General features: G+C 43.6%; 2 protein-coding genes across 4 annotated transcripts; one reads left to right on the top strand and one right to left on the bottom strand.

Annotated features, from left to right (window-relative positions):
* The first annotated feature begins 13,593 nt into the window (after positions 1-13,593).
* Positions 13,594-15,267, top strand: ZNF648 (zinc finger protein 648). Its single transcript, XM_060009773.1, has one exon. The coding sequence runs from the start codon at positions 13,594-13,596 to the stop codon at positions 15,265-15,267; it is 1,674 nt and encodes a 557-aa protein (XP_059865756.1).
* Positions 15,268-236,106: 220,839 nt separating this feature from the next.
* On the bottom strand, positions 236,107-532,193 carry CACNA1E (calcium voltage-gated channel subunit alpha1 E). Of its 3 annotated transcripts, XM_060009746.1 has the most exons (48): positions 531,928-532,193; positions 504,666-504,771; positions 503,674-503,813; positions 440,886-440,989; positions 439,426-439,578; positions 438,099-438,280; positions 373,947-374,050; positions 320,182-320,297; positions 315,738-315,791; positions 315,030-315,119; positions 313,874-314,083; positions 312,985-313,097; positions 311,229-311,341; positions 310,735-310,866; positions 310,195-310,267; positions 309,222-309,339; positions 307,105-307,172; positions 305,525-305,622; positions 301,366-301,422; positions 299,542-300,195; positions 298,824-299,137; positions 296,624-296,783; positions 295,322-295,451; positions 294,559-294,618; positions 293,684-293,790; positions 282,829-282,840; positions 281,085-281,181; positions 278,537-278,697; positions 277,871-278,008; positions 276,844-277,045; positions 275,859-276,023; positions 274,924-275,034; positions 271,316-271,399; positions 270,441-270,566; positions 266,883-266,948; positions 262,507-262,598; positions 261,800-261,965; positions 257,851-257,978; positions 252,373-252,469; positions 250,197-250,302; positions 248,991-249,098; positions 247,618-247,718; positions 247,235-247,341; positions 243,117-243,228; positions 240,554-240,682; positions 239,351-239,531; positions 238,207-238,397; positions 236,107-236,649 (listed from the first exon to the last, which is right to left on the bottom strand). In XM_060009746.1, exons 1-48 carry the CDS (start codon positions 532,191-532,193, stop codon positions 236,107-236,109), a joined length of 6,945 nt encoding a protein of 2,314 aa, XP_059865729.1. The 3 variants fall into 3 exon arrangements, with proteins under 3 accessions (XP_059865729.1, XP_059865738.1, XP_059865746.1); XM_060009755.1 differs by lacking the exon at positions 240,554-240,682; XM_060009763.1 differs by lacking the exons at positions 240,554-240,682; positions 301,366-301,422.
* Positions 532,194-576,716: the final 44,523 nt, after the last annotated feature.

The following is a 576,716-nucleotide window of genomic DNA, read 5'->3' as shown; positions in this document are numbered from 1 at the left end:
ATCATCCTTCAGTGGAGCCCAAGCTCCTTAGCATGTCCCACAGGCCCCGCATCCACATCTCTACAGCATCAGCCCCTCTCACCTCCTCTAACTCAGCCATCAGAAGGGCTCCCTACGTTCTCTCAATAGCCTCCCACCCTCTCTCAACTAACTCCTGTTCATCCTTTAGGCCTCTGTTTAGTCATTTTCTGAATCCCCCCACCACTACCGTGGCTGAGTTAAGTCTTTCTCTTGTGTGCTGTCTCTGGGTTTGCCCCATCATGGCTCTTAGCAAACTCCAAATCACCTGCTCACTTCCTCATCTGCTTCACAAGACTGGACTACTTGACAGCAGAAAATTTGGCGTAGATCACGTCTGTGGCACCAGCACAGCACCCTGTTTTAAGGAGGATGTTCAGCAAGGTTTCTGAGAGGAAATAATACTCAACATGAGATCTAAAGGAGTGGGGTGGGGGCAGAGGTGTGATTTCAAGCATATGCAAAGGCCCTGGGGTTGCAAAGAACTTGGCATGTCTAAGAAACATGCTAAAGACACTGTGGCTGGAGCGCAGGAAGGGAGTAAGCAGGTAGCGTGAGACTTGGTCTGAGAGGTTCTAAGCGTGGTGGGATGTCACCAATAGAAACATTATCCTGTATCTTCACTGTCTTCTCTTTCCTTTTTTGCTCTCATTGAGCACAGTCTCTCTTCTGGAGCAATTCCATGCAGCCTCTGCTCAAGGGGTGACTTATCTTTCTCTTCTACATCCCTCCTACCATTTGGTGGGGCAGGTGTCTTCTTCATTCCTTCTTGCTGTGTCAGGCCATTCCTTTAAGAACTTCTGGGCTTTGAAGATCACATCATCAGCCTGCAGCACCCACCACCCCTCCTTGGTACAGTCTCCCACACACCCCAGATCCCTTTCCTTCATTCTTTATGTGGATCTTAGCATGTGGCTCACTGTCACTCTCACCCACACCATCATGTCATCATTCTTGGGACTACACCCCATGTATCTGGCTTCTCAGTTCCCTGATCTCCTCTCCTCCAATGGTCTCATCCTCCACCCTATCCCAGATACTCTAAATGGCCTAAGTCACATGCCTGACACTGATAAAAACCGCACCCCCTCCATGCTCTCAGTTTCGGTGCATGTTCCTCTCCGACCAGTGCCTCCCAACTTCCTAGCTCACTGCTCCTGAAATGCCGTCACCAACAATCCTTCATCACAGTGGGACTGCTGGATCCTCTGCCTTTTAACTTGTTCTGCGCCCCTCATGTTCTCTCTCCCTAATTTACTTGGCTTAAATTCCATGGTTTATCACTTTAATCATATCTTCTTTTTTTCCATACTTCTTCATCTTCAACACCCTTCCTTCACTTTACTGTATTGGTTTGGCAAAACTCTAACCCTGGTTAACTCCACTTCGAAGCCTACTCCATTCTGGTGCCCACACAGCTGACCATGGCTGGAGGAAAGTACACAACCTTCCCGACCGGTTTAACATTAATTTATGACTGCTAACCTCAAGTGGGCCTTAAATGCTGCCTGGCAATCATGGACCCATTCACTCTCCTACTCTCCTAGTTGAATATCTCCTACCTCTCTCTCTTCAGGCCTCCCACACCTCCTCCCCCACCCTTCATCTCAGCCAATGACCTGCTGCCTATCGCAGGGAGAAAAAGCAGCCCTAGAAAGAACACTTCCTCGAGTGTTCCCTCCCCACATCTCCCCACACACCTGCACCTGTGTCCATGTCCTTTAGCTTTTCTCCTGCTCCTGTGGATGAACTGTGTGGAGGCCAACATCTGCTTGTGTCCTGGATCCCATTCTCTCTCAGTTTCTCAAGGACATCTCCCCAGCAATTCCTTCTGCTCCTGCCTCATCAATTTCCCTTTCTCTATAGACATACTCTTCCCATGTCCCAGCTCCCTCTTACAGGAAAACTCCTTGAAGGAGCTATCTATACTCACTGACAATTCCTCTCCTCTCCTAAATCTACCCCAATCAGCTTTTGATGCCCATGTGGCTAAGCCAAATGGTCATTTCTTAGTGGTCATTTTAACATGAGCTCTCAGCACCATTTGATATAATAGATCACTTCCTTCTCCTGGCATCATTTCTTCCCTTGATCTCCAGAATATCACCTCCTTCTGATTTCCCTTCAAATCTTTTTGTTCTCTTCTTTTCATCTCTTTTGCTGAAGATATCTTCGTTTCCCTCTCATCTCCCGCACTTATTAACATTGAATCTGTCTAAGGCTCCTCTTCTCTTCCCCTTTGTACACTCCCTTGGTGACTCATTAAAATGACATGGCTTTAAATGCAATTCATGCATTGATAACTCTTAAATTTTACATTCTACCAGGTCCTCCATCTTGAAATCCAGATGCCTATACCCAATCCACCGCCAATATTCAATTTTCTCTTCAATGTTTCCACTTGGAAACATTGTCCAAGCCTAAACTCCTTGATCTTCTCCCCGAAACTCTATTTCCCACAGTCTTCCTTAACTCAGTTAAGGGCAACTCCATCCTTCCAGTTGCTTGGACCAAAAATCCTAGGGTTGTCCCTGACTCTTCTCTGTCTTTCACTTCCACATCCAGTGTGTAACCAAATCATGTTAGCTCTAACTTCAAAATATACCAAGAAGTTGACCATTTCTCACCATTTGTGGCCATTCTGGTCCAAACCACCATCATCTCTCATCCAGATGACTGAAAAGCCTCCTAACTGATCTTGCTGAGTCTACCATTGCTGCTGCCATCAGCTTCCTGCATCTGGGGACCAAGTGAGGAGGAGGTAGAAAGACCTGGCCTCAGGACCTGGAGTTTTTGTTTGTGTGCTTGTTTTTAATTACAAATTCAATTACTTCAATAGATACAGGGTTATCATCATTACCTATTTGTTCTTGAGTAAGCTTTAGTAGTGTGTTTCTTTCAGGGGATTTTTCTGTTCTAACTTGTCAAATCTATTGGGATAACGTTGTCCATAATATCCCCTTTTTATCCTTGTAATACCTGTAGCATCTGTAGAGATGTCATATCTCCCATGCCTGATATTACTAATTGGTGTTTTGTTTTTTTTTTAACCTGATCAGTCTGACTAGAGGATTATCAATCTTATGGATCTCCTCAAAGAACCAGCTTTAGGTTTCACTGGGTTTTTTCTCCGCATTGTATTCCTTTTCCATTTTATTTATTTCTGTTCTGACCTTTATCATTTTCTGTATTCTACCAACTTTGGGTTTACTTTGATCTTCCTTTTTTAGTTTCTTAAGGGGGAAATTGAGGTCATTTCTTGAGACCTTTTTTCTTTTATAACATGGACCTTCAGCGTTACAAGTTTCTTGTGGCTGGAATTTGTGTCTGCTTTGTTCGCTGATAAAACCCTAAACTCTAAAACAGTAATTGGAAATGGTGGGTACTAAATATTTGTCAAATTAATGAATTGATACCTCCTATCTACCCAAAGCCCTCTGAAGAGTTCCCATTTTACTCCAAATAAAACCAATTCCTACATCATCTATAAGGCCTTACACAGTCGGCCCCTCGCTGCTTCTCTGATCTCCTTTCCTGCTGTCCCTTCCCTTAGCTACACTGGTTCCTTTGTTGCCCCTCAAACAAGCTGGGCAGAATCTGAACTCATGGCCTTGGCATTTACTGTTCTGCCTGGAATACTCACCTACCCCATTTGTCCTGGTAAAGAATGACTTCAAATCTCTGTGCAGAGAGCGTCTGCCATCTCTCATTCTCTTCCCCCTCTCTGCTTCCACCCTGATGAAGAAACCTGGCTGAAAAGCTGAACCCGGACACTGAGAGTTCTCATTTCCAGAGGAGCCCTGCCTGGAGTCATCACCTCAGCAGCCCCACCACCCCGTCAAAATCACGTGTCTGTTTCTGTGAGGCTGAGGACTGGATTCAGCTAAGGCGCTTTCACCCGGTGAGGCCCAGCCACTAGCAGATTGTGGATACTTTTTTTCTGAATGCAAGATTTTAATTTAAGTTTTATTTTTATTCATTTTATGTATGAGGACATAACTTATCTCATTGTTGTTTTCAAATGTATGGCATAAAACTGCAAAGTATTCCTGTATGTGTTCATAACCACTCTCAATTTTGTGTTTTTACATCCGTCCTCCACCCACACCCTCCAACTAGACTTGTCCGAGGATTTCAGTCTTTCCAAAGGACAGACATGCGCACTGCTGGGCTAGGGGGCAGGGCCAGTCCTCAGCTCACCCTGGCCCGGAGAATCCGCACGTACCGAGTAATATCGCATCCCAGGAGCCCTAAACGAAATTTCAAGAATCTTGGCTTCACACCCTCTGCCAGACCTTTCTGAAGACAGGTCCTCTCCAGTTATGTTCAGTGCAGCAGCTGACAAAGGGAAAGGGAGGTGTGTTTTCCTGGAAACCCCAAACGCCTCTCATCTCCTGTGAATTACCTCTGTGTTCAGGCAGCTGAGCTAGACACCTGCGAGGAAACGCGTGTGTGTTCAGTGGGGGCCTTGGAAAGAAAAGGCCCCTTTTACCCCTGGCCAGCACTGTACGTGGTATGGCCCAGGAGGGCCCCGTGGCAGCAGCTCGGCTGCTGCAGGCAGAAGTCAGAATCCCGGTGGCAATGTTCAACTGAGCCAGAGGGGGAGCCAGAGAGCTGAGAGGCCCGTCCCTGTACAGAGAAGGGCGGAGCAAGGCCGAGGAATGTGACGTGAAATTCCTGATGGTAGTGTGGCCCTGTCCCTCCCCGTCTGTGCTTGGTAAACTCAAGTTCATCTTTCAGGGCCCATGTCAAAAATCATCCTTTTGGAAAGACTTCTCCGAAGCCCAGACAGAGCCAATTTCTCCTCCTTCTTGCTCCCTGGAGCATGCCTCAGAGTCATGCAGGGGCTTGTCAAAATGCAGATTCTAGGGTCTGCTGTTACCCCAAGAATCTCTGGGAGTGTGGTCCTACCATCATCATATTTAAACAGATTCCTGGTTTTTTTTTATGCAGAGCAAGAATGATACCAAGTACAGCATCATCTCCCTTAAACCCCATAAGAACTCTGGAAGGTAGACGCTATTATTAACCATAACGTACAGATCAAGAAACTGAGGCACAGAAAGCTTAAGTAACTTGCCCACAGACATGCAGCCAGTGGTAGAAACAGGATTAACTAACCCAAGTAGCCTGACTCCAGAGCCTGCATCCTCGGTCCTTACACTGTGCAGGCTTCCCCCTTGCCAGGTGGTGCTATCAGTCAAGCGAAGGTCTTCTGATCTCGGGTGGCCTCAGCCGGCACTGGCTTGAAGCAGGATTTCGGCTCCCAGCCAGAGATTGAGGTCGGGCAGCAGCCGTGAGACCACTGAATCCTAGATACCAGACCACCAGGGACCAGTGGCCAGTAACAAGGTCCTGGCCTGTCAGCTATGTAGAAATGAATTTCCACATAGAGATGGAACATAGTGAAGTAAGTAAAGTGTTCATTAGGAGGAAAAAGAGTACAGGACGTGTGGATAGACACATGGGCGGGCTCAGAGAGAGTTGCGCACTCGTGGTAGTTTGAATCACTTTTATGGGGCATTTCTTCTGTGTTTCCTTTGACCAATCATCTTGCTTTGCCTGGTTCTGAGTCCGTATTTGGTCTTTCTCAGGATCCTCCCCTGTGTGCGTGCGCATCTCTTAGCCAAGATGGATTCTAGCAAAGAGGACTGTGGGTCGTTGACATCACTTACTATGAGGTGGCGCCCCCTCGCTTTTTGACCTCCAAGGAGCCTTTCTGTGCATGTGTAGTCAGGGAGGTCTCCTTGACTTCGAGAATGAGGAATATGTGGTCTTTCATCTCTTATCTGGGCAGGGCCTAGCCTCCTCCATCATCCTGCTTTTATGGAGTTTCTGCTATTATGGAGTTTCTGTCCACAGGGTAGAAACTGTTCAGCCTGGGGTCAGTCTATCTCCTGCCTCACTTCTACCTGGTACCATCCTGCAGAAAGTTCTAGGAAGTACTGACATTTGGGGTCACTGCCATGTTCTGTCATCCTGTCTAGAGCACGAACCTCCCAGCCATGGCATTGACTGCCATGTGTGTCGAGTGCAACACACAATGAAAAGCCCTGACATCACTGCTCTGAGAACATCATTGGCCTTGAAAAAGTCTGCTTGGCTGGCCTCTGAGTGGGAATACTTTGGGCAGGGAGACCAGAGTAGGAACCAGAAAGAAGGTGCCCTTCAGGTGGCAGAGTAATTAAGGACAAGCATTCTGGAAGGACAGGGATGGGGTAAAGACATCAGCAAGCTCCCACCAGCTCTAGGATAAAAATAATAATTTATTGAAAAACCACTACATGGCTGACACTGGGCTAAAACTTTACAAATATTGTTTCAGGGTATTTTCACAACCACCCTGTAATGAAGGTTGTAATGAATTCTTATTCCCATTCTACAGACAGAGAGCCTAAGGCTCAGAAAAGTTAAGGAAATTGGTCAAGGTCGTCAAACAAATACACCTGGGATTCAAAGCCAGGTCTGTCTAGCCCGAGATCATGTACCAAGTTCCTGTTCCACCCACAATTCTGCTCGCCCGCATGCATTTGATGCATGTGAGAGAAAAACAACAAATATTTTAAGTCTCTCCCACATATGGGCCACTTAAGTGGCTCCATTAATCTTCCTCAAGGATGACACAGGGGCAAGAAAGCAGACTGGATGACTGGTTTCTCAGCAATGGTTCCCACTGTTTGAAAGCAGCTCAGCTAGATCACTGTGATGACAGCTGGCGGCAGAGCATGGGGAAAACCTGCAGGGGAGGGGATCCTGGAGCCTCATCAATGGAAGCGGGAAGTTTCTCAGGTCCTCTCAGAATCATAATCAGACCCAACGTCCAGGCTTAGCCACGGTTCGTGAACTCAGCGAGGTGCCCACGCGTCCTCCAGGACGGAGGGCTAGTCTGGCCTGTTCTCCACCCGTGTCACTCAGCCCTGCCGGTCCAGTCGGTGTGGTTCATAGGCACCACTGGGCTCTGGCACCATGCCTGGCAAGGGCCAGGTTCCCTTCTCTCTCCCCAGTGCCCTGCAAGCCTCTCTCAATCTGTCTTTTCTCCCCTTCCCAGACAGGCAAGGGGACCCCAGTTTTCACCATTGCCAGTCAGAACAGCTCAAGGAAAATGCCAGATTTTGAAGGTAGACTTGCAAATAATAACAAACAAAAACAATGCCTCCCTTGTTTCCATACCGAAGGGATTGGGCCAAATTACATAGATTCCAAGAGCTCTTAAAAGAAGGAAAAATATGTGGCTTTCCCTTCACCTCTCATGCCCGGTGGTCCCCAGACTGATGGCTGGGGAGATTAAATAGTGAATGTGCTTGTGCTGTCGGAAGGAAAAAGATCCCTGTCCCCTTGGGTCTGAGCAGGTTGACCAGGGGCCTGAGCAAGACCCAGGATTCAGTTCTGAGGCCTGCTCAGCCCCCTGCTTGCGGCTCCTTAGGACGAAGTTCCACACACAGAAAAGGTGCGTGACACTTCAAAGTGCGATGGCAGAGAGGGCTCCGGGGATCTCTCAGGGCAGGTGACTCGGGATAAGGGGCTCCTGTTCCGTCTTGCTGTCGGGAGTACTCCCCTGTGTGCGTGCGCATCTCTTAGCCAAGATGGATTCTAGCAAAGAGGACTGTGGGTCGTTGACATCACTTACTATGAGGTGGCGGCCCCTCCATTTTTGACCTCCAAGGAGCCTTTCTGCGCATGCGTAGTCAGGGAGGTCTGACTACACAGGATGTCAGAGAGGGCTCCGGGGATCTCTCAGGGTAGGTGACTCGGGATAAGGGGCTCCTGTTCCGTCTTGCTGTCGGGAGTACCCAGGCTGCTCCTTATCCCATTTCTCACTCGGTGAGGTCGCCTGGCCCACACCAGCGAGGTGGTCAGGGCAGGGTGTCTTGGAAACCAAGGCGGAGACAAAGTGGGCAAGTTAACACGGAAGTTCCATGGCGTGTGGGCTTTTGTTATACAGTTGATGCTTAGGGTTTCTAGAAATAAAGCACGCCGAGAGACAAGATGTGTTGGCTGGACAATAATAAGTTGGCATTTATGGGACCCATCGTCTCCTTGGGCAGCTGTGCTGAGGGAAAAGAAGGTCTTCTGGAGGAGGGACTTCAGGGACCACACACACACACACACACACGCACACACGTCACACAGCCTCGGGTGGAAGGACTGAGGGTTTCCAGGAGGAAGGGAGGGCAGCGCCAGGCCAAACACACAGGCTCTGAGGTGACAGTGTTTGAGCAGTTTGTGCTCAGTGGTTCAAGTGCAGACCCTGATACCTTGGAACCGCAGCTCCACTCGGTAGTGACCATGTGCTGTGAGCCTAGAAAAGGCGCTAAGCTGTCTGTGTCTCTGCATCCTCAGTCTGTGGATGGGAGTAACATTGACAGCAGCCACTCCACCGGAATGCAGTGAGGATTAAGGGAGACACTGCATGTGGTGTCAGCGTAGTGTTGGCACAAGGAAGAGCTCAGCGCATGTGCACCGGTGCCGCGAGGCTGGGAGAAGGGAGGAACCCGTACACTTCCACCCCAGCTGCAGCCTTCACCTCCTCTGGCCCCTTTGAGGAATTCAGTCACTTCCTTGCCAAAGGTATCTGAAGGCCATCCTGTATGACGCGGCCACTTGGGAAATTTTGAACAGCAGTGTTGGGGTGTGGGTTGGTGGCAACACCATCTGATACGTTGCTATGGGAGATATTTTAAGTACCAACTCTCCCTATCCTATTGCTCCCCCTGCACAAAGGGGATCACAGTCCCTTTGAGAAATGCGTAATAGCTAAGGATCCTCTTGCCTAGACAGTGCATATCCACATATCTGTAGCATTCTGCACTTTATTTCAGGGACATCAGGTTTTGAACCCTGTTCCAGACTTGCAGACTCAAAGACCTAGAGTCATCTCTCTGATGCCTGACTCCTTCCTCTGAAGCCACACCTACAAAACGCCAAGGGACAGAGAGACCTACTTCTCTCAATCACATTCTGAAGTTTACTGTTCAGAAAAATGTGTCAGGTGTCACTATGGCTGTCAGAGTTGCAGCCCTGACAAGGCAGTGGGGATATGAAAGGAGCCCCATGAGCCATGTCTTCCCAGGAAACAAGAACATCCATAATAACAAGGTGGGCAGCTAACTTTTCTGGGCACTTACTACGCTCCAGACACTGTGCTAAGCTCTTCACATGCACGATTTTATTTAACCTTCCCGAGACCCCCACGATGGGGATACTGCCATGATTCCCATTTCATAGATAAGAAGCTAAGGCACAGGGAGGTTAAATAACTTGTCCAAGGTCATACAAGTCATGAGTTAAGATTTAAACCCAGTCCCAGAACCCTACTGTCAACCAGTATAGTTTTGGCCACCTAGGGACATCACAGGTACCATACTCCCATCCCCTATTTTAATGTCCTGAGCATTCACCCTAGTAAAAGCACCTTATACTCGAGTGGATGCCAATTCTAGACATACTGAGGCTTGATCCTGGGCCAATTTTCTCTTCAACATGAAACTGCATGGGAAGCAATGCTGAAAGAAGACAGAAGTAGAGTCACAGAGGCAGAAAACAAACTTATGGTGACCAGGGGTTGAGGGGGGTAGGGGTAAACTTGGGAGATTGGGATTGACATATCACACTACTATAAATAAAACAGCTAACAAATAAGGACCAGGGAACAGCACAGGGAACTCTACTCAATACTCTGTAATGGCCTATATGGGAAAAGAATCTAAAAAAAGAGTGGATGTATGTATATGATTCTGTGCAGCAGAAACCAACACAACATTGTAAATCAACTACGCTCCAATAAAAATTCTTTCACAATTTTCTCTTCACAATGAACCTGCATGGGAAGCAAGGCTGAAAGATGGAGAGAGAAGCTTGGTTTGTATATGAGTCAGGAGAGAAAATTATCTCCCTGTACTCCACCCGCAGCTAAATAGTCATGGGCATCCTTGAGCCGATGATGACTGCAGAACATCCTGGGAACAACCCTGCTCAAACCACAGTGCTGCAAAAGGTGGGTACTAGCATGGGGAGGTAGGGTTACAGGCCTAATACCCTGTCCTGCTTCCCAGGAAGGGAAAGCATGCTTCCCCCAGGAAGCTCACGATGTGACCAGAGGCTTACGGACATATTGGGGCAGGACGGAAGGACTGAGTGCCTGGTCTGCTGGAAGAAGGGATGACAGTGAGCAGAAGGGAGAGGGCCACCTGCAGGAGGGCTGAGTAACCTTCCTGAGGGCGGGAGGAAGGGAGGGAGGGAGGCTGGCCTTGGCAGGAGGGGAGGCGGGCGCAGAGGAAGCAGCAAGATCAGTCCAGGCAGTGAGACAGGGCAGCCCCAGTAGACTTCCCAGGCTGCCCTCTGGGAAGCAGGCAGGAAGGTTGAGTGTATTACACGGGCCCCGCCTCCTGAAGCTCTCTCCACAGCTGCTGGACTGGACACAAAAGCGTGAGGGACAGAGACACCATCTCTGCTGATTTGTACCCAACTCTAGTTCCAGTAGCTGAGAAGCTACATATGACAGAGAAGCTGGGGGGGCGGGGCACGTGGCTGTCTGCATTTCCCAGGTAAGTGACTATTTGTGTCGGAGCCAGAAGTGACGAGCAAGGCCTGAAGGTGGTGGGCAGGGGAGAAGGCGGGAGGCGGCTGCCCTGGGGTGGACGGGGTACCGTCTATGGAAGGAAAGAGGGGCAGGGGCTGGGAGCTGGAACAAGGCCTGTGGCCAGGCTTCTGCAAAGCATCCACGTCCACGGGTGAGGTAGGTGAGCCGGGGCCGCCCCTGGCCGGCAAGCACGGAGGAAGGTCCAGGAAAGGGCTGTGCTCTGCCTGCACCAGGGTGTCAGCGTTCCTCTTCCAGACTGGGAATATTTGTGTCGACCTGGCCAGAAAACCCCAGCCTGAGCCCTTGCCTTCCTCTTGGTCTTCTTGGTGGTCAAGACAGCACCTTTGGCAGCTACAGGAGGAAGACAGTGGGACATACTCACTGGAAATGTGGCTGCAGACAGAGGGGTTTCCCATCTGGAAAGGCAATCCCCGTCAGCTGTGAGCTAGCAGAGGGCTGTGTGCCGCCCTGAGGCACACACACACACACACACACACACACACACACACACACACACAGCCACTCTCTAAGAACCACTATGCTGAAAATATGTCAAACTTGGTTTCCTGCCAAGAGGTACGCCAGCTACACTCTGACGTGTTATGGGGATAGAGCAGAAGGGTCAGAGGGAGAGAGTGATCCCTGGGCTTCGGGTACAAAGGGACATGAGATGCTGAACTCCAGTCGTTACTGCACTGTGTCCTCCATTTATCTATGGCTACTGTATCCACAGAGAGAGTGAGGAGTCCTCCCCATCGCTGCCCCTCCCCTCCCTCCAGCCCACACACAGAGCAACTGGGCTTGTGATCAGGCAGGAGCTGGGGGAAGGGCAGTCCGGTGAGACAGGGGCTAATATAAGAGGACATGACCTTACTGTGTGAACCTTGACCACCAAACTGCGAAGATCATCGACCTGGACACCTCCCGGGAGTCCCGCTGCGGTGCAGAGGAGCTGGCAGCACGAGTGACAATGGCCCAGTCACTGAGTGCCAGCCACGTGTGCAGGAGCGTCCCCCACACTATACAGTAGGGGCAGTATGTCCATCCTGCAGACGAAGAGAACCTGGCTCAGAGACGTTTGTCGACACACAGGCATACGGTTTTGACTATTTGGTCAACATCTGTCGAATGAATGACTCCGTCTTGCTGAGGGAGGATGGCAAGCCTCCCGCCCTGAAGCGGCACGTTGGAGCCACACCAAGAGCCTATCCCTCTGAGAGGCGGTGGAAGGTGGGCGGAGGGGAGCAGCGGCTTTTGGAAAGCAAACCCTCAGTGACTCATACGCCGAACCACCTCAGTCAAAGGCCTGGCCTCTCTCTCCTGTGCAGGGCAATTTGGGTCAACAGGGTCAGGGAGGAGCCCAGCCGTGAGGCCCCGTAGCCAAGGTGTCTTGGCCCAGAAAACACAAGGGGCTTTGATGCCTCCCAAAGCAGCGGCTCTCCCCACCCCAGGATGCTGCGGCTGCTCTTGGGCAGGGCCCAGCCCCGGGGCAGGGCCTCAGTGTGGAGGCCACATCGGGGAGCTAGGGCAGCCCCTTGAAGTCAGAAACCCCACGGCTGCTGTCTAGGAGCTGTGTGACCCTGGGCAGGTGAGTAATCTCTTGAAACCTCAGTTTTCTGGTCTGTAAAATGGACAGGATACTATAATAGTAATAGCACCTATCTTAAAGGTTGCTGGGAGGATTAAAGGAAGTCGTGCTTGTGAAATGCTCAGCACATTGCCGGGCTCATAACATTTGTCCAGAAAATGGAACTGCTAGTAATACTGCTCTCTGGGATTCTCAGAAGGTTCCCTCCAGAGCAAAGCAAACTCAGCCCTCGGGTCAGAAATTGCTCCTCCCCCACCTACACCCCATCCTGCCCCACTCCCCACCCCCCCACCCCCGGCCTCCACAGAGACCCTCAGTAGCCTGTCTCTCACTCCAGCAACTCCTGTAAAACTCACACAAACAATCCTTATTAACCAACCCCAGCAGGCTTTCTTTGTATCTTCAAGCTAAAATAAAATCAATCAGAAAATGCAACTCAAAGCCTCCCTTGTCTCATGCCTTGCTGTCAAAACCCTAAGTCCATACTTTTCAAGTGGGGGTATGTACACCCGTGGGAGCCTAGGGGGGTATGCCAGGAATACATGAGGCCATGGGATAAATACAGCACACCGGGGGAAAAGTTAAACGTTTAAACTGAAGGTAACTTAAAACACTATTTTTACGTTAAAACAGACATGACATAGAACCTACATTCTCATGAACAGTTAAGATGAAGCAATACTTCAGAGATAGTTCAAGCTGTTGGTGGGCATCCCTTTCTCCCTGGGTGCATGTGTCTACCCTGCCCAGCAGCAGGGGGGTCCTCACTGCAAAGGCCTGAGAAGCTCCCCTTAAGCAGTGAGAAGCTGGGTTTCTTCTTGGGAACACGCTGGTGTCTTCCTGACTCACCCCCATTCTCCCAGGAGCTGGTCCTTAGCTTTGGAAGGGGTGGCCCACGCAGTCCAGGGCCTGGGAGGCAGTCCCAGCAGAAATGGCAAGAGGCGGCCTGGATTCCAGCTCCCCGACCAGGACGGCAGTTTAAGAGGTCCGAGGAGGACCAGACCTTGCTTCCTGCCCTCTCTCTTCCCCAGGCTCACAGAGCACCCACCTGGCTAGCAGTTGGTGTTTGAGCCCCTGGGAAGGGCAGGGCAGGGCACAGCTGGCACTCAACAAATGCCCCACGCTTGCCATCCTGACAACATTGTCTCCTGGGGCTTCGGGCAAGTGGGACCTCCGAAGGATTAAGGGTGACTGTGGAGTTCTCAGCAGGGCCCAGCTCCTCCTTCGCCTGTGAGGGGCAGCAATGTGGCTGGAACGGCTACCAGCTGGACACAGATCTGTAGTGAGAACTCAGTCCCCGTGGCCGTGAAGGTGATTAAGTCCATTCTTTGTGATTTTCCTTTTTGCAGGTATCTTGAGCCAAGTAAAGGTCTGTGTCGGAGAAGCAGGGATAGAACGGCCTGCACATATGGCACAGGTGGACCCCCAGGATGGACAGGGTGAGGCATCTCCTCTCTGCAGCTGTGACCCCCGGATGCTACGCATGAACTTGGAGAGTGAGGATGAGGACCATGGACAGGCAGGAGACAAAGAGGGCACTGGTGACACTGGTCAGTGGGCCCATTCAAGGCTCAGCTCCCAAGGGACTCAGGACAAAACTGACTTGCCACGGCAGCATCCGTTCCACAAAAAGGAAGAGAAATTCTCTGACTCCTTTAGTGCAGGAGTCGTGGGGAAGAAACCCATGGCAATGCCTAGGAAGAAGGCCAGCTGGGAAAGAGACGAGTCAAAGATCACCCTGACTCAGGACTCCCCCAGAGCAAGCACAACTCCCAGTGGCCTCCCCAGCAGCTTCTCACACAAGGGGTTCGGTCAGGTGCAACCTCCTAGGGACCCATTACCTGCTGGCAATGATGGAGACTGGAGGGCAAACCTGGACACTGCTCTAGGTATCCCATCCAACTTCCCTGGTTCTGGAAGATATTTCTGTGCACAGAAAGGGGTAGACAAGTCCCCAGACAGCTCCTCTCCAGCTTGTGTCCCCAGGGCGGCGGGCAGTTGGGACCCCTCCACGCAGGAGACACATATACCAGCCCAGGGGTCGGCCACCCCAGCCAACCTGGCAGCGGAGGCGCTGGCCAAAGTGCGTAAGGGCTTTAAAGACCAGAACCCGGCGGGCGCCGGGGAGGGCGGGCAGAGGGAGGCGTGTCCCCACAAGCGCCGGTGGGGCGGGCAGGCCTTCCAGAAGCCGCCTGGCGCCAAGCCTTACGCGTGCGAGCTGTGCGGGAAGGTATACTCCCACCGGGGCACTCTCCAGCAGCACCAGCGCGTGCACTCGGGCGAACGACCCTACCGGTGCCCCTTCTGCGACAAAGCCTACACGTGGTCCTCGGACCACCGCAAGCACATCCGCACGCACACGGGCGAGAAACCCTACCCTTGCCCGGACTGCGGCAAGGCCTTCGTGCGCTCCTCTGACCTGCGCAAACACCAGCGCAACATGCACAGCAACGACAAGCCCTTCCCGTGTGCCGAGTGCGGCCTGACCTTCAACAAGCCGCTGTCGCTGCTGCGCCACCAGCGCACGCACCTGGGCGAGAAGCCCTTCCGCTGCCCCACCTGCGACCGGGAGTTCGCCGTGGCCAGTCGGATGATGGAGCACCAACGCGTGCACTCGGGCGAGCGGCCCTTTCCCTGCCCCACCTGCGGCAAGTGCTTCACCAAATCCTCCAACCTGATCGAGCACCAGACGCTGCACACGGGCCAGAGGCCCTTCAAGTGCGCCGACTGCGGCGTGGCCTTCGCGCAGCCCTCGCGCCTCGCGCGCCACCAGCGCATCCACACGGGCGAGAGGCCCTTTCCTTGCGCGCAGTGTGGCCAGGCCTTTGCGCGCTCCTCCACCCTGAAGCGGCACCAACAGATCCACTCCGGGAAGAAGGGCTTCCTCTGCGCCGAGTGCGGCAGGGCTTTCCGTATTGCCTCGGAGCTGGCCCAGCACATTCGGGTGCACAACGGGGAGAGGCCCTACCAGTGTGAGGACTGCGGCCAGGCCTTCACCCGCTCCAACCACCTCCAACGACACCGAGCCAAGCACCGCAGCTGCAAGAAGGAGCCCATCCCCCCCTCCTCCTCGGACGAGTGAGGGCTCCATCAGCTGACTCTCAGGGAAGGTGAAGACATGGCCGACCTCGGATGCAGTGACGAAAAAAACTAGCCCGTTCTGCCCTCAAAGCCATATGCAAATACCGAGAAGGTCCAGGCTGGTCCTGTCTAGAGAAAGGTACTTTTCTGTTTTTATGTAAATAAAGGAATCCCCAGATGTGGTCTCTATGGAGGAATCTTCCAAAGCAGCAAATTATACCTGGGGGTAACTCAAACCCATCCAAATGGCTCAGCATTTCACTTTCCTAACGAAATGACTTTACCCTGGGGAATGTCTTTCTGAGTCCTGGCTTTGAATTAGAGACGGCCTTTATCTTAAAGAGAGGGGCGTTTATGTCCTATATTTGGGACCCAGTTATCCTAGAAATCCAGAACAGCCTTAGCCTCTGAAAAAGAAGAAGCCCGCTTCTCTTCACAGTGGAGCTTAGTAACTGGAACTAATCGGAGTCTCACCTGCAAAATTCACAGGTGCCTCCTCTCTGGCTACCTCTTCTCCTGTTTCCACCCTGGGAGCTTCAATCACATGCTATATTTACAGAGGAATCTGCCCATTTACAGGGACATATACAAAATTTCTCCCTATGGGCTTGACCATGGTTCGGGAAGCCTTTTAGGTTCACTTAAACTTGCCAGGATCAAGAGCTCCAATGAGAAGTAAATAAAATAAAGGACCCCTTGCCCAAGTGCAATCAGCTTGTTTCACCATCATTAAAAACAGGTTTGAAAACCTACGTGACTCGCAGTTATTCTCGAACAAGGTTAACTGAAATTTGCATTACTAACAGCCATCCTTAGAGATGTACTGCTACATACATTGATTTTGTATAGTTTAAAAGTCAGTAGTTCTTAGCTCTGGACCTCAACCGGGAGGAATCCGTGACTTCACAGAGTTCCGTTGACGCACGCAGGTAAACGACACTTCTCATCTTACCAAAGTTAAAGAACGTACTCCACAAAAAGGTATTGCACTCTCCTTTTGAGGATATCTTTGCTATATTCCTAAAATCGCCACCCAAATCTGCCAAATCTGAATTTCACTTGAATTTCAGCTGATTTGGACCCAGGGAGTGACTGCTAAATAGTGTTCTTGTGCTTGACACGTGGAGTCCAGAGAGAACTGCTATACGCGTCATGCCTTGTTTGACAAAGGTAACCTTAGAGCTCTGCCAGCAAGCCTGCAGGTTTTGTGTGTTGACTCAGATAGATCTGCGTGTCCAAACGACAGAGTTAGCCAGTTCTGGGTCTGGCTGGAGAGCCAGTTGTTGGGTTCCTAAGCCATCTTCATATTCACCAGTGACGTGAATTCAGCTTCTGCATCTGAATTGGCAAAATAGGAATGATAATAACGGGGTAATAAGGGTGAGCATCGGTCTCCCAGGAGAAGAGCTTTGAATTCAAAAGCATTAGATTGGTAGAAAAGTCATAAGAATCAGCCATAACCTTGTGACTATGAAGAGAGCAAAGGATAGTATACTTTTTTCTGGGTAGTCAATGAAATATTTGAAAAGTGAAGTTACTCTTCCTTTTCTTTGTGTTCCGTTTTTCTTAAGGTGGTTGTTAGTAGAGCTTTTCCTAATTAAAATTTTGGGTTTGGCCTGTAATTTCTTAAGGTGGTTGTTCCCCAAACCAGTTCATAGAATGGCTGTATAGAAATCACCTGGGATGTTTGTTAACCATACAAACTTGCTGAATTCTAGCCTTGAATATTGATACAGGTCTGTAGTGCATCTTGCAATCTAATTTTATTTTATTTTATTATTATTTATTTTATTTATTTATTTTTGGCTGCGTTGGGTCTTTGTTGCTGCACGCGGCCTTTCTCTAGTTGCTGTGAGCGGGGACTACTCTTCGTTGCGGTGCACGGGCTTCTCATTGCAGTGGCTTCTCTTGTTGTAGAGCACTGGCTCCAGGAGCCCGGGCTTTAGGAGTTGTGGCTCGCAGGCTCTGGAGCACAGGCTCAGTAGTTGTGGTGCATGGGCTTAGTTGCTCCGCGGCATGTGAGATCTTCCCAGACCAGGGCTCGAACCCATGTCCCCTGCATTGGCAGGAGGATTCTTAACCACTGTGCCACCAGGGAAGCCCCCTTGCAATCTAATTTGTAATGCTTCCCGTGTGTTCTGGTGCACAGCTAAGTTGGGACCACTAGTATAATTAATATACTGGTGATGCTTAAATTTTATTATTTAATAAACAAATAATAGAGGAATAAGAAGTGGGCAATATGGATGAGATCACAATAGAACAAGACTTAAAATAGGCACAAACTACTGGAACATCTCCTGAGTTGGATATGGTAGACTCAAACTAGCAAGCAAGTTTTGAAGTGTCCCATAAGTTCATTTCTGCAGATGAGATGCAGCATCTAGGTATGGCTTCCAGGTGGTTATACTTTTGGAATGAGAGTGTGAGTTAATAGGCCAACTAGTTTAGCTTGTGCTGGGTACATCTGGAGCTGTGTACTGTGTTTCTGGAATATAAGGGTGTATAATGTACTGAATATTATATAATATGCCGAAGAGAACTTCATTAATCCTTCAGTGCTTATTACATAAAGAAGTCACATTTTTTTTAAAGGAAAATTGTCCCAAACAGTCTTTTCTCACTACATCAGCTGCAAGCGTCATGCTGAGTAGGTATTGCGGGCTGGGGGGGGGCGGGGGGGGGGGAGCAATCCTGTTGCCATAGTCACAGGGCCATTCCATTGCTGCACGTAGAAGGCAGCAACACCTGGAGTGGCCAGCAGAGAAATCAACCAGCTGCAGGCTGGCTTGACACACATTCTGCCCACTAGTCTGTCCTTCCAAATTAGAGGCAGTTGAATCCTCTATTTGAAGAAGAATCAATGCTAGAATACTGGTTATTCTGGCTCAGATTGTTGCCTGCAAGCGATGCTGAGCTACTTTTCTGGTTTTCTATACACCCACTGTACCTCAAATCTTACTTCCCTAGTATGTAATTTAAAATCAGAGCAGGGCCCTCATTGTGATAGAAGAAATTTAACGTTTCTCTCTGGACTAGTGCTGTTTCCACGGTTTAGTTTGCCAGAGTTAATTTGGATATGCCCAGTAAAACTGTTCATTTGTAAGTTTTCACTTAATAAAAATTCTCCTAATGTATTCACCAGAGTCTACAGTCACCATGATCCACATCCTTTGGATAAGAGTTGGCACTTACAGTGCCAGGAACTGTTTTAAGTGTTTCTCATGTATTAACTGTTTCATTTTTAAAGTAAGCCTTTCTAATCTATTCTGTTTTTAAGATGAAGAAATCAAGAGACATTCTATTTTTTTTTATGTATTTTTTTAACATCTTGGAGTATAATTGCTTTACAATGGTGTGTTAGTTTCTGCTGTATAACAAAGTGAATCAGCTATATATATACATATATCCCCATATCCCCTCCCTCTTGAGCCTCCCTCCCACCCTCCCTATCCCACCCCTCTAGGTGGTCACAAAGCACGGAGCTGATCTCCCTGTGCTATGTGGGTGCTTCCCACTAGCTATCGATTTTACATTTGGTAGTGTGTATATGTCAATGCTACTCTCTCACTTCGTCCCAGCTTACCCTTCCCCTGCGCTGTGACCTCAGGTACATTCTCTATGTCTGCATCTTTATTCCTGTCCTGCCCCTAGGTTCATTAGAACCATTATTTTTTAGATTCCACATATATGTGTTAGCATACGGTATTTGTTTTTCTCTTTCTGATTTACTTCACTCTGTATGACAGACTCTAGGTCCATCCACCTCACTACAAATAACTCAGTTTCCTTTCTTTTTATGGCTGAGTAATATTCCATTGTATATATGTGCCACATCTTCTTTACCCATTCATCTGTCGATGGACACTTAGGTTGCTTCCATGTCCTGGCTATTGTAAATAGTGCTGCAATGAACATTGCGGTACAAGAGACATTCTATTTTTAAGATGCAGAAATCAAGAGACAAAAAAGTTATATTGCCCAAGATATCGTAGCTAGAAAGTAGCATAATAATGATTTGACATCCTGGCTCCAGAGACTGTGTTCTTAACCACAGAGCTAACTGCTTCTGTTTGGTACAGAGGAATACCCTGAAATTCTTGATAACATGCGTTTTCAAAGTGGATGATCATAAATTCAAGGGAAGATAAAGGTTGAAACACAGCACAGCAGAAACCACGGTGTGACTCTAGGAAGGAGACCTGTGAATTCCTTAAGAATGGGTGTGGGAGACCCTGGGTTGGCAGCTGTTAATCATTAATTCCTTTGAAAAGCTGTCAGTAACCTGGTCAGAGGGAAGGAATTGAATCTAAAGGAACGATGGTTCCCTGAAGACCTACCATTACTTCATCTCACTGAGGAAAGAAACATTCTGTGCCTATGCTGGACACAGAAAAATACAGCAGCAATGAATCTTGGCACTCAGCATTTACACATTTTATAAACCAAATGCACGCACACTGAGCAGCTATAGTACCCCCAATATGAACACAATAGATCACCCAGGAGTTCCAAGTAGGCCTTAAAAAATCTTACTTGGAAGGAAATTTTGTGTAAAGCATCAATTTAATTGCTAAAATACTCAAGCAGATGTCATTGCTAGGCTCAGAACTAGACTATGAACTACAGACTCAATTACCCATGAAAATATTGCCAGAGATAGAATGACTCAATGTTTCATCAAAAGAGAAAAAGGCATCTTTTTAAAGTTGAGAGGGAAGCTCATTTTTTATATCAATTGCCCTCTTTCCATTCTGTATAAAACCATGCCAGTATAATTAAAATTTTTCCACTATGGCTGGATAATATTTTAAAATCTTCCTTTTCCTTATTTTCTCCTCAGTCAAATTGGCTCAGAGTTTCACTGACTCATCTCAGGAGTGTCAGGCTGTTAGTAGATTGGCTCAATGAGTGAATGGAGTGTCTATAAAACATAATCTATGATTGAGATTTAAAGAAAAACAGGAGGGAAGCAAAGATTCTGTCTGATAGTTCAGATGAAATCAAGGACAAGTGGGGATAATACATTAAATGAGAAGATGCCTGAGATTTCAAAGGTGTAGTCAATTAGGCTTGATGACGGGATAATAACTTCTATTTAGTGAACAATTTTTAGGGGTCAGACACTACCTTCATTATCCCAATTAATCTGGTCTGTTATGGGAGACCCTTGAGAAATATTCCCATGTGGGGTCTGCAACAATTTTCCTTTCCAGGAAAGCAGGTGAGATTAATAGATCTTAGCTTTGCCTATTATTGTTAAGCAAGGGTCACTAAATCACTAGAGTCTGTGTACCCCTTCCAAGAAATAGGTTGCAAACCTGCAACAAGGAGAACATGCAGCAAATCCCCTGCCTTTTGGTTTAGAAATCATGCTTGCTTACATTTTTATTTTCCATCATTGTGGTGGTTTAAAAAATATATCCACATAAGTGCCCATCAACAGGTAAATGGGTAAAGAAGATGTGGTAGATGTATGCAGTGGAATATTATTTCAGCGATGACAATGAAGGAAATCCTACTGTTTGTAACAACATGGGTGGACATGTTGAGAACATTATGCTAAGTGAGATAAGTCAGACAGAGAGAGCCAAACACTGTATGATATCCTTATATGTGGAAACTAAAAAAGTTGAGCTCGTAGAAACAGAGTAGAATGGTGATGACAAGGGACTCGGGGGTGGGAGAATTGGGGAGATGTCGGTCAAAGGGTACAAACTTTCAGCTATAAGACGAATAAGATCTGAGGGTTTATGTAAAACATGGCGACTATAGTTGATAACACTGTATTGTATAATTGGAATATGCTAAGAGAGTAGAACTTAAATGTTTTCACCAAAAGAAAAAAAATAAGATAAATATGCGAGGTGACGGATATGTTAATTAACTAGATGAGGGGAATCCTTTCACAATGTATGCATATATTAAATCACCACATTGTAGACCTTAAGTATCTTTCAATTTTATATGTCAATTATACCTCCATAAACTGAAATTTAAAAAAAGAATTTTAAAAGTTTTAATAAAAATATGCCCACAATTCTTTAACACTCCTCCCTTCAAGAAGTAGAGCCTAATATTTCCTCTTTCGTGTGGGCTAGACTTAGTGACTTGGTTCTAATGAATAGAATAAAGCGGAAATGTTGGCACACAACTTCTAAGGCTAGATCATAAAAGGCACTCTGGCTTCTACAGCTCTCCTCTGTCTGTCTCCCTCTCTCTCTCCCTCTCATCACTCACTATGGGGGAAACCAGCTACCATGCTGTGAGTAGCCTTACAGAAGAACCCGTGTGGTGAGGAACTGAAATCTGCTGCTAACCGCCACATCAGTGAGCTCGCAGGGGATCCTCTAGCCCCAGTCGAGAGTTCAGGTGACTGCAGACCTGCCCACTGCTTGACTGAAACCTCATGAGAGACCTGCAGCCACAAGCATCCAGCAAAGTGGCTCCCAAATTCCTGGCTCTTGGAAACTGTGTAAAATAATCAATACTTGTTGTTTTAAGATGATAAGTTTTGGTTGGCAATTTGTGACCCAGGAATAGGTCACAAACGCTAGAGAACAACTTGCCCCTAATGAATTAGAGAGCAGTCACTCGATGTCACCCTGAGCCCTGATTTCTGCCCTAAGGAAATTGACAGAGGGGTTGAAAAGCATCTCCACTTCCTGTCATCCCCCCCCCACTCAGGTCACTGTTAAGGTTGGCAGAAGCTCAGCTGGCCTACATCTCTGTCATAGGCCTCATTGCCAAGTGAACTGTCCTAACCCTAGGGCCCAGCAAGATAGACCCTCTGGGAAGGGGGCAGAAGCATTGTGCATAATATCTGGACACTAGCACCACATCTGATAGAGAATGCTGAGAATTAAAACCCTTTTGCTTGCCCTTGTTTTTGGAATACTGCAATTCCTACTCCATGGAGATAAGTGAATCAATGCATGATCTTCCCAGAAAGGGGGGAAATCTCTAGTTCTCTAGAGTGTAGAACACAATCCTGTGAAGGAAGTATTATTATCTCCATTTTGCAGGTAAGGAAACAAAGGAGTGCAAAGATTAAGCAACACGTCCAAGGTCACAGAGCTCCTAAGCACAGAACCAGAATACCAAGTCAGATCTGTGGAGCTGTGCGGGCTCAGCCTTGGAGTGGGGGAGGGCGTGGGAACCAAGGATTGGCCCCAGGTTTCTCCCTGGGCTCACTGGGCAGAGTCAGTGCTCTTTCCACTCTGACCACTGGCTCTTATTCCTAATTTCTTTTTGTTCCCACTTCCCTGCCCTAGGCCTTCTGTAAATACCACAGCTAGCATTTTCCCATTTCTCTTTCCCACTCTCACTTTCCAACCCCTATCTCCAAGGAATGAGGGGGTTAATGGGGACTTTAAGAAGATGGTGATGTGGACACATTTGTGCGGCAACTGAAGCTCCTGTTGGGTCATCCTCAGCTCATGTTTCTGGGAGGAAAGTGACATGAAATATATAGATACCTAAAGCTTTTCCATTTGGAGACTGTGGAGGTATGTCTTAAAAAAGGGATTTTGGGGGGAGGTACAAACTGTTGTGTGTAAGATAGGCTCAAGGATGTATTGTACAACACTGGGAATATAGCCAATATTTTGTAATACCTGTAAATGGAAAGTAACCTTTAAAAGTTGTATAAAAAAACCAAAAAATTTTAAAAAATTAAAAAGGGATTGTAGGCGTCAATGGAAGGAGATATTTGGGAGAGGCACCCTCCAAGTGCTCCTCGAATCATAAGACATCCATCTGGAAATTGATATGTAATTATTTATGTCAGCCTGGAACATCTATAACTCGAAACAGACAATGCAGAAGTGTAGTTAGTGTGCATCTTGTTTCCCCCAGTATAATGATGTTCACAATCATGCTGCCTGGATGTCTGTGTGGGTGTGTGTTTAAACCACTTGTATTAGTTTCCTGTGGCTGCTGTAAAGTACCACACCTCAGTGGCTTAGAACAACAGAGTTTACTTTCTCAGTATTCTGGAAGCCAGAAGTCTGAAATTAGAGCTAAAATCAAAGTGTCTTTAGGGCTGAGTTCCCTCTTAAGGCTTTAGGGGAGAATCCATTCCTTCTCTTTTCCGGCTTCTGGCAGCTGCTGGCTTCCTTGGCTTGTGGCTGCATCCTTCCAATCTCTGTCTCCATAGTCACAATGTCTCCTCCTTTTCTGTCAAATCTTTGTCTGCCTCTCTTTATAAGGACACCATGATGGCATTTAGGGCCCAGTTGGATAATCCAGGAAATCTCCCCATCTCAAAATCCCTAATCACATCTGCAAAGACCCTTTTTCCTGAGAAGGTAACATCTATCCACGCGATAACTTTAGATGGCCATTATTCAGCTTACTACCCTGATGCGCAACAAATAGTATCAGGGGTCTTCTTACAACTATGAATATTAAGTGATAAACAATTTTTCACTTAAGGTAGCTGAAAGGTCAGTGAAAGTATAATTTTCCTGTCACTTAAAGAAACTTTGGCACTACAGCGGGCCTTAGAGATCACTTATTTTGCAAGGGAGAAAGCTGCAAATTACACAGCTTTTAACGGCAGTCCAGAGTTCTTTTCATTCTACCAGATCCTCTTTTTCATTTTTGTGTGAAGTTTGATTTCTAATCTTTAAAGTCACTAACAGTCATAACTTCAATTAGCTCTATTAATTTCAGAAGTTATGGTAGATTTAAATAAAATACTTAGATATCAGAAGTGAAAATTTTTACATTTTCCTTTTATACTAATAACATTGCTTTAGTTTTAGAATTGCTTCAATTCTCGATCTATAGCTGTTTCTGTCTTCTAAGAGCCATTCATAATTCCCATTTCCATCTCAATTAAATGATCTACTTAAGCTTTCAAGTCTTTCCAGCACCATTACTCCTTATTATAACTTGTTTTCTACCATCGCCACTTATTATCTGGGCAAATATAAAAGAAAAAAAGTTTTCAATCTTAACATGCAATTTTCCAAATTCTTCTCCTTCCATCATATTTCAAAAGATCTTAAAACACCCTTACACCATGCAAAAGAGATTACTGCCAATATTTTCACAAATGTAAAAGAAAGCATTTATTAGAGGCATATTAAAGATGATGCTTTTGTAATGATACAGCAGTCCTGAAGAGAAGCGGTAAAGAACTAAAGATGAAACTAGAGTGATGAGTCTGGAAGTCATTCCCAAAATCTTTTAAAGCAGTTCTGAACCTTTCCTTGAATCACAGGCTTTTGGAGAATTCAATGAAAGCTATGGATCCTATCCAAAAAAACCCACATTATTGATGTTTTGTGTTATGATTTCAGAGTCACAGACCTTATAAAGCCCATCAACTGGACAGGAATTAAGAATCTCTGTTAGATTCCTCTTCCAAATATGTGTCCAGCACCAATACCCAGGAACTTAAGTCAGTTACAATAGGAAAGGGCTACAACAGACTTACAAAGTAATCCTCATCAAAGACTATCTTTTAGGGGATTTTACAAAACGAAAATCACACAGAAGATGACTGAGACAATTCATACTCCAAAGGGATAAACATATTTCTTCGAATGCTGAAATGAATTTATTACGAGTATAAATTAGTAAATTAATTTATAATTAGTCATGTTAAATTAACATGTTAACTTAGTCATGTTCTCTCTTATAAAGGTAACAATTATTCTTGTAATTATAAAATGGTATATGGAGTTTGGAAAAAGTACAAGTTCATCTCACTAAAGTATTGTCATAGCTTTTAAGAAAAACAAATACTATTTTGAAAAATTTGCAACAGTGACAAGGCTAACCAAATTACCAGCGTACTCTAGGAAATAGTCTACCTTTGCATCCTGAACTGCATGCAAACCTGCAGAGGGGCTACAACTATGGAAAACTCCAATAAGGACTAGTCCTTAAAGGACCAAGCGGAGCACCAAATTATGAAAAGAGCCAGAGGCTTCTTGATAAGGAGTCTGCCAACCAAAAACTTCATTTAGTTCTGTCATTAAAAACTGTTATCTGTACTTGTAAATACCTACTTCTTTACTCCTGCTAGAAATGACTATGGCATTTCTAAGGGGAAAAAGAAAACCCCACGTTCTTAGATTTATTTTAAGCCATCCATGAGGAAGCAGGGTCTGGGGAAAAAACCTGGACTAAGTTAATGACGATATTAGAAAGCTGGCAACATGAAATCTTAATGGAGACAAAACCAAAAGGTGATAATGAACTTAACAGTCCTAGCCACTAGGATTCCCCTGCTCTATGAGTCCATTGTGCCTCCTCAGAGCGCCTGACTCAGTGAAGGAATGATCGCAGGAAGCACAGGAGTGTGGTTTCTCTCCTAAATGAATCCGCTGATGGCCTTGCAGGGGTTTCAACCAGGGGAGGTCCCTCCACATTCAACACAGTAGAAGGGGCACCCTCTGTAGTGTGTTTGTCGGTGTCTTTTTAACCTGACCAGTGGTACAAAGGCCATGCCACATTCTTGGCACTTGTATGGCTTGTCCTGCCAATAGATCACCTTATGTTTCCATAGAAGATTTGGTTTGCAGAACCCCTTACGACAAACAGGACAGATAGGTGTATGGTTTGGAGCCTTTCTTTTCTTTGTTTCCATCATCTGAACTGTGATGGTTCAGGTACGCAGTGGACCAGGGATTCTCAGGGTACCATTTCTACAACCATTTTTGAGTGTTCCATCCAGTGCATGTTACACAGGTGCCTCCACACATCTGCTGTGTAGATGAAACCTTTATGACATTCAGGGCACTTCTGTGTCCCATCCCTAGAGTGAAACAATTTGTGCACGTGTAGGTTGGCAGCCTGGAAGAATTCCCTACTACAAATGGGGCAGCAGTGGAAACATTCCGCTAAATTGTTCTGCTTATACTCCTGAAGTCCTGTAAGCTCCTGAAAAGCTGTCCCACAGTTCTTAGGTTGATCGGAGCAATCTTCTCCAGAGAGTGGCTCTAGGTCTTCATCATCAAATAAGGCAATAAGGATATGTCCATCATCCCCAATAGGCTCTCCCTGAAGCTCTTCTGAGTGCTCAGAGGAATATGTTTCCAGGTCTTCCTCCTCACACTGTGTGTCAAGATGGGTACTAGAAGGACAGAGTCCTGCGGTGGTTTCTCTCCGCGAGTGGTAGTAAGTTTCATAGGTGTCGTCATCTTCTCACTCAAGTTATACTAGGAGCTCTTGCTTACCTGAGAGCGCCCCACCCAAGATATAGCCAGCTCTGGAGGGTAGCAAGTACTCTTCTTGAACTTCCAGATGGAGGCTGGATTTCTTTCTTTTTTTCATTGAAGTATAGTTGGTTTACAATGTTGTGTTGGTTTCAGGTGTACAGCAAAGTGATTCAGATATACTATCTATCTATGTAATTGTTCAAATTCTTTTCCATTATAGGTTATTATAAGATGTTGAATATAGTTCCCTGTGCTATGTAGTAGGACCTTGTTGTTTATCTATTTTATTACATAGTAGTGTGTTTCTGTTAATCCCAAGCTCCTAATTTATCCCTCCCCCCTTTCCTCTTTGGTAACCATAAGTTTGTTTTCTATGTCTGTGAGTCTGCTTCTGTTTTGCAAATAAGTTCATTTTTTTAGATTCCACATATAAGTGATATCATATGATATTTGTCTTTCTCTGTCTGACTTCACTTCGTATGATAATCTCTAGGTCCATCTATGTTGCTGCAAATGGCATTATTTCATTCTTTTTTTGTGGCTGAGTGGTATTCTATTGTGTATATATACCACATCTTCTTTATCCATTCATCTGTCAGTGGGCATTTAGGTTGCTTCCATGTCTTGGCTATTGTAAATAGTGCTGCAATGAACATCAGGGTGCATGTATTAGAGTTTGAATTAGAGTTTTCTCCAGATATATGCCCAAGAGTGGGATTGCCAAATCATATAGTAACTCTATTTTTCGTTTTTTTAATATATTTTATTTATTTTATTTTGGCCATGTTGTGCAGCATGTGGGATTTTAGTTGCCTGATCAGGGATCAAACCCGTGCCCCCCTGCAGTGGAATCACAAAGTCTTAACCACTGGACTGCCAGGGAAGTCCCTATTTTTAGTTTATTAAGAAACCTCCATAGTGGCTGCACTAATTTACATTCCCATCAACAGTGTAGGAGAGTTCCTGGAGGCTGAATTTCTGATGTATCTTCCCCAGGCTCAGGCTGGTTTCATCTGAAGATGATTTCTCTGTGACCTGGACATCTCTGACTGCCATGCTACCTCTATACCCATCCTTGGGCCAATGGGCTAAGCATTTGTTTTTGGATTTTTGTTGAGGTTCTCGTCCTTCATTCTTACATACTTCCTAAGTAGATATTCTAAACAGATATAGCTTCATTTTAGTTTTTTAAACATTCCAAGGGGAAAAAAAGAGATCAGTTTTGTTCATAGAATTAGTTAAAATTTACTCTAGGAACTACAAAGTTATTTGTTTTTCTAAACAGTTAAACAGTTTTAAATTCTAAAAAGAATTAGAACTGTAGTTGCCTGTTTTTTTAGTCAAGATTGTACCGTGAGTTTATACTTTAACTACCACTCCCAAAATACATGGCAGTGCATGATAGATAAAATATAATAAAAGAAAACAATTAAAATATAGCTATATTCCAAAGCAAGATACAAATCCTCATGGACCATATCTGAATAGAAACAAAATGCAGTGATTAGGGCTAAAGGTGTATAGTTGTTGGATTCTGGGTCAGAGAATTGGCAAAAGTGGCTGGGAGTATAATTCTCAAAGCATAAATGAAATAAAAATGCAGCTGGGCTGGAAGAATATGTGACCACAGCCTGTGAGATGGCTGATGTAAAGCTGTATACCTGGAATAGTAGGTAGAAGCAGATAAAGCCACTAACCCAGAATATGATCAAGATAGGGGAAAATTAATAATCTAGAAAACAGAAAAAAAATCACCATGAGAAGCTGGTTCTTTGAAAACACTAAATGAAAAGATAAAGCATTAGCAAGATGGACAAAGGCAAAAGGAAGGAGAGCATGAAAACATTAGAAATGAAAAAAATCAAAATTACATTTCAGTAGGAAATTTAAAAACTAGAATAAATATTTTGAAAAATTAAACTGATGCCCATATATTTAAAAACTTAAATGGAAAAATTTCTAGAAGAATATAAGTCATCAAAATGGCCTCAAGAAGATAAAAAATAAAATAATAACCACTAAAATTTAATCTGTTATTTGAAGCCTTACTCTCTTTCCTTCAACCTAAAAAAAAAGACTTCAGGCTTATGTGGTTTTACACTAAATCTACAAAGAATACGTAATCCTTTTCTAATGCAAGTCATCCTAGAAAATGAAAGAGAAAAGGCAAATTTATATCAAGACTGGATTAGAATAATATAAAGAAAGAAAAGTATGGCCAAATCTCACTTATAAATTCAAAAATCCTAAATAAATATTAGGAAGTCAAATCCAGCAGGAAAAAAGAAAATCCAAAAGCCAAGAAACCAACAATGAAACAAAACTAACACATTTTGACTAGAAGGGTTTTTATCCCCCCAAATGAAAAGGTGTTTCCACATCAAGAAATTTTATTGAAGTAATTGACCACATTAATTAAACAAAAAGAAACATAGGATCATCTTAACAGGTGTGATAGAAAACATATTCAAGAAAATTCACTAGAAATTCATGATAAAAACCACAAAATAGACACTTTTTTAGAGTTCCTTGAAAACAAAGCTTCAGACGAGTAACGAAGTATTGAGTACTTTATTTGGGAGGTGATTCCGGGTGGCAGCAGTGAGGTCGCAGAGAAAATGAAACAAGCAAAGAAGGTGAGCCAATATAAATGTGTTATCAATATCACTGTTATAAACCACAACATCTCAATACCACTGGGATCCTTAGAAGCATAGAAAAAATCGTCCATCAGAGGAAGGAAAGACTAGAGGCCAGGACATCCATCCTTGAGCTCCCATTCACCATTGATTCAGGGGTAACCTCTAGCCCAGCACTTCTATGTAGCATCTCCACACAAGGACTGAGTGGACTCCTATGGTTTTTGAAAAGCCCTACTATTGCAGAGAAGCCCATCGGGGAAAACTAAAAATGAAAACAAAACCCCAGAGATATATGGCATATGCTTGAGGTGAGATATTGTTAGCCTGAGTCAACAATGTTCACTATAGGTGCAGCTGAACTATAGTGAACTTTGCTGGGTACCAAAAATGTCTGCTACAGTTACCTAATAAGAAGCTACAACCAACATCATAATGGTGAAACTCTTTAAGGTCTGGAACAAGACAAGGATGCCTCTCATTATGATTATTACTACTCAACACTATTTGAGGAACCATGTGATGCTATAAGTTAAGAAAAAAGTATAAAAGTTTGAAAGAAAGACAAAACTGTCTTTGTTTGTAGATGATAGATCTGTCTAAAAAAAGTAAAAAAAAAAAAAAAAAAAGATGGACAGACAAGCCATTGGAACTAAACACAAGATAAGCCTATAAAAATCAATAGATTTCTATACACCAGCAATAATCAACTTTAAAATGTAACAAAAACAGATAACATTCACATTAGCAGTGATCTCTAGGAATAAAAGCCAGTAAAATATGAGCAGGACTCATGGAGACAATTATAAAATGTTATTTAAGGGTATAACATAAGGGGGCTTCCCTGGTGGCGCAGTGGTTGAGAGTCCGCCTGCCGATGCAGGGGACGCGGGTTCGTGCCCCGGTCTGGGAAGATCCCACATGCCGCGGAGCGGCTGGGCCCGTGAGCCGTGGCCGCTGAGCCTGCGCGTCCGGAGCCTGTGCTCCGCAACTGGGGAGGCCACGGCAGTGAGAGGCCCGCATATGGAAAAAAAAAAAAAAAAAGTATAACATAGGACCTGATTTAATACAAGGTAGATCAGATTCATGCTTATGGATGGAAGGACTCAATAGCATAAAGATTAAGTTATCTGTAACACTCTGTAAAGTCATTGCACTTCCAATGAAAACCTCAATATGAATGTTTTAAGGACCTTGAAAAACTGATTTGAAAACGTATATGGAAGAGTTAAAGGACCACAGACAGCCAAAATAATTTGGGGAGGATAAAAAGAAACAAGAGGAGGAGGAGTAGCCTGAGTAGTTAGTAAGACATATGACACAGCAAGTCATTTTAGAGTAATTAAGTCAGTTTTACATTGATGTAAGGATAGACAAATAGATTAATAAAACAGAACAGAGAGCCCAGAAAAAGATCTAAGCATGTGTAGGCTCTTAGTATGTGATAGAGCGGATATTACAAATCAGTGGCAAAAGGTCAACTTATTCAGTAATGGTGTTGGGATAACTGGATACACATATAGAAAAAAATAAATTTCTTCCTTACAATATAAATGATTAAATACCTAAATATGAAAAACAGAGGTTAAAACTGTAAGAAGTAAATGTAAGATATCTTTACAGCACCAGAGAGATTTTTTTTAACAAGACAACAAAAGGGATCATAAAGGAAAATTGGTAGAATTAGACTACATTAAAACTTTAAAGATGTGTAAAACAAAGGGTAGCATAAGTAAATATAAAAGACAAGTGACACTTTGGAAGAACATTTATGACTCGTGTGACAATAAATAACTCAGATGAATCAATAAAAAAAACTTAAAAGAAAAATAGGCAAAGATTATTAAACAACTTTAAAAGAAGTAACTTGAACATCCAAGGAAAAGATGCTCAACCTTATAAGTAATCAAGGAAATTTAAAATAAAATGCAATTTCATTTCTTGTCCATTAGATTGGCAAAACTTAAGAAAATCTGACAACCTCCTGATGTGATTCACTGAGAACACAATATCACTTATATAGTATTCCTGCCAAAAATACATAACCCCATCTAATCATGTGTAAATCATCAAGCAAATCCAAATTTAGGAACAGGAAACAAAATAACTGGCCTGTATTCTTCAAATATGTCAATATCATGAAAAACAATATCTAAGGAACTGTTCAGGATTAAAAGAGACTAAAGAGAAATGACAAAGGCAACGTGTGCTGGGTTAGAAAAAAAATTGCTAAAAAGGACTTAAGTGGGAGAATTGGTGAAATGTTATAGTTCTTTAGCAATGTTAAGTTTCCTGAATTTGATCATTGTACCATGGTTACATAAGAGAATGTCTTTGTTCTTGGGATCTACATGTGGGGGTACTTGGGGCTAACAGGTCATACTTTCTGCAACTTATTTTTAAATGGCTCAGGAAAAAATTATGGAAATAAAACATAAATGCATATGAAGGGAAGGAGGGGAGGGAGGAAAGAAGAGAGAGAGGTAGAGAAAGAAAGTAAAAGTAGCAAAGTATTAATAACTGGTGAATCTAGATGAAGCTTATACAGGAGGTCATTGTAACATTCTAGCAACTTTGCTGGTTTGAAAATTTTTTCAAAATAAAATGTTTAAAGCATCTGTTCATATCAAGTATTATTAAGGTTGTAGGAAAATGGAAATTTTCATACTCTGCTAGAAAGGATGCAAATTAGTACAGTTCTTTGGAGAGTAACATAATAATAATGTATTGTATTGTAGATACATAATAATAATATAATAATAATGATAGTAATATAAGTAAAGGTGAACATGTTCATATCCTGTACCCCAGCAGTTCAAATGGGGTGTGGGAAGAAAATAATAGAACTTTGTATTTATTTATTTTATCTTTTAAGAAAAAAATTTACGTTTTACAGTGGATATTGTATATTAGTATGATAGAGCATTTATATAATTTATAGATAAATATAGAAATGTTGGGGATAGGCAGTTAAATATTTTCTTGATAGGGCAGCCTGATGAACACAGTAGGAGACCGATGGTCTTAAGAAATTCAAATATGCACGAGGATATATATAGATATGTATGTTAACCGCAGATTGATTTGTAGTGGCAAAAATCTGCAAACATTCTGAATGTCCATCAGTAAGAGGAAAGATCAACTGTCTTTTATTCATATGATGGGGTACTAAATAGCAGTTAAAATGAATGAAACAGAGCTGTAAGTATCTACATGGGTAGGTTTAGAAAATGTTGAGTGAAAAAAGGAAGTTGGAAAACAATAAAGACACAATACTATTATTTATGGATATTTAAATCTGCCCTAAAAACAAAAGCGCTGCCTAGACAACAAAATCCTGGTGCTTGCCTCTGGGAGGGATGGAGGAGACAAGTACCAGAAAAGAGATTATACAGAGCTTAACTTAATTTGTAAAGTTTTATTTCTTTGCCCCTTCCCCTCCAAAGAGAGAGTAAGAGATCTAAAGAAAATATTACTAAATGTTAATTTTGGTTAGTTCTGGGTAGCAGATATGTGGGTGTTTGCTCTCTTGTACCTTTTGCTTTGCCCAAAAAGTAAAACTCAAAGTTTTTCATTTTCCTGATGAATTACAGGCCCCATACAGAAAGCACCTGACCAGCCAAACCTGTTCCTACAACTCTGCATATATCTCAGCTTCTGGACACACCAAAGCAACTTTAAATCAGAGCTTCTGCAAAAATACTTATCAACAGAAAACTAATGCCTCTTATTTTCATAAATGTATTCCTAGTTTTATGGAAATGTCAGTCTAGTAAGGAGCATGTAGAGCCACAAGTGATGCCATGTTGAACCCAGATATTCTGTAGTGCTAAGTCATTGGTGTAGGGCGCGGTCAGCTAACTGCTACGCGGCAGGAAGCTGAAATAAGCTGAGTCATCCTTCCTGTGGCCACTGCGCTTGCGTAAAGTAGCGACCTATCCGATGCTGGCTCACAAATCGCACCATCGGCGAAAGCCAATCACAGAGCGACACATGTTCTTAATCCCTATATAAGCAGACTGCTATAGGATTGCGGGGTCTTCCTTCCATCTTTCTTCAACCAAGCTGTGCTCCAATAAAGTGTGATACGAGAAGAATCTTGCGTGTGGCGGCTCGTTATTCTGCTGGTCGGAAACGGCCCGCCGCAATTGGCTGTTATCTTGATTTATGCAAGGATAAAACTGGAAATTCTCTCAAAGGTTAAAAAGTAATTTAAGAATACAAAAGTTGCATATTGCTGAGTTACATATGTTAAAGTTCATTACCACTTCTATATAAAATTACCAGCCTCTTGCTAATGGCCCCCTTAGTTCAAATGCTTGTATAATAAAAGAACTTTAATTATTCAGGGACAAATTAATTTACATTTCTCTAACATTTGGTCTCTTAATGGCATTTTTGTTTGTACCTGTACTGACTCCACCTCCACGAGAAAGAGAGTGAAACTAAAAAATTTGTCTCTTTTACTATGTGTTGAGAGAATTACATTTCAGTGAGAAAAAAGAAGAGACACTATTGATTTAAAGGAGACTTGAGGATTACCCCCCAAATTTAATTGTAGGAACTTCCTGTGGCCCTCATTTGCATTAATTATTAGGAGAGGGCTCACATATTATTGCTGCCAAGAAATCTATAGGATAAACGTCTATCCAATAATCCACCTATTTTAAGCAGTAATTTGGGCAGTTCCTCTGAGCTAGTGAGTGGAGAGAATAAGACATTAAGAATTTCTGTCTGAAGGAGTTTCTTAGGTCCTCCTCTTACCATATGTTTAATGTGTGCAGGATCTGTAGTGTGGTCTCTTTTTTCATTCCTTATATTGGACATTTGTCTTTTTTTTTTTGAAAAGTCACACCAGAGGCTTGTTAATTTTATTAGTCCTTAAATTTTTTGTTTTGTTTTGTTGATTCTCTACTATATATGTGTTTTCTATCTGATTCTCTCTTACCTTTACTATTTCATTGCTTCTACTTTTCTTCCCCCCTGCCCACTGCCCCTTGGCAAGTCGCTTTTTTTTTCTTTTTTTTTTTTTTGGCGTATAGTTGATTTACAATGTTGTGTTAGTTTCAGGTGTACAGCAAAGTGAATCTGTCATACATATACATATATCCACTCTTTTCCAGATTCTTCTCCCATACAGGCCATTACAGAGTATCAAGTAGTGTTCCCTGTGCTATACCATAGGTCCCCATTAGTTATCTATTTTATATATAGTAATGTGTATATGTCAATCCCTATCTTCCAATTTATCCCTCCCTCGCTTACCTCCTGGTAACCACAAGTTTATTTTCTACATCTGTAACTCTATTTCTGTTTTGTAGATAAGTTCATTTGTACCCTTTTTTTTAAAATTCCACATATAAGCAATATCATATGATATTTGTCTTTCTCTGTCTAACTTCACTCATCTTCTACTTTTCTTGTACTTATTTTTTAGTCCTTTTATAACCTCTCTAGAAGGGTAGAATTCTTGCTCATTAATTTTCAGTCTTTCTTCATTTCTACTATATGGCTTTAAGGCTATAAATTTCCTTCTAAGGATTTCTTTAGCTAAATTGTACAAAATTGGATTGTACGTTTTCATATTGTTCAATTCAAAATATTTCCTAATTTGTTATCATTTCTTCTTTGACCATGGGTTATTAGAATATGTGCTAAATTTCCAAATATATGAAAATTTTCTGGTTACCTTTCATTATTCATTTCTAGCTTATTCATTTCTAGCTTACCTGCATTAGGGTCAATAATATATTTTATCTAGTCTATAGATTTCATTCATTTGAACGTTGATGAACCTTTCTTCGTGGGCCAGTTTATGGCAAATTTCTGTAGATGTTTTATGTGTGCTTGAAAAGAAAGTATATTCTGAAGTCTTGGGTAGAATGTTCTATATTTGTCCATTAAGTCAAGTTTCTTGATTATTCTTTCCTGGTATTATATCCTTAAGTTTTTGACTGCTTGTTCTATAAGTTGCTAAAAGAGGTATGTATAAAAAGGTCCCATTGCGATTATGGACTTGTCTGTTTCTCTCTGGTTTTGATCATTTTTACTGTATATATTTTGAGACCATGTTATCTTCTCTGCTTAAAATGTAGGGAAAAAAAAGAAAGAAGAAAAATTGGTTGCAAAGATAATTCCACCTCCTTTTAATAAATCAAAAATGTTGCTGGACAAGTAACTAACATTGTAGGATATTTTCCATGATGACATTTGTTCTGGGTTGTATTGTGTCCCTCCAAAAGAAATAATGTTGGAGTCCTAACCCCTAGTACCTCAGAATATGACTTGACTTAACTTTACTCTGTAAAGACTTACAGTTCAAATGAAGTTCTTAGACTGATGTCCCTATAAAAAGGGGAAAATTGGACACAGTCAGACATATATAGGGAGAAGATGGCCATCTACAAGCTAAGGAGAGAGGTCTGTAACAGAATTCCCTTCACAACCCTCAGAAAGACCAACCCTGCACTCACCTTGATCTCAGGCTTCCAGCCTCCAGAACTGTGAGACAATAAATTTCTGTTGTTTAAGCCACCCAATTTGTGGTATTTTCTTATAGAAGTCCTAGCACACTAATAGGACATTTATAACAACACAATTTTGTCATTTAAAAAGAAAAGTATGTTTTTAGCAGACGGGGAAAAAAAAAAACAATAATCTTTCTGCCCTTAAAAATGTAAAATGAGGAACCAGGAGTTGAGAAAAGCTGATTTGCTATTTAACAGAATATCCTTTTACATGTTAATAGTAAAGATAAAACTTTTTATCTGGTATCATGAGGCATTTTTATTTAATAAACTTGGTGGGTCAGTCTTACTGAGTGAAGGAAAACAGTTCCCATGTTCTCAGAATTGCATTTTATGATTTCCTAATTAAGGATGAGGAAGACAATTCCCCAGTTTCCTTCAGAGAGGACTGGAGCAATAAACATAATGAACTCTAAGAAGTTTAATAATAAATCACCAAATCCAATGAGCATAATAAATACAACCAGGGAATTATTTTAATATAGACTCAGTGGAATAACCACAAATTCAACATCAAAGCAGCATGAGTTACACATATAGTACACATATATTAAACTTTGCTGGAAGTCAAATTTTAAAGAAGCTTAATTTTCTTAGCATAGATCTTGGGCCATGCCAGTTTTGAGGTTATTTCTCATTGGAAAAAAGAGAGGTATGACAATGTATAGCCTTACCTCTTCTAAGATAATGTCAGCAAGATAACAATGTCCTCCTACAAACCTTGCTAAAGAGAAAATATGAAGCTGCAGTAAGCATAGGATATGAATATGGACCAAGTGATAACTTCTTTAAGACTGTCTGTAGAATTTTGCAATCACATACACAGGTTGTCTTATTAGCAATATGCTGTCTGATTCCCAAAAGTATACCCTACTCTGATATTTTGAGCATTTTGAGGCTCTTATCTCACATGTTCAGACCACTGCCTACAATATACGTTTGGCAGACGGTCAACTGATGAATAATATGAGACGAAGTTTGATGTGGCTCCATCTTTACTGGATCTCATAAACCCAGAGCAAGCTTATTTTTTTTTTAATTATGATTGTATTTATTTATTTTGGGCTGCATTGGGTCTTCGCTGCTGCGTGTGGGCTTTCCCTAGTTGCGGCGAGCTGGGGCTACTCTTCATTGTGGTGCACAGGCTTCTCGTTGCAGTGGCTTCTTGTTGTGGAGCACAGGCTCTAGGCATGCAGGCTTTAGTAGCTGCAGCACACGGGCTCAGTAGTTGTGGCTTGTGGGCTCTAGAGCACAGGCTCAGTAGTTGTGGTGCACGGGCTTAGTTGCTCCGCGGCATGTGGAATCTTCCCAGACAAGGGCTCCAAACCCTGTTCCCTCCATTGGCAGGCACATTCTTAACCACTGCACCACCAGGAAAGTCCCCAGAGCAAGCTTACTGTCAGTAAGAAATATATGTATCAGTTGCAAACCCTTGACTATGACATCCAGTCTGATATGATAATATGTAGACAATTTTGGCTGGATCAATGAAAGTCTGATTTAAAGTCTTTGGGTTTAAGTATTTTCAAGTCAAAATTTTTATAAAGGGCCACTGTATGCAGGAAACTCATACCTAAGCTCTTCCTTGAGAGTTTGAGTGGTTCAAATGATAGAAATCTCTCATATTCATTAGGTATTCCATCCTACCATCTGACTGCTCTACTTATTAGAAATGCTTTCCCTGGAGTAGCCCTCAATTGGCCTATAGTTAAGTCTACTTATAAGGCTTAATTGTGCCTTAGGGAGATATAAAAAGAGGTTCATCCTAGAAATGACAGCTCTTCAGATATCTAAAGAGAGCAATCATGTCTCCACTAAGTCTATTTCTAATTATAAATACATTTCTCTATTTCAATAAATGCGGGGGATACATTTAATTTTCAGTAATGGGGTTTGTGATAAGTAGGGGCTGGGGAGAATGATTTAATAATAGAATTACTTCTTTAAAGGGATTTTTGACCCTGCCTTCAAGCTTGTAATAACCTCCCTACTAATTTGTGTCTGAGCTAAGTTTCACATTCAGGGAGTCCAAAGAATATCTCAACAGGAAGCCAGGAAGGTACCTGGAGAGGAGGAAACAGTGAGCTGGGATAAAAGGAACCTTCTGAGGACTTATAGAGATAAGGATCTTAGGTGATTTTATAGGTTGTTCCTGTTGTCTGTTGTCTCTTTCTCATTCTTCTATTTCTGGCCTTTTAAATTACAGGTAAGAAAGATCATTATGAAAAGATTATTAAGACTAAAATGTGGTGAGATACCTCAATTCAGTCATGAATTCCTTCACCTTATGATAAGCAGGATTTATACATTGTCCAGCAATTCTGTTCTTCCCAAACTTGGTTCCATCGAAGACTCCCTGGAAAAAAAAGGGTGCATATTAGTTTCCATTAATTTGTAATTTCTGAAAAATCTGATTTCAGTCCTTTAAATCTTGGTGCCTAAATTCTGAAAGACAAATGTCTTGAGAAAGATAACTGGAATGGTACTTAAGAGTGAATTTAAGAAATAGAAACCATCTTTCACTGTTCTAATTTCCAGTAATAGCTACCTCTCCCTGTATGAATACAATATGAATCAGTCCCTCAAAGCTATAGATTTTAGGTATGAGCATTTTACATCCATATTTTATAATAATATATAAACAGACTGCTATTCTACAATGTTTATTTTGTGTGTGTGTGATATGGGTACATGTTATCTTAGAGGCCAAAAAAGACATGGGAGCAGGGAAGCAGTAGAAGAAAATTAAGGCCACATTCTAATTGGCATAAAAACCAGCCCATGTTTATCCCTATACCTGCCCTTGCCTTTTCCGTGCTGGCCCAGTTTCTCTACTGATGCTGTTAACTATTTATTCCTCCAGTCTGTCACATGTGTATGGCCACAAACATATAGGATAAACCTTTTTTTTCTCTCTTATTTTCAGTTATCCTACTTTTACTAACCAGCCTCAGCCCTAGCCAGTCTAAGCCAATATAATTGTGTTGTGATTAGCATCAGAAAAACACATCCCAGCCCCTTCAACGTCTCTTGTAGAACCTGAGATTGCCAAAGCTTCAATTATGTGGAAATGATTATATTGCTTAATGTGGTAGGGACATTCCTGTTGGATGGTTATCAGAGAAATTATTATTCAAAAAGCAAAGGCAGAGAAAGAAAACTAATGGCCTATATACATATAGATTATCAGATGCTAAAAGTTCTTTTTGAGAAACAAATTCCTGTTAAAGTGTATCATTCGTGAGGTCTAGAGACATGACATATTAGTGTGAATTCGATGAATATATTTAAATCTCTCCTTAAATATATTAAGCTCAGAATAAAAATATATGCAACATTCAGAAGCACATACGCACAGCAAATATATGGGCTAAAATAAACAGGGAAAATTTTGTGGGGTGATTGTCACGTTCAGTATCTTGACAGAGATTTGCATTGCATAGGAGTAGCTGTTTAGCAAAACATATTGAATGATCTATGCAAGATTTGTACATTACATATAAATTTTACCTCAAAAGGAAAAAATCATAAGCAAATATTGAAATCTAGTTAATGATGTACATGCTGAAGTGTTTAGGGGTGAAGTGTACTGATGCCTGAAGCTTACTTAAAATACTTTAGAAAATAAGATGGATCATTGGATGGATACACAGATATATGAATAAAGCAAGTAGTGTAAAATGTTAGATAGTACACATCAGTTTAAGTCAAATAGGATTTATATAACTCGGCACCATGTGCACAGTATGCTAAGTTGGCAACTAGAATTTTGGATACTTCCATTTAATGCACAAGTGACATTTTATTTCTAGGCCTTATTTTGATTATCTCTAAGTTGTAAATTGTCATCCATAATATTAAAGTTAGAAAAATAACTCTTAAATGTTATTTGAGCTAAAAAAATATGTGACGAGAATATGATCAGTGATTTTTCCATCAGTCTGGGCTACGTGGCAATAAAGATCTCAGAATCCTAGTGGCTCACAACACAGCTTTATTTCTCATGTCCATACTGGGGTCAAGTTTGACTCAGTTCCATGTCTTTTCCATTCCAGATAAAAGCAGCCCCTATCTAAAATGTAAGAGTTTCATGTCAGAATGAAAAAGAGCTGGTGGTGAAGGACCACAAAATGGCTCTTAAAGCTCTGTTCAGAGGTAGGACTGTCGGTTCAAGTCACAGTCCAATGACCAAAGCAAGTCACACGACCATGCCTGCCACGAGCAGAGATAGGTCATCCTCCCATAGGCAGGGGCCCTATGGAAGAGGCAATGAATATTTTGAGGAAAGATACCATCTATTACAAACTAATGTAACTTTCAAATTTCATCAGAAATATTTTGAACTACTATGTTCCAGTCCTTTAGTAGTATTATATTAATACTTATATAATTAGTATATAATAGGTATTCAACAAATGTTTGCTGAAGAATGAGTTTTTCTGTATTACATCTTTTCAAATTTAGAAAGGAATCACAAATTATTCAATAGGATCCAGGAAAAGAATGTAATAAGCAAAATACCAGGTTTAAGACAGAGAGGCCTTGAGACTTCCTTGGTGGTCCAGTGGTTAACATTCTGCACTTCCACTGCAGCGGGCACAGGTTTGATCCTTGGTCGGGGAACTAAGATCTCACATGATGAGTCGTGTGGCCAAAAAACAAAAGAGGGGTGTCTTAAAAAAAAAAAAAAAGTGAGGCCTGGAGTGGACTGTGGGGAATGCATGCCCTGTTATTACCTTGTTGCATTGGTGTGGTACATCTGTTACAAGTGGTGAAGCAATATTGATACATTATGATGAATGAATAACCCCAAGGTTTTGAGCCTCAAAACTAGACAAATCAAAGTTGTCAGAGAAGTCAGGGCAGTAGCTGAAGAGAAAGAAATTTAAATTCAAGAAAGAAAAGAAATTTAAATTCCAAGGTAGGCATATAGACTAAGAAGAATATAAATCTCCTACAGTGGAAAAAAAAAAGCAAAGAAGAGTATAAGTCAAGGTCTGGACTATGCAAAAGGTAACATTTCTGTGAAAAACCAGACAGTAAATATTTTAGGCTTTGTGAACCTACCTCTGTCACAATCCCTCAAATCTGCCTTGGTAAACACGAAAGTCGCCATAGACAATACATAACCAAATGGACATGGCTATCTTTCAATAAAACTTTGTTTACAAACACAGTCAGTAACCCGGATTTGGCTCCTGGGTCATAGTTTGCTGACCCCTTTTCCAGACCATGGCTTCTAGATTTGAGTACTACCTGGGATGATGGGTTGATCCTGGAGTACAAACCACCTCAGAACATCACAGAGGTGGCCTCAGGCCCTGTACCTCTGTACCTGGTATAATGCCAGACATACAGAAAGTGCTCAGTACATGTTGAATCAAGGTCACCGGTGAATACAATATTAAAGAGTCACAGAACTTGGTAAGACCTCTCTACCAAGATTTCTTGGCAAATAACTCAGAGGGAATCAGATAGTGACAACCAAAATACAGTTTTGATGACTGGCTTTGATTCCTCTTCACTTTTCTCATTTACCATGTGTGAGATATTATGCCAGTTATTTTTTCATAAGTTCACACAGGATTCTCATAACAACTTTACAAGGAATGTACTTTTTTCACATTTAATTAGACTTTTATTTAGTTATATCTTTATTGAATGAAAGATTCTTTAAATTCTACAGTGCTTTACAATTTTCAAATTTTCACACATGATTTCCTATAATCCCATAATAACCCTTTCTCCCCCTACCCTAATATTGCCCCTCCCCCCTTCCCTTTCCACACTGGTAACCATTAGTTTGTTCTCTATATCTGTGAGTCTGCTTCTTTTTTGTTTTATTCACTAGTTTGTTGCGTTTTTTTAGATTCTACATGTAACTGCTATCATGCAGTATTTGTCTTTCTCTGTGTGACTTATTTCACTTAGCATAATGCCCTCCAAGTCCATTCATGTTGCTACAAATGGCAAATTTCAATCTTTTTTATGGCTGAGTAGTATTCTATTGTATATACATATACCATATCTTCTTTATCTGTTCATCTGTTGATGTACACTTAGGTTGCTTCCGTACTTTGGCAGTTGTAAATAATGCTGCTATGAATATTGGGGTGCATGTATCTTTTTGAATTAGTGTTTATTTCTTTCAGATATATACCCAGGAGTGGGATTGCTGGATCATATGATCATTATAATTTTAGTTTTTAGAGAAACCTCCATACTGTTTTCCACAGTGGCTGCACCAATTTACATTCCCACCAACAATGTAGGAGGGCTCCACAAGGAATATACTTTTATTTTCATATAAGGAATGAAGATCTTGAGTCTTATTGGTTGAATTATGTACCCCCCAAAATGGTACGTTGAAGTCTTAACCCTCAGCACCTCAGAATGTGGTCTTATTCTTGGAAATAGGGTCATCGCAGCTATAATTACTCAATGGTCATTGCAGCTATAATTATTTAAGATGAGGTTATACTGGAGTAGGGTGGGTTCCTAATCCAATATGACTCTGGTCCTTGAAAGAAGACAGCCATGTGAAGACACAGAAACACAGGGAGAATGCCTTACAGAGACAGAGGATTGGAGTGATGTATCTATAAGCCACGAAATACCTGGGGCTACCAAAAGTTAGAAGAAGGCATGGAACAGATCCTCCCCTAGTCTTTGAGAGAGCATCACCCTGCTGACATCTTGATTTTGGAGTTATAGCCTCCAGAATTACGGAACAATAAATTTATGTTGTTTTAAGCCACCTAGTTTTTGTTACTTTGTTATGGCAGGCCTAGGAAACTAAGACACTGAGACTCAAGGAATTTGTCACTTGTCCAAGATCACCCAGCTAGTGTGAGACAAAGTCAGTAGTCAAACCCATGGCTGTCTGACTCCCAAATCCATGCTCTTTTGATTACACTGCACTGAATCAGTCTTTATTCTACTTTACTGTGATAAAATGATGTAAAATCAAATACTGACTCATACTAGAAAAGTGAGTCCCTCTCTTCTATTCTCACTCTACAATATTCCCTACGAGCAATACCACTTCCTTCCTTTCTTCCTCCCTTCCTCCCTTCCTTTCTTTCTTTCTGGCTGCATTGGGTCTTCATTGCTGCGTGAGGGCTTTCTCTAGTTGCAGCGAGCAGGGGCTACTCTTTGTTGCGGTGCCCGGGCTTCTCATTGCGGTGGCTACTCTTGTTGCGGATCACGGGCTCTAGGCGCACAGGCTTCAGTAGTTGTGGCTCTCGGGCTCTAGAGTGCAGGCTCAGTAGTTGTGGCGCACGGGCTTAGTTGCTCTGCGACATGTGGTATCTTCCTGGACCAGGGATCGAACCCGTGGCCCCTCCATTGGCAGGCAGATTCTTAAACTGTGCCACCAGGGAAACCCTCTTTCTTTCTTTCTTTCTCTTTCTTTCTTACTTTCTTTCTTTCTTTCTTTCTTTCATTTTCTTTCTTTCCTTCCTTTTTTCCTTCTTTCTTTCAAGACTTCTCTACCAATATTACCTTTTAAAGTAAGGTTTCTTATACTATCCTTTATAGTCAGAAGCTATAAAGCTATACAAGTTTTGTCTTTCACCCTATTCTGGCCTCATGCTATCCATTTTTTACTGTTTTCTTTTTTAAGTAAACCATCTTAATCTATCTATACATGGCATATTTCTTTTAAAAACTTCTCCAGCACACATATTAATGAAGATCTCTTAAATATAGTCAATAAATATATCCAAGTGATATTTCCTGGAAATGAGGGAGTGGAAAGTGAGAAAAAAATAGTACATGCTTTGCACCTTTCAAAATATACTATCTCTGATTCTCATTCCAATCCTATGAGGCAAGCATTATTCCCCCTATTTTTTGAAGAAGAAACTCAAGTTCAGGGAAAGTTAAGAAACTTATTTAAGATCAAAGCTAGTATATGGTAGAGCCAATATTCCCCCCAGGTCTGTCTGGCTCCAACATGCTTTACCTTCATCACATTCTCCCCTCTTTCCCTCACTTTCTTTGTGGCATTATTTCCAAACTAACACTACCTTTCCCCATTTCTTACCCAAGGAGTTACTTTGAGTTGTCATTTCCCATATTCATATATATACCACTAAATCCTTGCTTCTCACTTTCAAAATTGGCCAGAAGTAATATTGTGAAGTATGTAGAAATCCTATCAAGCATCCTTTAATCTTTTGATCATTTGGCAAACTTTAACAAGGCCTTGTGCAATATTTTGGAGACTGACAATCACATACAGCCTTTTCTCTTTTCCTACATTCTTAGAGATTGCGGTGTCCCTTCTCCTATATGAAACCTAGTTCTCCATCTGGGCCCTTGATCACATCCCTTTCAGTCTCCTCAGGGATCTTCCTCTGTCTCAGATCTGTATCTTTCATCATTCCCTCCTCCCCTGCTGCATCCTCTCTCTCACTAATATTCTCTCTCAAAAACATCCTTCCTTTATCCTCCTATCTACCCCTCAAGTCACTACCCAATGGCCATCTTCCCACCTCTTTATTCCCAGCCTTGGAGAGGAAGGTGTAGTTCATATCTGTCAACTCCATTTCTTGTTCAACCAAACCACTGAAGTCAGACTTTGCCCCCACCTTCCACTGAAACTGGTCTTAGATTACAAAAGCTACTTCAATATCAAAACCAATGCATGCTCTGAGGTCATCATCCAACTCCATTTCTCTGCTGCATTTGACAGTTTTTTTCATACCATTCTGCTTAAAACTCTCCCCTCCTTTGGTTTCTGGAAGATTGCATTCATCATGCTCCTTTTTTTCCCCTTCTTCTGCCTTCTAATGTGACCAACTGCTTGTCTCTCATTTCATGCTGTCCTGAGAATTCTTCCACTCTGATGATCTTCAACCAATGCTTTTATGCAGAACTATGCACCAGGACTATATAGTTGAGCCTGTTCTCATATGACCTCCTCTTCAGTATTTTCAAAGGACTTACTTTTCTCTTAAGATGAGTTTTGAAGTAAAAGTAGAAATTTTCTGTCAGACTCACAAAGTAGAGAGAGAGTATTCCAGGGAGGCAGCTGCAAAATGATTTGCAGAAAGAAAGAGGGGAAGATTAATACAGATTGAGAGGGTTATCATCGGTTCAGTCATGCTGCAGTGTGCAGTGAACTGCTGGGGGTAGGGGTGGGAGGAGAGAGGAGAGGTGAGGCCAGGCAGATAGGCAGAGGTCAAACAATATGAAGGATCTTATATGCCATGCAGATGGTTTCAGATTTTGCCCTGTGTATGGTGAACCATTGTGGAATTCTGAACAGAGGAGTTCCATGATTGGCTCTGAATTCTAGAAAGCTCATTACGTTAGGAGGGTGGAGAAAGGATGAGACTAGAGGCAGGGGAACAAAGAAGTTGTGCTAATAATCCAGGTGAGAGATGATAATGGAGTGAACTAGGGCAAAGAAATGGTTTGGAGAGTAGGGACAATGGGCCTTTCTAAAGTGGAATCAAGAGAATTTGGTGATTAATCAAATAAAAAGGTACATAGGAGGTAGACTGTAGGATAATGGGCTTTAGATGAAAAGCCTATTTAGATGAAAAAATATTCAGCCCAATGGACTATAGGAAGTAAAGTAGATTTATCGGACAACATTCATTTACGAAACAGATTTACTGAGCATTTTCTACATGCTAGGCACTGTGCTAAGCCCTAGAATGATTTCCATTTTGGATGTGTTTGAGATGCCTTGAAACATTCAGGTTCAAAACGTCTAGCAAACAGGTAGAGAAAGGCATTTAAAACTCAGGAGACATGTCTCCATTGTGTTGCTATTATTAACAACATTGTGACATTTTTGTCCAGATGACTAATTAGCTATACAGTGTGGAAGATATTAGCGAGATGAGAATTAGTTGAAATCTATAATAATCCCATGCCATGTTATTGATACTACTTTTAAAAATAATATCCTACTAATTTGCATTCTTGTATGATTAACAATTTTCCAAGAAAGAAAACTTGCAACTGCATAATTGAGTGGTGTAGGACTGATTTCTGCAAAACTGTTATAGAATCAAAGGTTAAAAAAATCCTCTTCGTAAGCATTTTATCACCCTCAAAGAAATTGCTACCTTCACCATACTTTAGTGGTGTCCTTTGACTTTACAAGAACATTTTATATATGATGCCTAATTTTATATTGATGACAGCCTTATGAATAAGTACAATCCTTTCTGGGAAATGGTCAAAATTTAGAAAGAGCTTGAATGTATGCATACCTTTTGACCCGGTAATTCAACATTTAGAAAATTCAACTATTCTAAGGAAATAGTCCAAGCAGTAGAAAAAGCTATATGCGTGATGATGTTTATCACAGCTTTATTTATAATTTTTAAAGAAAAGGAAGCAACCTTGGTGTCCATGGGAGTAAATTAGAGTTCATTTATATGTGACCATTAAAATTACGGTTAGAAAAATGATAGACAAGCAAAATGCATATAATAGAATGGGAAGAGAAAAAATGCAGGAGAAAAATTTTAAGTAAACTGTAGTTACAATTACGTAAAAAATACCCAGGAGGGCTTCCCTGGTGGCGCAGTGGTTGAGAGTCCGCCTGCCGATGTGGGGGACGTGGGTTCGTGCCCGCTCCGGGAGGATCCCACGTGCCGTGGAGCGGCTGGGCCCGTGGGCCATGGCCGCCGCGCCTGCGCGTCCAGAGCCTGTGCTCCGTAACGGGAGAGGCCACAACAGTGAGAGGCCCGCATACCGCAATAAAAAAAAAAAACCCAGGAAAAATAATGGGAGTAAATTTGCCAAAATACCAACAATAGTTATATTTGAATGGGGAAATTAGGGGTTATTATTTTTATTTTCCAATTTATCTGTGTATCAAAGATTGATCATTTTAGCTTTCCTAGTAATCACTTGCCCTTTTTCTGGTAAATGTGCCCTGACTCTTCTTAGGGAATTGCTGGTTCCTTCTCTGAGTTCGCGTGGTTTCAGTGAGCCACCCCTGCCAGGAATATAGCCCAAGTCAAGATCATTGGAGGCAAATAGATTCAATTCTAAAATTTTTTTTTTTTTAACTTTTGGGAAAGATGCAGGTTGTTTTCGCTGTGAATTGCTAAGAGGATAGGATGTAATTCTGAAGTTTTAGGCAGCTATTTTGTCACCAGGAAGTAGAAGAGGTCCAGGGAAGTGGGTTCAAATTACCCAGCCATCTACATGGCACCTAGAAGTGGAAGAAACAATCACTGAGAAATATGTTTCAACCAATGACCTTGAACACAACTAGATTAACAATACCTTTTCTCTTGGGCAAGGTTAAAGAGTTAAAAAAAAAAAGTGGTAAAAGAAAAAATAGGAGGGTAGAGAATGAGATAGAAGTTGCCTTTTCTATAGTCACATATAGTTGTTAAGCGCTTGAAATGTGGCTAGGAAAACTAAGAAACTGAATTTTTAAATTTAATTGTAATTAATTTAAAATTTAAAGCTACAGCAGTGTAAAATATTCCTCCATTAAACACAGCTTTATTGTTTTGGTAAGATCATAGTTCACTTTAAACACTGTATTGTCTCAGATATTATTATTGTATTATAGTGTGGATGTCAGGCATGTGTGTCATTTTAGTAATATACATAAACACATCATGGATCTAGTTGGTGTCAATCCATTGATTCAATTTGAATTTTTTTTCTATGAATAAATGTAACATTTTTTTAATAAATGTATTTATTTTATTTATTTATTTTTGGCTGTGTTGGGTCTTTGTTGCTGCGTGAGGGCTTTCTCTAGTTGCTGTGAACGGGGTCTACTCTTCATTGCGGTGTGCGGGCTTCTCTTGCTTCAGAGCACGGGCTCTAGGTGCATGGGCTTCAGTAGTTGTGGCTCGCGGGCTCTAGAGCGGAGGCTCAGTAGTTGTGGCACACAGGCTTAGTTGCTCCACGGCATGTGGGATCTTCCCCGACCAAGGCTCGAACCCACGTCCCCTGCATTGGCAGGTGGATTCTTAACCACTGTGCCACCAGGGAAGCCCCCAGTGCAACATTATAATGCATTTATTTGAATATATTATGCAGACAGCATGAGTTACAGTAGTATCGATATAAATTATAATTGGTAACTAATTGAAATACATATTATTTTCATTATAATGCAATTAAATTATTTTTCCAGGTTGAAAAATAAGTATGGACAGATTTTTAAATTAAAAATGAAGGCAGAGGAACTTCTCTGGTGGTCCAGTGGTTAAGAATCCACTTTCCAATGCAAGGGATGTGGGTTCGATCCCTGGTCAGGGAACAAAGATCCTACACGCTACGGGGCAACACAAATTTTACAATGAATTGCAATTTGATGAGCAAAATTTTTAAATATATGTATTATATAAAAAATATTTTAAGATAATAAAATGGACATTTACAGCCAGCACATAATAAAATTGATCAATAGTCAAAAGAGAGTCAATGTAATTAATTGCCTGAAATCAAATTTAAATAACCAACAAAAGATGTTTTTAATGATTTTTAACAGGATCTGAGCTTGTAACATTGGTCAGCTATAAAACAACTTGACTTTCTGCACACACACACCCACCCACAAACACACACACACACATACACACACATACATATCACACTTCTAGATGGAGAGACAGTAGGTGTAAGAAGTTATTATTTGTTATAGAAATTTTGTTAGAAATTTATGAAGAAAAGAATAAAAATGTATTTTTATTACCATTAACCACTGTGCCACCAGGGAAGCCCTCAATATTTTAAAATATTAATTACATGTTGAGATGATATTACTTGAAATATATTGGCTAAATAAAATGGTATTAAAATCAATTTACACCTATTTCTTTTACTTTTTTAATGTGACTACTAGAAAATCTAAATTTACGTATGTGGATTGCATTAAATTTCTGTTGGGCAGTGCTGGGCTGGAATGTCAGGTGTATGGCTGCCTGTTTCTCCCATGGACTGCCAGCTCTTTGAGGATGGATACTACAGCTTGCTGTGCATTACCTTCATGAAAAAAGGTATTACAGGGCTTCCCTGGTGGCGCAGTGGTTGAGAGTCTGCCTGCCGGTGCAGGGGATGCGGGTTCGTGCCCCGGCCCGGGAGGATCCCACATGCCGCGGAGCGGCTGGGCCTGTGAGCCATGGCCGCTGAGCCTGCGCGTCCAGAGCCTGTGCTCTTCAATGGGAGAGGCCACAACAGTGAGAGGCCCGCATGCCGCACATGAAATAATACTTTTCATGTAGTAGATAATCAATAAACGTTTGCTAAATTTAATTTCTTTTGGAACAAGACACTACTTTCTGTGATGAGAAACTACTCTCATCTTGTGGATTTTTAGAACATTACTAGCAATGACTGTTAAATTTAGATGTTATTTTTTCAACCAGCGGAATCTAATATATTTCACATTTTTCTGTCTTCCCTTAGGTGCCAGTTCTTTGAAGCATCTTTATTTGTTTCTGAGTTCGCCCCAGTGCCAATTACTTGAGGATACCAGATAACTTTGCTCCTTCTGTACTGATTACTTCTGTCAGCACCAAGATAGAAATACAAAGCTAAAACATCGAGAAAAAACCCTGAGGGAAAAGAGAGGAGAGAAGGTGGGAAGAGAAGAGAGATCTTAAAAAGAGAAATGGGTAAAAAATCTAGTTCATGAAGCAGGAAATGGAATGGAGGGTCTGGTCATGAATCCCAAGTAAGTACCTTGAGGAGAGAGATCCCGACAGAACAAGGGAAACACGAAGACCTAAGGGTCAGTCATTGTTCAGATCAATGAACAAGAAATTGGGGTTTGGAGGCTAAGATGTGGAATGATCAGTTCAAACCCATATTCCAAGGCAGCAGTCACATATACTTCTGACGACCTGGGTCCGAAAGGCACCCGGGAAAATGTTTTTGTTTATCTTGAGTGAGTTTGACATATGACCACCTTTATGATCTGTTTAAGTTCTTTGGATTCTGCTTGATGGAAACAGGTGCACCAGAGCTGCAACGCATCTTTCTTGGTCTCCCATCAGGTACTCAATGAAGCACAGGGAACAGAAGAGAGTTCCCAGTAATAATGCTCCTTCCCCTAACTGGTCCTGCTTTATAGACAGAAAGTGAAGAACCAAGATGGGTTTCTGTGGCTCTTCCAAGATTTGAGGAATGTGTGAAGCACGCTCAGCTGCATCGTGGGGCTGTGAATGCCAACACTTAGAAGGCTGTATTAATCAAACAAAATTATTTTGCTAATATGTAGTCACAATGTATAGTCACAATCACCTAGTTTTAAAAAACTTATTTCTTTTTGGGGGGCAATAAAGATTCTATGTATTGGGTGAAATACCACATTAAGTTTAGAGCTTTATAATACTAGGATTTTCTTTGTTTTATTTAATGTTTTGAGGAATTCTGATGCTAAGAGGGTTAGATCTGGGAAAGGGACTGAGTCAAATGCCATTGGAGAGATCATTGTATGCAAAGTGGCTCCTGAATGCCTGTGGAATATGTCCTTGGCTGGATCAAACCTCAAATCAACATCTTACCCATTGCTCTGTCTTAGCATGCTGGCAGCCTTCCTTCAGAAGGCTAAAGGAAGAGCAGGGAGAAAGACATAGGTCAGGTATCTTATGTGGACCTTATTCATGTTATCTTATTGAATAACAACAGCCTATAAAGTGGGCATTGCCATCTTCATTTTACAGATGGTGAAGCTGAGGCTCAGAAAGCGAGAATTACAGCTAATAAAGTGTAGACCTGAGAGTCTGACCTAGTGTCTTTCCAAGGTGCATTCTCTACACTGTTCTATCTCAATGTGAGGCCTAGGAAAGAAGGTATTGGAGGGGTGACCTTCCTGAGCTGACATTTTAGCTCATTCCATATTAGCCTCCACTGCATTTCGCAAGGATCCCCTCCGAAATTATTTAGGCAGTGAGCCTCCACTGAGAAACAAATGACTGACATATAGGAAATGTACATGTAGGAACATATAGAAAAATATTCTCACTGATAATAAAAAAAACATGCACATTGAAACAGTGATGAGATTTTAAATACTCTTCCCTGGACCTTCAAGTCATCTGCGCCCACACCCTAAGTACGCATGTGCTTGTTTATGAGCCTGAATTCCAGCCTGAATTCAAGGAAATTGCCTGGGAATTCCCAGCCCTCGTTTCTCCTGACCTTCTGGCACTCTAATCCTGCTCCAGCTTCCAGCTTAGTGACCTGACCTTATCTCTGGAGGCCTGTCTGTGCATATCCTACCTGATAATTGGGTCCTAGCTTGATTCTTTGAATTTCCTCTAGTTCATTCCTTTGGCTCCCAAGGAACTGCCCACCCCAGGCTCAGTCCTGAGGAATCTAATCTGGCCGCAGCCATTCAGTTGACTGTGTTGGCGTCAGGAGCTGGGGTGAGAATGCTGACATTTTGTCTAAATGTCCTCCTCTGGCAAAATTTAATTTACCCATTGGCATGCTCCACTTTCAGTTTATGGGAAATGGGATATATGGGAAAACAGTGTTCCAGGATCAACTGCCCACACCATTGGCTCAATTACCAGAAGTAATGAAGGAGTGTTATCACTGCCTACAAGCCTTATGGAATTTTACTCAGCCTGTCACTTTCTCTCGGGTGTTCCAAGTAAGTATGCGGCTTCTCAGGAAGTGTTTTTGGTCTGAGCAATGCGAGACTTGCTACAAAGACCAAAAAAACCCAAAAAACCCACAATTATACATATATATGGCAGAGCTATAGACTTCACGACAAGAGCCTTTGTCCCCACAGAGGACACATTTACTTTGTGAATCTGTGGCTGTTGCCCTTCATAATTTTTTTCACGTATACTTCCAGAAGGTTCACTGGGCTCTCAACTTTACCCAGGGTGGGGAGCATATCTTCATCATAAGAGTTAGTGGGACTATATACAAGTGACCAAGCCTCCCTGTGCCATAGTCTTTTCATTAGTAAACTGGGGATAATAATAGTACCTACTTGAGAATTGTGAGAATGAAATGAACAAATGCATGTAAAGAGCTTAGAAGGTACCTGGCACGTAATAAGCACTCAGTCTAGGTTAGCTGTTGTTGGTGCTCTACTCCCTTCAGGAATGAACAGTAAAGGCCCTTCGGCTGTTAACATTTCTCAAGGGGATGATGCGGGACAGTCAGTTTCTGCTCCTGCATCCCCAAGTAACTTCCTCTAGTGAGGTCTTGGAGCACAGTACAATCAGATTTTCTATTGGTGGCTTTTCTATAAAGAAAGTCACTGGTGTTTGGTGAAGTGATGGGTAAAGTGACCCCAAAGTGGAACTCCTCATCCAGCCCCAGAAGGAAAGTGGATATTCGTCTACTCATCAGTGGGGAAACCTGCATGTTTCTAGGAAGGGAGGTTGGCATGTTACTGCTATAAAATCTTGTGAGTGGCTTGCAATGCCATCTTGTGGAGGAAAGGACCCTTCTAGTCAGGTTTTAGACCACATTCTGCCCCTGAAATATTTTACCTTGGAAAAATCACTGATGTATCTATGCCTTTTTTTATCACTTCAAAATTGGGCATTAAAATAGATGAACTTCGAAGTCCCTACCAGGTCTAACATCCTAGAATTATGTAATTTGTGAATCACCATGGTTTAGGAAAATCTTAAGTAAATAGATCTCTTCTTTATGTGGGGTCCACACTCATAATGCCTGAACACCTTATTAAATATTAGAGGAAAAAAAAACCCAACAGATAGGCCGTTTGGCTATTTTAAGGCCCTATTAACGTAACTTCACAGGACATTTGGTAACTGACTCTTATAATTCTGCAGCTCTAAGTGCAAGAGTGTTCTCAGAACAAACTTAGAGTGAGGGTAGATGAGGGAGAAAATGAGTATATATCCACATCTCAGTACACGGTACCAAACTCTGCAGTCACATTGTACATTGTCTGGGCCAGAAATTGATGAGATGCACCTGATTCAGATGAGGACCTCCCCAGCACATATCCTGCTTAGCCATTAGAAACAACCCAAATGCCTATCGACAGGCAAACAGATCAAAAATAGTGGCATATTCATGATTGAATACTATATAGAAATGACAAAGAATGAAGTACTGCTACATGCAACAATATGAATAAATGTCACAAACACAGTAGTGATCAAGAGAAGTCAAACACACACACACAAAACACAAACTGTGTGATTCCACTTATATAAAACTGTAAAAAAGGAAAAAGCTAAAAAAAAAGCTAAAAAAGAAAAAAGGAAAAAGCTAATATATGATACTAGATATCAGGATAGTAGCTACCTTTGGAGAAGAGGGTGGAAATTAGGCAGGGCATTGTAGGCAGATAGGGTAGGGGATTCCTGAAGGAAGAGAACCAGATGTAACTTTTTAAATATAATTTTTAAAGGTTACAGTCCATTTACAGTTATTACAAAATATTGGCTATATTCCCTGTTTTGTACAAACACTTTGTAGCCTACCTTACACCCAATAGTTTGTACCTCCCACTCCCCCACCCCTATGCTGCCCCTCTCCACCCTCTCCCCAGTGGCACCCACTAGTTTGTTCTCTATATCAGTGAGTCTGCTTCTTGTTATATTAACTAGTTGATTGTATTTTTTAGATTCCACATGTAAGTGACATAGTATTTATCTTTCTCCAGACATAACTTTCTTGACCTAAGAGAAGCCATTTTAGGCCTAAGCTATTTTGTGATCTCAGCCTGGCCACAAGTGCTTGTTCTTGACCAGGCCAAGGAAATAACTTAACCATACTGGGCACAATAAATCATTTGTAAAGAATCCCATTTCTGTTTCGAAGGTAAAGATTAGCCTGAAGCACATTCCTGAGCTATTCTGCAAGCTCTAAACCCCCCTTGAGTACTCCACCACCAGACTAACTGGAACCTAAGGAATGATGAAGCTGACCTTTGCTGACCTTTGAGACTTCAATCAACTAGAGCCAGGACTCTGTCAACCTTTGCCCCAATTCTAAGCTGCATTCTCCTCCGCTCAAGCCCCTCCATGAATATGCACGTACTATCCCGCCCAAGCCCCTTCGCGTAAGGAAGTACCCTTAGCTTGAAACTTCGCTCATTTGGCTGTTCAGGGAAATACTACCTCCGGAAATTTCCTCGGTGTTCTCCCAACTTGTTGTGAGCAATAAATCCTTCCTTCCTTCTGCTCTTTTGCTTGGTTGTGTCTTGGCTTGACACCCACCAAAGAGCGAATCCAGTTTTCAGGTAACAGCTTGAGGGAGGCTACCTGGATATTTATAATACTCTATTCCTTCATCCAGGAGATAGTTACGTGGGTGTGTGTACTTCAGGAAAATCCATCAAGCTGTACACTTAAAATACATGGTTTGATAACATCAAGGAACATTTTTATGTTTTTTTTTTTTGCGGTACGCGGGCCTCTCACTGCTGTGGCCTCTCCCGTTGCGGAGCACAGGCTCCGGACGCGCAGGCTCGGCGGCCACGGCTCACAGGCCCAGCCGCTCCGCGGCATGTGGGATCTTCCCGGACCGGGGCACGAACCCGTGTCCCCTGCATCGGCAGGCGGACTCTCAACCACTGCGCCACCAGGGAAGCCCAAGGAACATTTTTAAAATTCAAGTTTCACCCATGACAAATGATAAGATATATTAAAGGAATGGAATACTCACAATTTCCATAATTTACTGAAATCTGATTTGCATAGAATTTCCACACTTTTTGAGACTAAAGTGATGGATATGATTTTGGCAAAATTGGGAGAGGCTAGTGCAACTAGAGAGAGGGACATGAGAACAGCATAAAGGTGAGCAAATGCAGATCACATTCAGTGACTAGTGAGAGGTGGGGTATCATGGGAAAGGTAGATGGGAAGGACATTAGGGGCCATGCTGTGGAAGGTTTTGAATACAAGGCAGGGTTAGTTTTTAATCTCATAGGTCATAGACAGCCAGTAAGAGTTTTGAACAGGGAAGTAATATTCCTTTCCTCCAACTCTTTCTTTTTTTTTTAATTGGAGTATAATTGCTTTACAATGGTGTGTTAGTTTCTGCTGTATAACAAAGTGAACCAGCTATACATATACATATATCCCCATATCTCCCTCCCTCTTGAGCCTCCCTCCCACACCCCCCATCCCCCCCCTCTAGGTGGTCACAGAGCTCGGAGCTGATCTCCTTGTGCTATACAGCAGCTTCCCACTAGCTATCTATTTTACACATGGTAGTGTATGTATGTCAGGGTGAGGTGTAGGGAAGGTATCTGAATGTATTCAGAAATGTTTTGTCCTAGGCTCGCACACACACACCATGTACTTACATATGAAATGAATGTATCCCCCATGACAATCCGAAGAAGTAGGTTATTCTTTCACAAATGAGGAAATTGATACCTGGAAAGGCTGAGTAACTTGTCCAAGGACAACAGAAGTGGCCTTCTGCCAACAGTGGAACAACCTTGCTTCCTTTTGAAGAGTGACCCCAGGAAACAGAACATAGAGGGATTCAGCAGGGGATTTATTAATTGGGGGTGGGAGGTGGCGAGTAGGGAGAGGAAACAAAGAAAACCTCAGGAGAATTCTGAAGAGAACACCATCCAGGGCTAGTGGCTAGCATGGTTTCCATGATGATAGATAGCCACTCCAGCCACAAAACCTCATCCTCGTCTAGGCCAGAGAACCTGATTTGGTGATTTCACTCAAGCTGTGGAATCAGAGCCACTCAATCCTGTGTCAGCTCAGGGCACCGCCTCTAGAAAAATACTTTTTAGCAGGTCATTATTAACAATTCTTCTTCCTTGTCTCAGAAATGTTCTGCTCAGTGATGGGCTGAGTGAATGAGTGTTTTCTGAAAATTTCCATCTCCTTCAGATTTGGTTCATGTGAAAAAGAGTTGAGAAGGTGGAAAATTTCCTTTACCTATACTGAAATGTGCGTCACTAGTTGTCTCTATACACATGAATCTATGATGTGCCGTTTTCTCCTTGACATCCAATAGTAGTTTCGATGTCAGATGGTGGTTTTGGTTCAATTGCCAGACCCATCCCTTCCTAGTTCTGTGATTTGGAGCAAATTAATAGATGTCCCATAGTTTCAGTTTTCTTATCTATATTGTGGGATTATGGTGCTAATACTTGTTTCACAATGAGAAAATGGACATAAAGTGCTTAACACAGCCAAAGCTAAATAAATTATTAATCTCATGTCTAGACTGTTTTTCTGTCTTTTCCACCATGTAATGGAGAATTCCTTAGTAATTTTTAACACCTGTTATCCTAAGGCGTTGGGAAATGTGGTGTTTCAACTAATTAAATATTATGAGTAACTAAGTTGATACACACACACAAACAAAATCAACATGAGATCAAGAATATTTAGGGAATAAGAATCACAATTATCGGGGTTTCCCTGGTGGCGCAGTGCTTGAGAGTCCGCCTGCCGATGCAGGGGACACGGGTTCGTGCCCCGGTCCGGGAAGATCCCACATACCACGGAGCAGCTGGGCCCGTGATCCATGGCCGCTGAGCCTGCGCGTCCGGAGCCTGTGCTCCGCAACGGGAGAGACCACAACAGTGAGAGGCCTGCGTACCACAAAAAAAAAAAAAAAAAAATCACAATTATATTCAAGAGGCAATATTATTGAAAAGCACTAACACTCAGGATTTGATTCCTATTGGCTAACTCTAGAGTCCCTAGTTTAAGCTTCCAAAGATAGGATCCTAAATGGGTTCTGTGTGTTCCCATTTCACAAATGTGTAAGCTGAGGTATTTCCTTTTCATCTACAAGTTTATTACACCTGAAAACGTGAACCCTCATTTTGTAACCATGAGAAAGTCATTTAAACTCTCAACGTTCATTTATTTTCCTTATCTGTAATATAGAGACAATCTTAATAGCTCCCTTCTGGACTTGTGAAGTTTAAATGAGAGAGTCAATGAAAAAGAACTTAGCATAAGGTATATACCCATTAAATGTTAGTGTGATGGCTTCTCTTAGCGCCCCACCTGGATCCTCTTTACAGGCAGTGTGCCCACCCCCAGGCTCCTGTTTGACTGATAACAATTCACAGCTGCCCCAACCCTTGAAACTAGTCCTCAGCCAAAGAAGTCTTATTGCCCAGGAGGCAACGCCCCTTCCCGCCCAGGGCAGAGCTCAGCAAATGGCAGCAGACTTCGTGGTAGAAAAGGCTGGCTTCCTTGCCTTGTTGTGGTAGAACTTCGGCCTCTCTGTGGGGTCAGACTGAGACTAGTCTTCGGCAGGTACCACAGTCTCGTTTAAGCTTTCTACTTCCATCCTCCTCTGCTTCTTACCGCTCCTCTTATCCGGAGAGCACTTTCTCAAGCATTTAAGAACATCTCAGTCCCAGCTGCTCAGGAGCCCAACGTAAGTCCACTGGCTTCAGAGGTGAATTTAAGAAGCCTACCATGAGGATGGGATTCTGGAGCTGGCTCACTTGCTGTCTGGATGGCAATGAGGACCCCAGAGCTGAAGGTAGGTGGAGAATTGATAATCCTTGCTATGCTACATAGTGTGACTGCTAAGCTTTCCATCTGTAATGAGCTGGGGTGAAATTCACGTGGGAGGGGATGTGCTAATTGGTACAATGAGTCAGCATTTGAGACTAATTTGTGGGAAATTAATGACTATAAGGTCTCTGGAATTGGACAAGTAGCTGAAGAGAGAAAATTACAGATTTATTGGTCAAAAATTTATAGCAAAACATGAGAGTCAGAAGGGCTTAACTCCTGCAGCTGGGATGGGGTGAGAGCAGAAACAGCTGAGATAGGGCATAGGACTTAATTGCAATAATGCAGAACTCTAAGAAGGCTGACTTCTCAGCCTGGGCAAGCCTTCTAAGTCAGAGTTGGGGCCTTAATGGGCAAAGAATGTGACCTTGAGACTTGGGATAAAGATATCACTGTGTAGATGTACTTTGAACTTTGATTCCTGTGACCCCTCTGATCCTGAAAAAGTGGTCTATTTCTCTATTGAAGATAGGGCCTCCTACCCCCACCCTTCTTGAAGATTATAAAGAGATTTCAAATGAGGCCTTATAAAATAGTGCAGAGTCCTCTTCAAGATATCTTTCCACTTCCCCTCCTGGCCACCAGACTCATAACTAGCATCAAATCTCAGGGTAGCTCAATCAGAAAAGTGCTGGATCAGCCACAGGGAGATACTATATATTGAAGGAGCCTCAGGACCTAGAGAGAATTTATTGGCAGAACCTGCGGGAGTGTGTCTAACAGAGGCACCTGAGAGTGCTTGACTGAGGGAGAACAGAATATAAAGTTTGTTAAGGGGAAGTTTGTGGATATCAGAGCACTCCATCATAGCCATAAGATAATACCCTACAAGGGCCTAGCAGATGACTCTAAATTATTTGTGGCATACCTCTCAGAAGATTGGAAAAAGCAATGACCAACACAAAGTGAAGTAAAAATGCAAAACTGCTATTGCAAATGGTGGAGGAAAGAATCAGGAAGCTCAGATAAGTGAATATACTGGATTGGATCTGCCTTATAGGACCAGAAAACCACTAGCTGACCAAATTTTAAGGACGAACCCAAGGTCACTCCATTTAGCAAGGCAAACAAGAGTGCACAAAGGTTCCCTTTTCTCCACATCCTTGCCAACACTTATTTGTCTTTTTGGTAATAGCCATTCTGACTGGTATGAGGTGATGTCTCATTGTGGTTTTTTGATTTACATTTCCCTAATGATTAGTGACATTGAACATCTTTTCATATACCTGTTTGCCATCTGTATATCATCTTTGGAAAAATGTCTATTTAGATCTTCTGACCATTTTTAAATTAGATTTTTTGCATTTTTACTATTGAGTTGTATGAGTCCTTTATATATTTTAGATATTAACCCCTTATCAGATATATGAGTTGCAAATATTTTCTCACATTCTGTAGGTTGCCTTTTCATTTTCTTGATGGTTTCCTTTGCTGTGCAGAAGGTTTTTAGTTTTAGTCTCACTTGTTTATTTTTGCTTTTGTTGTCATATCCAAAAGATCATTACCAAGACCAAAATCAAGGAGCTTATCACCTCTGTTTTATTCTAGGAGTTTTATAGTTTCCGTTCTTACGTTCAAGTCTTTAATCCATCTTGAGTTAATATTTGTGTACCAGTTTCATTCTTTTGCATGTAGCTGTCCAGTTTTCCCAACACCATTTATTGAAGAGACTGTCCTTTCCCCATTGTATGTTCTTGGCTCCTTTGTCATAAATTAATTGACCATATCATAAATTAATTGACCATATGTGAATAGGTATATTTCTGGGCATTCTCTTCTGTTCCATTGATCTGTGTGTCTGTTTTTATGCCAATACTATATTGTTTTGATTACTATTGATTTGTAATATAGTTTGAAATCTGGGAGTGTGATGCTTCCAATTTTGTTTTCTTTCTCAAGATCGTTCTGACTATTCAAGGTCTTTTGTGGTTCAATACAAGTTTTAGAATTGCTTGTTTTATTTCTGTGAAAAATGCCATTGGGATTTTGACAGAATATATTTACATATAAGAATTTGTGACACATGAGACATCAATGGAAAAAGAAAGCATTCTGCATTGTGGTGCTGGGACAGTCTAACAATTTGTAGGAAGCATCAGTTCTATAAACTATTGGAAGGCAGGGACCTCTTCTATTGGTCTTGAACCTCCAGTGCCTAGAACATAGGCACACATTAAATAAACACTAAACTTCTTTTACTAGGGACTTAGAAAGTTAATCATAGTAAAGCGACAAGAAATTAAGTGGTTGTCAACTTTCTGTAGAACTATGTTCTTATAAGTAATAAATCACCAAAGAAAGAATCAACATATTTTTTACATAAAGATTTTGAAAATTTCAGCATATTAAAAAAAAAGCTAAAGGCATAACTGGCAAAGGGTTAATATAGAGAAGTCCTGTAAAGTAATAAAGCACTAAATAGATAAATAAGCAAAGTTTATGGACAGTTAATTTATTAAAATGAAATTGTTATAAACAACTATACAGAAAAACATATACAAAGCCATTTCTTCCTCCTAAGTTAGCAAAAACTTTCAATAAAAATATACAATGCAGGTGAATGTGTGGATAAACACATACGTGCAGGTATGCCTGGATGCTTTATGTACTGGTGTAACTGTGGAAGCTGATTTTTGGAAAATCTACCAAGAGTCATGAAAATATAAATAAGGTTTGCTCTCATCTTTACAGTTTTGGAAATAATCCTAAGGAAATATCCATCCTAGGGAAATAATCCAAATTTAAATTAAAATTTAGACAATAAGATATTCATGGTTGTCTTATTTATAGCAACAAAAGATTGGAAACGTAAGTCTAGTGAAACGTAAGTATAGTGGAAGGGTTAAATATGGTATATCTCTTCTATAGGATCTTTGTAATCAGTAAATGTAACAGCCACGAAGATAATCCAGTGCCATGGAAATACAATTATTACATAATGTTAAGTGATAAACACAAGATAGAACACTGTGTATTGAATGGAGCAGGCCCCTTGAGATGCTTGCCAGTCACACTGTTCCCTTTTGTCAAACTAAGTGGTGGCCATGCTTCTGAGGGGTTTTATTTTACCCACAGATTGCTGGACCTTATATCACAAGACTCCTGACCATAGCTTCTTAGCACAAAAGATGAATGCCTGTATCAGTGGGCCCTTTTAAGCTGGAGAGTTGCAGGTTATAATCCATGGGTAACTTCTGGTGTTACTTCATAGAAAAATTCCTCCCAATCTTTTTTTCTCTGTACTCTTCATGGATTTCCTAACAATTGGATGGATTATAGACTTAATCTCTGTCTTTTACAAAATTTTTTCCTAATTTCCTCAACTTTATCCTCTAAATTCTCTATAGAGATGCAAATTTCAGCTGTCTTATTAATTTTCAAGAGCTCTTTCTTGTTCTGGTAGTTCCTGTTGCAAGGATATTAGACAACTAATATTCCATGTGCTTCTCTATATTTTCCAGCCTCAGTTAGATTTGGACTAGTTCTGGCCAATAGTCTGTGAGCAGAAATGATATGTGTCACTCCCAGGCTGAAGCAGTTAAAAGCTGTGCCTCAGTCCATCCCTCTCTCCTCCTGCTGTGTCCTTGAAAGCCACATGAAAAGATGGTGACATCACAGAATAATGGGAACCTGAATCTCTGAGTCCCAGATTAAGAAGAACAACTTTTGATTGCTTTGGACTTGGTATAAATGAGAAACTTTAGTTGTCCTAAGTCATTGAAAACTGAGAGTTTGTTACTATAGCAGAGCCTATTATATTTTAACTAACACAGTTCCTTTTCCATAGTACTCTGTCTCGTTTCATGAGTGCAGTTTTTTTCTCTCAGAATACTGTAATTATTCTTCTGTTCTTTGTATAGTGTTTGTTTCTCTTCTTATTCATTTTCCCCATTTGTCGTCTCTCTTTCATGTTGGAGGCTTTCCTAAAAATCTTAGAGTTTTTGACTATTTAGTTTTAAAATAAGGTACAAAAATCTGATATGAAATTTTATATGCCTGCACAGGTCTTGTAGGCTATGGGGTTTCACCATGGTACAATCAAGGGTTAGCTCTTCATTGGGAGACCCACATATTTCAGTATGTGCACAGCTTTCTTTGGGGTTATCTGTTTTCCTAATAGAAGAATCCTTTAACATCTTGTCTGGGAAGTGGGATGGCACATGTGCTTGACTGTGTTCCGGGAGCAAAGGAAATAAGTGTTTTGTTGTTTAAAGTGCAAATTTTCACTGAATTCCCTCATTTTCAGTGCCTGGTTCACATCTGGAATGTTCTTTTTCAGTTTCACTAGAGAATCAGCTTCTGATCTTTTTCAGGGACTCATCCTGTGGCTGTGTAATTTTAGAAGGGGGGTCTGGGAGGATTCAATTGCTCATTACATAGATTCCAAACAAGCCCCTTATTTCCAGTCCTACATCTCACCTTCATCTTTGGTAGTGCCTGGGTCTCTAAATGCTAAGCCTTTCCAGGAACCTCTTAGGCAAGTTCCCCTTGTCTCTGCAGGCACAGGAGCTGAAGCTTACTCTGCCATACCTGTCACTCCTCCTCCACCTGATATTTTAACCTCAGTAGAAATGAGATCTTCCCAAGATGCCAAATCTTCTTCTCGATGGCTTCCTTCTGTGGTCTCTTGTTCCTTGTGGACTTACATACTTTTATTCCTTCACTGTGACTTTATGGCGGTCAGGGACAGAGAAGAAATTCTCTTAAAAAGTAAATGGTAAACCACCTTGTTTACCTGGAGATACATTGCTTTTGTAATGGAAAAATCTGAAAAAGAGACAGGAAAATGCCGACACTGCTCACTATGGATAACAGAAATCTGCAGAAGTACAGCAAGAAGGTGGCCAACATACATGATTTATTTGACCTTCTATCCACTCTCCTCCCTCCAATATCAGCAAAGGTTTCACAAAGTTATGCAGGTGCTTGTGCAGTTTTTGGAATATTAAAGTTTAGTAATTCAATTTCACAAATATTTATTGATGAGAAAATCAGATCTCTGAAACCCTTTTCCAGAATTGTTTTCTGCAAGTTGACACAAATGAGGCAAGCAGGAATTAATATTTTAGCTTTTAATTGCTTTGTTCTTTGGTTATTTCTCCAAGCAAAACAGAAAACATAAAAAATGACTTCTTTGGAGAAGCAAATGGATTTAAGTTATCATTTGAATTGACCGTATTGTAACATATAATTTCAGACATATTTCCCAAATGTGACTTGTTTTTATCGTACCTTAGTTCTATTAAAGTTCTTGTTTCGGGCTTCCCTGGTGGCGCAGTGGTTGAGAGTCCACCTGCCGATGCAGGGGACACGGGTTCGTGCCCCGGTCTGGGAAGATCCCACATGCCGCGGAGCGGCTGGGCCCGTGGGCCATGGCCGCTGAGCCTGCGCGTCTGGAGCCTGTGCTCCGCAACGGGAGAGGCCACAACAGTGAGAGGCCCGCGTATGGCAAAAAAAAAAAAGTTCTTGTTTCATAACATTTTCACCCCTCATATCTGACAGTGAGTCAGAAGCTGCTTATTCCCTTCATCCATCCTCCTTCCCCCCCAACTATGTCACTATGAGAATATAAATGCTTATACTTTTTATACTTAAGCATTTATATTCTCATAGTGACATAGTTAGGGGGTGCAGGAGGATTATCACTATACTTTTTGGGAATCCATCCTAAGAAAAAAATGCAAAATTTAAAAAAAATAGGCATTAAGAGACTCATGACGTTCTTATTCACAATAGCAAGAAATTAGGGGAAAAAAACCTACCACCCATCCCTCAAACACACAACTTACCCAGTCAGGTATTAACTGCACAAGGGAGAAGCCGGCTGGCTTTAGAGGTATGTTAAAAAGTCCATCTTTTATAACAGGAAGAAAGCAGAATATATGGGGGCAGATGGTTGGAGGTGGGTAAATGAGGTAGTAGGAGTTTGTGGAAATTCTCTTTTGATTGCTCCAATTTTGTGAGGAAAGTAAGAGGCAAGATCGTCAGCTGAGAATGAGCATGGGGGCAGAGGCGTTGGACTTGTGAGGAGAACGGAGAAGGTGTGAACTAATCATCTCAAAGAGTGGGAAGGCAAATACACCAGGGGAATCCAATGTGGCTGCTATGGTGGCATCAAGGGCCCCCTTGAGGTTCCGGACATGAATTTAAAGCACACAAGTCAGCATGGCTGTGTGTGTGTGTTTCTAGTCACTTCGAGCTGCATTGAGTGTGTAGGCCAGTGCGGCTGGCAGAAATGCTCAAATTTGGAGTTTAGCCAAGCAAATACAATGAATTGAGGGGTATGGGAAATGATATATACACAGAAGTTACTAAGGATTGACTATTGTATGTAAACTGGCTAAGGAGGGAAGGGGGCAGGGACAGTAAAAAGATGATAGAATCCCTGGATTATAGGTCCAGGTAGGGTCAGAATTCATTGAATCTGGGGCTGTAGAGGGAGATAGCTGAAGTTTATGGGAGATGGCTCAGGGAGAGGTCGGCATGGGATCTGTTGCCTGGAATACTTGCAATGATTTGTTATGACAAAGTCTAGGATGTCACCATGCAAAAGGGGACCCTCTTGCACTGTTGGTGGGAATGTAAATTGAAACAGCCACTATGGAGAACAGTATGGAGGTTCCTTAAAAATCTAAAAATAGAATTACCATATGATCCAGCAATCCCACTACTGGACATATACCCACACTGGGCATAAAAACACAATTCAAAAAGACACATGCACCCCAATGTTCATTGCAGCACTATTTACAATAGCCAGGTCATGGAAGCAACCTAAATGCCCACTGACAGACAAATGGATAAAGAAGATGTGGTACATATATACAATGGAATATTACTCAGCCCTAAAAATGAATGAAATTGGGTCATTTGTAGAGACGTGGATGAATCTAGAGACTCATACAGAGTGAAGTAAGTCAGAAAGAGAAAAAAAAGTATCGTATATTAACACGTATATGTGGAACCTAGAAAAATGGTACAGATGAACTGGTTTGCAGGGCAGAAATTGAGACACAGATGAAAAGAACAAACGTATGGACACCAAGGGGGGAAAGTGACAGTGGGGGTGGTGGTGGGATGAATTGGGAGATTGGGATTGACATGTATACACTAATATGTATAAAATGGATAACTTATAAGAACCTGCTGTATAAAAAAATAAATTAAATTGAAAAAAAAAAGACACTGAGGAGGAACAGAGTAGTGGCCTAGCAGCTGGAGGTGGGGGTGGCCCACGTTTCAAAAAGAAGAGGGAGTGATCTTATTGGCAAATATCACTGAGGTCGAGTAAAAAGAGGCTGAACAGTATCCTCTGGATCTACCATTTTGAAGGTCAAATCAAGGGAACTTGCATGGATTGACAGGGCAGAGCCAGTGGGTAGGGAATTGGGCACAGAGGCATTGAAGAAGTAGATGTGATTCAGATGATTATATCAAGACTTTTATCTTGGAGAAGAGAAACAGGACAATAGAAAACATGAGTCTTAGAAGAGTAAGTTTTAAGCAACATTTAAGTGAAGATACAAAGAAAATAAAAAATACAAAAATAATGAATGATTGATGGAACAACCTCAAAGAGAAGATGAGGGAATGGGATCGAGGTTGCAGTTAGGTAGGAGGTAGAACTGATATTTACTGAGTGCCTTCTGTGTGCCAGGGACTGTGGAGTTACTTTCATATACAGTCGTCCCTCAGTGTCTGGGGGTTCCAGAACACCCCCGCCCCACAAATGCCAAAATCCACAAATGCTCAAGCCCCTTACTGTGTATCGTGTCATTTAAATATTACAACCCCAGAAGTGTTGTATTCCTCATTTTACAGATGAGAAAGTTGACCACGGCTCAGAGAGGTTAAGCAACCTGCTCAAAGCCACACAGCTAGTGAGGTTAGAGTCCAGATTCCAAAACCAAGCCTATTTGACACCGAGATTCCTTCTTTTTCTACCACATCACACCTCTACCTCTTCCTTGAGATGTGAGATTGAGGTAAAGTAGGTAGAGTTGGAGATATGTTTGTAGAAAGGGGACCAAGTTGAAGATATTTACCCTTGAAGACTTGGGTTTTTTTTTGTTGTTGTTTAATCCAAATATCCGTTCATGGGATCCTCTCTACCCCTCTAAACTGAGATAAGATTGCCTCAATATCATTCCAAACCTTGTAGAGGTCTTCCAGCCTTCCACAGATCTCTGCAGATTCCCAGGTTCTTCATGGGCTCCTCTGGGTCGTGATCATGGCTTTCCCTGACTTGGCTCAGTGGAGAGATCCTCTTGCATCCTGTGAGCACTCTGATGTCTCTGCCTCAAATTCTACAAAATGACATTCTCACAAAGCACTTGTATTTGTGGTAGACTTTACAGAGGCTTTTGATGGGGAGCAAAGGAGGGGATTTATCCTAGCAGCACAAACAGCTTCCAACTGACCATAACTCACTCTTGTCCTTGAAAGACTTTTAGTATTCCCCACTGGGTTTTTCACTGGCTTCTTCACCCAAGGGTGTCAGCCCGCTTCAGCCATGCCTGTTAGCTTTCCTTTTCCTCTCCTTTTATCTCTCTTCTTTAACTCCTTCTTTCCTGTGGTAGCCTTGGGAATGCTAAAATGTTCTCATTCTATTATGCCGTGCAACTGTCTGAGCCCCTACTCCCCTCTGCTGGTCTAAGCCTTCCTTTGCAAATCCAAGTTCATCAAGGTACTCCCCTGATTAAAAGGGCCTTCCACGGAACAAGATCCAGCTGTCTGCTTTTGATTTTTATGTTGCCCTGTGTGCAGAGAGAAGTAAGGCCATCTGCTGAGATGGGGAGCTGGGCGGGGGAGAGCAGGAGGAAGAAAGGGTTTGAAAAGGGAGTGAAGATGTCAGGTAGCCACTGCAGGGAAAGGAACACCAGGGAAGACAGAGACTCAGCTTAAGCAGGAATCTTTTAGATTTTTTTCTCTGGTAATCAGCTATCCAAGCAGAAAAAAGGTGAAAGATGGCTGGAGTTTCTTGGGGTTAGAAGTTTGCAGAGTGATCACGGGATAAAGACAAAACACAAAGTTGTGTAAAGTGATGGCGAGACAGTCACTGATGAGATGGGGTGTGGGTCTGGGGCGGGGTGGGTGGGAGAGGGCAGCGAGCAAGTAGGTAAGAGGAAAAAGAGTTCAACAAGATAGACAAACAGGGGTTGTGAGAGGAAGGGCAAAATGGGAGAAGGCAGTGGTCAGAAAAGGGGTTCTGGAGTTACACCTTTGCAGCTGGTTGGCCCTCCTGGCGCTCGGGGATCTGAGCACCCAGTGTGCCAGAGCTGCTCTGAGCAGCAGAATGCTGCCTCCCGGCCCTTGCATCTTCTCCCTGAAAGACTGCCTGAAAGACAAGCCTGTAGTGGCCTAAAGCAGCCCACCCCACCGGCCTCACAGACATGGAGATGAGAAAGGCTAATTAGGAAATCGAGACCCCCACACACACCCTGGCTCCCTCCACGTGTCTCCAAGCGGCTGTCCAGTCTAGGAAGAAGCACAGTGGCACAATAGCTGCTGATTCTCTCTCCCACTTCTCCCCCTGACATCCCACTCTCTTTGTAGGGAATACTGTTCTCTTTTGTCTGCTGCTACACATATGGGGGTGGGGGAAATGGGCATTTGGTTTCCCTAGACCTGAAATTTAACACATCTCTACTCCCGAAATGCTCTCAATTTACATCTCCATTTTATCATCTTGTGGTCCTATTGTTCCTAAGTTGCTTTCCTCCCCTTCCTCCCCTCCCACAGTTTCCCACATCTTTGTTTCAGTTTTTGCATGTTCATTTACTGCTCTTCCAATCACATGTCATCTCTGTTAACCCTGTATCTGAAGGTGAGCAGAGAAGGCCTGTCTTTGAGCTTTCGTTAAAGGGGGCCTGTTGTTTAAGAGGTGTTCCACACGCCATAGGTAAGCCATCTGTCCTCCGTGTACCCTGAAGCGGCATCTTTCCTGCCAGTTTCTTCTCTCTATAGCTTCTGCCCCTAAGTCGTATCACTGATAGCTTGCTATCATGTACTATCGTGCCTATGGCACAGTTAGGGGCCACTTTAATGTGATAACAAATGTCCTTAGTCATGGGGCCATATGGAGATTCGGTGGGTGGTACCATTAGCTGTAAAGCTTGAGGCAGACTTGGAGTTGCCCAGAAAAGAATCCCAAATCAGAGAAATGTTTTAATAAAACATACTGCAACAGATTTTAAGCCGCTCTACCATCAAACAGGAGTCTTCCTCTTCTCAATTCAATTGTATTGATGTTTCCCCCAAATAGTTTCAAACACGACAGGAATGGGCATATAGATCCTGACACTTATGCATCATCCTCAATGATCATTTTCTTATCCTATAATGACCACACTTCATCATGCTTCTCCCCGGAACCAGGAGAGAATGCTGTCAGCCCAGTGTTTACGGGATTAGGTGGGAAGCCGGTGAGAGTTTCCCATCAATATTTCACCATGAATCTACATATTTCTGATGAACTCACAGGTAAACAACAGTGGACTTAGGGCAAGCTCTTTATCAGCCACTGAACTATAAATAGCCCTTGAATTTTGAAGCAGCCTGCTCCCCCTTCAAAGTGATGTCATCAAAAGCAACCTGCTTTTCTATCACATGGACCAAAATAGACCATGCCTGTAAGCAGCTTGCAGGTAGGGCCCACGTCTCTCCTCACTGCCCTAGCACATGTTAGGCAAGAAGTAGGTCCTCATGGAAGAAATGAGCTGAATCCAGAGCTGACAGGAGCCTACAAGGTCATCTACAAGATTAACTAGCTCAGGATTTCCAAAGATGGGTTCCTTAGAACATTAGGACTCAGTAGGATAGAGGTTAAGTGGTTGAGGGAGGGGGAGGAGGGGGAGGAGAAGAGAAGGGTACCAGGACGGTTTCATAGCCAAGTTAGTTTGGAATATGTGATCGACAAAGTTTTTTTTGCTGTTGGCGGTATAAGTTTGAAGACTAGGTATGTCCTGTAATAAACAGTGCTTCTGAACCTTGTGAATGACCGAAAGAAGGGATAAAAGTGTGATTGTGTCTCTCCCACTGGAGTGCTGTGTATCAGTTTGGGCGAGGATGAAGCAACCTAACCCTCTCATTTTAAGAATGAGGAAAATTAGGGCTTCCCTGGTGGCGCAGTGGTTGAGAGTCTGCCTGCCGATGCAGGGGACGTGGGTTCGTGCCCTGGTCCGGGGGGATCCCACATCCCGCATGCCGCAGAGCGGCTGGGCCCGTGAGCCATGGCCGCTGAGCCTGCGCGTCCGGAGCCTGTGCTCCGCAATGGGAGAGGCCACAACAGAGAGAGGCCCGTGTACCGCAAAAAAAAAAAAAAAAAAAGAGGAAAATGAGGCTGAAAGAGGAAATGACATGCTCAGAAACACTTGACTTATTAGTCACACACCTGGGATTAGGATCTAGACCTCTCCTTACTGTGTGTTTTCCACAGGGGGCGTCACCACATGGCCTTCTGCACCCAGGTAATAGGGAAAGAACCAAATGAATGAGCCTGTGGCATTAATCTGATGTCAGGTGCTTATTTTCAGCTTGACATCTCAAATATCAATGCCCTATGACTGTCAAGAATTACCCCACACCTCCCCAGGCCCTTAGAGGAGAAATGCATTTTCCCTCACAAACCACGCAGACCTCAGATTTCTGATCCGTGTGAAGAGATGTCATGCCCTGCTTTATGTTTTATTCAGGTTAGTCCAAGTCATCACTTCACCAAAAAAAAAAAAAACAAAAGGCAAATGATCCTTATAAAAAGAAATTTGTGTACAAATGCAAGGTCCTTTGCTGAAACTAGATAAAAAAATAAAATGCCAAGAAGAACAGCTAAACGTGCATGTAACACTAGACAGAGGGGTGTGATGGAGTGGGAGTGTCTTCTGAATCACTTCCCTAAATTTAGCATTGCAGCTTAAAAAAATAAGCCTTTAAGATCTGCTTCCCAGAAATCCTGTTGTTTCTTTGCATATGTCTTACGTAAGTCTGTGCCACAGGCCTGCAGAATAATGAGATGGGAAGGGCACAGCCCTATTTTGAAAGAACTACCAAGAGAAATCCAAGAGAATTTGAGAGGATAAGAAACTCAGGAGAATGCAACCTCTGTCTTCTCTAGCCACGCAGCTGTGAGTGGTGCCGTCTGAAGGAAGTGATGTCTGTTAAGTGCTTCCCACCTAGAAGTTGTGGGGTGATTCGAAGATGTATTCATCTCCCCCACCAGAATAAAGCTGTCATTGTTGTCGTTCATCATTTCCAAAAGCCTTTATCGTTGTTCTTATTTAATTCCTAAAGGAGCATCTCTGTCACATGCCTTCATTCCCTTGGCACGTCACTCTCCTCCCCTGTTTTCCTTTCTCTAGCCTCACCCTGTGAGTGGTTCCAGAAAGCTGGGCCTCGAGAGTTTTCAGGAATTCATGTTTTTAGATTCTTCTTCCAGCTTACATCCAGTGGTTTCTTATGCAGTTTCTCTGAATCTCCTCTTAGCGAGTGGTAGAGAGTGAAAAGAATCCTGATGGTCAAGGCAGGATCGTGTTGTAGGCTACACAGGTGATGTCACTGAAAGAAGGTCACAGTTAAGTGGGAACAAATGTCCTGATGTTTTCCAGCTCCCCTCTGACTGTCTCTATAAGTGCCTGCCTCTGTAAATTGGGGTCAGCTTTGAGCACACCAGTGAGGCGAGTGAAAGGGGTCATGATGGCAAACTCCTCTCCAGAAGCCCCTCTAGGTGTCCTCTACTTGCCTGGACCCTCTTTCAAACCATGCCTCCCCTGCCCCCTCTTTTCCCTACCTCCCCTAACAAAACCTTTTCACCGGTCTGCAATCCGATTTAATCCTCTTTTGCTTCCCCACTGAACTGCCAGAGATATTCATGAATCCCTGCTAGCTGGTGCTCTGGAAAGAAGCCGATAAACAAATTCACAATAATCTATAAGTAACTGATAATAACTTCGTATATTACTTGCCTAGGATACTTTACATTTTAATAGAAGAGAGCTCATGTATTCATAGAGTTACTGGAATGCCTAGAACAAGGCCTAGGGATGAATTCAGGCAAGATCCCTGCTTATACTCTAGTGGGAGAGACAGACAATAAGCCAGAAAACAAACGAATAAGATGACTTTTTGGTAGCAGTAAGTTCTATGAGGAAAATAAAGCAAGGTAACATAGTTATTTGGGGAGCTGGAGTGAGCAGAGAGGTCTTCATTGAGGAAATGACATTTGAGTCTTCACCTGAAGAAAGGAAAGGAGCAAAATCTGGGGCAGGGTGTTCCAGGCAGAGGAAAGAGCCAGGGTAGAGTTCCTGATGTTGGAGCAACTTGGATGGGAACAGAGATGGACAGGGTGAGTGTGTGTAGTGAGTAGGGGACAGAAAGGAGGAGATAGCTCTGGAAGGGTGAGCTGGGGTCAGGTCATGGAGAACTTTGAAACCCATAAGAAGTTTGGAATTTATGTAATTGTAATGGGATGCCTTAGGAGAGTTTTAAGAAGGGAATTGACATGATCTAATGTAAATCTTAACAGACCAGCCCCTAACTTAATAGAATCTCTGTATTTGTAGAGGACCTTTCAAGCCAATGGAGGAAGAACTAAGAGGTGGTGGGTTGAGAAGTAGATTCGGGGAGTCTGGATGGAAGTTCTGACCTTGCCCAAAACAACTGACCAAAAGCTACCGCACGTCCTTGCCTTCAGGTTTTTCACGTAGGAAAGGATGAGGCTGGACCAATGAGTGTTCCCAGCTCTTTTAACATCAAAACAGATATAGAAGTTGATAGCAGGGCAGCACCCCTAGAAATAAATGAAGCTCCTCAAGGCTGTCCCAAGGGCTGAGGCACACTCACAACACACAGGGAGGGAATTTCTAGGCCAGATGATCTTGAAGGTCCTCTCAGTTATGTTATCGTAAGATTTCATGACATTTCCTCATGATGCCCCTCAGTCCATACCACACAGATAATCATCTATTTGAACTGAAGTAAGGGCGTAGTACTAATCTAGGTCATAATGACTAGTGTGGCCTATTATTTCACATTTCCCAAGCATCAAACTTCATCCTAAATAATCAAGCATTGGCATCTGTGCTTTGTGCTTTCTGCTGCCAACCATGCAAATTTCCCAGATACACTGTGTCTCAAGTTCTCCTCTGCCACTTGGGTGGTCCATTCCTCCCCAAAGTGATCTACCCAGCTCAGAACTGCTGGTGCTGCAGAACGTTCTGGCTTTCGAGTTGACACATTTAGATCTCAAGCCAAGTGACAAGACAATCTACCACAATGGCTTATTAAGGTGGAAATTTGTATCGTTTCTTTTCCTCTTTTCCGTACTCGAAAAGAAATTTCTTCTAGAATAAAAAAGGAATAGCTACAGTTTATGTAATAGATAAGACATGGAAACTGAAGGTATCTGCACCAGGCGATCAAAAATCAATCTACAGCAATAAAAGGCAAATGTATAAACATGGTAAAACTTGCCCTCCACCCCAGGGCATGTTATTTGACACGTACATTCAATAGTGCAGATGTGTTGGAATATACCCATCTTCATTTTCCTGTGTCCTTTGAGACCTGGCCTAGTAGATACAAGCTGATTGAACTCTACATCACTCATATTTATTCCACCCTCTCTAACCTTTTTTTTTTGTTTTTACTCTCCTACATTTACCTTTGCTCTGTGCCCCATCACGACCTCAGTTCTCTGACCTCCCTAGTTCTATCAGCCCATCCTCCCTACTCCCAACCTTACTTATTCTGCTTTTCACTATATACCATATGTTCATTCACTATATACCATGTGCTCACCAGGATCCCTTGTGACCTTGACCTTCAACTTTAGCAGTTCTCAACCATAGTCACTCCCTGAATTCTCCAGCATTACCAGAATTACAGAACCCAGACAACTGGGTATTGATTGTGAAAGGGTCAACCTGGTGGCTTTGTCCGGTTAACACTGCGCCCCACTTAGCTGGTCACAAGCTCCTCCGTAAGTATCCACGCCGTTGCAGAAGGTGTTCTTTTGTGTTGTTCCATGGAGGTGGTACCAGTGGAGAAAAAAATAAGACTTGAGGAAATAAAAAAGGGTACATCAAACTCTTATATAACTCTGTTCATTTAATAAGCTAGTCTTTGCCTATATTTCCTTTTCTTTCTTCTACTTGCTGTAGCCATCCTCTCATGTGTCTGACTTCAACTAACAGTTAAACATTTCTTCCTCTGTCCTATCATTGAACACACACTATAATCCTTTGCTTACATGTTTTCTCCCTTTCTAGATTATGGACATCTTTCAACACTGAAAATATTTCACTCCACTCTCTTCTTATTGCACAGATTCTGAAGAGAAGTCCAATATAATTTTTATCCTTCTTCCTCTATAGGTAGGATGTTTTCCCCACCATCCTCACTTCTTACAAGACTTTCCCAGGAATTCTCTGGTGGTCCAGGGGATAGGACTCCGCACTTTCACTGCTGAGTGTCCAGGTTCAATTCCTGGTTGGGGACTAAGATCCCGCAAGCCATGCAGCACTGCCAGAAAAAAAAGACTGTCTTTGATTTTCTGCACTTTGAATATAATATACCTAGGTAGAGTTTTGGCGTTTTTTGTTTGTTTGTTTATCCTGCTTGGTATTCTCTGAGTTGCTTAGACCTGTGGTTTGGTGTCTGTCGTTAATTTTGGAACGACATTATTACTTCAACTATTTCTTCTGTTTCTTCTCTCTCTCTTTCTAGTATTCCTATTATGTATATGTTACAGCTTTTATAATTGTTCCACAGTTCTTAGATATCCTGCTCTATTTTGAATCTTTTTCTCTTTGCTTTTCAGTTTGAAAAGTTTTTATTGACATATCTTCAAACTCACTCATTTTCCCTTGGCCATGTCTAGTCTCCTGATGATCATCAAAGGCATTCTTCGTTTCTTATATAGTGCTTTATATCTCTAGCATTTTAAAATTATTTCTCAGAGTTTCCATCTCTCTGTTTCCATTTCCAATCTGCTCTTGCATGATGTCTACTTTTTCTATTAGGGCCTTTTACATATTAATCATGGTTGTTTTAAATTCCCAGTTTTGATCATTCTAAAATCTCTGCCTTATCTGAGTCTGGTTTTGATGTTTGCTTTATCTCTTCATGCGAGAAGCATGGGGGAATATTTCTTCACTATTCACCCTCAAACCTGGTGGGACTTCTGGAGGTAAAACTCATGCAAGTATAGGGACCCTCTCCCCTTAAAGTTGGGCCCGCAGGAGTTTTATCTTTCTTGTCCTTGTTCAGTCTCCAGCCATTAGTCATTTACTCTTAAATGTTCCTAGCTGGTTCTTGCAGCAGCTTCTGTTCCAAGCAAGCTGTGATTCTTTGTATTTACATGTCTTTTCAGTTTTCAGGGTGGCAGTTTGCCCTGTGACCTCTATTCTCTGATTGTTTGAAGAGTGATTGATTTTCAGTTTTTTCCGTTTTTTTTTTTTTCTAATGAGGACAGGAGTGACAACTTCCAAGCTCTTCCCATGTTAGACTGGCAACTGTGGGCTTACTATTCATCACTGAAGTCCTTTATAATGACATAATACCTAGAAAATAGCAGATATCCAAATATTTCCTAGGTCAAAGTCTACAAGAACAAGAAAATGAGGGGCCATCCCCCTAAAGATATAAAGCTTGTTTCCAGCTGTATTATGAGAGGAGCTTTGCTCCTTGGTCTTGAACTGAAATTACACTGTTTTGTTAAGGATTAAGTGCTCGCGCAGGCCTCTGCCGCTGCAGGCTTGCCCCGCATTCCAATTATAACTACGTATCCCTCCCTCCCTCCGCCTGACTGAGCAAGAGCCCACTAATCAGCCGATGCTTTAACCCCATCCTGTCTGGGTAGGAACACATGCCTCAGGGGGACCTACATGCAGAGGTGGGGCCAAAACCAAAGCTGAACCCCAGGAGCTGTGCTAGCAAAGAAGAGAAAGGGAAATGTCTCCCTGCAGCCTCAGGTGCAGTGGATTAAATCCCCACAATCAACTTGATGTACCCTGCATCTGTGGAATACCTGAATAGACAACAAATCATCCCAGAATTGAGGTGGTGGACTTTGGGAGCATCTGTAGACTTGGGGTTGGCTGTCTGAGACTGATTTCTTTCTGATTTTTATGTTTATCTTAGTATAGTTTTTAGTGCTTGTTATCATTGGTGGATTTGTTTATTGGTTTGGTGGATCTCTTCTTTTTTTATTATTCTTATTTTTTATTTTAATAATTTTATTTATTTATTTTATTTTTCTTTCTTTCTTTTTTTCTCCCTTTTCTTCTGAGCCTTGTGGTTGACAGGGTCTTGGTGATCTGGTCAGGTGTCAGGCCTGAGCCTCTAAGGTGAGAGAGCCAAGTTCAGGACATTAGACCACCAGAGACATCCCAGCCCCATGTAATGTCAATTGGCGAGAGCTCTCCCAGAGATCTCCGTCTCAGTGCTAAAACCCAGTTCCACCCAACAGCCAGCAAGCTCCAGTGCTGGACACCACATACCAAAAAACTAGTAAGACAGGAACACAACCCCACCCAATAGCAAGACTCGCCTAAAATCATACTAAGTTCACAGACACCCCAAAACACACCACCAGACGTGGCCCTGCCCAGTAGAAAGGCAAGATCCAGCCCCACCCACCAGAACAAAGGCACCAGTCCCCTCCACCAGGAAGCCTACACAAGCCACTGAACCAGCATCACCCACTGGGGGCAGACACCAAAAACAATGGGAAATACAAACCTGCAGCCTGCAAAAAGGAGACCCCAAACACAGTAAGTTAAGCAAAATGGGAAAATAAAGAAATATGCAGCAGATGAAGGAGCAAGGTAAAACCCCACCAAACCAAACAAATGAAGAGGAAATAGGCAGTCTACCTAAAAAAAAATTCAGAGTAATGATAATAAAGATGATCTAAAATCTTGGAGATAGAATGGAGAAAATACAAGAAATGTTTAACAGGGACCTAGAAGAACTGAAGAGCAAAAAGCAATGATGAACAACACAATAAATGAAATTTAAAATTCTCTAGAAAGAATCAATAGCAGAATAACTGAGGCAGAAGAATGCATAAGTGACCTGGAAGATAAAATAGTGGAAGTAACTACCACAGAGCAGAATAAAGAAAAAAGAATGAAAAGAATTGAGGACAGTATCAGACACCCCTGGGACAACATTAAACACACCAACATTCTAATTATAGGGGTCCCAGAAGAAGAAGAGAAATAAAAAGGGTCTGGGAAAATATCTGAAGAGATTATAGTTGAAAACTTCCCTAAGATGGGAAAGGAAATAGTCAAGTCCAGGAAGTGCAGAGAGTACCATACAGGATAAATCCAAGGAGAAACATGCCAAGATACATATTAATCAAACTATCAAAAATTAAATACAAAGAAAAAATAGTAAAAGCAGCAAGGAAACAAGGGAATCCCCATAAGGTTAACAGCTGATCTTTCAGCAGAAATTCTGCAGGCCAGAAGGGAGTGGCAGGACATATTTAAAATGATGAAAGGGAAAAACCTACAATCAAGATTACTCTATCCAGCAATGATCTCATTCAGATTTGATGGAGAAATTAAAACCTTTACAGACCAGCAAAAGTTAAGAGAATTCATCAACAAACCAGCTTTACAACAAATGCTAAAGGAACGTCTCTAGGCAGGAAACACAAGAGAAGGAAAAGACCTACAAAAACAAGCCCACAGCCTGGAGGGGTGGGATAGGGAGGGTGGGAGGGAGGGAGACGTGAGAGGGAAGAGATACGGGAACATATGTATATGTATAACTGATTCACTTTGTTATAAAGCAGAAACTAACACACCATTGTAAAGTAATTATACCCCAATAAAGATGTTAAAAAAAAAAAAACAAGCCCAAAACAATTAAGAAAATGGTAATAGGAACATACATATCAATAATTACCTTAAATGTAAGTGGATTAAATGCTCCAACCAAAAGACATAGACTGGCTGAATGGATCCAAAAACAAGACCAGTATATATGCTGTCTACAAGAGACCTACTTCAGACCTAGGGACACATACAGAGTGAAAGTGAGGGGTTGGAAAAAGATATTCCATGCAAATGGCAATCAAAAGAAACCTGGAGTAGCTATTCTCATATCCGACAAAACAGACTTTAAAATAAAGACTATTACAAGAGACAAAGAAGGACATTACATAATGAAATCAAAAGAAAGCTGGAGTAGCAATTCTCATTTCAGACAAAATAGACTTTAAAATAAAGACTCTACAAGAGACAAAGAAGGACACTACATAATGATCAAGAGATCAATCAAAGAAGAAGATATAACAATTGTAAATATTTATGCACCCAACATAGGAACACCTCAATACATAAAGCAAATGCTAACAGCCATGAAAGCAGACATCGACAGTAACACAATAATAGTAGGGGACTTTAACACCCCCACTTTCACCAATGGACAGATCATCCAAAATGAAAATAAATAAGGAAACACAAGCTTTAAATGACACATTAAATAAGATGACTTAATTGATATTTATAGGTCATTCCATCCAAAAACAACAGAACACACTGTCTTCTTAAGTGCTCATGGAACATTCTCCAGGATAGATCCTATCTTTGGTCACAAATCAAGCCTTGGTAAATTTAAGAAAATTGAAATCATATCAAGTATCTTTTCTGACCACAAGGCTATGAGATTAGATGTCAATTACAGAAAAAAATCTGTAAAAAATACAAACACATGGAGGTTAAACAATACACCACTAAATAACCAAGAGATCACTGAAGAAATCAAAGAGAAAATCAAAAAATACATAGAAACAAATGACAATGAAAACACGATGACCCAAAACCTATAGAATGCAGGAAAAGCAGTTCTAAGAGGGACGTTTATAGCAATACAATCCTACCTCAAGAAATAAGAAACATCTCAAATAAACAACCTAACCTTACACCTAAAGCAATTAGAGAAACAAGAACAACAACAACAACAAAAAAAACCCAAAGTTAGCAGAAGGAAAGAAATCATAAAGATCAGATCAGAAATAAATGAAAAAGAAATGAAGGAAACAATACCACAGATCGATGAAACTAAAAGCTGGTTCTTTGAGAAGATAAACAAAATTGATAAAACATTAGCCAGACTCATCAAGAAAAAAAGGGAGAAGACGCAAATCAATAGAATTAGAAATGAAAAAGAAGTAATAAATGACACTGCAGAAATACAAAGGATCATGAGAGATTACTACAAGCAACTATATCCCCAAAAAATGGACAACCCTGAAGACATGGACAAATTCTATGAAAAGCCCAACCTTCCAAGACTGAACCAGGAAGAAATAGAAAATATAAACAGACCAATCACAAGCACTGAAATTGAAACTGTGATTAAAAATCTTCCAGCAAACAAAAGCCCAGGACCTGATGGCTTCACAGGTGAATTCTATCAAACATTTAGAGAAGAACAAACACCTATCCTTCTCAAACTCTTCCAAAATATAGCAGATGGAGGAATACTCCCAAACTCATTCTACAAGGTTACCATCACCCTGATGCCAAAACCAGACAAAGATGTTACACACACGAAAAAGAAACCTACAGGCCAATATCATTGATGAACATAGATGCAAAAATCCTCAACAAAATACAGCAAACAGATTCCAACAGCACATTAGAAGGATCATACACCATGATCAAGTGGGGTTTATCCCAGGAATGGAAGGATTCTTCAATATATGCAACTCAATCAATGTGATACACCATATTAACAAACTGAAGGATAAAAATCATATGATAATCTCAATAGATGCAGAAAAAGCTTTGAACAAAATTCAACATCCATTTATGATAAAAACTCTCCAGAAGGTAGGGCACAGAGGGAATCTACCTCAACATAATAAAGGCCATATATGACAAACCCACAGCAAACATCATACTCAATGGTGAAAAACTGAAAGCATTTCCTCTAAGTTCAGGAACAAGACAAGGTTGCCCACTCTCACCACTATTATTCAACATAGTTTCAAAAGTTTTAGCCACAGCAATCAGAAGAAAAAAAAAAGGAATCCAAATTGGAAAAGAAGTAAAACTGTCACTGTTTGCAGATGACATGATACTATATGTAGAGGATCCTAAACATGCTACCAGAAAACTACTAGAGCTAATCAGTGAATTTGGTAAAGTAGCAAGATACAAAATTAATGCACAGAAATCTCTTGCATTCCTATACACTAATGAAGAAAAATCTAAAAGAGAAATTAAGGAAACACTCCCATGTACCATTGCCACAAAAAGAATAAAATACCTAGGAATAAACCTACCTAAGGAGACAAAAGACCTGTATGCAGAAGACTATAAGACACTGATGAAAGAAATTAAAGATGATACAAACAGATGGAGAGATATACCATGTTCTTGGATTGGAAGAATCAACAATGTGAAAATGACTCTACTACCCAAAGCAATCTACAGATTCAATGCAATCCCTATCAAACTACCAATGGCATTTTTCACAGAACAAGAACAAAAAATCTCACAATTTGTATGGAAACACAAAAGACCCTAATTAGGCAAAGCAATCTTGAGAAAGAAAAACGGAACGGGAGGAACCAGGCTCCCTGACTTCAGACTATACTAAAAAGCTACAGTAATCAAGACAGTATGGTACTGGCACAAAAACAGAAATATAGATCAATGGAACAGGATAGAAAGCCCAGAGATAAACCCACACACATATGGTCAGCTTATCTTTGAGAAAGGAGGCAAGAATATACAATGGAGAAAAGACAACCCCTTCAATAAGTGGTGCTGGGAAAACTGGACAGCTACATGTAAAAGAATGAAGTTAGAACTCTCCCTAACACCATATACAAAAATAACCTCAAATGGATTAAAGACCTAAATGTAATGCCAGACACTATCAAACTCTTAGAGGAAAACATAGGCAGAACACTCTATGAGATAGATCACAGCAGGATCCTTTTTGACCCACCTCCTAGAGAAATGGAAATAAAAACAAAAGTAAATAAATGGGACCTAATGAAACTTAAAAGCTTTTGCACAGCAAAGGAAACCATAAACAAGACGAAAAGACAACCCTCAGAATGGGAGAAAATATTTGCAAATGAAGCAACTGACAAAGGATTAATCTCCAAAATATACAAGCAGCTCATGCCTCTCGATATTAAAAAAAAAAAAACCCCATCCCAAAATGGGAAGAAGACCTAAATAGACATTTCTCCAAAGAAGATATACAGATTGCCAACAAACAGGTGAAAGGATGCTCAACATCATTAATCATTAGAGAAATGCAAATTAGAACTACAATGAGGTATCACCTCACACCAGTCAGAATGTCCATCATCAAAAAATCTACAAACAGTACGGAGGCTTCCCTGGTGGTGCAGTGGTTGAAAGTCCGCCTGCCGATGGAGGGGACATGGGTTCGTGACCCGGTCTGGGAAGATCCCACATGCCAGGGAGCGGCTGGGCCCTTGAGCCATGGCTGCTGAGCCTGTGCATCCGGAGTCTGTGCTCCGCAACAGGAGAGACCACAGTAGTGAGAGGGCCGGGTACTACAAAAAAAAAAAAAAAAAAAAAAAAATCTACAAACAGTAAATGCTGGAGAGGGTGTGGAGAAAAGAGAACACTCTTGCACTGTTGGTGGGAATGTAAATTGATACAGCCACTATGGAGAACATTATGGAAGTTTCTTAAGAAACTAAAAATAGAACTACCATACGACCCAGGAATCACACTACTGGGCATATACCCTGAGAAAACCATAATTCAAAAAGTCACGTACCCAGTGTTCATTGCAGCACTATTTACAATAGCCAGGACATGGAAGCAACCTAAGTGTGCATTGACAGATGAGTGGATAAAGAAGATGTGGCACATATATATAATGGAATATTACTCAGCCATAAAAAGAAACAACACTGAGTTATTTGTAGCGAGGTGGATGGACCTAGAGTCTGTCATACAGAGTGAAGTAAGTCAGAAAGAGAAAAACAAATACCATATGCTAACACATATATATGGAATCTAAAAAAAAAGTTATAAAGAACCTAGGAGCAGGACAGGAATAAAGATGCAGGCATAGAGAATGGACTTGAGGACATGGGGAGGGGGAAAGTTAAGTTGGAATGAAGTGAGAGAATAGCACTGACATATACACTACCAAATGTAAAGTAGATAGCTAGTGGGAAGCAGCTGCATAGCCCAGGGAGGTCAGCTCGGTGCTTCGTGATCACCTAGAGGGGCGGGATAGGGAGGGTGGGAGGGAGATGCAAGAGGGAGGGGATTTGGGGATATATGTATACATATAGTTGATTCATTTTGTTATACAGCAGAAACTAACACAACATTGTGAAGCAAGTATATTCCAATAAAGATGTTAAAAAAAAAAAAAGGAATTAAGTGCTTCCCCAAACCTTCTGACCCAGCATCAGATCCTAGCCTCCCAACTAACTCCTTACTTTCCCTGTCTTCACTAGGTACCAGATTTTGGGTTCTTATTGACCCTACCTCATAGCATTCTCAGATTTTCTAAACCTCAACTTGAATAAAAGACCTTGTGTTTTACTGTCATCTACCATGAGCTCCTTGCATTTTCTCTCTCCCATATTTAACTATTTTTCTTTAACTAGGTAATGCTTATTGGCAGGTTAGTAACACTAAGCACTGTTTAAAGTGCTTTTTGAAGATTATCTCATTGGCTCTTCTTAACAAATGTTGAGGCGGGTGCAATTTCTACTTTTAGAAGATACGAAATTCTGTCTGAAAGATGACAAATTGCCTCATTCACATAGCTGGTAGGTGGCAAAGTTAGGAAAATTTCAATCTCCTTTCTTTGTCCAGTCTCAGTTTATCCGTCCATCCATCCATCCATCCTACAAGCAAATACTGAGCATCTACATGTTACAGGCACAGAACTAGGTGCCTTTTTGATACAAAGATAAATTACATGTTCTTGCCCTCAAGAGTTACAATACCCTACTTGAAGGAGTGGGTAGAAGAGGATGAAGAAGTGGCAAAAGGGGGAATAGAAAGGGTAGAATGAGAGAGGTCATTTTTCCAGACATCTGTACAGCACTTCCAATGCAAATAACTTCTATTTTTCCCCTTCAATAATAGACAAATCTAAGACTTAGCTCTTGGGTTGAAATTCTCAAGAACCAAAGTTAGAATATCAAGAAGGTCTTCAAAAGATGCTAATAAAAATATGCCCTCCCCCAAATATGTCTTTCAACCTAGTCAAAGACAGAAAAGTAAAAGCTGGGAGGGGATATCTTAGAGCTATAATGCCAGTGTACCTCCTCCTACGAGTCATATCACCAGGAAGAGTCACCAGCCTATGGCCAACTCTGGAAAAGTGGCCCATAGAGATACCATTTTTGCAACCCATCGACCTATAGTAAACTTGGAATGGGGCAGACCTTCCTGCTTGTGTGCTCAATCCAGGAATTGTATTATATACTCTATTAGTATTAGTATATATATTAGTAATATATACTGTTCTACCTGATCTTAGATTTTTAAAGCTTCCCATATGTCCAATTCTGAGTTGCAATGATTTAGGTGTGGGCACCACCTCTAGAGACGAAGGTAAATGATAGAATAGGTAGATGGATCTAAGAGAGTAAATGAAACATGAGAGAAGAGGGAATGATTTGACCTTAGGGCAGGAAGGAAGCTTAGCGGTCATTTATTCATTTTATAAGTCCAAATATTTTTCTTTCTTTTACCATGCATATAGAACTTGCTTCCTGTATTGCGTCCTACCTGTCACGTTCTCTCTGCTTCTCCCAATGTCTTTCCCATTTCTTTACCTTCTGTTTCCCTTTTCTCCGAAGACTTGGAGCAGTCAGACCTCTGATGCCCCTGAGCTGTTTGGAATTGGACTTGTTACTTGACCTCTCTAAAATTCAGTTTTCTCTTCTGAAAAATGGAGATAATAATAGTTGTTTCATAGTGACTGCAAGGTTAAATGGGATAATATAGGTAAGGACCGTAGCTCAGTATTCAGACCATGAGAACATCATAATTGCTAGCTGTTCTGTTTAGCTATCGTTGTCATTATTTTAACTTTTTATTCGTACTTACTATTCTCCCTGCTTCTTTTTCCTACCTTGGAGAGCCATAGCTGGCTTTTCCCAGATGTCCTATTTAAGGCAGCTCCCTTTATAAAATCCAGAGGTTTGCATATGCATCAAAGTGTTTGCAACCCATAACTGGAAATACCTATGAAGATATGGATGTCCTGTTTACTCTGGCTGGGAAGACCTGGGATTTCCTTTTCAACTTATTCTAGTATAAGATCTCTACACAGCAGCTGTAAAAAATGGTTACCTGAGGACTGAAAGGCATCTTACTGCCCTCTTCTACCCCAGACTCCATTGAAATTTGACCCCAGCTATTAACAAAAGCAATCTAGAATGGGACTAGGAAGGCAGAGTCTCTCTCCCACCTCCACTCCCCACCCCCCCATATAAATCTTCCATTTTCTGTCTCTCCTGGAGCTCAGTTACTACCTGGCTTCTGGGGCCACACCCAGAACAGGAACAAAGAGAATGTGGAAAACTTCCTGCCAAGCTAGGCTCTCAGATGGCCCTGAGGGTGCCTACTGAAATATGTATAACCCTAGTCACTTAGAAATACATCTCATTAAATATAAAGATATTTTTTAAAGAATGGGAAATAATTTATAAAGATAAAAATAACTCAGCCTTGCCACAAAAGTGCAAAAATAAATTCTGTACCTTCTCTGTCTGATTCAGGGAGGGAGGGAAGAGATGGGGGAAGAGAGAATATGAGAGAGAGAGAAAGAATATGATGAGAAAGAATGTATTCTGGCTGAAGCTATGGGAGAACAGAAACTTGATCAACCAGCAGTGGTGCTATGAGGCCCAGGGATCTTGGGCAGGATGGTGGAGGGGAACTGAAGTTTTCAATAATCTATTCCTTAGTTCAGAGCTCATCAAGTCATTCCCAGCATGGTGCTTTGTTTCTAAACAATGGCACACCACAGGGGTACATATCTATCCAGCCCCAGTTCCTCTCCCTCCCCAACACCTTTTAATTACAGGACTCTGAAAGCAGAAAATAGAGAGTTCTCAGAAGGTCCTTTCTTTTAGTGTTTTTTAAAATACACTGCTTGGGGCCTGCTGTGGCTCATACGTGACCTCATCTCCTCCGAGTCTCCCCCTCATCACCTGCCCCAGCCTCACTGCTCCCCATGACATTCCTTAAAAAACAGCCATGCCCCCACTTCAGGGCCTCTGTCTGTCCTCAGGAGGCTCTTCGCCTGGACACTGAGAGCTGCCCGGGCGAACTCTGGTAACACCTATGACTACACATAAGATTTGTTCAGCTCACATTATACTGAATAATAGTAGCCATACTTGTACTTTTAAAACATGAAAATGGCATCACAGACAAGGAATCAAGAAGCAATCTTATAATGGAGTTACTTTTTCCCCTCTGCTTGTTTCTCTCCTCTTCCTGAGCACAGCAATCTCCAGGACTGGGAGTACCAGAAGTAGGGGCATCTCTTGCACGTCGGGTACAAAACCCCTTTAATTTCTCAATCCTTGTGTTCTGGGCTCATAATATACCCAGTTGGTAATTGTGAGTAATTATAGTAATACATCATTCTAAGCAATCTGTACATAGTTGTAAATACATCTTTGATTTGTCACCAATTACTGGGAGGCAGTCTGTCCAAAGCTCGGGTGTACTTGCTCTGATTGGGGCCTGCTTCCCCTAATCAGCTGAACTGAACTTGGAGTCTCCCAGCACCCATGCAGGGAAGGTAGAAAGCATGTCCTGACAGGTAGGAAGCAGCAGAGAGAAGGAGCTCCAGTCACTGTTGAAAGAGCACTGGCGAGGCAAGGCATTCGTGCCTTAGATCAAGTGTCAGAAGACTCGGCTCAAACTCCAGCTTCTCCCCTTGTCAGTTCTGTAGGCTTAGAAGAGTACTTGAATATATGGCCAAACTTCACCTCTGTCATCTCTGAAATGAGATAATGTTGCTTGCTCTTTACTCCATGGGGTGTCTTAATAATAATGAAAATGGCTAACATTCGTTTAGTACTCACTATGCACCAGACCCTGCTAAGTATGTGTATATATTTATACATGGAAGTTTACATATGTATATGTGTATGTAAATATACATATTCATACCTACAATAAGGTACACAGATTTTAAGTGTAAAGCTTAGAGAATTTTTACGTATCTATACACTCATGAAACCACTATTCAGATCAAAATATAAAACAATATCAGCACTCCTCCTCCCAAGCAGTAACCTCCAGAGGTAACCACTGTTTGACCTCTGTTGCAGTAGATTAGTTATACCAACTCAAGACCTCGTCTAAGTGGATTCATAGAAGATGCATTCTTTTCTTTTTTCTGGCTCTTTTCATTAAACATATGTCTGGGAGATTCATCCATGTTGCATGGAACAGTAATTTGTCCTTTTATTCCTGTATACTCTTTCACTATATCAATAAACTTTATGAATTTTGTTGATAACAGACATTTGGATTGTTTCCAGATTTTTCTATTATAAAGCTGCTATGACCATTCTAGTGAAAGTCTTTTCGTGGACATGCTTTCATTTCTTTTGGGTAGATACTCAGGATGGAAGGTGCTGGATATTGGGTTTATATATGTTTACCTTTAGTAGAGACTGACAAGTGGTTTTCCAACATAATTATACTAATTTTTCTCAGCAATATTTTGTATTTTCAGTGTGAGTATTTAAAGTGCTATACTTAATCTCCTGAACAACCCTAAGAGACAGGTACTATTATAATACATATTCTTACAGAAAAGGAAACTAAGGCTCATAGACGTTAAATGTCTTTCCCAGGGTAATGTAGCTGGGGGAGTCACTGTATGGATAAAATATAATTAGGCAGGGATAGGATATTTATCGGTTGTAAAGTGCTACCCAAATGTCAGCTATGATTATGGCTAAGTTTTCTTGAGCACATGGGCCCCATGCTGCTATGTAATTACTAAGAACCTTGTTCCTCTGTGAACCCAGGGTCCTTAACATCTCGGCTTGGTTGGTTGTCTTCTAGACTTTACTTTGAATTCCCCTTTCTGAATAAAATTTTGTGTCCTGGGAAAAACTGTTGGTGCAAGAACCATGTTTTTCTCATTCCTTTCATGCTGCACTGTCTGGCATGATGTTTGAGATATAGTTTGTGCAGTAGATGTTTGCTGAAATGATAGTCTAGCCACAATGGTGAATTTTGTTAGCACTCATCATGTTTTCTCAAAATAATTCCTTGGTGAGCAAAGATCACCATGGCTTAGTAGAAATTTAAGGACCACTAGCTTAAATCCAAGAAATAGACTAAATTGTCTATTCCACATTTTAGAGGGAAGTAAGAGCCGAGGATGTGGTCAAATGAGTAAGCCTCGTCTTCTGGAAGATCTCTCTTCTCTCACATATTTTTGAGTTACTGCAATATGGTATTTCTGTTTCAGCAGTTTTATTTAATCAGTAGGTATGCAACTTAGTAAACACTAGGGCATAGACTAGGAGTTAAATTATTTCAAGTCTTTGAACTAAAGACTATTTTCTATGTTAAAATATCCCAAACATGCAATTATGGAAGACAATTTGCTTTGGAAAATGAACCATAAAACTCTGCGCTAATAGCTCATGGGGAGAGCTCTTTGTATACCTTTTCAAGAGGGTAGAAGGGTCAGGGTTTGAAATTAAAAAGAACAATTTCCACCTAATATCCATTACTATAAAACAGAAAATGTAAAGTGCAAGACACATGATCTTTCACTATCCTGTCAAACGTATGTCATCTAAGCAAGGAAAAGCTATATAACAGTTCTCACAGTGATTTTCATTATCACGTATTCATGGGTTGACAATATAGAACCTCAGGAAGGAAACTTCTAAGATTCTTTTAAGGGAACAAATCATCTCAACAATGCTGCTGTGTGTGTATACTCACATGTGTGTTTCTGAACTTGCATGTGACCAGTGGATTCCCCCAAAACATGAGTTATAATTACTTCATATGTTCTCAGGGGTAATCTTGGGCATTGATGTTTGCTAAAATGGACAAAATAATATCTAATGATGGGACTAGAAGAGAATCCAAGAAATGCAGGAAAAATACTTGTATACTTAAAAAGACAGTGAGGCAAGAAATGTAAATATAAAGAAATAATAAGGTTCTTTAATTTAGAAATCTCATTCATGAGAAAATTGTTTTAATTATCAAATATCAGCTGGTTTTTTTGTCATTCAAGGAAACACCAAGAAGTATAAGAAAAATGTATCTAGTTGTGTACAGGTTACATTCTGCATCAATCCTTATAGATTCTTCTCTGTGAATTTTTCTCACTGGTCCTCTGAAGTTGATAGACTATTGACCTAGAGAAGCACAGAAGAGAATAATAATTACAGTGAAAATAATAGCATTGATAATCCACCTTGAAGTTAAACAAGGACTTTCTTATATCAAATGCAAGATGTTCCTCATATATCTTCACATTAATGCTCACATAAAATTTAGGCAATTTAGGGGACTTCTCTGGTGGCGCAGTGGTTAAGAATCCGCCTGCCAAAGCAGGGGACACGGGTTCGAGCCCTGCTCCAGGAACATCCCACATGCTGCAGAGCAGCTAAGCCTGCGAGCCACAACTACTGAAGCCCGTGTGCCTAGAGCCCTTGTTCCACAAGAGAAGCCACCAAAATGAGAAGCCTGCGCACCGCAATGAAGAGTAGCCCCCACTCACCACAACTAGAGAAAGCCTGTGTGCAGCAACGAAGACCCAATGCAGCCAAAAATAATAATTAATTAATTTTAAAAATTTAGGCAGTTTAGGAGCTGAAACAATTAGTGTTTCTACAGTTGGCATTAAGTTAAGATAAATCAATTGACTCACTTTACAGTATACATAGTTTCTCTGGATGAAATAGGTGGGATACTTCCCAATTCCCTCTTCAGACCTCTTTCAAATAGATTATATTTTTCTCCATTAATACTTTTTTTCCTCTTTTCTTCACTAATACTATAAGAAATTAGGATACATGTCCTTTCATATTGTGTTACCTTTATTATTACTGCAATAGTGTAAGTCTCTGGTGAACAAGTAACAGAAACTAAAATGTGCTGCTGGCATTAAGGTAGTTTTGAGTATTACAAAAATTTAAAGAAATAGAAATGCAGCTTTGGGGTCCATTCAATTATTGAAACTTTAAGAATATAGTGTAATCACCCAATTTTATTCTTGTTTTATTAGTTCCAAATTTTCTAATGCTGATCCTAAGAGCTATTTATAAATTCTGGGACTCAAAGTATTCCCTATGTATATATATTTAAGATGATTCCTCAAGTAGAAGTTAGTTACAGGTGTGCAAATTGAGTCTCCATAAAGAAAAGCTATCTAATGGCATCTGGAAGACTCAAAGGATGAACATATATTCGAGAATGGTCTATTGCAGGATTCAGATTATTTCAAGATTATTCAACAGCCTCAAAAAGTTAAGAGATGTGAACTCTATGAATTAAGAGGAAAAAAGTCACAAAGGGAGACAAAGCTGAGATGGGAATCATAAAATGAGATTAAAAATAGACCTAAAAAAGCTTGCAGGGAAATTGCAATACAAATATTACAAATTAAAATTTACCATAATAAAGGAAAGAATCAATAAAAGAGAAAATGATGAAATCACAGGAAAAAATTAACAGACATAAAGAGCAGTATTGAGATTGTAGAGAATTAAAACAGTTGGAAAAAATGGGAAGATATTCAGAATTCAGATTAAAAGGATAAATAGAGGAAAATGCTGACCAAGACGGTGATGTATATGGATGGTAGAAAATGGAGAGCCCAGTACCTGAATATAATAGATATTTTGGGATGAAAGATCAGAGTAAATGGAACCAATGCAATTGTCCAAGAAATATCATAAAAGCATTTCCATTATCTGAAAAAAAAGTACCCTGTGTTTGCATTCAGGCTTTAGATATAATTAATAACTTTAAGAGGAAATCCATAGCTAGAGAGCCTGATCAAATTTTTTTAAATTAAATAGTCTTACAGACATCAAAAAAACCCAGAATTAACAGCAAAGAAAAATATTTTTAAAATCAGGCTGCGGGTACATTTTCAGCAATGATAGTCTAGGTTACTTATTCTCTTGATAAGAACAACAAGAAAATCTAGAAAATTCATCTGTTTGAAAACATTGGAGAGTTTCAAAGCGGTGAGAATCTGTGGGGCTAAGATCCTGAGAGAAAAAGAAAGCAAAGGAGAAAAGCCCAACCTTTCATGTACCTGCCATGGCAACTGTCAGGTTCAAAAGCAGGTGCTGAGAGAATAAAATGCTGAGTAGAGCTGTAGACCCAGAGGTCTAGGGGAAAAATCAGGGAGTTAGGAGCTCAACAAGAAAGAATGGTACAGATTTTCAGCTGGGACTCTGAAAGGTTACACCCTAGGAATAAGCATGAATTAGGAATAGATCTGTTCCCTAGGGACAGAAAGCTACCTTCAAATCATCTAAATTTCCGATGGTATTAAGTGATCTGGGATTGCTAGTACTCCTAGCCTACCTGCCAATGAGAAGAAAACATAAACTATCTCTGAAGGAAGAGCATGTCATCTAGAGCCTCAAATGTCTATACAGTCTTTCATTAACAACGTCCAGCCCTCAGTCAAATATACTCAAGCATGTGAAAACACAAGATTTGACTGAAAACTAATTAAAACAGACATTAGAAATAGATCTATGGGAAATTCAGATAAGAGAATTAAAAGGGAAGCTATTATGGACTTTAAAATAGTTATGATTACTATGTTGATGGAATTAAACAAGAAGGAAAATTTGGGCAGAAAAACTAAAAAATCAAATAGAAATTCTAAAATTGAAAGACACAACTGTAATTAAAACTGAATAAGTTTAGATATAGCTGAAATGGAAGATAAGATAGGTAAGAAGGAAAGGTAAGAATCAATAAAAGAGAAGATGATGAAATCACAGAAAAAAATTGAGACACCTAAATTATGGTAAAAAAAAATCTAGCATATTTGTGATTTTAATCTCAAGGAGAAGATAGGGAGAAAGAGGCAGACACAATATTTGAAGAGATAATGGCTGATAATTTTCTTAAACTGAAAAGATCTTGAGCCACACATTGAGGGAGTACTGTGAACTTCAAGCAAGATAAAGAAAGAGAAAAGTACACCGAGGATCTTTAACGTTTGCCAAAAGTTGACAGCAGTGAGAAATCTTAAAAGAAACCAGTGTGGAGAAAAATCAGACTGGATCATAACAAAGAAAAAGAATAAAGGGAAGGATTAATAGATTTTATTACATTAAAATGGAAAACTTTTTTGTGATCAAAGTATGAGTAAATCAGAATGTCAATAGGACATTAGGAATCTATTTTTTAACATAGATGATAAAGTATTAGTACTTTACACATTAGTACTTCACACATACAGTAGTATTTCAACTCAGTAGAAAATAAGAAACTTATGAAAAATGTTCAAACTTACTGGACATCAAAAATACAAATTAAAACAATAAGTTTTCATTTTTGCCCAGCAGATCTACCATATAAAAAAATGATAAAACCAATTTTGGCAAGGACACAGGGAAATACGCACTCTCATTTCTGGTCAGGAAAGTAAATTCAGACCAATTTTCTAGACAGCAATTTGACCATGTGTATTGAAGCTTTAAATATTCCTTTTACTCTTTGCTCAATGATCTTTTAGGACTTTTATCTGAAGGAAATGTTTAGACAAGTATAAAAAGGTATATACAAGATCCTGATAGCAACCTTTTAAAAAATGGCCAAAAGCATAATGTCAACTGGTTGTTTATAATACATTTCCTAAGTATGAAGACATCTTTATCTTTCCAAATTAAATGTATGTGCAGTTGATATTAAAAGACTACCTACAGCTGTCAGGTGGAATAGTAAGTTATGGTGTGGTTGTCAATGCTTTTCCAGGTGTGAGCTGAACTACAGACTGTAACTTAACAACTGAAGTGACAATTGGATGTAGTTATTTGCATCAGTATAACACTAAGCATTCCATTGTATAATGCTGTCAAGTCCCTTGAACTTTTAGCTTATTCGGGATGCCTCTTTATTGTGACAGGTTTCAGGACCCAGTACCCTAAAATATGTCACGATGAATATTTCAAGCTGAAGGGATTTGTGCAGGTGCAGAAAGGATTTTCTGATCTTTCTCTGAAACAGCTCATAAGACCCTCATGTGAGAGGTGGCCTCCCTATACCTGGAGGAAAGGAGCATCCCTATTTCCTAAGACACAGGAATGTGGAGAGGAATCTGAATGAACAGGCAGGCCTTCCTATTTCCCCCAGTTTATTACACTTAGTTCATACCTTTTTTTTTTTTTTTTTTGCCCTAGCACATTTTCCCACAACTTTCTAGTCTTCATCAAACCTAGCATAAAAACACTCAGATTTAACCACTTCTTTGGGACTTCATTTCCTTACAAAGGCTCCTGTGTCACATAAAACTTATATTAAATAAATTTGTATGCTTTTCTCTTGTTAATCTAACTTTTGTTACAGAGATTAGAAGTGTTGAGGAAAAAGAGAATTTTTTCCTTTCCTATAGTTGTATTAAATGCACTAAAAAGATATTTGAATGATGAAAGCATTGAAATAAAAAGTTATGTTATAAATAGAAGACTGCATATCATATACTAGACAATACAATAAAAATTATATTGCCAAATCCCTTGTACTAAATAGAACTTTCAAAACCAGAGGAGTAAGGTATGGCCAATTCATGTGTTTGGAAGAACTAGTATCACTTAGGTCCTGTCAAATAACATAATTTTTAAAATAATAAAAATTTCCAAATAGGAAATGTAGACAAAATCCTGGCATTCCTTGAGGTGCTTTGAAATTATGCTATTAATCCTAATGGTGCCAAAAAGACCAATGTTATGAATATAGTTTTAAACAGCATAAAATTACTATAATTTTATATATGATTGCTAATGGCTAAAATGTTTTATAATAATTTTTAAAACTTAGATGAGAGGACTTAGATGAAAACTCTGATTTTAATATTAAAATATTATATGGACCAATGTGTTTTATTGTCTGCTAGCAAAACTTAATAAATAAAGACAACTTTTATATCCTTCCACGTCGATTTCCCCCAAAAGCTGTTATTAAATTAACGGTACACATCACAGTCAATGTCATGGGAGAAATGAAAAACAATTCATAGGCGTAAGATAATCAGAAAATGGTAATATCAAAGCATTAGGTATGTTTACTGCTGAGTAGCATTTATGTATTATCTTACTTCACTTTGTCTAATAAAACAGATTAATCATTATACTTTTCCTTTATAATCATAAATTCCAGAAAACGATGGAGCACATCTAGAAAATTTGGTAACCTGAGAATTTTGTACACAGCTAAACTTTCTTATATGTCAGCAAAATAAGGATATTCTCAAATATTTAGGCGTTCAGAAAAGGTCCTACTCATGTATATTTCTTTAATAGCTACTTGGAGATTTGCCCCAAATGAATGAGGGAGCAAAACTACAGTTCAAGATTAGGGAAATCAGGACAAGAATGGAACAGCAACGACTTCTTAATCCAGTTAAAGTAGAGCTGTCTAAATGCCTGTTCCAGGTCTGATTGTAAAATTTTATGAAAATGTAAAATGATTATTTAAAAAACAACATCAAAATATAAAATAGCATAACAGCATTATACAAAAATGCCAAGGTTATTGTTAACAACAACCTAGAAGTTGGTGCTGGTTGAAGGGCGGAGTGGAGAAAAATCGTGTCAAGTGAGAGGACTTCAAAAATACTGTTGAATTCTCTCTAATTTTAAAGAAATACAAGTTAACAGAATGCTTTCAAAAAATTTGTTGGAAACCAACGATATGATTAGGAACTGCTTATATGTTTCAGAAACTATAAATTATAAGTGCAGAGAAAATGTAGTTTATCGAACGGCTGAAAACAAATAACAAGAAAAAATTTTTAAAGGATAAGACCACCACAAAAGAATTAAGACCAAATTTACAATTTATAGAAATAAATGTAAATTAGATTAATTCCTCCATTAAAAGACAAAGACGTTTACATTGAGTTAAGCAGCATACAGTTTTTTTTTAAATCAGAGAATTATTTAATGCAAGGTAGCATTAAAATTTATAATCAAACATGACAAAAGTATTTTATGCAAATGCAACTAACAAGAAAAAATATCAGTGATAGTATCAGTATATCAATATCAATCAATAGCAATATCAGTGATAGTTTCAATATACTGATGGTGAACACCATCAATATCAGACAAAATTTAATTTTTACGAACAATTTTACCCAAAAAACAACAATTTTATTAACTAGGATGTAGTTCTCAAAGCTGAAACTGTCATAAACCTTTACGTGACAAATAATACTACCTCAGTGTACTTAAGGGAAAGATGTTAGATATAAGAGAAGCAGAAATACAACAGCAGTAAAAGATTTTTGATACGTTTTGCGTGTTTAACAAACTAAACAGGTAAATAATAAGGAAAAATTAAATACGTATATAAAAATATATACATTATGTATCAGTCAGGGTTCTCCAGAGAAAACTAACCATTGCATCTTACAAAAATACAGTTTTTCCCTTCTGTAATTCATAGTACATTTCATTGATCACATATTAAGTTGCAAAGAAAAATCATGTCCTAAAATCTGGTCATAATCTCTGACTAAAATGCAGTGGACTCAGCATCATTAGTCAACAGGGAAATGCTAACCAAAACCATGATCTGTACTACATGGATAAGTCTTAAACATTATGCTAAGTGACAGAAACCAGACACAAAAGGCCACAACTTGTATGATTCCATTTATATGAAGTGTCCTCAACAAGAGAATCTCTAGGGTTAGAAAGTAGGTTAAATGTGGCTGGACTAGGTGGGGGAGTTGTGGGTTTTGGGGCGTGATGGTGAATGGACACAGTGATTCTTTTCGGGGTGATAAAAATGTTCTATGATCAGATTGTTGTGATTATTATCTAACTCTAAACATACTAAAAACCACTGAACTGTACACTTTCAAAGGGTGAATTTTATGGTATAGTTTTCTCTCAGTAAAGTTGTTATAAAAAGTCAATGGAACTAGAGATTAATAATGAAGTATTTTTTAAAAGAAAATAGGAATTTATAAAACCTCTCTCAATTTTTGGGTGAGAGAATTAAAACTCCAATCATAGATTATTTAGAAGTTTCTGGAAATTAAAACATTTCATATAAAAACAGGACATAGCCAAAGCTGTGCCTAAAGGGAAAATGAAGAGCATTAAATGATTTATTCTGAAAAACTAATAAAATGTTTAAAACATGTCACTGAGGAAAATAATTAATGAACTAGAAAATAGAAATATAAAAAACAATGGAATTGATAAATAAATCCAGTAATCTGATATTTGGAAGACCAACAGCATAGAGAAACGTTTAGAAAAGCATTATAATTTCAGGCTTGTCTCCTATTGTTACCCCAGGATGTAGGTTACGTTTTTCTTATTAGTTGGTTAAGTCCTCTTATGGACAAGGCAAGGGATAAATCACACTTAAAGAAGCAATCTTTCATGACCTGTGAAACTGTAAAGTAATGAAAAGGGAGATTTATCTGATTTCTCCATAGTTCCTACAGGGGTTCTGAATGATCTTGTATCCACCTCTTCCTTCTTGAAAGCACAGACAGATTAGGATGAGAGCTCCAAGTCTAGGCTATGTCCCCTTTCAAGTGGTTCCTAACCTTTGTGCGGGGCGGGGAGGACAGTGCCACAGATAACTTTGAAACCTAATGGAAGCTAAGTACCTCCCCCCAGAAAAATATACCCACATACGTTGTGCTCTACCATCAGTGGCCTCCTGGATCTTTCCTGTGTACCATTCAGTCCAGAAATGGTGACAGTAACACAGCTTGACATTTCAATGAGGGCTCCAAATCAGTGGTTCTTAAACTTTTTAGTTAGTGCCCCTTTACACTCAAAATTATAGAGAACCCCAAAAAGCTTTTGTTCACATGGGTGGGTAAGATCTCTCAATACTTAACCATTTTCAGAATTAAAACAGAAACTTTAAAAATTAATTTAAAATAACAATAATAAACCCATTATATATTAATGTAAATAACATAATTTTAAGAAAAATTACTGCTAAAACAAAACCAAAAATAAGTGGCATTGCTTTGGCAACTTGGCAAGTCTCTTAATATCTGGCTTAATAGATCAATTCTAGCTCAATACGCATATCTGCCTTTGCTTGTTACAGGTCATATAGCCCCTGGAAAACTACAGTGTACACTCATGAAAGAATAAGAGAGACTTATTCTAAGTCTTAGTATCTTAGATACTAATGTATCTAAGATACTAAGACATTAGTATCTTAGATACTAATGTCTTAGTATCATAAAAACAATTTTGACCTTGCAGAACCCCTAAAAGTCTCTTGAGAACCCCCCTGTGGGGGTCCCTGGACCACACTTTGAGAGAATTTTTCTCCAAGAAATTCGTGAAACATTAATCCTTCAAAAGGTTAACAGATGTTGAACCAAGGGGGAAAAATTCAGCATATCCAAATGGTTTAGGGAAGACATGTTTCTATACCTGTGAGCCTTTGTGTTCAAGATCAGTAGGACGGGCACAGGAACAGGGAGGAGCTCCTGCGTTACACAAAATGGCCACTGGATGGCACTGCTGTCCCACTCAGAAGATAAGCATCTGCATTAGGAAACAGCTTTTGGAAGCCTAAATTCCCTGGAAAGCTAAAAGACTTACAAGGTACTTTAAATTTTTTAAAATAAAGTAGTGATTAAAAGTTGCCATAAAGGGTCATATAATCTCATTTATTCTCAGTGCAAAGGCCAGTTTTCATTTAACCCCAAACTGGGGGCTTCCAGTCTATCGAAATCAACAGTGAGGTTTGGGGAGTAGCTCTCAAGTTCATGACTCTGAGTGAAGAATCTGAGGGGTCTGGAATGTGGAGATGACAGAGTCTCTGACCTCAGAGAGCTCACTTAGAATGTAAGAGAAGCCAGGATGTCCTTGGCCAATATCCCCAGGTCTGATCAGTGTTGATTCAGCTTTACAATAGTCCAAAATTAACTGGACTAGTTGGGTGTGTCTGCATTGAGAAGGCATAGGGACATACTGCAAAAGCTGTCCTGGAGGACCAACAGCTCCACGGGGTGAGGGGTCCCTTACTGTGCCAGTAGGCTCTGTGGGAAGCCATTCAGGTGAAGGAAGATCCTGATGGCAGTTTGGGGGTGACATACCTCCTGGTCCACAGTGATGTACCCACACAGAGAGTGAGCCTGGCTCTACCCATCTTTGCTCTCCTTCAAGCTGCCTCACCGTGAATGTGGCTCTGGTTCAGAGCTTCACTATTCAGAGGGAACAGAATGTCACAGAGCAAAGGTCTGGAGAAGGTCAGTGCCTGCGATAGTCTGGTCCCCAGAAGTTCATTTTGCAGGCAGGCTCGTAGGATCTGAGGGGTGTGGAGTGGAGAGTAGAGGCTGGTGAGGCAGGAGGCAGGTTGGGAATTGGGCTTTTTCCCTGGGGGGCAGTGGAGAACTGCTGAGGGGTTTTAAGTAGGTGCCCTGCTCTGTGCCCCTTCCTGCCTTAAGTGCTGCAGTACAGAGATGAAAAGTGCAAGGTGGTCAATGGCTATTACTAGAGTGACAGATGTACAGATGTATATAAAAACAGCTAACACTCACTATGTGCTAGTCATTAATAGTAACTCATTTAATCCTCTTAACTATCCTATAAGGTAGGAGCTCTTATCACCCTCTCTTGCTAGAGAGAAAAATTGAGGGTCACAGAAGTTAAGGGACTTCCGCAATGACACACGGCCCATAAGTGGCAGAGCCAGGCTCCAGCCGCTGTTTAACTACCCCATCATACTTCCTCACTCATAAGAGGGAACAAATGGTCCTAAAGTACTACAGCTACTCTGACGGACATCATCTGGGTCCAGTGGGAGCCCAAAGAGGGGATGTTAAACTCTACTGGGATTGGGGTAGAAAGAGAAATTGTAGTAAGAAAGAAATTTATAGAGCACTTGCACCGAATCTGACAGTTGAGTTTGTGTTGAATAAGCATAGAAGGGGGAAGGGAGAGTGGGAGGACATTTTGAACAGAAGAAACAAGGCCAGTCTGCAAAGATACAGAGGGGGCCCATGCCAAACGGCAAGTATCAATAGTTACCTTTGGATTCTAAGAGACTTTTGGCTGCAAGTCAAACTGGGCAGGTAACTGGTGGCCAGGTGATGCTGGGCTCACGTACTCCATGTGAAGGAATATACCTTGTTCCTATTAAGCTTAGACTGTTAGATTCAGTCCATTTTTCAAACATCTCAAGATCATTTAGGAGACTGCCCCCTCCATCCCAACTATTAATCAACCTTCTCAGGTTCTAACATGCAAGAACTTGTTAAAAAAATGCCCCTGTCCAATTCATGGTTGAAAATATTGACTTGGAACAGGAAACATTTAGGACAAAGATAACTACTTGCAATTTTGACACAGGTCTCCTCTGTATCTTTGCAGACTGGCCTTGATTCTTCTGAGCTCTTAAGGGAATGAATATTTGATTGATAGTTTGGCCATGTATAGAATTCTGGGCTGGAAATTATTTTCCTTTAGAATTCTGAAGGCATTGCTTCATGTTTTCTAGTTCTGTTGCCAACGCTGTTGCCAGTGGATTAGTGGTAAATGCAAAGAAGAAGACGAGGCAAGTCTTATGCCATTCTGATACTTCATCCTTTGTATATGGCTTCTGCCCCTGATGTTCTGACTTTTTACAATAATGTGTTTGGCGTGAGTCCGTGTTCTTCCTTTGTGCTGGCCGCTTGGTGCACTTTTATAATCCAGAAATTAATGTCCTTCAGGTCTGAGAACTTTTCTTGAATTTATTATTTGATAACTTCTGTTTTTGCCATTCTCTCTTTTTGGAGTTCCTTGGTATTCCTGGCTTATCTCTCTAATTTCATTCGTTTTCTTTTTTTTTTATATCTCTTTGTATTTTCTGTTCTCTGGGAGATTTCCTCAACTTACCTTCCCAATGTTTTTGAGCCTTCATGCTTTTTATTTCTAAGACTTCTTTACTTTTTAGTCCTGTAAATGCCCCCTCTTCTTTGTAGAGCATCTTGTTTTTGTTTTACCAAGAAAATTATTTCCCTTCTCTCTCAGGATATTGAAAAACATATATAAATTTAAAGGTTTCTTTTCCATGAATTTTCTTGGTTTTCTTCTAAATTCCTTTTTCCTCTTTTGTTGTAGTTGTTTGTTTTTGTCTTTCACATGAGAGAGTTTTTTCAAACATCTGGAAATTCTGGACTGTCCTTTCTAGTTTAAGAGTGGTGTCCTGAAAAGCTCCATGCTTGTGAGTGGGGTTCATTGACCAGAAACAGCTTCACTGTTGGGTGACCTGGTTGAATTGCTCCAGTGTGGAATCTTTTTAGTCTTGTCTCTCGGGCTAGTCCTTTTTTTTCTTTTCCAGGAAAAACAAACAAACAAAAAACCTTTCACTCTTCTCCTAGAGGTGAGGAGCCCGGTGTTAATGTCCTGGTTGTACTATGTAGAAGGCTTTTCCAGTTCTGTGTGCAAACTTTTCTTGAATCCCCCTGTCTTCAGGACAGCACTTCTGCCTTCAGATGCACCTCGTGGCCCTGATCTAGCATCCCTCCAGTCCACCCTCTTCGGTCTCCTGCTGATGGGAGAGGGTGGTGGTGGAAGGTATCTGGGCGTCTTATTGCTTCTTAAACCAACCTTCTGCTCTTCCTTCTGCTGTCACCTTCACCGTCACCTTCATCGTTAGAGGTATCTTGTAACTTTCAGGGGTTCTGCGGTACAGTTACTTCCACTGCCAGCTAAGATTTCAGCCTTCTCAGCTCTGGTGAGTCTGTTATCAAATGCCCGCCTGCTTTCCACTTCAAAATTATATGTTTGGTGTTCTTATTCTCTTTGTCCTTAAAGATTTATTCCTTAAAAATTCCCTGTATTATCATTTTATTAGGGCTTCAGGAGATAGTAGAGATAATGTATGCTGAATCTACCATACCTGTTGTAACAGGAAGCACACAACTATGCTTCCAATCTTTGTGCCGTATGACCGCCTATTAGGACCTTCCCTGACAGCCTCCACACCTACAGAACCAATGCTTCCTCCTTTATAGCATTTCTGTATCTGAACCTTGCACACACTTCCTTTCTTGTATATTTAACATGATTACGGAAGAAGTTTGGATCTCCCTACTGAATTATAAACTGCTCGAGTGAAGGAATCCTGTTATCTACTTTTACATCCTCAAGATCTAGCACACAATCAGGTACCTAGATGCTCAATGGATGTTTGTTGAATTGAGTAGAAACTGGATGGTGTTTTTCATAAGTGAACTCAACTTTGGAGAGATGAATGGTCTAATTGTCCTGGCAGCAGAAAGCCCCTAAATGGGAGTATTTTTCTAAATCCTATTTCATCATTTCTATGGATAGTGAGCAGTGGAATTGAAGATTAATCTTTATTTTTTTAACATCTTTCTTGGAGTATAATTGCTTTACAATGGCGTGTTAGTTTCTGCTTATAACAAAGTGAATCAGCTATACATATACATATATCCCCATATCCCCTCCCTCTTGTGTCTCCCTTCCACCCTCCCTACCCCACCCCTCTAGGTGATCACAAAGCACCGAGCTGATCTCCCTGTGCTCTGCGGCTGCTTCCCACTAGCTATCTATTTTACATTTGGTAGTATATATAAGTCCATGCCATTCTCTCACTTCGTCCTAGCTTACCCTTCCTCCCTCCCCGTGTCCTCAAGTCCATTTTCTATGTCTGCGTCTTTATTCCTGTCCTGCCCCTAGGTTCTTCAGAACCCTTTTTTTTTTAGATTCTATATATATATGTGTTAGCATACGGTATTTGTTTTTCTCTTTCTGACTTACTTCACTCTGTATGACAGACTCTAGGTCCATCCACCTCACTACAAATAACTCAATTTCGTTTCCTTTTATGGCTGAGTAATATTCCATTGTATATATGTGCCACATCTTCTTTATCCATTCATCTGTCGATGGACATTAGATTAATCTTTTTTAAGGAATTTCCTTCAAACCTGGGACATGCAGTGGGTTTGGTTCCCTCCCTCAAGAACATGGCAGCAGGGTCTGGAACTAAGGGTGGCCTTGGGACAGGAAATAAGTTGGATTGTTTTTGTCAATGAGTCAAGGTAAGCATGGTGTCATGGTTCTGGAAGGAAGGGTGCTTATGACCACCATCTCTTTTTGGGGGGATGAGATGTGATCAAGAATGAGTGTTGTATCCTCTCAAACTGCCTTGAGTGTTCCTTGGCCCTAGAACACACTTACCTAGCTTGTTCTGATGAAAACAGAATCACCCAAAGCTGGGCTGAGCTGTGGACCCTCCAGCAGGGCTTGTAGAGTCTTCAGGGACATAAACAGAGTTCTGATTCAGGTGTCCCTGCTGGGAATCTAACCAACAGTGATCATGTAGGACACACTCCTTGTACTGAGTTGATCAATAAATCTGCCTCTTCCCCACTAGACTGGAAATCAAGAAACACAACTCACGCTGGCGACCAAGAAGCCACCCAGTAGCTGCCTTAATAAGTTGGAACTGTGGTCTTTCAGTTAGAGAACGCTGGATTGTGGAAGGTCAGCCTAGGATAGCAGCCTAAAACACTGGAAGGTCCACTAAGTTGGAAGGGTCTTTGGGAGCAAGGGAAGGTGGGAGGGGCGTGAATCCAGGCAGTGTGAGCAGGCAGTCCCAGGCTCTGTGGTACAGTCAGAAATAAGAGGTACCAAAATCACACCTGGGGACCAATTATGTACATCTAATCTGATAGGTGAGATGAGGATGGAGTGATTTGGAGTTAAGGGAGCTCGTCTGGACCAAACACCTAAGCTTAGCAACATTTCTCTCTGCTTAGCTATTCTGGCTTCAGAAGGGTTGCTTCTTAAGGTCTCAGGCTACTGTTAGCAGCTAAAGCCCCCTGCAGTACGACACTTCACTCTGCATGACAGCTCACAATTCACTGTAATGACAGTGTTTAGGCAGGACCTGTCCAGGGCAGGAGAGAGAACAGAAGAGAGAGCAAGTGAAGGAAAAAAGATATCATTTTCTTAGGAGTGGATGGAGATTATATCCACCTGGGGGATATAAACCTGTCAGGAATCTGTTTGGGGTTGACACGATGTGGAATGCTGACACAGAAGCTGTGCAGCCTTGCAAGCCTGGGTGACTGAACGTTTTGACATTGGATATGCACATGCTGGGAGGGACTAGACTCTCGTAGCCAGAATGGCAACATTGGGGGGAAAAAAACTGCAAATCTAGAATGGAAGGGAGCAAATCCTCTTACCCTTTCTCCTCTTCCTTTGTTTATTTTCCTGTTTTGTAATTTATAAAACAGTAAATGAAATTTGGACATGGATCTGAATGTTACTGAACTGCAAACACATGAGTTGCCCTTAGAAAACCCAGAAGATCTCACAGAAAACGTCAGACAAGGCCAGGAGTTTTCCAAGTGACCTGTGAGACAGTCTGAGCTTTTGTTCTCCTTTGGGTGAAGAAGGCCCTCGAGGGTCTTGGAGGAAAACATGGGTGCATAAGTCAGGCACTCTGGACTCAAGTCCAGCTCTGCCTGTTCTTAACTGTGACCCCTTAGCTGGGCAGGTGAATCAACCTCTCGAGGCTTTAGTTAATACACTTAGTAAACAGGAAAAATAGTCATTCCTACCTCATAGGCTGGTTGTGAATGTTACTCAAGATCACGTGACTAGCAAGGTTCACACAGAGCCTGGCACATAAGTGCCCAACACATGCTCCAAAGAGATTGTTGGTTTTGTTAGCACTCTCATGGCTACATGGCAGCAATGGCCCACCTGGGTGGCATTCTACCTTGTGGTCAGGCAGCGTGGACCATTCTTTGGTCACTCGGAGGAGATTATCGAAATTCAGCCAAAGAAATAAGTCCTCCAAAGAGAGTAGGTAAATAGAAATTGCATCATAAAGCTGTAAGCATCCCAAGAGGAAATAACTAGGAAAGAATTCTATGCATGCTCATATTAGTCATTAGTAATATTTTCTGGGAAGCAAAAGTGTACTCAGAACATAGACTTAAGACCCAGACAGACGTGGGTTCCAGTTCCAGCTCCACTTGACTTTGGACAAATTCTTTAACTCCTTGAAGTACTGGGAAGTCCCCATCTGTTAAAATGGTACTGTCAACGGTTTCCTTGCTGATTGCTACTAGGAATAAAGAGGCAAAATATATCAAAATATGTCGCTTAATACCTTATACATAGAAGGCATTCCTCGATGCACGTTGGCGTCTTTCCTTCCTGTGGTTTCTCTTCTATTGTCTACTGAAGAATAGCGGATGCATAATTCAGAACCCAGATGTCAAAGAAGGAAGAATAACATTGAGAGATGAGAGAATCAAGATTAAATAACATCTCAATAGGTTGGAATACTGAGACTGAAAAACAAATAAGCTAAAATTATTAAGGATATATGTGAAAACTGGCACTTGTCTCAACACCCACTTAGTGTCCAAATGTATGATGGAGTTGGCTGTATGTACATTGTGCACCCATGGGTGTGTCTATGTGAGAGCACAGCTCACGTCTTGGGCTTCTGTGATGAAGCACCACACACCAGTTACTGGAGTTGATGGTTCCATTGTAGCCAGCACTGGTCAGACCATCCCTAGAGCATTGTGTCACATCTGGGAGCAGCAGTTTTTAAAAAGGAATCCTGATACACCAGAATGTCTCCAGCAACATCACCAGTGTGGTGAGTGCCCTGAGGAATGGCTCAAGGGGTCAAGGAATTTTGGTATGAAAAATAGAATAAAAGGAAAACACGACAGCTATTTTTTCCTTTTTTGTTGTTTTTTGCTTTTAATTTTTATTTTATATTGGAGTATAGTTGATTAACAATGTTGTGTTAGTTTCAGGTGTACAGCAAAGTGATCCAGTTATGCATATACATGTATCTATGCTTTTTCAAATTCTTTTCCCATTTAGGTTATTACAGAATATTGAGCAGAGTTCCCTATACAGTAGGTCCTTGCTGGTTACCTATTTTAAATATAGCAGTGTGTACATGTCAATCCCAAACTTGCAATTTATCCCTCCCCCTCCCCCTTCCCCCCTGGTAACCATAAGTTCCTTCTCTAAGTCTGTGAGTCTGTTTCTGTTTTGTAAATAAGTTCATTTGTATCATGTTTTTTAGATCCCACATATAAGTGATATCATATGATATTTATGACATCTATTTATATAAAGATCATCTTTATGAAAGAGAGAATAGGTGAGAAAAGTGTCATACAGAAACGTAAAATTGGAAATTTCGAGAAGAATATTTTGACCCCTAACACTTTTATTCACTCATACATTCATTCTCTCACCCAACAAACATTGATTGAACTGAGTGTGCACTGTGTGTTAGGCGTGTTTCCCTGTAGGCAGTGGCATGCTGGTTAATGTTTAATAACGCTCTCCATTTGTAGCTTGTGCCGATCTCTGTGGTATAAATACTCCCACCATGGCTGATTACAGGCTACCAATGTAAATGTGAAATTGGGAGGAGATGCGCCCAATTGACCCTCCCAAGCTGAAGCAAGCTCTCTCCAGCACACCGCTGCTTGTAGATTCTGAGGATGTCCATGGTTTAGAGGGAGAAAACACTCCAATTCAGCTGTGACCTAGAACACAAACTTGACGAGGATGAGACTACTTGGGGTTTGGCTAGGGAGAAAAGCAGAGGGAAACACATTCTGACAGAAGGAGCAGCAGCTAAAAATATGCAAAACTATGAGCGGAAATGGTTGACGTGGGGTTGTGTGCGTTGCCTGGCTTAATCGGAGTAGAGAGGATAAGATTCACTCAGGAAGGCTGACACTGGAGACATGTGGTAGCTGGAACACGGTAATGAATTTGAGCCTAATTTCGAAGGCAATAAGGAATGGATCAATGGTTGTTAATCGGGGAGTGATGTTGTTATACTTGCATTTTAGAAAGTTCAGTCAGAGGAAAGGATAGAAAAATGGATTGCAGGGCTTCCCTGGTGGCGCAGTGGTTGAGAGTCCGCCTGCCGATGCAGGGGACACGGGTTCGTGCCCCGGTCCGGGAAGATCCCACGTGCCACGGAGCGGCTGGGCCCATGAGCCATGGCCGCTGAGCCTGCGCGTCCGGAGCCTGTTGCTCTGCAACGGGAGAGGCCACAGCGGTGGGAGGCCCGCGTACCGCAAAAAAAAAAAAAAAAAAAAGAAAAATGGATTGCAATAGGTCAAGACTGGAGGTAGAGATATCAATTAGAAAAATCCCTCGGTAATTGACAAAGTGTGAAGGTAGTGATATTGGCAAATACAAAGGGGGGATATACATCTAAGTGATGTCAAAAGCATTAGAATAGATGGGACAAGATGACAAGGAGAGGGGGGAATAAGGCATGCTTATGACAAGTCTGCAAAGTAAGGGGGAAGGCTGAGTTAGGGAGGATGTGCAGTTCCGTGGGCCAGTGGCAGTGACATTCATCTTGTTAGGAAATAGATCTTACAAGAACTAACTGGAAGAGCTTTTTAAAGTGCTAATTTCTGGATATCATGCCTGGAGATTATGAGTTAGTAGGTGAAGCTGGGCCCATGTGTCTTCATTTTCAAAGCACCCCAGGGGATTCGCATTCATTCCCTCAACAAATATTTGCTATGTGCCAGGTACCATTCTAGATATTGGAGATGCGGCAGTGAATGAGACAAACTCCCTGCCTTTGTAGAGCCTTTAAGTGGGATAGAGAGAGGGTAAACCAAGTATGTACAATAAACAATAATGTTTAGGTAGCAGTACAGCCTATGAAGAAAACACAGGATAAGGGGATGGCATTTCACAGAAGGTGGGATAGGATTGCTATTTTACGTAAAGTAGTTGGAGAACCTTCTCTGGAAAGGTCACATTAATGCCAGGATATAAAAATAAGTGTTAAACTTAGAGAAACACTGTGTTACAACATATAGGAAAAGTTATAGAATGTGATGTAAAAATGGCAGGGATGACGAAATGGTAAGTTCAGACCTGTATTAAATGTTTCGGACCTGTATTAAAGCTCTCTGTTAGGCATCTGAGTAGAGACATCCAATAAGCCACATATAACAGAGTTTGTGGAGCAGATCTGGGCTCAGAATACTGATTTGGGAGATGTCAGGGTAGGGATGGTGGTTGAAGCCATGAGAGTGTGTGGAGTGAGAGTGGAACCCAGGGAAAGAGTGTTCTTTTGAGGGGGGTAAAGAAAGGACTCTGGGAAGGAAAATGAGAGGCAGGAGTCAGAGAGACAGGAAGGAAACCAGTAGGCAGTGTGGGTGGAGAAGAAGACAGTTTCAAGGAAGGTGATCCAAACAGGTTCAAGAGCTGCCTGGAGGCCAGGTGAGGTAGGGAGAGAAATGTGTCAATTGTACTGGGCAATGGAAAATAATTTTCTCTCTTGTTGAGAGCAGGTTCAGAAAGATAGTGGGGGGTATGGGGGAGCTGGAGTATAGCAAACAGAGGAGGTAGAAAGTGGAGATAGGTGAGGTAAAACCATCTATTCAAAAAGTTGGTGAAGAGAAGTTCTAGATGGTGAAAGAAGGGCATAGGGTTGAGGGAGACTTTTTTAAGATGAAGAGCCTTGGGCATGAATATGTGTTAATGGGAAAGAGCCAATAAAGAAAAGACGAGAGAAGAGGAGTCCTGATGCTACTGATGAGAGTGACTGAGATCTCTTCCCCTGAGACCAGAAGGAAGGGTGGATGCTTGTGTAGATATGTTTCTAGGTAGGTTTGGGAGAGAATGGATGTCCAATTTCAGGACCTTTATTTGCTGTGAAGTGGAAGTTACAGCTGTTTGTGAAGAGCAGGTTGGCCACGTGGTCTAGGCAGAATTGGGGAAAGTGGCAAAGGGATGTAAAAACTTATCCTTGGAAATAGGTTAGGGAGGTGACATGGTGTGATGGTTGGGTCATAGCTCAGGTGAGTTAGAGGCCCTGCCTTTGAGGACCACTGGCCTGCCCAGGTGTGAATGTGTTTATCCCAAAGCAGTATGGAGTCCAAGATGGAGGGAACTGAATAGATCTGGGTTTGGGGTTCTGCCCCATGAGTTTAGAGAGAAGGGAGAGAAAATGAGCAGCATTATCAGAGGAGGCTGTCCGCACTGCTCTTGTCATGCCGTGGCCATTTGGTCCAACTCTCCCTCTTGGAGTGTCTGAGTGAGGACTGCTTACATCAGAATCACTGTAGAGCTTATAACACCTGCAATGAAGCTCTGAGGGGCGGAGTCTATGGATTTGCATTTCCACAAGTTTCCTGCATGATTTTAATGTATACAAAAGTTTTAAAACCGCTCCTTGCTGAGGCCCCAAATCCCTCGACAGTATCCTGCTACATCTCTAGCCCCATCAAAACACACCCAAATGGAGCAAGAGGTCGGAAACAGGTCATGCTGCAGAAGGGAAGCCTCCTCTTCTGTGTCCCGCCCCCAGCGTAGACGTGTCAGATCCTCAACTCCCCCTAGCAATGCAGAGCTGCCAGGAGCGCATCTGTACTGATGCCGATCAATAGCGAGAAGGCAGGCCCCGGCCTCTGGCATCCCCGTGCAGGCCCCTCTGGACCTCTGCCTTGCCCAGGCCTCCCCAGCAAGCCTGCAGAAAAGCCAGCTGTCCCCGGCACGTTCGTTCCCTGGAGAGCCCAGAGGGCTCCAGCTGCCCACCCCTCTCCCGGAGGAGCCCCTCCCCGGCTGCCTGGCCTTTTGCTGGCCCTGCCGCAACTTCGCCTGGAGCTCCTGGCTTCCACTCCTCAGCCTTCACGGACGAGAGAGCGGGAATTTAAGAGCCAGAATTAATTAGGCAAGTGTAAGGGGGGCATGAGTCACAGCAGACCTGAGTATTTTAGTCCGTTACAAATCGGAGCCCTCCCAGCAAGGAGGAGCCTGCGGCACCGTCAACCGCCCCCACTGATTTAGGTGCTGATTTAGGTGCAGCGCTAGGGGGCGTCTTTCGTTGACCGGGCAGGCTCCAGCCAGGCCTCTGCAAGACCGTCCGTGTGGGTAGCGGGGTATGGGACCCTAACCTTTTGAGGGAATCCTTGTCAGTTTGTTCAGATAATTGGACGCTGAATAGACAAGACAAGCCAAACTAAAGTCTTGCGTAGGCTGTAAATTGAGAGCATCCTCGTTGACTAGAAGGGGCACGTTGGAAGAGAACATTCTCAGAGGTTTTAAGGGAACCAGCAACCTGCCTGTGCTGAGTGTCTTCTTTGATCTTTTTCCAAACTCAATGGTCCAGATGCTCACTGTTATTCTCCAAGCTGGGGGAGCATCAGGGAAATGGTTGCAGTTTCTTGTGGGGTGCTTTGGCGTATAAGACGCTTTGGCTGAGTCCTTTTTCCCCAGAAATATGCCCTCTTCTCCTTCCCGTGCCACCAGGCTCATCCCCCCAGACCAGGCAATGATGGTCAAATAAATGTAAAAACTGGGAGCAGTCTTCAAGCTCCATTTTCTATCACTTAATGAGTTTCATTCATTCAGCAAAATTATTTAAAATGGTGTCATGCTCCACACTGTTGTTAAATGAATTTGCCATGAATCCTGCTCTGGGTAGTTTTAATCTATGAAGGGACGTGCACATCCTGAAATATAATAAAAAGTGGAGAGTGATGAAAGTACCATGAGATATGTGAGGGTGATGTGCACATCCTGAAATATAATAAAAAGTGGAGAGTGATGAAAGTACCATGAGATATGTGAGGGTGATGAGTCGGGGGAGGCTATGAAAATCTGAAGAAGTGGAGATGAATCAAATGGGAGGTCATGGCAGACTTCCAGGAGGAGGTGGTATTTGAAGCATTTGGGCTTGCGAGCATGGTTATCCAGGCAGAGAGGCTAGGCCACTTCTCTGAGTCCAGAGGGTTAGTGTGTGGCAGAGTAGCATCAATGGTAGAACTCAGGTCTGAATCCCACTCCAGTGATGTTTAGCCATTAGATGGTGGGTTTCCCTCCATCAGATAATTCAAGCTAACAAAAGTTATGAGGTATTTATGACATGCAGTACCTCTGAGTCTGATGAGGGATCTTTCCTCGAAGAACTAACAATAGTAACAACAAGCCCAGGCCAGCCAAAACTCTTCAGCCTTTAATAGTAACGGCACCATCTTTTTCCCATTGGAGTCATTCTAGATTCCTCCTTTCTTCCTCACTCCCTGTATCGAATTGATCACCAATTCTTGTTGGTTCTGCCTCATTAAAAATTTGGTCGATACGTATTTATTGGACATCTCTGTTAAGTTCTGGGAAACAAAGATAAATAAGGCACAGTCTCAAGAAACCCATGATTAATGATGGAAGCAGACTTGTAAACCAAATATATGGTGTAATGTGATACGTGAACAATATGTTATGCCAGGAGTGCTGTAGGGGCAAAAAAGAGGACAGGAACTCAGCCTGGGGGAGGGGGCGTCAGCGTGGGCACCAACAAAATTTTCTAGTTCGTGCCTCCTCTCCATCCCCAATGCCATATATTGCATCAGGCTCTAACCATTAACAACTGGACTATTGCAAAGCCTCTTAATGGTCTCCGTGTCTCCAATCTAGGCCTCTATCCATATATTTTCCATTCTGCTGCTGGCTCTTTTAAAAATGCAAATTATGTACATACACACTTCACCCCACTTAAAGCTCATGAGTGGTTTCCTGTGGATTAGAATAAAAATTGAACTCCGGGTTTACCATACAAGGCTAGTAACCATATGACCCCTGCTTAACTTTTCAACCCTTTAATAGGTACTCCCCCTGCTCCCCACAGCCCTACTTACTAACTTGTGATTACTTTTGCACATTATTCTCTTGATCTAGAATCCTTTCCTCATGTGTCTTCCTAAAGAAACACCACTTTTCTTTCCAGACTCCATAAAAGCTCACTTCCTGGGCCCTGCCCTCTCGTCCTTGGGCACAATTATTCATCCCATCCTCGGTCTTTTCTTGGTATTTGGAACATCCCCTGTTACCCTCATCTCTGTTCTGGACTGAAACAGTCTGTTAAACACCTACCTGTGTTCATCACCAGACAGAACACAGGGGCTATGTCTTTCACATCTTCGTATCTGTGCTGCCCAGAACAGTGTCTGACACATAATAGGCACTTGATAAATGTTGGACACACGAATATAAGTAAATAACTTGAAAACAGGTGCATTTTCAGAGACAGTAGCTTCAAAGAAACCACCTACAAACTGAGAAGGAAATTCTGTTGAAAGCAACTAGGCAAAGAAAAGTATGTAAAGATGATTTGGTGTTGACATTACCTGTTAATTTTTAGTCAGAGATGTTTCCTTCATTTACAGTTAACAGTCAGCACCTAACCTGGGATACCCGTTCTAGCTAAAGCAAGTAGTTGAGAATCCCAATGCCTCAGAGGATCCCCAGAGACATGGTGTGCCGTGTCCTTTCTCTTCAGTTCTGGTACTTTCACCACTTTGTGATTTGGGTAATTTATCATCCTGGAGGCTTGATTTCCCTATCTATGTAATGAGAGTGATATCAGCTTGTAATGAGTTCAGTAATGGCCCCTAAAATACATGTCACTCAGAATGTGACTTTATTTGGATAAGGGTCTTTGCAAGCCTAGTAATTAAGGTAAAGATCTCAAGATCATTAGGTGGGCCCAGAATCCAATGGTAGTTGTCCCATAAGAAACAGACAAGGAGACACAGACGCAGAGGAGAAACCCAGAGAGGCCACGTGAAGGTAGAGATTGCAGGGATAGGTGTATCGGCCGAGGAATGGCAGGGGGCTGCCAGCAGCCACCGGGAGCTGGGACAAAAGCATGGGGTGGAGGCTCCCTCAGTCTCCAGAAGGAGCCAACCCTGCCAACACCTTGATTTTGGACTGCTGGCCTCCAGAACTGTGAGAGGCTAAATTTCTGTTGTTTTAAGACACCCAGTTTGTGGTCATTCATTATGGCAAGCTCTAGGAAACTAATACACAGCCTGGCCTGGCCCACTGGGGTTTTGAGAAGGTCAAATGGGACAGTGTCTATGGAGGTGCTTTGTGAAGTTCTGTAAGAGCACCAGGCTACAGAGCTGGGGAACAGAGGGGTGGAGCTCCTAGCCCAGCACTGTCGGACAAGCAGTTCATTCCCCTGACCTGAGGGGAGGCTGACTTCAGTTCCAGGTGGCCCTTCCACTGCAGGCTCCACTATGCTACCTTGAGAAGTAACTCACCCTCTTCAAAGTGCTTTAAGAGCCCCAGGCCACAAGTACCATGAAGACAGAAGCCTACAGACTCTAACCCATCAGGTTACTTCTTTTTTTTTAAAGAAGGGGATTTTTTTTTAAATTTTTATTTATATTATTTTTGGCAGCGTTAGGTCTGTGGCTGCGCATGGACTTTCTCTAGTTGCGGTCAGCGGGGTCTACTCTTTGTTGCAGTATACGGGCTTCTCACTGCGGTGGCTTCTCTTGTTGCAGAGCACGGGCTCTAGGCACGCAGGCTTCAGTAGTTGTGGCTCACGGGCTCTAGAGCGCAGGTTCAGTAGTTGTGGCGCACGGGTTTAGTTGCTCCGCGGCATGTGGGATCTTCCCGGACCAGGGCTCAGACCTGTGTCCCCTGTGTTGGCAGGCGGATTCTTAACCACTGCACCACCAGGGAAGCCCCATCAGGTTACTTCTTGAGGGTGTTTTTTTTTTTTTAATTGAAGTGCAGTTGACGTACACTATTATATAAATTACAGGTATACGGTATAGTGATTCACAATTTTTAAAGGTTCTATTCCATTTATAGTTATTATAAAATATTGGCTATATTCCCCGTGTTGTACAATATATCCTTGTAGCTTCTTTTATACATAAGTTGGTACCTCTTAATCCCCTACCCCTATATTGCCCTTCCCTGATTCCTTCTCCCCACTGGTAACCACTACTTTGTTCTCTACACTCTGCTTCTTTTTTGTTATATTCACTAGGTTGTTGTATTTTTTTAGATTCCACATGTAAGTGATATCATACAGTATTTGTCTTTGACGCAATACACTTAGCCTAATACCCTCCAAGTACATCCATGTTGCTGCAAATGGCAAAATTTCATTCTTCTGTACTGAGGGTGTTTCGTACATAGTCAATTTCTGGCCCTTGGACATAGGTTAAATTCATTCATTATTTATCCTTTATTCTCCTAGCTGCTCAGCTGTGCCCATCTGAACGCTTTGGCCTGAGATGGTTAGGGACCTGGCTGCCTCCATCGCCTGGGGGCTGATTGAGTATTTACTGTGATCCAAAGCATTCCAGACTCAGGGAGCAGACAGGCCCTCTGTAAATCAGCATGGATATCCTGTTACCTCCCAGCACCGTGCTGAAGCCTGCCCCAGCACTTCTGGGCCTGGCCTTGAAGGCCAAACTAGGGAAAACCATTTGCAAAGCTATCACCTCCAGCGTAGTCTTGTCGAGATGATTGCTACCACCCTCCCCCAGGAGGGCTTGAAGAGCCACCTGCCCGTTCACCCTCTGAAACAGAGAAAGGGCCTGTATCAGAAGCAAACCTGAAGATCCGCCTTCAGCTGAGTAAGGAAAACATACCCATTGCAAAGATCTGAGTCCTACCTCTAAGGGGAGGGCATCAGTTCACTCTCAGCAGACTTGGCCATGACAATAGAGCTTAGAGCGATGTTTCTCAAACTCCAGTGTGCATATGAATTCCTTTGGGATTTTGTTGAGGATGCAGATTTTTTGGCCCCCATCCCCAGACTTTGGGGCATCTATAGGTTTGACAAGTGCCTCTGGTGATTCTGATGTAGGAGATTCCCAGGGCTATACTTAAGAAACCCTGCCAGTGGAGCACGTGGCTTAGAGACCTGGCCTACAGCTGAGCTTGATATAGACTGAGGTTTGGATGGCAGCTCAGACGCCTAAGTTCTTAGAGCTTAGTCAAGTTGTTTAGTTACCATAGCCTCTGTTTCCTTATTTTAACATGAGGATAATAGCGCCCAATGTATATAGTTGTTTTGAAGGATTAAGTGATGTAGTAGATATGATGCGCTTAGTATAGTGTCTGGCATACAGTAAGTGCTCCAAAAATGTTAGAAATATCATTGTTGTTATTGGGGCAGGTGGTGGGCAGGGCAGGAGCCTAGAACTAGTATCCTAATGAGTAGGGGGAGGCCTGATGAAATCTGAGCAGGTCAGCTGGGACATCTGTTTCTCAGTAATAGGGCCGGAGTTTCCCTGTGGATTAAGGGGCAGGTCTTGATTCCCCAAGAGGGGCTTGCAAGGGGGAGGCAGGGCCTGTTGCTCCTAGGAGTGTCTGAGGGCATCGGCAGCTTCCAGAAACAGAAATCTGGGTTGGGGGCTGAAGCACTGTGCTATATATTTGTTTTGTATTTTTCGTATATTATGATGCTTTGACATCTTACAAACATTGCTGACTGGGGAGAGACTGCCCCTCCCAGGGCTAGTCAGTTCTTAGAGACAGCAAAGGGCTCAGCCAGGAGCAGGCCTTTGATAGCAAACTAACCACTCCAGAGCCATGCCTCCTTTATCTGGTCTGTCCACCCCAGGGGGCAATATTCCTCTACCTTAATCATCCCAGGGCCATGCACCGGACCACTAAAGACCACCCCAGTAGCCTAAAGCCTGCCCAAATTATTCAAACTACCAATCCTAAACTGTTTACCCTCCCTTGCCTTTCCTGCAGAACCCCCCAATAAAGGCCATGGCCTAAGCTCTCCCCTGACCCTATCTACTGTCACCTGACCAAAACCTGGCTCTTCCCCTGTACCCCTGCAAGGCATGTGGTAACCCACTCTCTAGGACTTGTGAGGGTCATACACTCTGTTTTCCTGAGAGTCGTATTTGGGATAGTCTTGGAGGGTAGGGTGGTTGAGATTTGCTAGAGGATTGATTATAGGGCCTGAGAGTAAGTGGGACTGACTGTAAGGATGTTGGCTTAAGCCCATGTGTGAATGTTGGCCTATTTATTGAGATAAGGAATGCTTGGGTAGAGAAGATAAGCCTCCAGGGAGAGGGCTCAAGAGTTTGGTTTTGTCCATGTTAAATTTAAGTTAGACATCCAGGTACAAAAGGCATTGGATATATGGGTCTCTATGTGTGGAAGAGGCTGGGGACTGACCTAAAAACTAGAGAGTCCTTGGTAGACAGATAGGACTAGATGATATCGTTTATGGAGTAAGGGTGGGTGGAGAAGAGATCCTAGGACAAGAGCTCTTCTACATTTAGAGATCTGGAAGAACAGAGGCTCCAGCTAAAGAGAGTTTTATATTATACCTGGCCTCCCCCCCGCTTTTCTTTTTTTTTTTTTGGTACACGGGCCTCTCACTGTTGTGGCCTCTCGCGTTGCAGAGCACAGGCTCTGGACGCGCAGGCCCAGCAGCCATGGCCCATGGGCCTAGCTGCTCTGCAGCATGTGGAATCTTCCCGGACAAGGGCACAAACCCGTGTCCCCTGCATCGGCAGGTGGACTCCCAACCACTGCGCCACCAGGGAAGCCCTGGCCTCCCCCTTTTTATATCACCTGCCTGGCCCCTGTAAGCATTTGGGTGGTTAACATTACCAGTTCTGGAGTCAGACTCACCCAAGTTAGAGACCCAGCTCCACCATTTATCAGTGAGAAAACTTTGCCAAGTTATTAACCTCTCTTCAATTAACTCTTTCTTTCTTTCTTTCTTTCTTTCTTTCTTTCTTTCTTTCTTTCTTTCTTTCTTTCTTTCTTTCTTCCTTTCTTTCTTTCTTCCTTTCTTTCTTTCTTCCTTTCTTTCCTTTCTTTCCTTTCTTTCTTTTCTTTCCTTTCTTTCCTTTCTTTCTTTCCTTTCTTTCCTACTTTCTTTCTTCCCTTTCTCCCCTTTCTTTTCTTTCTTCCCTTTCTTTTCTTCTTTCCTCCCTCCCTCTCTCTCTCTTTCTTTCCTTTCTTTCGTTCTGTCCTCCCTCTCATCCTCCCTCCTGTTCTCCCTCCCTTTTGTAAAGTAGGGATAATAGCACCTACTTCCATAAATTTTTATGAAAATTAAAGGTGAAAATGCATGTAAATGGCTCAACACCTAGCACATAGTAAGCTCTCATTAAAGTTTAGCTCTTATTAACAATTCTGTGAAAAATGCTTTATAAATCCTGATATGTTAAGGAATTACTATTGCTACTACCATTATTATTTTACAGATTCTCAATTATATATACTTTTGGTTCCATGATCATTGAGATCATTACTCATACATATGACATATTATGTAAGAGAATCTGAAGATGGCCTCTCAGTGACCTTGAGAAAACCCACTTAAGTTGTATCTGGATACTTCTGTTCCCCCAATAAAATGATTATTTCAGATGCTTAAACAAGGCGAGAGAAAACTGCAGTATTCGGAAGGGGTTTGCCATAATCAGTCTCTAAACATCCAGCCAAAATAACGCTTCACACTCTTTAAGTGATGGGATCCCTGAAACAGAAGATTCTGGAAGAAAGGTTTGCTAAGACACCTCAGCATCCAGGTATAGAGTTCCCTGGAGACCGTCCGCCCTTCCCCAAGATTTTATGATAAACATGAGAATTCTTGAGGGACCTTCTCTTCCTGGTACTTAAAGAAGCACAAACTGCTGCAGAACTGGACTGATTTGGGTAATTTGTTCTCTACGACTTCTCTCAATAATTGAAGTACAAAGAGCCTTGCCAGGGATCTGGAAGAACAGGTATCCTGGCCCAGAGTCAGATGCTTCAATCCCTTCTGGGCCTTGAATTCAAACTCCATCAGTTTGGATGGAAGGTAGGTCCTTATTGGCTGCAGGGTAGGTCTTCAGTTTCTCACCAGAATGGCACAAGTGAAAACGTGCCTCTTAGAATCTACCAGAGCCTCCAATAATCTTTTGTTTTCACAGGGTAAAGGGAATAATAGGACACTCTTTCAGTCCAGTCTGGTTAGTCCATCAGGGCAGCGTAAGGGGGAAGGTAGACACGTTTTAGAGTTTCTGGAAGCAGGAAGCAGCAGACACTGAGTGCCTGAGACTGGCAAGAACTCCATGTCACAAAATCAAGATGGTTCCAAATTCATCCAGAGTTTTAATTTTACAACATCCATTGAGTATTAACCAGCTATTCTAATGACGCATTGTCAAGTTGTTAAATAATTCAGTTAACCAATAATTCAGTTAACCCAGGGTTAACCAATTCCAAGAGATAGTAAAAGACTGGCCTGTAAGCATGGCTTTTATAGGCAAATAAACCAATCCAGAGCCCTCACCTCCAACCACCTCCTCTGTGGGCTCTAATCACCCCGGGGCCAGGTACCAGACAACTAGAAACAGTTTATGCCCCAGAACCTGCTGAAATTATTGAAATTAGCCAGTGCTAAGCCTGTTCTCCCTGCCTCACCTGTTTACCCCCATGTGTTCCCTGTTCTCTCTGCCTCCTAACTGACCCTGGTGCTTCTCCAAGTGGCCCCCCCTCATCGGGCCTTTTCTCTTGTGGTCTGTGAGTATAACAAACCATCCTTTCAATGGAAATCATTTTCTGGTCTGTTGGCCTTGACACCTGAATAATGATAAAACTTACCATTTTACAATAACTTTCTGGGTATGGGGAAAGAAGAAAAGCAGGAGTCAAGCTAAGGGCAACTAGGAAGGAATTAACATCCTTGTCTCTATTGGAGGTGGGGGGACGTTGAGAAATCCTTTGCGTGTACATGAGTTTTAAACCCTGAAAAGAATTCCAACAGTCAGAATTTGATCCGTGACTGTTTACCTAACAGACGCTGCCCTCTCTTGCAGAAGCTTTTGTTGCTCCCTCTGGATGGAAGTCAGTAAGTCAATGAGTCATACTACTTTTCCTATAAGTAGTATGCCCAGGACAGGATGTCCAATGAGTACAAAACACCAGTCATAACAAAGCCCTCCTCAGGGGAATTTGTGGCACCTGGAGCAGATTGCCCTTTGCTGATTTCAGTGGCTATTAAGGGAAACCCTGAAGGTGTGAAAAAAGAGGAAACTGTCCCAAAGGACCATCCACCTGGCAGGATGTATGTGGCAGGAGAGTGGGGTTACATTACCAGAAGTCTTCTCAGATTCTCTTGAGGGTCGTTAGCTAAGTGTGGCTTAAGTGCTGATCAGATATAATACCTTGGCATCCCAGTCATATGGAAATGCTACCCTGCCCTTTGCTCACTGTCTCTCTGGGTTGTTACCTCTAGCTACTTGGTACCTGCAATCGTGGTGGTTTCACACACACAAGGTTTGAAAAATGAGAGTCTTTGCCCAAATTTGGTGCATAGCTCTGATTCAAATGATGTGCTGCGAGGTTTCTCATCTCGATTTCTAGAGCTTCTCGTAGCTTAACAAATCTGGTTCTGGGTCTCAGAAGGTGGGCCACCATAGTCTCAGTAAGTACCTGAGTCCATACAAGATCAATTTGACTTCTCTGTGCCTCAATTTCCTCATGTATCAAATGGGGAATATATTTAACTACCTAAACATATAGAATGAGTTTATGTATGTAAAAATGAAGAATAATAGTACTTAGTAAGCACTCAATAAATATTAGCTCTCATTAACCACTAAGAAAACCACCAGGTGCTAAGAAGTAACTCATTTGAATTTTGTGAGGAGTAAACTATTCTTGACTCTCACATGAAAGGTGGAAGGAATCAGGGTTCGTTATCTTAGTTTCAGGGATGCTTACGGTCTGCCCCGCAAGTCTCAGAAGCTCAGAAGCTAAGGAGTAAATAATCATCTTCCAGCTTAGGAGCATAATTAAAACAGGATCATCAGAGCTTAACCTGCCTCCTGGAAGTCTGGTTTTCCATCCAGACTGGAGCCATTCCCACTCCCTCAGAGACAGACGGGTCCTGGGAGTTTAGGAATCTCCAAGGCTGGCACCCTAGCAGCTGATGGAGCAGAAAAACAAAAAAAGACTTCCCCATCAGACATATCCAGGCTCAAAATACATTCTGAGATGTAGTAGCTCAGAACTCTGTTTGGAAAGCACTTTCCCTCCCTTTGCCTGGTTAATTTCTTTGTCCTTCAGAAGCGATTCAATGTTGTTCCCTATGAAAAGCGTTCCACAACTGGTTCAGTCCAAATCCACTGTTCCTTTCTCTAGTCTTATTTCTGTTGTAACATTCCATTGCCACTCAGATTGAATGGGAGTAAAACGATATATTACAGAGCACTGTGTTGTAATTTTGCTGCTGACGTGTCTGACCCCGTGAATCTGGATGCTTTGAACATGAGTTCCTCAAAGTCAGGGACTATGTTTCATTCATCTTTGTATCCCCAGGGACTGTCAAGAATGCTGACACAGAAACTGCTGGGTAAATATTAGGGTAGGTGAATGAAGTAAGGAACCTCCTCTGAGCATCAGTTTTAAAGTGGGGAAAAAAGGATGCCAACTTCCCAACGTTGGTGTGTGGATGAAGTGAGATGGTACCTATAGTTTGTGCAGGATAATCACAGCTCAGATTCCTCCCTGTGCTCACTATCTGGCCCAGGTTGGCCTTCAATCAATGGTTATTTGCTTTCTTCCCACAGGACCCCTTCATGGAGGTGACTTTCCCATAAGGGTCTCTAGTCTTCCTTCCCAGTCACCTTGGGAGGTCTGCAGCCCAATGACCTGAAGCGCAACCGGGCATCTTTCCTTAAGTCCTCTAAGTCTGCAAAGATTAGCCTTATTTCACCCAAGGCACCTTTCTTAGACTCTCCAGCCATACTTTCCCCAGAATTATTATCTGGAACTTCATGTCTTGTGGTTTTGGGGCAGGGATTCTCTCAGAGTCTGCAAATTTTTTTTCCTTCAGAAAGCCAAGTGCCCCTGCTGCCTCCTCAAATTCAATTAAATATTGTGGTGGAAACCTCAGAGATTAGGAGGAAATTTACCAGATATAGCAGGACCCACTGCAACACCTTCTGGGCTCTAAGACTATTTTCTGGACAGAAAAACGTTCTTTGCTTCCACTGGAGAGCACCCTGCTACACTGTCGCTATTTCGGTCAGTCAGAAATATGGGTTTTATTCCTTCTCCCTCTCCACCAACCCTTTTCCGAGCTGATAATCTCCATGATATATTCATCCTGGTCACCTGCAATCCAGTAAAATAGGTGATGTAAACCGTAGCTGTGGGGAAGGAACTGTTGCTCATTCAGACATCAGCTTTCCACCCCCCGAGGGAAAATTGGCTCCTGTGAGGAATGGAGGTCTGAGAAACTCAATACTCTGTGATGACGTATACGGGTAAAGAATCTAAAAAAGAGTGTATATATGTATATGTTTAACTGATTCACTTTGCTGTACACTTGAAACTAACACAACATTGTAAATCAACTATACTCCAATAAAAATTTAGAAAGAAGATCTAGTAACTGCGCCCCTGGGCATTTCCAGACAATCAAGTACGTTGCAAATGACTCTGAAACAGGATGTGTACTCCCTTATGGACTGCCCCACAGCACTGCGTGCTCCTGCCGTGGCGTCTAGGGAAATCCCAGGCCTCAGCAGCCCTGCAGGAAGACCTTAACTGGAGACCATTCTGTCTGTAGTTCTATGCAGGCTGCTGGCAGGTGGAGATGGTGTTGCCTGTTGGCAGTGGCACCCCATCCAGGACGCTGCAGCTCACTGCCAGATGCTGCAAGATGCTGGGCATGCACTGAGCTTTGGAGTTTGCCTCCGGGTTCCAGAGGAGGGCAGGGTGACTGATTGTAACACAGCCAGGCAGCCCCTGCGCCTGCCAAGCAACTGTGTGCTCCCCAGTGGGAGCCACTGCCAGTAGTCCTTGTCATCAGGAACTGATGGAAACACCACCCATGATCCCGTGGTGCAGGTGCAGCTCACGGCTCCTGAGTTTTTGCTGCATTGGCCCAGCCTGTGCTCATGGTAACCCGAGTGCCAACACCGTCTAACTTCCTTGATTCTACCAGGGAACCCCAGCAACGGAGCCTCTGTTCTGCTACTCTAAGAAACTAACCTACCACACTCCCAACACTGCCCATTGTTACTGAGATGGGCTTCTCAGGATCACTTAAAGTCATCAACACAGATTTTAAGTCAATCTTGGCCGAATGCTTTTAGGAATGCCAAAAGGACCATATTTTGGACATGAGTGTTCTGAATACAAACTAACCTTTTGAATGTCTGTGTTAAGAAGAAAGCAGAGGAGAAAATTAAAAAAAAAAAAAACCCAAGCAAACAATACAGCCAATTAGATGTGACAACACTAGCTAAAAATGCTGTTTGGAAACATTTTCATCTCTTCTAGAAAGTGCTTAAATAGCTGTGTGTGTGTGGGGGGGGGGGTCCCACAGAATAAAAGCATTGTAATAATCCGTTTAGAACAAGCTTGCTAGCTACAGCCAAATCACTGGCTAATTTTAGTAAATCCATTTCTATCCCTTATCGCCCCCCTTCTCTTTATTTTCCGCAGTTTCCTGTTTTAAATTACAGATTTCTAAAGGTTCAAATGTCTGGCATCAAAAGCACAACCCATAAAATAACAATGAACTGAACTTCACCAAAATGTAAAAACTGCTCTTTGAAAGACACTATTAAGGCAATAAAAAAGCCAAGCACGCGGTGGTTGAGAGTCCGCCTGCCGATGCAGGGGACATGGGTTCGTGCCCCGGTCCGGGAGGATCCCACATGCCGCGGAGCGGCTGGGCCCGTGAGCCATGGCCGCTGGGCCTGCGCGTCCGGAGCCTGTGCTCCGCGGCGGGAGGGGCCGCAACGGTGAGAGGCCCGCGTACCGCAAGAAAAAAAAAAAAAAAAAAAAGCCAAGCATTGGAGAAATATGCTTGCAGAGCACATATCTGATAGAGGACTTGTCTTAGAATATATAAAGAATTCTCAAAACTCAGTAAAAAAATAAATAACCAAATACTAAAAAGGGAAAAGTATTTGCAGAGCACTACACCAAAAAATATATACAAATGGCACACCAGCACATGAAAAGATGCTAAACATCATTAATTAAGGAAATGCAAATTAAAACCAAATGAAATGCCACTATATGCCTTTCACAATGGCTAAAATGAAAAAGACTGAGCATACAAAGTATTGGCAAAGATATAGAGGAAGGAGAACTCTCAGACACTGCTGGTGGGAATGTAAAATGGTATCACCTTGGAAAACAATACAGCAGTTTCTGAAAAAGCTAAACATATACCTACCATCTGATCCTGCTATTCTACTCCTGTTTGCCCTAGAAATAAAAGCATATGTTCATACTACAGCTTGTTCACTGATCATATCCGATTAATTTACAATAGCCCTGAACTTGAAACAACCCAACTGCCCATCAACAGGTGAATGGATGAACAAACTGTGGCATATTCATACAATGGAATGCTACTCAGCACTTAAAAGAGTGAACCACTAATACACATAGCAACACAGATGAATCTCAAAATAACTATGCTGAGTGACAGAAGCCAATAATAAAGGTGTACATACTGTATGATTCCACTTGTATAAAATTGGGGATAAAGATGTGGAGAAGGGAAAGGGGGAAGGTTTACAAAGAGGCAGGAGGAAACTTTTGGGAAAGAAACGTATATTTGCTATCTTGATTGTGGTGATGGCTTCACTTTTTTTTTTAATTGAAGTATAGTTGGTTTACAAAGTTGTGTTAGTTTCTGGTATACAGCAAAGTGATTCAGTTATATATATGTTTGTCTGTGTGTATATATATGTATATACACATATATATGTATACACATATATATATATTCTTTTTCAGATTCTTTCACCTTATAGATTATTACAAGATATTGAGTATAGTTCCCTGTGCTATATAGCAGGTCTTTGTTGGTTATCTATTTTGTATTTATTAGTGTGTATATGTTAATCCCAAACTCCTAATTTATCCCCTACCCTCCTTTCTTCTTTGGTAACCAAAATTTTGTTTTCTCTGTAAGTCTACATCTGTTTTGCAAGTAAGTCCATTTGTGTCATTATTTTTAGATTTCACATATAAGAGATATAGGATATTTGTCTTTAGCTGGCTGACTTCACTTAGTATGATAATCTCTAGGTCCATCCATGTTGCTGCAAACGGCATTATTTCATTCTTTTTTATGGATGAGTAATATTTCACTGTATATATGTACCACATCTTCTTTATCCATTCCTCTGTCAATGGACGTTTAGGTTGCTTCCATGTCTTGGCTATTGTAAATAGTGCTGCAGTGAACACTGGGGTACATGTATCCTTCTGAATTATGATTTTCTCTGGATATATGCCCAGGAGTTGGATCACTGGATCATATGGTGACTCTATTTTTAGATTTTTAAAGGAACCTCTATACTGTTCTCCATAGTGACTGCACCAATTTACATTCCCACCAACAGTGTAGTAGGGTTCCTTTTTCTCCACACCCTCTCCAGCATTTATTATTTGTAGACTTTTCTGATGATGGTCATTCTGAGCCAGTGTGAGGTGATACCTCATTGTAGTTTCGATTTGCATTTCTCTGATAATTTGCGACGTTGAGCATCTTTTCATGTGCCTATTGGCCATCTGTATGTCTTCTTTGGAGAAATGTCTATTTACATCTCTTGCCCATTTTTTGATTGGATTGTTTGTTTTTTTGATATTGAGCTGTTGGTACATGATAGAAATTAATCTCTTGGTATCATCATTTGCAAATATTTTCTCCCATTCTGTAGGTTGTCTTTTCATTTTGTTTATGGCTTCCTTGGCTGTGCAAAAGCTTTTAAGTTTTATTAGGTCCCATTTGTTTATTTTTGTTTTCATTTCCATTACTCTAGGAGATGGATCCAAAAAAATATTGCTATGATTTATGTCAAAAAGTGTTCCGCCTATGTTTTCCTCTCGGATTTTTAAGAGTATCCGGTCTTACATTTTGAGTTTATTTGTGTAGATGGCTTCACTTCTTGATTGTGCTGATGGCTTGATGTAGCGTTTAAATGTTAAAACGTTAAATTATGCCCTGTAAATATGTATAGTTCATAGTATGTTAATTATAGCTCAATAAAAATGTTATAAATGCCTGGGAGAGGGATCCCATGGGATACTTTTTCTGTGCACAGTTAGAAATGGTGATGTCAGCATATTATTTCCACCCTTGGGTTCACAGGGCTCTGGATTCATGAGGCATCACACGGGGACATCTCCAAAGCATTCCGAACCTGTAATTTGGGATTGTTTTTTTTTTTTAACGTCTTTATTGGAGTATAATTGCTTTACAATGGTGTGTTAATTTCTGCTTTATAGCAAAGTGAATCAGCTATACATATACATATATCCCTATATCTCCTCCTTCTTGCATCTCCCTCCCACCCTCCCTATCCCACCCCTCTAGGTGGTCACAAAACACCGAGCTGATCTCCCTGTGCTATGCGGCTGCTTCCCGCTAGCTAGCTATTTTACGTTTGGTACTGTATACATGTCCATGCCTCTCTCTCACTTCGTCTCAGCTTACCCTACCCCCTCCCCGTGTCCTAAAGTCCATTCTCTATGTCTGCGTCTTTATTCCTGTCCTGCCCTTAGTGGGATTGCTTTTGAGGTGAAGAAGGTATCTGTGGGATAATCTATTGACAGCTCAGGTCGCCTTGACACACATGTATCTAGTCCTTTGCTCAGTGCTCATGGGAATATGGTTTAAAACAGGAGACATTCTAGTCCTTAGAGGAACTTATGAGTTCAGTGGAAAAAGCAAGTCAGCTTCAGCATATAATGATTCAACAAAAAAATTATATAGTAGGCTTAGATCTTAGTTCAATACCATGATCTGGTTTGGAATTATTTGATCATTTATAAAACAGGATGGTAATACATATCCTGTCCCTTTTGGAGGTGCTACAAACATCAAATAATTGAATAATTGTGGGAAAGTATTTGATAACTACTTCAATGTCAGCTATTATTAGATGCACGCAAGGAGAAGTAGGAGGTGAGGACTGTATGGTTAAGGATTGGTGGGATTGCCGGGTAGAAACTCCCAGAGTAAACAGGGAACACAGGAGATGAAAAGGGCTCCAGAATGTCCATTAGCTGGAGAATTATACTAGCTAAGAGCAGAACACCTGGGCCCAACTCATCAGTGTGGGACCCTCATAATTTGAGATCAAATTAGTGGTAGTTGTTTTTCATTTTTTGACTATCCAAAAACCATCCCCTCTTCCTAAAAGCACTTGCATTTTCTTTAGGGGCGCCAGTTCTCCCCTACGGTAGATATACTTGGTGGAAGGGAATTCAGTTGCCTGTGTCTTGAACCCAGTCCTAAGGGCCAGAGATTGTTGACCATTGTGTCTGTCCAACAGCCTTTCCTTCTCAGGAGACCAGAATCTCCCCTTACTCTTGGAATTGTTTCTTCTCCCGGTGCTCATGTGGTTATAGGGAACTTCCATGTGTTCACATCTTCCACATCCACAGTCTCTGGATGATTGCTTTACAAGTGGGTGTTGGCCCAAGCCAAGCCTATCAGGGTCCTTTCCTGGCCCTCTTCAAACTGGCACTAAAATGAAAGAGGTGGACCTTGTCTGGAAGTAAAATCTATGAAACATGAGCCATGGCATCTACACTATCATGCAGAGGAAGTTGACCTGTAGTAGAAGAACAGAAGAGACAGAAGAAGAGAGCCCTGATGGTGTTCCAGGCCCCACAATGGTTTGGTTATTCAACTCCTCTTTTGCTTACATGATTTATTGTGTATTCTTAAAACAAAAACAAAAAACTCACCTTTTTGCCTCGCCATTTCGAATTGGGTTTATGTCACTTGTAACAAAATTTTCTATTTAATAAAAAGAGAGGAAGAGAATGTGAATTTCAAAGGTTTAGTTAACTGTTGAGCACCTACTATTTGCCTACTGCTCTCACATATCTTTAATGAGATCTTCTGAGATCTGTGGAATTATTTCATTTTACAGATAAGAAAAACTGACAAATAATAATAGAGCCAGTAACAGGCAATAGAGCTGATGATGATCAGATTCAGGACGCTAATCAAAGTCATTAATTCCAAAGGCATCCACACTCTTCCCACTATTACGTATTACCCTCCTATGAACACAAGCTCTTCCAGGACCATGTCTTATCAATGCTGGTATTTTCAGCACTTTGAACTTTTCTTGTCACCTAATGGCCGTCTTGTACATATTGGTTGAATGAGTGAAGTGTTAAGTTAAATTAAAATAGTTCTGGGGGACTTCTTTGGCAGTCCAGTGGTTAAGACTTCACCTTCCAGTGCAGGGGGCATGGGTTTGATCCCTGGTCAGGGAGCTAAAATCCCACATGCCTCCTGGCCAAAAAACCAAACCGTAAAACAGAAACAATATCGTAACAAGTTCAATAAACACCTTTAAAATGCCCCATATCAAAAATAATCTTAAAAAAATAGTTCTGAATTCAAAGAACTAGGAGGATAGGGTCAAGCAAGATTTGATAGTCTCTGCAAATAAGGTGTTTTACATAATTGTTATATTACTCCAAATGAGTGTAGAATTAAGCTTTCCTGCACCTAGTAATATTTTAAATACAGAGAACTTGCTCTCTAAAGGAACCTATGATGAGTCTTTTTAAAACAATAATTACGCTTCCTTTTTGACCTCTGCATAAATCTAGATTTTCCCATCATGTTTATTTAAAGCAGGAGCTGTGGACCTCTGGGCTACATATTTAGACTTCAGATATGTTTTGTTTAGTTGGCAGAGTGTTAAAAAAATTGAAATAATTGCCAACATTTACAAGCAGGAATTTTTAAATTAAACTTGGAAGTTTGGGTTTCTTTTAAAAATGGGATATTGTGGTAACACAGAGCTTTTGTCAACATGTGGCCATAATCAGCTGAATGAAGGAATGACTGCCCCCTTTGGTCAGAAGAAGGCCACAGAATCCCCATTTGATTCCCTCATGCTACTTACCTTCCTGTGTGCATTTGCATGAGCAAACCTGGTTTAAGTTGTATTGTCTCTTTTTTTTTAACTTTTTAAATTTTATATTGGAGTATAGTTGATTTACACTGTTGTGTTAGTTTCAGGTGTACAGCGAAGTGATTCAGTTATACATATACATATATCTATTCTTTTTCAAATTCTTTTCCCATTTGGTTTTCACAGAATATTGAGTAGAGTTCCCTGCACTATACAGTAGGTCCTTGTTGGTTATCTATTTTAAATATAGTAGTGTGTATATGTCAATCCCAACCTCCCAATTTATTCCCTCCCCTTTCCCTTTGGGTAACCATAAGTTTGTTTTCTAAGTCTGTGAGTCTGTTTCTCTTTTATAAATAAGTTCATTTGTATCATTTTTTTAGATTCCACAAAGAAGTGATATCATATGATATTTGTCTCTGTCTGACTTACTTCACTTAGTATGATAATCTCTAGGTTCATCCATGTTGCTGCAAATGGCATTATTTCATTCTTTTTTATGGCTGCGTAATATTCCATTGTATAGATGTACCACATCTTCTTTATCCATTCCTCTGTCAACGGGCAGAGGAATTTAGGTTGCTTCCATGTATTGGCTATTGTAAATAGGGCTGCAGTGAACATTGGGGTGCATGTATCTTTTCAAATTATGATTTTCTCTAGATATATGCCCAGGACTGGGATTGCTGGATCATATGGTAATTCTGTTTTTAGCTTTTTAAGGAACCTCCATAGTGGTTGTACCAATTTACATTCCCACCAACAGTGTAGGAAGGTTCCCTTTTCTCCACACCCTCTCCAGCATTTACTGTTTGTAGACTTTTTGATGATGGCATTCTGACCAGTGTGAGGTGATACCTCAAAACTTTCACTCATTAAAAACATCATTAAAAAATGAAAAAGCGAATCATTGTCTGAGGATAAAGTGTTCAAATATACAAAAATCTAACAAAAGACTTGTACGCAGAATAATAAAGAATTCCTATAAATGAAAAAAATGTATTCTCTCTCTCTAAGTCAGATAGAGCATGGGAAGAGCACATATAGAGAATGGAAAGATTCTACTCCATTGTCTTCCAAAAACCCCCAAAATTCACAGGCTGGCAGCTGTACTTTTTAAAGGCATGTGTTTTCCTGACTACCTAGAAATCTCTATTTGGTAAATGCCAGAAAGTTACTTCTCACACTGATTCACTTGGTCAAATAATAAACTTGATTTTGTTACTGGCGTATGTACCAGCAGTGGACTCATCCTCTAAATTATTTTCCAGTAATCTTCCCTAATGGCATTGAAGTGCAAATCGAAACGAATGCAAAACCAAGAGTTTGGAACTCTGGGCAATTAGCAAGCTCATTTGTTGACTTGACGAAGGAGAAAATGCTGATGTAGAAGAGAAAAATACTTTGTCACTTTTATGGTGTCTGGACTGTCCTTTTGCTTTGTTGCATTGTCTTCTTTTGGTTTTGGTTTCTTATGATGTAACCCTGGTGAAGCTAGCAAAGAAGATGAGAAGAATTAAGATTTATTTAAATCCCCCTTCATCCCATTTGTGAATCACCTCCTTTAGACCATGCAACACCTATATATGATATACAGAAGGACACAGATGTTAAGCACATGGGGTCAGAGCCAGAATAACCAGGTTCTTACACTTACTAGAGCAGGGTCTTATTAGTGAAGTTCTTTAACTCTTCTAATGTCTTTGCCTTCTTAGAAAAAAATTCTAAGGGTTTTGCATCCTGACTCTATGACTTGCTGTCTGTGTGTCCTTGGACAAGTAGTTAACTCCTCTGTGTCTCAGTTTCCTTAACTTTATATAGGGATGATGTCCCTAGCAAATCCTTCACAGGATCACTATGAGTACTGTCAGAGCATGGTTTCCTGAAAGTTAAAAACATTCATATATATTTTAAGGATTGTATCAAAGGTTTATTTGACAATGATGGAACCAGGAGGAGGGCAAAACTGGTTTAAAAGAAGATAAGAAACGGATACATAGTCACTGGAAAAGAGAAAGAATGCTGTAATAAGATTGCAACGTTTGATACAAAACTGGTTAATATCCTACAAGGAAAACAACCATGACTTTTGTGGTTATCTTTTCTAACAGACAAAAATCATTTGCAGAAGTCATTTGTAACATGTCAATTTCCTAACAGTTAAAAACTACCTATGTAAGTCCTGGACCCAAACAATAGTAAATGGAAAGTCAAAGTTACCTCCCCTAAAAAGTCATAGGGCCTTTAGGCAGGTTTAGACACTACTGTGTAAAACTTTGAAAACTCATGATGGAGTCTTTTTACCTTATTTCCAAATTTCAGATCATTTTACTTAAAAGGCTTAAATGAAATAACGTTCATAAAGCCCTTGCAATGGCGCCTACTAAGTGTTCATTAAATTTTATGTTTTTTCACCATTACTCGTGAAATACGGGAAAGTAAGTTTTCTACCCCATGTGATTATTACAATAATTAGACTATATAAGCTCTTAACATCATGCCTGGCACAGAGTAAGCCCTCAACAAATACGAGTGTTGTTATTTGTTGCTAGAATGTCAGATACTATATAAACATATTGTATGATCATATTAAGAATCCATGACAGCAACTTTGCACATGATCACAAATTCTGTGAATTTTGACATTATTAACCTTTAAAGAATGCACAGCTTTCAAGTAGCTTCAATTCCAAATCTATATAGTCTTATCAAGCGGCCTTAATTTGTTCTAAGTTATATGGGGAACACCTGAAACCCTTCAGGAGCAAGGCTCTTCTTAGACTAATCAGTCTGTCAATCAACCAGTGAGGTGTCCATGGAATCACACTGACCAATCTGGATTCTGTGGTCTTATTTCATGGAATACATTTTCACAGGGAGCAAGTGAATTATCCCTTTTCTTGTAAATAGTGTTCAGTGAGGTTGTCTGTCTTCAAGTCTGTGCATTAGATGTGACAGATTGCGTATTCTCCCCCATGAATAAGATCTATGAGCTTTACTACACTAGACTATGCCTACTCTTTTTGATCCTGTCCTCTCTAGAGAATACCCAAGACCTGCAAAATGTTTTGGGGAAAAGAGGAGTGCCCAGATTAAGAAATGAGGACAGATACTGTTTTTCACTGTCTATATTGGTTTCATTAGCAATGCCTATGCGTATTGAAAACTAGCCAATATTTAGAGGTATTCCCCAATAACGAAGCCTAAAGGCAAGATAGTTCTTTTCCTTTCACACTTGACTATTATTGAGCACCTACTCAATGTAATCTCCCACTACCTCTGTTATCTCATTTAATTTATGCCAAGGGCAGAGATCATGCTTTGAGCGAACTGTTTCATACCCAGTGCAGTTATAGGATTGAGAATACTGCCAGGGTGGAAAATTTTTCCTCTACCCTCTTAGGTTCAGGAGTGTGAACTAAACCAACAAAAGATAGATTAACAGGAGAAAAGGCACACAGTTTTTTATTCATTTATGTGCACGGGAGTTCATAGAATAGAAGTGAAATTCAAAGAAGTGGTTAGACTCAGGGGCTTACCATTTCGACAAAGGAAAGGGATTTGTTCTTCAAGGGATAATAAATTGTGAGGAAGTGACTAGGAAATATTTGTGGGAACTACTGGGAGATAAGAGTTATTTTAGTAAGGTCTGTTTTTTGCAAACTCATCTCATTGTCAACTTTCCATCACTGGTAATAAGAGTAATCTCCTTTGGGAGGTGGTGGGAGGCAACTTCCTCAATGGGAAATGTAGGCCCTGCTTTTAAGCAGATAAGTGGGGTGGGCAGAGGACTGTGCCTGCAACTGTTGGTTTTTCAATTTCCTTCAACTCAAAATAATCCTTGGGCCAAAGTGGCATATTTTGGGGCAGTATATTCTGGACCACTTCAATACCCATTGGGTATGCAAATGTTGACTCTTAGAGGCATTCAGAAAACTTCAAAATGAAAGGAAAGAAGAAATAGGTCATAGGAGCTACTTTGAGCAGCTTTACATAAGCTGGTTACAGCTATCAAGGAACATAAAGCTTGGAATCTCATACCTATTTAGAGAGACTAGAAGGTAATTAAACACCCTTGCACCTAATCTACTTTCCCAAAGGAGAGTGGAGAAGCCAAATTGCTCACATTGGAGAATCCTCGCTGTTACACCATAAATTTCCAAGGAATTGCGAAAAACAGAAAATCAGTATTTATTATATACAAACTATACAATGTTATCAGGAGTAAGAAAACCGTATCCAAACTCTGTGACATTAACAGGAATAAGAAAACCACTCAGCCTTTTGTTAAGAAATTAGGCTCAGTCAGTGGGTAAAGCCCTTGATCCATCAGTGAATATATTTGAGGCCTGTGGCTTTCCATCACTCTCTTAGGCATTCCAATTTTATTTTATTATTATTTTTTTAACATCTTTATTGGAGTATAATTGCTTTACAATGGTGTGTTAGTTTCTGCTTTATAACAAAGTGAATCAGTTATACATATGTTCCCATATCTCTTCCCTCTTGCATCTCCCTCCCTCCCACCCTCCCTATCCCACCCCTCTAGGTGGTCACAAAGCACCGAGCTGATCTCCCTGTGCTATGCAGCTGCTTCCCACTAGCTATCTATTTTCCGTTTGGTAGTGTATATATGTCCATGCCACTCTCTCACTCTGTCCCAGCTTACCCTTCCCCCTCCCCATATCCTCAAGTCCAGTCTCCAGTAGGTCTGTGTCTTTATTACCATCTTGCCCCTAGGTTCTTCATGACCTTTTTTTTTTCTTAGATTCCATATATATGTGTTAGCATACGGTATTTGTTTTTCTCTTTCTGACTTACTTCACTCTGTATGACAGACTCTAGGTCCATCCACCTCACTACAAATAATTTTGTTTCTTTTTATGGCTGAGTAATATTCCATTGTTTATATGTGCCACATCTTCTTTATCCATTCATCCGATGATGGACACTTAGGTTGCTTCCATCTCCTGGCTATTGTAAATAGAGCTGCAATGAACATTTTGGTACATGACTTTTTGTGAATTATGGTTTTCTCAGGGTATATGCCCAGTAGTGGGATTGCTGGGTTGTATGGTAGTTCTATTTGTAGTTTTTTAGATTAAGAAACCTAAGTGCCACAATTGTAGAAACTCCGTATTGGAAGGAATTATTTGTATTCAAAGGCGGTGTTCATGATTATGTTGAGCCTTTAATAGTTCGTTAATTCACATGTGTAGGGGAAGACTTTACCCTCTTAGGTTCTGTATTTGGGGCCTATATATTGAACTGACAAAAAGACGGACTAACAGGAGAAGAGTATACAACTTTTATTTGATGTTCATATTTTTATGTGGCATGGGGGGCTTCATGGAAAGAAATGAAAACTCCCAAGAAGCATTTATACCCAGGGGCTTAGATACCATTTGAACAAAGAGTGATAAATTGTGAAGCCATGATAAGACTAAGGAAAAAGGTGTTTGGGATAGAGGTGGTATATTGTGGGAACATGACTGGAAATTAATTGTGAAAACTAATGGAAGTTAAAGGTTATGTTAGTAAGGTTTGTACAGACTCATCCTGGCATCAACTTCTTGTTTCTGATGACAAGAATATTTTCCTCTTCATGATACAAGGATGACACCTTTTTCATGGGAAATTTATGACCTGCTTTTAGGTAGAAAGGGGGAGGTCAGAGAACCTCCCCTTCCTGCATCTGCTGTTTCTCAATTGCCTTCACCTGCAGATAATCAATAGGCCAAATCAATATGCCAATAGGTCACCCCAAAGTATATTTTGGGGTGGTATGTTCTGATTCCCTTTGATTTCAGACACACACAGCAGTGAGTGGTAGCTTACAGTGGGCAGCAGCTTGAAGAGAGACAGCTCTCTGACCGGGGGTCAAACCCTGATCCAGTGGTGAGAGCATAAAATCCTAACCACTAGAGCCAAGGGCCAGTGGCTAGAGTTTGGGTTCTGAGTCCTTGTCTGTCTTGAAAAGAAAAAATTCTGACAAAGAGACAGAAGGTAGAGAGGAAAGTAGAGTGTTTATTAGAAAAGCAGAGTACATGCGGACGGAAGCATAGGCGAAGTCAGCAAGACTCGTGCCTAAGGGAAATTTAAATCCTTTACAAGGGGGCAGTCTTCCGGGTCTTCTTTTTCCCTCTGGCCAATTGTCTTTCTTTGTCCCCATGGCTGATTTGCCTCAGGACCTTCCCCTATGTGCGTGGGCAGCTCTCAGCCAAGATGGATTTTAGTGCAAGGGTCTTGGGGTGGGGGGTGGGGGGGTTGACATGACTTATTATGGTCTGGCATCCCCTGCCTTTTAACCCTGAGGAGCCTTTCTGCAGTGTCTCCCTTACCCCAAGGATGGGAAATATGTGACTTCTTGATCTTTTGCTCAAACAGGATTTAGCCCCTCTCTGTCCGTGCCATGACTGTTATCCAAAAGTGTTCACAGGAAACAAAGTCCAGCTATTTACCCTGTCCCTGTTGTTATTTCTATCTCGAAGTGCAGACAGGAGGCTGGTCATAAATATCTAGCCTGGAGCCCACTTGCCTCCTGCCTCAGGAAATGTGAACAGGAGGCCAGTTGTAAATGCCTAGCCTGGAGCCCAGCTATCTCCTGCCTCACCCTTCTCATGGTTTTAAGTTCCATCTTTTTTAAACAAACTATGGGGAATATGATTGAAAGAGAGGTCCTTTCCTACATGGGTCTACTTTTAAAATAATATGTAATTTTTAAAAATTGAGGTATAATTGACATATGACATTATATTAATTTTAGGTGTACAACATAATGATTAAATATTTGTATATATTATGAAATGATCACTACAATAAGTCTAGTTAACATAGTTAACTTTCACCATACATATTTACAAACTTTTTCTCTTGGGATGAGAACTTTTAAAATTTACTTTCAAATAAGCAACACAATAGTATTAACTATAGTCACAATGTTCTAATTACATCCACATGGCTTATTTACTTTATAAGTGGAAGTTTATACCTTTTGACCCCATTTACCCATGTTGCTCATGTCCTATTCCCCACCTCTGGCAACCACCAATCCATTCTCTGTATCTATGAGCTTGGATTTTTTTTTTTTTTTGATTCCACATATACACGAGATGATACAACATGTGTCTTTCTCTGCCCGACTTGTTTCACTTAGCATAATGTCCTCAAGGTCTATGCATGTTGTCACAAATGCAAAAATTTCATGTTTTTAATAGCTGAATAATATTCCATTGTATGTATATGCCACTTTTTCTTTATCTGTTCATCCATACATGGACATTTAGGTTGTTTCTATGGCTTGGTTATTGTAAATAATGCTGCAGTGAACATGGGGGTGCATGTATCTTTTCAAGTTAATGTTTTTGTGTTCTTTGGATAAATACTCAGAAGTAAGATTGCTGCGTCACATGGTAGTTCTATTTTCAATTTTTTGAGGAAATTCTGAACTGTTTTCTGTAGTGGTTGCACCAATATACATTCCCACAAACAGTCCACAAAGTTTCCCTTTTCTCCATATCCTCACCACCATTTGTTATTTCTTGTCTTTTGGATAGTAGTCATTCTAACAGGTGTGACGTAATATCTCACTGTGGTTTTGATTTGCATTTCCCTGATGATTAGTGATATTGAGCATCTTTTCATGTACTTGTTTGCCTTCTGTATTTCTTTGGAAAAATGTGTATTCAGATCTTCTGCCCATTTTCATATTGGATTGTTTGCTTTTTTGCTATTGAGTTGTATGAGTTTTCTTTTACAATACTTTGGATATTAACCTCTTACCATATATGTGACTTGCAAATATTTTCTCCCATTCTGTATGTTGCCTTTTCATCTTTTTGATGGTTTCTTTTGCTACACAGAAAGTTTTTAGTTTGATGTGGTCCCACTTGTTTATTTTTGCTTTTGTTGCTTTGCTTTTGGTGTCAGATCCAAAAGATCATCACCAAGAGCAAAGTCAAGGAGTTTACTGCTTATGTTTTCTTCTAGGAGTCTTATAGTTTCAGGTCTTACATTCAAGTCTTTAATCCATTTTGAGTTAATTTTTGTGTATGGTGTAAATAGCGGTCTGGTTTTGTTCTTTTGCATATGGCTGTCCAGTTTTCCCAACACCATTTACTGAAGAGACTGTCCTTTCCCCATTGTATATTCTTGGCTCCTTTGTCATAAATTAATTGACCATATATGCATAGGTTTGTTTCTGGGTTCTCTATTCTCTTCCATAATCTATGTGTTTGTTTCTATGCCAATATCAAACTGTTTTGATTACTATTGTTTTGTAATATAATTTGAAGTCTGGGAATGTGATGCCTCCAACTTCGTTATTCTTTCTCAAGATTGCTTTTTTTTTTTAAACATCTTTATTGGAGTATAATTGCTTTACAATGGTGTGTTAGTTTCCACTTTATAACAAAGTTATACATATACATATATCCCCATATCTCTTCCCTCTTGCACCTCCCTCCCTCCCACCCTCCCTATCCCACCCCTCTAGGTGGTCACAAAGCACCGAACTGATCTCCCTGTGCTATGTGGCTGCTTCCCACTAGCTATCTATTTTACATTTGGTAGTGTATATATGTCCATGCCACTCTCTCACTTTGTGCCAGCTTACCCTTCCCCCTCCCTGTATCCTCAAGTCCATTCTCTAGTAGGTCTGCATCTTTATTCCCATCTTGCCCCTAGGTTCTTCATGACCATTTTTTTGTTGTTTTTTAGATTCCACATGTGTGTGTTAGAATACGGTATTTGTTTTTCTCTTTCTGACTTACTTCACTCTGTATGACAGACTCTAGGTCCATCCATCTCACTACAAATAACTCAATTTCGTTTCTTTTTATGGCTGAGCAATATTCCATTGTAAATATGTGCCACATCTTCTTTATCCATTCATCTGTTGATGGACACTTAGGTTGCTTCCATCTCCTGGCTACTGTAAATAGAGCTGCAATGAACATTGTGGTACATTACTCTTTTTGAATTATGGTTTTCTCAGGGTATATGCCCAGTAGTGGAATTGCTAGGTCGTATGGTAGTTCTATTTTTAGTTTTTTAAGGAACCACCGTACTGTTCTCCATAGTGGCTGTATCAACTTACATTTCCACCAACAGTGCAGGAGGGTTCGCTTTTCTCCACACCCTCTCCAGCACTTATTGTTTGTAGATTTTTTAGTGATGGCCATTCTGACTGGTGTGAGATGATACCTCATTGTAGTTTTGATGTGCATTTCTCTAATCATTAATGATATTGAGCATTCTTTCATGTGTTTGTTGGCAATCTGTATATCTTCTTTAGAGAAATATCTATTTAGGTCTTCTGCCCATTTTTGGATTGGGTTGTTTGTTTTTTTGATATTGAGCTGCTTGTAAATTTTGGAGATTAATCCTTTGTCAGTTGCTTCATTTGCAAATATTTTCTCCTATTCTGAGGGTTGTCTTTTCATCTTATTTATGGTTTCCTCTGCTGTGCAAAAGCTTTTAAGTTTCATTAGGTCCCATTTATTTATTTTTGTTTTTATTTCCATTTCTCTAGGAGGTGGGTCAAAAAGGATCTTGCTGTGATTTATGTCATAGAGTGTTCTGCCTATGTTCTCCTCTAAGAGTTTGATAGTGTCTGACCTTACATTTAGATCTTTAATCCATTTTAAGTTTATTTTTCTGTCTGGTGTTAGGGAGTGCTCTAATTTCATTCTTTTACATGTACCTGTCCAGTTTTCCCAGCACCACTTATTGAAGAGGCTGTCTTTTCTCCACTGTATATTCTTGCCTCCTTTATCAAAGATAAGGTGACCATATGTGTGTGGGTTTTTCTCTGGGCTTTCCATCCTGTTCCATTGATCCATATTTCTATTTTTGTGCCTCAAGATTGCTTTGACTATTGTAGGGTCTTTTGTGATTCCATACAAATTTTAGTATTGCTTGTTCTATTTCTACGAAAAAATGCCATTGGAATTTTGATAGGGATTGCATTGAATCTATAGATTGCTTTGGGTAGTATAGACATTTTAACAATAGTCTTTTAATCCATGAACATGAAATATCTTTATGTCTTTAGTTTCTTTCATTAATGTCTTATAGTTTTCAGTGAACTTCCATCTTTCTAGTCATTTCCTTACTGTCTCCTACTTGTATTTATCACATCCGACACCCAATGTCCAGGAGTGATTACAAATCTCCCATTATGCTATAATTAATAGAGTGTAGGAAAACCATCGTTTCCATCTTTCAAATACCATAGTTCATGTCAGTGCTGCCAAAGTTGAATCAGTTTTTTGGCTGCCACAGCTCAGAGTATTGACTCATACTCAGCCTTTCATTACACAATTCCTAATCTCCCTCACATGTGCTATTGCTAAGCTCCTTCTCCTCTACCTTGCTTATGCAGATGCTTTTCTGGGGAGGCAGCCCTGGCATTTAGAAGGGTATTTTTAGGTGTGGACTCTTTATTAACTTCTTCATTCATTCAAACAATTTTTATAATTTCTTGCTATTCTGCAGTCATTCTTCTGGGACTATAAACTGAATATGGTGGACACAGTCCTTGAATCTTTCAGTCCAATAAGGAATAGGAACAATTATTCCAGTGAGTACAACTGAGTAAGATAAGAGCTCTAACAGGAAGTACAGGATGCTATGACAGAGTCTCTCACCCAGGTTTGGGGAATTAAGAAATGTTTCATGGAGGAAATGATATGGTAGCTGAAGAGTGAAAGAGATGTAGGTGTTGGTTGAACAAAAAGAAAGGAAGAATGACCTCCCCACCAAAAAAACAAACAGCTTGATCAAAGAAAAGAGAAGCTGCATGGAGATTTTGAGACATTGAATCAGGTTAGGAGTGTAGGATCAGGAAGAAGCAGTAGAGAACAAGGCAGTAAGGGTAAGCCAAGTTTGAGTTTAAACATGATCCTAAAGAAATAAGGAGGTATTAAATGATATAAACAGAGTAATAGCATCCTATCATCACTTTAGAAAGATCACTCCGGCTTCAGAGTGAAGAATGGACTGAAGAGAGACATATTGTTGAAGGCAGGGATACCAGTTAGGCTGTTGCACTACTCCAGGTGAGCCATGGTAGCAGTCTGAAACACAGTAGCAGCAGTGGCTATGGAGAGAAGGTGAGCAAGATATTTAGAGGTAGAAATAACAGAACCTGTTGAAAGATTAGCCAAGAGGGTGTAAAGGAGGGAGGTGGTAAAAATAATACCTGAGATTTTGGCTTGAATACCTGGATGAACACCGGGCACATTCACTGAGAAAGAGAATCTAGGTAGAGGAGCAGGTGTTTCCTTGGCTTTGTTGTTTGTTTGCTTGGGTGCAGGGTGAGTAATAAGTTCTGTTTTGCATGTGATGGGTTTCAGTTGACAATGGAGATGTTAAGTAGGAAACTGAATACAAGAATGTCAATCTGAATGACAGATTCGAGCTGGAGTTAGAGATTTGGGAATCATCAAGTGTATTGATAGGAAGTTAATACAGGGAGGGAATGAGAGGTTCAGTGGTAAGAAGAGACAAGGATTTAAGAAACCCAACCATTTAAATTTTGGAAGAGGAAGAGGACTCCGCAAAGGAGGAAGAAAGGGAATGCCCAGAGTTACAGATGGAAAACCAGCAAGGAACTCTCAAGAAGGAGGAAGCTATCAATTGTATCAAATACTGCTGAGAGGTCATCCAATGTATTTTCATTTTTTTATTACAATTCTGTTATCCAAACTTCAAATATGTCACTACATTCATTCATTCACTCATTAAAACAAATATTTATTGAACCCTTACTATATGCCAGATACTGTTCTAGGTCCTAGACATATATAGTTAATAAAATAGACAAATACCATATGTAAGGCAGATTAAAATGTTAAGCCAAATTAAGAAAAAGAGTCCTGTCTTACTTTCTATAATTTGGAAATTAGCATCCATGGGTTTCAGCTAACTTTGACCATCTAATGACATCAAATTTATATTTTGTTTTCTTCCCTAAAGGAATATCATGAGAGACCTTATGAAGTGGCATGTCAAATACCATATTGAAATCCAAATACAGCATGTATCATGTGTTTTCCTGATCTCCTAGTGTAACAGTGTGTGTGACTGATTTTTTTACTTCCTTGGAGGTGGAATTGTCAGAAAATCAAGTTTTGAAACTTGTCTGACACTTGGATTTCAGCCAGTTCATTAGCCCACAGGTTATTAAATATCTGTTGAGCACCTGCCTTGTGCCAGGCACTTTTACCTAGATACCATGGTGGTCAAAACAGACAAGGTCCCCAACTTCTCACAGAAGATGGGATAGGGTAGTACTTAAGAGCATGGACTTTGTTTAAAGCCCTTCTCTTCCACTTAATAGTAAGTTATTTAATCTTTTCCTGCCCCAACTTCATCACCAACTAGGGCTTAGTTTCATCATCAGCAAAATGGGGATAATTATAGTAAACCTATCACATCGTTGTTAAAAGATAAGTTTTTTAAAAGATTTATTAATAGATGCAAAACTAGTCAAAATTAATAGGGTGGTAATCAACTGCATTTTACTGAACATGAGAGGTGACGTCTGAGACAGGTAGGAATTAACCAGATGATGGTAGGAGAGAGTAGGAAAGGGGAAGAGAAATGCACGTAAGTCTGGAACATTTGGGGAATTGAATTTAGCCTAGTCTAATGGACTATAGACTGCAGTGAAGGGAGAAAATGGTCAGAAAGAATTTGAAGATCTTCAAACCCTTGAACACTATGTCTAGGAATTTGGATTTTAAGAAAAGGATGAAATGTTGAACAGTTTGGTACAGGGAGTTGATAAGAATTGATTTGCATTGTAACAAGGTCTTAGGATTTCAATCAAAGAGCTGTGTAGAAAGAAACAAGACCGAAAAAAGGGAAATGAATTAGGCATTTTTACAGTTATCCAGGCAAGAGATGGTGGTAGCCTCAACCAGGGGCTTAAAGTAGTGATAGAGAGAACTAGAATCTAAATTCTTTACAGAGGACATCTGACAATGAGTGATGTGTTGTAAAGAGTAAGAGGGAGAAATTAAGTTTCCAACTCAAGTTATAACTTGAGCATCTGAAGAGATGATGCAGTCATTAACTGGGACAGGGAACACAGAAGAGGAAACGAGTGTTTGAGGGGGAAGATAGTAAATTTAGTTTTGGGCATGCATGTAGAGTTTGAGTAGCCAATGGGGCATTAAATGGAGATGTTAATGTAGCTAGATATGGATCATAGAGGGTAGAGGCAGATGTGGAGTCACTGAATATAGGAAGGAAATAAAGCTTGGTTTAGGATAGCTCACCCAGAGAGAGTAAGGAGAGAAGACCTAAGACGAACCCTGGGAACACCAATATTTTAAGGATGGGCAGGGAAAGAGCAACTACCAAGGAGACAAAAGGGGGCAATGAAATGTGTAGATGGAAAACCTGAGGAGTGCAGAATGGCAGAAAAGAGTGTTTCAGGAACAAGAGAGGGAGGGTCAAAAATACTAACAGAGAGTGCTCACCATGCAATAGGCACTGTTCTAAGTGTTATACATATATAGCTCATCACATCCTCTCAACAATTCCACATGATAAACACGATTATTATCATCCTCATATTATAGATAGGAAACTGTCAACTGAAAAAAAACGCACGACCTAAAACTTGAGAGTTATGTTTTTTTTAATATGAGGACTTAAGCCTGGGACACAGCATCTCAGATAACTCTGAGAGACTGCTCCGAAGAGGCAAGGTGGGGAGCCAGGATATACAGGAGTTTTTGCAAAAAAGACCAAGTAGTTGAAACATCTGAAGATTACTGTTAATTAAAGAAAACCAGATATCTCAAGTTAAGGAAGTTAGCGCTTTTCTTTATATTGGAAGATGCAAACGTCTAGTCTCATTGAAATCATTCCTTTGATATGCACCTCAGCTACGAGGGCTAGAATTCTGTGCTTTCTCATCCCGAGTCTCCTCAGAGTGCACTGCTGGGGGTGGCTGCAGAAGTTGACCACTACATAGCAGGCATCCTGTTTTTATCCTGAGTTCCCTCAGGGCTCGCTGTAGGGGCAGCTGTAAAGTGATGGCTTGATGGCTGCAACATCCTGTGGTTACTGATACGGCAGGCAATATTTTTTATTCACAAAACCAAAGCCAAGAAGTTAGATAACCTCTCAAAGCTCGCATGAGGAAGAGTCATAATTCAGATTCAGACTCTCCGACTAAAGAGTTTACGCTCTTAATACTCTGCTTACTGTGTTGTCACACACGGCAGAGGTCAGGTCTGCAGAGTCTAAGAAGTGTTCATTAGATTTAACAAGACAGTTATTAGCAACCTTAGTAAGAGGAGTTTTAGTTGTTGGTGTAGAAAGGCATATTTGAGTAAAGGAGTGAATAAGAGACAGTATTTTTTTAAGCAGTTTAATTGTGAAGGGGAGATGAGAAGATAGTGGTTTAATGAGAAGGGATAAAGGAAGATTGTGTTATGTTTGTGTGCTAATATGGAAGAGAATTGACTTCATTTAAATATGAACAGCAAGAAACTCAGTCGAGAGGGGTGGTTTAAGACACAGGGGAAGGAAGAAGTAACCAACAGGTGGAAATTTCTGAGAAGGAGGTGGCGTACAATCCAGAGATCCCTCCCCGTCGATTGTATCGTGAGAAAGGTAGGAAAGATTGAATAAGGTAGGTCCCCTTGAAGATCTGAGGGATCTGAGAATTAGAGGGAGTTCCTATATGATAGAGGACAGAAGTTCATATATTGTTAGGGGGCGTTGTAGGATGGAAGATGGGCAGTTGGGGGGCCAGTCAGGGCCAGAGATTCAGATCAGAAAGTCCAGACCCCAATCAATATAGTATGGGTATAGCTGGCCAGTCTCTTCTCAGACCTCATCTTATCCAAAGCCCTCTTCACAGGATCCTTGGGCCTTCAGCTTCTTGCTCAAGAATTTCACAAAGCCTAAATATGGTCCCTAGGTTTTTTCCAGTGGAGTCATTCATGCAGTCGTGAATCACACCTGGAGGTTATTCGAGGGTTCAGTGCGTCTCACAGGCTCTTTACCACACCTGAACACACTTCACAAAGATAGGACATTCCTCCTACAATCATTTTTGTGGAGGACTTATTGGAGGACAAATATTTATCTTAACAGCTTTGAAGAAAAATAAAAGCTTATATCTCTACCACGAGGTGGTAAATTTGTCTTTTCCTGATTTCCACTGAAGAAGCAAACAAACCATCTTCCTTCTCTGAAAACTGTGAGTGAGGGCTGGGGGGATCCCTCACGTACCTATCTTATGACCTTACTGGATATAAAAAATTTTTTGCAATTTCACAATTCTAAATGTATTGTTGTCTGTTCCAGTGGGTATGTTTAGAGGACAGATGATAAGCAGCTAGGTATCTAAGCAACTGTTCTATGACAGACTAAAATTGGGGAGCTACAAGTGAAATCATAAGAAGCACAGAAACATTATGTTAAAAAGGTCACAAGGCCAAAAAGCATTGCCAGGGGTTCCAGGCAAGGGACTGCAGCTGAGCATCAGAGCTGCATTGTGACAAGACACTGCCAGGCTGCCATTGCACTGTGGTTGTCAAGGGAACTCAGGTAAACTCTCTAGGAGAGTCATCATTTCTCCTTCTCCAGCCTTCCCCATCTTAAATCAGTAGTTATCTCCTGTCATTTATATAACATTTTAAAAATATGTATACACAATATTGTACACCTGAAACTAATATAATATTGTAAATCAATTATACTTTAATAAAAAAGAATAAAACTATGTATAACTGGACTCCCATCCCAGAGATTCTCTTTTTCGACAAAACAGTTACTAATGTTTAGTTGACATACGATGAGCTAAACCTACTTAAAATGCACAATTTGGTAACTTTTGCCATAACAGCATCACCACAATAAAGAAAATGAACACATTCATCACTCCCAAGAATTTCCTCCTGCCTCTGGGCAATTCTTCCCTTCCACTACTCTAACCCCCATTATCAGAAACTACAGATAGGATTTCTGTCACAATATATTAATCGTCTCCTGAAATTTTGTGTAAGTAATATTAGTATTTATTCTTTTTTGTCTTCTATCACTTGCATAATTTTTTTTGAGATTCAGTCATGTTGTTTGATCAATGGTTTATTACTTTTTATTGCTGAATAGTATTTCATTGTATGCATATATGACAGTTTGTTTAACCATTCATCTGTTGATGGACGTTTGGGTTGTTTCAAGTTTGGGACTATTGCAGATTAAACTGCTATGAAAATTCATGTGTAAGTGATTGTATAGATACATGCTTTCCATTTCTCTTGGGTAAATACCTGGGAGTGGAATAGCTAGCTCACATGGTAGTTGTATTTTTAACTTTTTAAGAAGTTGCCAAACTGTTTTCCAAAGTGGTTGCGCCATTTAACATTCCCACCAGCAGTCTATAAGAGTTCCAGCTACTCCACATCCTTTCCAGTACTTGATATAGTAAATCTTCTTTTTTTTTATTTTTTTAGTTTAGCCATTTTAAAAGGTATGTAACAATATCTCATTATGGATTTAACTTGCATTTCCCTAATGACTAATGATGTTGTGCATCTCTTCGTGTGCTTATGTGCCATCTATATGTCTTTGATAAATGGGCATATCCTTTGCCCATTCTTGTTGGGTTGTTTATTTTCTTATTATTGAGTTGTGGGAGTCCTTTATATATCCAGATACAAGTCCTTTATCAGATACATGCTTTACAAGTGTGTTCCCCCAGTCTGTGGCTTGTCTTTTCATTTTCTTATTAGTATCTCTCAAAGAGAACCTTCCTTTTTTCTTCTTTTTTTGATGAAGTCCAATTTATTCATTTCTTACTAAATGGATGATCCTTTTGATGTCATATTTTTAAATCTTTACCTAACTCAAGGACACAAAGATTTTTCTCCTGTTTTATTCTAAAAGTTGTATAGCTTTTACATTTAGGTATATAATCCATTTTAATGTAATTTTGGTATACAGTGCAAAAATGGATTAAATTTTATTTTTCTTTGTATATGGATATCTAATTATGAATGATTCAGCACAATTTGTAGAAAAGACTACCTTTTCTCTACTGAATTGCCTTTGCATATTTGTCAAAAATCAGTTTACAGTAGATATGGGAGTCTATTTCTGGACTCACTGTTCTGAATCACTGATCTATGTGTCTATATTGACACTGATAAAACATTGTCTCAATTACTGTGGCTTTATAATAAATCTTGAAATCTGATAGTATTTATCCTCTAACTTTGTTCTTTTATTTTGAAGTCGAATTGTCTATTCTAGATTTTTTGCTTTTCCATATGAATTTTAGAATCAGTTTGTCAGTGTCTACAAAGAAACTTGCTGAAATTTTGATTTGGATAACATTTCATCTATAAATAAATTTGGGGAGGATTGATATCTAATAAAATTGAGCTTTCCCACCATGACCATGGTAAACCTCCATTTAGAACTCTAATTTTTCTCAGCAATGCTTTATATTTTTCAATGTACAGGCCTTGCACAGCTTTTGTAAAATTTATCCCTAAGTATTTTATATTTTTATTACTATTTACATGTTTTCTTAAATTTCAATTTCCAATTGTTGAATGATTGTATATAGAAATAAAAATTGATATTTACATATTGATTTTCTATCCTGCAACTTTGCTAAACTCACTTATTAATCCTAGTAATATTTTGATAGATTTCATAGGGCTTTTTACAGAGATGTTCATGCTGTCTCTGAATTTAAAAAGTTTTACTCTTCTTTTCCAATATGGATACCTTCCATTTGTTTTTCTTACCTTACTACACTGGTTTGAACATCCAGAACAATGTTGAATAGAAGGGATGATAGCAGACATCTTTGTCTTATTATTAATCTTGGAGGTAAATATTCATTCTTTCACCATTAGGTGTAGGTTTTCTGTAGATGCCCTTTACTGGTTTGAGAAAGAATTCCTTGTTTGCTGACTTTTTTTATAAGGAATAGATGATGGGTTTTATCAATGCTTTGTTTGCATTTATTGAAAAAATTATATAGGTTTTCTTTATTAGTCTGTTAATATGGTGAATGAGGAAATACAGTGACTGATTTTGAAATGTTAAAACAATCTTGCATTCCTGGAAAACTCCAATTGATCATGAGTTATTATCCTCTTATATATCATTGGATTTAATTTGCTAAAATTGTATTTAGAATTTTTGCAGATGCCACCAAAAGAGCTCTATTGTACTAGAGCTCATCAATGAAGTTGGCAAAGTTGCAGGATACAAAATTAATATATAGAACTCTGTTGCATTTCTATATACTAACAATAAATGATCAGGAAGAGAAATTAAGGAAACAGTCCCATTTACCACAACATCAAAAAGAATGAGATACCTAGGAATAAGCCTACCTTAGGAGGTAAAAGACCAGTACTTGAAAAACTATAAGAAACTGATGAAAGAAATTGAAGATGACACAAAAAGATAGAAACTTATACTGTTTCTTGAATAGGAAAATCAGTATTATTAAAATGACCATACTATCCAAGGCAATCTCTATAGATTGAATGCAATCCCTATCAAAATACCAATGATATTTTTCACAGAACTAAAAAAAATAATTCACAGTTTTCTATGGAAACAAAAAAGACATGAATAGCCAAAACAATCTGGAGAAAGAAGACCAGAGCTGGAAGGATCAGGCTCCATGGCTTCAGACCATATTACAAAGCTACAGTAATCAAAACAGTATGGTATAAGGTTAACAGCTGATCTTTCAGGAGAAAATCTGCAAGCCAGAAGTGACTGGCAGGACATATTTAAAGTGATGAAAGGGAAAAATGTACAACCAGGATTACTCTCCCAGCAAGAATATCATTCAGATTCAATGGAGAAAATAAAAACTTTACAGACAAGCAAAAGTTAAGAGAATTCAGCATCAACAAACCAGCTTTACAACAAATGCTAAAGGCAGGAAACATGAGAGAAGGAAAAGACCTATAAAAACTAACCCAAAACAATTAAGAAAATGGTAATAGGAACATACATATCGATAATTGCCTTAAATGTAAATGGAATAGATGCTCCAACCAAAAGACATAGATGGGCTGAAAGGATACAAAAACAAGACCCATATATATGTTGCCTACAAGAAACTCACTTCAGACCTAGGGACACATACAGACTGAAAGTGAGGGGATGGAAAAAAATATTCCATGCAAATGGAAATCAAAAGAAACCTGGAGTAGCAATACTCATATCAGAGAAAATAGACTTTAAAATAAAGAATGTTACAAGAGACAAGGAAGGACACTACAAAATGATCAAGGGATCAATCCAAGAAGAAGATATAACAATTATAAATATGTATGCAACCAACATAGGAGCACCTCAATACATAAGGCAAATGCTAACAGCTATAAAACAGGAAATTGACAGTAACACAATAAAAGTGGGGGACTTTAACACCTCACTGACAAATGGACAGATCATCCAAAGAGAAAATATATGAGGAGACACAAGTTTTAAGTGACACATTAGAGAAATTGACTAATTGATATTTATTTATAGGACATTCCATCCAAAAACAACAGAATACACTTTCTTCTCAAGTGCTCATGGAACATTCTCCAGGATAGATCATATCTTGGGTCACAAATCAGCCTTGGTAAATTTCAGAAAATTAAAATCATATCAAATATCTTTTCTGACCACAACATTATGAGACTAGATATCAATTACTGGAAAAAAACTGGAAAAAATACAAACACATGGAGGTTAAATAATACACTATTAAATAACCAAGAGATCACTAAAGAAATCAAAGAGGAAATCAAACAATACTGAGAACCAAATGACAATGAAAACACAGTGACTCAAAACCAATGGGATGCAACAAAAGCAGTTCTAAGAGGGAAGTTTATACCAATACAATCCTACTGCAAGAAACAAGAAACATCTCAAATAAACAACCTAACATTACACCTAAAGCAATTAGAGAAAGAAGAACAACAACAACAAAAAAAAAAACCCAAAGTTAGCAGAAGGAAGAAATCATAAAGATCAGATCAGAAATAAATGAAAAGAAATGAAGGAAACAATAGCAAAGATTAATAAAACTAAAAGCTGGTTCTTGGAGAAGATAAACAAAATTGATAAACCATTAGCCAGACTCATCAAGAAAAAGAGACAGAAGACTCAAATCCATAGAATTAGAAATGAAAAAGGAGAAGTAACAAATGACACTGCAGAAATACAAAGGATCATGAGAGATTACTACAAGTAACTATATGCCAATAATATGGACAAGCTGGAAGAAATGGATAAATTCTTAGAAAAGCACAACCTTCTGAGACTGAACCAGGAAGAAATAGAAAATATAAACAGACCAATCACAAGCACTGAAATTGAGACTGTGATTAAAAATCTTCCAACAAACAAAAGCCCAGGACCAGATGGCTTCACAGGCGAATTCAATCAAACATTTAGAGAACAGCTAACACCTATCCTTCTCAAACTCTTCCAAAATATAGCAGAGGGAATAACACTCCCAAACTCATTCTACGAGGCCATCACCCTGATACCAAAACCAGACAAAGATGTCACAAAAAAACTACAGGCCAATATCACTGATGAACATAGATGCAAAAATCCTCAACAAAATACTAGCAAACAGAATCTAACAGCACATTAGAAGGATCATACACTATGATCAAGTGGGTTTATCCCAGGAATGCAAGGATTCTTCAATATATGCAAATCAATCAATGTGATACACCATATTAACAAACTGAAGGATAAAAACCACATGATAATCTCAATAGATGCAAAAAAAAAGGCTTTTGACAAAATTCAACACCCATTTATGATAAACACTCTCCAGAAAGTAGGCATAGAGGGAACATACCTCAACATAATAAAGGCCATATATGACAAACCCACAGCCAACATTGTTCTCAATGGTGAAAAACTGAAACCATTTCCTCTAAGATCAGGAACAAGACAAGGTTGCCCACTCTCATCACTATTATTCAACATAGGTTTGGAAGTTTTAGCCACAGCAATCAGAGAAGAGAAAGAAAGAAAAGGAATCCAAATTGGAAAAGAAGAAGTAAAACTGTCACTGTTTGCAGATGACATGATACTATACATAGAGAATAGCAAAGATGCTACCAGAAAACTACTAGAGCTAATCAATGAATTTGGTAAAGTAGCAGGATACAAAATCAATGCACAGAAATCTCTTGTATTCCTATACATTAATGATGAAAAATCTGAAAGAGAAATTAAGGAAACACTCCCATTTACCATTGGAACAAAAAGAATAAAATACCTATGGATAAACCTACCTAAGGAGAAAAAAGACCTGTATGCAGAAAACTCTAAGTCACTGATGAAAGAAATTAAAGATGATACAAACAGATGAAGAGATGTGCCATTTTCTTGGATTGGAAGAATCAACATTGTGAAAATGACTATACTACCGAAAGCAATCTACAGATTCAGTGCAATACCTATCAAATACCATTGACATTTTTCACAGAAGTAGAACAAAAAATTTCACAGTATGTACAGAAACACATAATTGAGAAAGAAAAATGAAGCTGGGGGAATCAAGCTCCCTGACTTCAGACTATACTACAAAGCTACAGTAATCAAGACCATATGGTACTGGCACAGAAACAGAAATATAGATAAATGGAACAGGATAGAAAGCCCAGAGATAAACCCATGCACATATGGTCACCTATCTTTTTTTTTTTTTTTTTTTTGCGGTACGCGGGCTCCTCACTGTTGTGGCCTCTCCCGTTGTGGAGCACAGGCTCCGGACACGCAGACTCAGTGGCCATGGCTCACGGGCCCAGCCACTCCGCGACATGTGGGATCTTCCTGGACCGGGGCATGAACCCATGTCCGCTGCATCGGCAGGCGGACTCTCAACCACTGTGCCACCAGGGAAGCCCGGTCACCTATCTTTGATAAAAGAGGAAAGAATATACAGTGGAGAAAATACAGCCTCTTCAATAAGTGGTGCTGGGAAAACTGGGCAGCTACATGTAAAATAATGAAACTAGAACACTTCCTAACACCATACACAAAAATAAACTCAAAATGGATTAAAGACCTAAATGTAAGGCCAGACACAATCAAACTGTTAGAGGAAACCATAGGCAGAACACTCTATGACATAAGTCACAACAGGATCCTCTTTGACCCACCTCCTAGGGAAATGGAAATAAAAACAAAATAAACAAATGGGACCTAATGAAACTTAAAAGCTTTTGCATAGCAAAGGAAACCATAAACAAGATGAAAAGAAAACCCTCAGAATGGGAGACAATATTTGCAAATGAAGCAACTAACATAGGATTAATCTCCAAAATATACAAGCAGCTCATGCAGCTCAATATCAAAAAAACAAACAACCGAATCCAAAAATGGGCAGAAGACCTAAACAGACATTTCTCCATAGAAGGTATACAGATTGCCAACAAACACATGAAAGGATGCTCAACCTCACTAATCATTAGAGAAATGCAAATCAAAACTAAAATGTAGTACCACCTCACACTGGTCAGAATGGTCATCATCAAAAAATCTACAAACAGTAAATGCTGGATAGGGTGTGGAGAAAAGGGAACCCTCTTGCACTGTTGGTGGGAATGTAAATTGATACAGTCACTATGGAGAACAGTATGGCGGTTCCTTATAAAAACTAAAAATATAATTACAATATGACCCAGCAATCCCACTGCTGGGCATATACCCTGAGAAAACCATAATTCAAAAAGATTCATGTACCACAATATTCACTGCAGCACTATTTACAATAGCTAGGACGTGGAAACAACCAAAGTGTCCATTGACAGATGAATGGGTAAAGAAGATGTGGCACATATATACAATTGAATGTTACTCAGCCATAAAAGGAAACAAAATTGAATTATTTGTAGTGAGGTTGGTGGGCCTAGTGTCTGTCATACAGAGTGAAGTAAGTCAGGAAGAGAAAATCAAATACCGTATGCTAACACATATATATGGAATCTAAAATTTAAAAAAAAAAAAGGTTCTGATGAGCCTAGGGGCAGAACAGGAATAAAGATGTAGACATAGAGGATGGACTTGAGGACATGGAAAGAGGGCAGCGTAAGCTGGGATGAAGTGAGAGAGTAGCATTGACATATATACACTACCAAACGTAAGGTAGATAGCTAGTGGGAAGCAGCTGCATCACACAGGGAGATCAGCTTGGTGCTTTGTGACCACCTAGAGGTGTGGGATAGGGTGGGTGGAAGGGAGGCACAAAAGGGAGGGGATATGGGGATATATGTATATATATATATAGCTGATTCACTTTGTTATACAGCAGAAGCTAACACAACATTGTAAAGCAACTATATTCCAATAAAGATGTTAAAAAATACATATGACCCGGCAATCCCACTACTGGGCATATACCCTGAGAAAACCATAATTCAAAAAGAGTCATGTACCAAAATGTTCATTGCAGCTCTATTTACAACAACCCAGAGATGGAAACAACCTAAGTGTCCATCATCAGATGAACGGATAAAGATGTGGTACATATACACAATGGAATATTACTCAGCCATAAAAAGAAATGAAATTGAGCTATTTGTAATGAGGTGGATGGACCTAGAGTCTGTCATACAGAGTGAAGTAAGTCAGAAAGAAAAAGACAAATACCGTATGCTAACACATGTATATGGAATTTAAGAAAAAAAAGTCATGAGGAACCTAGGGGTAAGACAGGAATAAAGACACAGACCTACTAGAGAATGGACTTGAGGATATGGGGAGGGGGAAGGGTAAGCTGTGACAAAGCGAGAGAGAGGCATGGACATATATACACTACCAAACGTAAGGTAGATAGCTAGTGGGAAGCAGCCACATAGCACAGGGAGATCAGCTCGGTGCTTTGTGACCACCTAGAGGGGTGGGATAGGGATGGTGGGAGGGAAGGAGACGCAAGAGGGAAGAGATATGGGAACATATGTATATGTATAACTGATTCACTTTGTTATAAAGCAGAAACTAACACACCACTGTAAAGCAATTATACTCCAATAAAGATGTAAAAAAAAAAAGATGTTAAAAAATAGAACAAAACAGTATGGTACTAGCACAAAAACAGACACATAGTCAATGTAACAGAATAGAGAGCCCAGAAGTAAACCCATGCACTTATGGTCAATTAATCTATGACAAAGAAGGCAAGAATATACAATGGAGAAAACACAATAAGTGGTTCCAGGAAACCTGCACACTTACATATGAAAGAATTAATTTAGAACATTTTCTCATACCATATACAAAAATAAACTCAAAATGATTAAAGACCTATGTGTAACGTTGAAAACCAAAAAACTCCTAGAAGAAAACATAGGCAGAACACTCTTTCACACAAATTGAGCAATATTTTTTTGGATCTCTCTCCTAAAGCAAAGGAAATAAAAGCAAAAGCAAACAAATGGGACCTAATTAAACTTAAAAGCTTTTGGATAACAAAGGAAACCATCAACAAAATGAAAAGACAACTTACTGAATGGGAGAAAATATTTGCCAATCACATGATTGTTAAGGGGGTAATATCCAAAAAATATATACCACTCATACAACTCAGTATCAAAAAAACAAAAACAAAAACCCAAACAACACAATTAAAATTGGACAGGAAACCTGATGGACAAAATAGGCATATGAAAAAATGCTCAACCTTGCAAATTAACAGAGAAATGCAAATCAAAACCACAGTGAGGTATCACCTCACAGCTGAGAGAATGGCCATCACTAAAATGACCACAAATAACAAATGTTGCCAAGGATATGGAGAAAAGGGAATCCTGTACACTGTTGGTGTGAATGTAAAAAATTGGTGCAGCCACTGGGAAAACAGTATGGAGTTTCCTTTAAAAACTAAAAACAGTACTACCATATGATGCAGCAATTTTGCTCCTGAGTATACATCCCAAGAAAATGAAAACATGAATCTGAAAAGATACACACCCCAGTGTCCATAGCAGCTTTATTTACAATAGCCAAGATATGGAAGGAACCTAAGTATCCATCAACAGATGAATGGATAAAGAAGATGTTGTGCAATGTGTGTGTGTGTGTGTGTGTGTGTATATATATATATGTATATATATATATATATATGTATAGATATATAGATATATAGTAGTATTCCATTGTATGTGTATGTATAATAGAATGGAATACTACTCAACCATAAAAAAGAATGAAATTTTGCCATTGCAACAACATGGATGGACTTGGAGGGTATTATGCTTAGTAAAATAGGTCAGACAAAACAAATACTATATGTACCACTTATATTACAAACTTTGTGTGTCCATAAAAATAAAACAATCTAAAATATAAAACAAAAATTAAAAAAACTAGTGAATATAACAAAAAAGAAACTGACTCACAGATATAGAGAAGAAACTAGTGGTTTGTTTATGGTGAGAGGAAAGGAGGGAAGGGCAAAATAGGGGTAGGGCATTAAATGGTGCAAACTACTTTGTATAAAATAAATAAGCTACAAAAATATTTTGTATAGCACAGGGAATATAACCAATGTTTTATAATAAATATAAGTGGAATTTATAAAAATTTTACATCACTATGTTCTATAACTGAAATTAATAAAATTGTAAATCAACTATACCTAAATAAAACTTTCTAATTTAAAAAATTGAAAAATATCAGTTGACTGTAGATCCATGAATTTATTTCTTGACTCTGTACTCTTTTCCATTTGTTTATATGTCTGTGTTTACGCCAGTACCATATTGTTTTGCTTACTGTAACTTTGTAATATATTATGAAGTCAGGCAGTGTTATGCCTCCAAGTTTGTTCTTCTTGCTCAAGAGTGCTTTGGCTTTTGGGGATATTCTGTGATTCCATGTGAATTTTAGAATTGTTTTTTCTGTATCTCTAAAGAATGCCATTGGGATTTTGATAAGGATTGCATTGAATCTATAGATCATTTGGGGTAGTATGGACATTTAAACAATTCCTCAATCCATGAACACAGTGTGCCTTTCCATTTATCAGTGTCTTTAATTTTATAATTTTCAGAGTACAAATCTTTCACTTCTTTGGTTAAGTTCATTCTAAAATATTTTATTCTTTTTGTTTCTATGGAGAATGTGGTTATTTTCTTAATTTCCTTTTTGGGAAGTTCGTTGTTTGTATAGAAATGTGATTGATTTTTACCTGTTGATTTTGTATCCTACAACTTATAGACTTCATTGTTAATTCTAACAGGTTTTTGTTGTTAATTCTAACAGGTTTTTGTTGTTGTAGTTAAGTCTTCATAGTTTTCTATGTATCTGATCATTTCAACTGCAGAGTTGATTTTTCTTCTTCCTTTCCAATTTGAATGGTTTTAAAATTTTTTCTCATCTAATTGCCCTATCTAGGACTTCCAGTACTATGGAGAAAAGAAATGGTGAGAATGGGTGTCCTAGCATTGCACCCAATTTTAGATGGAAAGTTTTCAGTTTTTCTTCATTGATTATGATGTTAACTGTCAGCTTATTAGATGTGGGCTTTATTGTGTTGAAGTAAATTCCTTCTATACCTATTTTGTTGAGAGTTTTAATCATGCATGGATGTTGGACTCTGTCAAATATTTTTTCTCTATTGAGATGACCATGTGGCTTTTTCACTTCATTTTGTCAGTATGTTGTATCATATTGATTGATTTGCATATGTCAAACTATCCTTGCATTCCAGAGATAAATCCCTCTTGGTCATGATGTATGATCCTTTTAATGTCCTGGTGAATTCGGTTTGCTAGTATTTTACTAAGTGTTTTTACATCAATGTTCATTAGGGATATTGGCCTGTAATTTTCTTTTCTTGTAGTGCCTTGTCTGTTTTTGGTATTAGGGTGAAGTAGGCCTCTTAAGATAAGTTTAGAAGTGTTTCCTCTTCTTCTAGTTTTAGGAAGAGTTTAAGAAAAATTCGTAATAATTCTTTGAATGTTTGGTAGGATTCACCATGAAGCCATCTGGTCCTGGACTTCTCTTTGTTAGGAAGTTTTTGATAACAGATTCAATCTCCTAATTTGTTATGGCTTTGTTAAGGCTTTCTATTTCTTCTTGATTTAGTTTTGGTAGGTTGTATGTTTCTAGGAATTTATCCATTTCTTCTAGATCATCCAATTTGTTGGTGTGATTTTGTACATAATAATCCTTGATAACCCTTTTTGTTTCTGAGGCATCCACTGTAATGTTTCCTCTCTCATTCTAATTGTACTTTTTGAGTCTTCTCAGATATTTTGTCTAGGAATTTAGACTCTCGCTAAGAGTTTTGTTTATCTTTTCAATAAACCAACTCTTAGTTTTGTTTTATTCTATTTTTCTCTGATTTATTTCTGCTCTAATCTTTATTATTTCCTTTCTTCTGCAAATTTTGAGCTTAGTTCTTCTTTTGTAGTTTCTTGAGATGTGAAGTTAGGTTGTTTATATTAGATCTTTCTTCTCTTTATTTTAGACATTTATTACTCTAAACTCTTGGTACTGCTTTCATTGCATCCCATAACTTTTAGTATGTTCTGTGCCTTTTGTTGTTGCTGTTTCAAGATACTTTTAAAATTCCCTTTTGATTTCCTCTTTGATTCAGTGGTCATTCGAGTGTATTGTTTAATTTTCATTTATCTGTGAATTTTGCAGATTTCTTATTTGTATTGATTTCTAGTTTCCACTTTTCGGAAAAGATACTTGGAATGATCTCAATCTTTTTTAAGTTTGTTAAGACTTGTTTTGCTACCTAACGTGATCTGTCCTGGAGAATATTCCATTTATGCTTGAGAAGAATGTGTATTCTTTGATTGTTGGGTAGAAAGTTCTGTACATGTCTGTTAGCTCTATTTGGTCTATAGTGTTGTTCAGGTCAGTTGTTTCTTTATAAATTTTTTGTCTGGGTGTCTGCCTATTATTATAAGTGGAATATTGAAGTTCCCTACTATTATTGCACTGCGGTCAATCTCTCCCTTCAGATCTGTCAATATTTGCTTTATATATTTGGGTGCTCTGATGTTGTGTGCATATATATTTATAATTGCCGTATCTTCCTGTTGAATAGATTCTCTTAACATTATACAATGACCTTCTTTTTTTAAAGACATTTATTTAGTTATTTTTGGCTGTGCTGTGCGGCATGCAGTATCTTAGTTCCCTGACCAGGGATCAAACCTCGGCCCACTGCATTGGGACCGTGGAGTCTTAACCACTGGTCTGCCAGGGAAGTCCCTCCAATGACCTTCTTTGTCTTTAGAGACAGTTTTAGACTGAAAGTATATTTTGTCTGATATAAATATAGCCATCCTGGATTTCTTTGGTTACCACTTGCAGGAAATATCTTTTTTATCCCTTTATTTTCAACCGATGTTTGTTTTTATATATAACTTGAGTTTCATGTAGACAACATATCACCAGATCTTTTTCTATTATTGTTATCCTTTCAGCCATTCTATACCTTTCGACTGGTGAGTTTAATCCATTTACATTTACTCATTGATACATGAGGACTTACTATTGCCATTTATTAGTTGTTTTCTGTTTTGCAGTTGTTTTGTCTCTCTCACTGTCTTGTCTCTTGTTGCTGTTATTTGATGATCTTTTGTAGTGATTTGCTTTGATTCTTTTCACTTTGTTCTGTATCTGCTATAGTTTTTCCTTTGTGGTTAGCTTAAAACTTGCTTAAAATATCTTGTAGTTATAATCCTGTATTTTAAGTTGCTAGCAACTTCAATTGCAAAAAACCCTCTACACTTTTACTCCTCATCTCTACACTTTGTGTTCTTGTAGTCAGAGTTTGGTTCTCTATATATTGTGTATCCGTTAATAAAGTTCTATCTTTTAACTTTCATGTTGGGGTTAAAGGTAATTTATGTATCACCATTACATTGTTTCATTATTCTGTATTTGTTTATATATTTACTATTACCAGTGAGATTTATGCTTTCATGTTGCTTCTAGTTTTTGTTTCTGTCTGAAGATTTCCTTTAAGCATTTCTTGTAAGACAAGTCTACAAGAAACTGCTCAGTTTCTGTTTGTCTGGGAAAGACTTTATCTTTCTTTCATTTTTTAAATGTGATTTTACTGGGTGTCTTATTTTTGTCAGTTTTTTTTTTTTCTTTCAGGACTTTGAATTTATCATTCCATTCTATCCTGGCCTACAAGATTTCTGCTGAGAAATCTATTCACAGTCTTCTGGGGGTTTCCTCATATGTCACTTTTCTCTGCTGCTTTCAAAATTATCTCTTTGTCCTTGAATTTGATTTATAATGCACCTTGGTGTGGTCTTCTTTGGAATGCTTCAGTTTGGAAACTTTTGAGCTTTCTGAATCTTGATGTCCATTTTCCTCCCACGATTTGGGAAGTTTTCAGCTATTATTTATTTAAATAAGCCTTCTGCTTCCTTCCCTATCCTCCTTTTGGGACTCCCATAATGCATATATTCATCTAATGTTATCCCATAAATCCATTATTTTAATTCTTTTTGTTTCCTCCTCTGACTAGATGATTTCAAATTACCTTTCTTTGAGTTCCAAGATTGTTTCTTCTGCTTAATCAAATTCATTATTGAAGATTTCTACTGCATTTTTTCATTTTATTTACTGAACTCTTCAGCACCAGAATTTCTGTTTTGTTTTGTTTGGAGATTTCTATCTCTTTGTTAAACATCTCATTTTGTTCATCTATTGTTTTCCTGATTTTGTTGAGTTATCTGTCAGTGTTTTTTTTTTTTGTTTTTTTTGTTTTTTTTTGTTTTTTGCGGTACGAGGGCCTCTCACTGTTGTGGCCTCTCCCGTTGTGGAGCACAGGCTCCGGACACGCAGGCTCAGCGGCCATGGCTCACGGGCCCAGCCGCTCCGCGGTATGTGGGATCTTCCCGGACCGGGGCACGAACCCGTGTCCCCTGCATCGGCAGGCGGACTCTCAACCACTGTGCCACCAGGGAAGCCCATCAGTGTTTTTATATAGCTCTCACTAAGCTTCTTTGAAACAATTATTTTGAATTCTTGGTCAGGCAAGTCATAGATCTCCATTTCTCTGGGGACGGTTATGGGAAAATTATTTTGTTCTTTTGGTGATATCATGTTTCTTTTGTGTGTGTGTGTGTGTGTGTGTGTGTGTGTGTGTGTGTGTGTAGTCCTTGCAGACTTGTGTTGATGTCTGCACATTTGAAGGAGAAGTCACCTCTTTCAGATTTTTTGTAATGGCTTCAGTGGAAAAACCTTCACCTGTGGGTAGGTGTGAGAATGTCAATTGGGTGTGGTGCAGTGGCTCCAGCTCTGTGAGGGGAAGGGGCACAGTGGCATGGACACCAGGCAGCTCTGTCAGCTGAGGTCAGATTCAGTGAAGACCATAGGAGTCCTCAGCAGCCAAGGCTGTGGGTGTCTACAACAGCAGCAAGGGCTGTCTAGGTCCTCACTGGTGAAGGTTGCTGGAATACTCAGTGGTGAAGGCTTCTAGGGTCCTAATGCTCTCCTTTCCCCCCAGAGTGGGAAATTGCAGCTAAGGAGGTCCTTCTTGGTACCACTTTCTTGGTTGTAGGTACACGCATGGTGGTGGTGGTTCTGGGGTCCAGGATGTACATGCATATGCACATATCTCAATGAAAGGGTTAGAGGTTGTGGTATTTGCATGCACATGGTGGCATAGGGAAGTGGCACTGAGGCTGGAGATGGTGCAAAGGCTCTGGCCTTGGTGGGGAGGTGCACACTGATGTGTACTCTGGGCAGCTTCATCAGCTCAGGTTAACATTGGAGAAGACTGGAGGGTACTTTGTGTGAAAGCTGCACATGTCTACAGCAGTGGCGAGGGCTGCTAGGTTCCTCCTGCTCTCCTTTTCCCCCATGGGGGAAGGTCATAGCTGAGGGGATTCCTCTCGATGCCAAGCTGTGCTGGACTGGGACATGGATAAAATGCTTCCTATGACTTTCTATACAGCTATCCTGAGTTTTTGCACTGCACTCATTTGCTACAGCTTCTTTATCGTACTCTGGAGCTGTCTTAGAGAGCTTTTTCTTGGTGGATAATTGTTTGTGGGTAATTGTTTAACCACTGTTTTTGTGTATGGTTGAGCTTTGGGGCCTGTTAGTCTGCCATCTTGCTGAGGTCACTTCCCTACACAGAGCTTTCTTTGTAAAAATGTTTTAACTATAAATTCAATTTATTTAACAGATATAGAGTCATTCAGATTATTTAATTCTTCTTGAGTGAGTTTTGGTGGTTTGTGTCTTTTAAGGAACTTGTCAATTTCATCTAAGTTTTAGAATTTCTTGGTGTAAAGTTGTTCATGATACCCTTCTGTTTTCTTTTTAATATCTGTAGAACCTGTGGTGATGTATCCTCTCCCATTTCTAATATTGGATATTTGAGTCTTTTCTCTGTTTTGTTTTGTTTTCTTATTAGTCTGGCTAGAAGCTTACAGTGTTATTGATTTTCTCAAAAAATCAGCTATTTTTATTGATTTTTTTCTATTTTCTATTTTGTTAATTTGCATGCTGATATTTACTGTTTTCTATCTCATGCTTACTTGGGGTTTAATTTGCTCTTCTTTTTGTAGCTTCTTAAGGTAAGAAGCTGAGGTCATTGATATAAGTTCATTCTTCTTTTATAATATAGGCATTTAATTTCCCCTATGTACTGCTTTAGTGGCATCTCACACATTTTGATATGTTGTGTTTCATTCAGTTCAAAATACTTTCTAATTTCGCTTTTGATGTCTTCTTTGTCCCATTGGTCCTCTAGAAATGTTATTTAATTTCCAAATATTTGGGAATTTTCCAGATGTATTTCTGTTTTTGATTTCTAACTTACTTCCAAAGTGGTCAAAGACCATGCTTTGTATGACTTAATTCCTTTTCAATATATTGAGGCTTGTTTTATAGCCCAGAGTATGGTCTATCTTAGTAACAATTACCTGTACACTTGACAAGAATGTTTATTTTGATGTTGAGTGGAATGTTCTATAAATATCAATTAGTTCAAGTTAGTTGATAGTGCTCAAGTCTTCTGTAATGTTACTGAGTTTATGTCTAATTGCCCTATCAATTTTTTTTTTTTTTTTGCGGTACGTGGGCCTCTCACTGCTGTGGCCTCTCCCGTTGCGGAGCACAGGCTCCAGACGCGCAGACCCAGCGGCCATGGCTCATGGGCCCAGCCGCTCTGCGGCATGTGGGATCCTCCCGGACTGGGGCATGAACCTGCGTCCCCTGCATCGGCAGGCGGACTCTCAACCACTGCGCCACCAGGGAAGCCCTGCCCTATCAATTTTTAAGAGAGAAGTATGGGAAGCTCTCACTATAATTGTGTATTTGTCTTTCTCCTTCAAGTTCAATCTATTTTTGCTTCACATATTTGTTGTGTTATTAGATTCATAAACATATAGAATTGTTATTTTTGTAATTGTCTTTATCCCTGTTAGTATTATTTGCTATGAAATTTAGACCTTCCAACCTTCTTTTGATTAATTTGAGCATGGTATATTTTTTCCATCCCTTCATTCATAAGCTATTTGTGTCTTTATATTTCAAGTGTATTCCTTGCGATCAAGATATACTTGAGTCTCACTTTTTATACAATCACACAGTGTTTGCCTGTTAGTTGTGTTATTTTGACCATTCTATTTATTGTGATTATTGATATGATTAGGTTTGTCTAACATGTTATTTGTTTTATATTTGTTCCCTGTGTTCTTCCCTGACCCCCTTTTTCTTCTTTATCCTGCCTTCTTTTGGGAATACTTAAATAGATTTCATGATTCCATTTTATTGCCTTTGTTAGCTTATTGGCTATAGATCTTTGCATTGTTATTTGAGTGTTTGCTTTAGAATACATAGTACACTCCTTCAACTTACCAAACTCCATATTTGAATGATACTTTACCACTTCATGTATAATAGAACTTTACAATAGTATATTTCTTCCTTCCTCAGCTTTGCGATATATTTGTCAAATATTTTACCTCTACATGTGTATAAGATTGCAATACACTAAACACCACATTGTTATCATTTGTGTTTAAACAGTTAATTGTCTTTTAAAGTGATTTAAAAAGTGGGAAAAAATCATAAATATTTATCCATGTAGTTAGCATTTCCACTGCTCTTCATATGTTTTTATAGGCCATATTTCCACCTGGTATCACTTTCCTTCTGCCTGAATGATTTCCTTTAACATTTATGATAGTGCAGATCTGCTGGCAAATATATATATATGTGTGTGTATATATATATATACATATATATGTATATATATGTATATATATATATATACACACACATATATATATATTTCTGGTTTCTTAGTCTGAAAAAGCATTTTGCCTTCATTTTTAAAAGGTATTTTCTCTGGGCCTAAAATTCTAGGTTGACAGTTGCTTTATTTTAGTCCTTTAGAGTGTGATTCCACTGTCTTCTCACTTGCATTGTTTCCAATGAGACATCTGTTTTATTCCTTACCTTTATTCTTCTGCAGATAATGTGTCTTTTATTCATTTGGCTGCTCTTAAGATTTTCTCCTTATCACTGGTTTTGAAGTTTTATTATGATGTATCTTGATGTAATTTTATTAATGTTTTTGTGCTTAGGGTTTTGTTGAAATCCTTGCATGTGTATTTTTATCATATTCATCAAATTTGGGAACATGTCAGTCATTACTTCTTCAAATATTTATTCTGAAACACTCCTGCACTTTAGATTCTTCAATTAAAAATATATTAGGCTGCTTGAAGATATTCCAAAGCTCATTAATGCTTTGTTCATTTTTAAAAATTATCTTGTGTGTTTCATTTTGAATAGTTTATATTGCTATGTCTTCATAGTTTTCTGATCTTTTATTTTGTCATGTCTAATCTGCTATTAATCCCAGCCATTGAATTTTTATCTCAGCCATTGTACTTTTTATTTCTTGAAGTTTTCTCTAGCTCTTTTTAAAATATCTTCCATGTCTCTAGTTAACTTTTAAATTATATAGAATACAGCATTTAATTTCAATGTCCTTATCTATTAGTTCTAGTATCTGTCAGTTCTCGGTTATTTTCAATTATTTATCTCCTCATTATGGATTGCATTTTCTTCCTCCTCTTTATGCCCAGTAGTTTTTTTATTGGATACCGAACATTTTGAATTTTACCCTGTTGAGCACTGGATATCTCTGTACTCTTATACTCTTGGGCTTAGTTCTGGAACATAGTTAAGTTACCTGGAAACACTTTAATTCTTTCTTGTGCTTTTAAGATTTGTTAGGCAAGACTGAAGCAGTTATCAGTTAAGGGCTAATTATTCCCCACCACTGAAGCAAGAAAACTTCTGTTTAATCTACCCATTGCCCCTTGAATCTTAAGGTTTTCCATTCTAGGTGTTGAGAATAGACACTATTCTTGGTCCAATATGAGTGTTTCATATTAATCCTTTAATCCTTTCAGATTATTCCCCATAGTTTTAGATAATTTTTGTACACATATGCACTGATCAATATTCAGATGAATACTCAAGGAGTACCCTCTGCAAATATTCAAGGCACACACTCTCTCTCTCTCTCTTTATAGCATTTTTCTCTCTGATACTTTGTCCTGAGAATTCTACCAAGTTAATTTCACCAGAATCTCAGCTTTCCCTCTCCAGTCACAGTGCTCCACCCTGTACCAGAATCTGGCAACAACCTGGCTGCAAGCTGCGGTAATCACAAGACCTACCTCGTTTCTTTCCTGCGACTCAGAGGTCACTGTCCTTCGTTTGCTCATGCCTGGCGTCTTGCAAACCATTGCTTTATATATTTTGCCTATGTTCTGGCTGTTTCCAATGGGAGGGTAAACATGATCCCTGTTACTCTTAGTCAGAAGTAGAAGTCCCAGAAATTCTGTCTCAGGAGGTATTGGATTAGGCTTAACATATGATTCTGAGAAGCAACCAAGCTTGGGGGCTTCTGCTCTAGGCTAAAGAATAACCTCAGGAAAAATGGTAACTTCCACAGTCAAATAAGCAATAAGATGAAGGGAATCTCTGTTTTCCTTCCATCGTAAGCAAAAGTTAGAAGATGTTTCCTTCCTGCTGCTATGGCCCTTTGTCTAACCCAGAGCATAGTCAATCTTATATCTTTCTCCTTCAGTGTTAAGATTCCAGGAAGTACTTCCTGGAATTGCCTACTCTGTCCTCTGACTCTACATTGCCCTCTCCCCCCCTAGTTACTGGTAAAGCTCACAACTAACCTTTGAGGATGATAGGTTGATTATATTATATGTTGTTCTACTTTGCAGACCAAACAATTGAAGGCCAGCAAATGGTGTAGGGCATCACCCAACCAGAGGCAGATCTAATAAGGAAATCTCTGGGTTCCCTTGGGAGTCCATAGATTTTAACAGAGAAAGGAAAGTAGCCCTTGGGGGAGGACCCAGAACTGCCAGTCTGCAGCCTGAGACCTAGAGACTTGTGTCCCTTGTAATTTTGCCCAGACAGGTGCTGCTGCAAATGCTATTCTTGTTGTCAGGACTCTAATTTGGGATTAAAACACAGCAGCTTGGCTCACTATCTCAACACTTTAGTTATCACTTTCCCTCCTAGAATTGCAGTTAGAGATTTTTTTCACCTTCACGAACTTGTGGGAAAAAAGGGTACCCCCAAATGACTCCTCATTGCCTCATGGATCCAGATTCAGAAGAATCCACCAGAGAAAACATCACTCACTCAGGCTCCCAAGGCAAGTAGAAATGGTGTATTATCCCCTTTTTATAAGTGAGGAAGCTGAGACCTTGATGAGTTATATGTCCATGGGCCTGTGCAGAGATAGCTCTAGGTTAAGGAAAAGTAAGTGAGTGCTTAGGACCTTGGAAACACCAAACTTAGTCTCTGGTTTCGCATTAGAATACAACATAAAGTGAAATAAACATACCTCCTACTGGGCATTTCAGGACTACCATCTAATGGCTAGAGTGATTATCAATCTTTGCATGCTTGTGAAAGGTACTGGTTGACTGCTGGTCAGATCAATCGGAGCACAGTAAGTTTAGCCAAACAAACTCAGCAATGCTTAGCATAACGGCCAATCACAGAGCTGTTGGGTGATGGTGGTAGTTCTTTTCAAACCACCAGAACTCTGATAACAAAGTGAATCTAGTTGTTTTCTATTATATTAAGCAACATATATCATTAAGAAAAGTGAAGTATCTGTAAGGTAAAGCTTAGTAAAACAATAAGCCTATGTGTATCCCCCAAATGTCTATCAGTAGAAAAAAATATTCCAACAGCAGAAAATTTGATCGAGTTACGCAAAAACAGAAAGAAGGAAAGAGGCTCTTTAGAAGATGGTTTTGTCTCCTGTATGACTTTTGCCTGGGGCCTAACTACTACCTCAAGTTGCCTCCTAATCATATAACCACAAAATGTAGAGCCGGAATTATTAGGGTTCTTGGTATTAATACTTAGTTGGGTGGCTGGCAAATACACAATGAATGAGTTAATGAGAGAAGAAATGAAACTCCTTTTCTGGCCTACTCGGCCCTTCCTGATGTACCCTCAACCTGTCTCCCGGTCTTCTCACCTACTATGCTCCTTGTTCACTCCTCCAGTTTCCTTGACATTCTTGTTCTTTTTGAAGCATGACCTGCTCATTCTTGCCTTAAGATCTTTGCACAGGCTGTTTCCTTTACCTAATTGCCCTTCTCCAGATCTCAACATGGTGGACTCTTTCTTACTGACCTTTCCTGATTCCTGATCTAAAATGGCTCATTAATCATCACATCACATCCTCCTCCTGACTTTCACCTTAGTATTATCGCCACCTGGTATTGGTGTATTTGTTTTTTCTCTCTCTCTCTCTTCTTCATTAAAATACAAGCTCTATAATAACCAGCATTTATATAGACTATGTGCCTTGCATCATTCTAGGAACTTTACACATGGAATAATGTGTTTAATCCTCATAACAACCCCATGAGTTTAGTTTATTATTATTACCCTTATTTCACAAGTGATGACACTGAGTCAAAGTCTATAATGAAATCGAGCTGTGGGGAGATGAAATAACTTGTTAGTAAGTGGCAAGGCAGGGCTTCGAACCCAGGCAGTCAGACTCCAGAATGCATGTTCTCTCTGCCCCCTTCTGCAGGGAGTTGGGGACTCTTGTTAGTCAGGGTCCTCCAAGAAGCAAACACCAAGATGGGATTAGACATGCAAGAAACTTACTGGGGGAAATCCCAGTAACAGAATATGAAAAAAGAGCTGGAGGAAACTGGTAGAGAAGTTAGACCATGATGGAGTTCTGACCCTGGTGACGGAGAGAGGGGTGGAAGGCAGAAGAAGGAGGGAAAGAAGGAACACCACAGATTGCAGTATCATTTTAAGAAAAGTCTCCCAAAAAAGTCAGTCAGAATCATGCATCAGAGGAGTCATATCTTCCAGGACCTAGCCTGCGTTTGTACCTCTGCCAAGTTCATTCATTAACTGGGAGCAGTCCTTGGGAAGTGCAGCCTTGGCAGGAATATGGTGATGGATTTCAGAGCACAGCAGCTGGGGCTGTCAGTTAATGACATTGCCTGAGATGTGTATTTTTACAGTCACCACAGGGATGCTGCCTTGTTAAACTACCATACCTCGGACACCTAGACACCTAGACTAGCACATGGCAGACACTTAATATTTGTCAACTAAATAAATTACCCCTTGGAAAATAAATATACTTAATGATTGATTGTTGGATATAAACAAATAAGTGAACAAATGAACACACAAAAGAAATAAAAAGAAGTCTCCTAACTCCTTTAACATTTGCCCATCACCATTGTTGCTTTGGTGAAAAGCAAGAGTGGGAGGAACTTCAAATAGGGTCATAGGGGACACAGTATCTGCTTCACCCTTTCTTCTTGGTAATGCTGTGTTTAGGCAATGATTTACAAAGGTAAGTGTCCTCCCCCAGGGAAAAGAATGCCATTTGGCTGTTGTTTGGGCAGATGTACTTCTGAACACTTCAGACTTGCACATTTCAAGAACTTAATCCACATGAAGTAATGATAGTTCACTCTCCTGAATCCATTCCAAGCTGTCTAGATATATCGCATTGTGTTTTGTATCACAGACAGGCCCTCTCAGGCTCACAATTTCCTTTTTCTTTCTTCCTTTTTTCCCCTTTTTATTTTTGTTTTCCTCTTTTCCCCTTTCTTTCCATCTCTCCCTCTCTTTCTCCCTCCCTCCCTTCCTTCCTCCCTTCTTTCCTTTAAACAACAAAGATGTATTCTCTCACAGTTCTGAAAGCTAGGCATCTGAAATTAAGGTGTGTCAGTAAGACAAAGCTCCCTCTGGGGGCTCTCAGGGAGAATCCTTCCTTGCCTCTTCTTCGCTTCTGGTGGCTCCTGATAACTCCTGGCTTAGAGCTGCCTCACTCCAATTTCTGCCTCCACCATCAGATGCTGTTCTCCCTGTGTCTTCTGTCTCTATATAGAAATTTTCCTCATCTTCATTTTTAATTCTGGCCAAATATATAGAACATAAAATTTATTTTAACTATTTTTAAGTGTACAGTTCAGTGACATTAAGTGCATTCACCTTGCTGCACAACCATCACCACGTCGGTCTCTAGAACTCTTCGTCTTGCATCACTGAAATTCTGTACCCACTAAACACCAACTCCCCATCCCCCTCTTTCCCCAGCCCCTGGCAGCCACCATTCTACTTTCTGTTTCTATAAATTTGACTACTCTAGGTACCTCATATAAGTGGACTCAGACAGTATTTGCCCTTTTGTGATTGGTTTATTTCACTTACTATAATGTCTTCAAGGTTCATATTATAGCATGTGTTAGAATTTCCTTCCTTTTTAAGGCTGAATGATATTCCATTGTACATTGTATTCGTTTTCTAGGGCTGCCATAATAAAATACTACAGGCTAGGTGGCTTAAATAACAGAAATTTATTTTCTCACAGTTCTGGAATTTAGAAGTTCAAGATCAAGGTGTCTACAGGCTTGGATTCTTCTTGAGGCCTCTCTCCCTGGCTTGCAGATGGCCACCTTCTCACTATGTCCTCACATAGTCATCTCTCTGCCTGTTGTCAGTGTGCCAATCTCCTCTTCTAGCCAGATGACCTCATTTTCCCTTAATCACCTCTTTAAAGACCCTGCCTCCAAACTGTCACATTCAGAGGTAATAGGGTGAGTACTTCAACACATGAATTTGGGCGGCAGGGCACAATTCAGCCCATGACACCCATGGAACGGTGTTCAAAATCAGAAGGTTAACATTGATACAATTCTATTATGTATTCTATAGTCTTGGTTCAAATTTTCCCAGTTGTTCCAGGAATGTCATTTTCCTGAATGAGGATACAATCCAGGTTCAGACCTTGCATTAGTTATCCTGTCTCTTTCATCTCCTTTAGTCTCAAACATGTTTTCAATCTTTCTTTCATGACCTTAATTTTTTTTTTTTGGCGGTACGCGGGCCTCTCATTGTTGTGGCCTCTCCCGTTGCGGAGCACAGGCTCCGGACGCGCAGGCTTAGCGGCCATGGCTCACGGGCCTAGCCGCTCCACAGCATGTGGGATCTTCCCAGACTGGGGCACGAACCCATGTCCCCTGCATCGGCAGGCGGACTCTCAACCACTGCGCCACAAGGGAAGCCCCATGACCTTAATATTTTGAAATGTATTGTTCAGTTATTTTATACAATGTCCCTCTTTGTATGTTTCCTTGTGATTAAATTAGGTTTTGCATTTTTCAAGAATGCCACAGAAGTGATATTGTGTCCTTCTCAGTGCATGATATCAGGAGGCATATAATGTTAATTTGTCCAATTTCTGGTGATGTTATCTTTGACTATTCGGTAAGGGTGGTGTCTGCCAGTCTCCCCCACTGTATTTTTTTCCTTGTAATGAATAAATATCTTATGGGGAGATACTTTGAGACCATGTAAATATCATGTTTCTCATACTTATGTCTACAAATTTTAGTTTCCACTGATGATTCTTGCTGAAAACTATTACTTTAGCGTTTACTAAGTGGTGATTTTCTAGTAATCCTTCTACATTTATTGGAGTGTAATTCAAGGAAGAGCTTTCCTTCCTCCACCATTTATGTATCTATCCAATTATTTGTATCTGTGTGCACTTATGGATTCAGTTTTACTCTATGAGTTATAACCTACGGTTACTCATTTTGCTGCTCAAATGGTTCTGGATGTGGTCATTGGGAGCTTATTCATTTGGCTTCAGTGTCTTTTTATATGGCTCTAACAGTTTTCAAGCATTTCCTAATCTCTGACCCCACAAGATGTTCCACACTTAACCTTATATTTGTCCTGCCCAATTCTTGAAATGTGCCTTTTCTTCAAGGAGTCCTGGTTCATTTTATTGAGAATTATACTTTATTGAAGCAGTTACTTTTACTAGAGAATAGGCACTAGGTGTGCTCATTGGTGTAGGGGTATAATTGCTTCCAGGTCTTCTCAGCAGACAGAGCTATGAATGCACACAGACACACACACACACACACACACACACACACACACACACACACACACACACAGAGCTACTTTTATATCTATCTGTATATATATATATATTTTTGAAGAATTCTTTAAATTTTCTTTAATAGATGTTTATTGGAGTATAATTGCTTCACAATACTGTGTCAGTTTCTGTTGCACAAGAAAGCGAATCAGCCATATGCATACACATGTCCCCATATCCGCTCCCTCTTGAGCCTCCCTCCCATACTCCCTATCCCACCCCTCTAGGTGGTCACAAAGCACCGAGCCGATCTCCCTGTGCTCTGCTGCTGCTTCCCACCAGCCAACTATTTTACATTCGGTAGTGTATATATGTCGATGCTACTCTCACTTCGCCCCAGCTTCGCCCTCCCACCCCATGTCCTCAAGTCCATTTTCTATGTCTACCCCTTTATTCCTGCCCTACAACTAGGTTCATCAGTACCACTTTTTTTTTTAATTCCATATATATGTGTTAGCATATGGTATTTTTTTTTTCACTTTCTGACTTACTTCACTCTGTATGGCAGACTCTAAGTCCAACCACCTCACTACAAATAACTCAATTTTGTTTATTTTTTTGGCTGTGTAATATTCCATTGCATATACGTGCCACATCTTCTTTATCCATTCATCTGTCAATGGATACTTAGGTTGGTTCCATGTCCTGGCTATTGTAAATAGTGCTGCAATGAACATTGTGGTACATGCCTCTTTTTGAATTATGGTTTTCTCTGGGTATATGCCCAGTAGTGGGATTGCTGGGCCATATGGTAATTCTACTTTTAGTTTTTTTAAAGAACTCCATACTGTTTTCCATAGTGGTTGTATCAATTTACATTCCCACCAACAGTGCAGGAGGGTTCTCTTTTCTCCACACCCTCTCCAGCATTTGTTGTTTGTAGATTTTCTGTTGATGCCCATTCTAACCAGTGTGAGGTGATACCTCATTGTAGTTTTGATTTGCATTTCTCTAATAATTAGTGATGTTGAGCAGCTTTTCATGTGCCTCTTGGCCATCTGTATGTCTTCCTTGGTGAAATGTCTATTTAGGTCTTCTGCCTATTTTTAAACTGGATTATTTGGGTTTTTTTGATATTGAACACCATGAGCTGTTTGTATATTTTGGAGATTAATCCTTTGTTGTTTCATTGGCAAATATTTTCTCCCATTCTGAGGGTGCTCTTTTTGTCTTGTTTATGATTTCCTTTGCTGTGTAAAAGGTTTTAAGTTTAATTAAGTCACATTTGTTTATTTTTGTTTTTCTTTCCATTACTTTTGGAAGTGGGTCAATAAAGATCTTGCTGTGGTTTATGTCAAAGAGTGTTTTTCCTATATTTTCCTCTAAGAGTTTTATAGTGTCTGGTCTTACATTTAAGTCTTTAATCCATTTGGAGTTTATTTTTGTGTATGGTGTTAGGTAGTATTCTAATTTCTTTTACGTGTAGCTGCCCAGTTTTCCCAGAACCATGTATTGAAGGGGCTGTGTTTTCTCCATTGTATGTTCTTGCCTCCTTTTTCATAAATTAGATGCCCATATGCACGTGGGTTTATCTCTGGGCATTCTATCTTGTACCATTGATCTATATTTCTGTTTTTGTGCCAGTACCATACTGTCTTGATTACTGTAGCTTTGTGGTATAGTTTGAAGTTGGGGAGCCTGATTCCTCCGTCTCCCTTTTTCTTTCTTTCTTTCTCAAGATTGCTTTGGCTTTTCAGGGTCATTTGTGTTTCCATACAAACTGTAATATTTTTGGTTTTAATTCTGTGAAGAATACCATTGGTAGTTTGATAGGGATTGCATTGAATCTGTAGATTGCTTTGGGTACTATAGTCATTTTCACAATATTGATTCTTCCAATCAAAGAACATTGTATATTTCTCCATCTGTTTATGTCATCTTTGATTTCTTTGATCAGTGGTTTATAGTTTGCTGAGTACAAGTCTTTTGCCTCCTTAGGCCAGTTTATTCCTAAGTATTTTAATCTTTTTGTTGCAGTGGTAAATGGGAGGGTTTCCTTAATTTCTCTTATTTTTCATTGTTTGTGTATAGGAATGCCAGAGATTTCTGTGCATTAATTTTGCATCCTGAAACCTTACCAAATTCATTGATTAGGTCTAGTAGTTTTCTGGTGGAATTTTTAGGATTTTCTATGTATAGTATCATGTCACTGGCAAACAGTGACAGTTTTACTTCTTTTCCAATTTGGATTCCTTTTATTTCTTTTTCTTGTCTTGTCTCTGTGGCTAGGACTTCCAAAACTATGTTGAATAAGAGTGGTGAGAGTCTTGTTCCTGATCTTAGTGGAAATGCTTGCAGTTTTTCATCATTGAGTATGATGCTTGCTGTGGGTTTGTCATATATGGCCTTTACTGTGCTGAGGTAGGTTCCCTCTATGCTCATTTTCTGGAGAGTTTTTATCATAAATTGGTGCTGAATTTTGTTAAAAGCTTTTTCTGCATCTATTGGGAGGAGCATATGGTTTTTATTCCTTAATTTGTTAATGTGGTGTATCACATTGATTGATTTGCGTATATTGAAGAATCCTTACATCCCTGGGATAAATCCCACTTGATCATGGTGTATGATCCTTTTAATGTGCTGTTCGATTCTGTTTGCTAGTGTTTTGTTCAGGATTTTTTTTCTGTTTTTTTTCTGTTTTTTTTTTCTGTTTGCTAGTGTTTTGTTCAGGATTTTTACATGTATGTTCATCATACATGGTCTGTAATTTTCTTTTTTTGTGATATCTTTTTCTGGTTTTGGTATCAGGGTGATGGTGGCTTCGTAGAATGAATTTGGGAGTGTTTGGGAGTGTTTCTCCCTCTGCAAATTTTTGGAAGAGTTTGAGAAGGATAGATGTTAGCTTTTCTCTAAATGTTTGATAGAATGTGCCTGTGAAGCCGTCTGGTCCTGGGCTTTCGTTTCTTGGAAGATTTTTAATTACGGTTTCAATTTCATTACTTGTGATAGGTCTGTTTATATTTTCTAATTCTCCCTGGTTCAGTGTTGGAAAATTGTACCTTTCCAAGAATTTGTCCATTTCTTCATGGTTGTCTATTTTATTGGCATATAGTTGTTTGTAGTCATCTCATAATCCTTTGTATTTCTACAATGCCAGTTGTGATTCCTCCTTTTTCATTTCTAATTTTATTGATTTGCATCTTCTCCCTTTCTTTCTTGATGAGTCTGGCTAGGGTTTTATCAATTTTGTTTATCTTCTCAAAGAACCGGCTTTTAGTTTTATTGATCTTTACTATTGTTTCCTTCATTTCTATTCATTTCTGCTCTGATCTTTATGATTTCTTTCCTTCTACTGACTTTCAGTTTTCTCTGTTCTTCTTTCTCTAACTGTTTTAAGAGTAGGGTTAGATTGTTTATATTTCTTGTTTCTTGAGGTGAGATTGTATGGCTATGAACTTCCCTCTTAGAACTGCTTTTGTTGCATCCCACAGGTTTTGAGTTGTCATGTTTTCATTGTCATTTGTTTCTAGGTATTTTTTTATTTCTTCTTTGATTTCTTCAGTGATCTCTTGGTGATTTAGTAGCACATTGTTTAGCCTCCATGTATTTGTGGGTTTTACAGTATTCTTCCTGTAATTGACTTCCAGTCTCATAGCATTGTGGTCAGAAAAGATGCTTGATATGATTTCAATTTTCTTAAATTTTCCAAGGCTTGATTTGTGACCCAAGATGTGATCTATCCTGGAGAATGTTCCGTGTGTGCTTGAAAAGAAAGTGTATTCTGCCACTTTTGGGTGGAGTGTTCTATAAATATCAGTTAGATTTATCTGGTCTATTGTGTCATTTAAAGCTTGTGTTTCCTTATTTATTTTCATTTTGGATGATCTGTCCATTGGTGTGAGTGGGGTGTTAAAGTCCCCTACTATTATTGTGTTACTGTCGATTTCTCCTTTCATGCTTGTTAGCATTTGCCTCATGTATTGAGGTGCTCCTATGTTGGGTGCATAAGCATTTATAATTGTTATATATTCTTTTTGGATTGATTCTTTGATCATTATGTACTGTCCCTCCTTATCTCTTGTAACAGTCTTTATTTTAAAGTCTACTTTGTCGGTATGAGTATTGCTACTCCAGCTTCCTTTTGATTCCCATTTGCATGGAATATCTTTTTCCATCCCTTCATTTTCAGTCTGTATATGTCCCTAGATCTGAAGTCAGTCTCTTGTAAATAGCATATATGTGGGTCTTGCTTTTTTATCCATTCAGACAGTCTGTGTCTTTTGTTTGGGGCATTTAATCCACTTATATTCAAGGTTATTATTGATATGTATGTTCCTATTACCATTTTCTTAATTGTTTTGGGTTTGTTTTTGTGAGTCTTTTTCTTCTCTTGTGTTTCCCACTTGGAGAAGTTTCTTTAGCATTTGTTGTAAAGCTGGTTTGGTGGTGCTGATTTCTCTTAGTTTTTGCTTGTCTGAAAAGCTTTTGACTTCTCCATCAAATCTGAATGAGATCCTTGCTGGGTAGAGTAATCTTGGTTGTAGGTTTTTCTCTTTCATCACTTTAAGTATATCCTGCCACTCCCTTCTGGCCTGCAGAGTTTCCACTGAAAAATCAGCTGATAACCTTATGGGGATTCCTTTGTATATTATATGTTGTCTTTCCCTTGCTGCTTTTATTATTTTCTTTTAATGTAATTTTTGTTAGTTTGATTAATATGTGTCTTGATGTGTTTTTCCTAGAGTTTATCCTGTATGGGACTCTCTGTGCTTCCTGGGCTTGGGTGACTATTTCCTTTTCCATGTTAGGGAAGTTTTCAACTATAATCTCTTCAAATATTTTCTCAGACCCTTTCTTTTTCTCTTCTTTTTCTGGGACCCCTATAATGTGAATGTTGGTGTGTTTATTGTTGTCCCAGAGGTCTCTGAGATTGTCTTCAATACTTTTCATTCTTTTTTCTTTATTCTGCTCCTCAGCAGTTATTTCCACCATTTTGTCTTCCAGATCACTGATTCATTCTTCTGCCTCAGTTATTCTGTTATTGATTCCTTCTAGTGTATTTTTAATATCAGATATTATGTTGTTCATCTCTGTTTGTTCTTTAGTTCTCCTCAATCTTTGTTAAACATTTCTTGTATTTTCTCAGTCTGTGCCTCCACTCTATTTCTGAGATTCTGGATTATCTTTACTATCATTACTGTGAATTCTTTTTCAAGTAGATTGCCTATTTCCCCTTCATTTATTTGGTCTTGTAGGTTTCTACCTTGCTCCTTCATTTGTGACATATATTTTTGCCATCTCATTTTTATTTTTTTAATGAGTGGGATTGTGTTCCTGTCTTACTGGTTGTTTGCCCTGAGGCTTCCAACACTGGAGTTTGTAGGCTACTGGGTAGAGCTGGGTCTTGGTCCTAAGATGAGGAACTCCATGAGACCTCATTCTGTTGAATATTCCCTGGGTTCTGAGGTTCTCTGTTAGTCCAGTGGTTTGGACTCGGAGCTCTCACTGCAGGAGCTTCGGCTGGATCCCGGGCTTGTGAACCCAGATCCTGCAAGCTGCCTTGGTGGCAAAAAAACCCCAAAAAACACAATAATAACAAAGTAAAATATAAAATTAGACTAGGAAATTAACAGATATGTTAGGAAGAATATAAAAATAAAAATATAGATGAATCAACAACTGGAAGGTACATCAGTACCACAATATTAAAAAAGAGGAAGGGGGAAAAGAAAAAAAGGTGGGGGATGGAAGGCCTTGTCTGTGGAGGGTGGGGCCTAAGCAAGGGTGAGTTTTGGGTGGTGGGCAGGACCAATGCTCAGGACCCACAGGGCTGGAAAAGGCCCTGGGGGCTGTGGGGGGTGTGGCTTAGGCTCAAGGAACAGAAGGGGCCCAGGCGTGCCCCCCACCCCTGGTCTCAGAGGGCAGGGGACCTCACCTGGGAGCGCAGCAGGCTTCCTGGACTCAAGTGGGTGTGGCAAATGCCCTCCTCTCCTCTCCTGCTCCTCCTGTCTGAGAGGGCCCCTCCCTCCTGTCTCTCCTTATCTCCCTGGCCTGCCTGTTATGCCCTCAAGGACCCATGCAGCCTGGAGGGGGCCTTGGAGGGCAGGGGACCGGCCTAGGAGCTCAGCAGTCTCCCTGTACCTGAGTAGGTGGGCAATCACCCTCTGCTCCTTTCCCGCTCCTCCTGGATGGCTCCTCCCACCTGCCTCTCCTGATCTCCCTTCAGCTTCCCTCCTATGCCCCCAAGTACCCACACAACTTGGAGGAGGCTTTGGGGGGCAGGGGATCAATCTGGAGCTCAGCAGGATCCCCAGCCTGAGTAGGCAGAGCAATCACCCTCCACTCTTCTCCCTCTCCTCCTGGATGGCTCCTCCCACCTGTCTGTCCTGATCTCCCCGGCCTCAGGGGCACCGATCCTGTCTGGCTTCCACTTCTCCTCCCCCCTCAGTCCCCCACATCCTACCGGTTCACTTTGGGGTTCCTCCTGTCTCCTTGGGCATCAGAGTCCCCCAGCAGCAGCTGGCAGGCATCCTAGTTCTGTATATATTTTTAAGTCCTTGAGCTTATACTAATGCCTCCAATTTTAGTTCAACTTTACAAGGCTTATTCTAGCCTTCCCCTTTTCCTGATTTGCAACTCCTTTCCCTGACAAAGAGCAACCTAGCTCTTATTATTCATAATATATTTGCCGACTCATAGAATACTCATAAAGTAGTTTCAGAATTGCTAACCCATAACCCTGTGGAAAACAAACCTACCAACTAAAGTATAATATTTATGTAGTTTTTCCTTTTTTTCTTTTCTATTTAGTCTTAAATTATATAGTCAAACTTCTATTTTCCAAAGTTACATTGGTTAGTTATCCACTGCCACCACCATGCCATCAGTGTGGTTATATTATTGGTAATAGAGTTTGGCTCATACTTTTCTGTTTATATTCCTTTTGGAGTCTCCTTCACCACCATTCATTTTAATTATATATCTATATTTTGAGTATGTGAGATATTAATATAGATCTAAGTCACAACTATACAATTTTTATTTTTTACTCAAGAAGTGGTGTCCCCCAATTCCTACCACATTCCCGTTTTTCATCCTGTTTCTACCCACTGCCTGTGGCTGACCAATATTATTAGTTTCCAGTTCATCCTTTCTATTTTTTTAATAAATAAGTATATTTATGTATATTTTCTTTTGTTTAAACAAAATATTTTTTTTGATGTGGACCATTTTTTTTAAGTCTTTATTGAATTTGTTACAATATTGCTTCTGTATTATGTTTTGGTCTTTTGACCACGAGGCATGTGGGATCTTAGCTCCCCAACCAGGGATTGAACCCACACTCCCTGCATTGGAAGGGGAAGTCTTAACCACTGGACCGCCAGGGAAGTCCCTGTATATTTTCTTACTTTTCCCTTCTTATACTCACAGTAGCATGTGATAGACACTCTTGCATAGATTGCTTCTATTCACCTAATATTATGCCCTAAAAATTGCTCCATAGTAGTTCATAGATAATTTTCTCATTTTTTTTTTTACAGTTACATAGTAGTACTGCATTCTGTGGATGTACCATAGTCTATTCAATCACTTTGCTGTATTTAAATTGTTTCTTATATTGTACTATTACAAACAATTCTGCAATGAATAATCTTGTGCATGCATGTCTTTATATTGCTAAGTGTGTATCTTTAGGGTAAATTTCTACACTACTTATAGCAATTGCTTTGACTCTTTGCTGGGTCAGTAGTATTACTAAACCTGGATTTGGGTCTGCTTGCCTGAGAGCAGTAAAGCCAATCTATTGACACCAGGTTGTCATGAAGCATTTATTGCAGGGTGCTGAGAAAGGAGAACGGGAAGCTCATGCTCAAAAGACTCAAACTTCCTGATGACTTTCAGGGAAGGATTTTTAAAGGCAGTGTAAAGGAGGGGGTTGTAGGGTGTGTGATCAGTTCATGCACAATTCTCAGATCAGTTGGCATCAAGGTGAAGTTTCAAGAATCACCAGTCTTCTGGTTTCAACCAGTCTGGGGTCTAAGTGCTTGCGGTCAATGGTTTCCATCCGCTTCCTGTGGGAACAACTTAGGAATGTGTGTCAGACCTTTATCTATGTCTTTCAGGGAACTGAGAGTTCTGTGATTCAGCTATGTGGCTGGTTTATAGTCTAAATTGTTACCAGTCTCTTGGCCCAATAAGTGTTTTTCATTTCTACCTCTTCACATTTCCTAATCATTAACTCTTGAGCCAGACTTTTGAAACCCAGGGGAGGCCTGGGAGACTAAAGCAAAAGCCTTTTATTTCAAAGGCCAGGGATACAGGGGCTTGTATGTGGTTTCAATATCCCCTTTTCTTTGATACTTCTCAATCTTGAGGGGAATATGTTCAGGACATGAAGGGGAATAAAATTTTGGATAGAGAGGTTAATCATAAACCCAGCAGAGGAACTCGGTTTCAATAGGTAAGTGCGTATGTATTTTTTATTATGTAAGCACAAATTCTTCTCCAAAAGACTTGCACTAGTTTATATTCCCATCAGCAATGTATGAGAGTGCCTGTTTCTACATAGCATCACCAACAAAATGTCTTTTGTTGTTGTTGTTTTCACCTTTATGCTGGATAAGAACGGTATCTCAGTGTAATTTAATTTTCATAAACTTATATTTCATAAAATCTAATTATGATTGAGATTGAACATTTTTTCATATACTTGAAGGTCATTTTATATATATTTTTATTTGTCTATTCATATCTTGTCAATATTTTAATCAGAGTTTTGTGCCTCCCTTCTTAATTTTTATAAGTTGTTTACATATTAGAAATATTCGCTTTTATCTGTTATATATCCTGCAAATATTTTCTACTGGTTGACTAGTTCCCTTTTGACTTCGCTTGTTGGGGCTTTTGCCATGCAATTTCTGTTTTGTGTACTCAAATTTATCAGAAAGATAGATGATTTCAAGACAGTGTCCTATAGGATGGTTGAAAGAGTTTCTAGAGAAGAAAAGCTTAAGAAAATAATCATTAATTTTCACTTATTTGGATTACTGTCATGTGAAAGAAGGACTAGACTTATTATTCTGTTTCTCCAAGGGAAAGAATTATATTAAATGACTTAAAATTGAAGGACACAACTTTTGCCATAATGCAGTGAAGGGCTTCCTAGTGATGTATGGACCTTTGTTTTATAAGCAGCTTATTCTGTATCACCAGAAGAATTAAATTAAAGGTTGCTGTCATAGTGCAGGTTATTCTAAAGGTCAAATATTAGTCTTTGGTACAAAGTAAGATGCCATTTGAGCTGGGGTAGTAAGCTCAAAATGGATTGTCAAAGACAGGAGTGATTAGAGCAAATTTGACATTGAGTGACTGAGCCAATCTAAGGTTGAAAAACCAAGAAAGTCTAGAGCAAATCAGAATGGGTAACAGGGGCTTCCCTGGTGGTGCAGTGGTTAAGAATCCGCCTGCCAATGTGGGGGACACAGGTTTGAGCCCTGGTCCTGGAATATCCCACATGCCGCGGAGCAACTAAGCCTGTGCACCACAACTACTGAGCCTGCGCTTTACAGCCCGCAAGCCACAGCTACTGAGCCTATATGTCACAACTACTGAAGTCCATGTGCGTAGAGTCCATGCTCCACAACAAGAGAAGCCACCGCAATGAGAAATCCACGCACCGCAACGAAGTGTAGCCCCCACTTGCAGCAACTAAAGAAAGCCCATGCACAGCAACAAAGACCCAATGCAGGCAAAAATAAAATAAATTAATTTTTAAGAAATGGGTAACAGAAAAAGGACTGGATCATATTTAGAAATGTGGGTTAATATCCTCAATGATTTTTTGCTGAGTATCCAGCAAGGTAAATTGAGTTAACATAAACTATACCAATAGAAACCTTGATAAATTTGCATTTTGTATAAATATTTATTGAGCTGTGGCTCTGACACTGTCTAGGTGATCTAAATATAGCAGAACAAAAAAAGACCTTTTCCTGGTTTTGCAAGGCATGCAGTATTGAAAGTTGCTATTCGCCCTCTGTGAATCTGCTTACCAGAACTTTGTTCCAGGTCAAATTATTTCACCTAACACATAAGAATATCAAGAAATGTCATCTTGCTGAAATTCAGATGACTTATCTGGCTGGGCTGAACTGAACCAATTGTATTGCCCATATATTTCATTCTACATACTTAGAACAACTTATACAATTTAATCATGACTATTCTAACAGAAGCATTTTCAGTATCACCCCATGAGAATTCAGAGGGATGAAGGGAACTGATAAGGTGGAAGGTAATAATCATCCCAGGCTGGGTGAATCAGCAATGGACCCCAAGCAGGACTGAAGACCTCATACTCTCAGGATCTCCATTCAATGACTAGACTACACAGCATGACAATTTGGCATCCTCGTCCTGTGCCTTTATGTTGCCTAACAACATACAGAGACATCCATAAAATTCATGGAATAGTGAAAAATTGCTTGAGACATCAGGCTAAGATTTACCCTAAATAGCTGCGTTTCTCTCAACACTTGAATTTAAGTTTATGGACCTCTGGGACATAGAATAATTAGATGTCATAGACCTTTCAACCTTCGAGCTAGAAGATTCTGTACAGTCCACCTACTCTAACATCCCATACTGCAATGGCCTGGAGAGGTGAAGAGGTCTTCCCAAGATCACAGCTGGTTAATTGTATTTCAGAGTCTTCCACACTGTGGCTCCTGGGTATCTCATCTTCATCTCAGGCTGTTTCCCCCTGTTCTCTATATTCTGGCTCTCATCCTCCTTTAATTCCTCATATGCATGATGCTCTCTTTTGCCTCTAAGCCTCTGCACATGCTGTCCCCACTGTTTGGATTAATTCCTCTTTATCTCTCTCTGGACAACTTTCTCACTTAATTTGCTGATCTCAGCTTATCCCGTAGGCTTAGTAAAGTCTCCTCTTCCATGTTCTCATAGTACCCTTTATATCCCCTTGAAAATGTTTATCACACCTGCAATTACATGTTTGATGCTTATTTCCCACCCCACCCCCACCCCCCTGCCAAAGTCAGTAAGCTCTTTTTGTCTTATTCCCCACTGTATCCCCAGATGCTAGCCCAACATTTTTGGACATAGTGGTTACTCAATAAGTGATTTTTTATTGAATGGAAACCAGGATGCAGATTTAGTTTTTCTGGTTCCCAGTGTGACACTATTTCCACACAATAGTCCTGACTCCTGACTAAACATTCTTTCCCTCTGGAGGTATTAGAGGACACTGACAAGGATCAAGTATTTTCTCTGAGGTCATATGATTACTGCGGTACTTAAAAAGTATCTTAAAAAAGAAAGATATTTGAGAGATTAGAGTGACCCAAAGTTAGATGGATGAAGCCTCACATGAGATAAAAATGTCAGCAGGACAATTTTTCAATTTGTAAGACAAAAATACACGTGTGGTTTGGTTAAATCCTGTATCACAGCAAATGTCATCCGAGATTATCCAACCAGCAAGATCAGCCCATCAGTTCTGATATTTACTGGTGTGAGAGTTTGCCCTTATTGCCAAGGTTTTTCTGAATTCAAGAATACTTAGGGAGTTACCCACCGCCAGTCCCTCCCATCAGGAAACTTGCACAGGCCTATTAGATAGCCTCATCCACGAGAGAGCAGAGAGCAGAAACAAGAAGAACTACAATACTGCAGCCTGTGAAACAAAAACAACATTCACAGAAAGATAGACAAGATGAAAAGGCAGAGGGCTATGTACCAGATGAAGAAACAAGATAAAACCACAGAAAAACAACTAAATGAAGTGGAGATAGGGAACCTTCCAGAAAAAGAATTCAGAATAATGATAGTGAAGATGATCCATGACCTCAGAAAATGAAGGGAGGTAAAGATCGAGAAGATGCAAGAAATGTTTAACACAGAAATAGAAGAATTAAAGAACAAACAAAGATGAACAATACAATAACTGAAATGAAAAATACACTAGAAGGAATCAATAGCAGAATAACTGAGGCAGAAGAACGGATAAGTGACCTGGAAGACAGAATGGGGGAATTCACTGCTGCAGAACAGAGAATAAAGAAAAAAGAATGAAAAGAAATGAAGACAGCCTAAGACACTTCTGGGACAACATTAAATGTAACAACATTCGCATTATAGGGGTCCCAGAAGGAGAAGAGAGAGAGAAAAGACCAGAGAAAGTATTTGAAGAGATTATAGTCAAAAACTTCTGTTTTCGACTGGGAAAGGAAATAGCCACCCAAGTCCAGAATGTGCAGAGAGTGCTGGGCAGGATAAACCCAAGGAGAAACACGCTGAGACACAGAGTAATCAAACTGACAAAAATTAAAGACAAAGAAAAATTATTCAAAGCAACAAGGAAAAAATGACAAATAACATAGAGGGGAACTGTCATAAGGTTAAGAGCTGATTTCTCAGCTGAGACTCTACAAGCCAGAAGGGAGTGGCATAATATATTTAAAGTGATGAAATGGAAGAACCTACAACCAAGATTGCTTTACCCGGCAAGGATTTCATTCAGATTCGATGGAGAAATCAAAAGCTTTACAAACAAAAGCTAAGAGAATTCAGCAGCACCAAAACAGCTCTACAGCAAATGCTAAAGGAAATTCTCTAAGTGGGAAACACAAGAGAAGAAAAGGACCTACAAAAACAAACCCAAAACAATTAAGAAAATGGTAATAGGAACATACATATAGATAATTACCTTAAACGTGAATGGATTAAATGCTCCAACCAAAAGACACAGGCTTGCTGAATGTAAACAAACAAACAAAAAAACATATATATGCTGTCTCCAAGAGACCCACTTCAGACCTTGGGGCACATAAAGACTGAAAGTGATGGGACACAAAAAGATATTCCATGCAAATGGAAATCAAAAGAAAACTGGAGTAGCAATACTCATATCAGATAAAATAGACTTTAAAATAAAGAATGTTACAACAGACAAGGAGGGACACTACATAATGATCAAGGGATCAATCCAAGAAGAAGATATAACAATTATAAATATATATGCACCCAACATAGGAGCACCTCAATACATAAGGCAACTGCTAACAGCTATAAAAGAGGAAATCGACAGTAACACAATAATAGTGGGGGACTTTAACACCTCATTTACACCAATGGACAGATCATCCAAACACAAAATTAATAAGGAAACAAAAGCTTTAAATGACACAATAGACCAATAGGTTTAATTGATATTTGTAGGACATTCCATCCCAAAACATCAGAATACACTTTCTTCTCAAGTGCATATGAAACATTCTCCAGGATAGATCACATCTTGGGTCACAAATCAAGCCTCAGTAAATTTAAGAAAATTGAAATCATATCAAGCATCTTTTCTGACCACAATGCTATGACATTAGAAATCAATTACAGGGAAAAGAACGTAAAAAGCACAAACACAAGGAGGCTAAACAATATGTTACTAAATAACCAAGAGATCACTGAAGAAGTCAAAGAGGAAATAAAAAAATACCAAGAGACAAATGACAATGCAAACACGATGATCCAAAACCTATGGGATGCAGCAAAAGCAGTTCTAAGAGGGAAGTTTATAGCTATACAAGCCTACCTCAAGAAACAAGAACAATCTCAAATAAACAATCTAACCTTACACCTAAAGGAACTAGAGAAAGAAGAACAAACAAAACCCAATGTTAGCAGAAGGAAAGAAATCATAAAGATCAGAGCAGAAATAAATGAAATAGAAACAAAGAAAACAATAGCAAAGATCAATAAAACTAAAAGCTGATTCTTTGAGAAGATAAACAAAATTGATAAGGCTTTAGCCAGATGCATTAAGAAAAAGAGGGAGAGGACTCAAATCAATAAAGTTACAAATGAAGAAGGAGAAAACGGACACCACAGAAATACAAAGCATCCTAAGAGAGTACTACAAGCAACTCTATGCCAATAAAATGGACAACCTGGAAGAAATGGACAAATTCCTAAAAAGATATAACCTTCCAAGACTGAACCAGGAAGACATAGAAGATATGAACAGACGAATCACAGGTAATGAAATTGAAACTGTTGTTAAAAATCTTCCAACAGGGCTTCCCTGTTAGCACAGTGGTTGAGAGTCTGCCTGCCGATGCACAGGACATGGGTTCATGCCCCGGTCTGGGAGGGTCCTACATGCCACGGAGCAGCTAGGCCCATGAGCCATGGCTGCTGAGCCTGTGTGTCCAGAGCCTGTGCTCTGCAACGGGGGAGGCCACAACGGTGAGAGGTCCGCGTACCGCAATAAAAAAAAAAAAACTCTTCCAGCAAACAAAAGTCCAGGACCAGATGGCTTCACAGGTGAATTCTATCAAATATTTAGAGAAGAGCTAACACCCATCCTTCTCAAACTCTTCCAGAAAATTGCAGAGGAAGGAACACCTCCAACCCATTCTATGAGGCCACAATCACCCTGATACCAAAACCAGACAAAGATACTACAAAAAAAAGAAAATTATACACCAATATCACTGATGAATATAGATGCAAAAATCCTCAACAAAATAGTATCAAACAGGATCCAACAGATTAAAAGGATCATACACCATGGTCAAGTGGGACTTATCCCAGGGATGCAATGATTCTTCAATATACGCAAATCAATCATTGTGATACACAATATTAACAAATTGTAGAATAAAAACCATATAATCATCTCAATAGATGCAGAAAAACTTGTGACAAAATTCAACACCCATTTATGATCAAAACTCTCCAGAAAGTGGGCATAGAGGGAACCCACCTCCACATAATAAAGGCCATATATGACAAACCCACAGCAAACATCATTCTCAATGGTGAAAAACTGAAAGCATTTCCTCTAAGATCAGGAACAAGACAAGAATGTCCACTCTCACCCTTATTATTCAACATAGTTTTGGAAGTCCTAGCCACATCAATCAGAGAAGAAAAAGAAATAAAAGAAATCCAAATTGGAAAGGAAGAAGTAAAACTGTCACTGTTTGCAGATGACATGATGCCATACATAGAGAATCCTAAAGATGCTACCAGAAAACTCCTAGAGCTAATCAATGAATATGTTATAGTTGTAGGATACAAAATTAATGCACAGAAATCTCTTGCATTCCTATACACTAATGATGAAAAATCTGAAAGAGAAATTAAGGAAACATTCTCATTTACCATTGCAACAAAAAGAATAAAATACCTAGGAACAAACCTACCTAGGGATACAAAAGACCTGTATGCAGAAAACTATAAGACACTGATGAAAGAAATTAAAGATGAAACCAACAGATGGAGAGATATACCGTGTTCTTGGATTGGAAGAATCAACATTGTTAAAATGACTATACTACCCAAAGCAATCTACAGATTCAGTGCAATCCCTATCAAATTACCAATGGCACTTTTTACAGAATTAGAGCAAAAAATCTTAAAATTTGTATGGAGACACAAAAGACCCCAAATAGCCAAAGCAGTCTTGAGGGAAAAAAATGGAGCTGGAGGAATCAGACTCCCTGGCTTCAGACTATACTACAAAGCTACAGTAATCAAGACAATATGGTACTGGCACAAAAACAGAAACATAGTTCAATGGAACAGGATGCAAAGCCCAGAGATAAACCCACACACTTATGGTCAATTAATCTATGACAAAGGAGGGAAGGATATACAATGGAGAAAAGGCAGTCTTTTCAGTAAGTGGTGCTGGGAAAACTGGGCAGCTACATTTAAAAGAATGAAATTAGAACACTCCATAACACCATACACAAAAATAAACTCAAAATGGGTTAAAGACCTAAATGTAAGACCAGACATTACAAAACTCTTAGAGGAAAACATAGGAAGAACACCCTTTGACATAAATCACACCAAGGTCTTTTATGAACCACCACCTGGAATAATGGAAATAAAAGCAAAAGTAAACAAATGGGACCTAATGAAACTTGAAAGCTTTTACACAGCAAAGGAAACTATAAACAAGATGAAAAGACAACCCTCAGAATGGGAGAAAATATTTGCAAATGAATCAACGGACAAAGAATTAATCTCCAAAATATATAAACAGCTTATGATGCTCAATATTAAAAAAAAAATCAAAAAATGAGCAGAAGACCTAAATAGACATTTCTCCAAAGAAGACATACAGATGGCCAAGAGGCACACGAAAAGCTGTTCAATATCACTAATTATTAGAGAAATGCAAATCAAAACTACAATGAGGTATCACCTCCCACCAGTTAGAATGGGCATCATCAGAAAATCTACAAGCAACAAATGGTGGAGAGGGTGTGGGGAAAAGGGAACCCTCTTGCACTGTTGGTGGAAATGTAAATTGATACAGCCACTATGGAGAACGGTTCAGAAGTTCCTTAAAGAACTAAAAATAGAATTACCATATGACCTGGCAATCCCACTACTGGGCATATACCCAGAGAACCATAATTCAAAAAGACACATGCACCCCAATGTTCATTGCAGCACTATTTACAATAGCCAGGTCATGGAAGCAACGTAAATGCTCATAGACAGACATATGGATAAAGAAGATGTGGCACATATATACAATGGAATATTACCCAGCCATAAAAAGGAACGAATTTGGGTCATTTGTAGAGACATAGATGGACATAGAGACTGTTATACAGAGTGCAGTAAATCAGAAAGAGAAAAACAGATATGTATATTAATGCATATATGTGGAATCTAGATAAAAGGTACAGATGAACCAGTTTGCAAGGCAGAAATAGAGACACAGATGTAGAGAACAAACATATGGACACCAAGGGGGGAAAGAGACAGTTTGTTGGTAGTGGGATGAATTGGGAGATTGGGATTGACATATATACAGTAATATGTGTAAAATAGATAACTAATAAGAACCTGCTGTATAAAAGAAATAAAAATTAAATAAAAATTTAAAACAAAAACAGAGAAGAGAGTAATGCTGTAAAAAAAACAAACAAAAAAAGGTTACCATAGGTATAAGTCCCAGAAAGAAAGGAGAGAGAGTGATTGGGGCAGACCTGAGAACTGAAGAGATAATGGATGAGAATCTTTTGAATGATTCAAAATGTTCAGCAATCTCCAAAGAGGATGAATACAAAGAAAGCCAACCAAAGCACATAAAGTTAACCTGTTGAAAACCAAAGACAAATATAAGAACTGCTGATTCCAGTTTTCCCCAGTAGCCAGCCGCTGCCTGGGCCATGCCTGATATCCAGTCCTTTTCCTGATTTGTAAAATGCTCCCAGGAAGTAAAATGCTACCAATTTCAGCTCACATAGAAAGGAGTCTTCCTCCCTCCAGAATTTTGTGTTATCTAGTCCTTATTGGTTCCACATTTCTTTGATGTCTTAAAATACTTTTTTCAATTGTCCTATTATTTCTTAGTTGTTACAGATATAGTTTTCTTTTTTAAAAAATATACATATCTTTAATTTAGTTTATTATTATTTATTTATTTACTTTTGGCTGCGTTGGGTCTTCATTGCTGTGCGTGGGTTTTCTCTAGTTGTGTTGAGCAGGGGCTATTCTTTGTTGCAGTGTGCAGGCTTCTCATTGCAGTGTCTTCTTTGTTGCAGAGCATGGGCTCTAGGCATGTGGGCTTCCGTAGTTGTGGCACATGGGCTCAGTAGTTGTGACACACTGGCTTAGTTGCTTCACGGCATGTGGGATCTTCCCAGACCAGGGATCGAACCTGGGTCCCCTGCATTAGCAGCCAGATTCTTAACCACTGCGCCACCAGGGAAGTCCCAGCAGATATAGTTTTCAACTCTCTAATAAAAACTGGAGTGCCAGTCTGCTTACAATCAACTGTTACATACTACTTTGATGTGGAAGTTCCCTTATATCACTTTTTATTTAAAGAAAATAGTTAAATTAACAGCAAAATTTCAGAAATTTGGGGAGGCTAATCATCCACTAATCTTAATGATATTTTATTTTACTGTCTGTGAAAAATAAAGGAGTTCAGTAAATTATTTCAATCAGTGTTCAAAGTTAATAAAATCTCAAACATTAAGAAAATATTTTAATATGTCATAGGAATATGAGAGGATATGAGAGAAGAATGAGATATAAATGTTGCATGTATGCCTTGCTTATATTCACAGTACATTATTATATATTTATAATTCAACAGGCTTGAATTAGTAAGCTCTTTTCAGTTCCCCGTGACATGTAGGTGACTAGATCTCTATCCTTGTTATACTCTGAATTCACTGAGCTGACGTGGTGCCATGACTAAATCTGGACAGTGGTTTGCTGTTAAATGTCTGGTAACTGGCTCTTCAAGGAAAAAAAATTTTTTTAAACCCTAGTTTGTAACATTTGCCAATTCCATGTTGTAAATATTCCAACCATGTCCAACTTCAAGCTACCATTAGGAAGTTACTGAATGTGGGGTTTGGGAAGAGAGATGAACAATTGGCTTGTATGAGCCCATGCCAACCAGCCCCAGTATACCACTGGGTCCCAGGATTGACTGAGCTGAGGGCAGTGAGAGGGAATTCTTTAACAAAGCCCATTCAGTCTCTCTTAAGGTCTCACCACTGGCTACTCCGATGTGGTCTGAGTGCACAGTAGGCGGCCTTCAATTATCCTTTCCTTGTTCCTTTGCCCATTATTCATTTTACACAGGCAACTCAGAAACAGCATCTCCTACAGAAACACTAAGAGAATAATAACAATAAAATGAAAAAATGTTGCTAAGTTCCATGTGTGCTATTCCAGCTGCTCCCCACCCTAACTATGACCATGGCAAGTCAGACCGCTCTGCTTCACTTGTGAAATAAGAGAAGGACCCCCACATGGGTCCCACATTGAGCTGCTCTAAGGCCAGGACCCAAAGGCAGAGGCAGTGCTTGGAGATGGAAGCAGCATACACAAAATAGAAGACTGTGTCATGGGGACAGAATAAATGTTTTACATTGCCTATGTAGCAATAAAATCATCTCTAGTTAAAAATAATTTATACATTTATTAAGATATATACCCAGATTTCAAGTGAGAGCCAGCTCTCAGTGGGAAGGAAATCTTAGTGGAAGGCAGGGAGAAGTCCAGTGGTTAAAAACAAACCAACAAACCAACAAACCAAAAACCCCAGCAGCTGTCATACATCTAGTTACCCCAAGGAAGAGTGGATAAGAAGCTAAAAGAGTCTGGAAGCTTCCAGAATGTCAGAGTTAGAAGAGCTCTTGAGGATCATCTAGCTTTACCTCCAAACCAGGTCAATGGTCTCCCCCACAGAGGAATCTTTTTTTTTTTTTACATCTTTATTGAAGTATAATTGCTTTACAATGGTGTGTTAGTTTCTGCTTTATAACAAAGTGAATCTTAACATCCCCTGGCATTCAGAGATTTCTTTCTCTTTAATTTAGTTTCTCTATCCTCTAATCAAGTAGTATCCAAAATTATTAGAAAATTATGACTCTGACATCCCTAAATATGCTGAGAGTCTATGACCTTACTAAATATGGACAAAACTTAGAGAGGGATAGGAATGTTTCATGTTGATTGCAAACTTCAGATGACTTGCTGAGCCATGATCCATCACTGATACCTGATAATTGATCAACACAGCATTAAGGGAGAGGAAATATGGAGAAACGTCAAAGCAGAGGGAAGTTGTTTACTTCTTTTATGCCAGGCTTTCTCTGTTATAATTCATAAGGGACACACAGAGTAAAAAATAAGGTGTCATCCAGAATTTGGAAAAGGGGTAAATTTCCCTCACTGAATTATGACCAGCATATATGACTCTGGTTACAGCAAAGATATGCAAAGTCATCTGAAAAATACAGCAAAGTTTGACTGTAACCCAAACGGATATATGAGCAGCGCTCACAAAAGCAAACAGTCAGGATGGGGTTGGTCAGTAAGAGAAACTTAGAAAAAGATAATTCATAGTGGGATGACTTAAGCTACATAAAGGAGGCAGAAAGTACATAGCAAGAGACCAATGTGGGCAGAACTTTTGATTCCCACTGGTAGGGCCCTCTCTGTAGTGTACGAAAGGATTCCAAGCCTTCCTATCTGGGGAGCAGAATCTCATCTAAATACCCTTGTTCTGCTTGGCTGTTTTTGGAGAATGTAGCTTTTCAGAGAGATTTGTCTGTTTATAGTGGATGTGGTCAAAGTGGAGAAAGAGAGGAGAATAGGAAGGTTGTCTGAGAATCCCTTAAGGAGCTTTCCAGGAAGTATGGGAGCATCATAATGGATAAGGCAAGAAACCACGTGTATGTTGAAGTGCTCTCCATGTGACCCTGATATCCCCCCAACACTCATTCCTGAATATCACCAGACTTTAGAAAAAGAGCATATCACACACACGTGAAATTCCAGCCCATGTGATGATTATACAGCTGGCCCTTGAACAACATGGGATTTAGGGGCACTGACCCTTTGCACAGTTGAAAATTCATGTCTGACTTACAGTCGTCCCTCTGTATCAGTGGTTCCTCCTTACCTACAGATTCAACCAACCAGGAAACACGTAGCACTGCAGTATTTACTAGTGAAAAGAATCTGCGTATCAGTGGACCCTCGCAGTTCAAACCCACGTTGTTCAAGGGACAACTGTATTTCTTTTCATAAGTTAATAAGTTATTCGTGATGTACACAGCAATTCCTGTGAGTTTAGTTAATGTAAAGCTACCCCTGATTAACCAACTCGCTCTCAGAAACCCCAAATCATTTTCTGGTCCTCGAAACTGATGACCAAAATCTGGACTGAGGTGAAATCATCTGGTTAAATGGCAGCCTTCCTGATGCTACCTGACCTCATGATGGGGACTCTTAAGTTTAGGCAACGAAATGTGGGAAGACTAATATCATAAGCTCTTTCTAGTTCCTACCTATGAAATGGGGATAATACCTTCTACATAGGGTTGTTGTGAGAACTGAATCAATATCAATGATAAAGAGCCTGGAACATCCTTAGTGTGGCAGGCTAGCTTGGAAGGCTGGGTGCTCACCAATCCATTTTCTTATGCACAGAGAAATGTTACATTTCCCAACATCCTCTGAAATTAGACTGAGTCCACCAGATTCTGGCTAATGGGATGTGGGTAGAAAAGTCCCTACACAATTAGCTCCCCCTTTCTCTTTCTATGGTGCTTCTTAGAAGCCACATGTTTAAATAGCAGTTTCACAGGATGCAAAGGTACTGAAACCCTGAGGTCACTGCCAAGCCGAGAGCCCCCAAGGAGAGCCTCTGACCCGCATTAGATAAGGGTATAAGCAAGAAATAAACCCTTGTGGTTCTTAGAGCAGCTAGAATGAATTCCTCTAACAAAGAAATTGGTATCTTGAATTGGGATGTTTCTGAAAGCAAAAGCCCAGAATTTGTGCCAGGACCTAAAAAATCAGCACTGAGTGACAGCAAACCATTATTGGAGGCTAAAAAGATTAAGATACATATTAAACAGGGCTTCCCTTGTGGCGCAGTGTTTGAGAGTCCGCCTGCCGATGCAGGGGATGCAGGTTCGTGCCCAGGTCTGGGAAGATCCCACATGCCGCGGAGCGGCTGGGCCCGTGAGCCATGGCTACTGAGCCTGCGCGTCCGGAGCCTGTGCTCCGCAACGGGAGAGGCCACAACAGTGAGAGGCCCACGTACCGCAAAAAAAAAAAAAAAGATACATATTAAACAGTGCCATACATTTGATGAAACACTAGAACTTGAAATACAATGCTGTAACCTGGATGTCAGATCATGTGTCTAATGACTTCATAAATTTAGGGGAAGAATCTGGAAAACAGGATGCTACCAATGCATGTTGGATACTCTTGGTTGCATTTGATGAGGTATTAGAAGAAAGAGATAAGTTCAGGAAAGAATCAGCTTGTTTGCAAGCAGAAATAAAATGAATAGAAAGTCCAGAAATCCAGGGCTTTGCAGGATTGTAAAAGCTGGCTGCTTCTAACTCTGAAGTGTTAGAGATGGGATTTTTGAAACCTCTGAAGACAAAACCCTGATAAAACTTCTCATTTGATGAAAGTGACTAGGGAAAAGATCAGATTAAAGTGACTAGGGAAAAGATCAGATTGTGGTTTCATGATAGCCGTATTTAAGTTGAGATAGAGAACAATGGGGGTGAGAAAATAAAGATTTGAAAAAGCATATTTGAGAACTATGTCTCAGGAGAAATCTGGGTGTGGTTACTGGCATATGAGATGCACTGGAAATAGATTAGAAGTCCATTATATTTCTGAGGGAATTATGTTACTGAAGAAACCATTAATGTGGATTTTAAGAAGGACTTTATTGTTCAAAACTTAAAACAATCCTCAAAACTTCCACAAACATGGCCTGCTTTAAAAGCTGCACAGTCCCCCCAAAGGGTACTTTATAGGTTTAAGAAACAAGGGGAGCCTCCTTGAAGAACCAGGAGCCACAGAGAACAATGAACAAGAAAACTCTTCAGAATCAATACAATAGAGGAACTACCCCACCCCAAAGACGGGTGCCTTTATGACATCTGCCTAACAAGTCACAGAATTGCTCCAGACAACTTTCTGTACAGTGTCTCCACTCTTCCCCTTTCTGAAGGGGTGTTTACTGTGGTTATCCCAGCCCTGTCCCATCCGTGTATTCTTTGTGCGGGCAGGGGAGGGGAAGGGAGATGCATATAACTTTCTCTTTATTTCATCAATTGCCAAGCTAAGAAAACCTACATGTGGAGCTGATGCAAAGGGCTGCCTAACACCTGGGTTCCTGAGCTTCAAGCAGGATACAGAGACTGGGTGGGGCTTTAATTGGCCTCCTTGATATGTATGTCCTATGTGTGAAAGCAGGAGTGAAAAAGACTTCCAGATTGGCAGCCTATGGCAGAGGCCTGCTAGATGCTCACCAATCCCGTTTCCCTCTTCTTGACACGGAAGACTACATTCCCCAGTGTACTTTGCAATTAGGTTGGAACAGTAAGAATGGGTTCTGGCCAGTGGGATGTGGATAGACGTGATCATACTTAGCCCCTGTACTGTCTAAGAAGGTGGTCACTAAATTTAAGTCTAAATAAAATAAAAAATTGAATTTCTCAGTCATAGTACATGCCAAGTACTCAATAGCCACATGTCCAGTGGGTACCATACCGGCTGGTACAGATACTGAACATTTCCTTCATCACAGATGTTCTATTCAACAGTGCTGCTTTAGCCCTTCTGCAGTGACCTTGGCAGTCATTCCCTAAATGAGATGAAGGCTCAGAAGGTCCAAATAGTGGAGAGAGGGGTGACTCTAATGATTAGGACAAATTTTATAGATTTAAGTTTCAATTAGAAATAAAAGGTGCCACTAGTTAAACAAGTGACCAGTGGAGGAAACAGTCCTATTTATGCCTGTGGCAAAGAACTGGGGACAAGGGGAATAATATCTGCTGCTTTAAGAACAATGTTATCTTCCTTGACACTGAAAAGGTTTGCATCCTTTATCTGCTTATGGTGTTTGTAAAATGATACGAAAATAAGCCAACAGACTATCCTGACTTCTAGACTGATTATCCCCTCAGAAATCTTATTAGCACCCTTGAATTATGCTCTCTATGAAGGCAGAGTTTGTAAATCATAGGTAAACCTCAAGGCTTGTTGAAACATATTCCTAATCAATAAAGTTCTGGGATGCCTGCAAAAGTGCTTCTGGAAAATTGAATATTATCTAAATTATGATTAGGGCCAATGACTGCATGTATGGTTGAAAGATTCCCTGTGGGCATCATAAAAATTCTTGCCACCCCTCCACCCAACAGGATCAAGTTAACAGAGCATTTTGTGAAAATATTCAGAAGGAAATAAAGTAGATCTTTTTTTAACTAAAGAAAACAGAATCCACCATCATTTCCAACCTGACATAGTCTCTTTTCTCATCTGATTCTCCACAAGAATCTAATGGGTAACAATCATCCTTCATGATCTTAGCTTTCTCTCTGATGATTCTGACAAGGTCAAATGTCCTATGTTAGTCTGGAGCCACAGGTGTTGTCTATTTGTCTTTCATGCATAAATATGTGTCTATATTACATATAGACACATACCTCTTCCTTTTTAAGATTTTGCCTTTCTTCATATCTAAATGCAAGAATGTTCCTACATACACAAACATATCACACTGGTAGCATTTTGAGGGGAAAGGCAAACAGCATGATTCTACCACTATCTATGTGACCACAGGCATAGTCACTTAATTTTTCAGGACCTTGTTTCACTCTAAAATGCACACAGGAATGAAATAATCTCTAAGATCCATTCTTGTTAACTCACATTATTTATGACTTTCATGTAAAGGAAAACCAAATAAAAAATATATCAAGAAATACTCTACTTAAAATTTCATTGTCCAGCTTAACCATTTACTAGTTTTAGGCAAGAATGTTTGACTTATTTAATAATTCCCATAAACAAATTAAACTTTGTTTGAATTTCCCTATTTTTTTGAATTTTTGAATTTTATTTTATATATATTTTAATACAGCAGGTTCTTATTAGTTATCCATTTTATACATATTAGTGTATACATATCAATCCCAATTGCCCAATTCATCACTCCACCACCCCCACCCCCACCCCCACCCCCACTCCCACTTTCCACCCTTGGTGTCCATACACTTGTTCTCTGCATCTGTGTCTCTATTTCTGCCCTACAAACCCATTCATCTGTACCATTTTCCTAGGTTCCACATATCTGCATTAATAGACGATATTTGTTGTTCTCTTTCTGACTTACTTCACTCTGTACGACAGTCTCTAGATCCATCCAAGTCTCTACAAATGACCCAATTTCATTCCTTTTTATGGTTGAATAATATTCCATTGTATATATGTGCCACATCTTCTTTATCCATTCGTCTGCCTATGAGCATTTACGTTGCTTCCATGACCTGGCTATTGTAAATAGTGCTGCAATGAACATTGGGGTGCATGTGCCTTTTTGAATTATGGTTTTCTCTGGGTATATGCCCAGTAGTGGGATTGCTGGATCATATGGTAATTCTATTTTTAGTTTTTTAAAGAACCTCCATACTGTTCTCCATAGTGGCTGTATCAATTTACATTCCCACCAACAGTGCAAGAGGGTTCCCTTTTCCCCACACCCTTTCCATCATCCAGTTGTTTGTAGATTTTCTGATGATGCCCATTCTAACTGGTGGGAGGTGATACCTCATTGTAGTTTTGATTTGCAGTTCTCTAATAATTAGTGATGTTGAACAGCTTTTCATGTGTCTCTTGGCCACCTGTATGTCTTCTTTGGAGAAATGTCTGTTTAGGTCTTCTCATTTTTTGATTTTTTTTTTTAATATTGAGCATCATAAGCTGTTTATATATTTTAGAGATTAATCATTTGTCCGTTGATTTGTTTGTGAATATTTCTCCCATTCTGAGGGTTGTCTTTTCATCTTGTTTATAGTTTCCTTTGCTGTGTAAAAGCTTTCAAGTTTCATTAGGTCCCATTTGTTTATTTTTGCTTTTATTTCCGTTACTCTAGGAGGTGGTTCATAAAAGACCTTGGTGTGATTTATGTCAAAGAGTGTTCTTCCTATGTTTTCCTCTAAGAGTTTTGTAATGTCTGGTCTTACATTTAGGTCTTTAACCCATTTTGAGTTTATTTTTGTGTATGGTGTTAGGGAGTGTTCTAATTTCATTCTTTTACATGTAGCTGCCCAGTTTTCCCAGCACCACTTATTGAAGAGACTGGCTTTTCTCCATTGTATATCCTTGCCTCCTTTGTCATAGATTAGTTGACCATAGGTACGTGGGTTTATCTCTGGGCTTTCTATCTTGTTCCATTGATCTATGTTTCTGTTTTTGTGCCAGTACCATATTGTCTTGATTACTAATAGCCTTGTAGTATAGTCTGAAGTCAGGGAGTCTGATTCCTCCAGCTCCGATTTTTTCCCCTCAAGACTGCTTTGGCTATTTGGGGTCTTTTGTGTCTCCATACAGATTTTAAGATTTTTTTTGTTCTAGTTCTGTAAAAAATGCCATTGGTAATTTGATAGGGATTGCATTGAATCTGTAGATCACTTTGGGTAGTATAGTCATTTTCAAACATTGATTCTTTCAATCCAAGAACATGGTATATCTCTCCATCTGTTTGTGTCATCTTTGATTTCTTTCATCACTGTCTTATAGTTTTCTGAGTACAGGTCTTTTACCTCCTTAGGTAGGTTTAAACCTAGGTATTTTATTGTTTTTGTTGCAGTGGTTAATGGGATTGTTTCCTTAATTTCTCTTTCTGATCTTTCATTGTTAGTGTATAGGAATACAGGAGATTTCTGTACATTAATTTTGTATCCTGCAACTTTAGCATATTCATTGATTAGCTCTAGTAGTTTTCTGGTGGTATCTTTAGGATTCTCTATGTATAGTATCTTGTCATCTGCAAACAGTGACAGTTTTACTTCTTCTTTTCCAATTTGGATTCCTTTTATTTCTTTTTCTTCTCTGATTGATGTGGCTAGGACTTCCAAAACTATGTTGAATAATAGGGGTGAGAGTGTACATCCTTGTCTTGTTCCTGAGCTTAGAGGAAATGCTTTCAGTTTTTCACCACTGAGAATGAAGTTTGCTGTGGGTTTTTCACATATGGCCTTTACTATGTTGAGGTAGATTCCCTCTATGCCCACTTTTTGGAAAGTTTTTATCATAAGTGGATGTTGAATTTTGTCAAAAGCTTTTTCTGCATCTATAGAGATGATCATATGGTTTTTATTCTTCTTTATTTATTACTATGCTGTATCACGATTGATTTGCATATATTGAAGAATCCTTGAATCCCTGGGGTAAATCCCACGTGTTGTGTGATCATTTTAAGGTGCTGTTGGATCCTGTTTACTAGTATTTTGTTGAGGATATTTGCATCTATATTCATGAGTGATATTGGTGTATAATTTTCCTTTTTTGTAGTATCTTTGTATGGTTTTGGTATCAGGGTGATGGTGGCCTCATAGAATGAGTTTGGGAGTGTTCCTTCCTCTGCAATTTTTTGGAAGAGTTTGAGAAGGATGGGTGTTATCTCTTCTCTAAATGTTTGATAAAATTCACCTGTGAAGCCATCTGGTCCTGGACTTTTGTTTGGTAGAAGATTTTTAATCCCAGTTTCAATTTCATTACTTCTGATTGGTCTGTTCATATTTTCTATTTCTTCCTGGTTCAGTCTTGGAAGGTTATACCTTTCTAGGAATTTGTCCATTTCTTCCAGGTTTTCCATTTTATTGGCATAGAGTTGCTTGTAGTACTCTCTTAGGATGCTTTGTAGTTCTGTGGTGTCTGTTGTAACTTCTCCTTTTTCATGTCTAATTTTATTGATTTGAGTCCTCTCCCTTTTTTTCTTGATGAATCTGGCTAATGGTTTATCAATTTTGTTTATCCTCTCAAAAAACCAGCTTTTAGTTTTATTGATCTTTGCTATTGTTTTCTTTGTTTCTATTTCATTTATTTCTGCTCTGATCTTTATGATTTCTTTCCTTCTGCTAACTTTGTATTTTGTTTGTTCTTCTTTCTCTAGTTCCTTTAGGTGTAAGGTTAGATTGTTTATTTGAGGTTTTTCTTGTTTCTTGAGGTATGCTTGTATAGCTATAAACTTCCCTCTTAGAACTGCTTTTGCTGTATCCCATAGGTTTTGGATCATCATGTTTTCATTGTCATTTGTCTCTAGATATTTTTGGATTTCCTCTTTGATTTCTTCAGTGATCTCTTGGTTATTTAGTAACGTATTGTTTAGCCTCCATGTGTTTGGTTTTTTTTACATTCTTTTCCCTGTAATTCATTTCTAATCTCATAGCATTGTGGTCAGAAAAGATGATTGATATGATTTCAGTTTTCTTAAATTTACTGAGGCTTGATTTGTGACCCAAGATGTGATCTATCCTGCAGAATGTTCCATGCGCATTTGAGAAGTGTAATCTGCTGTTTTGGGATGGAATGTTCTATAAATATCAATTAAATCTATCTGGTCTGTTATATCATTTAAAGCTCCTGTTTCCTTATTTATTTTCATTTTGGATGATCTGTCAGTTGGTGTAAGTGAGGTGTTAAAGTCCCCCACTTTTACTGGGTTACTGTCGATTTCCTCTTTTATAGCTGTTAGCAGTTGCCTTATGTATTGAGGTGCTCCTATGTTGGGTGCATATATAATTGTTTATCTTCTTCTTGGATTGATTCCTTGATCATTATGTAGTGTCCCTCCTTGCCTCTTGTAACATTCTTTATTTTAATGTCTATTTTATCTGATATTAGTATTGCTATTCCAGCTTTCTTTTGATTTCCATTTGCATGGAATATCTTTTTCCATCCCCTCACTTTCAGTCTGTATGTGTACCTAGGCCTGAAGTGGGTTTCCTGTAGACAGCATATATATGGGTCTTGTTTTTGTATCCATTCAGCAAGCCTGTTTCTTTTGGTTGGACCATTTAATCCATTTACGTTTAAGGTAATTATCTATATGTATGTTCCTATTACCATATTCTTAATTGTTTATGGGTTTGTTTTTGTAGGTCCTTTTCTTCTCTTGTGTCTCCCACTTAGAGAAGTTCCTTTAGCATTTGTTGTAGAGCTGGTTTGGTGATGCTGAATTCTCTTAGTTCTTGCTTGTCTGTAAAGCTTTTGATTTCTCTATTAAATCTGAATGAAATCCTTGCTGGGTAGAGTAATGGTGGTTGTTGTTTCTTCCCTTTCATCACTTTAAGTATATCATGCCACTCCCTTCTGTCTTCTAGAGTTTCTGCTGAGAAATCAGCTGTTAAGCTTATGTGGCTTCCCTTGTATATTGTTTGTCATTTTTCCCTTGCTGCTTTCAATAATTTTTCTTTGTCTTTAGTTTTCTCAATTTGATTACTATATGTCTTGGTGTGTTTCTCCTTGGGTTTATCCTGTATGGGACTCGCTGCACTTCCTGGACTTGGATGGCTATTTCCTTTCCCATTTTAGGGAATTTTTCAACTATAATCTCTTCAAATATTTTCTCTCATCCTTTCTCTCTCTCTTCTCCTTCTGGGACCCCTATAATGCTAATATTGTTGTGTTTAATATTGTCCCAGAGGTGTCTTTGGCTGTCTTCATTTCTTTTCATTCTTTTTTCTTCCAGGTCACTTATCCGTTCTTCTGCCTTAGTTATTCTGCTATTGATTGCTTCTAGTGTAGTTTTTCAGTTATTGTATTGTTCATCTCTGTTTGTTTGTTCTTTAATTCTTCTAGGTCTTTGTTAAACATTTCTTGCATCTTCTCGATCTTTGCCTACATTCTTTTTCTGAGGTCCTGGATCCTCTTCACTATCATTATTCTGAATTCTTTTTCTGGAAAGTTGCCTATCTCCACTGCATTTAGTTGTTTTTCTGTGGTTTTATCTTGTTCCTTCATCTGGTACATAGCCCTCTGCCTTTTCATATTGTCTATCTTTCTGTGGGTGTGATTTTTGTTTCACCTGCTGCAGGATTGTAGTTCTTCTTGCTTCTGCTGTCTGCCCTCTCGTGGATGAGGCTATCTCAGAGGCTTGTGGAAGTTTCCTGATGGTAGGGACTGGTGGTGGGTAGAGCTAACTGTTGCTCTGGTTGGCAGGGCTCAGTTAACTTTGATCTGCTTGACTGCTGATGGGTGGGGCTGGGTTCCCTCCCTGTTGGTTGTTTGGCCTGAGGCAACCGAACACTGGAGCCTACCTGGGCTCTTTGGTGAGGCTAATGGCAGACTTTGGGAGCACTCATGCCAAGGAGTACTTCCCAGAACTTCTGCTGCCAGTGTACTTGTCCTCACGGTGAGCCACAGCCACCCCCCACCTCTGCAGGAGACACTCCAACACTAGCAGGTGGGTCTGGTTCAGTCTCCCCTGGGGTCACTGCTCCTTCCCCTGGCTCCTGATGGACACACTACTTTGTGTGTGCCCTCCAAGAGTGGAGTCTCTCTTTCCCCCAGTCCTGTCGAAGTCTTGCAATCAAATCCCACTAGCCTTCAAAGTCTGATTCTCTAGGAATTCCTCCTGCCGTTGCCGGACCCCCTGGTTGGGAAACCTGATGTGGGGCTCAGAACCTTCACTCCAGTGGGTGTACTTCTGTGGTATAAGTGTGCTCCAGTCTGTGAGTCACCCACCCAGTAGTTATGGGATTTGATTTTACTGTGATTGCACCCCTCTTACTGTCTCATTGTGTCTTCTCCTTTGTCTTTGGATGTGGGGTATCTTTTTTGGTGAGTTCCAGTGTCTTCCTCTCCGTGATTGTCCAGCAGCTAGTTGTGATTCTGTTGTTCTCACAAGAGAGAGTGAGAGCACGTCCTTCTACTCTGCCACCTTGGTTCAGGGCCACAAATTTTGCTTCTTCCTTAATTTTCTCCCACCAAAAGTATCAGCTCTGTGAAGGCACCATCAGTGGCTGCTTGTTTGTTGTATTTCCAACACCTCACTCTGTGCAGTTCTGGAGAGGAGAGAGCCCCACACGGTGCAGGGCTGCACAGGGAAACTGTGAGGGTGGTCTCTGACCACAGAGAAAGAGACCAACTGCAATTTACCATCAAAGACTTTTACTGGAAGTGGCAAGCCTTCAGTCTATACCACAGTGTTCCAAAGTAGTTATATCACACAGATTCTGCCAGTTTTATTGTTGTCTAAGTGAGGAGACAGATTTCTCGTGCTTCCTACTCTGCCATCTTCCCAGAATCCTCCTACATTAATTGAATTTTGCATGTTAAACCAACCTTGCTTGCATCCCTGGAAAACCCCATGATGTATTATCCCCCTTTACATATTGCTGGATTTGATTTGTCCAAATTTTGTCTAGAATTTTTGTATCTATATTTATGAGGGATATTGATTAGTAGTTCATTTCTTGCAATGTTTTTATTTTGTTTTTGTTTAACTTTAATGTCAAACTCATAGAATGACTTGGAGAGTACTCTCTTCTTTTCAATTTTCTGAAAGAATTTGTGTATACTTGGTATTAATTATTTATAAAAATTTAGTAGAATTAACTAATGAAGCCACCTGAGCCTGGAGTTTGCTTCATAAGGTTTTTCACTAAGTTCATCTAAGTTGTCAAATTTATAGGCATAAATTTATTTATAATATTCACTTTTTAGCCTTTAAATACCTATGATCCATAGTAATGCCCTTGACCTAATTCTTGATAAGAATACTTTGTGATTCTTACCCTGTGTAGCTAAATATTTATCCCTTAATTTCAAAGAATCAGCTTTTGATTTTGTTGATTTTTCTCTATTTTTCTGTTTCATTAATTTATGTTCTGACTTTTTCTTTTCCTTTATTCTACTTCCTTTGAATTTAATTGGCTCTCCTTTTTCTAGCTGGCAGCTGAGGTCATTGATTTGAGGACTTTATTCTCTTCTAGTATTGGCATTAATTCTATAAAATTGTGACATTCTACAAGATTTGATAGGTAGTAATTTCATTTTCATTAAGTCTGAAATAATTTTTTTAAATAATTTATTTTATTTATTTATTTTTGGCTGCATCGGGTCTTCGTTGTGGTGCATGGGCTCCTCATTGCAGTGGCTTCTCTTGTTGCGGAGCACAGGCTTTAGGTGCAAGTGCTTCAGTAGTTGCAGCTCGTGGGCTCAGTAGTTGTGGCTCACAGGCTCTAGAGCACAGGCTCATAATCGTGGTGCACAGGCTTAGTTACTCCGTGGCATTTGGGATCTTCCTGGACCAGGGCTTGAACCCATGTCCCCTGCATTGGCAGGCAGATTCTTAACCACTGTGTCACCAGGGAAGCCCTGAAATAATTTTTCATTCCCCTTTGATATATTCTTTGACTCATGTATAATTTAGAGATGTGTTATTTAGTTTCCAAATTTTGGGGGGATTTTCCAGAGATCTTTCTGTTATTAGTTTTTAATTTAATTTCATAGTAATCAGAGAATATACTTTATATGACTTGAATACCTTAAAATCTTTTGACACTTGTTTTATGGTCACAATATGGTCTATATTGGTAAATATTGCTTGTGCCCTTGAAAATAACATGTATTCTACTATTTGCAGAATCTTCTATGCTAGTAAAGTAGATCAAATTAAATGAAAGTGTTATTCAAGTCTGCTCTATCATTGTGAGAAGGTATTGACATCTCTAAAAATAACTGTAGATATGTTTATTTACCCTTGTAGTTCTGTCAATTTTTGCTTCATGTGTCTTAAAATTCTCTTATATGGTACATAAATTTATGCAGTAGAAGTAACAATCATAATAATTTATTTCTTTATTATGAAATACTATCTTTATCCGTAGTAATAATGTTTGCTGCATAATCTACTTCACTTAATACTAGTACAGCTGCTTTAGTTTTTTATTTTTACTATTGTTAGCATTGTTTATTTTCTATTCTTTTACTTTTAGTCTATTTGTGTATTTATATTTGAGGGGTGTTTCTTGTAAGTCGCATGAAGTTTCTTGCTTTTTAAAATAAATCGGACAAATCTTTGATATTTAGACCATTTACTTTTAGTGTAATTATTGATATGTTTATTTTCAATTTATCCTGTTGCTGGATATTTTTGTTTGTCACATCTGTTTTTCATTCTCTTTTTTTCCCTGCCTTCATTTGGATTTATTGAACACTTTTTTTTTTTTTTTTTTTGCGATATGCGGACCTCTCACTGTTGTGGCCTCTCCCTTTGCAGAGCACAGGCTCTGGACACGCAGGGTCAGCGGCCATGGCTCATGGGCCCAGCTGCTCCATGGCATGTGGGATTTTCCCGGACCGGGGCACAAACCCGTGTCCCTTGCATCGGCAGGCGGACTCTCAACCACTGCGCCACCAGGGAAGCCCTATTGGACACTTTTTATAGTTCTGTTTTATCTCTTTTTTGTTGTTTATTTATTATAAGTCCTTGTTTTGTCATTTTGGGGATTGATTTAGGGTTTATAGTATATAACTTTAACTTATGACTTATTGGTTGTCTATTTTCAAGTGATATTATACAACTTCTCATAAAATATAAGACACAACAGCATACTTTCATTTCATTCCTCCTGACCTTTGTCCTATTGTAGTCATAAATTTTAATTTCACAGATGCTGTAAACCACAAAATGCATTGTACTTTTATTTAAACATTTTTAATTTTTATTGGAGTATAGTTGCTTTACAATGTTGTGTTAGTTTCTACTGTACAACAAAGAAAATCAGCTATTCATATTTATATATCCCCTCTTTTTTGGACTTTATTCCTATTTAGGTCACCACAGAGCATTGAGTAGAGTTCCCTGTGCTATACAGTAGGTTATTATTAGTAATCTATTTTATACACAGTATCAATAGTGTATATGTGTCAATCCCAATCTCCCAATTCATCCCACTCCCCCATTTCCCTTTTGGTATCCATATGTTTGTTCTCTATGTCTGTGTCTCTAAAATTGAAATCCTATCAAGCAGCTTTTCTGACCACAATGCTATGAGATTAGAAATCAATTACAGGAAAAAACTGTAAAAATACAAACACACGGAGGCTAAACATTTATTTTTAATAAATGGTTAGTAAAAATATTTCATACTTACCCATGTAATTATCATTTCCTGTTTTCTTTATTTTTTTGTGTCGATTCATATTTCAATCTGATGTCATTTTCCTTCTTCCTGAAAGACCTCCTTTATCATTTCCTCTATTGTAGGTCTCTTCAGATTTTATATATCTAAAAGAAACCTTATTTTACCTTCATTTTAAGAGTGAATTTCCCTGGGTGTAGAATTCTATGTGGATTTTTTTTTTTTTTTGGTACTTTAAAAATGTTGTTCAAGTGTTTTCTCTCTTGCATTGATTATAATAAGAATCAGCTATTATCCTTTTCTTTGTTCTTCTGTGTATTGGTTTTCTATTTGCTGCTATAACAAGATATGACAACCTTAGTGGCTTAAAACAGCACAAGTTTATTATAGTTCTGGAAAAATATTCAGAAGTCTGAGATGGGTCTCACTGTGCTAAAATCAAGGTGTTGACATTGCTGTCTTCCTTTCCAGAAGCTATAGGAAAGAATGCTGTTTTGCTTGCCTTATTCAGCTTCTAGAAACATTTTGCATTCCTTGGTTCATGACCCCCTTCCTTTTGAAGTCAGCAACATCAGGCCAAGTTCTCACACTGTTATTTCTCTGGTTCTCTCTATGGTCTCCCTCATCCTCTTTTGAGGACCCCTGAGATTATATTGGGCCAATTCAGACAATCCAGGATAATTTTCCTGTCTAGGGTTACCAGATTAGCAAATTTTATTTTATCATCTATATTAATTCCTTTAGGCATATAACATAAAATAGTCATAGGCTCTGAGGATTAGGACATGGACATCTTTGGAAGGCCATGGTTCTGACTTCCACATTCTGTATGTACAATATCATGCCTTTTTTTCTCTGGATGCTTTTAAGATTCTCTTATATCACTAGTTTTGAGCAATTAGATTTTGATATGCTTTAGAGTAGTTTTATTCCAGTTTTTTTGGTTTGTATTTCATCTAGCTTTTCGGGTTTTGTTTGTTTGTTTTTATATAATTATTTTTTATTGAAGTATAGTTGATTTACAATGTTGTGACAATCTCTGATGTACAGCAAAGTGACTCAGTTATACACATATATACATTCTTTTTTATATTCTTTTCAATTATGGTTTGTCACAGAGTATTCAATACAGTTTTCTGTGCTATACATTAGGACCTTGTTGTTTATCCATTCTAAATATAATAAGTAATAGTTTGCATCTACCAACCCTAAACTCCCAGTGTATATTTCTCCCTCCCCCTCTCCCCCTTGGCAACCACAAGTCTGTTCTCTATGTCTATGAGTCTGTTTTCATTTTGTAGATAGGTTCATTTGTGCCATATTTTATATTCCACATATAAGTGATATCATATGGTATTTGTCTTTCTCTTTCTGACATACTTCACTTAGTATGATAGTCTCTAGTTGCATCCATGTTGCTGCAAATGACATTATTTCATTCTTTTTTATGGCTGAGTAGTATTCCATTATATATATGTATCACATCTTCTTTATCCATTCATCAGTCTATAGATATTTAGGTTGTTTCCATGTTTTGGCTATTGTGAACAGTGCTGCTATGAACATAGGGATGCATGTATCTTTTTAAATTATAGTTTTGTCCAGGTATATTCCTAGAAGTGGGATTGCTGGATCATATGGTAATTCTATTTTTAGTGTTCTGAGGAACCTCCACACTGTTTTCCATAGTGACTGTACCAACTTACATTCCCACTAACAATGTAGGAGGGTTCCCTTTTCTCCACACCCTCTCTAGCATTTGTTATTTGTAAGTGTTTTAATGATGGCCATTCTGACTGGTTTAAGGTGGTATCTTATTGTAGTTTTGATTTGCATTTCTCTAATAATTAATGATGTTGAGCATCTTTTCATGTGCCTACTGGCCATCTGTATGTCTGGTTTCGAGAAATGTCTATTAAGGTCTTATACCCATTTTTCAATTAGGTTGTTTTTTTGTTGTTGGCTGTATGAACTGTTTGTATATTTTGGAGGTTAAGCCCTTGTCTGTCACATCATCTGCAAATATTGTCTCCCATTTCATAGGTTGTCTTTTCATTTTTTTTTAATGGTTTCCTTTGTTGTGCAAAAGTTTGTAAGTTTGATTAGGTCCCATTTGTTTATTTTTGCTTTTATTTTTATTTTTTTAAATATTTTGGGGCTTCCCTGGTGGTGCAGTGGTTGAGAATCTGCCTGCTAATGCAGGGGACATGGGTTCGAGCCCTGGTCTGGGAAGATCCCACATGCCGCGGAGCAACTAGGCCTGTGAGCCACAACTACAGAGCTTGCACGTCTGGAGCCTGTGCTCTGCAACAAGAGTGGCTGCAATAGTGAGAGGCCCATGCACCGCAATGAAGAGTGGACCCCGCTTGCCACAACTAGAGAAAGCCCTCACACAGAAACGAAGACCCAACACAGCCAAAAATAAATAAATAATTTTTTTAAAAAATATATTTTCTTATTTATTTATTTAGTTGCATCAGGTCTTGGTTGTGGTTCACCAGCTCCTTAGTTACAGCACAGAGGCTCTTAATTGTGGCATGCGAACTCTTAGTTGTGGAATGCATGTGGGATGTAGTTCCCCAACCAGGGATCGAACCCAGGCCCCCTGCATTGGGAGCATGGAGTCTTATCCACTGTGCCACTATCGCTGCTTTTATTTCAGTTTCCTTGGGAGACTGACTTAAGAAAACATTGGTATGATCCATGTCAGAGAATGTTTTGCCTATGTTCTCTTCTAGGAGTTTTATGGTGTCATGTCTTATGTTTAAGTCTTTAAGCCATTTTGAGTTTATTTTTGTGCATGGTGTGAGGACATGTTCTAACTTCATTGATTTACATGTAGCTGTCCAACTTTCCCAGCACCACTTGCTGAAGAGACTGTCTTTTTCCCATTTTATATTCTTGCCTCCTTTGTCAATGATTAATTGACTGTAGGTGTGTGAGTTTATTTCTGGGCTCTCTATTCTGTTCCATTGATCTGAATACCTGTTTTTGTACCAATACCACACTGTTTTGATTACTGTAGCTTTGTAGTATTTTCTGACGTCTGGGAGAGTTATGCCTCCTGCTTTGTTTTGTTTTTTCCCCCTCAGGATTGCTGTAGCAATTCTGGATCTTTTACGGTTCCATATAAATTTTTGGATTATTTGTTCTAGTTCTATGAACAATGTCATGGGTAATTTGTTAGGAATCACATTAAATCTGTAGATTGCTTTTGGTAGTATTGCCATTTTAATAATATTAATTCTTCCAATGCAAGAGTATGGGATATCTTTCCATTTCTTTGAATCCTCTTTTATTTCCTTCATTAATGTTTTATAGTTCTCACCGTATAAGTCTGTCACCTCCTTGGTCAGATTAATTCATTGGTGGTTTTTTTTTTGGTGGATTTTAAAAGGTTTTTTTTTTTACATTCCTTTTCTGATATTTCATTGTTAGTGTAAAGTAATGCAACTCATTTCTGAATGTTAATCTTGTATCCTACTACTTTGCTGAATTCATTTATTATATCTAGTAGTTTTTATGTGGAGTCCTTAGGGGTTTCTATATATAGTACCATGTCATCTGCATATAGTGACAATTTTAACCTCTTACCTTCCAATTTGGATAACTTTTATTTCTTTTTCTTGTCTGATTGCTGTGTCTAAGACTTCCAATATTATGCTGAAGAGAAGTGGTGAGAGTGAGCATCCTTGTCTTTTTCCAGATTTTAGTGGGAAGGCTTTCAGCTTTTCACCATTGAGTATTATATTGGCTGTGTGTTTGTTATAAATGGCTTTTGTTATGTTGAGATATGTTCCCTCTATTCTCACCTTGGTAAGAGTTTTTATCATGAATGGATGTTGAATTTTGTCAAATGATTTTTCTGCATCTATTGAGATGACCATGTTTTTTTGACTTTTCTTCTGTTAATGTGTTGTATTACATTTATTGATTTGCATATGTTGAACCATCCTTGTGAACCTGGGATGGATTCCACTTAGTCGTGGTGTATGGTTTTTTTATGTGTCATTAGATCCTGTTTGCTAGTATTTTGTTGATAATTTTTGCATCTGTATCCATCAAAGCTATTGGCCTGTAATTTGCTTTTTTGGTGGTGTCTTTGTCAGGTTTTGGTATCAGGGTGATGGTGGCTTCATAGAATATCTTTGGGAGTGTTCCCTCCTTATCTTTTGGAAGAGTTTAAGAAGAATGTGTGTAAGTTCTTCTAAGTTTGGTAGAATTTGCCTGTGAAGCCATCTGGTCCTGAACTTTTGTTTGTAGGAAGTTTTTTTTTATTGCAGATTCTATTTCGCTTCTTGTGATCAGTCTATTCAAAGTATCTATTTCTTCTTTATTCAATTTTGGTGGGCTGTATGTTTCTAGAAAGTTGTCCATTTCTTGTAGGTTGTCAAATTTGTTGGCGTAAAATTGTTCATATTATTCTTTTATGGTTTTTGTGTTTCTGTGGTATCAATTGAGATTTCTCCATTTTCATTTCTTATTTTATTTATTTGGGTTCTCTCTCTTTTCTTTTTGTTGAGCCTGGCCAGAGGCTTGTCAATTTTGTTTACCCTTTCAAAGAACCAGCTCTTGGTTTTGTTAAGTTTTTATATTTTTTAAATCTCTATTTTATTTATTTCCCCCTTGATCCTTATTATTTCCTTCCTTCTGCTGACTTAGGTTTTGTTTGTTCCTCTTTTTCTAATTCTTTTAGGTGGCAGGTTAGGTTGTTTACTTGAAATTGTTCTCTTTTTTTGATGAAGGCTTGTATTGCTATGAACTTCCCTCTAAGAACTGCTTTTGCTGCATCCCATAGATTTTGTATAGTTGTGCTTTCATTGTCATTTGTCTCAAGATAGTTTTTAATTTCCTTTTTGATTTCCTCATTGACCCACTGGGTTTTTTTTCTGTTTTTTAAATTTTATCATGAGACTTAGTTGTGTTTTTTTTTAACATTTTATTTATTTATTTTAATTTTTGGCTGTATTGGGTCTTAGTTGTGGCACACAGGATCTTTTGTTGCAGTGCATGGGCTCTTCATTGCAACATGCAGGCTTCTCTCTAGTTGTGGTGTGTGTTTTTTCTCTCTCTAGTTGTGGTGTGCGGGCTCCAGAGTGCATGGGCTCTGTAGTTTGCAGCACATGTACTCTCTAGTTGAGGCACAGGAGCTCAGTAGTTGTGGCACATGGACTTAGTTGCCCCACAGCATGTGGGATCTTAGTTCCCTGACGAGGGATCGAACCCACGTCCCCTACATTGGAAGGCAGATTCTTTACCACTGGACTACCAGGGAAGTCCAACCCATTGGTTTTTTAGTAACATGTTATTTAGTCTCCATGTAATCGTTTTTTTCTCATTTCTTTTCCTGTGGTTGATTTCTAGTTTCATGTCACTGTGGTCAGAGGCTTGAAATAATTTCTATACTCTTAAATTTGTTGAGGTTAGTTTTGTGCCCTAGGATGTGGTCAGTCCTAGAGAATGTTCCATGTTCACTTGAAAAGAATGTATATTCTGTTTCTCTTTTTTGGATACAGTGTCCTGAAAATATCAATTAACTCTAACTCTTCTATTGTATCATTTAGGACCTCTGTTGCCTTATTGATTCTCTGTCTAGAAGATCTGTCCATTGATGTGAGTGGGGTGTTAAAGTCTCCTACTATTACTATATTCCTATCAATTTCTCCCTTTATGTCTGATAATAATTGTTTTACGTATTTGGGTGCTCCTATCTTAGGTACATATATGTTGATGAGTGTAAAATCCTCTTCTTGTATTGATCCTTTTATCATTTTATAGTGTCCTTCTTTATCTTTCTTTATAGCCTTTGCTTCAAAGTTTAATGTCTGATATAAGTATTGCAACTCCCGCGTTCTTGTCATTTCCATTTGAACGAAATAGTTTTTCTATTCCCATACTTTCAATCTATGTGTGTCCTTTGCCCTAAGGTGCGTATCTTGTGGACAGCATATTGTAAGCTCTTGTTTTTTTATCCAGTCTGCCACTCTATGTCTTTTGATTGGAGCATTCAGTCCATCGACAGTTAAGGTAATTACTGATAGATATGTATTTATTTCCATTTCAAACCTTGTTTTCCAGTTGATTCTTTGTTTCTTCTTTGTTCCTTTCTTTTTCTTTTTGTGGTTTGATGATTTCCTTTTATTTTATGCTTGTGTTCTCTTCTTTTAGGCTTTTGTGACTCTATTGTATGTTTTTGGTTTGTGGTTGCCCTGTGTTTCAAATATTTTAACCCCCTCCTATATCTGCTTCTTTTAGATTGATAGTCATATAGGCTCAAACACATTATAAAAAAAAGAAAAAGAATCTGCATTTTCTTTCTTTCCCCACATGTTTTGATTTTGATGTTCCTTTTTCCATCTTCATGTTTATTCTTTGCTGTTCCTTGTGTTTATCATTGCTTTCACAAATACTTTTTTTTCTTTTTCTTTTTATCTTTATATACTGGCTAATTTAAGAGATTTAAATATATAGATATATATAAAGTATATCTTTATATACTGGCTAATTTAAGAGATTTACTTTACAACTGTGAATTCCTCCTTCCTATTTCTTCTTGCCTCTTTTCTGTTTAGAGATGGCTTTTCAATATTTCTTTTAGGATAGGTTTAGTATTGCTGTGTTTTTTAGTTTTTGCTTGTCTGAGAAATTTTTTATTTCTCCTCCTATACTAAATGATAATTTTGCTAGGTAGAGTATTCTAGGTTGCAGATATTTCTCTTTCAAGACTTGGAATATATTTTGCCACTCCCTTCTGGCCTGCAGTGTTTCTGTAGGGAAATCAGCTAATAGCCTTATAGGAGTTGCCTTGTAAAGAACTCTTGGTTTTTCTCTTGCTGCCTTTAGAATCTTCTTTTTATCTTTAACTTTTGCCATTTTTATTATAATATGTCTTGTTGTAGGTCTGTTTGGGTCTATCTTGTTTGAAACCCTCTGTGCTTCCTGTATCTGGATATCTATTTCCTTCTTTAGGTTTGGGAAATTTTCAGCCATAATTTCTTCAAATACATTTTCATTTCCCTCCTGTCTTTCTTCTCCTTTGAGTATCCCTATTATGTGTAGATTGACCCACTTTGTATTATCGCATAGGTCTCTTATATTGCTTGCTTTCTTTTTTTTTTTTTTTTTTATTTGGCTTTCTGTCTGATGTTTTGATTGGGTAATTTCCATTAGTCTATCTTCCAGGTCACTTATTCTTTCTTCTGCATTATTCATTCTGTTATTCATTTCCTTGAGCTCAGCTTTTGTCTCATCAAATGAATTTTCTGATTTTTCTTGGCTCCTCCTTATAGTCTCTAGTTCCTTTTTACAGTAATCTGCATTTCTGTCAATAGCCTTTCTTAATTCCTTCAGTATTTCTATTACCTCCTTTTTGAATTCAGTGTCTATTAGACTGAGGAGGTCTATTTCATTGTTCCTTTAGGAGAATTTTCTTGGTAAATTAAGAAAGTTAATTTTTCTTTTAACTGAAAGTGGTTACTCTGCTTCTTCATTTTGCTTATATGTCTCTTAGTCTGTTAATTTAGGAGAAACAATTATCTACTGTAGTCTTGGAGGGTTATTTATAAGCAGGAGCATCCTGTGTAGCTTGTGAGAGTTTAATATTTTTGTGGCATGAGGGCTGTTTATGGTTTGCATGCTTTCTGTTTCTTTCCTCAGAGAACATTGGGGTGCACATATCCTTTTGGACCATACTTTTCTCTGGATATATGCCCAGGAGTGGGATTGCAGGATCATATGGTAGTTCTATTTTAGTTTTTTAAGGAACCTCCATACTGGCTGTATTCTCCATAGTGGCTGTATCAATTTACATTTTCACCAACAGTGTAGGAGGTTTCCCTTTTCTCCACACTCTCTCCACCATTTATTGTTTGTAGATTTTTTGATGATGGCCATTCTGACTGGTGTGAGGTGATATCTCACTGTAGTTTGGATTTTCATTTCCCTAATAACTAGCAATGTTGAACACCTTTTCACGTGCCTTTTGGCCATTTGCATGTCTTCTTTGGAAAAATGTCTATTTAGGTCTTCTGCCCATTTTTTGATTGGGTTGCTTGTTTTTATGATATTAAGCCACATGAGCTGTTTGTAAATTTTGGAGACTAATCCCTTGTTGGTTGAATCATTTGCAAATATTTTCTCCCATTCTGTGGGTTGTCTTTTCGTTTTGTTTATGTTTTCTTTTGTTGTGCAAAAGCTTTTGAGTTTAATTAGGTACTATTTATTTATTTTTGTTTTTATTTCCATTACTTTGGGAGATGGATTGAAAAAGATATTGCTGTGATTTATGTCAGAGAGTATTCTACCTATGTTTTCTTCTAAGAGTTTTATGTTATCCAGCCTTACATTTAGGCCTTTAATCCATTTTGAGTTTATTTTGTGTATGGTGTTAGGAAGTGTTCTAATTTCATATTTTTACATGGAACTGTCCAGTTTTCCCAGCGCCATTTATTGAAGATACTGTCTTTCCTCTATTGTATAGTCTTGCCTCCTTTGTCATAGATTCATTGACCATAGGGGCGTGGGTTTATATCTGGCCTTACATTTAGGTCTTTAATCCATTTTGAGCTTATTTTTGTGTATGGTGTTAGGGAGTGATCTAATCTCATACTTTTACATGTACCTGTCCAGTTTTCCCAGCACCACTTATTGAAGAGGCTGTCCTTTCTCCACTGTACATTCCTGCCTCCTTTATCAAAGATAAGGTGACCATATGTGCGTGGGTTTATCTCTGGGCTTTCTATCCTGTTTCATTGATCTATATTTCTGTTTTTGTGCCAGTACCATACTGTTTTGATGACTATTGCTTTGTGGTATAATCTGAGGTCAGGAACCCTGATCCCTCCAGCTCTGTTTTTCGTTCTCGAGGTTGATTTGGCTATTCAGGGTCTTTTGTGTCTCCATACAAATTATAAGATTTTTTGTTCTAGTTCTGTGAAAAATGCCATTGGTAATTTGATAGGGATTGCATTTAATCTGTAGATTTCATTGAGTAGTATAGTCATTTTGACAATATTGGTTTTTCCAATCCAAGAACATGGTATATCTTTCCATCTATCTGTTTAGTCTGTTATTACTTTTATCAATGTCTTATAGTTTTGGGAGTACAGGTTTTTGCCTCCTTAGGTAAGTTTATTCCAAGATATTTTATTCTTTTTGATGTGATGGCAAATGGGATTGTTTCTTGAATTTCTCTTCCTGATCTTTTGTAGCTAGTGTATAGAAATACAAGAGATTTCTGTGTGCTAATTTTGTATCCTACAAGTTTACCAAATTCATTGATGAGCTCTAGTAGTTTTCTGGTAATGTCTTTAGGATTTTCTATGTATAGTATCATGTCATCTGCAAACAGTGCCAATTTAACTTCTTCTTTTCCAATCTGGGTTCCTTTTCTTTCCTTTTCTTCTCTGACTGCCATAGCTAGGACTTCCAAAACTGTGTTGAATAAAAGTGGCAAGAGTGGACATCTTGCCTTGTTCCTGATCTTAGAGGAAATACTTTCAGCTTTTCACTGTTGAGTATGATGTTAGCTGTAGGTTTCTTGTATATGACCTTTATTATGTTGAGGTATGCTCCCTCTATACCCAGAGAGTGTTGGTCATAAATTGGTGTTGGTCAAAAATTGGTTTTGAATTTTGTCAGAAGCCTTTTCTGCATCTATTGAGATGATCATTTGGTTTTTATTCTTCAATTTGTTGATGTGCTGTATCACACTGATTGATTTGAGGATATTGAAGAATCCTTGCATCCCTGGGATAAATCCCGCTTGATCATGGTGTATGATCCTTTTAATGTGTTGTTGGATTCTGTTTGCTAGTATTTTGTTGAGGATTTTTGCATCTATGTTCATCAGTGATATTGCCCTATAATTTTATTTTTTTGTGGTATCTTTTTCTGGTTTTGGCACCAGGGTGATGGTGGCCTCATAGAATGAGTTTGGGAGTTTTCCTTCCTCTGCAAATTTTTGGAACATTTTCAGAAGGATAAGTGTTAACTCTTCTCTAAATGTTTGAGAGAATTCACCTGTGAAGGCTTCTGGTCCTGGATTTTTGTTTTTTGGGAGTTTTTAAATCACTGATTCAATTTCAGTACTTGTGATTGATCTGTTCATATTTTCTATTCCTTCCTTGTCCAATTCTGGGAGATTATACCTTTCTAAAAATGTATCCATTTCTTCCAGGTTGTCCATTTTATTGACATATGGTTGCTTGTAGAAGTCTCTTATGATCCTTTGTATTTCTGTGGTGTCGGTTGTAATTTCTTCCCTTCATTTCTAATTTTATTGATTTCCCTCCTCTCCTTTTTTTTTTTCTTGATGAGTATGGCTAAAAGTTTATCAATTTTGCTTATCTTTTCAAAGAACCAACATTTAGTTTCATTGATCTTATTGTTTTCTTCATCTCTATTTCATTATTTTTGCTCTGATCTTTATGATTTCTTTCCTCCTACTAACTTTAGGTTTTGTTTGTTCTTCTTTCTCTAGTTGCTTTAGGTGTAAGGTTAGGTTGTTTATTTGAGATTTTTTTTGTTTGTTTACTGAGGTAAGATTGTATGCTATAAACTTCCCTCTTAGAATTGGTTTTGCTGCATCCCATAGGCTTTGAATCCTTGAGCTTTCGTTTTCATTTGTCTCTAGGTGTTTTTTGATTTCCTCTTTGATTTCTTCTGATCCATTGGTGGTTTGGTTGCATATTGTTTAGCCTCCACCTGCTTGTGTTTTTTACAGTTTTTTTTCCTTGTCGTTTATTTCTAATCTCATAGCTTTGTGGTTGGAAAAGATGCTTGATATGATTTCAATTTTCTTAAATTTACTGAGGCTCGCTTTGTGGCCCAGCATGTGGTCAGTCCTAGAGAATGTTCCATGTGCAAGTGAGAAGAATGTGTATTCTGCTGTTTTTGAATGGAATTCTCTATAAATATCAATTAACTCCATCTGCTCTAATGTGTCATTTAAGGCCTGTGTTTCTTTATTGTTTTTCTGTCTGGATCATCTGTCTATTGATGTAAGTGGGATGTTAAAGTTCCCCAATATTATTGTGTTACTGTTGATTTCTCCCTTTATGGTTGTTAGTATTTACCTTATGTATTGAAGTGCACTCATGTTGGGTGCATATATATTTACAATTGTTATATCTTCTTGGATTGATCCCTTGATCATTATATAGTGTCCTTCTTTGTCTCTTCTAATAGTCTTTATTTTTAAGTCTATTTTGTCTGATATGAGTATTGCAACTCCAGCTTTTTTTGATTTCCATTTGCATTGAATACATTTTCCTGTCCCCTCACTTTCAGTCTGTATGTGTCCCTAGATCTGAAGTGGGTCTCTTATTGACAGCATATATATGGGTCTTGTTTTTGTATCCATTCAGCCAGTCTATGTATTTTGGTTGGAGCATTTAATCCATTTACATTTAAGGTGTAATTATCCATATGTATATTCTTATTGCCATTTTGTTACTTGTTTTGGATTTGTTTTTGTAGGTGTTTTTTCTTCCCTTCCTCTTTTGTTCTCTTGTGATTTGATGACTAACTTTAGTGTTGTGTTTGGATTCCTTTTTCTTTTTTGTGTATGTATCATAGATTTTTGGTTTGTGGTTAACATGAGGTTTTGATATGGCGGTCTATATATAAACAAGATTGTTTTAAGTTGCTGGTCTTTTAATTTCAAATGCATTCCCAATATCCTGCATTTGTGCTCTCCTCTTCTCATAGTTGATGGTTTTGATATATTTGTGTGTGGATGATTTCCTACCTTTAATGTATGTTTGCCTTTACCAGTGAGCTTTTCCATCCATAATTTTCTTTTTTCTAGTTTTGTTCTTTTCTGTTTAGAGACGTTCCTTTAGCATTTGTAGCAAAGTTGCTCTGGTGGTGCTGAATTCTCTTAGCTTTTGCTTGTCTGTAAAGCTTTTGATTTCTCTGTTGAATCTAAATTAGAGCCCTGCTGGTTAGAGCACTCTTGCTTGTACATTCTTCCCTTTCATCATTTTAAATGTATCATGCCATTCCCTTCTGACTTGCAGAGCTTCTGCTGAGAATTCAACTGATATCCTCGTGAGAGTTCCCTTGTATGTTAATTGTTGCTTTTCCCTTGTTGCTTTTAATATTTTTTTGTCTTTAATTTTTGTTAATTTGATTACTATATGTCTTGGTATGTTCCTCTTTGGGTTTATCCTACCTGAGACTCTCTGTGCTTCCTGAACTTGGGTGACTGTTTCCTTTCCCATGTAAGGGCAATTTTCAGCTATTATCGCTTCTAATATTTTTTCAGGTCCTTTCTCTCCCTCTTCTCCTTCTGGGATGCCTATAATGCAAGCTTTGTTGTGTTTAATGTTGTCCCAGAGGTCTGTTAGACTGTCTTCCTTTCTTTTCATTCTTTTTTCTTTATTCTGTTCCACAGCAGTGATTTCCATCATTCTGTCTTCTAGGTCACTTATCCATTCTTCTGCCTCATTTATTCTGCTACTGATTCCTTCTAGTGTATTTTTCATTTCAGTTATTGTATTGTTCATTTCTTTGTTTGTTCTTTAGTTCTTCTAGGTCTTTGTTAAACATTTCTTGCATCTTCTTGATCCTTATTTCCATTCTTTTTCCGAGATATTGGATCATCTTCACTATCATTATTCTGAATTCTTTTTCCAGTAGGTTCGTTATCCCCAGTTCACTTAGTTGTTCTGGGGTTTCATCTTGTTCCTTCATCTGGGACATATTCCTCTGACATCTCATTTTGTCTAACTTTCTGTGATTGTGGTTTCCATTCCACAGCCTGCAGGACTGTAATTCTTGCTTCTGCTCTCTGCCCTCTGGTGGCTGAGGCTGTCTACGAGGGTTGTGCAGGCTTCCTGATGGGAAGGGCTGGCTCCTGCCCAGTTGGGTGGAGCTGGGTCTTGTCCCTCTGGTGGGCAGGGCTGTGCTCAGGGAGACTTTAAACCACTTGTCTGCTGATGGGTGGGGCTGGTTGTTTGTTTGGCCTGAGGCGACTCAGTACTGGAGCCTACAGGCGGTTTGGGGCTAATGGCAGCCTCTGGGAGGACTCATGCCAATGAGGACTTCCCAAAACTGCTGCTGTCAATGTTGCTGTCCCCACAGTGAGCCACAGCAACCCCTGCCTCCACCAGAGACCCTCCAATACTAGCAGGTAAGTCTGGCCCAGTCTATTCTGGAGTCACTGCTTTTTTCCCCGGGTCCTGGTGCACACAGGACTTTGTGCATGCCCTCCAAGAGTGGAGTTTCTGTTTCCCCCAGTCCTGTGGAAGTCCTGTAATCAAACCCTGCTGGCCTTCAAATACAGATTCTCTGAGAACTCCTCCTCCCATCGCCAGAACCCCAAGCTGGGAAGTCTGATGTGGGGCTCAGAACTTTCACTCCTGTTGCATAACTTCTGTGGTATAATTGTTTTCCAGTTTCTGGGTCGCTCACCCAGCAGGTCTGGGGTTTAATTTTATTGCAGTCGTGCCCCTCCTACTGTCTTGTTGCAACTTCTTCTTTGTCTTTGGATGTAGGGTATCTTTTTTGGTAGTTTCCAGTGTTTATTTGTTAATGGTTGTTCAGCAGTTAGTTGTGATTTTGGTGTCTTTGTAAGAAGGGTGTGAGCTCATGTCCTTCTACTCTGCCATCTTAAGCTAATCTCTCTGTTTACATTTTTTAATTCTCATTTCTCTGTGTGTATGGTTTTAAAATTTTTTCTTTTACTATATCTTGAAGTTTACTAATTTTTTCTTCTAAGCCTAATCTGCCATTAATTTCATTAGGTTTATTTTTATCTCACACTTTGTTATTTTCATTTCTAAAAGCTCAATTTTAGTCACTTTTATATTTTCCATGTCTCTTCTTAAGTTTTGAGCATATGGAACTCAGGTATAATAATTGCTTTAATGTCTTTGTCTGCTAATTCTAACATCTGTATCAGTTCTGAGTCAATTTCATTTGATCACTTTATCTCCTAACTATGGGTTGCATTGTCCTGCTTCTTTACATCCTGGCAATTTTTATTGGATGTCAGATGTTTTTAATTTTACTTTCTGAGATGTGCGATATTTTTATATTCCCATAAATATTCCTGAGCTTTGTTATGGGTTGTAGTTATGTTACATGAAAACTGTTTGATCTTTTCAAGTTTTGCTGTTAAGATTTATAAGAGAAGACTGGAGCAGTTATCAATCCATGGCTTATTATTCCCTATTACTTAGGGAAGAGGCTTGTGTGTACTCTACCCAAATCCTCCTCAATTTTTTAGTTTTTCAGTCTGGTTTTTGGGACTAGACATCATTCCAAGCCCTGTCTGATCACCAGGCACTGTTACCTCTAATTATAATCTTTCAAATAGTTTTCCCCCAGCCTTGAGTAGTTTCTTCATATGCATGTGCTAATCAGTATTCACCTAAATACTCAAGGGTAAATCTTTGCATATCTCCAGAGTTCTGTCTCTGTGTGGCGCTTTCCTTTCTGGTACTCTCTTTTTAGCAACTTGAGCTGCCATAGTCTCCTACAAACTCTCCATTCCTTATCCTCAGCTCAGGGAGTTCACTGGGCTCTCTGTGATTGCCCTCCACCCTGCACCATGGCCATCATAATGCTCTATCTCTCATAGGAATATGGTGTTTCCCATCTCTCAAGGACCATTTGCCTTCATTGCCTGTTATGTAGTGTCTTGCAAACCTTTGTTTCATATATTTAGTCCTTTTTAAATTGTTTCAGTTGTAAGGTTAGATATGGTCCCTATTATTACATTTTACAGAGAAGCTGAAGTCCCCATAGCCTCATTTTTTTTTTAAAGAGTAGAAACTATTTTGCGTAGGCAGCAAGGGAGAGGAATGGAATTCTAGAAGTCATACTGCCTTTCTTAGAGGAGTTCACCTTCCTCTAGCATGTCTTAGCATCAGATATTTATTTGGTTTCTCGTTTTCTAGTATATTCTTTAATATCCATGCTGGATCTGCCTTTATGTAATGCTGCAGCTTTCTGTGGACCATTCTTCCTGGGTGTGTACTGTTGGTAGAGAGCAAAGTGTACCTAATATTGATAACTCATGACATACCAAAACAATATTTTACTATACTATAACCTCCAGAGAAAATATTTCGAAAAATTATTCAGAAACATCTCTTTCTGATATTTCTGGACTACACAGGTCTGAATCATAGATGAAAGATCAGACTATTTTATGAGTGTTTTTGAACTCCCCAATCTTTGTCCCCTTCCAAAAAATAGTTTATTCAGTGATGATAGTATTTAAGATATATGGTCAGAGAAATGTATTCATCATTCATTTATCCACTAAATAAATATTTGAGAACCTATTATGTGCCAGGCACCTTCACTCCCTTGGGCTGTATATGTGTGTCTCTCTTCAGCACTTTATACCTTTATTACTCTTTGTTTTGTGTTAGTATATAATGTCAGTCTCTCTTCTGACTTGTGAACTTATTTCATTCAAAATCCATACCTTATTTAACATCTATATATCCGTCATAGCATTTGACATGTTTTCTAGAATCTAGAAAAACCTCAGTAAAGGATTTCCATTTGGAATGAACTTTTAAATACACATGTGCATTTGTGTTTTTGAGAATATAGATATATACCTTGTCTGTGTATTCCTTACTTACTGACTTGCAGCTTTTACACAGAAAACAATTTTCAGGAGACAATATAGTCCTTTCTTTGTAAAAGTCATTCCTTCTCAGCAGTAACTGTTGTGTCTCTGCAAGTTTGATCAAAGCAAGGCAAGAGTCCCTCAGGAGGCCCTGGTTGTTGAATTTAGAAGGAAAAGTGTTTTGTTTCTTATGCATATTTGTAAGAGGACTATGCTTGGGAATGATGGTGCTAGTCATTTACATCTATGGGACATAATCATTCCTGTGGATGCACTACAGCTCCAGGCTGAGAGATAGCAAGGGTAGTCCAGACACATATAGATATTACCTGTTTCTCCCAATAGCTTTTAGCTCAGACTAAATGATAACATATGAGGGCTCTTAAAGGAAAGTTTTCAGCAGAGGTTATTTTCAGCTTTATTTAGGCACTACTGACCTGTCTACTTAGTTATTTTATAAATCTTACCAGGGATAGGAGCTTTTGGTTTCTATCTTTATTTACTCTTCTGCACAAATTTGGGGATGTATCAATGGATCTTTGCTGTCCTAATCTCTCCGGGTCACAGAGAAAAAAGTACTTTGGGAACAGCATAATGGGTTTACTGCTCATAACTAATTTTAAATGTATGCAGTTACAGGCACATATCAAAACCTCCCTCAAGGCATGAAGCCCCTTTTGCTTACTAGTTTAGTCTGATTTTTTTTTTTGCGGTACGCGGGCCTCTCACTGTTGTGGCCTCCCCCGTTGCGGAGCACAGGCTCCGGACGCACAGGCTCAGCGGCCATGGCTCACGGGCCCAGCCGCTCCGCGGCATGTGGCATCTTCCTGGACCGGGGCATGAACCCGTGTCCCCTGCATTGGCAGGCGGACTCTCAACCACTGCGCCACCAGGGAAGCCCCTGATTATTTTTTAAATGGGCAATATTTATCTATAGGCCAATGAGAGCAAACTCCTGCTAAAATATCTATTTCCTTTTTTAAATTTTCAAAAAAATACTAAAGATGAACAAAGATTTGGGTTAAAAGATGAGCCTAAACTCATGTTTCGCAATCTCACTTTCACCTCCTCTCTTTCTTTGCCTCTTCCTTCTCTATTTACATTATGTTTGAACTTTGTATTTACATGAATGAGTTAAGAGGAAAACTTTACGTATAAAAATGGGTTAAATAAAAGGTCTCTGACTGGATTTCTACTTAAAAGCATGATGAAATAACATGGACTAGGGCAAACTTAGCTTATAAACAGCTAGCAAACTAGATAATATACATGTGTCTTAGTTCATTCGGGATGCTTTAACAAATTATCATAGACTGCGTGGCTTATAAGCAACAGAAATTTATTTCTCACAGTTCTGGAGGCTGGAAAGTACAAAATCAAGACACCTGCAGATTTGATGTCTGGTGAGAGCCCATTTCTGGTTCATAGATGGGAGTCTTCTCACTGTGTCCTTACGTGGTGAAAGGAGCTATGGAGCTCTGTGGGGTCACTTTTATAAGAGCATTAATTTCATTTATGAGAGTTCATGGTCATGACCTAATCACCTCCCAAAGGCTCCACCTCCAAATATCATCAAGTTGAACATTAGATTTCACATATGAATTTTGGAGAGACACAAATATTCAGTCTATAGTAACACAAAACAAGTATTTTCCAATGTTTTACAACAAGCAGGACAGGAGCGTGTCCCCTATTAGATAAATGGAGATAAACAAGTAAAGTGAGCCTTGTGATCATCTTGGATTTCCGCCTGGAGGCAACTTCTAGGCTGTGGGCATAGGTGGAGGGGGGTCAACTCAAGCAGGGCCCAGTGACCTTCATGAATTCAAGACATAGATATTCGGAAATTAGGGCTCAAGGCAGCTACAGTGGTGGATGGTACAGTACAGAATTTCAGAAAATATGTGCAGAAAAAGAACTCCAGAAACCTAAAAAAGAATCCTCATGAATCTTTGCTGAATACAAGCTGTACAGACATAGAGGAAAACCATACAAAGCCAGGTAAAGAAAACCCAAGAGAATTGTAATCAGAATAATCCCCAGAGCTCATACAGGTCAATGAGATGTTTAAGCTGTGAGGATGTATTCAAACTATGGCTAGCCAGATTGGAGAGCCATTGGTGATCACACCAGGGCATTCAGTGTAGACTCCACAGCTTGGCACTAGGGCTATGCTATCATAGGGTGAAGACTACTCTAGACCTGCTCTAGAAAAGGTTAAAGACAGGCCTTAGAGATCAAACTGATCTGTAAATTACCTAACTGCCTGCCCAACACTCTTTAAGGAAAGACAACACAATCCAGACACTCAACAACATAGTATTCACAAAGTCCTGCATCCAGCAAAAATTAATAGACATTCCAAGAAAAGGAAAATGTGACTCATAATTAGAGCAAAAATCAATCAATAGGAACAGAAATGATAGAAATGATAGCATTAGAATTGAGTGTCAGAATTGAGATTAATTGTAGGACAATTCAACTGGTGTTGAACAACCAGCTGGTGTTTGAGAATTGCGTGGTGGTATGTGGGGAGAACCCTGCCCCACATGCATTGTAATTGGTGACCAGAGTCAGACATGGCAAAGGAGAATTAAGGGAGAGGACAGAATTAAGTTTGCTAATCAGCTAACCTTAAAATAAGGAGATTATCTTGGATTATCTGAGTGGGCCCAAAATAATCACAAAGGTCCTTAAAATTGGAAGAGGCAGGCAGAGGAGAGAACCAGAGTGATGGTAGTATGTAAAGGACTTGGTTGACATCGCTGGCTTTGAAGATAGAGGTGGGGGAGGCCCGTGAGCTAAGGAGTGCAGGAGGCCTCTAGTAACTGGAAAAGGCAAGGAAATAACTTCTTCTCTAGAATCTTCAGAAAGAAATGTATCCTGTTGACACATTGACCTTAGTCCAGTGAGATCCACGTTGGGTTTATGGTCTATAGCAGTGTAAGATAACAAACTGTTGTTCCTTTAAAACACCAGATTTTTTGTGATTTGTCATAGCAGTAGTAGAAAACTAACACTCTTGCTGAGGGTAAAATCTCAGGGAGATTCTTACACCAACAGGGCCATGTTCTTCACCACAGGACTCCTAACCCCAATTTAGCCACAGCTCATTTGCACATGGAGGACATGCCACATAAAAGCAGCCCATCTATAATCTGGCCAGTGGACAATCAGGTGTTGATTAAATTGGATTAATCAGATGTTTTCCCTTGAGCCTTGGAACTAGAGATATGAAAGAGCCAGAGTTCAATAGAAACAGAAGATAGAAGTGGAAAGGCCCAGAAGGAGTCAGCTCTGGAAAGAGCAGCTGAGTCATGCTAGTAGGGCAGAGTACAAGGGTGACCATGAATGGATGCCTACTTCCAAGGGGCCAGTTATTAACCTATTTGTCAAGTTGTCAGGACTCTGCAGTATCATGAATCTCTTCCAGTTTCGTTGACACCTTGATATGGTCAAGATCACTGTTATTCTTATGTCCAGATGTATAAAATTCCCTCTGGTACTAGGATCAACCTTGCTGAATATAGCCATTCATTTCCTATAAGCAGTGGAACTTATGTATTACTAAGTGCCTAGAATTTCAAAGGTTCTGAATGATTAGTGCCTCCCCAAGGATTGTTTAGAATTCTCATACCCTGTTTCAAATTTTAGTTAAGGAAGGGCCTAAGCAGCTGTAACAAAGAGACTCCAAAACAGAGGGACTCAAACAAGTTGTAGGTTTATATGTTCCTCATTTAACAGTCAAAGTCAAACAGCCTGTGCATGGTAGGTCAAGCAGTTTCACCCTACAAGATCATCCAGGAATCTAAATTCCTTGTACCTTGTTGTTTTACCATCCCTTAGGGTGCTTTCTGTCTCTACATGTTTCAGTCTCACTCACTAGCACCACAACTGCCTTCCAGCTGAAAGAAAGAGGGAAAGAGACAAAGTAGATGGCAAGCATATCCTTTCAAGACACTTGTGCGTATCACTTCTGCTTACTTTCCCTTGGTGACAACTTGGTCACTGGCTGAAAGGTTGGCTGTGATGTCTTCTCTGGTTTGGTGGTCCTGTGACCTTCTAAAATATCAGTGTGGAGGGAGAATACTATTCTTGAAAGAATCAGGGGGAATGAATACGGGGAAACAGTTATCAGTGTCTTCCACAGTTTCTAATGTTCATCTGAAAATACTACTATTATAGGCTAGGTCCTTGTTGTGCCAAGGATAACATTGTTATAACAGTAACACAGTGTCTGCCCTCACGTAGCTTACATTCTAGTGGAGTGAACTGACACATTATAATTTGGTGTGATTATTTTTTTAATTAATTAATTATTATTATTATTTTTGGGGGGCTGCATTGGGTCTTCATTGCTGAGCGTGGGCTTTCTCTAGTTGTGGCGAACGGGGGCTACCCTTAGTTGCGGTGCACGGGTTTCTGATTGTCGTGGCTTCTCTTGTTGCAGAGCACGGGCTCTAGGCACGTGGGCTGCAGTTGTTGTGGCTCCTGGGCTCTAGAGCGCAGGTTCAGTAGTTGTGGCACACAGGCTCAGTAGTTGTGATGCATGGGCTTTGTTGCTCCACGGCATGTGGGATCTTCGCGGACGAGGGCTCGAACCCGTGTTCCCTGCATTGGCAGGCAGGTTCTCAACCACTGTGCCACCAGGGAAGCCCCTAATTTGGCGTGATGATTGCTCTAATAGGGAAGCTATAGGGAGCTATGGGAATATATAGTAAAGGTACTCAACCCAGCTTCAGTTCTCCCTGAAGCCTGAGTAGGAAGCATGGCAAAATGTCGTTGGGAAAGATTTTCTAGGTAAATAAAAGTGTGTGTTTACTTCCTGAGGTGAGAAACTTAGTGCATGCTGAATAAAGAAACCTAAGAAAGGGTGGTGACTCTCTCAGGTCACTCGAGTACATTCTAAGTGAATCACTCATTTTTTTCAATAAGATATTTTCAGTGCTTATTATGTACTAGTCCCCTTCTGGGCACTGGAAAGCTGGAATGAGAGTTAAGACAGTGTTGTTAAGCCAGAAACTGCCATTCCATAGCTATGTAAATTTCTTTGTGTTCATGAAATAAGACTAGACTGTCTAACTTTTCTCCCAAGTAAAATGCCCAATAACCAATAATCTCACAGGGACTTTAATTCTAACCAGACTTTCAATATATACTGAACTGCTAACAGATTAGATGTACAAATATAAAATCTCATGACTCAGAGCATCACAAGGGGTTACCTGGTAGAAGGTCAGTATCCATAACAGTAAATCATACATATAATAATTAGATTAGCAAGCAGTGATATAGAATCAGGTTCTGTTCTAAATGCTTTCTGTGTTAATCTATGTAATCCTTCTAAGAACCACATGAGGTGGGAACAAATACTGTCCTCATTTTACAGATAGAACTGACTCTCCCAAGGTCAGTAAGTGGTGAAGCCAGAATTTGAACCCAACCAATATGGCCCCAGAGTCCTTGTTCTTAGCCTCTATAGAAAACTGTGAAATACTTGGTAGTTAACGTTACACAACAGGGTCATGTAGTCTTTAAGATGTGAATTGCCCTTTTTTTTCCCCTCTTTCTTTCATACTGAGTTCTTATATCCAGCACCTCACTAGAAGGTTCAAGTATCACTCCACAGAGTGAAGGTCTTGTAAATGATTGTCAGTAATTAGGAAATAAATTGATTAGGATAATATTTAAAATTTGATTATATTTTTGGGATGATGAAAATGTTCTCACATTAATTGTGGTGATAGCTGCACAACTCTGAATATAATAAAAAATACTGAATCGTAACTGTAAGTGGATGCACTGTGTGACCTGTGAATTGTATCTGAAGCTTTTAATTAAGACAAATCCATGTGACTTCAGTTTATTGTCACCACAGCTAAAGCAATCCCCAGTCCTTACCTGGCAAGTGGGAAGCATGGGTGCTCTCTCCCTCCATTCCCGGGATGGGTCCCTTTTCACAAACTCTTTTCAATCTTGGAAACCTTCAAACCTCCAAGTGAGATGTGTCATCTCCCTTCACATCTCTCCCCCAGTTCTAATGACGGTGCTGATGTGAGGGAAGGGGGCGGAGCCCAGGAACTGGGTTCAGATCTACATGACACACTTTAACAAGACAGTAGTGTTCTAGATCATACCCCAAGGAGACAGAGGAATTTGGAAAGAGGACACCTGGATAAATTAGGGATGTTTATCCTGGGTGTCTTGATAACAGTCTTCAACTATCTGATGACCTGTCTTCTGGAAGAAGAATTAGGCTTAGGTGGCTCTAGAGGACGGGTCTATGAGTAATAGATGAAAGCTACACAGAGAGGGGAAAAAACGCCAAGAAATGGGGCCCATCTCAAATTGCCACCTATTTAGTCAGGTCCACCTTAAAATACTACATTCAAAAGCTTACCCTTTGATATTTAAAGACTGGCTCTACATGGTATGTGCAAACCAGAGAGGAGTCACACTGACAGGAAATGCCCTGGGTCCAGTTCCACAAAGGACAAATTTTGGAGCCTGAATTAAAGATTCTGTGAGTGTCTGTCTAATCCCAGATACCTTTATAATTAATATCCTTTATCCTGGCTGAGTCAGTGTGAGGTCTCAAACCTTCTATGTAAGAGCAGACTGGCTCAAATCAGCTGATGCTTCTAAGAAACTCCTCAAGAAGGAAAACAAAACATTATAGCTTCTTTTCCTTTGAAGCTGACATCAGCTACTAACAGAAAAGAACTTCCAAGCCTATAAATACGGTTACATCTAGTGAGTCTCAGTTTTCCTTTTTGTTAAATATTTTCTCCAATAGATGATATTTTCTGGAGGGAAGATATAAAGAGACTTTTGCAAGAAGAAAGGACCATGTAGCCCCCAAATGCCATAAATGGAGATAACTTTGGACTCAGAAGGGAATGTGTATTTGAGTTTTTATTTTAGATCAGGCTGTAGTTGGCCTATTGTGTAGCCTTACACAGGATAGATTTCTTTTTCTAATTTTTATTTTATATTGGAGCATAGTTGATTAACAATGCTCTGTTAGTTTTAGGTGAACAGCAAAGTGATTCAGTTCAGGACAGATTTCTTATCAATAAAATGAGGTGCCCTATTTCTCAAACATGGCTTCTCGGACCACTTTAATCTGAATCATCCAGGATGCTTATAAAATGTGAAAATATGGAGCCCCACCAAGACCTAGTCTATCAGTATTTCTGGAGGTAGAACCCAGGAATCTGCATTTTCAATAACAGCCTAGGGGATTCTGATGTATGCTACAGTTGGAGAACTATTGGGTCAGATAGTCACTAATATCCCTTTCATCTTGAACATCTTCTCATCCAGTACTTTTTCATCCACTTCGGAGAACCTGGAATATCTTTCAAGTAAAGATTTTGTACTGCATCTTGCCCTTTATGGAGAGACCTAGGCTGACCAATGGTTGGTTTACCTAGGAGTAAGGGGATTCCCAGGATGCAAGCCTTCCAGGCAAACTGAAGCAAGTCTGTCATCCCATGAGGACCCAGCTGAAGTGATTATTTCTTCCACTAGAGAGACCTGCCAGTCCACCAGGATGCCGAAAACTTCTCTGTGTCAGTCACAAATACACGTCTAGCTGAGATTCTAATTCCCGGCACTCTGATAGCAAAGGGTCAAGACACCGATGTGCCCCTTGGCATGAGGGTCAGCTCAGAAACTGTTGCCCTCTCTGTAGTCCATTGGCACGGCTCGCAGTGGGGATGGGTGGGTGGGTGGGCTTCAGTCTTGGGGGGAGTTGGCAAGGCAACTTCCATCAGCCGCTCCCATCCATCTGTACAGCTTGTAGCGTGAGCTAACGTGAGTCATCTCTGCTGCATCAGTGCAAACCACCCATGGGGAGTCCGACCTCTGCCTATTTCTAGAGAGGCATTTAACGAAGACTGACCTAATTCAAGCAAAAATACATCTCAATTAGTGTGCAACTAACCCACTGATTTTTTCTAGAAAAGAACCTTTCTGCCATGCTTGGTGACTCGATGGTGATGCTTGGTAATGGTGAAGTTGCACTTTGCTTGTGTGAATGCTTCTCCTCCTTCTTCTTTCTTTTCCTCCCTCTCCTATCCTAGCTTTCTCTCTCTCTCTCTCAAGGAGGGTTAGCTGCTGGTGATCAATCATGGTGCCTGAAAACCCTCTCTTAGTCCCTCTATCTGGCAGAGCAGCTCCCATTTTTCATTAAATGAATATGGAAATTAGAAATGAAGAATAAGCAGATTGGGACTTGTCTCTGAGACAAGAGTGGGGGCATGATTTAAAAATAGATCTATAATAACGTATAAAGACTGATGCAACCATAACATTTCTTATGTGAGGGATAAGGGGTTGCCTTCTTAGATGAGAAGGCACTGTGATGCTTGGAGTGATACACTTTGAAGACGGAGCAAGGGTTCACAAGCCAGAGGATACAGGTGGCCACTAGAAGCTGAAAAAGGCAAGGCAAGGAACTCTCCCTCAGAGGCTCCAGAAAGAACCAGCCCTGCTAACACCTTGACTTTAGTCCAGTGAAACCGACCTCTGACCTCCAGAACAGTAAGAGAATAAATCCGTATGGTTTCAAGCCACTAGTTGGTATAATTTGTTGCAATAGCAAAAGGAAACTAATAGACCATTTTAACTAACTAGCTGGCTCACTCATTGGAAACTACAGATTCGTCTGTCAGTATGCCACATCAGCCAATCGTCAAAGCCTGCCTAATCCTCCCCTAAGTGGACTTCTCAATTCCGTCCACTTCTTTCCATCTCTGCTGTCATTATCCTCGCCCAGGATAATGGGTTTCCCCTACAGTGGATTCCTCCTCTTTGAGCCCCATTCACCTCGTTGCAGCCAAAGTGTTTTTGTTTTGTTTTGTTTTGTTTTGTTCTTACAAATCAGACCATGCCATTTCTCTGCTTCTAACCACCTCAGCGGCTGGTCACTCACTTCAGGATAAAGTCTCGCGGATAAACAGAGTCACAGGTCAGAGGGTTTGTGATAGAGGTTCCCAGAGCCTCCTGGGAAACGGCCCCTCTGGGGTTCTACAGCACAGAACTGAGGGATTTATGTGGCCCGGACTGTGTTAGGCTGTGGAGGGGGTGGAGTTGAGGGTGATAGATGGGAGCTGTCCTCCAGCCTGAGAGTTCTGCCCTGTACAAGCCTTGTCATCACGGTGTGATTTCAAGACTGATGAGGTGCACCAGTGGAGGCATCCCCTGGCACCTCTCCAGATTGACCTACACGGAGAACAGCTTCAGTGTCATGCCTGGCAGTGGAACCTGGAGGAGATGGTTAGGCCTCCAAAGGGTCTGACGTAACCTCACTCATTCACATCGTCATCTTTGGCAGTGTACTCCCAGTGCCCGATTTGGTGGTCACAAGATTGTATCTCTGACTGTCTTGGAGAACATTTTTATTTCTCTTCAGTGTATACTGACCGTCGTGACTTTCTTCTGTATCCTTTCGGTAAGCGGACCCGCTCTGGCTCACCCGTGCGATGTCTGTGTCTAGTCTTCTCATAATTTAATACTTGCCATTGACTAACACAGTGGTTGCGTGAAGGCTAAGCTCTGAACACGGTCTCTGTGCTCTCCCTTAATGCCCCAACCTTATCCCTTCACACACCCTCTCAAAGCTCTGCCCTTGAACCACAGCAAGCTACTAATAGGTCCTCCCACACCTCTACCTGGTACCCTCTTCCCCACTCTTGTGGCCCAGCTACACTCTGCTATCCTTCAGCCCTCAACTCAAATACTGGCTCTCTCAGGAAGCTGTTTCTGACTCCCAAGCCCCTCTTAGGGGCTTCCATAGTTCCCTGAAAGGTCCCCCCTGCGTAAGAATCACACAGTGGGGCAGTGGTTTGTTTGTTGTCTGTAACTCCATTAGGCGGTGGACAGCTCGAAGCCACTACTTCATCTGTCTTCTTCACCATCAAAATCCTAGTTCTTGGCACCATAGTGTGTGATTAATAAATACATCTGATGAATGGGTGAATGGATTCATAATAACAGTAATCATGTTTTATGGAATGCCTGCTATGTGATAGGCACCATGCCAGGTACTCTCTGTGTGTGTGTGTGTGTGTGTGTGTGTGTGTGTGTGTGTGTGTGTGTGTATGTATGTGTGTGTACAGCTGACCCTTGAACAACACAGGTTTGAACTGCTTGGGTCCACTTATCTGCAGATCTTTTCAATAAATATAGTACCTGTATTTTAATTTTACAGATCTTTAAATTAAGTAAGTATAGGGAAAAGTTTGTGTTCAATTAGAGAACACAATATGTGGAATCAAAAGAACTAAGGTTTGAATCCTGATTCTGTCCAAACTGTTTCGGCTTCTTGCCCTTGTTTGAGTCACTCATCAGTTCCTCTGTTTTTGAGGCAGAGATAGCGGTATGCAGATTTTCGATGGCTTGGGGGTCGGCGCCCCTAAACCCTGCATTGCTCAAAGGTCGACTGTAATCTCTAATCCTAAATACAACTATGCAAGGTTGGTCTTGTTATCCTAATTCTGTAGTTGGGAAAACCAAGGATTAGAGGCTAAGTTACATGGCTGGGGTCACTATTCGATGCATAATTGGAATTTGGGGCCAGATCTATCTATTGCTTTATGTCAGTATATTTACTGAGCTGTATTTATAATGAAGCACCCTTTTCCCCTCTCAAACCCCTCCCAGCCATTCACACTGTAATCCCATCCAAGTCAAGCCATCAGATCTGGAGGCCCAGGAAAGCAGTGTTCCCAGCATGCCTGGGAACTGGGCCTGGATTCTATCCTTTGTTTCCAGGCCCAAATAGTTTGATGTCACAGCTCTTCCTTTGAATTCCTTTGAGGCAGGTAGCTCTGTGTTGGGCTTGGTCTTTCCCTAATACCTCCTGGGACTGTTGTGGGGGAATTATAAACAGCCTTTGGGGTGGGGCTGGGGGATGTGAAGACTCAGGGTTTTTTGTGCTTTTTTTTCAAGAGAGAGGACCCATAGCTTCCATTAGATTCCCAAAGGAGTCTCCTGGGTGTGTGAGCAAAAGGGCCTCCTGGGTATTTCTCTGCTGTTTTCTTCCCCTCTTCTCTTTTGGAAGTTGTGCTAGGGTGGGTGGAGCCTACTGTGGCTGCCCAGATTCACAGGAGTCCTCCTTGATCTCTGGAAAACCCACATTAGAGTTTTTCTAAATCTCATATCCCTCACGTATGAATGAGCTTGGGCCAGAATTGGCACCTAGGCTCCTTCCTGCTCTAACATTCAGGTTCTATGATTCCTGTGTGTTACAGAATCATTTAAGTATCAGCACATGGAGGCTAAAGGTATTTTATGTACACATGAGGTCTTGCATGCAGAAGCAGGGGCCGGAGATTTGGAAGCAATACCTGACGCATGGGGGTCCCCTTCCTGCATGGACTCACGGCTGCTGAGCCACGTTGCTCTGCCTTTTTGGTACTCTGTTCCCTGCAAAGCACTGCAATTTATTTATGTCCAGAGCGGATGCCTTATGAACTAATAATTTTTATTGACCACCTAGCAATGGTTTTTTTAAAGGATTTTTCTGATTTTTTTCTTTCTTTTAATAGAGTAACAATCAGGCCGTTGACACTGAATCTGATTCTCTTACATGTGCCATTAATTTGTCAGTCGCTTCATATTTCAAATTGCCTTGAATATTGCTAGTTTATATGTGTGCAGTATTTTTAATATTGCCATTAACTTGATTCCTACTTTTACAATTACTACCTCCCACTAATGTTTCTCCCATTTTGTTATTAAATGAATATGGAAATTAGAAGTGAAGAGTGAGCAAATTAGGGCTTGTTTCTGAGACAAGAACGGAGGCGTTATTTAAAAATAGATATACAATAATGTTTTGCTTGCTTTTTAAGGCTTAATTTATTCCGTTCTCGTTAGAAACCTGTCTACAGATCAGATTGTCCTCTGTGTTTCACTGACAGAAAAGGAACACCCACCCGGCATACTCTTCTGGTTAGAACGTGTCTCTGAGGGTTCAGTTTCTCGGATTTAGGGGGGTTGGGGAATGAACTTTTTTTTTTTTTTTTTTTTTTTTTTTGCGGTACGCGGGCTTCTCACTGTTGTGGCCTCTCCCGTTGCAGAGCACAGGCTCCTGACGCGCAGGCTCAGCGGCCATGGCTCACGGGCCCAGCCGCTCCGTGGCATGTGGGATCTTCCCGGACCGGGGCACGAACCCGTGTCCCCTGCATCGGCAGGTGGACTCTCAACCACTGCGCCACCAGGGAAGCCCGGGAATGAACTTTTATGTGATGATAATGACAAGGATGGTGTTCCTATGGGGCGGGCACTGGCTATTCTCTTTATATGCAGTAACTTGTCAGTACCGTATAACCACCCTAGGAGGTAGTTACTACTATTGTTCCATTTTATTTTATTCTATTTTAAATTTTTTTGATAAATTTTTTTTTTTTGGCCGTGCCGCACAGCACGTGGGATCTTAGTTCCCCGACCAGGGATTGAACCCTTGCCCCTTGCATTGGAAGTGCAGAGTTTCAACCACTGCACTGCCAGGGAAGTCCTATTGTTCCATTTTAAAGATGAAGAAAGTGAGTGTTAGGTTAAATGGCTTGCTCAAGGGCACACAGTTCATGAACGGCGGTGCACAGATTTGAACCCAGTTGGGTCTGACTCCAGCACTTGCTTTTATAACGTCTCTTCTCCTCTTTCTCTGTGTTGCCTCTCATGCTTGAGGTGTTCTAGAGTCATATACACCTGTGACTAGTCCCAATATTTTGTGTTTAAGGGACTGACATCTTGGTCTTTGGGAATTTTCCTAGCTTATTAGCAAAGGAACTTGGTATACAAGTAAAAACAAGTTTTTAATATTGTAGAAAATTTAAAGGACATGTGTTAGGGTAACCAACAAGTGCTCAGAAGCATAATACAGAAACACCAGAAAGAAGTGCAGAACAGTGTCTATTTTTCTTTATATATGTTTCCTAGTGCCATTACCCTGTGAAATACTATGGACCTATGGTCTAGATTAGAAGGAAACCAAAAAAAAAAAAAAAAACCCCAAAACCCTTATTAATCCATGTAGAAATTCCTTACAGACCAACATTTGCCTAAACAAACCAACTAGTAATCCCATAAAAGAATGAAGGTAAGGAAGACTCTTGCTGACATTCCATCTTCCCAGCTGCAATGGTGATGAAAGCCATGGGAAAGAAATTGTGACGGGAAAATACGCAAACCCTGAGAGTTGGACAAGATCTCAGAAGTTTCCAATCCAGCCTCCAAGGACCTAGGCCATTTTCTTATAATCAAAACCGTCCAAAAATGTGGTGCAGTAATTCTTACTTAACAAAATCATATGTCTTTGGGCTTGAGAGGTTATCTTGGATGGAACTGCAGAAATGGGGGACTTATCCTAGAATTCTTGGTTTTATTTAATTGATAAAATAATTATTCAGATTAAAATAATAAACCCAACCCTAGGATTAGAAGATGATGATGCTTCCCCAGGGAGAATGAGACAAAAAGTTGTCCTCCAAATGGAGACTCAAAGGGACCACTGGACCCGGGGACTGATTTCTATCTTTTTATTAAAGAAGCCATGATGGTCAAATAAGGAATGATATGGGCGGAAGGAAAGAATGGACAGTATTTCCTGAAAGGCTTGGGGAGTCTGCTCCGTCCTGAACTTGGCAGCTAAGCTGGTGTCCCATAATCTTCTCCCTCTTTTGGGAGGGAGGCTGGTTATAGTTCTTCTAGTCAAGAAGCCCTGTGTCCCATAAAGAGATTCTCTGCCTATTTTTAAACTCCTCCCCTGGACATAGTATTTTTCTGATTAGAAAAATTTGCCCAACTTTTTCCAACTAGTTTATCTGGTTATTTATTTATTTGTTATTTCCTCTAAGATGAAGAACATTTATTAATAAAAGAAAATCTTCTAGGACCAGGATGTCCTTGGAACTTTGGGAAACTCTGGAATTCCTCATAACTAGCTGGGCTGAGCAGACGTTGACATCCAGAAGCTGCTGCCCATCCCCCTTGAGAGTCCTGGCAACGATTCACTTCCATGATCTCCCTTTTGCGTGGGAGCAAAGAAACATATGGAGTGAGAGAGGGAATCAGGCCGATTAATTCTTTACAACAAGGTTTTATTTATTTATTTTCTTTGACCCCCCACCCCCCACCCCCCCAAAAAAGAAACAATGAAAGTTGTTCGTCTTTCTTTTATTTTTAATGGTTTTCCTTTTGGATCCAAACGAGCATTTATATTACAGGATATCCACCTGGTTAACATGCAGTGCTGAACTCTGGCTTTGGGAGAGATGCACCGATACCGGGGGCAGTCCAGCACTGGCTGCCATTCCAACACGGTCACTGAAGGGGCATCAGGCTGGCACACCGCGGTGGATGCTGCCTGTAAGGAAGTGTCTCAAGTGCGTTGACGCACACGTGTTTTGTAATGCAGGTGGCAGCATTTTAACAGCCTAAGGCAGATCACCCAATTTCCCTCTTGGTCCCATCTGATGTGCTCATCCTCTAAGAGCAAACCAAGCAGGGGGAATGGCCTGCCCTTGGGTCCCAAAGGACGGAGGGCATGGCCTGGGCACCCTGTTGTCCACTTCCTTGCAGTGTTATCTTTTGAGGCTAGTGCACCGTGTGGAGTTTGAAATCTATTCCTGATAAAGCTTATCTCCTGTCCCGCTAACTGCCTCTCCTCCCTCTCCCCTCCTATGGTGCTTGTGCCACTAGGAAGATCAATGAAATCTCTCCACTACTGGCACTACTATATTGAAGAGCTGTTAGTTAAGGTCATCGAGATTGTCTTCAGGCTGCTTGAAAGCGAGAACCTCCTTTCTCTCCATCTCCCAAGTCTGGAAATTTTTTTTCAGGGCTCTATTAATCTTCTGAGGCCTTCAAATCCACTACCTAGAGTGGAAAGAACCCCTCGGCCCCCGATATCATGCTAACAAGTTGACCCGTGATCTGGCATAAATGAGGATCCCAGGTCACGCTCCTCTAAGCCTTCCTCTACCTGGGACCAGCTGGTATTTCTCACCTTAGCCTTGTCTTTGTCCTAGAGCTTGTTTTCCCCACCTCTACCCAACTCGTCCCAGCTATGAAATGCCCTGCGCACTTAGTGCTTTAGATGTTTCTCCTCTGTTTGTTTTTCTGGGTGAGTTCCCAATCTTGGACTCAGTTTGAGTGGAGATGGACGGCTCTCTAATGTCACCAAGAAGGAGGTTCCTCTGCAATCACAGCACTTAGGGTGACTTTGTATAAATTTTGGTTGGTCACAAAACCCCAGGGTAGAAAAACACTGACTGAAGTTTGGCCTGCAGGCTAAGTATATATGTCCATGGTAGCCATTAAAATATAATACCTATGTTTTTACTAAAGCTGTTGGGATCTGCTTAATGCTACCTACCTCCATATCAAATGTAACTAAGACCAGAACTACAGTATACTTTAATTGGCAGTTAGATTACCTTGTTTAGCCCTCATTTCCTATTATTTTATTTTTTTTAAATTGGCTAATGGCACTTTGAAGCTTTGCAGTGTGTTTTTCCTGCTCATCTCTTATAAAGATTTCTAATAGATTTTGAGTGGTGGTTCTTCTGTGCTACAGGCCATCACTAGAAGAAATTAGAGAGTACTGGAAGGAAAACTGAGTCACCAAATAAGGTCAAATGTGAACCTGGCAGTTTTGACTGATTTAGTCTCCTTGCAGTTTGGGGGTCCCCCTCTGAGTGAACCAAGAAGGAAGTGGTACTGCCTGGTACACATTCTCGGATCTGGTCCAGAACATAGAGAATAATCCATCCTTATCTCTGACAAGCTGGCAGAAGAGAGAGAGAAAGACCCACGCAGATTTCCAATGCTGAGTAGGAGAAGGGGTCTCAGGGAGGATCGTACGTGTTAGCTTGTGAGCATTGGATCTAAGACTGGTTCAGTGTCCACAAAGGAGACGCTGGACTGGGAAGCTCTGAGCATGGACACTCAACTGCCTTCCTGGATTCAAAAAAGAAAGTCTGGATTTTTGTTGTTGCTGTTAGCAAGCTAAGATGAAGAGGAAGGGAAAAGGGGAAAACCAGAGGGTGAAATTAAAGTAACTCCTGGATTCAGGATCCATTAAACATGAAGTTTCTTCAAAAAAAAAAATGCTTACAGCAATGCCAAGAATGTCATAGGTCCTAAACGGGATATAGGGAGTGAAGAGTTTTCTAAACTGATTTGTGGAGACTTAAGTGCTTTATTTAAATGATGAGTTAGTAACTTACTTGCAAACACTTGACACACCCGGGAACTAGCCAAGCATTAGTATTTTAATTTTCCTAATAAGGGAAAGAAAGTAGAGAGAGGCGATACCCTGCTGAAGGCACAGGTTAGTACAGAAGGCTGGGATAGATTTTATTATTTTTGACTTTCAATAATTTTCATTTACCAAATTACTACGCCCTTTCTAAACTTTTTTATCTTTTCATCAAGACATAAATTTTGTATTTATTGGTTAAAGATGTCCTAGAAAAATTCTGTATCCATTCTATTATTTCCTTGGCTTTCCCTAAGTTTTCAGAGTTTTTCAGTCTTCTAGATAATATGTTAAGTCCCTAAAAGGAGAAGAGACAGAGAAATGAGAGACAGAAGCTGACTTAGAAGGAGAAAGAAGACAAAAAGGAAACCAGAGAGAGAAAATAGAGCTGGTACTGTGTAACCTCAGATTTTGGACTTAAATATCACATCATTAAATTGGACAGCAATTAATTCCTAAAGAGAAGCTAATTCAGAAACAATGCAGAGCACACGTTTACCCTTCTTTGCTGTTCTAGAGCAGGTCTCTTACCAAAAAGTGCAACTAACCAAACAAAAAAAAAAAATCCAAAAAACACCCCCATAAATCCCCTTATCTCTTTTTACCTGATCTACTCAACTCTTTCGGACCCCCAGAAATAAGAATTCAGGGACCTCCCTGGTGGTCCAGTGGTTAAGACTTCGCCTTCCAATGCAGGGGGTGTGGGTTCGATCCCTGGTTGGGGAGCTAAGATCCCACCTGCCTCAGGGCCAAAAAACCAAAACATAAAACAGAATCAATATTGTAACAAATTCAATAAAGACTTTAAAAATGGTCCACATCAAAAATAAAATCAATCTCAATAATATATTTACATCACAGCATGACATTATAAAATCTCTTCTTGCATTTAGAAGGTCAAGATACCAGCCCCCCTATTTTTAGCATGGGGGGGAGGAAGTAAGACTATAAAAATAGAAGCGCAGTCTGGGGACACCCCAGCCTCACCAGCAATGTGATAGGCTCTCCTCTGAGTCCCATTCTTGCTTCTTAACTAACTGGCTTGAATTTTAAGAGCAGCTTTTCAGGCCCTTGGGTAGGTTGGGCCTGAAAAGTTTGGGGCCTGAATCAGTTATCTTTGGCTTGCAGTGATCTCTCTGGGATGCATAAGCCTCAGAGGCTCAAAGCAGAAGGGACTCGAGAAAAAGACGGCCATCAGAAACCAAAGACGGCTCTTTCCGTTCCTAGTCTTTTCTGCCCCCAAGTGGTACATCTCTATCTCTGACAGGGTGAGTTGTAGCATACGGCAGCTGACAATCGCCCCAGCAAGCTGCAGCTGAGCCTGCCACTAGAGCCAGCAGAGAAACCACGGGCTGCTGCTTTGCTGGGTTAGACCTGCCTGTGATGACTGGGTGGTTCAGAGAGGAGAAAACAAAAATCAAGAAGACAACACTCCTGACAGAGGCAGTGTTTATCAATGTGGGATCTCCTCTGATCGCCTCGTGAAAATGTTAGGTCGCAACTCCTGAGTTAATCTCGTTTGGCTTTTGTTAAAATAAGAGTCTCAGTGTGGATATATAGTTATCCAAACCAGGACCTGATTCCTCATGGGGCTCCTGTCTGGAGTTAAACCATCATGCCCTGACTGGCCACTTGCATGGGGCCACTGTCCTCCTTTCCTACAGCATAAAGTCCTCTCCCGAAACTCCAGGGAAGTGCTCAATGCTCTGGAAACCAGGGGGGGAAGGACAGACAGGATGGGTGAGAAGCAAATGAGGAAGAATCTACCCCAAGGCATGGAAACGCCTCTCTTCACCCTGATTCTCTGCATACACACTGGCACTGGGCCTTTAAGATCTCAAACATAAGAGACATGAAACTGATAAAAATAGCAGTGAACGTTCCTTAACCTTCTCATAAAACCTCAGCAAAGTAGGTGACTTTCTGCTCCCCTCCTGTTACACATGCACCCCTTTTTCAATACAACCTCATAAGATGTATTATAGCTGAGCTTAGAAATTAAAGAATCTCTCAACTTATCCCCGGCTTGACCCACTAAAGAAATATTCTGTGCAAAAACGAGACATCTAGAGTAGGCTTTAGAAATAAGGATGTAATGGAAAAACTGAGAACTTTCTTAAAGCATCAAAGTTATTCAATTTTGTTCCATTTTACTCCAGGAGAGACCTGATTTCCCTACGATGGGCTTTCATCGAGTATGTGGACGATTCATACACACCAGCAAGAGTTCTGCACGTTACACTATCTCAGATCATCTTGTATCACCAGGTGAGTCCCCGACTGTATTTCATGAGGCTCAAGCGTGCCCTAACGGCAGAGAGCCCGGCAGAGTCAGGCAGGTCGGCAGATAAGCTTGGACTGGGTGGACTTAACCATCTCAGGAGTTGGGTCATTACTAACGTGTGGCAAAGCAAGGGCTGGGCTGGGAGGACAGAGGGCGCCCAGGCTCATCACATAGCCTATGTGAAGGAGGATGTGTGTGGAGGATGCGTGCTGGCCAAGTGGTGGAACATGGGGTCTTCTCTTTGTGGTGGCAGAGTCAAGGGAAGGCAAAACCAGCAGATCTGGAGCTCAGCTTCAGAGAACTGGTATCAGTGATTTCGGTACCTCATAGAAACACTGAATGGGGAGAAGTGAAACCCAGATCAGAAATAGATTCCTCAGCTAGAAAAACACACAGCCCCACACTGGGCAGCTGTGTTCACGGCTCATGTTGAGCCTGGGGGACCCTCAAGGGTACCGTCCCGTCACGGTGTAGGTAAGTCTATCCTGACCCTGGCTCACAGGGCACCTTGGCCTAGAGCCTAGAGCTCTACCCCCTTGTCTGAAGGCCTGCTGGCGCTCTGCCCCCTTGGTGACTGAGACAGGCAGCGGGACACACATATGCGTACACGGAAAGAGAGATGAATTCCCCACCAGAAGTCTGTCTGGAGCCTTAAGTGAAAAGAGGAGTATCTAAACACAAACCTAGTTAGAACATCTCTCTGCCTTGGTTTCTTTTCTTTTCCTTCTCCTTCCTTCTTTCTCCCTTCCTCTCCCCACTACCTCCCTCTTTCTTATTCTGAGGGGATCCCGAAGGCTCACACTGGCAAGGGAAACTGGACGTACAGCTAAAGATTCTTCCGAGGGGACCTACAGTGCTGAGTTTGAGCACGCTGTGTATCTCAAACACTGGTGGTGGTTCTGTTTTGCTTGGAATTTCTCAAGATGCTGCCTTACTTTTTAATCCAAAGAGAAGCACAGGTTTTGAGATTTAAAGGTGGGGGGGATCTTTTCGAGGGAAAGAGGCAGAATCTGACACCTAGGAATGGATCTCCAGGTTGGCTACTGGGGGAAGGTTAGGGTTCATATTTATTCAGAGGTGGAAGGAAACCATTGCAAGATTATGCTAATGCGTTCCGTGACTTCATAGAAAATTGTCTTTTATTATCTGGTCTTAATAGAAGGGTAAATGCAGGCTAAGGGATTAGAAACCTGATTTCTTGGTCAGGGGGAGATGAATTAAAGAGATGAGTTCGTAAGTTCATGGGTACTACAAAAGCCCAAGGAGTTGGTCAGGGGCCTGCATCTACAGTGCAGTATGCCACTTTATTCAGGACTCAAGTGCTTGTGTGGATGTGAGTTTAAGGAGTTCAGATGTCCAGGAAGGTTTCCTGGCACAGCAAATCGAGTGTCTGTAATGTTGTTTGCAGGCAAATCCCACTTCTGGTAATTGCTCTGCCAGCCTCAGTGCCTCCTGTTGCAATGGTGTAAGACGTCACTTCAACACCCATTCTCAAAACACAATGCAATAGACTCGCTGGTGCAGAATGGCCGTCCTGTGTCAGCCGTTCCCTCAGGAAAGCTGCATTTCCGAGGTGGAAGAAAGCAATTTTGTGCGAAGCAGCCCATAGCAGCACTTTGGCAGGAAAGGACACCGAGCAGGGGAAACCTTTAAGACAGTACAAGGCCCCGAGTCTGAGTCTCAGGTAACAATCCCGCCTGTTAGGATCAGGGGGTTACACAGTCACACTCCCAGTTACCCCTGAGCACACGCGTGTGCTGAGTGGGAGAGGAAAGGGAAAAAAGACGAGGGTTTCAGAGTGGGAGGCCTACGTCTCTGCCTCACTCATCTCCTGCCCCAGGACTGCTTTGGTTTGGGGGCTGGCTCTGGGCCGTGAAGCTCCATCCATGTCTAGGACAGAAGGCAGGGCCATCACAAATGATTTTGCAGCCACAGGGTTGAATCTGGCTTTGCAGAGCTGATACGACGATGCCTTATTTCTATTTCCACAACAACAACAAAACAAAAAAACCCAAGTTCGTAATAACAGCCACTGACTGCTCCTACCCAAGACGTGAAGTCTGCCTGGGCCGGAGGAGAATAAAGAGTGTTTATCCGCTGCGATCTCAGTTGGGGGCCTCTGAGTCGCCCCATGGAGGGTCCCGGGAGGCAGGTTCCATCTGCTCCTGGCTGGGAGAGGAGGGCCCTGCCTGGTACCCCGTGCAGGAAATCCTTCCACCTAACGGTGATGGTGCTGGAGGACTGGAGAGGGACATGAGGGGGTGATGTGTTTCCACCGAATGGACAATCGATACAGTGAAGGAGAACTGATCAGCTAAGAAAGGGCTCTCTTCTTCTCAATGCTTATGAGTCTTGGGGGTTAGGAACAATGTCCTGAGGTTGTCTTCTGCTCAGCTCTGCTTTAGGGATGGGGAAAGCCCAGGGGAATATTCAGGACCACCGGGGTCCCAGGCCTGTCACCTTGTGTACTGAGGCCCCACTGGAGCCTGCTTTGCCAGAAGGAACAGCCCAGGTCTAAGCTGAGGTATATTTACTCATCACCTTAAAGTATCCTTGACAAACTGACCCTCAATCACAAACTAGCTGCAGAAGCTGCCCGTCCAAGCGTCCCTCCCTCACGGGAGCTCCTCAGTAAACTCAGAGCGACTCTCTCATTGAAGCTTCTCTGGTTGCAATCTGTTGGCCTTTCTCATCTCTACGGAAGAAGTCCCTACCAGGTGATGTGTAGCTCACCTTGGATGTGTGTGTGCTGCCCTCTTGGGGAGTGGCTGGGGAGGCCAGGCCACTGGCACTTGGGCTCGCGGGCCTTGGCACGGCACTGGCCTTGCTGCTTGGCAAAGAGCTCTTCTGCTCCTGGCCCAGAGTCTGGGCTGACATGCAGCCGGTATGTGCCGGGCCGGCTGCAGCGCCGTTCCACATACTGAATTACCTCTATACTGGTTGGAAAACTGACTCTGCCTGAGCCCCTTAAGTGCCCCCCTGCCACACTCAGCCCACCCTCGGGGCTCCCCCGTGCCCGGCCTCTCCCGGGCTAAGTGAGGCCTGTCGGGGCATGGGGTGCCAGTGCTGAGGCCGGATTCCACGCTCATCAGCGGGTGCCCTGGTCACACGGGTTGTTAAATACTTTGAAAATGTCACCCTTACCAGAGCCTTCGGCACCTCCCTGGACCTCAGGGGGCCTCCCTGGCCTATCCTCAATGAACACAGCACCTACTGAGTGGGTGACAGGCCTCAGACGGGACTGCAGCGACCAGCAGCAGCAGCTCTCCGCTCCTTTGCCCGCCCCCCCCCCGCCCCGCCCCCGCTATGGTGAGGGCTGCCGGCCTATGGCTTTGCTCACCCAGACCGGCTCTCGCTGCTGCTACCACAGCGCCCCGACCCCTTCCCCTTCCCCCTCCCTCTCTGCCTCCTACCCTTGACATCCAATGCTCCTGAACTCAGCCTGTGCCTCCTCTGGGGACGCAAGCCACAGGATAACGCATGAGATGCCGTCATGGTTGGCCTGGTGGCAGGGGTGCTGGCCGAGGAGGAAGGGCTGGTGAGGGAGGAGAGTCCTCTCCCAGGGTCTCCATGACTCCCCAGTTAAGAGCCAGAATGTCTTCCAGGCTTCTCAGGGCAACAGGCATAGCCACAGGCCGGCCTGACATCCCCGCGGCTACAGAAAAGTGGGAAGGGGCAAGGGGAAGCAAAGCCATCCTCGTGTCCTTTCTCCCCTGGGAATAACCCTCCATGTTCTTGTATATTCTTTCCCCAGCAAAGAGGCAGAACTATGGCAGTGCCCATCTTGCCAAGGGAAATACAGCGATTTGGTGGGTTTGACCGGTTTTCCTTCTGTCCTTTCCTTCCTCTTCTCTGATAATGCACGGTGTCCTTCTATCTTCTTCCTCCCTCTTCCTCCCCCCCGGGCTGCACTGGCTTCCCAACTGGGGTCTTGGTTTTCTCCGTGTTGAGAGAAGAGCATGCATCGGAGGGGGGCGCGGCCTCTAGCATTTGTCGTCTTCTTCCGTATCGCTCAGAAGGTCGCTGACGGCTCCACACATCATGCCCGGTCCAGGCCCCCCGTGCCTCCGCCGCCGATAGTGCCCATTGGGCATCTGCCAGCTGTGCCGCAGGGGCGGGGCTGAGCCGATGGTGTTGGACCGGCCGAGGCTGGTCGCCACAGCTGCTTCAAAGGTGAGCGTCTCCTCCTCGCCACAGTCCGAGGCGTGGGAGTCTTCGTGCAGGGCCAGGTAGGGCTCAGAGATGTAGCGCTGTGGGGAGGAGGGGTGGCCCTGCTGTACGTACCGGGGGTTGCAAGGCTCGGGCAGGCTGGCGTCATTGCCCTCCAGAGCTTGGGAGGTCAGTGGGGAGCCACCCTCGCTCCCATCAGCAGGTGGGGAGATGCTCCCAGTGTGTCTTATCAGGGAGCTGTAGGAAAGGAGGGGCCGAGGCTTCGGAGGGACAGGTGGGAGCTGCCGACGACTTCGTCTTGGGGTGCTGGTGTCGGAGACGGAGGGAATGGAGCTTTCACTGAGGGACCCTGTGCCCTGTGCGGCAGGAAGAATATGGCATGTTAGCCTGGGTTTGGCATCATTCCTACTTGGGACCTGGTTAAGGTCCCTAACCCCTCCTACAGAGAGCCACCAGAGTCCCCTCTGCTACCAGTCACATCCGCTCAGGGACGCAGAGATTACAGGAGACTCGGGAGCCAGTACCATGGAGACCAGGGTATGTCAACTTTCAATATGCTTATGCATCTCTGGGGTCTTGTTAAACTGCAGACGCAGCTCAGAAAGTCTGGGGTGGGGCCTGAGATCCTGCATTTCTAACAAGCTCACAGGTGCTGCCGGTCCTTGGAACAAACGCGTTGAGTAGCAAAGATCCGGAAGCTCACTCTCTCTAGCACGTGGCACGTTGAAAGAAAGACTTGAAGCTTTTGGGAAAGACAACTACGTGAAAGGTAAACGAATGCTCTAGAGTTGCTCTGTCTGGGGAACGTTCTTGGGAATTGGATCTAAGGGCATGGCAAATACCTTCCCTCATCTTCTCTTTTTGCATCTGTGTTTTCAGTGGCGTGCTAAGACTAACTTGGCTTCTACACCCCCACCCCCCACCCCCCACTTATCTGCTGGTTCAGGCCTGACACACCTAGTCCCAAGGGTCTCTGAGCCCAGGGGTTGGTACATGGACCTCCAGCTCGGTGTTGAGGCTTAAGGTGTGCGTGTAACCTAGGAACCACATGCTCAAGATCTCCTGGGAGATTCTGGGGTCCTTCCAAGTGCAGACTTCTGGGTTCTACTATACAGCGGGTCTCACTACTGAAGCAGAAGCCTTGAGGTCCCAGGAACGTGCACTTATAACAAGTCCTAGGTGATTCCGTTCTATACTAAAACTCGACACCACCGTTCTAGAAGTAAACTTCTCAACTGCGTCTGAAAGTTGGCTGTGGAAGCCCTTCCTCTTGCCCACTGCTCACTGCCGATGGGTCTCACATCTGGACTCCGAGAGTATTGGAGCAAGGTAGGGCAGGGAGTGAGGGATGGTAGTCAGGAGGAAAACAGGGCCAGAGAGTGTTTTCACACAGCTCTCGTAGTTGTATCTTAGACCCAGGCTGACGTTTCAGTAACTGGCCGGAAGGAGAGATGCTCTTCCTCTTGGGATGGCTGGAAGCTAGATAGATGAAGTTGAATTGATCTGACTTTTGAATCCTGTGTTGAGAGAGGAATCACCATTCCAACCAATACTAAGGGTCACACGACTGGTCAAAGCTTTTCTGGCTAAAAAACCATCCTTTCCTCTGAAATCTGCCTGAGATATTTATGAACTTATTTGTTGTGACTTTGTAACTCTGGATACTGAGAACCAAGATGGAATGACCCCTAGACACCATTGTCATTCTTGGGGGGCTCTTTGGTTTTCTGTGAATCCGTATCATTTCTGAGTACACAAGTGTTAAGTAAAAAGCTAACCTCTATGCACAATGGATGCAGTTTCCTGTGAAGCTGAGGTCTGTGTGGGTGCTGGATGCCCACATTCTGCACCTCATGTTAACAGCCCGCCCCTCCCTGTCTTCTGCAGAGGCTCAGCTTCCTCTTCATGCTCACCGGTCTGTTGGAGGTCTGCGACCTGCACTCGCTGGGAGACCGGGACTGATGACGTTCTGGGGACTCCCAGTCGGCCTGGGTCCCTCGCTCCTCGGAGTTGCAGCGGGAGACGTCGGGAGAGAGAAGATGCTTTCGCTCTTTCGATCGTCCCCGCTCTCTGCCCCCTGAGCGGTGGGTGTCGGACTTGTGGCCTATGAGAGATGACAGAAGCAACTATCGTAACTCTGCCCATCCCGGCCGCTGAATACAAAGATAAGTCTTACAGCTTGGGACCAGGCCCCTCAAGGACCCTGGCTTCTGCAGACATGTCAACAGGTGATCTGAAAGGGAAGAAGGAGAGAAAGACTGGAAAATTACCCTTTTGTGAAGAGGTAAGTGTGCAAGCTGCCACTGGAAAGACTTGCAAATTCAAGGATGCAATCACTCTCTTCTTCCATTTACGCTAGATACAATTCAGGTAGAATCTCTGCCAGCAATGTGGCCCAAGAATCCTCTATGTCCTAAACATGGGTGTGTAACTTTTTAGAGGGAAAATGGCACTAGCAGAAGGGAATTAAGAAGTTGCTATGAACAAAGTAAACACAGTTACTGTAATGCCCTAGGACTGAGGTCAAAGGATTTCACTTCTAGTCCCCTCTCTGCCCCTTGCTGGCCCTACGCTATGGGACATGTCACTGCTTTTTTATCTTTGTTTCTTCACTTAGTAAAAATAGTTTGAACCAGACTAGTGATTTTCTGTTTCTATCAATATGACCCTTTTCCTTAAAAAACAAAACTCAAATGCATAAAACAATTCCAGGTAGCACTGTCTGGGTCGAAGTGCAGTTAGTGGGTAACGCTCTGCCCTCGCCAGGGGGTCTCTAATGCTTCCCTAAGGCAGTGGAGTGGTTTTGTAGAAGGCCCTTGGGAAAACTCTGTTTTAATGATTTTTATAGCCCTGGTCTGGAAGAAAGAAATCTCATCAGCCTTTGTGATGACTAGAGAGGGTTTTGTTGCTTTGTTTCATGATGTGAGTCAGACGGGAAACCCCCTTTGTTAAGGAGCATTGTCCCTTCACTCTCCGCAACCCCATCTTTATCTAGATTCTGTTCCTGTGACTTTCAGTTCTCGTCAGAAAAGAGGCAAACGGTGAAGACTCCCTCACCTGAGTCAGAGTTCAGGCGGTGGGCTGACAGCCTCAGGGAGGAGTGGTAACTCCGGCGACGCGACTTGTAGGTGTTTTCGCTGCTTCGCTCCATGGAGAATTCCTCCAGCCAAGAGGAATTTGAACGCTTTTCCCGAATAGTGGAAAATGAACGTCTTATGGAGCTAGGGTCTGTCACCACCTGGAAACATGAGCCCCCCAGAAGAACACAAGGTATGGATTAATTACTGAAATGGTCTAGAAGTAAGGAAGATGTAGGACTGAGATTGTTGAAGACTGCAAATTGTCATCTCCCATAAATCCCTTTTGCTCAGACCTTAGCTGGAGGAGGCTGTTCCAGAAAGTGTCTTTACGTTAACATAGTCACTGGGCTGGTGCAGGGCTCCTCTTCACGCTCAGGAAAGCAAGGAGCTGAGGGTCCTGTGCAAGCTGCCCATAGAACCATCTACCCTGGAGACTCAGCCAGGACCTGCCGTGAACCTGGAGCCACTTTGAAACAAGTGAGGGCAACTGTCAAAAAGTCTCCACCACGAAAGCAGCACGGCTTTGCCGCTTGTTTCTTGCCCTCCTCGGGGAAGGCGCCACCCTATAGCGCTAGAGCTTAGGAGAGCTGGTGAATGAGTAGCTCCTGAGAATGCACTGCGCTCTCTCCATCAGTCCCACCCCAGCTCCACCTTAAACTCTGGCATTTTGACTTGCCACAGATGTGAAAACAGATCCACAAAAACTTCTTGTCTCTGTCAAAACTTGATGTAAGACAGACAGACAGAAAAAAGCCAGGAAAACAGACAAAGAAATGAGGCGTGGCCTGCACTGGTTAGGACAGACAGTCCTGACACAGAGCTGTGTGTGTACGTAACTGCCTATGCGCTAGAGGAACCAGGAAAGGAGAAAAGGAGGAAAAATGCACAGGGGAAATCCTGGAAAATATTTCCTGCATGGCTGGTTGGGTCTTGAGGATGTTGAGCCCACCCGGGGGCCTGCCCTTTGGCTGGCTAGGCTGTTGTGGTTAGGGTTTCATTGGAAACACGGTGTGGAGGAGCAGGCTCTGTAGAGAAAGCCCGTGAGCCAGGTTTTGCTTATAGAGAAGGGGTGGGGGCAGGTCAAGGGCTCACCTGAAGATATCAGATGTGTGTTCAGAACCCACCAATTCAATACAGCCCAGGATGCCACTGCATGTGGTAGGTGGTGGTTGCGTTTTACCTGGGGATCCACAGTCAGGCGTGGCATAGAGGATGCCCTCCCAGATCCCGCATGCTCCTGGGTGTCCGGAGGAAGGTAGATGCCATGGTTAGAGGGCTGCACGCTTTTTAATTCACTAACCTCTGGCTCCTAGAAATAAACACACAGCCAAGCTTGTGGGACCTGATTCCATCCCATTGCTTCTCACTTCCAGGGGATGATTCTGCCTCCTCCATGTGAAGAACGGCTTTCAGAAGGGACACTTGCATCTCTAAGGTCTCCGTTGTATGTGTATATATGTTTGTGTCTATGTGTGCACATAGGTGGTATACCAGATGTCCCAAACAGAAAGCTCTAACTAGGATTGAGGGATAAGGATCACCTTTTCTGGTTAAGTATCATCTTAGTTATCACTGAGCAATGCTTCAGATTTTATAGCTTTGTGAAATTTACCTTCTGCAAGTTGACAGTATGGGGTTTATGCTTGTAATCTGAAGAAGCCATTTGTCAATTAAATAGAAATCACTATTTTAAGGAAAGTCAGCAATTTCCGGTGTCAGGTTTATCTTCTGAAACCTTAAGACACGTGATTTTAAGAGCTTTCTTATGATTGAAGCCATCCAATAATGGGGGGTGGGTAGCCATCTTTCAGGAATGCTTTGGACTAGTGCAGGCTAATAGAAATATAATGCAAATCACTTATGTCATTTAAAATTTCCTAGTAATTATATTTTAAAAAGTAAAAAGAAACATGAAATTTAATAGATTTTATGTAACCCAATATAGCTGAATATTCTCATGGCCACATGTAATCAATATAAAAAATTAATGAGCTGTTTTACATTTTTTGGTACCAAGTCTTTGACATTGGCATGTACTTTACACCTATGGCACATCTCAATTTGGACTAGTCACATTTCAAGTGCTCAGTTACCGTATGTATTGGACTATGAGAGCACTTGAGAGCTTTAAGAAGGTTGGATGGGAGATCTCTAGGGTCGTGCCCAAATCATTTCATTTTCCTGGTTAAAGAATGTTAGTTTGGCAAATGTACGTGCTCTGTATAGACAGCTAGTGTCATTGCGCAAAGAGTAGAGCCGCTTTAAAAATGTTTACGTGGGCCACCCAACAAAGAGACCTAGGAATATCTTAGACATCTGGAGATTATACCAGAAAAAAAGCATTTTACATTTAGGAAATGACACCTAAAAACATGGGTGTATGAGTCGGGTACTATTAAAGGAAAGGGGGCCTGAGACACCCCCTTGGCCTCAATGACCATTTGGCTGAGTGGTTCCTGGTGTGAACGGGAGGACTGCCTTCAAAGGACATGATGTGTGCACCTGAAGAAGTTACAGTGTTTGCAGTATGTGCTCTTTATATGGCACCCAGGTCTGACTCAAAACAGACGTGATAACGACACTGCAGTCTACGTGGTAACAACAACTGCGGCCAACGGGTATCAGAGGTGGTGCAAGACACGCCCACACACACAAATCATGGCCATGTCCCAGGACGTTGAGCAGGGAGCCCCAAAGGATGGGCAGGAGTACACAGTGGTGAGTGTATAGCATGGGCTGACACCTGAATTGAATTACAGACACCAGTATTGACAATGAGATGAACATATATCCAAAAAGTCCTGGCACTACAGCTCAGCCCTGGGAAACCTGCGGAAAGGGTGATGTAACGAAGCCTCCCTGTGAAAGAAAGGACACGTGATTGAGATTTTTCTCACCAGACAGACACATCACCAGGCAAGCCATAAAATGACGAGAGGCCCTTTTTAGAATTAAAACTATCTGGACCAATTAGTCCCTTTTCCCCTCTGAAGGCTACCCATTCCATCAGACATGCCCTCCACAAGCAGGCCACACCCACACTCCACCCACACATCCATTCAGGAAGGCGCTGGGGTACACTAACAGTGGGGAGGGGTCAGGGGAAAAAATGAAGGGGAGAGAAGAACACAGGTGAATTAGAATCAAAGTGACATGGGACTCACTTAATACAAGCTGTCTATATAGACTACTGCAAAGGTTGGGTTTTACCCTTTTTCTTTCCAGACCAATAACCACCTGGATTTTAATTCTAAGCTCCAGAGGGAACTTGACCTCATGGCTCCTGAACTAATAGTAAAGTCCATCATCTCTGGGAGTCCCATTTTAGCTTTGTATTATCAAAATCTAAAGTTCCATCTGTCATCCACTGGTGCCATCCATTCTTACGATGATTCATCCTAAGGTTCCCTCTCAAAGGCAAGATTTCATTTGTCACTTCTGCTTCTCCATTTGATGCCCAGGGGCATAAATTAAGAGGGCTTGGCCTGAAGCATTATAAGTTCCTGAAGCAGGTAAGGAGCCTCTGGGGTTGTAAAACCCGAAGAGGGAGCATTTGTCAAAGAACATGAGAAACTCAGCTGTGAAAGGGGAGATGGCAGGAAACTTTCAGGGTAATTGGTTGGACGATCAGAAAGGTTTTTTTTCTGATGGAGCAAGGCTATGGAATAAAATTTGAAAATGAGAGGGGGAGGGATCAGGAAACCAAGGAAGTATTTTTGAGGTCATGTAACTCATTCATTCACCAGAGATTGCTGTTCCTGGAATTGTCCATCGTCAGCTGGGTCCATACAGGCCAACTGGAATATTTCCTGCGGGGAGAGTGGACTCATCGAAGGGTATCCACTCCGGCCACTCCTGCAAAGCAATGCCAAGTTCAGAGGTAATGTGCATGAGAGAAAGAGAAACAGTCATGACGTAGTTGTCATTACCAATTCCCACCCAGACAAGACTTCCTCCCCAGCAAGGGCAATACCCTTTAGCCTTGGCTGGCTTGAAAGCCTGATAACTTACAGGTGGCTGGCCCTAGAATAGAAAATTTTTTTAAAAAAGCATTGGAAAAGAGGAACCACTGTTTTCAACCTGCATTTGGAACCATTCATCATTTTGCTGGCGACTAGCATATCTGTGACAAATGACATCATTTGTCACACTCAGCCATATGGAAGACCAATGCTAGATTGTAAACCTGTTTCTGCTCAGTTTCTCCATTCGGCAGAAAAATGCCATAGTTTAAAGTGAACAGTTTGTTTAAATATTAAGCAGTCATGGTCTTTTAAAAAATCTCCTCCACTCTCAGAAAGAATATGGTTTTATTGTGCCAACATCCCTGGCCAAACCAAACAATTCAATGCCATGAACATTTATCGAAGGACTGCTCTGTATCAGACACTGCTGGTGTATGAACTGCATGGAACGATTTCAGAAGAGGTGAAAGAGGTGACAACGTCTGGGTCGACGGCTATGTAGGAGGATGCTTCAATGGTGATGAGGTAAAAAAGGACAGGGGCAGAGTTGGCCAAGTGTTTAGGGGCCTCTGAACGAAAAGCATGGAGAGCTGTTGCAGTGTGCCTGCTATTAACCACCGTTTGGTACCTGAAAGACACCCTCAGCCTATGGGATCCACTGGGCTGGTTAGGAAAAAAAAGAGGCAGCCAATCATCTTTCCTGAGAACTTGGCGCTGCTGCCGCCACTCATTGCTACTAGTGCAGTAACAGTTCCTCTTTGACCTAAGCCAGCATGCAGACTGAGCTTCCTGATCACGGGAAGAGGAACGTGGTCAGTGACTGGGGCAGCAGCTCCCTCGGTGGGTGTGGAATTAGGAGGGAGAGATGGGACACCGTCTCTGCCAGTGTCCCATCTGCTCCGGAGACAGCCACTGCAGAGTCTCCTGCTAATGACTGTGAATCCAGTGGAAAGTCCGAGACCTAAGCAAGGATTGCCAGTTACTGAAAAATAATCCGTTAGACTGGGATCACAGGGGAAAATCTGAAGCACACACTTTTCACCCAACCTGTCCCCTCGCTGCTAGTGAGGGCTTTAGCTGAATTGTTACAACTGCTAGAGAGCAGTCTGCCGTTTAAACGACTGCTTAAATGGCAATCATCTTCTTCTGTGTGCCTTGGCCTGAGAACCATGGGAAACAAGATAAGCACTGCTCAATAGGAAATGGGCCCCCTTTCGTCCTACAGAAAATGAGTAACTCCAGGATCCCCAATAGGTAGACAGGACACTTAAAAGCACTGAACAACCTTATAGACTTGAAGAATTTGAACCCTGAGTAACCTCTTTGAAAACCTTGTCTGGCTTCTCACTGTTATTAGGAGAGAGTCCAGAGGCCTCTTTCATGACCCACTTCCTACCTGGCCACCCTCCTCTTGCATTACTTTCCCTTATTCCCTGAATTCCAACATGCTGGGCTCTCTCAGTTGGTTGAATGTGCCAGGCTTCTTTCTGCCTCAGGACTTGAATAAAGGCTGTTCCCCAGAGTGCCGGATGCTTCTCAAACACCCGGTCCCTTGCAAACTCATTTTTGAATTCATCCTTCAAAATTCTTCTTAAAAGGCACTTCCTTAAGGAAACCTTACCTGATAAACTCGTCAGAGGTCTCTCTCACACGCAATCAGATCATAATGTATTTTTTCCCCATCCTAGCGCTCACCAGAACTGTGATTAAATCATCAAAAATGACAAGTGTTTTTTTTCCTGATAATCTGTTTCATGTTTGTTTTTCTACCAGCTGTAAGCTCAATGAGAGAGGAGCCCTGTCACGTCCACCACGCTACCTCCAAAGCAATCTCTACTTGAACAATTCAGGGCTCTAGAAACACAAGTGGTTCCAAAGAACCAGCCTGCTGCTCCACCAGCATCTCCGTTTCAGGAAATGGACCAACATCCACCTAGAAGCTCAAACCAGAAACCCGAGGGTCATCTTGGACTCCTCCCTGTCCCTCACACCATGTAGCAAATCAATCAATCACCAAATCCTATCCGTTCTGTGTATTAATTGCCTCTCAAGTCTGATTCTCTCTCCCCATTTCTATCCTGTTAGTCCAAGCCACAGTCTCACGATATTCACAATTGCAGCCACGTACTAAATGGTGTTCTATCTCTCGAACTGCTTTCCTCCAATCCACGGAGCCCACACTGGATTAAAGAATGATCTTTGGAAAGCCCAAACCTGATCATGTCACTCTGATGCTCGTGTCACCCATTATCCTTGGATGACACTAAACTTCTGTATCCTGCCTGTAAACTACCTCTGTATCCCTACATCCTGGCCCCTCCAAATCCATCACCTGCCACGTCCCCTGCTATCTCTGTGCTCCAACCATCATGACAGTTCTTAGGTTCCTTAAACTTACCATACTTTACTTTATTTCACCTCTTGAAGTACCTGCTTTTGAGTCTCAATCAAATGTTACTTCCTCAGGGAAACTTCCTCAAATCCTCAAACTACGTGAGTTGCTTCCTTTACACAGAGTCACAATAGGCTACCCTTCCACATTTTAACCTTTATCACTCTTGTAATTTCTTTTTTAAGAACTGTGTCCATGGGGACTGTGTGATCATCTTGACTGAATCCCCAGTGTCTGAGCCAGTTTTGGGGTCACACCGACTCTAGGTAATTATTGGTCAAATCAATGAGTGAATGAATTAATTAATAAACATATGGGACAGAGGCTGGAATAGTCCAATGATGGGAGTTAATTTGTACAGCAAATTGTTGTGGCTAAAACAGATCTAGATGGTGGAGGGTGTCCTCTATTTCTAAGCCAAAGACCCTTGAAAAACACTGTAAACTCTTCCAAGGAGGTAGTCCTAGTACTCTAATCATACCTCTTGACCACCTTCCCGCACAGACCAAAGATAAACATGTACTTGTTTTTTTGTAGACAGGAGAATCCACACCTGCTACTTTAACACCTCACATGTTTTGTAAAAATGACCGACGGCCTCGGTCATTTTTTTTCTTTTCCAAATGCGTTGGATTGTGACCTTTGAAAACAATGCTTTTCAAAAACAGGTCTCCAACACCACAGGCAGAAAGAAATTTATGGCGTGAGAGATTCCAAATGGTATTCTGACTGAGGGCTCATTCCTAAACCTGGGATTTCACTCCTCTGACAATGACTGAAGTTGTGATATTTAGTGATTTACTGGTTCCACGAGAGCTAGACTGGAAAAGTCACTAATCATAACCAACGACAACAAGCCATTTACGCTGGGTAGAGGGACCATTTGGGTACATCACTTGTGATGAGAGAAAGAAAGCATTAAAATGAAGTATGTATATTACATTAGATCCTTTATGGCTAATGACCACATTGGGGCTAAGGCTTACAACTCGGAAGAATTGGCACATGCCTTAATTAGGGTTTTGTTTCCACTTTCAATATAGAAAATTAACAAAAAATTGTTTTGCCTGATTTAAGGTTCTTTTTGTTCATTACAGATAACACAGTGTAGTGGGCAGACTCTGGGCTTGCAAATAACTGACTTAAATTCCAATTCAGCTTCCTACCAGCCATATGGCTTTGGGCCACTTAGTGAACCTCTCTGAGTTCACTCTAAAGTGATGATACTAATACAGCCCCTTACTTCCTTTGTCCATTCACAGTGCTCCCTGTCTCTGGAGCTGGCCACGGCACCAAACACGCTCAGTCTGCTTTTCCATTACCCCTGCTGAATAACCATCTTAAGATACAACATGTGGTCTTCTCACCCTCAGAGAGGGGACCATCTATGCATCTCAGCGTTAGTATTAGCTCGGGCACTTCTAGGCAATGAGTTTCTGGATCTGCCCGATGGCACACGTGATAATGCAAGCAGGGGAGTCATGGACCCTCTGGTAATACTCACAGGCCTGAAACGGGGTCCTGCTGGAGATAAGGCAGGGCTTTGGCATTAGCAATGATCTCCTGAGGCAGAGAGGACGGCTCCATCCGCTGGAACATGGGTGCGTTTTTCTGTGTTAAAAGTGGAAAGGAGGAAAAAGGAACTCAAATGACTGTGGGGGGAAAATACCATTTGAGTAAAACAGGAATACGACTGATACCCTGTTTGACTATCTGAACCTCTGCCCCACTGGTTTTCTAATCCCTTGATCCTAGGGAGGTTCCTGGACCCTGCAAAGCAAAGCCTGACCTCTGCTTCTAAGCACTTGCAGGGCACTGTGCCCCAGGGATGCACAGGCCTGTCCCTTCAGGGGCCCACCCAGCCACCACGCTGTCCTTGACCTTCACCTGTTCCTCCAGCTGCTGCCTCTGCTTCTTCACCTTGCTCTGTTTATAGTAGTCCATGATCATCATTGCTGCATAGATTTTGCCCACAGTCAGGTCAGAGGCTGAAGACACAAGTGTGGCATGGAGGGGAACAGGGAGAAGACACGGCGGGGGGGAAAGTGAGGACACCTAGGAAGCAGGTTTGCCCCTTCGGCCACCCCTTCGGCCACCCAATCCATCCAGCATTTATTGAGGGTTCCATCTGTGCCAGGCGCTGAGGCTACAGACTGAACAGGTCCCCATGTCTAGCCTCAGGGAGCTTCCACGGCCACCCAGGGAGGGTGATGTTACCAATGATGTGCAGCACATCAGTAAGCACCTCCCCACCCCCAGAATGGTCTAGGTTTCCGTCTCTTAGTAACACCACCTTTTCCCCAACGGCTTGAAGGTTTGCTGAACTGTGTTATGTGGAAGGACAGAGCTATGTAGCCAAGAAGTTTCATCCACAACCGCAGTGACCTATCCTAAGAAACTGTTCTCCAGTGTGGAGGTTCCTCAGAAAACTGAAACTAGAACTACCATGTGATCCGGCAATCCTACTCCTGGGCATATATCCAGACAAAACTGGAATTCAAAAAGATACACACACCTCAGTGCTCATAGCAGCACTATTCACAATAGCCAAGACACGGAAGCAACCTAAATGTCCATCAACAGATGAACAGATAAAGAAGCTGTGGTACATATATACAGTGGAATACTACTCAGCCATAAAAAAGAACAAAATAATGCCATTTGCAGCAACAAGGATGCAACTAGAGATTATCATACTAAGTCAGAAAGAGACAAATAACATATGATGTCACTTATATGTGGACTCTAAAATATGGCACGAAATGGAAACAGACTCACGGACATAAAGAACAGACTCGCAGACATAAAGAACAGACTTGTGGTTGCTAAGGGAGGGAGGGTGGGGGAGGGAAGGATTGGGAGTTTGGGGTTAGTAGATGCAAACTATTACATATAGGATGGATAAACAACAAGGTTAGTATAGCACAGGGAACTATATTCAATATCCTGGGATAAACCATAATGGAAAAGAATATAAAAAAGAATATATTTATGTATATAATTAATTATGTATATAATCACTTTGCTATATAGCAGAAATTAACACAACTGTAAATCAACTATACTTCAGTAAAAAAAAAAAAAAAGAAACTGTTTTCAATTAATGACAAAAGGAACTTGAGAAGTGAGGGATTTTTGTTTCCTAAGAATAAAAGAGCACCCTTCCCTTATCTCCTCGATCATTCTGTGTTCCCCCCAAGGGTGTGGTCTTGGCGTGCTGGGCCCACAGTGACGAGGATACCCTGGAGGAGACCCCACACCTTTGGGCATGGGCACAAGCAGATCTAACATCTTCTGGGACAGGTGAGGCCAGATGGCCAGGGTCTCCTTCTGTAGCTCTGAGTCTAGCTGCTGCCTGTCCGCACCACCTAGGGGAAGATACATTTATTAATAGCGAAAACAGAACAGACACAGAAATAACAAGGACGGAGGGAGGAGGTGGGGCAGGAGCTGAGTCAGCACGGCACGTCATATTCTCAGAGGGGATCTTGGTACTTAGCGACAGTGGACCTGGCAATACTGGGTCTTTCTGCTGAAGAAGCAGAACACATTTTGGCTCCGTTTTCAGTGACTCAGGGATATCCTGTCACAGAGAGCCGAGGCCCTGGGACCAAGATCAGCCTCCTCATTGATTCACAGAGGCTCCCAGCTGCTCAGTATATCAGAAGGGGGAATGCAGAGAGCCACGAGCCAGCCTCCTCTGCCTTTATACGTGTATCAGTTCTTCCAGCGATCTGACTCCAGAGTCTGAGTGACCTGATTTTTTTTTTTTTTTTTTGCGGTACGCGGGCCTCTCACTGCTGTGGCCTCTCCCGTTGCGGAACACAGGCTCCAGACACGCAGGCTCAGCGGCCATGGCTCACGGGCCCAGCGGCTCTGCGGCATGTGGGATCTTCCCAGACCAGGGCACGAACCCGCGTCCCCTGCATCGGCAGGTGGACTCCCAACCACTGCGCCACCAGGGAAGCCCGAGTGACCTGATTTTAAAAAGGATTTGGGTCAGGCAAGAGCAGGAAGCTGGAGGCCCATCTGCAAGTAGTAAACCCTTTCTTTCCTAAACCACTGAATTAGAAATCAAAAGGAACAAAATACTGCCATGATAGCACCTGCCACAGAAGCCTTCCAAGTTGTTAAAGGCACCACATAAGGGGGAAAAAAAAAAAAAAAAAAGAACTGAATCAAAACTCATTTGTTCAATCAACAGATATTTCTAAAATGCCTACTTTGTGCCAGACACCAAAGATCACATACTGTTGAAGCCAAAAGGAGGCTTAGTGATTATCAAACCGTTCATTTCACCAAGAAGAAAGGGCAAATATAATAGTTACTGTAGCTCAGAGGTGAAACAGGGACCCTACTATTTGATCTCCAGGTCACTGCCTCATGGATGAAAGGCCAAACATTTCCATCCTGCGCCACCCCGCGTGAGTTGTTTCAGAATCTTCCCCCCCCCCAAGCTTACTGACCTTTGGCGATTTTAATGTCCAGAGCTGTCCGGATCAGAGCCATAAGCGTGGAAGTGAAGTGGACAGTCATGTCCTCAGCCACTGGCATATTCATCAGGACTAACCTCTGTGTGAAAGAGAGAAAAGAAACAGCAGGAGGAAAAAAATATATCGAGAGAAACCTTGGTGAGAAGGGAGGAAAAGTGCAGAGGTCAAATGCAGAGACAAAAAAGAAGGGCAAGGATACCCCCGTCCCCTGTCCCAGTCCTGCCCTCTCCCGGCTTCTCACTTAAGGCTCATTGGCTGCTGTTTTGTTTTGCTTTGTTTATTTCTAGGGAATGATGCCGAATTCCAAGGGAAGAGGGACTAATCATTCTGTAGGACTCCTCCACAGTCCTAAGAATGTCTTTAATAGGGATTCCTAAAAGCAGTGGCTCAGGGGAAGGAGTCAGCTCTGTGAGGTGACTCCATTCCCTGTTTCAGGGCTGCTCTACAATTCCACTTGTCCCATGAATACCCCCCAAAACTCACATGGGGGAGATTGTGCTTTGCTTATCTGACTTGAAAGATGCATCCTGATGCCCCCTTTTTGAGTCTTTAAAAGATGAAATTTGCCAGCACATGGTTGAACATGCAGAAGTCCAGCTTATCCAAAAGATGAAGTGGAGCAGAATGGAAAAGTGGGAGAGTGCAAACAAGGTCTAGGGGAAGAGGGCTGGGGAGAGCAGAGAAGAGAAGGGTGATCAAGGCAGGAGCAGAGTGGGCAGGCCTTGTTCCCCTCACCCAAAGGAAGGGGATCAAACTGAAATGGCCAAATCCACTTTCCAGAGAGTATCTTGCTTTTGGAATTCTTTAACTTTTCCTCCAATCCCCACATCCCTTCTCCCACTGAGCTTCACCCCAGAAATGCAAAGAACTTAGGGCCACATTCCACCACCCGGTACCGTTAGATGTGGAATCGTGAGCAAAAAGGATGCCAGCCCCTAAGCTTCAAAGGAGGAGCCATGTAGTGGGGTGGATAAGGGTCCCTAATGGGCCCCCCCCCATTCCAATGAGATGCTCTCTGGAGCTTTCAACTTGGAGGTAGCAGCAGGAGAAGGTCCTCCAACAGAACCACCAGCCTAGCAGGAAGGCAAGTGTTTCTTCCCAAGACAGGGTTTCTAAAACTCCATTGGAACATCTTGCTTAACGTGATGCCACAAACACGGTGTCTGAGAGTGTAAGGCCAGTTTCTTGTTTGTATCTGACTTCCATCTCTCTCCCACTTCTTTAGGCTTCTAGAGAAGTGGCGACATTGCTAGGGTGTATTCCTAGGTGAACGAAAGAGCTCCAGAGTTCTGGGTCAGTCTAAACAGCAATGGGGAGTTAGCAGTAACTATTATCCATTGTGGAGAAAAAGTTCAGGCCCCAAGGCTCTGAACACCCCAATGGCAGTTGACTCCCAATGCACAATGCTGTCCTAAGCAAGCTGAGGGGAGTCCACCCATCTCAGTCATGCCGAGAAGGCAAATCTAATGCTGAAGGCAACTTGTGTCCATCATCACCCTTTCCTTTGAACTGCCAGGAAAAATGGGTAGCTGGGCTAATGGGGAAGGGAGCTGCATCCTTCATCACGTATCATGGGATGGAGGTTGCCGTTCCTCTTTCTTTTCTGGTACCTAGAAGGAACCATGCCATCGTTCCTCCCTACGTCATGGAGGAAGAAATTTGTTAAGAGTTTTCCTCTCTCCTAAAAATTTCTTCTTGAACCATGTTTAGAGGAATTTCTGCATTATTTCCTGAGCTTAGCTGATGGAAGATTTTTTTTATAAGCTCTGATAGCTGTCTTGCTGCAGGCTTTCTTCTTGCCCATATATGCTATTCCACAGCCCACCACTCTGCCTTCTCTAGAAGGAAACATGCTACTTAACACTTCCTTTCTAGTAACCCACTCACAAGAAGCCACACACTTGTAGAAACAGAATAACATTAAAAAAAAAAACCCACGGCGAATAGTCTTACACACCACCTTGCGTATCGATTCAGGACTTCACCCCTTCTGTGAAGTTTCATGACCTTTTCATCTCATCATTCCTTTTTGCCTTGGTTCCCTCCTCTCCCTCCCCAGCCCGGCTTCCTCCCCACGTCCTGACCTCCCCACAGCTGGCGCCCATTTCCTGCTGGTCACTAGCCCAGAACAAAGGAAGAGGTGGTCTACCTTATATGCCACCTTGGAGGGACATCTCTTGCCGAGGCCTAGCGGTGGTGACATGAGAGTCAGCATTTCATACATCTCAGTGTAATGGATGCGGCCACTGCTCATGGCGGGGTGGTAAGTGGGGATGGGGGCAGGGTGGCAGGGCAGGGAGGGTGGCAGGGAAAGGATGCAGACAGGGAGGAGAGGAGAACAGGCATTCCCGGGGAGCCAAAACAAACAAACAAAAGAGTACAGAAAACAGGAGAAGAAAAACGAAACAAAATGGACAGACAGGAAAAGAACAGGAAACCCGTTAATCAAGGCAAGTCGTACACGTGTCTCCATCCTGGTGCGGGTTTATAGCACACCCAACACAGACCCGGGAACGTGGCGGCAACCTTTGGTCTCTCTGCGCGGCTGTCACAGGGACCGGTTTTCTCCTCCAGGATGAGCATCACCCTACCTCTCTGTTCAACTCATCCATCCCCCATCCAACACAAGCTTGTCTTCAATTCCCAGGGCTGTGCGAGAGTGGTATAAACCAGATAGACGGTGTTCCAGCCGTGGGTTAGGATTTCTGGCCCCGGCTGGGGACGGGGGTGCTGGCCTGGAAGTCAGGCCTTTCTCCTGCTCTGAACCCGCAGGCGGAGCATCGTGTATCCCCCTCTGTGGTGTGAGTGCAGCAGGAGACGGCGGCTCGCGCTGGAAGTGTTGCGCTACGGCTGCTGGGCAGAGTCGGCCCGTTGCTTCCACCTGGCTCTGGTGGCAAGAGTGCTCTTTGTGCCCCGGCATGCCCCGGGGGCGACGGCATGCTGGGGACAGAAGAAACAAAACCAGGAGGAGGAAGAGCATCTCGCATGCCATGCTGCCCTCCCCGGCTCTCCCACATGCGGCTGCAGGTTTCACCAGGGTGGAGTTTAAAGAGTCTCTGCAGAGGCAGCTGTTCGGCCTCCTGAGTATGGGAATCACTTGTCACCATCCCAGGCCATCTCCTTCCCATCGCCCAGCCTGGCATCTTCCTGGGCCTAAGTCGTCTTCCGGCTGCCAGACTGTGCTACGCACCCGGGAGCCCGCGCATCCCTCCTGTAACACCAGGAGAGACTTCCTTATCTAGTGGGCTTGGCCTTGGACAGGGACTGGGTGGAGCCACTGTGCTAGTCGAAGAGGGAGGTCCTGTGCGCCCCTGAACAACGTCCTTGGTCTCACAAACAAACAGTGACTCGGCAGTTACAACAGAGCTCTCGGTGCCTCCAACAATACACGGCAGGACCCTCAGGCAAGAAACCTGCTCCGAGCCCTCGTCCTCTGCTGGGACCTTCCCAGACCCTCTGAGCTATTAAATTCTCCCACCGACTCTATCCTCTTTGCCTTCTTGACTTATCCTCCCCTCCTGCCCTCATTTTTTTTTTTTTATGATTTCTCACCTCCCTTTTGTCCTATAGCTTTTATAATCGCTTGTGGCCAGACTACCCAGAGCTGGGCAGAGGTAGGCATGGCTAGAATCACACTTTTCTACACCGTATATGGGATGATGCTACTAGTTTGCTAAAAGGAGGCTCTCTGTCTCCAGGGAAAAGAAACCAGAACTCCTTGCTGGATTCAAAAGATTTCTGCATTCTCTGGAGGAGGGAAAGGTCCCTCTGGTTAAATCCACAGATTAAGGTGGAGTGAGAAAGAGAGAGAGGAGAATGTGTGTGTTATACGTGCACGAATGAGTGTGTGCATGTGAAGAAAACAGAGGTCAAAGCAGCCTCCGTTATTAAGTCCTTAACTCTTTTTTTATCCGCCGTCCCCCCAAAACGTTCCCTTCTTCCTTGTGTAACAGCTGCTGGTTCTGGGAGGGTTTGGACCTCTTTAAACTCAAAGGAAAGCAACATGAAGGTTCCCTCATGTGGCGCAGTGGTGGTGGAGCAGAACGGAGAGGAGGGGGGTTGGAGGCTGCACCCCGCCGCCGGTCACGGTCATGGTCATGGTCACAGCTGGGGACCGGAGGCAAACCTTGCAAGCCACCCTGTAGGGGCAGTTCTCTCCCAGGCCCAGAGGTGGCGAGATCACCCGCACTAATTTGTACATATCCTTATACGGGATCCTGCCGCTGTAAAGGAAGCACAGGTGGGTTAATAGGACACTCAGAGAAGGGTAGGAGAGAAATGACAGCCTAGCCATGAAGGGGATGGCTGGAGGAGGAAGGGCAGCTGCTTTCCTTGGGCCCAGCAAAGCCAGATTAGGAGAGACTGAGGACGAAAAGCATCAGAGAACCACCACCTTGCAAACAGCGAGGTAAGTATCAGAGAACCATCACTGCAAACTGCACTGCCTCGGATTTTCTAAGGAATCAGAGCTCATTCAATGCCTAGTGGCCACGAGCACCCAGAGATATCTGTTGGGCCTATACCTGACCAGATGCAGAAAGTGGACCCTGGGTCCACTAGGCCTCTAAGAACAAAGCCCACCAATTCACAAATACCTCTGACTGCCACCAAGAGCAGACACCAGGCTGCCGTGAAGCAGACTGCAGAACCCTTTGCTTTTCACAGACACTGATCACAGTCAGTTACTCAGACCCACTTGTCAGGGCAGTGGGAAAGTCAGCCTCCTTCTACAGAGTGCGAGAAAGAAATTTCCCATTAGGCTAGTTAGCAAGGAGCACAGTTGGCATGAGGGAATTTGCAAAGGGCTTTGCTTCTCTTTGTGGCAGATTTTTCCCCCGAGTTCTGCTTGGGCAAACTCTTCTCAATTTGGCTGGAGCCTGCCGGGATCTGTGCTCAGAAAGCAGCCTGCAAGGGAGCCGAAATGCTCTCCCGCCAGCCCTGCTCCTGCAACCCAGCCCATAGGCAGCTTGGTCAGATCCAGTCAGAATTCCAGGAACACTGTGACCTATCTTATCACTCCCCTTTCACAGAGCCTGCTAGAGAATTCTGATTTCCTGTGTAAAGGACAGACTCAACAGTTGATTCATTTTCAGTGGCTAAAGCATCTGCTCCCTCAGGGGCCAGAACAAGTCAGCAACGGCCAGGGATCTGAGGGTCTGGACACATCCTGGTACAGACCAGGGCTTCCACCGGAAATGATGAGCACGCATTCTCCACCTCCAAGCATCCGATCCTCGCCAGTGATGTCGAGACTACAACTTTGCCCCAGTGTCACTCTTCCTAATCTTTTCTTGATTTTGCTGTTGATTCCTCCTCTTCTTCCAAACAGCAGCTCAGCCGTACTTCCAGGTCTCTTGACTCTTAAGGGAAGGTTCATTTTACCACGTGTTCTTTTGTTTCTCATTGTGGATGGGACGTGGGTGCGTTGGTCCTGCTGTCTACAGGCTGATGTGCTCTGCAACCTGTCTCCTTTTTGAAGACATCGGCTTACTTTACCTTGGTTAGTTTCCCCTCTCATCTCATAGAGAAGGCCAGTAAAACTAAAACCAGGACAAGTTACGCTGTGAATTTCAAAGTAGACACAAGAGGTTCTCTTTGGTCTTTTTGCTCTTTCACAGCTCATGCGTCTGAGTCTCATGATTAGTTCTCGTGGAATTGTTCTTCCCAGCAGATGGAAGAACTGGGGAGCAGCATGTTTAATGCCCAAGGCAACTGGGTCCCAAAATAATGTGAACCCCAAGAAGCTGGGGTTTCTGAGAGCCAAGGGCACCTGAGTGAGGCTAGGTGAGCCATGGACTCCTTTGCTAGCAGCTGCTTTCTCCTCTCTCAGGTGAGTGAAGAGGTCCCTTCTTGGTCTCCCGATCCCATGGCCATCCAGCTTTACAGACACCAGTTTTTCATATTTTCTTTCCCATATGGTAATTAATTATAACAACAGTTAATACATGATTTAATATATTCTTCACAACCAGCCTTCAAGGTAGGCAGGATCATTACCACTATTATACAACAAATGTGGAAGCTCAGAGTGGCTGAATGACTTATCCAAGGCCACAGAGCTGACAAGATACAGGCCTGGCTGCATTCCCCTGTAACACAGTGCCCACTGCATTCTAAAGCAGCCTATCCTACTAGAAAGAAGGCCCAGAAAGTACAAGCCATTGCTCAGCCATTGTAACAGGAATGGATTTAGAGAACTCTGTGCTAAGTCATTAATAATGACTGAGGGGAAGAGGAATTCTGATTCACTCTTTCAACATCTAAAGCAGGGACCCAAGTTCAACAAGCCTCATAGGAGGACAGATTTGGGAAGAGTCTTAGATTATGAAGTAGTTCCAGGTGGAAGCAACGTGGTCCATTCCCATGAAGGATGGAATTTCTTGTAGTATTTTCAGAGGGGGACCAGAATGGATAGATTGGCGAGATAAAAAACTAAGATGACTTGGGACAGAAAACTTCCCATGGAGTGAGTGCTCACAGCACTCTTACCCTGTCTTCAACTGTGAGGACCAAAAGGCTGCCTTTGAACTCTAAATCAGGGATTAGCAAACTTTTTAAGTAAAGGGTCAGATAATACATATTTTTGAGTTTGAGGGCCATGCTGTCTTTGTCACAATATGCAGCTCTGCCTTGTAGTGTGAAAGCAGCCACAGACAGTACATAAATGAGCATGGCTGTGCTCCAATAACTTTATTTGCAGGGCTTCCCTGGTGGTGCAGTGGTTGAGAGTCCGCCTGCCAAGGCAGGGGACACGGGTTCGTGCCCCGGTCCGGGAAGATCCCACATGCCGCGGAGCAGCTGGGCCCGTGAGCCATGGCCCCTGAGCCTGCACGTCTGGAGCCTGTGCTCCGCAACGGGAGAGGCCACAACAGTGAGAGGCCTGAGTACCACAAAAAAAAAAAAAAAAAAAAAAAAAACCAAAAAAACCCCACCAAACTTTATTTGCAAAAATAGACAGTGAGCCACATTTAGCCCATGGGTTATAGTTTGCCAGCCTCTGCTTTAAAGCCCAGAAGGCACAATATCACTTGAGAACTATTGGAAAGTGAAAAAGACCTAGGGAGGTCATCCCCGCAAATTCCTGCCATCTAACTCAGTTCCATGCAATAAAAATCCACAAGTATTTAAGCAATCAGTTAGAAGAATAACTTTCTCGCTTTTTTATATAATTTCAGAGTTATCTGAAACTGTACCTTTTGAGAGAGATGAGATAGAGAAAAGACGAATGTCACTGACCATGGTGGCCAGATGTCCAGCTGGCCCCAAAAACACTTGTCAACCCCCCTGGTGACTCAGAGGGGTCCACTAACCATTTTGGAAGCTCCTCTAGGGACTGACTCAAACACTCTGAGGTGCAGACTGTGTACTGAGATAGGCAAAGAAAGGGAAAAGCCTGTCACAGAAGGAAAGAGAGGGGAAAGGAAGATAAAGAAGCTAAGTGGTCCATAACTGGCTCGATCCCAGAGCCAGTCTGAGGACCTGGCCTCTTCCACGGGCCACAACCAAGAGGAATCTCCTCTCCTTCCCTAACAAGCAAGCATGGGTGTCTCCAATTCCAACCTCTTCCTTGAGAACTCCAGAGGCCCTTGATAGGGGTCTCACGGGGGGCGCCGAGAGGCCTACGCACCATGCCGCTCTGTCATACTCTGCCCAGACACGGACAAACTCGTCCAGGTGGTGAGGCCCCAGGATGGATGAATCCCGAGTCAGGTACTCAAAGTTGTCCATGATGACGGCCACGAACAGGTTGAGCATCTGGAGGGCAAGGGGTGGAAGAGGAGTTAGGAGAAACCCAAAGCAGAAAAACAGGCTTCAAGGCAAATAAAGAATTCAGAAGTGTGTGAGGCTGAGGCTCCTAAGCAAAGCACCGTTGATCCTGCCGAAGGCAACGCAGCATTTTCACGACTGAACTACACGTCTTTCTGCGTGCATTATGATTTCACTTTCCTCTGCCACTTTATATCTGCAAAGTACTCCTCAGTCGCTTTTGTTATCTATTAAATTTCTTTAATTATTAGTGCAGCAGCAGCAACACGTTCTCAAAGGCTAGAGGAAGTCAAGGCCCGACACCAAGCCTCCCTGCCAGCCTCCCTCCCCAACCCCTGCTCCCCAAAGCGGCCAGTGAGAGAACTGGTGGGATGCCTTATAGCGGATGAAGGGCTCACTGTGCGACAACTTGAAGCTGTTCGCGGCTCTTAAGTGCTTCCAAGACCCTGTTCTCCCACTTATTTGTTCAACAACATTTATTGTGCACCTACTATGTTCCAGACAGAGCTCCAGGTGCTGGTGGTGGGAGTTAAGAAAGGTCTGGTCCGAGATACATTTCCATAACTAGCACGTTGCTTAAGGCATAGCAGGCGTTCACTAGATGTTGTTACTTGAATATTCTTAAAGACATTTAGTATTTACCAGAGACTGTGATGTGTTGGAAACATACAAATGTTACAGATTTTTTTAAGAGCCATGAAAGAAGCATGTACAGCAGGGACAAAAAGGAGTATGGGTTCGAATTTCATATAATTTTCATGTCATGAAATATTATTCATCTTTTGATTTTTTTTCTCAACTACTGAAAAATGTAAAAATCATTCCTAGCTCATGGGCCATAGAAAAACAAGTGGGAAACTGGATTTGGCTTGTGGGCTATAGCTAGTGGAGCTCTATATAATCTTATCCAGCAACAGGAAGCAACAGGAACCCCTAAAGGGGTTTAAACTAGGAGAGAGACCAAGGGCTATGTGCATTCAGAAAGAACACTTGGTCGCAATGTGGAAGGTGTGGAAGGTGAGCGGGAGACCAGGGGGAGTTTTGCGATGCTCTTGAACTAAGCCATTGCCAGACAGCAGCCTGGGTAGAGAGTTTAAGGAGGTGGACTCAACGGGCCTCGACCACAGTGAACAGCACTTCTTTGTTGTTTCTTGGCCATCCAGCACCCATATACTGTACTTCCGGTCTCCTGGGGACACACCCCTTACCTATTCCCAGTTAATATGGTTTAGTGGGGCACCACCATGACCCAGGCCTCAACCAGCCATTGAATCCCATCTCCCTGGGCTACAGTGACTGGTAAGCCAATCAAGGCCAAGAAAATGGCATTGAATCTTCTGAGCAAGAGACTTGTTCTTCCTTGCTGGCCTTGAATACGTGGGGAGTGAGGTACACAGCTGCTGCTACAGCCATCTTGGAGCCAAGGACTGGAGTTGTTGGAGAAAAGAGCTCACATGCAGAAGCCTGGAGAAGAGATCTGACAATAAAGAAGGAAACCTGGGCCTGGGGATGTCATCTGAGCCCCAGATCAAGCTTGCTTAAGCCTGTCCTGCCAGACCCTTCATTTATATGAGCCGATGAAATCCCTTTTTGCTTAGGTCGGATGCAGCTGGACTTTCTGCCACTTGCAAGTGAAAGAACCTTGCCTGACAGAGATGAATTGGCTGTGGAGGTGAGCGAACAGGAGCCTCTGTTGCTGATTCCCAGGTTAAGTGGCTGGGTGGGTGGAGGTGCCAGGTATGCAGACAGGATACACAGGATAAAGACAAAGTCTGCAGGATGGAGTTGCTGGGAGTCTTCTCTGCAACAGAGACTGCTGGCTGCATCCTAATTATTATTAATGTTAACAAAAACTATTTGTATTATTATTGCTTTACGTTTGCATAGTCTTCTATAGTGTTGTGTGCGTATTCACACCTACCAGACGTTTAATGCTTGCTCTAACCTTTCGTGAAGCAGGTTTAATTACCACCAGCCTTTCAAGGACACAAGTGCTTCCTAGACACATCTGTGTTCTTTAGCTCCAAGCACATAGCTGGGCACATCCCAACGCACCGGTAAATCTTTCTAGAGTGGTTGGCTTGAGTTGAGAAGCTGTGTGACTTGCCCAAGGTCACAGAGTCAGTGTCGGGCTGAGATTTGAAAGCAGATCATCTCATACTGAATATAGCCTCTATAAAAATAACATTAATGTGAATTATGCAGTAGCCTCTATCTCAAAATTCTAAAAGTACCTTTATGGTCACTAATTAATTTTCCAGTTATATCTCTGGTTTCTTTTGAAATATTTATTAAACACTTAAATGATGAAGGATAAAATGGAGATGTCTGCATGGCCTTCTATATGCTCCACTTCCCCCTGTGATAAGCACTGATACTCCTGTATGAGTTTCACCTTTCAGTTCTAGGTGACGGATGCACTGAAACTCACTGACGGCTTCACCTCAGCGTCTAGCTCAGTGTGAACCTTTTAATGGCCACTCAATAAAGATGTGCTGAAAGTGCTGAACACAGGAATGAATAAACAAAAACTCCAATTTATATCATCATTCTAAATTTCCTTGGTTATTTTCATTATAGATTATACATCCCTATTTCTAAATAAGATAATATTTTCTGTTCTTTTTTCATCAAAAAACCTTTCACATCCACGAGAAGGAACACATGTATCAGCTCACTATACCAATAATACTCTTAGCAGCAAGTACTTTTTCTTCCCATTTTACAGAAGCCACAAATAGGAAGGTGTCTTGGCCAAGGCTAGAACAGCAACAACGCCAGTGTGGGCTCCCCAAGTCTCCAGTCAGTTCAACCCCTGCTACATCGGCCTGCCCACCACCCTTACCAGTCTGTGTGTTAGCCACTTCCCCACACCCGACAGCTGGACACATGGCAAGTCCCCTTGGGATCACTTGAAAGAGGCAGAAATTCCTGGACACCAAACAATTCACTCTGGGATTCCCAGCCATGAAGCTGACCACTTTTAAGTGGCATTGCTTTCATTTTAGATTTTTTGTGTAGCCGGTGGCCTCAGCAGTGAAGCCGAGCCCAGGGACGTCAGGGTGGCCAGAAACGCCAGACTGACCCTTCCAGTGATCTGGTAGCCCCTCGCCCATTCTTCTCTTTATCACCGCTTGTGTGACTGTGCAGGGTAGAGATTTCTGGATGCTGCTGTGCTAAGTCATGTTTTCTCCCAAAGAAAGAATTAAGAAGGCACCTAGGGCTTCTCACTATTTTATAGGTGGGCGTGTGGCACGTATATTACTCAATATTTACTAATGCCTAAAGCAGTCATATCCTTTCACGTCTATCAAGCTGGCCAACTGTCACCAGACGTAGCGACATGAGAGAGAACCGCATCTACTACATTGTATATTGTCATCATCCTCCTCTGATGAATGCTATCCCCTTACAGTTTCAGAGTACGTTTTCTCAAACAGTTCAAAGGTTTCCAAAGGAGAGATAAAAGATTCTGAGCCCTGCTTGTGAGATAAAATACCGGAGATACAGAAGAGAAGGATTCACTCTGGGTCACAACTGATTCAACGTGATATTCAATACTCTATTCACCGAACCCTACCTACTCCCCTAATTAGCTCTTCTCACACAGTCCTCGCCTAGAAGCAGCAGAGACATCTCTCAGCCATGGCAAGTCACCCACCCTGGCCTCCAAGAGCCTCCGTGAGGAGGCCTATTTCTCATCACGGGCTGGGGTTCGTGGCGGAACGTACACCGAAGGAAACCTCTCGTCTGTTTATCAGAGGGGGGGACTGGGCCACATCTCAAGCCAAGAGCACACTGCTGCTCACCAAGAAGGAACAGAAGAAGATGAAAGAGACGAAGTACACGTAGGCCAGGTCGGTGCCACAGCGCTCGCTCTCGCTCTGCCCTGAGGGTGCGGTGGTGTCAGGCTCACAGCCCTTCTCCCCGAGGCACGACAGCATTATCTCCTGCCAGGCCTCACCCGTGGCACTCCTGAGCCCAAAAGACAACTCGGTTAGTAGCAGCAGGTCTGCGTGTCCTAACCTCTCCTCAGCACTCTTCCCGACTCACTCATCTAGGTTCCTCTTATGCTCAGCCTCCTTCGAGTGCGATGGAGAGTACCAGTGAGGTCTCTCCTGGGCTCTGCCACCTCACCCACTGCCTCTCCATCTTCTGTTGACAGTGGTAGAGAGGGCAGTGGGACTCTCTAAGACCCCACGTAAACCTGGTCATCCGTGGTTTCAGCCCTTAAATGGAATCTGGCCTGCAATCCACCCTCACCTTCCCCTTCTCAAAGCCCTGGAGGATGTGTTGAAACTGCATTTTTGCAAATTGACTACTGAGTCAAAGATGTGGAGGAAACGTTCTAAAGTCAAGTCATCGGAGCAGTTTTTCGGACATCCTGCCCCTGCTTCCGCCCTCATCTCACTGTCTATCCTGTGAGCAGAGACAAAGGGGAACGGGCGGAAGAGGCAGGCCGACTGTTTCTCTCTCGCAGGAGAGCTCCAGCCACCACAGTTACGGATCCAGGTACCTGAAGAGTAGCATGAGGGACCCAAAGAAACTCCGGAAGTTGTTGTGCCGGTTGATGTGACTCTCCTCATCTAATTTTATGTTTCCAAAGACCTGGATGAGAAAAACAACAGAAAGCCCTGAGCATTATTGAGCGGTGGGATGTGTCCAGTGCAGGATATTAGATGTACCTGCAGGCTTGGTGAATTCACATGCGTGGCTTCTCCCACTGGCCTAACCATGGAGCAGACAACTCAAAACCCAGGAAGGCTGGTAGACCCCCACGTTCTTGGCCTGATATGCGGGAAGAGTTATATTCTCCAGTGACGCAAAGAGGATGAATGCTTGCAAGGACCGCAGAAGGCAAGATCTTTGAAAGCCATTCTGCTTAGATGTAGTTCCTCCCACACCTAATTTGGTCTTTTTATTTCTGTGATACCTACTCACTATGGTACTCAAGCAGTCTGTCAAAGACATTACCCTATAATAGGCATGCAGGGAACGAGTTACCCCTCCCCTCTTCCTGTCTCAGCTGGTAATGATGAGAACACTTGCATTTGCAGAAGATGTGATTTATCCCTTACAAAGGATAAATAGGCAGATGTTGTCCTGGAATTTGCAAGCAGTTTAAGTCAGAGAGGGGTATCTCTATCTTCCTTGGATATGTTCCCATCTGAAGAGTCACATCTCAGAAGTGTGATACAGCTATAACCCAGAGTCCATGAGAATGAACACACACCAAGTCCAGGCCAATAGGATGAAGACAGTCTGCAAAACTGGATACTTGGAAAAGGAAAAAGAAAATGGATTGGGGCAGATCTGGCTATAGAGTGAGTTTACTAATCTGCTGTGGGTCTCTGGGCTTAGAATGAGGTCACTGTGCAAGTTCATGTGAAAAAAAGAGGGAAAAGTCAGAGATCTTTATCTATAGTGAATAATGATGAGCTCTCAGACACAGTGCTGTCTGGAGCCAAGGTCGACCCCATGTCTCTCTAGATGGGAAGGGTGCCCTTACACGTGTACTTTCCTCCCCAGACATGATTCAGATCTCAGGATCTACTCTCACGAGGCAATGTCTGTACAACCGAAGGCTTACAGGTCACTTTTCCGGCCTTTTGAGATTATATTGAGCCTGTATTTAACATGCTTCAGTTTACCTAATACGTGCTAAATGGAACACATTTCCCACCCCCCCCCCCCAACAGTGTCTAGAATGTGCAATTAAGAACAGTCTCTGCTATTTTGCTCAAATAGCTCCCACTGACACCTGCTTGGGGAATTTGTTCTCAATGCTGATTTTCAAAACCTAAATACTACTTGTCTCTCAGGGAGAATGGAGGTGGCAAGCTAGGCAGTGCTGGGGAGGAAGGGAAGGAGGGAGATAAGGCTGAGGGCCCCCAGTCAGACAAATAGTAGCACTGAAAAAAATCCCACTCAAACAATCAAACCTAGTTCTGGATGCCCCAGGAGGAAACCGCCATATATCCTTGCCCATGTTCACATCCCCTTCTGTCTTTCTTTACACCCATTTAACTCAAAATCCATAGTTTATGCCTGATTCATCACACGCACACAACTTACAGTGTATTTCCTCCCTGTGACACTCCTGAAGCCATTATTCGTTGTCCCCTTTACGATATTCTCGAATACCTTACCCAATCGTGAACTAGCTGGAGGGCACACTGTGAGTTTACAAAAGTTATGTGTGTAATAGTCAAGGAACTACTGTCAAGCCAATAATGTATATTTATAATGAATGTGGTGTTTAAGTTTTTCCACCTTTTGAAAAAGCTTTTCACTTAGTCCTTGTCAGTAACCCAAATCTCCTACATCCAAAGGAAAGGCTATGGAAGAGAAAGGTTTGATGAGACCCACTGGAACACTTAATGAAAGTATAGGCTTAAATCTGTTTCACTTGGGATTACAGAACTTTAGAACTAGAAGGGACCTGTAAAGCTATCTATCCAACTCCTCTACTGCACCGGTGATGGGGTTAAGGCCCAGAGAGGTTCAGTGACTTGACCAAGTTTGCACAGCTGGTCAGTGGTGGAGCTGAGGCTGGAAGCCTGTAGCCCCAGGACTCTCCCAAACCCCGCAAGTTACTCCTTCCTTCCATCTTCAGACTTCTCTGCAAAGCTCTCTTCTTCTAAGAAGCCCTTGAAAGTTCAGAATAATGGTGCTTCTCACAGATACCTCCTATTGCTAGTTCTCTTTCCAATGCTTGTCTACTTTCCTTTTGCTTTTCTGTTTGTACGGATCCCTCTGCTTTGTTATGACTGTATGAGACACAACCTTTCTAGGTACAAGCTAGGTGTCTGCTTTGTGCGTGGTGTGGGGTCTCCGTCATGGGACAGGATGAAGATGGCCAGCTAAAGGTAAGTCACAGTGGGAATGGCATTCATGTCTTGGTGGAATGGAAGTAGTGATCTTATTTTTTGGAAATAAGTCTGAGGGCAATAAATGATTACCCATTGTGGTTATTGTAAATATTGCAGTTTCACAACTGAAGAACTCCTATCTCCCACTAAAGGGTCAGAGAAATACTTGTATTTGCTTGTTGGTGGGAGGAGAGACAGTGCAGAGAACTTGCAGTCCAGTAGGAACATGGGCTGCAGAGCAGACAGAGCTGAGATTTAAACTCAGCTCTCCCACTTACTATCTGAGATCTTGAGTGTGTTACAAGTTACTTAGCCATGCTAAGCAACAGTGGAGACAATGAAACCCACATATAAACATTTTCACATCACTCCTGAATACATCAGTCATGTATCTTGTGGTGTGTGTGTGTGTGTGTGTGTGTGTGTAATATATATATATTTGCGGGGAGAGAGAGAAAGTGAGGGAGAGAAAGGGAGGCAGGAATGGGTAAGAATATCTATGTAGCACAGTGTCTGGAACACTCAGGAATTCAAGTGATGGTAAACGGTATTATCATCATCAGTAGTATTACTAACGGGTTAATATTAGAGATGGTGTTATTCTAGTTTATTTTGCTGGAAGATGAAAAGGGGATAAGAACTATTCTAAGCATGGACCAAAAAAAAAAAAAAAAAAAAAAGAACCCTAATTTAATCAAGTTTCATTTGGCCGTTCAAGAACATTTTAATTCTAGAATCGAATATCTGAGAGTTTGGATGGACTTAATAGAAGTCATCAAGCCAATCTTCCACTTCAGCTGGGATTCAGCTTGCACCCACTTCTGACATCATCATTAAAGCTCTACCAAAATATCCCCCGTGAAGGAGAACTCATTACTTTTCAACCAAATCTCACAGTTTTTGACACTTGACATTCTATTGTATTTTTGGAGAACAAAACTCTCCAGTCAGGGGATCAGAAGATGAACAAAATTTGCAAGTGCAGGCAAGAGAGAGGAACAAAAAGAAGACATTTCAGAGAAGCGCTCGAAAGGGCTGCTGACACGTCAAGCCTGGGGGATGCGTGCAGTGGCTCCAGGTGGCAGCCACCACCGAGAAGGCAGCTGGCCGTTCAAAGGCAGCCAGACCACCTGACTGCAGAGACTCCCACTTGGCTGAGGTCCTACGCTGGGGTTTAGTCTCCAAATCTCCAAGTCAGAAAATCAGCCTCTCGGAGCCCAGCAGAGAGCCTGTGTATCCAACTAGACAGGTGCATGGGATGTGCTGCTGGCTGTTTACGGTAGGAGTTCACCCACCACAAATGACAGCTGCCTTTGAAAGATCTTTTGGCCTCTTCTGCTCAGTGGGTTTCTGGTTACCTGCCTAAGTACCCTGGGTGGGAACCTCATCCACTTCTCAATTCCGAAACTGGAAAGGATGTGGTAACCAAGGAGAACCATCCAGCGAGCTGCGTGGTCCTTTGACAGGCATCAGCCGGGATGTGGCCCTTGGGTTTCCTGAGGACTGGGCACACTGCCAGGAACTCTGAGCTGTTCCCAGTGGTGGGTCTTAGGGCATCAATCTCAGCCATGTGGGATGTAACTCGCATACATTTTGTGCTGCTGTCTGCAGAAGAACAACCACCTGACCTTCTTTTAGGTCTGGCTCAAATATGGGAGGGTCCTGAGATACGGATCATCACGAGCCCTACCCTATCCTTAGTCTGGTGGGGGGAACCCCTCTGGCTAAGAACAGCGGTGTCATCTTCACTGGAGTCCAGCTGCTTATGAGGCAGCACCATGACCTGACAACCTCAGAGGAAGCCCCTGTATCAGACCACCCTGACCATCTGGGCAACCCGAGTGGGGAACCCTGCACACGTGAATTCCCAAGGTCATATTGCAACACGATCCTGGGAGCGAGCCTCAGGGCAAGAAGGGATTCTTGAAAGGACCTCAATCCTGTAGGCTCAGGCTAGAAAGCCAGAGACAACCTGGGCAACAACTGTCCCCCACCAGAGCCCTGATGCACCCTCTCTCACCTGCATCCCAATGATGGCATAGATGAAGAAAAGCATGGCAATCAGAAGGCAGACGTAGGGGAGGGCCTGGAAAGAAAGCAGAGACACGACCATGAATTTAAAGGCAGGCAGCTCCAGGGTCACCTGCAGCACGGGCAGACAGGAACTCTTGTCCTGAGACTGACTTAAAACACAGGGCTGGGGCTCTCTATTCACCCGGATGTTCTATTTTGGGATTCCGTACTTTTGCAGATGTCCATATCCTCTGACAGATATGTAAGCTGGTGGCCCCAGAGAGGCTTGTAATTTCCCCTCTGTTGAGAATATTCCCTGACCCACAAGTGTGTGGCCCATATATCCAAGAGAGAGCTAGGAAAACTTCTTGGGATTGGGATTCATCCCACTCCGTACGCAGAATATTAATAACCTGGGCAGTTGTGATGCAAATTACACAGCAAGCATTTAGCTTTGGCTCCCAAACCCCTGTATTACCCTTCCCAACCCTCGCTCAATGTGAGGTTCATAACGGAGCATTTGGAAGCAAAATGAAATGGCTGGGGTCTCAGTTGCCGGTCAGTTCCTAGCAGGCTCCTTCAAGCTCTGATGAAACATCTTTTTCCAATGTTTAAGCGTCCTGACCTTTCATTCTGTGTCACGCAAAATTCCAAAAAGGCTTTCAAAGTGTGAGCCATCACAAAACCCTGCCATGAAGCCACATGGCACAAAATTCCACACTGTGCCAGCTAACTGCCACTCTGGGGTGACAACACTTTACTGATGGGGGTGAAAGGGCGAGTGCAAGAGACAGAAGGCCGGGAACTGCCCCTGGTGGCTGGGGGAGGATGGAGACATAGGGCAGTCTGGTTTGGAGGCCAGGGTGGGCATTATAATTCTGGGCTGATCTCCGTGCTGACATGGAAGCCCCTCTTCTTTACCACCCAGGAAGCCTCCCTGGCAGTTCGTGCAACTCCGAGTCTCCACCCTCTCTCGAGTGTGTACAGCGTAACTCCCCGGAGAGCAATTGAAGGCTTTCAGACTGCATGAACCAGGCAGAGCTTATCAACAGAGCTAACTAAATGAAGAGCCCTGGGAGACTTTTACAACTTGAATAAAGAATAACATTAAAATGCAATAGGGCTTCCCTGGTGGCGCAGTGGTTGAGAGTCTGCCTGCCGATGCAGGGGACGCGGGTTCGTGCTCCGGTCCGGGAAGATCCCACATGCCGCGGAGCGGCTGGGCCCGTGAGCCATGGCCGCTGAGCCTGCGCGTCCGGAGCCTGTGCTCCGCAACGGGAGAGGCCACAACAGTGAGAGGCCCGCGTACCGCAAAAAAAAAAATGCAATAGAGGGGTTTCCCTGGGGCGCAGTGGTAAAGAATCTGCTTCACAATGCAGGGGACACGGGTTCAAGCCCTGGCATGTGGGAAGATCCCACATGCCGCAGAGCAACTAAGCCCGTGCGCCACAACTACTGAGCCTGCGCTCCAGAGCCCGCAAGCCACAATTGTGAGCCCACGTGCCACAACTACTGAAGCCTGTGCGCCTAGAGCCTGTGCTCCGCAACAAGATAAGCCATGACAATGAGAAGCCCGCGCATCGCAACGAACAGTAGCCCCCGCTCACCGCAACTAGAGAAAAGCCCGCGCAGCACCGAAGACCCAAGCCAAAAATAAATAAATAAATTAAAATGCAATAGAGAGTTGGTGGGAGAACCCCTTCTCCAGTGGAGTGCTGATTCTCAAGATCTGTGAGGAGCGACTACATCCCGAGGGGGCATGTGAAGACACCATCTGCTGAAAGGAAAGAGTAGGGAGGCAGGTTTCTCTCCCAGCTTTGAGGAGAGGACCAAAGAGTCATCCTGATCTCTCTTCTTGTCATGTTGTAAATTCCAACACAAAATAAGGAAGAGAGAAGAACTGAGTAGGGGTCAGTGGTGGAGAACTGGGTGATGCTCAGGGTGGGGCTGGGGAAGGTAGAGGCAGGGGCAACGCTGTTTACACAGTGTTACTTTCTGCTGTGTATGCACAGAGGCAGCCTTTGTTAAACCAGCTTCAAGGAAACAACTTCTACACTGTTCCAGGGCTGCACCATCCATCACAGTGTCACCTGGAGGCAGATTCAGCTGTCTTCACTGTTCTCTCTCTATTCACTGGAATACGCCAACCATTTGGTCATCAATTTTTGACATGCTTTTCTTTGCCCTCGATAGTATACACTTTGACAGAGAATCAGTGATCATGAGAATATGACAGGCTGACACATATTTCTTAAGAGACTCACTAACAACTGTAACTTGTTGCACAGGCCTCTATAAAAAGCTTTTAAGACCATCTTGTGTTTCAAATTCTAAATCCAGATCCACCCGAGACTCAAATGGTAAATTCTTGCTAAGGTTTTCAATTTCTCCTCTGTCACTGAGCTTTCGAGAACTAGTTTTCATTGAGGTGACACCTCTCTGGGAGTCATAGCACCAAACAATTATCTGAATCCAATAAAAATGTCAAGGTTGCTTGTGGGACCCTGAGCGTCCTTACAACTGGCCTCACATCTCAGACCCCCAGGACTTTGCTGAAGAAGTAAATTAGTAACGATGGTGTGGCACGAAGTCCCTTTCAAGTGACAAGAAACCATGAATTCACTGACAAGCTTTCTTTAGTTCAATCTGTAGTTAAAATGTACAAACAATTAAAATAAAGAAGGCAATTCAATAAATTCATGATTTTTCATCTTTGAATCAATTTCATCAACCACATTTTTAAAGTACATTCATTGAAAGACTCTTTTTTATAGGAGGAAAATAGTAGGCTTTTGAGCAGTGTTGATGTCCCCCAAAGCTGAAAAACAAACTCATTATATTTGCTAGAGCTTGAAGATATTGAAATATGTTTGGAGAACTTCTTTTACTGGAAACCTCTGCCATTATAGTGGATCTCAGGTATCAATTTTTAACTTGTTTATTACATATACATCTCTGTATGGCTCCATGAGATCATTCAGAAGAAGCTCTCACCACATTAACCTTGCTCAGGTACCCTCTGGGTTTGTGGGATGCAGAGGTAACTATTAGCATGGCATATATTCAGTGGTTCAGGAAATACACTAATGATGACACGGGTGGGACTGGTATGAATCATCTTGTTATAAAACACAACTCAAGGAGTCCTTTGAAAAACCGTTCTGTGAAATAAAGCCACGGACGAATCCCTGAAAAATGCAGAGGATATGTGACTACAGGTGGCTGGCTCTGTCCGTGGATGGGATTGCCCAGGGCATACTGAAACACCTCGGGAGGGAGCACACCTCATAAAACGAGGCCCCTGCCTCAGTGGACAGAGAAGGTAACTGAGTTACAAAGTTGGGGTGATTTTTTAGCATGAGATTCTAGCCAGTTAGTCATAAGCTAACCGCTGCCTGGCCAAGTTGTGTTGTAACTAAGAACTGCTGTGTTTATCTAATGCTTCTGACAAACGCCCATCCCCAGAGGCGAGGGGACTTGTGGAATCATGCTGCATTGCCTGGTGTGCTGTCTGATGTGACAGGGCCACTGCAACCCTCAGAGGGGAGGAGCTTGTGCCCTTTACCTTAAAGGACTGCACGAAGGTCCAAAGTAAAATACGGATGGTGTAGCCTTGACGCAGAAGCTTGATGAGGCGGGCAGCTCGGAAGAGCTTCAGAAAGCTCATATTGAAGCCACTGGTGTTCACCAGCTGGTGGATCAAAAGGAAACATATCATTAGTGACATTATGGTCATTTAGAACATCTAAGCACTGGTATTTGTGTATTTATCTCTCATTCAGATCATAGAATGGAACATGGATGCTGTCTTTTGTTTTTAACCCCATTTTCAGCTGATGGGCCAGTGGGGACCATCTCTCGGAGCCTCCCCAGGCCTGCCCTCTATTCCCAGAAGGAAGGCGTGGAAGTACCACAGATGGATGCCCCACATACAACTGACAAAACTGGCCTCCCCAGTCTTCTCTAAGTAGTCCTAACTCTGCACTCGGATGCCAGAGGGCAGACCTAACAATCTCCCTTGCACATGATGGCCCTCCAATATTCAAAGACTTGTGATGAGCTCTCCAAGTCTTCCTTAGGGTGAACCATTTCAGGGAAACAGTTCAGGTCTAACAAGTCTGAGGGCGAAGACCCTGTGCCTCTTTTGTGTCTCTCAAAGAATCTAGCAGGACACTGTGCACACTCGGCCTCTCCTGGGCCCTCTATCCCATTCACCCCCATCGGATGGCTGCTATCTGAGTCGTGCAAATGGGACCAAGCCTTCCATGAGATCCAGCGCCATCCAATGTTCCCATTTTCTGGCAAAAGCTCAGGAATGAGGAAGTGAACAGGGGGCTGCACATTGGATTTGTGGAGTTACAAATGGACAATGTGCAGAGAATTTTTTTTTAATGCAACCCCAGGGCCAAGCCTAAAGAGAAGGACCAAGGAGCCACTCACCTTGCTGTCTGTCAGAATAATTTCTGTGATACTGCCGATCACCGTGATGAAGTCAAAGATATTCCAGGTGTCTCGGAAATAGTTCTGCCAAGTGAATTCAGCCACGGGAGCATCCGGGAAAAAAAGGAAAAGAAAACACGGGAGAAAATGGAAAAAAAGACATCTTTCATGACATAACTTTGTCACTTGGAATTAAAACTCGTCAATTCCAGGACAAGTTCATTGTAACTTTCGCTTTAGTTTCCTATTTCTAACCAGAAATGCTGTTTTTCCTTCACTAATTTGAGAGTTTCTCATTTGGGAAGCAGTTTCATCACTATTTGGAGAGCTTGTTTTTGAAGCTGTCACTAAAGAGCTACATCAAAAAAAGTGTAAGATTTTTTCATGTAATATTACATAAAAATATGTAAGAAAGAGATCTGTGGCCTAGAACATTTTGATGTCCAAAAATGAAAGATCATAATTGTCACCTACAAGACAATAAAATTATTTACAGTATTACTCCAAGGTTTTCTATAACTTGTAAATTATTATTTATATAGCATCATGTGACCCTATAAATATACAGTTCTGACTTTCAACTAACAATGAAAGTCACAGAGATGTCCTAAGTGACTAAAGATCAAAGATGTGTCAAAAATCGCTTCCTAACTCCACTGAGCCTTTTCACACCAACTGCTGATTGGCAATAGGATGAACAAACTCATCTTTCCCCCGTTTCCCTGCTCCGTTACACCTTTCGAGGAGGTGTAACTAAATACAATACAAGGAAGCAGCAACAGAATGAGTGGGTTAAAGGACACGAAGAAGTAAAGGACCTGGATAATGCACCAGCCAGCCAACGTTAAGCTTAATAGAGAAAGTGGGCTCTGCTCCCATCTCCAGTGCTCCGGTGAAAACAGACCTTGGACTATATTTCTTAAAAGAAACAAAATGCTTGGGACTCCAAGACGTTACCCACTTGCTCTTGGGTGGCGCTTCCCGTAAGAGACCCTCAGAGCACTGCAAAATACACCCTCTTCCATCCCCACAACTGGCATTCATGAATCCTTGCTACACATGCCAGATTTTGTGCCAGGTCCTCCCTTGGCATTCTTTCAGTTCATTTATTCCTCCCATGGATGCTGTAAGTAGGTAGTGATAAATACCTCATAAATTACTGAGTGGTAGGGCTAGCAGGAAGAATGGGTAGAGATACGCGATAAAGAGAGAAATGTTCTGGGGAGAGAGAAGGTACGTTTATGAGCACCTACTCAGGACCTGCCACCTTAGGTATATTCCCTCACGGGACACACACACAGTATCTAAGGCTAATGGCAGCTATTGTTATCCTCCTTTTATGAATGAGAAAACTGAGGCTTAGAGAGGCCTGTCTGATTCCAAAGTCACAGGCACCTGCCAGGCATGTACAGAAACTCAGCACACAGCCTCAAAAACTCACTGCTGCTAAGGATGACTACCTCAGGAGTGGGGTCAAGTTGAGTCTCTGAGTTCCTCAATTCTCAGTGCTCTCCTATTACCAACCCGGGGTGAGCTTCCTAATTCTTGGTTAGGTCCCTATATGAGAGCTAGAATATAAAACTAGCTCTCAGGGGACAGAAGCCCTAGATTCCAGTAGAGGAGGCCTTACAATACAGTATGGTAGAGCACAGCATAACATAGTACAGACTAGTAGATTACGGTGGACAAAGTGTGGGCTTTGAAGCCAGAGAGACCAGGATCTGAACACTGGCTCTGCCTTTCAGTAACCTTGTGCAAAGTACTGAATCTTCTTGAGCCCTAGCTCATCCGTATAAGAAGAAAACCATAATGGCCATCTAATAGAGTTCTTATGAAGCTAAAATGGATAATACATAAAGCTTTTGGTACTTAGTAGACAACCAATGTATGTCAATTCTCTCCCTCTTTCTTTTTCCTCTTCCTTCCTTTTCTATTCCCACTCCACTTTCCAATTCTACTGCCTTTTATTCTGTAATCTTCAAAGAGCGACACAATTTTTCTGACCTTCAATTTCCTCATTTAAAATAACAACAACAACGATAATGACAGCTTCTGCCATGCCTATTTCAGAGTCATCGAGGAGATCTGACAAAAACAGTATATATTAGGGCGTTCTGAAAATCTACAGTACTATATCAATGAAAAGACTTATTCGGGACTAGTGGTGCCTTTTATAGTGTGAGAATGCTTCTAGACCTTGAATGAAAATACGGGGCTGAAGGTGGGAAGGAGGCAGGCTTTGGGGCCGAATCATCTAGTTAAGCCTGTAAGCATGTATTCGGCATTCACCATAATTTGACACAGAATTGGGGACTTAAGTCACAGACGACGTCAATCCAACATGCGAATAATCAAGATGCAGGGAAAAACTTGCTCTGTTTTTACACAGGCTTCCCCCACCCCCTTCTCCTCCCGCCCAGGGCCAGACTGTATTATAATGGCATCTTTGTTGCTGGTAGTTTACTTTTATTTCTCCAAGACTCAAAAGGGAGTCAAGCAACCAACAATACAGCCACCTGCAAGGGGTTCCCTTCAACTCTCCTCCCCAAACCATCAAATCAATGACTTTTCAAAGAACCACCAGGAAAGCAATTGCACCGTCAGGAAGCAATCGCCACCGTCAACACTCACAACCATCAAGCCGAGGCCAGAGTCCCTGTTCAAGCTGCCACCAGACAAACATATTCAGATAATCAGCTGAGTTTCTCTTCTTGCAGGGAAAGCCATACACATATAATTTGAAATGGTAGCTCACACACAAAGTAAGTGTGAAGCAGCTGTTGGGTGGGTTTATCTGCAGCCCACTGATCTCACTGTGAACACTGAGGCAAGGGTGGCAGAGAGGATTATTTTGTTTACAGGACACTGAAGTGAAGGGCTAGGTTTGCTGCACACCCTTGATGGTAGATGCGAAAATCTGCCAAACAACTATAATTAGTAGTTGAGGAGAAGTAAAAGGAGGACTCATGCCAGAAAAACTCAACCCAACCCTCCCCAAACCAATTCCAGAAACTGCCCCCCGACCCCACACTTGCTCACTCTCTCATACACACACTTTAAAGGCCATTAGCCTTTGGAAGCTTAAGTGCTAAACATTTATTTTTAGTGGCAGAAATTACTCTTCAGGTAACTAAAGGGAGGAGGATTACTAGGTAAAATCTATTATTTGCTATGTTTGAGGCTAAGCGGGACAGATATTTTCCCATTTGAGTTATAGATTTTAAACCTTTCACCAGTAAATAAGCGCTCAGGTTTCTTAGTCCAGTCCTTGTTTTGCTCTTCCTGACAGATAAATCTTACTAAGTTCTAGTAAGACTCAACGACTGTCGCCCCTTGACAACTGACAGACTTTGACGAGAACAGAGCTGATAGCTAGAGGTAGGAGCTGGGGATCTGGTTCTCTTTGTCTTTTCTCCCAACACCCTCACACATCATCCTGTCTCTACGGCAGTTTTTTGAAGCAGTCGAAACAAGCCCACAATTAGGTGGGCAGGTGTGTGAACCCTTTCTGGAATAGCGGTGACCGCCCTCCCTTCCAACAAAGGCTGGCAATGTACCCAAAGAGAAGGGAAGACAAGAATGGTGCCGGGATAAATTCCATGACGTACCAAGAAGCCAAACGCAATGATCTTTAGGACACATTCCAGGGAGAACACCATGGTGAAGGCGATATTCAGGTACTTCAGGGCCAGTTCATAGGTACAGGGAGCAGAGTAGTACTGCCGGGAAGAGAAAAGAGGAAAGAATCAAACCCCTAAAGGTGAGAGGGTCCATGAGAGAGGCTGGCCATCTCGCGTCCCTGCCCTTGGGGGACATTCTGGTGTCATCTAGGGCTAGAGAGGAGAAGCACACGTCCTAGCAAAACAAAACAGAGGAAAACACAGGTCTTATTAGCAAAATGGCCAGTCTTCCTAGAGTTGAAGGTGAGAAGGGCAGAAACATTTCCTAGAGTTAATTACTTTACCATTTAGTATTAAAAACCTCTTCCGACACTCTTAGAACCCCATGATCATCTACATCTCCTGACATCTCCACCCTTGTCTGCGTCTGATTGCCATCACCAACCTTTGCTTTCAGAGTTCCTGGATTGCTACTATATATTTCACTGCATTTTGCCCCAAAGACCCAAAGGCTGGGCTGTGGATGGAGACAAGATGAAAGAGAAATTCCACGATGGAAAAGTACGTAACAGGGCTTCCCTGGTGGCGCAGTGGTTGAGAGTCCGCCTTGCCGATGCAGGGGACACGGGTTCATGCCCCGGTCCGGGAAGATCCCACATGCCGCGGAGCGGCTGGGCCCGTGAACCATGGCCGGAGCCTGCGCGTCCGGAGCCTGTGCTCCGCAACAGGAGAGGCCACAGCAGTGAGAGGCCCGTGTACCGCAAAAAAAAAAAAAAGAAAGAAAAGAAAAGTAGGTAAGGAGGCAACAGACTGGTAAGCTGGAGTGTTTTCTCAGTGTCTCGGGCACACACACAAGTGCTCTGTGAGGGGACAGTTGCCGAGGCTCAGCCTGCCCGAGTGCCTCCCAGCCACCACCTTCTCACCTTCATCATCAGCACGACAGTGTTCAGGGCGATCATGGCCATGATGGTGTACTCAAAGGATGGAGACACCACAAAGTGCCAGACGCGGTACTGGAAGGTGTGCCTGTTCTGGGGCATGTAGCGGGTGAGTGGTTTGGCACTGATGGCGAAGTCGATGCACGCCCTCTGCAGGAGAGTCACACTGATTAGCCAAGCTCAGATTCCCTAAACCTCGCACACGGGTGAGCTCTCTGTTAGACGGTTAGAAGAAGAGGACAGTGTGTGAGAAGAGGCTAGGGCTGCGCAAGCAGAGGTAAAAGCAGCAAAAGAAATTCTCTGGACAGAGCTACAGGTGAGATGTCACCTTAAATGAATACACAGAACTAGAAGGGTTCGGTCCCATGCGGTAAGGACTTGACGGTTATTAATAATGCCCTTTTACACAGCACAAGACTTAGATATTTGGGCAGGAAGCTCACAGTCAGAAGTAAAAATCTATCTTCCTGTGCATTCCCATAGCACTTTATTTGCATTTCTCTTATGGACTCTAACAATTTCTAGTTCAGTTCCAGGATAAAAACAATGGACCCGACAATGTGTCAGAACTACGCTTGTTACTACAAAAGCAGTAATAAGTTAGACAGGTTCCCTGCCCTTACAGCAAATATACACCATTGAGGGACGCAGGAAGGGAAGCAGACGTGTCAACGTTATAACGTTGGCACACGTCTTTCACCCCCACCTCCAGAAGATGCGCCACATAAACGCAGGGGCTGCATCTTAAACACCTTACATCCCTCCCAGTTCTCTGTGTCTCATACCTGGGCTTTAAACAGAGCGGATACTCCAAAAACATTTATTTAATGACTGGCTAATGCATTTCCCCCCAATTCTCTCTGTAATTCACAACAAAATGGAGAGCATTCTGTCTTCCTCCTAACACTGCTGGTCTGAGAGTCCTTTCCAGAGCGCCCCCTGGCCCTACACTCCAGACCCCTCGTTTCACCTCGTTCTTCTCCAGGCTGCACTCCTCCATCATCTTGTCCCCTTGCTCCTGGAAGGTGATGATGATGAGAGCCACAAAGATGTTGACGAAGAAGAAAGGAAAGACCACAAAGTAGACCACGTAAAAGATGGACATCTCCATGCGGTTGCTGCGGCTCGGGCCTCGGTCTTCCTCTGTCACATCGACAGAATGCTGCAAAACTCTGGGGACATAACAAGAGGGCACGGATGGTGGACGGCGATCTTGGAAGCTGCTGTGACTCAAGGCTTCATTAGCAGATGTACCATCTACTGTATTTTCTTATCTGACTTTTTAAACTTGGTGGATCCTCTGTGAATTTGGGGCTCCACAACCAAGCTGGCGGACCCCCAATCCACTGTTCTTTCTAGCCCCGCTGCCATCACGCATCCAACTCCTAAACACCAGAGTGACATTACTTTATAGTTGAGGTTGCCATAAAATACCAAGAGACTCCTGAATTTCCCTTTGGCATTTTGCTGCCACCAGGAAGTGGTGTCTTGGTTACCGCCAAGTCTCTGAAAAAATAAGCCTGCAGCTACGAGCAGCATAAAAACTGCATTCTGTTGTCTTTGACATGTGAGGTATGACCACAGAAAGCATCTCTGGGTTCTGCCACCGCATCCTTAACCCTTGACCCTCATGTCCAGGGCCAACTCGGAGGATAAATCTGTCTAAGACAGTCCTCAGGGACTCTCCTACGGTGCGGAGAGCTGTTCAAAACTCATTTGTTCCGTAGGAATCAGAAGGCTCTATTCAACTCCTTGATCATGGGCTGAAACACTGTGTTTCAAATATTTCCCGGACTTCGTCAGCTCCCTCCTGATTCCCGCCTGAAGGATTTTCATTCTTCCTCTCTCCTGCCCGTCTTACCTACTCATAACCACTTACTTTCCTTGGTACAATAACAAAGGGTTAGCCTTGCTTATCTCGAATCAACTTCTCAAGGCAAACACATGGCCCTAGCCCAGCTCACAGACAAGCATGCCAAGCCAAACCCATCACTCACTGAGGCCATCCTTCCCCTGTGGAGACGGTGAAGAGGGTCAGCAGGGCCCAGATGATGTTGTCATAGTGGAATTCATGGCGCTTCCATTCTCGGCCTTTCACCTCCATCTTGTTTTTCTCGTGATCTACATAGTTTCCTCTAAAACCAGAGCAGAAGTGAACCAGAACCTCTTCACTACAGCTCATGGAAGAGCAAAGAAATTCTAGGGACTTTGATAATGTACAGTAGTAATTATCAGCATTCAAACCCAAGCAAGAGGGGATTTTATTAAGGCAGTGTATTATCATGGAATAAAAATGAGATTTGGTGCCCAACAGACATGGAAGATTAAATCCTAGTCCTTTCACTAGTCACTGTATAACCTTGAGCAACTTCCTTAAACTTTCTGTGCCTAGGCTTCCACACCTATAATGTGCAAATGAAACCTATCTCAAAAGGTCATTAGAAAGATTTAAAATTAAAACCTGATGCAAAATGCTATGTTCCATGTCTGACACAAAAGAGGTACTCACTCAAAATGTGGCAACTTCTTATTTTGCCTTTTTTCCCAAAAGAGGAATGGATTTGAGAAAGGGGGAAAGAAAAGACCTATCTGTAAAGGGCTGTGTGGACCTTGGCAGAACGCACTTTAGCAGAAAGGGAGTGGTATGTGCTGGTGGCGCTTACATGCACTCCTTCTCTGTGTCCTTGGAACTGTCTGTGCAATAGAAGAACTTGCCCTTGAAAAGTTGAACTGCGATGACAGCAAAGATGAACATGAAGAGCTTATAGACAATTAGTATGTTGAAGACATTTTTCAAGGAGGTGACCACACAGTCGAAGACAGCCTGTGAACAGAAAAAAGAGCCCTGGTGTGTGAATCCCTGAAATGGCCTGTGTATTTGCCTACAGCTGAGTTGGACCCAGACTACCACCAGCCAGCCCACTGAGAAGGTGCCCTAGGAGATAGCACCCTAGGAAGAAGTGACACTCATGGGATTCGGACCTGTTTTCTAAGCTGGTCATGACTGTAGGAACGTATAATTTAGGAGGGGAACACATGTTCTGAATCTGGAAGGAAACCCAAAGCAGTAGAGACCAAGATGGTATCAGGCAGTGGACGGAGTCCTTTGTGGAATCCTATTACGGGCACTCCACTTAGTGTGAGACAGAAATTTATTCCAGAAAAGGGATCCTTGAAATCATTTAGCCTGTTTTAGGCGTTAAATAGCTTATCCGTAACTTCATCTATTTGGGGCACGTTCTTAGATTTGATTTATACACTGAATATGTATTGTTTTCTCTCAGCCTTTCTAAATAGATCAGGGAGTGATAATAAACTCTCATCTTTGTTCATTTTAATGATATTTTGTAATAAGTTCACACATTTACCCCATTACATTCCACACTTCACGTAAATGTTCTCTAGTTTAAAGCTGGCTGTGCTGGGGATGAAGATTCAACAGGTGATGTGGGAAGGGGTAAGAGCCACCCTCTCTTAGAGATGGGAGGATCAGATGGACAGAATCAGGAACTTGCACTTCAGTTCAAGGCAGTGAATCTCCCTCTGAAGAATCCATTGTAGGCCCTAAGCCATGAATAGTTACATGGGAATTCAACACATTTCAAACCATTTTTAGGTTATTTTCTAGGTTTGTAGGTTTAGCTCACTGAAGAGTCTAGCCCCACAGTGGCGCTGCATTTGAGCAGTTACCTCTTCACAGCGCTGGGTGAACACTGCTGGTTTAATTAGTTCAGCACTGCAGGGAATGTGAGTGACACGCAGCCTCGTGGAATTATCAGATCCACCTACATTTCCCTCAGGTTATGGAGCTGCAGAGCAAAGAGCCAGCCCTTCCTAATTAGTTGGAATTAACCAAGGTTGGGTCGCCTTCTTCAGCCTGTTAATTAATCTCATCATCCTGTCCAAGCCCTTCTCAGGACCCCAACATAGCTCAGAGGAGGAGACCAGTGGACCTGGGCTGCAGCTAACATTGGTTAGGGCCCCAGGCCTCCCGGCCAAATTTTTCTGGGGGTGAGGCAGAAAGGAATGAATGTTCACAGGCACTGACCCCGGCCAGGCCCTGTGCTGGGGCCTGTCACCAGGTGGAGGGTTATAATGAACAGCGTGTGAAAGATTTCCTGATACCATGGGAGATGCCTGATCCAGGAGGGAAGGCAGGGCAGTGGAGGAGGAGAGCAGGCAGTGAGGACACTTTCTTTGGAGCACGAGTACCTCTCCTCGGGAATCCACGCAGGAGGCCAGGGCCCTGGGCTCTGAGAGGAAGCCACGTCTCAGCCAGTTAGGGGTCTTCCAAAAAGACCTTCCTGTGGTCTTAAGCCTTTGATCAACCTGGTTGGTTTAACACCTCTCTGCAGAGCCAGAGGGCTGAAAGGGAAGCAGTTGGGGTGGCGGTGGAGGGACTGGTGGGGAATATCAGAGGTGAGGCAAACCCAATGGGAAAGAGGAACTGGGGAGCAGGGGAGTCCCTTGTTCCCTCCCTGGAGGTGGCTGGCTCTCATTCGCAGGAATTCAGGAAGGAAAGACTTTTCTCCCATGAGGCTTCAGCTTCCATCACAGCAAGGGATCTGTGTGGGAGAGGCGGGTTCCACAAGCCAGCAACCTAAGGGCAGGAAGGCTCAGGGAAGGAGCTCAGGGTGGGTGAGCAGGTCAGAGGGCAGGAGAACCCAGATAATAGACCTATGAAGACACAGGTCCTGGCAACAGGGAGAACTTAGTTGTGTGAGCTCACTTCCCCATTTCTTCTCTGCTTGTGCCAAAAATGACTCTGTGTCCTTGGGCAAGTTATTGGCCTCTAAGATATGAAGGGTCAGGGCTACAAGATTCTTTCTTTCTCTAGAATCATGAGGAAAGAAACCAGCCCAGGTGACTTGGTCTGACGTAGTATGTGGACCACAACACGCAGGGCTCATGCTCCTTCCATTGTGGTGTCTGACCCACCTTAATGACACAGGAGGCTCCAGGATAAAGCCACACAGGGTTCTTCCTATGACTTCCCACAGAGGGTGGGGCAAAAGTCCTTAGAGACAGATTTTTTAGGATATTGGTTATTTTCCTTTGAAACTCAGACCCTTAGTTCAAGCAGATGAAAAGAATCTCAGTCTCTGTGTGAGCAAAAAGAATATCCCCAGAAATAATTCTCCAAAAGCAGGCCACCTAGGCGTCTCTCTCTAGAGGAAGGGGAGCTGATGGGAAGAAACTGGCGAACGTTACCTTGAGCTTGGGCAGGCGCTTGATGGTCTTGAGCGGTCTCAGCACACGCAGCACCCGCAGGGACTTGATGGTCTTGATGTCCCGGCCCTTGTTGCTTCTGCAGGGGAGAAGCCCCGGGAAATCACAGGACAGGGGACAGTTAAAGTGACAGTCACACTACTACGTTAACAGCAACAGGGAGAAGGGAGAAAGAGGTGGGCAAGAGGCCTGAAACTGGGTCAGAGTAGACCCCAAACAACACTTTCTGGGAACATTTTCCAATCACTCCCCAGCATGCACACACTCATATGCATGCACACTCATGCATACTCACAAAGGGCAAGACACAGGCACACCACAGAGGCACCCGTGCACACACGTCAATCAACACTTCCTACCCCTAACAGCCGGAGCAATGCTGCTCATGACCACACTGACCAAATGGACATGGAGGATCAATCGACTGGGGAACACGACCGTAGCCCGTTGTGGACAGGCATGGTGCCTAGCCTAGGGAGTCTTCAGTAGAAGGCTCTCAAAGAGCATGTGCTGAATTGAATAGGGAGCCATGGTTGACAGCAAGTCTCATCAGAGGACTCTGCCTAGTCCTTCCTTCAGCTCTAGGTTTGTCACCTCTGCACAGTTCATGAGTTCAGGGGAGAGCAGGGTAAGGAAGGCTGGTGGGGACATGACACCCATGCTGGGCTGGGCTGCTGGCTCCAGAGAGAGCACGTCATGCAGGCTTCTAGCCAGGACTTGGGCTCACACCCCGATTATCTCTGTGCGAGTGGCTCTTCCAGCAGTCCCTTCCCATTTCCAGCCCTCTGCACCTAGCACAAGCTGCAGAGAGCCTGCAGTTGGAGGAGGCCCAAACTGCAGCCCCCGCCCACCTTTATCCTTGCCCTACAGCTGATGACCCTCCCTCTTCAGCCTCTCGGAAATGTTTGCTCCTAGTAGACAAAATACATCTTTCTATTTTTAGGAAGGAAATGAATAAATCAACCTGCATTTCTCTCTCCACCCTGCCCATCCCTTGCGATCTTTGCATTCGAGTCCAACAACTGCAATTTGTAAAACATGCAGATGGTAGAAAATGAGACTCTAAATAGTGAGCTCAGGTTCTGGTTCTTTCCTCACGTTGGCCCAGATCACCGTGACACCAACTATCGGAGGAAATGGGATCCATCTAGAACATCAGATGGGAACTACAAGGCTTCTGCCTGCTTTTCACCCTGTCCTTCCTGCCATACCCATCCTCCAAATAGGGAGATCAAAGGCCATCCATTCCTTCATACAAGGCAAGGCAGGAAGACAGTTAATGGAAGGCTGACCGCCTAGAAGGTGAATTCTGAGACCCTCTTAAATGGTTACAATCCATGATGTGTAAGTTGCTTTTACTCCGTTCTAGATCTGAATATAGATAACCCGAAAGTATCACATTGATATCAATGGCCTTTTGCATCCGTGGGCTTTGTATATTTTATAAACTCTTTTACTTTAGTAGGATCGTCTATCTACCTTTCTAAAAAGGCAACATATAGGCCGAAAACATATCCAAACCAATAAGAATGATCATTTCCCAAGAAGGCTTGGTGACTCCTAGTTTCTGTTCTCTTGGATATCAATGAAAACACACCACTCACATAAACTCACCACTCCTTTCTTAGTGAGCCAGTTCCTTCCCTCTCAACCATACTTTCTCCCTCCTCCAACCCACTCCCCATATTTTTTTACTTCAAAGAAAACTGAAGAAAAAAATATTTACCCCAAGGCATTCCTATGGAGGATCCAAGCAGAAAGCAGTTAAAAAAAAAAAAAAAAAAAAAGGAGGAGAGGTAATGGAGAGAAGGGAGATAGTCAGTAAATTCAGGGAGAAAAGAGAACTTTAGGACAACGGGAAATTGGAGATGCCCAGACCCTAGAGATCCCGGTTACAGCCTTGGCACTTGCAGAGTCCGCACGCTTTGTGAAGGAGAGGAAGAGCCAGCACACCATCGCTCCACACCCACCTCTCCACCCTGCAGAGGCAAAGAACCTCTTGCAAGCGTTAGGGACGCTGCCTCGAACTATATGGCATTCCCCATGTGTACTTTATTCCATGGAGCCTCGCTGAATTGGAGTTTTCTAAATGTAGTCTTTCACCTCCATTTCCTTAGTAGCCTTCAGACAAACTCCTTCTGTTTCCAGTGAATTTATAAGAAGCCAGGCTAGAGGAAAAATGCCTGATCTGGGCCAGAAACTATGTCTTGGAAAAGGAGTTTCAAGACATAGTGGCATACTTATGCTTATGAAGGAGTTCATTTGAAGAGTGAGACACCATGTCCAGGAGAGGGCTACTCTGACATCTCTCAAAAGCACAGATGGGCCATACCATAAAACCACCTTGAAACACGGGGGAAGGCATTGTCTATCAAGGTCCTGATGTCACATAAAGGGATGCCTTTTGATAAATTAAATGACCACCTGTCCGTTGTGAGCTATTTACCGTGTAGCTTGCAGACAAATCATCCCAGTTCTATTGGTGCGGCTTAAAAATGACAAAAATAAAGATGGAGAGCATAAACATGAAACATTTGAGATAGAAATAATAAAAGCTAACTTTCTGAATATTTATTCTTGGCCAGACTCTGTTAAGCACTTTTAGTGCAACTCTTTATTCGGACGTCCTAATAACTTTCGGACAAAGGTATTATTATCTCCATTTCACAGATGAGATGCCGAGAAGCTGAGTGCCCAGCAGTGGCAGGGCAAGCTGGGACTTGAACCCAAGTCTATATGATGCTCAGAGCTCTTGCTCTGCACCATTAAGCTTCTGCGCCAGCAAGTTTTTGGTTCTAGGCTCTGTCAAACAGCTCACCAAATTCTAGAGCTGGAACAGATCCTTGAAATCCACTTAACTGCAAACAAAACTGCAGCCCGTGGAACGTGTGCCTTGCATAAGATCTCAGTAAGTGAGCCCCAGTGCCACGGGTGAACAGCCAGCTGTGATGAAGAAGTGCTTAAAATTCAGCCTTTGCTTCTTGGTTGACAGTTGGCCGTGAAGGGTACTTTTTTTTCCTTTCTTTTAATTTTTTTTTACTTACCACAAACCTATGTTACACCACCATATACCACAAGCAAAGATTTCCAATGACCATTTTATTCAGTGAATGATCCCACATTCAAAATCATATTAATTTTCACTGTAAATGCCAAATGAATGGTGGTTTGAGAATTAAACCCAAGTCCTTATGAACCTTAAATCCCTCATGTGATAATCTCCAAATGCTCAGAAGGCAGAGGAAATATCTTCCCCTGAGTTATAACAGTGTCTTCTCATGCATGAGACTGGGCACGTGGTAGGTCAGCCAAACATACCTTTATCCATTCATATAACAGCACTGATGGAGTCCTTAATAAATGTCTGGCACTATTCTAAGTACTGACTACACGGTTGTGAACAAAACAAATGAGGTCCCTTCCTAATCTAGGAGGGAAGACAGGCCTTAAATAAACAAGCAAACAAATGAAGGTATAATTGCAAGCTAAATGCTTGGGAAAGATGGAATCATTTGACTGAAAATTTTGCCAGAATAACTAAATAGGTCACCATCTTTTCCCCAGGCTACATTCATCTTTAGCAAAAGCTCAGGGAGAATCTTCCAAATCCTTGAAATGAGAGAACAAAGTGGTCCAGGCTTTCACCTTCCATTAGCCCAGGTCCTTAACACCAAGACCTTTATATCCAGTAGACTCTAAATGGGTTCATACTCACAGATGCCCATCATATTGAAGGAAAGTTCAATAATTTTTTCTCCTCATACACACCCAGATAAAGGACAGAATTTGCTCTCTACAATTAATTTTGTCCCAGGATCCTAGTAAAATGTCATGCTATAGAACAAAGGGGATCTCTGACGACCTGTGTGTGTGTGTGTGTGTGTGTGTGTGTGTGTGTGTGTGTGTGTGTGTGTGTGTGTATGTCTCCCTTGGTTTGGGAAGTGGAATGCTTCGATGGTACACTCTGATCTTAACAGCTGATTGTGGTTGCCAAAGTACTGGGCTATTAGTCCCATTCTGACTCCTACAGAGTTGAGCCAAGGATAGTAATCAGACACAGGCCAAAAGTAAAATAAAGATTAGTCATTGCTCTGCACATCTTTCAAACAGGTCTGCAGAAGAGCTACTGAAAAGCTAGGATTTTGAGTGGCTGTAAAAAAACATGCTTGGGTTCTCAGTTTTGTTAACACATACATTCAGTACGAACTTGAAAATTGTCATTTGAAATGAAAGGAATACTGGCTGACAAAGCCACAGGGTCAGGAAAAGCATCAACAACGTAGTCCCCATTAATTAAAATATAGCATAAATTTACACATGGGCTAGGCTAAACTACCTCTCCCAAATCCCTGCATACAAGAGTCATTTAAGCCATTATCCAAGTCAACAAGATTGCAAGGGAGAGGTTTTATCAAACCAGGAGAACAGACTCTTCAAATACATCAACTGCAGCATATTGTTTAAGAAAAAATTCATGAGCTTTTTACAGCTCATTTAAATATAATCATTTGATAACACTTAGCTACGCTTTGCTATTAACTGTATAAGCGGAATTTTTTTACACTGCCTGGCTAATTGGTGAAATTTTATCAGGTTTAAAATTGACTCTAGAAGTTTTAGCCACAGCAATCAGAGAAGAAAAAGAAATAAAAGGAATCCAGATCGGAAAAGAAGAAGTAAAGCTGTCACTGTCTGCAGATGACATGATATTACACATAGAGAATCCTAAAGATGCTACCAGAAAACTACTAGAGCTAATCAGTGAATTTGGTAAAGTAGCAGGATACAAAATTAATGCACAGAAATCTCTGGCATTTCTATACACTAATGATGAAAAATCTGAAAGAGAAATTAAGGAAACACTCCCATTTACCACTGCAACAAAAAGAATAAAATACCTAGGAATAAACCTACCTAAGGAGACAAAAGACCTGTATGCAGAAAACTATAAGACACTGATGAAAGAAATTAAAGAAGATACAAGCAGATGGAGAGATATACCATGTTCTGGGATTGGAAGAATCAACATTGTGAAAATGACTATACTACCCAAAGCAATCTACAGATTCAATACAATCCCTATCAAACTACCACTGGCATTTTTCACAGAACTAGAACAAAAACTTTCACAATTTGTATGGAAACACAAAAGAACCCGAATAGCCAAAGCAATCTTGAGAAAGAAAAATGGAGCTGGAGGAATCAGGCTCCCTGACTTCAGACTATACTACAAAGCTACAGTAATCAAGACAGTATGGTACTGGCACAAAAACAGAAATATAGATCAATGGAACAGGATAGAAAGCCCAGAGATAAACCCACGCACATATGGTCACCTTATCTTTGATAAAGGAGGCAGGAATGTACAGTGGAGAAAAGACAGCCTCTTCAATAAATGGTGCTGGGAAAACTGGACAGGTACATGTAAAAGAATGAAATTAGAACACTCCCTAACACCATACAGAAAAATAAACTCAAAATGGATTAAAGACCTAAATGTAAGGCCAAACACTATCAAACTCTTAGAGGAAAACATAGGCAGAACACTCTATGACATAAATCACAGCAAGATCCTTTTTGACCCACCTCCTAGAGAAATGGAAATAAAAACAAAAATAAGCAAATGGGACCTAATGAAACTTCAAAGCTTTTGCATAGCAAAGGAAACCATAAACAAGACCAAAAGACAACCCTCAGAATAGGAGAAAATATTTGCAAATGAAGCAACTGACAAAGAATTAATCTCCAAAATTTACAAGCAGCTCAATACCAAGAAAACAAATAACCCAATCCAAAAATGGGCAGAAGACCTAAATAGACATTTCTCCAAAGAAGATATAGACTGTCAACAAACACATGAAAGGATGCTCAACATCACTAATCATTAGAGAAATGCAAATCAAAACTACAATGAGGTATCATCTCACACCAGTCAGAATGGCCATCATCAAAAAATCTAGAAACAATAAATGCTGGAGAGGGTGTGGAGAAAAGGGAACCCTCTTGCACTGTTGGTGGGAATGTGAATTGATACAGCCACTATGGAGAACAGTATGGAGGTTCCTTAAAAAACTAAAAATAGAAGTACCATATGACTCAGCAAGCCCACTACTGGGCATAAAACCTGAGAAAACCTTAATTCAAAAAGAGTCATGCACCACAATGTTCATTGCAGCTCTATATACAATAGCCAGGACATGGAAGCAACCTAAGTGTCCATCGACAGATGAATGCATAAAGATGATCTGGCACATATATACAATGGAATATTACTCAGCCATAAAAAGAAATGAAATTGAGTTATTTGTAGTGAGGTGGATGGACCTAGAGACTGTCATACAGAGTGAAGCAAGTCAGAAAGAGAAAAATAAACACCATATGCTAACACATATATATGGAATCTAAAAAAAAAATGGTTCTGAAGAATGTAGGGGCAGGACAGGAATAAAGACACAGACCTACTAGAGAATGGACTTGAGGATATTGGGGAGAAGGAAGGGTAAACTGGGACAAAGTGAGAGAGTGCCATGGACATATATACACTATCAAACGTAAAATAGCTAGCTAGTGGGAAGCAGCCGCATAGCACAGGGAGATCAGCTTGGTGCTTTGTGACCACCTAGAGGAGTGGGATAGGGAGGGTGGGAGGGAGGGAGACGCAAGAGGGAAGAGATGTGGGAACATATGTATATGTCTAACTGATTCACTTTGTTATAAAGCAGAAACTAACACACCATTGTAAAGCAATTATACTCCAATAAACATGTTAAAAAAAAAAAACCATGCATGCTGGGGCTTAAAGACAAGAACAGGTAGACTGGGAACTTCTGTCTTTCTTTCAGACACTTCCTTCGTGTGGCTGCCACTACGACCTTCCTTTTTCCCTCCCAAACCCTGTTTGCAAGGCAGCTAGGGTGTAAAATGCAGCAGTGGGAATCCCAAGAGTCCATGGACATTAATCATCTTCAGTGTCCCTGCTGGGGTCCAAAGATAAAGTCCCTCTTGAGGTGACTCTTAAGGCTGGAGTCTCAAGCAATGACATCCTTCTATCTGCTCACAGCTGGAAATTTCTAATTGCAGCTCAGCTGGCATCCTAAATCCACAGTTAACGGGCTACCTGACGGCTAAATTTAATTTTAATCCTTCATTCTCTTCCACAGAGCAGTGGAACTGGATGAACTGTCTGGCGCAGTGGTAAATGGGTCTTCTTTGAATGGAGCAGGACTTTGTCAACCCTTTTTCCCCCTACAAGATTAGTGAGTAGTCAGAGCTTCCTGTGGGAGACACCCCTCTCACTTTTAAAAGAATGGGGGCTGTCAAGAAAGAAGCCCCGAGGCAAAACTTGAGGTTTGAGGGGACTGCCTCAGACACAGGCAGACAGCAAAGGACAGGAGAAAGGATCAGGCAGGTGTAAGGTGAAGTATCAGTTCCATTATTACCAAGCTCCGCTGAGTGTGAGCACGTACCAGCATTTCAGTTCTAAGCAGTCACTCCTTTCTCATGTATGCACACTCCCACCTTCACAAACACAAAGCCTCAAATGCAAAACCAGAACCAGAGTACCATTTCCAAGTCTAAAATTGTCTGTGCTTGTGTATCTCGTTGAATGAATTCAGAACCGGCTCTGCTGCTGTGGCTGGTTCTGAATGCGTTCAAAAGACCTTATCCATCTTAGAGACTAGGGCAGACCGTCAAGTGTCAGGAAAGTGACATACTTCAATGAAAAGAATGTACTAAAAGCTAACGTGGGAATTCCGGTTCCTTCTGGCATCAAGAGGCGATTGACTCATGTTTTTCTTTCCTGGCTAAGGACCGAATAATGAAAGGCCAAGTGCGGCTGTGATCCAGATCCCCTGCGTGCCAGGGAGCCCTGACCTTACCTCGTGCCCTGCTATGATGGAAAACGGTAACGGGAAGCTTTGGCGTCAGCTGCCTGAGAGCCTGCATGACTGACTGATGTACACAGCCGTGCTGGGGAGGAGGTGGGAGCTGAATTGCTAGTTATTTTTCTTTTCAACTGTTTGTGTTGAGAAGCCATCATAAGCTGTGAATTTACTATTTAGAATCCAACCCAGGACAGCTCACCTGGTGCTTGACTTGAGCTGGTCAAGTAACATGTTATAGAGCAATAGGAATGAAGAGGAGGGAGGGGCCTGGGCTGGAGTGCAGGATCACACCCTTCCCATCCTCCCCTGCGGTCCCTACTGAGGTGCTGGCCTGGCCCCGCCCACCTGCCTGCCAGAAGCCCTTCACTAAACACGGAAGACGGGAAGTCTGAGGGCCAGACAGCATCACCATCAATGGGCAGGATCCCATAAGATTTATGTACTCAACCTGCACAGTGGACACATGACCCCCCTACAAGGCAGCCGACTCTGGGCGGTGCCCCAAAGTGAGGGGGTGTGTCCAATGTGCAGATACCCAGAAATGCCAAGGCTGGAACCATCCCTGCTTTCCCACCCAGCAGACCGGGAAGCAGAAGTGATGGCAACAGAGTGTGAGAAAAGTGAGAAAAGCAGTATCTGGTCTTTCAGTGGACAATAATTATCAAACAGAAGAACCCCTCTTTTTCAAATAGAAAAAGATAAAAGAGAAAGGTTTCAAAGGCCCAGTCACTCACCCGACTTTTCTTGAAACCACAGAGAGGAAGAGGCACAGTCAGGATATTTATAGTTGGCAAACACTCCGTGTCCCCACGTGGCCCAGAAAGCAGGGTGTTGTGAGGGCAGTGGGACGAGGGAGAGCTGTAGCCAACCTCTGTCAAAACTTTGCCCCCTCTATACAGGTATTGGGCTTATGGAGGGAGACCTGAGTGTTCTTATAAATGCTTTATAATGTAAAAGTGGACTCGGCAGAACAGGAAGGGTGCAATACAGGTATCTTTCCATTTATTTTCTTATCCCTTGCTATGCCCACACTCAGAAAATAAACCCCCTTCCCCTCCTCAAAAGTCAATACAGTGCCCACATGGAATCCGTCGAGTTTACATTATAAAGAATCCCTTCACTTCACATATGCAGCTATAAAGAAGAGAGATCCCCTTCCAGCCAATACAAAACAACATACACGCTCCTAGAAAATATACATGATGGCAGGGGCAGACCGCTGCAGCAGAAGGGCTCAGCTTTCTCTGAGAATTCAGCTAGAGGCCATTTTCTCCCCTTGGTTGGGGTGTTGCTCCTGGGACTTTGGCTGGGTCCTCAGAAGGCTCTGGCCGCCAGCGGTGGAAGAGATACCAAGTCACTTCTGATTTCTGAGGAGCCACGGAAAGGTATTACCATGACAATCGCCATCAGTTCTGCTCAAATTGAGCAATAACGTTTGCAGAAGCCTCAGTAAAACAAGGTTCAATTTCAAGGAGAGAGAGAGAGATAGAGCAGGAGTAAGGTTATGTGAATGGTGGACATTCTTAGGGGCAAAAATATGGGATATGACAATCAAAGTTTTATCCACAGGGAGGGATGTCCTTGACAGGCCTACAGAAAAACTCACACGTGGTTCTCTTGGCCTGAGCCCCTGACCACAGCCCCGCAGGGGGACGTAGGCCTTATTCCGATGTCAACCCGTTTCAGGTCAGGCCCTTGCTTTGCTGTCAGGGGAAACCCTGGCTAACCCTACCAAAGTGATAGGAGAGCTGAATTCTCTGTGCCCTTCATGAGGAAAGGGGAGAACAGAGTTAGAAAGCATGAGCATACGAGCAAGAGAAAGCATTACCTGGACCTCAGCAAACGTGACGAAGGCCAGAGGAGGGGGGTGTGAGCCTGTCCCATAAGCAGGAGAAAGGGGAGAGGAAATGGGCATGGCAAGCTTAGAAGGATGCTAACAAAAGAGAGAGGGTGCATGGAGAAGGATGAGCAAGTACCATTTACATTTTGGAGAGAAATGAATAAAAAGTTCAAGAAGTGAAACCACTAAAAGCAAGCAATGGGGCTTCCCTGGTGGCGCAGGGGTTGAGAGTCCGCCTGCCGACACAGGGGACGCGGGTTCGTGCCCCGGTCCGGGAAGATCCCACATGCCGTGGAGCGGCTGGGCCCGTGAACCATGGCCGTTGAGCCTGCGCGTCCGGAGCCTGTGCTCCGCAACAGGAGAGGCCACAGCAGTGAGAGGCCCGCGTACCGCAAAAAACAAACAAACAAAAAAGCAAGCAATGGATCATAACGCTCAATCCATCACAATACACGTGGACCCCAGAACCAGGGGGTTTCTGGGGTACCCTGCACTGTACCTGATCTGAGGACCAACAGAGAGGCTTCGGCTCCGGGGCTGTTAAGGCTTCCCCCGCCACAAACACCAAAGCTACCACTGCCACGTTTCAAAGGGCACAAAGAAAGAACAAGACAGATGACAACCCTCCAGCCCGTCGTCACTGCTCTGGATCTGAGGAGACACAGCTGGACTGTGGACATGTGGCAGGCGTGCAGAGGCTTCCTTTAACACACACCTCCTTCCCACTGGCACCAACACAGGCCAGGTGTGTGTGCACAACAACCAAGTCTTGGAAACCAGCCTGTGTTCAACTTTTTGTGTACGTTATGTCTCAACACACATTTTACTCCATATTCGGACTTCATGACGTGATGGAGAATGGAAGCATAAGGAAGGGAATTCACGTTTACTGATCGCTCACACTCGGTAAGGCTCTGGGCTAAGCCCTTGACACACAGTATTTTGTCTCCATGTCAGAGATGAGAAACGGAGGTTAAGAGGGTTAATACTTTGCTATGTTGCTCTAGGCCATGAAACTGGTAAGTGGAGGAGCTGGGCCTTCCTGACTCCACAGCCCACCCCCTTCCTCCCACTCTGCCCTGTGACCCCAATGAACTCCGTTCTTTCCCAAGAGGACGTGGCTCCTTTCCTATATGCTCCTCTCTCCTTGTCCTTTATTTCTTCAAAGAGAGACAACGTATTTTACCGAGATCAAAGTAAGGGAGAAGAACAATATGGTGAACAATGTACACAAATGAGTTGGAAAAATGAAAAGGGAACTTGACTTTAAAAACTCAGGGGTAAGATTTATCTCTAACATGAAAAGGTGGACCTCCTTAGGAGGAAGGCAGACTTTGGTGCTTCTCCCCTTGAAGGAGGAGGAAGAGGAGCTGGGAGCCCCCTTATTAGAGCCAGAGTTGCCTTTATTTTTATCTTGCTATGAGAGTCCACACAGGGACCAGATGCTTGGAAAAATGTCATACTTTCGTGAAATCTCCTTGGGAACAACAGTTCAGAAACGTCTGATAGGAGGTTTCCTTGTGAGGGGCACAGGTGACTCCACGTGACTCTAACGGGGTAAATACACTGGTGCACGTAAGGACAAAGGACACTGGAATTGTCCTGACTGCCAGCTCAGGGTCACAAGTCACATTCAGCCTGGTTCTCCTTTGGAGGGTCCCCCATAGCTGGGGCAGCAATGGACACAGTCTACTTCCAGGTTCTGGGAGGTCTCAAATTCTTAGCACAGCTGGGGACCTTTCATCTCTCCTCCCACTCCTGGCCACCTGAAGAACATTCCTTCTTAACTCTTACCCCATTTCTTTCTCTGCCAGATGGATAGGGACGGAAGCTGACAGTGTCTGGGGAGAAGGTGGGACAGATGATCCCTATCTGACCACTTGGGTCTGGGAAGGTCAAGCCTACGGAGGTGTTTTGCTCCTCCCCTTTTGTAGCTGTCATCCATGACAGAAGCTCCCAAATGCTTTCCTTGTGCCCCATCACACAGTGTAGCTCGTCTTGCCTAGAACACCTGGCTTTCTCTTGTACTCAGAAGGCTGGAGGGCATATTCTATTGTGCCATCCGGCAAAGGGTGAAGCTGCTCTGACAGTGGAACAAGGTACGGACAGAGCCCAGAAGCCTGTCATTCATCTTCTGGGGCCCTCTACCCACTAGCTTAGGGAAAACGCTCTGACAATATGTCTACTTCCTAGCTACACCCTGGAGGGCTAGGAAAGCCCTTCCCTGGATCAGTGTTCAGAAAAAAAAAATCCCCTAACGTAATGAACATGGTTAGTCACCTGAATGGATTAAGACTGTTTTCCTAAGTGTGTTACCAAGGAAAGTTGGGAAAGTCTTTCCTTCTGGAGTTCATCATATTAACATGCTTCTTATGTCCTTGGGATAGCTCTGGGGTACTTCTGCTTATAAGCAGAGAATCTCCCCACACCCCGCACTCTGTGATTCCCCAACTCTGCTCTACCCGCTGCATTTTTCTTTCAAGCTGATCCTTTGTTTGACAGAATCAAGAAATGAAAGGGTACCTCGGCTGCCCCTGGGTCCCGCGCCGAGCCCATGGGGGCACACAGGTGAGTGCCTGCCCAGGCCCACTCATCTCGAAGGGAGGAATGCCAAGGCCTTTGGCTTCTCCCTAGAGACTCGCTCTGCTCCTCCTTCACCAGTCCCACGACTCAGGGCGTGGGAGCTGAGGCTGTAAGGCCCTCAGGAGCCCTGTCGAGGGGTAACTGGGAAGCAGACTCCCAGGGCAGCGTTCATGGGCACCACTGAGTGAACTGGCCCTGGAGAAGCCCTCAAATCAGCCGTCTCAGAAAGGAAGGAGGGAAGGGAATTGAACGAGAAAAAAAGAGTTACTTACGCCAGAGCAAAGGCCACCAATGCACCAACCACTACCACAAAGTCGAGGATGTTCCAAAGGTCTCGGAAGTAGGACCCGTCCTGCAGGATCAAGCCCTGGTCTATCATCTGCAGGAGGATGTGAACAGCCATCAATGAGCCCAGGAGGTGCCGGTCATACGTGCCCTGAGCTCTGGGCTCCCCATGGCAATGTCCCCACTGCCACTGCCTCTAGAAAGCAACCCACACGGGGACCCAAGAAGCAGGAGGACAGGTCCCGCAGGCTCTGTCCACCTAACTGTGAGGCCCAAGGCCCTTTTCATAGCCACCAGGGTTCACTTAGACTCCCTGGCTCCTCGAAAGCCGCCACATCCCTCCTTACGTTAGTGGCTCAGAGCCCCAGGCATCGCCACATACGCACAGACGAGAAAAATCTCAGATGGGTGAGACTGGGAATAAGATGGTAACGTGGGGTGTTCTAGTGGCAGGGAAGAGAGTGGAGGGCAGTGAGTAAGGTTGGGACTAAATGAGGCCAGGAAGACATCTGTACCTAACCCCTTGCCTTGGCAGGTACCCAGGCTCAAACCAGGAAGCGTGTTGGGGAGGTGAGAACAGTCCCCACGCCTGGAGCACCTCTCCTGCCTGCCTGAGAGGGGGCCCGCCTTCTCCCCGGGCCATGCCCACAGGTCTGCACCAGTCTAAACAGATCCCCACAGTCACGTCCTGCCACGACAGACCTCACTGGGATCTGAGGCTGGAGGAGGGGTCAGCAGAGGCGCCGCTGAGATTCTGACATTGATCAGGAGGTGACAGTCCTGGGGAAGGGCACCAGACTAGAGAGGTAGACGGGTGGCCCATCCAAGCCCCAGAGCCCAGGTTTGCTCTAGAGGCTCTTACCTTTATAACCATCTCAAAGGTGAAGACGCCAGTGAAAACATAGTCAAAATACCTCAGCACCTGTGAGACACATAAGGTAGAGACCACCAGGCTACACACACCCCTCAACACAGGCTCTCCTGCACGCCCACCCCAAGCCCCGCTCACTTCTACCTTGGAACAGAAGCTCGGAGTTGTAACTGCTAATCAGACGCAGGGAAGAGAGGAGCCGTGGATACTGCTGGGGCCCCATGACCCGCTGGCCAGTCCTTGGCCCTTCCCTCCCCTGTGGTCAGAACTTAATGTCTTGGGTCCGAACTGCCCCCCAGGTCTCTCCCTCCCTGGGATCCTTGTCCGTTCCAATCCTCCCCACCCCCTTGACCCCTCCTGACATCCACCCTGGCCCTCTAGGAGGTGCCTCAGCTCCCTGGGAGGAGCTGCAGCGCCCTGATGTCACCCACATCACCCATGCCCCTAGGTCAGACCCCACATCCAACCCATGGGTGACTGCAGACCCCTTTTCAAGGCCATGGCTGGCTCTGGGTGTAAGGCCCACTGCTGAACGTAAAGGTAAGCAGTGTGGTTAGGGTTAGGGTTGCGGGTGGGGACTGTGGCCTGGAAGCGGTTCACGCTTTGCCCTGAGGACTGGGACCAGGCAATCTCTCAAGCCTCTCTCATTCTCCAGGAACCTTCCTTAGCTCATCTCTAATGTTGGGATGGGAGGGGCTGCGATGGGCGGTACCAGGGTACTACGGGGGCTGGCAGTCAGCCCCCGCGCACCTACTTTGTTGCGCTCCGAGTTGGTCAGGACGGGGTCCTCGGCCGCCAGGGCGATGCTGCTGGCTGCGATCACCAGGAGGATGCACATCTCAAAGTAGCGCAGGTTCACGATGTAGTGGCAGGCCCTGCGGATCCTGTGGGTGGCGGATGAGCCCGCTGAGCCGGCCCCCCTTCCCTCCCATCCCCATCTTTCCTCCCCACCCCCACGCACATCAGCCTCTTCCAGACAGCCAGGCCCTGGCCAGAGGAAGCCAGGGGGAGAGCCATTTAATTTCTCAGGCACCACCCTTGATTGAAAGTGCTGGTGGGGGGAAGGTAATCAGATTGGTTAGAGGCTGCAGTACGCAAGCCAAGACACGTTATCTGCAAGCACATCTGAGCTGGGGGGAGCCGCGGCCAGCACCAGATGACACACGCTCGGGTGGCTACAAGGTACCTTCCACTGGGTCTCAGTGTCTACTCCCCAACTGCACAGAAACTGGGGCGCAGCAAGGGACTCCTAAGAACCAATAAACGTAAAAGCAGACCTTGATCCTAAGATTCCTGATGGAAGCAGCAACAGGCTTCCCTGAGCCTCAGGTATTCTGATTAAAGTGACTATTCTATAGACAGCATCCTGGCCTCGGTTGGCCTGACATCTCTTAGCCCCGGCTCCTTCCTTCCCAGGGCCGTGCCTGAATACTGCCCACATGGTCACTGAAAGCCTTCTCACCTTCCCAGACTCAGAAGCTGGTCTATGTGTACATCTTGCTCATTTCCAGGGTGGAAGGCAGCTTCTCTTTCAAAATTCTATCTTTCCTAAAGCTAACCTTCCAGATTCTTCCTCGCCAACCCCATCTCATGCCCTGCCTCTGCTCTGAGGGACACACCCACTTCAAAATTCACACGGAGGGCAGCCAACGGATGATCGAGTTATCCAAGCCTCCCTATTCTCAGCTCTGTCCACCTCTGGAATATGTGGTGACACATCCCAAGTAGATTTCCTTCCTTCTCACCACGCCCCACCCCCCCCAACCTGCTGACCAAAGAGTAGGTGAAGGGTCCTTCCCTCATGACATTTCTCATTCTGTACTGTCTTAAATTACTCTTTAGACTATGGGCACAGAGTTCCAAGGCTGTTCATTAATTCCATGACTGGCCTCACCTAGTGAGCACCCTGGAGTCTTCAGATGTCTGGCCACATTCCACCAGGAAGGCTCAGGAGGAAGACTGGACCCCCATCCCTCCTTCTCATCACCCCGCCCTGGCTCAAACCTGGGCTGTTTACTCCAGCACCAAAGGGAGGTGGCAATGGAGGGTGTCTTACGGGTTGGTGGTGCTGAAGATGAACATTGAGCTGTGAGGCACCATGGCTTTGCCCGTCTCACGCTTCTCCTTCTTCTGCTGCTTCTTCTCCACTTCCTCTTCATCCTCTTTGATCTCTGCCTCTTTCAAGGGACTGGCTTCTCCATCAGTCTTGCTGCTGACTGCAAGAGGAACGTGTTGAAATCTTCAGAAACCTTGCTACGTGCAGAACGGTGCCCTTCATTTTCCACTGGGGATGGGATGGAGGGGACGGGAGAGGCAGCTAGGGATGTGCCTGGCAAGGTGCCTGAAAACATCGGGGTGTTTGCTAGATTATACTGAGTTAAGCCCTGCTCTCTTCCTAGCCTTACCCTTGCCCTGATTTCAGGTGGTATAGCCCTTTTCTTTGCCATATAAATGATAATCATGTTTCCCGGGGTAAAACAGAATGGTTGTTTCTGTTGTAAAGTTTACAAAGTTTATTTATATCTAAACTCTGAACTCTTTGTATATATTCACTTATGGCATTTTTCACATCAGTACACCTTGGACGGCATATATTATTATTCCCCTTCTACAGATGGGAAAACTGAAGTTCAGGGAATTCAAGGACCTATCCTAAGGTCATACAGCTGGCATGGGTTCCCAATTCAAAATTCTACCTCCTTTCAAAGAAATCACACTGCAATGGAAGATTTTAAGAAGACATTACTCTGTTTGTGGCAGCCTTTCTGGCTGTGCTTTTTCCCGTCATGATTAATGTAGAAACAAGAATGCAATATTCACGCGAAGATGGGTCCATGACTTTATCCCAGGATTGAGAGGATGAAGAAGCAGAGACAGAGTGGGGCTGCTGGACCACTACTCTCTGTTTCCTTATGCAAGTCCCAGAGTGGGGTGAGTGGCAGAGAGGATGAGGCTATCAGAGTGGGGCAAAGGAACCTCTCCCACATTCCCATTCACTGAATGCTTCTGCCCTGGTACCTTGTGTAAGTAGCAAACCTCTGAGGTCCTGACCCCTTCCAGGTCCTTCCAAAAGGTAAGTCATCCAAAGTGTCCAAAAACCCTCTGATGACACGCTCTTACCTATGACCAAGGACAGGGACTAGCCCCAGAAAGAGAACAGAGGGGGGTCAAACTTTCTTAATGTTGTGTCTCATAAAGGAGGGCCCCCAAAACTTCATTATCAGAACATAAAATTAAATAAGACAGAAAAAAAGGTTGTGAGTCTGAGATCCTGAGACATGCCCACCCAAGTCAACCCCGGGGCACCGGATATGCGAGATTTCACTTTTTAAAGTAGTACTGGTACTCTGAAGAACACTTTGAGACATTTTCTTCACTTTGAGAAGGCGACGAAACAGAGACAGAAGTGGGAGAGAGAAAAACAGGGAGAGAGGACTGTTCTGTGAAAAGAGAAAAATATGGGGAAAGAAAGAGAGGAAAAAAAGCAAGAGTGGAATCCTGTGGTCATGATTCAGTGATGATAAGGTGGATGGTGGGATTAATGCAGAGATGGGTGGGGTGTCAGGGCAGGGATGGGTGTGGGTTAAGTGCTTTTGGGTTGTTTCCGTTTAAGGTCTCACAGGTGAACATCCATTGCCTTTAGGAACTATAAGAGAAAGTGTGACTAAGAGCTCCTAGGAGAAAGAGAGTAGATAAGAGTAATAGATTCATAAAATGTTAGCACAGGGAAAGATCTCAGAGGTCATCCGGTTCGATGCCCTCACTTCACAGATGATAAACTGAGGCCTCGAGAGACACAGGGTTTAGGAGGCTACACACTGCGCACAGCCAGTGCCGGCCCCAGCCCACCTGCCATCTTCTGTTCCAGCAACGGTCCCCAAACTGTCAAGTGGCAGAGCACCTGGGGGGGTCCCAGAGAATGCCGTCAGATATTCATACAATAAATCAAATAGCTGAATATAAAAATGGGTCAAAAATCACGTGTGATCTCTCTGAAGACTCTAGGATGGTCACAGGGGCCAAAGGCCTAAGGACATTTTATGGGCAAAACTTAAGATTGAGAAAATTCTAACTTATTTTTCTTGCAAACTGGGAAAAAAACTGCTGCTGTTTTTTTTTTACATGTTGAAGAGTGAGTTCATCCCTCTGGTGGGGTTTTCCACGCAGCTCTCCAGGGATGATTCCAGAGCCAAGACTCCCCCAGCCCCGGGCACGATGAGCAATGGGGGTGAAGGGGACAGGAACTGTGTTCTCACTGTGCACCACGGTCGAGTCCACCAAGGGGTCCACGTCAGGGATGGCGATGGTGACGCTGGTGCTCTCGGGGGCAGCCCTGTCCGTGTTGGCCGTGGTGCAGGAGAGGTCGGGCTCACTCTGGCTGATGACCCGGCCCATGTCCAGCTGCACGTCCCCCAGCAGGGCTTGCTCACTGCTGCCCTCCGGCTCCTGTTCCGTCAGCGCTGCATCCTTCTCCGCTTGCAGCTCTGGTTGGGGCAGGGCGAGGGGTGTGTTGGCCTCGTCGAGGGCTCCTGCCAGCCCGGAGCGTCTGTGCACCATCAGACTATTGGTCCTGTGAAGAGAGAGGGGGACACAGGTGGTGCTCAGATCGAGAAGCTGTTCCGAAACGTCTGATACGCCTGGCGAGAAGCAGAAGTGCGGGGAGCCTAAGCAGCCCTGCTGGAGAGCACTGGCATCCGGTGCCTCCCACCCCACCCAGCCAGGCAGTATCCACAGACAGTATCCACTGCCTTTACTCCTATCCATTCATCCACTACCCACTCCCAACAGGAGATGCCCTGGTGTTCAGGGGGGTGGACGCCACCGCTGTCATATTTACACACGCCTCGTAAAAGGCGCATTAGCATCACCTCCATTTTACTACAGGGGAAACCGAGGCTTGGAAAGGCTCACGCTGAAGAACCCCTAACTCCAGCCACGCTGCATGCCTCGGGCATGCTCCTGCGTCTCATTTACCTCCTTAAGTCCTGGGATCGCTCTTCCTCCTGGATTGTGGGCTCCTTGCCCCCGTGGCTGTCCCTGGGCTCGAGGTCCCTCTCCCCCTCACTGGGCACAGCTTCATCCAGACTCCGCTCCTGGCTGGCAGACCTGCTCCTGGAAGCGGAGGAGGACTCCTTGCCCTCCGTCCTGACGCGGCGGTGCCGGCTGCGCCGCTGGCTCTGCCTGTGCCTGGCCCGGTCCTCGAAGGCCACCACGGTCTCCCCGCCCCCGGCCTCCTGCTGGGTCGGGTCACAGTTCCCATGACAGGGCCTGGCCAGCCAGGGCGGCTCCCGTTTGCCCAGGGACACGGGGCTCCTCTGGTTGTCCAGGGCACTCGACAGGTCCCCTCCGTCCCCCTGGAGGGACCCCCCGCGGCTGACGCGCTCCTCCTCACACTTCTCCAGACCCAGGCCCAGGGCCGGCCCCTCGATGGGCCTGGGTCTCCGGTAGAGGCTGGGGTGGGCATTGAGTGGGTGGAGGGAGCTCAGGGGGTTGAGGGGGTTGAGGGGGTTCATGGGTGGGGCCTCCTCCTTGTTGAGGGCCTCCTGGCTGGGCATCTGCATGTGCCTTCTCAGCTGGCTGGTGCGCTGCTCCCACACCGACATGTGGTGTCGGCGCCTTCGCTCCCTCCTGGCAAAGGGGAGAGGGCGAGGGCTTGGTCAGAGCTGACGGCTAAGGGCCAGGGAGGGCGGCCACGGGGCAGAGGCCAGCCCTCGGTGGCCGTGGGATGGGGGGACACACAGTGCAGGGAGCGAACGGGAGAGCCCAGGACCTGCAGACAGGGTGCACAGAAAGACGCGAGGGGCCGAGGGGGTGGTGGGACCACTGTCCCCCGGTCCGTGGGGCTTCCCGCTCTAATCACTGCTCCGCAGGAGCTGAGAGGGGTGGGGTCAGCCCAGGATTGAGTCCCGGTCCCCAGGACAGTAGTACGAAGGCTTACCAGATGTCCGCTCCCCCAGCTCCCCTCTGCTTTCAGGGCAGCAGCCTGTACCTGCTCTGTGCCCACCAATGGCCCTTAGTTCAAGGTGAGAGGCCTTTCTTCCTCCTCCTCTCCCTCTCCTTTCCCTTTCTGAGGACAGCCTGGGAGAGCCAGGGCTGAGAAATACAATGGGCAGGTACTATCCAAGGGTGACGGATGACAGTGGCGAGCAGACCCGTGTTATAAAAGGTCTTGGCATCACTCTTGCAGTGATGCAGTGGGGTCTCTTCCACAACCACTAATAAAATCCACAGGACTCTATGTCCAGGGACCACCAGCAACTCATACTCAAAACAACCGCTGAACAGTCCAGCTCAGGGGCCTGGCTGAGCATTCACGTGGCAGCGGGAACACACAAACGTGACACAGAGAGTGGGCTCCCACGGGGGGGGGTGGGGTGGACGCCTATGCCCACACTCACACACGCCTGCGGGCGCACGCCTAGAGCCCGTGCAGGGGATGCTCACATGTGCCCACACGCATCCTCACTGGGGCCCACACGTGCTGTCCACAAGTGCCTGCGTGAAAGGCACCCCACCGGCACTAACGACCCACACCGACACATGCCCACTCACAGGCCACACGGAAGAGCAAACTGCACACGGGGTCACATACCTGAGACGCACACTGAGATAGGCACATGGTGAGAGGTGCGGAGGGGCAGATCCACAAACCATGTGCACGGAACGCCCACGCACACACCATGGCACACACTGACACGTGCACGCCCGATGCCACTCTGCCCACGGCAAGGACAAAGACACGGTGTCCCCGCACCCACACGTAACCACTCACAAACACGCAAACCGGTACACACATACAGGTGGCTGCTGCGTGGCTCCCACATCGACATGTGGTGTCTTCTCCTTCTGTCTCTTCTGGGGAAGAAAAATGGACAGGTTCAGTTTATCCTGACCTCTAGGACCCGCAAGCCCCACGGCCACCAGCCGATCTCCAGGGAGAGGTGCAGAATCCCCTACGTGTCTGCTGCCCTCTGTACACTCCCAACCTTCAGCTCTCCAAGGGAGTGACCTTGGTTCCTTGCTGTGTGCAAACACACGGATCTAGTATTGAAGCAAACATGCGGGCACACAAAGGGTCTATTGCTTCCCGGAGGTAACAGCTTCGGATACTCAGTCATCAAGCCCCACTGGCACTCACGCTTTCACCTAAATATCCTTCAGAGACCTATTTTGGAAACCCTGTAAACTTGGACAAAGAGTTGTATTTCCCCCTGATCATTTCTAGGATATTCACAAGGGTGTGACTCCCCAGCTCATCACTCCAATCTCACACAACATGCAGGGAACAAATGCACTGCCATGCACACCATCGAGGCCACCAAGTAGCCCACGGCCAAAGGCGGGGCCACCACTCCGTGGGCTGCTGTCCACATACTTCAGGATGTAAGCAGTGCCCCCTGCATGTGTGCAATGCAGTGGCCCTGACCAGAGGCCTTCAATGTTCAGTCTATTCAGCTGGGTAAAGCACAGTATTAACCTTCCTGGCCTTGCACAGGGAAAAATCTCTTCTACAGATACACACGTGTTGTGTCCTTTCAAACACAAGGAAGGTCAGAATGGTAGGGTAGAGGCATCACCCACAAAGGCAAACAGGAAAAATGAAGCTGTCAGTGCTTAGGTGGAGGATTGCACGTCTGGGACACCTGTGGAATGAGCTTGCCCCAGTTCCTGGGCTGACAAACCCAGTCTGGCCCAATGGGCCCTGCCTGGACCTGGGAGGTTGGCAAATGCTGCTCCTTCCCCGATGAAACTGACACCCACCAGTGGAGAACACGCAGGCAAACTAGCACTGTTCAAACGCCGTGTCCACATCTGCAGAGAAGCGTGGTCCACGGTGGGCAAAGGGAGCGGAGGCAGCTGGTCTGAGCCTGAGGAGGCACAATGCACATAAGCACCCCTGGAATGGATGTGGGTATCACTGTGGAGACACCTGTGAGCTCCGCAAATGAATGCACCCCTCAGCATTGACAGCTGCAATGCACGCAGAGTGGCCATGCCAGGAAGCACAGGCAGCACAGAGAAAGAGAAGCACACGCTCTAGACGGGCAGCATGCACTCCCACCAGGAAAAGCACCTTCCACGGGCTATTTGCAAATTCTCAGGTATTCAAATGCCAGCCCCCTAGGAGCACATGTGTAAGAGTGTAATTACATGGAAGAATTCTCTCTCTCTTACATGCTCACATGTGTGCATACCCACATATGCGCACACGCACACGTGCATACACACACACGCGCGCCAGGCAAAAGAGAGAACCAACCTCTAATTTCCACACAAATCAGATACACACTTCAAACTTCACTTCTCCAGTCGCACATACAAAGATCCAGACTCATATCCCATCACAACCATTAATATGTCTTCATACCTAAAATCACAGAGAAGCATCTTTCCAACTCATGCATATATGACCTCACATACACCTTGCAAGGACCCTGTGGATCAGGAAGGGTGGTTGGTATTCTTCATTTCGAAGATGGGGAAACAGGGATTCTGAGATGCCAGGAGGTTCCCTCAGCGTGTGAGGGACCGAGCTACGACTAGCACTTGGGCCTTTTAATTTGTAACAATGTCCTTTCCGTGTTTCTCTATGGACACCACATTCGCACTTAGTTATACCGTAGTCCGGAAGTCAGGAGTCTGGGCTGTAAGCCCAGGCAGCGCACACACACCCTGACAACGTTCCACCTGTAGCACCCACCTCGCAGCACAAGCACTGCACCCAAAGCCTGGATCTCTGCTCATCTTGGATGGTCACAGCACCTCTCCCACCTCACTGTGGCCGGATACGCACACAGCTCAATGCCTACTGCCATGTGCCTACCAGCATCTCATTCATTCTTTCATTCCATAAATAGTGATTTTCTACTCTGGGCCAAGCATCCTTCCCCCGCGTATCTCTAACCCACTCCTCCTCCAGGCTTCCTCATCTCAGTAAATAGAACCACCTACTGCTAAGTGACAGCCAGCCCTACCCACCAGCATGTTTGGATACCTGTGTATATGTATTTTTAGCCCAGGCTCATGAGCGCAGGGAAAGTGGAGTAGAAACTGCTCAAGGCCCAGAAAATGCTCTAGGGAGCAAGGAGTTGTTTCACCTTTCTTCATCAATCTTTAAAAAATTTGCTGGGGGTCGGGGGGAGGGGAGTTTTTTTCTCATGCAGGGGAGGGAGGTCCCCACACATAACTCTGGAATGTTCCTACAAGGCGAGGCCGACGACATTCATAGGCTTTCACACGAGCTCTGGGCAGAGAAGGGCTCCCCCCTGATCAGCTTCTAGTAATAGATGACAGGGTCTGGGGCCAGGCTAGAGGTCCAGCTGCCAGGGCTCTCAGACCCTCCCCAGTGATACCCCAGGACCCCTCACTAAGTTCTCAGGACGGCCAAGAAGCCACAACAGGAATTCCGTGGTTCTGTGGTCACTTCTCAAGGCCCTTCTCCAAGGCCCTCCCCCAGCACCATACAGTGGTCAGTCGCCCCGCAGGGCCCATGGCCTGCCGGTTCCACCAGCAGCCACAGGGCCAGGCTGGATCCTCAAAGAGTCTACACTCGCCACTCTAATTTATCACCTCCCATTCTCTCCCTAATCCGCTCCAACTGGATTCTGTTCCCACTGGGCCACTGAAACGGCTCTCGGGAAGGTCGCTAACAGCGTTCATTTTGCCAAACCCAACGCTCCCTTTTCTGTTCTCATCTTACGTGATCTTTCAACGGTCCTGAGCTCCGCCGTCCACTCCCTCCGTCTGGAAGCGTGTTCTTCTCCACGTCTCCAGGACACCACGCTCCCTCGTTCTCTCTCCCACCTCCGGGCTGCTCCCCATCAGTCTCCTCGCGGGTTTTCCTCGAGGCCCGGAGTGCTCTGGCCTCTGTTCTCAGCTCCTCGCTTCTCCAGCCCACCTCTCCCTGAGTCAGCCCGCCCGGGCTGACAGCTAAAATGCCGTCCAAATGCAAACGCTCCCCCAAATCCTTATTTCTAACCCCGACTTCTAAACTCCAGACTCACAGGCCAACAGCCCGTTCAACATCTTCACTTGCATGTCTTACAAGCATCTCAAATTTAACGTGGCCAAAATGAACCTTGGATTTCCACTGTTCTCCAGGCTAGCAGTAAATACCACCATCATCTACCCAGTTGCTTAGGTTCAAACCTAAAAACCTGGGAGAAACGTTTGTTTCTTCTCTTTTTTTTTTTTCATCCCCACCTCCATCACATTTATTCCATCAGCTCATCCTATTGGTTCTCCCTCCAAAATACAGACTGAATGGGATGACTTCTCATCTTCTCCATTGCTACCATGGTCTGTCTAAACCACCACCAGCTCTCACCTACTTTACTCTAAGAGCCAACCTCTGTCTTCCTGGCTCCAGTCTGGGCCCCTACAGTCCATCTCCACAGAGCACAGGGACCTTTTAAAAGTGTAAATCCTAACCTATCCACCCTTCCCCTCTAGACCCTCCTATGGTTGTAACTAGAATAAAAGCTAAAGTCCTTCACCTGGGCCTTCAGAACCTCCCGGGCCATGTCTCCTTCTCTTCCCCCTTGCTCCCTTCATACCAGCCACACTGGGTCTTGCTGGGGATGTTCCACCTTCGTAACGTCACACGACCATCTTCGACACATTTAGGTCTCTGCTTAACTATCATCTCTTCAGAGAACCCCTCCCAGATCGCCCGAAGGTACTCCACCCAATTCCTGTTCCTCTGCCTTAGTACCCTGTTATATGTATTTGATAGCTATTCTCACTATCTAAAATTATTTCGTGTATTTATCAGCTATCTTGCTCACTGAAATAAAAGCTCTGTGAAAAAAAGAGAGCCTGTCTTGCTCACTGCTGTATTCACAGGACGTTTCCTGGCATGGAGCAGGCGCCCTGTGAGAGTTCACAGCTTTGGAATTGAGCAACTGGCTGTCAGCACAGGAGCCCAGGGGTCTGTGAAGTGGGGACAGCGACTCACTCGATGGAAGGCATGTTGGGTGCAGACATCGGGCTGACCTCCTTGGCCTTCTGCAGCGCGTGTTTCTGGTTGAAGGCCTCCTCTTCTTCCTGTTCATCCTAGACACAAAGCAGAGAGGGCTTTGTCTGGGATCCTCGTGAAGGACAGCAGCTCCCATGGCTCTCCCCAGAAGGCGTTCTGGAGACCAGGCGAAGCGAGACAAGAAGGGCAAGAGGTGAAACAAGGCAGAATGAGGTCAGGTTGGCTCACAGACCTCGGGTGGCCAGCAGCCAGCCCCCTTGAGACAGCAGCCTCCTGGCCAGCAACTCTGGCCTCCACCCTGCCCCACCTTCTCAGGACAGCCGTGCAGTTCTACCCCAGTGCCAGTCCTCAGGGGAGCTGGCCGGGGTTGTGGAGGTCAGAGGCCAGAGCCGACACTTCTCAGATGCTCTGCAGCGTCTGGAAGTGATGGAGGGGGACCTTCCAGGCACAGCCCCCTGAAGTAAACACCACACTTCCCATCACGCCCTCTTCCCTGCACAGCTAAGTGACCCCACCCTGGGGCCCCAGGCAGGGACCTTATCCCCTCACCCACATTCCTGCTCATAAATGTCCCTCTATGTGATGACAGCAAGGAAAGCCGGTTCAGGTAAAATGACTAGAGCTCCTAGGAATACACACATCTTCACAGCCTGCTCTGGTTTTCACACACATCATTTTACTTGATCCTTGCAGTACTCCTGTGAGGTATGCAAGGCAGATATATCATTCCTTTTTTACAGATAAAGGAAGCAAGGCTAATGGAGACCAGGGGTCAAGCACAAGCTAAAAGAGCCAGTGAGTGGTCGATGCATGACTCACAGCCAGCTTTTCAGATACTAGAGCTGGTATTTTTCCCTGCCTGCAGAGAAGAAGACCCTCAAGGACGTAGGGAAGAGCAGTCACGGAAACATCACCAGGTTGCTATGGGCTCTGCCCCAAACCAAATGTGTATTACGTGGGGAGAAGTTTTCACTCATCTCCCTAGACCATCCCACTGCAATCAGTATTGCCTCCACCCCTGAAGAAATGACTCAGAGGAAAGAAAGGAACAGTTCTTTGAGCAATGTAGCAACTAGCTTCATTGAAACTTCCCTCAAGATGACCATGGCCACTGGAGTACCCCAGGAGACACAGTCTAGGAACAGAGATGCTCCTGGCCCCTCTCACCCCCAAACCCAGAAGTATGAAGGCACATGATTGAGGTCGCACAGCCACAGGTCACAGGAGCAGAGGTGGGACTTAAATCCAGGACTTTGGTGTTTTCTTTCTTTTCCAGGGCGTAATTCTGCAAAGGATATCTTTGGGAGTTTGCAGTGACTAAGTGATTATCTTCTACGTCCCATGAGAGATCCAGTCTGCTCCAAGGCTCAGCAAACTCAGCGAGGGTGAAGCAGGCTCCTTTCATGGATGTGTGGCTCTCCAGCTGTCCACAAGCTCCCAGAAGGGGCCTTCCTGGCAGGCTTGAGCCAGGCAACGCAGACTTTTGGACGCAGCCCCAAAGGCCAGCAGGCACCCAACGGCACTAGAGAACCATCGGATCCCCGGAGAACAATGCTTACCTTGGTCAGCTCCTGGGCATTGGCCAGATTGTCCACAGCGATGGCCAAGAACACATTCAGCAGTGTGTCTGGGGTGATGAGTTAAGGATGGGCAAGTAAGAAAAGCCAAAGGCTCCAGCAAGGCTGAGAGGGCATCCCCAGGCCTTTCCTGCCTGGGACACCAGCAGGAGCAGAAACCACCCCAAAGAGTCACTTAAGCAGGGGCTGTCGGGGGAGGGAGAGAGATGTTATGCAACTCTGTTTGATGCAGAATATGTCTTCTCTCCTTCCACATGTCATCTCTTTGTACAGGACAAAGAAATACCTGAATCAAAGCTCCCAGAGGGCAAAGTGAGCTACTTTGTGACAAACTGGGCTTCCATTTCTGTGACTCACTGCCTAGCTTTCTTTTTATGGGTTTTTCATGTTTAGTTTATAGTCTGCTCTGGCCTCTAGAAGTTTTCAGGGCAGAAAACTTAAAGAAGTATCCCTGTTCTGTGAGACTATGGAAAATGCAAAAATATAGCTGCAGCACATGGCTGTCCCTTTTCACTCTAGCAATCCCAATTCAACGCAAGTCCCACCCCTCAAAACCTCTAATGATCATGTAGAAGTTTGCAGTTTATAATGTAACATTCGAGCAAATTATCTCATTTACTATTCATAACCATCAAAGGAGAGAGATATTGCTTCTTCCTTTCAGATGTGGAAACTAGGCGCTCAGAGAGATTAAGTGACTTTCCCAAGGCCACACAGCTGGTAAACAGAGTTGCTGGGATTAAAACCTAAATCTTTCTGGTCTAGAGCCCACGACCAGCCATGGATTTTGGAATTAAATGCACTTAGTTTCTAGTCTCCCTTCACAACTTACTAACTGTTTGGCTTTGATTAAGTTATTTCCTCTAAGTCTTATAAGGTAAGGATTAGATGTAATAGTGCCTGGAAAGCCTTTAGTACAGGGTCTCATGAACAGCACAAGTACGATAAATGTCAGCTATGCTCAGTAGTATCAGCATTAATCATGATACTAATATTTTTGAGAACTTACTATGTGGAAGGCTCTGTTCTATATTAACATATAGAGCTGCCACATGATCCTGCAATCCCACTCCTGGGCATATATTCTGGAGAAAACTAGAATTCGAAAAGATACATGCACCCCAATGTTCATTGCACACTATTTACAATAGCTAAGACATAGAAGCAACCTGAATGTCCATTGACACATGAATGGATAAAGAAGATGTGGGATATATATACAGTGGAATACTACTCAGCCATAAAGAAGAATGAAATATTGCCATTTGCAGCAACATGGATAGACCTAGAGATTATCATACCAAGTGAAGTAAGCCAGACAGAGAAAGACAAATATCATATGATATCGTTTATATGTGGAATCTAAAAAACATGATACAAATGAACTTATATACAAAACAGAAATAGATCCACGGACATAGAAAACCAAGCTTATGGTTACCAAAGGGGAAAGGGGGAAGGAGGAATAAATTAAGAGTCTGGGATTAACATATACACAGTACTATATATAAAATAGATAACCAACAAGGACCTTCTGTATAGCACAGGGAACTATACTCGATATTTTGTAATAACCTATAAGGGAAAAGAATCTGAAAAATATATATATATGTGTAACTGAATAACTTTGCTGCACACCTGAAACTAATACAACATTGTAAATCAACTATACTTAAATTAAAAAGTCTTTTTTAAAAAAGTAAAAAAAAAACCATATAATTAATTCATTAGTATTATAATCTTGTCACTATTTCAGCCCATAGTGATCTCTGTCTTTTCTTATTTTCCCCAGCTCATTGTATCTCCAACCATTTACTATAACAGACTCATATGTTTTTATTTGTGATGATAATCTGATAACTTGGATATTATGATATCTGATCATTTGGATGATACTTGCTTATATTTATCTTCTTTACCCAACTAGCAGATGTTCCTTAGATCGGGATCCTTGTGCCTCTTAGTACACCTAGCAATGGTCAGCCCAGTGCTACCCCGCCCCCCCACTATTACCACCATCAGCACCACTACCATCACCTCCTCCTCCTCACATGCTGGTCCCTGCAGGCAGCCCAAGAGAAGCCTTTTAGAAAGGATACAGTTTCCAAACAAGGTGAGCACAATGAAATAGATAGCTGACCACATGCCTGAGCTGACCCCACCCTGGGAGCGGATCCCATTGTACATCACCTCATTCCAGTCCTCACCCGTCAGGATCTACGCAAAGCAAACAACAGGCAAATCAGAGACCTGGGTTGGATGAGAAAATGGGGTCAACGGAAGGGGGAAAATTCTGGGCCTGGGTCTTTTCCATCTACCCCTTGCTTGATTATCCTGCGAGAGAGAAAAAAGTGTCACGGCCATGAATAATCCTCAACTTCCTTCTGATATGTAAGAGACATTGAAAACAGAAGGAGAACATCAAAAGGAAAGATTCTATTCCTCAAAATATAGAGTCTCCTCACCCTGACCCAAACATCAGCTTTGCCCGGCCTGTGGGAATCACACAGATGAGGTGGTCTGGTCACTGCCTGACTGTCCCCAGGAGTTGCCAAGATACAGTTCCTGAGACTGCAGCATTATTGGAAAGGGCCTCATGGGCTCCAGTTCTGGAAACCTGGGTTCTGGTTCAGCCTCAGATTCTGGCTAAATAGCGTTCTCCTTTAGCTCTTAGACATTATTGATTGAGTTTCCCCCATGATTTAAAAAAAAATTTTTTGGGGGGGGGGTGCGTGGAAAAGATGCTTCTTTAAATGCACAGGTGGGTTTGAAGATACTTCCAATTTCATAAAACCAGAAATGCGATGTTGCTGAATGACTTTGACTAACATCTCTTGCAAACTCACAAGTGTAAGGAGAAAGCCAATGAGGTCATCACAATAGAGCTCTTTTATTATTGGTAAGGACATAGCTATAGAAATGCTAGGGATTATCGTGGTGATGATTACTCAATAAGCAAGAGTACCCAGCTGCCTGAGAGGAGCTTGGAGAGGAAAGGGAGATTCTCTTAACACATCATTTTATAGTGTGTGCACCAAGGGATCCCAAGTAACATTTTTTAACGTCTCATACCTGGAATACAGTCATGATGGCTGCAGGGAAGGTGTCAAAGTTTGCTGAAGGAGTCCCATCATTAAAGTTGAACCTGAAAAAGGAAATTCAGAGAGAATGAAATGACCAAGTTTTCCTTTCCCGAGATTATGCCGTTTTCATCACTACTTTTCCCCTTTCTCCACATCCCCCTGTGCCCTACTCTCCCCTCATCCCAGTAACTTATGAAGACAGTTTTGGTGACTACTACTGGGGGACTGTGCACTTGAAGGGCCCTGGTAATGGGATGGGGTCTGGGCCGATCCTGAGTTACAAAGCCCCAGGCTGTACCTTTCAGGGACAGCTCCAGAGAGAGGGGTCCCCTCAATAAGAACCCTGTACAGTGTGAACAGATTAAAAACAGAGATATCTGTTCCACACACATGCTCGTGGTTGATTTGAGCCACAGACACGAACAAACGAGATAGTTAACATGGCAATCAAATTAGTGACCCCAACGCTCACAGGTTGAAGTCTAGGTTTTGAGGCTCCTTTGGATGCAGAGAGTTCATTGGTGCTTACCTGCCTCCAAACAGCTGCATTCCTAGGAGAGCAAAGACAACGATGAAGAGGAAGAGAAGGAAGAGCAAACTGATGATTGACTTCATGGAACTCATCAAGGAGACCACCAAATTCCGGAGGGATGCCCAATACCTACAAAAAACCCAGACAGCATTACAGCAGTGAACACTAAATACTAAATTATCTCCATGCACAGCTGGGCATCTGCCTGGTGGTCTATGAGATAAGCCGCATCTGCATACTTGTAGGAAGGAGAGATGACAGCAATAATGTGGCTCCCTTGGGAATGTGGCACAGGATATGGCATCATGGGCATTTTTCTGGTTTAATCTTCGGAGAAGAAGAAGGAACTGGAGAACGGAGTGGGGGGTGGAGTCAGAAAGGGGATCATGTGGTAAGGGCATGTGGGGATGGAAGGAAATGAATATAATAAGGCAGAGAGAAGCATCCACTCTCGAAGGTGGTTGGGAAGAGTCTAGATTCTGATCACTTACTTGGTTATTTTAAATATTCTTAGAAGCCGGAGAGCTCGCAAGACACTGATTCCAAAAGATGTACCAGGTCTGAAGATCGCCCAGACCACTTCAAAGATGCTGCCCACTGTGACCTAAAGAGCCAAACCCAGCCACGGTGAGAAGAGGAAAAGGAGGAGGAGGTGAATGAGGAAGAGGAGAGAGGAGCAATCTTGTATTCCGCAACCAACAGCTCTCACTGGGCCATTGTGAAATTCAAACTCCCCCTCCCCCACCCAGCCCACCTGCAACAGGACCACCTGTTTGTGAAGGCTGCCAAGGAAAAACAAGACTCTACCACCTCTCTCCCCACTGCTCCCCACTCCCCTTGCTAAATTTCCTCCTTCATACTACAGATTGCTTTACTGACTGCTGTTCTGTCCTTTGTGAAAACTGCAGTAGTCATTCACCACTTCTGCACACATCTGACAGCCATACTGTTCTCATAACACCTTGAACAGACAAAAGAGTGGTCCTCAAATGAGAAAACAAGTTTAAATTAATACACGTTGCATTCCAATACAAAAACCTCTGAGAAGATCCACGTTCTCTCATTGTCCTAGAATTTAGTGCTAACAAGAATGTTTCAGTCACCTGTATCTTTCAGTCACTCGGGACCCCATACCCCAACGTGATGGTACTACTTGGTGGCGTAGAATCTGACTGCTATAGAAATAGCAACGTCAAATCAACCATCCAATTTGTTTTACGCTTTAATTATGTGTTTATTGAAAGCCTACTATATTCCACACATTGCACTAGGAGAAAGAACAAAAATTAATTCTCACAGCAATGCTGAAAAGTATGTACATAAGGGAACTAAGGTGAAAATGGGCTTTCACTAGTTATTATGCCTGAAAATTGCCTGTACCCAGAAGCATATGTTCCAAGTTAAAATGCAGATTGGCAAGGGCTCAGAATCGTTAGCACCTAACTGGAGATTTGGCAGAAAAAGAAGTAGGTTTGGCAGAAAGAGAGATGGTTCAGGAACCCAAAGTTTTGAAACCTACTTCTGCTGCTAACTGGCTGTGTGAACTTGCCCACGAGGTCTCCTATTTACTCATGTGTAAACGGGCAGCCTAACTCCCAGCACCTAACATCGTGGACATCAGACCCCTGCAAGCAGTGGAGGACAAATATGTACGTGAGAGCACCTTGAAGACTGTTAGTAACGCACACATTTATATATCAATATTATTTAGGAAAGTGGACACTGGGTGAAGTAGTCTATGTGGGGACTTGCTAATACACGAGTGTGTATGTGCATATGTGCGTGAATGTTTAAGGGTATACCCAGATAATTTTCCCAATTTTAAAGTGAACTCAAAAAATAAATATATAAGTTGCTCATTTTTGATTGAACCACCTTCTGGAATCAAGTCTTTTGTCCTTCTCCCCCAGGCTTCCCCCAAGACAATAAGTGGTTCAAAACTTTGGCTACGGGTAGCTTTGTAAAATTTACCAAAGTGTTTACTCTGTGGTATGTGTGTTACCGTTCAGTAAAACATTAAAACATTAAAAACATTAAAAATAAAAGAGCATTTAAAAGACCCAAACAAACCCTAGGACGGCAAGGGTTCACTCATTCCTGACCTCCCTTTTGCTAATCCTATCTATTCCCCTTTTATAGATTCTGATTTCAGTGCTTCACGCCCAGAGCCCCGGAGCAAAGCTGCTTATCTCAAACCGTGGCACAGCAACACCTGGCAGAAGGATGGGCGGGCTCCAGAGCACTTACCCCAAAATCAAAGCAGTTGAACGAAGAGTGAAAATAAAGGCGAGGCCCCATGCCGTACATCTTCAGGGACATCTCCAGGAGGAAGAGTCCCAGAAACAAAAATTCTGCATAGTCTGAAAGGATTAAAGGCAGAAGCGTTGGTTCCATGGATGGCACGGGCTTCTGCCCTCCCCGGTCCAATCGCCCCACCTACAGAGGAACCCTCCACAGCAGCAGGACCTACACAAGCGGGACTTGCAGTGACCATGCCAGCTCAGTGCCAGGCAAAACCTAACGAAGTCTGAAAACGCTCAGACCCAGGATGAGTCCCAGGCACACTCCACAGGTCAGCTTTGCTCTCTTGACAGGTGGCTTTGTCATTGCCCTTCAAATGGTAGATGGCTCTCAGGAGAGAGAGAAAGGGCTTAAGCATGGCTTTGATGAAAGAGCCGGATTCGCTCTCCACACTCTCGGCAGTGACAGCCTCTGGGAGCCTCACTCGCGCCCAGCGGCAGCCTTACCCAGAGCTGACCTACACGTTTCCTTTCTGGTCTATTGAAGGTATCCATTTCCCTAGGAACTTTTTCCCTAGGACTTTGGTGACCAAGACACCCTCACTGAGCCTACTTAAGGCACTAAGCTGGCCTTAGACTACCCAAGGTGTAACACCATCTTGTTGACTCATCAGCAAAGATTTGTTGATCTGATTCAATAATGAATGACAGCTAGGAATGGTCGTGTGATAACCCCGACCCCTTGAGGACAGCTCTGGCCTCGGTCACAACGTGGTGGAGAGGCAGAACTCTGGGTGGGCAGGACCACTGCCAGGCCCACGTGACACCTTGCTCTCTTGACATTCACACCCCAATTGAGCAGCTGCCGTGAAAGCCAGTAGTCACCATTCACTTACAGAGGAGGTGGGTGAGCCACTGGGGCTGGTTGTGATGGACGATGGCCACACAGGCGGTGTTGAGAGCCACAAGGCTCAGCACAATCCAATAAAACACCTGGGATTTAACCATGTGGCGGATAGAGATACGCAGAAGCCGCTCCTTGTGCCGGAAGTAGGAGGCCCCGTCCACCTTTGTACTCTTGATGCTGGCTCGGGCGAGGGGTGTGCCTAAGTGGGAGAAGTAAGGAGGAAGAATGAGGCTGCAAAGGACATCACCCTCCGTGGCAAGCAGGTATTCGCAGGGCAAGGTGGGCAGCTTTGGTCCCAGGGCTAGGGTACTGCCACGTGTTATGAGCTAAGAGTTTCCACAGCACAGCAGGGGACCCTGCGGTTCCTCTGGGCACCCTCAGTCCTAGGAAACGGAAAGATTCCCCAGGCAGGACACCAGGCATCCAGCCGGTATCTTGAATCCTAACAGGATCGTGTTTATGTCTGTAACAGATTGGGCTTCTCTCTGGCTTTTCTTTTTAAATATGCTTCGGGCACTGGAATCATCCTGCCGCATTTGTGATTTTTCTGCCACTGGAAGCCTAAAGCAGCGATGAGCTCTGTACGCCTCTTCTGCTTTGGAGGATGAAGTCAGACCCTTCCCTTTTATCTGGGGAGGAAAAAATCTGCCATCAGCCAGAATCTCTAAGGGAACCTGAGGTTGAACACCAGTCATGTTAAAGGGTTGTCAGTAGGAATTTGTGTAAGTATCACATGGAAGCAGGCGATGGAAGTAGGTAGATGCTACTATGATTAAGCAAATGATTGCAGGTTCTCAAATGGGTGTCCTCAGGATCCTTTGAACAATTTCCCAAAGTGGGTTCTCATTATCACATCCAGGAGAGATAGGATATATATGCCGATGGGATACATCTGCCACACTCGAAGAATCTGGGTTGGATTCTTGGCCCTAAGCCCCATGTTTCACATAACAGTATCCCCTGGTCCATCTTTTTCTGTAAGTCATTGTCAACTAGATTAGATTCCAACGCCTTTTCCTAATTACATCCCAAAGTTCTGGATTCTTTGGCCTCCCTTCCTCCTGGTGGTGTTTCTCCAAAGACAGGATGTTCCCTTTCAGAGGAGGTTCAGAGCAGTGAAAGGAGATCTGACAGCCTCCACTCACCCACAGAGGAGATGTCGACACAGTGCTCGTCGCTGGAGTCCCGCGTCATGGCCTCCGTCCGGCTCCTTTTGATGGTTGCCCTTCGGAGCACTACACCGGGGAAGGCGGAGGCCAGGGAGAGGACACAAGAACAACCGGATCAGTCTGGTCAGAACTGAGGACTGTGGGCAAGAGGCCCCTCTGACACAGGCGCCTGCCTTTAAATACCCGAGCCAGGGTTAGTGAAGTCAGCAGCACCTCTGACACACGAGGCTCTTGAGTCCCATGGGACAAGGCTCCCGAAGCCTTGCTAGAGCTTATCTAAATGCAGTAGGTAACAGGTACTCCGTATCTATTTGTTCTGGTTCTTCATAAACAATGTCACTTCCTGCCAATGAAAGTGGTCCCAAGATGATCCCCACAAATTGTCAAAGAAGATCCCTTTCTGTGCCATTGGTTGTATGATGGCTTTTTCACTGCCCGTATCAAGCACACGCCCTGGAACAAAGCAACTCTTGGATTTCATTTTCATCACTTTAAAAAACATTTAAATCCATGACTCAATTCCCTTCATTTTAAAGCATGAGGGATTTTATGACAGAGAGACTTGCGTTTCAAATCCCAGAGCGCCCCTCTTTTCTTTCTTTCTCCTCTTTTGATCAAGAGAGATTGCCTCTGCAGAAGAGGGGGCAAATGCGAAAGGAATGAGGCCCTGGAGCACTTCCTTACCTTCTAAGGCTGACGTTCCAGCATTTTTATTTTCTTCAGCGAGCATGACTTCCTCTATATGGAAACAAATGGTTTAGTAAATTATCGGTAAATGCCAAATTACTTTGCAACATGAAAATCCCTCAGGAACGGCTCTGGCTCCAGGGCAACAGAGAGAGAGCAAAGAGTTCAGAGCTGGTCACAGGCATCAGCAAGACATCAAAGGTCATGAAGGGAGCACCCGAAGGTCAGAACAGAAAGGAAGGTCTTCAGTGAGGGGGTGTTGGTGGGTGATCGGTAAGATTCAGCTCTGTCTCTGATACACTGTTTAGGAGAATAGCCCTGAGAGCGAAAGCTGATCTTTTTAACTAAAATCCCCTAAATTGATAAGAATGACAAATTTCCATTTCTGTTTTTTCTTTTATCCAGGTTCCTTAAACCTTTTCTAGCAGCAGGAGCTCCCTTAATTTTGCTTGTCTGCAGCCCCCAGGTCATAACACCTTACCCCTTCATTCTGAAGGTGAGACCGTGTTTTGGGTTCTAGCCTACTCCTTTAAGGAAGGGGCGGAGGAAGATTCTCACAGCCACCCAAAAGAGAGGAGCAGGGCTTATGGGCTTGCCTCCTCTCCCCGCCACCACTTCCATCCTGCCTAGCTGAGCAGAGCTTGAGCTGAAGAGGCTTGGGCCTATCATGAATTTGTCCCTGTGATATAATAAAATATAAATATTTGGTTTCTGTCCACCTTCCTGGCACAGAGCTTCCAAACCCTTGGAATTTACTGTCTTTTGTACGCTAATGAGATGACTCACTGTGGGAGAGGCCTAGTTAGTGTAAGCATGGGGGCTGGTTTCCCCCAAAAACTAACCACATGATTAGAAGGTTGTAACTTTCAGTCTCATCCCCCTCCCACCTCGCAGGAGGGGAGAGGGTCTTGAGACTATTCAATTACCAATGGTCAATGATTTAATCAATCACGTCTACGTAAAACCTCCATAAAAACTCTACACGACGGGGCCCAGGGTGCTTATGGGTTGGTGAGCATATCAGGGTACTGGGAGGGTTAAGTGCCTGGAGAGGGCATGTGGGATCTGCATGCCCCCCAAACGCCACCCTCATACCTTACCCCGTGTATCTCTTCCATTTGGCTGTTACTGACTTGTATCCTTCATAATAAACTGGTGGTAGTTTTTCCTGAGTTCTGTAAGTCATTCTAACTAATTATCAAACTTGGAGCCCTCTGAAATTCTAGTCAGCCGGGAAGAGGTGCAGGTCACCTGGGGACCCCACAGTGGCTGGTGTGTAAAGCAGAGGCAGGCTTGTGGGATGGAGCCTTTCGCCTGTGGTGTCTGCACTAACTGCGCGTCAGAATTGAGTTGAATTGTTGGACACCCCAACTGGTGTCAGAGAGTGGAAGGCCTGGTCGGCATTGGGACGATGTATGTGGTTGCTGGCGTTTGGAAAACAACCACTCAGTCCCCTGGACGCCCCTCTTGGCCTCCCCAGGAGCAGCCTGTACTCCGCAGCGGCGTCATCATCGGCAGGATACTATTTTCTGCTAAGACTTATCAGAATATGCCTCACTGACATCCCTCCAAACTTATCAGCAAAACAGCCCTTCTGTCCCATGTGTGCTGGGATTCTGAGCCCTACTATTGGGAGTGGTGTGGATGAGTTCTGATCCCTGCCCCCGTCTCAGCCACAGGTGAGGGAGCTGGAGGCCCCAGCAATCATTCCCTAAGATCCCAGCTGCTGGGGAAACGCTTGCAGCAGGGTCTATGAAGCAATGCTTTAATTTAAGCACTTCTAACAAGTAAAAGGACAGGCATAAGAGGGTAAAGTTATTACCATAATTCCACCTGCATAGAAAACTGAGAGCATATAATGTATTTCCCAGGGAGGGGAACATTTTGAGGCTCGGAGGGTACCATGCAGGATGGCCATTATAAAGTCATAACATTTAGCTTTCGTTTTTAAGTACAGCCCTCCGGCAAAACTAAGTGGACAGGTTAAGTGTTATTGGTGGGCTGCTCCTTGATGAGGACAAAGAGGGTTTTAAAGTCATTAATAGCACTTGCTTTTGGAGGGCATCCTTTTAAAATTAGGTACTTGTTAAAATACCTCACAGCAACATGAACGACCTCAGCCAGAGAGTCTTTTTCGTTCTGTGCAGTGTCGGGGCTTTGGGATCAGCAGATCCGAGGACCCCCAAGGCAGATGGAGGGTGTATGGTGCTGCTGAGTACCTCTGGGAAGCGCTCGAGGGCTCTGGATGGGCTGGAACGGCCCTCCCATCCCCCCCCACGCCTCTTGCCAAGTTCGCTTTCGAACTTGAGCATGTCTTTCCAGGCAAATGTAACCCATATGTCTCTGAATCACTCACGCTCCACTTGTAAAGGGAAGGGCCAGGAAGCACAATTTGACGTCGCGGTGCGTCTTTTTTTGCTGAGAAGGAGAGTGCTGGCTTTGCCAACTGGAAGAAAGTGGAGCCTTGGGATTCTGCATGCGACTGAAAAGCAGAGCCGCAAAGAGCGGCATACCGGGCTGCCTGACCCCGAGCAGGGCCGTGGCAAGGGCAGGGAGGGTTGTCTTCCAGCTCTGCTGCCAGCCTACTCGCTAGGGTGGTCTGTCAGACGGCTCCCCTGCCCAGGAAGCCAAGGGCAGTTGGGAACTTCAAGCTGCCGGCCTGGCCTGGAGGCAAATCTGCTGAGATACTGTTCCAGGAAGAGGGAGGGGAGATTCACATTAACCTCCACACAAGAGCCTCAGAGGAGAAAGGGCAAAATGGAAGTACAGTCGCCACTCTCATGGCTCCTGCTTCCAGAAGCAGCAAGTCCCAAATGAGACGTGGCTTTTATCTGGCTTTGACGTGGCACTTTCCACCACACATGCCCTCTCACCCCTGAAAGATAATCCAAAGTTGACTCCTGAACTGAGAGAGCTTTTGTGTGCTGTGATCTGAATAAGCGTCAGAGCATCATTCCAAAGCTTAGAGAAGAATAAGGGTCAGGCACCTAAGTATCCAATCCTAGTCCAAATTTTTCCAGAGAGACCTCTTTGTTCTCTGCTTTCTACCAGGAATACAGCAAAGATGCTGACTATCATGTGTATTTGTTTTTAATTAAAAAACAGTTTTACTCTTTTGCTCGGGATGATATACAACACCAATGCAACGCAACCTTTAAAATAATACGGAAATCAAATACATCCTTTTTACTGACAGGTGTGGGGTGATCGATGTCCCTCATAAGCAGCAGAGCCACAGTCAAACTTGCATCCGGGGGCTCTGTGGGTTAATGAAATCGGGATAAACCTGGACCTATCCTCGGGGCTGGGCAAGAATTTTTCCCGAGGCTGAGCCACAGAATGAGGAGCTGATGACAGTGCAGGGACAGCCTCACAATCAGTCTCCCTGCTTCTGGCCTTGTCCTCCTACTGTCTGTTCTCAGGGCAGCAACCAAGTACTCCTTTAAAATCTTAAACAGAGCATGTCCCTTCTCTGCTCAAGACCCTCCTGTGCTTCTTGCCTCATTCACCAGAAAGTCCCAAATTTTACAGTGGCCCGTAAAGGTCATACACAATCTACTGCCTCTGCTCCCACCAGAGCTGCCCTCATCCTTACTCTCGACACCTTCCCCTGCTCACACCTCCTGCTATTCCTGGAGGGCTCCTGGCCCCTCCCACATTAGAGCCTGGGCACTGGGGTCTTCTTCCCTCAGAGCTCCCAGTGGCTCACGCCCTCATCTCTTCCGAATCTCTCCTCACACGGGTCTACCCTGACCCTCTATTTAAGACTGCAACCTACCCTAAACCCCTAACCCTACCTTGATCTGTTTTCACTGTACTTATCACCTTATCAAAAGTAATTATTTTGTTCATCGCTGCCTTCCCCAGCTACAGGGTGATGAGCTCCACAAGAGCAGAGCTCTGGGGGAATTCTCCGGCAGTCCAGTGGTTAGGACTCAGCACTTTCACTGCGGTGGGTGGGGGGGCCGGGTTCAATCCCTGGTTGGGGAACTAAGATCCTGAAAGCCGCGTGATATGGTCCAAAAACAACAAAAAGGTAGAACTCTGGCTCATTGCTGTATCCTAAGTGCCTAGAACAGGACTTGGCACAAAGTAAGCTCTCAATAAATATTTGTGGAATGAACAGACTGTTAGTAGTAGTAGTAACAGTAGTAGTGTAGAATGTCATCAGCCCAAACTCATGGGTTATGTTACCTTTTACTCAGTTCACCTTGCTAAAATGCCTGCCTCGTGAAAGGCGTTTGGCTGAAGAACTGGGACAGACTCCAGAGGGAGAAAAAGGGACCAGCGGGGAATCCAAAAAGCCAACAAGTCATCTCGAGCTTCTCTCTGCTCTGGTCTAGGCTGCCCCTTTGAATGCAAGTATTGGGAGTGGGAACTGGGGCAGGTCCCTGATGTCTGGGCAGCCCATCGCCAACCTCCTCCAGCCCCCAGGCCTTACCTGCTTTGTCTATCCACGCGCGGTACCCATTCAGCTCACGCTCGATCTGCTGCTGGCGCCGCAGTTTCATGAAAGCTCTCCGGTTCTCCACTCTCTCTCTCTCTTTGGCAAATTCCCTGTGGACAAAGCAGATAAGATTCACTAGGTTTGGGCAGTGCCATGACTAAAAGAAAGGGTGAAACAAGCAGGAGGGAGAGCATGTTTGAACAGGCACTGTGTATACCCCATTTCCTTTGTCCCAGGCTGCAACGGGGATCTCCTTAAAAGGTTGCACAGAAATGCACTTCGTTCAGCCTCCTGCAGGAAGCCTTCGCAGATCAGTTTCATTCCAGTCAGCACTAATGCTCTCTGCTTGCTCTATTTTGAAAGGTATTGACTTAGTAACGTGACCAGCTAGCTTCCAGAATGCTACGTTATGTCTCTCCGGCTACAACGGAAGCCCTTCACCCTCTGAGGGGCCCAGCTACCCCTTCTGCTCTTAATAACAACAGTGACTAATGTACATTGACTGATGATTACATGCCAGCCTATATGAAGTTTTTCATACCCATTAACTCATTTAATCCTCAAAATCACCCTATGAGGTAAGCACTATTAAAATTCCTATTTAACAGATGGGGAAATCAAGGTTTAGGGGAGAGAGGTCACTTGCTGGGATCTGAACTCTACCCATAATGCTGTGCTTCCCCTGGTGGCCTGTACCCTGTGGTGATCAGTATGGGCTGCCATGGAAGACCACGACACTGAGGCCTAGAAGGGCTGAAATGCTGTTTGAAGATGGCTGGTCGAGATTAAACAAGAAAGCTAAGGACACAGGAAGGGCACATGGCTACAGTAGAAAGACAGTAGGAAGATGGGGTGGTGTGGAGGGGAAAATGAGACAGCATGAGGGTCAGAGATAAGACAGAGCCCACTAACAGACACAGGGGACCAGAGCCACTCTGGTCAAGATGATTAAAAAAAACAAAACCAAAACAAAACAAAAACGAAAGCTCCATGGGAAAAAGAAGACAGAAGAGGAACGAGGGTTCCCTGGCAGAGAGGAAGATGATCAGATTCAATGAGTGAACAAATGGGGATCAAGAAATATTCATTTGCTAACAGGCCCCTCCAGATACCACCTCTGCACCAATGCCCGTCTCATCACCAAACACCCTTCCAGCCGGAACACCCCTTGCTAGCGTAGTGCCTCCCAGCCACGGCTCACGCACTCTCCTACTGCCCTGGAAGCTGTTGCACTTATTCAAGGTGTTCCCCGTCCATAAAGAGCAACAGCCTGAAGATAAGAGAGTCGAGCACCCACTGTGGGTCCTGCCACCTACCCCCTCATGTCCAGGGAGGAGAAAATGAGCCAGGGGCTGAGGGACGTGCCCCAGCCCCGGTGCAGGGAAAGGAGAGGTGCCAGTCTACCGTGAGGCAGAGGGATATACCGGTTTGGGTCTCATACAGCCCCTCCTTCCAAGATAGAGAGGGATTCCTCGGGCACAGACACCTTACAATGGTCACAATCAGGCTAAGGGCATGGGGACAAGGCACATGGGCAGGGGAAGTTCTCCTGGGCTTGGCTTCAAGCTCGGTGGGTTCTCCTAAGGCTGCTGTGGGGGAAGGAAGAGTTGAGCAGGGCCAGCGAGAGTCAAGGTAACAGAACTTAAGCCCTGGGACACCTCCTTTTTTCACCTGCCTCTCTGGATTTCAGCAATTAGAAAGTAACGAACAGCTAGCTTGGTTCATGGCGTCACCATCTACCAAAGTTCCTACCTTTGGTTCTTTGTCTTCTTTCTATCCTTCCTGTCTGACGAATGCTATTGTTCTGTTGGTTCTATCTTCAGAATAGCACTTGGACCCAGCCTCCCTCTGCATCCTTACTGCCTCTTGGTCCTCATCCTTTCCTGCCTGGACAACTGCAATAGCACCAACTTGGTCTCTCAACCACCTATCTCCCTTCCCTTCATTTCATCTATTTCACAGTTACTCCAGTTATCTTTCTAAAACGTGCACTGGATTTTGCCACTTCCAAACTGAAAATAATAACCCCAGGGAGTGACATTTATGGAGCACTTTCTAATTTCCAAGCACCTGCATCCATTTTGTGCATTTAATCTTTACAACCAAAATGAGGAGGTAGAACATGTATTTTCAGCCTCGATGTAAAAGTGAAACAACTTGCTCAGGTTCAGGTAAGAGATGGAGCCAGGTTTGGAACCCAGGCCTGTCTGCTCTAAGAGCCCAGGCTCCCCGCATATCTGCCGGCCCAGTGGCATATTTCTATGCTGCTTTCTTTATCTTTTCATACGTATGTGTCTTCATTTTCCAACTATGCTCTAGGGAAATCCAAGAGGGTTTTGCAGGAGGTAATGTTTTGAGCAAGACATTGAACAAGGAGAATTTAAGCAGGCTATGAGCAGGGGAACACAGTAATCTTTCTTTTAGCATCTGCATTATTACCAACATCTCCATTTTCCAGCTCAGAAAACTGAATCTTGGTGGTGGGATGAATTGGGAGGTTGGGATTGACATAAATACACTAATATGTATAAAACAGATAACTAATAAGAACCTGCTATATAAAAAATAAATAAAATAACATTCAAAAATTCAAAAAAAAAAACAAACCCCAAAACTGAATCTAAGGGGAGTTAAGTGGCCGGCCACTAAGAGGAACCACGACCCTCAGATCTTCTAAATTCCCTCTTCTCTCTACTCTATCCTCCCCTCCTCCACAGTCTCCTCCAACAGCTGCTAAACACCTAACAGACCCTTCAAAGGCCTTCACAGCTGGATCTGAACCTTTCATTCAAACCTCACCTTCCATCAATCTGATCTATCTCTTGCCTACTTGCAGCCCATCACGGCCATGCTCGAAACACAGCACACTTTCCACAGTTCCTGAAAAAGCAGTGAGGGATCTCAAGGTTTAATTCACACTGCCCAGAATCTGTTCTTACCTTTTGCCTGAGTCTTTTTTTTTTTTTTTAAACATCTTTATTGGAGTATAATTGCTTTACAATGGTGTGTTAGTTTCTGCTTTATAACAAAGTGAATCAGTTATACATATACATATGTTCCCATATCTCTTCCCTCTTGCGTCTCCCTCCTTCCCACCCTCCCTATCCCACCCCTCTAGGTGGTCACAAACCACCGAGCTGATCTCCTTCTTCAAGGCCAGGTTGAAATGTCACCTCTAATGTTTAGCTTTCCCCTCCCCCTCTCCCTTGCCCCCAGTCTTCTGGCCTCCTTTCTACCTTATCTCTATCTCTTCACAGCTCATGTTACAGCCAGACCTCTATTGTGGTGAGTTGTACATGTGACTGTCTCTCTCCCTCTATGTGAGCTTTTTGAAAACATTTTGTCTTACTCAACTTTGCATCTTCCAGGACTAGACTAGGTCTGGCGTATAGTACTTATTCAATAGATTATTTTATTACAGATACCCAGGCTGACTTGAGGAGCACACAGATAGCTCTGACCTGATTCCCAAAGGCTTAAATGAGGGGGCGCAGCATCTCTGCACTGACCCAAATGGAGCCAGGTGAACTAGCGGGAATTTAGCAGTTGCCAGGTAACTCCTGGACACTGCCACCACTATTTTTCTTTGTTTGACTCCACTAAAATCTCTGTAGCATTCGTCTATGAAGTATGCAGTGTGGTACCTCTATCTGACCCCCAGGATGACCGCGTGGCTCGATTTCCGGTGGGATAGCCCAAGACACCGCAGCCTAACCTCCCTGTATATTTGGAAGTTTCCTGGCTCCAGTCTCACCAGCTGGCTTCCCTGCTCTCCTCTGCCACTGCAGGCCCCCATTTCCTCCCACCCTCCCACCTGGCATCTTACAGGCCCAGAGCCCAACAAATCTGGCTTGGTCTTTTTAAGAAGGCTCTTGGCTAAAAGAAATAGAGTATGCACCAACGGGGCTACTTCCTGAGCAGCTCCCACGTGTCAGTGGGGGGAAGAAGGGCTGTGTTTGGGGTTCTTCTGTACTATGTTTATCATTTGGCCTTCTGTGTTTTTTTTTTTTTTCATCTTTGCTCTTATTTATTTTACAAAAACTGGATCATAGCATAGTGTCTATAGCACGTGGCCTTCTGTGTTTTGTTTTGCTTTGTTTTGTTTGTCAGCTGGGAGCCTAGGGCAGAGAGTCTGGCACCAGTGTCTTTCACGACACTTCTTAACCCCCTCCCTTGACATCACAGTGTGCCCACGGCTTTTCTCTAACTAATCTGAAGGTTCCATGAGGCCAAGTAGAGGCTGAATCATATCACATTCTATCAAGGACCAATGAAGTTTAATCCACAGCCTAGTATTATAGCAGATTCCATAGATGATAAATAAGATATTAAGCTTTTTAAGCCACATTTGTAAGATTTTTATTTTCTAAATCACTTTCATGTAAATTATTTCATTTAGATTTGCAAAAACCCTGGGAGGTTCAGAAAGGTTACTTCTCCAAAATGACCAAATTATCAGGAGGCAGAGCCAGAATTCAAATGAATGCCTTTTGATTCCAGATGAAGTGCTGTTTCTATGAGGCCTGAGCTGTCTTCCATGTTATGTAGCAGTCAACATTTAAAATCCACAAGAGGGATTTATTTTTCAGCCAAAGGTTGAGGAAAGTAAGGACATAAAAACAGTTTTGTGTTTTTTCTAAAAGGACTATCTTCTTAATTGAGAGAGCAGCGTAAAAATCCATTGCTCTGTGTTGGGTTAATAAGGACCTAGTATCAATGCTACTAATTTGTAGCATTAGTCAAGCTAGTGATGTGTTGCTTGATTTTGTGTCTATATCACAGTCACCATTTATTTATACACATATTTCATTCTGGAGAACACAGGGCCAAACAGGATTCAGCTCTATTACTTGCCAAAAATAAGTGATTATTCTAACCTTAGATTCAACATGTCTGCCAGTCTCGTGAGTATATATGTAGCCAGACGGAAGAAAGGGAAATGTGTTCCTCCCACTGGCCCCTCTCTTCCCTGAGGACCTGAGTACTCTCTCCTCTTCATAGAGGATTATCCTGGGGTTATTCAGATGATGATGCTTTTGCAAAGATAAAACATATGGCCGTTGCCTTACTTAGCCATCTCGATGACCACCGCCAAACTTCTTAATGAAAGGTGCCTCAAGGAGTGGCCCTATGGATATCTCAATTTATCCAGTTTCCTTGGATCAAGCAACAGGAAGTTCAAAGGAGAAAAGTCTGGCTTACATTAGAAGAGTGCTCATGTCCTCTAAGAGCACTTAGTATTAGCCTGTGGCTCAAGGTAAGAGGATGGGTAGTCAGTTCCCTTTCATTTCCTCCATCCAGTGTTTCCACACCCCTAGATGTAACAGAACTCAAGCTGAGATGCATCTAGACACTCAGGAAAACAAAAATAAATCCCCATGTGATGTGGCATAAATACCACCAAGTCAATTCTCAGAGCTAGGTACCCAGGTAACCTTTGCTTTTAATAAACTGGGCAGTAAACCTCTCTGTCTCAGTTTCCTCTTCAGCTAGTGTTGCCATTAGAAAGACACGAAACCCCCCTACTCATAACCAGAGCAGGAATAAATCTGTTTTAGTCTGGAAGTCCTGAGTGGATTCTTGTAAGAGATTGTAAAATGATAAAAATTCAATGAAATGGCAACCTATGGAATGAAAAGGCAGCCTATGGAAAGGAAGAAAATATCTGCAAATCATGTATCTGATAAGAGGTTAATATCCAAAATATATAAAGAACTCACACAACTCAATAGCAAAAAAAAAAAAAAAAAAAAATACCATTATAAAATAGGCAGAGGAACTAAACAGACATTTTTCCAAAGAAGACAAACAAATGACCAACAGATACATGAAAAGGTGCTCAACATCACTAATCATCAAGGAAATGCAAATCAAAACCACAGTGAGATATCACTTCACATGTATTAGAAAAGCTCTTGTCAAAAAGACAAGAGATAACTGTCAGAATGTGGAGAAAAGGGAACCCTTTTGCACTGTTGGCGGGAATATAAACTGGTGCAGACACTATGGAAAACAGTATGAAGGCTCCTCAAAAAATTAAAAATAGAATTACGATATGGTCTAGCAATCCCGCTTCTGGGTATGTATTCCAAGGAATTGAAATTACTCTCTCAAAGACATTATATACTCCCATGTTCACTGCAGCATTATTTACAATAGCCAAGACATGGAAACAACCTAAGTACCCATCAAGAGATGAACGGGGGCTTCCCTGGTGGCGCAGTGGTTGAGAGTCCGCCTGCCGATGCAGGGGACACAGGTTCGTGTCCCGGTCTGGGAGGATCCCACATGCTGCAGAGCAGCTGGGCCGGTGAGCTATGGCCACTGAGCCTGCGCGTCTGGAGCCTGTGCTCCGCAACGGGAGAGGCCACAACAGTGAGAGGCCCGCGTACCGCCAAAAAAAAAAAAAAAAAAAAGAGAGATGAACGGATAAAAAATGTGGTGTGGAATATTATTTGGCTATAATAAAGATGGAAATCCTGTCATTTGGGACAATATGGATTAATGAAGGCATTATGCTAAGTAAAATATGTCAGAGAAGGCCAAGTACTGTATGACCTCACTTATTTGTGGAATTTTAGAAAAACTGAACTCATAGAAACAACATTTTGGTGGTGGTCAGGGGGTGAGGGAAATAGGTGAAGGTGGTCAATAGGTACATACTTCCAGTTATAAGTAAGCTCTGGAGATGTAATGCATAGCATAGTGGCGGTAGTTAACAATATTGTGCTGTGTATTTTGAAGTTGCTGAGAGAGAAGATCTTCAAAGTTCTCATCACAAGAAAAAAAATGTAACTATGTGCGGTGACGGATGTTAACCTACTGTGGTGATCATCTCACAATACATACAAATATTGAACTAACACAACTTAAACTAATACAATGTTATCTGTCAATTATATCTCAATAAAACTGGGGGGAAAATCCATTGCATTTCATTCAAATATTTCTTACTCAATTCTGTTATCCATAATTTTTGGCTGTCTTTTTTTTTTTTCCTGGGAGGAGAAATGGCAGTTCCCCTCAAAACACAGCTGTCACAGAGATGGAAGGATGATGACGTGGAGATGAGCACAGCTGAGCCTCTATTCTGGTTGTCTCATGTGTATGCAAGGTTTGGGATTTTAAACTTCAGTTACCAGAACGAAGGAGGCTGATCTATCTCCCCATACTGCACAGTTACGTACAATTTTCTTCTTACGTCTGACTTAGTGAATTTACATTTGTGACTGCTTTTGTTTTTTAGCAGTTTACATGAGAGGCATAATTTGTACAAATCAACTATTCATACATAACCAGTTCCATATTATTCACAATTAGATAAAGTGCAAGAATGATGTAGATAACCTCAGACAAGGTACAACATCCGTGTGCGCTTATCATGTTTGACTGGGGGGCGGGTGGTGGGGAGGAGGTAGAGTTGTCTTTCAAGTCATATTTAGGTTAATGTTAAAATTAATTTCTATTTTATGAACTTCTGAACCAATAAAGGAGCCACAGGTAATTCACAAAGCAGCTCATCTGTATATTGATAAATAAGTGATTGGCTTTGGTCCATAGGGTGATGGGAGGGGCTTTGAACACTCACGTTGCTGGAATTTATTATGAGATGACTAACTGCTGGGGGTTAGGAGTGAGGTTCGCTGAAGCCTTGCTCCAATTGGAAATTCCTGCCCATGTTATGTCACCTCAGGATCACAGGGCACCTGAACAGGTATCTCTGTATTTACCTAGTGGCGAAGATGTGCCGGTAGGTCTGCTGTGACAAGAAATGGGAATAAAGACACAGACCTACTAGAGAACGGACTTGAGGATATGGGGAGGGGTAAGGGCAAGCTGGGACAAAGTGAGAGAGTGGCATGGACATATATACACTACCAAACGTAAAATAGCTAGCTAGTGGGAAGCAGCCGCATAGCACCGGGAGATCAGCTCGGTGCTTTGTGACCACCTAGAGGGGTGGGATAGGGAGGGAGGGAGGGAGACGCAAGAGGGAGGAGATATGGGGATATATGTATATGCATAGCTGATGCACTTTGTCATAAAGCAGAAACTAACACACCATTGTAAAGCAATTATACTCCAATAAAGATGTTAAATAAAAAAACAAACCACTCTGTAGGAGGATTAGATGGCTCCCAGTTTGGGCTTCTAGCTCCAGACCCCTCCTCCTGGTTCAGTCACACAGGCAGCTTTGTTTACGGATACGGAGGCCCTCGCTGTTGTCATGGCAACCAAAAGGAAGACAAAGCCCGCCAGGAGGGGCTGGCCCCTGTGACTCAAAGACCTGTTTACCCACACTCCTGTACGCACTTGTACACTTCATCACACACACACTGGCACAAAGGCACACATGGTCACACTGGCACGCAGAAGCATATGTGGACAGACTGCCAAGCTCACAAATGGCCACGTGGTCATATTTCTATTAATCTTCAAAGCCCATATTTCCAAAGTGCTTCACCGCCCCCGTGGAACCTTGCCAGTCTTCCTGTAACACGTTTGCTTTAGGAAAGAGGAATTTGGGTTACACATCAAAAAAACAACCCCTTTGACCCTAACTGTTCTAAAACTAACAAAGAAATTGGGGGAGGTCAGAGAGGCAATTGTGTGTTGGCAGCGTTTTCATTTCGATTTCACTGGAGAATGGCATGGGTGTGGTGGGGTGGAAGGGGGTTGTAAAACAGTCTTTCAGTGTACTAGGAGCCTGGGGAACATTTTCTCCTATTTTTCAGAGGAGCAAACACAGCCCCGAGAAGGTAAATACCTTACCGAAGGTCACACGGTTCAGCTGTATTACAGTTATTTACACCTTATCCCTTGATTTGTTCCAGAAAGGATTTAAGGAGACTTAGGTTGTCAATAAATAAAGGCCAAAACAGCACGCAGTCCTCTAAATGCCATCCAGTGTTGACTCTAACAAGCAGAATGGATGGGCATAGAGGAGGGTGAGGGATGCATTAACTCGGGCACTGCATCATACCATGTCGTTTCTCCTTAGAGATCAGGGGCTCCAGTGAGCAAAAGTCCTTCCCTAAAGCAGTGAAGGCAAATAAATGGCCTTACACAGAGTACTATAGCCCACCCTCACTCCTCCACGCTGTACCCACAGCAATGAAAGAAAGGCCACGAGTCTCACAGGCCAGAATATCAGGTGGGAAGGACCTCACAGACCACTTCCCCAAGTGTCGCCTTTTACATGCTAGGAAACTAAGGCACAGAGAGATCAGAGGGCTTGCTGGCCCGAGGCTGACAGGGTGCTCGGAGGCTGACCTGGAGCACCACTTCGATCTCCAGGTTCCAAAGCCAGTGCCGTTCCACATCTTCATGATATTTCAGTCATGAGACCTCAAAGAGGCAGATTCTTTTAGGATCTTGGGAAATTTGCTCGGTCTTTTTTTTTTTTTTTCCTTTTTCTTCTTGACATTGAGATCTCGTTTATTTCTTTGTTTGAGCAGATGCAAGGGAAGGCCTGGCAACTAACATAAAGGACATAATGAAGGAACTATGTCTCCTGTTTTGCTTTTTAACCTTGAAGTTGGTATAATCCTGACTGTTATAGCATAATGATTAAAAGTTCTGAAATGTGACTGAACTGGGTTTAAATCACGGCTCTGTCAGGGACCTGGGGCAAGTTCTTAACCTCTCTGAGTCTCAGTTTCCTCGTTTGTAAAGTAGGAATAAACACTGTACCTCTCTCAAAGCGTTGTGAGGATTAAATTAAATAATAGATGGAAGGTGCAAAGTATAGTATCCAGCACAGAACAGGTATTCCAAGTGCCTATTTTAAGAACTGCTGACATTCCTAAGAATGTATCATAATACACACAAACTACTATCAGGGTCCTTGTCTATCTATCTATCTATCTACTTATTCTGCTTCCAAAATATAATTTATTGAGTGCCTACTACATGGTTGGCATTGCTTTAGCACATGGGGATACAGCAGCAAACATAAAAGTAATAATCCCTGGCCTCATGGAGCTTACATTCCAGTAGAGGAGACAGGCAACAATAACAAAGATAAGTACAAATATAAAGGATGTTATATACTGATAAGTGCTGAGGGGAAAACAAAGCATGAAGAGGAATAGTAAGTATGGGGGTAGGGTCTGGGGTTTGGGGTAGAGTGGCTGGGAAAGGCCTCGCTGAGAAGACTTGAGAAATGACAGAAGAAGAGTGAGACAGTGAGCCATGCAGACTTCTGAGGAAGAGCATTCCAGAAGAGGCAACAGCCAGGGCAAAGCTGTGGGGCAGGAACATCCTGGAGGAGCTTCCGAAGACCTGAAAGGAGCCAGTGTGGCCGCGCTGGACGGAATAAATAGAAAATGAATGAGATGAAGTCTGAGTGCGTAACAGGCCACATGGAGGTGGGAGGCTAGACCAGGTAGACCGTGGATAATAACCTGACTTTCACTTGGTGTGATCTGGAAACCATGGGGTGGGGGTGGGGGGTTTGCAGCAGAGAACTCATGTGACCTGATTAAAGTTTTCAAAGAATGTCTCTGATTGCCCTGTTGAGAACAGACTGACGAGGGCTAAAGGTGGAAGCAAGGAGACCTCCCAGGTTATTTCCAAATCATGACTGCCTTGGCCAGAGTGGGAGGAGTGGGGACACTGAGAAATAGCGGGATTCTGGGTATATTGTGAGGTAGAGCTAGGAAGACTTGCTGACACATTGAATGTGGAATATAAGAGAGACATGAGTCAAAGATGACCCTCAAGGTTTTTTAGCTTGAGCAACTAGAAGGATGGAGTTCAAATAACTGAGATGGAGAAGAGCAGTTTCTGGGGGGCAGACCAGGAGTTGAGCTGTGTATCAAGTCAGCTGGATATCCTGGGCCCAACAGCACCAATTCTCTGTTATCCACAGGAGATCAGCCAGCTGCTTCAAAACTCATCTGCTGTGACTGAAACAGCCATCCTAGACTCCTTCCACACCCTGCTTTCTCCTCCACTGCCCACAGGTGCTAGAAAGATGTTAACTGATTTTTCAGCAAGATATTATCGAGAAATTGTTTTAGCTATTGCTGCAAATACAATTCAAAACAAAACCCCGCAAACATTCTTGATGTTGCACGATTTCACTCTAACTAGCTTTATCATTTCCTTCTATCATCAGAGATGACCATGGAGTAGCAGGTACGAAGAACACAGTGAAAAGTTTTGAGTTCTCACACGCTTGTCCTTACAACTTTTCAGGAAGGGAACTAAGGGACCCTCATACTTTCACCCCCATTCTTCTGATTGGAAAAATAAAGCCCTGACTTTTTTTTTTTTTAATGAAAAACAGTTTAACGTATATACTGTGCCTCAGTTTCATCTAAAGAAATAGTAAGAAAATGCAAAAATTCTTTCCAAAGTCTACTTTTCAAAATATACAAGCATGTCAAAATAACCATCTTTACTGTGTGTCTAATATAATCAATGACCACTACCTTTCTTTGTAAAAATGAAATCCCCTAGATTAAAAATTGTTGTAATAATAGAAACACATTTTTAACACATATTAAATGTGTTCTATGCCACAGGCATTGTTCTAACTGCTTTACTTCTATTATTTCATTCATCTTCACGACACTTTTAGGTATATACTATTCCTATCTTCGTTTCCAGATGTGAACATAGAAACATTGCCAGAATTTATGTTGAGGAATGTGTTCATTCTTCTTTAAAACTTGGGATACAGGCTAAATCAGTTCAACGTGACTCTTGGAGAGGCACAGGGTTACAAGGCAGAATTCTGATCTCCCGACTCTGATGAACTCCCCCCCAGGCTGCACCCTCTCACTTGAGCACATAGGCACCATGGAGGCAGAAACTCAGGGGCACACATGTCGCTTTCTCCCTCTCTGTGCATATAACAGTGTGTGTTTCAGTCACAATATTTCAGTGAGTTCAAAGCCCTGCAGTGCAGGAAGAATAAGCCACGAGGGGAAGTAAGAGCGTTTCATATTCCTCCTTCTCCCCCATTTCCACCCCCCTGCAGCACTCTAATTACAGTATGAAAGAGGCATCTTGACAGAGAACAAATGGCTGTGTTCTTTTCAGAGACACTTTCTGCATTTCTCTGAGAAGCTGCCGCAATCAGTTCCCTCCCCGAAAGGTTCTGAGGCGCGTGAGGAGTGGGTGCGGCTGGGTTCAAGGGAGTGGCTGAGAGCTTATTACCAAGTTCAGCCATTATACACTGAACACTGTGTGGGCATTTGAATTTCCCAGAATCCTTTGTTCCACCTCCCCAGATCATTTAAACATTAAAGATGCCTCTCAGGAAGGTCAAATCTTCTTGGTTCAGCATCAAAGGATTCTTCTGTGATTCTTCTCAGCATCAAAGCCCTTTCTTCTGCTTTGGGATGGACAAGCAGAACCAAAAAGAAGGCCCAGAGCTGAGAGAACAGCAATGGTGAAGGGCAAGGAGAGGAGCAGACATCTAGAAGGAGAAGTTGGAGACTTGCTGTAGGCTAACACACCAAACGTGAGCTCGCCACACAGACAGGCTGCCCAGGCCTCCCCACTCACTGCCCTTTTAGATGTTCCACGAGGGGCTAGACAGGACTTTACAGGGTATATCAGAAAGCTCCTCAAACTGAGTCCCATTTCTCAGACAGAAAATCAAGGCTTAGAACAGCAGCTATACTTGCCCGAGTCTCACAGTCTATACTAAAAACAGCTGTACCTCAACCATTTCTGTTCATTGTAATTGTCCACTTGTTGGGGACCTTATTATGTTATAAACTCTCTGAGGGCAGGGACTGTGTCGAACTGTTCTCATTCAGCATTACACCCACGGTGCCAGCACAGATGGGCTGCTCAACGAACGTTTACTAAGTGAATGAAGGGCACCACACAGTAAGGGCAACCACCGGACACAGAGCAGGTTCGAATTTTGGAACAAGAGGCAAGAGCGGGTCCAGTGGAGTGAGTGGGGCCTGTGCCGTGTCTCAGTCCCGGGTCCTGGACGTGCAGGGTCAACAAGGGGTGGGAGGCACGTGTGGGTGTGTGACGCCAGCTTATTCTTTCAGGAGAAAGAAACTTCTTGTCTTAGGCTTTTCTGCTTTGCTTCTTCTCCATCTCCTTCCTTCTCCTGGACACATGGGAATGCCTTAGCATCCAGGCCTAGGTCTTCTCCTCTAGCCATTCTCCCTCCAGATGATCCTGTACAGGCCCACGGAATCAACCTCATCTCTATATTATCAAATCTATAGCTCCAGCCCCAACTCACCAATGAGCTCCAAACACGTTTATGCAACTGTCTACTTGTGATCGGCAACTGGGATGGCAAACAGGCATCCCAAACGTAACATGGCCAAAATCGAATTTTTGATTTCTCCCCCAAATCCCTCCTCCTCTAGACTGTCCCACCTCAGTAAAGCGTATCAGCCAACCTAGGAGTCACTTGCAATTCTTCCGTTCTTCTCACTGCAACCCCAATCCAATCCAATTCCTAGCCATCTAACTGCCTCTCTCCAACTCCACCGCTGTCCCCTGAGTCCAAGCTACTCTGCTCTCTTGCCTGGATGCTTCCTGCTTTCGGTAGCCTGAAGTAACCTCTCTAACTCACTTCTTGTTTCTACCCTTGCCCCAATCCCCCTATTTCCCTCATAGAAGAAAAATAAGGAGTGACTTTTAAAATAAGTCATGTTACCCTCCTGCTTAAGACTCTCCCCTGGCATCCCCCAGTTGTCTACGAGACCCTACATGAGTCTGACTCTTGTCTGTCTCCTTAACTTCAGGGAACCTTCCCTGATCACAGAACCAAAACTAGTAATCCCACTACCTGTCACACTCTATTACAACTACCTGTTTGATTTTATTAATAACATTTGTTGCTACAAGATTACCTTGTTCAACTATTTGGTTTTTTGTCTTCCCATAAGAATACCTTATGGGGAAAAAGGGGGTCTCTTCTGCCATGTTCACCATTATATCCTCAGTGCTCAGAACAGTGCCTGGTACTTAGAAGGAACTCAACAGATACTTGTTGAATGAATGAATAAAGGTAACAGAACATGCAGAATTATACATTCTTTTCTCTGGAGGTAAGTTACCAATTTGAGTCATGACCATTGCATATCCTATCTACTGGTAGTGTGATCAATTCCTCAACCTCCAAGAATTAATTCTCAACCAAATCTAAAACTAAAATCTGCCCCTTTTCTTAGAACATGAACTTTCAAAACCGCTCCAAAGCTGGAAAGCATCGATCATGGCAGGAAATTCTTTAGTGTATTCTACTTAAATATTTTCTACTGCAGTTGAGACCTTATCCTTCTGCAGTCTCACTTAAGTTGACGGTTATCATCTTTTATTCAGAAATCTTTCTCAAGTTGAGGATATTTAATAAATCACCATCTTCATTAGTTTGTCTTACAGTTAAGCAGGGTTCTTTGTGAAAATGTAATTATTACCTCACTGAAAATTTCAGTGTCTCTTAGAGACAAATGCTACAAAAGCAGGTGATGTACAAGCAAAGGTGTTCTCCTGAAAGGCTGGCATGTGGTGGACATTACTGTTTAGGACTATGTAGGCTATGCATTTTCCAACGAGGACTCTGTAATAATACATATACAACCAAAGAAACAAGATGTTTTGAGAGATAATTAAACATGCGCTATAGTTTAAAAGAACTGTATCTACACTCAGTACACCTAGCTTTGAATCACAGTCCATGGGAAAGTCATTCAAGCTCTCTGAGGCTTGATTTCCTAATAAATGGCACTGATAAAAACAACCTCACTGGGCTTCCCTGGTGGCGCAGTGGTTGGGAGTCCGCCTGCCGATGCAGGGGACGCGGGTTCGTGCCTCGGTCCGGGAAGATCCCACATGCCGCGGAGAGGCTGGGCCCGTGAGCCATGGCCTCTGAGCCTGCACGTCCGGAGCCTGTGCTCCACAACGGGAGAGGCCACAACAGTGAGAGGCCCGCATACCGCAAAAACAAAACAAAACAAAAAAAAAACAACCTCACTGAGCTGTTGTGTCAATGGGCTCAAAAGAGCAAAGGTACCCATCATGGTGTGGAGCATGGTACATCTTAAATATACACAAGCTGAATTTGAATCTGAAGCCCCAAAGTAGCTAGTTCACTTAAAGTATAAAGCACTGTGAGTGGATGACTCTTGCTGTTATATTTTATCACCTTGGGATATTAACTCAAAACAGGTATTTAGGTCAAGGATAATATAAATCAACACCAGAAAGGAAGGAATACCAGTGAAGTCAGAGAGGAGAAAAGTACATCTTTTGACAAAGTCTATGTTACGAAACATTAGTAAACTATTTAGCTACTCCTCAGTTCTAACTGCTCACCTCATAGATTTCTGGATAACTCTGCCACCTTCAGAAGAAACCACTCCTGCATTGGACTTTTTGATGAGAATTTCCTTTAGAGAAGACGTTCCAGAGTTTGGAACAATCTGGGTCATGTGTGCAAATGAATGCTTTAGTTGGGGGCGGGGAGCTGCCAGCTTGGATCATAACCCTTCACCCTAGCATAGACTTCTAAGAACTTCCAAGCCCTTCCCTTACCAAAGTTTATCCTAATATATATATAGCCATCATAGATCTGCTCCTCACAGAGCAGTGGTACTCAAAGTGTGGTCCATGGACCAATGCCCATCTGTACATTGTTACTAGTTCATGATAAAACAAATTCAGAAATTAAAAGTGCTTAGTAACTTCTATAACAATTTGATAGATATTTTAAGTCAATCGAATTTAAGAATAAAATTGAGGGCTTATATTTATGTCTCTCTGTATTTTTATTTATTATGGTAATCCATTTTTGTGACAACTGCATTTCACAAAAGTATCAATACTCACTAGGCTGGGAATGTTAAAAAGTGATTTTTCACTATAGATAGTTGGAGAAGCACTGTCTGGAGCAAAACTAATGTTTTTTGTGGCTGGAAGATGTGGTATTGAGATCATAACACTAATTACCATTTATTTTGTGTTTATGATATAACAGAAGCTCTGCTAAATGTTTTATAAGCACTATATCATTTAATTTTCATAAAAACACAAGATACACGCTATCATCTCACTTTTAAAAAGAGGCCAAAGGATATTAAAAAATCTGTTTGAAGTCATAAAGTGAAGCAGTGATGGCACCAATATTCTTTTGACCACAAACAGCTCTAAGAGGCAGATGAGAAGCCAGGAGGCTAGTGTCACTTGATGCCCTTATGATTATATTGGTAGCATTTAGTCACATCTTTTCAGTGTATCTTTCTCTTCTTTCTTTTTTTGCACCCTCCTCCTCTGCTTTTTGTTTTTCTCCTTTTTCACTCTTTTCTTTTCTGTTTTCCCTTCTGTCTCTCATCCCTGAGGATGGACTCAGCCAAAAGGATAGAGCCTGAGGTCACAAAAACCCCTGAACTCCACTACAGGATGTCCCTGCCCTACCCTGCTCTGTGTGGTTGAGCGGTTGAAGCCATAAGGAGGCATGAAGTTCACATTCTCATCCTGTGCAGAAAGTATTATCAAATGGTAGTTAAGAGAAACGAGTTCTCATTAAAAGCACCAATATCCAACAGCACAAATCACAGCCACGTCCTTTTGTAAGTTAAACCTGCTCTGCTAATAAACACTAATCATTTTTTCACATATCTTGCGTCCAAATATTACAATGAATTCTAAGTTTATGTTAAAATATTACTTATTTTCAAATCTTCATTCTTACCAGAAAACACACCTCATCTGAAAACACTATCTGTGAATACATGTGGCTGCACAGTCATGAAATGGTACCTGCACACAATGGGTCTACACATAACACGTGTATAGCCAGAGCCCCACTTATAGGAAGGCTCACACCTCAGAACATATACCACGCCGACATTATTTCCAGCGGTTAACCTACTGCTTTTCAGTCATGCGTCCTACCTGGGGAAGCAGTAAGTACAGGCTTTATGTCTGAAGGGGTAACTAGATAGGTTTTGACTGAACAATTTTGCTTAAGTGTGATGTAAGGTAGTCACTATCACGCCAGAACTGTATTTCCACCTCACGCTGCTCAGGAAACTGTTGTATCTCACAGGTAATCTGAAAAGTAAAAAAACTGACTTCTAGTTCTGGCAGACTCATGCACTAATGTTCTGAAATACATTTCACACAAAATATCCGGATGCTGGATAAATTACAACACGCATGCTAATTAATACATTCCTAAGCTTACAGGAAAGTAATAGAAATCTCTAAGGTTAAAAAGATAAAAATGATACGTTTTATGCAAGTACTGTCCCCGGTCTCATCTTTTGTCAGATTTGTTCCTAGATGTCTCATTTTTTTTACTTTAAAATTCTTCATTCATCTTAATTCATTTCAGTTGAAACTGAAGTATTTTCAGTTGAAATTGAAGTACACTGCAAATATTATTAACCCAATTAAAATTTTGAATTTGACCTACGTCCTATGATCTTGCTAAATTTGCTTATTAGCTCTAGTAGTTTGTAGATTCTATTGTTAGATTTTCAAAACATGCAATCACATTGTCTGTGAAAAAATTACAGTTTTACTTCTTCCTTTCTGATCTGTGTGTCCTTTATTTCTGTTTCCTACCTTTATTAAAATGGCTCGTATCTACAGAACAATGTCGAACAGAAGTGGTGAAAGTGGAAGTTCTTGCCCATTTCCGGATCATAGGGAAAAAAGGGATTCATATTTCACCATTAAGTATGACATCAGCTGTAGCTTTTTAGATGCCCTTTGATCAGACTGAGAAAGTTCCCTTCTATCATTAGTTTACTGTGAGTTTTTAATCATAAAAGATTATTGGATTTTGTTATATTCTTTTTGGGCATCTACTGAGTTGTCACATGTACTTTTTCCCTTTAATACTGTTAATGTGGTACATCACACTGATTGATTCTCAAGTGCCAAGCCAACCCTGAACTCATGGATTAAACAACATTATCCTTTATAGTTTGCCAAATTTGACTGATAATATTTTGTTAAGGAATTTTGCATCTATGTTCATGATGAATATTATTCTGCAATCTTCCTTTCTAATTATATGTTTGTCAGGCTTAAGTACTGGGGTTATGCTGTCTACATCAAATGAGTTGAGAAGTCTATCCTCCTCTATATTCGAAAGAGTTTGTGAAGGTTTGGTATTATGTTTGGTAGAACTAACTGATGAAGCCATGTGGACTGGAGTTTTCTTTGTGGGAAAATTCTAAATTACGAATTTGATTTCTTTAATAGATATGGGTTTAATTAAATTTTCAATTTCTTGTATAAGTTTTGCCAATTTGTTTTCAAGGAACTTGCCATTTTCTCTAAGTTGTTGAATTTGCTGGCATAAATTTATTCATACTATATCCCTATTATCTAATGTCTGTAGGGTCTATAGTGATGATCCCCTTTTTGTTCCTAATGTTGATAATTTATTTCTCTTTCTTTGAGATTTAAATTTCAAAGGTAAGTTAGACAGTAAAGCAGACAGCATTGAAAGAAAAAGGCAGTGAACTGTAAAGAGATAGGAAAGATGAAAGGGAGGTTAATACAAATGTTTGACAGGATAAAGATCTTAAATAGGTCAAGTCAGAGTTCCATAAAAATAGAGGAGATAGAAGAAGAAGAGGAAATATTTGAAAAGATGCCTGAATTTCTCAGAATTGATGAAATACTCAAATATATAGATATAGTAAGCACAATACATATAAAAGCAGTATGAATAAAAAGCAACCCATAACAAGAACCATACAACACCAAGGACAAAGTCTTTAAAGAAGCCTAAGAGATTTTTAAAAATTATCATTTATCAAGGGATGTCAATTAGGTCTCATCAGTAATGTTGGAAACCAAGATATAGGGATTATATGTTTAGAATGCTGAGACAAAATAATTGTCGCCTTTGAATTATGAATCCTGACAAACAAACTTTTAAGAATGAGGTCAAAATAAAGATATTTTTCAGATAAATAAAAACTGAAGGAACCTACACCAAAAGATCTCTGCCAAAGGAAACTCTGAAGGATGTACTTTAGAAAGAAGGAAAACAGAGTACCGAGTAGAGTTCCCTGTGCTATACAGCAGGTTCTTATTAGTTATCTATTTTATATACAGTAGGGTGTATATGGGAAAAGAATCTAAAAAAAAAAAATGGTGGATATATGTATATTCACTTTGCTGTACACCTGAAACTAATGCAACATTGTAAATCAATTATACTGCAATAAAAATTTAAAAAATAACATGTTGAAAAACTAAAAACAAAAGAAAAGAAAAGTTTACAATGGAAGAAAGAATGGTAAGCAGAAAACGTGGTAGACATGCAAGTAAATCTAACAAATATATTTGTTCAAAATTGTAAAGACTATATCTAAATTGCTGAATTAAAAAATTAGAACTTCATATTGACCAATAATAGCTTATAAGCCAAAAATCAGGTAATACAAGTAATTGAGTTTTTATGTTATGAGGTAGGAGGGTTAAGGCATTGAGTTTACAAAAATTTCATTAATTTAGAATGCCTGGAAAAGATTAAAATTCATCCACTAAAAGAAAAGAAATAGAACGCTACCTTCACATCTGATAGAAGGTATAAAGTAGACTAAGTGGAAAAAAGAATTAAAAAGCTGTGTGATCTTTGGATGATAATACTATGCACTGAAAACCCCAAAGAATCTACATATAATCTAATAGAATTAAGAGAGTATAACAATATTAATGAATACAAATGATCAATTTCCAGAAATCAATGAAAACTAGATACCAGAGCAATTAGAAAATTAATAACAAAAAGGTACCATTTGTAACAGCAACACAAATCATGAAGTACCTAGGAATAAATCTAACAAAAGATGTGTAAGACCTTTCTGGAGTTATGAAATTATATTGAAAGACATTAAATAAGGCACCGAAAATGAAGATATCTATATGCTCATGGATAGACTTCTTATTGTAAATATCAGTCTCCCTAAGTCGCACTAGAGGATGCGAAGCATTCCAATAAAAACCCTAACAGATATTATCTTGGAACCTGGTAAGGATGTTAGAATTCATATGGAAAAGAAAAGCACCAAAAAGAATAAGCTGTTTTCTTATAAGTGGTGGGTCCCTAAATTTTATAAACTTTTTAGAATATAAGAATATCTCTATAACCTTGAGGTAGAGAATGATTTTTTTAAAACAAGTTTTATAAAAACATAAACCATAAAAATAAGACAAAGAAATTCAAACTTCAAACTTCTGTTCATAGTTAGGACATGACAGAACAAAATAATGATGTGCTACAAGCTGTGAGGAATTACTTCTAGACAAAATACTAACAGCAACAAAAGTAATGTTTACCTAGAACATACAAAGAACTCCTAGAAAAAGACAAATAAGCCAAAAGAAATATAGACAGAAGATGGAAATGGGTAAAATACAAATCGACAATGAACATTTGAAAATATGCTCAATCTCATTAGGAATCAAGAAAACGCAAATTAAAACCACAAGATGCTGTTTATACACATTAGGTTGACACAAAATCAAAAGTCAAAAAGTTTAAGTGTTAACAAGGATGGCGAACAACAGGACCTCTTATAAACTGCTGGTGAAACTGTAAACTGGTACAATCATTTTAAAAACTAACTATGCATTGTCTCATAGAGTTGAAAATGCATATGACCTATAACCCCAGAAAACCACTTCCAGAATCTTCATGGCAACATACTTGCATTAGCAAAAAACCAGAAGGACCCACCAACAGGAGAATGGATAAATAACTTGCAGTACATTTACACAGTGGAATTCTACACAGCAATGACCCAAGATGAATAAAAACATACACAGTACGTTCCAATTCATATAACCAAACAATGATTTATTGTTTAGGGAAACATACATAGGTAGTAAAACTAATGAAAAGCAAAGGGATAGTAAGTACTACCCTTGAGGGGAGGTGGGAGAAGCAGTTGGAGAAAGGCCATTGGGCTCCACTGGTACCAGTAATAATGCTCTCTCTCCAGCTTCACTGTGAATACCCAGACACTCATTTCATTTATGTTTGTAACACATATATGGTACAAACCTTATATAAAATTACATATACATTTTTTCTTTTGTATATGAAATATTTCAGACAGAAGGGTTTTTGTGAGTCAATGAACCATGAGTCATGAAAACACATTGCTTCATGGTTATGAGGGTGTTGAGTTACCTTGAATAATAAGAAAAACAGTACTGACTAGAAGGGGAAGAGCTGGTTTCCAGTCCCGACTGACGTAGCCTAACTGCGTGATTCTGGCTAAGTCAACAGTCTCTGTTCCTTACAAAATGGGGATGATAATTTCTCTTGAAGTTATGGTGCAAATAAAAGAATAAAAAATATATACAAAGGTGTTCTGGAAAAGGTAATAAGCCATATATATATATATGAAATAAACATATATATCAAAAGACCCTAAAAACACATGCAGGAAATAATTTTTCTTCCAGTTCAAGAAACTGTGTCTGTCAGCTACATTCTTTTATAGTTGACCCAATGCCCCTTCTTATAAAAATGTATGTGGCAGTCGGAAAGCACGTTAATATTTATCCTCACCAAGTTCAGCGGGGAGCATCCGGGCTCTCAGACCCAGCTGCCTGTGTTCACTTAAACAGACCCTTTGGCATGCCTTCCTCCCAAGCCTGCGGTTACCCACCTTGTCAAAGGGCCAAGCTCCAGCCAGCTGAGGTTGGGCTTGACAAGCCAGAAGAGCTGTGAGGAACCCCAGGTCATTTAAGTCCCTAAGTAACACACCTGATTTCCCAGCATATCACCCTGAGCGACTTTCCAGAGCAGACTGTCATAGATTCCAGAGCTCATTAAAGGAACATTAAAGATCAAGACAGAAGACACGACACCCCCAATGGAAGACTGTGAAGGCTGGGGTGGAAGTGCCCTCTGTTCCCCCTGCCCCGGCACCTGCTTCCCTGATAACTCCAGGGTCTCTGTTCCCATCTGGCTGCTGGGGGTTAGATGTCATACTTCTTCCTTCAAGGGGAGCCCTTCTGTACCCACACCAACCACCTCTCTTGAAATCTGTGAATTAAGAGTAGCTTGTTGAAACACCACCCACCCCACACCCGGTCCCGGTCTCATGGTCCCAATCAAGCCAATCACATTTCTCTTGCCAAGAAGATAGCAAAAGACACGCAGTAGCCATCGTACCAATAGGAGGAACAATAAAAATCAGCATCACAAGTCGCCCAGGATCTCCACCCCTCTTTGAGGGGAGCTAGAGGAAAGTCCATTTTAGAGTCTTTTTACAATTCCCTTTGCTCCTCACCCACAAGCCTGCTTTCCTAAACACCTCCACACAGGAGAGCTCTCCACAGGAAAGTCCTGCTAGCATCCCCACCTTGGCCCGTCCCCTCTGGACATGTCTTCCCTGGATTAGGAGGGCCTTATGATTCCTACTAGCCGCAATCCAAGCTGCAATATCTGGATAGCAATAAGGACTAAAGGAGGCTCATCATCTTGCTACCAGCCTGAAAGGCCAACACTCAGAGACACGAAGCCACTGCTTGGAAACCTGAGTTCTTACTGACCTCCAAGGCTCTGTAATCAATTTAATATGGAATGAAAGTGTGGTCCTCGGCACCAAATGAAGGCCTGGGGATAATAAGGATGGAAGTCAAATATCAAAAGGCACACCTGACAAGGGTAGATAGACAATAAACACTGAAGAGGAGTCAAGGGGCCGGGATTCCAGCCTTACTCTGACACTTGCCACCTCTGGGTCTTGGTCAAGATAATTCGTGGGGTGGAGGTGACTCTGTGACCTCAGCCATGAAACATTCTCTAAAGGCCTTACTAGCCTGAGCACTTTCAGATTATAACTCAAATGAAACCCAACGTTAGTTACATCTGATGCTCCCAGGAAGTGAAATTTACAGAACTAGGATGCAGGGTGTGAAGCATATGAAGAAATAGTCCAAGTTATAGAAAAACCAAAACAATCGGGGTACAAAATGAGTAAACTCTAGAAACCAGGGATAGCAAAACAATGAGATATAGGTGAACTATTCTAAACAGTCTTGGAGATAAAGTTTGAGAGGGTCTCTTGAAAGTAGGTATAGTCGTGCTTTTCCCACAGAACTGAACATAGCACCTGGCTCATAGTAGGAACTATATTTATGCATTGAATGAATGAGACCAGGATGGAGAACATCTGCTGGAGAGGGAAACACCTGCCCAAACCATGGCAATTTAGAACATTAAAGGAAAGACTTAGGATCCTTCCAGAAGTAAAAAAGAGGTATCCAAGAGAGTCTGAGTCAGTAGGGGTAAGGGGACTGACCCCCAAGGAGGAAGATGGTACAATGCGCTGCTGTCGGTTGGGTTAGTCATCCACAGGGTCCAGCTGCGTTCCCCTGGAGACTTGTACAAGGCCTTCAGAACACAGCACTGACTGACTTGAGGGGTACAGTTTCTGGCTGAGGACAACATGAAATAATAGACGTAAAAACAATTTGAAAAATTAAAAGTGAGCTATGTGCAACCCAGTTAGGCAAGGAAACATCTTCTTTGTAAGCATGCACCTAGGGGGAAAAAGTCTTCATTTGCTCATCAAATTCTCATTCAGCATCTATTATGCAGCAGACATGATGCTGGATGATAAGTAGAATATAACGTTAAGTATACTACTCATAACAGTATGTTACTTTACAGTCTGTAAAAAACCTTCACACAGAGTATCTCAAGAGTAACTCAGTCTTGGACTTCCCTGGTGGTGCAGTGGTTAAGAATCCGCCTGCCAATGCAGGGGACACGGGTTCAAGCCCTGGTCTGGGAAGATCCCAAATGCCGCGGAGCAAATAAGTTCATGCGTCACAACTTCTGAGCCTGCGCTTTAGAACCTGCGAGCCACAACTACTGAAGCCCGCACGCCTAGAGCCCGTGCTCCGCAACAAGAGAAGCCACCGCCATGAGAAGCCCATGCACTGCAACGAAGAGTAGCCCCCTGCTCACCGCAACTAGAGAAAAGCCCACGCGTAGCAACAAAGACCCAATGCAGCCAAAAATAAATAAATAAATTTTTTTTTTAAAAAAAAGAGTAACTCAGTCTTTGCAAAACATTAAGCCCCCAAAGCCATATAGAATGCTTTAATTCAGGCTGTCAAATTGCAAAGTAGAATTAATCTATTTATTTCCTGTAGCATGATCCTAAAAGGGCAACAAAAAACAAAACAAAAACTCAAAAACTTTTGTTTAGGGAGAACATCCATCTAGAATGGGAAAGTGGTATTATCACCAAATGAGTAACAAAGCAAATTGGCAAACCTAATGAACAACAGAGGAAGAAAATCTGATAAGAAACAGTCTCCTAAACCCAAGAATAAGCACATGGAACACAATTCTGTAAGAGACTAAAAAGTTACAAGCTGAATAAAATTCAGTAGAAAGTGGGAACAAGAATCAAGAGTCTTAGGTTTTGGTACCAACTCTGCCCTTAGGTTTTGGTACCAACTCTGCCTGTTTGTGCGGCTGTGGGAATTGCTTTTGTTTCCAGTCATTCAGACACAGAATCTTATCCAGTGGCACTGGCTAAAGTGCCGCTTGTTAGATTGGAAAATACAAAGATGTATAAGATACCATTCCGATACTCAAGTAAATCCAATCTTCCCAGAAGACATGCAACTAAAACAATAAAAAATGGAATGTGCTATAAATGAGACATGGATGAAACAGGGAAGAGAGAGGCTCCAATTCTATGGGAGTAACTAGGGAAGGTGTCCACGGAAGATGAGATGTTTTGAAAGATAAGTCGAGAATAAATGGTAACACCAGCCACTGAGAAAACACAGGTTGAACGGTGGGATTTGCTGGCAGAGATGAAATGAGGGCTCAGGATGGACATGCTGAGTCTAAGATGCCAGGGAGCACTAGGTGGGGATGTCTTGCCCTTCTTGGTCCTTCAGTTTCCTCATCTGTGATGAGCAGAATTGACTAAAAGATAGTTTGCATTCCTTCTAGTTAGAGTATCTTTGAGGGTCAGTTCTTTTTTTTTTTTTTTTTTTTCCTCGGTACACAGGCCCCTCACTGTTGTGGCCTCTCCCGTTGCGGAGCACAGGCTCCGGACGCGCAGGCTCAGCGGCCATGGCTCACGGGCCCAGCCGCTCCGCGGCATGTGGGATCTTCCCGGACCGGGGCACGCACCCGTGTCCCCTGCATCGGCAGGTGGACTCTCAACCACTGCGCCACCAAGGAAGCCCCGTCAGTTCTTATCTTAAAGTCCCTGACATACTTAAAGCTACTGTGTCCCATCCTCTTTGGAAGAAGGCTAAGCAAAACCTGACAAGGTTGACTAACTAGTGGTCCCATGGAGTCTTTGCGTCAGAGCTTGGTCAGGCAAGGAGGCGATCCAGAGGCCAAGGGTCTGAGGTAACTGCTATGGGGTAATGCAGCAGTCTTTCAAGCTGCTCACATAATGCTTTTGGCTTTCTGCCTTCTTAGCCCCTGAGGCTGGATATGGCCATACGGCCTGTTCTGTCAAACACGTTTGAGGACAAACATTTCAGTGCCAGGATTAGAGCCTCCAGAGCCCTTGTCATGGTGTGAGGAGGTGGCTGAAGTACAGTAGGCAGAGGGGGAGAAGGAGGGGATGAGGTCAGAGAATGGCTGCTCCATCAGCCCAGGTTTGAGAGGAAGCATAATACCGAGCCCCCAGCCAGCTGGATGATGGACATGAACATGAGCAAAAGATAAAGCAACCCTGTGAGGCAGGTATTATTATCTTCTTTTTATAGTTTGGAGAACTGAGAATCAATGAGATTAAATAACTTACTCACAGCTAGTAGGCGGTGGACCAGGATTCAAGCTCTTGTCGGTCTCTGTTCAAATACAACTCCGTTCCCCCCAAGGAGTTGACATGATTTACTCTGTGGGTCGTAGGAAATTCTCAAAGGTTTTTACATAATGGAGCAACACAGTTAGATCTATTTTTAGGAAAATCGCTATGTTTTTGCCAAGACCAAAGGTGAGGAAGAAACACTATTTAGTAGACTATGGCGGGAATCCGGGCCTGGAGTGACCAAGGGCATTGACAATGGAAAGGAGGATGGATAGGCCAACGGATATTTCACAGAATAAAAAGGAATTTGTAGACCAGACAAGGAAGAGCCAGAAATTTCAAAGGCCCCCAGGATGGCTAAGTGGGTGTGTTAGCAGAGAGAAGAGGTGGGGAGTTTGGTATCAGAAGTTCATTTGGTTTGCAGTATGATGACCTTAAAGTAATTCATTCACATCTATCACACAATTGGGAATATGGCTTTGCAGCAGAGGAGAGAAGCCAAAGTTGGGGATGTGGATCTAAGGGTCAGAAGGACATGGAAGGCTTATAGCTGGGGGAGTAAATGAGACTTTCCAGGAAGGGCAGGGCGATGTGGCTCAGAATGGCTCCCTATGGGGAGCCAGTGTTTCACCAGGACCTAGAAAAAAAAGGCCAGCAAACAGAGTGAGGGAGACACTACTGACAGCTCTCCTCGACTTCCGGGCACACGCAGGACTGCTCATCTTCCAACTTTGACATTAGGCAAGGCTATGTGACAGGTTCTGACCAATGAAATGTGAGAACTGTTAGGTGGCACCTCTGTGCCAGAACTGTCAGCCTGAGTCTCTGAGAGGCATCTATGATATGCAACCTTGACCGTGTAGCTTGAGCAAAAAATAAACTGCTATTATTTCAAGCTACTGAGATTTGGGGCGTCGTTTCAGCCACGTAGCTTAATCTATACAAATACTGAGAGGGAGTGGTCAGAAATCTAGGAAGTGAAAAAGAGAAACCTAAGAGAAGAGGAAAGGTCTCCATGAAGTCATCAACATTTTCAAAGGCTGCAAAGCGTGGAAGAGTTTCATGACTGAAGAGACTATTAACTCGGCAATGGGGACTGCCTGGGAATAACCAGAGACAGGTATGGGGTGTGGTGAAGTGTGCCGTCAAGTGGACTGATGTCTGGAAAACTGCAGAAACCAGTATCAGGAGGTTTTCTTTCTTTTGGCTCTTCCTTTCCAGACGCAGAGAGCCTGAGGGGCAGGGAGGCCTGAGCTGGTTTGCATGTGAATTAGAGAACACACAGTTCCTTGATTTGCCTTGGCCCTGTTGGTTGGCAGCCAACACACTTCTCACTGTGGCAATTTTCATTCGCTCTAGCCCATTGGGTAGCCACATCCTTGGCCTGTGCTCTCACCCCAAACCACATCCCTCTGCCCACTCCCCCGCCCCCGGGGTTGGAGTTTCACGCATTATAGCACATTATAGCTTGAGAAGTGCCCAGCCTGCCTTCACAAGGAGGACAGAGAAACCACAATAAAAGCCCACTCTCTGCCCAGGGAATCCTTCCAGAGCCACCTCCCCACACCCGTGTTCATTCTCCTCACTCACTGACCCCTCCTACCCACTGGGTCCTCCAGCCTGTATCCTGACTCCTGTTCTCTCTGTAGCTCCTTAGACTGGGGACCCAGATTTAGAACATCAGCCCTCACTCTGACTTTGGTCCCCTTCTGGGCGTGGATCTGTTTGTCAATTCCGCACACTATAATGCTAAATAACGAACGGCCTGCCTATCCTAAGCTCCCCACCGGCCACTGCCCACTCAGACCTGCTCCTTGCCCAGCCACGGAGAGGGGGACGGATGCTGAGCAGCACCTCTCAGAACCCCAATCCTGCTGTACTGTCCTGACGGCTAATGTGCCTTGGGAGTGTGGACAGGGGCTCACTCTGTCTCCCCCAAACCAAGCCAGCCCTAAGGGACACAGGAAGTAGAAGCTGTGAAAGCATACCTTTCCTCCACTTTCCCCCATTTCCCTGTTAACAAGTCTACCTCTTTCACATCTTTACATTGGGCCCTTTGGCATTATGCCCTTAGCCTCTCCTTGGCTTTCCTAGGATGCTTGGCCCCCTGAGTTTGCCTCCTTCCAAAAGGCATCATCGCTCTGTGCACTTCCCAAGGGCCAGCAGAGTACAGGACAAAGCACACAGTCTTTGGATTAAGAGAGCCCTGAGTTCAAATCCTGGTCCCTCCATTTACTAGCCGGGGATCCTTGGGCAAGTTACTTAATCTCCTGTAGTCCACATCTCCTCATTTGTAATATGAGGAGAACACAACCTACCTTACTGAGTTGTTAAGAGGATTAAATAGATAATATATTAAAATTGTCTACCATACTGTGGTTACTAATTACATCTTGTTTGGAACAAGATGTTTTAGCTTTTTCCAGACTCCTCCATCTTTTACAACTCCATTCCACAACTATTAAAATGATTCTGGGACTTCCCTGATGGCACAGTGGTTAAGAATCCGCCTGCCAATGCAGGGGAAATGGGTTCGAGCCCTGGTGCAGGAAGATTCCACATGCCGCGGAGCAACGAAGCCTGTGCGCCACAACTACTGAGCCTGTGCTCTAGAGCCTGTGAGCCACAACTACTGAGCCTGAGTGCCACAACTACTGAAGCCCATGCGCCTAGAGCCCGTGCTCTGCCACAAGAGAAGCCACTGCAAATGAGAAGTCCATGCACCGCAACAAAGAGTAGCCCCAGGGGCTTCCCTGGTGGCACAGTGGTTGAGAGTCTGCCTGCCGATGCAGGGGACACGGGTTCGTGCCCCGGTCCGGGAAGATCCCACATGCCGCGGAGTGGCTGGGCCCATGAGCCATGGCCGCTGAGCCTGCGCGTCCGGAGCCTGTGCTCCGCAACGGGAGAGGCCACAATAGTGAGAGGCCCGCGTACCACAAAAACAACAACAACAACAACAAAAAAAGAGTAGCCCCAGCTCGCCGCAATTAGAGAAAGCCCACGCACAGCAACGAAGACCTGACGCAGCCAAAAATAAATAAATTTTTTACAATAAGTAAATAAATAAATAAAATGATTCTGTCCTGCCTAGGTACCACTCTTCTGGGGCTCTGTTATTCTAAGATGCTAATAAATGAGTCATGCAAAGCTGCTGAAGGAATATGAGGGAGAAAAAGTGTAACTTTCACTATATATCGTGTTTTAGTTATTTAGAGGCTCTTACAAAGCCTCAACTCAAAGATACAGCGGATAAAAGAAAAACTATGTTTCCACAGGAGGTTAGTTAAGTTGCCCTTAATAATAATAGCTCTATGCTATTGAACATCGATTATGTGCCAGGCACTGTTTAAAGTTCACTGCGTTTATTATCTCATTTAATCAACGTCAAAATAATTCTATGAAGTATTGCGATCCCCACTTCAAAGATTGGGAAACTGAAGCTTACAGAGGTTGGAAAATTTGCCCATCATCATACAACAGTAAAATGAAGAGTTAGGGTTTAAACTTGAGCTCTCCAATTCCAAAACCACTATGCTAGACAGTCTCCTAGTTTTGGTAAGGGACTCTTCCAAAACATTCCCATCAAGGGTTGCCTTTTTTTGTCTGTATTTACCCCCAGCACTGTAAAATCCTAATGACTGTTCATTATGTCCTTGTTAGAAGCATATGTTAGAGATGCCCAAACACAGTAAGAAAAGCCCTAACACTCAGTAAACACTTTATAACCAGGGGCTTTATTATTACTATTACTGTTATGACGTACAGCCCTTTGCTACAGCTCCTAGATGTGTGTGTTTACAAGGGAATGGTGACTATTATTTTTGATTTTTCATTTATCTTTTAAAAAAGGCCTTTCTTTTGAAACAATGTGCATCCTCACATGTAACCGCAAATCTCAAAGCCACGGTCTCGGTGGAATGAATGCTCTTTCAGTCCTTTCAGAAGCATCCTAGCCTACCTTCTGTGCCCGGCATGTCTGTCACAGTGCAGAGTGGCTGACAGAGGGACACAGCCATAGTCCTCCTGAGAGACAGCTCAGAGCTCCTAGAAGATGAAAGAGTTGGGGAGGTGTCAAAAGAACTAGATAAGCAGGAGTCCTTGCCCCCAGGACAGGTCTGTAAGTCCATCTTCCTAAAACACTCTATCCCGCATGGTCATCCTGTATCGTCCATCCAGTATACACAATGACTCACCCACCTGCAGGAGCAAACCTAATCCCCTCTTTTGTGAGCCCTGCCATCATCTGGCCAGACACAACTATAAGCCGACCTTGTCTGCACCACTGTCAAATGCAATGTCCTCTATCTCACAAATAAATTAGGGCCTCAAAGCTGGTGCTCGGGCTTCCCCAGTGGCACAGTGGTTGGGAGTCCGCCTGCCAATGCAGGGTACACGGTTCGTGCCCTGGTCCGGGAAGATCCCACATGCCGGGGAGCTGCTGGGCCCGTGAGCCATAGCCGCTGAGCCTGCGCGTCCGGAGCCTGTGCTCCGCCACGGGAGAGGCCACAACAGTGAGAGGCCCGCGTACCGCAAAAAAAAAAAAAAAAAAAAAAAAAAGCTGGTGCTCATCCTATTCCTCCAGCCTGAAATGCTCCTCTCCCCCAACCCCACTCCACACCGTCCCTGGCTTACCTAAATTTTAGCCACCCTTCAAAGTCCGGCTCAAATCCCCCTTCTTTCCACAAAGCTGCTCTTGTGATAGAAGCCACAGTTGATCCCCAGCCACAGAACGCCTGTTACAGCGATCGCCAACATGAAAGAACGGCAGGTTTAAGCTTCTTGGGGAGGACGCAAGCCCCAAGAGAAAGAACCAGTTCTCAGACTTCTCTTTCATTCGCCTGTTTTTGGTGATCAGAAGGCCATACACCAGTCAAGTGTGCTACAAAGATAATTTCTGTTCTGTAACTATGCTTTCCCGACTGACCTTCAATATAAATATCTAAGGGATGCACGCTGAACTTTCTGGATTCCTTGAATGTGACAAAAATCGCATCTGAGGTTGTACTGTATCATTTTAAATTGTATGTTTAAGGGGGAAAGAAGACTTTCCAATCAACCCTAACAGTACTGTGGGGATCAATATATTTCTTCTCCTCCTGATTATGGAACCAACTGAGATACACAGAATATGCAGGCGTCTGATACAAGAAGACAAAAACATCAGCTTTATTTCGGATCCAGCCCAGTGGAGACATGGCTTCAGCTCCATCTCTAACATTTGCTTCAGCATTTTGAGCCGCCCAGTCATAGGCACAAGCTACGAGTCTAAGCCCGCCCTGTTACAGGGTGCTATCCCGGTAAGCCAAGAGCCAGAGGAGGCGAGGACACCCACACCTGGAGGGCAGGCCGGCCCGAAAAAGGAGAAAAAGGCTGAGGGAGCCAGACCCAGTTCTTTTATTCTTACCAGTTATGAGTCGGGAGGAATGAATGAAGGGTAGGGAGAGAAATGCAGTGTTTTCTGGAGGAAGGTCCTCCGCATGGATACATGGAGCCAGAGAAAAAGGAGGTCCCCTCACTAATAAATGGGTCTAAAATATTGGAAGTGTAATGCAATACGAACAATGGAACCGGCTAATATCTGGAAGAGAGATTGGTAGATTAGTCTCTGCTGACCCAGAGAACTCACTCAGCGTGAGGTGCTCATTTCAGTGGCGTTGCTGTCCTTCTTAGGGGTACAGGGCTCACCTGTATGTCGTCTGGTGAGCTTCCTGTGCATTATGGCCAAAGAGCCCTTTGTGAGTCTGGCCATATAATAAAAAGGGCCTGAAACCTGAACCAGAATCAAGCACTCATTCATTCATTCAACAAACATATTAAGTAATTATAGTGTGCTAGCTACTGTGCTTGGCAGCAGAGATATGACAGCGTACAGACTAATGGGTACCCATGTCAAGCAAGCACAAGGTGGCAGCAGGATCCCCAATTTCACGCAGTTCTAAGAACAAGGCTGTTAATTCACGGATTGGTTCAAAATGCTGTAAGATAATCGCTGATTATACGAGGGAAGGATATGTATTGAAATGTCCACAGCTATTCTAATGAGAAAAAGAAATGAGTGATATTTGAATAAGGATAAGAGAACACCGAGGGGTTCCTTCATTAAATATACCTCTTTTAAGAGTAAACAATTCTAAGATGCTTTGGGTGCATTTCCAATTTGAGTGTGGCAGATGAACAAACCATTACCTACAAATCCTTCTCAGCCCTCACATTTTATGCTTCTCAATGCTGCCTTCTTTTGTCTGAACCCTACACAGTTCTGGGACTGGGGAGAAGAGCTTTCTAGTTATAATGAGTGCCCCGTGATGGAGACTTTCTGTTCTAAACTGTTGTGGTGAGAGGGATACAGCGCACACTGTCACTTGAGTGCCAGGGAACCCACTGCAAGAAGGAACGCTGAGAGGGGGGCAGGTGGGAGGAGAGGAAGGGGCAGCAGAGCAGGACGAGAGCCCGGCTTTCAGAGGCTTCTCCCCCCACAATGTGCCTCACACACAATGCAGTTTCCTTGGTCAGAATCTCTTAGCCTCGCATTGTCCGGAGCCCAGGAGGTTGCGAGAAGCATTGTACGCGGCCCGGCAATCCCCGCAGTCTCTGCCGCGCTCGGCCAGGAGCGAGCAGCTCCACAGTCCAGGTCCCCAGGTAGTGGCAGGATGTGTTAAGAGCCTCTTCAGAGGTGTCCTTGGCCTCATGATCACTGCTTTATTATTTGTATTATTTTAATTCTTTCCTTCTGGGCTCCCCTGCTTCCCCTGCAAAACTAGTTCAGAGATGCCATTTTGGAGCTCATTATGTTGTTATGGCAACTAGAATTCTCAAAGTTTATTTCTCCTCCACTTCTCCCTTCCAGGAACTCCTTTTCCCTCTTCCATCTCTTGCCGCGTATATGTTTTGCACATGAAACAAAACATAGAAGAAAATACGACCAATATCACCACCGGGTAAATTTTCTCACACACTTTCTACTTCAGCACTGCTTGTCCCCCTGGGTATTTGAAATTGCCCCTGTTCTCACAATATCCAATTAATATTCTTAGGCTTCAAATCCCTGTGATGTTTGGGAGCAAGGCCTTGGGTAACAGCCATCAGCTTGCCCCTCTCTTCTCTCCTCCTTCTCTCTTCCTGCAGAGAGAAGCAGATTTATTCCTTCCTGCTTATATAAACCATGCACATGCTGTGTCTTATTTATCCTTTGTTAGCCCTTGAAAACAGCATTTAAAAAAAGAAACAGCCACAACTGTACATGAGGGAAAGTGAAAACACCTTGGATGCGGGCTCTCTGGAGATCAGAGGAGCTACAGTTGCCGAAAGGAAAGGAAAGGCAAGCCCCAAAGAAAAGTTACTACATTGATTGTTTAATTATAACATGAACCTTTGCTATCAAGAACCAGATGGAGACAGACAGAGAGGGACAGGAAACCGAAACGAGGAGAGAGCCTGAACTCCCACACTGAACACAAGCCATCGCGAGAGGCTGGCGCTGGCTCCCACCTGCTTCATTCACTTGTGAGGAGGAAGCTCTGAGCTCTGGCATGCTGGGGCACCTGTAGGTGAAATGGTTGTTTGGGCCACACTGCTGCTAAAGGAGTTGTCACCCCAAGGACTCATGCTCTGGTTCTCTGCGCTGGGGTCTGGGTGACCCAAGAGAGGTGGTCAGGACAAAGTACACCCACGAACTCCTTCCTCCTGACAGCCCCACGCCTCTGCTGCTCTCCCCACTGGGGAGAGGGAAGATGACTGGGACAGAGAACATAGGAATGCTAGGCTGAGCGGGGTACGAAACGGACAGAAGGGGCCTGACCCAGATTATGGGACAGTGTCCTGAGGCTCTAAGATTGAATGACCCTCTGGCTACTGAGATCCAATATTTTTAATTCACAGACCAAGTGGGTTTGAGATTAGACTTTGTGACATCACCAGTGATGGATGAGTGTTTTTGTTCTTTTTTTTGTTTTTTTTTTGGTTTGTTTGGTTTTTTTTGCGGTACGCGGGCCTCTCACTGTTGTGGCCTCTCCCATCGTGGAGCACAGGCTCCGGACACGCAGGCTCAGCGGCCATGGCTCACGGGCCCAGCCACTCCGCGGCATGTGGGATCCTCCCAGACCGGGGCATGAACCCGCGTCCCCTGCATCGGCAGGCGGACTCTCAACCACTGCGCCACCAGGGAAGCCTGGATGAGTGTTTTAATTGAGACTCTGCTTACTTATTATATCATTCATCACTGTTAACAGAAGGAGATCTCCACTTGCTTAAGTCATAAAACCTCCAGACTCCAGCATTGCTTAAATTGGCCCATAATAGGATTAGCTGCGTAGATGAGGGAACTAAATAATGATAAAGGGAATACTGTACTTCACAGCAAGGGGAGGGGAGGGTGAAAAGGGAAGGAAAGCTGAGTAGGACAAACGCATGTTGGGATACACTGGAATGGTGGGTGTGTTGGGGAGAGGAGAAGGCGGAGAGAAATGGGTAAGGAGAAGAGTGGGGTCACGCTGACCTCAACTTTCAGGAGTTGGGTTGGCCTTGTGGGATATGACAGGGGTGTCCTGCCCAGCCCATGGCTTCTAAGCAGCACACCTACCCCCAGAGCACCTGTCTCCTCCCCATTGAAGGATGCTCTCATTCTGAGCAGTGGACCGACCACCTGCTCCTCCAGCCCACTCCATACCTCAAGGCTCTATTCCCACTCTGCTTCTTTTAACTTACCTGGACACTAACCTCAGAAATACTGTTCCTGGCACATAGTAGGTGCTCAACAAATGCTGGATGAATGAAATATTCCTTGAATGTGCAGCAAGCAGTGTATGCTCTGGATGGCCCACTTCATATTCCCTCAGGTCCCCTTTGAGTTGTCCTGAAGCTGCGGTGGACGGGTCCTGCGTGCTTTGACAAATGTGACAGTCCCCACTTCAAGTGCCCACACTTTTCTGTTTCTCTGTCTGAGGGACTTCTCCAGTCCCCCAGGGGCTTGATCAGCCCACAAGCAGGGCAGCCTCAAAGTGTCATCACTCAAGGAGGGCCAGGAATTAAGGGAGATTATATGTAAATACATATCCCAATGGCTCAGTCCTCAGCGGAGCAATTCTGAAATATATCCTATATGGTTCCTTACAAGGTTCCCAGTGGGTTAAGCCTCAGCAACCCATACCAGAAACTCTCTCAATTAATACATATTATTTGGCTTTGCCACTTCTGTCTCAATGTCTCCATTCTTTCCCTTTTGCAGCTAGAGATCACTTCCCAAATAAACTACCTAGCCCCAATCCTTTTCTTACGATCTTCTTTCAGAGGAACCCAGCCCAAAACACTACCTGTGAGCCAGTTAGTCCAGCAAATCATTTTCCTCCCTGACAAAAAGGATGGGAAAAAGGAACGGGTGACATTAAACTTGGGGAGAACAAAGGTATGTCATCTCAAGTATCAATGCCTACTTTTCAAATTTTGCCAGGACCAAATCTTGACCAGGGTTGAAAGATTATATACATGGACCAGAAATTCCTAGAAAGAAAGGTTAATTTCTGTTTCACTCATCTGTAAAAATGGCCAACCTAGAGATAGCTATTTGTTACTGCTTCTAAGGACAGTGCTGAGAAAAGGGGCCAGAAATGAGTGACTGAATCAATAACATCCTTCTTCTCTGGGGAGTAGACAACCTGGGACGTGACTTGGCCTTGGGGTTCCCTCTGACCGTTTTAGACTTTAACTATTCATAGGTGTATGCAGAGGGAATGTGGAAGGCAGAGATATCAACAAAAGCATAGTCCTGGATGCTGGCTCATTATCTCTGGAAGGAATATTAAGTTGCTTGATCCACTGGGGCATCTTTCACTGATGGTTAACACAGAGGCACCCTTTTTAACCCCACCGAGTGCAGAACAGGGGGTGCCCCACACAGATTAATTAACACGTTCAAGATACTACTGCTTGTCAATTTTTTGTAGCCCCATTGGTTGGGAAGTGACATTTTCAGAATAACAGATACTGTCCTTCTAGAGCAAAACACGTGCCATCTCTCCAGTGAGGGAACCCTTGTGTCAGGCTGAGAAAAGTATGTCTACAGATCTGACACCTAGGTCAGACCCATGTTGCTCTCTCAAGTCTGATGTTTTTCACCCTAAGACAAGAGTTAGAGCTGTTATTCAAAGCCTGTTCATTTGCTTCATAACATGTACCATTAATACGGTGCTACTTGCTTGCTTTCTGTCCTGGCCATTAGAACTTCATGACTATGAAGTTCATGAGGGTGAGGGACCCCACTTCTCGTCCACTATCAAACACAGGTGCTTAATAGATGTGTGCTGAAAAAAAAATCTCCATAAATCATCAAATGGGTGTTTCTTCTCCTTGCCTTCCTCTGCTTAAAAAAATTATCTCATATCTCCTCCTCTCAGTTCTGGGTCTCAGACACCTGCTGGCTGAGGCATTGATGTCTGCTAATAAGATCATCCCTCCCTTGTGTTATATCTGACCACTGGGTATTGTTTTAAAGGAAGAGCATAATGTGAAAAAGCAGGGGCAAGGTGATGGAAGAGGTACTTCTCTGTGTACAGCACACAAGGTCGTGGGAGGAGTCGGGAAGATTCGTGTCCCATTTTACTGCCATTTCAGTCAACTCTGGTGAGGGTCTCCTCTGGTCTGGTCAACTTGAGCTTATGAATTTGTCAGCTGGTAAACAGATTGGTTATCAAGTTTAGTTTAACATGGGTAAGAGTAATGTGGCCCCTTTAACAGGCTTTTGGGTCCCCTCCTGTTCTCTCAAAGCTCTCAATAGCTGTTCATTTCCTGGGTTCTCTATGGAACACACCGTCTCCGTGTTCTCCCTGCGTAACAGAGTTTGCTTCTTCACCAGGAAAGAGTAATTGCAATATTTTTCCTAAATGAGGAATATTTGGGGATGCAATGATAATTAAGTGTTGAGAGTGTGGTGATGCACTTGACACCGAGGGGAAAATAAAGAACTTTTAATTCAACTACAACTCTAACGGCACTGAAACGTAACAGCTAGAAATGCCAAGTACCCAGTATATAACCAAGTTATAGAGACTGTGATTATCAACCGGGGAAATTGGGAGGTATTATTTCAGCCACCTCAGTGTGCACATGTCTGCAAGCACACAGAACACATGTCTAATTATAGGGGCTTGACTGTGGGCTATAAGCTCAGAATGAAGTGAGGCTCTAATACTATTACGAATTTCTATGTGGTGAAATCAGTTACTATGAGATTCCACAGACAAGAAAAAGAGACATTGGTTCAAGCAAAAAAAATTTTTCTAATGTTGAAAAAACTAAGATTTTGGCATAAAAGCCACAGTGAAATGAGCATATGGGATAAATTTTGTCAGCAAAAAAAATCTGTTAAAAAGCCCTTCAAACAGCCATGGATTTGATACAGTGGCTTATGTCCATCAATCTGATAATGACAAATGTTCCCTCCTTCTCCCTGTAATGGAGAAGGTCTAAGCACAATTGTTAGAGTTGTTCCTTGACACCAGCAAAAGAATGGAGTTCTGCTACAGTCATCTGTGCTCTGCTCTTCAACTAATGTTAAACTTGGGTTTCAGGGAATTATAGCCACTGAAAACAGTGCCCAAAATCTCAGGAAAATTTCTGACAAATGCGGACATCCCATACACAGGAAGACGGCCTTTGATTTGTTCACTAGAGGGTATCTACTGGGAGCCCACTGAATGCCTGTGAATTACGCTTGCCAAGTGCTGGAGAAAGGAAAGTGAGCTCACCATGGTGCCTGCTTTCATAACCCTATGAAAGGGGCAGAGACCTCCACAAATAGCTATAAAATAAGACAAGTGCTCTAATAGAGGATTACCAATAGTGCAAGAAAAACACAGATGAGGGTACTTAAGGGGAATTTGACCTTGAAAGATGAGTCAGAGTTTCCTAATCAAATAAGGCAGGTGTATGAAGGGGGATATGGTGGTTCTTTCTAGGCAAAGGAATGGAGGTGTGTGTACCTGGGGCATCCAGGAACAGCGAGCGTGTAGCAGGGCTAAAGGAGAGGGAACATAGCATTGAGGCCAGAAAAGTAGGTTGGGCTAAGCTTTGAGAAGTCTTACAAGACAAGGACCATTTCTTTGGACTTTTTAATAAATTGATGATTAAAGAAGCTAGCAGTTGGAGATGTGTTTGTGATTATCCTGTTTTAAAGCCTTTAACTATTAAAATTAAAATTTATTAACTCCACATTCATCTTTCCAATCCATCTAATGTTGGTTTTGTTGTTGCCGTTTATTCTCTTTTTCTGAGAACTTCTTGGTCCATAATGTTTAAAAACATGATCTATCTAATAATCATTGGTTTACATTACTTATATTACCTTAAAATTTCCACATAAATTGTGATATTTTTTAGTGTTCATTGTATATTATTATTTAATTTTTAAAAACCAGCCAGTGAGGACAAAGAAAAACCAGAATTCTCACTTTTTCTGGCAGGAATGTAAAAGGATACAGCCACTCTGGAAAGCAGATTGGTAGTTTCTTATAAAACTGAAGATGCACTTACCCTATGACCCAGCAATTATACTCCTGGGCATTTATCTCATGGTTACGTTCACACAAAACCATGTAGACAAATGTTCAGAGCAGCTTCATCTGTAATAGCTCCAAACTCAAAACAACTCAAATGTCTTCCCAAGGGGTGAATGGAAAAACAAACCGCGGTACACCCACACCATGAAATGCTATTCAGAAACAAACACGAATAAGCTATTGATACGTGCAAAGATCTGGATGGCTTTCAAGGAAACTATGCTGAGTGAAAAAATAAGTCAATTTAAAAAGGTTATATACTGTATAATTCCATTTAAATAACATTCTTAAAGTGACAAAATTAGAGCGATGGAGAACAACTGAGTGGTTACCAGGGGTTGAGGAGTGGAGGCCAGTGGGTGTGATTATAAAGGGGTAGCATGAGTAACGAACGAGTTCTGCGTCTTGATTATGGTGGTGGTTACACAAATCTACACTTGATAAAACTGCATGGAACCACACACACACAAACACACACTTGCACACACACAGGAGTGCATGTAAAACCAGTTAAATCTGAATAAGCTCTACAGATCGCACCAATGTCAATTTCCTAGTTTGGGTATTGTACTATAGTCATGCAAGATGTTATCACTGGGGAAACTAGGTGAAGAGGATACAAGTCTTCCCTGCACTTCTTGTTTTTCAACTTCCTGTGACTCTATAATTGTTTCAAAACCAACCAAACAAACAAACTTTTAAAACAAGCTAGCCAGGTCCTCCACATTGAAAACTTCAACAGCTATTTTTTAGTCATCTTTGTATTGACTCTATGATTCATTCAGCATTTGGGATTTTCTCATTCCTTTTAGAAATCCTGTATTTCTTTGCCCTCTACGACGTGATGCTTTTGTGATATCCTTTTGACCAATCTTGATATTTTAACTCTTTAATAGCTAGCATTCTAGAAATCTTTATCCTTGGCTCTGTTTTTTCTTCTCTACATGCCCTCCACGGATAACCTTATCTATTTGTGCCATCTTCTCTACTATGTTCTGAGAGTGTGTCTCATCTGTTCTCCCTCTGTTCTCAAAACACAGATATTGGCTGATCCTATCTACTTGTTAGGCCCTCCTGAACCTCAAACACTCTCTGTCTGAAATTGAATGCATATTCATCCCAGAACAGAGATGTTTTTCTTCCTATATTATTCATCTCAGTAAATGGAAAACCAAAGTTCTCCAAGACATTTGCAAGTGAACCTTGGGATGTATCCTAAATAATCTTCCCTCACCCATTACAGCCAATCATTTACGTTGTCCTGACTATTCTACCACCTAAAATCTTCACCTCTGTTTTCCCTTTTTCATTTCAGCCATCAGTGCCTAAGATGCTCACTTTCTCTCCACAGCTAGAGTTCTTCACAGTCTTATTACTAATCAATCACCTTTTTTTTTTAAAAACCACCTTCCCTAAACCTCAATCTAAAATTCAAAACTAACTCAAATTTTGTCTTTTGATCTTATTAATGAATTATGGTAGTCAGCACATTTTTATTTTTACAAATTCAATTTATCAATTGTTTCCTTAATGGCTTACTGATTTGTATCATGCTTAGAAAGGCTTCCCCCCTTAAAGAGTTTTAAACAGTCCGTAATCTTTTTGAATATTTATAGTTTAATTTTAAAAACGTGTACTTGCTCCACCTGCAATTTACTTTGGTATAAGATATAAGAGATGGGGAGCCAATTCAACTTTTTCTTTACAAGTGACTGGCCAGTTATCAACACAATTCACTGAATAAGTTCACTAATTTGAAATGACACTTATATACACTGTAAATTCATATATATATATATATATATATATATATTTGAATCTCATTTTGGTCCTCCTATTACTACATCAGGCCACACTGTTTCAATTACTGCAGCTTTAGAACACATTTTACTACTTGGAGAAAAGTCCCTGTTCCTCACTGTTCTAAGAAATGTCTTGGATATTCTTATATACTATAGTTTTCAGATAAATTTCCATTTAGTAAAGTAAATCTTATTTGCATTTATTAATATTCAAGTTAAAGATGAAACTAGGGAAAACAGACATCTTTGTCATCTGAAGCATTCCTTTTCGAGTACAGTGTTTGTCTTCTTATTTACCTAAATGAGAATAAACAACTTAGAATCTCCCCGTGTTGGAATTCAAGCTCCACAAGGGCAGACTTTTTGTTTTGTTTTCTGCTATATTCCTAGTTTCTAGAACACTTTCTGGCACAGTAGAAGCACAATACCTATTTGTTGAAAAACTGAACACATAAATTATCCTATTATTTAGGCAATAGAAAGCCATTATAAATAATTAAGGTACACAAACTGTGTAATTAGATGTCTAGTTAGGAAAGACTGCTTTGATCATGGAGAGCAGGCTGCACTAGAGTAGGCAGAGCACTTAAAGAGGCAATTGCTAGAGTCCACGATACAGCTCATGAAACCTTTCAAAGGGGGAATCAGTAGGTCTTGATGAGCAACTAGATGCAGAGAATCAGTAAAACGAAAGGACTAAGGTTAACTAAGGTTACTATCTTGGATAACTAAAGTGATAATAGATAACAGAGGGAGAGTATGGAAGAGTAGTGGGTGTTTTTAGTGGTGGAGTAGGGGAATGAGGCAATGAATTCAGTTTAGAGCATCCTAAGTTTGAGACATGTAAGGGATACCCAAGTGAAAATATCCCTTTTGGAGCTCAGTAGCAGATGGGTGAATTAAATCCAGGCTGGCCTGGTAATAAGCCACCTTCTTAAATGTAATTTTATATTATATTATTTTATTAAACACAAATTAGCTCCTCCTCTGAAAAACAGATAACTTAAATGGGATTTTAAGACAGAAACAGTCTTAAAAGAGGCTTAAATATAGTGTGCAAGTGTGCAATACAGTGTACACTGTACAAGGCAAATTCAGAGAACTGTACAGTCACCTACGGGGTCATTAAGTACTTCATGGAGGAGCAAAGACTGGAATACAGCATGTATATAAAGTGTGAGCATGAATATAAGCATCATGTACATGTGTGGAAATACGTGTGTGTATGTGTGTATGCATATAAATATGTGTGTATATTTGTGTGTGTGTGTACAAATGTATGTATGTACACACACATATATAAATAAAGGTATCAGAGTGTTCGAGAATGAATCTCGAACCTAGTTATTCAGGTTATGGCAGAGGAGATAACAGTATTGTTTCAGCCACCTAAGAACTTGGCCAACTAAAAATTTAATGCACGAAAAATCCTTCAACAGAGAATGGACGCATTTTTATATTTAGCTGTAGTCTTCATCACCAAAAAGGCACCTAATGAATTCCAGGTCTAATGTTCAAATTGCTCTAGAAAAATTATGAGTCCATGTAAAACAGTACCTTGTTTTGATGATTTATCTTGACTGTCGTACTCACTGATTTCTCTATTCCTTTCCTGTTAACACTTTGACCCTGCCTCTCGGAGTTGACCTTTCTTGATAAGATTGTTAGTTTCTACCAGATATGACTTCACTGCTCCATCCCCACCACACACATATTCAGACAATGATCCTCCCACCTTGGCCCAGGCCCTCAGAACCATCTATCCCAGTGCAGCCCCTGCTCCCCCAGATAAATAAAAGAGTGCACTAGAGCTTGACTTTTGAGAGGGAACAAATTTTAAACAATAAAAGAGACCTAGAGCCTTTTTCTTCTCAAAGCATTACATTTCACATTCACAATCTCAGCTCATAAAGTTATCAACAAGTGTGATTTCAGGGTATTGGCACTGATTATACTTCTTCATATTAGTACATCTTAAAATGGGGAGTAATGTTCTAGAAAACAGAGATTACATGTGCAACACAAAAATATAAGTTACATGAGGGGAGGGATTTTTCAATTCCAGCATCTAGAACAGTGTTTGGCACATAGTAAGTGCTCAATAAATATTTGTCAACCTAATAACTAAATTCCAAAGAGCATTTTGTGGTTTGTTGGAGCATGTATGTAAATCACACCGCTATGTCTTGAATAGAAGCTGAGCAGCAAAGAGTCTACTGGCAATACCCAACTCCAGAATGGGAAAAAGTGTCCTGTGTAACCAGGAGCACTGGACTAAGGGTCAGAACACCACACCCTTAGAGTTAGGATTTCAGGCATGTCGCTTGCTCACTTTTGAACTTCAGTCTCCTAACAACACAGTTCCTAGAGTCACTATGAGAATTAAACCAATGAATACCCATGAAATGCTTTCTAAATGAAGTGCTCTACGGTAAAAAAAAGAAAAGAAAAGAATAACTGCTTTAGTCTTTCTGTGCTTCCAACAGACTTAGTTGCCCACAATTCCCACTAGGATGACAGCTTTAACTATCCTTAAGTGATTGTTCCCTAAATATTTGCCACATGTGATTTATATGGATTAATATCCTCACTATATAAATAGAAATTTTAAGTTCATGTGAAAAAGATAAATATGGCTAGAGGAAAATGGGCAAAGGACATGAGCAATTAACTGAAAGAAAAAGATCAACAGCTATGTGAAAAAATGTTCAGTATGTGACAATTGCATGTTTGTAACACCTGTTAGATGCAAGCAGGGACCACCACTCTGCAAAGTAAACAGCCGCTCTTGGGCTTTCCCCTGGATCCCCAATGCTAGTGACTGTGCTCCTGACTTTCAAGATACCAGCCTCTTCATAGTCCTCTGCAGTATTATTCTCCAGAATGCCACAAGGGGGTAAGAAATCTTCCAAGAGGGGCCTGGTGTTAGTTGGTTTCCCTTCAATCAGCAATTATGTACTGAGCACAAGATAAGGCACTAAGATGTTAAGAGAGGTCCAATTATGTGGAAAGCCATCTCCAACATAGGAAATAAAACCTGGACTTCCCTGTGGCTCAGTGGTTAAGAATCCACCTGCCAATGCAGGGAACACGGGTTCAATCCCTGGTCCGCGAAGATCCCACATGCTGCGGAGCAACTAAGCCCGTGTGCCACAACTACTGAGGCTGCATGCTGCAACTACTGAAGCCTGTGTGCCTAGAGCCCATGCTCTGCAACAAGAGAAGCCACTGCAACGAGAAGCCCGCGCACCGCAACGAAGAGTAGCCCCCACTCGCAGCAACAAAGACCCAATGCAGCCAAAAAAAAAAGAAACAATAAAAAAAAAAGGAATAAAACCTAACAGGTGACAGGGACATTCATAACTCCAATACAAGGAAGACGGTGCGTCCTGGGCGGGACAGGAGAGTTCTGCCCCCTGATAAGTCATATTTAAGACTCAAACTTTCTCAGCCTCCATTTCCTCATTTATTATAAAATGGGGTTAACAATACTACCTTACTCGTGAGGCTGTTATAAAATTAATCAAAATAATGTGTATAAAGTATTTAGCACAGTATCAGGCAGATGGCGAGCTTTCAATAAATGTTAGCTCTTTTCTTTAGCATTATTATTATTATTAAGTGACATAACAAAATAGTGTAATGTTATACTGAGTAATAGGTTCTAATGGACAGGTACATAGTGCTATGAGAGCATATGGGAGAAAGATTTTAATCCTAACTGCAGAATGGGAGTGGCGGTATGGATCTGGAAAGATCTCATGAAGGAAGTCAAAGCTGAAACAGGTGATGAGGGATGAGCAGGAATTCGACAAGGAAAACTAAGGGGGCAAGGCTTACTCCAGACCACAGGAGCAGAGGGCATTGCTAAGAAACTGCAGGAGGTATAGTGTCCAAGGTGATGGCCACATGTGGAGGTACAGGGGGGTGGTCCAATGATCCATCATTACTATTCCCTCTAGGGAACAGGGTGCCATGGGTGGTCAGCCCGACCAGTGGCATCTGAAAACACCCGAGTTCATGCTAATTGACTCAATGGGGGGACTTGGTAAGTAAAAATGACTCTTTTCCAGTCCTACCTACTGAGGTGTAAACCAAGGTCTGGAGAGAAGAAACCTGCTACTCAGAGCTAACACTGATTAAGTATTTACTATCTCCCAGGTACTGAACACTTAACGTGAATGAGCTGATTTAGTTTCCCCAACAATCCTACATGGTGGATCCTAGAATCCTTGTTTGCCATCGGGTCATCGAGGGTATAGAAAAGTGGAGCACCTTGCCTAAGGTCACGCAGATGACAAGTGACGGACATGGGATTCAAACCCAGGTACGCTCTTGACAGAGCCTGTATTTACTACTAAGCTATCCCCATTTGTGCAGAGGAAATAAGCACTCTGAACAGGGAACCAGAGGACTAGGTTCTAGTCAAGATCTGCCGCTAAATAGCTGCGTATGACTTCAGAAAGTCTCTTCACTCTCTGGTCAGACTTCTTCGGTTATAACATGGAGGCCAGGAGTAAACTACGCTTACAGTCCCTTCTGCCTCAAATAATTTTTATCACACTCTAGGGTACAACTCTGACAACTGATACACAAAACAGCTTCTTGGGGAAATGCAGACGCTTTCCACAAACCCTCAGAGCTTTATGTGGGAGTCCCATGGGCAAGCAACTCATCCAGGAGCATGCTTCCAGTCAAGGTGGGAAATATGAACACTCTACTCTGGTCATTACAGGTGTGTGACATGAAATCTCTGTCTGCAGGACTGGAAAGCTCTATATGTCCCACCAGCCACCAAGGGCCCCTTCATTTCCATCGAGTTCTGCGATACTAGATCCCAGATAAATTCCTTTTAACAAGGACATTTAAACTATATGCAAGATGTATTGGGGTCCGGCCAGACCTCCATCCAAATTCTGAACCTGCTGCTCTGTGAGCTTAGGCAAATTACCAAACCTTCCCGTCACAGCTATCCTATTTATAAAGGATAGTACTAACTCAAGGGTCATGGTGAGGATTAAATGAAACAATATGTGTCATGAGATTAGCACAATGCTTGGTGCATAGCACAGTCTCAATAAATTACAGCTTGAAAAAAAATCAACCTAAAACAAACCCTACACTACTGCTGTGAACTCGCCAAAGGTGTAAAATGCGTTACGCTTTCTCAAACCCTATAGGTACAAAACCTAAACTCTTTCCCTCAAAACCTCTTTGTCCTGTCTTCTCCCTCGACCACCTAGTGGCTCAATTCCGAATGAAAGAGACTCACAGACAGAAAACAAACTTATGATTACCAAGGGGGAAAGAGGGGTTAGGGGAGGGATAAATTAGGAGGCTGGGGTTAACATATACACACTGCTATGTATAAAACAGATAATCAACAAGGACCTACTGTATAGCGCAGGGAACTATACTCAATATTATGTAATAACCTACAAGGGAAAAGAATCTGGAAAAGAATATATATGTGTGCATGTGTGTGTTTTTGTATATATACCTACGCTGTGCGGCACACCTGAAACTTACACGATATTGTAAATCAACTATACTTCAATAAAAAAACTTTAAAAAAATCCAGAAGTAGTCCAAGACACTTCCCTCTTATTTCCACCCCCAGTACACACTCAAACACACCCACACAGTCACCAAGTCATGCAGATCCCATCCCACCAGCACCTCCTGGATCTGGTCCACCTTCTCCATCACCACTCCCCTCTGCCTCACTGCCTCTCTGCTTCTTTCTTCATCTGTTGCTCCAAACATGTCTCCCTGCCTCTAATCTCGCTTCTCCAGGGTAATCATCTTCAAATGCAAACTGGCTGTCTTCCCCGCTAAGCTTGAGAACCCCGCCCCCCACGAGCTCTAGGGGTCAGGTTTGAACTCAGGTTCAGCCCACAGGAGGGGCCCTGCATGATGAGCCGCTGCCTCTAGTTTCACCTCCTCTACAGCCCCCGACATGCTTCACTCCAGTCACTCACAATGGCCTCTCATTATACACCTTCCTGACTACCGACCTGATGGAAAGTCCTCTTCCCTTCTTCTTGCTGGCCATTACTCATTCTTCAAAAGAATGCATCAATGTCACCTTCTTCAGGTGGCCCTGCCTGATCCTTGCCCCCATCTAATATAAATGCTCACCCTGTGCTATCTCTCTACCTCTCCACCTAGACTACAAGCTCCCTGGGGGTAGCAGCTCTCTGTCCCTGTCTGATCTCATTCCCAGCCCTAGGAGCAAGCGACATATAGCAAGCACTCAGGAACTGCTCGCTGAATTCCTCCCAGTCGATTCCAGTGTTGGAATCCTGGCAGGAGAATTACCGTGTGGTCCATGCACACGCTTATCTTACCCAGTCTCCTTCGATGTCAGTCTGCCTCGGGAAGATCACACACAGGTCAAACTGATACCCACCAACCCCTCAGAGCGCTCATCTGGACCACCGATCTCGGCGTGAACAATTTCCTTCTTAAGACCACCAGCCATTCCTATCTCAAGTCAGGCCTGGGAAATGCTCAAGTGCCGCCTCCTAACATCCAGAGGGAAGCAATGGCAGGTGAGTCAGGATATCCAACATTTAATATTGAAGGTACATTCATTAGCCTCTTGCCTGTGGACAGGACCTAGGCCCTACTCACCTTTGTATTCTCAGCAATGCTTCACAAGATAGTAGGTGCCCAAAATACATGACATATGAACCTTTAACTTTTGATAGGGCTAGAATTCTGGATCTATTGAATTTAGACACCATTACATGTATTTTGAATGACTTCCTTAATTAATCTACAATCTCTTTTACTCATCTTTGTAATCTCAGAGTCTAGCGTGGTGTCCTAAGCACAGTAGCCACACAATCAGCTTTTGCTGAATTGCACTGAATCGTCAAACCTACCCAGCAAAGGAGTTGGTGACAAGACAGACGGACCACAGTCATCTTGCCAGTCATGGGAGCCACTCCACTCATTCAAGAGATGCGACCAGAAGAATTCCTCCTCTTATATGGACAGTCCACCACTCCCTATTAGCCTTGAGGGCAAGAGGACCTGGACAGTGGGCCTTGGCATCTCCTACCTTGTATGTACCAGGTCACATTGTGTACTGAAGACCAGTGTATGAGAATAAGTACATGCTTCAATGTAGGTGCAGATTAAAACTCGTACCAACATCTGTATGGTCAGGATGATATTCTAGGTTAACCACTGGCCAGCTTGCTCTAGTTGTGCCACACTGGGTGCCAGTATTCCTGGATGGAGGCCACCTGGTGCAGGTGTATTAAAACAAGTCCCTAACCAGAAGGTGGGAAATTATTACCTCTGGCCACACCTCTGCCAGCAACTCCTGGGGGGTTAGCACCTCTAAACCGCACTCTTCCCATCTGTAACTAGAGATAGTGTCTACCTAAGCAAAGGTGCTCTGAAAACTGTGACATGCTTCACATACATGCTCCCTGTGTGCATGCGTAAGCAGTCCCTGGCTTGGCTGTCCCTGCCCTGGTTTGGAGATAGCACAGCTGCTCCCCCAAGCCTACCTCCCTCTCTCCAGAAGCCCTGGGAGCAGAGAGCAGAGGCGATGGGATAAGGGTCATTTTCTGTTTGCATGAGCCTTCCGCCCTGTGGCCCCTGACTGCACTTCAGGATGTACTTAAGCAGCCCTGTTTTGTTTCCATGGAGACAGGAAGCTCTGCTTCTCTTCAAGCCTGAACTAATGGTTTTCATCAAATCCCATTTCCTCTGAGACAAGTAAAAATGCGACAAAGCTTCTATCCACACTTCCTGTTTAAATACACTGAAACTGACGAACAGACCTCTGAGCCCTCCTCCCACCTAGGCCCATGCCCCTGGGACAGGTGCAACCATCACTTCCACACCTGGTGGGCCATAAGCACCGGTACGGGCTGCCTGCCCCCACTCACCGGACTCTCCTTCACTTGCCCGGCAGAGGGGTTCCTCCTTCCATTGCCTTCTCCCTGCTTTAGGAAACCTCGGTACCTAACGTTCAAACTGCCTGCAGGTCACTGGGAACATGTATCCCAGAGATAAAACCTTCAGAGCTTTTCCCTGCCTTATGAGTGCAACTCCCAAGCAACCTCTTACTCGAAGGAGAACGCCTCCATCCCCTCCAGGGGCATGTGAGAACCAGACAAAGCAGGAGAGAGAGCCCATGCCCCCCCACCCCACCCCCACAGCCCTGTACACAGAACTAGCTGCTGCCGAACCCTCTGCAGACACCAGTGAAACCCAATACATGTTGAGCATCAGAACGAGAAAAAGAAACCAGGACAGAAATATTCCAACCCCGGCCTGTAAGGCCCCTATTGTTAACACTCTTTGAAATGTTGGAATTTATTCACACCAGCTGTTCCCAGCTGCTGCTGTCACTTCCTAGGCTTCTCCAGAAGTGCTAAGGAGGCATATGCCATGCAGTTCTGTTCCATCTCCCAGCCTGAGGAGGCCGCCTCCCGGTCAGAGAGGAACTGATGGCCTCGCGGCAGGTTCAAGCCCAACATCACAGGCTGCTACTCAGATGATAGCCACCTGCACCTAACAGGCAGAGTGAACGAACATCGATAATATCAAAGGGTGTAAGAGCTGACGGCTACTCCATGCCAGACCTGGGCTAGGCTTCTGCCTGGGAGAGGGCTATGGCTATCCCACTTCACAGAGGAGGAAGCAGGCTCAGAGTAACTTGTCCAAGTGCACGATGCTAACAAGCGGCAGGGTTAGGATCTCACCCGTGACGGTCAGATGCCCAAGCTCCCATTTCCCCCAACCTCCCATGCTTTCCCACCCAGAGAAGGATGTAGGAGAATTCAAAGATGCAATTCCAAACTAGAGCTAGTCCATCAGAGTGGACACGGTCAGACAGGAATTGTGTTTCAGGGCAGTGCTCTGTCCCATTTCCAGCTCTGTTATGACACATCCTCAACCCACACTGGAACCTTATCTGGAATATCAATGCCCTGTTATTCAATAGTGAGGATCTGACTTGAATTTTCTCAACTAAAACGTGGACAAGTAAGGACAAAGAATGTCGGATAAGATTATACAAACAAGAGATTATCCCCTCAGTAGAAATACAAGAAGAAAGAAGTCTATGGTCAGGTCCCTCCTGGGCAGTCATTGAGGTAGAGCAGGTGACTTGTAGCTATAGGCTATGTGGAGAGAATTACCTATTGAGCATAAAGGATGTCAATAAATGCTCACTGAATGAGTACATACATAAGAAATCGCATTATGTCTTATGACTCTCCACTCAAGACATACACTATTAAGAACTTCTTCACACTGTCTCTTGTCCTTCCTTCATAACCATTTCACAAGTCACCCAAGGCTCTTAGTACCACAGAGTTGACTAATATGGCTGTTTCCTCCTTAGTCCTCCTGTATCTGGTCTCTCTCCAGGCCAATCCTCCCCCCACGATGCTAGACGAAGTGTCTTATACACTCCTTTCATCCTGCACTTTTTGTGTGTGTGCAGTAATTTTAAAATTTAATTTCTATTTTTCTCCAAGGCATGCATGTTGAGTTTTAAAGTCAAAAGTTTTTAAAGCTTGTAATGAAAAAATAGCAGCCCACTGCCTCACCCCTTCTCACCCCTGAATCTGACTCCCCAAGGCAACCACTTATAACTCTTTTACCTGGTTCTTCTAGTATTCATTTCCAATTTTATAAATATTATACTTACACAACTGTTCTTCCTTGATAGTTCACTTTTAGTTATCACTTAAGGACTTCCCCACTGTAGAACCTAAGATTTTAGTCTTTGACATTCCCTTCTCCTCCCCCATCCTTATTCTCCCCCATCCTCTTAAGGCAATTATAGTACCATAGGGGCTATCTCAAAATCCAGTGTGAACAATGTATGTCTGATTGACAGCTGAGCGGTATAGAGTACTTACTTTGCTTATATTACTTTAGTGGTAACACTTCTGTATTTTGTGGAATTAATTGCTTAGATTGGTGTGTGTGTGCAAATACATATAAATATTTATATACTCATATACATAGTTTTAGAAAAACTTAAACTCTTATAGGTAGAATAATACACATTGGGAAATATATTCATTTCATTGTTTTCTTAAACATATTTTTAGAGCCCTCTGTCATCCTACTCAAATCTGAACTTGCTGCTCACTAGGCCTTCTGACAGTTATTATCCTTAAGTTCCCTTCATCATCATCCTGGAAATCTCCTTTCTTTCTCTCTAATGAATCCCTTGTTTCCATGAGTCTCGGGGTCCTTCTCTTTCTTCAATTAATTCTTTACTTTTAGTGATTCACATTCTCCAGTAACTCCTTCAGAGAAAGTGTCTCAAAATACTGCTATTCCATCCTCACAGATAATTGCTATTTGGGCTAGGTATAAACATTCTATCTTGGAAATTTTTTTCCAAAAAATTTTTTAGGAACTTCTCTATCGGTTTCTAACTTTCAATGTCATGGAGGTGTCCAAAGCCATCCAAATTCCTGATTCTTTATAGATAAAATTCATCTCCTTACTAAGCACCAGAAGCTTCCAGAATATTATTTTACTCAGATGCTCTGAAATGTCATGGTTTATCTTGGTGTAGTCTCTTCTCAGCTGTTGTGTTGAGTGCTCAGTTGGCATTTTTATTATTAACTCACTTGTTCCCTTTTTTCTCCACACCCACCTCCCATCTCCTTGCCATACAAACAACCATTACACTATATTCAATGTATAGTTTTTATCTGAATGAATTTTTACGAACTGTATATTATGTGTACATGTATTTTTTAATTTATGTGGATGGTATTATACTGTTTCCTTCTTGTTTTCACTAAACTCTGTTTTTAACATGTACATGGTCTTTGTTGCTGCTGTCACATAGTATGTCATCCAAGAGTTATGTCCACCTAACTACTCTCCTAGTTATAGGTACCCAGGTTGTCTCCAAGTCCCCACCATCAAAAACTAATGCTAGAAAAAATATCCTTGCACGTGTCTCAACCGATCTTTTAATCTGGAGGTATGAGTTTATTAGTTCTGAGAACATTTTTGGTATTTTTCTTTGTTAATTTCTTCCTCTCGATTTCCCTATTTTCTTTATGGAATTCTTATTAGTTCAATGTTGAACCAATCCTCTAATTTTCTTATTTCTGTTCTACTTTCTGGGTGATTTCATCAACTTTATAATCCAACCGTTTACTATTTATTTTTATTACATTTTAATATATTTACATTAATTAATTTTACATTAATATAAATTTTACACTAATTATTTTACATTAATTTCCAAGAGCTCTTCTTAACTGCTAAATGTTCTCTTTTTTTAATAGCTATCTGCTGCCTTGTAGATAAAATAATTTCTCTTCTATCTCTGTAGATATCAATTATACTTTTAAAAAGTTATCTTCCACTCCCTGCATTATTCATGTTCCCTCAAGTTCCTTTTTCCTATTTATTATTTTGATTTTGTCTTTTGTGTTGGACCTTTTCTTTGAATGCTGATGACCCCTAGCTGTGTGTTTATATTTAAGAGCAAAGCACAAAAGGCTTACTGGAAATTCCTGCACGAATGGTTGGGGCTTGTAGAATGCTGGGTGTAGTGGTTTGACTGGTGGCCCCCTCCCCCAAAGACAGGTCCACATCCTAATTCCTGGAACCTGTGCATGTTCCCTTATTTGGAAAAAGGATATTTGCAGATGTAACTAAGTTAAGGATCTTGAGATGAAGAGGTCATCCTGGATTATCCAGGTGACCCTAAATCCAATGTCAAGTGTCCTCATGAGAGAGAGGCAAAGGGAGATTCTAGACAGAAGAGAAGGAGGCAACTTGACCATGGAGGCAGAGACTGGAGTGACACAGCCACAGCCAAGGAATGCCTGGAGCCACCAGAGGCTAGAAGAGGAAGCAAAGAAATTCTCCCGTAGAGCCCTTGGAGGGAGCATGGCCCTGCCAGATTTTGGACCTCTAGCCTCCAGAACTACGAGACAATTTCTCTCACACTTTTAAGCCACCTAGTTTGTGGTAATTTGTTGGGGCAGCCTCAGGAAACTAATATGGTGAGCCTCACTGAAGGTGAGGGATGGGACCATTTCTCTGATTACCCTCAAATATCAGGATACAGACATCTTTTCTCTTCAGATGGGTAGTTCCCCCATAGGGGAAGGCTGTGAACTCCACCACATTGCTACATTTTTGAGAGCCAAGTAGAAGTGGGCTGGGAGCATGATGTTCAGTTTGTGGACTTTCATGTAACACTCCCGTTTTCAGTACAGAATATCAACCCCACCCTGATGTTACTATTCCACGCTTCTCTGGTTCAGCCTCCTCAGAGAGGAAGTCTTCTAACTTTGGCTGGCGGGGGGGGACAGGCACCTGTGAGCAGTGTCTGGGGGAAGAGATCTAAGATACCGGGTAGAATGCATCTAGGAACTGGGAAAAATCCTCTTGTTCTAGAATCCCCCCCATACCCCAGCTTTTAGACATACCTGGTGCCTCAATTCATGAGCCTTTCTCTCATTTTGCTTTTTTCTTGGCATTCCTCGCTGGAGGCAGTGTAACCTCAGCTTTTCGTGCCACTAGATTAGTTACCATTTACTGGCTTCAAAAGTTCTGTTGACATCTCTCATCTATTTTCATACCCTCTCCTGTTCTCTTTGTCACTGTGTCCTTTCAATATTTACTTCCTGTGTTAGTGGACTTATAAGAGATGTCCAACTTGGTTCAATCTGCCACGTTTAAAGAGAAGGACCACCTTATAAATTTCCATTTCAAGAATGTCTGCCATTCAGACAAGAGATTATGTTCAGTTTTGCTTAGAAAAATGAAAGCCTCTCTAAGGCCCTGTTTTAGCCCTCCTATTTTAGCCTTTCAATTCCCAAATGAAATTTCCACTCAAGTTAAATTTGGTTGCATTCTAGTCTCCTCACTCTCCATGATGAATCCCATTTCTTCATGTTTGCTTATGGTGTGGTGCTCAACTTCCTGGAATATTCACTCCCATATATTCTATTTTATTCTATTACATATTTTGTATCCCAAGCAAAATCCCAATCCTTTATGAAACCATTTCTGATAGCTTCAGACTATATAGATTTGTCCCTTCCCCAAAACAAATGAACTGTATCTTATATTAGTCAGTAAAAGAACTCCTGTTCCCTGTTTCAAGTGTTTGTGTTGTCTTCTCAGCAAAACGTAAGTTTCTTAAAGGCAGAAACCGTGCCTTATACTTTATGTGCTCTTTGCAATGGCGTTGAACATTCAGTACTTGTTAACTGATGTATACTAATTCAAGCCACAGATATGGAATCTGATGTCCAATACACAATAGAGTAAGAACCTTTTGAGGGTAAAGCCTGTTTCTTATTAAACATCATATGTCTATCAACCAGCACAGTGTTTGACACAGAAGGTCTCTGTTGAGTGACAGAATGAAAGGATGGCTGGATAAATGGACTTGCGTTAGCTACCATGTTCAAGGTTGTACCAGTCTAAAGACTTTTCAGTTCCTAAGAACACTAAAGATGATTAGAACAACGGTTCACGACTGCCTTCCCAGAATCTAGAACAGCTTTTAGCACATAGGGGCTGCCCAGTTGATGAAGGTTACAGGAATGGATCCGCAAGGAGTCAGGAACACTAGTTTATCGTTAGAAAGGAGAGAGAGACATTTGGCTTACCCAGAAAGCACTCCCAGGACGAGGTTGAGAACAAAGAAGGAGCCAATGATGATCAGTGGGATGAAGTACAGCCAATTCCAGGTGGCTCCTAAGGCATCATTGGTCTGAAAGGAAGAAAAATGGTTCCTTAATACTTCATCAGAACCACCCGCCACGTGAAGGCCTCTGTTCCTGCAGCACATATAGGGTGATGAAAAAGCACAGCGCAATACGGTTAAACACTGCCTCACTTCACTCCCAATTTAATGTGGTTGTAGATTAACTCATGTTCTCCATGTACGCTGTGAAGGGCACCGTGTCAGCCACACATAACATCCTGAATTGGAATGGTCTAACACCCTCACTCGGCAGGTAACTGAACCCAGAAAGGTAAAATACTTTTCTAAGATCATGCAAATAATCACTGGTTTTACAGTGTTTGGTGATGTGGGTTCTAAGCCTTTGTACTCTAAACTGGGCAAGTTCTCAAACGACTGTGGCAGGCCGTGTCCATCACTTTATTCCAGGGGCTGGCAAACACCGTGACAGGTTGCTTGGGAGAGATTAATGTCACCCACATCCTGCTCAGCTCGTGACCCTGGGCTCTGGCTTTCCTTCCTCCATCATAGTCCAATAGTACAGAGCTAGATCAGGCCTGGCCCTGGGAAGGCTCTGGTAAAAGAAGGAATAAATCTAGATTTGAAGAGTGATCCCTCGCGCTCTCTCTAATGTGAACACACAGTGAACTAAAAACCGCATGGAAACCCATATTCTGGATTCTTGTACCACAAGTGAGACGTAAGGCCCTTGAATGGTAGGGGGCTGAGGGAGGATTATACGACATGTCTTAGCCAAAAAAAAAAAACAAAACATAAAGCAACTCTCAGCAGGATGTCTCATTAAGGACCTTTAAACAGTTTTGGAGAATTCTGAAAAGTCCTAACACATGGACCTCTCAACTAAGCTTTGCCTTGACTGTCTCTCCTCATGATATCAACCCCAAATCTTCCTAACAAGTCCACCTGAATTGCATTTTACATATACAGGGCTTTGAATCCCCCCAATCCCACTCCACCCCTCACACACAAACTTTAATACCTCTTTGAAACTCAAAAGTTTCTGCAAAGATATTTTATTCCCAATTCACTGGAGAACCAAGGCCATCCAAATCCAATGCCACGCCTAAAATTCGCACGCTAAATTAGTGAAATGAAGATCTGAACTCGGAATTTCTACTGCAAAGTGTTTCTTATCCCCGTGAGTTACCTTTTTCTCCCTCTCACTACTAACTTTGCAAACATATTTTGATTCATTGTCTTCCTGCTTCCCATGGACTTCTATGACAGTCTATCTTGTTTTTCCCCAAATTATCTCATTTTCCTTCTGCCTCCCATTCAAATATGTCAGTCTATAAAATACAGCCTCCCACTGATCATGGCAGCTATCACTGTACAGTAGATTTTTCCATTAAAAAATAGCTTCTAAGGCAACCTCTTTCACCAGGCTCGTGTCTTTTTGTCTTGCCCCTATGCTGTTCAGAGAGATACGTTTGCAAATGAAGCAGAATAAAAGTTAAAAACAAACAAACACCTTCTGAACTGTATGAACAAAAGCAGAGACCTGCCAATTTCAGTGTATAAGATCTAGGCTCTTTGGTTCAACCAGGTCTCCTCAGTCAAATGTAAGCAGGGCAGATTTGGGTCAGACCGCGGAGAAAATTTCTCCTGATATCAGAAGGAAGATGCAGAAGAACTAGATGCCAAGGGCCACAGGGGGTTTTAATGGACATAGGAAGCTAGTTTTTCTGAGATAATTGAGACACGGTTCTTCCTGTGAGCTACAGGATGGACTGAATGATCTTTGTATAACTAGCTCTATCTCGATCCATGACTATAAATGCAACATTCTGTAAAGACTGGTTAGCGCGGATGGTTCACCGGTGGTGCTCCATCCAGATCAACAAGTTTCATTCACCCCATGGCTCAGACAGTCAGCCCCACCCTGAGAGTTCTTTGGCAGCAAGAACTGAGTCTGCTCCCAGCACCCAGATCACGGCTCAGCTGCCAGTACACATTAGTTGGTGTCAGCAATGGCAATGATGAAATTGTGACTTTTAATCTGTTTTTGGTCCCAGGAGTGACTGTGCTACGTTTTGAGGACGGCTAGAGCAATTTCGGTTGGGTGACTATTTGCCAGAGATGCTGCACAGTGAAGAACAATTCCCAAATTGTGTTCTCCTCGTTGCTAGCAATCTGTAAGATGTTCATGTGTTCTGTGGAAAGTGAGCTTCTGGAACCAAAGAAACTGGGGAAACACAGCAGATTATATTTTCGTGTCAGCCTGTGAGAAGATCCACCAAAAAGGAACATTATTAACTTTATTTCCTCCATCATTTCTTACGCTTCCTTGATTACAAAACCTCCTTTTCAACGGCAGTCTATTAACATATCAGGAAATACAGCCTGTGAGATACAGGGAGAGAAGGACTTCCCTCACAGGCCCCGAGTCTGGAATGTGCTTCCCAATTCTCTAAAATCCTGCTGATGGAGAGTGTCCTTTTCCTCAGTGTGCTGCGAGAATGTTTTGGTTTCGCTTTAACCTACATTAAGGCAAGAGCCTTCACTGTCTGCTCATTTCTGTATCTGGCATCTGACAAAGTGTTTGGCACACATAGATGCTCAACCAATCAATAAATGACCACAATTTGAGTAAGATGATTCTCGTGTTTAAAATATGCCCAACAAAATTCATTCTGATATTCTCCCCAAGTTTTGTCTGAATTGCTTTAAAAGAAAAAACAAAAGTCATCCACCATGGTACTGGGTCCTGTTGGATGAGAAGAACAGAGGAGAAAGGGAAGAGAAGGAGAAAAAGAATATCTGGGAGGACCTCAGCACCAGCGGCTAGGGGGGTTAATAACCCTAGGGGGTCATTAAGGATGACTGACAGCTTACAAGGTTCTTCTGGAGAAAGCAGCTTGACAGCTCCCCGAGATTATTCACTAACCTTTTAATAGACTTGCCCTACCCTCTCTACACCTTCCGCCTCTCCCTCCGGCTTCCTCTTCCCTCAGCCCCTCCCGTTCCTCCTCTCCAGGTGGCCTCACACTCCCACCTCCCATGCCTGTCAGTGGATCGATGACAAGGCCACCAGGACAGGGGAACACACCTCAGCAGGAAGTGGGCAAGCCCAGGACTTCATGCTTCCCTCCTCCAAAATGGCAAGGTTCTTTCTAATGCTGATTAGAGCTTCAATCTCCTTCTGATTCATCGTTATTAAAACCTTAAAACTGTCCAGTGTAGAAGAGACAACTACTGAAGTGTCTTTGGAGATGAAAAAAGAAGAAAGTAATCGACAACTCTGAAGCCAGCAAGTGCCCTGATACCATATGAGGTGGGACTCAGGAGCGCCAAGCAGAAAGGTACCAGTTCAACTGCAGAGTTGTGACTGTGTTCCCTCTGGGGTGGGCATGTGTGCCTGTGACACAGCAGGACACGGGAGAGAGGAGGGGCTGCCTGTGTGAGAGGGAGAACCTCTCCCTTTCCTTCTGTCTCCCCTGTACCCCCTGCTTCTGTGACTCTCCCAAGCGCCTTGCCTGCGGGAGCATCACACTTCATTCTCCCTAGCAACTCTTCCTTCAGGGCCAGGGGACAGCTGTGCTAAGTACTCTTTGCAAGATCCCGGGGAAGGAGACCTACAGCTTTCCAAACATGGTCCACTGGATTCTGGCCCCAGGAGAGCGGACCCTTCCCTGCCCAGACCGTTATTGTGGAGCAGCTGAAGTGTAAACCAGCCCCTCACTGCAAAGACAGCTGCACACAGAGTACCAGCTTCCTCCTCCCCACCATTCATGGAACACCCACTCCGTGGCAGGCAGTACATGAGAGCGCTTTTCTTCGGGCAACGTCCTCTTATTTAAGATGCTGATTCTCCTCCCACCGACCCAGTCAAGCCCCTAGACTTGGCAAGCAGGCTACCCTCCATCTCTCTCACCTGCTGATTCCCTGAGTGACACACACACGCGCGCACACGTGCGCAGGATGGGGCTGATGACAGAGAAAGCGGTCGGGGGTGGCGGCCCACCCTGCACAGGGAGTGCTCAGCGGGTACCAGCCCTGACACAGTGGGAATGTGTTCCTTTGGGAACCTGCCTGACTGGGGGTGGTGAGTGCACCCACTCCCTGCGTAAACAGGCACACATGGCAATTATCACATTAATCTCCGGGTGATGGGGGAGATGGTGGAAGGCAGGGGTGGGAGGAGGACTGGTAAGAAGGATGGAGATGGAGATGACAAGAGGCAGGGGGTCCCTGCCCAGCCCTGGCCTGGGTTGCAAAGGCAGCACTATGGCTCCCATCCTTGGAAACAGGCCTCCACCAGGGTTCCACAAGGCTCTGCAGAAAACAGGCTGAAGGGCCTCCTCCCGGATGTCCACGCCTCTCACAGAGCAGCTCTGGCCAGGGAGGCTGAATGACATATAGCTGAGTGGGGAGGCTGAGTGAATTGCAGCTGGGAAAAAAACGAGGATACTTATTCCAGGGTCCTTTCAGAGGGAAAAAAAAAAAGGTCTCTCAGGTACACCTGCTTCCCAGGCTGGAGGTGGCGCCCGCTGGCAAGCCCTGGCCTGGCCTGCCGCAGGCTCCGTCTGGGCACCATCGGCATCGTGGGCAGGATAATTCTTTGCAGTGGGAACTGCCAAAACACCTGGGGGCAAGAACTGGCTTCGGTTGTGAACTGCTGGCCTAGAGGCTCTGCCTCAAAGAGAGAGCTTTGGAACTGCCAAGTGAGCTCAGGTCAAGGGAGGGCTGCAGCAGCCACTCTGGGCTGTCAAAGAGGCCAGGCCATTCGTCTCAGCAAAAGCATCTGTCCTAGGCCTCTGCAGACCATCCCGGGGAGAGAAAGTTCAGAGAGGCAAGAGGTGGAGGAAATAAAGTTAACAGTGTTCCTTTTTGGTGGGTCTTCTCACAGGCTAACACAAAAATATAATAAGGAGGCCAAAGACGATCCAACTGCTTACCACCTCCCCTGAGGGAATGACGCCTGGGCATCTGGCACTGCCCAGCTGACTTGCCTCGCCTGGGCCCCTCACTTCATTCCAGCACCAAGCGTACAGCTCCTTTTCATCCCAAGGGACTTGGGACTCGGAGTCCATGTCTCAGAGCCTAAAGGCCATATTTTGTTCAACAAATTTGTGGACCATGTACTAGGCAACAGATATCCTCCTAGGTACTGGGGATAATGATGAACAAAGCAGTCTCAGGTCCTGGCCTTCATGAACTAGTGTCATGGGGAGAACCACATTCAATAAGTGAGCTCACACATGCTGTGCGGCTTTAAACCGAGATGAGTGGGATGAAGGGACCACCAGGGAGCTGACCCACAGGTGCGTCTGATCTGGTCCAGGGGGGGTCAGGAAAGGATTTGCTGAAGCTTTCAGAGTAAAGAGTCACATGAAAGTCTAAGAAACTACCTTGGCAGGAGGCAGCCAGCAGAGGTCAGAAAGGCAGAGAAGAGGTTTATCATAGAGGTGAAAGAAAGAGGAGGAGAAGGTTAAGATTAAGAAGTCATACAAAACACAGTCATAAAAAACAAACTTATGGTTACCAAAGGGGAAAGGGGGGTGGGGAGGGATAAATTAGGAGTTTGGGATTACCATAGACACACTACTATATATAAAATAGATAACCAACAGGGACCTACTGGAGAGCACAGGGAACTCTACTCAATGTTTTGTGATGGCCTGTAAGGGAAAAAAATCTGAAAAAGAATGTGTGTGTATATATATATATATATATATGTATATGTAACTGAATCACTGTGCTATGCACCTGAAACCAACACAACGTTGTAAATCAACTACACTTCGATTAAAAAAAAAAAGATTCAGGGCTTCCCTGGTGGTGCAGTGGTTGAGAGTCCGCCTGCCGATGCAGGGGAGACGGGTTCGTGCCCCGGTCCGGGAGGATCCCACATGCCGCGGAGCGGCTGGGCCCGTGAGCCATGGCCGCTGAGCCTGCGCGTCCGGAGCCTGTGCTCCGCAATGGGAGAGGCCACAACAGTGAGAGGCCCGCATACCGCAAAAAATAAAAAATAAAAAATAAAAGATTCAGAAGTGTCAAGAGGTAGGGGACACGTGAGAAGAAAAACGAGGGCAGGGAATGCTCTCTGGGAATGAACTCCTGCCTTCCTGCGATAGCAGCCCCCGGGGCCCCGTGCGGATGTTGTACTGAAACATACACGAATCATAAGGGCACTCTTACTGGATTTTTTCAAAACGTACATAACCGTGCAGCCAGCACCCATATAACCCCAGGGCTTCCCTCACCCCTTCCTAGGCACCATCTACTTCCCTCAAATGTGACGTTCTCCTGACTTCTATAACCATCAATTACGTTGGCCTAATTGGAAAATCACATCTGAGCATTTCCCAGCGTGTCCTGAGCTATCCCCGTTCCCTCTTTGCTCAGGGACTTGTATTCAGAATAGCCCCCTCATACCCTGCCTCCTAGCCTCCCTCCCTGTCCGGCTCTCAGCAGCCTGGATGTGGCAGATTCTGTGCTGCCCCCATCAGGTCTCCTTTACCAGCAGGTGTACCCACCCCCTCCCACCCCAGCAGCTCTGAGTGTTGGCTGCTAACGGCTCACACCTGGATCCTCCTGAGAAGTTGGCCCCTGGCTGACAGACCCTCCTCATCTGGGAGTTTATGCCTGTCCGAGGGGGACAGTGACCTGGAACCAATAACTCACCGATGCAGGGGTGTCAAGGGCCCAGCCCCTTCACCTCTGCATGGGACAACTTCTGTGGTACAACTCACTGTGGAGCCGCCTGGGGGATACGACTGAGGCTAAAACGTCTGCAACCACACCTCTGCCTAGTATTTTCTCCTGACTTATTCTACTTCCCTCCTATCGGTACAGGCTTCTCCCGAAAGCAGTCCATAAATAAATCATTGCCACAAAAATCTCTGTCCCAGAGACAGTTTATAGGGAATCTGACTTAAGCCATTAAATCCCTTTCTCATCAGTGTTTTTTTTTTTTTTTTTTTGCGGTACGCGGGCCTCTCACTGTTGTGGCCTCTCCCGTTGCGGAGCACAGGCTCCGGATGCGCAGGCTCAGCAGCCATGGCTCACGGGCCCAGCCGCTCCGCGGCATGTGGGATCTTCCCGGACCGAGGCACGAACCCGCGTCCCCTGCATCGGCAGGCGGACTCTCAACCACTGCGCCACCAGGGAAGCCCTCTCATCAGGGTTTTGACCAGCCTTACAAAGCAGGTAACATCCTGCCCCTGAGTCACACAGATAGACGGTGGATGGTGTTTCTAAGGGCAGAGTCACTGCCCTTTGATCACACCCACATTTTAGTGAAAGGACACAATGCCCACCCAGCATACCGTGCAACCACTGGGCGAGTAAAGCTTGTGGATCGTGCCATCTGGTTTCCTGTATACCAGGAATGCTAGCCACAGTCTTGGAAGATTATGAGAACACACTGCCCAACCCACCAGTTGGTAGAAGAGGAAACCAAGGTCCAGGCGAGCAAAGTGAAGGGGTCCCAATCTAGAAGCACAGTGGGTCAACTTCTTGAGGACACTTGACTCTCCATATCTCGTTTGGTTCCAGATCTCTTAAAAGCAATCCTACCCATACTGTCTCCACCTTCTAGGGGAGAACCACATTCAAGAAGAAAGCCAACACTAGGCTCCGGCAGCCAGAACATGAAAGCTGTCTTCCCAGTCCCCAGGCAATTAAGAAGGGTGGGGGGAGCAGGGGAAAAGAGTGAGGACAGAGAGCCCCGAGTGCAACACAGCCACCTGCTGCCACCCAGCAAGGAGGCAGAACCTGTCAGTCCTGGAGGCAGGGCATTTCATTATGTCTCAGATCCCTGAGCATATCTAATGCATATGCTCAGTCTCCCCCCCACAAACAAGCTCCAAAGGCAGCATCTGGCTTAGCCAGGGGCCTGTGACAAGTAATCAAGACTCTCTACGCATTCTGGCCCTCCCAAACCCTCCCGGACTTGATGGCCAGCAGCCACTTTCTCCACTTGCCTGGACTGCCAGTGACCGTCACCGATGCAGCAGTGCCTTAGCCCACATGCAAAGCACCTCCAGGAGGACTTCCTGTTGGGCATTTCACCACCTATTCTTCCCCTTCTCTGACTAGTGGAAAAACAGAGCAGGACCAGTCAGCCAAAGAGGAGAACCAGAAAATAACAGCTCGCCCACCCTGGTCCACAGGCAGTAGCGTGATTCCAATGAGACCACCCTTGGGAGCTCTGCTCAGCATCATGGACCAGTAAGCACTGCCTCACTTTGGACGTGGGCGGTGAGCACCACTGGTGCTGGGCAGACAGGTATTGACGTGTCCGTGAAAATCCATCCACACGCCTGGGAAGAAGACTCGAGAATAAATGTCAAAGTGAGGGAGGATGAGTAGTGCCACATCTGACCAGGAAGGCTGCCGTGACGTTGTCCACGCCAAGTGAGAGCCTCAAAACCCACAGAGCTCGGAGCCCTGCTGTGCCTAAAAACTCTTTGGTTAAATCCTAATAATTCCAAAATCACTGTTATGTGAGGTTTATCATCACCTCCCTTTCTGAGCCCTGGCCCGGAAGCCCAAAATGGAGATGAGAGATACTTTCAAGATCTTTTAACTGTTGAAGCTGGGTTTGGGTTACGCAGGGGCTCAATATTCTATTCTCTCTACTTGTGTGTATGCTTGAAAACTTCTACAATAGAGGGTTTAAATTTTTCCCCAAATAAAACTGTATAGGTTGTTTATATGGTTCAGGGTCACATGTGGATTTTATGATAACTGGGGGTGGGGGGTAGGCAGGGTAGAAATTAGTGATTTTGTTTAAAAATCTTTTTATACTTTTCCTATACTTTGCAACTTTTCTGCAGTAACTAAGTGGTTTTTGTTTTGTTTGTTTTCATGGTCAGAGAAAACATATAGGGGGGAAAAAAAAGCCAAAGAGGAGGTCCTCCTGCCCAGCGACTGCAGCAGGGTACCGAGGAGGCTGACGTTCCTGGGGCCACTGGGAAGCCGGACAGTCGACCATACAGTGAGCCATCCAGGCCAGGATGCTGCACTGCTCTGGGAAAAGGCGAGTGTGTTGTTCTGATGCCACCATATGCAGGCTGGCCAAAGTAGGCCACTTAGAGAGGATGCTTCCTATGATGATCAGCTAACACACATCACCCCTCTACACGGCGGGCTGACCAGAGACTGAACGTCTTTTTGCAAGAAAGTCAAGCACCAGTAAGAGCTCAGAGAATGAGAGAAGACACGAGTCTCAGAAGACCCTTCCTTTGAGGCCCAGGGACAAAGGGTGCACAAGGCTTGACAGATCCTCTGCACTGTGAGAGCTTTGTGTAGGGTCCACTGTGTTCTACAAAGACTGTGCTGATGACACCAGGGCAACAGGTCTTCAACCAGTTCCCCAGCTGGTTCTCGGCTCTATCCTACAGTCCTTGGGGGTCAGTCCTTCTGGTTACCATCATTTACTGCATTTCCATGAGTCCCCGGTCCCATCCAGCTAACCAATCACTATTTCCCATTCATCTAACATGAATACTGTAACTTTCATCATCTTGCAGTACATAGAGCTAGGAGGAATCACAGCATCTTGCACAAACCCCTCATTTTATGGATGAAGAACCAAGGGTCAAACGTTGATTGCTGAAAGATACCCCACTAGTTGATTACAGAAGCAGAACTAGGACTTCTGATCCCCAGGCTACTCTGTATAGCCCTTGTATTCTCTGCCATATCATTTAGTACTGATAAATATGTATGGCCCTGCTCTCTCTGGTTATTTTGTATGTAGTAGTCTAGCTTCATGCTTTCCCTTGGAAGCTACCTGAAGGTGAAGACCACGACGATGTGTCTTACTTCTTCTGAAGGTTTGGAGCACGGAGCTATGAACATGGCTATCGGATTTCATAAAGAAAGGAGTGAGGCTAGAGATATCCTGGAAGGCTTCCTGGGGCTATGCCGTCACCTGGACTTGAAGTAGGAGAAGGATGTAGATTGGCCCATCAATGGAGGAAGAGAGTCCAAGAGAGGGAAAGAAGTGGGAATGATGAGGCCACAAAGAGTGGCTGTGGGCAGTAGCGAGGAAGGCAAGATGAACAGTGGAGGACCCTGAATGGTGGTCTAAATGTTTGGATTTGCTCACTCCCCAAGAGCTCTTCCTTCCTTCTACCCTCTCCTCTCTGTGCCAAGCCATGAGTTCCCTCATACTGGAGAACACTGCTCAGTCTCTGGAAGGCTTCCCCAAGGCGTGTCACTCTGCTTCTCTCCAGAATTTCCCAGCGCTTAGGCGTGCCCCATAGCAGCATATATATTCATTCAACATTTTTGAGTGTGTACTCTGGACAAGATGAGTGAGAAAGGAAAACAGTCCTTAAGGGCCTTGGTATCTGTAAGAAGGCTAAGTCATGAGTATAAATGCCTATAATTGTAAACAAAACATTAAGTGCTGCACTTGGGTTTTTATTTGTACTTTATTACAGGCCCTCTTTAGATGTTATTCTGTCTCTTTCACCTATTGGTCCTCCCTTTCCATCAGGGTTGACTGGTTCTTAAAGACAGAACTGCATCTTTTATTTCTCTGTTCACTCTCTAATGCCTAGAATATTATTCTACAAACAAGAGATGCTCAGTAACATTGTTGACTACCAGGAGATTGTTAACACCACTACCATTCTTCTGCTTCACAGGCCTGCATGAGTTTCCTTCTCTGGAATAAATATATCATCTGTAAAATGGCATCTCTGTTGACATATAGCAAGAACACTTAGCTAACTCAAATATTCAGCACAGCATATAAGAGCAGACACTCAAGAAAAGAGCTTCAGGTCATCATTTTTCTTGGCTTTCATTCCCTCCACAAAGAGCAGGTGAATTAATTTATCACTGAACATCCCCGTTTTAATTAACGACTGCATGTCAAACACTAGGTAAGGCTGGTAAGTGCAGCTGGTTCCCTGAAGAAGCCCCAGGCCAGTTAGTTTCATTTATTTTGTGGCCACAGGAGCCACTCTTACTCCTTGGTAAGAATGGCTTGAAAGCAAGAAACCATGGCTTTGAAGTCTCTATATCTTCAGATTTCAAGAAAACACGCTCAATTAATCTGCACTGGTGCTGATAATTGGTGATAATGAAATGCCCAGTCCCACACGCCTATTTGTCACCTGAGGGGCTGAGGGTACCTGGGTGAGGCTCTTCACTCTGGTCCTACTGGATCACAGTTTCTCTAAGCACACTGGGCTTGGAGAAACACAAGTGCCCAAAACATCACTCCACTCAACTCTCACAGCCGCTGGCAGAGCCTGGCTCAGCCAGAGTCCCCAAGGCAGTCACCTCCACTTGTGAACAGCTTTGTCCACTCACCCCAGCGCTAGACAAATGTTATTTTCTATTTGTTCCATGATGTGAAAAAAAAAATGGGAATCACTGTGCCAGACGACCATCTGTCAGGGACACTGAGGAGGGAATTCCTCGCTTGAGTAGGTGCCTACATCAGACAACAGATGTGGGGTCCCTTCCCACTCAGACCCAGATTCCTCACTGTGCTTCTCCTCTATCTCATGGACTCGAATTCTCCGGTTTCAATTCTACTACTCCCTCGAAACCTTCTCTTTTCTCATCTCCTGATTTCTCCTGTCTTGTTCACTCTGCTGCTGCCCTCCTAGGAATTCACCTTGGTTCTTCTTCTTTCCCCTAAGATACACAGAGTGCATGCCCCAACTGAGCTCTCCCATTGGTTTGGGGGCATAACAATGTTGAAACAAAATACGGATAATAAAGTAATAATGTTCACTGCTTCCCCAATCTGGGAACCATTGGAAAGAAAAATCTCTTTTGGCCTTTCCCATTCTTTGTACAACTTTCGTTCCTGTTCATTAGGGTGGAATGTACTGAGAGCAACCACGATGGGTGACTAATACAGGACTGCATATAAACTGTTGGATGGCAAATCCAACACGGACCCAGTCAGACCTATTTCTGGAAGTACTAAGAAGACCTGATTAAAACATTCTTATCTCCACATTTTCCTTTGACTTATACCCTAAGGCTCCAGTGTAATTGAGAAGGAGAAAGAATCATGGCTTCCATTCGTTAAGCATCTAGTCTACGCTGAACACTGAGCTAGATGCATAACAACCATGTGTAGGAGAGGTGCAACTGTAATTTCATACGCTAAAAACAAACAACAACAAAATCCAGGCTCAGAAAACCTGAGGACTTGCCCAAGGCCCCGTAGTCAGTATGTTACAGAACCCAAATCCAAACCCATGTCTGACTTCCTCTTAAGACATGACATTATGTTGCCTCTTGTATGGTGGGAAAGGGGGAGAGAGACAGAAATAAAAATGTTGTTTTAACGTGGAACATATCTGAGAACAGAGCTATGCGTGCAGGTATTTACAATAGCAGTGCCAGCAGAAGAAATAGTTTCTGACCAATTGCATACTGCAATCCCATCTGAATGTTACGTGGTTTCAACTCCTTTGATGTCTACACCTTAAAGCAGTGGTTTCTTCTCTGCCCTCGATGTCTGATAAGGTTGGAAGGACTTGTCACAGCAAGTTCCCTGGCTAGTAGTGCAACAGTCACTCTGTTGCCAGGGTGATCTTGTAAAGTGGGACGAGTGATTCCCAGCCACGGCTGGCTTCAGTCTTCAGAGCAGGGGAAAGTTGTCATTTCTAACCAGCATCTCTCACCCTGTCTCTCTTCTGCTTAAAACCCTCCAAAGGCTGCCCTTTGCCAAATCCCCCACCACGTGTGACCCCAGCCCAACCTCTCGGGCTCACCTCACAGCCCCCGCCTCCTCGTATACCAAGTCAAGTGGCCACACCCCACTTCTTGCAATTCCCCCACATGCCACGTTCTTTCATAGCTGTATGCTTCTGCACATATTGTTCCCACTTCCTAGAATACCTTCTCTGCCTTTTTCACTTGGAAAGCCTCTACTCAGGTCCTGATTAAAGGTTACTTTTGCCAGGAAGCCTTCCCAGAGTTGGTTGCTCTCTTCACTCTCTGCACTTAAGGCTACCATGCCACTCAACTCTACTGTAATCATGGCTTGCTGGTATGTCTTTCTCTACAAGACTTGACACCCCACAAGAACAAGGAGGAGGTCTTATTTTTCTATCTGCCCCAGAACCCAAGTTAGCTCTCAGGAGGTGCTCAGCAAGTGTTCACTGAGTGAACAGATAAATGAATACGTTAATAAGCTGAATGTATGGCTCTGATTAAATCTAAGACAAGCAAAAGAAAGAAAAGGTGATGAGAAAAGATTTCTTAAAGAGTTAATTAAATGCCTAGAGGTTTCTTTTATCACTAAGAGGGCAGAGTCACTGGATGATTAGAGGGGGTTTATCAGGAATTATCACTTAGTAAGCCCTTCCCAGGTGTATCTTGCCACCGAAGGACTTCATCCTCTAATCCTCTCCAGAAGAAGAAAGGCTTTATCACTCATCTCCGATGAGCTCAGGAAAGAATTAAAAACAAAACTGGTAGCTTCTGCCACTTCATCCAGCTACAGTTTCAGCTGTAAAGCTGGGTTTGAGGGAGGCAGAAAATACAGACTTGATTCTCAACACGAATGTGGACAGTGGTTCCTGCAGGGCCCCATGCAGAGATTAAGGGAACTCTCCCTAATCTCGAAACTAGAATAGTGAAACTCACTCATCTCTCAGCGGACAGTGCGGGGTGGAGTAGGGGGAGGTAACCAAGAGGGGAGAGAGCAGCCCCTTTGGGAAAGCAGCAAAAAATGCAGCCTCTTTGCTGTGGCCTCTGGGCACGAAGGTGATGGGGAAGAAAGCATGTCTCAGGGAAGGTGACCCTGGTTCGCTCAATGTCAAAGGTAAACTTGAAACTTTCTAGATCCCAGCCGGAGGGCTCTGTGTTCTGTCCTCTTAAGCTTGGTGAGGTAGAGATGTTCTTTTTTTTTTTTTTACATCTTTATTAGAGGATAATTGCTTTACAATGGTGTGCTAGTTTCTGCTTTATAACAAACTAAATCAGTTATACATATACATATGTTCTTTCAGCTGGGAATTCTTTTAAGCCTCCATCTAAAAGCGCCACTCATCCTCTCAAAAAATAAGAAATGCTTTGTCAAAAATCCTGGCCATCCTTCAAGGCCTTTGTTACACTCCATCTGGATGAAATGATGCCCTGATCACCCAGCCAGGGCCGTCTGGTGCCCCAGGGGCTTTTTGGACTTGTTTGGAGATCCTCTAACTCTCACATTCAGAGCCAGCCCCAAACCATTCTCTTGGCTAAACCCTGGTGAGTTATTTAGTCTGAAGAGTATAAACTTCTCTAGGCAAACTCTCTTGATATTCAACATGAGGTCACACAATATCAATAAAAGTCAACACTTTTTGGAGAAATTACTATGTACATTTTGCCCACATTTGCACATTTAATCTTTTCAAGAATGCTTTAAAGCTGATAGTAGTACCATAGCCTTTTTCTCCAATGAGGAAACTGAGGCACAGAGTGGTTAGCTAACCTGCCTGAGGTTGCACAGACAGTAAGTGACAAGACTAGAACTACAGCCAGCAGTCTGAGAACTGAAACATAGAAAATGCTCCACACACATGACATATTAATATTATTTAAATAGGTTAAGCTCAGTTCCCTTTAACCCTTGAAAAAGGGGGAAAAAAAAGAATGGATGAATCACTATTATTTTTTTAACATTTTTATTGGAATATAATTGCTTCATATTGTTGTGTTAGTTGCTGCCGTATAACAAAGTGAAACAGCTATATGTATACATATATCCCCATATCCCCTCCCTCTTGCGTCTCCCTCCCACCCTCCCTATCCCACCCCTCTAGGTGGTCACAAAGCACTGAGGTGATCTCCCTGTGCTATGCAGCCGCTTCCCACTAGCTATCTGTTTTATATTTGGTAGTGCATATATGTCAGTGTTACTCTCACACTTTGTCCCAGCTTACCCTTCCCCTGCCCTGTGTCCTCAAGTCCATTCTCTACATCTGCACCTTTATTCCTGTCCTGTCCCCAGGTTCTTCTATTCCTGTCCTGTCCCCAGAACCTTTTCGTTTTTCTTTTTTAGATTCCATATAAATGTGTTAGCATATGGTATTTGTTTTTCTCTTTCTGACTTACTTCACTCTGTAGGACAGACTCTAGGTCCATCCACCTCACTACAAATAACTCAATTTCGTTTCTTTTCATGGCTGAGTAATATTCCATTGTATACATGTGCCACGTCTTCTTTATCCATTCATCTGTCAGTGGACACTTAGGTTGCTTCCATGTCCTGGCTACTGTAAATAGTGCTGCAATGAACATTGTGGTACATGTGTTTTTTTGAATTATGGTTTTCTCAGGGTATATGCCAGTAGTGGGTTTGCTGGGTCATATGGTAGTTCTATTTTTAGTTTTTTAAGGAACCTCCATACTGTTCTCCATAGTGGCTGTATCAATTTACATTCCCACCAACAGTGCAAGAGGGTTCCCTCTTCTCCACACCCTCTCCAGCATTTATTGTTTGTAGATTTTTTGATGATGCCATTCTGACCAGTGGGAGGTGATACCTCATTGTAGTTCTGATTTGCATTTCTCCAATGATTAGTGATGTTGAGCATCTTTTCATGTGTTTGTTGGCAATCTGTATATCTTCTCTGGAGAAATGTCTATTTAGGCCTTCTGCCCATTTTTGGATTGGGTTGTTTTTTTGATATTGAGCTGCATGAGCTGCTTGTATATTTTGGAGATTAATCCTTTGTCAGTTGCTCCATTTGCAAATATTTTCTCCCATTCTGACGGTTGTCTTTTCGTCTTGTTTATGGTTTCCTTTGCTGTGCAAAAGCTTTTAAGTTTCATTAGGTCCCATTTGTCTATTTTTGTGTTTATTTCCATTTCTCTAGGAGGTGGGTCAAAAAGGATCTTGCTGTGATTTACGTCACAGAGTGTTTTGCCTATGTTTTCCTCTAAGAGTTTGATAGTGTCTGGCCTTACATTTAGGTCTTTAATCCATTTTGAGCTTATTTTTGTGTGTGGTGTTGGGAAGTGTTCTAATTTCATTGTTATACCATCTCATCTAAATATTTTGCTTACCTTGTGCAAGGAGATTGGTGTCTACTTCTAAGCCTCTTATCATTTGCAGGTGATTGTAATATTTATCACACCAAACAATGATTATTTACTTGTCAGTCCCCTGTACAAATTGTGAAATCTTGGAGGACAGGGTTTTGTGGTTCGTTGTATAGCGTACCTGCTATAGTACCCTGAATACTGCTCAATTAACATCTGTTGCACGAAAGGGTGAATGAGCTAATCAAATCCTTTAGAATCGAAATGTAAAGGAATATTCCAGCCATCACTAGTTCAAATTGGATGAACACAGTCTAGAACAGTGGTTCTCAAAGGTGGTCCCTGGTCCCCCAGCATCAGCAGCTTGGGGGGCCTTGTTGGAAATGCACTGGTCCGAAGGTACCAGTAGAGACCTTCGGATCAGAACTCTCGGGATGAAGCTCAGCACTCAGCCATCTGTGTTTTAACAAGCTATTCAGGTGATGCCTGCTACAGCTTGAGAACTAATGGTCTAGGGAAAAAAATAAGTCTGCCACGGTAGCCTCAGTTGCTATGCTGTTGTATCCAGGAGTGCAAAAGACAGATCTGAGGAAGGAGAAAGTCTGAGGTTGAGTGGGGAGGAGAGAAGATGACAGAAGGGTGTGGGGAGAGATGGAGAGGGAGGAGAAGGAGGGTGGGTGAGAAGGAGAGAGTCATCTCCTGGGAATGAAATGGGTTCATGATCTCAGCAGCATGTTGCCACAGCAACAGGTCCAGCACCTCCCCCACCCCCTCCCCAGGATGACCAGGCATTAGACACACCTACGCTGAGGCCTGAGCCCTGCAGAAAGATTTAAGCTTCAGCAAGTTGGAAAAGCACAGTGAGGGGAAAGCTTATAGAATTAGCTCCCCCCACAGGCTCTGGCCCCCAGGTGCACTCCTGGAAAGGTCGGTTCTTCCTAAGGTCAGTGATCAGTCCCAACAGGCGGTGAAGACACAGCCATGTGGGTTTGCTCCTCTGCACCCCAGCTCACAGCCTGGCTAGGATGGCTCTGCTGCCCTACAGAACTCACTGTGAGAAAGGATGAGTGGCTTAGAGGAGAGGGAGAGAGCCCACCATGCTGCAGGGGTGGAAGCAGAGGAGGGCATAAGGAGACAGGGCTCAGAGACCAGGGATGGATTACTCCAGAAGCCAGGGCGGGAGTCCAAATGGGGAAGGAGAAGAGGAGCGGAGCCTGCATGCAGATTCAAGGGGCTCAGCGGGGAGAGCAAAGGGGTAGTGAGGAGCAGAAGGCTCTCAAGAGTATCTCGGCCCTTTGCTGGAAATGGCTGGAGCTTCCAGGGCACCCACAAGGCAAACGCACATCCGACTGGCTTCCCTAATAAAGGCAAGACAGGGGCTGCAGGAGGACACTGAGATAAGCAAAACGCACAGTGTTCCATATGCTCGATGGAAATAACTCCGGGAAAGCGAGTTTACAGCCAATTAGACATTAAAAGTAAGATATAATTGCTGTTGCTATGTTTGTTTCCAAGAAGAACTGTGTTATGATTAGACTAACAGGCTAGTGTCAGAATTCTGAGCAAACTGCATGGAAGACTTAGTCTCGCTTTGTCTCCGCGTGAGAGAAGAAAGAAGGTGAGAAAAAGATGAATCAATAAACCACCACTATGTTCAAGGTCTCCACCCTCTGAAAACCGCTGTGAAGCCCTGAACCGTTTTTTGGAGGGGGAGAGGGGGACTAGGGGGGAATATGCAGAGATTTCTCCCATCGGATTCCTTCTAATCCGCATTAACAACTCAATGAAGTCATCACTGCAACTCCCATTTTTATGGATGAGGACACAGCCCAGAGAAGTCGAGGAGCATGCAGGTCATAAAACAAAGACTGGGGTTCGAACTTAACCTCTGCCTGACTTCAAAGACCATGCTCCTTTACCCACAACAAAGGGCACAATTCTGTCCACAAAAATGGAGGTGGGGAGAACTGGTGGTCCACAAGTTACCCAAGGGCTGTGTGCTATTCCAGGCAGAACTGGGTGTCTCTCACTGGAGAGGTTATTCCTGTGAGATGCTATAGTGTAACGGGAAAACACTGCCCTCACCTCTTATTAGTTCTGTGACAGTGCGCACATCATTTAAACTCTTAGTGCCTCAGCTTCTCAACTTGAATAATGCGGGTGATAATCTCTCTCATGAAGCAGTGCTGGGAAGGTTAAATGAGAAATATAGTGTGATAGTTAACACCCACCCCACCCCACCATGTTATTAGCCGTGGGATCTTAGGTACGTTACTTAGCTTCTCTGCCTGTCAACTGATTAATCTCTAAAATGGTTGGACTAGGAATAATGCAGCTCAAACACTCAGCTCAAGGCGTGGCATGGCACGCAGAAAGCATGTGATAAGTGGATGCCGTGTGTTCTACTTCTAGCCAGCTCTCCTCCTCGGAGAGCACAAGCCCATCCCACAGCTGCTGGGACCATCTGTCCCTGACAGCTCACAGCTGCATCCCTCACGGGGCATTGCCCTGTACCTCTGAAGGGGCACCTAGCTCAGCTGGTGTGGGTCAGCCTCTCCTCTGTCCGACTTTGGTCTCCTCACTTCCTCAGGTGTATCTCCCAAAAGCACGCCCCGATCAACACTCTGCACACAATTCTCCAGCGCAGAGTTGCTTTCCAGAAACCCCAATCTAATCTATGGGATCTATATCTCAGTGCTCAGCAAAGAGTAACTGATAACAGCAATTATGAAGTCTTCAAAATCAAAAGGCTATGATACTGTACATGTGACTCCTGGAAGCTTTACAGAATTATTGGCCGGACTGTACGTTCTTTAAGGAGCAGGACCGTGTCTTAAATGTCTTTGTTTCCTTCAAGCACCCTCAAGACAGCACATCCTCTAGAAACATATTTGACTCATACGGGCTATATTTCTATTCAGCCCAGAATCAAATCCATCTGCATGGGTCCAGGGGGTACACATTTCATTTCCACAGCATTGACATACATGGTTCATAACCAGGACATGCAGAGTCTCAGCAGGAAGGAACTTTATAAATGAAATCCCTCTGACAGAATAACTTTGTAAAAATGGGCCACACAAATCAAACAAGGGAAGTAGGTTATATGAACTATTATTAGTATTCTTGAAATATTAAATATTAAACAAAGTTCACATCTGTAAAGATAAGTGTTTCTGACCTGACCCTCCAGCCTCCCTGAGAGAGAGACATAAGCTCCTTGGGGGACAGTCGATCCCAGCACAAGTCTCCTTCTACCCCGCCTCCTACCAAGGTGACACAGAAAGCCAGTGACAGTGCTTGGAATAGAAACTAGTTCCCCTATTCCCAAACCTGTATGCTTGGGTTACACTATATCCTCTGTAATTTGCTCCCGTGGAAGCGTAGGTATAAGAGAAAAGGGGAGATGCGCAAACTTGCCCTTTTGGTGCCGTGAAACAGGTTAACCCCCTGCTGTTGATATTTCCTCAGTGATGCAGGGTGTTAGCTGCAGGGTGGAGAATGTGTAGCTGCCAGTACTGCATCAGCTCATTCAGTTCAAGGTGACTCTAGTTCGGTCTGAAGTCCGTGGGGCTCCACAGGGATGAGTTCTTTCCTCAGGACCCCCAGACAGACTTGCTGCTCTTTACATCTGTCTGAGTTCTGGTGGGTGGGGTCTTGAGATCCACGGAGCAGTATTCCTGTCACTTCACGAAGCCCAGGCTGAATCTCATCTCCCTGGGCTTGTGGAGCCAGACAGGAGGCCCTCGGAAAGGCCGTGTCGATCGTGTGGCTTCCCTGCAGCCCAGCCAGAGCCATCCATCAGAAAAAGTGGTCAAACCAAGGGTTCCTCAACTTTCCCTTCAGCTTGCAACGAGAGACAGTAAAACAGGCATTTTAACAGGCGAGCTTTCGGCATGTTCCCTGGAAGCCGAGGAGCGAGCTTCTCCTTCTCCTCTTCCCTTGGAGTGCAGCTTGCGGGGCGTGTTCCCTCTTCCCCTCAGCTGCTCGGGGGTTCCCTTCACTCTGAGGGGCAGCATCCAGACGAGGGGCCGGCAGGAGGTCCTGCGATGAAAGGTCCATCCCTGCTGCCCTGCCTGCTGCCACTGGTCCCCGGGAATACAGCTCCAGGGACTCCCCGGAATCCTCACACACTCCAGGTATCTCTGGGCTTACTGCACTACCTATGCCCAAAGCACTATGCTGGGGGAGCAAACTGTTCGAGACACTCCTGGACCTCAGGCAGCCTAAGATGTAGTCAGGGAGACTGGAAAGTGCAACACATCAAGGCCAAACAAATGATACACCAAAAGAAAAAAAAAGACACTCAGAGAGGGGAATAGGGTCTGAGGGCCTGAGGGGTCCTATAAGACGTTCTCAAAAGAAAGGTCATCCTGGGACCTGAAACATTAGAGCTCTCTGCAGAGGATGTCCATTCTCGGCCAGAGGTCTCCACAACAGCTCAGACTCATTAGCACCCAGCCCGGGCCGGGACAGCATATAATCACCTAATTAACCGAGCATCACGCACCTGGCTGGCAACTCGGCCGCCCTGGGCACCAAGCCTGAGAAAGCGCCCCTGTGATGCGGCGTCAGGCTGGGTTTGTTTGCTCTTGGAGAGTAGGCCTCCAAGGAGCACCTCCCAGCTGACAGTGACAAGCCAGGCTCCTTCCAGCCAGGTCTTCCGGCTCCCTGAGGACAATTCCAGAAGATGCTAGCCTGCCTGGCCTGAGAGGAATCAGGTCAGAGTTGGAAAAAACAACACTAACACTTGGAAGGTGAGCAGGGCTCAGAGTCAGTACAAGCAGAAAGTCTGGCATATAGTAGGCAATCGTGCATGTACGTGTGTGTGTGTGTGTGTGTGTGTGTGTGTGTGTGTGTGTGTGTGTGTGTGTGTGTGTGTGTGTGTGTGTGTGTGTGTGTGTATCTTTAAATGATAACTAAGGTAAGAAATTGATAAATGAATGAATGAACGATAGGGCCTCAAAATGGAGAGGCTAAAATAAAACAGGTGTAGTGGGTGGTGTCAATTACACCACTCTGTTCTAGGCATGATATTAAAGTCCCTGGCAGGAGGAAAGACGTTCACCTCACTTGGCATCATGTAGCTGTTTTCTAGCTGGTTTGAACAACCGTATGGCCAGACGGGAGCAGATGGGAACAGAAAAACCATCCTAATCGGTTCTTAATCTTTAAGTACTTGTGAAATTAAATTACAAGAGCAATGAGCCTTAGGAATAAGTAATAAACAATACAAAAAGGTATAAAGAAAGCTTTAGTTTCCCCTCACCTCCACCCCATCCCACTGTGTTTACACCATGTCCATGGCCTGATGTGTATACCTCCCCACCTATCTCCATGCACATTCAAACTGACATACAGCACTTTGCTATTTGTTTATTCTTTTAACGGGATCACACTATACACATTACTCTGTAACTTGCTTATCTTATGTAAAGCACGTTAGGAATGTCCCTCCAGGACAAACACATAGATCAAACTCATTAAAACACGCCATACACACACCACATGGGCACAGACATACACAGAACCACAGCTATGTGAGTAGGGGGTCCACAGATCTCCCTACTGCTGTTTGTTTGCTCTTGCTTTGGGTGCTGTAAAATAAGGCTGAATACTCTCTCTTGCATATGATATCCATATTGACTGGTCTTTTAATTTCAGTAGGTGCATGTCTCAACAATTGGGCTTACAGGGTCTAAGGCAATACCTATTTTCAGTATTAATTCCCCTAAAGGTTGTAGCAATGCACCAAATACTCCACCAAAATTTCATGAATGCCTCTTACTCCACATCCTCACAGGTACTGGATGTTATGACCCTTAAAAGTTGGCCAATCGGATGGATGAAAACTGGGTTTTATTTAATACTTTATTTTGCATCTTTCAGGGGTCTCAGCATCATTTCAGGTGTTTAGTAGCCATTTAGATTGCCTTTTCTTTGAACTGCTTACTCATACCCTTTGTTCTTTTTTTTTTTTTAACGTGGTTGTCTTTTTTCTTATAAATTTGTTGGGGCTCTTTGTATATCAGTTACATCAGAATTTGCTTTATGTCATTTTTCTCAATCTGTCAATTGTCCTTTGACATTACCTAAGGTGTCCTTTGCCACAGAAAATTTGTAATTTCTTAAGGTTGCTGAGTCCAATATTAGAGTTCCCACTGGAAATTAAAACATTCATGTTCTTTTTTCTCTCCGTCTTGTTGGGGGGTGTCCTGCTTCATGAATAATAAGGTTTCAGTCTTAGAGACTGAACTTACAGACTGAAATAAGGCAGTTCATAGTACAAACTCCACAAGTATACTTGACGGAAAAGTGGAGAGAAAAATAGTAAAATAACCTCTCCTGATGATTAGGGAAGCAAACGCTGTGAACAACTTTTCACCAAAATTCACTCCACGTAGAAGGCTAGGCAAAGACCATCAACTGCTGATTGCTCGTCCTGACACCTGAACCACTCAACACCGAAGTCCACCATGCCTCTGATCCTGGTCATCTTGGGGGGTGGTGGGAGGCCACCACCCAAGCAAGCTCTGCCTCACATTTTTATCTCCTTGAGCACTTCCCTCACCGCCCCAGGCCAAGGGACTTTGATCTAATGGGCCTCCCCGCACTCCTTGGTATATCACACTTACCTCTGGATTGATAATTATTTACCTGTCATTCTTATTTATATTCCCAACACCTATCACTGTGCCTAACACACGGTCTCTGCTCCTTAAGTAGCTGGTGAAAGAAAGGAGCAAAGAAAAAGGACAAAACTGAGGAAGAAGCATTAAAATCCAAAGCTGAAGGTTCGCAGCTAACTGCCAACTCAAGATCAGGAATGAATCTTAAACATTGCTGAAATTACAGGGTAAGTTAATAATAAAAAAAAAAGATTCCATTTACAAAAAGCTGACTGACACATAAAATTTCAAGAACAAGCCTGGTTCATAAAGAGAAGCCCGCCTACACTTCAGGCTTGCTCAGCTGCCACTCTCCAGCTACCATGTTTCACTCTGGGACGAATGGGTTTTGGTCAAGGATAAAGTCTAAATATTCATTTTTCAGACTCTTAATGAGTTTTTAGAATGATCACTATCATTCAGCCCTAACTGCAGCCAATTTTCTCTGAGTTAATCTTGCCATCAATACCCCACCTAAAGACTCTTCTGTGATAAAAAATGATTCATGGGATAGTGTTCACACAATCAAGCTTGCACCTTCCAGAAGCAGAAGTGACACGTTTTTGAATTGACTATCAGACTACAAAGAAGGCCACCAGCAATGAGCTCCTGGGAGAATGGATTTCAAATTTTTAACAGAGGAAAGATAATCTGGTTATACAGATTCCTCCTTTAGAAATAGAGTCCTGGCTTCCTCTCTGTAAGTGCTATTGGACATCCACTCTCCGACTTGGCCTCATGTATGCCCTGAGAGTGAGTGTTTCCATTCCTGAGGAATGCTGAAGAATCTAAGAAAATGGAAGGCTCCTGAGACACCCACAGTGATCAGAGCTGGACACATGCGTTTGCAGTAAGACAGTTGAACTTTTCACCTAGGATGGGGTTCAAAGGTTGCTGACACTGGCCAGTTACTTAAGGGACATACAGACCATCTCAACCCCTCATCATACCATCTAGCTTCTTGGTGGGTTTTTTTTTTCTTCAAAGTATGATTATGCAGTCCCATGATTCTAGCTTATAGCTTACAGGGAAAATTTCTAATGATCTAAACATGAAATGCCTAATAGAGAAGTAATTTAGCTCACTTGAGAACTGAAGTGAATATGAACTAAATGTCAATAACGGGATGGAAGAAGACTAGACAGAGAAAGCAGAGGTGGGTTGACAAGACATGACATTAAAACAATGAAATTATTGTATCGCAATTCCAAAAAGTTTAGCAACCTTTAGCCTCACCCACTGGATAAGCATTTTAGTGACACAACTTAAACCTTATTCTCCCTAATTTGTAATAATTAAGGACAGTGGGGAGAAGCCTGGTGCTTATAGAAGTATCTACCATCTTGAAAGGCCTTTCTCAAAAACTACAATCCCTAGACAACATTCCCTTATAGCTGAATTACTGTGCTGGCCTGATGACTCCCCTCCAACCCACTCAGCAGCCAACACACTGCTTTATCACAGCCTTCCTCTGCTCAGAACTCTGCACTGGCTACACTCTGTTCACCAACTAGAGGCCATGAGCGCGACGAGCTGGGCCCAATCTGTCTCTTGGACTCATACCCCCCCTCCCAGATACGATCCCTCCCACATACCCAAACCTGACCTTTCACAGTTCCTTGATAACACACTACGTTTTCCAGATACAGGTGTTGTTTGCTTTGACAGAGAGATCTACTTTCCATATTCTATCATTTGCTAACTCTTCCCATGAGTCCTAGTTCAACAGCTTTCTCTTCTGTGAAACATTCATCCTGTGACCAGCTCTCCATCTTGAATCATAATTATCTGTAACCCTCACAGTGCTTGTAATATTATAAAGGTTAAATAAATATTTATTGAATGATACGGGTGTTTGTTGAAATGAACTTTGAAATTTTTCATTGTTCTTTTACCCTGCTAGGATTTTTTAAAATAAAATTTTGTTCTTCTGCTTATGAAAGTAATACATGAACATTTGAAAAGTACAAAAAAGCAGAAACAGGAAAGCAAAAATTACCCATAATCATCACCTAGAGATAACCACTCTCATTACTCTCTTAATTGCACATTTTACATCAATGCAATTTAACAAATTTACATACGGAAGTCCTACGCCCTGTGCATCTTTTCCTGAATTTAGATCAAGTCACATACTATGTACTCACCCAGCATTTGGTTGACCAGAAGTCTCTGCCAATGAGCACTCCTACATATCAATAGTATAATGCAAGCAAATGTTCTTGGTGATGCAAGTCTCTGAAGTACTTTCTCCCAAATCATAAATGCATAGAACTTTACTGCTCAGAGAGACCTCAGAAAACATCTCCACTAACACCACCTCTCCTCCCTCCTGTGCATTTGGCCGACATGGCTAATCATTTAAGATACTCTTCAAAGATGGGTTTGGACATGATCTCAGAATCCTCTAGGAAATCATACCCATTGGGTGAAAACTGCATGCAATGTGAAACCCAGTTGTCATCTGAGATTCCATCCACTCATTCTGCACATGGTAAAAGGTCTTGAGAGAGACTGAGTAACTACCCAAGGTCCAAAAGCCCATGAGGGGCAGAGCAAGAGGCAGAACTCTCCAACTTGCCTCTACTGTCCTTTGCTTTATGTCACCCATCTAAGAAAGATGAGATTAGATCTATATGGTTTGAATTTAAAATGTATTTTATTTCAATTTGATTATTTCAAAGTTCATAATTTGCAAAATCTATACACCAGCCTATTAAGTACTACATTTGATTAAACAGAAATTTCTAAGTTTATGGACCCAAAGAAATACCACTGCTTCAGACAAGTCCTGTAATCATGTAATCATCCAGCAAACATTTGAGAACCTGCTCTGTGTCTACTCTCTGCTAAACTCTGGCAGAAAAAAAAATATAAGGAGTGATCCTTGTCCTGGAAGAACTTATTATGTAGGGTTTCTAGGCAACCACTTCAGATTCCACCCTTTTATCCTCTGGAAACAGCCTAAATGGATTTCCAGAAAAGGGGTTGGAGGGAGTGGAGACAACAGAAGGATGAAGTGTGGAGTAAGGAAGAGCTTCCCCACTGTTATGGGCTGCTCTGTGCCCTCCAAAATTCATATGTGGAAGTCCTAGCTCCCAGTACCCTAGCATGTGACTATACTTGGAGATAGGGCCTTTAAAGTGGTGATTATCTTAAAATTAGGCCATTAGGGTGGGCCCTAATTAAATCTGACAGATGTCCTCATAAGAGGAGAAATAACAGACACATGAAGCAACACCAGGGATGCACACACAGAGGAAAGATCATATGAGGACACAGCAAGAAGGTGGTCATCAACAAGCCGAGGAAGATGTCTCAGGAGAAACCAAACCTGCTGACACCTTGATCTTGGAAGTTCAGCCTTCGGAGCTGTGGGAAAATATCTTTCTATTGTTTGAACCACGCAGCCTGTGGTGTATTTTGGTTTCCCTAGCAAACTAATATACCTACCAACTACTCTAACATTGCCTTCCTAATCAGAGAAGGTTCAACCATGAAACTTGACTCCTTGAAAGAGAGCAGCCCTCTACTAAGCCAACAGCTGGCTTTCAAAAAGATCTAAATGATTGTGAAAGACTCTCAGGGGAAGGAGACAGAGGAGCTCACCTTGGATATGCCAAGCATTACCTGATAACAGAAATGGGCCAGAGGCAGCTCTGATGGATCCGTGCCAAGGAGAGGTGGTGGAGCTCTGACTGACCTAACTCATCCAGGAGAAAGGAGTAGGGACTCTGCTACTCAAGGACCCTCTTAGGGCAGGGACATTCTGGGCAGTGAGAGAGGCCCTGTACTGGATGCCTTAGCTCAGCAGGGTCTTATATGCCCTTTAAGGAGGGGATACACTCATGACGGGGCTGGGCATGACCCACACCACAGCTGACAAAGCTGGTTCCGTGAGTAGATACTCCCTTACCTATGCGTTGTAGGGAGACTAAGCTTGATACAGGCAAAAACTCTGGCCAGTAGTGGAGAAAAACAGAGCTAGTAGTAGAGAAAGTTCCCCTCCCCTCCTTACACGTATACAATCCTACCTACACTTTGTGCAGGGTCTTCCATGGCTGTAAAGGAGATACACAAAATGTAGCACAAGGCATTCTGGGAGTAAAAAAGCATTTCTGGGATCAGCAGTCAAGAGTCTGAGACATGCCCTGCCACTGCCAGGCTGGGTGACTTAATAGGTCATTCAGCCTTTCAGTATCTTGGTTACGTCCCTGGCAGATAGGGTTGATAATACCAATCTCATAGGGTTGTAGTGAGAATCAGGTGTGATAATATATGGTCATGTTTTAAGCCATTATGGAGCTCCACAAACGCTAGCTGAACTGACAATGATTAAATTTCCTTACCATAGCTCTTTCTGCTTATCTAAGTTCTGTTCTCTTTTATTGGCTAGTTGACTTGCAACGTGGACATGCATTTTATATTCAGTTAGACTTTGAGCAATGGAGGGAGGAAGCCATGTGTTCAATTTTTTTCCCTGTCTCCCATCTACATGTATTAGAAAGCTACGGACATGGTAAGCACTTATCACGCACCTATTTGGTTAATGTACAGTCAGCCCTGTGGTACATGCTTGGAAATGGTTCTGTGTCTTTCCGTTAACCCTAACAGCATTGTTTTAACACTCTCGATTCTCCTTCTAGCCTATTCTCTTCCTTCACTTCACCACCACCAGACGTCTCACGACCCCAGCCCGCCTGCACTCTGCTATCAAGAGATCTGTCTAGAACACATTTTTAAAACAATCTCTTATCCAAAAACTTCTAGTCAGCTGATAACTGCCAATATGGTGAAGTTCTAATTCTTTAGCTTGACAGTCAAAGCCTTACATAATGTAGCACCAATCACACATCTTTGTCACATATTTGTCATGAATCTTCCGCTATGGTCAATGTGGCCTGTTCACTGGTGACAGACAATATTTGCTGCATAAGTAGATGGATGTTTGACTAGCATCAAACAAATGACCATATCATGGCTGATTCTACCTCCTTGCTTTTGTCCATGCTCTTCTTCCCTCCTGGAGTATCTGTTTTGGGCCCACTGATTACGCACATAAGACACATGATTAGGATATATATGGTGCTGCATGAAGCTGTGTAGGTATTTCCTGCACAACCACAAAGAGGAGGCTTCCCCCTCTTTCTTTTACTTATTTAAGTCCCTCCATTTCTCAAAGGCCGGTTCAATCCTCACCCGCTGTGAGAATGAGCCTTTTCTGACTCCATGGTACACAGGAGTTTCTTGCTTCTCTGCATTCCTCACGACATGTTACCTTCACCATGCCCTTGCCTTCTAGCGCCCTCCATCTTGCATTGTTATTTGAACTATACAGTGGATGGAAGTCCACCAGATAATAAGTCCCTTCAGGAAACTCTCTAAGTCTTCTACCTCTTTGCACCCACCACATTGCTTTGAAAGTAGTGCAATCCACTTGGGACTCCTAGGAAGAGGACAACAAGCTGGGCGCATCTGTCTTCTCAGATTCATGAGCTATCCAGGGTCGACCAGTCCTAAGCATGCTCTGATCCGTGTTATCTCTGGCCCATTTGTCAACTCTACCTCAAAGTCTCACCCTGAGATGAATGAACCCTAAGAAAAATCAGAAATGAATTCAACTGCACATGTCAGCCCATGACTCAACATACGGATGAGGGGTGTCAGCATGGCGAAATGGCATTCTCCAGGTGACTTGTATCTGCATATCTGTCAAAGCAATCAGGACGTGCTCCCCTTCACAGCAAGGATGATGACACGCTGACTCACTGCAGTGAGGCTGCTTTCCCAGTAGTGAGGCTGGCTGCTGCTGATCCATCACCCTACTCTCCTCAGGCTCACCTGTGGCCTTGACGCGCACGTGCGCTATACAGCTAGCTTGGGCTAGTGGCTCTGAAACTAATCAATGGCCCCCCAGTAGAAAGACCTATTTGGGTCACATACTAATGGAACACATGACATTGACTTTGTTCTCACTGAATTTTCATGGCCATCTATATGCTATAATAATAATGTGATACTAAATATAAAATATGTATAAATAACAATAAAACAAAATAAAAAATATATAATAGAAACTTTTTTTATATACTATAATAACCCAGCAATATAAAGGTTCACCACAAACCTCTCCTCTGACCTCCAGAGTCATATGTCCAGCTGCCTATTCCAGATCCTCCGTGGAGGTCCAACAGCCATCTCAAACTTCACATGTCTAAAACTGAGTTCCTGATACGCCCCTCACAAGTCTGTTTCTCCTACAATTTTCCCCATTTTAGTTAGTTACAATGCCATTCTACTAGTTGTTCAGACCAAAAACCTTCAAATCACCCTTAACTCCCCTCTGTCTCTCACATCCAACTTCTGGTCCATCAATAAACCCATCAGCCCTTTCCTTCAAAACTCATCCAGGATTTTACTCCTCCTCCTCCCGTTCTCTGACCACCCTGGGCTAAGCCACCACGATGTCTTACTGGGCTTAGAGCCTCTTTCAGTCTATTCTCAACACAGCAGTCAGCATGTTACATTTAACATTTAACAGTGTGACCCTGTTTAAACATAAGCTGACTCATGGCACTGGCTTCTTCTAAGCTCTCCAAAGGCTTCTGAGCTCACTCCAGGTAAAAGTCAAAGCCTCATCATGACCCACAAGGACCCTCCATGACCTGGGTCCCCAGATCTCACCCCGTAGCCTAGATTGCTCTCTTGTTGCTAAGCTCTACCCACACTGTCCTCTTCGCTCTTCCTCAACCTCTGCAGACCTATTCCTACTTCAGGGCTTCCACATGTACTATTCTTCTCAGAATGCTTGTTGCCCAGATATCCATGTGTCTTAATTCCTAGCTTTCTTCAGGTCTTTATTCAAAAGCCAACTTCTCTTTGAGGCCTTTCCTACCTATCCTATATAAAATGACAACCTCAGGCCCTCCTACCCAAACTGCCCATGCCTCCTCGGACTGTACCCCTTTCTATCACACTATGTATCACTTAATACTAACATGACTAATATTATTCATTTATTTTACTTTTTAAATTGTTTAGGATGTAAGTTCCATGATGGCAGGGATTTAGATCGTTTTGCTCCTTGCTATCTTCCCATTACCTAGACCAGTGCCTGGTGCATAACAGATGCTCAATGAAAATGTGCTACATGGTGTAGTAAATCTAATTCAGTCAACTGAAATTCCCTTATTTTACCCATTACTACTGTATATCTATGAATCAAAAATTTGATGATCTTTGAGGTAAATACTTTAGGAACAGACTCATCAGATACTCTGAAGACTATCTTAAAGAGTAGCCTTGACGGAATTTTTACTAGCAGCAGCTATGTATTTGGTGTTCATTCCACAAACATTTAGTGAGCACCTACCATGTGCTAGGTATTGAAATAGGTGCTGGAGATACAACAGTGATCAAGGCAAATATAGTCTTTGACCTTTGACATTTATAAGCGAGCAGAATCAAAGTTTAACTTCTTTACCAAGTAATGAGACATCTCTGAACGTCAACTGTGTTGTCTATAAAATATGGATGAGGATACTTCACCTACCCAAGAACAGAAGACTCAACCAGATGATGTTTGATGTCCCTTCTACTATTATGAATCGAATCTGCCATGCCCACTATCATCCCTTCTCTGGTATCTTCCTACTCTCCCCAAGAATATTTCCCTCTGGTTCATCTAGCCCCCTATCTCACATATCCACATTAATACAGATGCACAGTCACTTCATGGTTGGTATTTCTAAAACATTCGAAACACCACTGCAGGCAAATTAAACGTCATGCAGGGACTCACTGTCTATAACTTTGGGTCTCTGGAGCAAGGCAGTGGGGGCAAGCCATATCGAGTTTGGAGTCTTAAATGAGGGAAAAAAAAAAAAAGAGGAGCTGCCGTGCAGATCCAAGAAGCCTTTCTTCCCACACTGAAAATAAACTCCCTCAGTGCTAGGACTCACCCAGCTAAGTGTGGACAAAGCAGCAGTCATCCAGATGACATGCAAAGCCCTAACGGCACTTCCAACAGAGTCACTGTGCTGATACCACATCACTCTGTCACCGTCACAAAGCTGCGCCCCTTAAAATACCCAGAGTCATTTGGGCTCTTTTGTAATGCAGAGAGGGGTGGGAGGCAATCCTTCCTTGGGGGAACACTGAAAAGGAGGGGCTGTCGGGAATGCTGGCAAAGAACACACTATATACTTAAGCCTGTAGCACTTCTCACTGCTTTCATTGTTAGTGATGGGGGTGGGGGAGAGGGGAAGTAGAAGTCCTTGATAGGGGGACTGCTAGGAAACAGATAAGCATGAGAGCCGCCTAAATCAGAGAGGCAACTAAACAGAAGACAAAGGTGCCCAAGGGAGCTGCACTATTCACTGGCGGCTGAACAAACTCAGATTTCCGACTACCTCTGTCCGAATCTCCTGCTCTTAACAAAGAGTCAGTGCTTATTGACTCATTCATTCAACATTTTCTCGTGGAACACTAAGAATGTGCCAGGTACTATTCCAGGTGCAATTTACCATGGTGAACAAACAGACACTAAAGACGCTAATTAAAAGACAAAAATTACTTACAAAAAAGCACACCTTAGATATAAAGATGCACAGAAAGGTTGAAACTGAATAGCATATTAAACCACTGCCCAAATTTGAAGAAAATAATAAGGAACAGAAATTGAAATAAAAATAAATTTGCAATACGGAAAATCAACAAAATCAAGAATTGGTTCTTTGAGAAGATTAATAAAATTGATAAACCTCTAGCAAAACTGATCAAAAAATAAGTAAATAGAAGAGAGAAAGCAGAGATTACCAATATCAGAAAAGGGGGGAAAAAAAAGACAACATCACTACAGATCCTATGAACATCAAATAACATAATAATGTATGATTAAAAACTTTATGCAACTAAATTTTAAAATTAAGATGCAATTATTTGTGGAGTCTAGAAAAATGGTACAGATGAACTGGTTTGCAAGTCAGAAATAGAGACACAGATGTAGAGAACAAACGTATGGACACCAAGGGGGGAAAGTAGGGGTTGGGATGAATCGGAACTAACACATATACACTAATACGTATAAAACAGATAACTAATGAGAAACTGCCGTATAGCACAGGGAACTCTACTTCACTTTGCTGTACAGTAGAAACTAACACAACATTGTAAAACAACTGTACCCCAATTAAAAAAATAAAAATAAAGATGCAATGGATAAATTATTTTTAAAACATGACGTAAAATAACTGACACAAGAATAAGTAGGAAAGTTTACAATCTGATGTCTAGCAAAGAAATTAAATCTGTAATTTAAAAAATCACTAAACAAAATAAAACTTGAACTTTACTAAATTCTTTTTCTATATTGGTCATGTTTGCATTGATCACAATTTTTCTCTTTCATTCTTTTAATATAGTGAATTACACTGATTGACTTTTCCACTGCTAAACAAACTTCCAACTTGGATAAAGCCAAAACAAAACTTTAAAAAGTAAAAAAAAACCCACAACTGCCAGGCCCAGATGACTTCATGGATAAATTCTAAGGAAAGAAGTAACTTCAATCCTTCAATCTTATAAATTCTCCCAAAAAATAGACAAAGTGAGGGAACATATAGTTTTTATTTATTTATTTTTATTTTTATTTTTGGCTGTGTTGGGTCTTCGTTTCTGTGCGAGGGCTTTCTCTAGTTGCGGCAAGTGGGGGCCGCTCTTCATCACGGGCCTCTCACTATCGCGGCCTCTCTTTTTGCGGAGCACAGGCTACGACGCACAGGCTCAGCAGTTGTGGCTCACGGGCCTAGTTGCTCCGCGGCATGTGGGATCCTCCCAGACCAGGGCTCGGACTCGTGTCCCCTGCATTGGTAGGCAGATTCTCAACCACTGAGCCACCAGGAAAGCCCGAACATATAGTTTTGATATCAAGGTTAGGTTTCATGAGGGAAACCTAACCTTGATATCAAAATCTAAGTAGGACATTTTAAGAAAAGGAAAATTATAGACTAATCTCTATTATGAAAATAAATAAAATCATAAACTAGAATATAGCAAATCAAACTCGATAATATAAAAAAAAGCATACATAACAAAATTGGTGCTAGTATAGGGCTGAAGGTTTAATACTGGAAAATCAGTGTAATTCACTAAATTAAACTAACATAGGATGGACTTCCCTGGTGGCACAGTGGTTAAGAATCCGCCTGCCAATGCAGGGGACACGGGTTCGATCCCTGGTCTGGGAAGATCCCACATGCCACGGAACAACTAAGCCCATGCACCACAACTACTGAGCCTGTGCTCTAGAGCCCACGAGCCACAACTACTAAGCCCGCACATCTAGAGCCTGTGCTCCACAAGAGAAGCCACTGCAATGAGAAGCTTGTGCACTGCAATGAAGAGGAGGTCCCGCTCGCCACAACTAGAGAAAGCCTGCGCGCAGCAACAAAGACTCAATGCAGCCAAAAATAAATAAAGAAAATAAATTTATTTCTAAAAAAAAGTCAGTGTTGTCGACTGAAAAAAATGCACAACCTAAAAGTGGAGAATTATGTAAAAAAAGAAAAGAAAAGAATATAGGAGAAAAATCATGTGATCATTGCAGTAAGTAGAGAATGAATTTAAGGAAGTTCAACCTCTGTTCATGCTAAAACGAAAAAAAACCAAAACTTTAGCAATTTAGGAACAGAACTTTCCTAGCCTGAAAAGTGGTATATATGAGAAACCTACAGCAATCATCATATTTAATGAGGAAATATTGAAAGCTTTTCCACTGAGATTGTGAATAAGAAAAAAAAATCCATTTTTATCACTTCTATTTGTACTAGAGGTCCTAGCCAGTGCAATAAGAAACAAAAGGTATAAGGATTAGAAAGGAAGAAATAAAACTATTCTTATTTGCATGATGGCATGAGTATGTATGGAAAAAATCCGAAAGGCTCTTCAGATACACTATTAAAATAAACAAGTGAATTTAGCAAGATAGCTAGATACGAGTTCAATAAACAAAATTCATTTGTGCGTTGGTATACTAGCAACAAAATATTAGAAAACAAACTATAAAAATAATACCAATCAAACAAAACATCAAAAACATTGTTTAGTAAAAGATGCATCAGACCTATACACAACATACTATAAAACATTACTGAGAAAAATTAGATATAATAAATACTATGCTCATGAATGAGACGGCTCAGTATTGTAAAGATATCAATTCTTTCCAGTCATCTACAGACTTTATAGTCTCAGTCAAAACCCCAGTAGAAATTTTTTATGAAAATGGATGTTAATTCTAAAATATGTATGGAACTGCTAGGAGAAAAAAATAAAAGCTAAGACAAACCTGAAAAGGGAGAACAAATTTGGAGAAATTACATTACCACATATCAAAATTTATTATAAAGCAACAATTATTAAGAAACTGGTATTTGGAACAAAGACAAAGAGACACAATGGAACAGAACAGAGAATCCAGAAACAGACTCATTCACATATGGTCACCTGGTTTATGATAAAGGTGACAGAGTAATAAAGTAAGGACAGTCTTTTCAGTAAATACTGCTAGGTCAATTGGATATCCATTATGCAAAAAAATGAGTCTTAACTCTCACTCACAACATACCTAAAAATCAATTCTGGGTGAAATGAAAACTAAATATGAAAAATAAACCAATAAAACTTCCAGAAACTAAGACAGGAAAATATCTTCACGACCTTGAGGTTGGAAAAGTTCCTCAGTCAACCTGGCAGTTTTGCGTATACTCAAGAAGTGAATGAGGAGGTATCTTACTTGGCACTGTAGATGATAGTAGCTATGGACCAGAACTTTTCACTCTGTTACAAAGAATGATTAAGAATATTTGGTGGGCTTCCCTGGTGGTGCAGTGGTTGGGGGTCTGCCTGCCGATGCGGGGGACGCGGGTTCGTGCCCCGGTCCGGGAGGATCCCACGTGCCGCGGAGCGGCTGGGCCCGTGAGCCATGGCCGCTGAGCCTGCGCGTCCGGAGCCTGTGCTCCGCAGCAGGACAGGCCACGGCGGTGAGAGGCCCGCGTACCGCAAAAAAACAAACAAAAAAAACAACAAAAAAAGAATATTTGGCATCTTAAACCTAAAAAACTTAGATGCACAATACTGCACTCTGTGCCTGGCTGTGTTACAGAACAAGCAGGGTAGGAAAGTGCTGTAGAAAAAGATATGCTCTTGGGTATCTCCCAACACAACTCCTCATACACGCTCTGCTAATCCCCCAATTATGCAAAGACATGTTTGGAAGGAGACTTCTCAAGCTTATATGTTTAGGTTACTGGTCTATGATTTGAGATAGGGGTAAGAGGGATGGCTGGAAAAATTATCCAATTGGTAGTATATGCAGGGACTCTAAGAGGGCTGACCTTCAGGAAGTCTGCTCAGGCCACAGACCCTCTTTGCAGTACTGGAGGCAAAAGGCTTGCCCCCTTCTTCTTGTACAACATGGGGAACAAACCATCATGGCTTTTAGACTAAGAGGGAGGTGCCTATGACACACCAAACTGGCGGTGGGCTTTCCCCAGCCTTTCGTTACCATCCACCAAATGAATGCTTGTGTTTGTACATCTCTGGGCCAGCTCCCAGAATGGGGGCGGCTGGGGGGTGGGGTACGGGTGGAGATGTGCTCTGTCCTGGCAGCTCTTCCCTAACTCCATCCACCCAGTTACGAGTTCGTGCTAAGGACCAGGTGGAACAATCCCTCGACAATCCTGGTTTTGCCCCTTTGAGTTTGGGATCCACCTGTGCCACCTACCAGCTGTGTGACCTTAGGCAAGCTACTCACTCAGCCTTGCCATCTCTAAACTGAAGCTAATAGTAGTTCATCTCATAGAACTGTTGTGAGAATTAAATAAGATTATGCATAGAGGAGCTAAATACAGTGCTTCATGACATGATGAATAAATGATTATGAAGATTTGTATTGGCTCATTAGCAATTTTTCTTACAACTTGCACACACATACCCAGGCGAATCCCTCACCGATTCCCCATCCTGACCCAGAGCTCCTTCTACCTCACCGAGTCTGGTGTGCCCCGGTCACCTGCCCCCTCTGTTCTTCTCTTCCTATTTCTATTCGGCCACACTTGGGGCTACTATTCCTAATGCTTGCTTCCCCATCACACCTGACACCACCCCATCCCTGCCACCACTAAGAATGCATCCTTTCCAAACAGCTCACCCCCATTCTCTTACCACTGACCAAACAAACAAAAGCAAATAAAGAAATTTAAAAAAATACAAACGTCTTTTAAATAAGAGGTTGTAAAGGAAGGGAGAGTAGAAGAGGGGGCGAGACAACCAGAAAGCAAGCAAGCGAGCCCCACTGCCATTCTCTCTCCCAGGACCCTCATCTCCTAGATGATGTTTTATTTTCTTGTTCGTCTTATTTCAGGTCTAAGCTCAGGGAGCGCCACTAGCATTTCGCGTTGTTTCCATGTGGCCCTGAGGCACCTTTTGTGCTTGGCAGATGTTAAATAAGAATTGCATCATACAAAGAAATGGCACTGGATAGATGGGCAGGAGGTGGCCCTGCTAGGTAAAGCATTCATTCCGTCAGGTGTAAGGAAAAAGCCAGGGGGAAAAAGTGCCCTCTCTTCATTTCGTCTTCCAAAGATTAATGCCCTTTGCAGACCCTGGGGCTCTCCTCGGAGTCTAAAATTGCCTGCGTGGTCCAGGCTGCAGCCGAAGGGTTGAAACACAGTCAGGAGACACCACTGCCCCAGCCCCACAGGCTCAGAAGCCTCAGTCCATCATTCCTGAGTCTTACAGTAAGAATGCACCATTGGGAATCAGGAATGTGGAAGAGGGCTCCAGAAACAAGAGAGCAGGCAGCTGTAGCAGAGATGTCCCAAGAAGAGAAGAGAAAAGCACCCGTCACAAAGACCCCTGGCATGGGACTAGACAGAGGGGAGGGAGGTACAGGGGAAAGTGAAGCAATCCCGCCCACACATGGCAGGACTGGGGACCTCTCTGTGCCCCTGGGTCTCCTGCGGACATACATAGTGGCTGATAACCTCCACATCCAGGTCTCATCCATTCCCAGTGGTCCTTGTGTTCATCCCGCGCTTTCCACTCGCACTCAGCTGTCATTCAGTCCAGGCCCCCTGTTCCCTCACATCAGGCCCCCTTACAACAGTCTTCCAGTCGCTCCTTGCTTCCCTCCACCCACATATTTCTGCCTAAAACATTCTTCCAAACACAGGTTTCCTAATGGGTCTTCTCTGTTGAAACATCTATAACTTCCTTCGTTTGCAGGATAAAACTCAACCTTCCAAGCGTTAACAGTCAACTGTGGTTTGGTCGATGCTACCTACTTCTTAAATCCTATTTGCTGTTGATTTCTTCAGCTGATCCCTAAATACTTTCCAGCCTTTCTGCTCTTTTTCTTACACCATTATCCTCACCTGGACATCCTTGCCCCTCCTTGTACCTGTCTTCCCAAATTATACCCACCTGTGCTGGTTATTCTCCAGTTGCCTGCCCCTCCCCCATGTATTCCCTACCCTTCTCTGTGCCCTGAGAGCTAGCCCCTTCGAACTCCATCATGTGGCTCCCTAGCCTTCTCACTTCTCACAAGAGGCACCAGCAGGAGGAGGGAGCTGGAGGTATGTCTTTCCCAACTCCCTTGGACTTTGCTGCGGGACTATGGTTGGACCAGGTCCCTCTGTGATCGCAGTCTGGCAGTCCCTCTTCCCTGCTCCCAGCTCTCACTGGGCTCTGCTCACCCCACCCCCATCCTTGCCTCGCTCCTCTGGACCCAACAGTGGAAATGGCCTTTCACTGAAGCTGTCCCTGGGGTCTAAACATCACTGGCTGGCTCTGACCACATCTCTTAAACACTCCCTTCATGAAATCTCTCCCTACCCCAGCTGAACATGCCTCCTGTTTCCTGTCAAGATCCTGCCTGAAACACCATCTTTCCAGCCTCAATCTCAATCCCACCCCCTCCAAGAAACTTTCTTTTCCACTGCAGTTGAGTGATGGCTCATCTCTCGTCACTCCCCAACATCCTTACTTAATTCCAACACTCTTATGGAGCTGTACGGTTTTCAAAGTATTTGACATAAATGAACTCATCTTTTCCTCACAACAACCCTGAAAGATAGACAAGGTATTATTACCATTAATAATCTCATTCGCATTTTGCAGAGAGCTGAAGCTTCTAGAGCCATGGCTGAGAACACGCAGCTATTCGGTTGTCTTAACGCAGTGGTTTGGGCCACAGGACCTTCTGGGATCCCAGGGATACAAGGCCAGTGGGCAAAGGGAGGAAGGATACATCTTGGAAGACAGGGGCTGGAAGGGTCTCTGTGTATATACGACATCCAAGAAAACAAAACCCAGTGAATGTGTGTCCACAAAGTTTAAGACACAGTCCTCAAGGAGTACAAACCTCTATTTGGAAACATGCATACGTGCATGCACAAGTTGATGACACAAAACATTTTAGGGCCAGGTGGGAAGGGGCCTTAGGCCAAGGACTCTTGGTAATTCCTTTCTGAATGTCCTGCCCCACCCCTACCCTGTGCTTGAATCAAAGCCCCAGACACAGAGGTGTTCAGGGCAGATTCATTCATTTGTTCAGCCTCTACAATGGGCCAGGCATGGTGCCGTATTCCGGAGACACCACAGTGAACAGGACAGACAGGGCCCTGCTCTCGTCGAGCTTGCACTTATTAGGAGGGATGGCATTACTTAAAACATTACAAGTGACCGGAATAGCACAATGGTGATAAGCGCTCCAAAGAAAAACAGGAAAGAGTCACGAGTGAGATTTCTGGGGAGAGCTGACTTTGTTTAGGGTCGTACGGAGGGAACATTTCCCTGAGAGTATGTCCTTAAAGCAGATCTAAAAGACGAGCAGGAGTTGACCAGCAAGGGAAGGGGCTCCGAGGGAAGAAACTCCATTACGTGCAGAACAGCATGTCCAAAGGTCCTGAGGCTGGTGCAGCTGTGGGCTGCGTGGTTCTGACAAAGGCCAGCGTGGCCACAGTACAAAAAGCAAGGGCCAGCAAAGCTAGAAAGGCTCACAGGGGCCACATCCCTCACAGATCACGTTAAAGATTTCTGTCTATATTTCAAGTGCAACAGGAACCAAATAAAGGGAAAGGGAAGTGACGTGGGAGACGCGTATTGTTTAAACATCACTCCAGCTGCAGAGCAGAGGATGGATTGAAGAGGCACAAGAGAGAAAACTGGGAAGGCAGGAGGCGACGGCAGCAATGCGGGGAAAGAACACGGCAGCTGGACCAGAGGGGCTGTAGTGGAGATGGGAGACGGGGGACTGGAATGCATTTTGAGGGTAGAATCCAGAGGATTGGGGTTTGATGGGAGACAGAAGGTGAAGGAGTGGGAGGAGACAAGGAGACAGGAGGCTTCTGCTCGTGCCACTAAAGAGGTGGGGGGGGGGGCTTTCCTGGTGGCGCAGTGGTTGAGAGTCCGCCTGCCGATGCAGGGGACACGGGTTCGTGCCCCGGTCCGGGAGGATCCCACATGCCGCGGAGCGGCTGGGCCCATGAGCCATGGCCGCTGAGCCTGCGCGTCCGGAGCCTGTGCTCCGCAACGGGAGAGGCCACAGCAGTGAGAGGCCCGCGTACCGCAAAAAAAAAAAAAAAAAAAAAAAGAGGTGGTGGGGCTCTTGTACTGGGATGGGGGAGACCAGAGCGAGAGGATGGTGGCGGATCAAGTGTTTAGTTTAAGGCTCGTTTTTCTGAGGTATTTCAGGATGGTGCAGGCAGTAGGTAATTAGATATATATGCCTGGAGCTCAGAAGAGAGTTCTGGGCTAGAAATATAAATTCCAGTCATCAGCGGATCGTCAAGGGACTTTCAACAATACCTCCCAGGGAAAGAGTGTGTGAGAAGAAATGAGGGCCCCAAGGAGAAGCAGCAACCAGAAAGACGGAAGGGAACAGGTCAGTGTGATGGCTCTAAAGCTATAGGGAAGGAGCATCCCATAAACCAGGATATACTGATCAGAGCCACACACCAAAGGTAATATGACTGGGTTTTTAAGCGCTCAAATGGCCTTATGTTTATATCGTACCCCAGGAAAAAAGTCTACGCTAAAATCTCCACGTACATAAATACCTACTAGGTAAAGCCTGAAAGCTCCCTCTGCTGAAAGCCTCCCAAGAAGATCACGGTCTCTTCTCCCACCCAGGACAGAGACCAGGACAAGGCCACTGGGCCCTGGTGGGTGTTGCTCCGAGGGCCCCTGGGACGGGACGGAAATAGCTGCATAGATAATAAGATCTGTGCCCGCTCCGAACTGCTAAGAACACTGGGTGTTGATTAAATTTTCATAGCTCCATGACAGATTCCACCCCCCCGCCCCCCATCTCTCTTTTCCCCCTGTGTTTCTTTTTTGGTGGTTATTCCTGTTTCCAAAACCTAAAGAAAACACAATAAAAGAGGTTCTTTTCCTGCATGAGTTTTGGCTTGAGGTTTGAGTGCTGCCTGGGGCATCAGTCTGGCTTCCAGGAAAAGTTGTGTCAGCATCTGGGAAACAGTGCAGGCTCTCCACCTCCCCTCTCTGCCTTTTGCCCTTGTTCCTAACTCCCTTCCTTACCTCTCCCTTTCACTGCCTCTTCAAGCAGCCTCTTCTCCGTCCTCTTGTCCACGTTATGCCACCTTCTCCCCCACCTCAGTGTTCTTCCAACTTGTTCTAATTTCTCTCTCTCTCTTTTCCCCTCAATTGCCTCCTAACTTTTTTTTTTTTTTTTTGCGGTACGCGGGCCTCTCACTGTCGTGGCCCCTCCCGTTGCGGAGCACAGGCTCCGAACGCGCAGGCTCAGCGGCCATGGCTCACGGGCCCAGCCGCTCCGCGGCATGTGGGATCTTCCAGGACCGGGGCACGAACCCGGGTCCCCTGCATCGGCAGGAGGACTCTCAACCACTGCGCCACCAGGGAAGCCCACCTCCTAAGTTTAAATCCACGATGTTGAAGCGTGCACGCACACAAGCAAAATGAGGTTCTTTTCTCTCCCTGTCCTCCCTTGCTCGCTTAGTCTCCGGATAGCTCTCCTTATTTCCATTCTCAGAGAAGAACTCTAGAGACTGTGGGTCTCTGAGAGAAGACAAATAATTGCCCGTGCCTTCCTCCACGTTCGGAATGACAAATGGGGCCATTCTCATCTCTCCCACACCAGGAGGGGTTCAGGGGCACTGTCCTCCCCTTGTTCTACAAATTGGACTTAGGAAAAGAGAAAAGATTCACTCTGACCTCTGTTAAGAGCCCCTGTGCTAGGTGAAGGGACGCAGCCTGGACCAAGCCTCCACCCCAAGGAGATCAGAGTGGCCCTGGGAGGTCTCCTCTCCTCCCTCCAGTCGGGATGTGGGATCAGGTCCAGCTGGAGGATAAAGTAGGGCAAGGTGTGTAGTAAGCACAGTTCTACCTCATCCCACAGGAATCGCAACAGGCGACCCAATTTCATCTCCAGTGACTTGGTAGCAGCCTCACCCTTGTCAGTAGAAGTGGCATCAGAAGCCTAATCACGTGAGTGTGAGGCTGGTGCCGTGCAGACAGAACCTACTGGTCCTGATGTAGCCACTGCCCCCTTCCCAGTCTCAGCCCAAGGAGAGGGGAGCCAACCTCGGCTCCTTTTCCCAAACGATTCCACGGCTGCCCACTCCACGGGAGGCGGTACTCAAGGCTGCCTGCAAGATGGGTGGGGTGTGCTTGTGTTGTGTTGAAGGTAGTGGGGTGTGAGCATCCTGATTACTCCCCCAAAAGGAAGGCTGACTAAGGTGGGGCGGGTTCCCCAAAGGCCCACACTCTGGTGGCAGATGGGACCCCAGTCTGAGACAGGGTCAAGGTGGAACTCCGCATCTGCTCAGGCCTCAGAAGGCAATGGTACTTGAAGGCTGGACATCAGGGTACCATTCACGGGAGTCACAAGGACCTTCCTTTCAAATCAGGATGAGTCCAGCAAACACAAGAAGCCTGGCCATTCTCTTAAAATCAGTGCTTCTATTAAGATGTTATGGAAAAACTCAAGCAAACTTTGTGGCCAACCCAATAGAGTAAGAAGAGCTGGCCAGCTCTGTTACCCACAGCTCTGTTACCCACAGGGCAGGGCAAAGTGTAGAGGGGGGTGGGGCAGAGGGCAATCCCCAAGCTTCATTACCACCAAGTGTCACTGATCTTCTACCATCACTGTCCGCCTGAACTGCCCTCAGAGGTCCACAGGTGGGCTGCTGCAAACCTGACCCCCTAGCCCTGGACACCTGATGGTGAGTCAGCACACGCCCATCACCAGGAATGGAAGACAGTTGGGCAGAGGCAAAAACAGGAGAGGACAAGAAACTGGCTCCTCTAATCACTAGAGAATCCTTCCTGGGTAATCAAGAATTTCTTAGTACAGAGGATCAAAGGGGAAAAATGCTTAATAGCATCTAACCAGTCTTCAAGGGTCCCAAACCCTCCAGGACCTTCATCGAAAGGACAGCCCTACTTTAACATTCTCTCTTATGAAAATTCAAAAAAAAAAAAAGTGTCATAAGCAAAGTCTCCAGCTAGGCGCAGTGGGGAAAAAATACCTGTTCTCTCTTGGAAATACTAATTACAGTGTTCACATATGCATGCCTCATAAAAAATCAGTTTTCACACACAGCTACTCCCCACAATAATATCACAAATCAAAACATAACATGTAAGGATATTAAACAACCTCCCTATTCTCCTAAATGGCCCGTTAGCCACACTTATTTTGAGACAGTTATAGTATAATGATTAAGGGTACAGACTCTGAGAGCAGATGACCTTGGTCTTCTCAACTGTAAAACAGGGGTGTAACAGTCCTATCTGAAAGGGTTGTGGAGACCATCAAGCGAATTTATACCTATAAAGTACATAGAACAGTGCCTGGCGTACAATATATGCTATATAAGTGTTTGCTGTGATGCCTCACCCTGGTCCTTTCACAACACTAAATACCCCCAAGGATATAAACAAGAAGTCTCCCAGTACTTAAGGCCAGTAGGTTTTCCTTCCTGGTTTTAAGGTTCACTGACCTCCACTTCATTCACAGATTTAAACTCTACTCAGTGGGGCTGGAGGCTTGCTGTAGCACCTGGATGAAGGCGTCATGAGGGCTCCCTCGGGAATTCGGATCTCCTCCCCGTCTCCCAGCCAGAGATCTCACAGTTATCTTCATGCATAAAATTAGTTCTCATGAACCCTCAAAAGAATGACTTGCTTTTGTGAATATGACCTCAGCGAGCCCCTGTGTGGATTTATCCAACCTCATACCTGGGATGGTCAGTTTGCTAATAATACTAAGGACAGCTGGGTGAAGGGCTCACACACCACCACCACCCCCGTGGCGGGCCCCGTGGCGGCCAGCTGGCTTCTCGAATGGGAATGCTGTTCTGAGAGCACAGATTAGGTCCCTCATGGCAGCCAACCATCTCACAAATGCACTCCACCCATCAGCAGAGGTTCCGGCGCAATAGCCAGGGGAGTAACAGTAACTATAACAGATACGGTGCATTGACCACAACCCCTCCCTTGTGGGCTCGTATTCTGTCATGTATTCATTCAGCGAATAGTCATTAAAAACTTAGCTTGTGCCTGGTATTGATCTGAGCAGCAACTGTTCAAAGCAGTGAGTAAGACAGAATTCCTGCCTCCCGAGGCTTATTGTAATGGGAAGAGTTAGTCTTCGAACAAATAAATGGGAAAAATATACGCTGTGGTAAAAGGCTAAGTGCTCTGGAAAGAAAGAAAGAAAGCAGGAAGGGGGACAGAGACTACTGGGAAGGGGAAATTCAACCTTAAATAGGGTGGGCATGAAAGGATGCACTGAGTAAAGACCCGAGGAGGGGAAAGGGTGAGCCCACTCTGATCTCTGGGGAAGCACATTCCAGCAGGACAGCACAGTTGCAAGGCTCCGAGGCAGGAACATGCCTGGTGTGTCTACTGCAAGAAGACCGCCGTGGCTGGAGGAGAAGAGTGAGGGGAGAAGAGGAGAGGGGCAGAAGGGGTGAGGGGCAGATGGTACAGGGTCCTGTGGCTTCCGGCGAGAGCTCTGGCTTTCACTCAGCGAGACAGGAGGAGCCGCTGGAGGGTTCCCTGCAGGAGATACGCGTGCTGACCTACATGTACCAGGGTCACAGGGCCAGACTTTTTTGTCTTGTTTTGGTTTTTTTTTTTTTCGCTGCGCCACACGGCATGTGGGATCTTGGTTCCCTGACCAGGGATCAAACCCGCGCCCCCTGCATTGGGAGCCCGGTGTCTTAACCACTGGACTGCCAGGGAAGTCCCAAAAGGCCAGATTGAAGTGGGGCAGTGATGCACTCAGGGAGACACTGCAGTAACTCAGGCAAGAGATGTTGTGGCTTGGGCCAGGGTGCAGGGCTGCAGGTCAGACGGGTGGTCAGGGTCTGGATAAATAGGGACTGTAGAGCTGACGGGAGTTAGCGATGAATTAAATGTGCGGTACGAGAAAAAACCCAGAAGAATGGTTCTGAGGTTTGGTAGTTCCAGTATCTAAAAAATCAATGATGTAACAGCTGTGAATAATGGTGTACAGGTGAATAATACACGCAGTGCAAACAAATCGAGACCAGCTGGGAGAGAGCAGATGACAGAGAGCAGTACAGACATTTTCAGAGGAGCCCTGGGTTAGAAAAGGGAGCATTCCAGCACTCAGCCCAGAGTCCAGCACATGGTAGGCCCCCATAAATGTCTTGAATGTGAAGGAGTACAGTTACACAAATAAAAACCAAGCTTTACGAGCAATATCATCTTGAGGGAAAATATAATTTTTATAGAAGAGGAGCAGACGAAAGGAAAAGGAACCAAACCAGAACAGACTTGGATTGAAGAGCTTTGTCCACACCTGAAACCGTATCTGTCCTAAACCAACTCATTGGCTGGTGGTGGGAACTCCTATCTGCCTTCCCTCTAGTAAAGAAGTCCCGGCCATAATCGACAAACTGGCCCTAGAGCATGTTATTATCCTGCTAATGTCCTAGGAGAAGTAATAATATTACATTTGGGCTAAATTCCAAAAAAATAGCTCTGAGAGAAAACCCCGAAGTTCTCAGGGCCTTAATAGGGCCACTGCTGGGCGAATACACATTGAGTTGTAGTTCCTCGCAGCTCAGTCCTTAATCCTCTTTTCTTTTCTTTTTTTACATCTTTATTGGAGTATAATTGCTTTACAATGGTGTGTTAGTTTCTGCTTTATAACAAAGTGAATCAGTTATACATATACATATGTTCCCATATCTCGTCCCTCTTGCGTCTCCCTCCCTCCCACCCTCCCTATCCCACCCCTCTAGGTGGTCACAAAGCACCGAGCTGATCTCCCTGTGCTATGTGGCTGCTTCCCACCAGCTATCTACCTTACGTTTGGTAGTGTATATATGTCCATGCCTCTCCCTCGCTTTGTCACAGCTCTTTTCTATCTATACCTTCTCCCTGTGCAGCATCAGCCCATCAAGCCCGTAACTCTAAAACCTTTCATAAGTTGATGCTTCTCAAATGTGTATCTCCTGCTCTGCCCTCTCCCCTGAGCTCCAGGCTTATATATCTAACTACTCACTCATCGTGACACCACTAGCTTGGATAGCTAAGATGCATCAATAGGCATCTCCAATTTAACATACCCCCAGCTGAACTCTTGACCCTGGGCAATCAACCTGCCCCTTCTCTAAGCTTCCCTGTCTCGGGAAATGGTACCACTGTTAATACACTACTGTAGCTGAGGAGCCATCATTGTCCCCACCTTTCTCTCTCACCCTACATTCAATCCATCGGCAAGTCCTACCGACTCTACCTTCAAAATACAGCCCAATCTGACCACCGTTCATCGCTGCCAGCGTGACCATCCCAGGCTTCACCACCATCGCCTTCTATTACCTCCACCCTTGCCCACCATGGCCAGTTCTCCACACAGCAGCCAGAGTGATCTTTCAACATATACCAAGTCACACCACCCATCTGCTCAAAACACTTCGAAGACTTCCCATCGAACGTGAAATACAACCCAACGAGGCCCAATGGGATCTGGCCCCGACTGGCTTTCTGATCCCTCTTCCCTCCATGCCCTTCTGAAGTGCTCCTGCCTTCCTGTTGTTCCTTGAACCCACCAAACAATCACTGTGCCAAGCAAGCCACTGTGAGGTTTCTCTGCGAAGCCTTTCTTGACCACCTCAGACAGAATACGGCTATCGTCTGGTTGTTCTCACAGCACTCAGTCCACAAGGGTGGAAGGGATAACACTGTATCATGGCATCCGCTGAACACAAGTCTGTCTTCTCTCCTCAAAAGGAGCCACAAAGTACCTTCTACCATCCCGGCAATGAGGAGGCTGTCTAAAGTTTGTTGTGTACATTGAGTTGAACTGAATGGCCCAATCATCCACCACCTCCTCTGCCGATCTGTTCTAACTGATGGCAGCAGGGAGCCGTGGAAAGAGCCTGGGCTTTTCTAGTGACACAACACTAGGTTCCAATCCAGGCTTTCTACCTTAATAACTGAACAACCCTGGGCAGGTCACTTAACCTCTCTGTGCCTCAGTGGCCTCATCTGTAAAACAAGGAATGATCAGATTCAACTTCAAGGTTACTGTAAGAACTAGAAGCCACGCAGGTAAAGGACCCGGCACAGTGCCTGGCACACAGTAGGTATATGATAAATGGTAGCTAGTATTATTATCCACATATATCTTGTCTTTCATCTCTCTTTACGGCATTACTGAATGTCCAGAGATTCCAACATAGCATGTTTCGTCCTTCGAGAGGAGAAGTAACACAATGAGAAAGACATCAAGACATACGGATGGGAGAAGAGGCTTCACTCCAGGTGGTGTAAGGGGAGGTGGCAGACTGAGGCCACGGGAAACAAGATGACTGACAACAGCAAGATAACCCCCTTTTCCTCTCCAGCCAACCTCTGCCCACTTCTGAACTGTCCATGACCGCAAAAGCCACAGAGGACCCAAGTCCCCACTGAGGTCTCAGTGCCTGAGCGCCGGGGTGGGTCTCATAAAAAGAGATTGGTTGCCACAGCAGAAAAGGATATGCAAGCTCTTCCAAATTAGAACAGGAATTTAATTAAACCAGGAGAGAAATGAGAGATAGGGAGATGATTAAGGCCCCAGGATATTTCCTTCCTTAGAGGAGAGGGGAAGAGGCAGGGACGAGCTAGAATTCACCCCCACTCACAGTCTGCCCCTTTCCTCCCCGCCCCCCAGTCATCTCCCTCTACACCCCCTACTTCTGACTCCTGGGCAATCCTCTTCCTCCGTTTTGGAACCCCTGGGCCCCTACCCCAAAACCAGCTCGGCACAAAACTCTCCCTCAAGACATATGTGCTGCTGACTCATTCTCCCAGCTTGTAACAAAGCTTAAAACTTTTAATTCCCCAGTTTTTAGTATCTTTTCTCACTCTTTCTACTTCATCTTGCTTCACGTTATGAATTATGTACAGTACTTCTGGTACTCAAGAAAGACCCTTTATCAAATCTGTGCAAAAGAGAATTCATGAGTGATTTTGATCGACGAACAGTCTCTTGAAATGACAGAGTTCCCCGGGCCTGCAGGGAGCTGGAGCTTGACAGGCACACAGACAGGCACGTGGTGGTAGGGAGGGACACTGTGCTGTGGACATGAGACCTCATTTGGATTCGGTGGCTATAATATGTTCTAAGGACATTCTCCCTTGCGTGTCTCCCCTCTGTGAGCTGCTTAAGACCAGAGCACGTAGGGAAGAGATGTGATCATGTCAGGTGAGCACAGAGGTGGGCAGCTGCCTTACCAGGTAGGGTAGCTCACTGCAGACTTCATGCAGTCTGCAGGGCATGCCTTCGTTTTTTTTATCCATAAAGTGTAACTCAAGATAATGTCCACAGGAGGCTGCTTCCCAAATGCCTGAAACAGAGAAAGCGCTTCAAGGTAGGTCCTCCAGCAAAGGGGCTCCCGGCGGACAAGCCACAGCACACGCGTGCCTTATCCATCTGAAGGGAGGGGAAAAGCCACCTCTTGTTCCTCTTGGCCCCTTTCTCTGAATCTCCTCTGCCCAAGCTCCCATCTTTCTCCCTCCTCACCGCCCACTTCCCCACTTGCTGAAGACACCCGAGATCTGGCTAAATAACCCACTTTGCAGTTTATTTAGCTCTAAATGGAAGTCGTAAGACAAATGCAATAAATAACTTGGGTACAAAAGGGAGGCACGCGTCCTCCCTCTCACTGTTACACACGTGCACACAGACTACACAGGGGCGGGTACTCTCCACGGTAACCTTTCCCAGGCTCTGTGGGCCGACGGTCATAGCTGCTTCTAGTAGTGCAGGATGACAGGCGAGGTCCGTGTTCCCGGGTAGACTGGGGTCCTGGAGGGTAGACCAAGACTGCTGGCCCAACGAGGCCACAGAGTCTGTAATTCCCAGGACTGGAACCCCGCTGCCCACTCTTTGGGGAGCATGACCTTGGTGACCTAGCTATTAGCCATGGGTGCCTCTGCTCTTCCCAAGCCATTCAGGTGGCGCGCTCCCTGAGGGGCTGTGTCATGCCACTCCAACGCCACCTGCTAAGGAAGAGGAACCTGTCACAGAGAGAGAGGAGAGTGGGAGACCTGGGGAGGGAAGGAAGACGGAGAGAGAGAGAGAGAAAGAGAGAGAGAGAGCCCTGATTGGAAACCCTGGGAGGAAGGGAGGCTGTGACAGAGATGCACCAGCCTGGCGAACTACCCCAGCCCCACCTGGGTTTGGGAGACACGTTGCCAAGAGCTCGAATGTGATCACGACTGGCGGTGAGGGAGGCGTGATCACCTGGGTGTGCGCGTGCCTGCTGCCCTTTCGATCCTGCCTTTCCTTCCAAATCAGGAAGGGCGGCCTCTCTGATTCAATGGCACAGCTGTACCTAGCAGCACCCCCGAAGGCAGGTGGAGGCACACCTCGGTCATTCAGATCAAGGTGGGGTCCCTTGGAAAAGCACTCACGTTCCCACACTCCCTTTCTTTTCTGCTTCATCTAGGAATCTGCTCCTTTTATACAAAAGACTCCGGGAGTGGTGGCTCTGTTTTACATCATCAAGGAAACAGTTGGAAAAGGTCACGGTACCGTGTTTTGTGCACAAAGGAAAGAGAAAGATCCTAACGATATTCTAAATATATATATTCTGCCTTATTTCCTAGGGAGCCCACTGATCATATCTGCCAAAACACATTTAAAGATGATACGTGAAAGATCGATTATTGTGAAGCTCAAAAACAGAAATCCTCTAAACATCACTGTTCATAACCTTAAACTATTTTAACAATCCCTTAAATTTATAAAGCATATCTTGGTGCACAAAGCCCTTTCATGCATACATTCTGATTTAATTCTTACAACCATAATATGAACTAAGTGTTCCAATTTAACGGAAGAGGAAGATGAGTCTCACTGAGGTCATGTGACTTGCCTAAGATCATGGTATGGGGGAGGGGGAGTAGACAGAAAATAAAACCTGAACTTGAACCCAGATCTTCTGAGTACAACCCAATGTTGAATACTACCTATTCCTTATGGTATGCGCTATGCCAGCCTAACTGGTTTTCTAAAATATTCGTTCTTTGGTGACAAGTCACATAAGCAACTACTAATTCCTGTTAAAATTAATGTAAAAAGCTCACTGTCACCACAATGGGGAAAAACAAACAAACAAAAACCTCACATGCCAAGCTGCTAACAGCAATATTGTGCATTCACAATTATTTACATCAATGTAATTATATTAATAGATTAATCTATCATATAGATAAAATCTATATAACCACAGTTTTTTTTTTCAACTTTCACAGATCAGAGAATTTTCACAAAACAAATACAAAAGACTATGGGCTTGCCATACAGTTGTTAACTTTTTCTTCTGCCAAGAAAAGATATTAACTTTGAAAATTCAACTTCAAGTTGAACAAATTTAGCTTCCCAAAAAACTGTATTGCTATTATTTTCTCATTATGCCAGACTGCTAAAAACTTCATCAAGGGCTCAGTCCCGGCCCATTCAGGAACACTGCTGGAGATAAATGTCAGGTCTGCCCTAACGCCAAGTGTAGAAAGTCCTGAAGTGTGTTAGAATTTGAGAGCAGCTGTAACATCAGCATTTCGCCAGTTATCCAGAGGTAATTCAAGTTAGTAAGAACTGGCATGAATACGTAAAATGTGTTCAGAAGCCATTTTAGCATCAACTACAGGTATGTTTTTCAACGTGCACATAATATAAATAACACTACGCTTCAAAGCAAAAGCACAGGCCATGAGAGCTCTCAGTACATAGAGCAAATGGAAGCTAAGGAAAAGGAAACATGATGGGAGAGTTTGCCTTACATGCCCCCAGCAGCAATCAGATACTCTATTTGAATAAGCAAAACAAAAACAAAAAAAAAAAGCTCACTTAGCAAAATCGAGTTTATAAGTACACAGCTCTTATAAGCAAAAAGGAGGGAGACACAAGAGGGAGGAGATATGGGGATATGTGTATATGTATAGCTGATTCACTTTGTTATACAGCAGAAACTAACACCATTGTAAAGCAATTATACTCCAATAAAGATGTTGAAAAATAAAAAAAAAGCACTCATAAAGCAAAGAATGAGGGTCTTTTTCAAAGCACTTTCATACGTTTTAGCTCATGTAATTGCTACAAGACTCTTGAGGTTAGGAACAGCTGGTGGTATTACCCGCGTATTACTAATGAGAAGACTAACACATGTTTATTTATTCATCTGACACTTACAACGATCACAGGGCTCATGGCAGAAGGGGGTCCAGGGGCTGTCCCCCTATCCTCAGTGTAAGTATCAAATCCCAAGCTGATGTTCACAAAGGTAAAAAATGGAACTTGTAGGGCTTCCCTGGCGGCGCAGTGGTTGAGAGTCCGCCTGCCGATGCAGGGGACACGGGTTCATGCCCCTGTCCGGGAAGATCCCACATGTCGCGGAGCGGCTGGGCCCGTGAGCCATGGCCGCTGAGCCTGCGCGTCCGGAGCCTGTGCTCCGCAATAGGAGAGGCCACAACAGTGAGAGGCCCGCATACCGCAAAAAAAAAAAAAAAAAATGGATCTTGTAAAAGGTGGATTCAGCTGCAGAAAGTGATCCCAGAAACAGAGAGAGAGAGAGAGAGAGAGAGAGAGAGAGAGAGAGAGAGAGAGAGAGAGAGAGAGAGAGAGAGAGAGAGAGAGAGAGTGTGTGTGTGTGTGTGTGTGTGTGTGTGTGTGTGTGTGTGTGTGTGTGTGTGTGTAGGGAGTCTTCAATTTGGGGTTGTTCCTGGTCACGTTTCATCACAGAAAACAGGGCATACTTTCTCTTCGTTCTGTTCCCAAACCCTAACCATGTCTCAGATTGCCATCTCTTAGGTCTGGGTCTCTTTAAGAGCATTTCAGAGCCAGGTTCCAAGCCAGGAAGGCCAACTGTGTCACAGAAACTAACTACTAATTACACACAAACCCTGTGTAAACATTCCAATAAATTACAGTCCCCCTACTTTTCACTAGTTGGGTTTTTTTGTGTGTGCCTCTACCTGTCACAGGAGAAGGGAGCATGGCGCTGAGCTGGAGCACAGCAGGGAAAGCAGACGGCAGCAACAGTGGGGACAGCCCACTGTCCAGCATTAGCGGTGTCCTTCCCGACAGCAGCTCCTTCATCTGAACCTAGACCCTATGCTGCATATGCTGACAGCCGGGCGGCCTGGAAGCCAGGGCACCCTGGGTGGGTTCACAGAGCCTCTCTGTGAAATTAGCCTATTGATGGATATTTACTGAATACATAATCATGTCTGGGGAACTGTGGTTGATGCCAGAAGACAGAATGGTGTTTTGAAAGGGAAAAGGGACAGAGGCACCTAAAAGACAACTCCTGATAGGGGAATCTGGGAAAAACATCAGGTGAATGCTACTGACGTTTAGGTCTGGGGGAGAGGCCTTAGAGGAAAGATCTCTTTTCCTTTGAGTTTTCAGGGATAGTCAGAGAAGGCTCTGTGGAGGAGGTGGCCAATGTTTTGGAGGAAAAACTAATTCAAAAAACATGAATGTAAGATTGGCAACGATGCATATGAAAGGTACTAAGTGGCTAGGCTGAGAGATAGGAAAGGACCAGTCAGAGAGGAGAAGATCTGGACAGCGAGTGGGCAGTGGAAGAAGATGTTCTGCTTGTCTCCCCTATATGAGTGGTTTTCACAAAATGTTCTAAATAATTATTTAACACCATTAGTGCTTCCTATGTGCTAGGCACATGTCAAGGGCTTTATCCAAGATATCTCGTTTAATTCTTACAACTCTGTGAGGGGGGTACCGAAATTATCCTCACATTACAGATAAGGATAATAAGGCAGAGAGGTTAAGTTGTCCAGGTCCCACAGGTAGTAAGGGTGGGACCAGGATTCCTAACCACTGTTATACCACGTCTAGTAAGAAATCATTGTTTCAAACAAGATCATCAGAACATCAATGCAGAAAACGTACAGAGAGGAACACCTCTGGCATAAATGTATTTTTGCCATTTAATATATATATATATATATGCATTTATCATACAAAACATGTATGTAATGTAGAATCAATCGCTCAAAACATAAGGTGGTTTTGGGGAAGACGAGCACTAAAGCCGGGGGTAGGATGCCTGCTGCAGTCTTGAATCAGCTTTGACATCCAGTTTATTTCTGTATTTTGTTTTAGTTTCATAGTACTGAGAAAATCCTCAATCATGCAGAAAAGTAATAGCGTGCTAACATATATCACTGTCTGTGAGCAAACAAGCTCAGGCCTGAATTTTTTAAAAAGACTAACACAGAACTACCAGCCTTCTAATAGCACATTTACACAAAGTTCAAACGAACACAGGTGGCAAACGGAGCTTTACTCCAAGGTCTGCACAAATAAGCCAGGGCAATCATGAACCGTCTCCAAGCATGAAGATCTGGTCTCGAACACATTGATTACGTGTGTCTTTTTAAATTAGTTTTTTTTTCATCATTTTCTACTTCCTCGATTCTAAGATACACCTTTCTTTGCAGACAAAGGTTTTAGGACTAAGAATATACGAATATGTAACATACAGAATGTAGTAGGGGTTCCCTCCTGAAATGCCATTATTAACATTTTTTTTTTTTAGCGGTACACGGGCCACTCACTGCTGTGGCCTCTCCCGTTGCGGAGCACAGGCTCTGGACGCGCAGGCTCAGCGGCCATGGCTCAGGGGCCCAGCCGTTCCGCGGCATGTGGTATCTTCCCGGACCGGGGCACGAACCCATGTCCACTGCATCGGCAGGCGGACTCTCAACCACTGCGCCACCAGGGAAGCCCCATTATTAACTTTTTAGTAGATCTTATAATCAATGGTATGTATCTTGTATTCAAGGAAGTGTGACAGGTAAAATATATATTTTAACTATAAACAAAACGCAAAGACAAACCATGGAATGGGAGAAAATATTTGCAAATGATGCAACTGACAAGGGATTAATTTCCAAAACACACAAACAGCTTACAAACAACCCAGTCAAAAAATGGGTGGAAGACCTAAATAGACATTTTTTCAAAAAAGACATACAGGTGGCCAATAGGCGTGTGAAAAGATGCTCAACATCAATAATCATTAGAGAAGTGCAAATCAAACCTACAGTGAGGAATCACCTCACATCAGTCAGAATGGCCATCATCAAAAAGTCTACAAATAATAAATGCTGGAGAGGGTGTGGAGAAAAGGGAACCCTCCTACACTGTTGGTGGGAATGCAGACTGGTACAGTCACTATGGAGAACAGTATGGAGGTTCTTCAAAAAACTAAAGATAAAGTTACCATATGATCCGGCAATTCCACTCCAGGGCACATATCCAGAAAAGACAAAAACTCTAATTCGAAAAGATACATGAACCCCAGTGTTCATAGCAGCACTATTTAATAGTCAAGACATGGAAGCAACCTAAGTGTCCATCGACAGATGAATGGATAAAGAAGATGTGGTGCACATATATATACACAAAATGGAGTATTACTCGGCCAAAGAATGAAATAATGCCATCTGCAGCAACATGGATGGAGCTAGAGATTATCATACTAAGTGAAGTAAGTCAGACAGTGAAAGACAAATATCATATGATATCACTTACATGTGGAACCAAAAAAAAAATGATACAAATGAACTTATTTACAAAACAGAAATAGACTCACAGACATAGAAAACAAACTTACAGTTACCAAAGGGGAAAGGGCGGGGTAAGGATAAATTAGGAATCTGGGATTAAGAGATACACACTACCATATAGAAAACAGATAAACAACAAGGACCTACTGGATAGCACAGAGAACTATATTCAATATCTTCTAATAACCTATAATGGAAAAGAGTCTGAAAAAGAATACATATATATATAACTGAATCACTTTGCTGTACACCTGAAACATTGTAAATCGACTGCACTTCAATTATACAAAAAGTCAAAAAAAAGATATATTTTAAAAACAACGCAGATGTAGAGAATGGACTTGAGGAAACTGGGAGGGGAAAGGGTAAGCTGGGACGAAGTGAGAGAGTGGCATGGACATATATACACTACCAAACGTAAAATAGATAGCTAGTGGGAAGCAGCCGCATAGCACAGGGAGATCAGCTCGGTGCTTTGTGACCACCTAGAGGGGTGGGATAGGGAGGGTGGGAGGGAGGGAGACGCAAGAGGGAAGAGATATGGGAACATATGTGTATGTATAACTGATTCACTCTGTTATAAAGCAGAAACTAACACACCACTGTAAAGCAATTATACTCCAATAAAGATGTTAAAAAAAAATTTGAGACAATTTTGTAAAGCCACCAAAGTCACCTATGGATCTCAGCTGACAAGTCCCTGATCCAGGGCAAAGGGCAGAGGTGTTGGGATGGGAGAGGGAGAAGAGACCCTGCAGGCGTGGGAGGGAGGCAGCCAGCAAAGTGCCCTCAGGAGGATGGAAATGCCACTGGTCCTGGTCCTCTTTCCTGAGAGCTCACTGTGTGTCAATCACTTTATATTAGACAATTCGTTTTTTGGCGGTACGCGGCCCTCTCACTGTTGTGGCCCCTCCCGTTGCGGAGCACAGGCTCTGGACGCGCAGGCTCAGCGGCCATGGCTCAGGGGCCCAGCCGCTCCGTGGCATGTGGGATCTTCCCGGACTGGGGGACGAACCCGTGTCCCCTGCATCAGCAGGCGGACTCTCAACCACTGCGCCACCAGGGAAGCCCAAATTTTGATTAAAGTAGGACCTCGTAGAAATCCATGTAGTGGGGGAGACGGGCTTTCTGAAGGCTTTCTCTTTAGTATGCTCCCATTTCACCCTCCCCCAGCCCACTCATTACAACCACACGGAACTGTCACACTTCACTGTGGCCTGAGAATCACAAGAGAGCTTGTTAAAAATACAGATTCCTTCTTCCTAGCTCTGTAGCTGCCAGTTCATTAGACCCAGGAGGAGCCCAGGAATCTGAAATTACATTAATTGCCCCCAGGCAATTCTAAGACGGCCCACACTCTGAGGGGCACTGAAAGAAAGTCCTCAATAAATATTTTTCTGGTGAATGATAAATTGAGGGAAAAATGAACAGAGACCTTTTGGCTGCCTAGTGCCAGAGGCTGGCACTGCGCCAACCGGTCTGGCTGGGATTCCGTAAGGATTTGGCCTCCAGGGTGAGCCAGTTGAAAGTACCTGAAACAGCCACTGAGTCACCAACACACCACCCCCCGTTAATTTCTGCCCCTTAGTCCTAAGGCCTGGGGTTGCCTCAGAACAGAGAGATCATAGCCTAAGCCTGCATGACACACCAGGCACCTGAGGCCTCTGGCCAGGGATCAGAAATTAAATTGTGTATTAGAGTGGGCTAAAAGAAAGGCAAAGAGCCCTGAGCCAGCTTAATGGTTCTGCACAGGTGAAAGATCTGGAGACTGGCTTGGTGAGTGCGTGGTGTGAAATTCAGGCACCTGATCAGGAGGCAAACTTCGCATATTTGGAATCAACCCTAAACACGCTGACATCTCTGGTTTGACAAGTTATTAAGAAATCAAAATGGATATGAAAGATAGGAATAATTTCAGGGTAGAAGCAGCTATGGATGGGAAGGAGAAAGAAAGCAAACCACAGTTTTTTTTATCCCACGGAGGGAACCAGGGACTGGAAGCTGTGGACCCCGGGCTCCGGCCCAGCGGGCAGGGAGCAAGGAGAAAGGCATTGCAGGGTTTAGAGGGAGGACAAGTGATTCACATGGAGAACAGGCTGCCAAAGGCAGCAGCAGAAGCTACAAACATAAATGTTTTTTTTTTTTTCCACCTGAAAAGCCGATATCTTTATTTTTTTTAACATCTTTATTGGAGTATAATTGCTTTACAATGGTGTGTTAGTTTCTGCTTTATAACAAAGTGAATCAGCTATATGTATACATATATCCCCATATCCCTCCCCTCTTGCGTCTCCCTCCCACCCTCCCTATCCCACCCCTCTAGGTGGTCACAAAGCACCCAGCTGATCTCCCTGTGCTATGCAGCTGCTTCCCATTAGCTATCTAGTTTACATTTGGTAGTGTATATAAGCCCATGCCACTCTCTCACTTCGTCCCAGCTTACCCTTCCCCCTCCCCATGTCCTCAAGTCCATTCTCTACATCTGCGTCTTTATTCCTGTCCTGCCCCCAGGTTCTTCAGAACCTTTTTTTTTTTTTAGATTCCATATATATGTGTTAGCATACGGCATTTGTTTTCCTCTTTCTGACTTACTTCACTCTGTATGACAGACTCTAGGTCCATCCACCTCAATGTGTTTTTAAAAAGAGACACTCTGGGGCTTCCCTGGTGGCGCAGTGGTTGAGAGTCCGCCTGCTGATGCAGGAGACGTGGGTTCATGCCCCGGTCAGGGAAGATCCCACAGGCCGCGGAGCGGCTGGGCCCGTGAGCCATGGCTGCTGAGCCTGCGCGTCCGGAGCCTGTGCTCCACAATGGGAGAGGCCACAGCAGTAAGAGGCCTGCGTACCGCAAAAAAAAAAAAAAAAAAAAAAAAGACACTCTGAAGAGGAAAACGGGATTACAGAGTACAATGCTAGTGAGGAAAGTGGGCGGGCCTGGTAGGTTTCAGTCCCCCAAAGTTTCCCCAGTCAACGCTCTGAATTGGGCTGACGCAGGGCGAGGTGCCCAGGAGTGAAGTCTGGGAGGGCCCAGGAGGTGTGCCACACCTTCTGTCACGGCTTACTCTGCTCACGGGGACACACACCCCTCACTCACTCACTCTCCCTCTACTGGGGGCAGTTCAAGCGCCGAATTAGAAATCAGAACAGCTGGTTTTAAAGCTCACTGCCTACGTCTTCTATGCAATGAGACAGGTTTCTCAAACTCACTCCATAGACTGAATTTGTCCAGGAGATTCCAGAGTAACATTTCAAAAAAGGCCTATGATCCGTTTACTCCCTTTTCACAGTCTCCCCCCGCCTCCCCACCTCTTTCTTCCCTACCCAGCTCAAATTCCACCTCTCCTGACTCTCATTTTATTGTGCTCACCAGTTAGAACTACTCTGGTGAAAGCCAACTCTCCACCTACTTCCTTGCCTGAACCTCAGGGGCCAAATGTGACTACAAGAAAACACAACACAGTCACTGGTCTCACTTTCACCCCAGCACCATTAACCCCGAGCGGGTCCTCCATGCTGCCCGGCGATCAGATCCCCACTGCACTTAGTCTCTCGCTCCAACTTCCAGCATTTCCCTCCTCCCACCTTCGGCTCATGACCTGACTTTCTATTTCATCGAGACAATAGAAGCAATAGGGGAATTTCTACACGCTTCCGTCACCACGTCTACCCCCCATCCCGGCCTCTGCAGCCTCCCTCCTAGGACTATGGATGAACCATGAAGCTGGGCTCCAAGCCTCGCCCTCCAACCTGTGCTCTGATGGGCTAGGAGCCCACCCCCTCTCACCTGCTTTCGAAGGCCGCTCCACCAGCTGTCCTCTCTCTCCAGCAGCAATGACTTTTACCTTGAATGACTCATTCTCACCAAAAAGCAAGTGGTATTTCTTCTACCTGCCCCACTCTCTCTGCTTCTCTTTCAACAAAACTCAACACAACGGTCTGTATGGCTGTCTCCAAACCTCTCTTAAACCTTCTCCAATCAGGTTTTCGCCCCTCCCACTTTCCCCTCCTGGCCTCTGATGATTAATTCTTAGCCCTTATCTCCCTTGACCCATCTCTAGGCAGCATTTGATTCAGCTGATCACCGCTGCTTCTTCCTGAAGCACTCTCTTCCCTTGGCCTATAGGACACCCTGCCCCCCCACGGCTCCTTCTCAGTCTTCTTGCTAACTCCTTAGCTCACCCACATCTTAACACTGGAACTCAGTTCTGGAACCTCTTCTCTATAGTTAGATATTTCCTTCCTTGATGGTTTATCCAGTCTTTGCACTTTAAATACCATTCTATACACAGAAAACTCCTGAATTTATTATCTCCAGCCTAGGCTTCTACCCTGAATCCATTTACCCAACTCTCTCCTTACACCGTATCAAATAAGCATCGCAAATTTTTCATTCATGTCCAAACTCAATTCTTTATCTTCCTCCCCATCTACTTCACCTCTCAGCCTTCACGGGAAAGGGGCAGACTAACTTCCGGTATCCACTTATTAATCCCTTTGTGTATTAGACAAGTCACAGGTGAACAGACACTGGTATCAACTGGTATCAGATTCCAGGTGTCATCTATATTACAGGGACCCAGACGACTGCAAGGACACAGGAACAGGCTCGCACAGACAGGGATGTGGGGAAAAAACAGCCTATTCCAGAGCATGAGTGATCGGTTACAGGAGTCTACAAATTGTACCAACTAGACACCTTATCCTAGGTCAGCTGGTACACCTTATCACTCTGACACCGTAAGATGATGGTAGGTTCCTGGCCCCTATCTGTCAAATGAGCTCTGAGTATGTTCTGTTCCCAGAGCATGTGGAGGAGGTGGTGATGAAAACTAAAGCAGAGATGAGCAAACAACATTCCCTAGTCGCATGGAACTCAGCACCGAACACGTTCTCTGCAGATACTATAAAATCAGAGAAACTTCAGGAAGCTGGAGACGGCAGTTTTCCAGCAGCCCTCGGATGTGGCATTATTCTTTCAACATACAACAATTATATGTTGTATACGTACAATTATTTTTTCAGCAACGAGGCAAAAAGTGAGTTCTCTGTTAACCATTTAGCACAGATTAACTATGTGTAGCTGGGAGAAGGCAACTTAAGGAGCGTCACGGGCTCCGTCACAGACCGAAGGACTTCTGAGAGGGAGGAAGACTCTCAGAAAGCATCAGACCACAGGTTGCCTCTTCTTTCCAAAAGCCAGGAAACAGTATAAAAATCTTCCCCACAGCAGCACAGAGCACCGAGGCGTCATAACAGATACAGCTGGCGCACCTGTGAAGCCGAAGAACGCACACCTCCAAAAGTGTCCGCGTCTGCATGAGTTATCAACACCAGGTGAGAAGAGAAACAGCTTGATGAAAAATACAGATGAAATGTAGAAATACAGATCAAAACGACTGGACTTGAAGAGCACAGATTGGGGGGACTGCAGACAGCGAATGGGAACCCCCGCAATCTGTATATTATATTCCTGGTACCACAAACAGCAGAGAACGTAAAACCAGAATGACGACAGGGAAATCAGACTCAGCCCAGAATCGGGAGAAAGCCAGATCTGAGAGCCACACCTCACCCAGGTGAAGAAGGTTAGAAGTTAATAATGGAGCCACGGTAACATCTGCGGAGTGAACAGCACTGAGGGAGGAGGTGCTGTCCTGGAGAAGCAACACCTATCCAGATTAGAAGAAATGAAAGGAATTAAACTCGTAAGAAGAGGGGAGAGTCTGCAAATGGAGGAGACCTTGGGAGAGACAGTCAAAACAGGAAGAAGCAGCCAGCAGAACCGTAGACTGCTTTGCATCTTTCTACCACAAGAGGGAGGGAAGCCAAGAATACAGTTGGAGCGGGACCAAGCCAAGTTGAAATTTTGGGAGAGACTAAATTGAGCACAGCACGCAGGACTCCAGGTTGCCCTGACAATGGGAACTCTCCCCCACCCTTACAATCATGCATGCTCATGAGAAAAGCTACATGCAAATGAAGTCAACGGTAATCAATGGCAGAGCCACACAAGGTCACAGGAGGCATTTAGGAAGGGTCTGTGCGGCAGAAAAGGGATGCAAACACCAGGGAAGCATTTAACTTACATAGAAAAAGGTTAAACTGAGTCCACATGTTTGAGAGAGCTTCTGCGTACAGTGTAAACCTGAAGGTTCTCCTAATGGTTTGGTTATAACTGGCGCCAATAAATCTTACGTATTTGTTGTAACCACTGAATAGAAGAGGCATTGGACGGGGAAATAGGGACTCCCTTTACTTTGTGGTCTTTGTGAAGAAATACAGTGGCTGGGTGAATTGGGCCTTCCAGGAATAGTGGTAGAAAGGGAGATCAACAGTTATATCTGCGTCTTATTAGCAGTGGTAATAATAAAAGGCACAGGGGGTAATTTTTCTCTATGTAGAAACATACATATATACATACATCTATTTAGAGTACTCAGGTGACTAGTTGTTCATAGTTAATTCAGTGCTGTGTAACCAGTTCCAATATATATGTAAAGTTTTGTCATTAAAAAATCTTAAGTTAAAATTAAGAGAAGAAAAATAAATACTCAGGTATCGTTGACATGGGCTTTCAGAATCTGCACGTTTTCAACCAAGATCCTAGGCATCTCTAATCTCATACTTTCAATGGGCATAAGCGGGAGAGGGGTGGTAGGTGAATTAGTCTGTACTTTTTATTTAAAAAAAATTTTTTTTAATTTATTTATTTTTGGCTGTGCTGGGTCTTCATTGCTGCGTGCAGGCTTGCTCTAGTTGCGGTGAGCGGGGGCTACTCTTCGTTGAGGTGCGCAGGTTTCTCATTGCACTGGCTTCTCTTGTTGTGGAGCATGAGCTCTAGGTGTGCGGGCTTCAGTAGTTGCAGCACACTGACTCAGTAGTTGTGGCAAACAGGCTCAGTAGTTGTGGCTCAAGGGCTCTAGAGTGCAGGCTCAGTAGTTGTGGCACACGGGCTTAGTTGCTCTGCAGCATGTGGGATCTTCCTGGACCAGAGCTCAAACCAATGTCCCCTGCATTGGCAGGCGGATTCTTAACCACTGCACCACCAGGGAAGCCCAGTCTGTACTATTTAAATTGTTATTTTCCCCCATCCTGGATCCTCTTTCCTGTCCAAGCTAAATGGTTGAATTTGGGTAAATTAAAAGTGTTTAAAACAAGACAACAGGTTATGCTAAGCCCCATGTCACCAATGCAAAACTTCATTTCAGTGTCAGCCTCTCCCACAAATGGGCTCTTAAACCAGTCAATCAGGAATCACCTGTTCAGCACTAGTGATCAGGTGAGTCATCTGCACCAGCATCTTCCTGATAAAACCCTGCCACGCCCCAAAGGAAAGTGACCTTGCCACAACTAATCCACTTTTTACTAACTTCCTGGTCCAGCGCACTTCTGCCTACAAAAGCCTTTCGTTTTTTTGAACAGCTCCTCAGAGCTCCTTTCCAGCTGCTAGATGGGATGCTGCCCAATTCACGAATGGCTGAATAAAGTCAATAACATCTTTGAAATTCACTCAGTTGAATTTTGGTTTCTTTAACAAAAGCTTGTATGACGTGACTCCACCATATATTGCAAGCCCTACACCCACCAGACTGAGGAGTCCACAGCTCTGAACCTTCCTCCAGTAGCAGAGAACCCTAACTCCAGGATGCGCATCCAGCTCCTGCGAGAGAGCTCTGCCTGGGCCATGCTTTCCACCCCAGTCTCCTGCTCAAAGGAAGCCCAGACTTTGATGGCTCCTTCTCTTCCTAAGGAGCCAGACTTTGTCCTTGTTCCACTGGCCTTTTTCATCCACCTTCTCCTGAATCAAGGGGTCGTTACCCATCTAACTACAACCATCACCTCTGCCTGTGGACTCTTGGCTCCATGCCCTCCCCCTAGATCCAATGCTTTGGAAAGTGATGTCATTTCAAAGTGTGCATGAGTTCATTCTGCCCCATAAGCAGCCACTTTTTGGAAATCAGCCCAACAGCTCATTGAGTTCCCTCAAGTCTGGATCCAGCCACAGGGGTAGCAGGAGGCCTTCAGTAAACTGAAGTTCAATGACTGATGTCATTGTCAGAGGTACTGTGAGTCTGTGGCCCTGGGAGCCCATGCAATCCAAGGTTTCAGAGAATCTGCAGCTTGACCTCTTCTCCCTGCTTCCTCGGTAGAGCACACCTGCGTTCACTGTGTCTGGGTGACCTCCATACCTATGTTGGACAGATAACCTGAGGGAGACTGGAATTTGAAGAGAGCACCAGGAGAGCAGGGATCATGGCACTTTTTTTTCCCCTCTGTTTCCCCAGTGCCTAGCACACTGCTTGACACATCACAGATGCTCACTAATATATGTCGAAAGAATGAATGAACAAAGGAACTAATGTAAGTGATGAGTAATTCCTGTTTATCTCAGTACCTTCTGAGCCTTGGCTCCGGAGGACCAACAGATCTCGCCTTTATCTTCAAATGCAACACTTCTCCCTTCAGGCTTTCAATGCATTTATCACATCACTTAGGTGAGTCTACACATATAAGTGAAATACATCCCTCCCAAAGCCCCGCAAATGACACCAGCCGCTGTGGGGACAGTGCTGTCATTTCCAGAGGTGCCTGGTTAATCTGAGTGACACGGCTTCGAGACAACCTTCACATCTCAAATGAGGAGCAACTGGACTCATCAACCTCGCCTCCCTGACCTCCTTCCTGCCACCCCACAACTGGTGAGAATCCCAGAGTGTCCTCAAGGGTTTTCTAGGTCACACATAACCCCCCTGGGCTTTCTGGGCATACGCTGGTCCTTGGGACTTCTTCACTGCCCTGTAGAGCTTTGGCATAATAGCCTGTGGCTGTTTTCTGCAAAGCTCTACCTGCCTGGGAGCTTGGGAATGGGTCCAGGTTAGTGATGGACATTTACTAGGTACCTACTTGTACGGGCTTTATGCAGACCCTGGCTCTTCCTCCATGACAATCTGGTTGAGTCTCTCCTGAGACAGCATTTCCTTTCCTTCCGGTATAGATTATGTCCAGAAGTCCTTCTAAGGGGGGCTTTTTGTAAGCCACCCCATGTTCCACCCATTATTTATACAGACGGAATCAGGTTAGAAGGAAAGGTAAAGGTAGACTGTGGGAGGGCAAGTAAGATGGGTGATTGCTCCAAACGGATCTGCCTTGGGGTGGGCTGGCTGTATGCATAGGAGGGTACGGACCTTTATGAGCACCTATTTACAAAGACAATTTGCCCAAATTGCTTTGCCCCCCCAGGCCTCCTATGTAGCAAAGCACACACCTCCCCACCCTCTCATTTTAGAACTTAGACTCTGCACCATGCCTTTCATAACTTGTTGAGATCAGACTCTGGGAGGTGGAAGACACTTCAGTGCTCACTCTAACATCCCGCACAGACAGTTAGATAGCCCTGTCTTGTACACCAACTCAGAACTTTCCCAACATGCCCGATCACATGAATCACCAGGGGCACGTGTAAAAAATGTAGCTCAGCTCACCAACTATTCAAAACCACATGAAATCAAAATCTCCAAGGGCCTGTGAATCAGAATTTTCAACAAGCATCCCTAGTGAGTCTTACAATTAAGCGTGTTACTTCTGTGCATGTGATGCAATGGTTCTTGAGGGAAGCTACATATTAGAATCAGCTAGGAAGCTTTAAAAAGAAAATCAATGATAGGTCTCTACCCCTAGCTATTCCTACTTAACTCGTCTGGAGTAGAGCCCAGGTGATGTCAATTTTTAAAGCTCCCTCCCAGCTGCTTCTAGTGTGCGGCCAGGGGTGGGAACTACCGGAATACCTTCCCAGGCCAGTGGTAAGCTCTTTGAAGACAGCAACCAACAAATCTATACCTCTTGGTGCCCCTCACTGAATCCCACCACCATGTCGAACCAGTAGCAGAACAAAACGGCTGAGCTGATCTGACTAGCAGTTCACCCATCAAATATGGCATGTAATTTCCTAACTATATTAAGAAGCTGTGTACTTAGCAAGAGGCCAAAGAACAGAGGCAAATGAACTGCTCAGTATAGATTATGTCCAGAAGTCCTTCTAAAGGGGGCTTTTTGTAAGCTACCCCATGTTCCACCCATTATTTATACAGACAGAATCAGGTTAGAAGGAAAGGAAAAGGTAGCCCGTGGGAGGGCAACCATGGTTGAGTCTACACACACACACACGCACACACGCGCACACACACACACACACACACACACACACACACACACACACACACACACACACACCTGCTCCGGCCCCTCGCCAGCTCTACTCACATTGTACAGCACGGTGGTCCACCCTTCCATGGTGATGCACTGGAAGACAGTCAGCACAGCAAAAAGGATGTTATCAAACTGGGTGATCCCATCATTGGGGCCGATCCAGTCCCGGCATTCATAACCAGCTGGGCAGCCCTGCACACCACATGGGTGAGGGGGGTCAAATCCTTCTAGAATACCTGCAGACACATTTGGAGGGTGGGGGATAAACCACACGATGCTTAGCATGAGCTGGAAACGATCCCAGGAGGCCACAAGCATGCAATTCTATTTCCCACAGAAAGGTTTGTCCTTCTTTGTCTCCAGCTCCTACCCTTCTCTGGCATCTCTGCACCTCACAGCTCACATACCATGTGTTCAACCCAATGGTTCCCAACCTCCTGTGAAAATGAAGCCTCCTCCACATGCCCCCCCCCCACCCCCTCTTTCCTCAGGTCACATCTTCTACCTTCTCCTGAGTCCCACAGGAATTTACAGGACTGGGTCACCCAGAAAGGTCTGAGCTGAAGGCAGAATCTTACTGATTTTCTAACTTCAGACTCCAGGATAGACTCTTAGTTCTTTCTGGGTTCCTTGGGAACAATTATAAACTACAGTCCCTTCCGTGGATCTTAACTCCTTGTTTTTATGGCCTAAATTCCTCATCTTAAATAAGACAAAAATAAAAATCCAACGTGAAAGGTGTCCTTTGAAGATTCTTTTCATAAAAACATGGTACCTAATTGGGCTCCTTCAACCTCTCCCCTGCCCCCTTTCCTCCTAAAGCACTCGACTGAACTTGAAAAGAACAAAGAAGATACAGGGAGACAAGAATGCCAGATCTGTGTATGCTGCTCATCTCCCAAGCACCCCTGCCAAGTCATGCTCAGAACTCCCCCAGTTCTTCCACACTATGTGTGGGTCACAGCAGAGAGGGGGAAGGTCATGAGCTCGAGCATGGGTGGAAAATGTCCCCAAGCTCTGGAGGGGCCCCAGATCTGACTCCGGACTCCTGGTCTCTCTGGCTGTGGGCCAAAGAGGCCACATACAAAGGGTAATTCTTCAGGCAGAAGGTTTTTGACATGCATTCTGATGGCCTCCTACCAAGGGATGGGGCAGCTGAGACCTTCTATTGAAATAAACTATAAACCTAAGAGGTTACTCGCTTTGCGGTATCAATGCACAATGGGGATCTTTAGGCTGGTTGGGCCTCGTAAAGCTGCTGACTAGGAAGCCTCTGGTTCTAATTCTGGGGTTGGGACCAGCCTCCAAATGCCCTGAAATGACCCCGATGACCAGAGGAGAGAGGAGGGAAGCAGCAGACGTCAGCAAACAGTGCCCCTACCTGAATTGTTCATGAAGCAAGCTCGGTGCAGCTTCCCACTGTAGAACTCCAAGCCGATGATCGCAAACATCAGGATGGCAAAGAAGAGCAGAAGGCCAATCTGCAGCAGAGGCACCATGGCCTTCATGATGGACTTCAACACAATCTGCAGGCCTGCAAGGAAAGCAAGAGAATGATAAACGGAGCCCTCGCTCGGCACCACCTCATACGGCAGGCTGACTTCTTCCTGGGAGAAGAGGGGCAAGTCTGAGGGAAAAGAGCCATTGATCCTGAAATGATAAAGCAATTCACGAAGGGATAACCAGGATGAGTCAAGCCAAAGACGGCCATCACCCCCTCCCCTAGGGATCAATCCCTACCTCTTCCTCACCATTTCCTGATCATTTACATACCTATCACCCTTCCCTTATTCACTGCACCCATGCTGTCTTCTGGATTCCTCCTATAGATGAAACTTATTAGAATACGCTTCTTTCCTAAAGGGAATTGGGCCCAGCCCTGCTAGGCTGTAAGTCTGTAAGAACAAGGACTCAATCTCAGACCCAGCTCTCCCACCCACTGTTGGGGAAGCAGAATTAGTACAACCACTGTTCATGAAACACCATATCCTTTGACCCAGAAATTGTCCTTCTAGGATTCTAGCCTAAGAAAATAATCAGAGATTTGAATAATATTTAAGTAAAAAGATGTTTGTTGCAGCACTATTTCTAGTTAGAAAAAGAAAACTGGAAATAACCTAAATGAATAGCAACACAGAAATGACTACCCAAGTCAGGGACTGTATAAGACAGACTATAATACAGATTTAAAAATCATATTTCTGAAGAATTTTTTTTTTTTTTTTTGGCGGTATGCAGGCCTCTCACTGTTGTGGCCTCTCCCGTTGCGGAGCCCAGGCTCCAGACACGCAGGCTCAGCGGCCATGGCTCACGGGCCCAGCTGCTCCGCGGCATGTGGGATCTTCCCGGACCGAGGCACAAACCCGTGTCCCCTGCATCAGCAGGCGGACTCTCAACCACTGCGCCACCAGGGAAGCCCTGAAGAATTTTTAACGTCAGGAAAATCAAATGCTTATGATGGGATCCAATACCAAAGTTACAGCATGATCCCAATCACATTAAAATGCACAGGAAAAAATGAATGAAAAAATATACTAAAATGTTAACAAAAGTTATATTTCTGAGTGATAGGATAATGGGTGCTCTTCATTTTCTATTATTTCCTTTACTTTCCCAATTTTTTACAAAGATCTTTCATTATCTTTTAAATATGAAAAAAGTCTGCTAAATTTTAAAATGGAAGGTGATGCCGGATTGCCGCAGGTCCTCTATTTATTACTGCAGGGGCTTCCTCTCAGGAGAAATTATTTCTTGTTTATCCCTAATTCTCTTCGACCCTGGATCTGGTTGAGGACACATCAGTAAAGCTCTCAGAAGAGGAGAAAGAAGAAAGGTGCTCACTAGGTATCCCCGACACGAGCTTCAGAGGCCTTAGGACACGCACAGCCCGGAGCGTCCTCAGGTCCACATGTGTGTTGAAGTGGGTTCCCGCAGTGGCCAGGATGCTGCAGATGGAGACACAGAAGGTCAAGGTTACCACAGTCTGCCTTTCTCCCACTATTCCACGGGGGAAGCTGGGTTAAAGAAGGATCATCGGCCTGGAAAGCACACAGAGCTGATGCCAGCTGCGTGTGGGCGCACCTGAGCTTGGGTGAATCACCAGTGATTCCGAATGGAATTAAATTTAGCCGCATGGATTTCACTTCGAAAAGGAGGAAAACTGATCATCGCAATGGAATCCTAGCTCCAAATCATTAGTAAAACACAAGGTCCCCAGCATCTGTCTCATCCCTGCCCCGAAACCGTGTCCCCTACCCTCCTCTCTGCCCCTTGCCAATTTCCTTCCCCTCTTTCCAACCTACCAAGGGCCTCACATATTTTATCTTAAAATTTTCTTCGATTCCCCTGTCTCCTATTGCCTTCAGGAAATTTCTCTGGATTAACTGCAGTAAAGGAGTAACTCACTCTTCTTTACCTTGACACTTAGAATTTTTACCAAACAAAATCAATCACTCTGATGCTTATACTTAGGGAATAATGTCACTGGTCCCCATGCAGTATTTTTATAATCACTGTGTGACCTGGATTTGGTTTCTTTGTTTCCACGTTTCTACTTCCACAGCCATATCCAGGAACACACACACACACAACAAAAATCCATAACAATCCTATTAGATGGTGTACACCAAGGTCCTTGTCTGGAGGGGACAATTTATTTCATATAATCCCATGACACTGCAGGTACTTTGGAGAGACAAAGACACTTCAGTATTTATGACAGGTACAGCAGAAGACTAACAGTCAGAAGAACTGGGTTTCAGTCTTGACTCATGTACTTGTGAACTGGGTGCCTTGAGGCCAGTCAACCTCTATGAGCCACGCTACCCTTATCTACAAACTGGGGGAGTACCATGGCCTAGTTACAAAAACAAAACGACATGGAATTGAATGTTATGAGTGTTCTGTAAACTATAACGTGCAAAACAGACATTATATCTAACACAAATGTTAATAATATTGCCTTGACAACTCTAATTTTAGTCTTCTTTCTGTAGGGTACTGCTTTTTCTTCCTTACAACTTCCGGGACAATTTCAGCTATGTGGAACTATTGGGGAATGACTCATTCAGAAAACTGAGTTTTCTATATGGTCAAAGGGTGGCAAGAATGATTTATTTCATTTAATTATTTTAAGGGGCTTTGGAGGACTGGGGAGAGGCTGGTTCAGCTGAGGGTAAAAAGGGCCTGGACACATCTCGTGACTGGCCACGCGAGGCCCTGCACCATAGTTTTGCTTCTCTCTTTGACGTTAGCTTTACTTTTCTTCTCTTTCCCATGTCATCAACCCTGTTTCTCTGACATTTGACATTCAAGATACCTTGAAGTCTTTTTAATACGTGAACGAAACGTTTATGCTCTATTATCTCTAGAAAGTAGATACAGGATCAACAGAGGCAAATTACACAGACCCAGATTATAATCACAAGCAGTAACTTTGATACAAGCAGTGCTGGCCAACAGCCAAGTGGGCTGCTTTATGTGGTAGTGACTTCCCGACATTCGAAGTATTCAAGGACAGACAGAAGGACTCTCTTTTACGAAGGTAAGAGGGTTCCAACATTGGGTTGAAGGTTATTTAAATGACCAATAGAGATTTCTTTCAACTTTAAGATTCTATGATTCTATATGGATCCAATCTCAAAATCAGAACCAGAAAGAAAGTTTAGTCTCATACAGCATCTCAGGAGCTAGGTGTTCTCTGTCTCTCCCAACCCAAACTTCCATCCTCTCATCTTAGAAGGAGGGAGTTCAGGAGACACTGCTTTTGACTCTATCTTCCAAGGCCAAAGAGTAACATTAGGGAGGGGAGTGATGTAATTTCTAGTAAGTAGGAAAAAACTGAAGAGAAGAGAGAACAAGGAGAAACATGGAAAATAGGAGTGAAAAACAGGACAGAAATAGAAAAAAAACAAAGGAAAAAAGAGAGAGAGAAAGAGAAGCTTCAAGGATAGGTATAGTGATAGAGAAGCAGAACCCCAGGAAAATGGTGTCATTGCTCCCCTGATTCCGCTAACAAGGGAAGGAGACGGTACTCAGTCTTCGGAGGGGCACGCATGGAGGCTGCTTTCCCTCTGGTTCGCTGTCTTACAAACACAGTGGATAGAATCTGCCCCGTTCAGAAACCAGAGTTCTGTTTCCTAGGATACCCAGATACATGTGAGATGCTCTTTCATATCATAAGAAGGGCCATTGAAAATGAAAATCTCCTCCCCAGCCCAGAGATGAACAAGGTACATTTCGGAACACGGAGGTAGGAGGCCAAGGACGACATTAAAGGGCAAGAAGGTGCAGGTGTAGAGAGAAAAAAAGCAGCAGAGGGAAAGCAGAATGAGAGGATGGGCAGTGAGCAAAGGAAATGGGGAGATGAAAGCAATAAGGGAAAGAAGAAGTGAAAGCTGGTGGAGAAGCAAATGTCAGAGAAACAGGGATGATGACATGGGAAAGAGAAGAAAAGTAAAGTTAACGTCAGAGAAGCAAAAATATGGTGCAGGGGCCTCGTGTGGCCAGCCATGAGATGTGTCCAGGCCGTTTGTACCCTCAGCTGAACCAACCTCTCCCCAGTCCTCCAAAGCCCCATCACACTTCAGGCAGGGCTGTGCACCTGTGGCCCTGTGCTCCCCTGGCCCTCAGAATTTTCTTCTCTTTCATCCAGTGCAGGAGGGCTGTCAACTGAATCTCTGGCTGCTGCACATTGGCCGCTGGCTACCTGCTAGTATTCAAATCGTCTTTGAGGGCAGGAATCACGATGTGGCTCCCCAATCCACCTGTCAGAAACAGGAGCAATGGGATCCTTAGAGGAAAAGATCATTAAGGAAAAGGGCCCTATTCTGAGCTCCCATAAAATTCTGTGCCCACCGCCATCACTGCCCTTACCATATCCCAGAGGAAGTCTCTGTGTTCTCATCTGTCTACCCTCTGAGATTCAGAGCTTCTCACCTGGAGACACCGTCTTCCTCATCTCGACAGGCCCCACACCTAGCCCAGGGTCTGGCAAGTAAAAGGTGCTCAATAAATGCTCGAAACTGCACTGATGAAAGTAATAAACGTGTTGAGGCAGAGACCAAATGGACAGACATACTGCAGAAACCCTAGAGCTTATCAATGAAAAGATTCAGATAGCACAGCTGATTTGCTACCCAAACACACGCCTGTGTGAGCATACAGGAGTGCACAGGAAATCTGGCCTCGAGCACTGTAGGGTCTAATGAGGATCTTCTGATGTACTGCTAAGACTCCTGCTCTCAAACAGATCCCACAGGACAGGATCTGCCCAGCCCTCAGTGGGAGAGCTAGAGAGGGAGGGAGGAAGGAGGAAGACTCAAAATTCAAAGACTTGCCTCCTAGCAAAACCCAAGTACTGAAGAGTACCCAGCTCAGCACAGCTCCAAGCCTTGTGCGGAGCAGGCCTGCACGAGAGGCTCTGGGAAAGTGAACCAGAGGAAAAGACCCTGGCCCTCAGTCTAGTGGAAGGAGACAGACACGGAAATGAAATGATTATAATTCACCGTGAAGAGTGTCAGAACAGGTGTTTACAAAGTGCTGTGAGAATGGGAAATACTGCAGTGGACAAATACAGGGCTTACTATCTGCTAGCATTTTCCAATATGTTATCTCATTAAATCCTCCAAAATATCCTGATATTACTATCGACTCCACTTCATAGGGGAGGCAACTGAAGCTCAGAACAAAATTAAATTTCTAATAAATGGCAAGAACAGGCATTAAAGTTAGTTTTCCTGTGAGATCAAAACCCATCGTTTCCCTCTCTGCCATGACGCCGGGCAGCGTCTTCTCGGTCCCAGGCAGCCCCACTGTTCCTTAGTCCAGTGGGTTGCTAAAAATACCAAGGTTGCCGAGTGTGGTCGCCAAACGAGCCAGGGAACTTGGCTTCCTTCGTTCCAAGGCCACAAACTGCTAACTCCTGCAGACTTGACAGCAATCGCTCTCAGAACCAGCAGGGTATGAGGCTCCTCGCACCCCAGGTGGTGACCGCCACAGTACCTACACATACACACAGGAAGGGACACGTGCACCACAAGGTCAGAGCGAGGCCACTGCGGAGGAGTTCAGTTCTGAGTTAATAAAAGCTAAGCTCTCCGCCGTCCCAAGAGGCATACGCATGTGCTCTTCAGGAGTGAGGGCTGTGTTCTCCATTCCTTTTGTCACCATGAGCACAGAGCCTGGTGGAGAGCTCTGGACACACAGGGGGGTCTTAATTACTACTTTATCCCCCCAAGCAGAGGACAATCGGACAGCAAACAAACTTCTGACCAGCACCAGCACAGAGACTGTGTTCTGTAGGCTGTGAATGTTCAAAAAGTGTTTCCTGATGGATGTCAGGGCTCAGCCCTGCCTCTATCGTTTTTGCTTGTAGGTGTCAGCAGGTAAGACGAGAATGGAGGCCGATATGATTCTGAGGGTGTGGCCTGACCATCACACAGTGGCACAGCACAGCAGACGATGGGAGTGATGCTCTGGGCAATTATAACCAAAGGTCTCTTCCCAAGTCGTCACTCAAAGAATTCTTCAACACTGTATTCCTTTTGACCTTGGGGTTCTGCCCTAACCTCCTTGTCGATCCAGATCTAACAGTCTCTTTGCACACATGTATTTCACTATACACTCCCATGGCTGAAGGTGCCCGGAAGCATTGTACAGATATTACACTAAAAATGATTCATTGCTTATCTGAAATTCAAACTTAACTAGGCATCTCGTATTCTAATTAGCTAAGTCTGGCAACTCTACTTCAGTGGTGACCAGAAATGACCAAGTAAAGAGCCTCCCTCTCAGTGGTTGCCCCAGCCCTAAATGAACATTCAAGTTGTCTTCTGAGAAGAGACACAAGCCCAGGACTGTTAGCATCAGGCCTAGAATTCCCTCCTGAGCTCCAGAAATCCCCTGTTTTGTCTCTGACCATATAAATCCCCAGGGAGAACCTCATTAGCATTTGAAAGCCAAGTTGTCCATATCTGTGCAAAAAGACTGATTAACAGTAGCAAAAGGTGTTAGGTATTTATCCAGCCCATGTTATGAGGAGACCCAGAGGAGGCAGGAAGGCACCTAATTCAAGTTGGATTCCAACCCAGAGTTGAGTCAGGATATCATTTCCTTGGGTAGTCAACAGAAATGAGTTGCTGTGTTCACCTAAAACTGTTCCCTGGGAGGTTGACTCCTTCATCTCTTTTACTATTTTATCTCCAGTGAGGCACCAAAGTCCATCATATCTTTCCTCTACTGCATCTCTTAGATTTACCTGTTACTCTCCGGCCTCACTCTTGCCTGGACTGCCCTTCTTATGCCATCTCTCTCCTGCCTCAGTAATATGATCCAGACTTAAAACAGGTCCACAATCAAGAGAGACTTGAACTAGGATTCTGAGAAAGTAGTTGAGCCCATGCTCTCCAGTCATACTGGCTGGTTTTAATACCAGTTCCATCACTCACACAAGCTGTCTGGCCTCATGCAATTGTCTCTCTGAGCTATAGTTTTCTTATCTGTAAAATGGGGACAGTGCTTCTCTAAGAGGGTTAATGTTGTTTAAAAGAGGTTGCTTGCTTGTAAAGTTCTTCACACAGCGCTGATTTACCACGGTAGGGTTCCTGGTTGAAAACGACAGAAACTAATTTTAGCCTTCTTAAGCAAACAAACCCAAAAAAAAAGTATATTGAGAAGATATCAGGATCTCACAGAACTGAAGGTATATCGGAAGACCAGGCTGGGCAAACAGAAAAGCAGGAATCTTCGTGTAGTTGGCTGAATAATGCTCCCTGAAGATACCCAGGTCCTAATCCCTGGAACCTGTGAATGTTACCTAATATGGAAAAAAGAGGTTTTGCAGATGTGATTAAGGATTTTGAGATGGGGAAATTATTCTGGATTATCTAAGCAGGCCCTGAAAGCAATCACAAGTGCCCTTATGGGAGGGAGGCACAGGAAGACTTGACTAGAAAGAAGGCAATATGGTGAGTGAAGTAAGATGCTATGCTGCTGGCTTTGATAGATGGAAGAAGGGCCCACCAGTCAAAGAGCACCGGCCATACAGCTCTAGAAGCTCAGAAAGACAAAGGAATGAATTCTCTCCTAAAGCCTCTGGTGGGAGCACAGCCCTACTGACACCTTGATTTTGGCCCAGGAAAATGAATTTTGGATTTCTGACCTCCGGAACTGTAAGAAAATTAATTTTCTTTAAGCCACCAAGTTTGCAGTAATTTGTTACAGCAGCAACAGGAAACTAATACACTTGGCAAAGGTCAGAGAATCCAGGACATCTGATTCTTAGGCCACTGTGGACATTCTTAGGAATGTATCTGCCAATGAAAACTCACGTCAGAATGTCACTAGCTTAAAAGTCATGTGGAAAAAAGCCATGTGGTTGAGCTTAAGTCACATGTCCCCTTATACCACACATCTGGCTGCACTGGGACAGTCCTCCACCACTTCCAAGGAGAGCAAGACCCCTAGCAAGAGCACAAACAATAAAAGATGCTCCCAAAAGGGAGGTCAGGGACCATGGAGGAAGCTGGATGTAGGATAACTAAAAAAAACAACAATGTCTATTAAGTAATAAATAGGTGTTGTGGAGGAAAAAGAGAAAGAATGTATTTGTTTTCTTATCTATAAAATGAGGTGGTCAGATAGAGAGCCCTCTCGGACCCCTTCACGCTCTCAAACTCTGTGAGTCAAAGCCTACCCACATGGTGCTACACCTGCAGCTCCCACCAATCTCCCCTTCCTCTGGCCATCCAGAGGGCTGCACAATATCTAACACTTGACTGCATACTGTTCTTGCATCTTAGAACGAGAGTCTGATCATGAATGATAATTAGCTGGACCCTCTTAACTCAGTTCAAAGCCGGCTCCTTGAGAGCACATTTCCATCTACCACGGCCCCTTCCCTAACAATATGCCACAGTGGTGCCCAAGAAATACCCTTGACTCAGGGATAAATGAGTGCTAATACGTCCCCCCATTGAGATGGATTGGCTGGACTTGTCCATGGAGCTGTGAGTGAGCCCACAGGCACCTGTACGTGTAACTGGACATCCATTTAAACCACATGTGCACACAATGATGATCTATCAAAAATCTACTGAATTACACCTTATGTTTGGCTCTCCGTTTCTTTTTAATGAATTACTGAAAGTGTGATTTGATCTGGGAAGCAATTTCTAAACACTTTACTTCATCTACTCAAAACCAAAAATGTCAGTATATATTAAATTGTTTACACGGAGACAAGTCTTCCCTCTCCAACGTTCAACTTGACCAAAATATACTTGAGGGAAGACAGTGAGGCTGGGAAAGAGACAACAGGGGTCAGGCCCAGCCCAGTCCCCAGCCTCTGGAAGCGGCCTCCTTTTCCTCCCCAGCCCTTATGCTGGGGCCCCTTGACCCCATTCAGGCTTAGCTCCATCCCAGAGCCCAGAACCCATCTACAACCTACTGATACGTATTGAGTGTATGCCCTGCAGGAGATGCTGGCATTACCATGGAGAACAAGATGGAGATGGTGGTTGTCCTCATGAAACTTAATGAAGAAGACAGGCACTAAATAGATCACAATTATAGGAAGTGGAGGGTCAGGAAAGAAAGGCATATGAGGGAAGTGGAAATAGCACATGAGCTCAAAGGTAAGGTATGAGTGGCCAGAGGAAGCAATGTGGGGAGAACATCCCAGATGCAGGAAAAGGCACGTGCAGAAGGCCCAGAGGCAGAAAGGAGATTGGCATACTTGAAAAATTCAAACAAGGGCTTTTGTGGCTGGAACCTAGTGGTCCAGGGAAGGATGGAGAGTGGAGAGGCTGCAGAGACGAGAAATAATCTTCCCAGATAACAGAGGTATCCTCTGGTCATGCCAACTAAAGAGGCTGGGCCCCTCTCCAGCCCAGAGGGTGCACCTAGATTAGTCTAAGCAAATTGTCTAAGCAAATTAGTCTAAGCAAAAGTCTAAGTCCATTGTCGCGAGTAGTGACTGGTTAAGGAATGGGCAGGGGATGGAACTCAGGCCTTTGGTGTAAGGGAAAACATGCTCTGGGGCTTCAACTGACCCACGTTCTTAGAACAAAAAAGCATAAACAGCAATGATTTTCAAAGCTTTTCTGACCACAGCCTATAGTAGAAAACATATTTTACATAATAAGCCAGGGGGCACGTACATATATAATTGTATAATGCTTCATAAAATAATACCTACTCTTTCTATGTGTAATACATTCATATTTTCTCCTCAATTCTTCCCTTCTACCTTTTGTTTAATGCTGGTTGCAACCAACTATATTGCTCTCATGACCCTCTAATGGGGTTTGGCCCACAGTTTGAAAAACCCAGATGTAGAAACCAGCCAATACGTACGCTCATTCTCTCTAAGGAGAGGATGAGATAGACCAACATGAATTGCTGCTTTAATAGTACCATTCTTGGTGTTTTACCAGAACAATGAAACAGTCTGCCTTGAAAGGCTTAGTGATTTTCTAAGAACTGCAGACACAGCATTGTAGGAGGGACCCTGTTCCCTCCTATGGTATCTGAAGTAGCATTAGCATCTTGCTGTCCCGGGGAACGGGCAATGTTAAAGAGATCACATACACACACGCTAACTTCAAAATCATCCTAAGGCAGCCACTTGTTTCTGTTTTGTTTTGGTTTGGTTTGGTTTTGGGGGGGGGTTGGTTGTTTTTGTTTGTTTGTTTTGGTATTTGGCTTGGGTCAGAAGAGTGGAGTATGGACTTTCTTATAAGTCCACAAATAGTAAATCATACCCAGAAGCCCTAACATTTCTTAGGAAGATGGGAGGAGGGCAGGGTCAATTTGCCCCTTTCCAATAGAGAGGATCTATATCCAGGAGGGAACAAGTAGCTCTGTATTTAATAAAGATAAGGCAACATTTTCTGGATTTTAAAATGGGGTTTCTAATTAAGTTTCATAAGAATCTTAGTGGATATGAAGGAGTCCCAAAATATGCCTTTTGATGAGCAGTAAAATCTTAGCCTAAAAATTCTCTTTCCTTTCCCACCAAAAGAAAGTTCAATGCAAGTTGATACAGCCACTATGGAGAACAGTATGGAGGTTCCTTAAAAAACTAAAAATAGAATTACTATACGACCCAGCAATCCCACTACTGGGCATATACGCTGAGAAAACCATAATTCAAAAAGAGTCATGTACCAAAATGTTCATTGCAACTCTATTTACAATAGCCAGGACATGGAAGCAACCTAAGTGTCCATCAACAGATGAATGGATAAAGAAGATGTGGCACATATATACAATGGAATATTACTCAGCCATAAAAAGAAACGAAATTGAGTTATTTGTAGTGAGGTGGATGGACCTAGAGTCTGCCATACAGAGTGAAGTAAGTCAGAAAGAGAAAAACAAATACCGTATGCTAACACATATATATGGAATTTAAGAAAAAAAAAAAAAAGGTCATGAAGAACCTAGGGGTAAGATGGGAATAAAGGCACTACTAGAGAATGGACTTGAAGATATGGGGAGGGGGAAGGGTAAGCTGTGACAAAGTGAGAGAGTGGCATGGACATATATACACTACCAAACGTAAAATAGATAGCTAGTGGGAAGCAGCTGCATAGCACAGGGAGATCAGCTTGGTGCTTTGTGACCACCTAGAGGGGTGGGACAGGGAGGGTGGGAGGTGGGGAGACGCAAGAGGGAAGAGATATGGGAACATATGTACATGTATAACTGATTCACTTTGTTATAAAGCAGAAACTAACATACCATTGTAAAGCAATTATACTCCAATAAAGATGTTAAAAGAAATAAAATAAAAATAAAAAGGGTAAAGACAATTTAATAATGAAGTTGGATAATATACACGAAAGAAAAAAAAAGTTCAACAATCAAACCATGTCACACCAAGGAGAGGAAGTTGTGTTGACATTTGAGACCATATGTTTAGGAAGTTGAGCTGTGCATTGTGGGATGTTGAGCAGCATCCCTGGTCTCTACCCACTAGATGCCTATAGCGTTCCCTCCTCCATTACCCCCTCCCCAGGTTATGACAACTAAGGATGTCTCTAGACATCATCAAATGTCCTCTGAGGGCACCCCTGGTTGAGAACCGCTGCCATAAGGGAACCTCTCAGACAGTGATTCCCTCAAGCTGAGCTACAGTCTGACCAAAGGCAATGTGCTTCACAACTAGTCCCCAACCACGCTGGGAGAAGTACTCATAGCCTCTCTCAGGCAGAAGTGAAGAGGTTGCCAGGATGACCCCCAGCCACAAGTCATCATTTTCAGGGACCTCCAGCATTGATGAAAATTCCCTTCTGCTTTCTTCTTTAAACATCCCCTAGGGGATGCATAAAACTGAACCCCACAGTGTCTCCAAAGGAAGACTTAATCCAAAAGAAAAGTTTCCCCAAATGATGCAAGGTGAAGAACAAGGAAACGTAAAGGGAGGTTTTAGCTCCTTAACCTCAGTGTAGTGGAAACAAAGGTCAAGTTCCTACCAGTGGTCCCTGGTTTCTTTCTTTCTTCCCTTTCTTCCCTTCCTTCCTTCCTCCCTCCCTCCCTCCTTTTTTTCTTTCTTTCCTTCCTTCCTTCTCTTTCCTTCCTTCCTTCTTTCTTTCCTCCCTCCCTTTCTTTCCTCCCTCCCTTCCTTTCCTTCTTTCTTTCTTCCATCCATCCTTCCTTCTTTCTTTCTTTCCTTCCTTCTTTCTTTCTCTTTCCTTACTTTCTTTTTTCCTTCCTCCCTTTCTTCTTTCTTTCTTTTTCTTTCTTTCTCTTTCCTTCCTTCCTTCTTTCTTTCCTTCCTTCTTTCTTCCATCCTTCCTGCCTTCCTTTCCTTTTTTTTTTTTTTTTTTTGTTTAGAAAGTCCCTGATGATTCACTCAGACACAGCAAAGAGAAATGCCAAGGCAATGGGTAGAAACTCTGTCATTCAGGACCAGGTGATGACTATGAGGATAAGAGAAAACTGCCTCAATGTTGTTTCACAGCTTACATAACCCTGTTCCATAGCGATACCATTATCCCCCGTTTTATAAGTGTGAGAATTAAGGCTCACAAAGAGAAATTGGCTAGCCCAAGGTCACTGAGATAGTAAATGGTCAAACTGAGACTCAAACCCAGAAATTTAGATTCCAAATTTGGAGTGATTTCAGTAGCTACAAAAGATAATGGCTAATAGCTACCAATATATCCCAAAGGCACATATATTTGACAAATGCCTTCTCTTGGACAACCAAAGAGCTGCCTCTCTGCAGAGCCTTATGGTGTCCTGTGATTGCAGCATCATATGCACGTTACCAAAACTGTGCCTCAGAGAGTTGGCAAAGAAGAACTGCTGGAGAGGGAAATCCCACATTATAAGAACTCGCTAACATAAATACATGTTCTTTGAGTTGTTTTGCTAGTAGTGGTGAGGGATTTCTGTTGATCTACCACCCACACACTTTCTCTCACCAGGTCTCCTGCAGGACCAGGAACAAGCTTCTGTGAGACGGCTAGCCAGGGAGAGATCCCAGCTGAGGAACAGAACACAGCTAATTATCCATGTGGGGGCCAAGGCCCTAATGTTAGCCTCGGCAGAAGAATGCACTAGCAAACTCCAATACCAGATTCAGACACCAGCTTTAGAGTCCAGCATGGCCCCTACTGAGTGGCCGCCTATGGTTTGTACTGCCTTTCTTCCCAAAACACCACTCTATCCCTACAGTTCTTTTCAGAAATGACAACGTTCTTATGTGACATGGTTGGCCAGTTTACAGGTTCAGAGACAGGGAGTGCCCTGGGATGTTTGGACTTAGGACCAGAGTTTGGTTGAACTGTTCTGAAGCAGCTATAAAATAAAATATAAGCCATAAAATAAAAGGCTGTCACTGCCCATGCTTCCTCTCACAGAACAAAGCTGGCTGCAGTGAAAGAGAAAAATAAAGCGGATCCCACAGAGGTAAGAAGAATGAAGGAAGGAATTCTGCTGGAGATGGCATCCTGATCCTACAGTTCCTGAGGCCCTACTCTTCCTAACATTGCTGCAACTTGGTGGTCCTGGGAAACCGGGACCCTGAAAAGCCCCTCTTTGCTTAAACTAGTCCAAGTTTAATTTCTGTCACTCACAATGACCTACTCACCTATTCTGTCCAGATAATACCATCTGGATAAGAAACCAAAGTGAAGAACTTGAAATAACTGGCATGGTCAGACAAGAGCTAAGTAAGATTCATGAAAAACAAGGAAAAACTCAGAAACATAACTCTGGCATGGTACCAATATATCAATTAGAGGATGTACAAGCTTTTTTCTTGATGTCACCTTAGCAAGTGGCTTAATTCCTAAGATATTGAAACTTTGGTCTCTCAACAGCTTCAGAAAGACTGAAAAACTACACACATTCATAATCCTGGGGAGAGTCCGAGACCTCTTCTCCAGACATCAAATGCTGATGAGTGCAGGTTAACCCTGGATGGAGGGTTGACTGAAGGGATCCTTAAAAGTAGAAGGAAAAGAAAAGCCTAAGTAATAAAACTCTGCTTTCTCATCGTGTGTTGAGGTAAGGAGCACCGCCCCCCCTTTTTTTTGGATGTCTGGGAAATACCTGGCTGAAAGAATCTGTTTGAGTTTATAAAACATTCTCAAATCAATGACTCTTTGAGACAAATCATGGCTCCATAAATGTTAGGAAAAAATATATTTGTCCATTGTTCCACTTTCCTAGTTCTGCCTACAATGCCTGAGACGCTGACTAGCATGACAGGCATATGCTCTCCATCTTCTAGGATGACAAGTATTAAAAAAAAAAATACTCAGATAATTTCCCATACTTGCATAGAAGACAAACCTACAATTATGGTGCATGATGAAGAGGCAGCCACAAAGTCGTTCTAAAATATCAACTCTCTGTAGAGCACCCAAATGAACTAGAGCTATTTGTCAAGAAAACAAAGTGTTTTTTACTTTTCAGAGTCATTAAACCAAAATACATTCCAGTACTTCTGAGTCATATCACATCCAATACCACCTATTTGGAATACAATGAAGAACAAGCAATTTTAATGATTAAAAAGAATTGCGCTTATATCCAGGAACGCTTTGTTGCCCAAATCTATTTGATAGAGTATGTAAGCACAAACAAAGTAAGTGGTTTTAATTGCACTTTCATTGTGAATAAATAAAATGCTGAGTTGTTAAAGGAATCAAGAGGTTGCTCCTCCAGCTGAAGAACTAAATAGCATGGGCATTTTCTCAGAAAGGAGTTTAAAAGAGCGCCTTTCTCTATTTATAAGGAACAATGGAGTGTGTTCGTTAATAATGGAGTCTAGACGAAGGAACTGCTGCCCCTTGTACAAGTGCTGACACCCAGGGTCCAAATTTAACTCGACGGCATTGCTCTTTCTTTTCAGCTCTGAAGTTATTTTTACCTTGCCAGCTATGCAAATTAACTCATGGCCTCCGAGCATGAAAGAGAGCAGGCTGAGATTGGTTAATATTTTATGAAAAATGAAAATACTGTAAACCACCATTCCTAGCACTGAGCTTCACATACTCTATAACTGACTCTGTGAAGATAGAGCCATGAAAAATTTCTGTGCTATTCTAGCATCAAAACCAGCAAGGCTAGAGATGACTTACAAAAGAATAAAGAGAATGTTTAGTGATTATATGAAAAAGTTCCATAGCATTGTAGTCAAAGAAATTCAAATTAAAACAACATGATAGCCTGTTCTGCCTATCAAATTACCACCACTAGAAAGACGGTAAATTGGTACAACCACTTTGAAAAATTCTTGAACAATGTGTATATAAAGACACTGAAGATGTTCACAATTTGATCTGGTGGTTTTAGGAAATTATTTTAAGTACAAGCTCCAAACTGAGGGCAAAGTTTTACATATAATGTTGTTCATGGAAGCACTTTTTATGATAGTACAAAATTTCAAAATTACCCACAACTAAATAATAAGAAAACAAATAACCCAATTAAAAACATGGTCAAAAGAAGTGGATAGATGCTGCACCAAAGAGAGATGTGGATGGCAAATAAGCACATGAAAAGATGCACCATTATTTTTTTTTTTACATCTTTATCGGAGTATAATTGCTTTACAATGGCGTGTTAGTCTCTGCTTTATAACAAAGTGAATCAGTTACACATATACATATGTTCCCATATCTCTTCCCTCTTGCGTCTCCCTCCCTCCCACCCTCCCTATCCCACCCCTCCAGGCGGTCACAAAGCACCAAGCTGATCTCCCTGTGCACCATTATTAATCACTAGGGAAATGCTAATTAAAACCACAATAGTTATTACTACACCCCTACTAGAAGGCTAAAATAGAAATGAAACAAAACAATAAAAAGCCTGACAATAGCAAATGCTGGTAAGACTGTGGAGCAACTGGAACTCTTGTATATTGCTAGTGGGACTACAAAACGGTACAACTCACAGGCTTTCACAAAAGCACTCTTCATGGCCCCATCCAGGAGGGCCACTGAACTGGGTGAGGATTTCCATTTTGGAAAACAGTTGGGCAGCTTCTTAGAGTTAAACATACACTTGCTATACAACCCAGCAGTGAATGGTTACTTATCACAGTTAGATTCATAATTGCCCCAAACTGGAAACATTACAAATGTCCCTCAAATGGTGAATAAACGAATTGTGATACACTCATACAATTGAACACTAGGCAGCAATAAAAAGGAATGAATTTTTGGCATATGTAACAACATGGATGAATCTCAAAAGCATTATGTTAAATGCAAGAAGCAAGAGTGAAAAGATGACGTAAGTGATTCCATTTATATGATATTCTGGAAAAGGTAAAACCGTAAGGACACAACAGAGCAGTAATTGCTAGGGGCTGAGGCCGGGGAGAGAGGACGGACAATAAACAGGCTTGAGGGAACTTTCGGAGTGAAAGAAATATTCTATATCTTGATTGTGGTGGTGGTTAGCTGGCCACATACATCTGTCGAGACACACAGAATGGTATACCTAGAAAGGATGGCTTTCACTATATGTAAATCATACCTCAGTAAACTTGACTTCAAAACGTATCAGACTCCTTAGTGGGTTTTTTTTTTAATTGTGGTAAAACATACATAATATGAAATGTACCATCTTAACCATTTTTAAGTGTACAGTTCTGTGTCATTAAGTACATTTACATTGCTGTGCAAACATCACCACCATCCACCCTCAGAACTCTTTTCACCTCATAAAACTGAAACTGTACTCATTAAACACTAAGTCCCCATTCTCTCCTTCCCCCAGCCCCTGCTAACTACCACGCTATTTTCGGTTTCTACAAATTTGACTACTCCAGGTACCTCAAGTAAGTGGAATCACAATATTTGTCCTTTTGTGACCGGCTTACTTCACTCAGCATAATGTCTTCAAGATTCATCTGTGTTTTGCACATATCAGGATTTTCTTTCTTTTTAAAGCCACATGATATTCCATTGTATGTCTGTATCACATTTTGTTTATCCACTCATCTGCCAACGGACACCTGGGCTGCTTCCACCTTTTGGCAATTGTAAATAATGCTGCTACAGACACTGGTGTACAAATACCTGTTCAAGTCCCTTCTTTCAATTATTTTGGGTATACACCCAGAAGTGGAACTGCTGAGTTATATAGTGATCCTGTGTTTAATTTTTTGAGGAACCACCATACCATTTTCCACAGGGAGTCTTTAGTGTTATAACAAGAGGGGAATGGTTGAGCAAAGTATAGTGCATTCAGTGAAATAGTATGCAGCCTTTAAAATGCTATTTCTATATTACTTTTAATAATATGGGAAAATTCATCATATAGTCTTAAAGGAAAAAACAGTGTCATTTTAAAGGAAAAATATTTTATACAATATAAATTCAACAATGTGCAATGTGTAAGAGCAGAGAAAAGACTGGAAGGAAATACACCCAAATGGGGACTGTGATCATCGTTAGGTGGTGGGAACTACAGGTTACGTATATTTTCTTTATGCTTATCTGTACTTTGCAAATTTTCTTTACTGAGAATGTATTCCTTCTATAATCAGAAAAACATAACTATAAAAAAAAAGGCAAGGTTGCTTGGAGTATCTCCCCAACCTTCTGAAGTCAGCGTCACAGAGAACAACTCACAGGCCTTCACAAAGCACTCTTCACGGCCCCATCCAGGAGGGCCACGGAACTGGGTGGGGATTTTTACATTCATATCAAGACAGGTTTTGATTGATAAATCTGAAAATATGACTAAAATATAACACACGTAAAAAAACTCTCCAATAGTCATTGGATCCTTACCTTAAAACAATCCAACCCTTCTAGTACCAACACGGACTGGGCAGAGGTGACGTTGTTCCTCACGTCAAACCCTCATCTGAGGCCCTGTGTTCCGCATCCTCGGGGGTCCTGCGCTATGAGTGCCCCTCTCCTGTTTCTTCCACTCCTTAATCTCTATCTGCTGACACAGCTCTTCCCTGGGTGCTCAAGGTGCCCTTCTTCACCTTACTTCGCTGTCCAGCTTCTGAAGCTGGTCAACATAGCCACTCTACCTCCTCAGCCCACTGCCCTCCGGCCTCTTCCCTCACCACTCTATGAGAGTCATTCTCATTAAAGGTCATCAATGGCCTCTACGCCCCCAAATCCAACATGTACTTGTTGGTATTCTTATTATAGCACTTGCTAAATCTGTAGGCTTTGGTGCTCTCTCTTTGAAATTCCTCCTTTTCCTTCTGAGTTACCTTTTTTCCTCTGGCCACCCTTCCTCCTCCACCCTCCTTGAAAAGCAGTGTTTCCCAAGGTTTCATACTTGCACCCTCCTCCCTTTTTTTTCAATTCAACACATTCTCCCTCAGTGGCCTCAGTGAAACCAGGCTTTTATCACTTAGATACTAATGACCCCACCCCCCCACCCCCGATCCCATCTTTATCTGCAGGGCAGACCTCTCTCCTTGCATCTCCAGTCCCCAGTTGGGCACCTCCACTCTGCAGTCCAACCACCTGCTACAGGGCTTCAGGCCTGCATGCACCCTCCACAGTGCTTTCTCCACATGGCAGAGTGAACTTCCCTAAAGCGTAGATCACATCAACTTGCCTAAAATGCTGTAGCTTCTCCCCATGCTTACAACAACGACTTCCCACGAATCAGGTCCTGCATGATTTGGGCCCTGCCTCTCTCTCACCTCATGTCCCTCCAGTTTCTCCACCACCCTCTGTGATCCAGCCATACCAGTCTCCACTCTGTTTCTCGAACACTCCAGATTTATTTCTGTTTCAAGGGCTTTGCTGGTCCTTTGGTTTGGAACTCTCTTCATTCCACGTTTTCACATGGCTGCTTTCTCCTTATCATTCAGGTGTCACCTGAAATGTCACCTCTTCTTTCTCTAGATATTGTCTTACAGTAATTCCTGTAGCTTTGTCTCCATTAATCTCTCTATCCTCACTGCCAATGTCCTCATCATTTTTCACGTCACTACCTAGTGGTTTCTCTCTGTCTTGCTGCCCTCTTCTCCCACAATCCTATCTCCAGACCATTACTAGAACGATCTTTCTAAAATGCAAGCCTGATATGCAACTTCCCATTTTAAATCCTCCCATACCTCCATGTTGACTTTCAAATAACACCATGATCTAGCCCAGCCTGTTCCCACACCTCCCCCACCCCACCCTCCAATCACCTGAACTAATTATGGTTTCCTACAGGTGTCAGGCTCTCACACGTCAATGCCTCTGCATGTACCTTGCCTTGTCTGGGTATAACCTGCTCCTCCAAAACATTTCCCTCAAAAGTCTGTTCAGCGTGAACCTCCTTTAAGAAGTCTTCCCAAATCACCCTCTCCCCCATCTTCTACCTAGTAACTCATTCTTCTTATGTCTTCCCTACTAGACTGAGTTCTCTGAGGGCAAGGCCTGTGCCATAGTTCCAGTACAATATGGAATAAAGTATGTCTTCGTCTGTTTGGGCTGCTATGACATAATACCAGACTGGGTGGCTAAAACAACACAGATGTATTTCTCACAGTTCTGGACGCTGGGAAGTCCAAGATCAAGGTGGTGGCCTATTTGGTATCTGGTGAAACACATTTCCTGATTCATAGACTACCACCATCTTTTTGCTGTGTCCCCACATGGAGGAAGGGGTTGGGGGAGTTTTCTGGGGCCTCTTCTTATTAGGACACTAATCCCATTAACCAATCACCTCCAAAGTCCCACTTCCAAATATCATCACCTTGGAGATTAGGTTTCAATATATGAATTTGGGGGGGACATGAACATTGCCTATGACAAGGTACCTGGCACACAGTAAGTAGTCAATAAATGTATGTTGCAGGGAAGAGAACTAGATCAACCTCAAGTGGGAAACGATCTTGGAAAACATCAAGCCCAAACTCCAAGCCCCTATATAGTGTTCCTAGGCTAAGATCATTCCAGCCGCTGTTTGGACCCTCACAGGGATGAGAAGCAACATTGTTCCAAGGCAGCCCACCCCTGACCTTGAGGTTATATAAAGGAACCCCCTCTTAATGGAGCTGCAAGACTGTTCTTCAAGCGTTCAAAGTCCGCACTCCTGGTCTTCTCCAGGCTTACATCCTTATTTCTTCTCTCACGTCCCGTAACTTTTCTTTAGGCCAAACCCTATTTATTCTGGACAATTTTATGTGTAACCACTCCTTTTTGTCACTTGTTTGGGACCTTAAATTCTGGTTACAGAGGCCTGGATGGCCTTATCCCCTTCTCAGCAGCCATTTCACTCCCTTAAGGTATCCTGAGTCCTTTCCCACAGCCCACTGCTCAACCAGCTCCAAGCCGTCCTCCGCTGAGAGACGGGAGTCATGGATGGTTCTTGACCAGGGGGACAACGTGAGCAAAGCTAGCCTTTGGCAGGTCGTCCAGCAGTGGTTGAAAGAGTGGCCAGAGAGAGGAGAGACGCCTGGGCAGAGGAGCAAGGAGGCTGTGAACTTGGTGACAGTAAGTGGGGTGAAAAGGAAGTTCATTATCTCCATCTTCCCAGAACACTCGGCATGTTGACGGGATGCGTCTACCCCACGTGGTTGTCAGCAGAAGGACGATTAAAATGCGCAAAGCTGTCAAAAAGGATTGAGGCAGCCACCGTATGGCAAAGGGTGACCGCAGGAAGGTTCGATTTGCTGGTGTAACTTTCCAGAGGGGAAACGAAGGCTCTAGAGAAAAATCAGGAGGCGCTCCTGAGCCAAATACAGAGGCTTCCCACACATCCCTCTCTACTGACACCTGCTCTTTGCACCTCTCAACAACCTCATCACTGGAGGAGCCCACATGACTGTCAAAGGAAAGCCCTGCTGAAGGCCGACAGGCTGAGCCTTCTGGAGGCCAGGAACCAGGGTCCCAGGGAGGAGAGCTGTGGGAATGCCGACCTCACGCTCCCCCTGAGCTGATCCCCGACACCCCCAGCCCTCGCCAGAGCCCCTGCTCCCAGAGCTGGGGGGCAGGGGGTGCCCTGCAGCTCCCATCCTTATACCGCGTGATGCCCCTCCCGCTCATCTCACTGTCTCCGACATATTTAAAAGAAAAGCCGTGGGGATGGGGAAGAGGGACTAAAAGTTCTGTGTGAACTGTGAGAAAGGCTGCGAACTAGCAAGTTATCTCTGGTTCTCCCTCCGAAGTCTTGTTTTACACCTCTTGGTAGCAGCAGCCGCGGCAGCGATACTGCACGCATTCCGGTCTCCAGCCCAGTAATTAGGAACATAGGCCCGTCAGAACTGGAAGCTTTAGCATCTTGTTTCCTCAATATGACCACCCGACTTCTGCCCACCAGCCCCACAACGTGGCCTGAGGCCATGCACCCTCCAAGAGAATCCGCAGGAAGTGGATTCGCACTTCAGGGTGACCCCTCTTTGGGGGAGAAGGTCCGGATACTATTATGGGAAGAAGTGCATTCAAAAGACCAGTGTCCGCAGGGCTTCTCTGGGGATGAGCTATCCAGGGGAGACAAACTGCTGACTCCACCCACACGCCACCCCCCTCCACACCCCATCCCTTCCAGCAGTTTGGATCTGCTGTGATTACGGAGGAAGCCTGATTTTTTTGCCTTTTATATTCTTGCTTAGAGGTGACTATTATGGGGAAACGAGGAAGCAAGACTCTCTCCCAGAGATACCGACGATATCTGGACGATAATCGATGAGAATGCAACGTCTTGGGAATTTAGTGTTTAGTGCAAACCCTGCATGAAGGTACACCGCACCGCTTCCGCCCCAGAGGGATGAGGTGAGGGGGGTGTTGATGCCGCCCTGCAAGACATCCAGTAAGAAGATGCCCTGGGGCTTTCCTGGTGGCGCAGTGGTTGAGAGTCCGCCTGCCGATGCAGGGGACACAGGTTCGTGCCCCGGTCCGGGAAGATCCCACATGCCACGGAGCGGCTGGGTCCGTGAGCCATGGCCGCTGAGCCTGCGCGTCTGGAGCCTGTGCTCCGCAATGGGAGAGGCCACAACAGTGAGAGGCCCGCGTACCGCAAAAAAAAAAGAAGATGCCCTGGAACACTCTAGTGTATCCACATTTGAAGCAGAAAATCCACGCTGCATCTTACTCCTGCAGTGCCCTTCACCCATGACAGCAGCTGGAGGCCCAAGCACTCCTACACCACTCCAAAACCATTTGCTCATCTAGGTCCATGTTTCCAACAATCTCAGAACATTTCCATTCTTCTGGACAGGATTTAAAGAGTAAAGATGGGTGGAGCTTTTCTGATGAACTCCTTTCTGGGACTCCTCATAACAAAGCTTAAGAAAGATTGCATGTCATGGCAGAAGCCACAGTTCCCATGAAAAAGATTTCTCCCTTCATTCCTTTGTTCATTACTTCCTGCATGAATGTACGCTGACATTTCATGTGTACCAGGTAGCAGACAATGTGAGGAGCTAGGATGCAATGGCAAGCAAGATGGTCACGAGATCAGGGCTTACAATCTAATGGAGCACACCTTCCGAGAGCTAAGACCAGGGATAGAACACAGCAGCTCTGCTGAGGTCATGACACCACGTGAGCCCATTCTTCTGCGTCTTAGTTTTCCCAATGAGAAAACGAGGCTGCTGGCCATAGGGGAAAGAAGCTGGTTGCTCTCTGTATGCAGCCCACCTTCCCACAGTAACGCCAGAAGAAACTGCAGAGGTAACCAGATTATTCTGCTGACACGGGGAGGGTGGAAGAATAAAGAAAAAAAAAAATAAGAAAATCTACGCATATGGTCCCCTCCTTCTGGGATTAATGTGATTTGCTTCTTTGAGGACTTCTGCCGGTTAGGGACTCCTTGAGTCTGCAACCCAATTTCTTGTACCTCAAGCTAAAACAGTAAGGAAGATGGCTAGCGGGTACCTCTTTCTGGGTCTGGAGACTAATATTCGGCCATACCTCTGTGTGTCTTATAAATATATAAAATAAATAAAAAAGGGTAAGGCAAATTTTGTTAAGAGAAAAGTGAAACCCAGGTAGGAGATAATATAAGAGAGAATCCCTAACCATTTTAGATAATAACAATAGCTCAAATATGTCTGGAACTTTCAAGTTGGACAAGCATAAACATTCTCCCAACACGAGTATTTCAAAATCCCTAGAAATATTCTGCATAGGATTATTGTCCCCATTTTAAGGATGAGGAGACCAGAGCTCAAGAAGATTGAGTGATCTGCTGTTCGTCCCATAGATAAAAAGCTACAGTAGAACTGGACTTGAACCCAGTCTCCAGCTCCCACATTCAATGCTCGTTTAGACTCAGCACTGAAAGAACATCCAAACTGCTTGTGAGAAATTGGGGATAAAAACAGAGGCCTTGGGCTTCCCTGGTGGCGCAGTGGTTGGGGGTCCGCCTGCCGATGCAGGGGGCGCGGGTTCGTGCCCCGGTCCGGGGTGGGGGGGCTCCCGCGTGCCGCGGGGCGGCTGGGCCCGTGGGCCGTGGCCTCTGGGCCTGCGCGTCCGGAACCTGTGCTCCACGGCGGGAGGGGCCGCAGCGGTGGGAGGCCCGCGTACCGCAAAAAAACAAAACAAAACAAAAACAGAGGCCTTAAAAACCTGAACAAATGTCTTGATTGCCAAAGAGAAGATTCTAGAATGGTAACAAGTAAGCTCATTGTCAACCCCGGAGGAATTTAGCAATACATTGGTAAATAGTTTGTGAGCAATGAGAAAGCAAGATGATCAAATAATGCACGGGAAAGCTTAGCTCAGTTCCTAGCAGAGGTGAGGAGGGCTCAGTAAATGTGAGGAATGTTCCTATCACTATCATCATTGTTTCTTATTACCAGGAATTAGCATGGGATTGCTTGGAACACACTGAACTAAGCTAACCTTGTTTCTTGCTTTTAAAGGGTTATTGGATGAATAAGTCAGGAAAATGCTTACAATTTGGTATCCCTGTGTTTCAGTAAGGCCTCTGACAAAACCTCTTATGCTATCAGAGCTGTGGACAATACCACTGGGTGAGTTGCTGACATTTGAAAACTCTTGCCCAAATTATACCGATCAGTGAATAAAATATGGAGTTCAAATTCTGACTTTGCTACTTAGAGCCTGTGAGACCTTAGGTGACTTACTTAACCTCTCTGTGGGGTGCCACAACCTCATCAGAAAATTATTATTATCATTAAATAACAGCAACCAACTCAGAAGACCACAGAAGGTTGATGAGATGGATGGATAGACAGACAGATAGATAAGCAGCAAACATTAGCTGTTAATGTAATTATGTTGTCAATTTCAACCTACACGGAGGTCTCTAGAGGTGTGCCACTGAGTTGTAGCATCATTATTTCTGTCCATTTCAACATATTCATCAACAGCTTAGATGACAACAGCAAAAAAAAAAAAAAGTAGAAAACTAGAGGACAATGACAGCTGTTCATACGTAAAAGATCTGAGGATGACAGACAGTCAGCCAATGGTGTGATGGGGGGACTAAAACGTAAGCCCCGATTGTGTTCACAGATGTGTGGTACCCTCTGCAAGTTTGCTACATGGGTCAGACCAGTGGAGTACGATGTTCAGTTCTAGGTGTCATATTTTAAGAGCAACACTGGGAAACATGGGGGATGGGGTAGCACAAGGAGTCTTGTCTTGAAATGTCAGGTGAGAAGAAATTGAGAAAAGCATGAATGTTTTGTTTGGTAGCAAGTGGCTATCGCTTGGATGAAGACTTACACTGCTTTTCTTCTTGGTGTTACTTGAGCCAGTGGATCAAATTAGAAGGGGCCAGATTTTGCCAAGAAAGACAGAAAGACAGACAGAAAGGAACGGAGGGAGGGAGGGAGGGAGGATGGGGAGAGGGGTACGTAGGAACTAACAATGGAACGGTGGTGTGCCTTGCCCAGTAGTGAGCTCTTCATCACAGGGAGAGTCCAAGCAGGGGCTTGATGACCAGACATCAGGGATGCTGTTGAAGAGTTTGATGAACTAGATCATCTCAAAGGCCATTTTCAGTTCTCAGAGGCTATAAACGCCCCCCCTCTGCCCTGCTCAGAGCTCTGTTCCACACACCCCTTCCTCCATCAAAGTCACTGTGGAGCTCCTGATCCCATGAGCACCTGCTAAAATCTGGCCTGCGAGATGCATTTTCAATAGTGACGGATTCAGCTGGATGAACTTGGCTGGCCTGTCTGGAGACTTCGACACTGCGGCAAGTGACCCTCTGGAATCCCAAATGAATTGTGGAGAGCATCAGAGCCTGGGCTTCAAGCCCCCTACTCTGGGGACCTCAGCCACACAGGCCAAACGCTGCATCACTACCTCCCCTCAGCTGCCCACCATCACCATAGCAACCACAGGGGCTGACTACCTCTCAAGGCATTTCAATTCAGGCAGAGGGAGGCCCAGTTTTTCCTGCAGTTTCCCAAAGAGTGAGCCCTAAGGGGATGCAGGGAGGAGGAGTGGAGAGGGAGAGTTTCTCCTATCCTCCCCCAACAGGCTGCCCTGAGGCCACCTTGAGTCATAGCCTGTCATGCATAACTTGACCTTGGCATCCTCTCACGCTAACCAAGAAACAGGAGAGAAAGCCACGGGGGAATTTCATTATTTTTAAGAGTACAATCACGTAGCAACCTAAACATCCCATTCTTCCCCACCCCTCCAGAAGCCCAAAGAAATAAACAGTATTGAAGACTCCAGTGTTTGGCTCTGATACAGCATGAGGATGTAATAATAATAATACTTTCTATTTATATAGAAATAAAGCTTGCCTTCCAAGGACCTCAGAGAGTCTTAGTAAAATTAAGGCACTACTAACCCCTTGCACCTGGCCCCCTCTGCCTCTCAGTGCAAACTTCCCAAGGGTGACTTCTCTGCTCTTTCAAGAAAGCCTACACCCAGAATGGACTTTACGTATGGAATCTAAGACATGAAACAATAACAATTCATTCCAGAGGGGCAGGGCCCCTGTATATTACTGCCTCCTGCAAAGAAAACTGCACTTATCTCTAGCAAGGAAGCAGAGAAAGCTCAGGGTTTCTCAAGCAAATGCCAGCAGTGATTTCCCTCCTCACATTTCACCCTGTTAACCATTTGCTTCTTCCGTAAACTCCTCCCTGCTAATGGTCTCTGCTAATCTTGTCTCCCACTCTGTGCCTGCTGCCTCTCAGCCTCCCCTCCGGGTTGCCCTTGTTTTCTGCACATGTTTAATGCAGGGTCCTGTGGAGTCCATCCTCAGCCTCTTCTCTCTCTGCTGCTCTCCTGGGACAACCTGATCCATGTCTATGGTTGCATATGGCAACCACACACCGATGAACCACAGATGTCCACACAGACCCTTGAGCTGACCTCCAGCCTTTTGACCAGGGTGCCATACCCAGTGGTCCAAAAGGCATATCCAGCCCAACAGAGACAGAATCATCCTTTCCCCCACTCCTGGGTGCTCCTCATCTAGTGTGTTACCCTCTCTCTCAGGGAAGGAGTCCACCCCCCACCTCGCCAAACCTGGGACTCATCTTTGATTCTTCCCTCTCCCTCATACTCCCAATTGAAGGATCCCTAAATTAAGAGTCTCACGCTCTACCGACTGAGCTAGCCGGGCGACTGTGCAGGATCCCTACATTATATCTGTCCCTTCTTCTCTGGTCTCACTGACACAGTCCAGATTCATACCACCATTTTTTTCTAGACAGTAACACGCGTAAAGGAGAGCCTCCTAACTGGTCCTCTGGGCTCGAGTCTTAGTTCTTCCTCCCTAACCAGCATCACCCACTCACGTGTACCACCGGCAAGAATCTAAGCCTTGGTGAGTTGGAAGGTTTATCTGTCCAGGAATTCTTTCTCTCTTGCTTTAACCCTTTAATGATCCTCTGTTGTCTTCATAATAAAATCCAAATGTGTTATCACGGAACACAAGACCCTAAGGTTTCCACCTGCCTATTGGTCTACCTCTGGAACCACCATGCTTGACGGTCCAGCCCCTGCACACGCCAGGCATGCCATTCTCCAAATACAGCAGGCTTGCTCTCGCCTCCATGCCTTTGCTTGTATTCTCTCTGTATGTATGGCTTTCTTCCCCAGCCCCACCGTGCAGCTGAGGAGCCCCTTCTGAACGTCTCCATTCAAGCAACAGCTCCTCTGTGTGGCCTCTTTCCCTGACACTTCCAAAAAGAGCTAGATGCTTCCTCTTTCATGCTCCCTGAGCACCTTGTACTTACCCATCTTACAGCCTCACCACCCTATGGTAATGGTTGGAGTCCAGGTCTAATTTCCCAAGATACTTGGACTCCTGCAGGAAGAGGCCGTGTCTTCCATCTGTGTCCCCTGAACTCATCACAGCGCTCGCCATTTACTAAACACTTAAAAACACCTGTTAGGAAGATACTCTGGTTTCCAGAGCTCCACACTCTGCTGCCACGCTCCTCTGATGGGATTCTAGACAGTCTGCATCCCTTATACAGTATACAGGAAACAGTATATACCTTGAAGAGTATGCACCTTGAATTAACACATCATTTACATGGAGAGTGAAGTCAAAAGAACACACATACTATTACTGCCTTTCCTTTGGACCCAGTATTTCTACAATACTGATGCAAATTAAGATGACATTAGTTAAACCAGAAAACATCAGTCTTTCTCATACGCATTGCTGGAAAGCCATAGCTCTGCTATCTGGTTCTTAAGTTATTCAATTATGAAATCCTAATTCAGGACTTTACAATTCTCCCTTTCTATTTCATTCATGTAGGACTTTGGATCTCCTTAATTAGGGATTTGGGGAAATCTAATCATTATTATCTACTCCGTTCCCCCACCAGAAGATACGCGTCCTGCCCCATGGGGCTCCACTCATCAACAGCTCCTTCTGCCAATGCCCCTTGCTCCAACAAGTATGATGGGAACCCAAGGGTAATTCCTCCTCTTCCCTCCTCCCCCTTTGCAAAGATTCACTCCCTAGAAGTTTCCAGAAAGCTCTACAGTTGCGGCAGTATCATTAAAAGGGAAAGAGATGAATCTGGAAGCAGCCTGGTGGGGAGCTGTTTATCTACACGTCCCCAGCCCTGATTCTTGTGGCATGATTCTGCCTTCTCTCATTCTCTTACTTGTTCCTCTTTCCAGAGGAGGGAAGTATCCTGAATCAGAAGCAAATACCAGGGTATATGCCCAGTAGTGGGATTGCTGGGTCATATGGTAGTTCTATTTGTAGTTTTTTAAGGAACCTCCATAGTGTTCTCCATAGTGGCTGTGCCAATTCACATTCCCACCAGCAGTGCAAGAGTGTTCCCTTCTCCCCACACCCTCTCCAACATTTATTGTTTCTAGATTTTTTGATGATGGCCATTCTGACCAGTGTGAGATGATCTCTCACTGTAGTTTTGATTTGCATTTCTCTAATGATTAATGATGTTGAGCATTGTTTCATGTGTTTGTTGGCAATCTGTATATCTTCTTCGGAGAAATGTCTATTTAGGTCTTCTGCCCATTTTTGGATTGGGTTGTTTGTTCTTTTGATATTAAGCTGCATGAGCTGCTTGTAAATTTTGGAGATTAATCCTTTGTCAGTTGTTTCATTTGCAAATATTTTCTCCCATTTTGAGGGTTGTCTTTTGGTCTTGTTTATGGTTTCCTTTGCTATGCAAAAGCTTTGAAGTTTCATTAGGTCCCATTTGTCTATTTTTGTGTTTATTTCCATTTCTCTAGGAGGTGGGTCAAAAAAGATCTTGCTGTGATTTATGTCATAGAGTGTTCTGCCTATGTTTTCCTCTAAGAGTTTGATAATTTCTGGCCTTACATTTAGGTCTTTAATCCATTTTGAGCTTATTTTTGTGTATGGTGTAAGGGAATGTTCTAATCTCATACTTTTACACGTACCTGTCCAGTTTTCCCAGCACCACTTATTGAAGAGGCTGTCTTTTCTCCATTGTCTATTCTTGCCTCCTTTATCAAAGATAAGGTGACCATATGTGCGTGGGTTTATCTCTGGACTTTCTATCCTGTTCCATTGATCTATATTTCTGTTTTTGTGCCAGTACCATACTGTCTTGATCACTGTAGCTTTGTAGTATAGCCTGAAGTCAGGGAGCCTGATTCCTCCAGCTCCATTTTTCGTTCTCAAGATTGCTTTGGCTATTCGGGGTCTTTTGTGTTTCCATACAAATTGTGAATTTTTTTTTTCTAGTTCTGTGAAAAATGCCAGTGGTAGTTTGATAGGGATTGCATTGAATCTGTAGATTGCTTTGGGTAGTAGGGTCATTTTCACAATGTTGATTCTTCCAATCTAAGAACATGGTATATCTCTCCATCTACTTGTATCATCTTTAATTTCTTTCATCAGTGTACCCTGAGAAAACCATAATTCAAAAAGAGTCATGTACCAAAATGTTCATTGCAGCTCTATTTACAATAGCCAGGACATGGAAGCAACCTAAGTGTCCATCATCAGATGAATGGATAAAGAAGATGTGGCACATATATACAATGGAATATTACTCAGCCATAAAAAGAAATGAAATTGAGTTATTTGTAGTGAGGTGGATGGACCTAGAGTCTGTCCTACAGAGTGAAGTAAGTCAGAAAGAGAAAAACAAATACCGTATGCTAACACATATATATGGAATCTAAGAAAAAAAAAAAGGTCATGAAGAACCTAGGGGCAAGATGGTAATAAAGACACAGACCTACTAGAGACTGGACTTGAGGATATGGGGAGGGGGAAGGGTAAGCTGGGACAGAGTGAGAGAGTGGCATGGACATATATACACTACCAAACGTAAAATAGCTAGCTAGTGGGAATCAGCCGCATAGAACAGGGAGATCAGCTCGGTGCTTTGTGACCACCTAGAGGGGTGGGATAGGGAGGGTGGGAGGGAGGGAGACGCAAGAGGGAAGAGATATGGGAACATATGTATATGTATAACTGATTTACTTTGTTATAAAGCAGAAACTAACACACCATTGTAAAGCAATCATACTCCAATAAAGATGTTAAAAAAAATTTTTTTAAACCAAAAAAAAGAAGCAAATACCACTCGCCCCTGTCTTTACTCCTTCTTCCTCCCCTTCTCTCCAGCCCTTCCGTGATCACCTGCAAGTCTATTCTAATCCATTCACTTCTATTCCTCTCTTAATGCCCTCAAAGCATAAAACAACCCAGTTGTGTGACATTTCTGCTAACAACCTAACAGGGCTGTGGTATTAGGGAAACCGATACCTGAGAGCCAGGACAGGGGCCCAAAAGGCCGAGCTCTCTCCTCCCCCTGCCCTGGGACTTTGGGCTGGCTTCCCTTCTTTGGACCTCCATTTCTTTATCTGTAAAATGAGGTTAGACCTTCTAGCCCTCAGGGTTGGAATTCTCTTTCTTCCTGGCTTTCCCTTTCTGTTTCCCCCAGACATACCTTTCCTTCCCAGACCACTGCAGTTTGGGTGCTTGGAAAATGCTGCCTGTGCCCTGTTACCAGGAATTTGCTTTATTCTCTGTGCCACAGAGTAAACAATAAAAATGTCATCTCTTCATTATCTGGGCTGACGGAGGGAGGAAGAGACTTAGCCAAGAAACCATGATGGATAAAACCAAAGTAACTTATTGTGTATTTGACTTTGAGAGGAGGTTCGAGACACACTCACAGACATACAACTACCTCTGCCCATCTGGAAACCAGCCCAAACCCTCCCAGCCTGGCCTGCATCCCAGCCTGGGGTTTGGCCGCATTGGTGGGAAGAGGCTCTGAGCTGTGCAGAAAGACCTCATGTGGATAAGATGGTGCTAATTGTGTCATTATTCATAATATTCAATTCAACAGCCATGTATGGGGCACAACTTCTTAATGTCTTGGGACACTCAGAATCCAGGAGAAGGCAGGACTTTGTTCATGATTATCCACGTTTTGAGCCACAATCAAGGTACTGATCAAGTGCTATGAGAACAGAGGGGAGGGGGCTACCTGATTCTAACCAGGTGGTTCTGGGAAGCCTCAGGAGAAGAGTTCAGGCAAAGCCAACACTAGTATGGCGGGGCGGGTCCCCCTCACCAGCTCCAACATGAGCCTTGCCTGGAATTGCCTTGAAATCCAGTGAATCCCCAAATAAAGAGTGAGTTCCGTTCCATGCCTGGAACTGTGTGAGATGCTCCAGGCTACAAAAGATATTTAAGACAGTTTTGACTACCAGGCATAAAGTAATAAGTGAACAACGCAGTGTTATATTCTGATATAATAAAGGGCTCAATGTGTGGAACTGACAACACAAATGAGATCAAACTGTAATAAAGTGCTAATTGCATGGAGAAGGCAGTGAATAAGAAATCCTCCACAAACATTGTTATTTACTTCCACTGCATCTCCCTGGCTGGTGATGGCAACACCCCAGCTAGCTGTGGGTAAGAACACTTCCTCTACATCTGTAGGCGGCACGTTACGATGGGAGCGCAGGACCAGGAACGGGAGGCCTGGCCCTGGAATCGCCTGGTATGTATCACAGGCAGGTTATTTCCCCTCTCAAGGCCTCGGAAGAGAAGCAAGACTCGAGGCTCTTGAAGATCCCTTCCAATTCGCATGAAGTGTGACAGAGGAACCAGCTGACGTCCAGGCTACAAAAGGACTTAAGGGCATGGGGAGGGGGAAGGGTAAGCTGTGACAAAGTGAGAGAGTGGCATGGACATATATACACTACCAAATGTAAAATAGATAGCTAGTGGGAAGCAGCTGCATCGCACAGGGAGATCAGCTTGGTGCTTTGTGACCACCTAGAGGGGTGGGATAGGGAAGGTGGGAGGGAGACTCAAGAGGGAAGGGATATGGGGATATATGTATACATATAGCTGATTCATTTTGTTATACAGCAGAAACTAACACACCATTGTAAAGACGTTAAAAAAAAAAAAGAAGACACACGCACCCCAACGTTCATTGCGCACTATTTACAATACCCAGGTCGTGGAAGCAACCTAAATGCCCATCGACAGACAAATGGATAAAGAAGATGTGGTACACATACACAATGGAATATTACTCAGCCATAAAAAGGAACAAAATTGGGTCATTTGTAGAGATGTGGATGGATCTAGAGACTGTCACACAGAGTGAAGTAAGTTCGAAAGAGAAAAACAAATATCATATATTAATGCATATATGTGGAATCTAAAAAAATGGTACAGACGAACTGGTTTGCAAGGCAGAAATAGAGACGCAGATGTAGAGAACAAACGTATGGACACCAAGGGTGGGGCGGTGGTGGTGTGATGAATTGGGAGATTGGGATTGACATGTATACAGTAGTATGTATAGAATAGATAACTAATAAGAACCTGCTATATAAAAAATAAATAAATTAAATTAAATTTTACAAAAAAAGGAAAAAAGAAAAGAGAGGGCCCAGCCCCAGCAGGGGCTGATGTGGGGAGACCAAGGGTAGCAGGAAATTGGGAGGGAGGGAAGGAGGGCTGTTGCAACAACTCTAAAATGATAAATCAGCCATCTTCCAAATGCCCTAAGCTGTTCTCAGCACCTCTGTGCGGTAGGCGGAGAGCAGCTCTACCTGCTTTCAGAGAAGAGGGCAGAGGATTGGGGAAAGAGGAAGCTGGCAAGTGCCCAGGCCTCTGAGTTCTCAGGCCAGCATGCTGTGCCAGGCCTCCCTCCTCCTCGGGGATGGCACACGCTGGCAGGCTTCTCAACTGGCCTGAGACTGCTTTAAAACTTGATGACTTGGCATTCATCCCCTTTGAAACCAAGCTCTGCCTCTGCTGGATGTGGACTCTCCATTTACCAAAGTGACAAAGGCCAGCTGGCTGCTTCCCATCACCTGTACCCCTCACTCAAAGCCTCAGCTTCCCTCTCCACGAGGCTGGCCAGCCCAGCTCTCCTGCAGCCCCAGACAGAGCCCCACGGCCCAGCAGGTGGCCACCCTGGAGTCTATTTGGTGACCTCCTCTGCACCTCCATGCCCAGCCATGTAAAGGGGACCAAGGAAAGAATACACCTGAGGAAAACAGCAAAGAAAGAAACTGGATCGGGGCGGGGCAGGGGGGAGCTGAGGTAGCCTTTGACCAAGAAACAAAAATTCCTCCCTCCTAGAGATAGGGGGTAAAGGCAGGGGTCTTAAAACCTAGGAGGGAAAAGAAAAAAAAAAGTGACAACTATTATGATCCAAACATGGCAACCTCCCCAAACTCTCAGAACAGATGTCTCCTGGGACCAGGGAGGCAGGCTGTGGTTTCCTCATTCCTCCTCTCTTTCCTGTTCTGTCAGTAGAAATTCTATCCTGGGGCTTCTAGAGTTTCTGCGTCCTGCCCTGATGGATTCTGTGTGGAGCCAGGAGTGGTCACCAGGGGACCCTCCGGGCAGAGGGCCTGTGGGGGAAGATGGGCAGGGCCAGGCCCACCAGGGGACTTCCAAGCTGAGGGCTGCCATCACCTATAGCCCCACGGGAAACACGAAGCCCGATCTAAACTTCCAAAGGTGATAAAGTCCTTTGATATATTTCTTATTATGAGATAGTTCAGGTACTCAGGACATAAGGCAATGTACATAGTGATACACGGTCCCATCTTTAACAGGGGTTACCATTTTCTGCTATTTGCTTCAAATCGTTTTTTTAAAACAGATGAACATTTCAGACACAGCTGAGGCTCCACCCCAACCTGTTTTCTCCCCCACCTCCCTAGGGTAACTGCTGTCTGGAGTTGCTCACAGCAGTTGCATACAGATTTATGTACTTTCCCAATACAGTTTAGGTGTTTTTCTAGCTCAGATGTTTTCAACAGTGTCTAGGAACCACCTGCACCAGGGTTATCTGGGTGCTTCCTTAACGGGCAGATTCTTGATCCTCTCAGGGTTAAGGCCAAAGTTCTGCTTTTTAAACAAGAGCCCCAGGTGATCTTAATGCACACCAAAGCTTTGAGAGCCACTGTTCTGGCTTAGAACGTTAAGCTTTTTAAAGTGCAAAACGAACAACAACAACCAAAACCAACCAACCAACCAATCCCGGGAAGGGTAAGGCATGAAATTGCTGTCTCTTACTGCCCCATGTGAGTGACAGATCCGAGGCAGGTTTTATACTTTCTCCAAACTGCCTGAGGTCACCCTGCTGCTTCACCATCACTGCCTCAGCTCACTCAGAGCCACAATGAAACAACAGTAACATTTATTATCTCCTTGGGGAAGGAGATAATAAATGGGGAAGGAGGAAGAGAAGAGAGCTAAAGTGCCATCCTTACCTAAATGTCCTTTGTATCAGCCCACCACTGCCTCCAAGCCTCTGGCACCTTACAGATTATAACAGAGTTAACAGCATATGCCACAACTGGATATCTGTATTTTTGTTGTTATGCTAATTTAGAAGCTAGACACATTCCTTTTTACAGCTGCTTTGAGTTATAATTTACAACCGCAAAACTCACCCATTGAAAGTGTACAATTCAGTGGTTTTTAGTGTAGTCACAGAGTTGTCTGACCATCTGCACTGTCTAATTCCAGGATATTTTCCTCACTGCAAAAAGACGCATCAGCAGCCTCTCCGCCACACCCTGCCCTCCAGCCTTGGGTAACCACTATTCTACTTCCTGTTTCCATGGATTTGCCTGTTCTGAACTTTTTGTCTCAATGGAATCATACAATGTATGGCCTTTGTGTAAAGGACTTCTTATACTTAGCATAATGTTGTCAAGGGTCACCCATGTTGTAGCATGAATCAAAACATCCTTTTTGTAGGTAAATAGCATTCCATTGTATAGTAGATCACATTTTGTTCAGCCATTCATCAGCTCTTGGGCACTTGGGTGACTACCATTTTTGACTATCATGAATAATGTACAGTTTTTTTGGTATGGGCACATGTCTTCATTTCTCTTAAGAATATAGCTAGGAGTGAAACAGCTGGGTCATGTGGTAACTTTATTTTGAGGAACTGACACATTGTTTTCCAACATGGCTGCACCATTTTACATTCCCACCAGCAAATGTTTAAGGGTGCCAATTTCTCCATATTCCTGCCCAACACTTGTTACTGTCTTTTGACCACTTCCATACTCTTTCTTTTTTTTTTTTTTTTTTTCCGTTACGCAGGCATCTCCCTGTTGTGGCCTCTCCCATTGTGGAGCACAGGCTCCGGACATGCAGGCTCAGCGGACATGGCTCATGGGCCCAGCCACTCCGCGGCACGTGGGATCCTCCCGGACCAGGGCACGAACCCACGTCCCCTGCATTGGCAGGCGGACTCTCAACCACTGCACCACCAGGGAAGCCTTTCCATCCTCTTTCTTCAAAGCTTTTAGCAAGAAGCCTGGAATCCACTGTTTACAGTGATTCTCAAAAGGTGGTCTCTTCCCTCCCCTGCACACACTCACATACCAGCAGTATCACCATCACCAGAGATCTTATTAGAAATGCTAATTCTCAGGCCCTGCCCCAGGTCACCTGAATCAGAGATTCTAAAAGTGGGGCTCAGCAATCTATGTTTTAACAAGCTCTCCAAGTGCCTCTAAGCTCTCTTAAGTGGAGGCTTAAGTCTAAGAATCAATGCTATAGAATAACGTTTCTTACAGGGTGTTCCATAGCATTTTACCAAGTGATGTTCGATAAAGAAATTTCTTGTCAATATAAGTTTGCAAACATTGGGCCAAACAAAAAATTCTTTACTCAGAACTTTTCAGACCCTTTAACATGTTTATGAGCACTGTGAATCTACAAAAGGAGATCCAGTGTACAGCATTTCCCAAACTTATATGAGCATCAAACCCCTTTTACATGGAGCATCTTACAGGACTAGTGTTCCACAGAAGTTACTTTGGCAAACATTCTTTTTTAAGTATCCTGTGCCACCATTTTCTTTATCAAATCAAAATCTGTTAACAGTATCCTTTAAACTAGTTCTTTACAAAGTCTTTTGCTTCTGTTGTCTCCCACTGCACAGCAAAACGGAGTGGCTTATGACAACAATCATGTGGCATCTCGCACAGCAGTCAGGAATCTGAGAGTGACTGAGGTGCCTGGCCCTGGAGCAGGATCTCTCAGGGTCTTGTAGTCAAGATGTCAGCAAGGGCTGCACTTATCTGAGGCTTGACTATTCTGGGTTTCCAAGATGGCTCACTCACCTGGCTTTGGCAGGAGTTCCTCACCACGTGACCTTCCACAGGGCTCATTGAGAGTCCTCATAATATGGCAGCTGGCTTTCCCCAGAGCAAATCATCCAAGACAGCAAGGCAGAGTGGCAATGCCTTTTATGACTGAGCCTCAAAAGTTATACTCTCCCTTCTGCCATGTTCTCTTGGTCACGAAGACCAACACCGACACAATCTGGGAGACGACTATGCAAGGACGTGAAAACCACGAGTTGAGGATCGCTCTGCCAGTAAGTGACTGGGCTGCGATGGACCCCAGGCAGTCTGGTTCCAGAGTCCAGGATGCTGTGTCCTGCTGCCTCTGTGTTGGTCTTACTAAACATGCTCTCTGTTCTCTGATATTCCTTTAAGAATGGGTAACTCAAAAAGACCAGCCTTTGCAGGTCAGAACTCAGCGTGGGTTCCTCTGCTTGGTGTTATCGTGTCCATACGCTTTTGCAGCTGCTGTTAAGCACTGCAGTTGCCCAGAAACTGAGCTTTTCAGAACACAGGACTGGAACTGTTCATTAGCTAATTAGGCTGTTCTTAACTAATCTGGGATATGAGCATCAATTTACTTCTGTTTATGCTTGCAACAATCCTGTTACTACTAAACTAGAAATCGTGCCCCTTTCCCTTTTTTTTCCCCTTCATTGTCCACCTGACTTATTGGGAGACTCATAACTCCTACAACCTCTAGCTTCTAAAATCCTATTCTTAGAATCCCTCCATCTTTTTTTAGGTGTATCTTTTTTTAGGTGGTTTTTTTTTTTTTTTTTTTTTTTTTTTTTTTTTTTTGCGGTACACGGGCCTCTCACTGTTGTGGCCTCTCCCGCCGCAGAGCACAGGCTCCGGACGTGCAGGCTCAGCAGCCATGGCTCACGGGCCCAGCCGCTCTGCGGCATGTGGGATCTTCCCGGACCGGGGCACGAACCCGTGTCCCCTGCATCAGCAGGCGGCCTCTCAACCACTGTGCCACCAGGGAAGCCCTTTTAGGTGTATCTTTAACTGCTATTATTATGGCAATGGAATGTTGAGTATAAAGCCTCAGCTCCTTTCAAAATGAAATGTTAATATTTTTGACTAAAACCATGTTAAATCTTAGGACCCCTAGGACCTTAAAAACATTCTTGAAATATTTGCCTGCCTTCCTAAAATCTCCCCCTTTTCATATCTGCCATTCATTCATCAGCTTGTTCAATATTCATCAAATATTGCTGAATGACTTCTAAGTGCTATGCACATAAGGAATAAAAACAATCCTATGGGCTTCCCTGGTGGCGCAGTGGTTGAGAGTCCGCCTGCCGATGCAGGGGACGCGGGTTTGTGCCCCGGTCCAGGACGATTCCACATGCCGCGGAGCAGCTGGGCCCGTAAGCCATGGCCACCGAGCCTGCGCATCCAGAGCCTGTGCTCCGCAACGGGAGAGGCCACAACAGTGAGAAGCCCGCGTACCGCAAAAAACAAAACAACAACAACAACAAAAAAAATCCTATATAAAATCATATAACATACTGTGTGCCATAGAGTATGGAGACCATGGTGGTGAACATAGGAGAAATCAGATGAGGCGACAGGAAATTCCTGCTGATGAAGCACCCAGTCAAAGACCTCTGATGTTTATTGTGTGTATGTGCACAGTTATGATCAACCCCACAAGGTATGTAGGAAACGTGTTTACATTAAGGTGGGTTTTGTGAAGATCCTCCATTTCCCTCGTCATAAACAGGCTCTAACTATGCATTGTGTCACCAGCGCATCATAACCACACAGCAGGTATTCACTGAGTATCTGTTGGTGGTTGTGATAAGGAGGATGGAGGCCAAACAGGGACTAAACAGAGAACACTTTAAGTTATTGTAAGACTGGGGACCTGAAATCAGAAATCTTGGTTTCTAATTTCGCCTCTGTCCTATTTGAACTTAAGACCCCTGGTCAAATAACACAGCTTCACCGTACACCACTTCTTACATACGGCAACTGAGAGCAAAGTCTAGACTCTCCGTCAGTCTTCTATAGAGAAAAGGTAAGTTCTAACGGGAGTTTTATCCATTAAGTAATGTAATGGTTTTATATCTAATATTCAGAGGTTACTGACCTGAGGAAGGATTTCTATTAACTAAGAAGAAAGCTTAACATTTTTTTCAGGTTGCTTTTATTCAGCTCGAGGAAAGATTCAGTGGGACTCAGACATCGTAGGACACATGCAGTTGAGCGGCTCATGCAGAATTAGTACTGTTAAAGGACCACTGGAGAAGGAGAAGGAGATGGGGAATGATATATTCTTCCTCCCATGAAGGTTATCCTTGGACAAAGATTGGATCAACTCAGCATTTCTTCATCTGGCCTTAAGAGCATCCTTGAAACATTTGCCTGCCTTCTTAAATTCTTCCCCCTTTCCCATCTGCCATTCAGGAATTCACTCATTAGCTTGTTCCATCATTCATCTGTTTTTCAGCAATATTTGCTGAATGACTACTAAGTGCCAGGGACACAAGGAGTTCAGATAAGCATAAGATATATCCCACTAGATGGGCTGCTTGCCTGCCCTCAAACCCTCAGCAAGCAACCCATCTAGTGGAGGAGACACTAATGTCAATCGTGGGAGTTAAGTTCCAAGTGAGCCTAGCCAGGAAGGAAGGGAAGAATGGACGGAAATGAGGAATTAGCCAAAGGCATGGCAAGCATGGTATAACAACAGGCGAAAGAGCATGATCAAAAGGAAGGAGGCATGAAATGCATAAAGCTCAAGGAACTGTAAGTAGTCCAGTATAATTGGAGGGCAGGCTGCATATGGTCAGGTCAGGAAGGATCTTAATGGCTCTTGTACTCTGCTACTCTGCAAACAACTAAAGAAGGGCTTTAAGCAAAGAGCTGCATAATCATATTGCATTTTGAAAATCTATGGTGATCCTCTTCTGCAAGATCTTTTTTCAAAATTCAGCAGAAGTCTTTTCAGATTAACATCATACCGTTAACCAGATTTCATTTTGTAGATTCTTAGGGGTTTGCAATTCAGTTTGCTTTATATTGGGTGATATCCTCCGCTTTCCTGACTGAACACCCTTCCCCACATTCTCTATGGCAGCCCCTTATCCATCTTCAACAACAACCAAAAACAAACATCATCTCTCCTGTGATTTTTTTCTTCCCCCAAACACAGTCAACTTCTCTTTCCTCCATGCTCCTAGAATACCTTCTATAGAGCATGACTGCACTGATGCATTCCAGTTACTCCTTACAAGTCTCTCTCTTCCTAGCCTCTGGGTCCCATGAAGGCAGAAACTTGCATTCAATTTACATATACTACAAGCTCATTTTCTCATCAGTACTTGATCGAACACTTGCTCTGTGCTGAACACTGTGCTGGACACTGGTTTTTAATACAGTACTACTGAATGAAGGAAAATTTTCTCATGCAGTATATGTAAATGTGTTTGTGATGTATATGTATATGGAAATTAAAAACTGATTTCTTTAAAGCAAAAGTTAATGTCTTCTTCAGTACTCTGAACATGAGAAATTACAAACAACTGATTTTCTTTAAAACTTATTAACTAAGTTACATATTTGTGATCACACCCTATGACAAAGAAGAAAATGTTGAAATGGTCTCGAGCACCAATACCTAAAAATCTAAAATGTTGAGCTGGTAGGGTGGGAACCAAGTTTCTGGGAACCAACATCCAGAAACCCACATTTTTTTAACTACAAAAGAAAGCACCAGGATAGAGGTTTCTATCCAAAGATTGCTACACGACCTTCTGCAGACCAAGTGGAATGTAACTTTTTGCTGTCTTTTCATTCATTCACCATGTATTTTTTTGTGCCTGTTATCAGCCAGCTCTGTTGTTAACTCTGAGAAAAATGATAGTTGCCATTTTTTAATGAATTTAACACATTTCAACTACCATGTTAAGTGCTTTACGTGTATTAATTCAATAATCCTCACACTAACCCTATTATTTGGGTAAATTGGCCACTTATTTGGGTAAATTACTTAACCTCTCTGTGCCTCAGTTTCTTCATCTATGAAATGGCAATAATAATATATATCGTAGGGTTGTTGAGGAATTAGATGAGTTTACACATGTAAAGTGTGAACTTCGAATAATGCCTGACATATACTATACTTTCAAATATTAACTAAGTGTCACCACCATCACCACCTGGTTGTGAACATGAGAAAACTGAGGATCGGTGAGATTAGAATAAGTTGTCCCAGCTTCTCTCTCTCAGACAGGCAGACAGTGCACACACTGTGGCCTCTTCTTCTTTCCAATTCCTAGAAATCATTTTACAAATACATATAATAACCACACTGGAAAGCAAGAAGGGAAATAGGCCTTTGGTCAACTAGAGATTGTAATGAATGCCCTTAGGACAGAAAATAGATGCAATTTGATTTTTAAAAGAAAACCACAGCTCCCAGGCCTCAGAGGAGGATGCCACTCCCATAAATGCAGGCTCGCTCCGTGAGTGCTCCTGTCTGCAGACGGTGGACACCAGAGTCTGGAGGGATCCAAGGGTGACCAACAGGGTGACAGTGGGTAGAGTAGCAGTAAGATCAAGCACACATTTTACTCTCTCCTCCTTACCCTTCTTTCCCTTCCTTACCTCCTTGGACCAGGAAGCAATAAAAGAATGTCTGCCTATAAGCCAGGGCAATGGGCATGGAAGTTGGGTGAGAAAGTGGGGCGGTGCCCTTTGTGCCTTTCCATGCCTGAAAGGAACAGGCGACTGGCCATCAGAGTGACCCACCCAGCAGCAGGTTGCGTCCCTCCACACTCTCACTAGACTGTTAGCTTGTTAGCCTCATAGTCTAATGCCCCTTCAAGCAGTTTGCACAAACAGATATGACAGGTGACGTTACAATCAAGAACCACAAAATACTTGAGGAAATTCAATACCACAAAGTGAGGAAACAAACTCAACAAAGAATTGACACTCAATGAGAATGAATACATATAATTACTAGCTTAGGGGAAAGTGTGAGAACATTACAAGCAGTTTAAAAAATTGCTAGAGATAGGGCAAATAAAGATTTCAATAACTGAAAATTTTTTAAGTGGCTAAATAAACTGAATGGCAAGATAAGACAGTTGAATTAGAGATCTGGAAAATAAAACTGAGCAGTGTTCCCAGAAATCAACACAAAGCAATAAAAAGATGAAAAAAGCAAAGTTAAGAGATATAGTGGATATACAGAAAAGTCCCAACGTTATATATAATGAATGCTAGAAATAAAGAATAGATAAAATGGAGAGAAAGCAATATTAAAAAGAGAGAGAAAAGGAAGGAGCAATTTGAAGGAAGGAAAAAACAGTTCAAAAGTACTTCCCAGAATTAAACAATAAAGATATGAACCTCTGGATTGAAAGGGTCCCCAAAACTGGCATGAAAGATAAAAATAAATAAATAAAAACCATCATGTAAAGCACATATTAGTGAAATTTTACACCACCAAAAATAAGGGGAAAATGCTAACATTGTGTAAAGAAATAATCAAGTTCACATTAGAACTGTCATCAACTACATGGGATAAAAGACAATGGTAGGAAGGTTTAAAATTTTAAAGGTAATCGTGTGTGTGTGTGTGTGTGTGTGTGTGTTGAAATGGAATTGAACCTTTTTGTAAAGAAGAAATTTTGGTTGCATTTTGTTCAAAACCAGTTGGAAATCTCTTTAGTAGCTACCCTTTAATATTAAGGATACCCTTAAATTAATATTAATATTAAGCTATCTTTAAATATTTAACAGATATTTACGCTGATTATATTAAAGATGTAACTTTTACATTTCTTGAACGATTTTCCTTTTATCAGAATGGAATAGTCATCACTGTCCCTTTAATGCTTTAACCTTAATGATTTTTTAAAAACTATTATATTTCTTTTTACTGAGATTTCTTTTTATTGACATTGTCTAGCATATTTTTTACCACTCTATTTTCAATTTTCTAATATCATTTTTATTTAGCTAAATCTTTTAAACATAAGTTAAATTTAAATCACAGTTTATATTTTTAAAAGTAAGTTTAATCTATTTACATTTGTTCTGATTGCTATTAAGCTAAGACTTATTTCTACATTCATATTTTCTGTTTGTCTTATTGTTTCATTTCTCTCCTTTCTTGCTTCTTGATGGACTTTCTGGAGTTTCTTTATTACCTTTTTTCTTTACTGGTTCTATTTGTCTACAGCTTCTATTTCAACTTAGGGAATACCAGACCTTGCTGGCTGTGATTAAGAATTATGTGTACCTCGCAACTCCATGAATTTCCATTCCATAGGCTTCTTAATTTAGTAAAAACTTTATTTCTACAATAACGCCAACATTATACCAAAATCATATGCATATTATCACTCCAAAATAAATGTTTATTGTTTTTTAATAAGAAGAATGGTTATTTTTTATTTTTTATTTTTTTGGCGGTACGTGGGCCTCTCACTGTTGTGGCCTCTCCCGTGGCGGAGCACAGGCTCCAGACACGCAGGCCCAGCGGCCATGGCTCACAGGCCCAGCCGCTCCATGGCATGTGGGATCTTCCCAGACCGGGGCACGAACCTGTGTCCCCTGCATCAGCAGGTGGACTCTCAACCACTGCACCACCAGGGAAGCCCCAATTTTTTAATTATTTAAAAACAAGGTGCAATTTTTCATTTTACTATACTCCAATAAAAATTAATTTAAAAAACAATATGTACTCTAAAAGTTTATTGTTAATGCTAAACTTTTAAAATGAATTTTCAGTAGCATTCCCCATAATTTCAGTGCTTAACTTTCTGAAGAATGAACTTCCAAACCCTTTGAGTTTATAAATTAAATGAAAATACTGAGCTATTGGTGAAATTAATTTAACTGTTACTCTTTACTTACTTTATAAAGGGTATCTACAATAACATATAGTGTTATAACAAATATCTGTCTTGATGGTGAAGCTTTAAAAATATTCCCTTTAGTATCAGAAATAAGATATGAATGCCTTCTATTACTGCCGTTATTCAACATTTTCCTAGAAGTTCTAGCTAGTGTAATAAGGCAAGAAAAATTATATAGAGTGCATGAAATGGAAAGAAAGAGATATAATAACACCTATTTGCAGTTGATGTAATGTTCTACATAGATAATCTAACAGAATATCAATTAAAGAAAGGGTTTGACATGACTGGAGGGTATAATACCAACAACCAAAAATAGTAACATTCCTATACACTAGCAATGTTTGATTAGAAATGAAAAAATATTAATTCATTCACAAGAACAGTAAAATTATAAGGTACATACAAATAACTCTAATAAGAGATGTACAAGTCCTAAATAGAGAAATCTCCGAAACCCTTATAAGACCTAAAATATATCCCAAATAAACAAAGACATATTGGTAAGACTCAATATTATAAAAATGACAATTTTCCTCAAATTAGTCAGTAAATACACTGCATTTCCAAACAAAATCTTAAGATTTTCACACGTTAATTCTAAATTTGTATGAAACTATAATGTCCAAGATTAGCCAATTTTAAAGACAAATGGAGAAGGGATGATTAGCACTGTCAGTTACCAAAGAGCATTATAAATACATAGTCATTAATAGGACAAATAATAACTGATGGACTAGAACAGAGAGCCTAAAAACAAACAATGCATATATAGGAACGTGGCATATAAACAGAAGTGGCATCAGCAGTCAGTGGGCAAAAGATGTACTAGTCACTAAATGAAGCTGGAAACCTATGGAAAAACATATAGGTATATTCATACTTCACATAGTAACACAAAAATAAATTCAAGAAGGATTAGAGCATAAATATGACAAGCATAATTTTAAAATAATACTAGAAAATATAGGGGAATATCTTTATAACCTTCCTGAAAAAAGTCCAAATGACCAATAAACATACTGCCATATCTTCAACAGTCTGGCATTCTACTTATACACTGCCTCTGTCTCAACTCCCTAAAATAAAATGTGGAGTCTGACTGCCTAAGAAGAAAATGAACTCTGTTTAGGTAACAAAATTATTTTTTCTTAGCTGGCTTCCAAAGATCAGGGTATATTCAGGAGTCCCAATTTTTCCCTATAAAATGACTAAAACTGAGAGGGTCTGTAGGTAGAGAATGTTGCTCTTCTACAAGCTAGGCATCAGTCCTACTGTCTCAGGCACACAAATATTTAATGACAGTTTTCAAAGATAAGGAAGAGCTATAAAATGAATGATAACCAGGTGTTCTCTGTCTTCAGTGAAGGAGATATATGAGGAAACTGAATAGCGTGGCAGCAGAAAGTAACTAGGTTAAGACTCTGGGTTAAGAAAAAAAAATGTCCCTTGACTAGGAAGGTCTGAAATACTATATCGCAAAGGGAGGAAGGCAACATACTCCCTTTTTTCAAATGCTTTGAAAATCAAGTTAACCATTCATCTTGGCAAGAGTGAATAGCTGGTAAATTTAAAGGGGATAAACTCCAGTTCCCTGATTAATCTGACCAAAACCAGAACCACCGATCTAGAAGGACTGAAATGCATACACACACAGAGAACCTTGCTTTCCCGGGAGAAGCTCCAACCCTCTTACCTTTGCTAGAACACAGAGAGGAAGACCACATATGCAGTCTGTTCTGCCCCTGGGCGATGATCTGTACCATCCCCTCCACAGAGCCAGGGAGAAACCTCTGACCTTTTGTAGGAGGTGCTGATCACACTCTCACACACACACACACACACACATCCTGTTGCCCCACCATATGGCCCATGAATCATTCACAAAGCTTCTGAATCAATTATTCATCCAAACCGAAGACCAAACACTTTGCTAATTGTCTAGGAAGGAGGGGTGAAGGGGGAAGGGAGACTGACGGAAGGAAAAGGAATCTAAGCCAATCTGACAATTGGCAGTATTAATACTTTATTTATTTTAAAGAAAAAACAACAACAACAAAGCACAAAGAGAAAGAAAATAGCTTCCTCTAAGTTAACTGGATAACTAATATGGGATACGAGCTGAAAGAGAAGAGGCCCTCCCCCCAGAGTCCTGATCAAAGCACTCCACCCCATGGGACCCCATTCTCCACGGCCTGCATTTTTACTCCTGCTGCGTGGGCTGAGGATGAGAAAACACACCAGGGCAGACTATGAAACTGGAGTTCAAGGCTTCAGCTGGGTCCATGTTTCCCTCCCCACCCTCCCCACTCAGCTCCATGGGCAGATACCAACAGACCCTTGCTTTTCACCTCCTTATTCATCCCGCCTTTGTTGGGCATTTATTATGAGTCTGAGAAAACCCAAGTCACCCTAGGGAAGAAGGAAGCAGTACATGTCCCATCCGCAATCTCAATGCAGAGACAAGAGGGCCACAGGAATAACGAAAGAGGAAACACAGCACCTGCTGATGAAGTGAAAATGCAGCTAAGTGCTTAGGGAGCCTGGAGAAGGGGGTCTATCTTGCTGAGGAGTCAGGTCTTGAGCTGGTTCCCACAGAACATCATGGCACAGATTATTAAAAGGCACGCAGGATATAAACAAAGCAGGGTGACAGCAAGTGAAGGAATACAGAAGGAAGCTTTGAGATGAGAAAGGCACCTCCGAGTCTGGCCCTGCTGGGATGAAGGAGCCTTCAGTGACAGTAATGACACAAGAGGGGCAATGGGCACGAGGCAAGGAGGAGATTCAGCTGACGGGTGTCCGGGATGCAATGCTAAAGAGTTTCTTTTCTTCTTTTCCATTCCAAAGAGGAAAGAAAAGTTTGTCAAAAGGTCCTGATCAGGAGACAGGTATACAGAAAGAAATGATTCAATTGCACATGTGATGACAGAGGAGAGCTGGGGCAAACCTGTGGCTAGAAGTCAAGTTACGATGGCCTTGCAGGGCAGGGACTCATTGATGACAATCTCAATGAGGGGAGAGATGACAGAAACAGGCAGGAGGAAAATAAGGTCTTGGGTTGATGAAGACATCAAACGTAACAGAAATGTCTACATGACGGCAAGGCTAATAAAACCCAAATAAATTCTCAAACTTGTAAGTTCCTTAAAGATCATTTAAAGGAATGGTCCTAAAATGTGGGTCACAGGCTCCTTTGATAAAAGCTATAGACCCTTTTCCTGGGGGAAAATGCTCATATATATTAACTTATTAAATGATTTTAGGTGATGCAAGACTCCCTAAAGCCCATCCATCCAAACTTCCCAGGCTGCAGCTGGGGTTGTGGCTCTGAAGGGTCTGATGGCGCCTGGAGCAGATCCTAGTATTCCTGACACGCGTCAAGGTCATTTCCTTGTAACCACACAGACTACTGACACCACTGACAGAAATGGTGATGTTGGAAAAGGTATCATTTTGTAGGAAAGAATTTAATCAAAGAGAAAAATCAAGGAGGTAGAAAAAAATAAATAAAAACTGTGCTGTGAGAAGTTACCTTTCTGGAATGTCTCTGAACTCAGTTAAAAAAAAAAATCACCCTTTTTTCAAATCCCTTGATGTTTGTTTTTGTTTTTAATACACAATTAAATTTGGAGGAGATGTGCCCTTCAAAAATCATCAAACAGGCTCTCCTTCCTCCCTCCTTTCACATAAATACAGGGAAGACAGTCTCAGCTTACCCCATTGGGAAATGGGTCTGCCCTCAAAGAGCAGACCATGAGTGAAATAAAGACTGAGTCGCTGTCCTTGCTGTGACAAATTCATTTTCAAATGTCCATCTAAGCCCAGGATTTGCATTCCAGAAATGATGACCTGTGGGAGTTTATTCCCAGGAAATTCTAAGGGTTGGGTCCTCCTGGCAAAGACAAAACCAAACCGGTCAGGGTTGGGGGCTGAGGACGCCACTGAGGTGGAGAGAAGGAAAGAGACATCGCTTTGTAGCAGTTTACAGAAAGGCAGGGAAACCCACCCCTAGAACAAGCTATGGTAATATTATAAACCAATGTTACAATAAAAAATAAATTCTTTAAAAAAGGAAAGAAAAGGCTTTTAAATCCTTTTAACAAAATCCCTGATAAAGAAAAACAGCTACTAAGAGAACACAACTGTCATGCTGTTTGCATTCAAGAGTTCTCCTTAGGATAATACATGATATGGTGGATACAGATGAAAGTATAGATGCAGATGTACTTTGACACAACGTCAGGCAAGGATATACATGACACATCGGCAGGCACACATATGGGCAGATCATAAGCCAGAAGCCTGTGCCTATCTTCTTCAAAAGCTGTACAATTTGATTCTTATTCTTCTCTTCTCTTCCATTTCACCTCTCCAGCCCAGCAGTGCCCAGGAGCACCATCAAACTTTAATGGGCTCCCTCCTCTGCAGCACCACAGCCTGAATACAGATAAACTGCATAAGGGGCCTCCATGATTCCTCCTACTGATGCGCGGAAGTCAGGAGGAAGGTAGACAGGAAAAGACGGCAGCAGCAAGGAAGGTACCAGACACTCTCACATATGTCATTGCATTTAATCTCCTCAACACTTCTGGAAGGCTAGTACTGCTCTCTTTGTAGAGCAGACGATTAAGACTCAGGATGGTTACAAACTAGCCCTACCGTCATACCAAAAATAAGGACAGGTACTAGGAACGGATCAGTTTTGATCTGGACGGGCTTTCCACTACAACAAACAATTTCTCACCGGCACTGACTCAGTTTGACAGTCAAATTGTCAGTGATACAGCAAGTCTTAAAAATCGACTATAGGGCTTCCCTGGTGGCGCAGTGGTTGAGAGTCCGCCTGCCGATGCAGGGGACACGGGTTCGTGCCCCGGTCCGGGAAGATCCCACATGCCGTGGAGCGGTTGGGCCAGTGAGCCATGGTCGCTGAGCCTGCGCGTCCGGAACCTGTGCTCCGCAACGGGAGAGGCCACAACAGTGAGAGGCCCGCGTACCACAAAAAAAAAAAAAAAATCAACTATAAATTCAGCATCAAGTTTAGTGCTGTTATGTGTATTCATGCTTACAGCCTGCAAAGGAGTGGGGGAAGTGATAGGGAATAAAACAAAAAAGATAAAACGTAGTAACTCCACCATAAGACTTAATAATTTGGTTGACAATTATAAGAAACTGATTATAAGATTCCGATCAATACAGAAAAAAATAAGGAAAAGAAACATGAAAAAGAATAAGGTCTAACGAATAGCAAATACTGTATAACTGAAAGCAGATAAATCATTTATTATAATAAATGTTAATGTTTTGTGTTCTTTCAAAAGGGGAAAACTCAGCTGTATAATCAGAAAGCAACACACACCAAAAAAAAAGAGAACTATCATGAGATACTGACTCCAATTTACTTGTTGTAGTCATGCATAGTTCACTAGTAAACATCTGACTTCTCAACCTTCTTTGTGCAAACTAAGGATAGAAAAGACATTAGTAAACTAAGAAGCTGGTTTTCCCTCTGACACTGGCTCCCTGATCCTCTGTCCTACTGGCCACAGAGTTTGGAGTTTGACAGATGTTAACCAGCAGTGATATCCAGGCCAACATGGACATTTTATAAATAACCTCAGCTGGCTGACTACCACTGGGAAAACAACACAAAAATCAAATAAAATGAAATAAACTACCTGCTTCTCATCCTTACCTTCAAAGCCTGGTCAAAAGAGGTGGCAACACGTGTTCAAGGGCTGCTGACACCGGCTTCTAGTACAGGTGCCAACAGTAGCATTAGAGCAAAATGAAACCAAATTCCCAATGACCTTCCATCTCCTCCTGATTTAACTCTATCACTGACCCTCTTACTACTCACAGCTATGCTGCGTACACAGTAAGCACTTAATAAAAGGTGGGTAGACAGAGAGATGGAAAGCTGAATGGACAGAACAGATTTATTTGCAAACTCTCCTCCTGATCAAATGGTTTGAGCACAAATTAAAACTATCTGTATACAGATGCTATCTCTGTATCAGACTGACACTCCTTGAGAGCAGATATCTTATTACTTATCTTTTTCGTCCAAATACTTAGTAAAATGTTTTATACATGCGTAGGAAATATTGCTTGAATCAACAGGTATTACTAATAATCAGAAGAAAACATTTATTATATACCACTATCTGTCCAACAATTTACATACATTTTCTTTTTTAACCTTCATATAGACAATGAAGAGGTCACTACCTGTCCTCCAAAATTGATGCTCACCTTTCCACAGTGTAGCGTTGTTGCTAGGAAGCAGCTGCCCAGTTAGAGATTAGATCTCCTAGTCTCCTAGGGCCAGTCACGTGGCTGGTCCTTGCCAATGAGGTGTTAGTAGAAATTATGTGTGTCTCTTCCATGCCAATGAATGTAAAAAGTGACTGTGCCTTCTTCACACTCTTTCTGTTTCTATTGAGATGTAAACCATGAGAACCTGGAAGATGGCAGAGCCACCAGACAGGAGGAGACTGGGTCTCTAAATCACCAAGTGAGTGAAAGCCAAGAACACACTGACCTATTGAAGGAGACGAGATAAATCTATTGTGCTAACCCACCGAAATACAGGGGGTTGTTTCTTAGAGCAAGTAGTGGTACTCAATCTAGCACATAAATCTTGCAACAGAGGTATTTTAGACTTAAAAAACAACAACAAGAAGAATCCAACAGGCTAAATAACTTGTCCAAAGTCACATCCGAATGGCAAAGCTGAAGTTCAAGTTCAGGTCTACCTAAACCTAAAGTCCTTAGTCTTTTCACTAAGGTATGATTTGATGTTGGTAATGGATGGGCACACATCTGCGAAACAACCACTTCTCCCCACTACCAAGTGCAGTAGAGGCAACACCAGGCTAAGCTTCCTTATTCCTCCCTAAGCCTGGATTGATGGTAAGTTCCATGAGGGAATGGACCGTAACAGTTATATTACTGATATAGTGAGCATCCAATATAGTGCATGGCATTCAAATATTTACTTAATAAATAACGCATGATGGTTTGTCAGATGGATGAGTGCATGGATAGGTGCATAGGTGGATGGGTAGGTGGGTGGGTGGATGGATGGATGGGTGGATGGATAAGTGGATGGGTAGACAAGTATATGGATGGATGGATGGATGGATGGATGGATGGATGGATGGATGGATGGATGGACGGGGAAGAAGTATTACTAGGAGAAATCTGGTGAAAAAAGGACTAACGATCTCTTTCCCCCCATCCCACATCCTCTTGCAGCAAGAACCAAGGATGCTGAGAGTCCTTATATATACCATTATACCTTCTTTCCCTCTTCAGTTCCCCACAAAGTCTCTCTCAGCCTTGCTATGAATCCATAAATTTTCATTGGTGAATTTCAGGGAACAGATTTAAAGAGCTAACACTGTGCTCCTTTATCAAGCAGTAATCAAATCAAGATCTATAGTCAACCTGAAAATCCTTGAGCAAAAAGACATTTTCTTTTAGGACAGTAATACAAGGTGTATATACACATAGGGTCAAGAAAAGACGGGCAAGCAACCCCCAAAAAAGACTTAACTATCCAAGTTACCTTGGATCAACGGTGAAAGACAAAGAACCCAAAGGCTAACTATGGAATACCTCATCTTGGATACAGATCTGGGTATCACTGGCCCAACTTACATCTTTCCCTTCTAGCCACTCCTAGAGGCTGAACCACCTGACCACACTGTGCTGAGCTGCCTTATGTACAGATACACATACATATGTGTTCTACTCCAATCAAACCATTTCGTTCATGAGTGCACGCACTGGGTCTAACTTCCACTTCTACTTCCCCTCCATATCTATACCGCCAGACTGAATACAAGAAATTATAAGCCTGACCAAAATCGGGTGTTAGCTATAGGCAAGTAACCTCCCAACCAGAGACAAGAGTACTAGGCATACACTAGAGTTCAAGCTCTCAAAGCCCTCTCTGGGCCTCAGCCCCTTCGTCTGTAACAATGGGTCACACTGGGTCAGCCATTCTTACCCTTTCAAGTGTGAGGCTCCTTTTTTAATGTCAAGAGTCCAAGACCCACTTGACCCTCCCAGAGGAGTTATTTCGTTAATATAGCCCCATGACAACTCTGTCAGACAGATGTTATTATCCATCACCACCTTCCCTTTTTTATAGAGATGAAGACATTGAGACCTACAGAAGCTGGATCATCTGCCCACAACCACAGAGCTAGGAAACAGCAGAGCAGAAACAGAGCCTACAGAGCCCAAACTGTTAACCGCTATGCTATACTGACTAAATGAGAAAAACAATGCCACCATTTCTTCAAGAATGCTTCTACATCTGTTTATATCTAATAAATGACAATGGCACCCACACACATTTTAGAAAAATGATACTGTGGTACGTATTTGTGGGAAACACTATTCAGGAAACAGCCAATGCTAGGTGCGGCCATGGAGCTTCACGCCCACTGCAATAATGCCAGGGGTCTCTTAAGGTGTATTCTTAAGGTATATTCCTGCTTTAACTTCCTACCTGTGGTCCTAAAATTTGAATTCCTGGGTGACTTCAAGGTGCTTAGCTTTAGCTTGGTTTCAGATCAGTCACAGCTGGGGGGGAGTTGAAGGACTCATGGAAATTTCTCCTCCTTTATTTTCAGTAGTAGCTGTTCAAACTTTGAGCTATCAGATTCCCAGTAGGGAGAACCCTCCTCATATATGGATTTGTTTGCTGGAGAAGAGGGGTTGAACGTCCGACTCACTCTACAGACAGAGCCCTAAGAAGGCGTCTGTCAGAACGAGCAACACATACAGACACACACACACAAATACACCACCTTCTATGGCACGTGTCCTCAACTCACCCAGTCTTTTATTTTGAACCAGGGTGAAAAATGAAAACAGAGAAAGGTTAGGGAGAGTAAGAAGAGAACAAAGCAAGAGCAGGGAGGAGGAAGCTGGCTGCACTCATGTGAAGAGAGGATGTGAATTTAAGTACTCAGTGGGAAAGCCTGGGGTAAGCAGTGAACACCTCCCATCGCTAGCACCGGAGCCCAGCTGTGAAGCCTCCATCCGGGTGACCTGTCTCTAAAACAGAGAACACAACATTCACTCAGAAAAGGAACCGGGAGGGAGGCCTCTATTTCCTTTTTCCAAATGAGAAGTGGGAAGAGGGTGAATGACAGAGCACTTTGAGCTCCCCTCAGAAGGGGCCCCTAAATCACAAAATGGTATATTTATCGTGGTTATTAACCAGAGTTCAACCTGGATCCAGATTCAGCATCATGATGTGTCATGGGCTTAGAAAGCAGGAAAAAGAAACATCCCATAAAGAAGCATGTGGGCTGGCTTGATCTTTTGACTACTGTTCTATCAGAAAAACAAAAATCATAATAATCATACAGCAGTGTTCTCAGAAAAGCATTTTTAAAATAATTTCTCTGCTGAATATCAAAAATAAAAGCCCCCACACTCATCAATTCTTACCCATTATTTGAATCAGTAGGAGGTGCTCAGAGTGTGAACCCAGAAGACAGGACTATGTCTTTACTCTGGGCAGGGCTAACAGATTTTTAGCATAGGATGGGCTAGAGTATAAGGTCTAGAGACTGGGTTTTGGTACAGTTCCAACAGGTTAAACAAAATTATAGTTGAGGGCCAGTGTTGGAAGGAGGAGGCAAGAGGAGGGAGGGAGGGACTCTTCGAAAACATTAATTCTATCCTAATTCTGAGCAGACTTGGAATCATTCCGGGAAGTTCTATTTTCTCAGCGAACATCACCCATCCCCAGTCATTTTCTGCAGCTATGTCTACTTCTCTGCTTCAAACCAGTCAACGGCTTCCCACTGAACACCCTTGGTGATGCCAATGAGACCCTGAATGATGTGGCTCCTCCCCCTCTCCAACTCCCCTCAGGTTACTGTCGCCTCAGACACTACGCGTTGGGCTCCACTGGCCCTTCTGTTTCCCAGAGCTGCCAGGCCCTCTCCCACCTCCAGCCCTTTACACTGGCCCTACCCTCCACCTAAACCCTCCTCGTCCCGCCCCCTTCCCTCTCGTCGTCTTTTCCTAGCCAAAGGCTACTCCATCTCCAGGTTTCAACATTAACATCAACTTCTTGACCTCCTTCCCCTCAGATTAGGTTAGAGTCCCAATCTCAAACCCTCCCGGCACTGTTAACACTTCTCCTTTGCAGCACTTTATACACCATTGCAGTTCAATTTAATTTACTATCTGTCTTCTCTGCTAGACAGCAAGCTCTAAGACAATAGAAACTCTATCTCCATCCAGGGCTGTACCCCTTATAGTCAGCACGATGTTTGGAACATAAGAGGTCCTCAACTAATACTGGCTGCCTCTAGCCTTCCGTCTCCCTTGTCTTCTCCTGGCTCCTCCTGTGTCTTTCCCCATGATTCAAAGTTTCAGATATGGGGGCTAGGGGTGCTTAGCTCTGAGTGGGCCGGGGCCAGGACATACATCATTCTGGTCATCACCCCTCACCCACAGTTTTGATTAAGTCTCAACAGCAAAGATACCCCAAACCAGTTCTGTTTCAGCTGCAGCTCTCCATGGCCACTCATGTGGTCCTAGACTAAGGAACGACTCCTCAAGGACCCTCCTGGCCCTACAGGGTTGATGGGGGAGGAGGTGAGATGCATGGAACCGCCCACAGTGACGTACATCATGAGACTTCACCGCAAATGTCATCTGAAGTGTGAAGCAGCCACACCTGTCACTCTGCCTCCCAGTCACTGTCCCAGAGTTTGAGGCCAGGGAGAAAAGCCATGACCTTGAGCTCCTCTCCTAAGCATTCTGTCACCAAGGCCCAGGCTCCTGACAGAATAGTGGCAGCCGAGACGGAAGGAAATGAAAGACAAGGGGAAGGACATCAGAACTCAGCCTTTCCTGTCAACTCTCCTCAGAGCGAGGACGAGAGTTCTGTGCACAATCCTTCTGATGGGACATTCCTCCTTGGGGGGAAAAGGGCATCCTCTTCAGCCTTCCTTTGTAGCACTGTAGCAGTGCCTTCTGACTTGTGTTTGTGTGAAGCGGGAGGCCAGAAGATGAAGACAAAGACACGGAATATTAAAAAAATAAAAGTAAGAATATGGAAAAATGTAATATTTTCATTGTTGATAAGGCTAAAAATGAAGGCCTTTGTTTCCGCTTTTACTTGGAATTTCTTTGCTGTTGTTGATAATAACCGTAGAAGGATTTGACTCGTTCTGATAAAATTAGATACTTCTAAGAGGAAATGAGATATATCTCACGTTCAGTCTGGAGTACTTCTGCCTTGAAGCAAAATGACAACTAATGGGAAATTTTAAATCAGCCACAGCCTTGGAATTTGCAGTAAGTTGCGGTGAAACTTGTCTTTGTAGTTGCAACTTTTATGGAGGTCAATGCCTATTCTGAATGAGCTACAGAACTACAGTATTTTGAATATTTTTAAACCTCTTTTTCAAAAGGCACTCAACGTGCTTTATGTGTATTTTAACATTTATCTTCATTATATCACTGACCTGGGCGGCAAAGTATTTCTGCTCACTGATTTCGTATTTTGCTTTATTGTCTTCCCAAACACTTTTGCTGAGGCGGCTGTGCTGTACGGTAGACGTCACACGGGCTTTAGAACTGCTGATAATACGATGAAAATGCCGATCCCTCCCCTTAGTCAGTGTTTGGCCCTGAGCACGTGACAGCCTCTTTGAGTTCTGAATTCCTCATCCGCAAATCGGAGATAATATTTGCCTTGATTTATGTTTCTCTACTTAAAATGATATATGCAAGGGCTGACAATAGTGTATGAAGGCTTCCACATTTAAAATAAGACATGTGAGCTCCTGGTAAAATGGGAGCCATCATCACCGGCATCAGCATCGTCGTTACTGTATTTGTTTGTCACAAGACCTGGTGAGGCAGCTCGTGCAGGTGCTACCTTCATCTCATAAATGACGTTTCATGAGGAAAGCTGAGATGGTTTAGGTACCACCCAGGATCACACTGAGGTATCAGAAAGAGAATGCATATCAGCGTCAGGACCAGGACGCAGGGCCCCTGAAATCATTTAGTCCGCTAAACTAAACTATGTTTCCATATAAGTTGCGTGTGTGTGTGTGACTGCCGGGGAGCATAGCGCATAACTGCGACCAAGTCCTGGATTTGGAGTTAACAAACCAGTATCCAAGTCCCCGCTCACCACGTTCCAGCTCTAAGACCCTGGACACGTGGCTTAGCCACTTGGGTCTCAGTTTTCTCTTCTGGGAGAAATAATAAATACAGAAAGTGGGACAAACTTATCATTCCCCCAGGTCTAAAATTTGTTGGTTAAGTTTTAGTAACCTCAGACTTAAGCTTCCTTTATATGTTCTCCTTAAGCCCCGCACACCCTCTTTTTCCTTTCAGCATCTGCACTGCTTCCTGTCTTAACCACTCTGCACTCCTCACACCTGCTATTTTCTGACTTCAGGGAATCATACATTGAATAGTACTGCTGCATTTCGCATTTCACACTGAACTGTGGACTATATTTACAGTACAGACAGAAGTGCACAAAAGCTCTATCCAAAGGAGGAAACGTGTATCACCCACAGAATGGAAATGTAAACACTCCCTTTAATTCTCAAGTCTCCCTTGTAAATTTAGAGAATGAACATTTATGCTATAGCCATCTCTGCTTTGCAATCCTGCCTTGGAATTTTCACCCCTGCTGCGCTCTTCCACACACAGTCGTGCACATGCCTAAGATTGTATGCACTTAACAGCCTTCCAACGGCAGCTCCAGGCCCAGGGCGGTGGTCTGGCTTAGAAAGCATCTGGCCATCATTTCTTTCCCTTTGTTACCCTGAATGAATATAAAGCCAGAAAAATACTCTGAAACCAAACCACCCGGGGGGTCTGGACCTTCCTCCACTTGCTCTGGCTTTCCTTCCCCCTTGTTGACACCAAGACCAATTCAGGCCCCCACTCAGTTCTCTCCAGTTTGAGCTTCTATCAGTCAATGGAGGCGACAAGAAGCAATGTTTCAGGAAAGAGAAACCATCCCAACAGCAATGTCTTACACCCAGAACACAGTAAGTAGTCAATAAATACCTGCAGAATGAATCATCGATGACTCTCAATACAGAAAAAGGATAGAGTACCTATGTAAGAAGAAATGATCTCCCACCCAAGGAGCAACCCCAGCTCAACTGCCTGTCAACTACTACCTGGGACTCTCATCTGGGGTCTCCCTGAAAGAACTGGGTTTATCATTAGCACAGAGTGAAGAAGAGACCTCCAAGCTCCACATTTTGCCTTCTGCCTACCTCTCCCCTGAATCCAAATTCCATATCCTAACTCTATCTTTTCCATCATGCACCCATCTGGAGGGAAATGGAATTAAAAGAGAACTAATGTTCTGACAAATGGAGATGCTGCAAGTAGCAGCTGTGTTCCCCCAAAGTGAAGCTAGAAATGAACGAGGAGCTTGTGAGGAGGTGGAGGTCTTTCAGACAAGCAGCCACCAACTCTGCTGGGAGAGAGCACTTGAGAAGCAGGCGGAGCTTAAGGACTAGCGAAGCACCCCCACGGCAGCATGAAGGTACAGAAGACCTGGTCTCCTTCTACTGACTCGGGTCTTCTGAGTAGCTCCCAGCCCCCCCATATCACCTCACTCAGCCTCAGTTTCCCCGTCTCTGAAAGGACAAGCTCCAATGTCTCCTCCCTCTACCCAGCCTTTCCCTGCTCCCCACCTTCCTGCTTCGCCCACTTAGAGCAGAGAGGATGAGTAAAAGCCAGGTCTGTAAAATCTCACCAGGCTCACTGGCACGGAGATGCTATATAAATACCAAGCGTTATCATACTATTACCACAGAGATTTAAATTGGGCTGGGGGCCCCGGGGCTGCGTTCGCAACACCTCCCGCACATTCTCAGCACTGGAGAGACGGTGCTGGAGAAGGAAAACTGTGCTTTCCTCGATCTTTAGCTGCTCGGGAAACTCGTGTATTAGGGCAGCCTCCTTACAGAAACCCTCTAAAAATACCTACCGATGTATATTTAGCTCCAGATACCGTCCTCCTACCAACAGGCTCTGCTTGTGCCACTGGTGAGAAGCTGGGGACATCCAATAGCAGCTCCCAGCTCTTCTGCAGCATCTCCTCAGGCTCTTCTCCTCCCCGTCCCCTCTTCCCTTCATCCTTCTTTTCCCTGCTGGGTGATGCACCTCCTCCCAAACTGCAACTAAGGGTATAGCTATGGCTTCCCTCTCCTTTCCATGCCCTTTGCTCAGCGTTAATTCCAGGATGACAAAGACCTGTGCAGCATCCAGCACTGAGTTAGAACTAATCATTCCACCCCTGCTCAATGCCTTCAGTGGCTCCCCACTGCCTTCTGGCTACGGTACAAGCTCCTCCTCACGGCCTCGGCTGGCCCCTGCTGACCTCTCTGCGAGCATCGCTCACTGTTCCACTGGCCAACTCTCCAGAAGCATCCTGCGTGCTCTCTCTCAGCTTCAAGGATTTGTATGCAGCATTCTTTCTCCCAGAAAAGCTCTTCTCCTTCCTTGTCTAAGTCCTAACAGCCTACCCCTCACATCCCAGTTTCAATGTTACTTCCTCCAGGAAGTTTGCCCCAGTCCCCAGAGCTAGGTTGGATGCCCTTCTTCTGGGTTTTCACGACATGCGGCCTCCTGGTGGGGACACTCAGCCCTGCCCCACCCACATCTAGCACTGTGCCTGGCACATTGTGGGTCGTCAACAATGTCCCTTGAAGGACTTGAAGGAAGACAATGTCCCTTCAAGGACTTGAAGGAAGACAGAGGGACAGGTGATCACCTGGGCCCTGGGGTGATGGTCTTGGTAGAGGAAGGAGGCAGAGCCCCAGGCTCAGATACACTTGCCCACTCTTCAGAGTTTGTACCCATGTTCTTGCAGTTAAGAAAATAGTCAAAACAGGTCAGCTCCCCCAGAAAAGCTGGCAAAACTATAGTAAAGCATGTTCTGAACAATAGGTATAGATATAGATAAAGATATAGATATAGATATAGATACAGATACAGATATAGATAGAAATGTAGTCTTTGCAATATAGCTCAATAGATGGAAGCTTTCATTACATGGCAAATGCCAGGTGAGGCATTCTTCTGCTTCTTTCTCCATACGCCTCCCCCAACCCACAGCCACCTCTAGGAAGTTGGGTCTTCAATATTCAGCCCTGACCCCAACCCTGCACCCAACACCCAGGAAGCAATTCCCAAAAGGTAACACTGCGAACCTAGTAAATAGGCCCAAATGATATGAAGCCCAATATTTTACTCACCTAGAGGCTGAGTTCCCAGCTTTCATTTCTCTAATAAAGTGATCAGGATGTGAGCAGCCAGGCTGAGTCATAGCTACATGAGAGAGATGTAGGTACTGCCTGGCTCAGCCGGACCAAGAGGCAGGACTGGGAATAGGCAACCCCTCCACACTGCCAGCCCCAGGCTGCCCCCAGCACTCTCCTTTGTATCCTATCGGTGACAAGACAATCTGGGATGGAACAAGTGATTCCATTCTACTAGCATTTATTAAGTACCTACTCTGACCAGGCACAGACAGGAATAGGGTTCAAAGACACAGTCCTGGCCCTCACTTCCCTGCTCCTACCCATGGGTTAGGAGTACCTTTGAGTTCTCATCCTCCGCTATCATTGTCCATCTATTCCAGGGACTATGACTTATTATTATTTTATTTATTTATTTATTTTGCGGTACGCGGGCCTCTCACTGTTGTGGCCTCTCCCGCCGCGGAGCACAGGCTCCAGACGCGCAGGCTCAGTGGCCATGGCTCACGGGCCCAGCCGCTCCGCGGCATGTGGGATCCTCCTGGACCGGGGCACGAACCCGTGTCCCCTGCATCGGCAGGCAGACTCTCAACCACTGGGCCACCAGGGAAGCCCTATGACTTATTATTAAGACTAATATATAATAGCGACTTCGAGTAATTTAGAATTCTCCAGATGGCCTAACAAATGGTTAGAAATAGCATCTCTTGAATTGTTACCAGTACAAGAGAGATTCCAAGTTATGTAAGGTAAGAATTTGTTAAAAGAATAGCAAATTCCACTGTCTTTTAGAAGAAATGAGAATACATTAACCTTGGTGTTTCTCAGTCCCAGAATTTGCTTGAGTATTCAACAATACACATTTTGTTGAATAAATGAAGGGATGGATGGGTGAATGAATGAATGAACAGGCCAATTAATGAAACAAGCTGGAACTTCGGGTTCAGTTTTTATGTATTAAACCATGAGAGTTAAGTAACGTGCTTTCTTAACCACAGAGCAGGGAGTTGATTGTATTCCAAGCCCACAGAGAGAAGTCTTAGAATGGACACATGGGGCTCTGGTCCTCTTCAAGGTGAAGCCTCAGCTCTGGGTCAGGGACATCTGCCTGATTATGCCACTTCCTGAGCCCATTCCACATTGCTTCAAGGGGACCAAAGGAACATGCAATCACAGAGCTACAGAACCACAGAGCCTGTGAGGTTGTGAGGTCACTGATGGTGTGGGGAAATGAGCATTGAAGAAGGAACTTGGATCCAGAAGATACAGGCTCAAGTCCCAGCTCTAGTACCTCCTAGTATATCACATACCTTCTCTAAACCTCGGTTTCTTCATCTATAAAACAGGGATAACGAGATCCCATTTTGGGGATTATGAGGATTAGATGAATAATGTACATAAATTAACCTTCTGAACCATGGAACTCCCTCAGCTTACAGACCTAAGAATTCTAAAGGTTAGAAGGTCGAGAGTACAGGCAGAATGTGGTGGCCCAGGTCTCCCAATCTCTGAGCAAAAGGCAGTGATGGAAGGTCTCTGGCTGAGCCAGCTGTCTGGCACCTCAGGGCCCCACCCCTCCACCTCCCATCACACACTGAGAGCTGAGAAGTTGTACGGCCTCAGTCTGAGGCGGTGTCCTGCTCTAGTACCTGTCACTCCTCCTGTGCGCCGGTGGCGGATGTGAGGTGACACCTGGAGCTGAGGTAAGAAGTCAGAGCAGCCAGCACGGGCTGCTGCAGGGGCAGGTGTCAGGAAGCCTAAAGGAGGGGTTGCACCGGGCAGAGGTAAAACACCAGGCTTGGGTCAAAGGGCACAGTTCCAACTCCTGTATCTGCTGTCAAGGAGCTGGTGGTCTTGGACTGAGCACTTAACCTCTCTGAGTACTGGATGACTCCTATCTAAAGCCTGATCTGCCTGCTTCCCTGGGCTGGTATTACAACATATTCACTGCATCTAAGACCCCAACAGTTTTAAGATGCCCCGTGGTTTTATTTACTACGATGAAAGACAAATGCTGTCAATTAAACTATATCATGCCATGATTGTAGGACACGGGCTGATTTTAGAGATGCTCCAGCAGGAGAAATATGCATTTTAGAAGCCAAGCAATGTGGAAGATGAAAGCATCGTGTGAACAGAAGACAACATCTGATTACCCATTCCTGCGGGGTAGAACCGCAACCCTGAGCTCGGATCTCAAGAGTGCCAAGCCCTCTCCCCGGAGAGAAAGAATGAGTAGGTGCAGGAAGAACAGGGGCAAAGTCCTATTGGTTCAGAAGGACAGCAGTCACCTTTCAGCAAAGTTTGAAGAGCCACTAAGCATGGGAGATGCCCGGGCTGGGGGGAGAGAGAGCAGAGAGAACAAGTGACTTGGCCAAGGGCTCAGCACCTGCGCGCACTCGTGTGCACCCCACACACGCAGGTGAGGACACAGAGGGCCTTCTTGGCCATGCTGACAAAGGACTCTGCAAATCTGCCCCTTCAACCACCTGGCAACCCTCATTTGAAGGCAGTGCTTATGGCTCCCACCAGCCTTCTCTCGTCCCATCAAATGGCTGGCCCATTTCCTCTACCTTCCCTCACCCATCCTAGTTCCCAGGCCCCACCCCAGAAAGGCAGATTCTCCTTTAGAAGTACTTCAACCTATCAAATGTCTCTTAAAATGTGACATCCAAAAGATGTACATTGAGTATCTTTAATAATTATTTATAATAGCCAAAACCAGAAAGCAACCTAAGTCTCAGATAATTGCAAACATGGAGAAGTAAGCTCGGTACATCTATTTAACAAACTGCTGATCAGTCCTTACAGATTTTTACCAAAATATGGAGTAATATGTACTATGCCCATACTATACTGAGAAAAGGTAGCGCAATTACAGGCATTGAAAGGAGAGCTTAGCATTAAAGGGGATGGAAGGAAAGACCACAAAATAATCAGGAATTTTTCTTAATCAGTGACTGTTTTTTTTCTTTTGATTTTTCTGTATTTTCCAAATTTTCCTTAATGAACATAGAATAGTTTAAAATAAAAATAAATAAGACTAGACGAGAAATTTCAAATGGCCTCTGACACGCATAGGCCTCAATGAGACCAAGAATTCACGCAATTATAGCATATAGTCCATATACATTACAGTCCTCTTCTTTTAGACAGAATCATATTTCTAAAATGACTCAGACTCATTCAGGCCTTTTACTGTACACATCTTCCTTGACTTACAATGAGGTTACACCCTGGTAAAGCCATCATAAGCTGGAAACATTTAATACACCTAACCTAGTGAATATCACAGCTGAGCCGAGTTACCTTCAACGTTCTTAGAACACTTGCATTAGCCTACGGTTAGGCAAAATCACCTAACACAAAGCTTATTTTTTAAGAAAGTGTTGAATATCTCATGTTATTTAAATACTATACTGAAAGTGAAAACGCAATGGTTGTATGGGTATACAATGGTTGTCAGTGTATCGGTTGTTTATCCTCGTGACCTCAGGGCTGACTGGGAGCTGTAGTTGCTGCTGCTTAGCACCACAAGAGAGTATCATACTGCCTATCGCTAGCCCAGGAAGAGATCAAAATTCAGAATTCGAAGTACAGTTTCTACTGAACGCGCATTGCTTTCACATCATCGGAAAGTCAAAACATCATACGTCAAACCATCGTAAGTTGGGGATTACCTGTAGAGTATATATTATTTATTTTAGGGACATTTAAAACATCACCCAGTTATTAGCAGAAGTCAAAAGATAACAATTGTCGGTGATGATGTGGAGAAAAAGGAACCCTTGCGCGTTGTTGGGGGAATCGTAAATTGGCGCAGCCACTATGGAAAACTGTATGGAACTTCCTCAAAAGAATTAAACATAGAACTACCATATAATCCAGGAATTTCACTTCTGGATATATATCCAAGACAATGAAATCATTATCTTGAAGAGATAGCTACAATCCCATGTCCCTTGCAGCATTAGTCACAATAGCCAGATATGGACACAACCTAAATTTCCATCGATGAGTGAATGGATAAAGAAACCGTGATACAGGTACACACACACAGAGGAATATTATTCAGCCTTTGAAAAGAAGTAAATCCTGCCCTTTGCAACATGGATGAACATGAAGGATATTATGTGAAGTGAAATAGAGAAAGACAAATGCTGCATGATCTCAATTCTATGTGAGGTCTAATTTTTTTAAAAGCTGAAGTCATAGTAACAGAGGAAGGAATGGTGGTTACCGGGGGCTGGGAGTAGGGGAAAAGGGAAGATACTGATCAAAGGGTACAAACTTTCAGCTACAGATGAATAAGTTCTGGAGAACTAGTATTCACCATGGTGACTATAGTAAATAATAATGTATAACATCCTTGAAATTTGCTAAAAGTGTAGACGTCAAGTGTTCTCACCACCAAAATACAACAAAAAAAGTAACTATGAGAGGTGACGGATGTATTAATTAGCTCGATGGCAGTAATCATTTTACAATGTATACATATATCCAATCATCACATTGTACACCTTAAATATATACAATTTTTATTTTTCAATCATACTTCAGTTAAGGTGGGGAGAAAACCCCACAAAACATCATCCAGGTGTACTGCAGTCTTGGACCATGTACTTCTGAAACACTATGCAGAAGGTGTATCTTTATACACTAAATCACATTTTAAATGCAGTCGTAGAATCTTCTTTTAGAAAAATAACCTTCAGAAAATCCTTTTGTAAGGCAACAGACGTTTTTGAACATAAAGAGTCATCTCCGTCTACTTATCTGTTCCCTATATTAAAGGGTTCGATGCTCGGGAGCTTCCATTTATACATTCTAGTCAATTGCCCCTTCAACTTTTTCCCCTTCACTTAATCACAGTTGACATGAAGGTTAAACATATGAGGATTATGTCTATTGCAGAAGACATAATGAAGAGATGCAAATAGTCTCAAACTCACTCTTGTCAGATTTTACCTACGCCCACTCCTCTGGCTCTTCCCTGGGTGTGGGGTGGGGGGTGAAGGTCCTCTTTGCTCCCCTCTGCCTTTGGTAAATCATAATGGTAGCTCCTATCTCCCCACTCCTCACTTTTCTACTCCACTCTCATCTTGTCCTCACGGGTTTGAACAACTGGGCAGCCGGGTAAGGGAATTTCCACGCCACACCCCTTGCTGCCACACCCACACAGGACCCACCTGGCCTGGACTACTCCCCTCCCCTGCAGGTACCAAGAGCAACCTGATACAAAGACACACAAGAAGCCACAGAAGCCCAGGGAGGCAATGCCCATCATCACCAGTCCCAAGGTCCATTGCATAGGCTGCCAACAGCGCTGGATCAACCCCAGTATAGGTATACGATATTCATTTACAAAAGAATGACTATCGGATATTTAACTAAATGTACTGCCATCATATATGCTGCTTATGACACAACGCAGTATTACTATGTTAATTTCCAAAGGGATGCGTTGTCAGACATTTTCGTGTGATTCAGTTTTACACCTCCTCGTATAATAAATATGTATAAATCTGTAAATCATAAAGAATTCTGTTGTCAGGACACGAGTCTCAATTATCAGTTCAAAAAATATACTTGGAGTCTTTTCCAACCTCCAGAAGAAAACTGCACCTAATGGCATCTTCTGGCCCATTTTGGGTGGGGGGGTGCCGCTTGCTGTAGTGAAAAGACTCACTTGGAAACGTCTCTGCATCCCTAGCCAAACACAGAATGGGAAACCAGAAGCAGCAGCGGCCAGACCTTGGGTCCACGGCCTCTGCCGAATGCCACGTGCGTCTCCAGAGTCCTCGCACCCCCCTGCAGGTGGCTCATCTATGGCTCAGCCCCGTGGGAATCTCACCCTTGAACTTCTTCCTCCACCGAATTCTGCCTTCCCACCCCCAGGTTCCTCGCACCAGCCGCTTCTTCACCCCACAGGCCCCTCCACACACAAAGACGAGACAGGAAGAGGACTCACCCACTGAGGACCACGATGAAGTCCATGACATTCCAGCCATTGCGGAGGTACGAGCCCTTATGGAAGATGAACCCCAGGGCTACGATTTTGATCCCAGCTTCAAAGCAAAAGATCCCGATGAAATACGGTTCTGTCTTCTCCTGTGGGATGAAGAACAGGGGTGCTGGTGAGAGGAGGACTGTGCTTCATGAGACACAGGCCAAGGCACCCCTGGCTAGCTATCCTCTCTGCTCTGACATTTCCTCTCTCCTACAGGACACCTGGACGTCTGCACTGAGCCAGCCCCAGGTACAGGTGAGGGTGCTGCGGGACTCACGGAGAGCACAAGAGCAAGGGAAGCCAGCTGCAGAAATGGATGGATGCGGGTCTCATGCCCAGGACCGGCCATCCTCCCACGACAATGGCCAGCGGTGCTGGCTTTGCCTTGAAGGGGTCAGCTTTCCCACTGCTGGCCTTCACTTACGTTGGAGGCTTAAGAGTTCTTTCCATCCATGGATTATCAGGCTGGAGCCACCTACCCGTACATTTGGATTTCAGGCATTTTGTTTGCCCTCTTTAGAGGGAATACTTTAGACACATGGATGAGTTCTTTATAGAGAATACGGACAAACGTTTAGGAAGTTCAGAACAGTGAATGCACGTAGGCTTTGAGCATCCTTCACGCTCTCTCCTTTACTCTCCCTCTTCCTCTCACTCCCAAAGTCCCTCAGAAAGAGGAGAGAAGTGTGTGTGGACCCCGTGTCCTCCCTTTCTCCTTGCCTGGCTTCCATGCAGTGTATACACAGAACTTCCTGGGAGCAGGAATTTCAAAGGTCAGTCCTCTTGTCTTTATGTATCCCAATGGGACTTGTTACCAACTTGTCCCTCGACAAAGAACAAACTCACAGAACTGTACAGAAGGGAAGGGAGCCAGGTGAAGAAGCAAAGGAGAAGGGACCCAGGCAAGAGGAAGAACAGGGGGAAAGAAAGATGAGAAGGAAGGAGGCACCTACCAGTCTGCGGGACATTGGGGTCTTGTCATCCTCAGGAAGATGCTGCTCCAGGGCCAAGACGATGCAGTTGGCAATGATGGTGGCCAAGATCATGTACTCAAACGGCGTGGGAAAGGAGGAGTTAAGAAACAGATTCACCGAAGAGAGAGGGACACAGCCGCCAAGATGGCTGTGTACATCAACACACAAACTTTATCAAGCCACACCGTGCGCAGTCTGCATGACTGGTGTGAGCAAACAGGCAGGTAGGACAGTGGATGTCCTTAGCATGTGGAACTGTAACCATTTCTGATTAGGCTCTGAACACAAAGTATCTTCTCAAGAAAAGAGTGTAGCCAATAAATAATATATTAGACATACGGTAGACACTCCAGATACTTAGTGAATTCAGTGACATATCCAGGAATTAACCAGGACTAAAAAGGGAAGTGGGACGAAGGGAGGAAGAAACACTGATGCTGTTGCAGGCTCCCCGTTCTTCTCAGTCTTCAAACCACTGGACTGTATAATGATGTTTCAGCAAGGATCCAGCTGTGGCTGTTCGTTGCTGCCTCGGGGAATCACGTCTGTAGTGCCCTCTTCTAGAACCTCTGCTCGAATGAATAGAAGAAGAGCCCTTGGAAAAGGAACAATTCTCTCCATGAGCTCCCTTTTCTTTTAATACCCAATTCAGGAAAATCTATAATGGGGCCAGGAGAAACTGGCTTTGTCCCACCTTACTTTCTCCTAAGCGTCTACATCTATAAGAAACAGACAGACAAATCATTAGTCTGCATTCAGGGCAGCAAAGTCGGGGCCTCTAGGAATCAAACTACAAAAGAATGGATAATGAATTCAGGCTTCGTTTTCTGTTGCATTTTTCTGAACACAGGTGAGTGGGCTCCCTGCGACTTTTTGAAAAACAGGACTACGATTCGAGTGCCAGCATCCCTGACTTCCGCAGAAAGGTTGTGCCGTAAGCCCAGGGGAAGGCAGGAGAGGGGGACTTCTAGAAAAGAGAGAGGGAATCACCGGCTCCAGGATCACTCTGCACGTGGGATTTCGTTCTATAACTATGGCTGTGACAGACAGAAGTGAGCGGTTGCCACTGGTCTTGCTGAGCAACCTGGGATCTGGCAGTTTCTGGAATCCAGGCGGGAGAGATGAGTAGTAAGTCGGATAAAGCGGAGGGAAGGGAAGGGATCTTGTCTCCCCACACATTCAAGCTGGCTGTGTAGGATGTAGGGCCCGGAGCCCTCCCTAGGGAGTACAGAAGGAGGGCAAATCATAAACACGCCCCCATGCCTCCCCATCCCCACCAGGACATGTGTGCCGGTGAACATCAGTGGCAAAGAAGCACTCGCGGCATCTCTGAGAGGGGTTAGGGCAGAGGTGGTACGTGCAAGATGTGAGCTGCCCCAGCGGCTGCTCTAGTCCTGGTGCTGGAATGGGAGGCTTCAGGGGGTGAGATGGCCGGCCGCATCCGAGCCTCCAGAACTATTCATTCTCACTTAGCAGCACCGCTCCCCGCCCCCTGCCCCCATGCAGCCCTGAGTCACAGCCCATTCTCCAGCAGCTGGCCACCCTCCCTTCCCACACACCCCAACACTCACACGGGACTCATACCCTGGGGACAGCTCTGCTGGCCTCTAGGACCCAGCCACCGGGTCTGAAAACTGGATGGATGGGGCTCAGAGGACCTCAAGAGCCAGCCTCCTGCCCCCATACCCTACTGTGCTGGCTGAAACCCTCTCAGTCAGAGGGGAGCCTCACCACACGCAAAGTCCCCCAGCACACCTCGCCACTCTTCCTCCTTCCGTCCTTCTGGGCACCGAGCATGGCCCCTGAGAGCTAAACATGCCAGCAAATACACACCAGAGATGCCCACCGCACTAACAAGCCTACTTTCTTGTGACAAGTCCCCACACACAGCTCGCCCAGGGGTACCAGTGCCCACCAAGCACAGGGGGAGTTCTCCTCCGTCCCATCATGGGCTCTAATCCAGCGCTCTGAACAAGTGCAGGATGACCAGGACCGCGCCAGGATCTGGTGTCCCGTAAGCCCTCTGAATAGGCTAGCCTGTCCTTGGCCTGGTTCAGACACCCAGAATTCCCCAGACCCGAATGGTAAAATGAAGACGGGAACATGGCAGAAGTGGAGGCCCAGGAATCCATGCCCTTTCCTGAGAACATCCCTAGGGAATCGGTACAGATAGGGAACCAAGAACACGACAGCAAGCCAATGACAAATGGCAAAAGAAGTGAAGGGTACTTGGGACATGTTTCTAAGATGCAGGCCACAGGATACTAGTGCTACAAGGACTTGCAGTCAAACAAATGAGGGAAAGCCTGGGTTCGGTCAAGGTGAGCAGGTGTCCTCCCAGCAGGGTGCTTGCAGCCTTTAATACTCTTGTACACAGCATGCACCCCTCCCCCAAAGGGGGCTGGGAACAGGACACAGCACTCCCAAACTTCTTCACCATATAACCCTGCTGTCAGAGCATCTCTCCTGGGGATTCTGTTCATAGGAACACATCTGGGGAGCCCTGATACAAAGGGCAGAGCTCACGGACAGTTCCCAAGGGTCCGGGGGATGCGAGGATGGCGGCTCTGACGGGAGTGAAATTAATGCCTCTCCCACTTCACGCCCTGTCCTGGTCTCTAACAAAAATATTCACAAAGTGTCAGGCTTGGCCAGCCCTTTGCCATGGCTGGAAGGTCCCACACAAGTTCAGAAGGCTACTGGGCAGGTCCAAGGGGCCCAGCACGTGACCTGGGAAGCAGGACCGGGGACACGCATGCTCACATTCAAGCTGCAGATGTCGCGCACTCTCATTGATCTACTGGGGGGACAGGCTTCTTCTCCTGAACACCTTCGAGGGACAAGCGCAGACTCAAAAGTAAAGGAGCTCTTAGTTGCTGACGTTCAGGCAAGGCAGCTCCCGCTGGCTGTGCACCTCCAAGGCTTTCCACCCAGCAATGCCCACTTGGGCTGCTGCAGCCCCTCTGTCGCCCCATTCCTCATGCCCACTTCCACACCTGTATCCTCCTGGCCAGACAGTCTAAGCATACAGCTCCCTGCTAGGACCGGTAAGCTCACCTAGCCCAGAATGTCCAGGTGCAGATAGATGAGGCTTCTGAGGGACACAGGGCTAGCTCCTTGGCCATTACCATGAAGGGCGCTCAGTGCAGGAGAAAGGCTGACGAGCCAGACTTCCTGTGGCCAGACAGGTGTCTGGAGGGCCGAGAATTCATGAGGGCGCAACAAATGGTACCACCTATGGCCCAGGGGGCTAGAATCTAGGTGAGGCCTTGGTAGTTCAGTTTCTGAGAAGACCCCGTTCCCACATCCTCCCGACTCAAATCCTCTGCCTGCAGTCTGATGGCTAAGGACCCACTCAGAGCAGTGATCCTTTGGCTTGAAATTCTGAAAACCTCAGGAAATTCCCTGGCGGTCCAGTGGTTAGGACTCTGCGCTTCCACCGCAGGGGGCACAGGTTCGATCCCTGGTCAGGGAACTAAGATCCCACAAGCCGCGTGGCAAATTTTGAAAACTTCAAATGCACATATTCTGGAGAGGGATGTCCCTTTAGGCCTTATAGAGCATCTCGACCTCAGGATGAATTCATGTCTGGGGCAATTAAGGATCTGAGGTGAAATTTTGGTGTAGAAGTAAAGGTGAAACGATGGGAATTCTGTGTATCTGTGACTAGCTGAAAGGAAGAAGGGGGACAGGGAAATTTTAGGAGAGGAGAGCAGGAGAGAACACCCGGCTCAGCCCAGGCCCTAGCCACTCCCTTTCCTTCAACCTCTTGTCCACTTCCCTTTCTGAAGAAAGCACAAAGAATGGGCACTTACATCTTAGTGATTTTGCTTCCTCTTGCAATGGCCTTTCTCCTCCTTTCTGGTCATATATCAAGATGGAGGTGAAATTCACCTTGTCTGTAAAGGCTTCTCCCTGTGCCCCACAGCTCTCTGCATGGTACAATTTTATCATCCTTCCTCATACTGATCTCCCCCGAGAAACTATACCTAGAAAGCAGGGACAGTGTTTTGTTCACCTCTCCACTGGTGGTTCTCAGCAGAGCTCCTGGCACACAGTAGGAGCTCACTCAGTGTTAAGTGCAAGGCATGAATGAAAGGGAGGCATCCCCGTCCGTGAGCAGCAGCTCCACTGAGGAGCTGTCACGAAGACCAGGCTGTAGTCACTCCCACTGGCTCGGGCCCCCAGCTTGGGATCTGACTCAGGGGCACCGCTCCCTGTCTTCCTGAAACAGAAGTTCAAGCCCCTTCCCAAGGGCTCTGCTACATCTCCCAGAGGAAGAGCCTGGACCGCAAGTAACAGCCCACAGGGCACAAGGATGCACCTCGCAGGCTAGGCAAAGATGTGCTTGGAAAGGTCAAAGGAAGCTCCGCGTTGCAAGGCCTCAAAGAACAACGCCTCTCATGAAACAGAATGGAAGTCTGTTCAGGACTCTGATGCCTTCTGCCCAGGAATTCAGAGACTCCCATTACATTCTGCGCTTGACACCAAAGGCATTTTGGAGAACACTCTCTCTCCCTGGGGTCTGTACTGTTTGTGGCTTGAGATTTTGATTATATGGAGCTGATGAGGGAGCCTGAGGGCAGGGGCTTTTTTGCCCAGGGACCTCTTGTACCCCAGTGTCCAGCACACAGCGGTCACCCCATGACTGGTTTTTAACTAATAAAGTAATCAATCAATTCATAAGCTAATAGCACAGGAAAATCAGAGCCGGAGCTATCCTTACAAAAGCTACCCATACTTTCTCTACACAGTGCACCCATTTGAACTTTGTGTGCTATATGCCGTGTACACACATTAGCTCTTCAAAAAAAGAAACCAGCATAAAAGACCCCTTTAATGTAAAAAAAAAATTGTTTACGAGCAAAGGAAAACATCTGTCTTGCTAGAAGGATAATGAGTTTTCTTGGAGTAGCAGGATTTCTTCTTTACTCCTTTACTCATTGTGTTATAATGAGCATGTATTCATTTATAATTATAAAATCAATTGAAGCTATATCTATTCTAAAAAAATCCAAACCAACACAAAAACCCATGCCAACCTGAGGGTCATGGAAATCAGCACAAGATTTCTGAGAGGATCAAATGCAGGAGAACAAAGGGACTGGACCGACTGAGGAAATGACCACGGAAATTCTTTGGAACCTGCAAAGATGCCTCTCTCTGCATCAGTCTCGCTGTCTGCTCGCTAGGGGCCTCATTTTATAAACTTCCTTGGCAATCTCCCCAAATACCCCTTCACTCCTTACTCGCTCTAAGCCCATTAATGAGGGCCTGTGTCACTCCAACACTCCCTTTCCCATCTCGCAGCTTCAAGACAATCATTAGGGAAATGATAAAAATAGGATCCCTTATTGATTTATCTCCTTTGCCCAATGCTCCTTCCTTCAAATGGTTGACTTGTTTCCTTAGCAACACAGCTAATTTGAGCAGCACGACTTGGCCTGCACACCTGCTATTTGTTCATCTCCTTCCTGAAGCCCAGAAAGCTGGGGCAGGGGAGAGAGAGGACTGCCCTCCCAGCTAGCTACTGGCTACCACGGAGGCACCGGCTCTGCTTGTCAACAGAGCCCTGGGGGCCTGGCCTGGGAGCTAAGCCCTCCCTTTGCTCACCCAGCAGAGCTTCCCCATCCACACCTCACAGGGACTGATGTGCAGGTACAGGACTGGGAAGGACTTAGGGTCCGAGCAGCAAATCTGGGGTGTCCCCAGGGAAACATGCACCTCTCTACCATCAGGAGGCTGATCTTAGACCCCTATACTCTCAGCTGCTTCCTCTCAGAGCTGTGACGCTAGAATACCAAGGAGGAGACCGAAAGAGCTCAGAGGGCTGAGGGCCCACCGGGGACAGGCAGTCAGATGGAACGCTGTGCCCTCTCTCCAACTCCTGGCCTAATGGAGAACGTGCTTTTGTGGGGGGCAGCCTGTGGCCACCTAGGCACTTCCTGTAAACTCCTGGGGAGTCTAGAACAGCACAGTCTGAGAGGCAGCAGGCCTCAGGACCCATCACCACCCCTCACCCCAGGCCGAGAGCACGCCCCCTACGGGCAGGTCTGTCTCCTTTCCTCCTGTCCATCCCTGCCTCCTGTTTAGGGATGTCTAATTCTAAGAGATGGAAGATTCTCAGAAGACAGCCTGGGCAGCGTTGTGCACATCCTTCCACTCCTCCCTCACCTGCACAGAAATGTCATTCTAACCAGTGGAATGTTGACTCAAAAACAGTCACGGGGGGTTTCCCTGGTGGCGCAGTGGTTGAGAGTCCGCCTGCCAATGCAGGGGACACGGGTTCACGCCTCGGTCCGGGAAGATCCCACATGCCACAGAGCTGCTGGGCCCGTGAGCCATGGCCACTGAGCCTGCGCGTCCGGAGTCTGTGCTCCGCAACGGGAGAGGCCTGCGTGAGAGGCCTGCGTACCGCAAAAAAAAAAAAAAAAAAAAAACCGTCACGGGGTGAGGAGTGCTGCCTAGTCTGTGATTCCCTCAAACACAACACCAAAGGGATATTTTAAATATGAACAATAGTGAAATCCTGCTATCCAAGACCTTCGTGCTGCCTTTTTAATATGAGAAGAATTAGAATCTTCCTCGAGACGTGGAATGCAATGGAGAAAACGTACCTTGGCAATGGAAACCAGAGCCATGGCTCTCCATGCAAAAGTCACCCCGACATGATATTCAAGTCAGAGAAAACCACAGCCACCCGTTCCCCCAGAACCAAAGGAGGACAACAAAAGGATCAAAGTCTAAGATAATACATGAATATGTACACACTACTATATATAAAATAGATAATCAACAAAGACCTGCTGTATAGCACAGGAAACTCTACTCAATACTCTGTAATAGCCTATAATGGCAAAGAATCTGAAAAAGAATAGATACATGTATATGTATAACCGAATTACTTCGCTGTACACCTGAAACTAACACAACATTGTAAATCAACTATACTCCAATATAAAATAAAAAAATTTTTAAAACCCTTTGAAAACTGTAAGGTGCTACACAAATGCACAGTCGTTTTTATTCTCCTACTAAATCAATCTTTAAGCACCGCTCTGGCGCTAAGCTTTGGGGGAAGCAGCTGTTAGGGGTCACAGCCTCCGGAAGCGGGCTGGCTGTCTGCAGCCATGGGCTGACATTGAAGAGACCCACCGCAATAAAGGATTTAAAAGAAAATTATGGTAATGGGCCTCCGGGAAGAAAGCAAAGACATTTGGCCCAGACCCTCCTGGGAACATGCAAAGCACATCCAAACACCAGTCCCCAGAGGAGGATTTATGAACCTGATGGCTCTGATGCAATCTCACCCAGTGATTAGGAGGGACATTCATCACACCCAAGGCCAAGGCTAAGAACAGGAGGGGTTGAACCGCCACAGAGGTCAGGCTCTGGCTCCTACAGACCCTGATGGAAATGCAGTGAGATCATGCTGGTGAGATCATATCCCCCGGCCTGGGCTGCAGAGAACAATACATCTGCCCTGGAGGGACCAGTAATAGTGAAGAGATGAGACTTAGGCCTAAAAGCCAGACATGGCCAGAGCCACCACCATCGTTTCCACATGCAGTGTCTGCACCCCTCCCTAGAGGCTGACATTCTCACAGGAATAGCTGTCTCCTAGCCTTTCCACACACATCCTATGTACAGTTCTTCAATGCCTCACAGACTGAAAAAAAAAAATTAAAACCAGCCCTGTTAGGCCTGGGGCCAGCTCTCCTTCCTGGAAGGGTGTTTCACCTTTTCTCCAGATTGTGGCATGAAGTAGGAGGAAATATGAGATAAAAAGATTGAGCCAAGAGGGCTTTCTAACAGCTCTCAGCAAGCCTTCGCAGCCCTGCCCCACTGAGGCCAGGTTCAGAGGTTAGCCACGGTCCAAGGGAGCTTCGGCCCCGTGGCTAACGTGCTCCTGGATGGGCTCCTCCTGGACTTCTCTGAACTTGCTCTCGTGGCTGACCTAGGAGGACAGTGCGTCCAAAGAAGACTCATCCAGAAAAGGGAATAAATAGAGACACTGTATTCTGTGGGGTTCTGAGGGGCTACAGATAAATTTTTTTTCAATTTCCTGAAAAACAATGTTAAGCATCTGAACTTATCAATGTATGAACCACTCTCATCTCTGGGGCAAGTCACACCCTCAACTGCATTCCCATCTCTTTTCTCAGTCCTTATTTTTCGGTTTCCAGGCTCTGTCCCGGGCTCGTCAACAGAGGGTGGACCACACGTTGCCACCGAAGGGCAGGAGGGCTAAACCCCTGTGCTTCCCCGTGTGACAGAAGAATGAGTACACAATTCTGGCTGCAAATCTGGAAATCCATCCTGGATCTCTCCTTCCTTTCCCACCCCCATGGCAGCAGAAACGCACTGTTAACAAGCAGAAAAATGGGGTGGAAGGCTCTGCGTACTTCGTATTGTCCCATTTCATTATCTCATTGCTTTCCTTACTAGAATTTTTCTCATCTTAAAAAAAAAAAAACCCAACTTGTCTTAAAAAAAAAAAAAAACAACAAAAAACAGATTGAAAAACCAAACCCCTTTTCTTTTTTTAAAACAAAACAAAACAAAAATGTATCATGTGACTTCCAGCCTTAACATTAGTTTTTTAACTTTGGTTTCCATGGTGGTGGGATGCAACCTGCCATCACCATGACAACAGCTGCCTCTGTTCAAATTCACCGTATGACAGGCAGTCCTGAACACACCTCTCTCCCTCTCTCTCTGTCAAGAAGATGGAAATGCCATTACACCTACTCCTAAAGACTTAAATCCTAATGAATGAAAAACAAAGGAAGCAACGTTGAGAATACAGCAAAGAGGCAGAGACCCCCCCACCCCACCGAAAGAGGCTTTCTGTTTGCCGGTACAGTCCCACTGCTCACTTAGGGAGGTCAGTGGACTCAGTTACCCAAAACAAAGACCCCTAGCATTACCCTTGCAATGCTGGCTGTGTAGCGGCATTGAACTCTTCATTCGTCTGACTCCCCTGTCCCTGCCCTCTATATAAGATGACTAAAAGGAAGTTCACATTATTGCCAATCTGGTTAACCCGTGCCGAGGTCAGTTCCAGACTCAGCCGAGCCCCAATTCCAAAAGGATGGGGAGTGGCGATTCTGCGGAACTCAGACAGCACCGGCTTCCTTCTCTCTTTTGTCTAACAGTCAGCTGGATAAGTCTTAACAAATTCCCTTTTTGTGTGTCTGACTGAATCCTGGACTCAAAACGCTGTCATTCGACACAGAGTTTTGGTGATCAGGAGACAAATGATTGAACGCTACAGAAAAGGGAAGAAAGAAAGGGGGAACGTTAAAAGCCTCTGGAAGGAAAACAAAACAGGGGTGGGAAAATTACCTGTTTCAGAAATCAGAATCTGTGTTTTGATGACACTCTGATGAATTCAAGCCCATCAAGCATTCTGGCAGCAACGTGCATTTTAGGGAAAGAATGTGGGCTGCAGTCAGCAACCACACCCAAGACTGTAGCCTACCCCACAACCACACTCACTCCGTGTGGCTCAGCCGGTACTCTGAATGCAGAAAGAGAATGAAAAGCCTTTTGTGAAGAAGTCCACAGATCATCTCTGGGAGAAGTTTTCGTTTTCCTCTAAAAACCCTGCACCTGCACCCCAATATTCAAAGCCACCTACTGAGCCTCCAGACCACATGAGAAAACGTTGAACACACTGAGTATACGCAGCTTGGAAAGGGAAGACTTGAGAGAGACATCACAGCTGTTTTCAAATATCTGAAGGGCTAGCTTGTCAGAGGGGGCTTTGATGTCGTCTAAGTTATCGCGAAGGGCAAGGCTGAGACCACTGGGTGGGGTGCCCACCCAAAGGCAGATCTGCGGCAATACAGAAAAGTTCCACTGTTCCGTAAGCGAATGGACTATTTTGTTAAGTAGTAAACTAACTGTTGTACGAATAGATGTTTAACCACCAGCCTCTCTGAAGAGAGAAAAGCCCTGATGTGTAGTGTGTGTCAATTTCTGGAGTGTAAAGACTGTCTCCGTGGTGACTGAGGCTACCAACTTGACACCAATGCACATGGAGTTGGGAAGAGATACACACAGTTGAAACCCACAAGCTGGGACTAGCCAGTTCCACACACCACTTACTATAAGTTCCATGTCTCTGGGAGACCATCAAGGATATTAAGGAAGAGATTCCTGTATTTGATAGCAGTTGAGCTAGATCAACCCTCCTATGCATAAGGAGTTAACAAATGGGAAGGAAGAAAGTCAAGGATTCTTCGGTCTCTTGCTCAAGGGCCTCGTGGGTCAGCATGACTCCCTCTGTCCCTTAGACTCAAGTTGCTCTCTTAGCTGGACCTGCCTTCATGAAGTCTGAAGCATCGCCCGTATCACAGAAGGCTGGTACCTGTGTGGCGGGATGTGTGCCAGAAGCAGCCACGGGTGAAGTTTGCCAGCACCATGAAACGTAAGAATTAATCATCCCATTCTCTCAGGTTGAATTCCGGGAGACCCAGAGGGCTCCTGCTATATCACCGTAGCCTATAAGAGGAACCTACCAAGACACGTGATTAAAAGCACAACCCAAGGAAACAAATCAGGTAAAGGCTCACCTCTTATTCTGGAAGATGAGCGGACCTCAGCCTTTGCTACACAGTAGAATCACCTGGGAAGCTTTGAAAAATTAAGGGTACAGGTATTCCATCTGTAGAAATCCTGATTTAATTTGTCTCAGCTACCATCTGGGCATCAGCATTTCTAGAAGGACCTAGGCGGATTTCAATGTGCAGCCAGGGAGAAGAACATTGCCTTCAGTGCTGGAGGCCATGACAGCTCATGGTGTCCTCAACTCAGCTGAGATAACAAATGAGGAAACAATCCCAGAGGCACCTCGCTAAGAACTGAAAGGTGCCTTAGAGCTCTCTTAACTGATTCAGCACGCTCATTTTATAGATGTAGATACTGAAACCAGAGCAGGAGTAAGACGTTTCCAGAGCCAGGACTAGAAATCTCTATGGATTCCTGAAAAGCTTAGGAGCCGATTATCAGGGCAATCAAATAAAACTCCCTAGCTTCGTGGCCTGAATGGACAGTTCTTAGAAAAAGATATAAGGTATCTTCTTACTGAGTCTACTGCCCCATCCCTACTCAACTGTCCTCAAGAGCGTATCTCTTAAGGTAGGTGTGGATCCCTTTGTCAGGACCACGGAAGAGTCCAGAAAACATTCTGAGAGGAGTGCTCGCCTCAGCAGCCACTCTCCCATCTGCTGAGATGTGATCTTGGTTTTACGTTGGGCAGAAGCCCATTGCCTGCTGAGTACTACCACTTCGTAACATTCTCCAGCAAAATTTTTGGGAAAGGAAAACATCGACCATTGTTCTGAATCACTGCTTCCCATTCTCATTGGATCTGTGCTGGTTGGCGTCTCTTAAATTTTCCTTCTCTTGTCTACTTTTTCTTAATTAAATCCTTTCTGATTAATCATGACCCAGCCTCCTATGGCCCAACCCAGAGAAACACTGAAAACATATACCTGCTAACAAAAAAAAAGGAGGAAAACATCCCAGAAAGAGGATGAGGGGATAGAAGGATGATGACCGAGTGGAGAAAGAGTACTGAAGAAAGCACAGAGGAAATGTGATAAAAAAGGAGCCCTGGACTGAGAGTCAGGAGCCCTGGGTTGCAGCCCTGGCTCTGTCACTTACTGAGAGATCAGTGACAAGTCATGTAACCTCTCTGACTCTCAGCTTTCCTACAGATAACGGAAGGTTTGGTTAGAGTTTCTCTTAGGTCCCCGTAACTCTAACATTCTCTTAGTCTGTGGTGCTAATAATAAGTAACATGATGGGAAGGGAAGTGAGACAGAAAGGGGGAGCGCCCATTATTACAACTGAGAGAAGCCACTTTGGGCGAAGCTACTAATGAGTACATCCAACAATAACACCCAAAGCAGAAGTCCTGGCACGCCTAGGAATACCTTTCAAGTGTCTAAAGTCAATGGAAACACTTCTAAATTTTCAATAGCAGAAGCTCCATGACAAGCTGGACTGGCTAGAAACACCTCTAAGAGATGGTTAATAAAAAGTCAGAATCCTCCAAATGGTGACCTGAAGGTGAACCTGAGGCTGCTTTTCCATAAACCTACTGTAAGCCTTTTCTACTCCCTGTCGGGATAGTAAAGTCTTTTCTGCAGCCTCTCTGTCCCCACCGCCCCCATGTCCTTAACAAGCCGCAAAGGTAAAAGCATTCAGTAAAAGGTGAAAGTTCAAAAACAGTCATAAATGTTGTCTACTCCACACTACCACTCACACTATGGGTGCCCCGGAAAAGGGAGGGCTGAGAACAGACCTTCTGAGGGCTGGAAAAAAGAAAATGGACTTGATATGCTAATACTAAAAAGAAAAGGAAAATTGGTACTTCCAAATCAAAAGTCCTTTGCAGAGTGATGACATCTGACTGGAGCTTCTGGTGAAGACAGAAGACAAAACAGCAAAGGGCCCCAGTTGCAAATGAAGCTTGCATTCCAGTGACACAGGGCAAGCTGCCTCAGACCCATTTCATGACGATGGGTAAGAGACCTTCGTGCTTTTCCCATCTATCGCTCCTTTACTCCCCCATGGGTTTAGCCTCATACCCAACGGGGGCTACTGATACAGGCAAGCAGTTCAGTGTCATCCTAAAAGATGCTCTGTTAGGGAAGAGTACTTGCTACTCTTCTGGTCTGACCTGAGGCAGTGTGGTACAGTGGAAAGAGAGGAGCCAGTGGAGTCATTCAGACCACATCTACCTGTGACCCTGGGCTAATCATCTTGTAAGATGAGAACAATAATATCCACTTCACACAGCTTTGGGTAAAGTGATAATATGGCTCTGAAGCACACTGCAGAGTGTCTGCCACACAACAGGCATTTAGTAAAGGTGAGGTTCCTCTGAACACTCCCAGGATGTGCACTGAAGGATGGATGACTCTCCAGGTCTGGATCGTGGTCTCTACAGCATGTTGGTAAAATGATATGAAAATAATTCCATGAAAATAAAAATAAATGAAGGTAAGAGAAGAGAAAGGGATGATAACCCTTAGCATCGTGCAGGGTTGTTCTGAACCCACCCTCTTCCACAGTGGAAGTGTGGAAAGCTGTCAGACAGTTCTCATTTCCCAGAATCTATTCCTTTGCTTTGCTCCTTTGAGCCTGTCTACTGAGGTTTGGGACAGAAGTGAGCTCAGTCTTCCTGAGCTTGCACATTCAGGGGTGGGCATTTGTTTGTTACTCTCTAATCATCACCAAGGAGAGAGGTTACCCAGAGAAGATGTACCGTCCCTTATCCATAGAACTTTGGGGGAGGAGGGGCAGATGGTGATCTCAAAAATAAATAAATACATTAACTATCGATGAGAAGGGATTATCATGTTGCCAAAGTGCCCAGATCCTCTGAATTTACATGGGCCCATATCCCCCAGAACTGCCTCTCCTCATGTTACCACATCCACCTACCCACCCCACCTCCAGAAAAGCCCACACCCTTCAACTGCTCCTCATATCAGCAGACCAGGAGAACACATGTATCCTTGTACATCCATATGGCTCAGTTATCTCATAAATACAAACTCCCTTGCAAATACAATCCAAAGTTAGCAGAAAGAAGAGGCAGTTCCTTTCATTTTTCTTTAGGCCCACTCCCTAATATCCTTTGGGTCCTCCACCTGGTCTCCAGAAGCCAAGTGGTATATCCTGGTTCTCCACTCACATCCACATCAGTGCCCAGTTCCCTCAAGTAAAATGCCCTCCAGTATCCTGGTCAGATGATCTTCCCTAAGCTCATTATGCAAATGTCCAAGGGCTCATGGAGCCTCCCCCTCTCTACCACACGCCTCTAACCCTTTCAGAAATTTCATCCACAGTTCACGGAATCCCATTGTGACTCCCTTCTCTGATAGAACAAAGATGGACACTTTAAATACCCAGAAACCCAAACAGACAAGGAGGAGTTAGCTAGAAGGCTGACAACCTCTGAGAAGAAAACCTGCCCAGAGGCCAAGCTGGGGTTCTAGGAGGGACACTTCCACACACCAGCAATCAGGCCATCTGAAACTTGCAGCTACCATTTCTGTACAAACAAAATCGAGTGACTTTGTCTAAGGTTGATAGTTTTGAATATCTCATCTCCTTTTATCAAAAGTTTGCTGGAAAAATTCTGCATCATTATTGCTCCTACAGATATTTTTTTTTCTGGATTGTAAATCCAAGTGTGTCCTCAGGGACAAGGTTGCTGTAAAACTGGCATCAGAGACCCATGAAGAAAGACAGGTTTGGATGTAGATATTTTTAATGTATCTTTAAAAATGTAAACCCAATAACTTTGAGAAGAAAAACAAAAAGGGCTGGTGGGCAAACCACCTAGTGGCAGTGGTTGAGAGCACGGGCTCTGATCCAGGCCTCCAGGCCTCACTTGCTGCGTAATCTTGGGCAAATGAGTTAACCTCTCCACACTGTAATCTTCCCAGCTGTGAAATGTAGAAAACAAGCATGCATATCTCTGTGGAACTGTCATGGGGAATAAATGCCAATGATCCATGGGACGCACTTAGCACAGGAATCTGGCACATAGTAAATACTCAATAAAACGTTGGGTATTTATTAACCCTACTGACATTAACACTAGTGCTAATACCTAACACGTTTACAAAGGGTTTTCATACATATTAGATGATGCTAGCCTCACAACAGTCTCGCAAGGGAGGCAAAGCAGGGCAGGTGACCTCTGCCTCACACCTGAAGACGCTGAGGCTCAGAGGGGTTACAAAACCAATGCAAGGTCACATAAACATCTGGCAGTGTTCAGGTTAGACAACCAACAAGGGTCAGGAGAAAATAAATGGTATTGTTAGAAGGAAAAAACTTAGTTGCAGAAATTCAATGTTGAGTCAACTGAAATTAACCAGATACTAACAACTAAGATGTATTCATGGCTTACTATGTGCCAGACATCGTTCTCACATATTCCATGTGTCATCTCATCTGATCCTCACAAAAATCCTCTAAGATACACCTTATAGGTAAAATTCCTATTTCCACTTTAGGTTTGAGAATTCTAAGGCACAGCAAGGTCAAGTAACTCCCAGAGGCACGAGCAAGGAAGTGGTGGAGACGGTACCAAGATTTGAATCTAAAGGCCACATTTTTAACTATGACACTCTAAAATGCTTCCAAGCAGGGACTGGTAAATCCTAAACCCTAAGGTGAAGCTTTCATCAGCTGGGCACTGGACTACCTGACGTCTAATATCACTTCAACTCCTACGATCACTTCAACTGTCCACAGGAAAGAAATAAAACATTGTCTAAGTGAGTCTCTGAAAATGACACACAGTGTGGACTTTGCAGAAAGCAAGATGCTATATATCCTGGCCTAACAAAGGCATGAAAGAGGCATAAAGGTGTGTACAGATTTCAGCAAAGCATGTGACAAGGATATCTCGCACAATATCCTTACAGGCAAAATAGAGAGCTAACACCTGGCTAAAGGACCGTTCAGGAAATGTGAGAAAAGCTGAACAGTCGATGAGCACTTACCAGTGCACTAGTAGTAAGCAGAAGGGAGGTCCCCAGTTCTAACCATATTTCTATCAGTTACCTGAATGAAAGCATAAGGCACATGTCTATCCGGGCTGCAGTTGATGTAGCCCTCAGGGTAAAGAGCACGCCCACTAAACAGCAGGGTCTAGAGGCAATGTGCAATGGAAACCACCTAAGTGTTGGAGTCAGACCACCAGGGTTCAAGTTCACTGGTGATGACCTTGGGCAACCGAATGAATCTTCCTTAGCCTCAGTTTCCCCATATATAAAATGTGGATAAAAATATGTATAGAGTCTGAAGTTTACGGATGCTCAGTGAATGTTAGTTCCCTGTCCCCACTTGAAAAGGATGTCTACAGGATGGACTGCTGGACCGAAAACAAGGAGATAAAATGTATTTGAAATAAACACGGAGTCCTGAATTCACATTCAAAAATTAAATTGAATGAGAACAGTTCGAGGGAAAATGAACTCTGTCATCAATTCACAGTGAAAGATCCAAGGCTTTAAGCTGACGACAATCTCAAGTCAAGTCAGAATGCCGTTTCTTCACAGAAAAAAAAACTTTAAAAAATTATTTTAATTTAAATAAATGGGGACCTCCCTGGTGGCACAGTGGATAAGAGTCGGCCTGCCAATGCAGGGGACACGGGTTCAAGCCCTGGTCCGGGAAGATCCCACATGCCGCGAAGTGACTAAGCCCGTGCACCAAAACTACTGAGGCTGCACTCTAGAGCCCGCGAGCCACGACTACTGAGCCCATGTGCCACAACTACTGAAGCCCACACGCCTAGAGCCCACACACCACCACGAAGAGTAGCCCCTGCTCACCGCAACTAGAGAAAGCCCAAGTGCAGCAACAAAGACCCAACACAGTCAAAAATATAGTATAAATAAATAGATAGATAGATAAGTGTGTTAAATGCCAATGTTAGTAAGCACTGTTCTAAGTTCCAGAACTTATAGATAACGGCCCTTCGCTTGTAGGGATTTTAAACCAATACTAAAGCTATGTGGTAAGTGAGTGTTATAAGAAAGTAATAAACTAGGTGGCATATGGGAGCCAGAAGGAGGGAGTTGGCCTTACTCTGCTGAGAGAAATCAAGGAAGGCTTCATGGAGGAAATGACCTCTGAGTACAGTCTTAAAGCCAGGAAGTCGGGGGGAGAGAGAAAACATTCCAGGCAGAGGGAGCAGCAAGTACGCAGGGATGGAGGCCTGGGAGAGGATGGTCCCTTCAAGCGGCCCATTGGAACAGCTGGAAAGAAGGGCATCATGGCGGGTGAGACAGGTTGGTGCCACGTGCAGAGGGGATCACAAGAAGCCCTGTGCAACAAGCTAGGGAAACTGTGTCCAGTTACAAAGCAAACAAAGAACAGAACCCAGACAGGAGCTCAGACTTTCTGACTCTATCTAGCCTCTCTACTTCTGCTTCCCTGTACTGTAGCTACTAGCCATATGTGGCTATTCAAATTTGAATTAATTAAAATGAAATAAAATTTAAAACTGAACACTCGGTCACGATAGCCACATATCAAGTGCTCAAGAACCACATGTGGCTAGCAGCTACAGCACTGGACAGCACAGATAAAAACATACCCATCATCACAGAAAGTTCTAGCCAATAGCACTGCTCAGTACCATAGTACCATTAAGTGAACAAGAAGTAGATTCGGTCTGTGTTGCTTTACAGAACAGACACAGGAAAACAAACAAACAAACGGGTGGAAACTATAAGGAGGAATATTTCAGCTTCCTACACTTTAAGTTTTCTAATAATGGAAGAGCACCCTGACACTAGAAGCTTGATGGCCGTCTATCAGGGTGATGGAGAAAGAGTTCCAGCATTGACTTAATGCTCTTTGGTTAGAATGTTTATGTTTCATCATGGTAGCATGGCTGATGCACTCACACAAACAGATATCTGTAGCTCTTCCACGTGAAGTCCTGTCACAGTTGTACCTAAAGGATACATTGTCCTGATGGCCCAGCATCCCAACATCCCAGAATGTGGGAACTTTCTAACATAGTTAGCATTTTTAAATTGTGATCCATGGACCGCCCCTCCATAAAATTTAATGCAAAATTGTATGTGTATTTTTCAGGAAAGAGGCGTCCACAGCATCACTTGGATTGCAACAGGATTTGTGATCCTGATACAGAAAGCAAGAAAACACTGTACCAGGAGGACGTAACTGTCCCCATACCCCAAGAACAGTCACCTAGATGTCATCTACACAGTCGTTCGGGTCAGTCCCAACTCTAAAGTTCCACAGCCTTAAGCATCTAAAGACCATCACCCTGAAATGAACAGTTTCAAACCAAACATCCTCTGATCTTGATCAAGGAGAAATGAGATGGGCGTATAAAAGAGCATGGAACAGTCCAAAGCACAAAAGTTGGGTAATTCAATCAAGTTGGGGAAGGTGTCACCTGTCAATCTCTTGCTGAGATGCCTATTGGAGACCCTCTTGGAAATCTTGGTGGTTCATTTTCAACGTGAGCCTATGGAACCAAGCACATCCAGTTAGATGCAATGCCAGCTTGTCAGCTGGAGAACTTGCCCACTAAATCTAAAGCTTGCTGAGCTATTTAAAAAATAATGACTTTGTTCTAATCACCACCTGACATTATGACAACTGTACCAGGATCCATCTCCAGGTCCTACAGTATTACTAGAGTTGAAAGGACTCATTTCTAGAACAATGCAGAAATTCCTCTATTATCTGGTGTAGCTGGAGAAGAAGATTTTGGTTAATTTAACAAAAAAGTGATAAAGAGCTACTTTATACAATCAATATGGATTATAATTTGCAGCAGCTCTGAATACAATAAAGTACACACACCATTCAAGCCATGTTGACATAATGCAACGAATGCTTCCTTGGCCGTCATATTCAGAAAGCACTACAGCATTCTGTGGTACCTAGGGGCCATCCGTATAAATGTCAATTGTCATTAAACCATAGATCTCTGGGTGCCAATTAATAAAGAGTTTTGTACAACCAAATGCCCGATAACAACAGACACCAAGTACTTTCTGCACAGCCTGTGTTGGATATTATAGAGACTAGAGCGACCCTTAGCAAGGTTCAAAAGTAGGTGAAGCTACTTTTCCAACCTCCAAATTCCCATGTAATGAGCTTTCAATCCCCTGCCAGCCATCCAGTGCCCTCACCACCTCCCAGCATTCTCCTCTTCCCCTACTAAGGCTATGCCTGGTCCTACAGGTCCCAGTCAGTGCAACACTAGACACATAACAGGCACTTCACCGATGCCTGTGGTTTTAATCAATAGCAGCTGATTAATTCGATCATTCAACAACAGTTTACCGAATACTCACCAAGTGCCAGCATTGCGCTAGGTGCTGGAATTAAATGCGCATGTCCTTTGCCTATTCTCAGAACAGGCTGCTCTCAATTATAAGCCCAGAAAGAATAAGAACGAACTCTAAGTGGATAATGTCATATACTAGCTTACTATGTCCCTGCTCCCAAGATCATCTGCATTTTGGTAAAGAAAGTCTCAAAGACTCACTACCTGAACCCAAAGAACCCCTGTTAACAGCAAGGCTCCAGGCTGTTATATGAGAGAGAGAGAGATTTAGGATGGGCGCTTTGTAAGACTGGTCTTCTCTAAAGGCACTGCCAGGCATAGCAGTGGTTCTTGAAGTACGGTTCCAGGGCCAGCAGCATCAGTGTCCCCTGAGAACTTGTGACAAATGCAAATTCTCAGGCTCTACTTCAGACCAATGAAGTCAGAAACTCCAGGACTGAGGTCCGGTAATCTGTATTTTCACAAGCCCTTCAGGAGATTCTGAGACACGATGAAGTTTGAAGACTAACGGTAGAGATGAAACAGACAGAGTCCATATGTATGACTTCAACACAAAGAAGCTAAATGAGGAATTAGCCTTGATGCTGACAGAAACCACCTGCTGGCAAGGAACATCCCTGACAGAGCGGAAGCAAAACAGTTCCCAATAGGACACAGCTGGAATTGCCAGGACGTCAGCGAGTCACTGCTGAAAATCCATTTCATGCTTTTTGACTCCGACCAGCCCCGTGACCGTGAGGTGTGGAAACTGAGAAAGGTACAGAACGTTTGCAACGCTTCAAACCTCCAACTGAGCTGAAGGCTGGGAAAGACTTGAGAGCACGAACTTCCTCCTCACGCTGGTGTGCAGAGGCTCTCCTCTGGGTCCCTGAGGCCACTCCCAGCCCCCTGTATCTCGGCTACGGAAATGATACCAGACTCTGATTACTGGCGAACCTCAGTTTCTCACACTGACCAGAGCACTTCTCCCCTCTAACCTGTTACCCACTGTGTGGCCACATCCTTTTCATCTCCCCTAAAGGGGAAGAGGAAAAAAAAACAGGACACCCCACTCCACCGCCACCTTCTGGCTTTAACGACGCAAGCCTTTAGAAAGCCAGTGCGTACATCTGAAACAGGCTTTCCAAATTCTCACGAGATGAGGCAAAACAGATGCAGCAAAAATGCAGCAGGACCAAATGCAGCCCCCCCCCCCCCACCAAAAAGAAGCCTCATAATTATGCAGAGTTGCAACAGAGATTCAAATCAGCCACCTACAGGCACAAAGGCCACACTCGGCACAGGAGGGTCCCTCCCTGAAGCCGCTCACTTAGCTGGACCACAGGAGCCTAGAGCTGGAGCCTAGCCTGGACTTACATCCCCAAGCCCCACCCACCTGCCTCTGGGATGAACTACTTTACAAAAATGGATTCATTGCAGGCCTTAAAACAAAACAAAACAAATTCAAAAAGGCTGAGAGTGGAACTGTTCAGTCCTACAAACTTAGAACTCAAAATACAATAAGAAAAGAAACCCCTAAGGGATAACCCACTGCATTGTCAGGGACAGGGTGGGGTATGGATTGGATAACAGACACTTTTTAAAGTCATTCAGTGCTGTTCTCCTTAATCTGGCCCATTTCTGCCTCTTAAGGATATACCTTCTAGCTGCTCCTTGCTTTCCAGAGAAGGGGACATAGGGGCTCATAAATAGGGTTAAGAGTTTATAGCCAAAGACCGGCCAAAGGTGTGGGGAATGAAAAACTCAGTAAACATTCTTGGGGTGCTCAGTGACCAAAAATACACCATAGACAGCGCACTGAAGTAGGCTTAACGCATAAGAGGCTGCTCGGTCGGAGGAACCTAAAAACTCTGTGCTGTACTTTCCGTCCTTAATTAAGGGCAACGCTGGCAACAGGGCTGGTGAACCTCCACCGGCCCTCTCTGCGTAGGTTTAGAATGTTTGGGAAGAGAAGCGTTGATAGAGGTCCCTGGCATTTTTATCCCTCTTTGAAAGGACTGCTTTAGAAGTCACATGGTGATGGGGGGCGTGATACACTAATTTAAGTGCCTGCTCCCCACTCCAATCCTATGTGAATTCACACTGGAATTTGAAATGAAGCAGTTACAGAAGCCTGCTTCTTAGCTCAGTGGCTCAGCATTTATCAGCGTGAAGACCTAGGAGGATGAAAGGATTCAGAGTGACAAGTGCTTGGGGACATAAATATCTTCTAGTTAACCACGTTCTCTGAATACAGGAGGGGAATGGCTGCAAACTGATGGGGCACCCAAATGTAACAGGACTGGGTAGGAGGCAATCATTACAAAAGCAGCAAGAAAAAAACGATTTAAAGAGATTCTTCCCCCCAGCTACCCTTCTCATGTGTCCCAATCCCACCGCAAAAATATAGAGGACTTAGAGAAAAAAGTTGATTTGTGAAGTTGGCCCTCTGCAAGAGATCTTCCTCATAACCAAGAAGAAGATGAATAACCTTCCTTTTCCAAAAAGCCTAGGAAAAACCCACACATATAATGAATTATTCACAAAGGCTGAACCTAAAAATGAGAGGGAGAAATATAGAAAGATGAAAAGGGCGGAGGACTGGGCAGAAAGAGAAAGTGAAGAAAAGGACCTGGTCTCTCTCTCCCTGAATAAAAGGGTATTAATTACCGTCACGTATAGGTTCCCCCTTTTAATGTCTTAGTGGTCAGTGATAAACAAAATTAGATCAGCACAGTTGCCTCTGATGGGCTGGACCACATGCTGGCCTTGGGGAGCTGCAGCCTCCCAGGCAGCCCTGCAGATGACAGGAGGGAGGCTACTGATGACATGATAGAACACAGAGAGCCAGAGTCTGCAAGAGTTCTCATAGTTTTGCACATCTTGACTGCATTTTATTTCAACTAAGAATATGAAAATGGAAAGAAACCAGATGTTCCTATAAAGAGGGGGAAATGCAGCAGAGTTTGAGGGGGGGAAAAAACACCTACATTTTGTATAGCAGCAGCTAAAAAGAGATAAGCAATTCTGGATCGAGCTACTAATCCCAGAGTCTAGATCTTTCAAAAGAAGATAAAAAGAAGGCCTGGTTTGTGACCACCTAGAGGGGTGGGATATGGAGGGTGGGAGGGAGGGAGATGCAAGAGGGAAGAGATATGGGAACATATGTATATGTATAACTGATTCATTTTCTTATAAAGCAGAAACTAACACACCATTGTAAAGCAATTATACTCCAATAAAGATGTTTTAAAAAAAAAGAAGGCCTGTTCTCGTTATTTTCTTCCTCCTCCTCCTTTAATTCATAGTGTGCCCTGCACCTAGCACAGGGAAAGCAAGTGGAGAGAAGTGGGGAAATAATGACATGCAAACCAACAGACAACACTATCACATCCAAGATATTTTTGTCTCCATCCTCAAGTCATTTCATTTCTGTCAAACTCCTTCACTCCAACTAGCATTCCAGGCTGCATCCCAATTACAACTGGTCCCCAGGACAAGTCCTAGCCTGGTTTCTGGAAGAAACATTTCTCACACCTTATTTCAAGGGCAAAGCCACTAGGCAACATGGAGATTGTCCTGGGAGACTCAGAAAATGAAGACCTTTATCCCGCAGCATCAGTGCCAGTTACAATCGCTATCTGTTTCACTGCCTCTGTGCCCAGGTACACAGAAGATGTGAAGACTTTCTGCATTATCTGATCACAGGATATAATTACAGACTTCGTTCTTGTTAGCTGCCACCCTCTGCCCTAATCAAGGTGCTCTGACTCATGAGCCATTAGAGTTACATCAAACCTGAAATTCCTGCCAGGATTACTATCTTTCACAGTGCAGTATATTTATAGGCAACAGAACAGGAGAAAAGTATATGCCATAATGGGAGATTGGGGAACTAAAGCTTTCAGTAGTCTTCAGCAAAATCCTCCAAAAATAATGGATAATTGACAACGGGAAATTCTCCACAACAAAGCACATAACCTCTGACTCAAAGCCAGAGCCCTTTGGGGCTATAAAGAAATTCTCTGAAATGAGAAATCACGAATGAGTATCCACAGGTTCATTATAATGAGCTTCATCAGCTCAGTGGCTACAAACACATTTGATCTTCCTACTTTAAACCATGTTCATTTCCACATGAAACATGTGCTCCCCTGCTGAGATAACCCACACCGTCAGTGGGGGAGAAATCTCCCACTGCCCCTCGATGGCACAAAGTCAGACATGCCATTTCTTCCCTTCATCCTCTAACCTGGAAAAGTGCAAACGCGTGGGGAACATCTCACCAACCATGAGGGAGACCCTTTAGGTCCACAGGGCAACTGGGCCTGGGCACAGAAGGGTTAGAGCCAATAAGCTTATGACACAGTGAATGCGGGGTGACATTCACAGCAGCCGATTCCCTGAGAAAAAGAGAACCCTTCTGTTAGATCTATTAGATGAGCAAAAAAGAAAAAGAGGAATCATATAAAATGTAATACCACATTTTAAATCAGATTAGCATTTTCAGAAAGGTTATGGCACCCACTGCAGAAGAGATTGCCATAAGAAAATAAAATTATCTCCCTGTGCAGATGTAGCTTCCAAGAAAAATGAAACACATTCAGAGTGGGCTGTTGACTTGCCACCATTTTTCTTGCCAAATCTAGGTTATCCTATGCATTTCTTCCCATAAGAACGAGATCTGCCCTGTTAATAACTGGACGAGGTTATCACCACCCCCAACCAAGTCAGAGAGTGGCAAGTCTCAATTAAATCATTCCTTCTGTTTAACTGATCTTTTCAGGCTAATCTGATTAAAGACCAGTATTACGTGGTGTTCAGAGACCACTAACACAGCACACAGAAGTACATATTATCCCCCTAGTTCTACAGTGACTTTTTGCAGCCAAGAAAAGATGTATACATCTCAAAAAGTGTACTACATGAATAATCAAAATCCTCAAGCACGTTGCATATGAACATGACAGTTCAAAACAGGTCTTGACATGCGTCCTGAACCTTCCTTTCTGTGAAAATCTGGCCCTTACGTAGAGCACAGAAGTACTTGCCAGGCGTGAACAGGCATACTGAGCACCTGAGGATCTTATTAAAATGCAGATTCTGATTTAGTAAATCTGAAGTGTGGCTCAGGATTCTGAATTTTTTTTAATGGAAGTATAATTGATTTACAATATTATATTAGTTTCAGGTGCACAACATAGTGATTCGATATTTTTATAGATTACATGCCATACAAAGTTATTATAAAACATAGACTATAGTCCCTGTGCTGTACGTTACATCCCTGTGACTTGTTCATACTATAACTGCTGGTTTGTACCTCTTAAGCCCCTTCACCTACTTTGCCCCTCCCCCTGCCCCTCTCCCTTGTGGAAACCACTGGTTTCTTCTCTGTATCTGGGATCCTGAATGTTTAACAAGCCTCCAGGTGATGCTGGTCTTTGCTGTCTGTGGGAGACAAAAGCCTAGAAGACTTCGTTCACCTAGAACTAAGATCCCTCCCTTCTGGTATGCTGAAATTTCTGAAGGACTCTATTAATAATAATAATAGCTAGTGTTTGCAGGGAATTAGGTGGTGTTCTAGGAACCTGACATATATTAATTCATTTAATTCTCCCAGTAACTCATTATTACCATCCTTATTTTACAGATAAGGAAACTGAGTCACAGAGAAATGAAGTAACTTTTCAAGGTCACAGAGCTGGTGAAGGAACTGAGATTTGAACCCAGACAGCTTAGCTCCCAAGCTTTACTGGTAACCAGTGCTCACACTGACTCCCAGTAAGAAAAAGGAATATAATTCCAGAAAAGAATTAGAAAAGAAGAGAGGTGAGACTAGGAACTGATATGCGGTATTAGAGCAAACGCAGAACCCACAGAAGCGCAATGTGTCCACATGGTCACCACCAGAGGGAATATATATTAGTCAATTACACTGTACAGCCAGGAATAAACAGCAAACATGGTGTGTTTTAAATTTGCGAACAGGTCTCCACTACACACCTTAGCAGATGCTCTCCAAACACTAACAGCCTACATGCTGTGGAAGCACTGTGAAACTTCCAACTATGGGGATGGAAGAGACCACTGGGACGGGGCTCAAGGCCAAGGCACTGAGTAGGATGCCGAAATCAACTCCCTAGTCTCTCCTTTGAGTCTCTTTGGTGCATTCTGGCCGAAGACAAGGAAAGAGCGCAGTGAAACCCACAGTCGCACCTTGCGCCGCTCGCAACTCCTGCTATTCTAGGCGGCGTTTTTGCAGCGGAAGAGAAAACGTGAAAAGCGGCGAACGCGTGGTGTAGGAAACGTGCTTAATTTCCCCTCCCGGGAGCCTGAGCCCGGCCGGAAGTGCCCGAGGTGCTGAACCCCGGGGACGGTGGCGCCCAGGCCGCGGGGCAGTTTCGGTACCTCGGCGCTGTCCGAGGTACCAACGCTGGCTGCGGGCACACTCTGCCACCCGCGCGGCGGCTGGGCGGCTTTGTCTACCGCCGGGAAACGGGAGGGCGCCTGTCTAGGTAAACAGGCCCCTAAGAGAGGCAGCACCTGGTGGGTGGGAAATTTTAGAGAATTGTAGAAGATGGGCGGGCGGGGAAGGGGGTGCCGCTGAAGAAATCTCTAGGGACCTGACTCGAGCAGTGTTCGCAGCCACAGCACGAAAACACAATGAGAGCCGTCGCTTTGTGCAGCTCACCGGCAGGCGGGACTGCAGGGACCGGACCCTTCCCCCTCCCCAGGCCCCCTCACCCTAGGTAGGTTTAACTCTGGTACTGTTTGGCCCCAGGACCATTCTGTGCGGGTAGGAGAGGGAGGGGAGTGCAGGGAGAAGGGGAGAAGAAGCCCAGCCAGCGGGGGCTGTGGGAGGGTTCGAGCAGCAGCAGGAAGAATATCTGCCTAGAGATGCTCCTCCGTTTCTAATGAGGGGTACTGCCTAGAAGCACCACGAGCCAGCCAATCGCCATGCTGCTGAGGCAGGGAACTAGGGAGGAAAGAGGGGAAGGCCAGAGACGAGGGTGGGAGTAGCAGGGAGATGCCCAGACCCCGAGGGGAGTGAGCCACGAGCCTCGCTGCTACTAGAGACCCAACGTGGCTCCAGCTGTCTCCCTGCTGCACACCTGGAGGGTGGGGGAGGGGAGGAGGGAGGATGGGGAAGAAGAGGAGTGGCCTCTTTCGCAGGTGCATCCCTCCCAAGAAATCCCTCTCCACAAGCATCAAAGTCCCATGTCTCCAAGCCTACCCCCACGTATAACACCATCCCACGGGCTTGCTCCCTACTCATCCCCCTCACCATCCAGCAACCCCCAATTCCTAGAGACCTTGCCAGACGCCCATATTCTTAGTGAAGAAAGAGGCAGTGAGATGCCTAATCAGCAGCCCACATTTGGCGCACTTCATTAAACCTGCAAAGAACCTCTCTCTATGCCCGTTCACCCTGACACCGTTACCATCAGAGATTCCCCCCACCAGCTCTTTGTGGAGAGCAGTTCCTCTGGAACTAGGGAGAGACAGACTGCGTGCACACCTCTGGGCTCAGCTGATGCAGCACCCCGCTGATGCATTCAGGCCCAGCAGATCTGCCTGGATCCTGGGCACTAGGAGAGCGCTCAGCTGATGAAGCATTAAGAGGCAGGAGTACCCAACCCAGGACTAAGGAAAGGATGGGCCCTGATGAGCTGCTCTTCCATGGCTGAGAAGAGAGCCCGAACTCTGCGTTGTCTGGGCTGTGTCATTAGAGATTGCCTCCCCTGACACACTCATTCACTCCACTTCCAGTGGAACTTAAACTCAGTCCCCAGCAGAGTTAGCTGGGTCCCAAGCCAAACGCCTGCGTTATTTATCCATTTGTCAACTTGTCTACAGGGTTTTGGTTCAGAGCTCTTGAAGCTTCTGAACTGATAAATCCCCTCATGGAGTCTTGACTTTCCTACAAGCTGATAGTGTAGGTGTCTTCCCGGCTGGTGGGGATGGGGGCAAAGGGGATGGCTTAAAGGGAGGGAAAAGGGGGGCTGAGTATGAAAGAAAACCCAGAGATTAGGGGCAACCCATTCTATGCAGCTTGTGAAGGGACTAGGGGGCTGAGAATCGAATAAAGCCCAGCCACGAAAGGGGCAGACACCACAACACCACGCACCCAGGGATGCTGGAGACTTCCACGTAGGAAATATCAAAAACCGAAAGTCTTACCTTGCAAAACACTAGTGCCCACATCGGTTTCTACAGCACCAAGCTTGCCTCTTAGGTGCACCAAAGTACAGAGTGCACTTCAGCAGAGGCAAATCGGCACCAGGAAAGGCATGGGGGTGCAAACTCCATGCTACGTTTCCCCCCTTACCCGAAGAAATGCAAAGGGGGGAGAGGGGAGCGATGGTGGGCAAGAAAGGATATGGCCAATCGATGAGCTTCTTGGCGTATTTCCTGACAATGTTATCTTCTCCGAAGATGAACAGGGATCTGTTGACGGTGAAACAGTTCTGCCGGACGGGAATGGGGTTGTACAAAGCCATAGTCCGCGCCCTCTGCGCTTTCGACTGCTTGTAGGCGGCCGCCGGCCCGGAGGCCGGCACGGGGGTTCCTTGCCGGTTCCTGCTCTGGTCCGAATCTCCATCTCCCGACCCCGGCCTGCCGACCACCGCCTCCCCGAAGCGAGCCATCCTGAAGTTTAAACAGACAGAATACACACAAAGGTGATCGTGGCCGAACACCCGCACACAGCAACAAGCAGAAAGACACACGGAGTCTCAGAGCCGCATCCAGACGGACACGGGGACCACCGCCTCCGGGGAGCCTCGCGAGCTCTTCGGAAAGGCGGCAGCAGCAACCCCGCCGCTCTGAACTGTTGAATCTAAATACAACCTCTGCGAAGCTCCATTCCTCAAGGAGGAAAAAAAGGGGGGAAGAGCTTGGGTGTGCTCAGTTTCTGGAGGCAATTTTTTTTTTTTTTTTCAAAATGCCAGTGTGTGGTGGCGTTCAGGGACTGGAGAGGAGACGGGTGGAGTAGGCTGCTCTTCAAACATAGCTCCTCTTCTGGCAGACGCACCACCTAGTTCTGGGAGAGAGGCAGGCACCGGCCCGCTAGGTAACAGTTTGGTAATTTATTGGTGGGGGGAGGGGAAAAATGAAAACAAAAGAACTTTTCAAGAAAAAAAAAAGACAAGGACGAGGTTATGGTGACATGCTTTATAACGCCAGCCCCCGCAAGTCCATCTGAGAAATCCCACAGCCAAGACTTGGGTCTTTAAATCTGCCAGCACAGACGCATCCAAAGGTTGAGAGACAGAAAGGGAGAGAGGGGGGAGAGCGGTATTGAGGTTGCTGCGTAAACCGCAACGCCCAAAATATCAAAATAAGAAGTCGATCCAACCGGAGAGGGACAAATGACTTCAAAGCTCCTGCGCTTGGGAGAGAAGTTGAGCAGCATCCAGAGAGCCGCGAAGCCCGAGTGCCAGCATCCGCCCGGAGCGCTCGCCGCCGCCGCCGCCGCCGCCTCCCCGGATCAGCATGCAACAGCGATCCGCGGCTGCGCCGGTGAGAGGGCGGGAGAGCGGGAGCGAGCGAGCGGGCGGGCGAGCGAGCACTTGGGCGAGGGAGGAACAGGTTGCAGCTGAGCCCAGCGGTAGCCTGGCACGGGAGTTGTCCAAGGACCGAACTTGCTCACTACCGACTCAGTCTTCCTCTTCCACCCTGGCAGCCCCACTCCGAGGAGCAGAGGAGAAGAAGCACGAGGCCAGGAGGGGGAGAGCGAGCGGAGCGCAGAGGCGCAGTCAGGCGCGTACTGAAGAGCCAGGAGAAGCGGGGGCGGGCCTGGCGAGCTAGGGCGGGGCGGGGATGGAGCCGGAAGGACCCGGCCAACCGCTGCAGGAGGTTCCTGGGACCCGAGGCTGGCTTGGGCTACTGATCGATGTAGCCAGAGGGTAGCGGGCCCCCTCTGCAAAGATCCAGGCAAGAATCGCCTTTCCCCAAGTACTGCTGAGAGGAGACAGCCTGGCGCAGCTGGCGGCGCGGCGGAGTCTCCGCCTGAGAGCCGAGGCCTGGCGGGGGCGCACACGCACGCGCGCACGCTCTCGCGCCTCCTGTCCCCGCCGAGAGGCGCCCGCCGGGGCTGTGCCCCGCGCAGTGACCGGCGCGCCGCCGCCCTAGCCGGGAGTCGAAGCCTTTGCGCTCTACGCGCCCTGCGCCGGGGCCGGGTCGCCGCGCCTCCGCACCTCCCAGGCTCCGAGAGCGCTGCCCCAGGGTTTCCGCAGAGAAGGCAGCACCCTCTTCTGCCCATGTCCCCACTTAGCAGCCTGGAGGTCCCACGAGGGACGCTAGGACCTCTGGGGGCTCCGCACTCTGGTGTTGGAGCCAGCTCTGGCGGGAGCTTCTGCACCCCGCCCCTCTCTAAAAGCGATCTGGGACGACCTCTTGGGTTTGGCTCTAATAGAGCCCTGTATCTCTGGGATACTGAGTTCCGAGGTAGTGAGTTCTAGGCTAAAACTACCTTCTCAAACAGGGGGATCCTCCCACCCCTATCTTTTACTCCCAAGTCCTCTCCACTGACTTCCTCAAACACACCCCAAGAATGAAGAAAAAATAGAATTAGCGTCTGAGCTGCAGAAGCGGGAATGGTGGACTTCACGCCCCAGAGAACGAGTCCCTGGGTTTAGCAACCAAGCCCTTCCGCACAGGTGAGTCAGTGGTTTGAACTGAAGATAGGTACCAGCTGCCCCCCTGCTTTGGCTTGAACGCACAGCCCTATCCAAATCCTCCCCACCTGAGCCATGGAAGAGACGGGGTGGGGGTGGGGGTGGGGGTGGGGGTGGGGTGGGGACAGAGGAAGGAAACAAAGACTGACCATAGCCCGGAGGCTGGAAATCACGGGTGAGTGTGGATTCGCGGGTGTGGAAGGCAGTGTCTGTGTGTGAGAGTAACTGGTGAGAAGAGAGGTGACATCTGAGTGAGAGGCACGTGTGTTCCTCGGTGGATGTGTGTGTGTGCTGGACAAGGCCATGTGAGCACTGACACGGGTCTGCTGTGTGAGAATGTATGTGAGTGTGTGTCTGTGTGAAGGGAAGGTGTCTGGTGCTGGAAAACAAAAGGAATGGTCTCAACACGTCCTCCCCTAGCAGGCACTGCTGCCCTTGGGCATGGCGTGTTGACATTTTGATTCAGGAAGACCCATTTTAAGCCAAATTACTATTCGAGGTGAGTCAGAGTATTTTGCTTTCCCATTACTGCCTTACTCAGTCCTTCTACCTACCTCAATTGGAGGGTCCTTTTCTGCCTGAACACCTAGTCAGAGTGAAAGGGAAGGCGATACTACGAACCCAAAGTCCCGTCAGCTGTCGGTCATTTAGAACCAGTCACAACTGGCTGTCTCAGTAGCCCTGTAAACCATACAGGAAGAGAAAAGACTTTCGGAAATTATCAAATCCATGCTTTCAGAGGTAGGACCCATAACCCAGAGCACAAAATTCATTCAAATCATTTGACAAATATTTCTGAGCCCTAGGCCCTGTTTTAGGAACTGAGAGCACAATCATGGACAAAATAGATGATGATAAAAATAAAGTATACGCTTCTGGGATTAAATTAGATTGTATAACTTTACTGGCTAGAATGCTAGATGGACCTCATTCTCATGCTGCAACTTCATCCCTCTGCTTCGTGTCCCGGCCTTTGCAGGCTAGAGGGTGGCATGCCTGTTAATTCTCAGAGGAAGCAGGGCTCACCAACCCATTACCTCCTGGAAGAAGTTCATGGAAGATCAGGAACCCTTGGCTTGTGTCTTCAATGTCACCTACTAAGCAGAGATCCAGTACTAATTCCTTTTGCTCTCTCTACAATGTCCTGTGTTCTCTGTTGCTGCTGTAATTCTACGGACCTAGAATTCCCAAGACAGGAGGTTATTCACGGAAACGTGAGGACCCACTGCAGTTGAGGCTTACCTTCCTACCTTCTCAGGAGGCAGGGATCACAAATGCATGTGTTGGGGATGATGTAAAGTGTGCTGGGGAGCATGAAAACCTCTGTAGGGGAGTTAAAAACTGGGAATTCCTAGAGGGTGGAGCCCAAGAGGACAAAGGCAAACGTGACGGCACAAATGGCTTTGGGAATGGACTTGGCCTGAGGACAGTAATGCTGGGAAGAAGGCACACTCTCATATTCACCCCCACCTGGCTGTCACAGCTCTTGAGCCCTCTGAGATCTGTGAACTTCTTTCATGCTTTCCGATGCCCCCATTCTCCCAGTCCCCAAAGGGCTACAATTTTAATGGCTGAACAATATCTTATGTGTCTTCAATAGTTTTCACTTTATGTAACTCTAACTCCAAACCTCTGAGGTCAGCCTGGCAACACATGTATTACAAGCCTGATGTGGTGAACGAATTAGAGTTTCAGAAATGTTAAGTAGTTTGTCCACATCTGATAAGAGGCAGATTTTAGACTTCTAACAGATCTTTCACTTGATGGCTTTTTCCAATACCCAGGCTAATTTCTCAGGGGCAGTAATAGTGTGATCCCAAATTGTTCAACATCAAGAGAACAAACTATGCAATCACGCTAAGCCTGTGGGAATGCTGGGCTTACCATCCTCAAATTGAATCTGATCAGTGGCCAAATGCTCCTGGGACCACGCTGGGAAGATGCTTAACTGGGAACACATCTACTGCCCTCAAGATCCGGGAGGATCCTTAGAAAAAACTTCAGATTAGGTCACTGCCGTAATGCTCTTTGTAAGGGGAACTTGCCATGTCCCTAGTTCCAGTGTCCTCTTAAAGACCCACAAATGGAAATATAAAAAATCAGCAATTGGGGCTTCCCTGGTGGCGCAGTGGTTGGGAGTCCGCCTGCTGATGCAGGGGACACGGGTTCGTGCCCCGGTCCGGGAAGATCCCACATGCCGCGGAGCAGCTGGGCCCGTGGGCCATGTCCGCTGGGCCTGCGCGTCCGGAGCTTGTGCTCCGCAACTGGCCACGGCAGTGAGAGGCCCGCGTACCGCAAAAAAAAAAAAAAAAAAAAAAAAAAAAAAAAAAAAAAAATCAGCAATTGGTCATAACTCTGATTGGAAACCGGTTTCCTAAAATCCCTTTCCAGCCCAGGAGGGAGAGCAGCCATATTTTCATGTTGTTAGAGCACCATCTACTGGTCATTTGTGAGCATATCTCTGTGAGCTCAGGTACTTGGCAGCCTAGCACCTCGGGCGCCACACCTCGGAGCCTAGACATTCCTAGACGTGAGCTCTTGTCACTAGCCCTCTACTCCTGTGGTACTTTGTTGAGGCCCAAGCCCCAAATTTCACCAACAATGCCATCAGCCATCTCACAGTACTTGAAACGTGCAGCCCCACACACTGGGCACGTGAGTACAAGGTACACACACATACATATACACACACACACACACACACACACACACACACACACGAGTTAAGATGGTGCAGCCAGAAGGTCTACATGTTTTCCTGCAAGAAGTGACCTGAAAACTAGAAACCCAAAAGGATCCAAGGAAGCAAGTGAAAAACTTTCCTGGAGTATGAATCCCACGCAGATGGTCCAATTCCAAAGCATTAACCCGGCAACTCCTCTAATGGTGCCTCCAGGGCACCATTCAAAGTGCAAGCAAGAAAGAAGCTGACTGGTAGGGGGTCCCTCCAGCATCCTCTGGAAAAGGAAGGAAACAAGGTTGCCACGCTCCCCCCAGACCAGGCAGGCCATGGGAGTTTGTACCAAGATGGAGAGATGTGAGTGGCAAAGATGGAGAAGCACTTAGCCTATTTCCCTCATTCATAAGGCTCTTCCCAGATCTGTCAGGTCTTAGGCCATCTTCACAGGAGATTTCAGCCCACCACTGGGGAGTCTGCACACCTTCGCCTCATCTAAAGGTGTGTGCCCTCACACCAGCTCCACTCCCTCATCTCCCCCTACCCGGCCAGTTCCACTCAGATAGCTTATGCTTAAGTGATCAGGGCCCCTTTTGTTCTATTTTTCCCCTGTTGAGCCTTTCCAAGAAATAGACTCTTATGCAAAGCATTGCTCTAAGGAACATAATGCAGAGAGGATTTGGGATTGGGTTTTAAGAAGAAAAGTTGGCAGGAGACCATATGCAAATTCATAGCAGAGCAGAGGAGCATTATGGTGATGCAGACATCTTGGGAGTCTGGCGGCTTCCACAATACCTTACAGCCCTGACTTGGGTGAAAACATAACTTCACATCCTTATGTAATGTCTGTCCCTAGAACCGGCATTTCTCAAACCTATGCCTGAGAAACCGCACAGCTCCAACCCTCTATCAGCTAACTATAGATGTGCAAAGTTTGCTAAAAAATATTTTTTAAACCATTCATTTACGACAACTCAATATTTCCCGGGTGCCAACCGTGGTGATGTTATCTCACGGCATCTTTGCTGCAGGACTGTTGAGACACATTCTATTACCTGGGGCCCAGAGGTTCAGGGACGTGTCCAAGTGTACAGAGACAGGAAACAGCAGAACTGCATCTCCTGGTAACGAGGTCAGGATTCCTTACAATGTGTGACCACACTTAACATACTGCATGTCAGGATAATGTTTTCCTTGCTTAAGAGTCTGGTCACAGGCATGATCTTAGACCTTGGAGAAGTAAGCCATGACCTTGAGGCAGAGAGTCTCCCAGAGGGTTAAGTTTCTAAGAATGCCCATCACCTGTCCCACAGGGCTGTTATGAAGATTAAGTTAGTTAATATTTATCAAGCTCTTAGATCAGTACCTGGCACACAATAAGCGCCGCATAAGTGTTTGTTAACTACACTTTAGCTGTGACCACGGCACACACAGCAAACACCGCACATCTGACAGCTTTCTGCTTCTGAAAGCAGACTTCAGAAGTGCATCCCACGGGTGGCTGTGGTGTGTGCAGGATAGATGGAGGTGGAGAGAAGTGTAAGCGCCTGAGACTTAGAAAGACGAGGGAAAAGAGACAAGAAAGCAAAATATTAGAGACCAGAGTCTGAAGACCCCAAAGGTCTTGATACCCGGGAGAGTCGTGCTTGTTTACTTCTTCGTTAATTCATAAACGCATTGAACAAATAAGCACTAACCCCTTTCAATGTGCCTGGCATTGTTCCCAGGGATTCTGAGTGTCAAGGATAAATTAGACACAGTCACGGCCCCTAAAAGCTTACGGTGTAAAAGAGGAGAAGGGGAAAACATCCTTATGAAGAACCCTAAGAGGAGGCAGAATGTGGCGGGCACCCTAAGAGAGCACGGGGTCTGGGGTGGAGGAAGAGCCGAGGAGGGAGGCGTCCCCTCGGGCTGGGGCTGGAGGCGGCTGGGAAAACAGAAGAATCAGTGGCACCCCCTGAAAGAGACAGCACTGGAGACCTTGAGAAGTGCTGGGGGACACCAGAGCCTGGGCGTGCAGGGGATGAAAGGTAGGGAATTCATTAAGCAGTCAGCATCTTTCATTTCTTTCAGTGTATCTAGGATCATAAACGGGTCTAGTATTACCACTTCAATCCTTTGTTTTCCATAAGATGAGGTCACTTTTCGGCCTGGACAAAAGTCAAACTTGAAAGACATTAACCCCTATTGGGAAAGTCATTTTGGAGGTTCAGTGTCTAGCCCCAGACAGCCAAGGATGCCTGCCCCATCCCTGTGCACCTCAGCTCCCACCCTCAGTGTCCAGCCCTGCTGTCCGGCCGAGGCAGGGGACGGCAGGACCACTCCGCAGAGCTCCAGCTCTGACCGACAGGGGTGAACCGAGGGTGCCTCGCCATCTAAGGGTGAGAACAACTGATGCAAACACGCCCATTCACCTGCCCCCTTGGCCTCTTGACTTGGAAAACAAAATACAGCCCACACATTGCAAAGCTTGCTCGGCCTGGGTGGGCTCGGGCTGATGCGTTCATTCAACAGAAAGAAAATGAGAGCCTTCACGTGGCGTCGTGCTGAGGATGAGAGGGCGCTGGGCTGCATCCTGCACTGACGGGCCGCTCTTGACCCACTCACTCCCCACGTTCCACTCTGGAAGAAGATGTCCCACCAGCAGGGAAAGCAGCAGCTCAGAGCCCAAACAGAGCCTCGAGGAGCCCTGCCGGTCCAATGAAGAGAACTCGCACCCACCCCGCCCACCAGGCTTGTCTCTCACAGGACTCTGGGTTGGAATCATCGCAGATTAAGCCACCACCTGTCCATCACCACACCCTTTCTCTCCCACTCTCTCCTCCGCTGAACAGCTGGTTACACCCACCTGGTATAAAATAATCAGAGTGAATAAGGCGTTCCCATATGATATGGACTTGAGGCCAGCTTTGAAACGTGCATCCGAGCAGACCATACTGGTTCTGCCCCTTCCCACCCCCAGAATTTGCACGAAGACCCCACTGACCTTGTATGGTCTCTGTTTTCCCCTCCTTCTCCTGGACCATCATGCAGGGTTTGGCACCACTGACCTCCCCTTCTTCTCGGAGGTCCGCCCCTTAGCATCCCAGTCTCCACCCCTCCCAGAATAAGAGTAAGAGAAGGACCCACCTCACTGCCCGGTCCTTCTCTTACTCCTCTTATTCCTGTCCCTTTATCGTGGGAGGCCCCATGGGTCTGTCCTCAACCCCTTGACCTTCTCTCTCTAACTTCTCTCCCTTTGGGGTCATGTCCTTACCCACAGTTTCAACTATCCTCTACTTCCACGTCTAGCCTCTATCCCGTACCTTTCACCTCATTTCCATAGCCAAATGCACAATTAAGTAATGGGTAACTCTGTACCGACTGGGCTACCCACCATCCTCTCAAACTCAATGTACTTGAAAGTGAATTCATTATAATTCTTTCAAAGCAAGCTCCCCCTCCAAAAATGCCACTTTCTACCCAGGTGGCATCATTCTCCCTGTCAATCACTTGACTTCGGTGGCTCCTCACTGCCTAAAACATGGCCAAACTCCTTAGCCTGACAACTCAAGACAATCTGAATTCAACCTACCTTTCCAACACCATCTCCCCGTGTACCAGAGCATTAACCAGACATAACACGTTGTGCCCATGCCTACCTCAAAACTCTTACTCACAGCACCTGCTTCGGACTGACCCAAGCACACGCTTCCTCTTTTCTGCTTCCCCAACTCCGAGGTATCCCTCAAGGTGTGTGGTTCAGTTCAATTCCGCCTCTGCCATGAAGACTTCCATAACCTCTCCAAGTCAATCTGTGATCTCTACCTCCTATAAACTCACAGAGCTTCTGTATTGCTCATCCGCAGTACCGTTTACTCACTGTCATTGTTGCCATGGATATAACTTCAACAGTACATGCCTATTTAAGTTTGCAGTTAGGTATGCCATGTCTCCTCCACTGTGGTATAAGCGTCTCAAGTACGGAAGACATATATTCTCCTTCATTATTACCTAGAGTGTCTGCATGATATTATCCTCATAGCAGGCCTTTACTAAACACACAGTCAACGAATGAATGATTGGGTCTCCTGCAACTCTTTCTGGTGAAAAGAGCTTTGGCATCAACCAGGTAGCTGGTCCCTGTCTGAGGGGCTGCCCTTCTCCTAACACATTCTGCCACTGACTTTGAGTCTCTGTTCTGTTGTCTGATGTTTCCAGCTGATCTTTCTGAGTTGAGTGTTCATCCTCCCCTTAATTAGAAGAGACGCTTACCTCTCACGTAGGAGATCAGGTGACTCTAACTCAGGGGGACCTTTTCCAGCACAGTAAGAGCCTCACCCTCATTTTATCCATCATAAATTATGGGGTTCATTCCCCTACGAGGAATATCTCCTGCTCTTTAAAAATGTAGTTGAATTAAGGTTTGGGGAATCAGTTATTAAAAAGAGACATTCAGATCCCTACATAGAGAATATTTTGAGATCCCTTTCCTCAGAAAATAAAACATAGCAGAATAAAATTCTACTTCAAAAAAAAAAATCGGCTACAGAATTAACTTGTTCTATCTCTTCTCTCTACAAAAAAGGCAAATGTCACCATTATACACCTCTTTCCCTTATGAAGAATTACATGTGAGGACTTCCCTGGTGGTGCAGTGGTTGAGAGTCCACCTGCCGATGTGGGGGACTCGGGTTCGCGCCCCGGTCCGGGAGAATCCCACATGCCGCGGAGCGGCTGGGCCCGTGAGCCATGGCCGCTGAGCCTGCGCGTCCGGAGCCTGTGCTCCTCAATGGGAGAGGCCACAACAGTGAGAGGCCCGCGTACCGCAAAAAAAAAAAAAAAAAAAAAAATTACATGTGAAAGAGACACACACACTTTTGACTGTATGCAGACATACGCACTAGCTTCTGATCTGATCTCAAGTTCTGCCAGTCACGTGTCCAAACATATACAAAGAATCTTCCTATGCTGTTGAGAGCTTTCAGACAGGCTTAATAATACAGTACATTCAAAGGTGAAGAATTATAAGCTCTTTTGAAGATTTCTAAATATTCCTAATGTGTCATTTAAAATGGGAAAGGTGGAAATGTAATTCTCAATCAAAAGAGAGAATTTGTGAAATACTCCTCTCTAATACCCTTAACAAGCCAGTCCCTTGGACACACACACATAGACACACTCACTATACAGCCCTTTCCATTAAAAACTTGTTTTTGTTTTGTTTTGTTTTTCACATAATCACCCCATCACTCAATCACATTCTTCAAAGAAATTCTACCAGATGTAAAGTGGTCACGTATTAATATAATCACCCAAAGCTTCCTATGATGCTATTTTCCCCTTGTTAAAATAATCTCTATTCTCCAATAAGTCATAATTTCATATGAAAAATTCCAGGACTATAAAAAACAAGGAGAAAAAGGGACATGCGTCAAGCAAGCAAAGAATAATTACAAAGAAAATACTAATGAGTGATAATACTAATTGCAATAGGTATTAAATACGTATTATGCGCAAGGCACTGTCCTAAGCCCTTTACTTTCCTTATTTCTCAGAATAATTATATGTGGTAGGTATTATTATAATCTGCATTTTACACATAAGAAAAGCAAAACTGAAAGAGACTAAATAATTTCACTTAAGGTCAGACAGGTGGTGAATGACATCACAGAAACTCAACCCTAAGTCTGTTTGACTCCAAAATCCATTATCTTCACCACCACACTGTACGGCCTCTCACTGGTATCATTAATAGAGATTTGGGGTGGTCACTTATTGTCATGATGATCCTACGATTCCAAGAGGCAAGAAAATGTCCAGACACTACAGCAGGTTCTGAGAGACCCCAGAATAAGCGAGTTACGTGTGTGTGAGGCAAGACAGAATTATCCCTCGGTCCTGGTTGGGTTTATTGCCCCACCTGCGGAAATGACAGCAATAGCGCCTGCCAACTGAATCTCAGGAGACTATTGACAGACCAACTGTGAAAAGAGACTGTCAAGTGCATTGTATTCCAATCCATGCTGGTACTATTAGCCTGACCTGCCTCAGTTCTGCATTGCTACGTCCCCAGGCACAAGCCATGCAAGAACTGAGTCCTCCTTCAAAAACTGTTCAAACTCTCCAAAACTTCTCAAAATCCAAAGTGTGTATCCGTGTGCACTGTTTACTCACGATGAACATGGTTTTCTATTCCATTTACTTGTTATCCAATGAATGGCCAAATCTACCCCAAATGCCCCAGCCCCTGAGCTCCCTGGTGGGTCACTCTAGGTAGCTATCTGGAAAAGTTTTCAGCCCAACTCTGGAGGGGTCACTGAGGGAGAGAAGGGAGAAAGGGAGAGGAGATGACGCCCAGCAGCAGAGAAGGAGGGTACACGACACTGCAGACCCAAATATTAGCCAGTGCTCTGTGTTCAGGAAATCCAAGGCTAGTGCCATTCCGACCATTCAGGAATATCGATGCTGATCACTCGGTTTGGCTTGAAGTTTTTTCCTACGAATACTTCTGCTGCCGACGCGTGCCACCAAAGGATTCAGCACACCTAAATCCTCCTGCCTTTCAACTTGTTGTTTCCCTGCCTACCCTCCAGCAGGTAAGACACCCACAGACACGCGGTGCTCCAGGCTGTAGAATTCACAGGAGTCTATAATGTTCAGGTTATTTTTAAACTTTCAGGCCACTTTCCCTCCCCACGAACAGCAGGCCTGCCATTTAGAACAGTGTTTAACCCACACCCCACCTACTGTGAAACTTTAGCTTTTTGTGTTAAAAGAAAGGAAGCTATCCTTCATGCTCACGCATGCGCACTCACACACACACACACACACACACACACACACACACACACACACACACACCCCTAAAAAATGAAGACAGTCACCAGCTCTCTGGAGTGAAAGACCCAGCTCCCAAAATGATGCTGAGCTTGTTGAGATGATGTGTGTGAAAAGGCTTTGTAAACTTAGAGTGTCACACACGGTAGGTGGTATTATTGTGATATTTGCAAGGACAGATACCAGGCGTTATAGGTGATGCCAAAAGACAGCTCCCTACTTCCAAAAGGGAATTATACCGGAACAATCAAAGCATTCAAGGCCCTTCATTTGCCTAGGGAGCCAGACAGGGGCTGGCTAAGGGGTGTTAGGTTATAATTTTCTTCAAATTAATTGCTTATTTTTTTAAAGTGGAAAACATTGGAAGAGAGGGAAAGAAATTCTGAAAACAATTCAACGAAAAGAGAGTGAAGCAGGAAAATGAAAGAAAAAGTTTCAAAGCCCTAACAATACCTACCATTTGTGGAAGGTCTAACTGATAATCACCGTGTATGTGTTACCTCATTTGATCTGCATAAGAATCCTCAGAGGCTTCAACCATTTTTCAGATGAGATCAGAGAAACGATGTCCCTAAACTAAGATCACACAGTGAGTATGTGGCGGAGCTAGACTTGGAGCTAGACCTGCCTGATGCCAGAGGTCACATCCCACACCTCCCTCTCACCGCAAGAGCCACACGGAAGGAGCAAGTGTGGCCTGAACGGTGAGGCTGGGTAAGAGTAGTTTCAAGGGCCCACAGTGGAAGAGCTCAGGGTCACTCTAGAGTCCGTGAGGGTCAGGCAGTGGGCACATAGGCTCCTCCACAACCCAAAATAAAAACATGAACAGTCCCTATTCCTGGAGGAAAGCTGAAGGATTTGCGCGAGCTATGTCCACACAGCCACCCAGGCTGTGGGGAACGGGATGGCATGGACAAAATCCATCACAGACAGTCCCCAGGGTCTTCGCGGTGGGGGGATACCTCTCAGGCCAAAGGCTGTAGGTTCTAAAGTCCCCTTGTTGCCACACTGGTACCTACCATAAAACAGATCAAGCAGCTTTTCCCTCACAGCAAACCTCTTCACCACAACTCCGCACACACGGGAGGGAAGACTCACTGGAGAGCCTTCCCCTCCCCCTTTCGCCCCCCTCCCCCTCTGGCTGAGGCCCTGAGAAGTGATCAAATGATCAGGAGGCTCAACACTTCTACAGCTAAATACGTTCCAAGGGATTTTTAAAACCAGAGTCTGTTTCCCTGGAGGCTATCAGGGTGTGTACACATTCTGCTGCAGCCGGGGCTCAGCAGGAACTGGCTACCCCGCCTCCCTGCTTCCCCGACCCCTCCGGGAGTATCTCCAATCTCCTGTTCTCCCCGCACCTCCCTCGCTGCCCCTTCATCTTCTTCACCTTTTCTTCTTCCTTTTCTTCCCTTTCTTCTTCCTCCTAAAGGGACGCATCTCTCACGGACTGTTCCCTACCCTCTTCTCTATGCAGACCCTCTCTCTTGGTGATTCCATCCATCCAGATGGCTTCAAGCACAGCTAATATATGGAAGATTCCCACATCTTTTCCTTTGGCCTGTTCTGTTTAAAGTGTGGTACCACATTCACAACTGCTCAAAGGCTCCTCCACCTGAATGGCCTGAAAGCGCCGTCAATCAACTGGTTTCAAAATCCACTCATCATCTTTCCCTCCAAATCACCCCTTCCCGGGTCTCTAATTCTGACTGCAGCACCACAGTCTCCCCCTAACTCAGGCACGAAACTTTGGAATCAAAGTTGATTCTTCCTCTTGCCCATCTCCTCCACCAACCCTTCCCCAAGTCCTGTCAGTTTTTTTTCTATTCCACTTTCACAGGCTTCCTTTCATTCCATGTGCACCACCACCTCTCAAGGTCAGACTTTTACACCTCCTCAGAAGCTGGGAAGAGCCTCCCAACCCATCTTCCTCTTCCAGGTTCTACCACAAGTGTTCACTGCATAACCCAACTCTGACCCTATGCCCAGCCTGCTGTGCAGCAAAATCCAAGAACTTGTTCAGTGTTGCACTCCCCGTGCCTAGCACACTGTCTGCTAAAACAATCATTACATTTATTTATCGAATGAAGAGGTGAGCTTTCTAATGCCTAACAAATATAACTATGGAATCACGAGACCTTATAATCTTAGGGTTGTATGTAAGCAAACTTAAATGTCAACCCATTTAACTCCTTGTTTCAAGGACCAGAACTAAACAAAATGCCCTGCCACATCTATGCTCCCAGCAACATCTCCTACGACTGTGCAGCTCTCACTGCATGCTCCAATGAAGCAGGGCTCTCGCCAGTTCACAGACACAGAAATACACACCTTCCACAAATGCAAGTCCTCCTGCATATCACTTCTCATTTTCTCTCTCCCTTCTGTCCTCCTTCTATGGTACCTACCTGTCAAAAAACTAGACTTCAAAACCCAGTTCATGCCAAACTTCCTCTGCAAAGCATTTTGTGATCATAACACAACAGGATCTCTTTCTCCTCTGAGAACCTTGGGCACTTTATGACCTCCTGCCTCAGACACTGTGGTGTATGGATCTCTCCTCCCCACTACACTACAAGGGGCTTCATGTATCCGTCCTTTCATTTTCCACACAATTCATGCACTGCCTTACGCCTGGTGGGTACAAAACACATATTTTATTGAATGAATGAATGGTAACTATATGCGAAGCCAAAGGGACACAACCAGGACATGGACTTCTTAGGATCTGTGCCATGTTGGGAAGGTTGCGTGGGCATAGCTAGAAGTGATAAACCTGCTCTGCAGAAGCAGTTCAGCTCAGAGAAGACAGTCCTTGGCTCTTACTTCACAGGGACAAGTGTGGAGGCAAACACAGTAGTCGCTGTGAACCTGCTAAGCTCCCAGCATTCTGAGGACACAATTTCCTTCTTTTGGCAGAAAATGAGGTATGTTTTTAGCCCATTTCATTTGATTCATGCTTCTAAGGATGTGACATGGATAGAAGTGGTCTGTGTTAGATAGGGCGTGCAAGTTGAATATTAGAGCTTACCTATCATATCAACCTCCTCTTCTAACCCCTCCTTTTTATATAAGAAGAGCAGGTAGAGCAGGGTTTTGTCAACCACAGGCATGTCAACCACAGTACTATCGACATTTCTGAGTCAGACAATTCTTTGTCCTGGTGGGCGGGCCTGTGCACTGTAGGATGTTTAACGGTATTCCTGGCTCCTTACCGACAGATGCCAGAAGCACCTCCCAGTTGTGACAATCAAAAATGCTTCCAGTTGCCAAATGTCCCTTGAGGGGCAAAACTGCCCCTGGTTGAGACCACTGGTATGGAGTAATTAAATGAGTTCCTCAAGACCACACGACTCACCAGCATTGGAACCAGGAACGCAGTAACTCCCAGTAGACTGCTCTTGCCACACCAGCACTGTCTTTCACTTCTCTCCCTCATATCTGATGAGACACAGCCTTTGGGGGCCGCAGTGAACTCAGAGCTGCACATGTGGTTTTCTAATGGCCTCATAGCCCTACATGGGGATCCACACCTCAATATGAGACATATTCCTAGCAGAGACCAAAGGGAGAACTCAGGCTGAAGCATAAGAGTGATCATAATCCAATATCATCTGCTTCAGGCTTAGCAAATGGATCTCAGGCAAGTGGCATTTCTCCTAATACTTCAGATGCTAAGAAATGTGGTTACCAGGCCCCACAGAGAATAGGTTTTCCCCCACAAATTGGCTTTGTCTTCAGTGAAAACTCCTACACGCATGCTTTCAACTCAGTCCTTTACACCCTCACCCCTGCTTCTCCTTCTGTTTGCTTCCTCTTCTAATGTTTAAATTTAGAGGAGAGCTTGAGTCCTTCAATCTCTCCTTTCCCCAACACCTCCTGTGGCTCCCAGTTTGCTTTTAGAATTTACTTTCACTAGAACTTGAGAACCATCTCCCTGCTTCCAGATTCTGATCTTTTATTCCCTAAAAAGACTCAATCACTTCAGGCAAGATATTTTTAGAAGCTGCTTACCAGGACTTGTCAATGATCACTTTTCTAAGTGAACTGCCATTAGCTAAACACTCAAGTACCATCTGAGGGGGCAGAAAGTAATTGTCCATTAATGCACTACTGTTCCTCCCCCACTTCCTTCCTCAAATCTTCTTCTACACTCAGTCCAGCACTGAGTAACCTCTCCATTAGGAACATCACACTTACAAGTCTTGAAGGATGCTGTGTATGCCCCCAGGAAATATCTTATGCTTTCCTATTTTAGTGAATTCTCTTTGTAAAAGTCATTCAAGGATCCAGTACTAGCGACATGGCAGAATAAGAAAAAACCTCTTGCTAAAAATTTCTAGAAAACTAAAGTACAGAAATATATTTTCAAATATATTTTAAAACATATATTGCTGAACTTGCAAAACATAAAAGGAAATCCCTAGGAGGAAATGAAAAACATAGGACTAAGCATGTGAACTGAGACTGCAGCTGTCCCATGGGCAGTGATTAGTCCTGGTAACCTAGAGGATTTAATGCATGGGTTTTAATGCCCATTCAAGAGCAAGAGATAAGGTCTTAGGAGCACCTGTGAACAGAAGTTAAAACTAAGATTCTGCATTAAGCTGGGACACTTGAAGGACTGTACTCTCAGTTAAACAATAAACTGCATAAAAGTCAACTCTATAGCAAAAGGAGATGGTGAAGAAGCTTTTATCTCTGAGTGAGTGAAAAAAGCAAAACCCTGAGAAATCAAAACCCAACATTGTATATGTTATATGAATTTATGAGCTGAATTCATATCACATGTTCAGGAGGGTTCAGAAACCCTTAAGCCAAAGTAAAAACCTGTCCTAGTAACTTTCCTGGGTTAAATAAGAGAACTAAACAAAACCATCCTATGAGGCTACTCTCACAACCCAGATTCTACTGTATTTCCATAGGAAAAACAAGCATCATTAGACATGAGCTTGCAATCAAAACTTTTCACTCACACAAGGAAACAATCTACTATAAGGGAAACTTAGTTGATATAATAAATAAGATAATTAGAGCACTAGAGCTTGAAATAATAGAAAAGGTATATAAAGAAAGACATTAATAGGATACAATGAAAAAAGTTTAAAGTGACAAATACAATTTTTTGTAATGAAAAAGCTAATCTTTGAAATTAAAGGCAGTAGATAAGTTAATTATTAGGTTAGACACACTAGGGAGAGTGTTAATGAACAGGTAGACACATTTGAGGAATCTGAGCATAACGGCACAGAGAGATAAACAGATGGAAAATATGATTAAAGGTAAGAGAAAGGGAGAACAGATTTAAAAGATCCAAAATATATCTAATGGGAGTTCTAGAAAGAGATAATGGAGAAAGACAGTATTTGAAGAACTAAAGATTAAATTTTCCAGTATTAATGAAAGACATAAATCCTCAGAGTCAAGAATTTCAATGAGTTCTAAGGAGGATGATAAATAAATCCAACCTATACACATTTTAGTGAAATATTAAAAGTTCTAAAATTATGAAGAGAAAAATCTTAAAAGCATCCTGAGAGAAAAATCTTAAAAGCATCCTGTAGGCAAGCATACAGATTGCCTAAAGAAACAACAATTAGATAATCAGCTATAATACTAGAGGCTAGAAATGAGAGAATAATACCTTCAAGTGCAAAAAATATTCAGTAAATTGTTACTCAAAACTGAGATTGAAATAAAGCCTTTCTCAGAATAATAAAGAAGATTTTACCACTCAAGTTCAGGTGAAATAAGTACTATACAATATTCCTCAAGAAGGACATTTAAATGGAAGGAAAGACTGCCATGCAAGAAAATGGCATGATGAGCAAAAAATAATGGTAAACATGAGGACAAATGTAAACTAAAGATAGGTAGATAGGCAGATAGATGATAGATAAAAGAGATAGTTTAACTTGTGAATACACACACACACATACACACACACACACACACACACACACACACACACACACACACACACGACGAAGGCATATCACTAGACAACAGTGCCTTGTAAGGTAGGAAGGATGACCAGAGGTAAGGTATTGGCCAGGAGGAGTACAGACTTGAAGTCAAACCATATATTTGAAGTGAGGTATGTGACTAGGACACCCACTAAAAATGTTTCTATTCATCGTTGTACTTAAAGTACTAGTCAGTGTAATAAGTAAAGAAAAAGAAAGGAACGGCATATGGATTATAAAGGAAAAAAAACAAAGCTGTCATTATTCACAACTGATACTGTCTACATAAAAAATATGACAGCCTATAGGGGGAAAACCATTCAAAGTAATAAGACAGTTCTGCAAGAATGCTGGATATGAAATAAGCACACAAAAGTACAAATTCTGATACAACTACAACAAAGAACCAGAAGATACAATGATAAAAAGGCATCATGCAATAGCATCAAAACTGTAAAACAAATCAAATAACAAGATGTGCAGTAAAAGATGTAGAGAAAAAAATTGTAACTCTCTTGGGGGACTTTAAGGAAGATCCAAGCATAGGAAGAAACATGTCATGTTCAGGGCTGGAAAAATAGCTTGAAGATTGCAACCCTCCCTCAAATAAAACTATAAATTCAATTTCAATCAGAATCCCAGTTTAAAAATGAAATACAAGAAGCTTATCTTAAAAGTCATATTAATGAATAAAGGCCAATATCCAAGACAATTTGGCAAGGGTGTGGAAAGGATTTACCCTAATATATGAAAACCACAAAGCTATAAAAACTAAATTAGTGAGAGAGGGGTGAAAGGGATATACCATTAGACCAGTGGAATAAAAAAGATGCCCAGAAACAGTGGAAACAAACTGACTAGTCACTAAATGGTGACTAATGGGACAAAGGTGACTAGTCACTAAATGGTGACTAATGGGACAAAGGACTAATCATGGGGGTGGGGGGAGATTAAAGATAAAATTAGAGCCCACCTCTACACACAAAAATTAATTCCAGATGAATTAGAAGAGCCAGATGTGACAAGAAAAACTAAAAATTATAGCTTAAAAAAATACAAATGAGGGACTTTCCTGGTGGTGCAGTGGTTAAGAATCTGCCTGACTGGCTTCCCTGGTGGTGGAGTGGTTAAGAATCTGCCTGCCAATTCAGGGGACACGGGTTCGAGCCCTGGTCCGGGAAGATCCCACATGCCGCGGAGCAACTAAGCCTGTGTGCCACAACTACTGAGCCTGCAATCTAAAGCCCATGAGAAACAACTACTGAGCCTGCGTGCCACAGCCACTGAAGCCCGTGCACCTAGAGCCCATGCTCTGCAACAAGAGAAACCACCACAATGAGAAGCCCACGCACCCCAACAAAGAGTAGCGCCCGCTCACCGCAACTAGAGAAAGCTCGCACGCAGCAACGAAAACCCAACGCAGCCATAAATAAATTAAGTAAATACATATTAAAAAAAAAAGAATCCACCTGCCAATGCAGGAGACACGGGTTCAATCCCTGGTACGGGAGGATCCCACATGCCGCAAAGCAACTAAGTCCGTGCGCCAAGACTGCTGAGCCTGAGCTCTAGAGCCCACGTGCCACAACTACTGAACCTGCATGCCACAAATACTGAACCCGCGTGCCACAACTACTGAACCCGCGTGCCACAACTACTGAAGCCCGCACGTCTAAAGCCCGTGCTCCGCAGCAAGAGAGGCCACTGCAGTGAGAAGCACGCACACCGCAATGAAGCCCCAACGCAGCCAAAAATAAATAAATTTATTAAAAAACAATACAAATGACCTCTTTTTATCTCAGTTTGTGGAAGGAATTTTTAAATAAGACAAAATGAACAAAAATCACAAAGAAAAAAGCAGATAAATTTTACCACACTAATATTAACAACTCTGACAAAAAGCACTGTAGACAAAGTGAAAAAGACAAGCCATGTGAGGGAGAAGATATTTTACAACCCACAAATCATATCTGTTTGTAAGGACTGTCACAAATCATAAGAAGAAAACACAAACTACATGATAGAAATATGGGAAAAGGATATGAACCTACAATTCACCTAAGAAGAAATCCAAATGCCCAATAAACATATGTTAAATGCTCCATTTCGTTAGTAATGGGGGGGAAGGAAATGCAATTAATGCAGTAATTGGATTTCATTTTACACCCATCAGATTTGTCAAATTTTAATAATTCTTATCATCTCAAGTGTTGTGGAAGATATATGGAAATGGGAACCCTACACATGGTGGGAGGGTAGATGACACAGTCACTCTGGAAAGCAATGTGGTGACACCTGATAAAGTTGGAAATGTGCATTCCAAACCTCAGTAATTAAACTTTCAGGCACCTATCCTAGAGAAAAATCTCACATGTGCCCAAGGAGACATGGACAAGGTTGATCATTTTCACATTGCTTATAACAGCAAAAGCATCAGAACAACCCAGCTCCCCTCAGAAGGGGAGTAAATTAACAACCTGTGATTTATCTATACAGTGCAGGTGTAGGCAGAAAGTGAATAATGAACTAGGTGTTTGTGTAACAACACTGGTAAATCTTAAAAATAAATGTTCACTTTGTTGCAAAAGGGCACATTCCATACATCATTTATATAAAACTTAAAACTCACAAAACTTCACATGCATAGTTTATGAAAACATACATATGTAGTAAACTTACACAAATGCACATGGTAATGAAATATCAATTTCAGAAAAGTGGTGACTTCTGGAGCTATGGATAAGGATGAGGGTACATACATGCACCTGTAACATTTTATTTCTTTAAAAATGGGAGAAAGAGGAAGTAAATATGGCAAATACCATGATCCATTTAATCTTCGTGTTAAGTATATGGATGTTTCTTAATTATTTTCTATACTAAATGTCTGAAATATATCATAATTCAAATAAATGTTTAAGAGAAGTTCAGGAGATATTCTTACTAATTAAAATACAGAGAGGGGACTTCCCTGGTGGTGCAGTGGTTAAGAATCCACCTGCAAGGGACACAGGTTCGAGCCCTGGTCCAGGAGGATCCCACATGCCGCGGAGCAACTAAGCCCTTGCGCCACAACTACTGAGCCTGCACTTTAGAGCCCGCGAGCCACAACTACCAAAGCCTGCGAGCCACAACTACTGAAGCTGGCGTGCCTAGAGCCCGTGTTCTGCAACAAGAGAAGCCACCGCAAAGAGGAGCCAGGGCACCGCAATGAAGAGTGGTTCCCGCTCGCTGCAGCTAGAGAAAGCCCATGCACAGCAATGAAGACCCAACACAGCCATTAACTAATTAATTAATTAAAATAAAATAAAATACAGAGCTGGCAAAGATCTGGGTGATCTTATCCACTACTAGCAGGGGTGTAATTAGTACAAACTCTCCTGGGGGAGATTGGGCAATATTTCTCAAGCATCATAAATATATGTATTGCCTATGCCCCAATAATTCTAAGAATTTACCCTTATGAGATCACTGAACTTGCACACAAATATGCATTTGTAAAACTGTCCATGGGATTATTAATTCGAACATTAAAAGCTACAATCCAAAATAACAATAAGGAACTGGTTAACATATTATGATACAGTCATACAGTGAAATATTTGACAATTATTTAAGATCATAGGCTAAAATAAATCGTATGGTAAAATAACATTTAAGGACACAGGAAATTGCTCACAGTATATTATTAGGAAAGCAAGTTACAAAAGCAATATGTATGCACTATAATCCCCAGTGAGTACAATAAACTGTATTTAGCTATATGTATGTGACTGTTCATATGAATGCATGGAAGCAGGGGAGAAACTGATCCAATGTTAGTGATTAATTATATATGCAGGAAGATTGATCCAATGTGAGTGATTAATTGTACATGATGGGATTGTGGATAACCTAAATTTTCTTCTTGTGCTTTTCCATACTTTCTAAAATAAACATAAAGTACTTTTGTGATTTCAAAAGAAGCCACATTATTATATCTAAGATGGGTCTAAGGTTCATATGAGTTGTTCACATCAGCCACTGTTAGCGACTGATGATTTATCCTGCAAGTGCCAGCATTATTTTTAGTTGAGTAAGGGAAGAAGAGAGCATGGAGGGGGGAATGCCTTGGAGTTTGATTGCAAATTGGGAAGGCACAACTGCCTAAAGTATTACAATCTTCCGTCTATGAAATGGATTGAAAACACTTGTCTCAAATTATCTCACAGGGGCACCATCACAGTTATTCATAGATGGATGCTGCTTGGAGCCTCTCAGAAGAAAGGGCTAGATTCCAGCCTCCTAAGTATCACCAGAGGAATGTTTTATAAGGATCTATTACCTCCTTTAATGGCACAAACTCCAGAATCTCCGGACTAAACCCTGGAAAGTGGTCTGCCAGATGAGGGTCAAGGCTGAACCCATCTCAATTCAACCCCACTGAACTGCATCTTCCATGGGATTAATTTATCGTGAGCGCGGTGACGGGAGAGAAAGAGCATGTATCAGGCAGGTTATACACCTAAATCATTTCATCCTCACAACTCCAGGCAGTTGGTGTTATTAATCTCCATACTGAAGATGAGAAACTTAGACTGAGGTTCTATAACTAGGAACTGGTCAAGCTAGACTTGAAACCGAGAGCTCTGTGAATCTAAGACTCAGTCTGGTCTTATTATGGTAAATTACTACTCCTCAATGGAAGAAGTATTTCCTTACACTTTTAGCCAGGGATCCCTTTCTGCAAAAGAAATAACCACTCTAAGTGTAAACAAATGAAACAAATGAAAGTGGAGGGCTACTCTGATTCAGCTAAGAGTGGGAAACCAAACTCCTTCCCCCTGAGCAGGGAGCAGTTCGAATAACACCATCCCGAGGTGACTGCAAAGGTCTTCAGTTGTCCCCAGCAGTGTTCCCCAAGGGTGAGCCTTCTCTAATCTCAACATAGATGAAGGTCCATCCATGGACCTTGTAATCTGTCATCTTGCTGAGGCACACATTTGAATGCCAAGCCTAAAGGCTGCTGTGCAGAGGTGAGTCCATTACTAAAAGCAATCTGACCCACCACCCAGCACCCATCTCAGTGCAGCCCTGCCTTATGATTGGCCTCATCGCAGACACACATGATTATGCCCCCCACTGCCCCCACTCTCGTTTGGGTCATCATCCGTCTCTCACCTGAACTATGGCAATAACCTCAACACTCCTCAGCCTGCTTCCACTCCTGCCTCCCTTCAATTTATTCTCCCAACTGCAATCAGAGTCATCTTTTTAAAAAATCAGATCATCATTCCCCTGTTCAATATTCTTTAACTACTTCTCCTAATTCTCAGAATGAAATGCAAAATTCTTACCATGTCCTACAAAGCCCTCCATCAGCTAGTGCCTGCCTGTCTGTCTCAGCTTCCCCAGAAAGCAGAGCCTGAGGCAAGGATTTAGGTACGATCACATGGAAGCAGGAGTGAGGGAACAGGGAAGGAAGGCAGGGAAAGAGAGAGCCAATACAAGGATGTATTACCAAGTTAGCTGCTGCTAAAAGCCCAGGTAACTGTGTATTGGGGCAGTCCATCAGAGGGGAAGAATTCATCTGCTGGGTCTCCTATTGGTCAAAAGTTATCACTCAGAGAGTTAATTTCTCTCTTCAAATTGCAGTTGCCCAGAAGAGTCCCGAGTGTCTCATGGGTCAGCATCAATAGAGAAGCTCCAGGGTAAGAGGTAGGCAGTGCACAGTATGAGGTGAAGGGCTATCGAGTTTTACATGCATAAAGTTGGCCAATCACTACAGTGGTGGCTGGGCTGGAACAAGCAGCCAAAGGTCCCAGAAACAGGTGAAGCCAAGAGTCTCTACATGGCCCATGTTAAGGCATCTGACACGATGACCTCAGATCTGACCATATCTCCTACCTCCTTCTCCTTCACTCATTCCACTCACACTGACTTTGATATTTCTAAGCACAGGCTTGCTTCTGCGCTAGGGCATCTAAGCTAATTGTTCTATGCTGGGAATGCTCTTCCCCCATCTGCCCATAGTGACTACTTCCTGGTGCTCCAACCTCAGCTTACATGCCACCTTCTCAGAGGCCTTCCTAGACCACCCACCCAGAGACCATCTATGACATCACCCTATGTTAATCGTCCACTTTTTACTATCTGGTATTTTCTTATTTATTTATTGTTGACCTGTCTCAGAAGAATGTAAACTACTTGAGAGCAGAGACTGTCAATCTTGTTCACTGCTATATCTGCATAGTTGGAAGGTACTCAATAATTATAGGTACTCAGTAATTGTAATAGGTACTCAATAATTATTTCTCCCATATTTGTTGAAGAGATGGATGAGTAAATAAGTGATGTAAAATGTATCTTGTGGGGCTTCCCTGGTGGCGCAGTGGTTGAGAGTCCGCCTGCCGATGCAGGGGACACAGGTTCGTGCCCCGGTCCGGGAAGATCTCACATGCCACGGAGCGGCTGGGCCCGTGAGCCATGGCCGCTGAGCCTGCACGTCTGGGGCCTGTGCTCCGCAACGGGAGAGGCCACAACGGTGAGAGGCCCGCGTACCGCCAAAAAAAAAAAAAAAATGTATCTTGTGAAACATAGCCATGATGTGATAGAAAACCCAAGTGAAAGATGAAAAGGCTAACGTGGTGATGCAATGCACCAAAAATACAGGACCCTCAAAAACACTTGCGTATTCCTGGGCTCTGAGATTCCCAGCTAGAGGCTGCTTAGCTCCCAGAGGCCAAGGGCCCACAGCACATCAAATTATGCATGTTTCCTAGATGTGGGTTTCACAGGCTAAATCCTGGCTCCCTCTCTACTGTCTTTTCTCTTCCTAGTTGTGGATGGGACAAGTAGATCCAACGTGTTTTCTTGGGGTTCTTCCCCCAAACAGCCAACCCATCTCAGCTCTTCCACAGCTTTACCCTGAAGGAAGCAGCCCATGCCTTGCCAGGCTGTTTCTGAAATGGCCAGAGTAAAAGAAAACTGTAGGGCTTTCCCGGTGGCGCAGTGGTTGAGAGTCCGCCTGCCGATGCAGAGGACGTGGGTTCGTGCCCCGGTCCGGGAGGATCCCGCATGCCGCGGAGCAGCTGGGCCTGTGCGTCCGGAGCCTGTTGCTCCACGGCAGCAGAGGCCGTAGCAGTGAGAGGCCCGCATACTGCAAAAAAAAAAAAAAAAAACGGTAAAAAAAAAAAAATAGAAAACTGTAACTATTGCTTCCTTTTTTTGCTTTTGCCTTTTGGCAAGCATAGGTTGTGGGACTTGCAGGGCGATGGGGGCAGAGGAGGCCAAAAGGGGACTTTGTAGTACAAGGAGTTCCAGAAGTACCATCCCAGGATCACCTGTGTCTTCTGCCTTCATGTCCTGCCAGCAAGACACCCCCAGCCACTGGAGACCCCTAGCCAGCTACCATAGCAACGCGAGGACAAACTGGGACAAGAGAAAATCATGACACACAGCTCAAAAAAGCAGTTTGAAGAACAGAAGCAGGCTTTCTGGTAAACGGCTAGAAAGGCAGGAAAAGGCAGCTAGAGGAGTGAGTGGAGGAGGGGCACTGGTCCACTGTGGGGAGTCACACAGGTGGACCCACACCATGCCCAGAATTTATATGGGGTGACAGCCCCACCTGCTCCCAACTTTGAGATTCCTCTTTTCACCCCTACCCCATCTCCCCTACGTGTCCCTTCCTCCAGCATCGCTGGGAAACCTCCTTTCCCATGGCAGGAACGTATCAAGGTCTTAGAACATCACCAGGTATTCACCTTCCTATCACTCACAAGCCATGCTGAGTTGAGACACTTCTCCTATTCCTGGTCTCAGACATTTGTTCAACTTACTACATATGTTCGACTCCTGATAGGTGAGCAGGTAAATATGGAGGCTGAGTCAGCATCTGGCGGAGTCCCAGGGGTAGGAAGCAGTTATGTACCTAGCCATGGGAAATCAGCTCAGCCTCCCCTGTAGGGGTGGTCCACACCGGCCAGCACCAATTGAGACCATCAAAGTAATGCCTCAGATTATGTCATCCATGCCCTGTAGTCCCCAACTCTGTAGTCCCTCACCTGTAAAAAAGTATCCCTTGGCTGGCAGCTACTCCCGTTCCCGGGCTGCCCAGGGGCTGACCCAATCTTTAGGGCATCTCCCCAAAGCCATCTGCCCAGCAGACTCATCTTCCCTCCTTGCTTTTTAGTAGCGAAGTGAACACAAGACCCCCGACTTTTCCCAGCTATCTCTGAATTCTCAACCAGGCAGTCCTGAAGATTACAATTACAATTTTTCCCCTTTTCAAACTTCTAGGGAAAGACAGGTGGAGGAGGAAGAGAGAAAAACGTCCTCTCCACCTCCAGCTGTCACATCCCACAGCCCCACAGCTAATGCAGCAGGTAAATATTAGCTCCCACTGGAACTGAAGAATACCAGAAAGAGAGTGAGGGAGAGCGGGGGTGGGGGTGGAGGGGGCATGTGAATTTCTGCTGCTTAGCACTTTCTTGGCAGCGTGGGAAGCTGGTGGAATAAGCAAAACATGGGCTCTCAACTCCACACACATAAATAAGCTCAGATAGATGCCCTGCTTAGCAGCCCATGACAGAGACCTAAAGAAGGATGGCCCCCTTGGCCGCTCCCCTCTCTGTGCCCTACAGCCACTCAGTTCCTGGAAGCAAGGACCGCTTTCCCCTGAGGAGGGGTGGGAGGCAGGGAAAGGCGTGAAGACACCAAGCAAAGGTGGTGGAGGTTTGTGTCAAGGAAATACCTCAAATCACACAGAGGCTCACAAAACAAGCACACCTCTCCCTTACCCTCAGGCTGCTCACCTACAGTGCAAGATGACTTCTAGTCCTGAAAGGATGGGTCCTTGCCAAAACCAAGTATATGATCTCTTGGTTAGCGGAGTCTCTCATCTTGTCTACCATGGGCTCCCCAGCCCACTATGGTCTACCCAGCCCTTCCTGCACCAATTCCAGCCTTCACATGAGGCTGCACTCTCCAGTTTCCTCCTCCTCCATGCTCTCTGGACCTGCAGCAGTTATGCACTCTCTCTCTAGAAGCTCTCGATCATGAATCCTTCTTGGCTCCAAATGGATCTGGTCCTTCTCCTCCAGCCTCCCTTTATCTCCCTTCTCATTTCTGGGCTCAGCAACTTTGAAATCAAATTCTTTTCCTCTTCCAATCAGGCTCTCTTCCTATTTTAATCAACGGTGACCATCCCAGCCCCACACCCACAGGCTTTGGCCACTGGCTCCTCCCTCTCCACCCAGTCACGTATTCTACTGAGACTTTTTCCATTCCCTCAATCTGCCCTGTGATGCATCCTACACACTACTGCTCACTGGGCCCTCCTCAGGAGCTGAGGCTAACTCCATAAGGGTGCTACCCTCAAGAGTGTACATCTTGCCTAAGGTGTATATCTCTGGACAAGGCCAGAATGAACGAGTTCAGTCCAACCCAGTAACGAGTCCAAATTGTGCTCAGGGATGCAAGCAAGAGGTCAGAACTGGAAATGAGTGACTGCTGGCCAGAGGTGAGCGTTAAGGCAAGGTCAAAGATCAGCATGTGAGCGGGCAGGCCAGAGCCAGAATACCAGGTGGACCATGTCACTGATTCAGTGACTGGGGTAAGGGGTTCAAGACAGTGACTTGGTTAATTCAAGAAAGCCAGAGATCTGTTGTTATTGTAGTAACAGCTGGGTGAATTTTTTTTTTTTTTTTTGCGGTACGTGGGCCTCTCGCTGTTGTGGCCTCTCCCATAGCGGAGCACAGGCTCCAGACGCACAGGCCCAGCGGCCATGGCTCATGGGCCCAGCCGCTCTGCGGCATGTGGGATCCTCCCGGACCGGGACACGAACCCGCGTCCCCTGCATCGGCAGGTGGACTCTCAACCACTGCGCCACCAGGGAAGCCCCAGCTGGGTGAATTTCTTCTGGGCCCAGCAGGTAAATGGACAAGGCTTCCAAACTTCTTCCTATTATCCTAAATGAACCCTCCAATCTTACCCCCAAAGTTCTTTTCACATTACTCCCTCAAGGGGAAGATTCCTCACAGCCTTCCACTTTATCAAATCCTTTGTCAAACAAAATCGATGTTTGTCCTTTCCTTGAACACTCCAGTACTCAATAATTGTTCCTTCCCTTGGCTCTGGACAGGTGTGCACACCAAAGATTCTCTTGCTTTTGAATTTCAAGGATGAGCAAAATTTCAAAAAGAAACATTATGTAGCCAACTTTTTATTTTTCTAAGTATGGGCTTTCAAAAACAACTACCACTATTTAGACCCCATCATTTTATAAAAGAAAGAGCATTTTAACACTAAAATTTCAGAAGCATATAATCTCAGAAAATTCTGTAAAACAAATACCTCAGAGATATCACGGGTTCAGTTTCAGATCATCGTAACATAGCGATGCAAAAAAATACCGTAGTAAAGCAAGACACCCGAATTTGTTGGTTTCCCAGTGCATATAAAAGTTATGCTTACACTGCACTGTAGTCTATTAAGTGTGCAAGAGCATTATGTCCAAAACAGCAAAGTACATACCTTAATTTATAAAATACTTTATTGCTAAAAACTGCGAACTGTCATCTGAGCCTTAGCAAGTCACAATCTTTTTGTTACCGTAGGGTTTGAAATATGGCAAGAATTTCTACCAAAATGAGACACAAAGTGAGCAAATGTTGGAAAAAATGGTGCCCATAGATTTGCTCAACGCGCGATCGCTGCAAACCTTCAATTCATAAAAAAGGCAGTACTTGCAAAAGTGCAGAAAAGTAAAGTGCGATAATACAAGGTACGTCTGTAAACTGAGCCTTATAAAATAATCACTACTTGCCTAGCTTTTCTCATTTCACAACAAACTGATGAAAATGTTGTCATCAACAGGCACCAACCCATAAATTAGCATTGGAACCATAAATAGAGATGTCTCATTTGAAAATCATACAGTGCGTTGCAGTTTTGCTTAGTTTTATTTTCTCCCATATTGTTTATCCAACTTTTCAACTGTTCATGTTTTCTCTGTAAGCTAGATGGGAAGACCCTCAAGTTCTGTTTATATTTCTTTGTATCCACCAACTCACAAAGCCTTGTACACATGGGATGAATACCAAGTGAGCGAATGTCAGGTCAGAGCAGGGAAACACTTAAGAAACCAAAGGTAAAGAGGGAGCTAAGCTGTAAAAACAGAGGGGAAGACAGCACTTTTCCACCCCCATTTTTTTTTTTTTTTTTTTTTTTTTGCGGTACGTGGGCCTCTCACTGCTGTGGCCTCTCCCGTTGCAGAGCACAGGCTCCGGACGCGCAGGCCCAGCGGCCATGGCTCACAGACCCAGCCACTCCGCGGCATGTGGGATCCTCCTGGACCGGGGCATGAACCCGTGTCCCCTGCATCGGCAGGCGGACTCTCAACCACTGCGCCACCAGGGAAGCCCTCCACCCCCATTTTACGCTACCTTTATGCTACAAGTCCTTGAATGATGCTGATAAAAACAGCATTTGTCTATGATAAATCTGATAAGTGTGTGTGGTCCAGCCAAAGGGGTCATTAGTTCATGATGCATGAACTAACCTCCCAAGCCTCCGAGCTGTCACCAATTTTTAGAGCAACTATGTAAAGGAGGAGCATTCTACTAGGAGGCAAGGGCCACATTTTCTGCTCTGCCTTTGGGGTGTCATTTCACCTCTTCGAGCCCTCAGCTGCCTCTCCTGTTAAATACCTTTATTTTACATTGTATTGGAAAATCCTCTCCAACTCTGAGCGTTGTGATTTTTTTCACTTCCATTTTATCAGTGTACAAAAAGGACTAACACACAGAGAAGGTCCAGAGGCTTATCCCAGAGGCTTTGGGGAGGACCCCGATCACTAGACTCTCACTCCACCATGCAGCATGGCTATCCTGACACTCGTGAGAGTGACGTGTGACATCTGTGCTAGGCCACCCAACCTGTGGCCTTGATCCCCTTACGAAGCCCTTGGATCACAGCGAAAGTAAGGAAGTACTATTTATTTGAGTGCCTATTATACACCAAGCACTTTCCTTGTGCTGTCCCCCATCTTCTCAACAATCCAGCAAGGCAGGCATTATTTCTCCTTTGTACCGTAAGGAAACTAAGGCCAGGAGAAGTTAAGCAACCGACACAGCACAGTGGGAAAAAAAGAGCAGGGACTTGAACCCGGGCCTCTGATTCCAGAGCCTGTGCTCTCCCAGTGGTAGATCTGGTGGGTGAGCTGTTCCAGGGTAATGTCTTCCACAGCTCCAGTCTGTCAGGGACTGAGAAATCAAGAGCTACTCATGATCAAATTTTCAAAAACACACAATGGAAATATCTTGAGTTTGCTTCGGCACGAGGATCCCGCTTGAGTCCAGAAACTCTCCACCATCAACCACGCCAGCAGTTAGGACTTGATTTATCAGTGTCAGCTCTCTTTTGCTGGACCTTTCCTGCCCTCTGTCCCCAGAAGAACTCTACCATCAACCCCCACACTTCTGGAGTGGGATACACAAGGGTCACCTGTCAGAACACCAGTGTTCTCACTCGGAACCTTGAAATCATCTGGTTACTTCCATTTTTCAGGCCACCCTCAGTACTCACTCCATCTATCCATCCCTACCCTCTTCCTTGTATCATTTAAGTCCATGCCAGGGCCATTAACTCCCTTGAAGGCAGAAACCATTTCTTAAAATCTTTGTATCCTCTACATAATCTAGAACTACGCTTTGCCCCTCAACAGGTGCTCAATAAGTATTTGAGAAGAAGATAAAGGCTTAGGCCTGAATTTCACAAACTGTGAGTCAGGAAGTTGCCACTCAATTCTAGGCAGTCCTCAGAAATGGAAAACACAGAAATACGAATTCTTAATTTTGCTGTATAATCAGGAAGCAAAATTACTGTCTTTGCCTCTGGGTCTTTTCTCTTTAGCCTCTAACGCATACCTACTAGGGCATCAAGGCGAACTGCAGCCTTTTAAAAAAAGATTTTAATGGAAAAGGGATTGTTTTAATGCAGGTACAGTTTCTGAGGACGAGGGAATTGGTAAATTGATATGCGTGAGATGCAGTGGTTTCAGGAAAACACTGCCACTAAGTGTCCAAACACAAGCCCATCAAGATTTGAAGATACTCAAACTATCCTGCTGATGGTCACAGGGTCAGGAACGATGCACGTCCAGGAAAGAATCCAAGCTGGTAAATTTTTACACTCACTCTTCCAGTGTCTGGAGTGCCAGAAGTCTATAGGAGGAGGCGGAGGGACAGAAAGCAAACAGACAGCCTGATGAGAAGAACTGGTACCACAGAGCATAGGTCCAGAGGGGAGAGGCCAGAGCTGAGGCCGAAGGGTTAAGGTTAGAACAAAGCAAGTGGTTTGCCAGGTGTTGTGTGTGGTAAACAAAGGACCAACACCAACTTTGGGGGATGGTTTGCAGACAGATGTGCCTTGAGGAGTCTTAAAGACAGGCTGGTGTAGGTTCCCCACACTGGGAAATGCTTCCCTGGTAGAAAACTTCCAAAGAAGGCTGATCTAAAAGGCTGACAAATGCCTGAGAGCCTGGCTGAGGTAGGCTGGGAGCTAGCCCTGCCTCCTAGATGCTTCCCAACACCTGTAACCCAATGCAGTCCCTGAAGGGCTCCAGGGAACACAGTTTGCAAACCACGGGAGAAGTGTGAAAGAGCCAACCCTTGGATCTAAAGACCCAGATTTCAGCCTGGCTCCGTAACTTACTAACCTCAAACGTCTCTGAGCCTCAGTTCCTGATCTCTGCAATATCCTCTAACTCAGCGGTCCCCAAACTTTTTGGCACCAGGGACCAGTTTCATGGAAGATAATCTTTCTATGGACTGGGGGGATGGTTTCGGGATGATTCAAGCACATTACATTTCTTGTGCACTTTATTTCTATTATGATTACATTGTAATATATAATGAAGTAATTATACAACTCACCATAATGCAGGGTCAGTGGGAGCCCTGAGCTTGTTTTCCTGCAACTAGACGGTCCCATCTGGGGGTGATGGGACCGCCTCAGCTCCCCCTCAGATCATCAGGCATTAGATTCTCACAAGGAGCGCGCAACCTAGATCCCTCCCGTGCGCAGTTCACGGTAGGGTTCATGCTCCTATGAGAATCTAATGCCGGGGAGGCGGAGCTCAGGCGGTGATGTGAGTGATGCGGAGCGGCTGTAAATACAGAGGAAGCTTCGCTCACTCCCCCGCGGATCACCCCCTACTGTGTGGCCCAGTTCCTAACAGGCCACTGGCCAGCACTGGTCGGTGGCCCAGGGGTTGGAGACCCCTGCTCTAACTTACCTGCTGAAGGGATGAAATGAGGGAATATACCTCAAAGAGTTTTGTAAACTGCTAAGTGCATACAAAGGCTTTTACTTTTCCTAAGAACCCTTTCCGCCTATTCAAGCATCTAGGCTTTGAAAGGGAACTCAAAAGTCATGTAGTTCCAAGGCGCTCTCTCTACTACTGAGCATTCCAGCAAAGGCACATGGATCGACTAAGCCCTCAGCTGACCCTAACCATCAGGTGAAGGAAGAGCCTTCACACTGGGGGCTCCGGACTATGCTGTGGGACAGAACTACTTACTGCAGGATGGTGCTAATCACCACATGCGGTGAGCCGTTTCCTTCTGAAGAGGCAGTATTATCTTGCCTACCCCAATTAGAGCATAAGCTCCCTGAGGGCAGTGACCTTATCAGACTTCTTTAGCACTCTTCTTGGCCCTGGGAGTTCCATTAGGTGTCTCATGCTTCTGCTTAAAATACTTTATTGGCTCCTTACTTCCTGTAGGGTCGAGTCCAAATTCCTTAGCCCTGGGGGGCCCCTCTTCTTATTCTGTACGCTCTCCTTGAAGACCCTCATCCACTCCAAGGCTTCAACCTTTAGGCTGATGACCTCAAACAGAGTACAGTCATCTCTCGGTATCTGCAGAGATTGGTTCCAGGACCTCCAGGGATACCAAAAGCCACAGATGCTCAAGTCCCTTGTATAAATTTGCATATAACCTACACACATCCACCTGTACACTTTAAATCACTTCTATACTACTTATAATACTTAATACAATGTAGATGCTATGTAAGTAGCTGCCAGCAAGGCAAATTCCAGTTTTGCTTTTTGGGACTTTCTGGAAAAAATGTTTTTGAATATTTTCAATCCATAGTTGGTTGAATCCAAGAATGCGGAACCCACAGACAAGGAGGGCCAACTGTATTCCTGACCATTGACCTCTCTTTCCCCAGAGCTCTTGACCTTTTACAACCAACTGCCTGCAGGACACTTTGCTGTCTTCAAGGAGAGATGTTAAAAATACTGAATGGGGCTTCCCTGGTGGCGCAGTGGTTGAGAGTCCGCCTGCCGATGCAGGGGACGTGGGTTCGTGCCCCGGTCCGGGAAGATCCCACATGCCGCGGAGCCGCTGGGCCCGTGAGCCATGGCCGCTGAGCCTGCGCGTCCGGAGCCTGCGCTCCGCAGCGGGAGAGGCCACAACAGTGAGAGGCCCGCGTACCGCAAAAAAAAAAAAAAATACTGAATGGCCCTGGCAAGGGCACTAACCAGTCAGAACAGGAGACCTTCTGTCATGCCGCATATGACCGACATTATCGGTTTAGTTTCTAGATCTTGGGGAGGTCTGAGTGGCTGGCAAGCACAGTGGTGGAAGGGGAACAGGGATGAGGAGCTGCTCTGGGCAGTGGCTCTCTATTGGCAACACAGAAGTATTTCATATTTCAGTAACCAACCAGGCCCAAATGAGTCAACACCAACGAAAGCTCCCGCTTGGCCATCCCACAGCCCCTCACATTCAACCTGTCCACACTTGACTCATCTTCTCCACCCCAGCCTCCCACATCTGCTCTGCCTCTCCAGCCCTTGTAGCTGTGAAGGTGGTACTATCCATCCGGTTGCCTAGGGCAGAAATCTAGGTGAATTCTTAGTACCACTTCCTCTCCCTGAACCCTACTGAATCAGTCATCAAGAGCAAGTCCTATCCTTTGCAATTCCTAAATGTTTCTCCAATTCACCCACTTTCTCCATCCCGAAATTTAAGTCAGGCTACTGCTTTTTCCACTTAAGACCCCTGTAATGAGCCTCCCTGATGGTGCTGCCTCCTCCAAGAGACTCTTCACATCGCAGCTAAAATAATGTCCTTTAAGGCAAATTGGTTTGTGTAACTACTCTTCTGTACTCGTTCAGCAGCTCTCCGTTTCCCTGAGGCTGAAACACAAATTTCTTTACTTGGTCTATAGATTATCTAGTTTTTCAGTTCCCGCTAGGCTAATCTCTCTCCACTTTCCATCCATCATCCTACTCTGAATCCCACCCATCATCTCTGCTTCTAATTCTCTCGTTTGCCTAATTCTCTCTGGCCTCTGGGCCTTTGCCCATAACATTTATTCTGCCTAGAACTCTTCTTCTCTTTGTCTCGAGGCCCCTACACACACACACACACACACACACACACACACACACACACACACACACACACACACACACACCCACACACACACACACACACACACACACACACACCCCTTCCCTCACCTGAAGAAAAAAGCTCCGGTTTGCTTTTATGTCTAGCTTGTATGTCAGTTCCTTTAGGAAGCCTTCCCTGTCCATCCGCTGCCCGGATTGGGTTGGCACCTTCCTGTGTGTCCCCATAACTCGCTATACTTCCCTGCCTCCCATACAGCATTTACAACACTCTATTGTATTTGCCTTTTTAATCGAGGGAGAGGTTTGTCATTGTTTGCCCTTGAATATCCAAAGGAGATGTTCATTCAGTGTTTGCTGAAATGAAACAGAGGAGCCCGCAGCCCAGCACCTTCACATACAGGTGGTTTGTGGGAAGGCACTGGTCATCAACAGAAAGAAGCCCAGGTGTCTGCTCACCCAGGCTCCTCCATGGGGCCTCCCACCCTCCCGGGTGCAAACAGAAAGATGCCAACACCACTTCCTACAATGCTCCGGACTCCTGATGCAGAAGCTAAGAGGGAGAAGAGATTAGGCTAGACATTAGAAATTCCTCATCAGTCGGAACTGAAAAGCAAGTCAGCAACTTGCAATCCTGATCTGTCAGAGTCACTTTAATCAACAAGCAAAGACAGAATCGTGGTGCCCTGCTAGCCTGTCAGAGCAGTACCAAAATTGGAAGTAAAAACCACAATACTGAAGCAGGACATAAGCCGATCACATATTTAAAGTGTATACGTGAGTGTACGTATGTGTGTGTATATGAGGCTGAAATAGCTACAGCCTCCCCAAGTTGTTACTGTGGCAGGAATCTCAGGGATGGGACTGCATGTCTCTGGGGATCTTTCTAACTGAGGCAGAAACCAGATATCTCTGGCTTGAACTATGAGCTCCCAAAGGCCACAGCATCAACAGCCTACCCAGATCCAAACCAACTGCATCGGCAGGAAATCAATGATCATAACACTGGGGTGTTTTACAGAACGGGTGGCCTCCACGTGTGGACCCGCTGACAGCCACACCAAACCTGGCATGCCCTTCTGCCCCACCCTGTCTCTCTGGTCCCTGCAATTCCTGCAGAGCTCCTCCAGTTCTGATGCGGCTGGCACAGACACTCCAACCCCTCAGTTTCAGTCAACTGGGAGGGCAGACACTGCTTGCCCAAGGCCAACCTCCTGCAGGGCCCCAGGCATCTGAGATGAGCAGAACAGAGGAAGGAATTCAAGGAAGTTGAATTCAATTCAGCTTCCCAACACCCAGGATAGGATACCACAGGGACAAGATTCCTGGTTCCACCTTAAGCCACTCTTAAAAGATTTGGAGCTTGGCCAAAGGCCCTGAGACAGAGTTTCCTCACTTCCTCAATTGTCTTTCTTGTCCCAGGTGATATAAGTGATATAAAATTGGTTCTGCTGCTCATCAGAGACAGGAGTCTGGGAGAATGAGTAATCTATACTCCACCTCCAGCTCACATCTCAAACAGACTTTAATGAATCTAGAGGAAACCTTTATATTTAAACAAGCCTAATTCTGAAGCTCTTGGTTGAGATCCCAGGAGAAACAATATGGAATGATAGAAAGAACAGCATTCAGACTTTGGAGTCTTACCCTCTTAAGAGGGCTCAAATCCTAGCTCTATCATTTACTAAATTTTGGATCTTAGGCAAGTTACTTAATTTCCCCAAATCTCAGTTAACTCATCCCCCAAATGAGGATAGAACTTGCCTAATTAATGCACGTAATGCACGTGCAGGTCTAGCATGGTATTTGGCATACCATAGGTGCTCAATAGATGTTAGTTCCCCTCCTCCTGATTGTAACCTCTAGAATTTAATGCACTATGGGCTTTCTGAAGAAACTATATATGATAAGCATAATAATACCCAGCCCCCAAAGATATCCCCATCCTAATCCCCAGAACATGTAAATTAAGAGGATTAAGTCTGCAGATGGAATTAAGGTTGCTCATCAGCTGACCTTAAAATGGAGAGATTAACCTGGATTATCACAGTTCCATGGAATCTAATTACACGAGCTCCTAAAAGCAGAAGAGGAAAGGCAAGAAACGTGGATGAGAGAGATGTGACATGAGAAAGATTCAGCCCACTACGGCTGGCTTTTAAGATGGAGGAGGAAGGTCACAAACCAGAGAAGGCGGCACCCTTTAGAAGGAGACAGCCCTCAGGCTACAGCCAGCAAGAGACTGGACACTGAGATCCTACAACTGCAAAGAAATGAATTCTGCCAACAACCGGAAGGAGCAGGAAACACACTCTCGCCTAGAGCCTCCAGAAGGGAACGTTCTGCTGACACCTTGATTTTAGCCCAGTGAGACCCACACCAGATTTCTTGCACACAGAACTGGAAGGTAATAAATCTGTGGGGTTTTTAAGCTGCTAAATTTATGGTAATTTGTTATGGCATCAGTAGAAGAACTAATGCACTACACTACGTATATATAGATTTAACTTTTTAATAGAGTTCTATTTTGATAGGGAAAAAAAATCCCAAACTGGAATAGCAATCACGTTTTCTTTTACTCAGTTAATGACTCCTAAGAGAAGCTTGGATATTCTGTATATCTGAACCCTGAGGCTCTCATCCAGGTCCTTTCCTCCTGGTGTCCACTAGTAAAAGGAGGCATAACATTTAGAAGAACTTAAGAGCCTTGGAATTATAGTCTAACCAAATCACCCTACGACATAGGAGTACATCATAAGCCTAAAACACCATGGCCCAGATTCTTCTGGGAGTAAGAAAGGCTCCAACAGGTGCAGTTCTAAAGAACACTTTTAACAATGGTGGGCTTGGCCACTTATGCCGAACATGGTATCTGGAAATAACACAATGATCCAGGAGGAACCACAGCCCTACCAGCCACAAGAAAAGCTTTTCTGGTGACATGTATGGCACATTTCACAACTCCCATCAGGTTAGAATCCACCCTGCAACCAAATGGCAGGGTGCAAGAGTCCCCGAGGGCACATGCTATAAAAGAATAACGGGGGTGAGTAGAGACAGCATGGGGACCAAGATAACTTCTTCGTTTTCAGTCCCAAGGACTTCTAGATTTAGACAGTCCAAGCCAAGAAGCTGTAAACATTAATTCAGCATGGCATTTGATCATCTTATTAAATGCCTCTGAATCTTCATATAGTGCATTAGCCACCCAAATGCCAGCAACAAGAAGAAGCTGATGGCAGTAACTCCAAGCAACGGGTGCTGAGGGAGCCCACAGCTGCATAACGAAACAGCAGTCTGCCATATTAATAAGCACATCTATAATAGCTTTATCCACAGTAATCAAGACGAGATGGTACTGGCACGAAAACAGAAATATAGATCAATGGAACATGATAGATAGCCCAGAAATAAACTCATGCACATATGGTCACCATATCTTTGATAAAGGAGGCAAGAATATACAATGGAGAAAAGACAGCCTCTTCAATAAGTGGTGCTGGGAAAACTGGACAGCTACACGTAAAAGAATGAAATTAGAACACTCCCTAACACCATACACAAAAATAAACTCAAAATGGATTAGAGACCTAAATGTAAGGCCAGACACTATCAAACTCTTAGAGGAAAACATAGGCAGAACACTCTTTGACATAAATCACAGCAAGATCTTTTTTGACCCACCTCCTAGAGAAATGGAAGTAAAAACAAAAATAAACAAATGGGACCTAATGAAACTTCAAAGCTTTTGCACAGCAAAGGAAACCATAAACAAGACCAAAAGACAACCCTCAAAATGGGAGAAAATATTTGCAAATGAAACAACTGACAAAGGATTAATCTCCAAAATATATAAGCAGCTCATGCAGCTCAATATCAAAAGAACAAACAATCCAATCCAAAAATGGGCAGAAGACCTAAACAGACATTTTTCCAAAGAAGACATACAGATTGCCAACAAACACATGAGGGGATGCTCAACAACACCAATCATTAGAGAAATGCAAATCAAAACTACAATGAGGTAACACCTCACACCGGTCAGAATGGCCATCATCAAAAAATCTACAAACAATAAATGCTGGAGAGGGTGTGGAGAAAAGGGAACCCTCCTGCACTGCTGGTGGGAATGTAAATTGATACAGCCACTATGGAGAACAGTATGGAGGTTCCTTAAGAAACTAAAAATAGAACTACCATATGACCCAGCAATCCCACTACTGGGCATATACCCTGAGAAAACCGTAATTCAAAAAGAGTAATGTACCACAATGTTCATTGCAGCTCTATTTACAACAGTCAGGACATGGAAGCAACCTAAGTGTCCATCGACAGATGAATGGATAAAGAAGATGTGGCACATATATACAATGGAATATTACTTAGCCATAAAAAGAAACAAAATTGAGTTATTTGTAGTGAGGTGGATGGACCTAGAGTCTGTCATACGAGTGAAGTACATCAGAAAGAGAAAAACAAATAACACATATATATGGAATCTAAGAAAAAAAAATGGTTCTGAAGAACCTAGGGGCAGGACAGGAATAAAGATGCAGACATAGAGAATGGACTTGAGGACACGGGGAGGGGAAGCTTAAGCTGGGACGAAGTGAGAGAGTGGCATCGACCTATATACACTACCAAATGTAAAACAGAAAGCTAGGGCTTCCCTGGTGGCACAGTGATTGAGAGTCCGCCTGCCGATGCAGGGGACACCGGTTCGTGCCCCGGTCTGGGAAGATCCCACATGCCGCAGAGTGGCTGGGCCCGTGAGCCATGGGCGCTGAGCCTGCGCATCTGGAGCCTGTGCTCCACAGCGGGAAAGGCCACAACAGTGAGAGGCCCGCGTACCGCAAACAAATAAATAAATAAAAATAAATAAAAACAAAAAACAGAAAGCTAGTGGGAAGCAGCCACATAGCACAGGGAGATCACCTCGGTGCTTTGTGACCACCTAGAGGGGTGGGGTAGGGAGGGTGGGAGGGAGACGCAAGAGGGAGGGGATATGGGGATATATGTATATGTATAACTGATTCACTTTGTTATAGAGCAGAAACTAACACACCAGTGTAAAGCAATTATACTCCAATAAAGATGTTAAAAAAAGTAGCTTTATCCATTAGGCCCACTGTGTTCCAACGTGCCCAGGATGCAATGTTTGGCATCAAGCAAGCCTGGGCCCTTTGCCTGAGATTCATTTCATCCTCTATTAAAGGCAGAGGCAAAACCTAAGCTGTGCTGCAAGGCCAGGATAGCACCTGTGTGGCGACCTCACAGATGCTGGGAGACCCCAGACAGGTCCGTGGTCCAGCAGCCGCTGCCACATCCCTTTCCTGGTCTGGAAATCCCTCCAAAGAACACCACAGTCTAGCAAAGTAAAGAAGATTGCCCCAGACTCTGAGGTCAGCCCTGTTGGTGAACATGTAAGGAGCCAGTCTAGAAAAATGATGCTATTTTACCTTGAGAACAAACTGCTAGGTGGGCTCCAAGATGACTGCGTGACAGTCATTTGCAGGAAGAAGGATAAGCGTGCGTCCTTACATTCCCCCTCTTCCATGAATGCCGGGGCTGGGTGCTCAGTGTGGAGGGCTGAGGAGAGCAATCATCTCCCAAAAGTGGGGTTGCTGAGGATTCTCTTTGACCCAACTCGGGAGCCATATACAGAGACGCAAAGATGCTTTCCCCAAAACGATGTCTCTCTTTTTGGAACCTGAACGATCCTGGAGGCATGAACCACTAATTTAGCAAGTGAGGTGAGGCTGGGACCAGATTTGTCAAACGCTGCAATTTTTAACTCTCTAACTTGGAAAGTTCCCCAACTACTGTGTGTCAGGCTTATTTCCCTCTGCTCTTTGAGGGCAGGGCCTCTGTGTGGTGCATCACCTGTTATACATCACAGACCTGGTGTATGCTAAGCACAGGGCAAGCAGGCAATAAAAACATGTGGGTGGGCTGCGAAAAGCTCACCCACCACTCAGAGAGCCACCCCAGGAACTTCCTCCAGGCCAGAGAACCACCGCCACTCTTCATCCCCATCACCATCCTTCATCCCCATCACCATCCTTCATCCCCATCACCATCCTTCATCCCCAACACCCATCCTTCATCTCCATCACCCCACCACCCATCCTTCATCCTCTCCAGCCCTGAAGTCTAGATTCTGGAGCAGGGGAAATGGCTTCAAGGCTTCAGGTCTTCTGGTGTGTTCATATTTTCCTCATGTTTGATTAAATCCATGCTAAACACAGAAGAGGCACTCAGGAAGAGTGCTAAAATGAAAATACAGGGGAAAAAATCTTGAGTTGGAAGATGATGCATTGTATTTTTATCTTTTCTTTCATTAGTAAGTTTACAAAAGAAGTAAACACACAATTCCTCAAACACTAGTTTCCCCAGTGCATGTAAAAGAAGACTCAGTGCTTACGAACAAAGGGATGAATAAGCCAGTTTTCCTACCCTCAAGAAATTCAAAGTCAGGAAGGAGAATGGGACGCAAAAACATATAAATTATAGAACTGATCAAGAGAACAATCTAAGTACCTGTCTCCTTTCCTTTCCCTCCATTTTGTCTTGTTTAAGAATACATCTATAACTAGGACTGGAAAACAAGAATGCCATCAGTGAAGCAGAGGGGTGAGAAAATTCTAAAAGATCAAAAGCCACGGGTACAAACAGACAGGGAGAGAAGACAGAGGAACCACAGCCAGAAAAATGGAAAGAGGAGACCCTAGACGTGGGAGCAATTCCAGGGAACTCCAAGCGGAGTCAACTTCAAAGAACACTCAAGGTAGGGAACTGGGGAACTGCCTTCCGAGCTCTGGGACCAGCTCTTCCCATCTCTCCCGCTGGTGCTGAGCCCCCCAGCAGATGACCGAAGGCTAAAGCAAGGAACACACCTGCCAGGGCCAGACAGATGGGGCCCTAGTAGACAGTGTCTCAAGTAGATAGCAAGGTAGCCCTGAGTTCAGAAAATATATTCTCTTCCCTAAACTCTTCTTCCCCCCACCCCAACTCAAGTCTGTTTCCCTTCCAGAATTCTCCAGCTTATTCTACCCTGTCTCTGTAGCCAAAATCCTGAGTCGCCCTTCCCTTTTCTTTCCCTGTCTCTCCAGGCAATCCCCAAGTCCTGTAATTCTACCTGTCGGTGTCTCATAGCTATCTCCTCCTCTCTTTCCCCGGTGGCCTTCTCCGTAGCTTAAGCCCTCTCTTTTAACTCTCTCTCCTTCATGCTCTCCCATATGAAACAATATAGAGGAAAATCCTATTTTGTTAAAGCAATGTCGTCTCTACCCTTGGAAGACACCAGCTCTGTTGGGTGAATACTTTGCTAAGCCACTTGGGGAGATGGCAGAATCCCTGCAAATGCTCACTGGCCTGTGATCAAAGGGAGTCAGCTCAGTGCACCGCAGAGATTCTGCTTGGCTGCCCTGTGTACGCTGCTAGGGTGGGCGCCGAACTGCTTGGAACGATGGAAAGGGTACCAGGGGCCAAAGGAAGAGAGTGAGAGAAAACAGATGAACCAAGCCTGAAATGGAGCTGAGGGAAAGGCATCAAGGAGAAGAACAGAGATGTTAAAAAAGAATTCAAGGAATTCAAGAAACTTTTCCTAAGTGATGTGCAATGCAAAATGTCTTCCTCATCCGGCCCCAGAAAATCTTTAGTCAAAGCTCCATTTCTCACCAACGTGCTGTGAAGCTAGATTTATTCTGCAGATTCGTCCAAGTGCTAAGTCCTGCTTTGAGGTGGGTGCAGGGTGAGAGCTGCCATGTCTAGATCTCATGCATAGTCAAGTACATGGTGCTGCAGTGGGAAGAGGATGGATCCTGGCATTTGACAGACCTGGGATCAAATCCTGGCTTCACCACTTACCACTGCAGTAGCTCTGTCCGCTCACAAAACCTCAGTCTTCTCACATCCACCGGAAGAATAAGAATCCTGCCAGCGCAGTTGTTACAGGACACCCCATCTCAGAAGCTGCTGTCTTCATGAATTTGTAGTGAGATGGTAAGACTGGTGGTCCTGCCTGCAATGAGTTTGTCTTCCTCCTTTTGAACCTGCAACACCCCTTGTACTTTTCCTCAGCAGTTGACTGTGGTTGGAAGGGCCAGGACTCAAAATGTGTTTAAGTCATTTTCGTAGTTGTCTCCAGCATCTTAGAAACAAGAAGAGCACATTTTCCCATCAACTGGGAAAATCCAGGGAAGAGACAAACCTTGAAGTGTGAGGTCAAGGACCATGGGGACGAACACCATGATGTTTGTGATGGAAGAACAATTGAGAAGCCTGAGACTGTCCAAGCCTGTCCAGAACCTTACTTTCATCTAGTATTTAATATTTTGCAAACAGCCTTCACACGTTTTATATATTAGTGCTGTGAGGGAGAGAAAGTAGAGACATTTTGCAAAGAAAGAAACGAAGTCTTAAAAAGCAAAGTGACTCATGCAAACTTACGCAGTTTGCAAAGCCAGAGGCAGGACTCGAACCCAAGTCTGGTGTGTTTCCTATCACCTTAGGCTGCCCCTTCGGGCGTGGCGGGCTCATCTCTGTCTGTGCTTTTCTTCTCCTTGGTTTATAAGCATCCTACTCTTCCCCCTCTGGGCTGAGGGAAAGGAGCAAAGTCACCCTGAGCCAGAGGGGAAAGGCTGAGGAGGGTGCCCCAGGGCAGAGTGGGTCTGCAGAAACAGCTCTTCTGCTGAGGGAGTGACCCTCGGATGGGACAGCTGGGCACCGTAGCACTGAGACGCTTGCTCTCTCGTGGGGTGAAACATCATTAGCTGAGCCCATTGCCCCCAGCATCCAACACCTTCTGGGGGTGGAAGAAAGCAAGGGGATAGAAGGATGTGGAAGGACTGAGAATTAAGGGCATTTGAGTCTATCTGAAGACTAACAACCAGGACATAATCATGTCTTCAAACTCTTTCTAGGATCTTAGGGAACCAGGACATTTGGAAGCTGGAAGAGACCTTTGGGGACCCCTGCAATCCGGGTGACGGGCAGCTGGTCTGCTCCCAACAGAGGAAGTGGGAAGGCAGACCACTGGGAAGCTCTTTGGGAGCAGCTGGGAAGAGAAGGCTCAAGAACAAAATAAGGAGCCACGATGAAGGCCCCTGCCCTTCACACCCGTGCCCTTCACACCCGTGCCCTTCACACCCCTGCCCTTTACACCCCTGCCCTTCACACCCCTGCCCTTCACACCCGTGCCCTTCACACCCCTGCCCTTCACACCCGTGCCCTTCACACCCGTGCCCTTCACAACCTGTGCCCTTCACAACCCAATCCCCGCTCCCACATCCCCCAGTGAAGCAGGAAACGGCACTGCTATTCTTACAGCTGATTACAGAGCACGCCAGAGTCGAAGGTCCACGTGGGCTCTAAAATGCTGTAACTGCACTGACTACACAACCTGTGAGGCGTAGATGCGGCAACTTCAGTGTCTGAGCTGTCACATGAGGTGAACGAAGGCTTCCCTAACTCTCCCCCATCCTGTCTTCCATCACCCTCTCCAAGGCTGCTTCACGTTCCCCAAAGTGAGGTGCCCCTGCCTCCAGTCACTCTCTCTGGCCCCTTTCCTACTGCGCTCTGTAGAAACAGGCTAAGAACACACAGGAGTTTGGCTCCAGCCCAGACACACTCGCAGCTGCCCACAAATCCCACTTCCCAGGCAACCCAGCAAGGCAGAGGGAAGAAAGCAGAGGCGGCACTCGATACATTCCTCTGAGGCCCCATCGGCAATGAGCTCCTCCCCATCCAATACGATGCACTTTAAGTTCTGAGAACACAGAGTGATCCACGTGTTTGCATTAACCAAATGCTACAACAGAGCCAACTCGGCACTTCTAACTTGGGTAGGGAAGGAAAAGTATGACCAACACCACAGTGTTCTTAAACCAAGCAGCCATCCCACAGCACTTCCTTGGTATCAATAAACAAATGCTAAAAGCACTGAATCATTAATTTAGCCAATTAAAAATAATAAATTGAGGCCTCACCACCCACTGTGCAATGCAGATTTGACATATGCCCTGGGGGCCAGGAAGCCAGCTTTTCCAGGCTCTGGGAAGACCTGGGCATCTTACCAGCTGGGGCCCCAGTCAGACCATCCTGAGTTGAGAGTATGGAGCTGACCCAGTCATCCAACAAGTTATATCAACTTTTTCAGTAACACCACCCCCTTTTGCCTCTGCCTAGCCTGCAGGTGTGAACACAGACCAAACACTCCCCCAGATTTGGGGGAGTTTCAGGTGCCTATTGTTCTATGGCTGATTGACAGCTTCTTTTTTTTGTTTGTTTTTGTTTTTGTTTTTTGCGGTACGCGGGTCTCTCACTGCTGTGGCCTCTCCCGTTGCGGAGCACAGGCTCCGGATGCGCAGGCTCAGCAGCCATGGCTCACGGGCCCAGCCGCTCCGCGGCATGTGGGATCTTCCCGGACCGGGGCACGAACCCGCGTCCCCTGCATCGGCAGGCGGACTCTCAACCACTGTGCCACCAGGGAAGCCCTGACAGCTTCTTTGACACACACACAACTTCCAGTCCACCTCCCCTGGTTCGCCCCTGAACAGAAGCATTGTGCTACACAGCACATACATGTATTTTAAAAACTGAAGTAAATGACAACTAATTTCCTTTGA

This window comes from Delphinus delphis, chromosome 1, assembly GCF_949987515.2.
Source record: "Delphinus delphis chromosome 1, mDelDel1.2, whole genome shotgun sequence".
Taxonomy (NCBI): domain Eukaryota; kingdom Metazoa; phylum Chordata; class Mammalia; order Artiodactyla; family Delphinidae; genus Delphinus; species Delphinus delphis.
This window is presented reverse-complemented; position numbering and strand designations above follow the sequence as displayed.

Excerpts from the sequence above, each read along its gene's own strand:
- ZNF648 (XM_060009773.1), top strand. The coding sequence starts at position 13,594 with ATGGCACAGGTGGACCCCCAGGATGGACAGGGTGAGGCATCTCCTCTC.
- CACNA1E (XM_060009746.1), bottom strand. The coding sequence starts at position 532,193 with ATGGCTCGCTTCGGGGAGGCGGTGGTCGGCAGGCCGGGGTCGGGAGAT. Across the intron at positions 439,579-440,885 it reads GCTCGTGTCGGGGATACCTA|GCCTGCAGATTGTGTTGAAG; the intron begins GTGAGCACCTTT and ends CTTTCCTTGCAG. Across the intron at positions 320,298-373,946 it reads GTCCTGGGAGTGCTTTCTGG|GGAATTTGCCAAAGAGAGAG; the intron begins GTAAGCCAAATG and ends CTTTGTCCACAG.